The following is a 526,704-nucleotide window of genomic DNA, read 5'->3' as shown; positions in this document are numbered from 1 at the left end:
AGTGCAATGTTGGTGTCCCTACCTCTGGATCATGAGGCCAAGGTTCAATTTCCACCTGCTCCAGAGATGTAAGTGATATCGCTGAGGAGGATGATTAGAAAAAGTAATGAAAATGACTGCAGGCATAAATCCAGTAGCTATCTGACGAGGATGTGTAGGTGTCAAAGCAGTTTCAAAGGGAGAAAATGCACGACAAACTTGACTTGTAATCTCCTGGGACGGTCTCAGACTGTGAACATGATGGTGAAAAACAAGATAGCAGTCTGGGCAAGAGGCACATTTGTTTTCCCCTTTCAAGAACATACAAGGATTTATTGTTAATTGTGGATAGTCTTTGGAAAGAGAGGAGATGAATTACCTATCACAGAATTCCTACCTTCTAATCTACTCTTGTAGCTACAATATTTATTAGGTTGGTTCAGTTCAGTTTCTGGTCAATTATCAACCTCTGATATGGGATTCAGCAATGGCAATACCATTGAAAGTCAAGGGGAGGTGGCTAAATTCGCTCTTATTGGAGCAAATTGATAATTGGCTGGCACTTGAGTGATGCAAGTATGACTTGGACAGATCAACCTAAGCCAGAATGTTGTAATAAATCAGCAAACATTCCTCCTTTGGACCTTATGATGAAACAGCTGAAGATGGTTGGAGGTCTGAGGATGGAAGGAATTGTGCAGGAAGTGGAGTGGGAAAGAGTGAGGAGAGGACTTGGGGCAGAAGGGGAGTGGGACAGAGGGAGAAGAGTTACAGCAGAGAAACAGGACTGACGCAGGAAAGCAGGGAAACTGGGGCTTAATGGAGGGAATGGGCCACTGAGCCGGGGAAATGGGCAGATGGTTACCTTGTTTTAAGCATCCTTGTGGCACAGATGTATTGTTCCTATCGCTGAGCCAGGACACCTGGGTTCAAGTCCAACCTGCCCAAGAGGTGTATGCTCATATCTCTGGATATATTGATTAGAAAATATCTTGATATTTTCCCTACAATGTGGAGCCTAGAATCAACCACAATTCTACAGATGGCAACTAAGCAGTAAGGGATTAGTAAAATATTCTGGCTTTTACATCCTGCTCCTCTGTTTATTTTTATTGCTCCAGAGGGTAATATTAGTGGGCTTGGCTATTACACTGTGAGGTATTCAGGAATATCAGCATGGGGTATTATTGTGGCATTGTGGATCAGAGTGCTAGTACCTACCTGTTGTAATTAGTCGTCAATTGACAGCAAGCATTTGATTTCCATCAGCCAAACCAGTAACTCCCACTCAAATTTGGAAGTGAACAAGGCCAGTATGTGGGACACAATATGTAGGAGTAGTGACATATTCAAACTGGAGACACATGTGAAGTGTCACTGAGACCAGCAAAACAACCATTGCACATATTATTGCAATTGATTTTCTAATAAGATGTAATAGCAATCATTCCGTGCTATGGAAACCAACATAGCAACATGGTGATTCATATTGTGTTCCATTCAGCTATTCCAGAATCACATCCATTTCCTGAGTTGCAAATTGGAGAACTGGGTTCTCACTTACTCATTCCACCATTGGACTTAGACCAGAAAGTGTACGTAAGCGAGAGATAGAAAAAGACAGATTGGGCAGAGAAAGGGGTGGGGGTAGAGTTTAAGGCAGTGGAGGTATGAGGATGGAAGGAATGGTGCAGGAGGTTGAGTGGGAACAGTGAGGAGAGGACATGGGGCAGAAGGGGAGTGGGACAGAGGGAGAAGAGTTACAGCAGAGAAACAGGACTGACGCAGGAAGGCAGGGAAACTGGGGCTTAATGAAGGGAATGGGCCACTGAGCCGGGGAAACGGGCAGATTAATTGGGAAGAGAAGAGTAGGGCAGAAAGGGAATAAAACTACAGGAAGACCAAATTTATGCAGAGTACCAGTGGGGACAATAACAGAAAGAGATAGCAGAGATAAACAGCAATAGAAAAAAAGAGTTACACAGAGAACTGTTCACTCAAAATTTAGGAAAAACAAAATCAGAAATCTCCCATATAAAAAGATGTGATGCAGCCAAGTTCAATTCTGCCCTTACCGGCACAGATTGCCACTGACTCTTTGGAAGACTGATGTGCAATACTTGATTAAAAATGACAGCTACTCTGTCTCTCAGGTCTCCTTCCTTATGCAGGGATTCTGTAACTAGTTTCAGAATTCAGGAGAATTAAGAGCAGCGGAAAACAAATTATTTCTAAGATTGTGCATTTGCTGATGATTGTGTAGATTCATTTTTGCTCTCAGCTGGTTTCCCGGTGTAGGGACTTATGTGGGAGTGAGCATAGCTGACATTCAAAGCCTAGTTAATGAAGGGATTGTGGAGGAAGATGTTAGTGCTTGTTTCGATAGGCACCAACATTCACTTACACATCAATGAATTACTTTATTGTAGTGAATACTGAAAGCTCCTGTGTGAATCACTCAGATCTCATCTCCCACGGATGAGATACCATGTGCCTGAAATAAATCACTAGGGGCTGGATCAGAATCTGTACAACTTCTTTCTTTCATTTTTACTTTACAAACTTGTTTCTTACACACGCATAGCTTCTGGGGAAAAGTGGGGCAATGGGATTAATTTGAAATGAACACAGATCTATGGGGAGCCATATGACTGTGGGATTAGTTTGAGATTGATGCAGAGCTGCAAATAAAGAGCACACAATGGGATTAGTTTGGAATTGATCCACCAAAAAAACATGAAAAACACAGAGGAACTCAGCAGGTTTGGCAGCTTCTGTGGAAAGTAAACAGAGTTAACATTTTGAGTCCAATGACACTTCGTTAGAAGTCACTTGTCCAGTAATTTCTGGTTTTATGTACTTCACATCTCCAGCATTTGCAGTTCTTTGTTTTATAATTTAAAAAAAAACACAATGGCCTGACTGGCCTCCTGTATTGTTACAGTTCTGTCCCAGTTCTCTCTAGGATTGGAACACGGGTCACAAATAGTTAGTGTTCACAAGGCTCTGCATGATGTAGGAGATCACTGAATCTTTACTTGTCTAATGTATAAACAATCTCCTGACCTTTCAGAAGACATGACAGTAATTACCAGCCTGGCACACAAAATTACACACTTTCTACGAAAATTCAAAACTGTAGATGCATCCTGTCCAATGTTGGACTTGGCTTTTTGTCATCAGCATAGTCTCAGTCAGTGCCACCTGACAGCCACTGATTCAAACTGCAGTTACACACTAAACCCCAGTATAATTGGGGAGGTTGAAGAGTTATTTACTTAACATTCAGAGTGAAAAATATTCAGGGAATTAAACAGTGAGTTCAAAACTAGCCTTTTACATCTACACCCTTTCCTAGGTCTGTTTGTCGAACGGTTTAAACAAACTCTGCATCTATTGCATGTTGTATATGCCCTAGGAATGTTTGACAGGAGCATCACCAGTGTCAGTTAATCTCTGTATGGTCAGAAGGAATGTTGGGAGAACCTGAGAGTATTGAAGAATGAATACTTGATGTTAACAACATTCAAGATAAGTTAGGTAATTATACGAGGGAATAAGGAATGGCAAGGGGATGATAAAAGGGTGGCATAATGCAAGATTAAAGGCATCTCAGATGAAGCATAAACACTGGTAATGTTCATTTGGGCCAAATAGACTGTCTAGTGCCTTCTGCAAAAGCAAAATACTGTGGAGGTTGGAAGTCAGCAATAAGAACAACCCTAACCAAGATCAGCTAAGTTAGGAGCCAGTAAACTGGGGCAGCACGGTGGCTCAGTGGTTAGCACTGCTGCCTCACAGCACCAAAGACCTACGTTCCATTCCAACCTTGGGCGACTGTCTGTGTGGAGTTTGCACATTTTTCCCATGTCTGCATGGGTTTCCTTCAGGTGCTCCGGTTTCCTCCCACAATCCAAAGGTGTGCGGGTTGAGTAAATTGGCCTTGCTAGAATCCCCATTGTATTTAGGGATGTATGTGTAGGTTAGGTGCATTAGTCAGGGGTAAATATAGAGTAATAGGGTAGGGAAATGAATTTGGGTGGGATATTCTTCGGAGGGTCGGTGAGAACTTGTTGGATCGAAGGGCCTGTTTCCACACTGTAGGGATTCTATGAAACTCAGAACTGCTCTGTGTGGTTTGTTGTTATGTCCGGCTGTGTGATTTGTAGCTTAGCGATTTGCTGCAACTGGGTGTGACTATGGGAGAAAGGGTCGCATTCCTTGGCCACAACACCTCGATATGCACAAAAATCCTCCCCAGAAATAAATATCTTCAGAGTTAATGGTCGTCTGGCATCAATCACCCTGACCTGTGAAGCATCTGACCCCTTTAAAGCACACACATTAGCTGTAATTGCAGAAAGCCAATGGGAAATCAACACTCCATAATGACAGGTCTGATAGGGTGAGTATTTCAGAGTCTGATAATGCAACTTAATTATCCTGAAGTGCACACAGAGGTATAGAGTAGGAAGATGTGTCTGTTAGTCACAGCAGGCATGATTCATCACAATTTACTGCAAGGTGATGTCCTTTAGGCTGAATCGTGACTAGCTAAAGTGGTTACCAAGGGCTCAGTATTCCTGAATGTGAATATTTATAGACTGCCTGAAAAATGCATTCAACAACATAAATTCCAAAGGTCTATTTAATCAGCCACTTATCACATATCATCACACCCCTTTACCAGCAATAGACAATGTCTTGTATAACCCAGCTTACAATAATGATCATATGCAAGTAAAAATGAATTATGAAGGGTTTGGTCCATTGGGAACTGCATGATGCAGTGAATGAGAAGAGATCTGGTCATTTGAAATAATTTAACTTGAGAATGAATGTAGCCTGTGGAATTACAGAGACGGAAATTATAGTAAGACCTAAACAACACGCAGTCATGGGCCTAGAAGTGGCAAGTAACATTCACGTAACACACGTGACAGGCAATGATCATCTCCAACAAAAGACAATGTAACAATTTCCCCTTAATGTTCAACAGCATTACCATTACTGAATCCCCACTACTGACATCCTGGGAGTCACCATTAATCTGAAACTGAACTGACCCAGACATATAAATACTGCAGCTACAATAGTAGCTCAGAGGTTAGGAATTCCATGGTGAGTAATTTACCTCCTATCTCCCCAGTTCCTGTTTACCATCTATAAGGCATAAATGTGACTGACCACTCTCCACCTGCCTGGGTGGATGCAGCTCCAACAACACTCAAGGAACTTGATACCATCCAGGACAAGACAACCTGCTCAATTGGCATCACATTCAGCATTCATTTCTTTAACCAATGATGCACAGTGACAGCAGTGTGTACTTTCTACACTTGGCCCAGGATCCTTTCTTAGCGCCAAAGAACATGGGCAGCAGATACATGGGAATACCACTACCTACAAGTTCCCCTCCAAGTAACACATTATCCTGGCTTGGAACGATATCACTATTAGTGATTAAAATCCTAGGACTCGTACCCTAACAATACCATGGGCGCACCTGACACCAACTGCAACAGTTCTAGAAGGAAATCAGCAACCATCTTTTCAAAGCCAAATACAGATAGTTACTAAATGCTGTTTCCCAGGAAGCACACCGTGACAAATATTTACGGTGCCTGGAGGACCATCAGCTCAGTGAAAGATGCTTTTTGTCCCAAAGCTTGTTGGTCTTCCAATGCAAAGAACTGACCTTGATCGAGTGTTGCAGATTGGAACATTCCAAGGTCCAGAACTAAGGCCAAGGGATGAACTAACGTTTGGGGCAGCAACTGTCAAGGCACAGTGGGGAAAGACCACGATCAAACGTGTCTCCACAAAATTATAATGAAGGTCTGTTCAGATCCAAGACCCCCTCGTTGGCCTTAAAGGAATGTAAATAGTTTCCTTCCATGATTAGAAAATGCCATTTTATTGCAGCTGGATTGAAGCTGTAATGAGGAATGTCAAAATTCCATTACATTTTCTGCAAAGTCTGGGTGGACCTGTGTTGTACTTGCATTGTCATTTATAGATAATTTATGAATAATTTTTGAAGTAAAAACAAAAAAAAAGCTGCCTACCCAGCAATGTTCACATCCCATACAGCTCAGTATTTCATTGAGATGGCCACCATCTCTCAGCAGGAGCTGCAGCCAGGCTTGGATCACTATTAGCAACAACTCTCCCAATTTTGGATAATGATTGTGGAACAAAGAAAATGCCAATTTTAATTTTCTCCCATCTCCCACAAAACAACTAACTCATTGTCAGCTGGGCTGTGCCAGCCCAGAGATCCAGAACACCATCCCTACCCACTAAGTTGCCCACTCCTAATGAATATGCCATTTTCTCAACAAGATTATTCACTTGAGAACCTCATAGTACAAAACCTGTCTAGATATTGAATAAGTTTTACCCTTGATCTCCTTCATATAATTTTCAGTATTTTTCTAGGGATGGTTCATGTTGCTGAAGAAAGTATAGATAACATGTATTTGAATCCAAGAAGCCAGCTTTAAGAAATAATATCCATACAATATGCACTTGCAAATCTTTGATCAGGATCAAGCGAAATGACTCATTTAAAAAATCTGGAAGGTTACTCATTGACTCACAAAGGTCCACTGGATGTCACCTCCTGATAATTCTCCATTATTTTGCCATCCTCAGCAAATGGGAGTAACTCAGAATTTTCACATTCACAATGCAGACACTTGAAGGTTGTTCAGACAAGGGATACGAGTGGGTAGTTGAGAGGCAGTAAGGGGGAATGGCAGAGAAAGAGGGATAGTAGATTTAATGGAGATATTCAAAACAGTTGCCTCATTTGTTCCAGACACCCACAATATAGAGACCACCACACAATCAACAGCAAATACAGCATGCTGAAAAAAGTAGAAAAATATGCGCAAGGGTACAACAGCAGAGTGGTTAGATTACAGCATTAGTAACCCAGAGGCTTGCAGAACCAGTCTAGGAATGTTAATTCAAAATGAGTTCAAAATAATAAAACAAAGTCTGAAATGGTGTAATGGTAACATGTTGCAACCATGTATTTCACAAATATTCTTTAGAGAAGAATATTTGCCCCCTCATCTGGTCTAGTCAATATATGAGCCACGGCACTGCAGTTGTCTTGTAACCACTCTCAGAAATGGCTTGGCAAATCCATTAAGTTGTTGTGTGAAGTATTAGAATACAAGCTAGATAGAGGGCATGAATAAAGGATACCCAGCCCAGTTAAGCAACAGAACCCTGTCTTGCCTTCAGTCTTAGACTTAACCCTCACTGTTGAGTGGGGCCCATTACCTTTGCCATAATTATCCAGCAAGGTTTGGATTAAGCTTCAGCAGATTTCAGTCAGTCTTAGTAGTTCTTTACTCGAATCTTAGTCCCACAAAATATCTGGTTATAGACTGCACCCACTTCAGATAGCAATCATAATAACCAAAGAAATCACCAGACCCCTTTATTAACCATTTAAATTGATTGGCTTACTCATCTGATTATGGCATGTTGAAAGATGATCTGATTCAGAAAAGGATAGTGGTCAATCATCAATGACAACTCTCTGATGTTTTACAGTCTAAAGATGACTTTGAGTGTATTGTCCAGGATTCTAAGCAGGTTGCTTGACGAATGCATCAGTGAGATAAGATTCCAGACAATTCTAAGGCTCATTCTGAACTTGTAAGTTAGCTTGCCCCAAAATTATCCACCTGCCCAACTGTTATAGACTAAGCCAGACCACTCAAAACATTCTTAAGCAGGCAGCTCAGACCATAACTTTGCAACTTGTTTCGGTAAGTGTACAATGAAAATTAGCCGGATTACGTTAGCTTGGTTGACTACTAGATTTTAAAAGATAAAAATTTATTCACAAAATTATGCAATGAAACACAAAAAACAGAATAAAGAACACCTACAGAACTCAGCCTATCCAACTAGATTTAATTATGCTGTTCTGAATATACGCAACAGTCCCAATAAACAAACTCCCTTTAAAAAAAACAGTATAAATGAAACACATGCTTACAGGTTGGAGTTGAAGGGCAGAAAGAGAGAGAGAGAGAGAGAGAGAGAGTTTCCACACAGCTCCCTGTTGAACTAAAACTGCTCAGCTCAGCTAGAGCTGACCGCTCCCCTTTCTTTATACAGGTCACTTCTAAAACATGACCACTTTGGCCTAAAGTCTCATCTATTTACATATAAACAAAAGGCCTCTCAAAATCCTTTTCATCTCTGTACCAAACCAGACTGATCTGATTGGAGCATGGCCCGGTTTATTACCCCTCTGAAAAAAATCAAGGACAGAGTCTCCTTGAGCCAAGGAACAGCTTTTGGGGGAAAAAAGGACTAGCTTTGTGACACCAACAAGCCACCTACCAAAATCACCAAAAGGACATGAGCTGGCAATTTGAAGTGCAGAAGATATGGGGCCAGAAGACAACACTAGTGACAAAATTGCCGAGGGTGTCCTATGCTTCCAGTGTGGCCGTTTTCAGATTTGTTTTTATAATTTATAATCAACTTTTAAAAATAAATTAAATAAATCATCTCCAACACATAGGAAAATTAAGCAACTTGAACAAGGGGCAAAAGAAGACATTGAAATTTCACAATTTCTGGGTCCAGTAAACCTGGTTGATCCCATTGCAGAGGTGATTAACTAGAATAGTATTTTTGGTCAGTAAATTTTGATACTCAATATCCAGTCATTGGGAAACATCACTTTTCAGCTATAGATCATTTTGATGCAACACTTATCCATAAAGGCAAAGTTATGATAAAGCCTGTTTCAATTTTACAAAATCAGAACAGGTTCTTGTTCGCTTGGTAAGTACATGTCCAACTAAGGTATCTATTGTGACTACCAGATGTTGCATACCAGTTAGAAAACTACATTCCATTCTGTAAAGAAATACAATGGGTAGATGATGTTTATAAAGCATTTTAAGAGGATTTACATCAGCCTCTCCAGGAGTATGAACTTTCATCTAAAGTTTGAACAGCATTTTATCAACACTTCCCACAGATTTAGTGGGCGGCACGGTGGCGCAGTGGTTAGCACTGCTGCCTCACAGTGCCAGAGACCCGGGTTCAATTCCCGCCTCAGGCAACTGACTGTGTGGAGTTTGCACATTCTCCCCATGTCTGCGTGGGTTTCCTCCGGGTGCTCCGGTTTCCTCTCACAGTCCAAAGATGAATTGGCCATGCTAAATTGTCTGTAGTGCTAGGTTAAGGGTATGGGTGGGTTGCGCTTTGGCGGGGAGGTGTGGACTAGTTGGGCCGAAGGGCCTGTTACCACACTAATGTAATCTAATCTAATGTGTAATCTAATCTAAGATTTCTCCTACTGACTTCCATGCAGAGATGACTGTTTCCCCTTGACTGGATATTGTTACTGGATTGTTAAAGGTGTACTACATAATGCCATTCCAAAGTTTCAGGCAGGATAGTAACAGTTAATTGTGAACTGTGAAAAAAATGAGTATCAAAATTTACTGACCAAATATACTGATCTAGATAATTACCTTCTGCAATTGGGCCAACCAAGTTTACTTGATCCAGAAAATGTGAAATTTCCATATCTTTTTGTGCCTCTTGTTCAATTTACTTAATTCTCCTACATACAATTTATTTTTAAGAAGTGATTATAAATTGTAAAAAAAGCTGGAAATGGTCAAATCTGCCACACTGGAAGCATAGGATACCCTCGACTGTGCAATTTTGTCACTGTGAAGAACTTCCCCTGCTCTTCCGAGAGCTTGATCCGCATTCCTCCAACTGAGTTGGAGGAGGGTGAGCCTTTTTCTTTTTCGAAGACTCCTAATCTGTCCCCACCCAGTCGGTGAACCTGAAAATATGCTATCTAGCTCAGTTTCACCATTTAGGAAGGGAGTCCTGGGGTACCACACTCTTTAGTCATCAACAAAGTCTATCTCAATACAGTCTTCCAGAACAAAGGAGAATTCTTCATACATACTATGTTGAAGTCAGTTTGTGTGACCAGCAGTGATCATGAAGAAGCACTACATTTAACAATTGAAAAAAATCATTGAATTTTCCAGTGCTCTCAGATTTTCGGTGATCACGTGCAATTCCCTTCAGTGTGTGCATGATGAAATTGCCAAAGTGTTGAAAGAATGGGAAACTGCACATGCAGGAAAATTCTTCAGCAATACTAAAACCTGACAATGAAGTGGAATTTGGGAGTCTTTTGAAGAAATAAATATGCATTCTTAGGCCATCCTGATGCTTCATTCCTCCCTTCGTCCTAAAATTAAAAATATAGTACAAGAACATTAAAGTGTCCTTGTACTGTTATTGGCGATACTCCTCAGATCCTCTTCATAGAAACATAGAAAATAGGAGCACAAGTAGGCCAAATAGCATTCCCCATTAAATGTGACCATGGTTAATCATCTAACTCAGTACCCTGCTCTCACTTTTTCCCAAGACTATTTGTTTGCTCTACCACTAAGAACTATATCTATCACCTTCTTGAAAACATTCAACATTTTGGCCTCAACCACTTTGTGTGTCAGTGAATTCCACAGGTTCATCACTCTCTGAGTAAAGAAATATATAGTCTCAGTCCTAAATGGCTGTCAAATATCCTTAGCCTGCGACCCATGGTTTTGGACTCCCTGATCATCAGGAGCATCCTTCCTGTGTTTACCTCATGTAGACCTGGTAATATTTTATAGGTTTCTTCGAGAACTCCCCTTATTCTTCTGATCTCCTGTGAATGTAATCCCTATTGATCCAGCCTCGCTTTATAATTCAGTCCTGCTATCCCAGAAATTGGCTTTGTAAATCTTCACTGCACTCCCTCCAGAGCCAGAACATTCTTTCTGAGATAAGGAGACCACAACAGCACACAATACTCCAGATGTGATCTCACCAATGCCCTGTACAATTGCAGCAAGACATCCTGGCTCCTGTGCTCAAATCCTCTCATAATGAAGGCCAACATACCATTTGCTTTCTTCACTGCCTGTTGCACACTTACATTCAGCAACTGGTGTGCAAGAATGTCCAGATTCACCATTCAGCAGACTTTAATTATTAAACCTTCTCTTCAGCGGTAAATATCATGAAAGAGATAAGACAAATCCAAGTCCAGTCAATGAAAAATGGTACCCTCTCGATGAGGAACAATTCTGATGTAGCAGCCACTGGAAACCAGTCCTTTCAGCTGCTGAAAGCATGGGTCCAGACTATGCCATTTGTAGTGATCAACTCAGGGAGAATTGTGAGATCTTCTTTGTGCTTGAATTTGCGAATAATAGATTTTATATTTTGGGGAGGGGGTTGGTGAAGTTGGAAATACATTTATTCTTAAGAGGAATACTTCCAGTTATATATATTTCAGCTAACCATATTAAGAAAGTGTTTTTATTTAATAATGTTAGGAACTGAGAAAGGACTTGGGGTAGGACGATGTAGAGCTTAATAAAAATGTAGGTAAGCCTCTGAATTAAGCTGTGATGTCGTTATGACCTCAGTCACCATGTGTTCATGTTCTGCAAGGGTGTTGGATTGTGCACAGCCAGAGCAAGCTGCTCCGAAGCCTTATTATGATATCCAGTGTATTCATGAACATCTTTTAATGTTAACCTAGAAGTCTTGCCTAAGCTTGTATGAACACTCAAATAACTAATATTAAAACATGATGCAAAACAGGTAGCAAGGGAAAGAATGAGCTTTTATGGTGAACTGCAATGTGCGTCACCAATAGTGAATCAGTTAACACCACAACTGATCAAGTCATGAAGGGAATATTTGCCAGATTGGGCCAATGGCAAAAGATGAGAACACAAAGTGGAGGTAAAAAAATTGATTTTTTAAAAAATTTACCTGCTATAGAAACATATGTTCATGACAGTTAAAATGACCACAGCACAGTCCTTGTAGAGTTGAAGACCTTCATCCTAAGGAAACCCTCCACATTGCATAGCACTACCATGACACAAAAGGGATAAATACAGAACAGGTATCACAACTCAGAATTTGGCAGCCATGAAGCATTCTGGGTAATTAACACCAACAGACCTCACCTCAGTAAAAAGTCTCAAGCTTTGTTGTTCAAGACATTCTTCATTCTAGTATTAGCACCAAGCCAGGGGATCTATCCTAGTTCAATAAGAAGTGCAGGAGGGCATACCAGGAGAAGTATAAGATTTGAAAAGTTGGTGCCAAACTGATTAAGCTGCCACACAGAACTCTGTATTTTTCTTTTTGCTTTTGCTTGCCCCATTAGTTGGGGTCTCAGTTCACAATGGCCCTTCTGTAAATGCTCTGGTTTCTAACATCCTCTCCCTGAGGCACTTCTCTAACTCAGATTAAACTATTCAAACCTTTTGATCTTTCTCTTTCCTGGAAGGGCCCACAAAAGGATTTTCTGTGATATTCCAGTCTTCATTTGATTGGCTTGTACCATCCTATCATCCCAGTCTCCTCTCTGAAGCCTTTTGTACCTAGTCACTCTAACTTTATAAGTGTGATCTCTGATCAAGCTTTCGCAGATCCATCTTAACATCCTCATCTCTGCCACATCAAAACTTCTTTCTTTCACCTTCTTCAAGGGGCATAGCTCAACAGTGCCAGGAACACTTAAATCTTAAAGGCCAACACGTTTTGCAAGGATGACAATTTTCAATCACAGAAGATGATGGCATCCTGTCACAACTTGTCATTTTGAATGATGGTGGGCAATTAAACAACTCACGGGAAGATGTCTGCAATCACTAAATATCCATATTCTCAATAATTACAGATTCGGCATATGTAGGAGAGTCAAGGCTGAGGTGGCTGGAATCATTTTCAATTAGAAAAACTGGGTAGATAATCCATCACAGAAGGCAATCTTCAACCAATCTGATTTATTCCACATGTTATGAGCAGACGGTGGCACGTTGGCACAGTGGTTAGCACTGCTGCCTCACAGTGCCAGAGACCCGAATTCAATTCCCGCCTCAGGCGACTGACTGTGTGGAGTTTGCACATTCTCCCCGTGTCTGCGTGGGTTTCCTCCGGGTGCTCCAGTTTCCTCCCACAGTCCAAAAAAAAATGTGCAGGTTAGGTGAATTGGCCATGCTAAATTACCTGTAGTGTTAGATGTAGGGGAATGGGTATGGGTGGGTGCGCTTCGGCGGGTTGGTGTGGACTTGTTGGGCCGAAGGGCCTGTTTCCACACTGTAAGGAATCTAATCTAATCAGATGTGAAGAGGGATGGCATAGTGGTAATGCCACTGGTACAGTAAGCAAGCCCCAGGAAAATGTTCTCAGTTTGAATCCAAAATGGTGTAATCTGGATTCAGTAGAAATCTGGAACTTAAACGAGCTAATATCATGGTGACCATGTAACCATTACTGATTGTTGTAAAAACGAGTTGACTAATATCCTTTCAAGAAGAATATCTGCCATCCTCACCTGGTCTGGCCGACATGAGATTCTAGACTCCCATGCAATTCTAGAACCTGATTACTCTAGATCAAGTTGGCATAAGGAGGGAGGAAGTGTTGTGTATTCTAAAAGGCATTAAGGTTGACAAGTTCCCAGGTCCAGATGGGCTCTATCCCAGCTTACTGAGAGAAGTGAGAGGAAATAGCTGGGGCTTTAACAGATATCTTTGCAGAGGCTGAATAGATTAGGATTATTTTCATTGGAAAGATGGAGGTTGACAGGGCACCTGATTGAGGTCTACAAAATCATGAGAGGTATAGACAGGGTGGATAGCAAGAAGCGGCACAGTGGCACAGTGGTTAGCACTGCTGCCTCACAGCGCCAGAGACCCGGGTTCTGACTGTGTGGAGTTTGCACGTTCTCCCTGTGTCTGCGTGGGTTTCCTCCGGGTGCTCCGGTTTCCTCCCACAGTCCAAAGATGTGCAGGGTCAGGTGAATTGGCCATGCTACATTGCCCATAGTGTTAGGTAAGGGGTAAATGTTGGGGTATGGGTGGGTTGCGCTTCGGCGGGTTGGTGTGGACTTGTTGGGCCGAAGGGCCTGTTTCCACACTGTAATGTAATGTAATCTTTTTCCCCAGATTGGGGGACTCAATTTCTAGGGGTCACGAGTTCATGATGACAGAGGAAAAGTTTAAGGGAGATATGCATGTAAAGTACTTTATGTAGAGGATGGTGGGTGCCTGGAACACATTGCCAGCAGAGGTAATAGGGATGGGCACAATACCGTCATTTAAGATGTATCTAGATAGATACATGAATGGGCAGGGAGCAGAGGGATATAGATCCTTAGAAAATAGACAACAAGTTTAGATAGAGGATCTGGATTGGCGCAGGCTTGGAGGACCGAAGGACCTGGTCCTGTGCTGTAATTTTCTTTGTTCTTTGTTAAATGTAGTTTACTCTTAACCACCCTCTTTAAATGGCCAAGTAAGCCACTAAGTTCGAAGGCAACTAGGGATGGGCAGTAAATGCTGTCTCAGACAGCAACTCCCCATTCCATGAACAAATAAAAAAGGTGTATCAGCACCCCTCTTTTAACCCCCACAGGTCACATATACAAAAATGCTACATGTGTATATATTAAATCTGTTGATAAATATACTAGATATTCAATGTATATGAAACATATACATGATAATAGAGACACACACTCTCTCTCATGTGCTGCAGGGATGATGGACATGTTGTAAAACTCAAACCCATTGCTGAGCATGGAGATAAATGTTGTGCTTACATTCTTTTTCATAGCTCCAGATTCCAAATTCCAATTGAGCATTGCGTTGATACCACTGAACATATTGTTTCCATGGTTACTGAGAATTGAAACTTATAAATACTGACGCAATAACAGTTTAAAAAAGGATTCTCAAACACATCTTAACTCTTTGAGGACATTACAATACCAGGCTTATGAAAGCAAATGAAGCAAATAGTTTAATTTATTTCCAGCACTGAATGCCAATAAACCAAAAGAAGATACTGACCACAAGGAATGGCCTGTGATCACTGATTGAGGAACTGAAGTAGAACTTGGAGTCTATTCCACCATTTAGTTAGATTACAGTCAATATGAACTTTAACTTCATCCAGTCATCCTTAATAACCTAGTCTAACAAATTATCAATTGGCTTCCAGCATCTGCAGCATTTTCACAGTAAGTTCCAGATCTTCACGTGCTTTGTGTGAAGAAATTCTTTTACTTTAACATGAATCAGAACCAACACAAATTAAACATAAATTGGTAGATTAATGTTATTTCAAATATAAAGGTACACGTCATTCTAAATAAGGAATATACCACAAAAACCCTCAGCATTTCCCACAGATATGTGGTATCACACATAGTTCTCTCACTCAGCCTCACATGCGTAGCATTTCTAACTCAACTGACTTGGCCGTTGAGTTGATTCACCAGCAGTTATATTCTATCACTTGATTGGCAGAACCTCCTCAGCTCAGCTCATGACAATCTCAATGGCACAGATTGCACAGCAACCCCTTTAATCGATCACATTAATATACTCCAGACTGTCAGCTCTGGAAAGACTGAAGCAGCAACAAAATTGTTCAATTCACAATCATTAATTGAACCATGTCTTCAGCTTTCTGTCCTATTAAACTATGTTACAAATATACAACCATTTACAAATGAGCTCTTTCTCCTCTCCTTTGCTGTAGTTTTTCTTCTGGCCATGGTGTCAGGACCTCAACTTCCTTCTTGCTGATACTGCTTCCAGGTTATGAGGTGCCAAGTCATATGGATACATCATTCAAGGAAATTACAATTGATAAAAATTCTTAAAACTCCTTCACAAATATTAAAACTAACTGGATTCCACAGACATTGTAAAGGAATTATAAACTTTCCTGACAGTATTGCTTCCAGGTCAAAGATTGTCAATGTCCCTTTCTATGTTCCTGCATGAATCTACATTATTTATGATCCTTCATGAACATGATGAAAAGCTGTGATCCCAATATAGTACCCTAGATCACACATCACATTCTACCAATTGGTGTACATGTCCTTTGTCACCACTCTGTCTCCTAACTCTTAGCTACTTTCTAACTGTTTAAATGACCTGTAATTCCACGCACTTTCATTTTTGTCAATGATTTTGTGAGAAACCTTCTCAAATGTCCTCTGAAAGTACATGTGGACAAAACTAAATAAATTCCCTCCTCTAGAATATTAGTACTATTAAAAAATGCAACCAAGTTCGGAAGGACATGACCTACCATTCACAAATCTAAGCAGGCCTTCTGATCAGCTCTTTTTTGTTCAAATCTGTCCTTGATTGCAGATCCTAAAAGATATTAAAGCAACTGGCTTTAATACTGATCATCTTATAGTTTTCTTGTTTCTCTCCCCCACCCTTTCTAAACAATAAAATGGCAATTTGAAACATTATGGAGAATCTAACTGCAATTTCCTGCAGTTGACTTCACCTGACAAAGGAGCAATGAATGCTTCGAATGCTGGTGATTTATAGAACATCAAGCATAGAACAGTACTGAACCTTTTGGACTATAACCTGGTGTTGTGTGACTTCAGACTTACTCCATTGCTTGCTTCTTGTTGTCAGTTCAGCCTTTTTAAAGAGTCAGGCAACATGCCCTCTACTTCTTTCTTTGAAGTGAACTGATGATCTATTTAAGAACATGGCCACGTGGCCAGTAACTTTATGGGCTCATTTGTATGGGGACTATGCAGGAACTTTCAATTTGCTAAGCAACCATGTGGTTTACAGGATTCACTGATCTCAAGCCAATGAACAAGTTATTTCCTTCTCCATCACCCAGTCGCTGTGTAGCACCATGCACCAAACTATCAACTTGGTTACTGTTACTGCACAGTTAAGAGAGATGTACATGTCGGTGAAGTTAGTGACACAGATACTTTTTCTGTACTTTATCTCTCAGCATAGAGTCATAGACTCAGAGAGATGTACAGCTTGGAAACAGACCCTTCGGTCCAACTCGTCCATGCCGACCAAATATCCCCCAACCCAATCTAATCCCACCTGCCAGCACCTGGCCCATATCCATCCAAACCCTTCCTACACATATATTCATCCTGATGCCTCTTAAATGTTGCAATTCTACTAGCCTCCACTACTTCCTCTGGTAGCCCATTCCACACATGCACCACCCTCTGAGTGAAAAATTGCCTCTTAGGTCTCTTTTATAGCTTTCCCCTCTCACCCTAAACCTATGCCCTCTAGTTCTGGACTCCCCCACCTCAGGGAAAAGACCTTGTCCATTTTGTCCTATCCATGCCCCTCTTGATTTTATAAACCTCTATAAGGTCGCCCCTTAGCCTCCAACGGTCCAGGGAAAACAACCCCAACTTATTCAACCTCCCCCTATAGCTCAAATCCTCCAACCCCGGCAACATCCTTGTAAATCTATTCTGAATCTTTTCAAGTTTCACAACATCCTTCTGATAGGAAGAAGAACAGTCTTATACATAATATTCCAAAAGTGGCCTCACCAATGTCCTGTACAGCTGCAACATGACCTCCCAACTCCTGTATTCAATGCTCTGAGCAATAAAGGAAAGCATACCAAACACCTTCTTCACTATCATATCTACCTGCGACTCTACTTTCATGGAGCTATGAACCTGCACTCCATGGTCTCTTTGTTCAGCAACACCCCCTAGGATCTTACCATTAAGTGTATAAGATCTGCTAAGATTTGCTTTCCCAAAATGCAATACCTCACCTTTATCTACATTAAAATCCATCTGCCACTCCTCCACTGGCCCATCTGATAAGATCCCATTGTAATCCGAGGTAACCTTCTTCGCTGACCACTACACCTCCAATTTTGGTGTCATCTGCAAACTTATTAACTATACAACTTAAGCTCACATCTAAATCATTTATATAAATGATAAATATCAGTGGACCTAGCATCGATCTTTGTGGCACTCCACTGGTCACAGGGCTCCAGTCTTAAAAACAACCCTCTACCACCACCACTGTCTTCTACCTTTGAGCCAGTTCTGTATCCAAATGGCTAGTTCTCCTTGTCTTCTATGAGATCGAACGTTGCTCGTCGCATGCCTTACTGGAGTCAATATAGATCATGTCTACCGCTCTGCCCTCATCAATCCTCTTTGTTACTTCTTCAAAAAACTCAATCAAGTTTGTAAGATATGATTTCCCATAGACAAAGCCATGTTGATTATCCTCAATCGGTCCTTGCCTTTTCAAATACATCCTGTCCCTCAGGATTCCCTTCAACAACTTGCCTACCACCGATGTCAGGCTCATTTGTCTAGCTTCCCTGGCTTACCCAGAAGCATTCTGGGTAATCCAAGATGGAGGACAGGAAAAATTTATGGCTGTAACAGGCTGCTCTTTTTTGAGGTATTTTAGGTTGGAGATGATTTCCTCGAAATCCAGGACCAGCAATCACTGTTTTATATGCTGTTTTTGAACATCATATTGATTAATCTGATGCAATCCTCATGACCCAATGTTTGGGACACTGATATAACGTCTCAATTATCACTAAGTTATTGTTCGATGCTAGTAACGTAGGAGATCTGTGAGTGTGTCCTGCTCCAGCTGTCAAGTCTTCAATATCATGGCTAGTGCAATTCACCAGCTGTTCCATTAACCTCTTCCAGAGCAGCCCGAGGGGATGTGTTGGGTCTAAATGACTGCAGAAGTCCTTCAAGGTCCTGTGCAGTAACTATTGCACACTGGCCTTCCACTGCAGAACCTTGGGAAGCATTGTATCATAACCCTACCATCACTTCATCGTGAAGGTTCTCCTCAATGGCCAACAGCTTGGAGCAAAGTGCAAGCCTACTCTGTTCTCCTTGCAAAATCTGATCTCGTGTATAGACTATCAGGCCAGAATTGAAACTGTTCATTTTGCTACATAAATGCCAAAAGGGGACTAGATTCAGCCCCATTTGCTGTCAGCATTGACTTTTTGAAGCAGCTTCTTCTAGTTCGAGATTCCTTTGAGCAGCTCAAAACATGTTGACTGAGGGTCCAAAGCTGGTTTATTCAGATTTGGAGGTCTCTACCCTTGAACAGTGACAGAAAGAAATCTTGAACACTTGCACTCAGGCCAATGCTCTGTGAATGCATTTAATCCCACCTTTTCAAATGCGCTAGCTGTCAGTTGCCCCAATATCACTCGGTCCAGGTCTCATTTAGAAAATGCCTCATTAAGTGTATTTGAAGTCTAAAGAAGAAAGCCTGAGAAAAAAAGCCAAGCTGACTATGCCACCTACATACCATTCCTTGGTACAAGTTAAAGTTGTTGTTCCTCCCCCTTGCATCACTGGGCTTCTCTTGTCTGAGTCAGTGAACTGATCTGAGTCAGTGTTAAAAATCAATTGCAGCTTCACAAGAAGATCCACAATCAGCTACAAGCATTTGTCCAGCTCCAGTTGCAGCTCAGCCTTCAGTTATTCCCTGCTTCATTTGTCCTTTAGTGATGGACATGGATGAGAAAATGTAACTGTCAATTTTCCCAAAGATGTTCTGACAATCCAGAACAACCAGCCCTTTATTCCACAAGGAGGATCTGAGCCCAATTTATAAGATATTCAACAATGTGAGTAGAGGATAGAAATTAACTTGCACTTTAACCAGTTGTAGCAGCTCTTCATGCACTCCCCTCTAACCCTAAACCTCTTGCAATATCCTGACCAGTTCCTCCAGCCCATTGCACTGACCAGTCCCATACCCCAGACACCTACTCATCCTCCCATTATAATACCTTACCCCATTAAATTGATTCCCTCCACGTTACATTGGTCCTACATGACCATTCCTGTTATTATACTGTGCACCTCCCTCGACATGTCAACCCAGATACCCTGCCCCCAGCCTTCATTAACTGACCCAATCCCAGAATCTACTGATAAACTGCCCTGATCCTAGATTGCTTTGGCTAGTCAACACTGATCGCAGACCCTGCCTGAAGTCTGACCGTATCCCTGACCTAGTTGATAGGCTGCCCTTGTCCAGATCCCTTCTGGTAGACTGACCTGACACTAGACCCTCCCGTCTAGACTGACCTTATGCAATGGGTCTAGCGTTCTATGTTGGCCAGACTAGGTGAGGATGGCAGTTTCTTTACCTAAAGGCCGTTACTGAACCAGATGGGTTTTACCAACAATCAACAGTGGATCCATAGTCATCATTAGATTCTTAATTCAAGATTTTTCCTGAATTCAAATTCCATCACTTACTATGGTGAGACTCAAACCCAGGTCCCCAGAACATTCTTTGGGTCTCTGGGTTAACAGTCCAGTGATAACACTATTAGGCCATCACTTCCTGTGCCTAATGCCACAGGAGGTAGATTGGGAATGTATTACATCAATTAACTCTGCCCCAAACAGACTTCAATTACCACCCAGTGTACCCCCTAATGTCCTAAGGTTTGTATTATTTTTGTACAGATTTAAATGTTCTCATTATTTTACTGTTAGTTACTGGTGCTCAGATCTGCAATCTCATTCTTCCAGCTCAGCTAAATCTTTTTTTAATATAGTTTAAAAAGAAGAAAAAATGTTTTTTAAAATATTACAACAAATACAAAAACAAACAATTTGAACCAATATTAAAAAAACAAAACCACTAATTACAAAAATAAATACTAACTAATAGCTAAAAAAGGAAAATTTTAATAATAATAATGATAACAACCATTACACAGCTCAGCAAAACAAAGCACTAGCCTTTGATCAGCGTGTGCATATATTTATACATATTCATATGTTTGTAGTTCCTCCCCTCTGGATACCAAACTCATTACTTAGAATTGCCATGGCTATATAAAAGCTATTATTAGTATGACAGACAAATCTGTACCCAGATAGTCCAAAAAGGCCACCACGTCTGATAGAAATTCTCAGCTTTATGATGCACCATACTCGTCAGAAAGTCCAAGGGGATGTGCTCCATGACTAGCTATGCCAGCCCACCAGCCCTCGGGGATTGCCTGACACCACCCTAATAGAATGTTCTTTCTGGCACAAAAAGTGAGGGTACGGAAAAGCCTTCTTTTGTGTGCATCTAATGAAAGAGAATTAACAAAGCCAAGAAGAAGAGATACAGGGTCCATCTCCAGCTCCGCCCCCAAGGCCTTCTCCTCCTGCCACAGGGCTCCAGTATGCCCGCAGTCTGTGGCAAGACCAAAGACAAGGAGTAAGCGTGTCCATGTTCACTTTACATTTAGGACACATTAGAGATGCTCCCACTTTAAATTTAGTGAGGCAGTCTGGGGCCAGATGGACCCAGTGGAGAGTCTTCAATTACAAGGCATGGGTCCTGTTGCAAATCGAGACCCTTCTTGCATTTTCCCAGATATCCTCCCATATTTCAGAAGAGATCTCAACATCCATCTCCCTCTCCTATATCCTACAAAGCCATTTGGTCTCCCAATAGATGATAAGTGTTGCTGACAGATAATGTATCCTCAGCACTTAACACCCTCTTCTCCATATCGGACCTATAAGGTTCAGTTAGAAGTGTGGTCTCTTTTTGTAAGAGGTCCCTACTGGGCAATTCATATTTCTGAGCCAACTGGTCAAAGGACATCAATATAGAGTCATAGAGTCATATAAATGTACAGCATGGAAACAGACCCTTTGGTCCAACCCGTCCATGCCGACCAGATATCCCAACCCAATCTAGTCCCACCTGCCAGCACCCGGCCCATATCCCTCCAAACCCTTCCTATTCATATACCCATCCAAGTGCCTCTTAAATGTTGCAATTGTACCAGCCTCCACCACATCCTCTGGCAGCTCATTCCATACATGTACCACCCTCTGCGTGAAAATGTTGCCCCTTAGGTCTCTTTTATATCTTTCCCCTCTCACCCTAAACCTATGCCCTCTAGTTCTGGGCTCCCCAACCCCAGGGAAAAGACTTTATCTATTTATCCTATCCATTCGCCTCATGATTTTGTAAACCTCTGTAGGGTAACCACTCAGCCTCCAACCCTCTAGGGAAAACAGCCCCAGCCTGTTCAGCCTCTCCCTGTAGCTCAGATCCTCCAACCCTGCCCACATCCTTGTAAATCTTTTCTGAACCCTTTCAAGTTTCACAACATCATTCTGATAGGAAGGAGACCAGAATTGCACGCAATATTCCAACAGTGTCCTAACCAATGTCCTGTACAGCCGCAACATGACCTCCCAACTCCTGTACTCAATACTCTGACTAATAAAGGAAAGCACACCAAATGCCTTCTTCACTATCCTATCTACCTGCGACTCCACTTTCAAGGAGCTATGAACCTGCACTCCAAGGTCTCTTTGTTCAGCAACACTCCCTAGGACCTTACCATTAAGTGTATAAGTCCTGTTAAGATTTGCTTTCCCAAAATGCACCTCGCATTTATCTGAATTAAACTCCATCTGCCACTTCTCAGCCCATTGGCCCATCTGGTCAAGATCCTGTTGTAATCTGAGGTAACCCTCTTCGCTATCCACTACACCTCTAATTTTGGTATCATCTGCAAACTTACTAACTGTACCTCTTATGCTCGCATCCAAATTATTTATGTAAATGACATAAAGTAGAGGGCCCAGCACTGATCCTTGTGGCACTCCGCTGGTCACAGGCCTCCAGTCTGAAAAACAACCTTCCACCACCACCCTCTGTCTTCTACCTTTGAGCCAGTTCTGTATCCAAATGGCTAGTTCTCCCTGTGTTCCATGAGATCTAACCTTGCTAATCAGTCTCCCATGGGGAACCTTGTCGAACGCCTTACTGAAGTCCATATAGATCACATCTACTGCTCTGCCCTCATCAATCTTCTTTGTTACTTCATCAAAAAACTCAATCAAGTTTGTGAGACATGATTTCCCACGCACAAAGCCATGTTGACTATCCCTAATCAGTCCTTGCCTTTCCAAATACATGTACATCCTGTCCCTCAGGATTCCCTCCAACAACTTGCCCACCACTGAGGTCAAGCTCACTGGTCTAGAGTTCCCTGGCTTGTCCTTACCACCCTTCTTAAACAGTGGTACCACGTTTGCCAACCTCCAGTCTTCCGGCACCTCACCCGTGACTATCGATGATACAAATACCTCAGCAAGAGGCCCAGCAATCACTTCTCTAGCTTCCCACAGAGTTCTCACGTACACCTGATCAGGTCCTGGGGATTTATCCACCTTTAACCATTTCAAGATATCCAGCACTTCCTCCTCTGTAATCTGGACATTTTGCATGATGTCACCATCTATTTCCCTACAGTCTATATCTTCCATATCCTTTTCCACAGTAAATACTGAAGCAAAATATTCATTTAGTATCTCCCCCAGTTTCTGTGGCTCCACACCAAGGCCCACCTTGCTGATCTTTGAGGGGCCCTATTCTCTCCCTAGTTACCCTTTTGTCCTTAATGTATTTGTAAAAATCTTCGAGGAGAAAGTGAGGACTGCAGATGCTGGAGATCAGATTTTCACATTTTCAGCTATATTTGTAAAAACCCTTTGGATTCTCCTTAATTCTATTTGCCAAAGCTATCTCATGTCCCCGTTTTGTCCTCCTGATTTCCCTCTTAAGTATATTCCTACTTTCTTTATACTCTTCTAAATATGTCCTTTTTGAATAAATCACCCAAACAAGACATGCTCCTAGCTGCCCATAGTTTAAACCCAGAGTCCATCATCCCTGAATAAAAACCTGGAATACCAACACTATGGGCTGGTATAGATGTTTTGGCAACATTGTTCTCACCATGCGCATTGCCCTCATGCCTTTACAATATTGATGACTATTGAGCTATGGCAAAATTCCTTAACTGCTCTCATTTTTTTTCTAAGAACAGCAGGCTAATGAGGGGCCATCTTGCCTGAGATGCTTCGATGTCCAACCAAAGTGAGTAAGGGTCCCCCCCAGGCCCAATCATTCACGGAAGATAGCAATGAGCTTAACTGATAGTTTTTGATATCTAAGAGGCCCACTCCTCCCAGTCTGTGGGGTAACTGCAATTTAGTCAATTTAATTAGGGGCCGCATGCGATACCAGATAAAAGAACTAAACCAGCTGCTCAGTCATCTAAATATTTGCTTAGTAAAAAGCGGAGGAAGCATTCACATTCAAATAGGATACAACAGGTGGACAGAATGTTAATTTTAATGAGGGCTATCTGACCTAAACAAGACACCGGAAGTGCCTCCTATCTACGAAGGTCATGCTTGATTCTGTCGAATAAATGGTCAAAATTGGCTTTAAATAGCTGATCAAAAATGGGAATAATATATATGCCTAAGTAGAGAAAGCCCTCCTGCGACCATCTAAAGGGGAACTGAAATCCACCCTCAGGATCAGGCATGCTCGGGATACCACCCATGGGCACGGCCTCTGACTTTGCAAAATTGATCTTATACCCGAGAAGCCACCAAATAAGTTGATGTACTGGATCAGGTGTGGCACTGAGACTGTTGGGTTTGATAAGAAGACAAGGATGTCATCCGCATACAGTGCGATTTTATGTGATTTTGTCCCACTTCTGAAATGGTTATATTGGGATCCCTGCGTGTTGCCTCCGCCAGTGGTTTGATCACCAATGTGAAAAGCAATGGTGACAAGGGACAGCCCTGTCAACTGCCCCTACAAATATTAAGATTGCTTGACCGTACACCATTGGTGAGGATCGTGCCAAGAGGATACTATACAAAACCTCCACCACCTGATGAAGGTCTCTCCCAGGCTAAACTGCTTCAAAGTATGAAAAAGATATGGCTGCTTGACACTGTCAAATGTCTTTTCCACATCTAAGGAGATCACCAATCCCTGTACCAGTTGCTGTTGACATACTTGGATCATGGTAAAAAAATCTCCTGACATTATTCGTCAATCTTTTAGGAACCTCGTCTGGTCCCCCTTAATGATGGAGGACAGTACAGTTTCTAGCCTTAATGCCAGAGTCTTGGATAGAATTTTGAAGTCAACATTCAGAAGTGAAATGGGCCTATAGGAAGTACAATCCTCCAAGGCCTTCCCTTTTTTAAGAATGAGAGAGATGTTCGCTTCTCTTAGAGATGGTGTGAGGAGGCCACAACTATATGAGACATTAAATATACAAGGCATTGGCCCTGACAATATACTTATAAATTCTTTATAGAACTCACTGGGGAGTCCATCAGGACCTGGTGCCTTCCCATTCTGGAGCTGCCTCACAGCCTCCTGCACCTCTTGCTCTGACAATGGGGCATTGAGGAGAGACTCTCATTCAGGCGTCACTTCCAGAAGGTCCAAATTTTTAAAAGAAGGACTCCATCCAAACCCACCTACTCTCACAGCTTTCAGAATGATATAATTCAGAGTAAAATTTCCAGAATGCTGCAATAATCCTTTTAGAATTGTAGGTCAGATTTCCAGTGTCCTCTTTGATCGAGGTAATGGCCTGGGGAGGCACTCTTTTCCCTAGCATGGTACGCTAGGTACTTGCCCGGGTTATCCCCTTCCTCAAACAGCCTTTGACTTGCAAATGTAAGCTCCCTCTTGACTGTCCATGAGAGCATGGAGTTCAACATAAACTGGAGCGCAGTGATTCTCAATATTTTAACCAGTGAGGGTCTGTCAAAGTATATGCTTTTTCAGCTACTTTCATACACATATCAAGCAAGCATTGCTGCTCACCCGTCTGTCGCTTCTTATTGGCTGAATAAGAGATTATCAACCCCTGAGCATAGGCTTTAGCTGTTTCCCAAAGAATGGATGGGCTACTGGCCAAGCCTGAATTAATATCTAAGAAAGCCCTGAACTCAGTAGAAACAAATTCAATAAACTTGCTATCCTTAAGGATGAAGGGGTCAAGTTATCAGTACCTCGAGCCTACCACCATATCCTTACTCTTTACTATTAAGTACACTGGGGTGTGATTGGAAATAGTGATATTGCCAATTGTACATGATGCCACCGAGCCCAGATGTGCTGCAGGGGTCAGAAAAAAGATCAATCCTGGTATGGCATTTATGTGGGTTTGAGAAGAACATGAAGTCCCTACCAGTAGGGTGAAGTTGCCGCCAAACATCCACCAATCCCAATTCAGCACACATATCCCTTAATTGTTTAGATCGCAAAGAAGATATCGGTGGGCCTTTGGGCAATCTGTCTAATGTAGGGTCTATGAGACAATTGAAATCCCCTCCTACGATAATGTGTTGAGATGCAATTTTAACCAGTCTAAAAAGTGCATCTGTCAAGAATTTAATGGGATGGGCCAGGGGACAGTAAACATTTAAGATCTCATATTCTTCCCCATATATCAAAACTTTAAGGATTACAAAATCTCCCATGTATCTCTTTAATGCACTCTAATGACTTAAATGGGAGATTCTTCCTAACTAAAATGGCCACCCCTCTACACCTCTTATTGAAAGATGAGAAATAAACCCAGTCATGCCCATTCTGTTACAACTTCAAATGCTCTGCATCATCCAAGTGTGTTTTTTGTAATAAGGCAACATCCACTCTCTCCTTTTTAAGGTTCGGAAGTATCTTCTTCCTCTTGACAGGTGAATGACTCCCCTTAATATTCCAGGTGCACCACTTAAACACATCCTTAGCTATAACCTTCCACAGCACCATCTAGACTTGAGTGAGGAGGAACCTAAACTACAGATTGCTGAGCTTCAATACAAAAGAATCCACAAAACCCAAAAATTACACAGACTAAAATAACTACATCCAACAAATCTACAAAATTTATAAAAACTATTTACAGCAAAAACAGAAAAACAAAAAATCACCAAAGGCACTGATTGGAGGAATTTGCCCCCCCATTCAAAGGGGGTACCTACACATCCTACAACCCTACTAATCATCCCAACCGCCCTCTGAACTCCTACCAGCTAGGGTCGCACCACATACACTGACCACCTAGTAGAGAAAAAAAAACACCCAAGAGCAAGGTTCGTACTATAGACAAGTAAAATAAAAGTAAATATGTCACGCATCCCTTAACATAACTTAGAAATTAAAAATAAATACTCAATCCACCCCAGATATCATTTCATGCAACCTATTGCCAGAAAGGAGACTCCATCAAGTCCTTTTTAAAGAAGAGCAAACTTGAACAGCTCTGTCCTCTACACCTATTCAGATGTTTGACTTAAGTCAAAGTGTCTACAAAATTCTTCGCTTTCTGATGAGTCAACCAAATGTACGGATCCATTATGATTGATCCAAAGCACCGCTGGATATCTTAAAGAATAGTGGATCCTAGGCTCTCTCAATGTCCTCTTGACACCATCGTAGGAGCTTCCTTTTCTGGACCACTGCCACCGGGAAAAATCCATGACCCTGGAGCCACCACATACCAATGCCATCAGGTCTCTCCCCGGGTTCTAGAGGCTTCCATGACCCTCTGCATGTCTTTATAAGGATGGAACCTCACCAAGACAAGGCACTTATCTACACCTGGCTTTCGGGCCACAATCCAGTGGGCTCCTTCAATTGTTATCCTTCCCTTCTCATCCTCCAAATCAAGGAACTCCAGAAACCACTTCTTGAAGAATTCCGTCAGCCACTCACCTTCCATCCCCTCTGGTATGCCAACAACACACAGGTTCTTTCTTCTGCCCCGTTTTCGCGGTAGTCTACCAGATCCAACAGACCACTGACCTGTGTTTCCAGGATTTCAATCCAGCTCTTGGAGGAGTCATTCTCTGCCTCTATTCCTGCAGCCTGGTGCTTGAGTTCATTGGTCCTTTTTCCGAGGTCTTGCAGCATAGCAGATACAGGAGGCAGCTTCTCCTCAAGTGTTTCCTGGATCTACCTCCCCAGGACTTCGCAAGATTTGGCCAGCTCCTCAACCAGGGTGTGGGGAGTAAGCAAACCCGCTGCTTCAGTGGGTTGGGCTATGGTCCCGGCCTGTGGCAAGCTTCCTCCTTTCTTCGGCATTCTCCAGCTTTAAGGACAAAGGTAAGTAAGATTTTTCAGGTTTCCAGCTCTTTTACTTTTTTTTTAACACGCAGTAAAGTGTTTTGGATGGATTCTGGCTGTCGGGCTGGTGTTGCAGCGCAGAGCCCAGCAAACGTGATCCTACCAGGATGCCGCCATCTTGGATCCCCCCAGCTTTTCTTTTAAGGAAATACAGTAAATATTTGATGGGAAATGTTTCTGCTGGAGTTCACTTACTAGTGGTGTACCGCAAGGATCTGTTTTGGGGACACTGCTGTTTGTCATTTTTATAAATGACTTTGAATGAGGGTGTAGTAGAATGGATTAGGAAATTTGTGGATGAAACTAAGGTCGGTGGAGTTGTGGACAGTGCCGAAGGATGTTGCAGGTTACAGAGAGACATAGATAAGCTGCAGAGCTGGGCTGAGAGGTGGCAAATGGAGTTTTATGCGGAAAAATGTGAGGGCATTCACTTTGGAAGGAGCAACAGGAATAAAGAGTACTGGGCTCATGGTAAGATTTTTGGTAGTGTAGATGAGCAGAGAAATCTCGGTGTCCATATATAGATCCCTGAAAATTGCCACCCAAGGTGATAGGGTTGCTAAGAAGGCATATAATGTATTAGCTTTTATTGGTAGAGGGATTGAGTTTCAGAACCACGAGGTCATGCTGCAGCTGTACAAAGCTCTAGTGTGGCCACACTTGGAATTTTACATACAGTTCTGGTCACTGCATTATAGGAAGGATGTGGAAGCTTTGGAAAGGGTGCAGAGGATATTTACTAGGATGTTGCCTGGTATGGATGGAAGGTCTTATGAGGAAAGGCTGAGGGACTGGAGGCTGTTTTCATTAGAGAGAAGAAGATTGAGAGCTGACTTAATTGGGACACATAAGATAATCAGAGAATTAGATAGGGTGGACAGTGAGAGCATTGTTTCCTCAGATGGTGATGGCTAGCACAAGGGGACATAGCTTTAAATTGAGGGGTGATAGATATAAGACAGATGTCAGAGGTAGTAGTAGGAGTGTGGAAAGCACTGCCTGCAACAGTAGTAGACTTGCCAACTTTAAGGGCATTTAAATGGTCATTGGATAAACATATGGATGGTAATGGAATATGGTAGGATAGATAGGCTTCAGACTGGTTCCACAGGGCAGCACAACATTGAGGGCTGAAGGGCCTGTACTGCACTGTAATGTTCTATGTTCTAACTGAGATAACCAAATGAAAAAGGATAAAGAAAATAAAAAAATATTTTTGGATTGTACTAAAGTGCGTAAACATTTTACCAACATGTATAAACAAGTGTTTGTTCTGCCTGAAGCACCAGCTTTGAATTACATTGCTAAAAATCCTGGTTTAGGTACAAAAAGTGAGAAATTTTGCACCTACAATTAAGTCTTCTGTTTCAAACTTACCTTCCTTTACAGTATGTGAAATGTACGGGCATATCAAAGAAGATCATCATAGATCATAGAATCCCTACAGTGTGGAAACAGGCCCTTCAGCCCAACAAGTCCACACCGACCCAACAAAGAGTATCCCACCCAAACTCATTTCCCATTTCTCTACATTTGCCCCTGACTAATGCGCTTAACCAACACATCCCTGGACACTATGGGCAATTTAGCATGGCCAATTCACCTAACCTGCACATCTCTGGATTGTAAGAGGAAACCAGAGCACCCAGAGGAAACCCACACAGACACAGGGAGAATATGCAAGCTCCACACAGACAATCACCTGAGGCTGGAATTGAACCTGAGTCCCTGCCATTGTGAGGCAGCAGTGCTAACCACTGAGCCACCATGCTGCCTTATCAATTAATTAGAAAATAGAAAATTAATTAGACTGGAGAGATCGTCTTCAATGGCAGAGTTAGGATATAAAGTGATGGGCTTATATTAGAGAATTAAAGAACAAATGGATGGGCTTAGACAGAAGAGACAGAGGACTGGAGAGATGGGCTTTGATGCAAGGTTAGGGTTCATGGTATCAGCTTCAATGGGACAGTTAGGGGATTTCAGTGAGATTTGGACCAGTTGAGTGAGTGAGCAAATGCATGAGAAATTAAGTATTATGTGGATAAACGTGAGGCATTTTGATAGCAAAAACAAGAGAGCCAATTATTATTCAAATGGTGATTATTGGAATTGTGGGAGGTATAATGAAATCAGGATGTCCTTGTGCACCAACTACTGAAAGTAATCATGTGGGTGCAGGAGATGGTGAAGAAGGCAAATAGTACATTGGACATCATAGCAAGGTTCGAGTAGAGGAACAGGGATGTCTTGCTGCAATTGTACAGACTATATCTGGAATATTGTGTGCAGTTTTAGTCTGCTTGTCTGAGGATGGATGATCTGAATATGGAGGGAGTGCCACAAAGGTTTACCAGACTGATTCGTGGGATGACATATGAAGAAAGACTATATTGATTAGGTCTATATTCACAAGAGTTTAGAACAATAAAGGGGGGGGCGCATCTCATAGAAACCGATAAAATTCTAACAAAACTAGACAGAGTAAACACAGGAAAGATGTTCCCAATGACCAGGCAGTCCAGAACCAGGGATCACAGTCGAAGGATACAGGGTAAGCCATTTAGATCCGAGTTAAGGAGAAATGTCTTCACCCCACAGAGTGGTGAGTCTTTGGAATTCTCTGCTACAGAAAGCTGTTGAGGCCAAAACACTGAATACTTCAAGAAAGAGTTAGAAATAGTTCAGATTTCTAAAGAGATCAAAATGATATGTGGAAAAAAGCAGGAACAAGGTACTGAGTTGGATGAAGAACCATGATGACATTGAATGGCAGAAGGGCCAAATGGCCAATTCCTGTTCCTAGTTTCTATGCTTCTAAGTAGAGAGAAATCAGGAACAGTTCCCACTGTGGTTTTTAAAAAAAGTGTTCTAAACTATTCATAAGATGAAAGAAAATATTCTTTCCTCTGTCTGGGGAATCAAGTGATGAGAGATCATCAAAACAATCACTAAAGCATGAAGAGAGAGCTTCGCTAATATTTGGTGCGCATATACTGTGGTTCAACGAAAGACCATCTTTCTTGGGAAAAATTTTGTTCAATATTCAAAAGGAAAGATACAGGGTTCAGCAAATCATGGGGCAATGAGATTAATGTTAATGCAGGAATTGATGTCGGGAGGCGATTGGGATTCATTTTTGAGTTATTCTAGCAAAATAACCAGCACAAATACAAAGGATTGGAAGGCTGCTACTTTAGTTTCTTAAAAAAAGGGCTTTGGCAGCTGTGAAATTCTAAAACAGATGAAGAACTCTCCAAAGCCAGGCAGCTGCTGTACTCCACACTTGTCCAAAGGTCTGAGACTAGCTGTGCTCCTGATCAATGCCAATCTGTTCTAGGCTGAATACACTGCAGTAAATAGCATTCAGATGAACTGTGGGCAGAAATAATGAATGAGTGAAATGATATTTCATTTGGCTAGCAAAATTCCAGATCAGCAACTTCCTGTCTGAAAATAGAAATAATCCTAAATCAGCACCTTCCCACCTGGAAATAGGAGTAATCTCAGACCAGCACCTTCCCACCTGAGGTACCAAATTACCTCCCTCCCACTAAACAGGGACAATCCAAATCACCATCCTAGACCAGGACCTTTCACTAGTCTGACCAGTGTACATATCCTACTGGAAGTTCAGCTCATCATGTCTCTACCTTACTGTACAAGATTTTTTTCAAAAGTATGATGTGGGCACCTGTCTTAGTCACCTTGTCAGGCACCAACCTCCAGGGTCTCGCCACTCATTGGATGAAAGAACGTATCCTGAATTCCCCATTATAATTCTACTTGTGATTCATGCCGCCTACTCAGTAACCTCTCTACCAAAAGAAATGGATACTTTATGTCCACCGAACCTCGATTCTCTAAATTTTATAGATGTTACCCAAATCTCTCCTCAGCCTCACTTGTTTCAAAGAAAAAATTCAGCCTGCCTGATCTGTCCTTTAAAAATTGTCAATTCCTGGCAATGTCTTTATAAATTTCCTCTGTGTCCTCTCTGTTATGATCACAACTTTGCAATGATTGGAACTGGAAGCAGTATCTCTGGTCTTAGTGTTTTATACAGTTCTGTTGCAATCACCCTATTTATATTCTATCTCATAGCTAATGAAGGAAACTTACTCACTCATCCAATTACATTCAGGGGCCTGTGGACATGCACTCCAAGGCCATTGTTCCTTTATGCGCTCATTATTCTGGTATTCACTATGTACTGTCTGCTTTACTTGCCCTTTATAAATACCTCACCAGATTATAGCCCATTTGCCTGATTATAATCTTTCCAAATATAAAACAGAATAACTATCAGAAACTGTAATTATTTTAGATTTGTCAGCAAATGAAGAGATTATGACATTTTATAATAAGTGGGGAGGGGCAGCAGGAGTGAAGCTGGTGGTGATGGGAAGACCAGAAATATGGGCCACAAATACAAGATACTCATTAATAAGGAATTAGGAAATTTAGGATTAATTTCTTTACATAGATGATGGCTAGAATGTTGAATTCACTACCACAAGGAGTGACTGAGACAAATAGCACAGATATATTTAAAGGGAAGCTAGATAAGCACATAAGAAAGAAAAGAATAGAAGAATATGAAGCAAGGATTAAATGAGATAGGGATGGGAAGAATTCAGTTTGAAAATAAACACTGATAAAACCACAGTTGGCTGAAATAATCTGTCTCTGTGATGTAGGCTTTATGCCATAAAGATTCTCAGGCAAAGTCCAAGAAACTTGACAGCATCATACTCACTCAGCTGAGCAGTACCAGCACCACTCCAATCCCAAAGGAATTATTGAGCTAAACCAAAGACTTTTGTCTCACATCAACCCTCTATTGTGTGTGTGTGTTTATGCGTGTATGGGTGAGTGGGGGTTGGGGGTGGGGGTGTGGGGGGTGCTGGGGAAGGAATCCTAACCCTTCTAGGACCATCTTTGAAAAGCTTATATTTTGAAGCCTGACAGATTTGCTAGTATCAGGACTAGTGAAGTCTAGATTTTTCCAGCAACTTCCAGTGCTCAGGAGCGAATAGTGAGTAGAACCTATATGCATGTATTTTAAAACATACCCTCAGAATACATGGCAACTCTTGGGATCGCACAGCACAAATATATCCACTATTAGATATAAAGGCTGGCTAGTTCAGTCAGTAGAGCATGAAACTCTCAATCTCAGGGTCCTGGGATCAAGCTCCACATTAGTTGACTGGCTCTCTAGGGCAGCATGGTGGCTTAGTGGCTAACACTGCTGACTCACAGCTCTAGGACCTGAGTTTGATTCCAGCCATAGGCAACTGGCCGTGTGGAGTTTGCATGTTCTCCCGTGTCTGCGTAGGGTGCTCCGGTTTCCTCCCGTAGTCCAAAGATGTGGGGGTTAGGTGGATTAGCCAAAGTAAATGTGGGGCTATGGGGATAGGACTGGGTCTAGGTGGGATGCTTTTTTAAGGTTCAATGGGCCAAATGGCCTCTTTCCACACTGTAGGGATTCTGTGATTCTAGATTCAAACATGCCAGTCTTTGATTTTCTTCTGAATGCATACCCTGCGGCCCTGACACCTTCCCTGGACATAGATCATGCACTATAATGACACACAGTTTGTGATGAGGGAGTTGTTACAACCAGTAGTGTAGCACTTTACCACCTTCACTCCAAATATTAGGATTGACTGCTCGTTCTGGAAGTCACTGCACGCACAGACCTAAAAGATTCTGGGGAATACTGGTGAGAGACCATGCAGCTATGTACACGTATGGTAAATATTACTTTTCTTTGGAGGACAAACAGGGAAAAATGGAAATATACACACTGCTGTGTTGTAGAAAATGTATCAGGTGTCTTCATTTTCGCAATTCCAAGGTCAAAAATAGGACTGTGTGGTGTCCCTTTATTAGTTACATAAGATCAGGTAACTTCTGGAGAAGCTGGATTTGATACTTTGATGAGACAAGCTGGCACCAGGGAGCCTTTGGGTTGTATCTCAATCTAGTGTTACTGGACTAGTATGCTGGAGATCAAGACCACTTACTTATTCCCAGAGGCATCACAACAGTTAAAGATTTTATACAACTATGAAAACGTCTCCTCTTTACCTGTCTTTTAAACCCAGTTAGACAAAAAGCACGGATCAGTTTATGTATTTAACAAGAATTACTATTTATTGCAAATGAATAGATTCTAGCTATAGATTAATAACAGTGAAACATCAACATAAACTCAAGCCACCTTATAAAACTCCCTCTATGACCACATACAGGTAGTTCTTCTATAGTTGTGTTCTTGTACAATCGTGCTTTAGAAACAGCACTGAAAGTGTTGGTGATGTAATCACATCGTAGCCAGCACATGTTTTAAAAGTTAAAAATCACACAACACCAGGTTATAGTCAAACAGGTTTATTTGGAAGGACTGGCTTTCGGAGCACTGCTCCTTCATCAGCTGGTTGCGGATAACCACATGATGAAGAACCAGCGCTCCAAAAGCTAGTGTTTCCTATAACCTGGTGTTGGGTGATTTTTAACTTTGTACATCCCAGTCGAACACCAGCATCTCGAAATCATGTTTTAAAAGTTTGTGTTTTATAAAAAGTGTCCCCAATTTATCGATCACGTTGCAGCGAAATTGCATTAACAAAATGTGTGTTATCGCAGAACAACCTGTACAGACAGGCACAAAACAAAAATGGGTATTATGGGTGGAGGGAAATATTGGGATAGCAATTCAATTGTTTCCTGTTATCTGAGGTGATCCTTTTGACTGGTCAGGATACGCTTTTCCTCATCTTCCTTCTCCAAGTACTTCCACTTGCTTACAAGTGGAACAGGCTCATAAATGTTAAGTTTGGTCATAAGCCACAACTTACAGCAACTGATGAGGCAAAATAAATTGGCTTTCTTTGGGTTTGAGGTGTTTTTGTTACAGAAAGAAGCATAGATCCATCGTTTCTGGAAGTTTCTATACAAACTTTCATACCGATAAGATAGTCAGGTAATCTGGGAGTCAATCATACATTTGTTGTCAGGCAGAAGTCCTACATCATTAATAATTGATCACCCCTCCCCAGACCAATCAGCTACTTTGTCCATTTGAACACACCCCTTGGCTCTGCAACTAAATATTCCTCCATTGCTTGAATAAATAGCAATGTAAACAAGACTTACAATGAGTGCTAGGTAAGTTGCTTTCAAAAAGTGCAGAACTTTTAAAATAGCCCCTCCCCATTTCAATCATAAATATAAATACAGAAACATTTTTAAAAATGGTCTTCACTAGCAACAGCCTTTTTGGATTATTAAGCTGCAGTTTGTCACAGATCCAAGAAGGCAGTTGCACCCAGCTTGCCAGAAATCCTGCGAGTTAGAAAAAACACCATTAAAAGAATCGAATTGAATTTATTGTGACGTGTACCGAGGCACAGTGAAAAGTTTTGTCTTGTGAGCAATACAGGCAGATCACATTGTTAAATAGCAGAGATAAATACACAATAAGTAAACAGTGTCAAAAACTAAAACACAGGTACAGGCGAATGTTAAGTGATTGTGAGTCCATTCAGTATTCTAACAACAGTAGGGTAGAAACTGTTATGAAGCTGGCTGGTGGATGTGTTCAGGCTTCTGTACCTTCTCCCCGATGTTAGAGGTTGTAAAAAAACATTACCAGGATGGGATGGATCTTTGAGAATGCTAGCGGCATTTCCTTGACAGCAGGCCTGGTAGATGGGTTCTGTAGATGGAAGATTGGCCTTTGTGATTGTCCAGGCCAAGTTCACCACACTCTGTAACTGTCTCCAATCTTGAATGGTGCAGTTGCCATACCAGGTAGTGATACATCCAGGCAGAATGCTCTCGATGGCACACCTATAAAAGTTGGCAAGGATATTCGCCATCATGCCAAATTTCCTCAGCTTTCTGAGGAAGAAGAGATGTTGTTGGGCGTTTGTAACCAGTGCGTCCACATGAACAGTCCAAGAAAGCTTGTTGTGGATGACCAATCCCAGGAGCTTGACACTCTCCACTTGTTCCACCTTTGTGCTGTTAATGTGTAGGGGGGCCTGAGTAACATCCCGCCAAATGTCAATAATGAGTTCCTTAGTTTTGCTGGCATTGAGAGCTAGGTTGTTCTCAGTGCACCATTTTTCCAGGTCTTCCACCTCCCGTCTGTAGTCTGTTTCTTTGCCATCTGAGATTCGACAGACTGTGGTGGTGTCATCAGCGAACTTGTAAATGGCATTAGTCTCGTATTTGACAATGCAGTCATGGGTATACAGTAAGTACGGTAGGGGGTTGAGGATGCACCCCTGGGGGGGTTCCAGTGTTAAGAACTTCTAACTTAAGTAAAGACCTAGGTTCAAGTGACTGGCTGCAGAATTAAGGATCTTCTATCAATTTGCAGTCGACAATAATGTAATATCATCTCACTAAGCCAAAGGAATTGTGAGAAAATCTCCTCATTCCATTCTTGTAGTTTAGACACTTGATCCACAGAATTTGTTTCTTGTTACTCATTGATTTTTCCATCCATGATACTTCTTCCGAACTGTTTATCTTGTCCATCTTGTTTGTGATTGAATGTATATGTGTCTGGGTTTAAAGAGGATATTGTTTAAATATATGTTATAATAGTTAATAATTTGTATTGTCACTTGTTACAAGATAAAGTTGCTTATAATACAAGGTTTTTTGCTGATTGATGAAATCTGGAATTAATTTCCTTTTGTTTTAAATAGCAATCAAAGTCTTAGAGATTCAACATGTCATTTGTACATTCTTAACAGCTTGTAGAATAGTGGAGCCTGATACCAGTGTGCTCCTCCTTTTAGGATCATGAGACTAGGTTCATATGTATAAATTAGGGGGCATATGTGCATAAGAGCAAGCATGTGGAAAATGAAATGGACACAAGGTCAAATAGATGTTCTGTTCCCAAGTGACACAGCGGATAGTAAGAATTTTTCCAAGCTGGAATGACAGAATAGACAAGTCCTCCTCGATTTAATTTGGAATAATACAGAGCATTCCAGTTTAGCCAGGAAGACATGTTTGGCATTTTTATCCAACCAGAAGGTTGCCAAGATTTTACAGCTAATTGCCCCTTCTGGGGGAGTTATCACTGATATACCTGTAACAAATGAAATTTTAAGGAGGTCAAGTAAATCGAAGTGATAGTCCCGATGTGATAATGCATTTCACTCCTCTTGGATCCAGCTAATTGGAAAAACCCTTTGGTGGACACAGTAGGTTAACTGTCCAAGGAAATTGCAGACTGCTCCACCACCCTCTGCCTGAATTGTTAATGGATTCTGGACCAGTGGTGCTGGAAGAGCACAGCAGTTCAGGCAGCATCCGAGGAGCAGTAAAATCGACATTTCGGGCAAAAGCCCTTCTATCAGGAATACGTATAAGAACAGTTCCAAGAGGAGGTCTTCTGTTCACTGGGTGGCCAAAGCTTAGGAGTGTGGAAGTGAACTGTAGCCACAAATTGAACAGCAGCCCCTTCAAACAATAGAAGGGCTGCAAACTCTATATGGCTGTGTAACATGAGCTCTAAAGGTTTTAACAATCCTGGGGTATAGGATCTTTGGTTCTTTAGATTTTGAGGGCTGAGGCATCAGTGCTTAGGGATTTAGAAATTAGGTTTTTTGAGGTTTATGCAGTCAAAGAGTTGAAATTTTAAGATTCAGATTCCTGGGGTTTCAAGGTTTTCAGTCTCTAGGGGTTTGGGTGTTGGAAAAACTCAAGATGGGCACTGGATTGGAATGGTTAACTATATTTTCTCTCCACAGATAGAGCTGCTGGGTTCCTGCAGTACTTTCTGTGTTTGATTTGGATTTCAGCAGTTTCTCTGTATTTATGTTTTGAATTTCTGTGTTTACTGTAACATTACATTGTTGTACCCCTCTCTCTCTCTCTCTCTGTCTGTGGGGTTTCCTGTTCTCACCTCTCCCCTGCATCCGGGTCCTCGCCTCTGGCGCCGCGCATGCGCGGGTTGTAAGGCCCGATGGGATCTGTAGTTCCTTGGAGCCACGGAAGGAGAGGTACCCGGGAAAATGGCGGCGGGGGTCGGGGAGCGGGGAGGGATGAGGGAATATGGAGATAGGGTAATGGGGGTGCAGGGATCAGGAGATGTGCTGATATGGGGAATGGGGTAAAACGGGCTGGGAGAATATGGGGATGGGGGTAATAAGGGGTGGGGAGTTACAGGGTAATGGGGGTAGAGGGATTTGGAGATGGGGTCATAGGGGGTGGGGGATATGGAGATGGGGTCATAGGGGTGGGGGGATATGGGCATGGGGTCATAGGGGGTGGGGGATATGGAGATGGGGTCATGGGGTGGGGGGATATGGGGATGGGGTCATAGGGGGTGGGGGATATGGAGATGGGGTAATAGGGGTGGGGGGATATGGGGATGGGGTAATAGGGGTGGGGGGATATGGGGATGGGGTAATAGGGGTGGGGGGATATGGAGATGGGGTAATAGGGGTGGGGGATATGGAGATGGGGTAATAGGGGTGGGGGGATATGGGGATGGGGTAATAGGGGGTGGGGGATATGGAGATGGGGTCATAGGGGGTGGGGATATGGGGATGAGGTAATAAGTGGTGGGGGACATGGGGGTGGGGGATATGGAGATGGGGTCGTAGGGGTGGGGGATATGGAGATGGGGTAATAGGGGGTGGGGGATATGGAGATGTGGTCGTAGGGGTGGGGGATATGGAGATGGGGTCATAGGGGTGGGGATATGGGGATGGGGTAATAGGGGTGGGGGGATATGGGGATGGGGTAATAGGGGGTGGGGGATATGGAGATGGGGTCATAGGGGGTGGGGATATGGGGATGAGGTAATAAGTGGTGGGGGACATGGGGGTGGGGGATATGGAGATGGGGTCGTAGGGGTGGGGGATATGGAGATGGGGTAATAGGGGGTGGGGGATATGGAGATGTGGTCGTAGGGGTGGGGGATATGGAGATGGGGTCATAGGGGTGGGGATATGGGGATGGGGTAATAAGTGGTGGGGGATATGGGGATGGGGTGATAGGGGGTGGGAGATATGGAGATGGGGGTCACTGGGGATGGGGATATGGAGTTGGGGTAATAGGTGGTGCGGGATAGGAGGATAGGGTCATAGGGGGTGGGAGATATGGGGTTGGGGTCATGGGGGTGGGGGAAATGGGGATGGGGTCATAGAGGGTGGGGGGTATAGGTATGGGGTAATAGGTGATGGGGGTATGAAGATGGGGTCATAGGGGTGGAGGGTATGGGGATGGGGTAATAAGTGATGGAGGGTATGAAGATGGGCTAATAGGTAATGGGGGTATGAAGATGGGGTCATGGGGGTGGGGGGTATGGGGATGGGATCATAGGGAGTGGGGGATATGGGGATGGGCTCATAGGGGGTGGGGGATATGGGGATGAGGTCATAGGGGTGGGGGGTATGGGGATGGGATCATAGGGAGTGGGGGATATGGGGATGGGGTCATGGGGATGGGGTCATAGGGGGTGGGGTTATAGGGGGTGGGGGATATGGGGATGGAGTCATAGGGGTGGGGGATATGGGGATGGGGTCATAGGGGCGGGGGATATGGAGATGGGGGTGGGGGGGATGGGGTCATAGAGGGTGGGGGACATGGGGATGGGTAATAGGTGATGGGGGTATGAAGATGGGGTAATAGGGGTGGGGGGTATGGGGATGGGGTAATAGGGGATGGGGATGGGGTCATAGGGGGTGGGGGATATGGGGATGGGGTCATAGGGGGTGGGGGGGTATGAAGATGGGGTCATAGGGGGTGGGGGGTATGAAGATGGGGTCATAGGGGGTGGGGGGTATGGAGATGGGGTCATAGGGGGTGGGGTATAAAGGGATGGAGTGATATGGGGTTGGGGTCATGGGGGTGGGGTATATGGAGATGGGGTCATAGAGGGTGGGGGATATGGGGATGGGGTCATTGGGGATGGGGGATATGGAGATGGGGGTGGGGGATAGGGAGATGGCGTCATAGGAGGTGGGGGATAGGGAGATGGGGTCATAGGAGGTGGGGGATAGGGAGATGGGGTCATAGGAGGTGGGGGATAGGGAGATGGGGTCATAGGGGGTGGGGGATATGGAGATGGGGTCATAGGGGGTGGAGGATATGGAAATGGCATAATAGGGGGTGGGGGATATGGAGATGGGGTAATAGGGGGTGGGGGATTTGAGATGGGGTAATAGGGGTGAGGGATATGGAGATGGGGTCATAGGGGGTGGGGTATAAAGGGATGGAGTGATATGGGGGTGGGGTAAATGGAGATGGGGTCATAGAGGGTGGGGGATATGGGGATGGGGTCATTGGGGATGGGGGATATGGAGATGGAGTCATAGGGGGTGGGGGATATGGAGATGAGGTCATAGGGGGTGGAGGATATGGAAATGGCATAATAGGGGGTGGGGGATATGGAGATGGGGTAATAGGGGGTGGGGGATTTGAGATGGAGTAATAGGGGGTGGGGGATTTGAGATGGGGTAATAGGGGGTGGGGGATTTGAGATGGGGTAATAGGGCTGGGGGATTTGAGATGGGTTAATAGGGGGTGGGGGATTTGAGATGGGGTAATAGGGGGGTGAGGGATATGGAGATGGGGCTAATGAGGCAGTGGATATGGAGATGGGGATAATGGGGTGGGGTTATGGAGATGGGGGTCATAGAGGGTGGGGGTATGGGGATGGGGTCATAGAGGGTGTGGAGGTATGGGGATGGGGTCATAGAGGGTGGGTGGTTGTATGGGGATGGGGTAATAGGGGGTGGGAATATGGAGATGGGGTAATAGGGGTGGGGGATATGGAGATGGGGTAATAGGGGTGGGGGATATGGAGATGGGGTAATAGGGGTGGGGGATGTGGAGATGGGGTAATAGGGGTGGGGGATATGGAGATGGGGTTAATGAGGCGGTGGATATGGAGATGGGGATAATGGGGTGGGGGATATGGAGATGGGGTCATAGAGGGTGGGGGTATGGGGATGGGGTCATAGAGGGTGGGGGGTGTATGGGGATGGGGTAATAGGGGGTGGGAATATGGAGATGGGGTAATAGGGGTGGGGGATATGGAGATGGGGTAATAGGGGTGGGGGATATGGAGATGGAGTAATAGGGGGCAGGGAGATATGGGGGTGGGGGTTATGGAGAGGGGGGTAATGGGGAAGGTGAGATTGTAGTGATGGGGGTAATGGGGAGGGGGTATATGGAGATGAAGGGAAAGAAGAAGGGCAAGTTGGAGTGAGGGTTAGGGAAGAGGAGGAGACGAGAGGATGGAAGACAGGAGGAGGCAGTGGATGTTAGAGGAGGAAGAGGTTGCAGAGTGGATGGGGGTGTGGGTGAAGGGTACAGAATAGGGAATGGGGAGGGATGAGATGCGAAGGGGTGCAGAAAATGGAGGGGAGCGGGGAATTGAGATGGGAAAGAGTCTTGATATCATGGAGCCCCTCAATCAGCTACCTGGGCAGGGCAGGGGCTACCAGGAGCTGAACCAGCCTGGAATGTGGGTGTTTTTCTCTCAAGGTTGGATCAGTAGGGGGGAATGGTGTGTTTTGATTGGTCTCTGAGCTCTTTCCTTTCACTACAGGTTTGCTGCAATGATCGTGAAGGGCCACAATTCATGCTGGCAACGCCTGCGGGGCAGTGTCAGCTTCTTGAGGTCTGGGAGTTCACATGTGGGCAGAAGTGGTGGATTGGCCCTGAGACATGCTAGGTGCCTGAGTAATGGACACTCAGGGATGAAAACTCTCAGGATCGCAGGAAGTAAGGGATGGCATTTACAGTCTACATCTATAATCACTGATTGCAACCAAAAGATAAACCATTGGGGCTCTAACCAGTCATATTGTTTCTACACCAATGAAATGGGATTGATTATTGAAACATTAGCTATTCCATCATCTCAGATCAATGGAACTGATCCAAATTATCCATTGGCAAGTTTGCAAGTCAATCCACAATTAACAATCTGTAAAGCATCAAGTCAGCCCATGAGAGAGAAGCCACATTTCCAAATTCAGGGAAGGCTATTGATGGCTCACAATTTGCCTGGCCTTTCCTCTCTACCACTTGTGCACATTAGCCTTGGCTGCCCGACCTTCCTGCCCCACAGATTATTTTCACAGTCTGCCTCAGACAGAAGCTCAAGGAGCCCTCAGATCAGTCTGTGGTCCAAGTTCATGGTGACATGCTTCTTTGGGTCTGCAGTAATGGGCTTGTGGTACTATGTCTACTTGGAAAAGAAGCAGCAGGAAAAGGTGAAACGACAGGAGCAGCTAAAGAAATTAGCACTGGGTCAAGGTGACTTCAATTTGCTGGATCACACTGGAAAATCTAGAACCAAGAAGGACTTCTTTGGCAAGTGGGTTCTCCTTTACTTTGGGTTCACCCACTGCCCTGACATCTGCCCTGATGAGCTGGACAAGATGTCCAGTGTTGTGCAGATTTTAGACAAGGACAGAGCACCAACTCCAGTCCAACCCATCTTTATCACAGTGGATCCAGAGAGAGACGGAGTGGAGGAAATGGCGAAGTATATCAAGGATTTCCATTCTCGCATGATCGGGTTGACTGGGACCCCAGAGCAGATCAAGGATTTGGGAAAGGCATTCCGAGTATACTACAGTGCTGGCCCCAAGGATGAAGACAATGACTACATTGTCGATCATACCATCATAATTTACCTTCTAAATCCAGATGGGCTTTTAACAGATTACTACAATCGCAGCAAAAATGACCAGGAAATTGCTGAGAGTATCCGCAGCCACATGAAGAACTATGTTGATCTCTTCAGTTGATGAATGGAGATTCTTAGAGAAAGTTTGTGCTGGCATCAGTTGCAGGCATGGAATTTGTTAAAGTATGTTCACCAGCCTCACCGTGACAGACATATATTTAGCCCTTTGACGCTATCCATGCTCACAACTGTTCAAATCATGCTCACAAATCAATAGAATGGGACCTTTAAGTTTAATTAGGACGTGGAGGTGCCAGTGTTGGATAAGGTCAGAAGTCACACGATACCAGATTATAGTCAAATAGGTTTATTTGAAATCACAGCTTTTAGAGCACTGCTCCTTAATCAGGTGAAGTAAGGAAAAGAACACAGGCACAGAATTTATAAGCAGAGATTAAATGGTGTGCATGGAGTGTTGACAGGCTGAATAAGTCTCTACAGCTGATTGAAAGTGTCAGACAGTGTGAGTAAAGTGTCAACAACTGAATAGCAAGTGAAGGGATGACCTATAATCTGATTAATTGAGGCAGAGATAATTACAAAAATTAAAAATAAGCTGGTACTGGAGACAAACCAAACGACTGGAATAGCATAATAGGTATAAGTTGCATGCCTGAGATCTAAGCAAAGTAACAAGTATTCCAAAACTATTCAGTCGGTCAACTTGTGATTTCAAATACACCTGTTGGACTATAACCTGATGTCGTGTGACTTCTAAAGTTTAATTAGCTGGTGGGATTTTAAATCTTGTGCATGATGATGAATTATCCTTTATTTAATGCTTGTTGAAAATCTGGATGTCCACCTACATTTCAGTGCAGGATCCATTCAGTAATCAGAGGGTGAATTGCTGTTGCACACTTGTATAAGTGAGTGTCTGTATATGCATGTCTGGGAACGGTGATTGTATACCCCTTTAATAAATTCCACTGTAACTGTTTGGAATGGTGCTGTGCTGAATCCTAATTTTAATATGCCAACATACTCATTAACTTCCAAAACAATTCAAGAAGAAAGATATTCATTTATATTGTACCTTTGATTGCCTCGGGTCAGCCCGAAGCAGGGGGTACATTTAAATGTTCCATGTCGAAAAGGCAGCAGCCAATTTATTTATATTAAGCTCCTACAAAGTGATTTGATTATGTCCAGATAATGCTTTTTAATAATATTGATTGAGTGATGAATATTGATTGCTTTTCAATGAAATTGTTCACATGAGGTGGCTTCTGCAAAAGATAGCACTTCTAACAGTGCACATTTCCTCAGTACTACATCAATAATAGATGGATCACAGCTCCTCTCATGAATGGACTTTTAAAACAGAGTCTGTATTTTGTTAATATTTTCAACTGAATCAAACCTTCATTATAGATATTATTGCCTGTGTTGCAGCTATTTACAACAGGATCAGCATGGACAGCAGCAAGGTGGGAGATCTCAATTAAGTCAGAACAGTCTAAACAACAGTTAAAGCAATTCTTCTGTCATTCTGACAAATTATTTCAATGTAATTCTGAATGTATTAAAACCACCATTGACAATGTCGACTTGATCAGCTAGTATATGACGCATTTATGTAATGACCATTTTCATCCTTAGAAAATTGAGAACAGATATGAAGTAAAATGATGAATTATGTAGAAGTTCGAGGAGTAAGGCAAAATATGGCACTAGCAGTGCCAGACTACAGCAGAGATTTATCCTCACCAAGAAGGTAAAGAACAAAGGACAAGGCGTAATCGAAAGGTGCTGTGATCTAAAGTATTCCAATATATTCCTGTAATTTTACTCAATTAAAGGGCACCTTTCCATAGCTGAAAATTCTAAATGAAAATAAGTTATCAAAATAAATTTTATTAAATTGGAAGTGGCTTCTCTGTCTATTCCTTCTAAAATTTTCAAATAGTTGTTTGATTGAAGTATTATATTTAATTCTAGGCAGTCCATTTTAGATAATTTTTTAGATTTTAAAGGCAAGGGGTATGGGGAGAAAATGGCACTATGCATTGAGATAGAGGATGAGTTGTAATCATTTTGAGAGTGGAATAGGCTCAAAAGACTGAATGGCCTACTGCTCCTAGTTTATGTTTAGGAAAGATCTGAAGACCTTTGGGAGGGTTTGAAATGTTTTACGAGAGTTGTACATAAGGAGGAGCTAGAGAAAATGGAATTGTTCTTGTTAGTATGGAGACACTAAGGAACCAAGAGAAAATAAAAAGTACAGAGGAGTTCTTTAAAGTAATTCAGGCTGGAGGAATGAGAAGATTAACAAGTGATAAAAATTGGGAACACTAAATGTATGAATAGTAGTCAAAGGAAGGGCAAGCAGTTCAGCCTCAAAAAAGATGATCTGTGAAGGCAAAGGCTACTGCTGAGATATATAGGCAGAATGACAAGTAGCAATATGACCAAAATGGGGGTTATAGAACAGAGACCTTGAAGGCAGCAGGACAACTTGAGAGCATATGGAATTCTTAGCTTTATGTTTAGGACTGGAGTACAATGGCATGGAAGATATGATATATCCTCTTTGAAACATCAGTTAGTCCTCAGCCGGAGTTTGTGGTTAATGCAATTTGTAAAGGATATTTAAGGCTTTGAAGAAGGTTCAATAAGAATAGTATGAAGATGAAGAACCTCGGTTGTATGTTGAAAGAGCGGAGAAGCTAGTTTAAAGAGATTTATGAATATTATTCATTGTTGTAAATGGCTTTGTTAGTGAATAAAATGAAACCATCTGATAGCAGAACTGTCAATAACTAGAAGCATGGTCTGAAGGTAGTTGACTAAACAATAAGAGGCCATGACTTTATTTTCAGAGATTCAGTTAAAATCGGGAAAGCACTACCTGAAAGAATTACATAAGCAGATTCAAGATTAAATATTGCCTAGATACAAGATCAGTCACTCACTGCTCGAATTCAGTTCTTTTATCCGTAGTTGCACCACGGCTATAATGAGATCATCAGTCAAAGAATCCTGGCAGCATCTAAACTGAACAACAAAAAAATGTAATTGGTGACCTCTAGCAATGTTTTCACTGGGGTAGTAAAAATCAAGTCTTGCTGTTCCTGAAGTCATCTCCAACATTAAAGGTTTTATGGAAGTCTGCACAATTTTCCAATTTTCTTGATTTTCAGACCTAAGTTTCTGTACTTAATTATGATTTATTACAGGTAAATAGACAACTTCCCTCTGAAATGGTCTAGTTTGCCACTCATTAGTATCAAACTGAGAATAAATCTCAAAGGATTGACTCTGGAAAGATCAGCTGGCACCTATCTGCATACTGGAAACAACAGTAACAAACTCAACTCTGTTAAACCTGTGAAGTCCTCCTCCGAGTGCCAAAATTGGGAGAGCTATCTCATAGACCTTTCAAGCAATAGTCTGACACAGATATATACACAAAATTGTACCCCTTATGTTTCACACTATGCTACCATCACCTCAGTCCAATTGGCAGGAGAGATCCAGCTGAGATGGCAGCACAGTGATGAGGTGAGGGGAAGAGTTGCCCTGGAAGCTTTCAACATTAACTCTAGACTCCCATGGTGTTTCATGGCATCAGGTCAAACATGGAGAAGGAACATTTCAGCTGATTACCATCTACCATGCACCTTAGCTGATGAATTCATACTCGATATTGAATGCCACTTGGAGACAGCACTCTGGTAATGGGAACTTGAATGTCCATCACTAAGCTTGGAACCAGTAGTGCCACTACTGACCAGTCTGGTCAATTCCTAAATGACATAGCTGCTGGAGTGGGCATGGAGTAGATGGTGAGGGATCCAACCAAAGGAAAAAACTTGGCATCATCTCATTAACCTGCCCAATGCTGATGCTTCCAGGCTTAAGTGTTAACAGGAGCCTCAGTAAAACGAGTCAATAGGAATCAGGAGAAAAGTTCTGCTGGTGAGTGTCATACTTGGTACAAAGGAAAATAATTGTGGTTGCTTGAGTTCACTCATCTCAGCTGCAGGACATGTCTGCAGGAGTACTTCAGGCAAGTGTCCTAGGCCCAAACATCTGCAACTGCTTCATCAATGACCCACCCTTTTTTTTATAAAGGTCAGAAGAGAGAGGATGATTGCACAAAGCTGAATTGAATTGAATTTATTGACATTCGTACTGAGGCACAGTGAAAGGCTTTGTCTTGCAAGCAGTACAGGCAGATCACATAGTTAAGTAGCATAGATAGTAAATAATAGATAAACAGCAGCAAAAATAAAAGGTACAGGCGAATGTTAAGAGTTTGAGAGTCCATTCAGTATTCTAACAACAGTAGGGTAGAAACTGTTGTGAAACCGGCTGGTAGATGTTTTCAGGCTTCTGTACCCTCTCCCCATTGGTAGAGGTTGTAGAAAAACATTGCCAGGGTGAGTTGGATCTTTAAGAATGCTGGTGGCTTTTCCTTGACTGCAGGCCTGGTAGATAGATTCTGTAGATGGAAGGTTGGCTTTTGTGATCATCTGGACCAAGTTCACCACTTTCTGTAACCATCTCAGATCTTGAATGGTACAGTTGCCATACCAGATAGTGATACATCCAGACAGAATGCTCTCAATGGTGCACCTATAAAAGTTGGCAAGGGTATTCACAGTCATGCCAAATTTCCTCAGCTGCCTGAGGAAGAAGAGATGTTATTTGGCGTTTGTAACCAGTGTGTCCAAATGAACAGTCCAAGAAAGCTTGTTGTGGATGACCGCTCCCAGGAGCTTGACAATCTCCACTTGTTCCACCTTTGTGCTGTTAGTGTGTGTGGTGGGGGGGCATGAGTAACATTCTGCCGAATGTCAATAATGAGTTCCTTGGTTTTGCCAGCATTCAGAGCTAGGTTGTTCTCAGTGCCCCATTTTTCCAGGTCTTCCACCTCCTGTCTGTAGTCTGTTTCATTGCCATCTGAGACTTGACAGACTGTGGTGGTGTCATCAACGAACTTGTAAATGGTATTTGGTGATGCAGTCATGGGTATACAGTGAGTACAGTAGGGGGCTGAGTACGCATCCCTGGGGGCTGCAGTGTGGAGGGTTAGGATGAAATATTGTCCCCAATCTTCACTGATTGTGGCCTGTGGGTCAGGAACCTGACGATCGAATTGCAGAGTGGGGCTTAGTTCGAGATCACTAAGTTTAGTAATCAGTCTCGAGGGGATAATAGTGTTGAAGGCTGAACTGTAGTCAATGAATAAGATTCTTATGTAGCTGTTCTTGGTGTCATGATGTTCTAGGGAAGAGTGAAGGGCAAGTGATATTGCATCTGATGTGAATCTGTTGGTCCAATAGGCAAATTGGAGTGTGTCAAGAGTAGTGGGGAGCCTGGAGTTGATTAATGCCATGACCAGCCTTTCAAAGCACTTCATGACCACCAAAGGTAGGGCCACTAAGCAGGAGCCATTGAGACATGCTGCATGAGCCTTCTTTGGCACAGAGATGATGTTGGCCCTCTTGAAAAAGGGAGGGACAGTGGCCTGCTGCAGGGACAGGTTGAAGTTGTCTAAGAAGACCTCTGCCCTTTGATCTGTGCATACTCTCAGTGCCAGTGCACAGCTTGGTACACTGTCTGGTTCCATTGCTTTCCTTGGATTCACATGAAAGAAAACTGATCTGACCTCTGGTACAATGACTGTTGGGATAGATTCGTAAGGACATGTCAGAATAGGTGTTACCTCTCCACCAAATTTCTGCTCAAAGCGAACATAGAGGCATTGAGATGATCTGGGAGGGATGTGTCATCATCTGCTATCTTGCACTGTCTCTTTTTAGAACCTGTGATGTCATTACCATAGTCACCAGGTGTGTCTGGGTCTCTAGTTTGGATCAGTATTGGTCCTTGGCTGTCTTAATGACTCTGCAAAAGTCATAGTTGGATTCCTTATATTTGAGAGGGTCTTCTGATCTGAAGGCCTCACGCTTGGATTTTAGCAGGTTGTGTATGTCCTAATTCATTCAGGGTTTCCTGTTGGGGAACACCCAGATTGACTTCCCCAGTATGCAGTTCAGCAGTATTTGTGACTCCACAAACACTGAAACAGTCCATGTCCAAATGCAACCAGACCAGGATAAAATCCATGTTTGAGCTGCCAACTGCCAAATTACATTCTTGCCAGACAAGCGCCTGGCAATGACCATCTTCAATAGATACTACCAGACCTGCTGCATTTCTTCACCATTTTCTGTTAGCACTTAAAACTTTCAACCTTCTTTTCAAATTACTTCATAGCCCTGCCCATGGAAGTCTTGTAGCTCAGTCGGTAGCATGCCTGCTTCTGAGCCAGAAGCTCCAGAATCAAGTTACACTTCAGAACGTATGAACTGTGGAATGATTGCTTCTGACATGATCCAACACTTATCCAAGGGGAAAATGTACATGAAGATACATATCAAACAACTAATAGCATTCCATATCTCTAATCTCCTTCAACCCAATTACTCTCAATCTTTTGCTCTCGCTCTGCAGTAAAGATTTCATTAGTAACATTAAGCAGTGAAATTGTATTTCATTTGTGTAGTGCAAGTTAGTGACACAATGTGAAAGGAAAGCATTAATTCTGTTTCCCTGGAAGTAAAGGCAGAGGGCCAAAGGTTCACTTGCACTGCACTGGGTCAGAAGGGAAATTACATGCCTTTGAGATTTTCTGCTGTGCATCCCAATTTATTATATAACATTTCCAGTTTTACCCTCACCACATTCCAAAAGGTAAAACTTCCAGCTGTTGTATGCTTGATTGCTAGGAATCGCAGGGCTCCCCCCTCAGAGGCCCAATACAAAACTAACAACTAATAGGATAATATTCTAGCTCCTTTATTTATAAAGGGTGGGAAACAAAAAAAACAGGTAACTACATGGCTGTTAGCTCATTGTTTTTTTTTTGGGAAAATATTAGAGTGTTATAAAAGATGCAGCAGCAGATCATTTAGAAGTGTACAATATGGTCAAGCACAGTAAACATGGTTTTGTGAAGGGAAATCATACCTGACAAATTTACTAGAATTCTTGAGGTGGCAACAAGCAAGATAAAAAAGCAGTGGATGTAATACATTTGGAATTTTAGGTGTTAAGGTACCACACATTAGTCTACTTAATAAGGTGCTGAAAATAGTATATTAACCTGGATAGAGGCTTAGCTAAATAAAAGAAGTGTGTGTTAGGATATGGGTGACATTTTCAGTTTGGTAACATGTAATTAGTGGTGTGCCACAGGAATCAGTGATGGGGCCATGATTATTTACAAAATACATTAATGACTTGGATGAGGAAACTGAATGTGTAATAACCAAGCTTGCAGATTGACACAAAAGGGGGAAGACAAGTGGTGAGGATGACAGTGTGCAGAAGGATATGAACGGATTAAGTGAATGGGCAAAAGCTTGGCAGATGGAATACAATGTGGAGCTATGTAAGTTTGTGCATTTTGACAGGAAGAATAGGTAAACTGAATTTTATTTAAATGGAAAAAGACTGCAGAAGACCAAAGAACATAAGAATTTAGGAGTCCTTGACCATGAATCACAAATAGCCAGCATCCATAATCAGCAGGTAATACAAAAGTCAAATAGAATGTTGTCCTTAATATCAAAGGGAATGGAATATAAAAATAGGGAAGTTTTGCTAAAACTGTACAAAGCAGTATAGTATTCCAGCTATGGAATGATTAAAGTTTTGGGCCCCTTATCTCAGGAAGGATACACTGGCATTGGAGACAGTCCAATGAAGATTCACTAGGCTGATATCAAGTATGGTCGGATTGTTTTATGAGAAGAGGTTGAGTAGGTTGGGCATGTGCACATTGGGGTTTAGAAGAATGATAGCCTACCTTATTAATACATACAAGATTCCTGGGGAGCTTAACAGGGTAGATGCAAAAAAGGATATTTCCACTGTGGGATAGTCTAGGACCAGAGAGCGTAATTGTAGAATAAGGGGTCGTACATTTAAGACAATGATGAGAAATTTCTTCACTCAAAAGGCTCTGATTCTGTGTGAGTCTTTATCACAGAGGTCTGTTTTGAGGCTGAGTCATTAAGAATATTCAAGGCTGAGATTGATTCCCTTATGGTTAAAGAATCAAAGTTATGGGGAAAAGGCAGGAGAATGGAGTTGAAGGTTATCAGATTGGCCATGAAAGAAAGACAGAGCAAACTCAAAGGGGCAAAAAGTCCACTTCTATGTTTAATGGTATGCAATATCAAATGGGCAAATCATTCCCATTTTCACAGATCTTCCAATCCCAAATCGATGAAAAAGTTTTAAACAGTGTGACTGAGTTCCAAGTTTGCTGTAGTACTTCTACAAAATTTAAATTTGTACATTTTTTAAAATTCCACTTTGTACAGATTTGTGATAACCTGCTCCTGATGGCACACTATTATTCCTCAGAACACAGCATAATTTATTACCATCCAATTGAATTCCAATTCATACACATTTCTGGATTCTCACTTTCCCATTCAGGAAGGTGGGGCCAGGGAGGAGGAATGTTTTTTAAAAATTGGATTTTTAAAAAATACAAAATCAAAGTTTTCTTAAAGCCATGTGAGCTGGTGTGAGGGAAATATTGCACAAGAACCTCACCCAAACACAAATGGACAAGCCCTAACTTTACAAATGTCACACCTGCCACCAGGTTAGATAGAGCACTTAATTGAAGAGATTTTCTACTTTGCAAATCTGGATAAGCCTTTCAACAAGCATTGAAAATGAAAGCTAGCTCATTGTGAATATATTTCCTTCTATCAGAAAGTCATGAGTTTGTATAAAAATACTGCACAGGATGCAGCCAGTAAATTGCACCTCATGCTGTGACACAAGGCACATTATATAATCAAAACAGCCTAGGATAGTAGCTGTACAGAACACAGCAAATACAGAAGTATAAATAGAGAATGATCACAATCCAGGAATTGTTTTGGGCAGGGTTTGGGCAAGTGGTGCATTCCACTGAAACATGAACATACGTCCTGTTAGTCAGTGTTCCAGATGCTTGCTGTCATAAAGCAAGGAATATGGATACAGTTCCTCCAAATGTGCCATAAACAATGGATGTAATGTCAAACTTGCAGCATGAGGACTATACAAGTTGAGTGAAGGTCTGTGAATCTTCTCATTTATTTGAAATGGATGGAGCCATGTATGTCCGGAAACGTTCGTGAGCTCTTAGTTTGGTCAAAAGGGTGAGTTCCATCGTGTCGACTGATTCAAACAGCCCTTCTTTCTGCCATATGTCCACCGTGTAGTCATTGGCCTGCAAAGGAGAAGTAACAGAGCTCACTATGAGAAGCTGAAGGACAGTAAATATTCACAGTACTGGAGCTAAGCTTGGTATTATTCTAACAGGCATTCAGAATCCACACTGAAGTAAATCAGGCCTAATGAAAGGACAGTGAAGAAACTGTGCTCAAAACAATAGGACAGAATAGTCCACTCTAGGTACAGTGGCAGAAGTTACCACAGGGGTGGGGTAAGAACTTAGCAAGTCAAATTAGAGGAAACAAATAAATCCAAAGGAACCGAAGAAAACAAAATCTTAGCAGTGGCATACCCAGGGGCCTTATGTATCCATCCCACAGTAGTAATGAGATAATTGTCTATTGTCTAAGAGTCAAGTAAAACCCATTTGAGATCTCAAGTTTAAAGTTCTCATCCTCCAACAATACAGTACTTCTTTCGCGGGATTCCTCCATGAGTGCAACACTCCAGTAATACCCCTCTAATAGTACAGCACCTGTTTGGTGTTGCTTCTCTGACAGCGTAGCACTCCCATAGTACCACCCCTCCAAAAGGTGCTGCAGCGTTTCAGTGTCAACGTAGCTGGTGTTTGACAGCTCTCAACTAGGGGCTTAAACCTTCAGTCTTCGAACTCAGAGGCAGGAATGTTATCATTGGGCAAAGCTGGCATTGAAACTAAGCCTTAATGAAATCACTAAAAAAAAAAGTTTCTGTGGAGTAACAACATCGGATCATTCATTCGTACTGCTCACCTGAAATATCACTCATGGAAAATTCTCCATTTCTAACCATTGTTAAGTCTCCACATATTTCTCAGTCTTTGTTCACCGAATTACCTTCAATCACATCTCTGAATAGTATTTGCCTAGTTTATAGCAAAGTTCTGTCCTCACTTTTCTTGCACTCAGCTTTCTTTCAATTACTACATGTTGCTTTGTTGGTTGGTGCTTGAAGCTCCTGACTTTTATCTGCTCCCACTACCCCATGAAGAACACACTCACCAGTTGCAGTGTGGCCAGCATATAACGACACACCTCAAATGCCTCCTTCCCAGCCACAATGCTTGCAAATGAACGCCTCTGTCTGATACAGTCAAATGCATCCATAATTCTAACTCCATAATCGTGGATGTCAAAAGCAGCTCGCTCATCCTGCAGGAGATAGAAACATTGCAAATAGTCAGAATGTGACAAGGAAGGAGTTGCAGAATAGAACCATTTGAACTATCCCATACGTCCCAATCTTTTGAAAAGATCTATTCAGTTAGACCCATTCCTATGCAAATTATTCAATTTGCTTTTGAAAATTACTATTGAATTTGCTTGCACCACCATTTAGGCTCTGCATGCCTGGTTGCAATAATTTGCTGCATGAAACCAATTTTCCTCACCTGCCATCCAGTGTTTTGACAATTATCTTGTCTGTGTCTTCTACTTATATAGAATATACAGCATAGAAACAAGGTATTCAAGCTAAAAAGTTGATACTGGCATTTATGCTTTTATTGTAAGCCGCTCCCATCCTTCCTTACCTAGCACATTTTGCACAATCCTTTATCTCCCTCCCTCTCTAACACTTATTTAGCTCCCGATGTGTATCTATACTCTTCACCTTAATCACAACTTGCAGCAGGAAGTTCTGTATTTGTTTTAACCACTCTCTGGTGAAAGAATGGTTTCTGAATTCGCTATTACATTTTTCTCAGTAACTATCTTATAGTGATCTGGTTTTGCTCTTGTGCAAAATAAAGCATTCTCCTGTGTTTATCTGGTAAAACCTTTTACAATTTTAAAGGTTTCTGTTAAGTTATCCCTCAGCCACCTAATTTCAAGAGTTAAGAGACTCCAGTTGTTCAAACCATGGGAATGTTATTGTTGGTGAACCAGCTTTGTTGCAATGGTAACGATGTAGGAAATCCAGCAACAACTAGCATCCCACCAGGGAACTACGGTTGCTCCAAAATGGTGTGAATAACTGTGAATGGAGGATTCAATGCGGTATTCCAGCAAAATTGGCCACTCATTATAGAATCACAGAATCCCTACAGTGTGAATGCAGGCCATTCAGCCTGTCAATTCCACATCAACCCTCCCACACAAACCCATTTGCCCACTAACCTTATTCTTTGCAATCCTGCATTTACCACGACTAATCCACCGAACCTCCATATTTCTGAACACCATGGCAATTTAGCCTGGCCAGTTCACTTAATCTGCACGTCTTTGATGGAGAGAGGAAACCCACACAGACACGGGGAGAACATGCAAACTCCACACAGACAGTCGCCCAAGGGTGGAATCGAACCAGGGTCGCCCCTGGCACTGAGGTAGCAGTGCTAACCACTGATTCACCATGCCATTACTTTTAAAAAAATTATTTCAAGGAATTTGTGCAACCTCAGCAAATTCACTCTTTGTTGATCAGCTTAAATGCCTTTGTGAAGGTGGTAATAAGCCACATTCTTGAATTGTTGCAGTCTGTGTGTTGCTGGTTCACCTACAGTGCAATTAGGGAGGTATAACTAAAAATGATAAATGCTGACATTTTAATTTACTTTTTTGTTAATAGCCAAACAAAGTCTACATAAATTTGCTTGGGCCTAACAAAGTGGTGATAACACTGCAGGGGTAACAGAATGGGTCAAAACTTTAATCAACAAAGATTTTTGAATGGAAGAGCAAGCTCCAGGCACCAAATGGCCTTTTCTTGCACCTAATTCTATGATCCTGTGATTTTGGAGCGAGCATGCACTTTCCCTAACCTTGGGCTTAGGAAAGTGTCAATGAAATGATGATTACCTGCGCACAGAAAAATAATTTTCCTTTTTCCGCCAGGTGCGTAACCTCAACTACGACACGCAGCTCCTGTTCATCGACCGTGACGGTTTGGAGGTTGCCCTCAAGATGCTGCCTGTCTTTTACCAGGACCTAATCACTGTCTGGAACATGGTCGAATCGCGTCGCGCCTACCCTCCGGCTGGAGTAGCGGCTGTCGTCAGGGAGCCGTTGCTCAGGAATCTGCACCTCTGTACTCCCGGGTTCGAGTGGCTGTCGGAGGGGAGGGCCGTGGCGGCGAGGGTGACCAGGGTCGGGGACGTGCTGGGTGCCGGGGGCCTGGGCTGGATGCTGCCGCAGGACATAGCGAGCAGGGCAGCGGTAGACATCCGGTACGTGGCCACCGCCATCCGATGTCTTAAAACGGCGGTGCTCGGACCCGACGTAGTGCACCAGTTGGAGGACGCTCAGGTGTGCGGTGGGATCCCGTCTGCGCTCACCCCAGCCCAGACGGAATTTCACATTGGCCCCAAGGTCCCGTACTTCCCGCGGGAACCTGTGCCCACAACCTCAGCCACCTCCGGAATTTTAATTTTGTCCCTTTCAAGGATGTAAAAAGGAAGGCCCTGTATCGACTGCTGCTGCACACCGTCCACCTCGTCTCCCTCATCCACCGTCCGGACACGCCTTGGCGTGCCCATTTGCCACCGGGCGGTGGGGATCCCCAGTGGAGGGCTCTCTACGCGGGAGTCCTCCCCCTTTCTCTCGGGGATCTGGGGTGGAGGGTGCTGCACGCAGCAGTCCCCTGCAACCGCAGATTGCGGTGGTTCACGGACTTCCAGCCCAACTGCTTGTTCTGTGGCGCTGTGGAGTCCGTGGACCACGTATATATTGGGTGTGGGCGTTTGCACTCCCTTTTTGATTTTCTCAAAAACCTCCTCCTCTGCTTTTGGTTGCACTTCAGTCCCACGCTCCTGATCTTCGGGCACCCGGTACAGAGGAGGGAGGGCAGGTCTGAAGACCTCCTCGTGGGTCTGCTCCTGGGCCTGGCCAAACTGGCCATCAACAGGTCGAGGCAGCGGGCCATGGAGGGGGTCGTTAGGGCTGACTGCCTGCCCCTCTTCTGAGGTTACGTTAGGGCCCAGGTGTCCTTGGAGAAGGAGCACGCTGTGTCCACCAACACCCTGGAGTTGTTCAGGGAGAGGTGGGCGCAGCAGGGAGTGGAGTGCATTATTTCCCCCTCCAACTGTATTTTGATTTCGTCCCTACCCCCTCCCCTTCACTGTTTTGATCACACAGCATTGCCCTTTTATATGAAGGACAGCGCTTGTCACTGGCCACCGGGGTGTTTTCCTATCTTCCTGGTGGTGGAAATTGAACAAAGATTCGTGCACTTTGTGTCTTTCACTGTGTCTCACACCTGCACACACACACCATGGATGCTGGGGAAAAAATAAGCACTACCACAATTAGGCGGTAGTTTGGGGGTTTTTTAAAAAAAAATTCCTACTCCCAGCTATGGAATATTTTACAGCTCCACCTGGAACACTCCAATGGTTGGGTTAGGAAACTGACTCCGAAGAAATTGTTTAACTGCACAGTATGTGAAGATTGTTGCAACAACTCGGAAGCTACCAGATGAAAGGAATGGAAGTGAACTAGAGGTTTGCAAGTTGAAAAACAAGTTGGAATTAACAGCAATACAGAAATTGAAATTGGAACAATTGAGGGCTAGGGTGGAATAAAATGCAACAAGAATTATCCATCCTGTGGATATGATAAAAGACGTAACTAAAGAATCTTTTAAATCCATACTGATAATATGGTACATTGTAGCTTACAGCATAATGGGCACAGACAAAATAAACAGAGATATAATTACTAAATTAAATTTAGACTAGCTATGTCTGTTTTTGTAAATTCTGTATTAATTGGATATAAACTCCAATCAAAAAAATGTTGATTCAGTGTTGGCTCATGGTAATACCTTTCTCAACTATTATGGTCACTTCTGCCTAGATATTCCTGAACGTTTACTTGCCTGCTCTGCTTTATACCATTTTAGTAGATGTAGTAGTGAATTCTGCCTTGTTGCCTGCTTGCATACTGGATTAGAAAAGGAGTCTGGAACTCATTGTAGGAACTCCATTCCACTTTACCCATCTCTTCTTGCCATATCAATTCACGGTAATAGAACTTTTCCAATTTTTAAATTCATTTCCTAAATTTGTTTGCATACTTCTTCCTTTGGTTTAACTTCACTTTTGGATGGCTTGTAGATTACTCAAGTGTGTTTGATGCTTTTATGTTTATTTCTGTGAATTCTATTCCTGTCTTACGAATAACTGCATGACCCTTTGTACTGCTGCAATTATTTCTAACAAAGACAGCTATTCCACTCTCCTTTTCCTCTTTTTTTACAAAATGTCACCTCTGCAAGTTTAATTCCCAGTAATTCCTATTAAATCTGGTTCCTCGTTGTCACCAGATTTTCTCATTTTATTAAGGACACTGTGTATTGTACAGATAGTTAAATTCATTTTTAATAGCAGTTATTTTCCACCTTATATTTTATTTGTTCTATAACTCCTTATTCCCTTGTCATTTATGCCCTTTTGATTCATATGCCTTATTACCTCCTTTACTGACTCTGTTATATTAAAGATTGTTTCATTTCCTGGGCATACATACCCTCCTCTGGTAATGTTAGTTACTGACCATTCAGCCAGCCCTTCAAAGAATAGCTACTATGCAAGAGGACCAAGATTTCAACCAAAGAAAATCTAAAATAAAAGCTATAAATGCTGGAAAGACACATTAGTAGGAGACCAGAGGTAGGATCATGATTTGTCAAATGCTAAGTAAGCTGCTATAATCACCACAGCCCCAAGATTACACTGAGACTAATGTGGCGAGCACAATCACTTTTACCTGTTCTTCCAGTCTTGGGCCAATTTTCTCCTCCCAGTCCCTTACACGAAGAGAGAGAGCTGTTTCCTGGGCATACTTCTGGGAATTAGCGATAAACAGGTCCTAGAACACAGGAATGTGTAAATCTAGAACAGCCCACTCCAACAATGCACTAGGAATTGCCATAAATTCAGGATCAGAGATGAATGCAAGTCTCACATACAATTATCTTTCATGTGTAGAGCATGTATTTAAATTGGAACATTAAAAAAATCAGCCTGTACTCCAGATTACATAGTACTCCCCATAGCCAGGGTATAGTATGGAGTATATTACCCCTTGATTTCCAATAACACTGTTCTTTCCTTACACATTAAAAATGAGCAGTATATACCTCAACAACACTATTCCTGTAAGGTTAAATAAGGGGGCTATTACCAATTACTTCACCACTTTGCAGTAAAACTTGTTATATTTAAATGACAGACTTGTCACTAATGCTCTCATCCCAAGAATGGATCATGGAAAGTTTGGGTACTGGCTCTATTATGAACCTACTGAATCACAGAATTGTTACGACACTGGAGGCCATTGGGCCCATCATGCCCGCACCTGTTCTATTAAAGTGTCCTGCCTTTCCCCATGTCCCTGCACACTATTTATGTTGAAATAAATCAATGTCTTTTTGAATGCCTCAATTGAACCTGCCTCTACCAAACTTCTAGACTAGTAATTCCATACCCTAACCAATTGCCGAGTTAAAAAAATACATTTTCTCACATTGCTCTTGCTTCATTTACACATCACTTTAAATCTCGGTTCTCATATTCTTATTTTCTTTTATGAGTGGGAACAGCTTCTCCCTATCTAATCTCTCCAGCCAGCTTGATTTTGAAAAGCTCTATTAAGTCTCCTCTCAGCTTTCTTCTCTCAAAGAGCAATAGCCCAAACTTCTACAATCTATCTTCATTAAAGTTTCTCATTCCTGGAACAGTTTGCTAACCATTGCTTGCTGAAAATTTTAGTACTTTGAGAAAATCAAGTCCCTTAGAAAAACTAATCAAGGCTCCCTAGTTTAGAACTGTTGGTTACATCAATACATAATCAAATGACACTGTTCTCTAAACTGATTTCAACTGCAGCAGAGATTTTAATTATAGCTGAATATTAAACTTTTTCTGTACAGTGACTGAATAATGAATACTAAAATATATTTAGTTTGCAGAAATTTTACATACCACATTCCTTCTGACAAGCTCCTCATAACTCACAGATCCCGTTTCTCCAAAAGGTTCTGCAATTACAGATGGTAACTTTAATTACTGACAGCAAAACAACCAGAAATGATTGCTGTGTCACAAGAGTATTTACCCAGAGTTACAGAGGAGCGCGGAGCGTTAAACCGATGTTACACGGGACAGGTTTTATCCATAATGACAGGAAAGGGGTATTACCCAGATTTGGGGGGTTGTGGTTGTCCTGAGCTGCATCAGCTTCTTGATCCAAATTAATGTCATAATCATCTAAGATAAAAGAAACACAGATTGAAAGTTGCAGCTTTCCAACTGCTCACAGTAGTTTGCTTAGCAATGCTAAACTAATATGTCAAACAGCAGGCAAATTCAACTTTCATGCACAATTGGCTCATGACCCAAGCTGGATCTCACTGAGTCATTGCCGATCCCCGATTATCCTTGAGAAAGATAGAGTGAGCTATCTTTTTGAACCACTGCAGTCCATCTGGTGCAGGTACATTCACAATGCTATAAAGGAAGAGTTATGTGAGAAGGAGAAATGGATCAAATCACTTTTACCTATCCATCATTGCTCCTACGTTGCCAGGGCAAATAGTCTGTGACCAGAAACAGATGCATTGTTCACTTTCTCCACTCTCCTTTGCCTAATCTGCCGCATTTCAAATAAGATGATAAGTCATCATAATCCAGGAAGAGTTTCTGGTATATCAGTATCTGGATATTTCAGTGATAGAAATCACTTCTGAATTATTTAGATCTGGGCACTTCTACGATAGACTAGACTTGACCAGTGAGAGTAGCTTCGCCAGTCCATATCTAAAAGGAATACTGTGAACAGTTTGGTCCCCTTATCAAAGGAAAAGATATACTGACAACAGAGAAATTGAAGGTTCATTTGATTGTTCCCATGTATGAACAGATTTTATAAGGAGGTTAAAGTAGGTTGTGCATGTACTCAGAGGAGTTTAGATGTATGAGAGCTGATCATTTTGAAAGGCGCAGGATTCTTTGGGAGTATGACAGGGTAGATGTGTAGAGGTTATCTCCAACATTCCCACTAAGCTGCACTGTTCATGCACACAGCCACTCCAGTGTTCCAGACATAGGTGATCAGTGTGCCAATGTAGCTTGCAGCACTAGCTTCCGATTCTGGTTGTCTCCCCTTGTGGGAATGTCCAGGACCAGTGGACATGATCTCCGAATAAGGGTTACCTATTTAAGACAGAGATGAGAAGGAATTTCTCTCAAAAGGTAGTGAATTTGTGAAATTCTTTACCACAGAGAGCTCTTAAGGTGAGATCATTAAGTATATTCAAGGCTGAAAGAGAGTTTTACTCAGTAAGGAAATTAAGCATTATAGGGAAAAGTCAGGAAAGCAGAATTGAGGATTATCAGATCAGCCATGATCTGTCAATGGCAGCGCTGACTCAATGGGCTGAATGGGCTACTTCTGCTCTCGCATTTTATGGTCTTCTAGAAAATGTCTTGTCTGTTTCAAGTCTGGCGTGCTGATCACTTAGTTCTCAGAGTTGCTGCAATAGAAGTTGTGGCCAATTATAGCATTAATTCATTAATGTTTAACATTTTTGACCTTTTTTGTACCATCCATAATTAAAAAAGAATACCATTAATTCTAAACCAGGGCACTACCTCCCACTAACCAACAGTAACTGGAGAGTGTTTGTGATCTTTACTTTCTTCCCACACTGCAATTAAATTGTATTTGAAATTCTAGAAAGTTACAGATTTCCATCCAACTGCTGGCAGATTTGTTGAAGTTGTGGTTCTGTTGCCTTTTTGAGGCAGATTGTGGGAGGAAATTAATCCCACCTCCTACACAAATAAATTATGCAAATAAGACAAATGGTGAATATCTAAATATGAAACAATTGCTCCAAAACTACATGAGTGGGCTTCGTGTCACTCTGCAGAATATTAAAATGTAATTGTGCAGTCAGAGGATTATCTGCACAGTAATGAGGCTGAATAGGTCCAGCAGGTATTGTTCTGGGCACCACCCCACTGATCCCAGTCACGCTTTCATTTCACTCACACACACACACACACACACACACACACACACACACTACTGATTTTGATTTTGTTTTCTCTTTCTCATACACACCCATCACAGCAACATGCAAGTAATAAAGGAACAATGCTGGAGGGCTAGATGGCCAACTGTGGTCCTATTTCTTTTGGACTAAGTACAGAAATCAATTCATTGCCGAAATATCCTCAGTAACAGCATTCTCTGATTATTTATGTTCGTGGCAGTCCTGCTGTAAAGGTAGCAGCTGTAGCACATTCAATATCTTCACATCACACTTAAAACATGCACATAGACAATTGTTTGTATAACCCCTTCAACCACAATAAACACTGAGAGCAGAGTATATTGCCTCTTTATTCCAGATAACAGTCACCTCATGATCTGTACGGGAGTATATTAATCCTTTTTGGGATGAGTACTTGTGTAAACTAGATTGAGAGGTAACATGTTTGCTGCCAGGATTCTTAAGTATCACTAACTGGTTTGACCACAGTGGTAGAGGATCTGGCCTGAGCTAGATTCCAAACTAATCTGTGTAAATAATATTTCAGGAATCAACTTGTTAATACATAGCACAAGCTGTCTTGAAAGATGATGGGAATCAGGTGATACTGATCATTCAAATTCAAAATTAGATTTTAGAAATAACATTGCATAGTAGAGTATGAATGATTTCAGGTATACAAGTGATTGCTCAAACTTGGGAGTAACAGGAGACTTTTGATTCCCATAACTGCTCATTGCTAGGTTTCTCATTCATGCCTGGGTCTGTCGTGGATGTGTGTTGATTAGTGCAATTAGTCAACAACTCCATTATTGTCAAATCTTGCAAATACTAGGTCATTAAACCAACCAGACAGACATTTTCATCTAGAAATTCTGATATTCACATTTACACATTGATCTTGTTACCCTGGAAATAAGGAGGTGACAACGGACACTGGGGAAAGCAATACAGAAATTTGGTCATTTCAGCAAATTGGGATAATGTTAAAAAAAAACAAATGGCACAGCTAGACTCATGGGCCAGGCAAACGCAGTTTTATAAAATGTCCGAAATGCATTTTGGAAGCACCAAAAGAAATGCCTTAAATAATGAGATTTCAAAACTAGTAAAGTTATGGGCCTCAAAAAAGCAAGAAAATACTGTTAAATCTGTACAACTTGGTGAGGGCATAATTCAAATTCTGGCACTTCATTACCAAGAGAATGTAAAAGCAATGAGAATTGTGCAAACTAAATTATTTGCGGAATACAGCAATGAGACCAAGAAAATGACTACCACAGGTCAAAATATTAAAAGTGAAGCTGGGTAAGCACAGGGTAATAGAGGATATGCTGATGGTGTTAGAAGGAGAAGGATGGGAGGAGGCATATTTAAGTCAAACACTTGTGTTGATATATTGTGCTAAAGTGCACATTTCTGTGCTGTACATACTAAGAAAAAGACTCAATGCTACTGAATTGAGAGTCAAGTTAGGGTTCTCCTCACTCATGTTGAGAAAGTTAACAGAGGTCATTAAGACTGCAATGCAGGCCTGTGGAAGACAATCATGCGAGGGAACAAATGAAAAACAGTTATAAAACAACAAAATAACACTATAGAACACAAATCCAAGAAAACAGAAATAAAAGAAAAAGAATATACAAATGGTGTAAATAAAGGAAGGGAAGGTTGCCCATCCTACAGCAGTCCCTGCAGTTGTTTCAGTACAGGAATTATTTCTATCTTTGCAACATAATTAAGGTCCCAGAGTGGGAGAAATCCCTTCTCTTTCATTACCTTCCACTCCGTCGTTATCCAGATGGTCTTCAGCTTGTTCTTGTAAGTCATTTAATTCTTCTTCCATGTTTCCTGCTTCTACATCTAACTCCTCTATTACCCTCCCACGCAGAGCAATCTGCAGAGGAAAGACTTGATTAGCATAATCATATACACAAACAGTAGGAGTTCTAACACAAACCAGAATACATCAACGAGCACAGCACCTGAATCACACTCCATTTTCATCAGCTTCCCGTCAGATCAGTGACTCAAGGGTGAGATTAATCTCTGCCACATATTACAGCATCTTCATACTGTTTGCGCACCCTATGACAGTGACATGCACCTTCAACACACGCTGCACAACGTACACCAACACATATGCATGCTCACCTACACATCAACAGCCCTAATCAATGCCCGAACACAAGCACACAAAATTGGAACCTGTCACCTCTTCCACAATACGGCAAGAATTAATTATTCTGCATGACCCACTTAAAACAGAATTAAAATATAGCTGCTCCAAGCTCTCCAATTGCAGTTTTCCACTTTTATCCCAAATCCTTCCCTTCTAATTCCATCCCAATTCCCCAATAAATGGATGTAATTATACGTACATATTCTAACATTGTCCTCAAAAGGCCCTTTTGGCAAATCATTCAGCATGACAATCTTGGTGAAAACCTAACTTCCTCCTTCCTTCTCTTTGTAGCATCTTTAATTTGCGCCCCTAGTTACGGATTCACTGATCTGAGGACAATGATCTTTCACAAGTGTACTATTACCAGAAGTGTTCATCAGGTATTGATCAGGAACAGGAAACCTTGGTTGATTTTTCACTTTCTTAAAGCAGTGTCAGACGGCAGCGCCCTGACTGCCACACAAGAACAAATAGTTCAGCACAGACCTGGCTGTGTTGCTCACTTCCTTACTGATCCAGTCAAAACTCTTGCTGTTAATATTCCTCAACTAGTTCAAATGAATTTTTTGCATAAAATGTACCGAAGGACTTTATGAGAGTTTCCCACCATCCACAGGTATTTGTCTCCCTACTCATGTTTCTCGCCAAACACTCACCATCATTTGCTGATGTTTCCTTTGAGCTTGGAGTCTGTCTTTCATGTATTGCCAGTACAGAACCTCCAAATCTGCAAAGGAAGGAGATCAATTTACAAATTAAATAAAAAGCTCAAAGCTCCACCCTCACAAGAAACAGTTTTTACTTGATGAGGTCTCTCCCCACTATCAGCCACCCTTTACAGAGGCTTACTCTGCAGAGAGCCCACCGGTATTGAGCCTATGCACAAGAAGTGTGTATTCTGCCAGTGCCATTCAACTTCTGACCTCATTAAAGCCTTGGTCCAAAGATGGAAAAGAAAAGCTGAACTGTGGTGAGGTGAGGGTGACTGCCCTTTTCATTGAGGCTGCATCTGACAGCATGTGGCATCATTGAGCCCTAGTAAAACTAGAGTCAATGGGAATCAGTGGTTAAAAAAAAGAACACATATACAACTATTCACTCTCTCCACCACCAATGATCAGTAGCCGCAGAGTGTGCTGTTTACAAGATGCACTGCAGCAATTCATCGAGGGTCCTTTGCAACACCTCCTAAACATACGATCATCTAGAAGGACAATGGGCAATAAAGGCTGGCCCAGCCAGCGATGCTTACAATCTATGAAGAAAAATATATTTCAAAACCATGCACATGCTTTCTTCCATTCTCAGCTATCCAGTCAAAGGCAAAGAGTCACATGCAATGGCTCATCAGCCCATTCTCAGAATTACATTCAAAATCTCCGAGGATCTATATTTGTTCCCCTTGTATTTATTATCTTATCCAATCCCCAGTGACACAATTTAAAGGCTCCTCATTCTAAGGCTCCTCACATAGCTGACAATAATCAATTGTACCTCACAACCATCTCTCTCAAACCCTCCATTGTCACTGATTTGGCACGCTGCTCATCTAATACCCAAGTCACAATCAGCAGAAATTTTCTCCATTATTATCTCTAGTTCTTCTTTGGTCAGTGTCTGATACATAACCAAATAGTTATCCCATGGAAGTACACATTACTGGTGGTTGCTGAAGGAATGGGTAACTGAAAAGACAATAGTTGCCTCAGTGAAAGAGTAGGGCTCCATCAAGATATGGGCGGTAAGCTCCATAAAACCAACTCACTCCAGGTCTTATATTCAGTAAGTTCAGAGGAAACGTTCTAAATTTACCAACTGATGTACGAATCGAAGCTGATCCCAGACGCTCAGCTCTGCCTCTCACCTGCAAATGTTGGGCCTCTTTTCCGATTTTTTGTCTCACTCCATCCACCGTAATCTGGACAGAAGAGAAAAGCAAATGAGAGGTTAAAATAGAAAGATGTGTAGAGAAGATTGTAATGTACAATTACAGTAGCAATGAATCTCATAGTATATATCATATCAATAGTGAACTACACAGTACATTAATTCACCTGGGACTGGTGACAACGTTAGTGTTACCCACAGCACAAACTTCATAGATTCGGCCAACACAGGGAGGAAAAAGGGCAATGGTTACTCACATGTCTCAGAGAACCATTTCCCAAAATCTTTCTGTTTTACAAAGGTTTTCCGTTTTCGTTTGCCTCCAGTGATATCAACACGCGCTGGGATAATAAAATGTATTCCTGAAAAATACAAAATCACAGCATCAGGTCTAGGGTGTGAATAGGTAACAACACAAACATGTTGCAACCAGACTTTCACTTACTCCATGGTTCAACAGCTTGTCAGCTGATCAGTGCGCCACTGTGCTATGCAGGCAAGGACAGCAGGTCAGAAACTATGAGTCTGGTACGATCATTGGCTTTTACTCAAAATGGGTCAGCAGCAGGGGACAGGTATGAAATTTCAGTTAGGAACCAGAGGACATTCAGCTCTTCAGATTTGCTGCACCATTCAAATTGGACCACAGCTGATCTGCATGCCAAAACCATTCACCTACCTCTGCTCTTGACCCCAGTTTGACTAACATCTGTTAATCTAGGTTAGGAGGAACCAATCAGCTCCCAATACCAACAAAAGTTCCAGATTTCTACTATTTTAAAATCCCAATATCACTCTTGAAAGGTCGAGCTCTAAATTTCAGACTGTGGTCAGCTTCCAATCACTGTCCTGCTGCAAGGTGCCTATTCTATGGCAGACTCAGCTGTACTATCCTTCGTGGTTCAATAGAGATCATCATTCTCAACCCAAGCTCAATGATGAAAACTGGCCAGGTGAGATAGCAGCACGTAACAGGGGGATGAAGTCTAAATGTTCTTCATTCTCTCCCCCAATCTAATTATGCCCATGTTCCTCAAACTGTTCAACCTCTGGCACCAGCCGCTGCATTTGCACAACAGAGTTATATTTCAAAACTTAATTCCCAAAACGTGCTGCCTGAAGATCATTCTGCTCACATGAGCGGCAGTTGATGTTTACCACAAAAGGAATTGAGGAGGGCTATCAAACACACTGCTAAAATTGTCATCAACATCACAATCGTTATGTTCCTTAAAGTCGATGTCAGCAGGTGGTGTTTTGGAAACAGTGAAAGGTAGAAAATAAATAATGACACAACTATCATTCAACTATCATTCAACAATACCATGCCCAATTTGTCCCTTGATAATCCCATTAATATTCCTTGTTGAACCTAAGAAATGTTGCTGGAGTTTAAATCTCTATGCCAGGTTCATTCCTCCTGGCAGAACTCGAGATAGAAGCTGATATATTCACCAGGGTACCTTTCTTGAATGGCTTGTCTTGAGCAGCTTCAAAAGGATCCAGACTCCTCCAAGGGTTGAGCACTTCCTACAGTGCAAACAGCCAACATTCATTAAAAGAATTAACTTGCATTTATATAGTGACTTTCACAACTTAATGTATAGTTCATATGCAGCATTTAGTAGGGTTGACAGCTATTTGCAGACAGCAAGATTTAGAAATAGCAATGAGATGTGTGACCAGATTAATTGGTTTTGATGTTGGTTGAAGAATATAGACATCATACCTGACAGCACAACATACCCTCAGCAAGTGCAGCACTCCATGAGCACTGGCTCTTTATCAATGTAGCAGCCTTTCAGCAATACCCTGGAATGTCAGTCTGAATTATAAGTTAAGTTTATGTCCACCAAATTCTCCTTCCTCTATTCTCCAAAAATCTAATGCCCAGGCTAACCCGTTCTAAACTGTCTTAATCTGTCAATCTACGAAATGTCCAGGGCCCTACCATTAGATTTATCTCCACCATTTGTATCATACTTTCTTCCAGAATGTCTCATCACTCTGAATATAGACAGGGTCAATATGATGGGGCAGCAGCTGCTAGAGAAAGTAGTGATGAATTCTTAAAAACTTTACACCTTTGCTGCAAATAAGCTAACTATGAAATCAAGTTCTGACAGAGAATCTTGTCATTTCAGGACAGGTGAGTAACAAGATACGACTTCCTGCTTCCCCACTGTCTCCAAAACAGACACAGGAACATAAAGAGAAATCATGAATAGAGACATTTGGTGTGTTGTGCTCAAACTTTTAAAGATGGTAGGACAGATTAACAAAGCACTTATTAAAAGGTAACAGTAAAATTGCCATATTGACAGGACCATAGGGCTATTGTCTCATCACAGAGAGACCACAGGTGGTGGTTTAACATGAGTCACTAAAGTCAGGTGAGGGGTGAGGTTAAGGTGGCAAGATTTTCATGGTGACCTCAATCATTGCAGAATTGAACTTGCACTGTTTGTGTCACTCTGCACCACAAACCAATAGTCCAGCCAACTGAGTTAATACACAAAAGTGAGGGAAGAGCGATCTAATTTCAAGTCAGGATGGCGTATTACTTAGAGAGGAACATGAAGTTGGCAGTTTTCACATTTCTGCTGCTTTTGTCCTTCGAGGTGGTAAAGGTCATAGATTTTTCAGGTGCTTTAAGTCGGTCTTGGCGAGTTGTTGCAGTACATCTTTTAGCTGATGCAAACTAGGGGACTGTCTGTTGGCATAAGGATTGAACGTTGAAAGTGTTGGATGGGGTGCTAGTCAAGCATCTGCCTTGTCCTGGACGGTGCCAAGTTTCTTCAATACTTTTGGACATTGATGTCGCGTCTACACACTGTGCTATCCTCAGTGCTTCTTGCAAGTGCTATTCAACATGAAGGAGTACTGATTTGCCAATTATGACTCGTAGGGTCATGGATCTTTCTCCCAACTTTGTTACCAGTCATGGGCAAGCAAAAAAAAAATCAAGAATATAGAATAGAATTCCATTATCTGAATGTCGGTAATTCTGCTGAACGACACAGGTTCTCTTTAGCCATTTCTTTAGCCATGTTTGACCCAAAGCCATGAGATTCCAAGAAGGTGGAAGTCAATGGCCTTTGAGCCACTCCCTGCCAGTGGGAAAGGTATCTAGGACATGTTGCTTAACTCTCAATTTTGGCAAAAGTTCCCAAATGTTATTGAGGAGGGTTTGCAGGTTTGACGGGACTGAACATGGAGTCATGATGCCCTAATCCAACACCCAGGCTGATGTCAGATGATCTGCATGTTTTTATCCTTTCAGGTTTTTAAGTAGTGGTTTGACACAATGACATGGCTTGCTAGGCCATTCCAGAATACCTGAAGTTTTCATTTAAACAACAACAGATGAAATTAATGGAATTCAAATTCCGTTCTCATTTCCAGATAAGACGTAGCCAGATGATTGGCATATTAATCCAATGATATAGACACTGTGTTACTGTACTCAATGAGAAGATATAAATTTTCTGCTGTGACTTCAGACTTTCTTGTTTGAAATTTTGTTTGAAATGAAACAAAGGAAAACTGATTTTAGGATTTGTTGTCACTACCTTTGTGTGCATTTTGCCAGGCACTGCTGGATCCCTCTTACGCAGCACGTAACCCTGATTTCCAGCATCAGCCTGCAGGAACATGAAGTGGCCGAATTACATTTACACAAAGAGCTGATAGAGTTTAGTATCACTACACACACTTACCAATGTTCAGATTCCCATTGTAAACAGCACTCACCGTCTGTTTTGTAATGTGCTCCTGAACCAAATCACCCTCTGCGTAAAGTGGAACAAAACTGCCATCAGCATCACCAACGTCATCATCGATTCCTGTGGGACCTAAGACAAGATCACACATTGAAGGCATTTAGCTCAGATTATTCTCTCCAACCTCTCTGTATGTTAACAACTAAAACATAAAAAGATTGAGGACTGGGGGGCAGTCAGGGATTACCAATATATTGTGTTCCACTTATTTATTAAAAATAACAGCAGTCTTTCCAAACTTAAGCACAGTCCTACCCACTGCCTCACCCATGTCTTGATACAACCCTTTGCCCCAGATACATCCCAATTGTCTTTACCCAACCACTAAACTATTCCAATCCTTGGTTCACTTGCCAACAGTTTTCAACACTGATCAACCTGATAGCTCTGAGCAAATACAGTGAATCCACGGAACAATAAAGATCAGTAATTGGGAGGGTTTTATATTGCAAGTATCCTTGCTGAGGTTCTGCATTATGTGCCTGAGCACTGTTGCAAAATCCCAAATGTGATTCCTGGCCTGGCCAGGCCAGACTGAGCTGTCTGAGGTCAGGCTGCTACAACCAGTCTTAGTGATCTTAAGCTCAATAAGAAGAGCAATGATTGGCAATATGTTCAGCACTGTCCACGTCTGCACTATCTGTGTATCAATACCTGTTGTACACAGTACAAAGTTCATTCCTGATATCAAGGCAAACAGTTTCTGATACTCAGTAAACAATTACTTGAAAATTTTGCCAGCTTTCAAAATCTGAATTAGAGATAGGCGTTCCAAAGGGGAAGGAAGACAATTGGATGTAACGGAAAAAAGCAGGTTATGCTTACGCACCCTAGGGATTTGCATGGATTCAGATAAGAATGCTTACATTCTGCTTATTTAATCAGCAACTTGGCTAGCAACTTTAAATGTAGCCGCACATTGGAAGAGTTAGTTTGCTTGTTTCTCTATATCAGGAGATAAAATCTATTTCCAGTTGTTGACTACAATGGGGAAGCAATGGCTTGGCGTAGTTGCAGCATCACTGCTAGCAATCCAATGACAGCTGGTGTAATTTGAATTCAATTAGATCTGGAATACAAAGTTGGACTCAGCAGTATTGCTATGAAACTACCAACGACTGTCATAAAAACCCATCCAGTTCAGGGATCTTTTAGAAGGAGATCTGCCATCTTTACCTGCAACACAAGTTTCCAGATCCACAGCAATATGATTGACTATTAATTGCCCTCTGTAATAGCCTAGCAATTCACTAGATTCAAAGGCAATTAGAACTGTGCAACAAGTACTGGTCTTTCTAGTGACACACAATGAATAAAACAGAAACAAAGAAAAAAAATTGGAAGTGGTGCTTTCAAGAACAATGTGCAAGTTGATTGAAGCAAATTAGACTATCAGTTGGTGAATCATGGCGAGATATCTCATCTACAAGACCCTGTTAGATTGAACAGCCTTCTGCAGCAGGTATTTCATTTTGGGTTAGCTGTGATTAAAAGTGAATAGTATTGATTTTACCCAAAAGTGTACTGCTGAGAAAACAGGCAATGTGTTACTGTGCCCATTCTGATACCAGAAGAACTCTCAGTATCCCTTAGCTTGGACAGTGTAGAATTATTCAAGTATCCTGCTTTTAATCACTGAGCTCTAGAATGTTAAGCAGGGATAAAACAAATCTCAGCTGTCAGTCTTCCTTCCTCATGCAAGGGACCAGCAGGTGGCTGGCACCTACAGAACAGCAGGAGACACCACTTTTCAGGTCACACAACTGACAATCTGAATTAGTGTGAAAGAAACCACTGAGATTTCTGTAACACATACCTGATGAAATGCACCACTTGTTTATTTTGCATGAAGTAGTGTGAAATATCAGATTGGTCCGTCAATCCCATGTGGCGCTAAAATATACCGAGCAAAAGAGGCAAAGCAGCAACCCTCATAAAGGAATGGTTTCCTCTCTAGAGTAGGAGACTTACCCCCTTCATCCAAGAAGTTCAATACTGGAACTGGAGTTTGACTGTCACTGTTATCCATGCCTATGTCCTTTTGAACATTCTGCAAATCTGTAAATGATGTGACACACAGTGTAATATCATATTTCTGCTGTGTAACCTGCCTGCGCCTACATCACATGCTTCACACAGCAAGCACGAGCAGCAATCTTTGAAGTAAATAATTATAAGGAGGGCAGATTTCTTTGAAGAACAATACAGCACCAGTAACTATTCAGCCTATCATGTCTGTGCTGGCTCTTTGAAAGATTTTTATACATTAGTCCCACACCACTGTTTTTAACCTTGACCCTGCAATTGTTTTTCCTCTTCAAATTATTAACTCGATCCCCATATGAAAACTATTGAATTTACTTCCATTACACTTGTAGGTGGTGAATTCTCAATCATAACATAATGTAATGAAAATCTTCTGATGTCTTCTTATTTTTACCAACTTGTGCTCTCTAGTTACTCACTCTGTTGCTAATCAAAACAATTACTACTGCCACCATCTAAAGCTTTCATAATTTTGAATAACTCCGTTAAATCTCTTAACCTCTCTGCGCTGAGAACAACTAAAGTTGTCCAGTCTCACCACATCAATGATGCCCCTCAACCCTGGAACCATTCTAACAAATCTCTGCACTGTGTAATCCCACTCAATCCATATTCTGCTAAATAAAACTTCTATTTTTGTAACCCCTTTAAAATGGAAACCATCCATTATATTTCACAAGAAAATTACCAAAATTTGACACAGATTTTTAAGGGGTTAGGACAGATGAACTAAAGCTTGGTCAAATATGGAAACTTTGGTACAGGAAAGAGAAATAGAGGTTTAAGGAGAAAATTCCAATATTTAGGACCTCGACAGTTAAAAGTACTGCTGCAATGATGAAGTGATTTAAATTTGAGACATGCAAGATACCAGAATTAAAGATGCTGATATCTCAAGAGTTGGGTTGGAGGGAACTATAGAGATAGAGGGGCAAGATCACACAGGGTCTGAAAGCATGGAGAAGAATATGAAGAGTTAGGCTTTACCAGCCAGCAAGCGAGTGTAGGTCAGTGAGCAAATGGCTGATTGGTGAAAAGGACCAGATGCAAGTCAAGATACAAAAATCAGAGTTGTGGATGACAAGATTGAAAAAAAAGTCAAAAATAACAGCTCATCCAGAAGTACACTGGAATACTAAACTTAGAAATAACAAAGACCTGATGAGGGTTTCAGCAGTTAATCCTAGACAGAACCAGAATTATGTGATGTAACAAAAGTATGCATACAGTTCATCTGAAACAAAATTACAAGCATATGATCTGGTTCAACATCAGACAGCTGTCCAACAGCAGAATGAAAGTGGTGGTCAAGAAAGAAGAGACAATGACTATTTCCCCCCCCCAATATTTCGCTGGAGAAAATATCTGCTCATCATGCAAAAAGGACTGTTTTAAAACAAATGATTTGAGCAAAGAATTGCTGCACTTTCAAAAAGCAAGTTAATCAAAGTTATTGCAGGTCATATTTACATTGCTGTTTTGTTCAAGCAGTGGAAGAGGCTGAGTATAGACAGGATGGTGCCAGGGCTGTGCATAAATGGAGGTTCAGGTGGCAACAGGTTGCTGAGCAGTTTCCAAAGTTCTGGTTGACAAAAGCCACCAGCCTCTCAATAATTATCTGATTCACTCCTGGGCAGCTGAACTGTTTGCGAGTGTGCATGATACTGGCAGAAGCCTTTAGATTGCTCCAAGGGCAGATTGTTAGTCTGTCTCTCTAGTAAATTACCTAAAGCCTTTACCTCTCCAGCTGATATAAGCTGTGGCCTTTAATAAATAGGCAAGAGTTTTGCACTTAATATAGCCACTGCCAGTGCCTCCTGCAATAAGTGAAAAGCTGGAGAAGAGAAATTGAATAACAGAAAATCAAAGTTAAAAATAATGCAACACCAGGTCATAGTCCGACAGGTTTACTTGGAAGCAGCAGCTTTTGGAGCACCGCTCCTTCATCAAGTGGTTGTGAGGGTTAAGATCATGCTCAGAGAATTTATAGCCAAAGGAGTCCAGTGTCATGGAGATGTGATACAGTAAACACTTTTAGTTAAATCAAAGTAAGCAAAATGATCATCTCAGTGAAGGTATATTGGGGCCATCAAACTGCTTCCCAGCTTTATTCCCCTCCATCCATAGCCACAATGTTATTTTGTCTGTATGCATGTGTGCGCAGGGGATGTTTATAATAGGGTTAGAGTTTTATCTTGTAGTGATGCATGTTGATAGTTGTTTACCTGTGGTTAGAATCTATGATCTATAATAAATAGTACTTCTTGTTAACAACAGAAAACTGGTACATGTTTTTGTGTTAGTCTGGATTCATGGGACAGGTAAATAGGGGATTTTGCATACTTTGAATTTTTTTTAAATTTTACAATGACTCTGGAAATGGCAGCACTTGATTTCCAGTGTGCGACCCAGTGAGATATGACATGCCCGAATGTATGTTGGAGAAGCAATCTGAAAAACCAGGACAGTGGAAGGAAAAGAGGTGATGGTGAGATGGAGCCAAGTATAATTGGCATACACATGAAACTTGACTGTGCTTTTGAATGATTCCACTGATGGCAGTTTGTTTCTCCTACTCTCTTGTGGCAGGTGGACATCGCTGGCTAACCCACCCCTCATTGCCTTTGAGACGTTGGTGATGAGCTGCTGTCTTGAACCACTGCAGTCCAATTGCTGTAGGGTGACTCAATGCTTTTGAAATAGATTTCCATGATTTTGACCAAGCAACAGTGAAAAAATGTGATATATGTCCAAGTTAGGATGGTGTGTCATATGGAAGGGAACTTGCAGGTGGTGATGTTCCTATATATGTGCCATCCTCCTCCTTCTAGGTTTAAGTGGTCGTGGGTTTGGAGGGTGTTGTCTCGATCTTAGGATATGGACTAAATAAAGAAAGGGGTCAAGTACAGCAGTAAGAAGAAGGTGAAGTGCTGTGCCAAATTCTAAGCATATGATCTCCCCCCAACACTCCCAACTTGTTGAAGTTGATCCCATGCTTGATTATACCATCACTCTCTTACAGAGGGAGAAAGTCATGAAGAGTTGTATTAATAATGCTAGTCAAGTTCCATCTTAAATGGTGTTTGACTGAGGTTACCAACACACAGGTTGGATCTCCAGAGGGTTAGAACGGTCAAACGGTGATCACAGGTCTCCAGAATTTTAAGTTTAAGAAAATTAAGGTGGATTTAGTTACAACAGTGGAGCTACTAAATGATCTAGTTGAAGTTTTTTTTATTATCACAGAACCATTAATGCTTACCAGGACAGAAGGCCAAATGGCTCATTTTGCTTGTTGTGGATCTCTACCAGATAAACCCTAAGCTAATGGCAGGGTCCTATTCACTTCCCTAAAGCCCCCGTTGTCTCTTAATATAATACTAATGCTACTTCTTGCAGTCACTCCATAATTCTGTATAACCCTTAAATAAACCCACAGCCTCACTCTTTCCTTGTGTTAATCCCAAACCAATCCCATTGCTCCACTCTTTCCAGAGCTGTGAAATTTCCTGTTTTAAGTATTATTCCACTTTTTTTGAAAAGACAAAATAGCTTCCATTAAACAAATACCCATGACAAATCTTTTTGTGCTCCAGTGTTCAGCATGGTGCAAAGTTCAAATTACAGGTGTCATGGTATATAATGGAGAGAATCACTGGGTCTAAGGACAATACATAACATTTAACATGTGAGTCAGCAACAAGCCTGACATAAAAGGAACTTAGATCAGAGTGGTGACATAAAAGGAACAACAGTTATCCAATCAGACAATCAAGCTGCAAGGTGTAGAACACATTCAAACTCATTCTCAGCAAGAGTTGCAATGAAATAATGAGCAAACTATTCATTAGCACACACTTAATTACCATTCCTATTGCATTTCGTGTTGCCTTGCTGTTGCCTGTGCAGATAGCTCATCGGTGACACACTGGCCAACTCTAACATGAATGCACCTGTGGCATGAGGGGTGCAAGTATTCATTCGGAAATCCTTGCGGCTGCCAAGGATCTCTCCTCTCCGGCTACAGTAAAATGAAAAACCAAATTAGGTTAGTAACGGAGGACAGAACACTTGCATTTTCTTCAAATCTTCTAACTGGTGTCTCCTCCCTTGCCCAAGCCCCTGCCATGATCCAGTTTGCATGAAATAGAAGAAATGGACCATTCATCCTCTCGCGGGGAAAGTGAGGACTGCAGATGCTGGAGATCAGAGCTGAAAATGTGTTGCTGGAAAAGCACAGCAGGTCAGGCAGTCCTGAAGAAGGGCTCATGCCCGAAACGTCGATTCTCCTGCTCCTTGGATGCTGCCTGACCTGCTGCGCTTTTCCAGCAACACATTTTCAGCAGTCATCCTCTCGAACCTACTCTGCCATTCAATAAGATAATGGTTGATCTGTGTGCGTATTTTGAAATCCACATTCACATCCACCACCAATGTCTCTCTACTTCTGGAATGGAGAGAAAGGCAAGACAATATCAACAACAAAACCAAATGTAGAGGGAAGATACCTAATCCAAAACCTCATCCTAGTCCAAGAATCACCCAACATCATTTATATTTGTACAGTTCACCAGGTCGGTTTATTAGGCTTACTGCTTTTCATTAACTTGAATACACAACAAAGTTTATCATTGAAGGTAATCTGCAATCTTCCTACTCCACATTACTCAGTGTTGCACTAGTTAACTTATAACTAGTTAACATCTGCCTTCAAATTCTGGGATATAGCCTCAGACCTCCGAGATAATTATAGCTCACCTGGCTATGAAACATTCAACATGAACACATCCCAAATCTGGGAAAGCTGCTGTTCTCAAAGAAGTGAAACATTTCAGTGTTGGAAAATGAAGCAAGATTCAAGCTTGAGATAGAATACAAAGAAAATCTCTCTATGCAATCCTGCCAAACATTTCCTGGGCATTTTTAGCATGTGTCAGATATAAAACAAGTCTCAAGTAACTAACTCCAGACTCAGAAGCATATCTGTACTTTGAACTGTGACACCTCCATTTCTCTCACCAAGTTAGTATTGAATGACAGAGCATTACTCAATTTGAGTCCTTCACAGCAACTTGAATAAATTTGACTGAAGTTTTCAAAACCCATGTGGCTGGCAGTTAACAGCCTTTCAAATTAGTTTGTTGGCGCACACTGAATGGGTCTTCCACTCTCTGTATTGGACCCACTGATGAGGTGCCTGCCTTTCTTTTCTGTGTGCGTGATACAGCAAATTCCATACCTCAAGAGAGGGTTGTTCTTTTTCTCAATTTCTTCTAGCGGTACCAGTGCCATCGGTGTTAATGGGATGATGTTCACAACCTGTAGCATCAAGGTAAATCCGCATGGGCAGTCAGTCAGATTAGTTATGGAGTCATAGTTAGCTTCTAAAACTCATTCTTCCAATTTAGCTTCCTGCCACGTCAGTCCAATGCGACCTCAATGTATTCCCCCATTTTCAATACAGCTCCGCTCCTCTGAAATACCCAAATACCATCTCTGCCATCACCATCTCCCAGCCTCCATTACTCATTGCAGCTCTTTACTTGATCACTTTTTGAAGACTCTCTGCTACACTTTGCCGATTCCTAGCTATCCCATATTGCCTTGGCCTGGCCTCAAGTCTTTGGCCTATTGTCATCACCACTTTCTATCTCATGCAAATTATCCAGCAATCTATGGATCCAGATATCAACTTCCTTTTGATTTTTAATTCCAAATCTCTCTGGTCCAAACACAACACTTTCAAAATCTTTAATTTCTGTGATGATGCCCGATGTTGAATTCCAGCCTTTACCCAGCGTTAAGATTGCAGTGAGCAGCACTGCGGACAGAATGATAACCGATTATGTTAACCGGAGTACCACATTGCATTGTTGAAAATCTGAGGAATCACAAATAAAGATACAAGTATGAAACAGGAGCAGAAGTAGACCATTTTGCCATTGAGCCTGCTCCACCATTCAATAAGATCATGAATTATCTATATGTATTTTCAATTCCACATGCCTATCAATCCTCTATAACCCTTAAGTCCACTTCCTCACAAGAATCTATCCAACTTGATGTTAAAAATGTTCAATGACCCCATTTTCTGAGGTGGGGCGGGGGGGTTGCTTCATCTGTAAGAACACTTCTTTTAAAACAGTGTCATCCAGCTCACAAGATAAAAACATTCTTTCCACATCCAACTTGTCAAGTCCAATCAGAATCTTATACACTTCAATCAGGTTACCCCAGTGGAACCATGCCCAGCCTGTCCAACCTATTCTCATAAAACAACATATATCAATCACATAAACTTCCTCTAAATTGTCTCCAACATATTTACATCCTTCCTCAAATAAGGAGATCAGAACTGCACACAATACGTACATTTGAACTGTGATCCTCCTGCAAATCAATGTTGGTTTTTGATGGACACTCAATATCATCAAGAGACAAAAACTGAAAAGCAAGAATTACAGCAGTTAGTGATATCTAACATTGAAATTAAGAAAATTCAAACATTGTTTATACAGCAAATAACATACACCAGAGCAATGACTGTTATCATGTTGGAATGGGAAAGTACATCAGGCATGAACATATATGTCACAGAGCTATATGATCCCTGAAGCAGAGCTCAACATAACTCCCAGGGATATGTATATAGTATCGGACTTAAACAACTTCAGGAATTTACTATTTGCTTATTTTGACCATACAAGGTAATTAATTCCTTTCAGTTTCAGGTTCGATTTAATTTATTTATCAATTTATTTATCCCTGGTCCCCCTGCACCAATGTTTTGATCTTATGGAACAGCTTGCCAACATAACAGTCACAGCATATGGATCTACTCAACAGTTGGCAATATGCAAATACAAAACTTATTATTTTGTTCAATCATTCATATCTAAGTAATTTCAGTGTTAATGAATAATAAGTCCTGAGTCAATATTCCTTACTTCCCAATCCTTGTCATTGGCCAAAGACACATCATTATCTGTACCATCCGCAGCAATGGATGTAGCTTTTTGATTCCGTCTATAACAACAAACATAAAAAGGACTTTTACAACCATTTTGACAAAAGTACTATAAAAGCAGTTTTACTTGGAGAAAGTTGAGAAATCTACTCCTCTGTCTAATGATAGCACAAATTGTTACTTGTTGTTACAGTCTTTTAGTAACACAGACTATTACTTAGTGCCATAGTCATAGATTCCTAGTAGTGTTGGAAGCAGGCCATTTGGCCCATCCAGTCCACACTGAACCATCAAGGGGCATCCCACTCAAATCCATTCCCTACCCTATCCCTGCAATTCATTTGGCTAATCCACTAAGCCTGCACATCCCTGGACACGAAGAGCAATTTACCACAGCCAATTCACCTCACTTGCACATCTGTAGGAGGAAACCAGAGCACCCGGAGGAAACCTATGCCAACATGGGGAGACCACACAGGCAGTAAACCAAGCCTACAATCAAACCTGGCTCTCTGGTGCTGTGAGGCAGCAGTACTAACCAGTGAGCCACCCCAAAGCACAGACCGTTACTGGTTGCTACAGTTCCACAGAGGTGCTGATGTACTACACCTTATAGCATACAATCTATTTAACATGTGCAGTACTTCAGTTAGTGTGAAATTATTTTATTATGAATTTTAACATTTCTGTAATAATTTAGTACATCACTGGTAGTGATGCTCTTGCAGTAACTTACTGCTTAGCTGGATAATCCTGCAACAAAACAGAGTATGACATCTGTATAATTAGCTTGTTTATTATCAAGCAATATTCCACTAGGTGTAATACTTTAGAATGATAGAATCCCTACAGTGTGGAAACTGACCATTTGGTCCATCAAGTCCACATAGATCCTCTGAAGAGTATCCCACCCAAACCCATTCCCCTACCCTAGTAATCTACATTTCCCCTAACTACTGCCCCTAACCTACACATCCCTGAACACTATGGGGAATTTAGCATGGCAAATTCACCTAACCTGCACATCTCTGGGCTGTGGGAGGAAACCGGAGCAGCTGGCGGAAACTCACGCAGACATGGGGAGAATGTGCAAATTCTGCATAGACAGTCGCCTGAGGCTGGAATTGAATCCAGGTCCCTGATGCCGTGAGGCAGCAATGCTAACCACCAAGCTACCATGCTGCTCCACACGGGCACGTAGCATAATCTTGTTGTATATATTATATAATAGACCATGCAATACTGAATGTAGTAATCTTATATATACAGGGTACTTGGCATAAATTTTCTAAAGGCATTCAGCACAGTCAGTGTTTGCTTAGTTATTACAAGGATTCTTTATAAAAACAGAAATTGCAGGCAACATTCTACAGGTCTGGCAGCACCTATGAAGAAAAGCAGTTAACATTTCAGGTCTAGTGACCCTTCTTCAGAACCCAAAATGTTAACTCTGCTTTATTTCCACAGATGCTACCAAATCTACTGAGTTTTCCAGCCATTTCTGTTTTTGCTTCCGATTCACAGTTTGTTGTTTTGTTTTATTCTTTACTTCTTGTTGGAGATCAGGTCCAGCGCCTGGAACACCAGAGAATGCAGATATTCCACCTGTGTAGAAAGAAAAACATCCTCAGACTATTCAATCTCATCAATTTCACAAGTCAGTTGGCAGCAGTCTGGAAAATTCCTGAGCTGTTATCAGACAAACACCCACATACAACCAGGTCTGATATCTTTCCAAACTCTGCGGTAACTACATACATTTTGAAAGTTTTTATTTTCCTCTTGAGCACATTTTGTCGTCTTAGTGGAATAATTAAGGATCAAAAACGAGAAGTGATCAGCTTCCAGACTTTTCACCTCAAACCAAATTTCTACCAATCACCCTGCCCCAATTATCCCCCAGACCTATTTGCTCTTTTTCTCTACCAGGCCCACCCACGTGTACACTCAGCCCACCCCAGACCTTCATCCCATTCAGCAGAGGATGGCAAAAAACAGACCTTCCTGCTGTAAATACATGCCGAGCCCTGGATCAAAAGTGCAGCTTCTGCAAAGTTCATTGTTGTCTTCCCATCATCGAAGGAAATGCAGATCTGGTCCAACTGGAAAAGACAGACAGAGATGTTTTCTAATCAACTTGGTCAAATATGCTGCATGTGGCCGAAGCTTGGGTCTTCTGGACCAGGGGTACGGACCTGCCGATGTATTACAAGAGCCCCGCCGAGAGAAAGAGATTGTCGCAAAGGTTTCACAATGTAACTGCAGCCAAAAGGATAGAAAGTTGATTGACAAAAAGGGAACAGGAATCAGTTAACTGAACAAAACTCAAAAGTTGGAACTTTGTTTATCCCTACAGCCTGCTCTATCAAACAAAAGTTGGAAGTGGGATACTCCAGGGGTCTATTCCACATAAAGATGTTTAAATTATTAGAACGTAGATAAATGCAGCAAAAATTAACAGCTAAGAAGTTGGCCAAAATTAAGTTGGTTGATCACTAACTGAAATTGCCAGGAGTTCAAAACAAGATTTGCAACAAAATAAATAAAATAAAATCATTGTTTACATATTTCAAACATCTTTTAATTAAATAAATTGACTGTACACCTTTTGAGTAACATTTCTACAGACACCAATGACACTTTCCCTCCAGAGTTATTTGTTGAGAATATGTCAAATAGTTTGATAGACATAAACTCTGGGAGGTAAAGTGCATTTTGAATCCACAAGTCTATTATAAAAATGCCTCATCACTTAAGAGGTAAAATAATTAAGAATGGGAATATTTTGAAATGTTGGATTTGCGATTTTATATCTTTGATGAATAATGTTCACAGATCGCTATCATTCCTTAACATTCCACAGAATACAGGCTCAGTTTATTTAATTTCTTCTCAGTGGACAATCCCTCCAATTTAAGAATTAGTGGTGAAGCTTTGCTGCATTTCCTTTATGGCAAGTATGTCCTTGTTTGGGTCCGGAGACCAAAACCGTACACAATACTCCAAGTGTGGTCTCACCAAGGTGCTACATAATTTCAATAAGACATGTACTTCTATACTTAGATTATTTTGAAGTAAAGGTCAACATACCATTTACCTTAATTGCTTATTGTACATGCATTGCTAATTTGAACAAGGGTACATAACTTGAGGTCCAACACTTCCTAACCTCCCACTGTTCAAGACTTACTCTATTTTTATTCTTCCTAGAGACAATCTCAGATTTGCCCACATTGCATACCATCTGCCATACTTTTGCCCAGTCATTTCACTTTTTTCCAAATCCCTAATTAAACATCTTTGCTTCCCCCTTACAACTCTTACAATCACCGTTTTTTTGGGTCAAACCAGAAAGAATTAGTGAGAGGGAGATAAGGAAAGAGAAATTAATCATGTCACAAGAGACCAAATAATTTAGCAATACAAAGTTGTCACCTCTTCTAGATATTCCCCCAGCTGAGATGCCACATCAATCTCCCAGTTCTTTGTCAACTCTCTAATGGGCTGAAGGAGATGTGTGAATCGTGACTCAACATCCTCCATCTTTGACCAAGCACAGAACCCTTGAGACAAGGAGTTAAAACAGAAGTACTCAGCAGATCAGGCAGTCATCTGTGGGAGAGAAACAGTTAATATTTCAGGTCAATTATATTTCATCATTAGAACACTAGAAATATGGGAGAATCTGCAATAGTGTCACAGGGTTGGGGGATACAGCTATTTGAACGCAACAATTCATTTTACAGAAGAATCTTAATCTATATAAAATAGCAATTTCCTTTTCATTTGTCACTTTCCTGACAAAATGAAAAAGATAAAACTTTCAGTGTATGAGAAAAGCAACTAACAGGACTGGTAATATCAAACATTAAAATGCAATGAAAAAGATTTGCTACAGGAATATAGGAAGGTACCTGACTGGAAGTGCTTAGAAAAGCACAAACCATAAACCATACAGAATTACAACACAACAGGTCCATCTAATCCAGTTAATTCTATTGGTGTTTATCCTCTACACAAATAGTACTTTAATCCAAATCATGATTTCGTAAGAAAACTCTGAAATCCAGGGATACTTCTTTCCTCGGTGAATCATGAAGGTGGAACTTCCAGATAGTTGGTGGTAGTTGGTCAGTATCCAAGTACAGGTTGCCAGTACGTGTAGAGTCAAACTCTGTCATGGTTTAGAGTCAGGGCACTTGGTCCCAATTTCCATTATTGACTCCTGGAGGTTTGCTATAAGCTGAATGTGACATCCTTTCCCAAACATCACTGGCTAAGTGTGTCTCAGCAAGTGTCAAGGACAGATGTTACTGGACTCACCTTCAGGATCTTCAGGGCACAGATTCAGAGATAAGATCACAAACTACAAGCAAAATGACAAGTCACAATCTCTCATTTTCTAGACTTCAGCATCTTTGATTTCAAACAAAAAAAAAGTCTCCCCCAGGATTGACAGGCTGACTATAAAAAATGAGCAGGAATATGTAATGTTCTTATGGATGAACTGATATCATTCATTATCAGATTTTTGAATGGACCTTTCATATATTAAAGGTGATCTTTCTCTACAGCTTTTCTGTTAGCCACCAGGATACACGAACACCAGCTAGCCACAAAAAGACACGATCCTCTCTCTCTCGTAGCCCTACACATGGATGAAAAAAGCTACCATTTCAACTGGGACAACACATCTGTCCAACGCCATAAACAAACACATAGATCTAGATGCCATCTATCAACCCCTCAGAAAACGAACAGGAAATGGCATCATCACAAACCCCAGGAACCCCATCCAGGAGAAAGATATAAATAGAAAGCAGGAGACAACAGCTTCACTTCACTTGGAGGTCGCCACTGATGATGTTACCTAGCGAGGTAATGAAACGTGTGGATATCAAACCTACAGCTCAGCGAGCAAACCTACACCCTAAAGCTTTTCTGTAACTGTAACACTATATTATGCATTCTGTTCTATTACCTTGAGGTACTTATATAAGGTACGATTTGCCTGTGTAGGACATAAAACAATATTTTTCACTGTATCCAAGTACATGACTATAATAAATCAAATCAAACCCCAGGACATCAGCAATAGACAGTAAACAATCTGCTTGCAAAAACCTTCAAAAGAACTTTTCAAACATCTCCTATTTGGGGTAAGATGTTTGTTTAAAAACAATACATAATCAAAGCATAAGGGAACAAGCCAAGAAACTACTAATCATCAAACCTAGAAATCGTTACTGCAGCAAGAGAAGCGAACAAATGTGCCAGGAGAGAAGAGACATCATTGGGAAAGAAGGGTTAAAAATAAAGTTATTTCAAACATTTAAAACAGATCTCACACTGTTTCATCTAGCCAATACTACCCCAGGTAGAGATCCTAACAGAAGAAATGCAAAGAATACATAGGGAATATGCAATTCAGTTCCTTCCCCTTTCCTGGAGTACATTAATCAGTAATTTGTTGCCACTGCCAATGCATTTACGGTTTATATAGCATACAAAAAGACTATTGGGAAGCTTTTAAACACTTAAATAAATTCTCATTATTAAAGTTAAAGTCTATCATCTAAGTACATTATTCAGTCAACAATGAAGGTTATACGATAGAATTAAATAACCTGGTTTCTGGTGAGATATCAGCCCTTCTGACTGTTCTGAATTCTGACCTTGAAGAGCTGTTCCACAGACATTCAAATTAAGAGCAGTGGGCCATTCAACACCTTGCAGCTGCTCCTATCTACACTTCCACCGTTTGACTAATGGAGTCATACTGTTCTGAAACAGACTCTTCGGTCCAACTTGTCCATGCCATCTTGACATCCTAATCTGACCAAGTCCCATTTGACAACACTTGGCCCATATCCCTCTAAACTGTTCCTAGTCATGTACCCACCCAGATACCTTTTAAATGTTGTAATTGAACCCATTTCCACCACTTTCTCTGGCAGCTCATCCCATACACGCTCATCCCTCAGGTCCTTTTTGAAATATTTCACCTCTCACCTTAACCGATGTCCTCTAGTTTTGGACTGCCCCATCCTAGGAAAAAGACTTTAGCTATTTACCCCTCATGATTTATAAACCTGAAAGAGACCACACCTCAGCATCCAACACTCCAGCCTATTCAGAATCTCACTACAAGGCCCCAAAGCCCAACAACGTCTCTTCTTCTTCAGACGGCTGAGGAAATTTGGCATGACAGCAAATACTGTAGCCAACTTTTATAAGTCCGCCATCGAGAGCATTCTGTCTGGATGTACACTACCTGGTATGGCAACTGTATCATTCAAGATCGGAGACGGTTACAGAGAGTGGTGAACTCAGCCCAGACAATCACAAAGACCAACACCCCATCTATAGAATCCATCTACCAGGCCCGCCGTCAAGGAAATGCTACCAGCATTCTCAAAGATCGATTCCTGGCAATGCTTTTCTACAACCTCTCCCATGGGGAGAAGGTACAGAAGCCTGAACATACGCACCAGAGCCGGTTTCTTAACAGTTTCTACCCTACTGTTGTTAGAATACTGAATGGACTCACAAACTCTTAACATTCACCTGTACCTGTGTTTTTGGTTTGCCACTGTTACCTATTTACTTATCTATGCTACTTAACTATGTGATCTGCCTGTATTGCTAGCAAGATAAAGCTTTTCACTGTGCCTCGGTATACGTGACAATAAATTTAATTCAATGTCATAACTCAAATTCTCGAGTTCAAGCAAGTTACTTGTAAAACTTTCCTTTTATGGGCAGTCAAGAATATATTTAACACAGCCTTAAAAATATCCAATAACCATACCTCCACTGCTTTCACAAATTAATGACCTGCTCAGGAAAAATATTTCCTCAATTTTCATTATAAATGAGAAATCTTTTACTTTTAAGTTGTGTTCCCTAGTCAGAGTCTCTCTCATCCTTTCATCATTCAGAATTTTACAAGTTTTAACAAAGATCCCCTCTCATTCTTCTAAACTCCAAAGTACATAAGCCCCACCCCATACTTTCCTCATTTCAGGAATCAATTGAGTGAACCTTCTCTACTCTTTCATTATTTCTTCAGGTGACTAAACTGTACACAACACTAGGTCTCACCAAGGGCTATACAACTGTAATGAAATTTCCCGATATGTACATACCACGCACTTTTCAATAAATGACAGTAGGAGAAAGTGAGGACTGCAGATGCTGGAGATCAGAGCTGAAAAATGTGTTGCTGGAAAAGCGCAGCAGGTCAGGCAGCATCCAAGGAGAAGGAGAATCGACGATTCGGGCATAATCCCTTCTTCAGGAATTCCTGAAACGTTGATTCTCCTGCTCCTTGGATGCTGCCTGACCTGCTGCGCTTTCCCAGCAACACATTTTTCAATAAATGACAGTATTCTATTCTGACATATCGCACACTTTTTATCTTTCCTCTTATATTGCATTATTAAAGACAAATTGGCTCTGACTGTTGCCACCATAAAGTAAACCAGCAACTGCAGTAAACACGAATAGTTCAATCAGACACTGTAGGGAATAAAGTAGTAAGTGACTGAACCAGAACAAAAGAGACTAAAAGGAACATCAATACAATCACAGAAATCTGAAGAAATTAAATTATAATTAACAACAGAAAAAAATGTGGGGGGAGATTCGAACTGACACTGACAAGCTCAGACTCACCCCCCACCCCACCGAAGAACCGCGTCTAGATACGCTCCACTCTCCTAAAATACCAGTATTGTAAATCCTGTTGTCTGAACATTCCTCTCTTTGATAATCTTATTTTTCTTTTTTTGCGGCTCGCGCCATTTTTTTGTTTTACCCGCGCAGGTTCAAACCCAGGGTGGCGCATGCGCAGCACCAACCCAACCACCCGTCTATGGGGAAGAGGAAAGAAAAACAAAGTATGAAAGAACTTCCTTCGAAATAAAACCTGACAGATAAACCTTTAATATGGGATTAAATATTTGTTTAAACTGCCGCTTTGTTTTGGTAGATTATTTTTTTAAAATGGTAACGGATGATCTCCCCTCCCGATTTGATGGTACAAGCTGCAAATACAGAAGGACGGCGGCGATTTAGAGCAATCCATTGCGAGAACAGGGAAGATAAACTTTTCAAAAGTTCTTGAAGTCAAAAAAGCTGAAGACCGTGGCTAGTCTGGTTATTTGTTTAAAACAGTTTTCAGTATATTAACTCGTGGCCCAACCTGGGCTATATTGCGCGTTATTATAATGGAAGGGATATGAATTGGACCTACTGATTCCCCCCGCAGTGTTGACTGTGGTTGTGTCCAGGCCTGCAGCTTCAGGATGGGGGAGATCGGGTTGGCGCGGGGAGCCTTCCTCTGGGGCATGCTGGCTATTTACTTGTGTGCATTCACCTCACTTTATGTACAAATCCCAGGTAACAGCGGTGACCCCGTCATTCTGCGGGTTTTGAAAAGGTCGGTCTCGGTGAAGGGTGTAGTTAGTTGGCGGGTGAAGGAGCCTCGTGGTAGAAGGGAGAGGTGTGGTTAGTGGAAGGAAACCGAGTGAAGTGCAATAAATGGTTTAGCTCCGAAACAACATCAAGAATGTGGCGATGTTGGCTGTGAGATTGGAAAGCGTTGGTGCCGTCGTGTTGACCGGGTAGTTCCCTGTGTGTATGAACTGATACGGTTTAGACTTTGGTCTGGTGGTTCACAGCAAACACTGCAGATACTGAACATCTAAAACAACACAGAATGCTGGAGAAACTCAGGTCTGGTAGCAAATGTGAGGAGAAGAACAGAGATAACGTTTCGAGTCCGGTGTGACTCTTCTTCAGGCTCTTATGGCTACGTTGGTGCGAGCCTCCAACTGTGCAATATGTACATATTCCAAAATATGTAATGTTTTGGAAATGACAGTTGCAGTGAACTCAACTGAAGCCATTCCATTGTGTGCACTATTCGCTACAGAGGTCCAAAAAGGACCATCTTCTCCAGGGCAACCAGGAATGGGTAATAAAGGCTAGTAAAACCAGCATCCCACGAATGTTTTTTCTTAAGTAAGAAACCCACTGCCCATTTTCTTCCCATGTCCATGAACCTCATGAGTGCACTCTCCACCACCTTCCCCCTTTTATTCTTCCATTCCGTCTCTTTTCAGAGAAGCCCAAGCTTTCAAAATAAAAACAAACTGCTCAAGAAGTGTTGAAAGGGTTCAGAAAAGATTTACAAGGATGTTGCCAGGGTTTGAGCAAGAGGGAGGGGCTGGGTCTACTTTCCCTGGAGTGTCAGAGGCTGAGGGTTGACCTTATCGAGGTTTATAAAATCATGAGGGGTGTGGATAGAATGCATACCCAAAGTATTTTCCCCAGACTGGATGAGTTCAAAATTATTTAGCACAGGTTTAAGGTGAGGGGGGGAAAGATTTAAAAGGGACCAAGAGGACAACTTTTTCTTGCAGAGGGTGGTGAGTATATGAAATGAGCTGCCAGAGGAAGTGCTGGAGGCTGGTACAATTACAACATTTAAAAGGTATCTAGTACATAAACAAGAAGGTTTTAGAGGGATACGGGCCAAATGCTGGCAAATGGCACTCAATTAATTTAGGATATCTGGTCGGCATAGATGAATTGGACTGAAGTGTCTGTTTCCATGCTGTACATCTCCATGACTCTAAGAAAACCAGATCTGGCAGTGTCTATAGAGAGAGAAGAGCGTCCTGTCTACAAATGATGTCAGACATGCTGATTTTCTTCAGCATTTTCAACATCGATTTCCAATCTCTGACAGCTGTAAGATTTTTGTGTGTGAAACCTTACCCCAACATCATTTCCATCTCTAATTTTTAACTGGTGTGCTTAAGAATTTGAAGTTTTCATTTGGTTGCGTAGTTTTCCTGAATCAGCTGCCAGTGGGAACAATGGATCAGCAGTCAGAATGTTGTACTTCTCATCAGTTGCAAGGTTAAGATGCTGAATCATAGGATCCTTTGGACTCCATTCTGATCAGACAGTAGCTGTAATTGGGAGAGATCAGTATGGGTCTGTGATTAGGCTGTCAGCTGGGGCTTTGTCCCTCTCCTATCGACAAGATATCCCAAAGCACTTTCAAAATATAACCATTGTGGTAAAGGAAACACGTCAGCCAATTAACAAGCAGCCAGATCCGAAAAGCAGCAATTTTCTGTACTCATGTTGTCCTTTGCCTTTTCTTGGAATTTTTGTTTGTCACTGGCCAATTGTAGGGATGATAAAGGCTATTAATAGGGACATAGAGCGCAAAGATTATATTGAAACAAATCAGAATGTGAAATTCATATCTGTGGAGAGAGAAACATTTGGAGTCCAATATGATTCATGGATTAGAAAGTATTAACTCTGTTTCTTCAGTCCTTTTGTTTTTGTTTCAGATTTCCAGCATCAATATTTTGCTTTTAATTGAGATTATATTGAACCTGCATAAGGCACTAGTTTGGCCTCAGTTGGATTACTGTGACAATTTTCTGGTGTCGCGATTTAGGAAGAATGGGTTGGTTTGCTTAGTTGGCTGGACAGCTGGCTTTCAATGCAGTGTGACCCCACCAGTGTGGATTCATTTGCGTACAAGCAAGGTTACTGTGAAGGTACCAGCTTCTCAACCTCTCCCTTTGCCCGAGACATGTTGATCTTCAGGTTAAATTCACGACCAGTCATGTCTCTTTCATGAGAGAGCAGTCCTGTGGTCCTGTAAGACAATGGTGATTTTACTTTTGAGGGTAGATGTGAAGGCATTAGAGACACTGAGCCTTAGGAGATTGATTCCACTGCAATTAATTTTAGTTATGAAGACAGATTGAAGAAGTTAGGACTGCTTCCTTTGGAGAAGGGAAGGATAAGAGGAGATCTGATAAAGGTATTCAAAATCGTGAGGTATCTGAACAGAATTGATAGGAAGAAACTGTTTCTCCTTTTGAAATGATCAAGAAAAAGAGGGCGCAGATTGAAGTAATTGTTAAACAAGAAAAATATGGGGAACAGCATTTGCAAACAGCAAGTTGTTAGGGTCTGCAAAGGACTGCCAGGAGAGTGGGGGAGACAGTTTCAATCAAGATATTCGAGAATGAAGTTTTATTATTTTGGAAGGGAATGATGTACAGGGTCACACAGAATATACTGGAAAATGTCACTAGGTGAAACGCTTGTTGGAAATACATGCACATACACTGACATTCTTCTGTGATCTTATCCTAAGGCCGATTTTATTAAAGTTATTAGCTTCACTGAATTTTTTGAGGAAGTATTACAGTTGATTAATTTTGGGGAAGCTTATGACAAGTTTCTAATGCAAAGTGGCCATAAAAGTAAAAGCCATAAGATGTGATTTGGCAAAAGGCTGGAAACAGCTATTCAAGGATAAATCAGTCTTAGAACAGTGAGAAGTATACATGGAGGAGATGGAGGATTTGGCACAAATACACTCCGGTAGAGAATAGATTAGATTACTTGCAGTGTGGAAACTGGCCTTTCGGCCCAACAAGTCCACACCGACCCTCCGAAGAGCAACCCAACCAGACCCATTCCCCTACATTTACCCCTTCACCTAACACTACAAGCAATTTAGCACGGCCAATTCACCTAACCTGCACATCTTTGGACTGTGGGAGGGAAACCGGAGCACCTGGAGGAAACCCACGCAGACACTGGGAGAATGCAAACTCCACACAGACAGTTGCCCGGGGCTGGAATTGAATCCTGGTCCCTGGCGCTGAGAGGCAGCAGTGCTAGCCACCATGCCAATCAGAGGTAGAATTCACAAATACAGGCTGCCCTAAATGTCAAACAATATGCAAGGCAGAAATCATGCAGAAAAAAAAGCTTCTGATAAGCCGTGAGCCCAATAACACAGTAACTGGGAGAATTGTTGCAAGGTCAGAGGCAGATCTAGACCGGACATTTGAAAAGCAAAGAGAAGTAACTTTAACAGCTATTTTGTTAATATATAAAGTATTGCTGAAAAAAAAACAATTTTTGGTCAGAATGATAGCCAGAAGAGTCTGGCCTTTTAGAGACTAAAAAGGTGTAAAATGTGTAGAGGCTGAAGTCAAGGGCATGGTTCTTAATTAATAATTTGCATTCGCCTCCACAAAAAGGGAAGTGATTGAGTAGTTACAGAATATAAAATATTGAATGGAATAAACATAGAGAGGAAATATTAAGAGGTGTGGAATCTTTGAAAGTCAGTAAATCACTGAGCCTAAATTAGGTACGATTAGGCTGTTCAGAGAAGCAATTGAAAAAGTTATGGTGAATCTGGCCATAATAATTCTAATCTTCTCTGGTTATAAACGTAGGAGTGCCAAGGTTCTACCATTGTTTAAAAAGGGAGAAAAGAATTGATCAAGTCCTTATAGGCAGGTCGTCTTAAACTCAGTGCTGGGTAATTTATTAGGGAAAACTCTGAGGCACAATATAAATTGCCATTTAAAAGACACATTTATTTAAGACAGTCAGCTGAGATGTGTTGAGGAAATAATAAGTCTATCTAACTTTACTGAATTTTTTTTGAGGAAGTGGCACAACTGATTAATTTTTGGAAGGTCTCTGACAATGTAAAGTGGCCACAAAAGTGAAAACCATGAGATTCAAATAACAAGTTGGATCCAAACTTAACTTAGGGCAGAAAACAAAGGATGATTATCCATGTTTTTGTAACTGGAAAACCTTTTCTCACTGTTGCCCACAGGGTTTATTGTTAAGTTACTTGTCTTTTGTGTTAAAAATCACTGACTTAGAGTAAAAGATTTACAGTGATACAAAGACTGATCATGTTGTTAGTAGTCAAGTCGAAAGCTGTGGATTGCAGAAACATATTGATGAACTGATCAGGTGGTTAGAAAAGTGGAAAATGGAATTTGTGTGGACAGGTGAGAGGTAAGCATTTGGAGAAGCCTAACAAGGCAAGGAAATACAAGTAAATGGCCAGAAATGAAAGAGATGTTGAGGAATGGAAGAGAAGAGGCAGAAATGGACAAGCTGAAATTGGAAACAAAATTGATAAATGTTTCCAATTCTAGACAAAAGAGGGAAGCAGCACCACCAATACATTTGTGACTCCTTTGTTCCCTCCTTGACATCGCAGTTTCCATCTTCAGGATAAGTTGGCCATCAATATCCATTACAAACCCACTGACCCCCACATTTTTCTAGACTTTATATCCTCACCCCTGTTTCCTGTAAGGACTTCATTCCATTCTCCAAGTTTTCTATCACATTTGTTCTGTGATGCCACCTTTCACAGGGTGGACCTCAAATGTTCACCTTTTTCCTTAACTGAAGATTCACTCCTACTATTCCTTAGTCACGTCCAACCCATTTCCAACACTTCTGCCGTCACCCCATCTCTTCCCTCCCACAACTACAATAGTGTCCCTCTGGTCCTTAGATTCCACTCCACCAGCTCCACATCGGAAGGATCATAAGCCACCATTTCCTCCTCCACCAGGCACATCGTCCCCATCACTCTCATCAGCATTCCACAGGAACCATTCCCTCAAGGGCAACCTGGTTCAATTCCCCCACTCCCCAGACCCCCTCCCCATACAATCACAGAAGGTGCAACAATTTTCTGTTTACCTCACTATCCAAGACCCCAGACACCGGCCAATATGAGCAATGATTTATCTGCACTGCACTCAATCTAATCTACTGTATTTGCTGCTTGCATAGCAGTCTCCTCTATATTAGGGAGAGGAGAAACAGACCAGATGACCACTTTGCAAAACACCTGTATCTGTCTGTAAAAATCATCCTGAACTTTTCAGTTTCTTGCCACTACAACATGCCACAATGTTCCCTGGCCAATGTTTCTGTCTCAGGCCTGCTGTAGTGCTCCAGTATTGCTCAATGCAATTTGTAGGAGCAACATCTTCCATTTGTGGACGTAACAGCCATCAGGACTCGATATCAAGTTTAATAATTTCAGAGCATGAACAACATGGGCAGCACGTTGGCACAGTGGTTAGCACTGCTGCCTCACAGCACCAGAGACCTGGGTTCAATTCCCGCCTCAGGTGACACACCGTGTGGAGCTTGCACATTCTCCCCGTGTCTGCGTGACTTTCCTCCGGATGCTCCGGTTTCCAAAGATGTGCAGGTCAGGTGAATTGGCCATGCTAAATTTCCCGTAGTGTTAGTGAAGGGGTAAATGTAGGGGAATGGGTCTGGGTGGGTTGTGCTTCGGCGGGTCGGTGTGGACTTGTTGGGCCGAAGGGCCTGTTTCCACACTATAAGTAATCTAATCTAATCTAATCTAACATCTTCCATGTCTATTACCTACACCCAACCCAGATTCTGTCTTGAAATTAGTTGCTTCCAGCACAGCCAACCCATTTTTTACTACTTACAGCCCCCGTTGCCATTTTTCTAGCTTGCCTTCCTCAGCTTACTTTATCTGCCTACCTTTTTTTTGTTTCATCTCTCTGGACTCTGTCTCCACTTATCTACTCACCACCTCCACCATTAGCCATGTTTTCATCAGCGTAAATACCAACTTTTTCAGAGTTGCTAGCAGTTGTGAAGAAGAGTCACTGGACTCAAAATGTTAACTCTTGTTTTCTGTCCACAGATTAGATTAGATTACTTACAGTGTGGAAACAGGCCCTTCGGCCCAACAAGTCCACACTGCCCCGCCGAAGCGCAACCCACCCATACCCCTGCATCTACCCCTTACCTACACTACAGGCAATTTAGGATGGCCAATTCACCTGACCTGCACATCTTTGGACTGTGGGAGGAAACCGGAGCACCCGGAGGAAACCCACGCAGACACGGGGAGAACGTGCAAACTCCTACTACCAGATGCTACCAGACCTGCTGAGTTTCTCAGAGAATGTCTGTTTTAGTTTCTTTTTCAGGTCTCCAGCATTCACAGCTCTTTATTTTACTTTCATAAGTTAAAGTAGCTTGAAACAAAAAAATGCTGAGGGGCGATTTAATTGAGAGTTGAGATTAGACCAGATAACACTCTGTTGGCTCACACAATTGTGATGGACTGAATGGGCTCCTATGGTGCAAGCCATGCTTGTTTCTATTATTAATAATATTGTGACCTTTTGATTTTCTGACAGGACTCTATGGAAAGGAAGGAATTCTACCTGTCCGCAGGATGCTGCCCTTCACTGGAAAGCCACTGGTCGAGCAGCTGACAGATTCTCCAACATTACTGTGGTTGTGCCCCTGGCTTGGTCTTGACACTGAACAAGGCATGGAGTTCATTTGCTTACTGGGCATCAGCCTGTCCATCATCGCTCTGGTGGCAAAACCTTTCCGAGACTGCTTCGTCTTTGCATGCCTCTGGATCCTCTACTTATCTGTTTACCAGGTGGGTGTCCATATCGAAACATAGAAGATAGGCATAACGTGGAGGTGCCTGTGTTGGACTGGGATGGACGAGGTCCGAAATCAGATGACAGCAGGTTATAGTCCAACAGCTTTATTTGAGATCACCAGCTTTCAGAGCATTGCCACTTCGTCAGGTGAAGTCACTTCTGGCATAGAAAATTAGAACAGGAGTAGGTCATTTGGCCATTTTGAACTAGCCTCACCACTCAATATGATCATGGCTAATCATCCTACTCAGTGGTCTTTTTATGTTTTTGCCCCATATAATTTGATCCCATTAGCCCTAAGAACAATATCTATCTCCTTGAAAACATTCAGTGTTTGGCCTTAACAGCTTTCTGTGGCAGAGTTCCAAATAGTCACCACTCTAAATGAAGAACTCTCTCCTCATCTCAGTCCTAATGGCCTAATCCATATCCTTAGACTGTAACCCCTGGTTCTGGAATCACTAATCATTGGGAATATCCTTCCTGTGTTTACCTTGTGTAGTCCTGATAGAAATTTATTGGTTTCTGAGTTCTTCCTCATTCTTTTTAATGTCAGTGACTATAGTCCTAACTGATCAGGGCTATCTTCAAACGTTAGTCCTACCATCCCAGGAATCAATCTGGTAAACCTTTGTTGCACTCCCTCCTTAGATAGAACATCCAGAAGGATAAGGAGACCAAAACAGCACACAATATCTCAGGTGTAGTCCCACCAAGGCACTGTATAATTGTAGCACAACATTCGTGCTCCGGTTCTCTAATCCCTTGGCTATGAAAGCCAACAAACCATTTTACACGACTTACTGCACCTCCATGCTTACTTTCAGTGACTGGTACACAAGGGCTCCCAGGTTTTACTACAACTTAACTTTTCCCAGTCTATCAGCTAATTGCCTTCTAATTTTTGCTACTAAGGTGGATAACTGCATTGTATACTTCATCTACCATACATACCCCACTCACTCAAACTGTCCAAAGCACACCAAAGCATTTCTACATTCTCCTGACATTTGACCCACCAAATTTTGTCATCTCCAAACTTGGAGATATTACATTTATATAATGAATAGACGGGGCCCAAACATTGATCCCTGCAGTACCCAACGAGTCACTCATTGGCTGTCACTCTTAGAAAATGACCCTTTTATTCCTCCTGTTTCCTGTCTGCCAGCCAGTCTTCTATTGAGTCAGCACTCTATCCCCATTCCTAAGTGTTTTGATTTTACATGCTTAAATAGGACCTTATCAAATACCTTCTGAAAGTCCAATCGACTGCATCCACTGGTTTCCCTTATCAGCTCTCAAAGAATTCCAGTAGATTTGTCAAATTGAATTTTCCTTGCTTATATCCATTATAACTCTGTCCAATCCTGTCATTTTGTTTCCAAATGTTCTGCAAATAAATCTTTTTAAATGGTCTGTAGCATTTTCCCTACTACTGATGCCAGACTGACTGTTCTATAATTCCCTGTCTTCTCTCTACCTGCTTTTTTTAAATCGTGGGATTACATTAGATACTCTCCAATCTATAGGAACTGTTCCAATGTCTAGCATCTTGAAAGGTGACCATCAATGCATCCACTATTTGTAGGACCAAATCCTTCAATACGCTAGAGTGAAGATTGTCAGGCTCTGGGGCTTTATTGACCTTTAATCCCATCAATGACCCCCATACATTCCTTCAGTTCCTTTCTCTCATTAGACCATGTGTTCCCAATATTTTTGAAACATTATTTGTATCCTCCTTTGTGAAGATGGAACTAAAATATGTGCTTAATTGGTCTGTTATCTCTTTGTTTTCCATTATAATTTCCCCTGTTTCTGATTGTAAAGGACTTAACATTTGCCTTTGTTAATCTTTTTCTCTTTACTAACCTATAGAAGCTTTTACAATTAGTTTGTAAATTCCCTGCAAATTTATTCCCATACTCCCCTTTTCCTCCTTTGCTGAAATCTAAATTGCTCCTGATCTTCAGGTGTGTTGCTCTTTTTGGCCAATTTCTAAACCCCTTCTTTGGATCGAATGCTCTTCTTGGTTTCCCTTCTTAGCCATGACAGCGCCATTTTTCTTGTTTTGTTTTTGTGCCAGATAAGAAAGTGGAATTGTTGCAGTTCCTCCATGTATTTTTTAAATGTTTGCCCTTGCCTATGCATTGCCATCCCTTTTAAGTAATGCTCCTCAATTTATCATAGCTGGCTTGTGCCTTGTACCAAGGTAGTTGTCTCTATTTAGATTCAGGGCCCGAGGCTCAGAATCAAATATGTCACTCTCCATCTTAATGAAGAATTCCATCATATTATGAGCACTCTTTTTTTTCCAAAGGAGTGCCAATTATTCCTTTTTTTCATGACACAATACCCAGTCTAGCATGGCCTGGCTTCCAGTTAGTTCCTCAATGTATATATCCAGAAAACCATCTTGTGCAGACTCCAGGAAGTCCTCTTCTCTGATGTAGTTACTTATTTGACTTGCCCAATCTACATGCAGATTAAAGTTGCTCATAGTTACAGCAGTATCTTTATTGCTTGTGTCTCTAATTTCATGTTTAATGCTTTCCCCCAACATTACTGCAAAAGAATTGGGATCTATATACAAACCACTATTGTTTCTGTCTCATGATACTTCTAAGCTCCACCCATACAGATCCCACTGCACCAGAGGTAATATCCTTCCTATTGCATTAATATACTCTGTAACTAGTCATGCTACCCCACCACCTTTTCCTCTTTGCCCTTCCTGAAAATGGAATGCCCTTGGATATTCAGTTCCCATCCCTGGTCACCCTGCAGCCAAGTCTCCCTAATTCCACAATAACGTATCCATTTATATCTGTTTGCTTAACTAATCCATCCACTTGAGCTTGAATGCTCTGCGCATTAAGACACAAGTCCTTAAATCTTGTTTTCTTAACATATTTATTCCTGTTTACATTATTTAGCATAGTGGCTTGAATCCTCAACCTATCACTTTTCCTGTTTCTGATTCTGTCTTTTGCTTTTACACTCATTTCCCTCTCTTTAGTTTGCCTGTATAGGTTCCCATTTGAGTTTAAACCCTCCCCAACCAAATTAACAAATATACCCCGAGGTCATCAGTTCCAGTCCTGCCAGGTGCAACTCGTCCAGCTTGTTCTGGTCCTATGTTTGACAGAACCAGTTCCAATACCATAGGAATCTGAACCCCTCCCACTTACACCATCATTCCAGTCATATATTCATCTCATATATCCTGCTATTTCTACTCCGAGTTCTACTTTGCTGTGGTAGCTTTCCTAAGATCCCTAATTTTGAGGTTCGACTTTTTAACTTCCCATTCCTTGTATTCTACTTTTAGGACCTCATCCCCTTTCTTAGATAAGTTGTTTGTACTGATGTATACCATTACCCCTGGTTACTCATCTTCTCACTCCAGAATGGCCTGTAGCCACTCCAAGAAAACCTTGTTCTTAGCACTCAGTGGGGCAACATGCTGTTCTGGAATCTTGTTTGCGACCACAAAGACATTTATCTATTCCCCTTGCAACTGAATTCCCTATTACAATAACCTTCTCGCACTTATTCCTTCTCTCCCCGCAGTAGAGTCAACTGTGGCACAACAGATTTGGTGGGAGCATGTATGTGTCATGTATATTGGCATTATGTATTTTTCCCATCCACATCTGTGTGCTTGTCCCATGCTAGTTAACATGTGTTTTTTCAACTCCAGGGATGGACATGGAAGGTTAGGTTTGCATCATATTAGAAGTTAGGGTATATCAAGTAGCTTGGATCAGGAACCAATGGTTTTTGAGACTTTAAGACAAAATTCCAAAGTGAGGTGACAGCAAAACCTAGAGCAACAAATTCTGGTAAGAGAGATTTCAGAAACTGTGTGCAGCAAAAGCTGATCCCAAGGGATAAGGTTTGGGAGGAGTTGAATTGTGGGGATGGGTTCCAGGCCTGAGCTTTTTACAGGGGAGGGGGAAGAGGTTCAGTGAGGGTGCAATCGCTGGGTAAATGTTAATGATTCATCTCTTATTTCCCCAGGTTGGACAAGTCTTCCTCTACTTTCAGTGGTGAGTCCATCTCATCCTCTAATACCTTCTCCCAAAATGTGTGCAAGTGTATTGGTGAGAGGCAATATGTCAGGAGGGAGCAGTGTGTTAAGGTGTGAACAGTATGCAAGGGCTAAGCAGTGGACAGTGTGTAAAGAGGTAAATGGTACATAGTAACTAGTACCTCTTTGATTTTTGTAGGGATAGTTTGCTACTGGAGTCTGGATTCCTGGCAATCATGGTGGCACCACTACACTTAAAGAAATGGCGTGCACCCCCTGTGCGGCACCATGATGGTGTCATGTTCTGGCTGGTGCGGTGGCTTTTTTTCAGGCTCATGTTTGCATCAGGCGTGGTGAAACTGACCAGTCGATGCCCCACATGGTGGGGTCTAACAGGTGAGTAAATTTTACTGCAGTTAGATGTCCACCAGTACCACCCCAACTAAGTTGCCACTCCCAACCTTAATTCAATATTATTTGTTACAAAAAAAAAGTTATCCTGTTCAAGTTTACACACATATTCGGAATAGTGTTTCCTTTGCATCAGCTGGAGACAATCAAGGTTCAGGAGAACATTGACATGTTTTACACGTGATTATATTTGAATGACATAATTGTGGAATCAATCTTAAGGGGCAGATACACACAGCACATAACCAAGAGGGCAGCATTCGGGTTTTGTTGGTTCTCATGCCTTCTTGAATTATAACTGGGACAGGGTTCAGAGGTGAACTGTTGGTATTGCAATTCAGTTATAAAACAACACAGTGTCTGAAGTGAAGCGGCAAAATAATGACCTATTCTGTGGACTTTTCTGTGAGGTTAGGTTGCCCAGCTAATGGACAAGGTAAAAACAATGACTGCAAGATGCTGGAAACCAGATTCTGGATTAGTGATGCTGGAAGAGCACAGCAGTTCAGGCAGCATCCAAGGAGCAGCGAAATTGACGTTTCGGGCAAAAGCCCTTCATCAGGAATAAAAGCAGAGAGCCTGAAGCGTGGAGAGATAAGCTAGAGGAGGGTGGGGGTGGGGAGAAAGTAGCATAGAGTACAGTAGGTGAGTGGGGGAGGGGATGAAGGGGATAGGTCAAGGAGGAGAGGGTGGAGTGGATAGGTGGAAAAGGAGATAGGCAGGTAGGACAAGTCCGGACAAGTCATGGGGACAGTGCTGAGCTGGAAGTTTGGAACTAGGGTGAGGTGGGGGAAGGGGAAATGAAGAAACTGTTGAAGTCCACATTGATGCCCTGGGGTTGAAGTGTTCTGAAGCGGAAGATGAGGTGTTCTTCCTCCAGGCGTCTGGTGGTGAGGGAGCGGCGGTGATGGAGGCCCAGGACCTCCATGTCCTCGGCAGAGTGGGAGGGGGAGTTGAAATGTTGGGCCACGGGGCAGTGTGGTTGATTGCTGCGGGTGTCCTAGAGATGTTCCCTAAAGCACTCTGCTAGGAGGCGCGCAGTCTCCCCAATGTAGGGGAGACCGCATTGGGAGCAACGGATACAATAAATGATATTAGTGGATGTGCAGGTAAAACTTTGGATGTGGAAGACTTCTTTAGGGCCTGGGATGAGGTGTGGGCACAGGTTTTACAGTTCCTGCGGTGGGAGGGGAAGTGCCAGGATGGGAGGGTGGGTTGTAGGGGGGCGTGGACCTGACCAGGTAGTCATGGAGGGAACAGTCTTTGCGGAAGGCGGAAAGGGGTGGGGAGGGAAATATATCCCTGATGGTGGGGTCTTTTGGGAGGTGGCAGAAATGTCGGGGGATGATTTGGTTTATGCGAAGGTTGGTTGGTTGGTGAGCAAGGACAGGCGTTCTGTCCTTGTTACGGTTGGAGGGGTGGGGTCTGAGGGCAGAGATGCAGGATGTGGACGAGATGTGTTGGAGGGCATCTTTAACCACACGGGAAGGGAAATTGTGGCCTCTAAAGAAGGAGGCCATCTGGTGTGTTCTGTGGTGGAACTGGTCCTCCTGGGAGCAGATATGCCGGAGGCAGAGGAGTTGGGAATATGGGATTGCATTTTTGCAAGAGGTAGGGTGGGAAGAGATGTAATCCAGGTAGCTGTGGGAGTCGGTGGGTTTGTAAAAAATGTCAGTGTCAAGTTGGTCGTCATTAATGGAGATGGAGAGGTCCAGGAAGGGGAGGGAGGTGTCAGAGATGGTCCAGGTAAATTTAAGGTCAGGTTGGAATGTGTTGGTGAAGTTGATGAATTGCTCAACCCCCTCGTGGGAGCACGAGGTGGCGCCAATGCAGTCATCAATGTAGCGGAGGAAGAGGTGGGGAGTGGTGCCAGTGTAATTACGGAAGATCAACTGTTCTGTGTAGCCAGCAAAGAGACAGGCATAGCTGGGGCCCATACGTGTGCCCATGGCTACCCCTTTGGTCTGGAGGAAGTGGGAGGATTCGAAGGAGAAATTGTTAAGTTAGCTTATAAAAGCACAGATATTCTTGGGCAATGTTTTTGCCATTTGTAATATTTAGCATTGTGAGAAGCTGTAGAGATTGGCTAAGTATTTTTTCGAAACCTGGATGTTCTTCAGTCCTGTATTTTGTGCAAAATAAAATGTTTCTTGGTTTTCATATAACCTTTCTCATAGCAATCTGCAGTTGATCCTCAAGGAGATTGGAGATATGCCTGTACAATCCATTCATGGGGATTTCATTCTTTTATCATGGCACTAATACTAGGCACAAACTATGAGCTCCTGATTTTGGGATTGGTACCCACACCTGGATGCTGATAGTGAACCAGGACAATGTCAATTGCAAACACTACAAAGTATACAACTGTGCGCTGAAATTAATAAACCATGCTGGAAATCTTTAGCAGGTTTTGAAGCATCTGTGAAGAGAGCAAGTGTTTAGGTGCGATGTTTCATCAGAATTCATTTAACTTATGTTCCTGATTTCCTTGCAGCTCTGACATACCACTATGAGACTCAGTGCATCCCCACCTCTCTTGCCTGGTTTGCACATCAACTACCATCTTGGTTTCACAAGCTCAGTGTGGTCATTGTGTTTGTGCTGGAGATTGTGGTTCCTGTGTTGTTCTTTGCTCCAGTCCGTCACCTCAGGATATTTGCATTCTACACCCAGGTAAGCCCAGATTCTGCAGATATCAAAAGGACTAATCAGTCAGACCAAAAATGGAAGCCCCTGCACTGAAATACTGCTTGCCCTTTACAGAAAGACTGGAATGTTTATCTTTTCGATTTTACTTCTTATTTTTCTAATTGATACTATGAATAATGGTAAGGTAATGCAACTTTTTTCTTTATTTCTCTATCTTGTATCGAAGGTTTGTACTGAGGTACTTTGTACTGAAGATGGCGCCATGTGGGGCGATAGTGTAAATCCTTTGTTGTGCTCCAGTACTTGAGTATGTGTGATAATAAACCAAATTCTGATACATGACTGAAGTATCAGACAGTCAAAAGATGGTGTGGCCAAAATTGGGAAATGTCACAAAGAGTTGTTCAAATCCGAGAGTCCTGGTTATGCTTGCACTTGGGAGAGGACAAGAGTGTACAGTTCATGGCTTTAGATTTTTCCAGTGGCTGTTTGAGGTCCAAGTTCTGTCCAAACCTGAATGGCGGAAGGATGTTCTTGGAGTTAAACAGAACACCCAATGCTTTTGTTATCTGGGCTGTGGGAAGCATGCTATTCACTGACTTCTCAACTGAAAAAGTGGTGAAGATTGCAAAAGAAGTTTAGAGGGCAGGGATGGGTTTGGAATAAGCTGGAAGGTGACATTTTCTGGTCTGAATCATATTTGCGGTCTCCCATGTCATTGTGCAAAAGATGTTGGTGTCCTGCTTGTGCTCTCAGCCTCCATTTGCGTTTCTCACTGATGGATTTTTTTTTGTATCTGCAGATTTTGCTCCAGGTATTAATTATCGTCACCGGTAACTATAATTTCTTCAATCTACTCTCCATTGTTTTGGCGCTTTCACTACTGGACGATCAGCATATACACTATTGGATCAGGAGAGGCAAAAAACAAAACCCTCAGAGTGAGTATCAGGCAGGAGAGGGGAAGGCCAATGGGAGGTACACTGTGGCAGATGACGTGTCCACACTGGGTATTCATGACTGATGCCATACCCATGGTGAGTCCCTGCGGCATGCCCAGGCTCAGCAACCTGTGATATGTGTCCAGGGAGAAAGTAATTGGATTCTGACATTTGAACTGTGATTGTTGCTTCTTTTCCCTATAGGATTGGGTTGGTTACGGACACTACAGTCTTTTGTCATTGGCCTCACTGAGCTGGCGGTTTACGTAACATTGATTTATGGAACGATTCACTACTTTGGACTAAGTCTCCACTGGGAGAAAAGGATAATAGAATCCAAAACAGGTATAAGCAACACAAACTTCAGGTTCTTTGCCCATTTCAGTGTCAACCTGCATCATAACCAACCAGCAGATGCTGTTGTACTTCAGACATCATTCTCCATGATTCTCGTTACTTAAGATTCCTTACATTTACAAATTTTAATTGTGTTCGTCTCTTCTACAGATATATTTGTGCACCCTTAATATGAGTACTGGAAAATGGTACAGTGATATAAAGTAATAAATACAAATAGTTAAAAGATAGCGATAGGAAGGGTGAGCGTTGAACCAGTCAAGAGAGAAAATTCTCTTGTAAGGTTGGAGGGCATAACTGAGATACAAAATGTTTTCATCCATCTTCATGAAAGAGGACCTCACTGCCAATGTCACAGTAAAGAGGAGGCAGTAGCCTAACTGTAGTTGGGAAACTTTCAAAAATGACAATCCAGGTCAAAGTTACTTGGCATCTCAATGTATGGGGCTAATAAATGTAGGATCTCACCAAGGTTCCATTGACAGCACCTTACAATCCTGCAACTTGTACCACGTAGAATGACAAGGGCAGCAGATGTGTGGGAATACCACCACCTGTATGTTTCCCTCCAAGACGCACCATCTTAACTTGGAAATATTAATAGTTCTTTTCGTGTTGCTGGGTCAAAATCCTGAACATCCCTTCCAAACAGTAGGTTGAGCATTCTCACACCCAAAGGATTGTAGTGGTTCAAGAAACCATTACAACATCATCTTCTGAAGGACAATTAGGCATGGGCAGTAAGTGCTGCCATGGCCAATGGCATTCACATCCCCTGAAATAATGTTTTTCAAAAAATGAAAGCTAGTATAGATTTGTCGCACAAAAATAGTATTTGTTGAACTTGATTGAGTTCTTTAAGGCAACAAAGAGGGCTAATAAGTACAGCTGATGTGAATATAGGGTGTCAGAGTGCCATGTAAATGACTCATTAACAAAATCAAAGCCTTTGAAATTGAAGGGACATAAAGGATGCAACTCAACAGTGAATATTAATGAGTGTTGTTTCTGAGACTGGAGGAAAGTATACATTGTCCCCAGAAGTTAGTATTATCTTTTTTATTATATAATGTAATCCCTCAAGTGTGGAAATCTATTCTTTGGAAACACCAGTAGTCTGAAAACCTTTTGAGCAAACCCAAGCATCCTCGTTGTTGCTTTCATATGTTACTTTGGGGGAGTGGAAATCTGGAAATATTTTGATAAATAAAACAATTTTTATTACTATATAAATTTTCATCACTGATTTATGCTTCAGATAAATATTTGTATCCACCACATTTTCCAGTTCATATGTTTGTTAGACATTCTAACTTCTTCCTATAATTCAGAAAATTTTAAAATCCTGAAGTGTCTTTGTCCCAAGCATTCCAGACTAAAGAGGTGATAGTGTATGTTAACAATGGTTTTCAAAATTGCAGTTAAGAAACTGGTAATGTAATAAGCACTGAAGAGGAAAGTAATATGCTTCAGAAGGGCATGGATTGATAAAACAAACAGACTCATGACAAAATAATTTTAATGTAGAAAAGAGTTGTCATATATTTTGGTAGGAACAATGAAGAGAGGCAATACAAAATAAGATTTGCATCATCAGTCTGGGGATGTATGTGCACAAATCTTTGGAGGGAAAGTCATGAAGGCTATTTCAAAAGCACATGATCTTCAACTTTATTAACACATCAGTAAAGCGTCTGGAATATATTGTGTCAGAGTGTGATAGAAGAAGATACAGTAATACTACTCAGCAGAGAATAGGATGCTTGCTTGAAGGGGGAGTTGCTTGACAAAAGAATGGTGAATTGGCTAGCTTTTCTAAAATATTAGTACAGGCTAATTCTAGAATGACTAATCTTTTGTTTGAAAAAAATGATTTTATGAATGAAACTAATTATAATTTGAAGAATCTAGTTGTTGGTATTAAATACGTCCAAGGACAGGTACAGCACAGGATCAAGGTAAACCTCACTCTGCTGTATCAACAAGCATTCCAGTCCATACACAGCATAGGTTCGGTAAAGGTTAGAGATTCCTCTACATTATGCAGGCAAACGCTCCCAGAGCAGATACAGCATGGCTATTCTCAAATCTCTATCCCTTATCTTGGTTCCCAGGCTTCACTTTCCATGAGTTTACACGATGGCTGAAGACTGTGACTCCCCTTACCATCTGGATTGGTATTATGTCCCTCACCTGGGAGATACTCTCATCACTGCTCAGGTGTGTCTCTGAGGAATTAGAATCATTTTTCCTTCCTTCCTTCATGAGTGCTTTGCTTGAAGGCATGTCCTTGACCTATTGCGTGCTGATGCTGTTTTTGTTGGTTGAATGCCACTACCATCCACAAAGCAAGGAGACTGACACCAAGACTGACTTAGCTGAACCCTTGCTATTCACGTTAACCTGAACCACTCTAGCTAACTAAGCAATTTAACCAACCATACATCATACAGGATGTCCTTGAAGTTTATGGAAATACTTTGATCAATTTGCTAACAGTGAGCTCCCACATACAGGACTGAAGAAAACAATCAAATAATCTGTTTTTTGGTGAAGTGGATTAAGGGATAAATATGAGCCAGAATATCCTGCTCTTCTTAATCAATGTCCCCATTAAGTTGAGTGGGTCCACACAAGTAGAAAATTGCAGAAAACATTCATCATATTCTTTTCCCACTCCTCACTGGGCTTACTTTTCATATTCATGGTTTATTATGTTGCTGAGCCTGTAGATATGGGGTTTCTTGCTGCATCCCCTTCTTCCAGTTTGCACAGTTTGCTTTGCACCCTTTCACTCCTGTTTTACTTGTTATGTGCTCAGTTTATGGGCTCCCGTTGCCCAAATCCCCCATCCCACAGTTTCTTCATTCTCCACAACCACAACCCCTAGGTTTATGAACCCCTCAAGCTGCACTGACTATCTACCCCTGGTTTTAACATTAAATTGATTTCTCTTTCCTAGTTCCCTCATGGTGAGAGGATTTATCGCCAAGCTCTGGGCTACCTCTCAATGGGCTGTGTTTGCTGTTGCTGCTGCTGCAATGTTTGCTGTGAGCCTGGTGAGTGAGGAGCACAAGGTGGAGCTGGGACTCTCCTTCCAGAATTTGAGTCCTAGTTCAAGTAACAGACTGTATTCATGTGGTGTTTTAACAACCGTAAGGTATTCATAAGTGTTCTACAACCAATTAAGAACGTTTTAATACAATAACTTGTAATTTTGAACAGTAGCCAATATTCTACAAACAATAGTAAGATTTTTTTAAAAATTTAGATAACTTGTTTTTGTCATGATGAATGAAGGCTAAATATTGGACAGGTCAAAATCCCAGACTTCTCTTTAAAATAGCACCATGAGATCTTTAAATTGCCACTGAGAGAACAGAGAGGACCATGGTTTAAAATCTCACCTATAAGATAGCATCTCCTCCAGTACAGTACACTCTCACACAAGAGTTTTGAACTTGTGTCTCTGGAGTGAAGCTTGAGCACCCATTCTTTTGATAGAGGTCTGTGCTACAAAAAGAGCCACAGTTAATATTTTAATAACAGTTCAAATTAATGAAGTCAACTCAGATTCATTCCCCCGAATATGACCTTATTTCAGTCTGGGCCATGTTTGTTCCCAGATTATTCAGATACTGAAGAACTAAGGTTGTTACTTGGAGAGTGCGAAATTAGGTTGAAATTGTCATTTGGTTATTAGGGACTCCGGTGAGTAGTCAGGAAAGTTGGTTAATCCAGTTGATCTAAGAGAATGAATAAACTTTGATTACATATTCTTGGTTAGAATAAATTCCTGAAGTACATGGTTAGACTCTCCTTCAAGGAGGATAGTGACTATGGAATAGCTGACTCAAGGAGATAGAGTGGAAATATTTAAAGAGAAATAGGTGAATACTCAAGATTGATTTGTGCGCCAAGGCCACCTCTGAATCACAGTTTAGTGGTGATTATAGATATGTGAGAGATTAAAGTCAATGTAACACAGAGCTTTGTTATTCCACAGCTAGGCTACAATGTACAGTTCTGATCCATGATAATAACGACAATATTCATTTTAAATAAGAGGGAAGATTAGATAGACACTAGAATTGTCTTCTTTGAATCATTAGAAGCTGATGGGTAATTTAATTCAGTGTATAAAATTGAGAGATCTATGTGGAATGGGTAGTATCTAATTCCAGTAGCAGGGAGGTCAGTAATTAAGGGACCTAGATATTAGCTACCACACAGACTTTCTTTTTAGATATGACTCCAAGGTTTTCCACTAGCCACTGCATTGAATGATTGGTACAAGCTTTAGAGGAAAGTCGAGAATTTCTGTTTACCTGGAATGTGATTCAGGGCCTAACCAGATTAAAACAAATTATGTGTGCACTTTTGTAACCAGTAGAGCAACAAATCAAGTGCTAGAAAGTGACATGAGGTGAATTGCTCTTTTAGTTGGCTGTCTCAGATAAATTGGGATAAATAGCCACCTCCTGTGCTATTAATTTTCTCTCTTAGGGTCACATGATTTGCATGGGTGATATGGTCAGTACGTTTGCAGATGACACCAAAATTGGAGGCGTAGTGGACAGCGAAGTAGGTAGCCTCCTAGTACAATGGGATCTTGATTAGATAGGCCAATGGGATGAGGAGTGGAGGATGGAATTTTAGATAAATGTGAGGTGCTGCATTTTGGAAAGGCAAATCAAAGCAGGACTTAGACCCTTAATGGTGTGGTCCTGGGGAGTGTTACCGAGCAAAGAGACCTTGGAGTGCAGGTTCATAGTTCCCATGAAAGTGGAGTTGTAGATAGGTAGGATAGTGAAGAAGGTTTTTACAATGCGTGGTATGGTGGTGTGTGTATGGAATGAGCTGCCAGAGGAAGTGGCGGAGGCTGGGTACAATTACAACATTTAAAAGGGATCTGAATGGGTGTATGAATAGGAAGGGTTTAGAGGATATTGGCCAAATGCTGGCATAGAATCTAGATTTAGAATATCTGGTCAGCATGGGCGAATTGGACCGAAGGATCTGTTTCCGTGCTGTATATCCCTATGACTCTGTTTTGCCAATCGAGCTGCAATTCTGCTAGACCAGCAGCTGAAGCCAACCATTCAACCCATATCAGTTCATGTTCTTCATTTCAAATTGTTTATCTCATTCCTTCTTAAATGCTGATCTATGGAGGAATTTTGATTACCAAAGACATGGAGTCGAATTAGCTGGATAGATAAATTACTAATGTCCACATGCAATCTCTTCCAGCATCCCCTTTCTTTACATCTTTTCCCATACTCTTACTATTTAAGCTACCAACAATTCTTACCCAACCTGACCCAGCCTCACCTGTCATAAATATTATGTAGTGCATTAGAAATTGATGGGAGAGTGTTCAGGGCACTGATAGTTTGATGTCCTACCTTCACCCCAGGTACCATATACCTTCATTGAGTATGAAACTAACTCCAACCTGAGGCCTGAGGTTCGCCAGCTGTATGATGTGGTTGACCGTTACCAGCTAGTCAACTCCTATGGGCTATTCCGTCGAATGACAGGGGTTGGTGGTCGTCCAGAGGTTGTGGTGGAAGGAAGCTACGATGGCCAGAAATGGAAGGTAGGATTCATGAACCGTGCAGATGGTGAGAATGCAAGCTATGAGAGGGGGCAGCTTGCAGTTTTCCTGGAGAGTCATATTCTGACTCAGCACCCCAGCATTCTTTCCTGAGAGTGGGATATAGCCCTCCTCATTCCTTGTGAGAAGTGACAGTTTTATTTTGGTCATGGCCCCATCAGTAGAGTACAGTCACCCTCAGTCTTCATTCTTGTGTGTGGAATACAGGGCTCCCTTGATCATTGCCTTTTTTTGAGCAAGATAGCCACCATTGATTCTTGTCCTAAGAATGAGGACATTAACTCTCCCATCTTGGTCCTTTATTCTGCTGCTTCTATTGTTTCTGATCCCGTATTCCGAGTGTTTTTTCTTTCTTAGGAAATTGAATTCATGTATAAGCCAGGGAACTTGAGCGTAGCCCCTCCTGTGGTGGCCCCACACCAGCCCAGGCTCGATTGGCAGATGTGGTTTGCTGCCCTGGGTGACCACAGGCACAGTCCCTGGTTCACCAGCTTCATCCATCGTCTTCTACAGGGAAAGAGAAATGGTGAGTGCAGAGGATCTTGTGCCCATTGCACGGAGCTGGCTGTAGTTTCTCTCGCTATCACTCTGCACTGGTTGTGGTATATCTCATTGTTGCACTGAATTGCTTATAGTAACTCACTGTTACATTATGCTGGTTGTGCTATCTTACGCTATCATCTTGCACTAATTACAGTATTTCTCACTGTTACATGGTGCTTCTGCAGTAATACAGTGTTAAAATTAAACTTATCCAGCTTGTCATCACTTCTTTATTTTCTCATTTGTTTTTGCTTTTAGTCATTCGCTTGGTGCAAGTGGATGAGACAAAATATGCCTTCAGCACCAAGCCCCCCACTTACATACGAGCCCAGCTGTACAAATATTGGTATACAGTGTACGGGACTCACAGGTAAGTAGGAGTTTTAGAGTAAAATACGTTCCCCGAGAGGGAGAATGTGGCTCAGGAGTAGGGAATGGTGTGTGTGTGTGTGTGTTTGCTGCTGAGCAAGAGGACAAAAGTCATAAGAAGGAGAAGGTGAAAACACAGCCTAAGTGGTTCTCTGGGTGAAAGGGGATCATGTTGAGAGAGAACCCAAACACAGTTGCAAGCATAGGAAGGAAAGAAAACGTTCACGTTGTACTGGTAGGAGCAAATTACTACAGACGCTGGAACCTGTACTGAAAACATCAAATGCTGAAGCTCTGATGACGAGTCATCTAGACTCGAAACGTTGGCTTGCTGTCTCTTGTAGATGCCGTCAGACCTGTTGTGATCTCCAGCATTTGTTATTTTCAGTTTCACGTGGTACTGGATAGGACCGGGTGAAGCCTGCACACTCACTGAAGTGAAGTGGGAGCAGAAAGAGAAAATCACACACAGTCTTAAAGTTGTGGTAGGTGTGTGTGGGGTTGGGGCAAAGGAGGAATGACGCGGTGGGTGAGAAAAGGGGTTCAAGCAACTGAGCAGTGTTGGACTTGTGGGGAAAGTATATGTGCAGCTAAGCTGAGAGATATTGCAGTGCTGCACTTGGGGAGGGTGAGACCAGATGCATTATTGAGGGATGAGTTAGAAAGAGAAATTGTGCCACATAGAAAGCATTATGTTAGGGGAATTGAGAGAGAAAATGTGCTCTCATTTGAGATTGAATTGAACAAGGGGATGAAGAGGTCTAGGACTAGTGCCCAATGTGTTTGGGACTGATTGATCAGATGGTGGGTGAAAACCAGTAAGGATGATTGAAACAAATGGCTTGATACCATGCCATATATCCTTTTTCTAATACGTGTCTTCTCCCTCCCGCTATCCCCTTGTTCTGCCCTCACTCTTCCTTCCCCTCCATGGTCTCCCGTTTATGTCCACTCCTCCCGCCCACAGGTCATTCAATAATTGGTGGGCTCGGGAACACGTAGGAGAATTCTTCCCTTCGGTATCATTAGGAGACCCCAATTTGGAATCACTGTTACGTGAACATGGTTTCAAGGTGAGGACTGCACATCTGTGTAGCTGACTTGTTTATGGTATTCAGCCAAACACTGCTATGGAGGCACAAATTAGATTTAAAAGATACCAGGAAATAGATAGGGGATATCAGAAATGCAAGGTCAGAATGATCATGGGGGACTTCAGTCTGCAAATGGACTGGTTGCCGGTGGATCCAAAGAAAGGGAATTCATGGAATGCTTACGGATGGCTTTTGGAACAGCTTATGATGGCACCCACAAGGGAGCAAGCTATTCTGGACTTAGTGCTATGTAATTAGTCAGGCTTTATAAAGTATCTTAAAAATAAGGGGACACTTAGGAGGCAGTGATCATAATATGCTAGAGTTCAGTCTGTAATTTGAAAGAGAGAAGGCAAAATAAGATGTAATGGTGTTACAGCTAAATAAAGGTAATTACAAGGGCACTAGAGAAAATCGATTTGAAGCAGAGGCTAATGGTGAAGACAGTAGAGCAACAATGGCAGGAGTTTCTGGGCGTAATTGAGGATATAGTACAGAGGTTCATCCTAAAGAAAAGAAAGATTGGGGGGGGAGGGGTTGGTGGGTGGTTGTGATTAGACAGCCAAGAAACAAACAAAAGGCAAAAGTAGAGATTGGGCTACTCTAAATTGATGCAGGAAATCTAGTGATGGGAGATAAGGAAAAAGCTGAAGAACTTACTTTGTGTCCATCTTCACAGTGGAAGACATGAGTAATACCCTAATAATTAACGAGAGTTCAAGGAGCAGAGTTGAGTATGGTAGCCATTACAAAAGAAAGTGCCAAAAAGTCTAAAAATTGATAAATCTCCTGGCCCCGATGGGCTACATCCTAGCGTTCTGAGGGAGGTGGCTGAGGAAATAGCGGAGGTGTTGGTTGTAATCTTTCAAAAATCACTGGAGTCAGGGAAAGTCCCAGATGATTGGAAAATCGCTGTTGTAACCCCCTTGTTCAAGAAAGGATCAAGATAAAAGATGAAAAATTATAGGCCAATTAGCCTAACCTTGGTTGTAAGTAAAATTCTAGAATCCATCGTTAAGGATGAGAGTTCTAAATTTTGGAAGTGCAGGGTCAGATTAGAACAAGTCAACATGCATTTAGTAAGGGGAGGTCGTGCCTGACAAACCTGTTATAATTCTTTTGAAGAGGTAACAAGTAGGTTAGACCAGGGAAACCCAGTGGATGTTGTCTACCTAGACTTCCAAAAGGCCTTTGATAAGGTGCCTCACTGGAGGCTGCTGAGTAAGATGAGGGCCCATGCTGTTCAAGGTGAGCTACTGGCATGGATTGAGGATTGGCTTTCTGACATAAGGCAGAGAGTTAGGATAAAATAATCTTTTTCGGAATGGCAGCCGGTGACAAGCGGTGTCCCACAGGGTTCAGTGTTGGGGCCACAGCTGTTCACTTTATATATTAATGATTTGAATGAAGGGACTGGGGCATTCTGGCGAAGTTTGCCAATGATATGAAGTTAGGTGGACAGGCAGGTAGTTCTGAGGAGGTGGGGAGGCTGTGGAATGTTTTCGACAGTTTAGGAGAGGGGTCCAGGAAATGGTTGATGAAATTCAATGTGAGCAAATGCGAGGTTTTGCACTTTGGAAAAAAGAATACAGGCATGGAGTATTTTCTGAACGAGGAGAAAATTCATAAAGCCAAAGTACAAAGGGATCTGGGAGTGCTGGTCCAGAGTTCTCTAAAGGTTACCTTGCAGGTTGAATCCATGATTAAGAAAGCATTTATCTCAAGAGGGTTGAATGTAAAAGCAGTGATGTGCTACTGAGACTTTATAAAGCTCTGGTTAGGCCCAATTTAGAATAGTGTCCAATTTTGGGTCCCACACCTCAGGAAGGACATGCTGACACTGGAGCGTGTCCAACAGAGATTCACATGGATGATCCCTGGAATGGTAGGCCTAACGTATGATGAACAGCTGAGGATCCCAGGATGGTATTCATTAGAAGGTTGAGGGGAGATCTAATAGAGACTTAGAAGATAATGCATGGCTTAGAAAGGATGGACACTGGGAATTTGTTTCTGTCAGGTGGGGATACCAGGACCCGTGGGCACAGTCTTAGAATTAGAGGGGGTCAATTTAGAATGGAAATGAGGAGACATTTCTTCAGCCAGAGAGTGGTGAGCCGGTGGAATTCATTGCCACAGAGCGCAGTGGAGGACGAGACGCTAAATGTCTTCAAGGTAGAGATTGATAAATTCTTGATCTAGCAAGAAATTAAGGGCAACGGGGAGAGTGCAGGTAAGTGGCGTTGAAATGCCCATCAGCCATGATTAACTGGCGGAGTAGATTCAATGGGCTGAATGGTCTGTCTTCCGTTCGTATGTCTTATGGTCTTAAGATTTAAGTTCCCTTTCCACTTTGCTATAAAACCTGTTCAGAGCATGTATAATATTGGTTGGATGTAGAGTAAAGCTCACACCATGATGTTCATGGAAGGCACCAGGTTCCTGTTGTGGCTCTGGAAGAATAGGAAGAGATGAGAACAGAAGTTCAGGGAGCAGGGCAGGTAAGGTCAAGAGGCTGCCAACCACAGTAAAGCAGAGTCCATTTTAAAGAAAAGGGTCATTATCATCAGAATAGATGCAATTAGGTTGGAGAAGCTGATGGAATTGAATTGAGTCATCACCTGAAAACCTGGTGAAAAGAAATCTGATCAAGATAACTTCAGGAATCTGTGGCTTGTGGTGAATATTGATTTGTGATCATTCACCAGCAATGTAGATTGAGAAAGCGAAGAGGAAAGAGTTAAAGATGGGCCATGTGAAGGCAGGGAAGGGTGGAATTTTGAAACAAAATCAGACATTTTTCATTTTGGATAGACAGCCAAGAGTGACACCAGTGCAGTCCTCAGAGTATGAGAATGCAGGAGGAGAACGGAGCAGGACAGGAATGAATGTTCACACTCCTCCCCATGAAAAACACAGATCTGGTTAGGTTCCCATAACAACAACTCCTATTTACTAGAAAGGAGTGGGGTCAAATGTAAATCTGGTCAGCATAAGAACACAAGGTGGTGTGGTGCAAGGTGCAGACTGTTTGTACCTCACTTCATGGAAGAAGTGTGAGCATCTCAGCCAGTCCTCCGGTTGCTAGGAGTGACGGTATTTGAGGGCAGGGCATGCTGATGGAGGAGATAGAAGAACTGGATACCCATGTTGGAATGGAGGCAAGTTAGCACATCTGGAATATATTCAATTGATGAATGTCAACAGAAGTAACCAGACAATAGGGGAAATAAGATGGAGTTGAGACTGAAAAGAATAAGTTTTTATGGTCAAAGAACAGACTGAAATGATGAGTCTGACCCAGCACTCCTGTTTGTGGATCTTGGGCATGATGTAAAGCTCCCTCCATCCGTGCCAACTCATGCAATAGTCATGTGCTGCACCTATCTGTCTGCTTCAGCCACCTCCATTTTTGTAACTATTGTTCTTCTCACAGGACAAAGTGCAGCCCAAACGGGCTGTGAAGGATGTTTTGCCAACCATCCTGAAACTAACCCGTGAACAGGTGGAGCCCTACTCTGGGGAGCAGGTGATTTGGGGACTGTACCTTGCTGTGTTGTTCATCTCTTTGCTCAAGGCACTGACAAATCGCAAAGACGAAGGGAGCCCATTGAAGCCAGGTTCAAGGAGACGCGAGGGAAAGAATGTGAGTGGTGGTGAGGAGGTGGATGCTGATGGGAGGTGGAAGGAATTTCGACGATCAGAGGGTAAAATGCGGCCACCTGCTGAGGAACAGCCACTAGAGAATGTTCGCAGAAGAAAGTAATCACAAGAGTCTTTTTTTTTTAAATTGATTTATATTTTTCTATTATATCTAACTCTCTTCCTCACATTTCTGCTGTGGCTCATTTGGGAATGAGAGAGGCTCTTTGCCAGACTGCATGTTACACCTGCCAAATGATGGACATGATCCCATCTGATCCTAGGGTGCCACTTGCTTAGGATCTAAATGTCTGAGGTAGAAGCAGACTGGTTATTTAAAAGGAAAACTTTACTAAATCTCCTCTGAGCCTTCTGTGCTCCATTAGGAACAGTGCCAGTTTCGAGTATCTCCTCAAAGCTTTAGTTCACATTCTTGAAATCATGAAGAATATACACTGTTTGTTCTGTGGCTTTAATGTATTTTCTGTAATGGACAACCAGACTGCACATAGTTTTCAACTGTGGGCTAACAAGTGCTGTGTCTAACTTTATTATCTATTTACACTAAGTTGTGTATTTAATTGAAGTATTTAACTTGGTGACCAGTAGAATTCACTAGCACAATCTGATTATTGTACAGATATGCCTTGAGTTATTGGATCCAAAGTGCCCAAGTTTCACTGATCAGGTAGTGTGTGTAATGGGGTTCAGTATTTCATGCTTGAGAGCTCCTTCTGTACTTTGGTTGGTAAACTGGCTGCTTTTTGTATATTGAGGGGATTTTAAGAGTCTCTTCCCATCTTGACAATGTCTTCTCTTGTCCATGGTTGCAAGTCTTCCACTGACAAGGATTGTGTTAATATATTCCAAAGTTATGCTTTAGTCCTTCTGTCAGGCCACTATTAAACCTTTGTGAATTGATAATTCACCAATGTCTGCTTCAAAGTGACATCACATTCTGTATCCAAATGTCCAGCAGTCTGGCTCAGGAAAGGTTGGTGTGATGCAGTTCTGCCTCTAGTTGTCAGTAACTCACCACAAAACCCATCTGATTCCATGGTGTTCGAATCATGGATTCTCACTCACATCTGACTGGACTTGCAAGTTTCTCACTCCTCATTCCAACCATGTGTCACCCTGCACCCACTATGAGTCAGCATGTTACAGTTTTTAACTGCTGATTCCTGGTGAAATGGTAGCTTACCTTTTGTGGTATTTAATGGGCTCTTGCTGTTGCCTTGGTCCCAATTTAATTTGTAATTTGTTCATGATGCTGTGTTAAGAGGAATTGTCAAAATTCTCACTTCTGCAATAAAATTTCCCTGCTCAAAATATCCTGATGATGTTGGAACTCCATGGATTCTTGTTTTGTACAATATTATATGTAAATTTTCTTTAAACACAGAGTTTGAGTGCAAGTTCCTAGAATAGATATTGGGTGTTTGGAATCCTAACATGCTTCAAATTGAGGAGCTCAAGCTGAATGAAATATTGTGTAAGACAGAATCTTCAATGTCATGTACAGTATCTCTGCATCAGCACTTCAATGATGAATTTCTCATTCCCTTATACTCTGCGACACAACATCTATGATATAAAGGAATGATACAACCTTCTATTTGTCAAGAAGCTTTGTGTAACAATCAAAACTTCGGTGAAGATACTAAAATTAATAACTGCAAGTGGCCCTAATTTCAGTACTATTGTGTTTATTGATTAACGATAGTTGTTACAATACCCATAGACACAACAGGATAGTTGAAGTTTGTTTGTTCTGTCAAACTGGAACTGCTGTTGAGCAAACTGCCTCGAACCCTCTGCTCTGGATTGGCCTATTGTCCACTTGCTGTTAATTATTCTAAAGCTTGTTCCCTGGCTGTTTGCATTTTACCCTTGCTAATTCCTCTACACTGAAGGAGACCAGGAAACATGCTTGTAATCTTCACTCAAGTGTTTATTTCTGTCTTGAGTCTGTGTTTCCCTGGGCTGTAGCAGTCACAGACGAAGGCTGTTGACCCATTGCCTGAACAATTGTTGTAGCGTTAACAGGTGTAACTTGCTCACCTAAACTATTTAAAACAGGGGTATTTGTCTGAGACAAAGTGGTGTACCCCCAGTTTATCCAACTCCTCCACTGTAACCCACTAAATTCAGATTTTTTTTAAAAAATCTCTATTACTAATATGAAATATATTTAACTTCAAGGCCTCAAACACATCCAAAAGCTTGTGTAAGATTTGATAGTGGAGCAGTGATGTTGTGAAAAATAGAATAACTGGATGTGATTCATTCTCTATTACAACAGCATTGGAACACTCCACAGGATGGATTACAGGTGCGCAGAACAGTTATTTAAAATTAGAACGTATAGATCAATGGAATGTGTGTCTGATCCATAGAATTCATACTCTGATTAAATCGACAGATCCTGTCCTGAAGTTGGAATCCAGCTTTACATAGTAAAGTGTTTGATTCAGGTTCAACAGCCATTTTGAGTGTAAGTCATCATTTTAGCCAATTTGCAAAAATTATTCTGGTTCTGAAGCCGTTGATTCAAGACTACGGCACTGATTTGATGTTGAATACATTCTGCTGGTTACCAGCGCAGTTTCCCTGGACAATACTTATCAATCAGTTTCTGATAGTAGGGCTGCAATGTCTTCACATTAGGCAAGTCATCACACTTGGTGTACAGATCAAATTTGCTGCAAACACAGAAGGGTGTGGTTAGGCTAGCAGCAAGCGTAACAACATGGAAAATCCATCCCTTCCAATAACAGTCTCTCCCATTATTACCCTCCCATTTGAATTGTTCCAGTTAGTTTTTGTTCTGGGAGACGACTCCATATCTCATTTTCTTTGATTTTCCACTTTAAACATCAGTTGAAAATCACCAAACCATCTTCATAAGTTATTCCCAATGCTGTCACTTCCATAGTGACACAGTCATGAGCACTAAAACCAGTTACATATTCCAGTAGCTACAACATTGACGAAAGTGTTATTCCCTAATGGTTTCCACAGTTTTCCCTTTGACTCTTTGTTGTATTGACAACAGTAGTTGTAGTTTACTGATTTTTAACCTGCTTCAGACATTTATGTTCCCCATGCTTTTGATTGTGTGACACAGAATTAAACTTCCTTTGAAGTTTCAGTAAAGCTTTTAACAGAGTTTTGATTAGAATACCTTGAGAATTTTTAATGAACTTACTTAAATTCTTTAACCCATTGAAGCATTTGCAGGTCTTTGCTGTTACAGAGATGCATGTAATCTCCCTCTGTGTGCCAGGGGTAGAATGAATGGAAGCGGACCATATACAGTCCCTGCACCAAACATACAAACATGGACAGATAGACACAAGCACAGACAGCTTCAAATGTTTATTGATACCAATATAATCTTTAGATTTTACCCTTTTCTTGACTTCTTCCCTATAATTTCACCTTCCCATCAACTGGTGCTTTCTCTAGCATTGCCCCTCTGAAAGTTGCTCAGGCAGTGCTGCCCTTTGTAACATATGCTCCTACAACACTACTGTTCCAGCAGAGAGGCACTCCCATTGTACAGTCACCCAGGAGTTCATCCTGGATTTTGTGTTCAAGTCACTGCAATAAGACTTAAACCCATGACATAACTGTTGTACCCCTGAGCTATGACTGCCTGGAAGATTGTGCAGTTGTGGTGAGCAGTGATCCCAGATCTAAGCTCAGAGAAGAAATACAAAGGCTTTTAGACTTACCTCTTCAGGAAGTTTGCACCCATTAGTTTTCAGCACATTGTACAGATATTCTACAAGAGAAAGGTCCAAGTTAAATCTCAGGAAATAGCCCTGGAACTCAGATCATCACATTTAACAAGGTTTTAAAAGTTTTTTTTTGTTTCATTTGTGTTTTTTTTCCACTTTCTTGCCCTCCTACAAACACATAATATATTAAGGTGTGATGGTGAGTGCAACACAGTCCACCTGTTTTGAGTCTTTGCCAAACCCCCTTTCAGGAAACTCATTTTCTTTCAGTTATTACAGCCTTAAAACAAAATTTTGTCCCAGGTTTTCCTCTTTGGATTCTTAGACCAGTAACTGAAGGTAAGGTCCACTCAAGTGAACTCCTAGCAGCCTCAAAGATTGTGGCTATTTTCTCATCAATCTGTTCAAAAATGTTATGAAAAATTTCCAGGTTGAACACAGGACCTCCTAGCTCAGAGGAAGTAGAGACACTACCAATGTGGCACAAGAGCCCCTCCTTAAAGGTTGTAAATTCTCTGACTCATTGCGCTTATGGTGATGATCCTAGCCCCCTCTGCTGGAACTGCAGCATACCTGTTCGTATCCTTCTTTCTGAAATCCTTATCCAATTAAATCATGTGAGCTGTTTTAAATGTTGTTAGTCTCTCAGTAAGTCATTCCAGCTGATACTCCTCTGTTTTGAAAACCTAACTGATCCATTTCCCCCCAATGATAATCTTCAAACTGTGACCCTGTTAGAGTTCTGTTTTTCTCTAACTATTAAGGGTTTCAGTGACTGGTGTTAATTGTCAATGAATCTCACTTGTTAACTAATTCACTGACCATTTCATTGTTTCCCACTGCAAAATATTTTATAGTTATTGCACAATGAAAAACACTTCTTTCATTTAGCTTCTATGTTAGCTACCCCATAGGGGTAAATCAATTTTTTTTTCGATTAGCAAGCTGCAACTAGTAAACTGCAAGAGGAATTAGTACTGCATCCTGAACTATTTTGCAAAGATTTGCTTCATTGAACTGAATGTATGGATTTGAAATTTACTGATAACACCTGAGAATTGGGAAAGTAAGTTGTCAAGAGGAAGTGGAGAATGTACAAAGGGATATAGACCTGGCAAAAATTTGGAGAGAGATAATGTAGATAAATGTGAACTTTGCAATTTTAGCAGAAATATTTGAAAAACAATGTCCAATGTAAATGGAGAAAAATTGCAGACCTGTGCTTATGAGGGATCTGCATGTCTTGGTACGTGAAGTAAGTATACAGTTACAGCAAGTGATAAAGAAAACAAGGGGAATGTCTGTATTTACTACACGAGAAATGGAACACAAAAGGGAATTTTAACTGCAGCTGTACATGGTCTTGATGGGACCATATCTGGAATTCAGTGTACAGTTTTTAATCTAATTTAGAAAAAGATAATTATTTAAAAATAGTTTGGGTAGGTTTCACTCAACACATTTCGTGGATGAAGGCCTTATCTTGTGAAGACAGTTTGAATAGTTTAAGCCAGTACCCATTAGAGTTTAGAAGAATGAAAAGTGATATTATTGATGCATTTAAGGTCTAGAGGGAGCTGGATAGATTGGATATCCAGAGGATGGTTCCTCTTATGCAGGAGACTAATACTATGGAAAAGAGATTACAAGCAAAAGATCTTTCTTTGTGTCCTTAGAGTATAGTATTCTCTTCCCCACAAGGTAGTAAGACACTGGATATTTCTGTTTATTTAAGGTTAAGTCAGATGGATTTTGACAAATCCAGGTTATGGCATGCAGACAGGAAAGTGGAGCTGAGACCATAACCAGGTCACCTATGGTTTTAGAGCCTGTTCCACAATTCACTTTCAGCCAAATGGCCTGCTCCTAAGACCTACGTTCCCACGTACAACAGTCTGCTTAGTCCCCTAGATCAATGTGCATCACCTCTATAAATTCTGATGCTTTGACACTTATCCATCTGTATTCTTACAGAGTTAGCATGAACATAGCCCCTTCTACATTCAGTTTTCAAGTGGTAAAACAGGCACGCAGTTTCCTTAAAAATCTCCCATCTTCAGTCACAACATTGGACTCCCAATCGCTGCTTACCATCATGTCCCCATGACATCAGTACTTTGTCCAACCCACAGTTAGGTTCGTACATCCCATAAAGCGAGCTGAAAAATACACAACTAAATCATTTGGGGAACTTGTAACAAAGCAGATAGCATCATCTAAGACATATCAATCCTTGTCCATTTCCACCTGGACAGGGTGACAGATGCTTAATATGTTGCCAAAATACAGGAATATCATGAAGATGTCATATGGTATGTTTCCTGTCATTGTTCCATAGCAACTGTTGGATCTTGGAGTTAAGTGTGTTTCTTATAACAGTCTTATTATTGTGTACAGAGAACAATAGGTGATGTTAATACCATAACTCTCCAAACATGTGTCTTCGATCAGTACCCCTCTTTGGCTTCAATTTTATTAATTTAATCTTTAGCTGCTTGAGAGCTACGTTAGAAGGGATTAGGACACAAACGAAACGTGGTCGTAGAGTTACATGTTAAGGAATAAGAGAGGGTGAAAGTTTTGGTTTTAGTATTTCATGGGATGTGGGCGTTGCTGACAAGGTTAGCATCTGTCACCAATACCTAATTACGTTTGGGAAGATGGTAATGAGCTGCTTCCTTTTAACAACCACAGTTGATCTGGTTTTGACTTCTCTGTAGTGGTTTTGGTACAGCTGAGTGGCTGGTCAGTTCAGAGGCCAGTCAAAAGACAATCACTTTGCTGTGCATTGATTTTCTTGCAGGCTATAATGGATCAGAGCGTGAAATGGTTCTGAGTCAGATCAGATGCTTGTCTGGTTTCCTCAGTGGTGTTTCACGGTGGCGAGATTTAACTCATAAGATCATACAGCATGGAAACGAACACTTCAGTCCAACTTGTCCACGCCGACCAGACACCCTAATCTGATTTAGTCCCATTTGGCCCATATCCCTCTAAACTCTTCCTATTCATATACCTGTCCAGATCCTTTTAAATGTTGGAATTGTACCTGCTTCCACCACTTACTGTGCAGCATACATGCACCACCCTCTGCATAAAAAAGTTACCTGTTAGGGAAAATAAAACCTTGGCGGCTCAGTGGTTAGCACTGCTGCTTCACAGCGCCAATGACTCAGGTTTGATTCCAGCCATGGGCAACTGCCTGTGTGGAGTTTGCATATTCTCCCGATATCAGTGTGGGTTTCCTCCCACAATCCAACGATGTGCAGGTTAGGTGAATTGGCCATGCTAAATTGCCCATAGTGTCAGGTGCATTGGTCAGGGGTAAATATGAGGAATGGGTCTGGGTAGGTTACTCTTCGGAGGGTCGGTGTGGATTTGTTGGCCGAAGGTCCTGTTTCCATACTGTAGGAAATCTAATCTTGTGCCAAATTGTTTCAAACAAAAGTCAGGAGAACTGCCAAGCCACCAACAAGTACAGACTGCCTGCAGAACAGCCCTCTGAAAGGTACCTGGCTATAAGGAGTCTGTGCAGCAGAACATCGAAAAGACAACAGAGGAAAATCTGCAGAGGAAGATACAAAGAGAAGATTCGACAGTTGACTGGTTTTGAAAGTTGAATTTGTTTTTGTAAATCTCAATCGGGATTTTTTTATCGGACTAGTATTATAGAGAGGGAGGTAAAAGATAAGTTTAAGGGAAAGAAGTTGTAAATAGTTGTTGGTTTTAATATTCTTTGTTGGACTTAAAGAATAAAGTTGTTAATTTTTACTTTAAATATGGACCTCTGGGATAAGTCTTTGCCTCTCAAATTTTAACAGATTACAGTATTGGGTGAATCTTTTCTGTATGGCTGGTTTAAATTAGCAGAGGGGTTTAACCCCATGTCGTAACAGTTTGGGGCCTTTCATCCGCAATTTGAATCGTTTGGACAGATCCAGTCTGTAAGATTTGGCCAGGTTTGAGGAGATTTGGGGTATGAAAAAGCCCAGTAGATGTAAACATGGTCAGGCTTTAAAGCTAGGTAGGACCTATAAAGCTCTTAAGATTATTCTGCTGGAGGTGTTTAAAACTCACTTCCAGAGATGATAAGAATTCATGTGGAGGAACAGAAAGTGAGAAGGGCAGCAGAATTAGCAGATGAATACATGTTGGTGCATAAGACTAGTTTCCAGCCAGAATTCCTTCTTGTGAGGGTTAGAAGTTGCGAGAAGGGACGATCCAACACTAGGAAACAAAGAGTGTGAGGTGCTGCATTTTGGGAAAGCAAATCTTAGCAGGACTTAATGATAAGGTCCTAGGGAGAGTTGCTGAACAAAGAGACCTTGGAGTGCAGGTTCATAGCTCCTTGAAAGTGGAGTCGCAGGTAGATAGGATAGTGAAGAAGGCAATTGGTATGCTTTCTTTTATTGGTCAGAGTATTGAGTACAGGAATTGGGAGGTCGTGTTGTGGCTGTAAAGGACATTGGTTAGGCCACTGTTGGATTATTGCGTACAATTCTGGTCTCCTTCCTATCGGAAAGATGTTGTGAAACTTGAAAGGGTTCAGAAAAGATTTACAAGGATGTTGCCAGGGTTGAAGGATTTGAGCTATAGGGAGAAGTTGAACAGACTGGGGCTGTTTTCCCAGAAGCGTTGGAGGCTGAGGGGTGACCTTATAGAGGTTTACAAAATCAGGAGGGGCATGGATAGGGTAATTAGGCAAAGTCTTTTCCCTGGGGTTGGGGAGTCCTGAACTAGAGGGCATAGGTTTAGGGTGAGAGGGGAAAGATATAAAAGAGACCTAAGGGGCAATGTTTTCACTCAGAGGGTGGTACGTGTACGGAATGAGCTGCCAGAGGGGAAGTGGTGGAGCTAGTACAATTGCAACATTTAAAGGGCATCTGGATGGGTATATGAATAGGAAGGGTTTGGAGGGATATGGGCCAGGTGCTGGCAGGTGGGACTAGATTGGGTTGGGATATCTGGTCGGCATGGACAAGTTGGACCGAAGGGTCTGTTTCTGTGCTGTACATCTCTGACTCTAAGAGACCTTGAGCAATTAACTCGCTTTTATTACATGGCCATGGAGAATTATAAGTTCGTTCAGAACAAAGTCCGATGCAATTTCAACGAAATACAGAATGTTACAAGTTATAGAGTAAAATACAAGCCACTGCCCATTAATTACGCAACCTAGCGGCAGTCGTCAGGTTCCCGTGCATTGTCCGGACCTACATTTCTTAATGTCTACAAAACTGAACGTTACCGTGTACTGCAGGTTTCAGCTAGACTAGAATAACCGATAAAGGACAGAGAGCACAACCCTCTGCGTGAGAAAGGTACCCCTCAGATCCTTTGTAAATCTTCCCCCTCTAGTTTTGGACTCCTCCACCCTGGGACAAAAGACCTTGTCTATTCACCCCTATCCATGCCCCTCATCATTGTATAAGCCCCTTATAAGGTCACCGTCCAGCCTCCAACATTCCAGGGGGAAAAGCCCCAGCCTATTCAGCCTCTCCCGAAAACTCAACCCCTCCAGGGACTTCAATGAGTAAAAAATATAATGGACAGTGTCTCTTACTTGTATCTAGGGTCCTTAAGATCTGGATTGTCTGAAAACGTTGAGTCCCTGTAAACAATAGAATCCTGAAACTTGCATCCAACTGGGTAGGTGTCTCCAACCACACACCACTGAGAACAGAAAACAATCCCATTTTGTTAAAGCATGAAAACAACATCTATAGTCCAAAAAGCAGGCTTGACTCAGCACAGAGTTCTCACTCACTGTTGCATTGCCATCGCATAATAGCTGGACATCTGGGACTCAGGTTTCAAGTGTGTGCAGGGGACTGGAGGAGTAGGGTGTAATCGGTTTTGAAATGTGTGCATTACAGTTGGTATCTGTGGGGGAGCAGAACTTGAGTCAGGGGAAGAAGGGTGATTTGGGAAGAGGACTTGGTATGAGGATGCAGGCAATGGTGTTTCAGAGAGGCTTGTGTAAAGAAAGTTTCGAGGTAATCTTATTTGAAATGGTTAAAATAATTGATAAAGTAGACAAATACTATTCCTGCTGGCAGGGGAACTTACAACAAGGGGATATAACCTTAAAATTAGAACTCGATGATTCAGCGTGATATAAAAATTTCTTCAAAGTGTAGTGGAAATCTGGAACTTGATCACCAAGAGGCCCGTGGCTGCTGGAGATCAATTGAAATTTTCAGAACGTCAATTGATAACTTTTTATTAGTTTAGATGTTGAAGTAACCAATAGGGTAAGGTAAAGATCTGCCTTGATCTAGTTGAAAGGTGGAACATCCCCATAACAATGGCTGGAATGGCCTCATGTTTCTATGGTTGTGCCCCTTTGTGTAACAGATACAATCTGTTGGAGATAAATGCAACAATCATCATTGAGATCTCCTAAAGAATCTTGCCACACTCAGGATTGCTCTCCTTACCTGCGGCTCCCCCCAGACAGTGAGGATTTTCCCAATATCGTGCAGCAACCCAACCAGCTGGAGCCAGTCTACAAAATAGAAATAAACATACACACATTAATTGCAGCATCTCATAATTCCCTAAACTTCATCAATCCACACCACCATTGTGCTGCATTGTCAGGTAGTATTGAGGGACCATTGCACTTTGTGAGACAATACCAGAGAAGGTACTTTGATTTGATGTGGGCAGTGCTGAGGGAGTACTGCAGGAGGAGTTTAATGGAAGGAGTGATACATTTTTCAAGAGACTACTGAGGGCATAGTAAGCCAACAGCAGCTACTGTGAACTGCACCATCATAGGACAGCACTGTAAAAGCGCTGAAGGAGTGCCAATTCAAACATTATATCATGTGATGCTCCAAACTTTACAGAACCACACTTTCACACCTACATGTGTTTACCTCTTTCTGTGTCCTTGTTTCTAACTGTCTGTATGTGTCTTCCTGAGTTTGTCTACTTATGTTTCAATATGTGTTTGACTATGAGTCCTTTTTTTGTGCTTACCTCTCTCTACATGTTTGTGTATGCGATGTGTCTGTGTATGTTATGTGTCTGTACTCTCCATTCATTCCCAGTAGCCTCTCCTTCAGAAGAGTTATATAGTTTACCCAGGTCAGGATAGACCTTCCGAATTTCTTCTGCTGTTTGGTAGGCATGGAAAGAATTTGGAAAATCAACATCAGGATCAGATTCATCTACTATCTGATCAAGTGCTTGAAGAGCTTCCATCACTGTCATCTGAGCCTGTGAACACGAGCCCCATCGTGCGATCTAAAATATGAGACGCAACAAAAAACAACTCAACACACCAGCTCAATTGATTATTCAAACATCATTATTCAGTCACTCAAACCCCCATATAGATCCGATACACCAACCACAATCCCATCTGGCTGGTTTTTCAATAGCTCAAACGCCATTGAGTTAAGCACCCCTTCCAACCATTGTTAACCTGTCTATCAGGGTTATCAAGAATCAAAATAAGAATGAAGACAAAAAGTTTCAAATAATAAAGAATTTGGCTGAGGTGTGTTAGAATCAAAGCTGGTAAAAATTGCAAAGGGGAAGACTTCAAAAAGGTGGAAGTTTGAACACATGCGCATGAAGCAGAAAAGAAAGGCATCCAAAGCTAGACCTCACTGGATAACTATGGGTGGAGAGATCGAAATTAAATAATAAATTATAATAATTGTTGATTATATGTATAATAATTCAGTAGAGAAACAAGCGAAATACAGTGAGCAATTGAAAACTGAAATGAGAGACAAAGTGAGGAAAACATTAGTGAGTTACATTGAAGGGAATTCCAAAGTCTTATAAACGTAGTGAAAGGGTATTCTAAGGAAGGACAAACATGGGGATTGACTCAGGATTGAAAAGGAAATCTTTTTTGTGGAGGAAAATGCAGTAAATAATTATTTTAGATCAATCTTCACCTAAGAGAATATTGACAGTGCAGCAGCAAAGAGGAAGGCAATAGCAATATTGGATTCATGGTATGAGAAAGTTTAAAAGGTTGGCTGTACTCAAAGTGCCAAAGTCATCTAATCTGAATTGATTACTGAAGAGACCAAGGTTACAAATTCCAGAGGCTCTGAATACACTTTCTTGATTAAGGCCTTGGTGCCAAAGGGCTGGAGAATTGCAAACACTATGCCTTTGTTCAAAAAAGGGCTGTGAGATAAGACCCAGTAAGACCCAGCACACCATCTACATAACATTAATATTTTGGGGAAACACTTAGAGACAATAATCTGGGACAAAATTAATTGGCACTTGGGAGAGTATGGGCTAATAAGTGAAAGCCAGCATTGATTTGAAAAAGGTAAAGTGTATTTATTAACTTGGTCAAAATGTTATTGGAGGGTTGACATATACAGTTAAAATCATCACAAAATAGACTTGTTAGCAAAATTAAAGTCCATGTAATTAAAGGGTCAGTGGATGCAAAATTGTCTAAAGGACAGAAAGCAGAGAGATTGGAGTGAAGTGTACAGTGGTAAATATTAGGACTAATGGTCTTTTTGATCTATGTTAATGACCTGTCCTTGAACATGCAAAGCACAACTTAAGTTTGCAAATGGCATGGAATTCAAATGTGGCAAATACCAAAGAAGAGAGTACCAGAGGTACCAGTCATAAACTGATTAAATGAACTGATGAAATCACACATAGTCATTAATCATAATTCAGAGAATTATTAGGTGATACATTTTGGTTGAAAACTATTTATGAATTTTTTCAGGTTCATCACTCAGCATTACTGCAAGGAAGATGGAAATTGTCTTACTGGTTGTCTTATTGGTTCTCCTACCAGAAAGAAGATTGCCAAGAGAACTTAAAGAGGCATTCAAGGACATGAAGAATTTTGGCAGTTTGTGAGGATAAATTATTTCCAATAACAAATGGGTCAAAGTTTGTGAGAAGATTTGTAGCTCGAGTGCTCGTTGTTGTGGTTCTGTTCGCCGAGCTGGGAATTTGTGTTGCAGACAGGGGACGAAACGTCTGCAACACAAATTCCCAGCTCGGCAAACAGAACCACAACAACAAATGGGTCAGTAGCCAGAGGACACAGATTTTGAAATAATTGGTGAAAGTACCAGAGGCTACATAACCAATGTTCGCTATAAGCTGTAGGTCTGCGCAGCTGCGTGGAGGGTCAATGTATGTCAGTAAGAATGTGGGCCCATTAACTTCCAGTTCAGAAAGTCACAGCCATGCATAGAGCTGGAGATCTGCACAGCAAAAATTAAAGGAAGGGCAATTTAGTAGGAAGTATATTTTAGGCATAAAGTTGAATGCGCAACTTGAAAAAGTGGTGAAAGCAATTTAATTGTAATTTTCAAAAGTGAATTTAATAAAAACAATTACAGGAATGGGGAAAAAGCATGGAGCGGGACTAATTGAATAGCTTTATTAAAGAGTTGGCACATACATGTGTTAAATGATTTCTTTCAGAGCTGTCTATTTCTAAGGTGGATTATTGGTGCTGGAAGAGCACAGCAGTTCAGGCAGCATCCAAGTAGCTTCGAAATCGATGTTTCGGGCAAAAGCCCTGATGGGCTTTTGCCCGAAACGTCGATTTCAAAGCTACTTGGATGCTGCCTGAACTGCTGTGCTCTTCTAGCACCACTAATCCAGAATCTGGTTTCCAGCATCTGCAGTCATTGTTTTTATGGTGTATTTGAAATGACATTAACTGAGATCCCAGGATCTCGATGGTCTTGATGAACCACTCACCTTCTTGGTAACAAATTCCACTGTCTGGTTAGTGTGCATCAGCCGATACGTGTTCAGTACCCGTTCCTGGAGCAATCCAGACTGAACAAAGGCAAAGAGGAAACACTTGCCATTTAATCCTCTCCACATGAAGATACGTCCTGCAGAAGGGAAGCTGGGATCTGACCCCATCTCGCCACCACTGCAACTTCTAATCACTCCTCCACACTCCAGCTAGTGCTGCTCCCCCTCCCCATTACTGCCTCCCTCCCCCACATTACTGACCCTCCCCCACATTACTGACCCTCCCCCTCCCATTCTGACCCTCCCCCTCCCATTACTGACCCCTCCCCCTCCCATTCTGACCCTCCCCTCCCATTATTGACCCCTCCCCCTCCCATTCCTGACCCTCCCCTTCCATTCCTGACCCTCCCCCTCCCATTACTGACCCCTCTGACCCCCATTACTGACCCTCCCCTCCCATTACTGACCCCTCCCCCTCTTATTCTGACCCTATTCTCCCATTCCTGACCCCTCCCCCTCCCATTCTGACCCTCCCCTCCCATTACTGACCCCTCCCCCTCCCATTCTGACCCTCCCCTCCCATTATTGACCCCTCCCCCTCCCATTCCTGACCCTCCCCTTCCATTCCTGACCCTCCCCCTCCCATTTCTGACCCCCATTACTGACCCTCCCCTCCCATTACTGACCCCTCCCCCTCTTATTCTGACCCTACTCTCCCATTCCTGACCCCTCCCCCTCCCATTCTGACCCTCCCCTCCCATTCCTGACCCTCCCCTCCCATTACTGACCCCTCCCCCTCCTATTATTGCCCCCTCCCCCTCCCATTCCTGACCCTCCCCTCCCATTCATGACCCTCCCCCTCCCATTACTGACCCCTCCCCTTCCCATTCCTAACCCTCCTCCTCCCATTCCAGAGCCTCCCCTCCCATTCCTGACCCTTCCCCTCCCATTACTGACCCCTCCCCTTCCCATTCCTGACCCCTCCCCTCCCATTCCTGACCCTCCCCTCCCATTACTGACCCTTCCCTCCTGTTACTGACCCTCCCCTCCTGTTACTGCCCCTCCCCCTCCCCCTCACATTATTGCCACCTCCCCCTTCCCATTAATGCTCTTTTCCCATAGGTATTGTTCCAATTCCTCCAGCCTCTTTACCAAACCCAGGTATTTGTCTCTCCTCCTTCCCCTCCTCTCTCCTATACCTCTACCCAGTATTCCTACACTCTCAATCCCCCCCATCTAGTATTCATACAGCCCCCTAACCAGTATTCCTACACTCTCCCCCTGGTAACAATCTCTTGGCCAGATACTGATCTGGATTAGAGAGGTGCTGGAAAAGCACAGCAGGTCAGGCAGCATCCAAGGAGCAGTAAAATTGCCTCATCTTCCGCCTCGGAACACCTCAACCCCTGGGCATCAATGTGGATTTCAACAGTTTCCTCATTTCCCATTCCCCCACCTCACCCTAGTTCCAAACTTTTAGCTCAGCACTGTCCTCATGAATTATCCTACCTGCCTATCTTCTTTTTCACCTATCCACTCCACCCTCCCCCCGCCCCTGATCTATCACCTTCATCCCCTCCCCCACTCACCTATTGTACTCTATGCTACTTTCTCTCCACCTTTCAGGCTCTCTGCCTGTATTCCTGATGAAGGGCTTTTGCCCGAAATGTCGATTTTACTGCTCCTTGATGCTGCTGGAACTGCTGTGCTTTTCCAGCACCACTAATCCAGAATCTGGTTTCTAGCATCTGCAGCCATTGTTTTTAACCCAGATACTGATCTGCAAAACCTGATTTCTGGTACTATGTCCACCGCCCCATTTCTCCAAACCCTGATACCATTGAGTCCCTGGTCTCTCAGTACCATTCCCACACCGAAGCAAAAAGCCCCCAACCCTCACCCCCTCCTCCCCTTCCCTGTCATTCACTAGTTCTGTTCTCTGTTCTGGTGCCATCTGCCATGATGTTGGGAACTCACCTTGAAGTTCCTGTAAGTGGCCAGATTCTTAGTGTCGGTCCAAGCTGTGGTGAGGCTACGGACTGGCCCTGAGGGCTCAGTCAGTTTTAAATTCTGCAATGAACAACTGGTTAGTGAATACAAATGGAAGATGCATTTATCTCACACCAGATCATACCTCTCAGAAAACAGCTAACATTCAAAGAATTTCACTTGTTAATGTGGCAACAGGATCTGGCAAACAGTAGCCAGACAAGTGACCCAGATAATAGTTTAAGTGTTTTGTTTTTGGTGGAAAATTAATGGCTTGGACCATAGGGAGAACTCATTTCATTAGTGGCTGCAGATTCTTACATCTATTTGAGATACAGGTTGGAGCCCCTCTTTAAAAACCCTGGTCTTTCTGACAGTCTGAGCCCCTGGTTGACCCTGTAACATGGGGGAGTTCATTCTCTCCCACAGTCTGGAACAACATGGAGCAAGCCATTATTTGAAGGGTAAACCCATATCTGAGGATCAAGTAGCACAGAGGTTGAAAATAATTACAATAAAAGAAACACCAAGAAATACCCAAAAGGGGAATCGATTATTCAATTGTTTTAGGAACAGTTTTTGTCAAAACTTGTGCCATGTTCCCTAGTCATATAATAATGACTGAGAGATGTCAGAGAGTTAATCCTCTGCCTGATTCTTGTCTAGTTCCCAGCTCCACTGAATTTCTGCACAATTATTGCTTATTCCTTAGTTGATCTAACCTGATTCCAGGCTAAACTAATTCATACCCAATCTTCACTTGTTCCAGGTCTTACTTGATTCCGACCTCACACAATTCTTGGCACGAGGCTGAAGTTGCTTAAATGGGCAGAAAAGTTAGAAATGGCAAAGAAAAGAGCTTTGAAATTAACAAAAGGGAAAGGATGTGAGAAATGGAGTGGCAGTGATTGAGAGATACGGGAAGCATACGAACAACAGTGAGAGAGTGACAGAACAAGAGACAGAACAAGAGGTGGAGAATGAGATACAGAACGAAAGCAACAGAAAGCGAGAGGCATAGTGAGAGAGAGAGAAATATAGAGAGAGCTATCGAGATGAAAGAGAGAACAAGAGATGATAGACAAGGAGAACAGCAATGGAGCAAAAGAACTGAGAGACAAATAAATTTAGAATGATAGCAGAGCAAGAGAGAGAGGAGACTGATAGACCCAAGGATCTGCCTATATTGCATACAGATCAAGGGCTTTCTCAATTACAATTTCTTCTTGTCTGATTATTTCTCTCTTCCTATCTCTCTCCTTTGTCTTACTCCCTCTATCTGTCACATTTTCTTTTTATCTTGCCTCTAACTTGTCCTCTCTGTTTTTCTGTCTTTCCCATCCACAGCATTTGTACTATAAGTTTCAAAACCCAGTTTTCTCCAGAGACTCACCATCTGGGGTTCTCTAATCGTCATAGTGCTGCAGATTATGCGTGTGTCCAAGCTTCAGCTCATGCAGTTAAATAGCTCTCTATCGAATGAGTAAGGGTCAATGTTCAGGGTCAACAATGTGACCTTTTTACTCTTCATTAGATTGTAGTGATATTGTGTGTTAATGATTGTGAGGGCAGTTTATTAATTATCTCCATATCACTTTCATCTCACAGTTGATTTACCTTATTAATCACCTCACTTCCAACTGTGTACTAAAAAAGTACAGACAGCCGTTCACCATCTTGAGCTCTGTGTGTGTGTCAGCCTATTTTGTATCTATCAGCGTGTTTTTGTGCGGTCAGGCTGAGTATGTCTGTCTTTTCTTATGCACGGTTTCATAACGATTTCAAGTATGAATATTCCATTAAATTGGGAGGCAAAAGTTGATATAAGTATAATGTTTATTGCAAGGTTTGTGAAGGTTTGTAGCTCAGGTTGAGGTTTAGGGTGTAGGTTTGCTCGCTGAGCTGTAAGTTTGATATCCAGATATTTCATTATCTGGGCTGGGTAACATCATCAGTGGCGACCTCCAAGTGAAGCGAAGCTGTTGTCTCCTGCTTTCTATTTATAGCTTTCTCCTGGATGAGGTTCCTGGGGTTTATGGTGATGTCATTTCCTGTTCATTTTCTGAGGGGTTGATAGATGGCATCTAGATCTATGTGTTTGTTTATGGATTTGTGATTGGAGTGCCAGGAATTCTCTGGCATGTTTTTTGCTTAGCCTGTCCCAGGATAGATGTGTTGTCCCAGTTGAAATGGTGGGGGGTTTTTTGTGTTTATTGTTGTGTAATTCATCACTTTAAGCCAATGACCAAATGATTTACTTCAAACAGAGTAGACAGTTTGCAGTTTGAAAATGTAACTGTACACATCACAATGAAAAGAACACACAAAGAAAGGGTCAACTAGAGGCAACAATCTACAGTAAGGATGTAGAAGTGCAGGGAAAACTGAACCATGGTTTAATAAAAAATAGGACTGGTGGTTAAATATTGCAGGCGTTCACACATTTAGAAAGAGAGACAAGGAAGAAAATGCTGTAGCCAGCTGAACTAATTAGAGATAATGTGGTATGAGAAAAAAAAACATAATTAATATTAACATAGAAACAGAATTCATATGGAATGGGACAAAGCACATGAATGTCTCTCAGTCACTCTGCAAGTGCATAGTGCGAAGGAACGATTGCAGAAGGGGAGAAGGGGTCAGAGAAAACTATGTAAATGAATTTGAGAAGTGAGCCAAAGGTTAGTCTGGATGGATTTCATTGGCAGAGATTAAAATAAGTTGTGGAAGACAGAAGACACATTATTACCTGAACATAAATTTTCACTAGGAAAGGGAATTAGTGCAAAAAGCAGCTATTGTTTATCTGACAGATTAGAAAAAAGATAAAATTGATTAGATTCTTGGCAGTGATTGAAAGATAATGGAATCCTTTATCAAAGATATAACAGAGGAATATTACGAAATTAAAAACATAATAAAATTAGTACACTGTTCAAAAGGAAGGGTATTGCTCGATAAGCATAACGGAATTATTCAAATAAGTAACACATAAAATAGGATGAGGGTAATATAATAGAGGTGACTTATTTGTATTTTCCAAAGGCCTTCAGTAAGATACCATAAAGGGGATTCATGTTAGAACATGGGAGCCAGGAAGTGTAATGGATCACAAGCAGGTTATAAAACAGAAAACAAAGCAGAGGTTAAAAGTACTTATTCAGATGAAAACGTAGGAACTGGTGCTGAGAAGAAATGGTGCTGCAAACACTGTTGTTCATGATGTACATTAATAATTTGGATGTGAATTCAAAATACAATTACATCAAGTTGGGGGATTCGGTCAATACTGAGCTGAATATAATACAACAAAAATTAATATGTGTGCAGAGTGGGGCACAATTAGTAAATGCATTTCAATATAACTATCTGCTTTTTTTTATTCATTAATTGGGTTTGGGATTCTAGGCTGAACTAGGCCAGCATTTCAGGGGAGGAAGTAACAGAATGGCAATGACATTGCACTGATCATGCAGAATCCCAGGCTAATACTCTGGGTTCTAATCTCACCATGGTAGCTGATGAAATTTGAATTCAATATAACAATGGGTTAAGAAACAAGCCTAATGACAAACATGTAGCTACTTTTAAATTTGCTAAAAAATCAAACTGATTTTTTAAACAGCCTTGAAGGAGGGAAATCTATCCTATCTGCCATCCTATCTGCTCTGACCTACATGTCGCTCCCAACCCACAGCAATGTGGTTTATGCTTAACTATCCTCTGGGGAATTAAGAATGGGGAATAAATACTAACCCAACCAATGATGCCCAGATCGTAGAGTCATACTGTCTACAGTACAGAAAAAGTCTCTCAGCCCAACAAGTCTGCACAGTCAAATCATGATGTTCTAATCCTATTTCCCATTGTTTAGCCTATTGCTTGTATGTCTTGATATCGCGAGTGCACATCTAAATATTCCTTAAATGTTACAAGAGTTTATGCCAGTTTAACAGGCGGTTAGTTCCAGATTCCCACCACCGTCTGGGTGAAAAAAATCTTTCCCCCACGTCCTTTCTAAATCTTCTACCCTTTTCCTTAAATCCATGCCCTTTGGTCATTGATTCCTCCAGCAACAGGAAAGTCTCTTCCTGTCAACCCTGTCTATGACCCTCATAACTTTATACATCTCAACTCATGTTCCACCTCAGTCTCCTCTCTTCCCAGGAAAACAACCTCAACCTATCCAATCTCTCTTCATAACCAACTCTCCAGCCAAGGTGACATCCCAGTAAGTCTCCTTTATGCACTCCAGTGCAGTCACATCTCTCCTATAATGGGGATTCCAAAACTGATTCCCATACCCTATCTGTGATCTAACCAAAGTTTTGTACAATTGCATTATAAGCTCCTTGTTCGTAAACTCTGTGCCTCGGCTAACAAAGGCAAATATGCCATATGTCTTCTTAAGAATTTTATCCATTTTACCCTGTCCTATTACGTTTAGGGACTGGTGGAAATGCACACCAAGTCCCTCTGATCTTCCAGTATCTTACCATTCATCACATATTCTCTTGTCTTTGTTTGTCCTGGCCCAGGACATCACCTCATAATTATCAGGATTCAATTCATTTGTCAGTAATCAGCCCATCTGACCAGCCCATCTGTATCCTCCTGTAATCTCAGGGTATCTTCCTCAGAATTTATCTACCCACCAATTTTTATATCATCTGCAAACTTAATGATCAACCTTCCGACATTCAAGTCTAACTCATTCATGCATTCCAAAAACATCGAGGGCCCCAACACTGATCCCCACAGGACCCCACTCAACATGGGCTTCCAATCATGAAAACGCTCCCCCCCATTCCTGACCATCACCCCCTGCTTCCTGCTACTCACCCAATTTTGGATCCAATTTGTCAACATTCCTTTGATCCCATCGGCTTTTACTTTTGCTATCAGTCTGCCATGCGGCCTTGCTGAAGTCCAAGAAGACATCCATGAATTGAATTGTCTTCTCTACACACCTAGTTTCCTCTTCAAAAAATTCAATCAAGTTGGTCAGACATAACCTTCCCCTTTTCACGCTATGCTGACTGGTTTTGAGTAGTCTTACCTTCTCCAAGTACAAATTAATTCTGTTCCTCAGAATTGCTTCCAATAGTTTCCCCACCACTGAGGTTAAACTGACAGGCCTGTAGTTTCATTTGTTCCCTTCTTGAATAACAGTACAGCATTGGCTGTCTTCCAGTCCTCTGGCACGTCTCCTATTGGCTAGAGAGAATTTGAAAACTATCGCCCCTACTCGTACTATTCTCTCCTTTGCTTCCTTAAAAGCCCCTGTGATACATTTAATTTGGCCCTAGATATTTATCTACTTTTAAGCCTGCCAGACCACTCAGAACCCCTGCTTTGTCTATGCTAATTTCTTTAATTATATCACAAACTTTTTGTTGATTTCTATACTCATATCATCCCTCTCACTAGTAAACACTGACACAAAGTATTCATTTAGAACCCTATCTATGTCTTCCAGCACCTCACACAAATTAACCCTGTGATACTGAATGGACCCAACTCTTTCCTTAGTTATCCTTTTAGCCTCAATGTATTTTTAAAATAACTTTCGTGCCCCCTTTTTGCTCTCCTAAATTCCTTTTTAAGTTCCCTCATGAACATTCTATGCTCCTCTGGGCTTCTGGGGTTTTGAGTCCTTGGTATTTGCCAGTAGCCTTCTTCTTTGTCTTTATCCAATCCTGTACATCCCTTGATATTCAGGGTTTGCTGGTTTTGTTGATCCTATCCTTTTTCTTATTGGAACATTTCCTTCTTGAATTCTTCCCATTGCTCTAAAACAGATTTACTTAACTCACTTTTATTAAAATCAGCCTTTCCCCAGAGTAGAACTTTGATTTCAAGCCATCCCTGCCCTTTTCCAGAACAATCTTGTGTCTAACAGGGTCATGGTTACTGTCCACAAATTGCTCCCCTACTGATATTTCAACCACTTACCCAGCTTTATTACCTAAAATTAAGTCCAGGACCACCTCTCTCATTTATAATCTCAAACATACCTTTCACACTATGACTACCCCAGTTAATCTGGGGAAGTTGAAATCCCCCACTGTCACTCACTACCCATTTTACACTTCTCTGAAATTTGCCGACACACCTCCTCTTCCATTCCTCTCTGGCTGTTTGGAGGCCTGTAGCATATTCCCAACAACATGATTATTCCTTTAAGAAACTAAGACCTATAAATCGAGAGGCGGGACATACCACCAGCACTTCACTGGAGACTCTCACTGATGATGTTACCTAGTCACGGTGACGAAACATCTGAAAACAAATCTGCCAGCTCAGTGAGCTAACTTACACACGTGATGACTCCTTTTTGGTTTTTCTTATGAATAAATATTAAACAAATAGTTGTTACCCATCCATCGTTGCCTTTGTGAATGTGATAGTCATCTGCCTCTTACTGCTGAAGTCTGCCTGATATCGCTCAGCGATTCCCAATCTTTTCAGTATCAAAGCACATTCCAGTGAGACAAATAATTCCATAGTGCATCCATTGTTTCCAACTGAATTGATGTGAATCTCCATGTGTGCACGGTATTGGCAGTCCACAAATGGAGGGCTCCAGAGGCTTGTAGGAGAAAGTGAGGAGATCAGAGCTGAAAGATGTGTTGCTGGAAAAGCACAGCAGGTCAGGCAGCATCCAAGGAGCAGGAGAATCGACGTTTTGGGCATAAGCCCTTCTTCAGGAATGAGGAATGTGTGCCAAGCCCTCAATCTCTTCATAGCCAACTGCCGCCGCAACGTTGACCGCCTCAACCTCTCCACCCCTCTCACCCACTCCAACGTCTCACCCTCGCAACATGCAGCCCTCCAATCCCTTCGCTCCAACCCCAACCTCACTATCAAACCGGCAGACAAGGGAGGCGCGGTGGTAGTTTGGTGCACCAACCTTTACACCGCTGAGGCTAAATGTCAGCTCGCCGACACCTCCTCCTACTGCCCCCTTGACCATGACCCTACCTCCCACCACCAAACCATTATCTCCCAGACCATCCATAACCTCATCACCTCAGGGGATCTCCTATCCACCACCTCCAACCTCATAGTCCCACAGCCCCACACCACCCGTTTCTACCTCCTGCCCAAAATCACAAACCTGACTGCCCCGGCCGACCCATTGTCTCAACCTGCTCCTGCCCCACCGAACTCATCTCTGCATACCTCGACACGGTCCTGTCCTCCTTAGTCCAAGAACTCCCCATCTACGTTCGGGACACCACCCACGCCCTCCACCTCCTCCATGATTTTCGCTTCCCCGGCCCCCAACGCCTTATCTTCACCATGGACATCCAGTCCCTATACACCTCCATCCCCCATCATGAAGGACTCAAAGCCCTTTGCTTCTTCCTTTCCTGCTGTACCAACCAGTACCCTTCCACTGACACCCTCCTTTGACTGACTGAACTGGTCCTCACTCTGAACAACTTCTCCTTCCAATCCTCCCACTTCCTCCAAACCAAAGGAGTAGCCATGGGCACCCACATGGGCCCCAGCTATGCCTGCCTCTTCGTAGGATATGTGGAACAGTCCATCTTCCGCAGCTACACTGGCACCACCCCCCACCTTTTCCTCCGCTACATCGATGACTGTATCGGCGCTGCCTCGTGCTCCCACGAGGAGGTTGAACAGTTCATCCACTTTACTAACACCTTCCGCCCCAACCTCAAATTTACCTGGACCGTCTCAGACTCCTCCCTCCCCTTCCTAGACCTTTCCATTTCTATCTCGGGCGACCGACTCAACACGGACATTTACTATAAACCGACCGACTCCCACAGCTACCCAGATTACACCTCCTCCCACCCTCCCCCTGTAAAAACGCCATCCCATATTCCCAATTCCTTCGCCTCTGCCGCATTTGGTCCCAGAAGGACCAATTCCAATACCGAACAACCCAGATGGCCTCCTTCTTCAAAGACCACAATTTCCCCCCAGACGTGATCGACGATGCTCTCCACCGCATCTCCTCCACTTCCTGCTCCTCCGCCCTTGAATCCTGCCCCTCCAATCGCCACCAGCACAGAACCCCACTGGTCCTCACCTACCACCCCACCAACCTCCAGATACATCGTATCATCCTTCGTTATTTCCGCCACCTCCAGATAGACCCCACCACAAAGGATATATTTCCCTCCCCTCCCCTATCAGCGTTCCGAAAAGACCACTCCCTCCATGACTCCCTTGTCAGGTCCACACCCCCCACCAACCCAACCTCCACTCCCGGCACCTTCCCCTGCAACCGCAAGAAATGCAAAACTTGCGCCCACACCTCCCCCCTTACTTCCCTCCAAGGCCCCAAGGGATCCTTCCATATCCACCACAAATTCACCTGCACCTCCACACACATCATTTACTGCATCCGCTGCACCCAATGTGGCCTCCTCTACATTGGGGAGACAGGCCGCCTACTTGCGAAACATTTCAGAGAACACCTCTGGGACACCCGCACCAACCAACCCAACCACCCCGTGGCTGAACACTTTAACTCCCCCTCCCACTCCGCCAAGGACATGCAGGTCCTTGGCCTCCTCCATCGCCAGACCATGGCAACACTATGCCTGGAGGAAAAGCACCTCATCCTCCGCCTAGGAACCCTCCAACCACAAGGGATAAATGCAGATTTCTCCAGCTTCCTCATTTCCCTTCCCCCCACCTTATCTCAGTCCCAACCCTCGGACTCAGCACCGCCTTCTTGACCTGCAGTCTTCTTCCTGACCTCTCCGCCCCCACCCCCTCTCCAGCCTATCACCCTCACCTTAACTTCCTTCCACCTATCGTATTCCCAATGCCCCTACCCCCAAGTCCCTCCTCCCTACCTTTTATCTTAGCCTGCTTGGCACACCCTCCTCATTCCTGAAAAACGGCTTATGCCTGAAACGTCGATTCTCCTGCTCCTTGGATGCTGCCTGACTTGCTGCGCTTTTCCAGCAACACATTTTTCAGCTCCAGAGGCTGGTGCAGAGACAGTCAATAGGAGCGCCTAGTGTCAGCAGATACTGTCTTCAATAATAAATACCAAAGTTCTGGAGGCAATCAAAAGGACAGCCTTGATATTCCAGTAAAGCAGTGCCTTTCCTGAAAATGTCACAGCACTCTTCTCAGCTTGTCATGGCACGCTGGGTGTGATCCACTTGTTAGGTACACCCACTAGCGGGGAGTGAGTTCTAGGATTTGACTCAGCTACAGTACAAAAGCAGCAACTTAATTCTGAGTCAGGATGATGAGTGGCTTGGTTGGCAGGTAGATGTGGATATGTTGGCCTTGTTCTTCTAGGTTTGGAGAAACTGCTATCTAAGGAGGCCCTGCTGCACATGTAGATGGTACACAATGCTGCCACTGTGTGTTGGCATGGAAGGGATGCCAATCAAGTGGATTTTGTTGAGCTTCTTGAGTGCTATTGGAGCTATACATATCCAGGCATTTGGAGAATATTGCATCTCGCTTCTGCCCTGTGCCTTCTGGTGGATCACCTTTAAGGAGCAGGAGGTGAGTAACCTGTTGCAGAATTCCCAGCCTTTACCCTGCTTTTGTAACCACATATAATTATATGGCTGGTCCAGTTCAGTTTCTAGTCAATAGTAACCCCAGAATGTTGACAGTGGGAGGTTCAGTGATGAAAACTGCCTGCTTGCCTGACTCTGCATGAATCTACTATGTGATATTTCATTTGGAGGTCTTCGGAAAATCCAAATATATTATCTTCACCACATTGCCTTTGATGTGCGAGATGGTGCATTTTGATAGGAAAATAAGGATGTCACCAATGGCTTGGTATAAGAGTCTTAACTGGAGTACTAGAGGAAAGGAATCTGGTAAGCAGATATAATAGACTAAATGTTCAGGGACTGAGATAATTTATCTTCAACAACCAACCTGCCTTCCTTTGTGCTAGGTATGCCTCTAACCAGTGGAGAAATTTGCTCCAGATTCCCATTGATTCCTTGATGCCACATTCTATTTTGTCTATGCTTAATCGAAGACCATAATGAGATCATGATCCAAATCCCTGGTACAACCCAAATTGAGCACAAATGAACAGGTTATTGCTGTGTAACCACTGTTTGATTGTATTGCCGATGGTCTCTACCAAATCTTTGCAAATGATTGAGAGTAGACTAATAATGAGAAATTAGCCAGACGAGATTGTTCTTTCTTTTTGTCAACAGGACCTACCTGAGCAATTTTCCACATTCCATTCAGGGGCCAATGTTGTAGCTGGACTGAAACAGTTTGACGAGGTGCATGGCTAATTCTGGAGCATACATCTTCACTACTACTGCCAGAATGGTGGTATGACACAGAGGCTTCCCAGTATCCCATGCCTTCACCAACTGTTTTATCAAATTGTTTGAATCTGTGATGTTCTGACCTCAGGAAACAGCTAGTGTGGATTATCCACTCAGCACTTCTGGCGAAAGATGGCTGCAAAAGCTTCAGTCACATCTGAGTTCTAGAGTCATTGAGTTCTGGTGTCCATGCTGATAAAGAGGAAAGAAAGGCACTGGAGAAGTTGCAGAACAGAAACACAAGGACGATCCCAAAAATGGGAGGTTATAGCAAACAAGAAAGGCTGTACAAAGTGGGTTGTATTCTCTAGAAAGATGAAGACTGATGGGTGACCTAAAAAGAGCTTTGTAAAACTTGATAGTGCATGTAATGAAGATATTTCCTCATGTGGGCAACTCTAAACTTAGTGACCATTAATATTGGATGATTGTTAATAAATCTAAATGTACAATCATGAGAAATGATACTAACCAGAGTGTCATTAGATTGTGAAAATCACTACTGCAGTGAATAATTTGAGTCAGCCAGCAAAGATGAGTTTGAAGGAATGCTAAGTAAAAGCACGAGAATGAAACGAATTGAAGGAGATGTTAATGGAGTTAGATTAAGTAGGTTGAGAGGAGGTTTATGTGAAGCCCTAATTAGGATTAGGCAATAACTAGTTGAACCAAATAGCTTGTTTTTGTGCTGTAAATTTGATGTAACTATGGAACTCTACACTATCTCATCAAATGCTCCCAGGGAATTTGCAACACAGATTAGATTCGGAATAAAGTTCCTTCTCCATGATTTTATCAAACACTCTCAGACTGCTGCAGCATATGTTAGACACAAAAATCTCCCTCTGTACTGTCAGAAACGTAAAGGAAATGAGCAAGACAGACTGATAAATCGAGAGATGGAAAGTCCCTAAAGTTTCTCTTTAGAACATGGAGTTTTTGTGTTTAAAGTTTGTGGGGTCAAATTCCTGTTTTAACTTACGATTTTGTGGAAGTTGGTTAAAAGCTGCTGCATGACTGTAACGCACTCAAGGTTCAGTAAATTTTAGAAATGTCAATAGTTGAATGTTTCCCAAATCCCTTACTCTATTAACTGGGATTAAACCTAGTAACAGCTATATGGAGATGGAGATTTTACCAGCTGGAGCCTGTTACAGCAGCTCTGAAAGGGAGGGACTTGGATCAGTCTAACATCAAGTTACCTGTCTCAGCAACTTGTTACCCAATAGAAATTGGAAAATATTTTGCTTCTGATAGGTCTGTCTTCTTCACAAACAACAATTAACTAATAGCCTGAGACAGTCAATGACCCACGCAATAAGTCCAACAACGATCTCACATGCCCTAACTCTCTATCACATGCCCCAGGAACAAAATAACTCATGAATGCTCTAACCTTCCAAACATTGCATTAATATTGAAGTGAATTAACTCAAGGAAATTTGGCTGCTATCTTCAGTTTAAAAGAATCTGGTTACATTTGCACCAAATCTTAACTATTAAAAGCAGAGCTGCAAGAGCACATAGAAACCAGCTTGTACCAACAATCACAAAAACCTGCTCTGATGTTGTATTATTAACACAGGACCCTATCTCCAGGTTCCTCACAGCTGAATTGGGAAATCATTGAGTCACATGAAATAGTGGGAAAGGTGACCAAATGTTTGGTCAAAAAGGCGAATTTTAAAGACTGTCTTACGGGAGGAGAGAGAGGCGCAGAGATTTAGAAAGAGATCTCCAAAGCTTAAGGTCTAGGGAGTTGAAAGCACAACTGCCAATTCTGGAGGAATTAAAACAGGACGAGCAAGTGGCCAGAACTGAAGGAGTGCAGAGCTCTTGTTAAGTTGTTGTGATATACGAGGTTACCAACACAGGAAGCAATATAGCCATGGAGTGATTTGAAAACAAGAATAAGAATATTAAAGTCAGGTATTGCAAAACTATGACCCAATGTAGGTCAGCAAAATCGGAGTGAATAGTGTTTGATATGTTCTAGATTATGGGAAACGAAGATTTAAATAAGCTCAAGCTTGTGGAAGGTGAAAAATGAGAATGGAATGCCCAGGGGTGAGTGGAGATAAGCACTCCTAGAAGGTATCAGTAGTGGGTGAACTGAGTTGGACAGAGAAAAAATAAGTTTTGGACAAGAAAATACCAAAAGCTTAGGGTCAAATACAACAGCAGTGGAGCAAATGGTTTAGTTCAGCTAGACATTTTCTTGCAGAGCAGTGGAATCAGTGACTATGAAATGGAGCTTGTGATAGGGACCAAAGGCCTTTGGGTTATTTCAATAATTTGTTGACATAAATTTCTGCACATCAATGCTGGATGTCAGGCAAACACACAGTCTTATCATTTCAAGACATTGGGGAGGCAGCATGTAAATGATTAAGAGGAGAGGTGCAAGGCTAAATCGCTACAGAATTCCAGAATGGAACCATTGGGGAGACAGGCCACCTACTTGCGGAACGTTTCAGAGAACACCTCTGGGACACCCGCACCAACCAACCCAACCGTCCCGTGGCTGAACACTAACTCCCCCGCCCACTCCGCCAATGACATGCAGGTCCTTGGCCTCCTCCATCGCCAGACCATAGCAACACGATGCCTGGAGGAAGAGCGACTCATCTTCCGCCTAGGAACCCTCCAACCACAAGGGATGAATGCAGATTTCTCCAGCTTCCTCATTTCCCCTCCCCCCACCTTTTCTCAGTCCCAACCCTCAGACTCAGCACTGCCTTCTTGACCTGCAATCTTCTTCCCGACCTCTCCGCCCCCACCCCCTCTCCGGCCTATCACCCTCACCTAGCCTCCTTCCACCTATCGCACTCCCAACGCCCCTCCCCCAAGTCCCTCCTCCCTATCTTTTACCTTAGCCTGTTTGGCACACCCTCCTCATTCCTGAAGAAGGGCTTATGCCCGAAATGTCGATTCTCCTGCTCCTTTGATGCTGCCTGACCTGCTGCGCTTTTCCAGCAACACGTTTTTAAGCTCTGATCTCCAGCATCTGCAGTCCTCACTTTCTCCTGGAACCATGTGAATACAGGGCTGCGCAGCTGGATGACAGAGGATCAGGAGGATGTGGCCAACCAGATAAAATGATGCAACAGGTCAGGAGCAATGTGAGAGGTTAGTTAACCACTAGATATACTTTGTGACGTTTTACATGTACAAAAGCATGCGTACATATGCTCCCATACAGTTATACATACTAGCTTAGACATGCATAGGAATGCTCATACAAATGTTTAAAAATACTTATGTACAAGATGTACTGTTCTAGACTTCACCTGGTATTCATAGAACTTCCCAGTTTCAGATTCCACTCTCTGGGCCTGACCATGACATGTTCTAGAATACAAATGCCCAAAGTATCCCAGCAGAAACCTTCCGGGTAAAGTTTTTCTATTAAACCTAAAAATATAGACCTTACTATCACGAAACCCTTCACAGAATTCCCTGTCATAGACACAGCTTGTCACAACAGATTGCTCTAGACCAACACTGTCCCAATAAACTATGAGAGTTTCAGCTCATTTACGATAGACTCCATCACAGAACCGAAACCAGACATTGCTATGTCCAGAAGAAGGGTCACTGGACCTGAAACATTCATCCTGCTTTCTCTCCACAGATGCTACCACACCTGTTGAATTTTTCCAGCCGTTTCTGTTTTTGTTTCTGATTTCCAGCATCCTTGGCTCTTTGTTTCTTTTTGTTCCATCACAGAACCACCCTGTCACAGAGCCCTGTCATAGACACCCCTGTCATAACAGATTCCAGCATAGATCCCTCAGCCCAGAATCCAGTTTGTAGCCCCACTATCACCCCACTCTCAGTTCCGTGCATGAACCCCTTTGTCTTAGAGCGCAGACATGAGTCATTCACTATGGGTCTGGGGGTGGGCATATTTTTGACATGTCTGAATCAATCACTACCATGGCAGACATGGAAGGTGGTTCTACCTAAGTAATCGCTACAAATCTCCAGATACTACTCAATATCATTCCACTTGGTCATTAGAAAAAATGTAAGCGTGTGGACACCAGTGCTCCCTCTAATTGTCTTACTGGCTGTGTGGGCCTCTGAGACTTGTGTGACAATGACTTCTGATGATCGCTATGTTGTCTTATGAGGAAAGATTGGATATGCTGATCCTGTATCCATTGGAGTTAGAAGAATGGAAAGTATTCTTTCTAATTCTCTGTCCCAGAATGATGTTTTTGAGTATATTTAACTCTAAGATCAATAGATTTATACATATTAACAACATCAAGTGATATGGGATAGTGCAAGAATATGAGGTTGGGGTAGCAGATCACTAATGATCGCATTGAATGGGGGAGCAGGCCGAAGATACTAAGTTATCTATTCCTGCTTCTAATTTGTATTCCTCTATGTTTTTATGTTCTTGGCTTCTTGAAATATGTAAACTTAGGGGACTTGATAGGGTGGACACTAAAAAAACTTTTTGCCCTTGTGGGACTATCTAGAACTAGGGGGTGCCGTTTAGTAAATAAAAGGGGTCTTCCATTTAAGGTGAAATTAAGTGAAGTTTCTTTTCTGAGGGTAGTGAGTCTTTGGAATTCCTTTCGCCAGAGAATGGTGGAGGTAGGGTGGAATATTGTGGGTAGGTGGGATTGTAGGGTTGAGACCACAATCAGATCAGCCATGATCTTACTGAATGGCAGATTACTTACAGACTCATAGAGTCATAGAGGTGTACAGCATAGAAATAGACCCTATTTCTATGGTCCAACTGTCCATGCCGACCAGATATCGCAACCTAATCTCGTCCCACCTGCCAGCACCCGGCCCATATCCCTCTAAACCCTTCCTATTCATATACCCATCCAGATGCCTTTTAAATATTGCAATTGTATTAGCCTCCACCACTTCCTCTGGCAGCTCATTCCATACATGTACTACCCTCTGCGTGAAAAAGTTGCCTCTTAGGTCTCTTTTATGTCTTTCCCCTCTCACCCTAAACCTATGCCCTCTAGTTCTGGACTCCCGCACCCCAGGAAAGAGACCTTGTCTATTTATCCAATCCATGCCTCTCATGATTTTATAAACCTCTATAAGGTCACCCCTCAGCCCCAGCCTATTCAAGCTTTCCCAATATCTCAAATCCTCCAACCTCGGCAACATCCTTGTAAATCTTTTCTGAACCCTTTTGACCTCATCTTTACCAATCTGCTGGCTGCAGATGCATCTGGCCATGACTCTATCAGTAAGAGTGACCACTGCACAGTCCTTGTGGAGACAAAGTCCTGCCTTCACACTGAGATCACCATCTGCCATGTTGTATGGCACTATCACTAAAACGAGACAGACTTCAAACAGATCTAGCAACTCAAGATTGGGCATCTGCAGCAACAGAATTGTACTCCAACACAATCCACAAACTCCAGCTTATCTCCCACTTGAACATTACCATCAAGCCAGGTTATAAGCTCTGGTTCAATGGAGAATGCAGGAGGGCATACCTAAAACTGAGGTGTCACCTTGGTTTAAGCTATAAAGCAGGATAGATAGACATAATGAAGTGATCCCACAACCAATGGATCAAACCTCAAATCTGCACGACTGCCACATCCAGGCATGAACATTGGTGGACAACTAAACAAATAAGGCTCCACAAATATCCCATCCTCGATGATGGAAGATCTCAGAACATCAATGCAATAGATAAGACTGAAGCACTCACAAATCTTTAGTCAAAAATGCCAAGTAGATAATCCATTTCAGTCTCCTCCAGTAGTTTCCAGCATCACAGAGACTAGTCTTCAGCCAATTCAATTCAATATACATGAAATCAAGAAACAGTTGGAGGCACTGAATACTGCAATGTGGAAAATTGCCTTGGATGTCCTGTTCACAAAAAGCAAGACAAATCTAACCCAGCCAATTACCTCCCAATCAGTTGTCAGTAATGTGATGGAAGATGTCATTAATTATACTATCAAGCAGCACCCGCTCAGCAATAACCTGCTCAGTGACGCCCAGTTTGGGTTCTGCCAGGGCCATTCAGCTCCTGACCTCATTCCAGCCTTGGTTCAAACATGGACAAAAGAGCTGAATCCTAGATGCGGTGTGAGAGTGACTGCCCTTGACATCAAAGCCACATTTGACTGAGTAGGTTTCAAGGGGCCCGAGGAACACTGGATTCAATGGAAATCGAGGCAAACTCTCCCATTGTTGGAGTCATACCGAGCAGATAGGAAGATGGTTGTGATTGTTTGAGGTCGGTAAGCTCAGCTTCAGGACACATCCGCAGTAGTTGCTTAGGCTAGTGTCCAAGGCACGACAACCTTCAGCTGCTTCACCAATGACCTTCCGTCCATCATTAGTGGGGGGTGTTTGCCAGTGATTGCACAATGTTGAGCACTATCTGCATGCCTCATTAAACTGGAGCAGTCCATGGTCAAAAGGCTGCAAGCAAATATCCAGACTTGGGCTGAGAAGTGGAAAGTAACATCCACGACACACAAATGTCAGCCAACTACAGTACCACTTCCAATAAGAGACTATCTAATCTTTGATCTTTGAAATTTAATGATGTCACTATCACTGAAGCCCCCACTATCAACATCCTGGAGGTTATCATTGACCAGCAGCTCAACTTGGCTCTTCTCATAGAGTGGCCGCGGGAGCAGGTCAGAGACTAGGAATACTGGAGTGAGTAACTGTCCTCCTGACTCCCTAAAGCCAGTCCATCATCTACAAGGTACAAGCCAGGAGTTTGATGGGATACTCCCCATTTGGCTGAATGGGTGCAGCTCTAATAACAGTCGAAGAGTATGGTGCTGGAAAAGCACAGCTGGTCAGGCAGCATCCTCGGGTGTTGCCTGACCGGCTGTGCTTTTCCAGCCCCACGCTTTTTGACTCTGCTCTCCAACATCTGCAGTCCTCACTTTCTCCTAGCAGATCCAATAACGTTCAAGAAACTTGACACCAACAATAACAAAGCAGGCTGCTTTATTGGCACCACATCCATAACATCCACCCCCTCCAACACTGACATTCATTGGCAGTCGTGTGCACCATTTTCAAGATCCACTGCAGAAATTCAACATGATCTATTTGAATAGTGGAAAAGGCACAAGGGACAGATTGGCCACTTTATATTCTGCTGTTCCTCGACATGAACCACAGAATTGTTATAGTGCAGGAGGAGGCTATTTGACCCATCAAATCTGCACTACCTCTCTGAGCATTTTAAACTCACGCCAATTTCCTGCCTTTTCCCTGAAACCCTGCACAATGTAATTTTTAAATAATCATCAAATACCCTCTTGAATGCTTTCATTGCATTCCAAATCCTAAATTGAATATTTGCCTAAATTACCCCTGTATCTTCAGGGTATCGGTGTGAACCATGTGGAGATTACATCACAATCTGTCTGAATCAGAGAGAGAACAGCAAATTCATTTGCTAATGCAGTAGTGGAGATTTTAAATTTGAGTGGCAGGTGGGTAGGAACCCTAGTATGGAGAAAAGGGTGAAGGAAACAAAACTGGAGATCAAAGATCGAAAAATACAAAGCCAAAGTGGAAGGCAGAGGAAACTGGGTTTGGCAGCAAAGAAAGGGCTGAAGTACAAAAAAAATGTAAAATGTAAAGTTATCATCATCTTACTAGATTATAGGGCTGCTCCCTCATTAGAGATGACCAGTGATGATTTAACCTGAGGGTCACCTATTCTCAGGCAAGGACAAAGGTTGAGAAGGAGAATCCCTCATAGTAGCTGCAGCTGAAGGTCGTTTGGAGCATGCAGAGATCTGGGTCTAGGAGACAGTGAGGACTGCAGATGCTGGAGGTCAGAGTCGAGAGTGTGGTGCTGGAAAAGCACAGCAGGTCAGGTCGCATCCGAGGAGCAGGAGAATCAATATTTCGGGCAAACATCCTTCATCAGGAAGGAATCAGAGATCTGTGTCTGCCAAGCAGCCACTCTGGTTTCCCTGTAGATTATTCCTGATGTCTAGCTTGATTAGTGATTTTGGTAGGTTGAGAAACTGAATATTGGTGTTACAGGTTGTGTTGTTAAAAAGGTGTTTAACAAGCATTGTCTGTTGGTGAAAATCTCATGAAAAGCATAAAAGATGGCATGAGTAGTTCCTGATGTTGAGATGGACCTTGCCATATTCCTCACATGATTCTGCCACAGGTCTCACGTTAGCACACATCACTCAGGCCTCTATTAGATTCTGCCCATTGTTTCAAACAGGGAAGTTAAAGACATGAGAGTACCAGTACCTGAGGCTTTCAGACAGTAGGGGGCAGTGTTGCAACAGGAGACTGCAGTAGTTTCTCTCAAACAGCTGGGACAAAGCTTTTTTGGCTTTGGAATGACAAGAACTCGTGGCAATCACTGACCTCAACCTCAAACCCACATCTGGACAATGACAAGTAGAGAGACAGAGCTTGGAGCTGGAATCCAGTGGCTAGGAATACATATCCACCACTGTTACAACTTCCTCTATCACACTGCCTCCCTCTCCATCTCTCTCATCCCTGTCCCGCCCTGATCTAATTGGATGTTGTGCAAACTGTACTTAGCCAAATTCCATTCTCGAGCATTCCCCAAACAGTTACCGCTGCAGCATTAATTTCAGCTACATCTGGGAGCTGCTTGTGTCAAACAGTGGGGTCAGCCTCTGAATTAACAGGACAATCCTGTCAAGCATTTTTTTAATTTTTAAATTTTTTTTTAACATACAAAAACAAACAACAAAAAATAAAACCAGAAGTCAAAATGTCTCTTCACTCAGAGAACTCTCCTCTTCTTCTTTTCCCTCCTCACAGTACACCAGCTATAGCCAGCCAGTTCAGACTCAGTCCCCTGCCTGACACAAATGGACAGTCCTTTACAACTGATTCACCTCCCTCAGAGTGAGCTCTCAGAGTGAACAAGATGTCTGACACTTATGCTTTTTGTGAATGTCTAACATTCCTGTTTCTCTTCCGCCAAATTACCATAGTGCTGATGACAAATTTGCAACACACTACAGTCCTCGGCTCTGCCAGCTGAGCTATCCAAGGAGAGCCCATAGGACTGCTCCCTCATTAGAGATGACCAATGATGATATAACCCGAGGGTCACCATATCTCAGGCAAGGACAAAGGTTGAGAAGAAGAGTCCCTCATGGGAACTGCAGCTGGTACGGGAATTGAACCCGACTCTGTTGGTATCATACCCCAGCTGTCCAGCCAACTGAACTTTTCTGGCTATCCTACCCATCCCCAAAAGCAGTGGTGAAGGTGTCAAAAAGACATGTCTGAAATGGAGGTTGTGCTAATGTTCTTTCTACTGCATGCACTTCCAAGGTTCTACTGCATGCACTTCCAAGGTCTGTGTGTGGAAGCAACTCTGGAACTGGATGTCAGGTCTGCTATCGCTGGCTAAGGGGGTCAAAGTACAAAACAAAAGGCAATGCAAGGAAGAGATGCTGAGAGCATACATGGAGACTCAGAATGGGTGAGTGCTATGACAATGAGCAAAATGCCCAGAGCTGCAGCCTAGTGCAGTTAATGAGCCTGGGCCGTGTGTCCCTGAAAATTGTTGGAGCATGCAGCGATCTGGGTCTAGGAGACAGTGAGGACTGCAGATGCTGGAGGTCAGAGTCGAGAGTGTGGTGCTGGAAAAGCACTGGCAGCATCTGAGGAGCAGGAGAATCAGCATTTCAGGCATAAGCCCTTCATCAGGAAGGAATCAGAGATCTGAGTCTGCCAAGAAGCCACTCTAGTTTCCCTGTAAAGCATTCCTGATGTCCAGCTTGTTTAGTGATTTTGGTAGGTTGAGAGACTGAATATTGGTGTTACAGGTTGTGTTCAAAAGGTGTTAAACAAGCATTATTCACTGTCAATTGGCGAAAATCTCATGAAAATCGTAAAAGTTGGCATGAGTAGTTCCTGATGTTGAGATGGACCTTGCCATATTCCTCACATGATTCTGCCACAGGTCTCACGTTAGCACACATCACTCAGGCCTCTATTAGATTCTGCCCATTGTTTCAAACAGGGAAGTTAAAGACATGAGAGCACCAGCACCTGAGGCTTTCAGACAGTAGGGGGCAGTGTTGCAACAGGAGACTGCAGTAGTTTCTCTCAAACAGCTGGGACAAAGCTTTTTTGGCTTTGGAATGACAAGAACTCCTGGCAATCACTGACCTCAACCTCAAACCCACATCTGGACAATGACAAGTAGAGAGACAGAGCTTGGAGCTGGAATCCAGTGGCTAGGAATACATACTCACCACTGTTACAACTTCCTCTATCACACTGCCTCCCTCTCCATCTCTCTCATCCCTGTCCCGCCCTGATCTAATTGGATGTTGTGCAAACTGTACTTAGCCAAATTCCATTCTCGAGCATTCCCCAAACAGTTACCGCTGCAGCATTATTTTCAGCTACATCTGGGAGCTGCTTGTGTCAAACAGTGGGGTCAGCCTCTGAATTACCAGGACAATCCTGTGAAGCATTATTAATCACAATGATTAGACTGGATTAGTGGTGCTGGAAGAGCACAGCAGTTCAGGCTGCTCGTTGGATGCTGCCTGAACTGCTGTGCTCTTCCAGCACTACTAATCCAGTATTTGGTTTTCAGCATCTGCAGTCATTGTTTTTACCACAATGATTAGACTGTCAATCGATGAACTGCAAGTTGCCAACAGCTGGAATCGATCACCAGGTGCTTAAAAAGCTCCAAGACATTGCTTGGCTGGTGGTGAGAAAGTCACTACTTTTGAGATCTTTCTTGTACACCCTTGTGTGTCTGTGCCACTGCACACTGCCCTTAAAGTTACTGCAGGGGATGAGACTGTCACACATCTCCTTCTGGAATGTGCTTTTGTAAATTAAGTCTGGAGAAAGATGCAGTGGGTTTTGCTGAGGTTCACTTCTCGAAACTCTGTGACATGGGACTCTGTGCTCAATGACCCATTCCCTGGGATGCACACCGAGATAAACATCACCTGGAGGACCTTCAATTCAGTGAAAAATACTCTTTGGTCATCCGACGTAAGGAATTGACTCCAACCGGGTGTTGCAGACTGGCACATTCCAAGGTCCAAGACCACGTGCTGAGGGATATACCAAAGATTGGGGCAGCTGCCGCCAAAGTGGAGTGGGGAAAGACCATTGTCAGAGCTCTTTCTGCCAAAATTAAATGAGGGTTCATTCAGTTATTGGACCCTCATCAGTGCCTCAAATATAAGTAAATATAATCTTGCATAAGTAAGACATGCCTTGGGTTTGCTTGTTGGATAAAGTCGACCTCCAATGTTTGTTTTGTTCCTTCGTATGCTACTGTACAGAACTGAACAGCTTTAGTGCCAACGTATGTATATAATGATATTTTTATGAATAAAGTATATTTTTGAAATAAAAATGACATAAACTAGAACCCATCCTTTTCCAGCTCTTCCCTAACCTGCTGCCTTGTGTCTCCTTCTCTCTGTGATCCCTGTTTACATGTTGCTGCCTGCCAAAATTCTGGCATCGCAACCTATCTACCGTTTCCACACCCAGACCCATCTGCCAAACAATGACCCCATCCTCCACGCCCTGACACCTTCTCCCACATTCTGACTCCAACTCCCACAACCTGACACCATCTCCTGCACCCCGACCCTATCCTCACCTCACAAACACTGACCCTATCTCCCACACCCTCACCCTATCTCCCACACACTCACCCTATCTCCACACCCTGACCCTATCCCCACACCCTCACCCTATCTCCCACACCCTCATCCCAACTTCCTCATCCTGACCCCTTCTCTCAAACCTATATCTCATGTGCCGTGCCCTAATACCATCTGCCATCATCCGGACCCTGACCAACACCTCTGACATATTGTTCTCAATGCTGAGTCCTAGACTTTAGGAAAATATCAATACCTTGGAGAGTGTGTAGTGATTTACTGGAGTGGTGTCAATTGTGAGGGATCTAAGTGTTGTGAAGTTACTAGCATTATTCTCCTTAGAACAGAGAAATGTTAGAAATCAATTGATTTTTGTCTCAGAGAAATCTGTTAACTAATGTAAAGGCCTTTAATTGATTGATATATCCATCTTCCTTCTCTGAAATGGGGGCATTTGCAATCTTCTACTCCTCTAGTACCACCCATATATCCAAAGAGATTATAATATTGTGGTCAGAGTCTCTATGATTTATATTTTTACTTACTTTAAAAAACTAAGTGTGTCCCATCTGGACAGGATGACTTTTCACTTGAAGGATTTACAATTGTTTAATTATATCATCTCTATCACTTATAATGCCCAGAGGGCAGGAACAGGGAGATTCTAAAATGATTTTCTTCAATGAAGACTATATTATCTCATTTATATTTTATTTTGAATAAATTAAAATATTATTTTAAATTTTTAAAATTTAAATTTTTAAAAAACTAACTCTTTTCAATTTTTAAAATGGTTGCTGAACACCGAATGGGCAATTTGCCTACTCCGAGAAATCTCCAGCAATTACCAGAACAAAAGCAAACACTTCACCTGTTGTAATGTGACGCTCCTTGCATTTTATGAGCACTCCAGCCAAGTCAATACAAAGGAATAAGAGACAAACAGCACCACACTCAAGGATTTTCAAGCAACCTCAATTAAAAGTCAAAGGAAATGAGGGGTCACATCATCGAGCAATGTCCAAGATGACCAGCAATCATTGAAATCCAACATCACATAAATGTGCCATTAGGGGATTCAAAATGGCGGCGATCTGATCGGTCTGCCTTGCTGCGCTATGCACCATAATCCAAGCAAAGTGGTGCTTTCACCCTCCCCTGACCAGCCATTCATTTAAAAAAAAATTAATCGGTAGAATAAGGCCCCCAGAACCTTTAAGTACTAATTTTAACATTTAGGGAAGAAAAAGAAGATGACAAAAGGAAAGGGATCGTGAAGACTGCAACATGCAGGGCACTCCCCTACAGCAATGCACGCGCCCCTTGGCTGCAGCGCCAACTCGCACGGTGCCGTCTTTGAACTTACCGGAGCAGCAGAACTGAGTCTCGGAGTTGGTTAAACTCTGAGAGAAGATTGAGTTGGTGCTGGATGAGTCCCGTACTAGACTAGAACCAATCTCTGCCATGCTACAAAAGCATGAGCAGGAGGTCGAATGTCTTGATCAACGTGTGGAGGAGTTCAAACAGACAGCCATGTCGTCAGAGAGCGTGGCGTAGATCTTGGCTGGGCAGATCCAGGGGCTGGAAAATCAGATGCGGGCCTTACTTGATCAGATCGACAATCTCGAGAATCGAGGTCGAAGAAAGAACATACATATAATCAGGCTTCCAGAACGAGAAGATGGTGAGCAACTGGTCAGCTTCCTGGAGCAATTGCTCCTACAGCTCCTGGGACTGGGAGTTGAGTCAGGTCAGATGCAAGTGGAGTGGGCCCACCGAATCGCAATGCATAGGCCCAGGTTGGATCAGCACCCATGCCTGGGTTGGATCAGCGCCCCTGCCTGGTCCGAGCATGACTCCAATGCTATAAAGAGAAACAGATGGTTATGGAAGCCTCCCGAGCACTGGGGAAAGACTCACAGGCCCTAATTTACAAGAATTCGAAATCATGTTTTTTCAAGACTTTTCTGAGGCTGTGATCAGAAAGAGGAAATTCTATGATGAAGTAAGGAAGAGGCTGAGAGACTTGAATATCCAATATCCAGTATTGCGCTTCAGCTGTGGAGGGTACGTTTATAACTTTGACTCAGCAAAGAAGGCAAAAGATTTCCCTAGATACTTTAAAATAGACTGGCTGGGTCAAATATTATGGACAATAGTGTGTCCTTTACTCTCTTGGCTGTTTATTTTACATGCTTGGCTTTGTTCTGATAATGGAGGAGAAAGTGAGGACTGCAGATGCTGGAGATCAGAGCTGAAAATGTGTTGCTGGAAAAGCGCAGCAGGTCAGGCAGCATCCAAGGAGCAGGAGAATCAACGTTTCGGGCATGAGCCCTTCTTCAGGAAAGGCTGATAATATGATAATTTGTTCCGATAATATGTGGGTTGGGACTATTTTTCTTTCTTTCCCTTTCTTGTGATTTTTGGTAATTCCTGTCATTCCCTTTGTTCTTTCTTGGCTTGGGGTGGTCATTTCTTTTATGGATAACAAGCAGGGTTAACATATGAGGGGATGGGTTGGATGCTCACTTTTAATTTCCATGTGTATAAGGTATATGTTTTCTTTGTTTTTTCATTGCTTGGGTTTGGGGCGCAGCTCTAGCCGGGAGGAGTCATGGTGGTATTAGTGAGTAGGGTGAGTGCCCCCTATGGGCAAGGGGGGGGGGGGATGTCTCCAGCTATTTGTCTGTTGTTTAGTTTAAGAGTTGTGATTAGAATTTTAATTTTGGTGGTGTTTGTAGTGGTAGTTTCTAGATTTTAGGAATCCTGTTTTGTCTCCACTTGATGCATTATGAATAGACTTCTTCCTCACGGGGGGGACACGGGCCACCTTAGACAGTTATGGCCAGTTGCTCATTTAGATAGTGCACCTGGAGCATAAAGGGAGTCACTCACTGGTCAAAAGAAAGAAAGTGCTCTCAAATCTCAGAAAGGAGAGGGTTGACATTGCTTTGCTACAAGAAACACACTTGAATGATAAGGAGCATTTAAAATTACAGCAGGGACAGTTTGGCAGGGTGCTCTTTTCATCTTTTATTTCTAAAAGTAGAGGAGTGGCTATATTAATACAGGGGAATCTTCCATTCCAAATTAAGGACAAACATGGGCAGTTTGTTATCCTCAAAGCCTTAATACATGGGGAGGAGCATGGCATCTTGAACATCTACTGCTCCCCGGCACACTCTCTTAAACTTTTAATTGATGCACTCTCCAGATTGATGGCTCTTGGGGTGTGCCACATGATTATAGGGAGGAGACTTTATGGATCCCAAGGTGGAAAGGATGCCAAGAGGTCTCTCGGGTATCTCCCCACAATCCAAACAGTTGGTAGACTTGTGTGGGGAATTGGATTTGGTGGATGTGTGGAGGTGTCTCCACCCTGAGGGAAGGGATTTTACGTTTTACTCCAACTCGCACAAGTGCCACACAAGGATCGATATGTTCTTTATCCCATCAATCTGTCTGGATTCAATACTATCCTGTAGGATTGGGAACATAGCCATTTTGGACCATGCGGCAGTGTACTTGGAGGTCAAGATCAGGGATAATAGATCAGATATGTGGCACGGGCACATGGATCCATTTGTTTTGAAAGGCAGCTAGTTTATAGTGTGGTTTACTCAGGAATTTAACACTTTTTGGGACATTAACTTGGGTATGGCCTGTAATCCCTCAGTGGTCTGGGAGACTACCAAGGCTTATCTAAGTGGTTTAATTATTTCATACTCAGGGACTAGGAAGAGTCAGAGGGGAGAGCAGTAGCGTATACTGGAGGCCTGGCTGAAGGCAGCTGAGTCCGCACACTATGATAGACTGTGACTAAGTTACAGCAGGTTACGGCTCTCCAGCCTGATCTGAACTCAGTGCTCACCCAGGCAGCGAAGAGAGGTCTCCTTTGCAAAGCAAAGACTATTTGAGTATGGTGTTAAACCAGGTAGATACTTGGCATATCTGGCCAGGAAGAACAGCACCCCGCAATCTATTATGTCCATTAGGGTATTCTCTGGTATTCTCACCTGTGAGTCTAAAATGATCAATGCCATCTTTAGGAAATTCTATACCAGTTGAAGAGGTGTGGCTGGGTTGGCACGAATGGAATTCTTTTTTGAGAACTTGGATCTCCCAGATACAACTGCAGAGCAAGCTTCCCTTCTGAATGCCCCTCTAACAATGCAAGAGAGACAAGAGGCAGTAAGGCAACTCCAAATTGACAAACGCACCTAGCCCGGACGGATTCCCAAGCGAGTTCTATAAAGTGTTTATAAATATGTTGGCTGAGCCAACATTGGGTATGGATAAACATTTGCACAGTCAGGACTGCCTTCCACCCTCTCTCAGGGATGCTAATATCTCTCTTATTCTTAAGAGAGGGAAAGATCCTGAGAACTGTGCCTCATACAGACTTATTTCGCTGCTGAATGTAGACTTTAAAATCTTTTCTAAAATGTTAGCGGCTAAATGTTAGATTGGAGAAAGTACTGCTCTTTATCATAAAGGAGGACCAGACAAGCTTCATTAAGAGTTGCAGTTCTTCTAACAATATCAGGAGAGTGTTAGATTCAGTGCAGGTGTGCCAGCAGAGGTCAATCCCAGGTTTGGTGGTCTCCTTAGCTGCAGAAAAGGTATTTGCCAAGGTGGAGTGGCCATATCTCTTTAACGTCTTGGAACGTTTTGGTCTTGGTGGTGCCTTCGCCAGGTGGGTGGCAGTGCTGTATTGCAATCCCATGGTGGTGGACCTTACCAACGGAATAAAATCAGACAACTTTAGTATTGGGAGAGGCAGCCGAAAAGGGTGCCTTCTTTAGCTGCTGCTATTCACTTTAATGATTGAACCGTTGGCAGAGGCTATTGAGAAGGACTCTAAAATAGGTGCCCCAGAAGTGGGAATAGGAGAGCATAATATCACCCTCTTTGCTGATGAGGTTCTTCTCTTTTTGGCTAACCCGACAAAGTCTGAGTCACGGCTAATACAAAAGATTCATTTATTCAGTGCTTTTTTGGGGTATAAAATTAATTTTACGAAATCGGAAGCCATGCCCATTGGGGGCCTTGTGACAGTACCTAACCTGGAAGATGGAACACGATTTCTTTTTAAGTGGTCACAAAAAGGTTTCCTGTATTTGAGTATTTTCATTACTCCTGGTTTTCACCAATTGTACAGAGCTAATATTGTATAAATGTTTGAGCAGGTAAGATCTTCAGCGTTGGGAGGGGTTACCAATATCATGGTTCGGTTGAATAGCTCTGATTAAAATGAATGTTCTTCCTCGCTGACTATACCCCATGAGAATGCTCCCATTGTTGCTGCCTAGACATGTGCTGAGGAGGCTTAACGGCTGGCTCAGATCCTTTATTTGGCATGGCAGATGTCCTCTTATTAAAGTTGCTAAGGGAGGGGTTGATCTCCCTGACTTTAAACAATACCAAATAAGCTCCATATTGTCTTACATGAGTGATTGAGCATTCAAGGATTCAAGGTCAATATGGCTTGACATTGAGGCCTCCCAGGCAAAATGTCCCCTCCTTAATTTGTTATTTATGGATAGGGTGAAAACTGTTGCTGACCATTGTAAAAGTCTGATCGTTATAAACACAGTCAAAGCATGGAGGATGATGCGGCAGAATTAGGGTAATCTACATAAGACCTCCCCAAACATCCCCTTAGTAGGAACACCAGGATTCAGGCCAGGATCAATGGATTCCAGCTTTAAGGTATGGGAGGCCAAGGGAGTCTCCTGTTTGGGAGATCTATTTGAGGGAGAGGTCTTGATGTCTTTTGACCAGTTGAGTCATAAATATGGGTTATCCGGTAGGGACCTCTACCATTATTTTCAGATCAGGGACTATATACGGAAAAGGACCACGCTCTTGGCTCAGCCCTATCAGTCCAATGTGGAAAGAAGAGTGCTTCAGTGTGCGAGCACTCTTTTGGTCAGTACCCTATATCACCAACAGAGATGGGGTGCCTTGGAGGATATGGAAAGGCTTTACAGAGTCTGGAATCATTAATTGGGAGCAGAAATCTTGTTGGAAGCATGGGAGGATATCTAGGAGAATGTGAAAAAGATTTTGATTTTCAATAAAGCGCAGGCCATGCAACTAAAGATTCTCCACAGGGCCCATTTGGCCCAGAGCAGCCAGCACAATTTCTCCAAAATGCTCGAAATGCAAAACAGACATCAGTGCTCTCACACATTGCTTGTGATATGCTATAAGATCCGTAGGTACTGGGGTGCTATGGCAAATGCATTGGAGGGAATCTTGGGAACTGACGTTAAGGCTGATCCAATATCCCTTCTTCTGGGATTGCCGAATCTACCTTCGAGAGATGAACACAGGAGAAGACTATTCAACGTTCTCACGTATTGTGCAAGAAAGAGCATTCTAATGAGCTAGATATCGGAAAACCCCCCAGTTCTTACGGGATGGCGTAGGTTAGTGAAGGAGCATGTCTCCCTAGACTTTCTTACGAACATGGTGCACCAGAAAATGGAGTTGTTTTATAAGACATGGCGGCCCTTTTTGAATCACATAGACATGGACTTCTCAACCATATTGATTAAGGCTTTGGTATAGCCATGAAGACTGAATTTGGCGGTTCGGGGGCTCTGAGGGGAGGAAGCTTGAATAAATCCGGGTATATTAACTGATGTCCCCGTTGATGGGAGCTTCAGTGGGAGAATGTTGAGTGGTTAATGTAATTTAAGTTAATTTAATTTGTTATATTTAGTTATTTATTGAATTGTAATGTGAGAAGATTGTTCTGTGTCTTGCAATATTTCTGCTTTGTTCTGTAAAGTAGAGTAGTAGGTAGTTAATTGTTATTGTTGTTGTACCATAAGATTGCTACATTATCTTTTGTACGGTTATAATTTTGTAAATAATTTTCCAATAAAAAAAAGTGCCACCACTAACAAACACCAAGACTAGTTTGAATGAGAGTGACATAAGCAAACTTGTTAATTTTAAGTGGCCATCATTACAGAGATGGTGGTGACTGGAGCAAAATCTACACAAATAAAGCTTGGCAATTGGAGAGCCAATGCTGTCGTTCACAATTTAAAGAACAAACAGTGGACAAAAAGGCTGAGGAAAATCAACTCCATACTGATGTGCATTACACCTTCACTTTTCTCTTAAGGCAAAGAGATCAAAATAGGAATGCAGATTATTATCTGAATGGTGATGGATTGCAGAGGGCGGGGAATGGGGTTTAAAGATCTGGGTATCCTTGTTCAGCAGATGCTAACAGTAAGTGTGCAGGTGCAGCAAGGAGGGAAAGTGATATGTTAGTCTTCACCTCGCGAGAGTTCCAGTTGTTGGAGTATGGGGGTCTTGCTGCAATTGTACACGGCCTTGTTGAGACCACACCTGGAGTACTGTGTGCAGTCTTGATCTCCAAATTCTTAAGGATGTTCCAGCTGTGAAGGGAGTGCAACAAAGATTTACCAAACTGATTCCTAGAATGGCAGACTGATGTATGAAAGACATGAGATTAGTTAACACAAAATAGAATACAATCATAGAATCCCTACAATGCAGAAGCAGGCCATTCAACCCATCAAGTCCACATTGACCATCTGAAGCACAAGCCACTCAAACCCACACCATCTCTGTAACCCTGGATTTCCCACCTAGCTAACCCATCTAACCTGCCCACTATGGACAATTTAGCCTGGCCAATCCACCTGACCTGCACATCTTTGGACTGTGGGAGGAAACCAAAGCACCTGAAGGAAACCCACGCAGTCACAGGGGAGAATGTGAAAACTCCACACAGACAGTTAACTGAGGGTGGAATTGAACGTGGGTCCCTGGCACTACAAGGCAGCACTACTAACTACAGTGCCACCATGCTGCTCCACTGGAGCTCAGAATGATGAGGGGGAAGTATCATAGAAACCTATAAAACTTTAATGTGACTAGACAGGGCAAAAACAAGAAGAATGTTCTCAATGACCAGGGAGCCTAGAACCAGGAATCAGTTTAAGGACACAGTGTAGACCATCAAGGATGAGATGAAGGGAAATTTCTTCACCCACAGAGTAGCAAGCCTGTGGAATTCTCTGCACAGAAAACGGTTGAAGCTAAAACATTGAATTTTTTCAAGAAAGAGTTAGATAGTTTCAGAGCTAAAGAGATCAAAGGGTTTATGCAGAAAGCAGGAACATGATCCTGAGTTAGAGGATAGCCATGATCATGTTCAATAACTGAGCAAACTTTATGGGACACCAGTTTCAGTGCAACATCTTCCAAAGCGAGGTCCAATTTTAAAAGTTGACATGTTTAGTGAGATTGAAGAAAGCCATGTACAAAGCGATGTTTAGTTCAGTTCCACTTTTCCTGAGTTGGTGTGCTTTGATACTGGGACTCTGGAAGAATGTCCTCTGCAATTCAACTAATATTTTCCTAACATCAATGCTGTTCACTTATGCTTGCTGTTTTATTCTATTTCAAACCTTATACAGTCATTCCTCTGTATGCATGAGTATTCATTTTCTGAGAATTGCCTTGAATAATGAAATTTGCGACTGTGGCGTCTGCTAAAAATAGGTTAAAAAATCACAGAATCATGAGTTTGCTCGCAGATGTGTTGAATTTTTTTGCTACTTTTTGTCATGGGTAGGTGCTTTCACAAGTTGGAAACTCCCTACGCAGAGGATTTACTGCATTCGAAGTTCATTGGTTTAGGAGTAACTGCAAATTTGAATACGTACACTAGGTTGTTTTCAGATTAAAGTTAAATAGGAGAAATATTTAATGACTAAAAATCTAAAGACTGGTAGGAAGTGTAAAAACAAATTAAAACTAATTAAACAAAATAGAGAAGCAGGGCCAGGCAATGTGTTGTGCCTGTATAATGTGGGAGCTGATGGATCCCATTGTGGTTCATCGTGACCAAATCTGTAACAAGTGTTGATTGCTTCAGGAACTGCAGCTTAGAGCTGATGACCAGGAGTCTAAGTTTCAAACACTACAACATATTAAGAAGGGGGTTAGGTTTACCTGGACATCTCTTAGACTAACCACTTTGTATTTGGCCAGTAGTCTGGGACAGGGGGATCCAGGAGGTAGTGTTGAAGGAGCCTCAGCCCTTGAGCTTGTCAAATAGGTTTGAGATTCTTGCTCCCTGTGTGGATAAGAATGGGCCTGTAGGAAGGATGAGCAAACTGACTATAGCACTATGTTACAGGGAACCATTCAAGAGGGGGGAGAAAAGAGAAATGTGTGTGTGTGAGTCTGAGACAATAACTTGGGAACTATGCCTGGTCATAACTGTAGGCATCACTCAAGACCCTTCCATTCAACCTGCACTTCTGAGGAGGATGTCAGAGAATGATTCAGTGAGGCTTTCTACTTGCATGCTCCAACAGCTCAGAGACTATCACCTGGGTGTGTACTCTTTCTGGGTTATACCTGTGCACAATCAGGTGAGCATAGTTCGGGATAATATAGTTAGGGGAATAGACACTGTTGTCTATGGCGAGCACTGAGAGTCCCAAAGACTGTGTCGCTTGCTGGTGCCTGGGTTCAAGACATCTCATCAGGGCTACAAAGGAACTTGGAGTGGGTGGAGAAAGATCCAATTGTTGTGGTTCACATAGGTACCAATGGTACAGCTAGAAAAAGGATAGAGGTTCTGCTGAGGGAATAGGAGCAGCTAGGATCTAAATTAACTAAAAGGGTAATTATCGCCAGTTTACTACTAGATCCATGTGAAACTTGGCACAGGTTCAATAGCGTTAAACAGCTAAATGTGTGATGTGGAAGAAATGGGTTCAAATTCTTGGGACATTGGCACCAGTAATGAGAAAGTAGGGAACTGTTCCAATTGGAAGGGCTCCACCTGAATCATGCTGGGACTAGAATCCTGGTGAATCATAGAACTAGGGCCGTAGATAGGGCTTAAACTAAATAGTGGAAAGGGACAGTTCAATTGCATGGAAAATTGCAAAATCAAAGTTAAAGAGAGGGTAGAAGTACAGTTAGTGATGGGGCTGATTGTTACCAGAAAATAAAGGGAAAGGACAGAATGTGTGAAAGTCGTATTGTATCAAGGTATCAGACAAAAACAGGGAAACTTACGAATAGAACAAACTTAAAGGCTTTTAAGTGAATGCATGAAACATTCAGGATAAAATTAACAGCACAAATAGAAACTAATGGGTATGTTTTGATGGCGATTACTGAGACGTGGTTGCAGGGAGACCAGGCTTGGGAATTGAATATCAAGGGGTACTTTTTAAAGGGGTGGATAAAGAAAGGAAGGAGAAAGAGGTGGTGTTGCTTTGTTAATATATAAAGGATCATTGCTATTGTGAGAAATAATATAGGCATTCGAGTTCAAAATGTAGAATCGGTTTGGGTAGAACTAAGAAAGAGAAAGGGAAAGAAGTCTTTAGTGGAAGTAACCTATATGTCCCCAAAAGGTAGTTCCATAGGGGGGCACAGTGTAAACCAAGAAATATTGCAGGCTTGTAAGAAAGATACAGCAGTAATCATGAGTGATTTTAATGTACAAATAGACTGGATAAATCACATTTATTAGGGTAGTCTTGTCAGGGTGTTCATTGAAAGTATTAGGAATTGTTTCCTGGAGCAATATGTTGGAGAATCAACCAGGGATCAGGCTAATCTGAATTTGATATTGTGTATTGAGGTGGGATTAATTAATGATCTCATAACATGACAGAATTTCAAATTCAGTTTATTGATTGATTGATTTATTGACATGTGTATTTTGTTCCAAAAACAGTAAAAGGTGTTATACAGTGTGGCCATTCTCCAACGCCATCCTACAAAAGCCAAAAAATAAAGAAATCAAGAAGTGTTCAACTTTACAGTCTTTCTTGTTAAATGCTCCATCATGACCACAGGTCATGGGCCTGATGGTCAGCAGGAGCCCCCTTCGCCACACTGTCACCACTGGAATGAAGATTGGCACTCTTCTGCAAGATCTTGCCTCCACAGATGTCCTCGCCACTACACTGCACGTAGCCAATGCAGATACCGCCAGGTACCACACCAGCCCAAATCTGACTCCGCCACTGCCATAAGTTCGCTTTGGGCCCACCTCACCAATGCAGCCAGGTCTCATACTGGGCCCAAAATAACTTCTGCTGCTGCCTCCATGAATCTACACTGGCTGCAGATGCTGCCGGGAACCCAAACTCATTTAGAGTCATAGAGTCATAGAGAAGTACAGCACAGAAGCAGACCCTTCAGTCCAACTTGTCCATGCCAACCAGATATCCTAACTTAATCTAATCCTATTTGCCAGCACACAGCCCATATCCCTTCAAACCCTTCCTATTCATATACCCATCCAGATGCCTTTTAGATGTTGCAATTGTACCAGCCTCCACCACTTCCTCTGGCAGCTCATTCCACACACGCACCACCCTCTGTGTGAAAAGGTTGCCCTTTAGGTCCCTTTTATATCTTTCACCTCTCACCCTAAACCTATGTCCTCTGTCCCATACCAGCGAAAAAACTGTGTCTATTTCTCCTATCCATGCCCCTCATGATTTTTTGAACCTCTATAAAGTCACCCCTCAGCCTCTAATGCTCCAGGGAAAACAGCCCCAGCCTATTCAACCTCTCCCTATAGCTCAAATCCTCCAACCCTGGCAACATCCTTGTAAATCTTTCCAGAACCCTTTCAAATTTCACAACATCCTTCCAATAGGAAGGAGACCAAAACTACATGCAATATTCCAAAAGTGGCCTAACCAACATCCTGTACAGCCGCAACATGACTTCCCAACTCCTGTGCTCCATGCTCTGACCAATAAAGGAAAACATACCAAACACCTTCTTCACTATCCTATCTACCTGCGACTCCACTTTCAAGGAGCTATGAACTTGCACTCCAAGGTCTCTTTGTTCAGCAAATCTCCCTAGGACCTTACCATTAAGTGTATAAGTCCTGCTAAGATTTGCTTTCCCAAAATGCAGCACCTCGCATTTATCTAAATTAAACTCCATCTGCCACTTCTGAGCCCATTGGCCCATCTGATCAAGATCCCATTGTACTCTGAGGTTACCTTTTTAGCTGTCCACTACACCTTCAATTTTGGTGTCAGCTGCAAACTTACTAACTATACCTCCTATGTTCACATCCCAATCATTTATATATGTTTATATTTTAAGTCATGGGTATTGTGTTACGTTCCATGGGTTAGTGTGTAATATACATTTAAGGCAGTGGTGGTTATTCATAAGAATCCAGATTTGCAGTGGTAGACACTTGGAAATCTCATTGAACATTCACTAGTCAATAGCCTTGGGCTTTAAAGAATTCAAAAAAACTAACAATTTATTTTAAAAGTATTAAAAATCAAACAGCCAGAAGACAGAGTTACTTCCTTTGTGTTTAACATAATGAAAACATTAACCTTCAACAGAAATCAAAGCCAAATATTTATTAATGGACTGATCAGCCAATGATACCTTTCGTGAATTACAACTTCAAACAACATATGCAGGTTTACTTTACAGATCAAGTGATAAATTATTCCAAGAAGAGATCTGTGTAAATTGTGCTTGTAATCAGCAAAGATGGTCTTTCCTTGGATGACTGTTTTGTTCCACAGGAGATCTGGAAGATACTCAAAGACCAACTAAACCTTCAGGCTTAACAGACTCCACCACGTCATACACATGGAAACCCCAAGAGTCTATTGTCACAGGATGCTGCAGCAAAGGGCATATAATTTCTCCCAGAACTCCCAGACAGACTCATTGAATTAGTAATCACCTCTGCACCAATTAAAACCTTTAGAAAAATGTTCTTGGACAAGAAGAAAGTTGATGCTTTGATGCCTTAAAAGAAAACAGTCTTAGCATGCAGCCATAGTGGCAGGTCAACATTAATTACATGTGGTGCATCCAACATTATTATTATGGTCAGCAATATGCACCACACCGATAAAATCTGTAACAGCAGCATTTTGTTGCATCTACCAAAAGCTGTTCAATTTTTCTTCATTTCACCAAGTTTGTGACACGAAAAACATTGCCCATGCAGGAAATCTGGTTTCAAAGGCTAAGACAAATCCCAGTAAACAGGTGACCAACACACAAATGCCAGGCATAAGAGCTATAAGAGACAACATAACCACCGTCCCTTGACATTTAATGATGCTACCAACGCTGAGTCCTCCACTATCAGCATCCTGGGGATTATCATTGATCAGAAACTCAACTATACTCACCACATAAACACAATGGCTACAGGAACAGGTCAGAGGCTAGGAACATTGCAGAGAGTAACTCACCTCCTGACTTCCCATTCCTGTGTCTCCATCTACAAGACACAAGTCAGGAGTATGATGAAATATTCCCCACTTGCCTGGATGGGTGCAGTTCCAACAACACTCATGAAGCTTGATACCATCCAAGACAAAGCAGCCCACTTAGTGGGCACCACATCCACGAACATCCACTCCCTCCACCACCGATGCTCCATAGCAGCAGTGTGTACTATCTACAAGACGCACTGCAGAAAATCACGAAATCCTTTGACAGCATCTTCCAAATACACAACCATTTCCATCTTGAAGGCCAAGGATAGCAGATACATGAGAACACCACCACCTGCAAGTTTCCCTCCAAGCCACTCACCATCCTTATTTGGAAATATATTGCTATTCCTTCACTGTCATTGGGTCAAATTCCTGGAACTCCTTCCCTATTGTGGGCCAAACTACAGCATGTGAACTGCAGTGGTTCCAGAAGGCAGCTCACTAACACTTTCTCAAGGGCAAGTAGGGATGTGACAGCTACAACCCACAAGTGAATAAAAAAACACAAGGTAATAGAACACCACAACATGTCAGCAAGAAAAGTGTTAAGAAAGTGCACAAATGCAAATAAAATGATGAAGTACACAGTCAGCCATGAAAAAGAAAAATGTTGGAAGGTGACTAATCTTTTCATGTTGTCAACCTTATAGGTTGGTGTACAATATTAGCTAACATAGAAAGATAGAAACATACAAAAGAGACACAGGAATGGGCTATTTGGCCCTTCCAGTCTGTACCACCATTTACTATAATCATGGCTGATCATGCAAACTCAGTATCCCATTCTTGCTTTCTCTCCATACTACTTGATCCCTTTAGCTGCAAGGTCCACAACCAGCTCCCTCTTGAATATACCTAATGAACCAACTGCTTCCTGTGAGAGGGAATTCCACAGGTTTACAACTCTCTGAGTAAAGAAAGTCTTCCTCACTCCGTCCTGAATGACTTACCCCTTATTCTTAGACTGTGATCCCTAGTTCTGGGCTTCCCCAACATCGGAAACATTCTTCCCGCATCTAGCCTGTCCAGTCCCATCAGGGTTTTATATGTTTCTATGAAATCCCCCTCATTCTTCTAAATTCCAGTGAGCAAAGTTGATCCAGTCTTCACTCATATGTCAGTCCTACCCTCCTGGGAATCAGTCTTTGCTGGACTCCATCAATAGAAAGAATGTTCTTCCCCAGACTAGGTGACTAACATTGCACACAATACTCAGGGTGTGACCGCACCAAGGTCCTGTATGATTGCCAAAACCTTTTGCAACCATTAACATCATTTGACCTAAAATGCAGCTTGACACACTCTGGAAACTAAAATCAACACCCAATCTAACACCTTAGCAAGTGACACTCCACGGTACACATAAGAGACTACCATACAGTGTGCAATGAATCATCAATTCTATGTGCCAATGCAGAAGCTCAATGTGGCTTCCCAAAATCTTCTAATTTGTAGATATCAAAGTTCTGACAGTTGCAGGACCAGTATGCACAGATCTCAATACAGTCACAATTCATGAGATTTAAACCACACCCACTGTGGTAGAACATACCATACATGATGCAATCACATTTGCCAAAATTGAAAAAAGTTGATCTGTTATACATTCATTAAAGCTACTGAGAACAGTTGCAATTCTCAACTGCTGAAGATGAGCAACCACAGAGTTGCAGAAGGGATTCAGGGATGGTCTGGCAGTATTAAGGGATTATTCAGGGATGATCTGGCAGTATTAAATGTGAGAATATTTGTCCATTTTGGCTGTATGGAGATGAACTGGTATTGCCTGGCAAGGCATTTTCAAGGGCAAACATGTCATAAAGTCATAGTCATACAGTATGGAAACAGACCCTTCAGTCTAATCAGGTAGGTAAAAACAATGATTGCAGATGCTGGAAACCAGATTCTGGATTAGTGGTGCTGGAAGAGCACAGCAGTTCAGGCAGCATCCAAGGAGCAGTAAAATCGACATTTCGGGCAAAAGCCCTTCATCAGGAATAAAATCTAATCAGCCCATGCCGACTATTATCCGAAACTAAACTAATCCGACCTCTCTGCACTTGGCCCTTATCCTTTCAGACATTTCTTATTCAAGTACATATCCAAATGTCCTTTAAATTTTCAACTACACCTGCATCCACCACACATAAACTACTCTCTGTGTAGAAGAACTTGCTCCTCAAGTCTTTTTCTAAATCTTTCCCCTCTCACCTTAAAAATGTGCCCCAGTCTTGAAGTCCTCCTATACCCTTCACGATTTTACAAATCTGCATGAGGTCACTACTCAATCTCCTCCGCTTCACTGAGAAAAGTCTGAGCCTATCCAGTTTCTCCTTATAAATCAAACCCACCATTCCCGGCAACATCCTGGTAAATCTTTTCTGACCCTCTCCAGCTTAATGATATATTTCCTATAACAGAGAAACCAGAACCAGACACAGTAGTCAAGAAGAGGCCTGACCAATATCTTGTCATGATCAAGTGATACCAAGGATCATGGGTATTGAACACACAAGATGGTTAGCAAGTGAATCTGTGTGCCGGCCATGAATGAATCAGGATATTCAAAGATTCATGAATGCGTGTGAAGTCTGTCAAATGTACCAGTCCCAATACAACATTCTATCCACTCCTTGGATGAAAATAGTAACAGACTTATTCACAGTACATGGAGATGATTATATTCTTGTGACAGATTATTTCTCATAATTTCCCATTGTTCAGCAACATGTTTACGATAGAATCATTTAATCCTTAGAATGTGATCCCAGCATATGAAAGTCCATCTTAATTGGAGCTACTTGAAACACAACCTTTATGGCAGTGTACTATTGTTGATAGCCAAATAGTTTAGTATTAGCACAGAAGGTGCAGTGAATGTGACTATGAGTACATAGAAGGAGCACTATTTAAAAGCTTTTGAATTTTTTGGTAGAGTATTACCCGCATTCAGGTCTTGTGTGACTGAATCCATAAATATCGCTACATCAGGCATAAATGTATTGCGAGAGTGTTGCGAAGTTGGGCAGAGTAATTGTAAATTGGGGGAAGGCATGGAAAGCATTGAGTGGTCCCTTTGAATTATAGTGATTTTTCTTTGCTTAGAGATTGAAAATGGATGTCTGTGGGTAGCAGCTTGACATTTTGCAAGTACACAGAGAGCCCGAACTGAAACATTTGCATTGAAAGACTGTACAGTTAGCAGGCTAAGCAGCAGATTTTACCAAGACAACATGCTTTGAATTTTGCCAATCAAATTGAACCAGGCACCTAGATACCAAAAACCCACTAAAGTTGAATCTGATGGCTTTGACAACATATGACCAATCCTATTCTAAGAAATATTAATATGTCATCAAGGGTATAAAAGAAGGGGGCAGTTGGACAAAAACCCCAGAGCTAGCTGCCATCTGCCAGAGCTAAATGTCCCTCAGCTCTCAAGAGAGAATTTCTGGCTCTCACAGCCTCATCTATGTCTTAGAGAAAGTACCATCTAAATAACAATGGTACCAATGATGGAGAAGGCATTCCTGATCGGAGAATTGACAGAAAAAGTGTTCCTGACAGACAAAATGATGGAGAAGGCACAGAACATTCTGGAAGACATGTAACCTGGCTGTTATTTTGAGAGGTAAATTTTTTTAATGAGTGGGACTTCTATTTGTAGGAACAGCATACCAATCTTGCTTTATTCAGGAATAGTTTGCCATTAGAAGGGATTTATTCCGTTTGTCAATACCTCAGTTAAGTTGTTCACTATTAGAGTTAAGAACATAAATTATTACTTGTTGATTTTGAAGTGTAAGGGATTTATTTTATTTAATCACAAGAAGTTGCTGAAAAGCAGGTTACATCACTTTGCACTCTCTTTTTAAAGATATATAGGCCGAGGTACTCCTCTTTGGGTATTTTGGTTTTAGATTTCAGAGGAGGGTCGAACAAGAAGACCACACCATGGCGGGAGATCAATTGATACCAACTGACACACTATTATGGTGTAAAGTCAGTTACTTCCAGAAAGTGCAACGGTGCAATAATATGGAGTAGACTGTTTGTTATGATAGATGGCTATGATGGAATTTGAGATAAACATTGAAAGAACTGTGGATGCTGTAAATCATAAACAAAAACAGAAATTGCTGGAAAAGGTTCAGCAGGTCTGGCAGCGTCTGTGCGGAGAAACCACAGTCTGGTGACCTTTCCTCAGATGGAACACGGGATGCTTTTCTTTATACGATAAAGCACAAGTAAGTATAAAAGCATGGGGATCGTGTGAGAACTCCATACATCTCAGTCAGGGCTGGATTGCTAAACATATCTTTGATCACTGCATAACAAAGGGTCATCTTATATAACATACAGACAAGGCTTTCAAGGAAGAAACCATAAGGAGGAAGTGAAAATGAGCTATGAGGAAATATTGGCGAGCCTGATGTCAATATTAGAGACGGGGATAGCTCAGGGGAAGACTTAATTCAGGTGTATAAAGTTATGGAGAAAGTGAGGACTGCAGGTGCTGGGGATCAGAGTCGAAAAGTGTGTCGCTGGAAAAGCACAACAGGTCAGGCAGCATCCAAGGAAGCAGGAGAGTCGGGGTTTTGGGTACAAGGCCTGATTCGATGCTGTCTACTGGTTTTCCTGCTCCTCAGATGCTGCCTGACTTGCTGGGGTTTTCTAGCACCACTCTAATCCTGACTATACAGGTATGGGGCCTAGGTACAGGATGGGGACCTGTGGTCGTGAGTAATAATCGATGGATATTGGTTTAGAGTCAGATGGCGAGTGGGTTTAGATTAGAGAGCAATGTCGGGTTAGTACGGGCACGATGGGCCGAGTGTTGAACTGTGCCAGTTTCTCTGGGCTGGTTGTGAAGGCGGTTTCCATGGCGGCGGAGGCCGTTACTATTATGGGATGTGCGGCCCCCTCCCCGGCCCGTTGCGCAGGCGCGGTGCGGGCGGGATGGCGGCGGGACGATGCTGACGGTTGGGAGCACAGGCGGCGCCGAGCAGCAGCAGCGACGCGGTCATGGCCAGGCTGGCCGACTACTTCGTGCTGGTGGGCTACGACCACGACATGCGCGGTGAGTGGGCCCGGGACGGGCTGACCACGATCCGAGGCCCCGGGCCAGAGCTCCGGGAGATGGCCGGCTCCACATTGCGGCCCCGGGAGGGATCTGAGGCCCACGGAGAGATTTGGGGGTGGGGCAAAGGAGAGACAGGGACACACACAGGGACAGAGACACACACACACACACAGGGACACACACACACACACAGGGACACACACACACACAGGGACACACACACACACACACACACACAGGGACACACACACACACACACACACACACAGGGACACACACACACACAGGGACACACACACACACACACACACACACACACAGGGACACACACACACACAGGGACACACACACACACAGGGACACACACACACACACACAGGGACAGAGACAGAGACACACACACACACACACACAGGGACAGAGACACACACACACAGGGACAGAGACACACACACAGGGACAGAGCGACGCACACACACATACAGGGACAGAGAGACACACACACACATACAGGGACAGAGACACACAGGGACAGAGAGATACAGGGACAGAGAGACACACACACACATACAGGGACAGAGACACACAGGGACAGAGAGATACAGGGACAGAGAGACACACACACACATACAGGGACAGAGACACACAGGGACAGAGAGAGACACACACACACACACACACACACACACATACAGGGACAGAGAGACAGAGACACACACACAGGGACAGAGAGACACAGGGACAGAGAGACACACACACACATACAGGGACAGAGACATGCACACACACACGGACAGGGACAGAGACACACACACACACACACACACACACAGGGACAGAGACACACACACACAGAGGGACAGAGACACACACACACACAGGGACAGAGTGACACACACACAGGGACAGAGACACACACAGGGACAGAGAGACACACACACACACACACACACACACAGGGACAGAGAGAGAGACACACATACAGGGACAGACACACACACACAGGGACAGAGACACACACACACACAGGGACAGAGACACACACACACAGGGACAGAGAGAGACACAAACGCGCACACACACAGGGACAGAGAGAGTCACACATACAGGGACAGAGACACACACACGGACAGAGAGAGACACACACACATACAGGGACAGAGACACACACACACACACACACAGGGACAGAGACACGCATACAGAGACAGAGACACACAAACGCACGCATACAGAGACAGAGACATACAAACGCGCGCACACAGGGACAGAGAGACACACAAACACGCGCACACAGGGACAGAGAGACACACAAACGCGCACACACACAGGGACAGAGAGACACACACAGGGACAGAGACACACACACACGCACACACACATATACAGGGACAGAGTCAGAGAGACACACGGGGACAGACAGAAACACACACAGGGACAGAGACACACAGAGGGACAGACACACACACACACACACATAGGGACAGAGACAGACACACACACACACACACACACACACACACACAGGGACAGAGACCACACACACACAGGGACAGAGACCACACACACACACAGGGACAGAGACACACACACACAGGGACAGACAGAGACACACACACACATACAGGGACAGAGAGAGACACACACACACATACAGGGACAGAGAGAGAGAGACACACACACATACCGGGACAGAGACACACACACACACACACACACAGGGACAGGCACACACACACACACACACACAGGGACAGGGACAGACACACACACACAGGGACAGGCACATACACACACACACAGGGACAGGCGCACACACGCGCGCACACACACACACACACACACACACACGGACAGGCGCACACACACACACACACACACACACACACACACCGGACAGAGAGACACACACGCGCACACACACAGGGACAGACAGACAGACACACACACACACACAGGGACAGAGGGACAGAGACACACACAGGGACAGAGAGAGAGACACACACACAGGGCCAGAGAGAGACACACACATACAGGGACAGAGTCAGAGAGACACACAGGGACAGACAGACAGACAGACACACACACACACACAGGGACAGAGACACACACACACACACACACACACACACACACACACAGGGACGGAGAGACACACACACGGACAGAGAGACACACACACACACACACACACGGACAGAGACACACACACACACACACGGACAGAGACACACACACACACACGGACAGAGACACACACACACAGGGCCAGAGAGAGAGAGAGAGGCACACACACATACATACAGGGACAGAGTCAGAGACACACACACACACACACATACATACAGGGACAGAGTCAGAGACACACACACAGGAACAGAAACGCACACAGGGACAGAGACACACACACACGCACACACACAGGGACAGACACACACACACACACACACACACACACACGCGCGCAGGGGCAGAGGCACGCACACGCGCAGGGGCAGAGGCACGCACACGCGCAGGGGCAGAGGCACGCACACGCGCAGGGGCAGAGGCACGCACACGGGCAGAGGCACGCACACGCGCAGGGGCAGAGGCACGCACACGCGCAGGGGCAGAGGCACAGAGAGACAGACACACACAGGAGCACACACGCACACAGGGACAGAGACACATACACACGCACACAGGGACAGAGAGACGCACACAGGGACAGAGAGACGCACACACGCACACAGGGACAGAGAGACGCACACAGGGACAGAGAGACGCACACACGCACACAGGGACAGAGAGACGCACACACGCACACAGGGACAGAGAGACGCACACACGCACACAGGGACAGAGAGACGCACACACGCACACAGGGACAGAGAGACGCACACACGCACACAGGGACAGAGAGACGCACACACGCACACAGGGACAGAGAGACGCACACACGCACACAGGGACAGAGAGACGCACACACGCACACAGGGACAGAGAGACGCACACACGCACACAGGGACAGAGAGACGCACACACGCACACAGGGACAGAGAGACGCACACACGCACACAGGGACAGAGAGACGCACACACGCACACAGGGACAGAGAGACGCACACACGCACACAGGGACAGAGAGACGCACACACGCACACAGGGACAGAGAGACGCACACACGCACACAGGGACAGAGAGACACACACACGCACACAGGGACAGAGAGACACACACACGCACACAGGGACAGAGAGACACACACACGCACACAGGGACAGAGTGACACAAACACACAGACACACACAGAGCGAGAGAGAGAGACACACACACACTGACAGAGAGAGACACACACAGAGGGACGCAGAGCGAGACACACACAGGGGGACAGAGCGGGAGAGAGACACACAGGGGGACAGAGCGGGAGAGACACACACAGGGGGACAGAGCGAGAGAGACACACACAGGGGGACAGAGCGAGAGAGACACACACAGGGGGACAGAGCGAGAGAGACACACACAGGGGGACAGAGCGGGAGAGACACACACAGGGGGACAGAGCGAGAGAGACACACACAGGGGGACAGAGCGAGAGAGACACACACAGGGGGACAGAGCGAGAGAGACACACACAGGGGGACAGAGCGGGAGAGACACACACAGGGGGACAGAGCGAGAGAGACACACACAGGGGGACAGAGCGAGAGAGACACACACAGGGGGACAGAGCGAGAGAGACACACACCGGGGGACAGAGCGGGAGAGACACACACCGGGGGACAGAGCGAGAGAGACACACACAGGGGGACAGAGCGAGAGAGACACACACGGGGGGACAGAGCGAGAGAGACACACAAGGGGACAGAGCGAGAGAGGGACACACAGGGGGACAGAGCGAGAGAGGGACACACGGGAACAGAGCGAGAGAGGGACACACAGGGGAACAGAGGGAGAGAGGGACACACAGGGGGACAGAGGGAGAGAGGGACACACAGGGGGACAGAGGGAGAGAGGGACACACAGGGGGACAGAGGGAGAGAGGGACACACAGGGGGACAGAGGGAGAGAGGGACACACGGGGGACAGAGGGAGAGAGGGACACACGGGGGACAGAGGGAGAGAGGGACACACAGGGGGACAGAGGGAGAGAGGGACACACAGGGGGACAGAGGGAGAGAGGGACACACAGGGGGACAGAGGGAGAGAGGGACACACAGGGGGACAGAGGGAGAGAGGGACACACAGGGGGACAGAGGGAGAGAGGGACACACAGGGGGACAGAGGGAGAGAGGGACACACAGGGGGACAGAGGGAGAGAGGGACACACAGGGGGACAGAGGGAGAGAGGGACACACAGGGGGACAGAGGGAGAGAGGGACACACAGGGGGACAGAGGGAGAGAGGGACACACAGGGGGACAGAGGGAGAGAGGGACACACAGGGGGACAGAGGGAGAGAGGGACACACAGGGGGACAGAGGGAGAGAGGGACACACAGGGGGACAGAGGGAGAGAGGGACACACAGGGGGACAGAGGGAGAGAGGGACACACAGGGGGACAGAGGGAGAGAGGGACACACAGGGGGACAGAGGGAGAGAGGGACACACAGGGGGACAGAGGGAGAGAGGGACACACAGGGGGACAGAGGGAGAGAGGGACACACAGGGGGACAGAGGGAGAGAGGGACACACAGGGGGACAGAGGGAGAGAGGGACACACAGGGGGACAGAGGGAGAGAGGGACACACAGGGGGACAGAGGGAGAGAGGGACACACAGGGGGACAGAGGGAGAGAGGGACACACAGGGGGACAGAGGGAGAGAGGGACACACAGGGGGACAGAGGGAGAGAGGGACACACAGGGGGACAGAGGGAGAGAGGGACACACAGGGGGACAGAGGGACAGGGACAGGGAGAGCGAGCGAGCGGGGCAGGGAGAGCGAGCGAGCGGGACAGGGAGAGCGAGCGAGCGGGGCAGGGAGAGAGAGCGAGCGAGCGGGGCAGGGAGAGAGAGCGAGCGAGCGGGGCAGGGAGAGAGAGCGAGCGAGCGGGGCAGGGAGAGAGAGCGAGCGGGAGCGACAGGGAGAGAGAGCGAGCGGGAGCGACAGGGAGAGAGAGCGAGCGGGAGCGACAGGGACGGAGGGACAGAGAGCGAGCGGGAGCGACAGGGACGGAGGGACAGAGAGCGAGCGGGAGCGACAGGGAGAGAGAGAGAGGGACAGGGACAGGGACAAAGAGAGAGAGAGACGCAGGGACAGAGGGACAGAGAGAGGGAGGGAGGGACAGAGACAGGGAGAGGGAGAGAGGGAGGGACAGGGACAAAGAGAGAGAGAGACGCAGGGACAGAGGGACAGAGAGCGAGAGGGAGTGACAGGGACAGAGAGAGGGAGAGAGGGGGACAGGGAGAGAGGGGGACAGGGAGAGAGGGGGACAGGGAGAGAGGGGGACAGGGGGAGAGGGGGACAGGGGGAGAGGGGGACAGGGGGAGAGGGGGAGGGAGAGGGAGAGAGAGGGACAAGGGGAGAGGGAGGGACAGGGACAGGGGGAGAGGGAGAGGGAGGGACAGGGGGAGAGGGAGAGGGAGGGACAGGGGGAGAGGGAGAGGGAGGGACAGGGGGGGAGGGAGAGGGAGGGACAGGGACAGGGGGAGAGGGAGAGGGAGGGACAGGGACAGGGACAGGGGGAGAGGGAGAGAGACGCAGGGACAGAGGGACAGAGAGCGAGAGGGAGTGACAGGGACAGAGAGAGGGAGAGGGACAGGGAGAGAGGGAGAGAGAGGGAGAGGGACAGGGAGAGAGAGAGAGAGAGAGAGGGACAGGGAGAGGGAGAGAGAGAGAGAGAGGGACAGGGAGAGAGAGAGAGAGAGAGAGAGAGAGGGACAGGAACAGGGACAGGGACAGGGAGAGAGAGAGAGAGGGACAGGGACAGGGACAGGGGGAGAGAGAGAGAGAGAGAGGGACAGGGACAGGGAGAGGGAGAGAGAGAGAGGGACAGGGAGAGAGAGAGAGAGAGAGGGACAGGGAGAGAGAGAGAGAGGGACAGGGAGAGAGAGAGAGAGAGGGACAGGGGAGAGAGAGAGAGAGAGAGGGACAGGGGGAGAGAGAGAGAGAGAGGGACAGGGAGAGAGAGAGAGAGAGAGAGACAGGGAGAGAGAGAGAGAGAGACAGGGAGAGAGAGAGAGAGAGAGAGACAGGGACAGGGAGAGAGAGAGAGAGAGGGACAGGGAGAGAGAGAGAGAGAGAGACAGGGACAGGGAGAGAGTGAGGGACGGAGAGAGAGAGAGGGACAGGGACAGGGAGAGAGAGAGAGAGGAGACGCAGGGACAGAGAGAGAGAGAGAGAGGGACACACACAGGGAAAGAGAGAGAGAGAGAGACACAAGGACAGAGAGAGACAGACAGGCACAGGGACAGAGAGAGAGGTGCACACACAGGAACAGAGAGAGAGAGAGAGAGAGGGGGAGACACAGGGACAGAGAGAGAGAGAGAGAGGGAGACACAGGGACAGAGAGAGAGGGAGACGCAGGGACAGAGAGAGAGAGGGAGAGTCACAGGGACAGGGACAGAGAGAGAGAGGGAGACACAGGGACAGAGACAGACAGAGAGAGAGAGAGAGAGAAAGACACAGGGACAGAGACAGAGAAAGAGAGAGAGAGAGAGAGAGACAGACAGACACAGGGACAGGGAGAGAGAGACAGGGATAGAGAGAGGGAGACACAGGGGCCGAGAGAGAGAGACACAGGGACAGTGATAGAGACAGAGAGACACACACAGTGATAGAGACAGAGAGACACACACAGTGATAGAGAGAGAGAGACACACACAGGGACGGACAGAGGGAGGGAGACACAGGGACAGAGGGAGGGAGACACAGGGACAGAGGGAGGGAGACACAGGGACAGAGGGAGGGAGTCACAGGGACAGAGGGAGGGAGTCACAGGGACAGAGGGAGGGAGTCACAGGGACAGAGGGAGGGAGTCACAGGGACAGAGGGAGGGAGTCACAGGGACAGAGGGAGGGAGTCACAGGGACAGAGGGAGGGAGTCACAGGGACAGAGGGAGACACAAGGACATAGAGAGAGAGAGACAGGGAGACACAAGGACATAGAGAGAGAGAGAGGGAGACACAGGGACATAGAGAGAGAGAGAGAGGGAGACGCAGGGACAGAGAGAGGGAGACGCAGGGACAGAGAGAGAGAGAGAGGGACACACACACAGGGACAGAGAGAGACAAGGACAGAGAGAGACAGACAGGCACAGGGACAGAGAGAGAGGCGCACACACAGGGACAGAGAGAGAGAGGGAGACACAGGGACAGAGAGAGGGAGACACAGGGACAGAGAGAGAGAGAGGGAGACGCAGAGACAGACAGAGAGAGAGAGAGGGAGACGCAGAGACAGAGAGAGAGAGAGGGAGACGCAGGGACAGAGAGAGAGAGAGGGAGACGCAGGGACAGAGAGAGAGAGAGGGAGACGCAGGGACAGAGAGAGGGGGAGGGAGACGCTGGGACAGAGAGGGGGGGAGGGAGACGCTGGGACAGAGAGGGGGGGAGGGAGACGCAGGGACAGAGAGGGAGGGAGGGAGACGCAGGGACAGAGAGGGAGGGAGGGAGACGCAGGGACAGAGAGGGAGGGAGGGAGACGCAGGGACAGAGAGGGAGGGAGGGAGACGCAGGGACAGAGAGGGAGGGAGGGAGACACAGGGACAGAGAGGGAGGGAGGGAGACACAGGGACAGAGAGGGAGGGAGGGAGACACAGGGACAGAGAGGGAGGGAGGGAGACACAGGGACAGAGAGAGGGGGAGGGAGACACAGGGACAGAGAGAGAGGGAGAGGGAGACACAGGGACAGAGAGAGAGGGAGAGGGAGACACAGGGACAGAGGGAGAGGGAGAGGGAGACACAGGGACAGAGACACAGGGAGAGGGAGACACACAGACACAAGGACATAGAGAGAGAGAGAGAGAGAGAGGGAGGGAGACACAGGGACAGAGAGAGAGGGAGGGAGACACAGGGACAGAGAGAGAGGGAGGGAGACACAGGGACAGAGAGACAGGGAGAGGGAGACACAGGGACAGAGAGACAGGGAGAGGGAGACACAGGGACAGAGAGACAGGGAGAGGGAGACACACAGACACAAGGACATAGAGAGAGAGAGAGAGAGAGGGAGACACAGGGACAGAGAGAGAGAGGGAGACACAGGGACAGAGAGAGAGAGAGGGAGACACAGGGACAGAGAGAGAGAGAGGGAGACACAGGGACAGAGAGAGAGAGAGGGAGACACACAGGGGCAGGGACACACAGGGACAGGGAGAGGGAGACACACGGGCAGGGACACACAGGGACAGGGAGAGGGAGACACAGACACAAGGACATAGAGAGAGACAGAGAGAGACACACACACACAGGGACATAGAGAGAGAGAGAGGGAGACACAGGGACAGAGAGAGAGAGAGAGAGAGAGAGACACAGGGACAGAGACAGAGACAGAGACAGAGAGAGAGAGAGAGAGGGGGGGAGACACAGGGACCGAGAGAGAGAGAGAGAGAGAGAGGGAGACACCGGGACCGAGAGAGAGAGCGGGAGACACAGGGACAGAGAGAGAGGGAGACACAGGGACAGAGAGAGAGAGAGAGAGAGAGAGAGGGGGAGACACAGGGACCGAGAGAGAGAGAGAGAGAGAGAGAGGGAGACACAGGGACCGAGAGAGAGAGAGAGAGGGAGACACAGGGACCGAGAGAGAGAGAGAGAGGGAGACACAGGGACCGAGAGAGAGAGAGAGAGGGAGACACAGGGACCGAGAGAGAGAGAGAGGGAGACACAGGGACAGAGAGAGAGAGAGAGAGAGAGAGAGAGAGGGAGACACAGGGGCAGAGAGAGAGAGAGGGAGACACAGGGACAGAGAGAGAGAGAGGGAGACACAGGGGCAGAGAGAGAGAGAGAGAGACACACACACACAGGGGCAGGGACACACAGGGACAGGGAGAGGGAGACACACAGATACAAGGGCATAGAGAGAGAGAGGGAGACACAGGGACAGAGAGAGAGAGAGGGAGACACGGGGACAGAGAAAGAGAGAGAGAGGGACAGAGAGGTAGGGAGACACAGGGACAGAGAGGGAGGGAGACACAGGGACAGAGAGAGAGAGAGAGAAACACACACAGGGACAGGGAGAGGGAGACACACAGACAGAGGGACAGGGAGAGGGAGACACACAGACACAAGGACATAGAGAGAGAGAGACACAGGGACATAGAGAGAGAGAGAGAGAGGGAGACACAGGGACAGAGAGAGGGAGGGAGACACAGGGACAGAGACAGAGACAGAGAGAGAGAGACACACACAGGGACGGGGAGAGGGAGACACAGACCGAGGGACGGGGAGAGGGAGACACACAGACCGAGGGACGGGGAGAGGGAGACACACAGACCGAGGGGCGGGGAGAGGGAGACACACAGACCGAGGGACGGGGAGAGGGAGAGACACAGACACACAAACACGCAGGGACGGGGAGAGGGAGAGACACACACACACAAACACGCAGGGACGGGGAGAGAGAGAGACACACACACACACACAAACACTCAGGGACGGGGAGAGAGAGAGAGAGACACGGGATGGCGCAGGGGAGAGAGAGAGAGAGAGACACGGGATGGCGCTGGGGAGAGAGAGAGAGAGAGAGAGACACGGGATGGTGCAGGGGAGAGAGAGAGAGAGAGACACGGGATGGGGCAGGGGAGAGAGAGAGAGAGACACCGGATGGCGCAGGGGAGAGAGAGAGAGAGACACGGGATGGCGCAGGGGAGAGAGAGAGAGAGAGAGAGAGACACGGGATGGCGCAGGGGAGAGAGAGAGAGACACGGGATGGCGCAGGGGAGAGAGAGAGAGAGACACGGGATGGCGCAGGGGAGAGAGAGAGAGAGAGACACGGGATGGCGCAGGGGAGAGAGAGAGAGAGACACGGGATGGCGCAGGGGAGAGAGAGAGAGAGACACGGGATGGCGCAGGGGAGAGAGAGAGAGAGACACGGGATGGCGCAGGGGAGAGAGAGAGAGACACGGGATGGCGCAGGGGAGAGAGAGAGAGAGACACGGGATGGCGCAGGGGAGAGAGAGAGAGAGAGACGCGGGATGGCGCAGGGGAGAGAGAGAGAGAGACGCGGGATGGCGCAGGGGAGAGAGAGAGAGAGACGCGGGATGGCGCAGGGGAGAGAGAGAGAGAGACGCGGGATGGCGCAGGGGAGAGAGAGAGAGAGACACGGGATGGCGCAGGAGAGAGAGAGAGAGAGAGAGAGACACGGGATGGCGCAGGAGAGAGAGAGAGAGAGAGACACGGGATGGCGCAGGAGAGAGAGAGAGAGAGAGACACGGGATGGCGCAGGAGAGAGAGAGAGAGACACGGGATGGCGCAGGAGAGAGAGAGAGAGAGAGACACGGGATGGCGCGAGAGAGAGAGAGAGAGAGACACGGGATGGCGCAGGAGAGAGAGAGACACGGGATGGCGCAGGAGAGAGAGAGAGAGAGACACGGGATGGCGCAGGAGAGAGAGAGAGAGAGACGCGGGATGGCGCAGGGGAGAGAGAGAGAGAGACACGGGATGGCGCAGGAGAGAGAGAGAGAGAGACGCGGGATGGCGCAGGGGAGAGAGAGAGAGAGACACGGGATGGCGCAGGAGAGAGAGAGAGAGAGACGCGGGATGGCGCAGGAGAGAGAGAGAGAGAGAGACACGGGATGGCGCAGGAGAGAGAGAGAGAGAGACACGGGATGGCGCAGGAGAGAGAGAGAGAGAGACACGGGATGGCGCAGGAGAGAGAGAGAGAGAGACACGGGATGGCGCAGGAGAGAGAGAGAGAGAGACACGGGATGGCGCAGGAGAGAGAGAGACACGGGATGGCGCAGGAGAGAGAGAGAGAGAGACACGGGATGGCGCAGGAGAGAGAGAGAGAGACACGGGATGGCGCAGGAGAGAGAGAGAGAGAGAGAGAGACACGGGATGGCGCAGGAGAGAGAGAGACACGGGATGGCGCAAGAGAGAGAGAGAGACACGGGATGGCGCAAGAGAGAGAGAGAGACACGGGATGGCGCAGGAGAGAGAGAGAGAGAGAGACACGGTATGGCGCAGGAGAGAGAGAGAGAGAGAAACGGGATGGCGCAGGGGAGAGAGAGAGAGAGAGAGACAAGGGATGGCACAGGGGAGATAGAGATATAGATAGAGAGAGACACAGACACGGGATGGCGCAGGGGAGAGAGATAGAGAGAGACAAGGGATGGCGCTGGGGAGAGAGAGAGAGAGAGACACGGGATGGCGCAGGAGAGAGAGAGAGAGAGAGAGAGAGACACAGGATGGCGCAGGAGAGAGAGAGAGAGAGAGAGAGAGACACAAGGGATGGCACAGGGGAGATAGAGATAGAGAGACACAGACACGGGATGGCGCAGGGGAGAGATAGAGAGAGAGAGACAAGGGATGGCACAGGGGAGAGAGAGAGAGAGCGCGACGGACAGACACACGTGATGGGGCAGGAGAGAAAGAGAGAGACAGACGCACAGGATGGCGCAAGAGAAAGACAGACACGAGGGTGGGGCAGGTGCGACACCGACACACAGGGGTTGGGGCTGGTGCGAGAGAGAGAGAGAGAGACAAAAGGGATGGGGCGGGTGCGCGATAGCACTGGGAAACAGGGAGCGAGTGTGATGTTGGGAGACCGACACTGGGACAAGGGGCAGGTGCAAGAGAGAGACACTTAGAGGTAGAGAACGAATGTGAGAAGGGGGCAGACAAGAGGGCTCTTTCCTGCCCTCTACCTGGTCTCTCCCTCGCCCGCCCGCCTCTCTCCCTTTCTCCCCCCCTTTGTCTGTACCCATCTTCAGTCTCAACATCATGCCCTCACTTGTCTCTCTCCACCTCTCCTGCTCCTTCCTTGGTTTCTGAATTGGGCAGGTGAGTGAGAGACAGAGGGACTGAGAGAGACATGAGTAGGGCAGGAGAGGCTTAGACAGGGAGAGACAACAGGGAGGGGCATGAGTCAGTCAGAGAGAGAGATAGTGTGTGGAATGATGGAGGTAGATTGTCAGAGACGGGGGAAGATAACAGACTGGGATTGAGTGCGAGTGTGACCAGGGAGTTTCTGGGAAGGGGAGAGAGAGCAAGCAAGATTGGGTAGAGCATGCAGCTTTATATTTCCTGAAGGAAATTCATTGGTTTGTACTTGTTTGATTGCGTGTATTAAAGTTTGTTTCTGACGTGTGGGTTTAAACTTTTGATATGCTCGGTATCTGAGAGACTTTTCTCAGATTTTACTTCCAAATCAAGGTCTACTCCAGTTCTCAGTGGGTTCTACGGTGACTTTTAAGTCTGTGTTTTTCAGTCTCTGCTATATGTAGTGCAAGTGGTGCTTGATGTAGATGGTTGGGTAGATGGCTTGTTTGGAGATTGTACCCTTTGTCAGATGCTTCAGTTTTGCCTCTACAAGTTCATGATGGTATCTTTAATGTGTTATGACCCCACAATTCTGGTCAGTTGTAATTTGGAATCTTCCATGAGTCAGCAGTTATGTTCGCCTTTTCAGAGACGTTATGAGGATTTGAGACAATGTATGTTGATGTGGATTCAAAAAGGCTCTGCATGAGGTCCTTTTGTAGAAATAAAAACACATTTTGGGTGTCAGCTTGTTATTCAGGTTAATGATTGGTAAGGAAGTAGAGAAATATTTTAATCACCTTGTTCAGATTACACACTTCTGAAGTTGGTAGGACTTGAACCTGGGCCTCCTAGCTCAGAGGTATGGACACTGTCACTGTACCTCAAGAGTCCTGACCGGAAGTTGGAGATAGAATTGGGATAATCAGAACATTCCCTTGATTAGTGGAATCTGAAAAGGCGAACATAACTGCTGACTCATGGAAGATTCCAAATTACAACTGACCAGAATTTGAGGGGTCATAACGCATTAAGATGCCATCATGAACTTGCAGAGACAAAGTTGAAGCATCTGACAAAGGGTACAATCTCCAAACAAGCCATCTACCCAAACATTTACATGCACCCCATGGCAGAAGTTCTCAACCTGGGGAGGGAGTTAGGTGTGGGGCTTGTGAAGATATTTCAAGGGCTCACTGTCAGCATTCCCTCTAACTTCCAAGGTGTGGCGGTGACCTTTGGAACTGGATTTCAATGCTGCAATCAGCCTCCTGATGCTGATTGTTGTGCGCAGAATATCAGAGCAGGCGAGAGAGAATACTGGTCACCATAAATAATCTTCAAGATTTAAAAGAGAATTGCTCTGTGTTTAAAAATTGAATCAAGCTGAGCAAATTGGTAGTTTGATATTCAATGTACTGTCCAACCATCTGTGCAGTGATACCAGTGGCTCAGCTCAGAGCTACAGTATAGAGAGAGGTGCAATCTCTGCGGTACACCCATTGTTGACTTCCAGCTAGGATGTTTGCTTGTTCAGTTGTCTGGAGTCGCCATTGAACCATTTATTTAATCACTGCATTAAGCAATTTTGGAAAAAAATTTCCAGGTCTTAAAATTGCTCTCTTATAATTTTCATCCTGCACTTGTGTCATTTTATCAGTTATAAAAATACTGAAATGATGGAAAAGGGTGACTTGACAAATAATCAAACAGCGAACCAATGCTGGTTTATATGCTAAGCAGTCTGAGGAGTTGAGCATTGAGAGGCAAAAGGTTGTATTAGAGGTTAGGCATTAGGGGTTCAAGTGGAGGGAAAGTGGGAGTGGGAAGAATACAGGATCATAATTGGGTTAGCAGCAACAGCTAACTGATGAGCGAGTGCAGCGTCCAGGAACCTTATTTATAGAAAAGAAACTGGGCTACAGGGATCCATAGATTATTTTAATAGCAAGAGGAGGGCTTCCAAATTGCAGGCGATCCATGTTGCAGGAGCTGTGCTGGTGACCTGTGAAAATTGGATTTTTTTTACCATGGAGTTGGATATAGTGTATTTGCATATATTATACAAGATTGGCGCCAAGTGAGGGGTCAGAGTTACACATCATGGAAATAGATTATTTTGACCAACTAGTCCACGCCAAACATTTTCCCAAACCAAACTAGTCCCACTTGCCTGCGTTTGGCCCATATCCCTCCAAACCCTTCCTATTCACAGACTTATTGAAATGTCTGTTGAAATCTGGCTGACTGTTCAGTTCTAGGCATTACAGCTTAAGGATAAATTGGCATTGGAGAGCATGTAGCACAAACTCATTAGAGTAATATTAGGGTTTAAAATATTAAACAATGCAACATTGTAACTGTACTTGCATCTACCAATTCCTCTGGCAATTCATTCCACATACAAACAATTCTGTGGGGGAAAAACATTTACCCCATGACTTTCCCCATCATAGGGAAAAAGATAACCCCCTCCATGAACTTAAACCTCTCAAAATTCACCCCTCAACCTCTTAAACTTCAGTGAAAAATGTTCTATCCTATTCAGCTTCTCTTTATAACTCAAACCTTCCATTCCTGGCAACGTCCTGGTAAATCTTTTCTGAACTCTCTCCAATTTAATAATATCCTTCCTATAGGGATAGTAGGATGTGTAGATAATAGGAAGTTACAAAGAGACACTGACATATGTCTGAGTTGGAAAAGCTGTGGCAAATGGTTTTAATGTGAGGAAATGAGATTCTTTACTTTAGATTTGAGAAATACAAAAAAAAATATATTCATATTAGAAACTGATGGAGCCAAGATATTTACGTTCTTGCAAACAAATCACTTGATATCAAACAGCTAGAAGAATATTTTAATCTTTTTTCTCAAGAGTACAGTATTCTGCAGGCAAGGGATATGTTTCAGTTACACAGAAGCTGGGCCAGACCCCATCTGGCTGACTGTTCAGTTCTAGGCCTTACAGCTTAAGGAAAAATTGGCATTGGAGAGCATGTAGCACAAACTCATTGAGTAATATTAGGGTTTAAAATACTAAACAATGCAACATTAGATCAACAAAGCTTATACTCCGTCATGTAAAAAAGATTGAGGGGTTATCTAATGGAGAAGTTTTGCATGTTGTAATGGTTTGATCGGGTACATAGAAGTTGTTTCTTCTGGCAGGAAAACTGACAACAGGATGCAGTCTTATTTAGGGAGAAATTAGGATGCACATCTTTAATTTGATTTATTGGCACAGGTACCTAAGTAGAAGTGAAAAATTTTGTTTTGCATACAGGCAGATCATGCCATGTGAAATGCAGAAGGGGAATAGAATAGTGAAGGATACAGTGTTACAGCTGCAGAGAAGGTACACAAGGAGCGAGGTCAACATTAAATTTGTAAGGTCTGTTCAGAAGTCTGGTAACAGAGAAAAGGCTGTTCTTGAATCTGTTGGGCCATGTGTTTACGCTTTTGTATCTTCTACCCACTGGAAGAGATTGTAACTGGGGGGGAGGGGTCTTTCATTATGTTGGCTGCCTTTCCAAGGTGGCGAGAAATATAGATGGAGTCAATAGGTGGAAGGTTGGCTTGTTTGATGGACTGGGCTGTGTTCACAACACTCTGTAGGTTCTTATGGTTCTTGGCAGAATGGTTCCCAAACAAAGCCTTGGTTATCCGGATAGAATACTTTCTGTGGTGCATCTATAAAACTGCAGAATTTCCTTAGCCTATAATGTGCTTGCTTAACTGTCACATCCGTATGGGTGGACCAGGACAGATTGTTGGTGAACATCACTCCTAGGAACTTGATGCTGTTGACCGTCTCCGTCTCAGCTCCATTGATATAGATAACGGCGCGCTTTCCACCTTGCTTCCTGAAGTCAATGATCAACCCTTTCATTTTGCTGATGTTGCTGACATTCCATCTTTATGGAAAGATAGTGAAAATGTTGCTCAGTTGCTGATTTTGTCCTCCTTCTGTATTGGCTTTTTTTTCACAATCCTCACACTTTCAAAGTGCTACATTGCTCAGTGGTGACGTTCTTGTCTTTGACTCAGAAGGCTGTGGGTTCAAGATACACTGTAAGGACTTCAGCACTCGTCTGCTGCTTCAGTGCATAAATTCAGGACTGTGAAAGGATTTTGCCAGAGCAGTTATCTTTCAAATGTGATGTTAAATTGTGATACCCTGGCTGATCAGGTGGATACAAAAGCTGTTATGATAGTATCTATAGAAGAACAATAAAATACTGTGTGTGTGTGCTGGCCAACATATATTCCACAAAAATCAACAAACTAACTTGTTATCTGGTTACTGTTTATGAAATTTAGAGGGCAGTCAGCTACTCACGTCTATTTTGGCATTCAACTGGATTACAGCTGATCAGTATCTCAATTTCAATTGCCCATCTTTGCTTCACATTTCCCAATATCCATATGCAACTTAAAAGTTATTGATTTTAGTTTCTGAAGATTAAAATGGAGTTCAGCATCCACAAGCTTTTGGGGCGGAATGGAATTGTACAGTCCAGAGGGAGTCATGATGTTCAAACCTTTAATGCAAAGTGCGATTAATCTAGATGGTTTGGCGCAGACTTCAAAGGCTGAAGGACCACCTCTTTGCTGTATGACACTCTGACTAAGACGCTGAGTCCATTGATCCATTGGGTCATGCCAAATATCCAACACTTACCATACTGTTTTGCTCTTTAAATTATTCTTTTTCAAGTATATATTTAATTCCTTTTTCCGTATTACAATTGTACTTTCTATTTTATTTTGTATTTACCTTCATGCCATTTTGAGTAGTTTGAGATTTTTTTCCTCTATGCTCTCTTCATGTTGCAGGTGTTTTTTTACACTTTCCATGATGCTCCTCAACTCCTACATTTCTGCTCATCTTTGAACTCCTTGTACAATGTGTACAGACCATTTCCTCCATTTTAGTTCAGTTAGCGTTTGTTTATCACTTGAGGACACATTTTTCATTACGTGTATTTTAAGGAAGTATTGATTTTATGTTCAGCATTTTACCTTTAATAAATGTAAAATGTAAATTTACATTTAACTGGGTTCTAATGGTTCCAGTAGAAATCAGAGATCCGTGCATTACTTGAAAATGAGACTGTGATATCCTGGTCAAAGTTCCTCCTGCAACTAGCACTGTCATCTATCCTTTTTATTCTTTGTGGGACTTTGTGCATTTTCACTGTTCTGTTTTCTTAGGAACACCAATGACTCTACTTCAACATAGTTCTTTGGGTGTGAAACACTTTGGAATGTTTGAGATATGTATTCATATAAGTTCCTTCCAAGCATTTAACTTATGATTTAAATTAATGCCTGAAGTGGAGAAGTCAGAAGTAAGCTGTTTTTCCAGTAGTGTCAGATAATTTGCTGGGTGGTTAACATTTTAGCAGTCTGTGTTGGTGTGACGTGGTGAAGTGATTTTTAAAATCTGAACTGTTCGACATTTCTTGTCACTAATGAAGTGCTTGATGTTGAAATGAACAGTGTGAAAACAAATAGCTACTAAACACCACAATAATACACTGCAATCTATACTGGCTAAAGGAACTAAGAGCTCAATGAGAAGGTGTCACATTTAGAGCAAAAATAGTTTTAACAGTAGAATTGCGTGTAAACAGACTTGAAATTTACAGGAAGTCCAAATTTAATGCTTTAATTGATTATCTGACTCTAAGAATATCTGCTAGCTAAAAGCATTGATCACTTATGTCAATGCTTACCTTCATATTCAAATCAAGTAGCGCAAAAGGAAAGATAGTTAAATGTAATAGAGCTGATACTGTTCAGTGATGACATGAGATAGTAGAATTTTACAATGCAGGAGGCCATTTGACTCAGTGTTTGTATCGACTCCTGAAATAGCTGCCCAGCTCATCGCATTCTCTAGCCATGTCTCCATAGCCCTCTAATTCATCACTTTGAATATATATTCAGTGCTCTTTTCGAATCCTCCTGTGGAATATGCCTCTACCACTCTCCTAAATCTAATGGCTGTGTAAAGAAGTTTCTCCTCATCTCATTATCTCTCTTGCTGACAATCTTGAAATTTGACCCCTAATTACTGGTATACTAGTGGAAACATGATATCCTTCTTTAATCTGTCAAAATTGTTCATAATTTTCAATGCCACAATAAGGTCACCTCTTAATCTTCTATGAGCCAAGGAAAATAAGCCTGATTTCTCTAATCTTGTATCTAACATCTCTCATTCCTGGTAGTAACTCTCCTTTGCACTATCTCAAGAACTTTAATATCCTTCCTTAAATAAGGTGCCCAGAACTGAACACAGTACCCCAAATGTGGTTTGACCAATGATTTGTAGAGTTGTGGTATCACTTCCTTGCTTTTATACTCTGTGTCTCTATTTAGAAACCCAAGGATCCAACAAGCCGTCTTAACTGTTTCATCATGTCTGACCACCTTTTCAGAATTATGCATTTGAGCTCCGTCTGCTCCTGTACTCCAGTCAAAGTTGTGCCATTGAGCCTGTATTGTGTCTCCATGTTTCTTCTACCAAAATGCATTACCTCATGTTTCTCTGCATTATAATTCAGCTGCCTGGTATTTGCCCATTTGGCTAACTTGTCAATTTCACTCTGAAGCCACTCAGCATCAAACTCACAAGTCACCGTTCTCCTGAACTTTGTGTCATCTGCAAATTTAGAAGTTTTGCCCTCCACACCCATCTCTAAATCATTTATATAAATCATGAAAAGCGGAAGTCCTAACAATGTACCCTGGGGAAATACTACTTTCAACTGGTCTCCAGTCTGAGGTGCCCATCTGTACCTACCCTTTGTTTCCTATCTTGCAACCATACGATCAAGGACCCATCAATTCTAAACATTTCTAATTTTTGGACCAACATGCTATGTAGTACTGTATCAAATGCTTTCTGAAAGTCCAAATATGCGCTACCTGTGTCCACTGCCTGTGTCAACTCGACAAAGAACTCCTTCAAATTTGTCAGACGTCACAAAGCCATGTTGACTGTCCAGTATTAACTTATTTTCTCTGTGTATGTTTATCTTATCCTGTGTTATGCCCTCCCTCAGTTTCCCACAATTCTAGTCAAGCAGACAGATCTGTAGTTTGCCCCTTTCTTAAACAACGATGTCACATTTTCACTCCTCAAATCTCCTGGTACTAATCAAAGAGGGGTTTTGCTCTGTTCAGAGGTACCTGGAATATTTCTGTCAATTGCTCTGCAATTTGCTCCCTTACCTTTCTTAGTAATCTAGAATACATTCCATCCTGGCCTGGCGACTTCTCTACCTGGAGTGCTGCCAGCCTTTTTAGCACCTTTTCTTTATCATGCTACCAGTTCACTTGCTCAACACACATTTTCAACTGGGTCATTGCCACCGTTTTCACTTGAATAAAACCAGTATGTTGCCTGTGATGTTGCTAAGTCATTTGACTTTTTTTGGTGTATGACTAATTTGTAAAGGGACTTTGGAAACCTATTCCAAAGAGATTTAGGTGTTTGTATACATGCTAAAATCAAGTGGACAGGCATGAAAATGTATACAAAAGCTGATGAATTGTTAGCCTTTGTCACAAAGAGGTAGAAATTATGTTAATTAGTTCTGGTTAGACCTTGTCTGGTGTGCTGCCATCAATTTTGGCCGCTGCATGGAATGAAACTAAAAGGGAGAGATTGAGTATGGGTTATATAAACTGAGTTTGTACTCTAGTGTAGAAGATTTTAAGGGGTGATTTAATTAAGGCATTTAAACTGATTAAAGTAGTTAACAAATTAGATGGAGACGCTATTTCCTCAGGTGGCAGGCCTATCCAACACATGTTGTCAAGAAACGCTTCTTCATGTAAAAGGTATGTGATATTAAGAACATACTTCCATCAAACGCTCTGAGAATGAGTCAGCAAGAGAGACTTGTATGTTGAAGGCCAGTGTACCATTGGGTATGGACACAACATGTGTGGAATTGTGACAAGATGGTATTGAATGATCAAAAGTTTTTGGAGCTGAATGATGTGTTTCTATGAATGTGTCTGTCTCTTGTGACTGGAGCTACTATATGTCTGTGTTGTCCCTAAAGAATGCCCAAAGTTACAAGAACAGTCCAGCTGTGTGCTTGAACTGTGGATTTTGAGATGTTACATTATATTTTGTTTTAAAAGATACTGACTAAAAATAGGTATATCAGTTATTGGTTTTGAACATCTGGCAGACTTGGACATGCTAATGTAATAACACCTCTGCTCCCTAGTACAGCTAATTTTTTTATTAGCCAGCATCTTTAACGCCAGGAGAGTACCATTTGATCAAATATTCCGTATAATCAGGAGCTCCACCTGAACAATATAAAAGCAAAAGTAATAGAAATGTAATATAGGAGGTATCCACATCATTGTTACACTTTATTTACAGCATAAATCACTGAAATAATAATACAACTTTGCCTTAAATAAAACTTACTGGCAGAAAGTCTTCTCACTTGCACCCTCAACTGACTACTTGGATATCGTCAAAAATCACATGACACCAACAGATTTATTTGAAAACACAAGCTTTTGGAGCCTCACTTTTCCTCCAGCTGCTAGTGAGAGGAGAGATCCGACACAGAATTTACAAGTCAGAGATCAAAAGGTCATACAGTTGATGTGAATGTATTGAACAAACCTAAGATATCTAGAGAGACTGATACGTTGAAGGCCAGTGTACCATTGGGTATGGACACAACATGTGTAGAATGGAGACAAGATGATCTTATTGAATGATCAAAGTTTTTGGAGCTGAATGACCTTGCGGTGTTTCTATGAATAGCCTGTCTGTTGTGACTGGAGCTACTATATGTCTGCGTTGTCCCTAAAGAATGCAGTTAGAATGGAGATGCAGGTTCTGATTGATTAATGTGCACATCCCAGAACTACTTTCAAGTCACTGATAACTTAAACTTTTATTATGATATGGAGATGCTGGTGTTGGACTGGGGTGTACAAAGTTAAAAATCTCACAACACCAGGTTGTAGTCCAACAGATTTAATTGAAACACCAGCTTTTGGAGCTCTGCTCCTTCAGGTGGTTGTGGAGTATAAGATTGTAAGACACTGAATTCATAGTAAAAGTTTACAGTATGATGTGACTGAAATTATAGATTGAAAAATACCTTGATTGTTGAATTGTCTCATCTGTTACAATGACCATGTTAGTTTCACTTCTTTCACATATAAATTGCAAAACTTTTTTTAACTTTAAAGTTCACTTGAGAATGTAACTTTTAAAAAAAGGTTTTGCGATTTACATGTGAAAGAAGTGAAACTAACATTGTTATTTTAACAGATGAGAGACTAAACAAACAATCCAGGTCTTTTTCAATGTATAATTTCAGTTGCATCATACTGTAAACTTTTGCTGTAAATTCTGTCGTAAAATCTTATCTACCACAACCACCTGAAGAAGGAACAGCGCTCTTAAAGCTAGTGCTTCCAGTTAAACCTTTTGGGCTATAACTTGGTGTTGTGTGATTTTAACAAAGATTTTTTATCAATATAGAAGATAACCTGGTGTCATGTTATTTTTGATCTTGTCCAACCCAGTCCAACACTGGCATCTCCACATCATACTTGGACATCGTGGTAGATTCCAGAATTTGAAGAGGAATTGACTTGAAAATAAATCAACTGATGATATTTTGAGTGGCCATTTAATTGAACAATGTGCTTACATTGAGGTAACTACAAAACTGTAATAATTGGTCAAAGTAATACTGTAAACTTTGTGCTATTAGAGGTATATAATTTTTGTCAGTTTTTCAGGAATGCCGGTTAAAACAAACTTTGTATTAAAATCTGAAATATTTCCAACATCCACAGTATTTTGCTTCTGTATTTAAAGTCAGTAAATTGGTGCTTGATCACCAGGAATTTTGTTTCCTTTAACAGTCTTTACTTTTAGTTTCAACGTGCCAATGTAAAATGAAATCAAAGATTGTGAATATACCTAATAGCATAAATAGACCATTCAGCTGCTTGAGCCTGCCTCACCATTCATTAAAATTATGGCTGTTTTGTATTTAAAATTTCACATTCCCATCTACTTCCAATAATCTCTGAATAGCCTGCCTAACAAGAATCTGTCTACTTCTGCTTTGAAAATATGAAAGGGCAGCAAGCCTTAACTTTAAAGATTGACCAATACACAGAATTGGTGAGATCACATTTTGAATACTTTGTACAGTTCTGATCTTGTTTTAAGAGGGTAAAGACATTGGAGGTGAATCAGAGGAGTTTTACTTGATTGATACCTGTAATCAGTGAGTTTTCTTTTGAGAATATATTGGACAAGTTGGGCTTGTTTCTCTGACGTCTGAAAAACATGGGGCAACTTGACTGAAGTGTATAAGATTCTGAATAGCGTTGACTAGGTGAGCGTATAAAGGATGACTCCTATTGTGGATTAGTCTATACGTAGTGGTAATTCTTTAAAGTTCAGGGTTGCCCTTTCAGGGCAGAGATGAAGAGAATTATTTCTGAGGTTGTGCAACTTGGAACCTAGCTGCCTCAACACATTCCACATTCCCATGGGGAGCAGGATCATTTCATATTTTCATAGCGAGTTTAGCTCACATGTCTTTACTGTCCTCATTTGACTAGTTTGTGTAAATTATAAAATGTTAGGGCCCTAGCACAGGCTCTTGTTGGATGCCACTTGTCACATCTTGCCAATCAGATAATGACATTTTTCTGCATTGTTTCCTGCCAGCTAGCCAGACAATCTTCAATCTTGGCCAATGTGTTATCCCTGATACCATGAGACTTTTTCTGTAGTAACCTTTGTGGCATCTTGGTCAGATATCTTAGTTATTACTGACATGAAGGTGGATGCATAACCTGGACCAGATGAAATACACCCCAGAGTTCTAAGGGAGATAGCTGAAGAGATAGTGAAGACTTTAGTGGTAATCTTTCAGGAATCGCTAGAATCAGGGAGGGTCCCAGAGGACTGGAAAATAGCTAACATGACACCTCTGTTTGAAAAGGGAGTAAGGCAAAAGACAGAAAATTACAGTCCGATTAGACGAATGTCGGTCATGGGTAAGATCCTGGAATCTGTTGTGAAGGATGAGATTTCTGAATACTTGGAAGTGTATCATAAAACAGGACAAAGTCAGCATGGTTTTGTCAAGAGGAGGACATGCCTGACAAATCTGCTAGCATTCTTTGAGGTAGTAACAAGCAGGTTACTAAGGAAAGGAAAGCTGATGGATGTTATTGACCTGGACTCCAAGAAGGCCAGGTGATGCACCAGAAGCTACTGAGTAAGATAAAGGCCCAGGGTTTCAGAGGAAAGGTGCTAGCGTGGATAGAAGGTTGGCTGTGTGGCAGAAAGCAGAGAGTGGGGATAAAGGGACAACGCTTTTCCCAATGTCAGCTATAACAAGTGGTGTTCCGCAGGGCTGTATTGGGTCCATAACTTTTCATTTTATACATTAATGATCTAGATGAAGGAATGGAGGGCATTCTGGCGATTAGGGACAGATAGCATTGAGGAGGTGGGGAGGCTGCAGAAGGACTTGGACAGGTTAGGAGAGTGGGCAAAGAAGTGGCAGATGGAGAACAATGTGGGGAAGTGTAAGATCATGCACTTTGGTAGGAAGAATAGAGGCATGGACTATTTTCTAAATGGAGAGAAAATTCAGAAGTCTGAAGTGTAAAGAGACTTGGGAATTCTAGTCTAGGATTCTCTCAAGGTAAACTTGCAGGTTTAGTCAGTAGTTAGGAAGGCAAATGCACTGATGGCATTTATTTTGAGGCAACTTGAATATAAAACAGGGGTGCACTTCTGAGGCTCTATAAGGCCCTAGTCAGATCACATTTGGCATATTGTATGCAGTTTTGATCCCCATATTGTAGGAAGGATGTACTTGCCCTGGAGCATGTTCAGAGGAGGTTCACAACGATGTTCCCAGGAATGAAAAGCTTAATATATGAGGAATGTTTGAGGACTCTGTGTTTATATTCGATGGAGTTTAGAAGGATGAGGGGATATCTAATTGAAACATACAGAATACTGAATGGACAGAGTAGATGTCAGGATGTCAGTGGATACCATTGGCAGGAGAAACTAGAACCTGAAAGTATTAGAGTAAAGGGGGAAGACCTTTTAGAATGGAGATAAGGAGAAACTTGTTCAGTCAGAGTGGTGAATCTATGGAATTCATTGCCACAGAAGGCTGTGGAGGCCAGGTGATTGAGTATATGTGAGACTGAGATAGATGGACAGATTCTTAAGCATCAAGGGTTATGGGGAGGAAGCAGGAGAGTGGGCTTGAGAAACTTATCAACCGTGATTGAATGGCGGAGCAGACTCATTGGACTGACTGGCCTAATTTCTGCTCCTATATTTTATGGTTTATATTCTAACCGATAGTCTGACCTGCCATCTACCTTTGCGTAAGTCTGATACTTTCCCTAATTGCTTCAGCTTACTATGATGTTAGGTCCATCCTTTAGAGTTTTCCTTTATAGTAGGATACTTTATTCTGAATATTCTAAAATATTCCCTTAAATTCTACCATTATATCTCTACTGATCTGTCTCCTAGCCCAGAATGCCAGTTCACTTCAGCTTGTTCAGCTTTCATGACCACATCGCTGCCCTTCTTTAGTTTTTAGACATGGATCTGATCAGTTCCAGAACTTGCTGCTGTAAGAAACTGTCTTGAAAGCATTCCATGAACTCCCCTTCCAGGCTACTGCTGCTAATCTGATTTTCTCCCAGTTTGTTGTGTAGATTAAAGTCACTCATGATTGTTCCCATCGCTTTATCAGGGACACATTATTTTTGTATACTTTGTCCTACACCGTAGTTAGTGTTAGATGGCATGCACACTACTTAAACTAGTGACATATTTCCCCTACTATTTTTTATCTCCACCCAAACTGGTTCTACATTTGATTCTCTGAACTAAAGTAATCTCTTGTTATCCCTCAAATGTCATCCTTGCTTTTTAGTTCTAGCCCTCTAACTTGAATTAGTTTCCTTTTCGTCTTGAATATTATCTACCCTACAATATTCAAAGCCCAATCCAAAGCGTCACGTCTCTGTATGGCTGAGAGGTCATATTTATTTCAATATGCACCATCAATTGTTGACTTTGATATCAGTGCTGTGTGCATGTAGATTAGAATAGATTCCCTACAGTGTGGAAACAGGCCCTTCGGCCCAACCAGTCCACACTGACCCTCTGAATACATTCTTTAGTTTTGTCTCTGTAATCTTTTTAGCGCCTGGTTATTGATGTATTGCTAGTTTTAATTCTCTTTTTCTCACACCATACTTTTTTTCTTTTCTTCCCCCTCTATTCTTGGATATGCCACCACCATTACCTCTAATTTTCTTACTGGCAGTGCGGACCTGCGAGGCTTGTGCGCATTAGCGACTTGTGGAACTAGAATTAAATGCGGCAGTCAGCATGCTGATGCTGATCACTGTGCACTGAACGTCAAACTGCGTATGCAAACGCACAGTTTAGAGGGAACATTGTGCACCACAGCTTTCTACATTTTATTCCTTACTCCCATTGTTTATTTTAAAATCCTCTCTCTTTCCAGAGTTATGCGGTTGCAGGAACATTGGCCCCTGCACTGTTCAGGTATAACATTGTCCCAGTAGTGCAGTCCCACAATTTGTCCAATATTGGTGCCAGTGTCCATGAACTTGAGTTTGTTCCTCTCTCATCAATCTTTGAGCTACATATTCCTATTGAATTTCATTTATCATTGCTAATTTACATGCATCTGAAATCTGGCTTTTAATTTAGCGCCTAACTTCTCATACTCTCTTTGCAACATCTCTTTCCCTAGTTCTACTTACGTTGCTGGTACCTACATTGATCATGAATGTTGAATCTATTCCTCTGCTAGTCCCTGTTCAGCCCTGAGTAGATGTCATGCACTAGGCAAGCAACAAAGTTGTCTGGACTTTCACTTTTTTTGCTTCACCGAATAGTGTCATTATTCTTTAGTATTGCATTCCTTGTTACTCCCCTGACTGGAATGGATTTTTATAACATGGTGCCATAGTCAGTTTGCTGAGTGACCATGTAGCCCTGATTCACCCAAACCGGCTGAGAGAACCTTAAAGCTGTTGTACAATTGCAGAGGCTGGTACTTCTGCCTGTCTAGGTCCCCTTCCCTGCCTAACACTTAGTCACATATTCCTGTCCCTGACAACTGACCAAACCAGAGAACACATTAGAGAACTATTCCATAACACCTTTTAGGCGGATTTGAATTTATGCCTTCCTGTAGTATTTGGGTAATCAGTGTATGCAATCTGTTTAACATCACATTGTGTTTTGAACTTGACATTTTCCCAAGCTATGTTTTATTAAGGTGCTACTTTACCTGTTGCAATATTTGACTCTCAGAGAAGGAATTCTGTTTCTAGTAGGTTGAGCCTGAAATTACATGAGGCTAATGGATAGAAGTGAAGTCATTAGTTGTACTGATCAAGCAAACAAGTACTGTTTGCATACTCGTCTTATCAAGGCCTTATTTATGTCCTAACTGATTAAAGGATAAACAAGGGAAACTAGTTTTAAAGTTTTTGCTTATCAATACTGTGTCTTATACCTCCCTATGATACCATGCCTGAGGAAGGAGTGGAGTTCCGAAAGCTTGCAATTTCAAATAAACCTGTTGGACTATAGCCTGGTGTCGTTTGATTTTTGACCTTGTCTACCCCAGTCCAACTTTGGCATCTCCATGTCACTATTTAACTAAGGCTGTGATCCAGAATGGATTGCCTGTGAAAGAATGGTGGAAACAGATTCAGTTATTAACTTTTGAATAGAGTTGGATATATCCTAGAAACAAGGCTATGGGATAAAAGAAGGGTTCAGAATTATTTAAATTGTCCTTCTGAATTGGCATAGTAGAAAGAAAGGCTTCCTTTTGTGCTCTAAAGTTTGGTGATCTTATTCTGACATTTCTGAGCTGCCTTCATTTTCACTGTTCCTCCTAGTTTGGACTTTGACTCACAAACAAAAAAAATGTCATAGAAGTAAATCAGAAAAAGTACTGTTTCCAAGTATTGATTGTCCTTGTAATTACATAGTACTTAAGCTGACCTGAAATTCCTCTCTCAAGTACTAGTATCCATCTTTAAGATATTTTCTAGGCCATTATCAGGGTTGTAAAGCTTTTGAAATTTTGAAACTTATAAGTAATATTTTCTGACACGAACTTCTGTTCTGGTAGCTTGGACTTCTTTGGTTGCTATTCCACAAACCCTATTGTCTGACATCTGTTCTGTCCCAGTTCTCCACTATCCCATTCCTCATCCAAATTACTTGCATGTAGGAGTCATGATTTGCAGGCTGTTTGACCAAAGGAGACAATACAACTAAATTCAATTCTCTTTTTCTCAAATGAAGTAATTTTTAAAGTTGATCATGAGTTAATTGTACAAACCAGTCCAGAACTTGAGCCATCAGAAATGCAAGCTTAGAGACAAAGGTGAGGTGAGCTACAGCAACATGCAAGGCCAGGAATGCTCCAAGACACCCAAAAACCCATTGCTTGCTCTCCTGATTCCCAGCTCAATGACTTCCAGCAAGAAACTGCTACCTTCAGAGTCAAGAGTAGAGAGAAACTAGTGGATTGCGTTTTGTGTCCCATCCCCATAGTCAAATAGCTCCCTTTACAAACTGACAACATGACCCCTCTGCTGCCTCGGGAATTGCAAGGCCCTCGTTTCCCAGATTTGGGGCATCACTTGGAGGGATGGAAAGCATTCAGAATTTGAAACAAGATTGGTCCACAGCTCATGACATGACTATACACTGCTCTATGCCTGCTGTCAAAGTTCAGGCCATGCGACACCTCTGCCAGTTCCTTGATTCCCCAAAATCTTGGAACTGCTGCGAAGTCCAAGATGGTCTCAAAGTGAGCTCACTGCAGCTGTTCCCAATCGCTGTCTCTGTCAGTTCTTTCTTACATTGTAGTGATTGTAATGAGGTCAGCCAGCTGGACCTCATAGAATGAGTTCCCTAATTAGTGCTGTTAAGCTGGTCCAATCTGGGTGATCTGGCTGATCTGGCTGACAGAGAAGGATGAATGTCAGGGATATTGGCCTGCTGAATGCCTGACTCAAATGAGAGGCAGTGTTAATGTCACAGGCTATGTGCTTGTAAATAAATGATGATTGATGGGGTGCCAGCCTCTGAAAGAGTTAGTTCAGCGACAGCAAGAGTAAAGCCCTATCCTGAACCAACTCTCAGCAGTTGGTTTGAACTTGGGTAGGCATTTCCTTACATCATGTCTCTGGAAACAGATTTGTCATTTGGCCCTGTTGTCTTGACTGGCCCCAGTATGTGGAAAGAATGCATTATTTTTTCTGGGCAAACAATGTTGTGGCAGTTGAAAAACAAGTAATTCTCATGACCGCCTGTGCAGCTGAAGCTGCAGTATTATTAGGAGTCTAAACTTTTTCTGAGAGATCAGATACTAAAACCTTTCAAGAATTGATTGACAGAGTTAAGAAATATTATATCTCAAGGCTTCTTTAATTCTGAGATGCTATCCCTTTTACTCAGCAATTTTAGAACTAGGAGAATCCATTTTGGGGTTTTTGACTAAGTTAAGATGACTGGCAGAAGCCAGTGAATTTAGTTTAACCCTTAATGAGATGGTTAGAGATAGTCATATCATTAATTCTGCTTATTAGACTATGCAAAAACGCCTGCTGACTGAAACTCAACTGGACTTCACACAGGCACGACAACTGGCTTAAACAAGGTTCCTGCCAAAAATGTTGACTCTTGCTCCTCAAATGCTGCCTGACCTGCTGTGCCTTTTCCAGGCCATGCTTTATCATCTCTGGTTTCTCCAGCGATTGCAGTCCCCATTGTCTCCTAGTTGCTACAACTGGCTTTATCTTCGGAAAATGTGGCAAGTGGAGCACGTGAGTTGCAAGATATTCCAATGGAAGTGGACAGCCTCACCAGAACTTGGGGAACACCAATTGGATGCAGGCAACTGCATTGCCTCACTCAAGAAATATCCTGATATGAGTAACTGTGGGTTGGCACACAACAAAATCCCAAATAAAGCCAAGTCTTGGCCAAACAGTTAGATTTCTTCAGGATCCTGCCTGTAAGACATTATAATTGATATGTGGATTCGAGCCAGTAACAGGGCCCTGTTAGACCTAAGTGGAGTAAGTTGATTTGTAGGTGGTGTCTAGGAGAGTTTATAACTGGGGAAACTCCACCTGCATCTGATTTAGAAGAGTTAAATTGCTTTGGAACGTGCAAATCAGAACCAGTTAAAATAAGTGTCTTGTAAGTGGACGTCTGGTTCAAATGGATGTTGATATCTGTTGTGTCAATGATCACAGAACCAGTCTTTAATAAAATTTGTTCTGGCTTCAGACATTAAATTTGCACAGTACTTCAGCTAGGCCAAAAACCTATACTTTGCAGATTAAATGTACAACCTATGTTCTGGTATGTTATGAAAGGCAGCTGATTTGGTTACAATTGTGGTTCAAATGTGTGGGCCCAAGCTTGGTGGGATGAAATTGGTTGTGAGAGCTTCACCTAGATTGGCTCGATATTTTTCGGTTAGCAGCCGAGTGACGTCCTGGTTAAACACCTGAACGCTTTCCAGGAAGGCCTTGGGACTATCAGAAGAGCCAAAGCGACTTGGCATGTTGGCCAGGAAGTGATACTGGATTTTGCAAGGCCCATCCAGTGCCATTTGCCTTCTGGACAAACATAGATGCAGAAATCAGAAGGTTGGAAAGTGAGGGAATCATGAAACCAATCCAATTCATGGAAAGGGTAGCATCATTGTACTAATTTTGAAGCCTGACAAATCAGTTTTCCTTTGTAGGGATTTTAAACAAATAGTAAACTGGTATTTTTTTTTGCATTTTGATAAAGACCTAATCCCCCAGGATCTGTACACAAAAGTGGCATGTGGTTTGACCTCCTTGAAGAGAGTATGGTGCTTGAAAAGCATTGCAGGTCAGGTAGCATCCAAGAAGCAGGAGAATTAACATTTCTGGCATAAACCCTTCATCAGGAATGAGGTTTGTGCATTGGGGGGAGCTGAGAGGTAAATGGGAGTTGGGTGGGCCTGTCGTCCCGATTCCCCACTCAGTTGAAGCAAAACGCTCAGAGATACAGTGTGGTCTTACCTCCATCTTTATTCCAGGCATGATCAAAGGTGCCCCAGTCCCCAAATCTGTCCAGGAGCTTGGGTCTTTTCTGAGTCTGGTAAATTATTATGGAAAGCTCAAACAAAACCTAGTGTTCATGAGAAGGGCTGATGCCCGAAACATTGATTCTCCTGCTCCTTGGATGCTGCCTGACCTGCTGCGCTTTTCCAGCAACACATTTTCAGCTCTGATCTCCAGCATCTGCAGTCCTCACTTTCTCCACAATTGCATCAACTCCTAAGGAAGAGTCAGCATGGGTCTTTTAGCTAACCCCAGCTTTTTTTAATGATGTAAAGAAACAACTACCATCCTCTAACTTGTTGGCACACCATGATACCGAGAAAGATGTGGTATTGACGTCGGCTGCCTCCTTTATTGCATCAGGATAGTATTAGCTCATAGGTGGCCCACTGCAGAGGAATGCCTAATAGCTTATGCATCCAGGACTTTGGCTAATGTAGAGTTTAAATATGCCCAAATAGAAGAAGCAGAATTAACGCTCATATTTGGAGTCAAATTTCCACCAATATCTTTATAAGTGAAAATCTGTGATAAACACAGACTACAAAGCCTTACCTGGTCGTCTTAAGAATGCCAGGACAGTACCGCCTATATCTTTGGGCCATATTCAGCAGTGGGCTCTTATATTAAGTTCTTAGAATTACAAATTAGAACACATTCTGGGAGGCTGACTAGTGAATGTAAATGCATTGAGCTGCCTTCCACGAGCAGATGTTAAAATGTCCCAGGAAGCGCCCAAAGGAATTGGTCCACCCTATGTCCATGGACTCCGAATGGAGGGATATCATGACTGACAAGGTCAGCCAACTAGGTCTTGTAGAATGAGTTCCCTGATTAATCTTGTCCAATCAGGGAGACCCACCTTTCAAAAAAGAGTGAATGTCAGTGAGATTGGCCTGCTGAATGCCTGACTTTGTGACTGAGGTATGCCAGCCTCTGAAGAGTTATTTCATCCATGTCATCTCCAATTTTTAAAATGATTTTGATAGTTAAGGCATGGGAACACAGCTGATGTTTTTTTGTCTCTGGCCTAAGGGCATCAGGGCAATTGTGTTCTTATTGTAGCCCTGAGTCCAGGCAGTGAACTCTGCAGGATGGTGATTAAAATTGGGACCTTCACATTATGATTCACTCTTTACAATTTGGTGGATAAAGCTGTTGAATTATTAGGAAAACCAGAGTGTTGAACCCGATGTACAATTCAATTCCGTTCCTGATTTTCCTGAATAATTATTTTGTTATGCACCAGTTGTAGATGCTGCAGTTGATTCATAGGAGCAGTAAATAAGATGATGGCCGATGATTGCTGGACTGTTGATCCAGATGAGTTTCTGGGGACCTGGGTTTGAATCCCACGATTGCGGATGGTAGAATTTGAATACAATAATCTGGAATTAACCATGAGTCTATTGTCAATTGGTGTGAAAACTTATCTGGTTCACTCCTGTCCTTTGGGGAAGGAAGCTACTGTCTTTACCTGGTCTGGCCTACATGTGGCTCTAGTCCTACAGAAGTGCGGTTTCCTCTTAACTGCCCTGTGGGTGATTAAGGATGGAATGCTGGCCTAGCCAGCATTGCCCTCATCCAATGAGCGAAAACAAAAAGTAGAAAAATGTAGATAATGTAAAACATTTAATTTTACTTTGCATACTTGTTGCTGTTAGCTTTCAATTTATGGTGTGCAAATGACTGCAGACCCACATTCTTGGTCAAACTTTCTATACAGGCACTCATTTGTAAAATTAGTTGTTACAAAGCTGTAAAAGTAAAATTGTGACAGCTTTTGCTTGATTGCTTGATGTCAAAATAATTCTAATTTGGTCCAGTTGACCTGACAACGTGCTCATTCCCAGTATCAAAAGCAATTTTTCCATTGTTCACAATGATAATTATGACCACTGCACAGTCCTGTTGTGAATTAGTTAGTGCTGCATTGTCACTTAGCAGCCTAAATCTGGGCATATTTGTGCTACAGTCATTAAGATCAGAATTGCATATTGCCACAATCTGTAATCTCATTGTTTAGTCCAGAGACTCCCAGTTTTTTTTTCCCAGTTGGTGCCCCAGCCCATTTCAAAGCTGGATGTTCTGGCTTAATCAGTCAACACCAACTGAGACACCAACCCTGCTTAACCGGAATGATATGACTCCACGTTAGTTTGAGGTATCACCTGAAATCAGATCTCAGTATAGCTCAATGAAATATTTTAAAATTATACTTTAATATTGCTGATTCATACCCAAGAGAAATGAGACTCCTCACAGTTATAGAAACATTTGATTATTGAAAAACATTTAGAGTCATAGAGATGTATAGCATTGAAATAGACATTTCTGTCCAACCCGTCCGTGCCGACCAGATATTCCAACCCAATCTAGTCCCACCTGCCAGCACCCGGCTCGTATCCCTCCAAACCCTTCCTGTTCATATACCCATCCAAATGCTTTTAAATGTTGCAATTGTACCAGCCTCCACCACTTCCTCTGGCAGCTCATTCCATACATGTACCACCTAAGTTGCCCCTTAGGTCTCTCTTATGTCTTTCCCCTCTCACCCTAAACCTATGCCCTCTAGTTCTGGACTCCCCGACCCCAGGGAAAAGACTTTGTCTATTTGTCCTATCCATGCCCCTCATAATTTTGAAAATTTCTATAAGGTCACCCCTCCGCCTCCGATGCTCCAGAGAAAAAAGCCCTTATAGCTCAAATCCTCCAACCCTGGCAACATCTTTGTAAATCTTTTCTGAGCCCTTTCAAGTTTCACAACATCCTTCCGAAAGGAAGGAGACCAGGATTGCATGCAGTATTCCAACAGTGGCCTAACCCCTCCCAACCCCCGTACGCAATACTCTGACCATTAAAGAAGGCATACCAAACGCCGCCTTCACTATCTTATCTACCTGCGACTCCACTTTCAAGGAGCTATGAACCTGCACTCCAAGGTCTCTGTTCAGCAACACTCCCTAGAACCTTACCATTATGTGTATAAGTCCTGCTAAGATTTGCTTTCCCAAAATGCAGCACCTCGCATTTATCTGAATTAAACTCCATCTGCCACTTCTCAGCCCATTGGTCCATCTGGTCAAGATCCTCTTGTAATCTGAGATAACCCTCTTCGCTGTCCACTACACATCCAATTTTGGTGTCATTTGCAAACTTACTGTGTACCTCTTATGCTTACATCCAAATCATTTATGTAAATGACAGAGTAGAGGACTTGGCATTGATCCTTGTGGCACTCCATTGGTCACAGGCCTCAAGTCTGAAAAACAACCCTCCACTACCACCCTCTGTCTTCTACCTTTGAGCCAGTTCTGTATCCAAATGGCTAGTTTTCCCTGTATTCTGAGCGATCTAACCTTGCTAACCAGTCTCCCATGGGGAAACCTTATCGAACGACTTACTGAAGTCCATATAGATCACATCTACTGCTCTGCCCTCATCAATCCTCTTTGTTACTTCCTCAAAAAGCTCCATCAAGTTTGTGAGACATGATTTCCCACGCACAAAGCCATGTTGGCTATCCCTAATCAGTCTTTACCTTACCAAATACATGGTACATCCTGTCCCTCAGGATTCCCTCCAACAACTTACCCATCACCGACATCAGGCTCACTGATCTATAGTTCCCTGGCTTGTCCTTACCACCCTTCTTAAACAGTGGCACCACATTATCCAACCTCCAGTCTTCTGGCACCTCACCTGTGATTATCGATGATACAAATATCTCAGCAAGAGGCCCAGCAATCACTTCTCTGGTTTCCCACAGAGTTCTCGGGTCCCCCTGATCAGGTCCTGGGTATTTATCCACTTTTATGCGTTTCAAGACATTCAGCACTTCCTCTTCTGTAATATGGACATTTTGCAAGGTGTCATGATCTATTTCCCCACATTCTATATCTTCCATATCCTTCTCCACAGTAAATACTGATGCAAAATACTCGTTTAGTATCTCCTCCATTTTCTGCGGCTTCACACAAAGGCCGCCTTGCTCATCTTTGAGGGGTCCTATTCTCTCCCTAGTTACCCTTTTGTCCTTAATGTATTTGTAAATGCCTTTGGATTCTCCTTAATTCTATTTGCCAAAGCTATCTCATGTCTCCTTTTTGCCCTCCTGATTTCTCTCAAGTATATTCCTACTGCCTTTATACTCTTCTAAGGATTCACTCGATCTATCCTGTCTACACCTTACATATGCTTCCTCCTTATTCTGAATCAAACCCTCAATTTCTTTAGTCAATCAGCATTCCCTATACCTACCAGCGTTTCCTTTCACCCTAACAGGAATATACTTTCTCTAGATTCTCATTATCTCATTTCTGAAGGCTTCCCATTTTTCAGCCATCCCTTTACCTGTGAACATCTGCCCTGAATCAGCTTTTGAAACTTCTTGCCTGATACCATCAAAATTGGTCTTTCTCCAATTTAGAGCTTCAACTTTTTGATCTGGTCTATCCTTTTCCATCACTATTTCAAATCTAATAGAGTTATGGTCGCTGGCCCCAAAGTGCTCCCCCACTATCACCTCAGTCACCTGCCCTGCCTGACTTCCCAAGAGTAGGTCAAGTTTTGCACCTTCTCTAGTAGGTATATCCACATATTGAATCAGAAAAATTTCTTGTACACACTTAACACATTCCTCTCCATCTAAACCCTTAACACGATGGCAGTCCCAGTCTATGTTTGGAAAGTTAAAATCCCCTACCATAATCACCCTATTATTCTTACAGAGAGCTGAGATCCCCTTACAAGTTTGTTTCTCAATTTCCCTCTGACTATTGGGGCGGGGTCTATAATACAATCTCAATAAGGTGCTCATCACTTTCTTATTTCTCAGTTCCACCCAAATAACTTGTCTGGCCATATTCCCAGTTATATCCTCCCTAAGTACAGCTGTAATGCTATCCCTGATCAAAAACGCCACACCCCCTCGTCTCTTGCCTCCCTTTCTATCCTTCCTGTTGCATTCGTATCCTGGAACGTTAAGCTGCCAGTCCTGCCCATCCCTGAGCCATGTTTCTGTAATTGCTATGATATCCCAGTCCCATGTTCCTAACTATGCCCTGACTTCATCTGCCTTCCCTGTTAGGCCTCTTGCATTGAAATACATGCAGTTTAATTTATTGGTCCTACCTTGTCCCTGCCTGCCCTGACTGTTTGACTCATTTCTGTTCTCAACTGTACCAGACTCAGGTTGATCTCTTTCCTCACTATCTCCCTGGGTCCTACCTCTCTTTCCCCCCACCCCCAACTCACCTTACTAGTTTAAATCCTCCCGAGCAGCTCTAGCAAATCTCCCTGCTAGTACATTAGTCCCCTTTCAATTTAGGTGCAATCTGTCCTTGTGCAAGTCACTTCTACCCCAAAAGAGATTCCAATGATCCAAAAATGTGAATCCTTCTCCCATGCATCAGCTCCTCAGCCATGCATTCATCTGCACTAACCTCCTATTCCTGCCCTCACTAGCTGGGAGCATTCCAGATATTACTACTCTCAAGGACCTCCTTTTTAAATTCATGCCTAACTCTCTGTAATCTCCCTTCAGAATCTCAACCTTTTCCCTCCCTATGTCATTGGTTCCATTGTGTACACTGGTCTCTTGCTGGCCCCTCTTCCCCTTGAGAACATTCTGCACCATCTCTGAGACATCCTTAATCCTGTTCTGCCCTATATTTACCAATTTTGTGTTTTGTGTAATTGGTAACTCTTATAACGTGGAGATTTCTTTTTCTTAAGCATTCCATCTGTTATTGGTTGAGTAGTGCCACTTGATAATTGTTTAATTCTCAGTTATGGATCAGAAATGCAACAAACTTCCCAAACAGATTTGGAATCATGGAAGAAATGGCAGAGCAGAGGTGTTGCTGATGGCCTGCTGGCAGGCTTGGTGTGTGCATCAAATGCAGATTGGTGGAGAAGCTCAGCAGGTTTGGCAGTGGAGATACTAACAATGCTTTGTCTTTTTACATTGAGCGTCTACACTAGCTGCCCTTTAGCTCCATCCTGCCTCTGTCAAAAGTGTAAGAAAATAATCTATTTTCCAATACCTTTCATTTCTGAAGTCATACCAAACCCAAAACATTAGCTCTTTCTCTCCACAGATGTTGCCAGACTTGCTGAGTTTCTCAAACATTGTTTGTTTCAGAGCCTGTAAATGGCTAAGGCAGAAACCAACATTTAAGTATTTAGATGGGTAAAGTGCTGGAAATGGGATTAGAATAGTTTGGTACTTTTATTTGAACACTGCTGGCTCAATGGGCCAGTGGATCTTTTTGCCGTGCTGTAGATCTCTGATTCTATTTCTAGCATCTACAGTATTTTGCTTTTCGTTTGATGGTAAATGCATATTTAAACACATAATTTGATGTGCACATTAACACCTGCTCTCGTCTTTGTCTGAGGCTGTTTTCCTTCATATTTATCAGTATAGTAACAAGGTGACCTTATGAAATAGAACTGAAGTGGGAAGAGAGTTATGAAATGAAAATGTAAAATGTGATTGTTTTGTGCTTTATAGGCAGTTTTCTTTCTCCCCCATTTATAACTTGACACACCTTTGCTTAATTAAGGCTAATTTTTCAGTCAATGACCAGTGACGTTATTGAGCTTGTCATAAACTGAGTTCTTTGCATGCAGGTTGTGATCTGGTTTACCCTTGATTTTAATAAATTATTTATTTGCTTATATTTGGGTGCCCCGTCTGTTTTAAAAATGCTATCCTAGCTGCAAAAGAAAATTGTACAACTTCTGTGCATGTTTTGCTGTCTCTATCATCTCATGGATAAATCAAAAGGGACAAACATCCAAATGTTTAAGGTGTATTTTCATTGTATGGAATGTGTTTTACTCTAGTGAGCTGTATAAATACATTTCTGGAACCCAATGTTCTCAATGGTTAACACCTTATTTTTACACAGGATTTTCAGTGCATGTGTTTATTACAGAATTTGATCTGTTGCCATGATGTTAACGACACTTAGATTAGATTAGATTACTTACAGTATGGAAACAGGCCCTTCGGCCCAACAAGTCCACACCGACCCATCGAAGCGCAACTCACCCAGACCCAATCCCCCACATTCACCCCTTCACCTAACTCTACAGGCAATTTAGCATGGCCAGTTCACCTAATCTGCACATTTTTGGATTGTGGGAGGAAACCGGAGCACCCGGAGGAAACCCACGCAGACACTGGGAGAATGTGCAAACTCGACACAGAGTTGCCTGAGGCAGGAATTGAACCCGGGTCTCTGGCGCTGTGAGGCAGCAGTGCTTGCCACCGTGCTGCCGGTGGCACAATCAAAACCTTTCAATTTTTCAACATCAAATTGAATGAAGCACAGGTATGGATCAATATTGGCAGCATGTGAGTTAATCCTGCAGAACCTCGAAGTGGTAATTTCAGGGTATGCATCTTGGAAGAGGAAAACTATATACTTTATAGGGAGTACCTGGGAAAGGATCCATCTCAACAGAACTAAGGAAAGATAACTTAATTGCAGATTGAGGGAATGCTAGATTGCATGTGTGGAGGGACAATGTCTCAATGATTTGAAATGTAGCATATGAGCCCTTTTGGGGCTCAGCCTAATATTATCTGCAACTTTATATACAGTCACTATCATGGCAAGTATTTAGAAATAAGGATTTTCAGGGTTTGAGTCTGAAAATGTGATGATAGGACATCACGTTAAAGGTTCCAAGATAGGTAATAGATGCCATTCTTACTGGATTATTTTTAGGTGAAATTCTGTTGATTGATTAACCGGGATTTTGAAACAAATAGGTATTGTTGTTGAGTAGAATGTAAATAAGAACATTACTTTGGTACTTTGGAACACCCTGGAAGGGATGCAGCAGAGTAGAATCGAAGTGCTGCAACTGAATTGTTTATAACAGCACAATGAATAAAATTTGTGCTGGACAATGGTGCAGTTTTGAATGTAATTAGCTTCCAACTCCCATCAGGTACCATAGTCAAACGCAGAGTTCCCTATGCTCTGCTTGCCTTAAGTAATGGACTGCCATTCCAGATTAGAAACTATGGCATGAGTGAGACTCCGTGCGGAATTAAGGGAAAGATTGTGCTTGGGTACAGGCTAGAGATCACTGGTAATTGGATTGAAACTCCCCAAACTAGTGTCTAATAGGGGATTCTTTCAGCCAGCTTTATACATTTCATCTGAGTTATATTGAAGTCCAGGCCTTGAGTGAAACTGTCACTCTTTAACCAGTGCTGCCCAGTTTTTGAGTTGATGTGTGCGTGAAACCTAAACAAAATCATGTAAGTAAATTGAACTCTTCTGCATGGTGCTAGACGTTAGAATCGGACCAGTACAGAAGTTTTGCCATATGCTGGTCAAAGATGTTGCTTTTTTTTGTTCAAGGACAGTGACATAACACTGAAATCGAGAATAGCCTGGGATGGAGACGTTGTGTTACAAAGAAAAAAATTGAGCTGAGGTTGGGTGTGGGTTTATTTTCTTGAAAAGAAATGGAGCCAGGCGAGAACAAAACCACTAAATTGGATGACTATAGTTGATTTTGGAGGAGCTTATGTGGTCATTTTGTTAGGTTCTTTTCCCAAGGTTTTGTACACGAGATGCAATTTGCACACACCAACTTCTGTAAACAGTTCAAGTTTATTAAAGCTTGTACAAGATAGGTGACCCTCTTGAGCCCTCTTCGCAGGTAAGCGAAGTTGGGTCAAAGTGAAACCCTGAACAAAGAAAACACATTCCCTTTAAACAGGTCAGTAGGCCATGCCTACAGCTGCTCTGGCCGCTCCCCCACAGTCACATGCCACTCAAGACAACCCCCAGTTACTCACAATCACGTTACCCCAGGTACAATGGCAGGATGAGATCACTCTCCGAGATAATGCTAATGCCCTAATCCTGGAGAATCGTTATGCAGACAATTTCCTGACTCAGTGATTCCTCAGGACGATGCAGGTAGGACATACCTCTGGCCAGGAAGCATTTCTGGATGGAAGAGATTGAATTGTAGTTTAACTTGACAATAACGGGGGGGTAATAGCAAATGACTGTCTAGATGAAGTGTAAATTACAATGGATAATCATCCGCATTCTTTCATAATTGTCGTCCCCACCCAAAGGTAGTGCAGTTTAACCATTTAATATTACATTAATGTTAAGAGAGAGAGTGCCATTTAACCTTTTAGTATTACAATTTATGTCTTAGCCTGCAGTCAGATTGGGAAGGATGAGGAGGGATAGTTTAACTTTTCATAGCTATGTCATTTGTAACATTGTTAGGGGCTAGTTTGGAATTCTGGAATCATTCAGATATGGAGTTCAGAGATCATTGGGCAAGGCTTTGGCAGACAACAGTATATTCAAGGACTTTGGAAGGGAATAGGAGATCGGAGGTTGGTTAATGGCAATTTGGAAGATAAGATGTAAGCTAGATTCCACCTCTGAATGTAAAAAGCGCATATCCTTTTATTCTACATTTTTGATTGTGAACTGAAATGGTGAGCAAACAGTATGACCAAAGGTTGTAGTTTGAATCTGATCAATTAGTAGAAGTGGTGCAGTCACTACAAATGGTTACTGAGCCAGAGAGGGATTGTTTTAAGATCTGTCATGGTGCACACAAATCATGTTGCCTATATTGTGCCTTACACTTAAATATCTGGAATCTGGAAATACAGCCAGCACTGAGTATACAGTGATGATTGCATTAGCTTCTGTGGATGGAAGTGATGGTGTAGTTTTGTTTAAGACTGGCTTTAGGGAATCTGTACATTCTCATCGTAACTTGTAAAATTGCACAGGAGAGTCTTTTTTAAACAAACGCTTATTGTGAATTTTTCCGGTGCAAAAGCTAAACTTGAAAATACAAAAATGTTTGTGTGGATTGAGGCTTCCCAGGTTATGAAAATTAAGCTGTCTTCTCACTGCTGTATCACTGGGGGAAGAAGACAGGAAGCTTGAGGTTGTGCAGAGGAGTGTGCGTGTATGCAAGTTTTTCCATATATAGTTAACATAGCTTCAGCCTACCTGATGTAACTAAGATAGGGGTATTGAAACATTTCAAATGAAGTAATCAGCATTAAATTAAACCATGTCATCAGAGTCAAATGAGTAGTTTATGGACAGGTTTGCAGGACGTTGCTATGGCAGTGTTATTTATAATGTTGCTGTGTATTGCTAAATACATTATAATGAATAAAATTTCATGATTTGATGAAGGTGTTAAAATTCATGAGTCTAGGTTGGGAACAGAGAAATTGGTCCCATTGCCAGAAAGGTCAAGGACAAGAGGACACTGATATAAGATGAACGACAGTATAACCAATGGCAACACGAAATGCATTTATATGCAGCAGGTGGCTAAAATCTGGAATGCACTGTCTGAAAGTATATTTGAAGCAGACTCAGTCATAACTTTGAGAAGGAAATTGGTTAAGTTCTTGAGAAAGAAAGTTGTAGGCTACAAGGAAAGGGTAAAGGAGTGGCACTGGTGGAATTGCTTTTGTAGTGAACCGACTTAGATGTGATTAGCTGAATGGCCTGTTTGTCTGCTGTAGTTTTTCCAGGATTTTAGTTTTGAAGGAAGAATGGGGACTCTACAAACTGTTTGGAAAAAACTAAGAAAGAGATAGAGAACTGAGGAATAGAAATGTAACAACTTGTTTGAAGTGATGATGGTTTGAAAAATGGAATTTTAGGAAGAAAGTTTCAGTTAAGAGGATGTAGCAACTAAGAGCTCACTATTAGTGGTTCCAACTGTAGTTTGTTTCTGTTGGAGAGTCATTTATGTCAAATTTACTGCTTTGGGTATTATAGAGCTTGAGGTACGAATTACGTTGTTGCAAAAGACATTGCAAAGAATGAATAATGTCAGAGAGTCATACAGCATGGCAACAGGCTCTTTAGTCCAATGCATCCTTGCCAACGAGGTTTCCCAAACTAACCTAGTCCCATTTGTCTGCGTTTGGCCCATGCCTTTCTCAACCTTTCCAAATCATAGCTGTCCAAATGTCTTTTAAAGTTGTGACTGTACCTGTACCTGCACCTACAACTTACTCTGGCAGTTCATTTTACACACAAACCACTCTGATAAAGTTGTTCCCCAGGTCCCTTCTAAGTCTTTCCCCCCTCGCTTTATAATTATGCCCACTAGTTTTGAACTCCCCTACCGTAGGGAAAATAACTTTGTTCTTCACCTTATCTGTGTCCCTCATGATTTAAAAAACCTCTATCGGGTCTTCCCTCAACTTCTGTGCTCCAGTGGAAAAAGTCACAGTCTATACAGCCTCTCCTTACAACTCAAGCTCCTCCAATCCCCGTGACATCCTTGTAAATCTCTTCTGCACCCATTTCCATTTAATATCCTTCCTAAAGCAGGGTGACCAGAACTGTACACAGTATCCAAAGTGGTGTCTCCAATATCCTGTACAACCGCAACATGATGTCCCAAATCCTGCAGTCATTGTTCTGACTAGTGAAAGCAATTGTGTGAACTACTTTCTTTACCACCCTATCTTTCTGTGATGCCACATTCAAGAAATAATGCATCTGAACTCTGTTCTCTGTTTAACAACATTCCTCTGTGCCCTACCATTAACTGTGTCAGTCCTGCCTTAGTTCGTCTTCAGAAAATGCAACATCTACTATTTGTTCCTCGTGAGGTAACACCCTCACCTCAGATACGGGTGAAGTGAATCTTCCCTGGACTGCTTCTGACATCCTTCGAGCCCTTCATTATATGCCACGTAACTTTTGCAAATTTACTGGTAAGATGTTCAGGTGTTACATTGCATCAGGAAGCTTTTTAAAAATTCTCAGGATATGGATGTTTGCAAAGCCAGAATTTGCTGCCCTTAAGATGGTCATGAATGCCCTTGAACTGTTATCTGAACACAGCACTGTTTGACTTCTTCCAATATTTTGAACCAGTAGCAATGAAGGAACATTGATCAAGTTAGGATGGCCTGTTGCTTGAAGGTGGTGGTATTCTCATATGCCTGCCCTTTCCCTCTAGAGGTTGCAAATTTAGAAGGTGCTCTTGAAGATTAACTGAAGTATTTGTACTTAAATGTATGGAAGAAAGGAATGGGAGTAGGCCATTCAACTACTCGAGCCTGTTCAACCAGTCAGTGAGATCATGGTTGATTTGCATCTGCCTTTGGCACAGATCCCTTTATACCTTTGCTTAACAAAGGTTTATCTATGTCGGTTTTATAGTTAACAGCTGATCTAGGATTAGCTGCCATTTTTGAAAGAGAATTCCAAACATCTTAGCACCCTTACATCCTCAATTTACAAAGTGTGAGAAGTAAATGATTTTGAACAAATTTGAATAACAGATTAACATTTACTATCAACTTGTAATGTGCTTTAAACAAATTGCTATTTTTCTAACGTCTCTGATGTTAGATTAACCATAAAGAGAAACTTCCTTTGTCCATAAAGGTATCACTTGATGAACTGCACTTAATAGGTAGGTCAGACCTCAACTGTGCCGAGTCAAATCAGAAATTGAGGGATTGTCTCTGGTTAAGGAAGAGGAGAAATCAACAGGATTTCTGTTCCCAGTTAATATCCACTGATCACTAATGGAAAGGACTTTTTAATAAGTCCTTTTTAATGCAAGTAGATAATAGTTGGGTATTGCATCAGTAAACCTGATGAGGACATGAAGGTACTGATTGAAATCTGTTTGCCTTTTTTCTGCTCATTTGATCAGTTCACTCATATTTCCTTCATGCCCATCCAATTTCTGTTTGAAATTATTGATCATTTTTACTTCCACCATCTTCATAGGTAGTGTATTCCAGGTCATTCCTACTTAGTGCATTAAAAAGATTCTTCTATACATGCCCCTCTGCATCACTTAACAAAACCTTAAACTGCCAATCCTTGCACAATGGTAACAGTTTTCATTGTCTGTCTCAAACTCTTGTAACTTATAGATTTCTATCAAATTTCTCTTCAATGTTCTTTTGGTTCAAGGAGCATAACCACTGACCTAAACTTTTTGCTGCAATTCAATGTTCTTGCAACCAATAAGCAACAACTGAAACTTAGAAAGAACCTTAACTTAGTAAAATGTTGTATGACTAAACTGGTTAAAGAGGTAGTGCGAAGCAGCATTTTAAAGGTGAAGAGATTTCAGCATCAGATTTCAGAGCTTAGATGCTGGATTGTTGAAGGCATGGTAGTATATAGGAATTTGCTGTTGAATCATTCCTCCTTTCAGCTTTATTTACAGCAAAGCATGCAGGAATCTGACATTTTTCTTTACAAGCTTCTTATGCTTCTGATGATCTTTGGTGTTCTAAGGAAGGGTAACTGAATTCAAAACTTTAACTCTGATCTCCACAGATGCTGCCAGAGCTGCTGAACCTTTCCAGCAATTCTTGTTTTTGTTCTGTTTTCCAGCGTCCACAGTTCTTTTGTTTTTTATAATCCTGCAGTGATGGTTTATCTTCATTTGAAAGAGGGCTCCTCCTTTGCAGCAGATTAATTTCCAGTGCTGGTGAATGGCTAGTGAAAACAGTGTTAGCTTAGTGATAAAGCTTATGGTTATTATGTTGTGATGATGAGCATTGTATGATCCAAGTTCAAATCTATGAAACCAGAATGTGAATAAGTAGGGTAGATGTGCAGTGGGAACTAAGGGCACACATATACAAATGACAAATGATAATAATCCTGGCCATAGGGTTCCCCTGTCATTCAAGAGAGGTGTGTGGTGGTGGTTTAACCTGAGAGTCAGTATGCCTCCAGCGAGGGGAGAGGTTGAGAAGAAGAGCCCTTCATTGAAAGCTCGGCCAGTGCAGGAATTGAACCCATGCTGTTGGCATCAATCTGCATCACAAACCAACTGAGTTAATCCATCATCTGTAAAGAATATTGCTTGAAAACTGGTTGAAACTTGTATGTTAAGATCTGTCTAAACTGTCATATAGATTTTGTGCTTTCTTGGGTTAAAGAACAGCCTCATGTGATTATGTTCAGTGACTAACCACCATGGTAACCAACTGCACAAATTAAACATGTATCCACTTTCCCAGCTACTTTCCCTCCAGCCTCACCCGCACCCCACTATTTATCTCTCAGCCCCCTTCCCATCACATTCCTGATGAAGGGCTTACGCCAGAAACGTCGACTGTCCTGCTCCTTGGATGCTGTCTGACCCTGCTGTGTTTTTCCAGCGCCACACTTTTTGACTCTGACTCTCCAGCATCTGCAGTCCTCACATTCTCCAATGTGCTATATCAAGCCAGGTTTTACTTTGGGGTCTGACTTGCGTAGTATTACTGTTAGCTGGGATCATTACAGCTGACACACCTTCACTAAAACAATGAATTTTAGAGCACAGAAACAAATCTATGTTGCTGTTTGTCCTTTTCATAACTTTTCCCTCCCACCTTAGTATATCTAACCATATTCTTTTGTTCCATTTTCCCTCTGGTGTTTCTCGAATGCACCAAAACTATGCCTCAGAGACCCCATGTAATAGACAGAATTCCACATTTTCACCACTGACAAACCACGTTCTTGCCACGTGAGAAAATAAGTTCCTCCTCAGATTCTGGCTAGATTTATGTGGTAAAAATTCTATATCAATGGTCAACAGAATTATACTTTCAGGTCCATGTTCAGAAGTTTAGGAGAAAACTTGTTTTCTTGAGGCAAGAGTATATTTTTCAGTGGTGAGAATGTGGAACTTTCCCATTAACATGGAGTCTTTGAGGTAAACAGCGTCAGTGTGCTTAAAACATAGATGAGTGAGAAAGAAATAGCAATATAAGAGCACATGTTAAAGTGGGAGGAGGTTTGTGTAAAGAATAATATTGGCACATATCATTTAGGCCAAATGACTTGTTTCTGTTCTCTAAAATTCACCAATATTCTAGTGAAAATTTGTCAGCGTTCTTTGTTGTGAAATGCATTTTGGTGATATAACTTGTAGAAACTTAGAAAATATTTTAGCCAGTTATTGCTGGGGACAAGAGTTATATCAGTTAGTGGTCAAATTATTCATCTGTCTGAGCTCTTCATGGACTATTATGTATGAAAGTTACTTTATGAAGTGATGAATGAATGATCGGTTAAATTGTTTTTAGTGCTTTTAGTTGAGGGCAGAATAGCTCTCAAGATTGCTACTATTTTTTTGAGTACATTTTTAACAATTCACTTGACCATTGGCATGCAGGACTTAAACATGTCAGGTGAGGGTAGCACACTGACTATACAGCACTTCCATCAGTATTGAGAAAGTGTATCAGTTTAAATCACGTGGCCAAGTCCTGGCGAGGGTATGTAAGCCTGCATCTTCCTGTATCTGATGCAACATTTGCTACTGACTGAGCTATCTATATTCACCACAGTAGATCACAGCAAACTGCTTTTAAAGGCTACTTTTTATATTAATTTGTTGAAATTACAAGTTTGAAGGTTCTTAAAGGATACAGCAGAGGAAGTTGTTTGGTCTGATGATCCTTCTAGTCTCCACAGGCTTGTATATTGTGCAGAGTTTTGTGGCTTGAGTTCTCCTTTGCTTGTATAATTCAAGTTGCAATTTACCACTTCCTGTAAAATATTCTTTTTCACTTCCTAAGATTTCATGCACTGACCAAATGAGAACTAACTTGTTTGTTCAGGAACTGTAAGCAAATGTTCTTTGTTTTAAAAGAAAGACTCTCGCCTCACCAATGCAAATGTTACAGTTTGTGTAAATGTTTTACATTATAGACAAATGACAGTGAATTATACATAATGCGTCCACAAGCTGCAAATGTGAAAAAAAGAATCAAGTTCTTAATGGTTAGACTGCTGAGAAGGTTAACCTGACTAATAATAATGATGAAAGATCAAATACACTAAAATGGGGTGTCGTGACATATGTAAGAATGCAGTAAGTAGTCAAGCCAAAACCCAAATTGGCAGAAATGGTTTTGGAGTAGGACAATAGAGTCATAGAGATGTACAGCATGGAAACAGACCCTTTGGCCCAACCCCTCCATGCCGACCAGATATCCCAACCCAATCTAGTCCCACCTGCCAGCACCCGGCCCATATCCCTCCAAATCCTTCCTATTCATATACCCATCCAAATGCCTCTTAAATGTTGCAATTGTACGAGCCTCCATCACATCCTCTGGCAGCTCATTCCATACACATACCACCCTCTGCGTGAAAACATTGCCCCTTAGGTCTCTTTTATATCTTTCCCCTCTCATCCTAAACTTATGCCCTCTAGTACTGGACTCCCTGACCCCAGGGAAAAGACTTTGCCTACTTACCCTATCCATGTCCCTCATAATTTTGTAAACCTCTATAAGGTCACCCCTCAGCCTCTGACACTCCAGGGAAAACAGCCCCAGTCTGTTCAGCCTCTCCCCATAGCTCAAATCCTGCAACCCTGACAACATCTTTGTAAATCTATTCTGAACCCTGTCAAGTTTCATAACATTTTTCAGGTAGGAAGGAGATCAGAATTGCATGCAATATTCCAACAATGTGTATAAGATTCACAGGGGGAGAGGTCGATTCACCATGCTCCTTAAGATGACATTGCAGATTTTTAATACTCTTCAAGTGGACAACTGATTTACATTAGATTATATCTGGCTGGTGGTTTAAAGGATTGGTACAACAATGCATTGATGGCCTGATGATGGCACTGAGGCAGGTTTGGATGCTCCCTGAATATACGTAATTATAGCAGGAGTAAGGCACTTAGTCCCTTGAGCCTGTTCTGCCATTCAATAATTTCATGGCTGGTGATCATGACTTGTCATGGCTTCAAGTTCATTTCCTGCCCGTTTCCCGTTACCTTTGATTCTCCACTAGTTTGAGATTTTATCTCTGCTTTGAATGTATTCAATTACTCAGGCTGCAGATCTCCATGGTCAAAAGATTTACTACTCCCTTAGCATCAATTGTCTTAAAAGGGAGGCCCCTTTTTTAAAAAAACTGTATATCCTAGTTCAAGACTGCCTCCACTCAGCAATTGCCCTTTGAAGCCTCCTTAGAATCTTGTATGTTTCAATAAAATTACTTTCCATTCTTCTGTACTCCATTAAGTACAGACCCAATTAGCTGAACCATTTCTCAGAATATGAACCTTGCACCCCAGTTATAGGGAGTAGGAGTGATCACCATTCCCAACCCTGAAAATAATGTACAGTTACGAGGAAGGTAGAATTGAGATAATCTACAAATGCTTTCTTAGCCATCTGGTGACCTCTGCCTGTTTTGACCTCCATAATGGTTGTCATAGAAAGTCACATTAGAAATTTGAATATATGTTTCTTCATAATGGGAAAAGTTAACACAAATGTGAGAATAGGAAGGAACGTGCATCAACAGGAAATGTTTGTATTTGGGAGGTTTTGATAAATTTGCAGTCCATATTCAAAGGCAACAAAATCTAGATAATATCAGCCTTGGGCTGACAAGGAGCAAGAATTATTCATGCCGCACAACTACCAGGGAATGACCGTGTCTAATAAGGGACAATCTAATGATCACCCCTTGACATTAATGGTGTTACCATCACTGAATCTCCACTATCAGCTCCTCCAAGTTGCCATTGACCGGAAACTCAACTGGATTCACCACATAAACACTGGCTACCAGAGCAAGTCATAGTCTAGGAATATTGTGGATGTGTAACTCACCTGACTACTTAAAGCCTGGTGATCATCTAGAAGGCACAAGTGAAGAGTGTGATGGAATACTCACTATTCGGCTGAATGAGTGCAGCTGGCACAAAATTCGAGAAGCTTGATACCATCTAAGACAAAGCAGCCTGTTTGATTGGTACCACATCCAAAGGCATCCACCATCTACAAGAACACTGTAGAAATTCACAAAAGACGCCCTCAAAATTACAACCTCTTCTACCTGGAAGGACAAGGAGAGAAGATATTTTGGAACAACACAGCATGTAAGTTGTCTTCAAAACCGTTGAGCATCATGAGTTGGAAATATATCGCTGTTTCTTCGCGGTCACTGGGTCAAAATCCTGGAATTCCTTCCCTAAGAGGATTGTGGGTCAACACGTAGCACATGGAGTGCAGCAGTTCAAAAACGCAGCTCACCACCTTTTCAAGGGAAACTACAGGTGGACAATAAATGCTGGCCAATCAGCCAGCCACATTTACATCTCACAAATGAATTTTTAAAAAATTATCATAAGGTGATGTGCAATATAAATGTAGATGGTGAAATGGTGTCTTGCATATATTCCATTTTTGCTCCACATCACCACCTCAAGGGCTTAGTCACTGAACCCCACATCTCTCAAACAAATTACAAATATTGCTTCATTGACAAAGACTTGAATATGAATGGGAAGTGTGCATTATTTTCATGAATTGTTGGTGTCTACAGAACATCGAGCTCCTTCAGCTATACGTTGCTTTTTGCTGTTAATTTTGATGATGAGTTTACGACCGTTCCATTTAACCATTTGTTTTAATAGCTTGTAAGTCAACGTGGCATAGCCTATTTTATTGAATCCAATTTTAGATGAAATTTTGGAACCAATATGTGAGATGTAATTGTCTCAAGTAATTACATTTCTGCCATTTGTGAAGCTGTGACTGAAAAGGTGGACTGCATATAGCATTGTGAAGAAACATTTAACTGAATGGTAGGTGTAAATGTAAAGTAAGGGGATAGTGATATTCAGACATTGCTGCCCCAAGCTGGAATTGTTGCATGGCTTAACCGTAAAAACATTGCAAGTAGTAAATAATTAAAACCCTTTCTTGTGTCCCTGAGGTTGGCTGAAGGGGGCAGTGGATGATGCTGAAAAGTAGAAGGTGAATAAATGCAACAAATTCCAATAATTGCTTGTGAATGAGATATGTACAGAGGAACCTGGATTATCCAGCATTCCATTATCCGGACATCGGGTTATCCAGCAAGATCGAAAGGTCCCGATGCTTGGCTAAACTGTTATCCGGCATTTGATTATCTGGAATTTGATTAACCGAACAAAATACTCCCTGCCCGCGTCCTTCAGATAATCAAGCTTTCTCTATTTGGGTTGCATTCAAAGATGATTGTGGCCAAGACTTATTAGTGTTTTAGAGAGGGAGTTGGGTGAGCATTTCATCACAGCATCAGTTTGCTAATTCAAGTTAGTCAATTATGTATTCTATTTTAGAACAAAATGGGTGGTCAGATGGTTTGTAATATTTTTTCTTGATCCTAGATCTGGGAGCAGTTTGACCTTGGGGTCATTATAGGCATAACTATGCTAGAGACGAGAGAACTTACTCCTTTCTTTCTTTCATTACCTGGCTTGTGCTTATACAGATCAGAATATTAGCAGAGAGTATGATCAGTCTGAAAGCAGTTTGCTGGCGTCAGAAGATCATTTTGAGAATTTTTAAAAATGTTTTTAAAAATTGTTCAGAAAGCTTAACCAGTAATTACTGACTAGTGAGTTTAACTTTGGCAGTGGGGAAACATCTAGAAGCAATAATGCAGGATATAATCAATAGTCACATAGACAAATCCTTGTTAATTAGAAAAAGCCAGCATACAATTCTTAAGGAAAATCCTGTTCTTGAAATTTTTGAAGAGGTAACAGAAGGTTGACGAGGGTAATGCTGTTGGTGTAATGTATGTGAACTTTCATTAGATTTTTGAGACAGACTCGAAAAATTGTAGCACATGGAGTAAAGGAGATAGTGAATGTGTAATACAAAATGGGCTAAGTGATATGAAACAGGGTAATGGTTAATGAATATTTTTCAGGCTGGCAGAAGGTCTGAAGTGAGGTTTCACAGAAATTGACGATAGAATTCTTGCTTTTGTTGATTTATGCTAATGATCTACTTGGAATGCAGATGACAATATCCAAGTCTACGAATAGTCTAAGCTAGGAAGCATTGTAAAATATATGGAGGGCAGTATAAGAACGTAAGAAAGACAGTAATTAGTCAATGGAGTGAGCGAATAAGTGGCAGAGAAGTGAGGTGTTGTATTATACAATGAAGAACACTATTCTAAAGGGGGTTTGGGAAATGAGAGAATTGGGTTAAAAAAAATGAATGACAGATGCTGAAAATCGGAAACAAAAACAGAAATTAATGGAAAGTCTAAGCAAGTCTGGCAAAATATATGGAGAGAAATCACTGTTTACGTTTTGGGCCTAGTACCCTTCTTCAGAACTGAATTCTTCAGAGAGAATTGGATGTCTGTGTAGAAAGCATTAAATATGACAGGGTAGGCAGAGAACATGGTTAATAAAGCACATGTTATTTTGGGTGTATTAACAGTGACATAGAGTACAAGAGTGTAGAGGTTATGCTGAACCAATATAAGGCACTAGTTACTCTTCAGCTGAAGTATTGTGTGCAGTTCTGGGTGCTACAATTTGAACATGTTGGAGAGACTGCGAGAGAGATTTGCAGGCATGGTTCTAGGGATGAGAAATTTCAGTTATGAAGATAGATTTGTGAAGTTGGGATTGTTTCCTTGAGGAAAATTTTAAAGGGAGATTTGATGGAATTTTTGGAAATCTTGAAGGGGTTGGATAGAGTATATAACAATAAACTGCTCCTGCTCATAAACAGAACATGAACAAGAGGGCACCCATTTAAACTTATTTGTAAAATAAGTAAATATGGTATGAGAAGAAATTGTACTGCTATTGAGCTTGGTCAAATTGCTAGACTGTAACTTGGCCTTCATTGTGTATATGGTTTAATAATACAGCTAGAGAATGTAAAGATTTGTGTTTTGTATTTTTCAGTAGTTGTGGTAAGTTTTCAAAAATATCCCTACCCCATTGTGTTGATGAGGAAGTGTCAGCCTGTGCCCAGTTATCTTGCTGTCAGAATCAAGCTGAATCCAAGTTGTCATCTGAGGTGGCAAAGATCACACAGTCATATAATGAGTCAGTTAAAGTTATTCGTTCCTTTGACACACAACTATATTGAAGTGTAGCTCCAGCATTTTAAGATATTATTAAATTATTACCGACTATTAGCCATCTGAACAGATTGTCTGATGCTTATGGCAACTATGGAAGAATAGCATGAATAGTTATTTGTGTGATCTTCTGGGCTTGTGCTAAACCTATATTAAAGTTACGATGGGATATGGGTGAATGCTTGGATATTCTACCTTGTTATTTCAAGGTTTGCAAATTTTGTCTAAAAAGTTATGTGCACTTTGAAGGATAACTTCATGAAATAGTCAATTGTTTTTAAACACCAACATGTGTTATTAAAATATGAGCCTCCTCCATCTCATTGAGCTTAGGATGAGTCTTTGAGCTATACAGACCAGCCAAATCACAGGTTTAATTACTGATTTGCATCGATTCTCATGTTGGTGCCAGAGACTTTGGAGATTTCTGTAGCACTTTGAGTAAGGAGAGAAAGATTGGCCATAGTTGCAAACCCTCTTCCTATAGGACTCACTAGACAGCAATGAATTTTGGGGCGAGATCAGCATCAGTAATGCTCTTAGTAATTGAGTAGTTTGTCATTGTTTTCTGTTTGGACTGGTACTAAATGAGTAGAAAGGACCTACATTTAGGTAAACTTCCATGACATGGGGCAATTGAATATTGAGGCACAACACCCTTCATTCCATTTTTCACATTTTGAAAATATTTTCAAAATATTAGGACTGTCTCTTTAGTTCTAAAAACTGAACTGAAATGAGGATAACCTTTTGCTTGGAGAAAAAGTTTGAACAGGTGTCTGCAGTTGTGAAAGTAAGTAACCTGGCATTTTCTAATCAACTTGTTCAGAGATGTTTTGACACTCCTCTGGAGCAGGTAGGACTTGAACCTAGACTTCCTAAACTCAGATCTAAAGACATACCGCTCTGCTACAAGAACCTCAGTGAGTAACCTAATACCCAAAGGAGTCATCATGAACAACTGTTTGAAAAAGAAATAATTGAAGCTCAGATTGCAGATGATCTGGAGCCAAGGGTACATTCTGATGCAGCTCTTCTTGGCAACAAGAAATTCATTCATCTGTGGAGCACTGACAGTTATCTATCATGCACCTTTTTCTTGCCAGCAACTGAGATGTTTGGTTTCTTAGGTGGCTGAGCAGCTTGGAGCTGGAAGCAAATTGGAGAGAGAGGGGGCAAAGAAATGTGTGCAGTTCTTCTCCCATCCTGGTTAAAACACCTGTTAAAATTTCAGTTTAAGCCTGAAGAAAATGGTTCCTGTAGCTGTTGCTGTAAGCTGTGACTTTTGAATCAATGAATCAGAAAACTTTTCCAAGTTAATTAGTTACTCTGTACAACTTATAAACTCTATGGGGATGATACTGGGGGCTGCAGGGAGGATGAGCAAACAGGCCACAACACTGTAGCACTGGGAGTCATTGAAGAGGGAAGAGAAAAGAGAAATTTAGTTATAACGGGGGAATAGTCACTGTTCTCTCTGGTCAGAATTGATAATCTTGAATGTTGTGTTGCTGCCTAGTAGCCAGGCTCAGGATATCTTGTCTGGGCTGCAAAGGATCCTGGAGTGGCATGTGAAAGATCCAGTTGTCATGGTCCATGTAGGTACCAATGATGTAGGTTAAAAGAGATTCTGCTGGGGAATATGAGCAGCTAGGAGCCAATTTAAAAAAGCAGAACTGATAAGGCAATAATCTCTGGACTATTACTTGACCCATGAGCAAACCAAAACACGCAAACACATAAAAGCTGAATTCAATAACAAACCTAATGCACTAGCTGGTAAAGAACAGTATAAGAATGAAAATATGGATGGAATGCTAGTATTAAAAAGACTTGACTGTAAAATTCCAGGTGGTAGAATGATAGTTAATGCCAACCCAAGCATAGCATTAGCAAGACATCATAATGGAGAGGGGGGGGGGGGGCGGGGGGGGGGGTGGGGGGGAGGGGGGGAAGCTGAAAACTTTGTAAGGAAAATGGGTGTTGGCAACTTTGGACCTAGCAGTTATAGACTCATAGAGATGTACAGCATGGAAACAGACCCTTTGGTCCAACCCGTCCATGCTGACCAAATATCCCAACCCAATCTAGTCCCAACTGCCAGCACCCAGCCCATATCACTCCAAACCCTGCCCATCCAAATGCATCTTAAGTGTTGCAATTGTACCAGCCTCCACCACATCCTCTGGCAGCTCATTCCATACACGTACCTCCCTCTGCGTGAAAAAGTTGCCCCTTAGGTCTCTTTTATATCTTTCCCCTCTCACCCTAAACCTATGCCCTCTAGTTCAGGACTCCCTGACCCCAGGGAAAAGACTTTGTCTATTTATCATATTTATCAACATATCCATGCCCCTCATAATTTTGTAAACCTCTATAAGGTCACCCCTCAGCCTCCGACGCTCCAGGGAAAACAGCCCCAGCCTGTTCAGCCTCTCCCTGTAGCTCAGATCCTCCAACCCTTGCAACATCCTTGTAAATCTTTTCTGAACCCTTTCAAGTTTCACAACATCTTTCCGATAGGAAGGAGACCAGAATTGCACGCAATATTCCAACAGTGGCCTAACCAATGTCCTGTACAGCCGCAACTCCTGTACTCAATACTCTGACCAATAAAGGAAAGCATACCAAACGCCGCCTTCACCATCTTATCTACCTGTGACTCCACTTTCAAGATGCTGTGAACCTGCACTCCAAGGTCTCTTTGTTCAGCAACACTCCCTAAGACCTTACCATTAAGTGTATAAGTCCTGCTAAGATTTGCTTTCCCAAAATGCAGCACCTCGCACTTATTTGAATTAAACTCCATCTGCCACTTCTCAGCCCATTGGCCCATCTGGTCAAGATCCTGTTGTAATCTGGGGTAACCCTCTTCGCTGTCTACTGCACCTCCAATTTTGGTGTCATCTGCAAACTTACTAACTGTACCTCTTATGCTCGCATCCAAATCCTTTATGTAGATGACAAAAAGTAGAGGGCCCAGCACCGATCCTTGTGGCACTCCACTGGTCACAGGCCTCCAGTCTGAAAAACAACCCTCCACCACCACCCTCTGTCTTCTACCTTTTGAGCCAGTTCTGTATCCAAATGGCTAGTTCTCCCTGTATTCCATGAGATCTAACCTTGCTAATCAGTCTCCCATGGGGAAACCTTGTCGAATACCTTACTGAAGTCCATCTACTGCTCTGCCCTCATCAATGTTCTTTGTTACTTCAAAAACCCAATCAAGTTCGTGTGACATGATTTCCCACGCACAAAGTCATCTTGACTATCCCGAATCAATCCTTGCCTTTCCAAATACATGTACATCCTGTCCTTCAGGATTCCCTCCAACAACTTGCCCATCTCCGACATCAGGCTCCCTGATCTATAGTTCCTTGGCTTGTCCTTACCACCCTTCTTAAACAGTGGCACCACGTTAGCCAACTTCCAGTCTTCTGGAACCTCACCTGTGACTATCGATGATACAAATATCTCAGCAAGAGGCCCAGCAATCACTTCTCTGGTTTCCCACAGAGTTCTTGGGTACACCTGATCAGGTCCTGGGGATTTATCCACTTTTATGCGTTTCAAGACATTGTTCACTTTTGCCTGCCTTTGTGGAGAAGGCTCATCTGCAAATCTGGTTGACTGGCATAAACTCATTCAAGAACATACTGCCATGGATACCTTTAATACAAACGTAACTGCAGTTTTAACAAATGCACACCAGATAAAGTTTACTGTGCCAGTGGCTACGGTGCAGGTGGTGAGAAACAATCAAAAGATTGGGTGTCACACCTTTTGTTGCTGCATACATCTGGCAGTGAAAAACATAACTTGTTTTACATTGGCAGATTCAAAACGTCAAGGTATTTAAACCATACCAATTACTTGTCACTCAACTATTAAGCAAACCAAAAGGCCGGGATGATGTCAACAATTTTCACTTCCTTAATTCAGCATGTGCAGTTCCAGAAACACAGACCATACACTTATAGATAATTGCTCAGCTCAAAGGGTCTGTTTTTATGCTGTACATCTCTGTGACTATGACTGTATTCACCATAATGTTCAAGGGCTAAAACACATGTTTTTTTTCTGTTACCCAACCCAACTTCATTGACTTAGCAAATGCATCAAAGTATTATTAGAAATTGAAAATTATTTTTTGTGCAAAATTCTTGCCTGGAATCTGGTGAAAACTTCAATATTGACTTGCTTCATATTGAAGAAAGTCTGAGGTATGGCAAAGCAGGGAGCAATCCAGAATTGTTTTATGCTGCAATTTTGTATAAAGCTAATGATAACAGGTTAAATGAATTTTCAACCTATGATAGTACAGATGATGATACCATGCTACAATCTTATCCAAATTTGGTTTAGAAGAGACAGAATTTTGCTGCAACTACTGCTGATGATGCTGAACCTTGTGTTACCCCAGTGAATGGCAGCAGCTTCTGAGGAGGTAGATTAGGTACAGATGGAAGCTAAATGTCTATACTTTAGCAAAGCATCCCAATACGTTAGCCTTATTGCATGAGTATTTTCAATAGGCTGCCCATACAAATGAAAAAGCATTTGAGTACCTGGCCAGCTTTCCAGACTTGTAAAGAAGGAAGACTTGTCAAGCATGAAGCAAACGTCATTGAAAACTATTTTCAAAGCTAACTGATTGATTACCTATGGTTATTAATGTTTTGGACTACAAATTCTGTTAATTTTATTTTATTTATGGGCAGTTCCACAAGTTTTAGGATTTTCTGATCATTTATTTTTGTTGTTGACCAGGTTTACAACAGTCCAGAGATGTCAACATAACACAGTAATACTCTACCCAAAATAACATGTCGACTTTTTTAAAGTCTTCTTACGTCAGAGGGATTAGAAGGGTTGCAGTAACATTCAGTGGATTGATTCCTGGGACCGAACATTGTCTTTTGGCACAGTCTGTCTAATCCTTACTTGATAACAAGACTTTAGAAGGACAAGAAATGATCTGATTGACCGTACAAAATTATTAAGAGATTTTTACAAGGTCAATATTGCAAGGTGATTTAGAACTCTGTTTGAAAGAAACTTCTTGCTCACAAGGTTGTGAATCATTGCCATCTGTATCCAAGAGGGTGTAGATGTTCAGTCATTGAATATATTCAAGGCAGAGATCAATTAGATGTTTGAATAGTAAAAAAATGTAGGCATAGGATGAGAAGTTGAAGCCCAGAAACTGGTAGATAAAAGATCAGATTGGAGCCAAATTTTGCATGTTTTTATTTATAAAGATTGCCAATAAAGCATGGACCCCCTATCCTTACCACCATAGTTTCTGGTCTTATTTATACTTTTTCTAATCCAAAATTGAATATGTTACGACATACCTCCATGGCCATCAAATCTTGTTTTGGAACTTGAACCTGAACCTTCTGCACCAGAGGTAGAGTGACTACACTGCCACAATATATTTGGATTGCTCCTATTTAAGTATTTTAAATCAACCTGTTCAGTCTGTTGTGACACACCTGTGGCAGGTGGAAATGAACCCAGATTTTCTGGTCCTCAGGTAGGGAGGAACCCTGTTCACGTTTGTTGAGAAACTGAACTTATACAACTAAATGTTTTAATAATATTGGTTATGTGTGATAGTAATTGTAGGAAACACCTGTTTCTTCATAAATGGAAACAAGTCTGAACATAATTCGAAGATGAGGCATATATGACTCAGAGCATTAATTCTGTTTCTTTTTCATCAAAAGGTGCCAGTCGTGTACTTTCGAGCACTTTCTGGTTTTATTTCAGGTCTCCAGTTTCCACAGTAGTTTACCACTTTTCACATTTTCTTTTTGTCTTATTTTTGTCATCTGTATGTTTCTTGTGGTCTGGCACTCATTTGTTAATTTCGTGGTCTTCCATTGTAGGTCTTGTATGTTTTTCCTGCTCTGTACTGTATATTGTCCTTATGGTCTTTTGCTATACTCCCACACATTCTTGCTCTTTGCATTCTGCCTTTCTTAAGTGTTCTCTGTCTGTCTTTCAGTCTTTCATTCTGTCTTGCTCTGCCTGCGTTTTCTCTTTCCTCCCACCTCTGCATCTAAACTGAATAATTGTTTCATTAGATTTTTGCTAGTATTATATTTGTAGCAAGTTAGTCTTGGTGTCTGGTGGCCGAAAATGCAAAATATAACTTCATTGGAATCTGGAAGCCATTATAAACTATTGCCTGAATCAACTTCATGAAGTTGATGCTAGAGTTGGATTTGCTGAAGCGCTTGCAGGATTCTTAAATCTTAAGACATTGCAGCAATGTTTTGCTAATTACTGCTATTACATGCTGTTTTATTTATTCAGTTGAGGGAACTAGTTGCTATGAACTGTATAATTCACACCTTCCTATATTATCATATTGCTTATGTTAATGTGTTTGTTAATGGGAAGACTGCCAGAATACTTGGGCTCTGAACTGGACATAGCACTGGAATATCCACCTCAACAGAGATGTACAACATGGAAACGGACCCTTTGGTCCAACTCGTCCATGTAGACCAGATATCCTAATCTAATCTAGTCCCATTTGCCAGCACATAGTCCATATTCCTCTACACCCTATTCATATCCCCATCTGGATGCCTTTTAAATGTTGTAATTGTACCAGCCTCCTCCACTTCCTCTGGCAGTTCATTCCATATATGCACCACCCTCTGCGTGAAAATGTTGCCCCTTAGGCCCCATTTAAATTATTCCCCTCTCACTTTAAACCTATGCCCTCTAGTTCTGGCCTCCCCAGCCCAGGGAAAATACCTTGTCTATTTACCCTATCTATTCCCCCTCATGATTTTATAAACCTCTATAAGGTCACCTCTCAGGGAAAACAGCCTCAACCTATTCGTTCTCTCCCTGTAGCTCAAATCCTACAACCCTGGCAACAATCTTGTAAATCTTTTCTAAACCCTTTCAAGTTACACAAAATCCTTTTGATAAGAGGCCAGAATTGCACGCAAGATTCCAAAAGTGGCCTAATCAATGTCCTGTAAACCCGCGACATGACGTCCCAACTCCTATACTCAATACTCCGTCCAATAAAGGAAAGCATACCAAACGCTGCCTTCACTATCCTATTTACTTGCAACTCCACTTTGAAGGAACTATGTTATGTCATTTCAAAAGGAAGCAATGATCATTGACACATTGCTTCCTTCAGCAAGTTATCAGTTTAGCTGCGATCTTACCAAATGGCAGAGGGAAATGGCCTACCTCTGTTTGGTATGGCTGGACAGAATTATTTGTGACACCATCTTTAGAGCATTGCATACAGTTGTATTCACAAAAGGAGAATCTTTTTGTAATGAAAGCCTTTCAGACAGTTCACTAGTTTGATTCCTGGGAGGCAGGGTTTGGAAGATGAGGAAGGGTTGAGTCTGTATTCTTGGGAGTTTGGAATATTGAGAGATGATCTTTGAATTTTGCGCTACACTCCTCTGGAGCAGGTGGGACTTGAATCTGGGCTTCCTAGCAGAGAGATAATAGGCATCCTTATTGAAACAAATGATCAAACTGCCTTGGTAGGGTGGTTCTGAGGGAATGTATTCCCTCAGAAAATCTCTAATTATGAGACACCATTCCAAATTAAAGGGTTTCCTATTTAAGATGGAGATGAGGAATTTCTTCTGTCAGAGCGTCATTCTTGTTCCACGAACATTGGAGGATGCAACATTGAATATTTTCAAGTTACAGATTTTTGATGGGCTAATTACTGGCCTAAGTTACTCATCATTGTCTGAAGAAATAAGATATCTCTCCATTAGAAAGAGAAAATTGGCTGTATATCTGAGGGACACCAAGCTAAGGGGTGTCACAGTGGCTCAGTGGTTAGCATTGCTACCTCACAATGCCAGAGAGACAGATTCAATTCCACCCTTGAATGACTGTGTGGAGTTTGCACTCATGTTCCTAATAAAAATATTCAACTGAACAAGCTTGAGCTTTAAATTTGATATTAAAAGATACTCAGGGCCAAGCCAGGATTACTAAAGTTGATTGGGCAGGATATGTTTCTCTAAAGTCAGTTGAGGATTGGGTCAGATGGGTCTCTTCCTCTTGGGCCCAAATATAGTGCTGAAACCTGAGGGATTATACTAGGATGGGAGGAGTCCTCCCGTCTCCTCTGTTACTTAGGTATTTGATGTCAAGCATACTTTTAATTAGAGCTGCAATGTGTGTGAGCAGCATGATCTGAACTGAGTGACAGCTTGTGAAGAATAAACTGATACAACTGTTTAGGCTGAACAGTGTGGGATGATTTGGAAATAAATTCATGCATCTTGAAGTGTTGTGGTCAGGCCGGATATTCTGTAGTGTGTGCTAATAGTGTGTGCCTCCAATCTTCATGAGCACTATTCTAAACAGTTCTGTAAAAGTACTGTAAAGAACAGTGCATTTTTTTACAATAAAATATTATTTTTATTAATTAAGAATTAATAAGCTTAACTGGCATAATTTCGCTGGGGTAGCTGCATTATTTAACGATAGGGTATGTTTTCATTTTTAGAACCAGAATGTCTAATTCCTAAATATGGAAGTATTTTCTAAAGCAAATTTGCTTTTTTGAATAAGTTCATGTGTTGTCAAGATAGTATTGAAATGGATTTCTTTATTCTCAGGTTGTGATGTTGCCTACAGGGCCATACATGTTTCTCAACCTAGTTGATCAGAGAAGATGGTGCTGAGCCTACATCTTGAACTGATTTAAATCTAGGATGACTGTCTTTCACGTGCTTTCAGAATGAAAGAATATCTTCCATCTGCCTGGGACTCTGTAACAGAATTCACTTACCAAGGAATGGCAAATTTCTGAGTAGTTGTATGCCACATATTCTTTGGTAATCTTGAATATTACTTTGTGGTTCTTTTTAAAGAATGAGTAGCAATTCTATCACTGGGATGAGGGGATTGATTAGGAAATATCACTCTTTTATAAATTGAAACAGGCTGGCTGTGATACAGCAGCTTCTAAGTCTTGTGCTTTAAATTCTAGGATAGCAAGGAGTAGTGCCAGTTTCTCCTCCACAATGTACTTTTCCTTCCACCTGTGCGTTTGCTTGGCACGATTATATATCTGTGTCAATCCCACCTGTTCTGCATTCTTGAAGTAAATGAGGAATTTGTTCTTGGTATCAGATGAATACTGAGATTTTAAAAAAATATACAGATACTGATATAAATAAATAAAAGCATACTTTGACATCCAGAGTCTAGACCTGCTGATAGCCTTCGAGTCAACAGTAGAGCAGTGCGTTGTAGCTGTTCCTGAAAGTAGCAGAGTTTACTGCATTGCAGCTGAGACTGCCTGGATCTGTTAGTGGAGTGTACATAGTGCTGAGGCTACTTGTGCTGAAAGTTCCTAATGACAAACTGTAAATTTCTAATGCAGCTTCATTGCACACATTACTGTCTTTCAACCTGTGTTGTATTGTCTTACATCTTTAGAGTAGCTTGATGGAATAAACCTGCATTATTTCAATTAATTCTGCTCTGAAAATTGATAGTTCACTCTACAGTTGTGCATTGACACCACTTCCAGGTCTTTGCTTTTTGTCTTTATTGGGATTTATGTTCTCTTTCAAATTAACCATAGTTACAGTTCACTCGGGTAATGTGCTGAAAATAAAACCCCTCTATTCTCTAGGTTGTCACAAAAGTTAGATATTTAAAAAAATTCATTGTTTCCCAAATTGTCTGACTTGCAGACAGATTGATCGAAAGCACAGGTTTCTGTACTCAATTAGCTTAGCATTTATAAACTGTCAGCATATAATTCTCCTAATTAATTCCCTTACAAACTACCCCTTAGGGTAAAATCAGAAAGAAGACTGAAAAGGCGGTTGAGTTGAAAAGGGTGACACTGGAAAAGCGCAGTAGGTTAGGCAGAGTATAAGGAGAGTCTGCATTTAGGGCGGCACGGTGGCTTAGTGGTTAGCACTGTTGTCTCAGCACCAGGGACCCGGGTTCGATTCCTGCCTTGGGCGACTGTCTGTGTCAAGTTTGCACATTCTCCCCGTGTCTGCTTGGGTTTCCTCCGGGTGTACCAGTTTCCTCCCACAGTCACAAAGATGTGCAGGTCAGGTAACTTGGCCATGCTAAATTGCCTATAGTGTTAGGTGCATTAATCAGAGGGAAATGGGACTGGGTGGGTTACTCTTCGGAAGGTTGGTGTGGACTTGTTGGGCCAAAGGGCCTGTTTCCACACTGTAGGAAATCTAATCTAATCATTTCGGCCGTAAGCCCTTCATCAGTCATCAGGAGGTGACTCAAAGTTGAGTCATCTTTGCTCCCAGAGTATAGTTGTTGAGATGGTCTTTGATTCTTTTGCTGGCTGGCACTTTGATTCAGTTGTCTTTCTTCATTTGCTGCTTCTGGTCAGTAAGGAATACAAGGTAGCAGTTTCCCTTATTAAAAAGTATCTGAGTTATCAGTTACAAGTCACAACTTACAGCAGCTGTTGCAGGAAAAATGAACTGGTTTTCTTCAGGGTTTACAGTGAATTCTGACTGCAGAGAGACCGCTCCTGAGCTGGGGAAGAACTGAACAGTTCTGTCTCTAACAAGTTCCCAACTTCGAGTTGTTTGTTGCTTGAGAATCAGTCTCTCAGTTGTTGGCAGGTTAAAATAGTTCTCATATTGTTCCATGGACTAATGACTAGTTAACAAATCAACTTCTTGTTGCTTTTGAAAACTGTGTCACTGCAGCTCCTCTATAGGGACTTCAGCAAAGTGATTGACAAGGCTCAGCATGGTAGACTGGTTAGTTAGGTTAGGTCACGTGGTATCCATGGAGACCTAGCAAATTGGATACAAAAGTTTTAAAAAAAAAAGGATGCTGTAAACCATCTATTTTGGTTTCATATGCAAACTTACTAACCATTCCTCCTATATTCACATCCAAATCTTTATATAAATGAGGAAAAGCCGTGCTCCCTGCACCAATCCTTGTGGCACACTGCTGGTCACAAGCCTCCAACCTGATAAATAGCAGTGTACCACCACTCTGCCCTGTCTTCAAACCAATTTTGTATCCATTTGCAACAACAAAAACATAAATTGTTGGAAACGCTCAATCGGCAGGTCTGACAGCATCTGTGGAAAGAAATCAGAGATAATGTTTCGGATTGAGTGACCCTTCCTTAGAGCTGAGGAAGGTTCATTCAACCTGAGATGTTAACTCTGATTTGTCTCCACAGATGCTTCCAGAATGCCTGAGCTTTTCCAGCAATTTCTGTTTTTATTGTTGCAATTGGATATTAAATTGGTTTGAAGATAGGAGACAGAGTGGTGGTACAGTATTATTTATTGAGCTGGAGGCTTGTGACCAGCGGTGTACCACAAGGATTAGTGCAGGGAGCACTGTTTTTCATCATTTATAAAAATGATATGGATGTGATTATAGGAGGAATGGTTAACACGTTTGCAGATGAAACCAAAATAGATGGTGTAGTGGACAGTGAAGTACATTATCTCCAGTACAACGGGACCTTGCTCAGATGGGCCAATGGGCCAAGGAGTAGCAGGTGGAGTTTAATTTCAATAAGTGTGAGCTACTGCATTTTGGGAAGGCAAATTAGGGCAAGGCTTATACAGTTAATGGTAGGACCCTGAGAATTGTTGCCAAACACAGACCTAGAGGTGCAGGTATTTGGAAAGTGGAGTCGCAGGTAGACAGGATGGTGAGGGAGGTCTTTGGCAAGCTTGCCTTCATTGAATATAGCTGTTGGGATGTCATGTTGCAGCTAAACCGGCCCTTCTATAGCAAAGATGTTAAATTTGAAAGGGTGCAAGAAAAAAAACTACAAGGATGTTGCCATGGTTGGAGAGTTTGATCGACAGAGAGACGCTGGATAGCGAGTTTTGAGAAGATTTGTAGCTCAGGTTGAGGTTTTGATGTAAGTTTGCATGCTGAGGTGGAAGGCTTGTTTTTCAGATATTTTGTCACCATACTAGGTAACGTCATCAGTGAGCATCCGGATGAAGCACTAGTAGGTATGGCCCGCTTTCTACATGCATTTAGATTTCCTTGGGTTGGTGACAGCTTTTATTGTGGTGATGTCATTTCCTGTTCTTTTTCTCAGGGGACAGTAAATGGGATCCAGGTCAATGTGTGTGTTGTTAGAGTTTCGTTGAAATGCCTTGCTTCTAGGAATTCTTGTGCATGTCTCTGTTTGGCTTGTCCTAGGATGGATGTGTTGTCCCAGTTGAAGTGGCGTCCTTCCTCATCCACATGTAAGGATACTTATGAGAGTGGATCATGTCTTTTTGTGGTGAGTTGATGTTCATGTATCCTGGTGGCTGGTTTTCTGCCTGTGTGTCCAGTATAGTGTTTGTTACAGTTCTTGCAAGGTATTTTATAAATAACATTAGTTTTGCTTGTTGTCTGTATAGGGTCTTTCAAGTTCATTAGCTGCTGTTTTAGTGTGTTGGTGGGTTGTGGACTACCATGATGCCAAGGGGGTCTGAGTAGTCTGGCAGTCATTTCCGAGATGTCTTTAATGTAGGGGAGAGTGGTTTCTGGATGTGTTTTGTCTGCTTGTTTAGGTTTGTTGCTGAGAAATCAGTGGACTGTGTTCATTGGGTACCCTTTCTTTTTGAATACACTGCATTGGTGATTTTCCTCTGCTCTTCGTAGCTCCTCTGTGCTGCAGTGGGTGGTGGCTCGTTGAAATAATGTTCTAATGCTTCATTTTGAGGCTGAATAGGCTGGGCCTATTTTTCCTGAGGGGTGACCTTAGTGGTTTATGAAATCATGAGCATAGATATGGTGAATAGCCAAGGTCTTTTTCCTAGGGTGTGGGAGTCCAAAACTAAGGGGCATAGGTTTAAAGTAAGAGGGAAATTTTTAAAAAGGACATGAGGGTCCTTAAATTCCATATAGAGGGTGGTATGTGTATGGAATGAGCTGCCAGAGGAAGTGGTGGAGGCTGGGACAATTTAAGTATTTAAAAGGCATCTGCATGAGTGTATGAATAGGAAGATTTTAGAGGGATGTAGGATAAATGCTCGCAAATGGGACTCAGTCAGATTGGGATGTCTGGTTGGCATTGGCAAGTCAGACTGAAGGGTCTGTTTCTCAATGGCTCCAAATAATCTGCAACTCAAAATGCAGTTACTGCATGCAATGGATATCGTTACTTGCTTTTTAAAACTGTAGCCATGCTTTCAAACACTGGTTTTTAAAACAGCTCTTTCCCATTTTAGTTCCCAACTTGTAAAAAAACACAATAAAAAGATGTGTTCCTTGGACCATATTATCTCAATCAATGTGTCTATTTGTTAACATCTATCTCAAACTGTTGTTGCTAATTGATTTTGATGGTCTGATTTAAGATTTGCCAGCTGATGTGACCTCTGATCTTTCAGAATCTCCAGGGCTTTGAAATCATGAGTAAGTAAAATAAACCCTTGTGTTGGTACTGCAGGGTTCTTGATTTAATGTTGGAGGGTGGCATCTTTGGAGTCTGGTGCTTTCCTGGTGATGCAGGTACTTAATTCTGCTTCTCTCGGTGCAAAAGATTAACGTGGAACTAAGTTAAAAATCACACAACACCAGGTTATAGTCCAACACGTTTAATTGGAAGCACACTAGCTAGTGTGCTTCCAATTAAACCTGTTGGACTGTAACCTGGTGTTGTGTAATTTTTAACTTTGTACACCCCAGTCCAACACCGGCATCTCCAAAAGTGGAACTAGTTTCTCTTTTATTCCTCCGATGTGTTCTGAAGTGGATTAATATTGCAAATCTTCCTGTTCCTGGGTAATAAGAAATGTGTGTTAATCCCACATTTTGGACCTGTGGATAGGCAGATGAGTATTTGCTCACAACCAAGTAACTGACTACAAATCATTTAAATTCTGTTCTTTCTACAAAATCTGAGAGGACCATTGTATTGTGAAATGTATTGAGAACTGTTGACATTAATTCTGAATGGAGCTCTTCAAACCGGTCAGACCTTAAATATTCAGGAGAGTGGTTCAAATGTTCCCCAGGCTTGTGTAGCTGCCTCAGTCTGGACCTGCAGTAGATGTTCAACACTTTAAGTGTCCTAATGTCCTGTTTTTCCTTATTTTGCGTCCTCTAGTTTGAATAAAGACAGCAGGCCTCTCCCACAGGCTCAACTGGTAGACCAAATCATCTTGTGTAAGCATGTTAACTTTCATGTCCATTTTCAGGGCATAGGTTAGTAATGTGGACTGATGCAAACTGACTGTCTTGGCTAATGGTTGAGGGTATTGGGGTGTATAGTTGGTGGATGTTGGGGGCAACCCAGGGCCACAATAGGCCTGAGCATTCCTGGGTTGAGAGAAATATCAGCCAGGATTACTGTTGTCTGAGCCGTGTTGAATACATGTAACAGGTCAGTTGGTGGGTTATGATACAGTATGCAATTTGCATTGACTTCATATGTGCTTTGTTGGCCAGCTCCTTTGACAGAATTGTGTTTTAGCAACAAAACATAGCCTTATGACTCAAGAAAAGTTGGTATTGACATAAAATTGTTGAAATATTGAATTAAGTACTGGATTTGATACTGGTCAAATTATTTGAGTTTTGCTTTACCAAATATTAAGTGTTGTAAATAGCCTGATTGTAGTGGCGCAAAGAAATTTGAAGAAGGTGACTCCGCAGGACGACTAATTGACGTGTAGAGCATTTACTGTGATGCTTGCTGCTTATGTTTCACTGTTAACAAAGACAGGAAGCATGAAACCACTACGCTGTTGAAATAATATAAAATGTGGTAACCTGCACCCCACCATCAGGCACTTTTTTTAATCTGGTGGCTGGTCTTCAGTTTGCTGATGTGATGAGCTCAAGGTTGTCTATGCTTGATTAAACTTTGAATGTTTTGCTCTGGTGTTAAAAGTACACTTAACCTTTTTTCATGTATTGCAGCATAAATTGAAAATACACACAGCTCTCCTCTTTGTACAAGCACTGTGCTGGCAATGAAGAATAGTTCATTGCTCAAAAATAACTTCAAAGAAAATTGATAAATACTTAGAGAAAAAAAATGTCTGAAATGTGGGGTAAACTCATAGTTGTGGGATCAGTTGGATTGCTCTAATGTATTGCTATCTACTATGAAAACAAGATGGTAGAGACTAGATGTATTTATTTAGATTGATAAAAGGTGAGAAGTGATGTTCCGAAAGGAATAATGCTGCAATCATTTGGTTTATGAAAACGATTTGGACTTGAGTATCAGGAATATGATTTCAAACTTTGGAGAGTTTAGCTAGTAGAATGTCCACATAGTTCTTGGAAATGAAGTTCCTAATTGTGTTAGGGGGCTCGTGGGCCTGTGGACTATAGATGCAAGTTATAAACAGCTGTGATGCAGGTTAATATGTCTATTCAAAAAAACGCTAACAAAACACCAATTTTTTTTAGGGATAGAATTGAAAAGAAAACAAGTTATTGCTAAACTTAAAATCTTGGTTAAACTACACTCAAGTAGATTGTCATCAGGTCTCTATATTAGGATAAAAGGACAAAATAAATTGGTGAAAATACTGCAAGACCTAGAAAGATGGTGACACAACAGAAGATGTTCCCAACATGGAACAATACAGCATAGGAACAGGTGCTTTGGCCCGCCCTGTCTGTGCTGACCACGACGCCATTCTAAATACATCGTATCTGCACTCATGTGGTCTGTATTCTTCTCTCTCCCCACCTGTTTGTGTCCATCTGAATGTTGCCATCATATCTGCTCCTACTACTTCCCTTGGCAGTGCGTTCCAGGCACCTATCACTCTGTGAAAGAAAAACTTGCCTTGCATATCTCCTTTAACCTGCCCCCCTCCCCCTAGTATTTGAATTCCACCTTTTCTGCCAGTAAGAGACCTACATTAGTTTTTAACAGGTCTTTTTCTCTTTATATACCTACAGAAACGTTTACAATCACTTACGTTCCCTGCAAGATTAGACTTGACTTCTATTTTCCTCTGCTTCATACAATCCTTTGATCCACTTTGAAACTGCTCCTAATCCTCAGGTCTATTGTTTTCTTCTTGCCCATTTGTATCCTTTTTTTGCATCTCTAGCTTCCCTTGTAAGCCATTGTTTTACCACCATTCTCTTTGCACTCATGTGCGAGACAGGAATAAACATGGTAGAGTGTTAACTGATCACTTTACATCTCTCTTGGGAGGAGGAGGTTGCAAGTACAGAATTCAAGATGCTGATCTATGAAGTTCATGAGCAGATTGATGTAAGAAGCAAGAAGACATTAGAGGTTTTGGCGCATATAAAAGTGGACACTTCCCTATGTCCAGATAAGTTGTATCCCAGGCTGGGACGAGGGATGAAATTATTTGGGCCCTGCCCCAAGGGTTTAAATTATCTCTGGCTACAAAGGAGAAGCGCTAATGTGGGTCCACTTTACAAGAAGGATGATAGTGTTAGAGCAGTGAGTCTAACATCAATGGTAGGGAAATCATTGGAGGAAAAGAGTGAAGGAGAACATTAATCTCCATTGGAGAGGCAAGGTTTGATCAGGGATAGTCAGCAAGGCATTGTCAGATGGTGGTCATGCCTAACCAATCAGGAAAGGTTGACCAAATAATGTGGTGTCTTTTCAGTGGACCTAACAGATTTAGATTTAGATTCCCTACAGTGTGGAAACAGGCCCATCGGCCCAACAAGTCCACACCGACCCTTCGAAGAGGAACCCACCCAGACCCACTTCCCTCTGACTAATGCACCTAACATAATGAGCAATTTAGCATGGCCAATCTACCTAACCTGCACATCTTTGGACTTATTTAAGATTCTCAAAGAATTTAATAAGTTAGATTTAGAGGAAGATGTTTCTATTTTTGGTGCAGTCTAAATCTTGGCACTATAAATATACCACTCCTCCTTTGGCAGACCCTTGACACCAAGAATAATTTTTGTCCACTCTGAAGATTTAGATCCTAAGGTGACTAAACAGTTTAATCATGGATCTGCACACATGGGCATGTGGCTCATTCAACTCAGCTCATTGACAGTGACTAATGCCTTGATGCTGGGAGAGAGAATTCAGATTTTGGAATGCCTGTGCTGCCAGTGGATTGGCTGGATTTAATGGCGCACTGCTGGTGATGCTACTTGAGTGATTTAAAATGTCTGCATTGTCTATGTCTCCAACACAGTCAGAAGGGTAGTTGTCACCACTGTCCTGTAAACTAAAGTTTGTTAGGCTTGAATATAAACATAACTGTCATTAAATAATTGTAATAGAGAATCTAGGACAATCTCTCCCTCCCACCAACACCTGCATTTTAATAAACTGTGTTAATTACAGGCCGTGATGCCAAAGTCCCTATTTCAGTAGTCAGGACAGACGGTCACATTTATTGCACTTGTAATCTGTTTAGCAGAGTGCTAACAATCAGATTAAAAATCATTCTGTTTTCACTGCTAAATTCAGGAATCTATTTTTGTTATACTGTGAGTGTGCGGTTTTGAGTCATTCAGACTGGTTTGTGCAATGGTCAGTGCTGTTCTTAAAAGGTTCTTTACTGGGAGGTTTCACAATGTGCTCCAGCCAAATGAGGGATGTATAGATTGAGAATGGTGAAACAAAGTGTCCAGTATTCAGGCATGACCTCAGTCGCTGTTCTGGCAGAATTCACACATTGACCTGTTGTCCATTTAACTTTCATTAGCATGAGACTAGTGATTGAATTCTTGGAGTCCTCCATTTTGTTAAAGAAAAGTCAGATGTCTGACATTGAACAAGTGTTAAGCAGTCTGTGTTATCTCTGCATTACTGTGAAGATTGAAAGCTCGGACACTGTGTCTGGAAGGAAGTGGAAAACATTTAGCGATTCTGTCCTACTTCTCTCTCATTAGGTTTCTTTATGCATGAGTGTATATTGTTTGAATTGATTGAATTTATTGTCACGTGTACCGAGGCACAGTGAAAAGCTTTGTCTTGCGAGCAATACAGGCAGACCATAGAGTTAATAGCATAGGAAAGTAAATAATAGGTAAACAGCAGCAAAAACAAAAACACCGGTACAGGTGAATGTTAAGAGTTTGTGATTTCATTCAGTGTTCTAACAACAGTAGGGTAGAAACTGTTTCAAAACAGGCTGGTGTGTGTGTGTTCAGGCTTCTGTACCTTCTCCCCAATGGTAGAGGTTGCAGAAAAACATTGCCAGGGTGTGATGGATCTTTGAGAATGCTGGCAGCATTTCCTTGACAGTGGGCCTGGTAAGATGGCTTCTGATCTTTGTGATTTTCCGGGCCGAGTTCACCACTGTCTGTAACCGTCTCCGATCTTGAATGGTACTGTTGCCATACCAGGTAGTGATACATCCAGACAGAATGCTCTTGATGGCGCACCTATAAAAGTTGGCAAGTCATGCCAAAGTTCCTCAGCTGCCTGAGGAAAAAGAACCATTGGGTATTTGTAACCAGTGCGTCCACATGAACAGTCCAAGAAAGCTTGTTGTGGATGACCACTCCCAGGAGCTTGACACTCTCCAGTCATTCCACCTCTGCTGTTAATGTGTAGGGGGGCATGAGTAACATTCACCGAAAGTCAATAATGAGTTCCTTGGTTTTCCCGACATTGAGAGCTTGGTTGTTCTCAGTGTTCCATTTTTCCAGGTCTTCCACCTCCCGTCTGTAGGCTGTTTCATCACCATCTGAGACTCGACCGATTGTGGTGGTGATATCAGTGAACTTGTAAATGGCATTAGTCTGGTGTTTGGTGACGCAGTCATGGGTATACAGTGGGTACAGTAGGGAGCTGAGTACGCACCCCTGGAGGTCTCCAGTGTTGAGTGTTAGTGAGGATGAAATTTTGTCCTTAATCTTCACTGATGGTGGCCTGTGGGTCAGGAAACTGAGGATCCAGTTGTAAAGAGTAAGGCTTAGTTCGAGATCACTAACTTTAGTAATCAGTCTCGAGGGGATACTAGTGTTGAAAGCTGAACTGTAGTCAATGAGTAGGATTCTTACACAGCTGTTCTTGGTGTCAAGATGTTCTAGGGAGAAGTGAAGGGCAAGTGATACGGCATCTGACATGGATGTGTTGGTCCGATAGGCAAATTAGAATGGTGAAAACAATGACTGCAGATGCTGGAAACCAGATTCTGGATTAGTGGTACTGGAAGAGCACAGCAGTTCAGGCAGCATCCAAGGAGCTTCGAAATTGACGTTTCGGGCAAAAGCCCTTCATCAGGAATAAAGCTTTATTCCTGATGAAGGGCTTTTGCCCGAAACGTCGATTTCGAAGCTCCTTGGATGCTGCCTGAACTGCTGTGCTCTTCCAGCACCACTAATCCAGAAATTGGAATGGGTCAAGAGTACTGGGGAGGCTGGAGTTGATTAATTTCTTGATCACTTCATGACCACCGAAGTTAGGGCCACTGGCGGTACTCATTGAGAAATGCTGCTTGAGCTTTCTTAGGCACAGGGATGACGTTGGCCCTCTTGAAACAGGCAGGGACAGGTTGAAGATGTCCGAGAAGACCTCTGCCAGTTGATCTGCGCGTGCCCGGAGTGCACGGCCTGATATTCCATCTGGTCCCATTGCTTTCCTTGGGATCACACGAAGGAAAACTGATCTGACCTCTGGTGCAGTGACTGTTGGGATAGATTCGTAGGGAATTGTCAGAATAGATGTTGCCTCCCTACCAAAATTCTGCTCAAAGCGAGCATAGAAGGCATTGAGATGATCTGAGAGGGATGTGTCATCATCTGCTATCTTGTATTGAATCTTTTTAGAACCTGTGATGTCATTCAGTCGTTGACATTGTTGCCAGATGTCTGTCTGGGTCTCTAGTTTGGATCAGTATTGGTCCTTGACTCTCTTAATGGCTCTGCGAAGGTCATACTTGGATTCCTTATATTTGAATGGGTGTCCTGATCTGATGGCCTCACCCCTGGTTTTTAGCAGGTTCTGTATGCCCTAATTCATCCAAGGTGATGTTGGAATAAATTGAATGAAGTACTCTTTCTTAGGGGAACATGAAGCCATTGTGGGACAAACAAAAAGATGCATAGGATTGTTAAGTCAGTGTGACATTCCTGAAAGAAAAAACAGTACAATTGGTAAATGTCACTTATTGTTCTGACTCGACTTGTTGTGCAGGACCCCATTTTGAAATGCATCAATTTCCAAGTAATTCAGTTTCAAATATGTCGAGGGAATCCTGAAGGACAGGATGTACATGTATTTGAAAAGGCAAGGACTGATTAGGGATAGTCAACATGGCTTTGTGCATGGGAAATCATGTCTAACAAACTTGATTGAGTTCTTTTTGAAGAAGTAACAAAGAGGGTTGATGAGGGCAGAGCGGCAGATGTGATCCATATGGACTTCAGTAAGGTGTTCGACAAGGTTCCCCATGGGAGACTGATTAGCAAGGTTAGATCTCATGGAAAATAGGGAGAACTATTTGGATACAGAACTGGCTCAAAGTTAGAAGACAGATGGTGGTGGTGATGGGTTGATTTTCAGACTGGAAGCCTGTGACCAATGGAGTGCCACAAGGATCGGTGCTGGGTCCACTGCTGCTCGTCATTCACATAAATGATTTAGATGTGAGCGTAAGACGTATAATAAGTTTGCAGATGACACCAAAATTGGAGGTGTAGTGGACAGCGAAGAGAGTTACTTCAGGTTACAACGGGACCATGATCAGATGGGCCAATGGGCTGAGGAGTGGCAGATGGAGTTTAATTTAGATAAATGTGAGGTGCTGCATTTTGGGAAAGCAAATCTTAGTAGGACTTAATGGTAAGGTCCTAGGGAGTGTTGCTGAACAAAGAGACCTTAGAGTGCAGGTTCACAGCTCCTTGAAAGTGGAGTCGCAGGTAGATAGGATATTGAAGAAGGCATTTGGTATGCTTTCCTTTATTGGTCAGAGTATTGAGTACAGGAGTTGTGAGATTATGTAACCGAGAAATCAATTATCTGAACAAAATAGTGCTCACCCATCTCTCGTTCGGATAATCGAGGTTCCTCTGTATTTCAGACAGCTATGCAACTGAAAGTTGGATGAGTTTGGTTTGAAGCACTTTGCTGGGGACAGAGGAGGTGCTGAGTTAATGAGATGGCTGGGTTTGAGTGTTTGTGACATGATTGAAGTTGGGGGTCTGGGACAGGTCCTAGAGAACCAGAAGAATACAGAACCTAGAATTGCACAGAAAACTGGAGATACAAGTACAGTGAGAAATGACTAATATTTCACAAAAGAATAAAGCTATACATTCATACAGTACTTTTCATGACCTTCGCTTCCCGAATGGCTTTACAACAATGAAGTAATTTTGTAAATTTACTACTGTGATATTACAAACTCAGCAATGTTCCAAAAATAGCAGTGAGATAAATGAGCAGGTATTCTGTTTATTTTATGATGTTGGATGAGTGATAAATGCTGACCAGGTCTGAAGAGTGAACTATCTAGCTCTTGAATAGTGTCATGAAATTGCAGCTGAAAATGTGTTGCTGGAAAAGCGCAGCAGGTCAGGCAACATCCAAGGAACAGGAGAATCGATGTTTCGGCAGGGCTTATGCCCGAAACGTCGATTCTCCTGTTCCTTGGATGCTGCCTGACCTCCTGCGCTTTTCCAGCAACACATTTTCAGCTTTGATCTCCAGCATCTGCGGTCCTCACTTTCTCCAGTGTCATGAGATTGTTTACATTTTCCTGAGTAGGAAAATGGAGCGTAAGTTTATTGTCTAATATGAAAGAGAATGCCTCTAACACTGAAATGCTGCCTCAGTCCTGCAATGGAATGGCATTCTCGATTATCAAAGGTCTCAGATTTAAAGTGATTGGAAACAGATCAAGAGGAAATATGGAAAGCATTTCCAAGTAGGAGGTACTTGAGATCTGGGCTGGAGAGTGCTGTGCAAGCAAATTCACCTGGGGCTTTCAAGGAGAAAGGCAAGAAACTCAACCTTGTTGGGTGGTTCTTTCAGAGAGCAAGCATGGGCACGATGGATTGAATGGTCACCTCCTATGTTGTATCCATTAATTATATGCTGAAGTTCTGGAGTTGATCCATGATCTTTTGATACTAGACAATAGAAATTCAGTGAACCACAGCTGACACTGACATTGCATCAACAAAATTTATTTTTTGAGTAGTAGCTTGGTATTTGTAACTACATAACTATCCTGGCCTTTGAGAATATAATGATCCAGTGCTAGCTGTTGTATCTGGTGTCGGTTCTCAGAGTAATCTGCTTTATCTCAAGAGAGCAAGCAGCCCTTAAGGCAGAGCTGTTAGTCTTCTGGATATTGATGATGTGGGGGAATAGTAATGATTGGGTTAGAGTGAGCTGAGCATTGTGTGACAGGCTTATTTCTATATGAGTTATCACTTTTCAGTTTTCCTCTGATGTGGTAACAATGGCGTAAACATTTGCTGAGGAATTTTGTTACCCAGAAGTACCAAGTGGATGATATATTTTTCTTCTGCCCAGTATTGCAGATGCCACACTCCAAATTTGCTAAAGCCATGACATTTTGCACAGGGTATGGTCCTTGACAACTTTCTAAGAAATATGCTGAAGAGCTGGTACTGTACAGCTAACCACATCTCTAATCAGGCTGTCCCATACAGATACAACACTGACATCTACATGATGGCACATTGGGTAGGTCCTGTCCACAAGAAAGAAGATGAATTCAGCCAAGGCAATTACTGTTCCATCAGTCTAATCATGAACAGAAGGTTCATGGAAGACTCTTTGACAGTGCTTTCAAACAGCACATGCTCAGCGATAACCTGCTCACTGATACTGAGTTTGACTTTGCGCAGAATTACTTTATTCTTGACCTCAAACATGGCCAAAAGTGAAGTGTGAGTGAGAGGCATTAATATCGCACCAGTATTTGAAAGTATGGCATCAAGAAGGTTGACCTTCTCTAAAGGTCAACATGCAGGTTGAGTCTGTGATTAAGAAAGCAAATGCGATGTTGTCACTTATCTCAAGAGGGTTGGAATATAAAAACACCATTGTGCTACTGAGACTTTATAAAGCTCTGGTTAGGCCCCATTTGGAGTACTGTGTCCAGTTTTGGTCCCCACAACTCAGGAAGGACATACTGGCACTGGAACGTGTCCAGCGGAGATTCACCTGGATGATCCCTGGAATGGTAGGTCTAACATATGAGGAACGGCTGAGGATCCTGGGATTGTATTCATTGGAGTTTAGAAGATTAAGGGGATACTTAATAGAGACGACAAGATAATACATGGCTTGGAAAGGGTGGATGCTAGGAAATTGTTTCGTTAGGTGAGGAGACTAGGACCCATGGACACGGCCTTAGAATTAGAGGGGGTAAATTCAGAACAGAAATGCGGAGACATTTCTTCAGCCAGAGAGTGGTGGGCCTGTGGAATTCATTGCCGCAGAGTGCAGTGGAGGCCGGGACGCTAAATGTCTTCAAGGCAGAGATTGATAGATTCTTGTTGTCTCGGGGAATTAAGGGCTACGGGGAGAATGCGGGTAAGTGGAGTTGAAGTGCCCAGCAGCCATGATTGAATGGTGGAGTGGACTCGATGGGTTGAATGGCCTTACTTCCACTCCTATGTCTTATGGTCTAAGAAACCCTGTCAAAACTGAAGGCAGTGAGAATTGTGAGAAGGTTCTTCACTGTTTGGAGTCTTCCTACCACGGAGGATGATGGTTGTGGATATTGGAGGCCAGCCACCTCAGCCCCAGGTCATCTCTGTAGGAATTCCTTGGGCTAGATATTTTCTGAATAACCTATTCAGAAATGTTATAACACACGTCTGGACTAGGCCGGACTTGAACATGGGCCTCCTGGACCAGGATAGGGACACTACCACTGCATCACACACCTCAGGACTCTTTATTTCTGTGCAACACCATTCATGCTTGTTACAACAAAATCTGGGCAACATGCAGGCTTTGACAACAAATGTACTAAATGCTGGAGTAACTCAGCAGATCTGGCAATGTCTGTGTAGAGGAAAACAGTTAATGATTTGAATCTGGTTAGGACTATTCAGTTCTAAAGAAGTACACTAACTCCTTCCAAAGTGGTGACTCATTCCAAAGAGGTGACTCTTTTTAAGCAGGTTGGGATCATGTAAATACTTTCATTGCAATAATGTGAATCATAATGATTTGATCTTTATCTTTTCTCTATTATTGAATCTTTCCTTGATACAGAACTTCTATCTGTAATAGCATTTTTTTTGAGCAGGGGATGGTGAGAAAGAATGTCTCTATTCAGTTACAGCATAAGTTGATTACTGTTGTAGTCCAAGATGAGCATTACCAATGTCTTGCATGGAACTTGCTGCTCAATACAATTCATAATTCTTCTGAGACATCTCTCGCTCACACTCAATAACAGGGTAGAGCAGGTGGGACTTGAAACTGGACCTCCTGCTCCAGAGGTATGGTCATAGCCAGTGCACCACAAGTGGACCCCCTGCCCAGCAGCTTTATTATTGCACAATATTAATAAGTGTCCAGAAATCCTGCACTGATTCAGCTCATTGAATACCTGGTTGTCAGTGACTACTGTCATTAGTGCTAGCACTGAAGTTGTTGATCCCCTGTAAATGAACTTTGCTTTGAAACACAGCTTTTTACTTGATTGGCTGCAAGGTGGACTCAAGTGCATTCCTTAAGGGATTTCCCATACCCCTTATCTTGTAATATAACAAGAGCTGGATTCAGAAATTGACAGAATTGTTAGTCGTTAAGTTTGAGTTGGGTGAGATAGCAGAGGCAGCAATTCTTCTTCAATGTATTTTCTATTAAGATAATCTATTAGAAGTGCCTGTTCATTACAGCAATGTTCATGTGTCAGCAGGAATTCGGAGACTCTTCCCATATCAGAGACTGTTGTGAACTGTAGCAATATGATTTCAGATCCAAAACACTAGATTTCAGGGAACTGTGGGGAAAGATTTCTTTGGCAATTTAGAGAGTGGTGTCCCTGGATTGGTGACCAGGTTTACTGGATAGCTGGCAGGCTCGGCATAACCTTTTGAAATCCTACCCAAAATTGACATCATTACAGAAGTTAAGCAAATGAGGGCAGAAACCAGCACTCCACGGATCATGGAGCAGGGCTAAAACTGATTTTGAAAACTAGCCATGAAATTACTTAAGGATGAAAGAAAACAGCCTGTAGATTGTCCTTTCTTGATATCTGATGAAGGGTTACTGAGTGAAAGTTTATGGGAGTGGGTTTAGCATTACAGATACATGCAGCAAACTAGAATGTTAGAAAATACTCGACTGGGTGAGATTGCTTTTCCAGCACCCCACACTTTGACTCTGATTTCCAGCATCTGCAGTCCTCAGTTTCTCCTTTTTTCTATCATTCAAGATACAGCTAGTAGTATAGGTGTGGCAATGATGAGGAGTTAAGTCAATTCTTTGAGAGTTGCATACAGTATCTTCCCAACAAAAAATGTCTTTGACCTATATTCCTTGGTATGGAATTAGAATTAGAATTAGAATCCCTAGTGTGGAAACAGGCCCTTTGTCCCAATAAGTCCACAACAAACCCGTCCAAAGAGTAACCCACCTAGACCCATTCCCCTACCATATATTTATTTTTGACTAATGCACCTAACCTATACATCACTGCACACTATGGGCAATTTAGCATGGCCAGTTCACTAACCTGCACATCTTTGGACTGTGGGAGGAAACTCACGCAGACATGGGGATAATGTGCAAGCTCCACACAGACAGTTGCCCAAGGCTGGAATCGAACCTGGGTCCCTGGTGCTGTGAGGCAGCAGTGCCACCGTGCCATTGTATATTGCTGTGAGTGGTGAATTAGTTCACAGCTGAAGGGCCTGTGGTTATGTGTGAATGTATACTGGGAGAGCAGTGTGATATAGTTTCCTCAGCCTCAAGGACAAATGCCAGTCTGCTGAGCAGAAATATCTTTTTGCAGTGGACTCTGGGTTAAGTGCCTCCTGTTGCATCCAGTTTATACAGTCATTCCCTGACCCTTGGTGTTTCTCCTCTTGGTGCTGGCTATTGCAGACTGGTACTTGTTGTTTCTGAAAAGAAAGCACATTTAATCCACACTCAATGAGTTGCTTTATTTGTGTCTGTCTCAGGCTGTTGATTTTTTTTTGTCTCTCCTAACTTAGTGCCTTTGTGTTGTCTCGAGTTTAAATTCTGTGAGCTGCAATAGCAATAAGAAATGCAGATACTGAGGGCTAGACAGAGGTTAGGACGCTGTAATTCAGATCAGAGATTTGTAGGAATGCAAGCAGAATGTTCAGAATTTGAACAGATTGTTTGAACCAGTTGTTTTTAACTGAGACCAGAATTAGTTTGTGCTTATTAATGCCTACTTCTACAATTTTCCTCCACTCCAGTTTGAGCTACATGGGAATAGAATTGCTGTCAAGACTTCTGTGATATCAAGTGCAGACTTTTTATTGAAAAGAAAAAAATGCTGTAACTCACAGCAGGCCACGCAGCATCCATGGAGAGAGAGAGAGAGAGAGCAAGCTATTGTTTTGAGTTGAGTCTTTGTTAGCGTGGATGTGAAGTGTGGAGTGGACAGCATTTATGCAATAGTGGAGCGGTGGAGAAAGGGTGCTGATAGTGCAGATTAAGTATACAGGAATGTGAGAATGGCAGAATAGTGATGTGTCTGGGCAGACAGTTCCACTCGAGTGCGGGGAGGGGAGGGAGGAAATGGTGACAGAATGTAACAAGTAGAGTTAAAAGAAAGGGAAAGAGTGGGAGTGGGTTCACAATCTAAAGATGTTGAATTCTGTATTAAGTCCAGAAGGTTGTAAAGTGCCTAGTCTGAAAATGAGATTTTAGAGTTGTGGAGATGTACAGCATGGAAGCAGACCCTTTGGTCCAATTCATCGATGCCGCCCAGATATCCCAACCGAATCTGGTCCAGTTAGCCAGCACTTGGCCCATAGCCCTCTTAACCCTGCCTATTCATATACCTATCCAGATACCTTTTAAATGTTGTAATTGTATCAGCCTCCAGCACTTCTGGCAGCTTATTCCATACACTCAGTACCCTCTGTGTGGAAAAGGTTGCGCCTTAGAACACGTTTAAATCTTTTTCCTTGCATGTTAAACCTATGTCCACTAGTTTTGGGTTCCCCCACCCCGGGGAAAACATCTTGTCTATTTACCCTATGCATGCCCTTCATTATGATTTTATAAATCTCTATAAGGTCACTCCTCAGTCTTAGAAGGTGCCCCAGTCTATTCAGCCTCTCCCAAAAGCTTAAACTCTCCAACCCTGGCAACATCCTTGTAAATCTTTTCTGAACCCTTTGAAGTTTCACAACATCCTTCCTACAACAAGGAGACCAGAATTGCATGCAGTACGCCAACAGCGGCCTGACAAATGTCCTGTACAGCTGCAACATGACCTCCTAACTCCTATACCAAGCACTGACCAATAAGCAAGCATACCAAATGCCTCCTTCACTATCCTATCTACCTATGACTGCACTTATGCCAAGATTTTTCCTCCTGTTTGCACTGTGATTCGCTGGAACAGTGCAGTGTGCTGAGGACAGACAAGTGGGCATGCTACCAGGATGCTGTTAAAGTGGCTGGCTATGTGAAAGTTGATTCCTGCTTGTGTACAGACTGGAGCTCTTCTGCAAAGTGGTCTCCCGGTCTCTGGTTTCAGCATGTGTAGTATGCCTCATTAGGTGCAGCGAATGCAATACACCAGTTTGGAGGTGGTGAAATGCTGCTTCACTTGAAAAGACTGTGTCCTTGGATGATGAGCAGGGAGGAGGTGAAAGGGCAGGTGTAGCACCTTCTGCACTTACATGGGAAAGTGCTGCGGGAAGGAGGGCTTTTGGTGTTGGTGGGCGGGGAATGGACTAGTGTCCTGGGGGAAAAGGTCTCTGCAAAGTGCAGACTGGGGAGTGAGGCAAGGTGGTGGCTGGAGTTGTCTGAAATGGCAGAGGATGATCCTTTGAATGCGGACGCTAGTGGGACGAAAGGTGAGGACAAAGAGGACCCAATCTCACTGTTGAAAGTGATGGGAAGGACCAAGGTCAGAAGCATGGGTGATGGGTCGGATGCAATTGAAGGCGCTGTCAAGCACAGTGGGTGGGAGATGATAATGACAGTGCATAGAGAGATTATAGGGCGATTAGGAGCTATGAATGACCAAGGCTGAAGCCAGTGCTGTATGGCAAAATATGTGGAGGAAGTTGAGGGAGGGGAGGGAGGGTGAAGCAGAGGCAAAATGGAAAACTGGAAAAGGGTGGCAAAGGGGGAAGAGGAGAGAAAAAGGTGATGAGAGAGTGGGGAGCGAGAGAAAGAGAGAGACAATCGAGAAATAAGAGGTACACAACAGTGAAAAAAATATTAAAAATGAAATAAAATTATCTGAAGTTGTTGAATTCAGTGTTGAGACTGGCAAGCTGTAAAGTGCCTAATCGGAAGATGAGATGCTGTTCCTCCAGTTTGCGTTGAGATTCACTGGAACATTGTAGCAGGCCGAGGACAGACATGAGGGCATGGGAGCAGGATTGTGTGTTGAAGTGGCAAACCACAGGAAGGTCCTGGACCTGATTGCATACAGACCGAAGGTGCTCAGCAAAGCGATCACCCAGTCGGCCCAGAGGAAAAGCACCCCACCTGCCCCTTTACCTCTTCCATGCTCACCATCCAAGGCCCCAGACACTCATTTCAGATTAAGCAGTATTTCACTTGTACCTCTTTCAATTTGGTCTATTGCATTCGTTGCTCCCAATGTGGTCTCCTCTATATCGGAGAGACAAAACGCCGACTGGGTGATCACTTTTGGTTTCAGATTCCAGCATTCGCAGTAATTTACTTTTATAGAGAAATTGTGGATATTGGTGGGCAGGGTCTGGACAAGGAGAAAGAGCATGGAGTCAAGGTAGGTGGAAATGAGCTCAGTGAGGCAGGAACAGGCTGATATGATGGGCGTAGCGACAAACATTTCATTTGTTTTCATGTGGATTGCATTGTCTTGTGCTTAGCTTGTCCACTGGCACGAAGTTTAAATGGGGTAATTGTGTGCCACACTCCTTTACTGAAGGACAGTCATGAACTGGTTGGCTTTTCAGGGCAGTCAGAAGGCTTCCTGGTTATTTCTCCACAAATCCATTTGGGACCTCTGATATGCCAGTCTAGTGGCATACCCATTGCCAACTCAGGCATTAAATGTTTCTGACTTTAAAGATATCTCTGCTTTTGAACCTAGTTCTGTGGAGTGTTTACTTCCTTATTTAAATGTTTGGTTCCTCGTTTGGGAATTACTCACTTAATCAAGGTTAAAAATCTCGCAACACCAGGTTATAGTCCAATAGCTTTATTTGGACGTACTAGCTTTCAGAGCGCTGCTCTTACATCAGTTTAGTAGTGGGGCAGGATTATAAGATGCAGAATTTACAGCAAAAGATCAGGGTCATGCAATTAAAATGATACATTGAACAAACCTAGATTGCTGTTAAATCTTTCATCTTTTAGAAAGGGTTACAGGTTTCAGTTCATAAGTATGTAAATCCCAGAACTACTTTTAAGTCACATTCTTGAGATAACTTAAGGTTTAAAAAAAAAGTGACATCTCAGCTCAGACAAGGTGTGAGGTTAGTCTAGGTTTGTTCAATATGTCATTTTAATTGCATGACGCTGTGATGTTTTGCTGTAAATTGTGTCTTATGATTTTGCTATTAACCTTATGAAGGAACAGCACTCTGAAAGCTAGTACTTCCAAATAAACCTGTTGAACTATAAGCTGGTGTTGTGTGATTTTTAACTTTGTTGAGAGTGTGATGCTGGAAAAGCAAAGCAGGTCAGGCAGCATCCGAGGAGCAGGTGAATTGACATTTTGGGCATAAGCCCTTCCTGATGCCTGAAACGTCGATTCTCCTCCTCGGATGCTGCCTGACCTGCTGTGCTTTTCCAGAACCACACCCTCGACCCTGATCTCCAGCATCTGCAGTCCTCACTTTTTCCTGATTTTTAACTTTGTCCACCCCAGTCCAACACCAGTACCTCCATATCATCGCTTAACCAACACTCAGGATTATAAAATCAAACTAATTCTCCCATGCCATCCAATACAATAAGCCATCTTGTGCTGGGTTCTGAAATAGTTTATTGACAACAGCTTGAAACTTCCCAATCTGTGCTCATGAGCTTTCTGAAGAGTGACCTTTTCTGTCATAACCACCAAACTGATTATTTTGGAGAGTGGATTGTTTTGGTAGTTTTTCTGAAGTTTTTTTAAGCTACTTTAATCTTTAGTGATCAACTCCTGAATCTGTGTCCCCATGATGGTAAAATAGAAACTGATAAAGCCTGGTTCCCATTTTGTGTTTTGTTTCTGTGCATATTTCTTCTTATGTTTGCTTTTGGGCAGCAGCTCATCTGCTATGTTGGCACATGTTTTGATTCTTTACTTTCCTCCACCAATACTCCTTTGGCCTTAAACAACTAACTCTTCTGTAATTCAATCACTTCTGTTTCCCAAACTTCTACAGACCTTTCTATGTCCTTTTCTTCACCATCCATTGCTCAACATTTACTAAATCTCTAACTTTTCCCAGGTCTGCTGCAAGAACATTGACCTGAAAGGTTAATTCTCTTTCTGCAAAGTTACTTCCTAACCTACTGAGTATTTCCAGCATTTCCTGTTCTTATTGTAGCTCAAAGTATAACATTTCTAATGGCTGTGTGGAGCAAACCCAAGGAAAATGTGATGGCCAGGAACAGCACCTGCCTCGAAGAAATTCTGCCAAATTTACCTGAGTAGCAGATGGAATTCATCTCTATTCTGGCTGCTTCCTGTTGGAACTTTACAGGAAATGACTGAAATGCCATTGTCTTATTCTTTTAACTTAAATTTGTGTTAGAGCATGGAGGACAGAAATATACTTCAAATACACTGTTGTGAATGGTGTCCTGCCTTCTAAATGTATCCTTAATTTCTGATGTGGATTAGGAACTCTTACTTGTGAACCTCTGGATGTTCTGACTAGATTGATTTTGCAGCCTCTGATTGTGAATTTTGAGTAGGCTTCTGGAAGACATTCTGATTTGCTCATAATTTGAGTATCATGTCTTGTCAGATGTTATAGGTAAGTAGTTTACTGGTAGGTTATTCTGTGCTCTGATGTGTAGGAAGGAGCTCCTTATGATGTTGCTACAAGTCAATCTCTGAAGTAGGTGTTCTATTATGACAAGCTAGTCTAAAATGACCTAGCTGATGAGTGTTTCCAGGAACAAACTACAACTGATCAAAAGCAGGCCATAGTGATTCAAAGATGCAAGGCAAAAACTTAGAGTTGCAAAGTGCCCTAGGATCTGACAGAAGACAACATATTTATAAAAATGGATCCCACTGAATCTCACTGTCTCTGATTCTCTGAATCTCACATGACTCTGGTTTGATGCATTGTACTGTATGCTGTTTAATTTTAATCTGGTTTAGTCTAACGCATCATGGTTTCATTTTAACTTGAAATTTTGGTTCTTTCACAGGAAGTGGTGATGGTCAGGGCCGGATTATCCAGCGCTTTCCAGAAAAAGAATGGGAGGACAATCCCTTTCCACAGGGGATTCAATTGGTTAGTTGTAGCAAGTACTTTCTGTTTTGACTTTATTGTTTAAAATGCCACGCATCGTCAATTCTTCCTTGCTTTTTGTCTACCAATTGCCCCCTCTTATAAAAGCAAAATACTATAAATACTGGAAATTTGAAATAAAATAAGGTACTGGAAACACTGTCCCATTTCTCCTTGTGTTGCCCAGCCAATGTTAGCCGACAATGAGGTGAGAACAAATGCAGTGATCGCCTGCAAGTTTCCCTCCCAGCCTGTAACACTGTGCACTTGGATATCTCCCCACAGGCAATAATTCAGATCAGAGGACTGCATGCATTGTTTTTACTGCTTTCAATGAAGAAAGTTTTAATAAATGGAGAAGCTTTTTTAATAGACAGTGAATATGTTTTTCCCGATTTAGATCCATTTCATACACTGAATGTCCAATTTTGAAACCTAAGTGCTCTTTGGACAGGTATCATTGAACGCTTACTAACCAAAGCAGGCTAGATACGTTATACCTGAGGTGGAATGAACTCTGTACAGCAATATTCAAGGAGGTGCTGTAGTTTTCATGTGTTTAAAAAAATGATGCCCTGTTTTATGCATGCAGGTGATTTTACAGGACTTTGAGAAACCTATGATGTTATTTGAAAAGCCACAGGGAGTTACTTTTGTAGAGAGTCAGCATAGGCACTGTGTGCTGAATTGCCTCATTCTGTCACGTTTCTGAATTTCTTTCCACTGTCTTTAGAACATTATTTCTCAATCAAACCCTCAAATACATTGTCTTTTTCAACTCATTCCTGTTTGTGGATCCTTGCAAAATAATCTATTCCAAATGGAGAGGTCTAAAGTACATGTTGGGGAAAAATCCAGACAAAAGATGACAATCCAAACATACTGAAGTGATGGAGATTGAATAATGCAATAAATTTAATTAAACACTATTGTGCAGGTAGTGAAGGTCACAGAATGAAAACCATTGTGTTATTACAAAGGATTGGTTAGGCTGAAATAGATGTGCTTGTTCCATAATAGGAAGAATATTAAGCAACAGGAACTGTACAGACAAGAATCTTTGGGAACTGATTCTAGTGATGATAAAGCTCAAAAAGCAGGTACTTTCTTGACTGGATACTCATTTTTAGTTTGGCAAGCTGTTACTAACAGGGTGTTGCCAAGATTAATGCTAGGACCTCCTATTTATTGTTCAATGATGCTAACCATAACCAACATGTGGTTGAATAGATTGCTGCGATCATCTTCCTTTTTCTGACTCTCTACAGGGCTTACTTGGTGTAATATAATCGAACAAGAAGCTTTTATCTTAAATAATGTGCAGTTCAATGTGTGATAGTAGTCAGGTACAAGTTAGATTAGTAAGATTTGTATTGTTACAAAGATTATTGCGTGATGTAGAGTAACATCCGTGCTCTTTGAAATCCTAGGCTGTTATGACTTTAACCACTTAAATCCTTATTATCAGATTTGTTGGAGCTGAATGTAGTCTCCAGCATCAATCCTTTAAAAACTATCACCTATGAAACATACAGACTCAATTGTTTATGGCTTAGACACAAACATACAAGTTAGAAGCAAGAGTGGGCTGATTGGCCCTTTGAGCTGGTTCTGCCTTTCCTGAAGACCATTGCTGATCTAATTTGCCTTTCATGCAAAAGGTGAAGAAAGCAGCAAGTGAGGTGAACCGAGAGCATCCCAGAGAAATGCATTTTTTAAACTTGTGGACGAGAGCAAGAATACAAAACTGTTGTGAAACGGTCCCTGTCATCAATCATGCCACTAACCTGGTACCAGTGACTGCCTTAAGGCCACATCGTTTTCTGCTGCTTCCAACCAGTCAGGAAAGATGATTTATGAGAGGCCCAGAAGTTGAAATAATTGTATTATCGTTATATTATTAAGGTAGGGCAGCAAGTTGCTAGTACAAATGATTTATTTGCCTTTAGAAATAATTGTTGGAATGTATCCCCTCCAGTTGAGACTAATTGATCTTCCTTTACTACTTAACTGTATATCTGTACAGACCAGACATTGCATACCGGGACATATTTCTCGATGTTCAAAGCTCCTTGTGATTCAAATGGAGCATGTAGTTGTCAAGCTATTGATGCTGTTGTTAAAGAAAACTATGATAGAATAATGGGTCAATAGTTATCACATAATTATCTCTTTTAATTACTTCAGATTTCTTTCAGTATGGAACAGTGGCTATTTTTAAGGTAGTGGGACAAGTATTAATACCTACAGTCAAAAATAAGACTTGGAATAAAAGTTTAGTTGAATATATACAGATCATAAAATTAATACCTTGCTTCATTTGCAAGTATGAATTAACAACTTTGGCTGTTGACTATTCTTGTTGGCTAACTTTTTATTGTAGCCTGCTGTAAATACAGTGAAAGGTGGCTTGGTGGCTCAGTGGTTAGCACTGTAGCCTCACAGCGCCAGGGACCTGAGTTTGATTTCAACCTTGGGTGACTGTGTGGATTTTGCATGTTCTTCCTGTGTCTGCATATATTTTCCAGAGTGCTCTGGTTCCCACAATCCAGGTTAGGTGGATTGGCCATGCTAAGTTGCCAGCTGTGTCCAGCGATATGCAGCTTAGGTGTATTAGCCGTAGTAATATGCTGGGTTACGACGATAGGGTGGGGAACTGGGGCTGGGTCTTGGTCTTGGTCTGAGTGGGATGCTCTTCTGACAGTCAGTGCAGGCCCAATGGGCTCAATGGCCTATTTCCATATTGTTGGAATTCATCATTCCATGATTCTACATGCCCCTGATTGTAGAAAGGAAAAGCTTATGGTGTAGGTGGTAACATGTTAGCATGGATGGAAGTTGGCTGGCTAACATGAAGCTGATAGTAGGAAAAAGTGAGTCTTTTCAGGCTGGCAGGATGCCATCCGTGCTGTACTGCAGGGGTTGGTGCTAGGGCCTCAACTCTTTACAGTTTATATAAATAATTTGGATGAAGGGATCAAAGATATAGTAGCTGTATATACTGATAGTGCAAAGATAGATAGGAAGGTCAGTTGTGAAGAGGACATAAGGAGCCTATTTTGGGACATAGGTTAACTGACTGGTCAAAAATTTGGCAAATGGAATACAAAAACTATGAAATTGTCCAGTTTGACAGAATAAAAAAAGCATGTTATCCAAATGGTGAGGGGTTGCAGTGCTCCAGGATGCAGAGAATTCTGATGTACCAGTGCATGAATCTCTCCAGTTTAGTATGCACATACACAAAGTAATCAGAAGCCTAATAGAATGTTGTGGTTTGTTGTGAGGTGAATTGAATAAAGAAATATGGAGGTTATGCTTCGGTTTGATTAGATTAGATTCACTACAGTATGGAAACAGGCCCTTTGGCCCAACAAGTCCACACTGACCCTCTGAAGAGCAACCCACCCACATGCATTCCCCTACCCCGTATTTACCCCTAACTAATGCATCTAACACAATGGGCAATTTAGCATGGGCAATTCATCTAACCTGCATTTCTTTGGACTGTGGGAGGAAAGCAGAGCACCCGGAGAAAACCCACGCAGACACGGGGTGAATGTGCAAGCTCCACACAGACAGTTACCCGAGGAAGGAATTGAACCCAGGTCCCTGGCATTGTGAGACAACAGTGCTAACCACTGAGCCATCGTGCTGCCCAGTTGTACAGTGGTGCATTTGTAAGTATTGGTTACTAGTGAGAGTGGGTCATGTATCTTGGTGGCTAGTTTTCTGCCTGTTCGTCCAATGTAGTGTTTGTTACAGTTCTTGCAAGGTATTTTGTAAATATCATTAGTTTTGCTTGTTATTCATTAGCTGCTGTTTTAGTGCATTGGTGGGTTGTAGGCTACCATGAGAGGTCTGAGAAGTCTGGCAGTCATTTCCGTGATGCCTTTGATATAGGGAGAGTGGCTGGGTTTCTGGACGTGTTTTGTCTGCTTTTTGGGTTTGTTGCTGAGAAATCAGTGGACTGTGTTCATTGGATGCCCATTCTTTTTGAATACACTGTATAAGTAATTTTCCTCTGCTCTTCATAGTTCCTCTGTGCTGCAGTGTGTGGTGGCTTGTTGAAATAATGTTCCGATGCAGCTTCCTTACCTAGTATGGTGATGAAACGTCTGAAAATGAACCTTCCAGCTCAGCGAGCAAACCTACATCCAGAACCTCAACCTGAGCTACAAATCTTATCAAAACTCGCAAACACCTTATGGGTGCAATATGCAAAAACTGGCCCGAAAATGGGAAACCAATGCCGTCTGACAGAGCGCCACCTGCGAACAGCTGTACTTCCTGCACAAATGCCTCAGGAAACAAGTACTACCTAAATGTCTTAAACACAAACCTCCTCTTAACACCCCACTAGCCAAAAGAATAGCAGAGCAAAATGGCCATAGACTGCTTGGAGAAATAATTAATGATGGCCTCAACAGACTTCGTAAATACAACTGGGAAATTGTGCGCGAAAAATCTTTACTCACTAATAAAATAGACTATGAATGGACAGACACAGTACAACAAGCCATATCTAGTAGATAGCGACCAACACAGAAAATGAAAAACAAGACAAACTTACACAAAATAATAACACAGAAGTGTGGATTTAAAAAAAAAGCTTATCTAACTGACCCTTAATGAACACTGAAAAAGCCGTCTTAGTTAGAGGATTACATTACAACTTCCAGGATGCGGACAAGAAAGATTTCTTAGCAGCATTAGAAACAACACTGAGAAACAACCAACTCTCAGAAGAAACCCAGCAAACCATCAGAAAGGCAGTCGCACCAACATTAAGTAGAAAAAAGGAAGGAAACCCATGCAATATACAAGAAAGGAAAGCAGTAGAAAGACTAAAAAAGATAAAAACATTGTTATTCTACCTGCAGACAACGGACACTTGACAGTCATTTTAAATCAAAGAGACTACATTGAGAAAGCGAACGCAACTACTTGCAGATAGCAACACTTACCAACAAGTGGCGATAGACCCGACTCCACAACTGGAGAACTGAATCACAGCCCTACGCAAAAAAACTTCAGAAATCTGGAGAAATAAATAAGACCAACTTCCAGAAAATGAAACTAGACAGATCCAACACACCACACTTCTACTGATTACCCAAAATTCACAAACCAGGAGCCCCCCTCAGACCCATAGTCTTGCTACCTGGTACACCAACTTACAGATTGACCAAGGAGCTACACCAAAGACTAAAACACTTAGAAGACTCGTGCCACTCCACCCACTTCACTGAAGAATTCCTTAAGACTGTCAAAGATACCAACATAGAAGAGGATGAAATAATGGTCTCCTTTTACTTAACAGCCCTGTTCACATCCATCAACATCCACCTGGCCAAGGAAACATTGACTTAACTATTAGAAGAACCAAAGACACATACACCAACTTCACCAGCAAGGATAATATCATCAAGCTAGTGGACCTATGCCTTACCACCTTCACCTTCAATAACAAAACCTACAGACAAACCAACGGAACACCCCGGGATCTCTGAGATCAAGATTCTTAGCAGAGGCAGTAATGCAGAGACTCAAACATCTCTGCCAACCATCCAATCCAAACTTTGGGTCTGCTACATGGATAACACCTTTGTTATTACTAAATGAAACAAATTAGAAAAAACCTTCAAGACCATCAATAATACCCTTACTGGTATAAAATTCATTAAAGAGGAGGCAAACAACAACAAACTGCCATCCCTAGATGTCACAGTAGAACAAACAGCCAATGGGGTACTTCAAACCAGCATCTACAGGAAAACAACACATACAGACCAAATACTGAGTTACAGAAGCAATCCCCCCAACATCCACAAAGCTGCATCAGAACATTTTCAACGAGCCACCAAGTTTGGTACCCGATGAACACAGTCTGCCGACTTCTCAGCAACAAACCAAAGCAAGCAGACAAAACATGTCCAGAAACCCTAGCCACTCTCCCTACATCAAATACAGCTCAGAAATGATAGCCAGACTACTCGGATCTCTTGGTGTCATGATAGCCCACAAACCCACTAACACAGCAGCTAATGAACTTAAAAGACCCTATACAGACAACAAGCAAAACTAATGTCCTTTACAAAATACCTTGCAAGAACTGTAACAAACATTACATTGGACAAACAGGCAGAAAACCAGCCACCAAGATACATGAACATCACCTAGCCACAAAAGGACATGATCCACACTCTCTCGTATCTTTACATACGGATAAGGAAGGATACCACTTCAGCTGGGACAACACACTCATCTACGACACACCAAACAGAGACACGTGAGTATTCCTAGAAGTATGGCATTCTAAATAGAACTCTATCAACAAACACATTGACTTGGTTCCCATTTACCACCCCTGAGAAAAAGATGTCACCACCGGAAATGACATCACAACCCAAGGAAACTCAAAAACAAATGAAAGCAGGCTATACCTCCAGAAGCTCACTGATGATGTTACCTAGTATGGTAATGAAACGTCTGAAAACGAACCTTCCAGCTCAGCAAGCAAACTTGCATCCACAGTTTGACTAATACTTGAAATGCATGAGTTTCCTTATGAGGAAAGCCTAGACTGGTGGGCCTGTATTCTCTGAAGTTTAGAAATATATAAAACCCTGAGGGGGCTTGAGTGGGCGGATGTTGAAAGGATGCTTCCACCTATGGGAGAATCTAGTATTAGGGGCAATAGTTTAAAGATAAGGGGCACCAGTTTAAAACAAATGAGGGAGCACTTTTTTCTGAAGAATTCTTTAGAAGTCCATCGTTCAAAAGTCTATTGGATGCAAGATCTTTAAATATTTGTAAGGCAGAGCCAGATAAATTCTTGATTGTCAAGGGGATGAAAGATTACTGGGGATATGCAGGAATGTAGAGTTCAGGTTAAAATCACATCAGACATGATCTTATTAAATGGTGGAGCAGGCCTGAAGGGGCAAGTGGCCTATACGTTTTCTTTGTTTGGATATTTGCTTGCATAACCATTCAACCCCTTTATTAAAAATCTATTTTCCTCTTCCTTAAATATTTGTATTCCAAGCCAAATTGTTGCAGTACAGCTACAACACTGGCATCTACCCAATAATATTAACTTTGCTGTTAACAGTGCCGCTGTTAACAGAGCCACTGCTAAGATCCTAGGGGTTGTCATTGGCCAGTAGCTGAACTAGATCAGCCACGTAAAGGTTCAGAATTCTCCGGCAAGTAACATACCTTCTGTCTTCACAGAGTCTGTCCAGCATTTAAAAGACACCAGTCAGGAGTGTGATACAATACTTTCCACTTGCCTCAATGAGCATAGCTCAAGTCCAAAGTATCTTGCTTGATTGGTACCCCATCCCACCACTTATAGCATTCATTTCCTTCACCATTGATACACAGTAGCAACAGTATGTACAATTTGCATGATGCAATGTGGTGACTCAGTAAGTCTCCTTCAGCAGCACCTTCCAAATCTGTGAACTTCATTATCTGGAAGGACAAAATCAGCTGTTATATGAGAATATCACCATCTGTAAGTTTCCCTTCATGTCTCACCCATTCTGACTTAGAGTCATAGAGATGTACAGCATGGAAACAGACCCTTCAGTCCAGTTTGTCCATGCTAATCAGATATCCTAACCTAATCTAATCCCATTTGCCAACACTTGGCCCATGTTCCTCTTAAACCCTTCCTATTCATATACCCATCCAGATGTCTTTTAAATGTTGTATTTGTACCAATCTCCACCACTTCCTCTGGCAGCTTATTCCATGCATGCACCACCCTCTGTGTGAAAACGTTTGGTCCCTTTTAAATCTTTCCCATCTCACCTGAAACTTATGCCCTCTAGTTTTGGACTCCCCCACCCCGCTATTCACCTTGTATGTGCCTTGGAAATATTTTGCTGTTTTTCAACTATTGCTAGTCAAAATTCTGAAAGTCCAAACACCTTGGTTGTCCCTACACCCGGAGGACTTGCAACCGTTTAAGATGATAGAAATATGTACATTTGTTCATTTTGGAAGGCAGAACAAAAGAACAATTGGTACTTTATAAATTTGGTATGATCTTTAACTTTTTTTAGTTAATCAAGAACCAAGCCTGAGGTCAGGAGAGGAGTGGCTCTGATGGATTCTAAACTGAGTGTTCATGAGCAGCGTATTGCTAACTAAGTGCTACTTGATAACATTTGATAGTATTGGCTAGCTCTGCTTTCCTTAATACCCAATACTGATTTTAAGCATACTATTCTCTCTACAAACTGGATGTCAATTTAAACATATCTTTATCAGACAATGGAGGGACCAAGGCCGGAAGGCATACACCAATCAAGGTTTCTGTGCAAATCTACGTGCAAGCTGCCTCTTTGTTTCAGATGACCTTATGGTCTTCAGCTGCCCCCTCCATCCCTTTCTTTTCACTCTCTGTTCCTTTCTTTGTATGGCCCTCGCTCTCCTTGCGCACACATTCTGCTGGCTTTCTGCATTCCATTATTTTTGTATTTCCTATTCTTGTCATACCCTTCTGACTTGCAGTCTCTCTCTCTTAGACATCTGTTCTGTGCACTTCCCTCTCGTGTCCAATACCTTCCTTGCTTTCTCACTGTTGCTTTCTCCCCTTTGAGAATGCCATTATCTATGTACTGTTCAAGTTTTGTTTTCTTCTTCTGTAACTTTAGCTTGTTACCCAAATTGTGCAATAGCTACTTCTCTTGGCCCAGTCTTAGTTTCCAGATGGGTGAATATCTTGTCATTCTGCAACATCTGATATCTAGGCTTTCAGATCAGTGTTTGAGTATTTGGTAATTTTTGGTATAGAGAACCTAATTTAACATTTTCTCTTGCTCAAGTATTCTATATTCTTTCTCCCTCCTTACAGTTCTGTCAACCGAGTGGATGGCATTTGGTTCTTGAAAGGAAGTCTCCAAACTTCTTTGTGGCAGTTTTAACTGATATCAACTCAGAGAGGCATTATTGTGCATGCTTCACCTTTTGGGAAGCAGTTGAGAGTTCTCAGGTAAAGATACCACTTAAAAGTGCAGAATCCTTGCATGTTGTCTGTTTCTTTTGTTCCCTGTTTTCATTCTACAACTGCTGTAGTTTCTTCTGTAAGTGCTGAATGCTGCTAAGATTTGACTGAGCGTAGGAATCTGGAAGTAGACTTTCAAAGTGATCATTCTTGCTCTATGCACAGAAACAGTGCAAGTTGTTTATTCAACTTGGAAAGCTGTGTTATTGTAGAGCACTTTGAAAGGTTCATAGCCAAGAATCCTACAGTTTTCTTTTTATTACTGCTTTCCTGTATCCAAATAGCTTAAGAAATGTAATACTTCTCTTGCCAACCTGTATGGCAAGACGTGGACCTAGCGACTTTGTTGGTACACATGGATAAATTTCCCATCCAGTTTTACAGTCAGGCTTCTGGGTTACTTCATCTGTAATAGTTTCATCAAATATGTTAGATTAGATTCCAGCCAGTAACTCACTTCTAGTTTTGTGTTATGTTGTAAATAAAACTCCAAACTCCTTCATTAAGTTCCGGTAGATCTGTTTACAGCTACAGGGTTAGATTCCATATTGCAACTCACTGTCTGTTACCAATATAATCTATACAAACTCCTCAAATTGCCAGATACCTGTTCTATATAAGATATGCAAACCCTTTTGCAAGCTTTGTATTTTGTGCTAATCTATGCTTGAATCGTTTCTGTAGCCCCAGAAGAACCATACTAATGGCATTGATGATGATGACTCTAAATTTGCTCAGGCCCCGCAGTTATTTGCTCCGAAGAGTCTGGTTCTGGTGTCTCAGTTGGATCACACCGAGGTGTTCAGGGTAAGAGCCTCGTGGAAGAGGTGGGAAGTTGCATTTTTATGAAAATTCTGATACATTTTATTGTTTCAAGGGCAATACAAATTTCTTAAATGCAATAAACATAATGTGGAGCAAATGTGGCAATTGTTTTGATGAATGAAAAAATACCAGGAACAGATGAACACTGAATGACTGATCGATTTGTTATTCTTGTTGTAATAAGCACAACTTTGCTGACAATGCACATTAAATTTAGCAAACATTCAAGTGCACTTCATAGAAGTATCATCATAAATACCTGACCTCCAATTATATTTTTTTGGCATGATGTTGTGACAAAAAATTAAGTTGAACTTAAGGCGAGAGGTGAAAAATGTGACTACGGATAGAGAATTCCAGAGCATTGGACTTGAATAGCTGTAGCATGGCTGCTCCAAGTGTGGCGATGTAAAGGGAATGCACGGTTAGGTCAGAATTGGAAGAATGCAAAGGTTATGGACCTTTGCAAGAGAAAGCTAGAGAAATGGAAGGGAATTCCTAAAACATGAAAAAGCAAAGAGGTATTTGGATTCAGGTCAGCAAATGTGACAGGTGGACCAACCAAACAGGATACAGAATTTCAGTTGTCCTTGTAGTTTATGAAAGATGGAAAATGAGATCAACCAGGAGAGCATCAGAATAGACGAACCTAGAGATGAAACAGTCATTAATGAAGGTTTCAACACACATGAATTGTACCTGGGATGGAAACGAGCTCTATTCTCCATACCCAGACATAGCATTGCATTTTGAGTGCTGTTTATATTAAATCTGTTTGTGATTTGGGTTATTTGAAAGACTTTTACCTGTGACTGTGCCTGTTACAGCTTCCAGTGTCTATATGTCTGTGTCCTGGCCTGGGATCAGGGAGGTGGTGAGAGAAGGCCAAGTGGTTTAGTACTTAATATTATGTAGCTGTCATAGTGATTGCCTTTATTTACCACTGCATGATATGGTGTGTGAAAGTATTGTGATCCCTGACCTTTAATCTCTTGGGATGTCTTATTTTTTCTCTTGTGCAGAATTGTCTGGGATTAATCTACACGATTTATATTGATAGCCTCAATTTTCCATTGGAGACAGTGATTGGAAATCTGCTAACTTGCATCGTCCCAATCACAGGAGGATCTCAGGTCAGTCTGAGAGCAGTGTATTACTCTCACTTTCCATTCATAACTCCCTTTGGTGAGAGACCTGAGTGAAGGGGAGAAGAAACAATTGATTTGGATTAAAACTCAGAGTACATCTATGTGCAGTTGTCGATTCCCTTGAATATTTGAATTCTCTTCCTTTATAAGAGGCACAGGTTAGTGTATGGAACACGTGCAAGTGCAGCTGCCAGTAGCTCAGAGCATCACTATTGTAATGTGAAGGCTGTGCACTATTCCAAGAGTGGATTAGGAGGTGAAAGTTTTCTAGGTAGTTATTTTGTGATATCTGCCAGGCAGCAAAAATGCTCTGCAGCCTTAGAATACTCTTCATTATTTGTTTGTGAGCTGAAGATGTGTTTCAGCTAAAAACTGTTCCCCTCCCCCAACCTCCAGTTATTTGCTATTCTCCCTATCATATTCTATATCCTTCAATATCTGTCCAGATGATCAGGGACGAGAGTACCTTTTGAAATAATTGTGCAAGTGCGTGAGAGATTGCGTGGATAGGGAAGGGGGAGAGAAAATCAAAGCCTTTTAAATTAGAAGGGAGAACAGGGATTGGAAAGTAAAAGAAGCTGAGAGAAATGAGAAAAAAAACTGAGCAGAAAGAAGCAGGAGAAAACAGATTAGCAAAATGCGATCAAAGGATAAAGGATGAACTGTGATCACATTGTGAACTGGGCAGGAACGCGCCCTGTGTGACCTTAGTTAATGCTGCGTTGGAAGTATGAAATATTCTTATCTACTGTGTATCTATCTTTGTTGCTACCCTAGACATTAAGGAAGGAAGGGTATGGAACCTGTTTCTGTTTCAATTATCATTGTTAAAAATCTACATTGCTGTGTGGAGGGAGGTTGCCTGAGCTCTGGATAATGTGTCAGAAATAGAAGCAAAGGAAGTAGGAGCAATATGAGCCTGCTCTGCCATTAATAATATTACAGCTGACCATGCAACTCGATTCCTGCTTTTTCTCCATACCTTTAAATCCCTTTAGCCCTTATAACTATATCTGACTCCTGGAAAACATTTAACATTTTGGCCATAACTCCTTTCTGTGGTAGAGAATTCTACAAGCTCATCATTGTCTGGGTGAAGAAATTTCTCCTCATTTCAGTCTTAAATGGCCTACTCTTTATCTTTAGACTATGGCTCCTGGGTACTGGACTCCCTGGTTATCTGGAACATTCTTCCTGCATTATGCTGTGTGGTTCAGTTAGAACTTCATAGGTTTCTATGAGATACACCCTTACTTTCAAAACTTCAGTGAATATAGTCCTAACCTAGAGTGTCTCTTCATACATTGGTCCTGCCATCTCAGGAATCAGTCTGGTAGAACCTTCATAGAACCTATAGCTGATTGTAAATGCAAATTTTCATTATTTCTGACTCCATAAACCACCTCAAGCATGATTGCTGTCAGGGATCACAAGGGTTACTGCAGTGCTGGCACATTTCATGGTCATCTCCAAATTTAGAATATTGTGTCAAATTGGATGCCCAGGAATATTTGCATGATATCGGGAAGTATTTTCATAGAATTCTGAAGAAAATAGCACACAAACAATTGATCTAGTCCAACCGGCCCAAGCTAGTGTTAATGCTGCAGCTGAGCCTCCTATGTTTATCGACTTCAGCTCAGTCTTCAATAGATTTTTCTGCTCCCTTTTCTCTCATGTATTCATTCAGTGTCTTTCTGAACAGATCAAAGTTAATTGCATTTGCACATTCCATATGAAAACAAACCTTTCTGTTTCTCTAATGTATTTATTAGTAAGTGTCTTGTATTTACGGCCTTTTGTTTTGGATATCCTTATGTAGAAAGGTCCTCTCTGCACCTACCCATTGCAAATGATTCAAAGTTTTAAGTAGACTGATTGGGTTGTGTCTTAAGTAACTTCTAAGTAAAAAAAGATGCCGTTGTAATCTCTCAGTTCTGGTGGCATCCTTGTAAATCTTTTTTGTAATTTGTCCAGTAAAGATAGGACCAATCTTAAACGAGGAATCAAGCGAGCTAAAAGGGGTCATGAAATAGCTTTGGCGAGCAGAATTAAGGAGAATCCCAAAGCATTTTATTCTTATATAAGAAGCAAGCAGGTAACTAGAGAAAGGATTTGTCCACTAAAGGATAATAAAGGAAAGCTGTGTGTTGAACGTGAGAGAATGGGTGACATTCTGAATGATTACTTTGCATCAGTGTTCACTGAGGAGAGGAACATAATGAATGTTGAGATAGAAGTTTGATTAGTCTGGATCATAAGTAGAGATGATGTGTTGGGTATGCTCAAGGTTATTAAGGTGGACAAATCCCCAGGACCAGATGGGATCTATTCCAGGTTGCTGAGGGAGGCGAGAGAGGAAATAGCTGGGGTCCTGACGGATATCTTTATGGCATCCTTAAACACAGGTGAGGTGCCGGAGGACTGGAAGGTTGCTAATGTTGTACCCCTGTACAAGAAGGGTAATAGGGATATTCCGGGTAACTACAGACCAGTGAGCCTGATGTCAGTGGTGGGAAAGTTGCTGGAGAAGGTACTGAGGGATAGGATCTATTTATAGTTAGAAAAGAATGGGCTTATCAGTGATAGGCAACATGGTTTTGTGTGGGGGAGATTGTACCATACCAACTTAATAGAGTTCTTTGAGGAAGTGACCATGTTGATAGATGAAGGAAGGGCTGTTGATGTCATATACATGGACTTTAGTAAGGCATTTGATAAGGTTCCCCACGGTAAACTAATAAAGAAAGTGAAGTCACATGCTGTGCAGGGTGTTCAACCATAAAGAACTGGTTGAGCAACAGGAAACAGAGTGGTAGTTGAAGGGAGTTTCTCGAAATGGAGAAAGGTAACCAGTGGTGTTCCACAGGGATTAGAGCTTGGGCCACTGTTGTTTGTGATATGCATAAATGATCTGAAATAGGGCACTGTTGGTATGATCAGCAAGTTTGCAGATGACACGATTGCTTTGTAAAAATGTGATAACGTAGTGATAAAAAACCTGCGTCAAAGAAGAGCAAGGTGTTGTGAGCTGAGTGGCCTGGGCAGAATCCAAACTGGGCTTCATTGAGTATGTTATTACAGAGCAGGTGCTGCTTGTTAACACTATTGAGGATTCATTCCATCACTCTACTGATGATCGAGAGTAGACTAATGGAGTGATAATTGAGTTGGATTTATCCTGCTTTTTATGTGCGGGACATAGTTGGGCAATTTTCCACACAGTTGGGTGGATGCCAATGTTATAACAGCTTGGCTAGGGGAGTAGCAGATTCTTGTGCACAAGTCTTCCATATTATTGTTGGAATGTTGTCAAGGCCCGTGGCTTTTGCAGTATCCAATATCTCTAACCATTTCTTGATATCATGTGGAGTCAATTGAATTGGCCTTATCTCTTGTACTGGCATGCTGGGCTCATCCATCACTGAGGATTGAGATATTTGTGGAGTCTCCTCCTCTAATGAGTTGTTTAATTGTCCACACCATTCACAACTGGATGTGGCAGGACTGCAGAACTGTGATCTGATCCTTTGGTTGTGGGAGTGCTTAGATCTGTCTATCATCTCATTGGCATGCAGGTAGTCCTGTTCGGTAACTTCAGGCTGACACCTCATTTTGAGGTATGCCTGGTGCTGGTCCTGGTATGCCCTCCTGCACTTATCATCCCCTGACTTGATGATAGTTGATTACAGATGGTGGCTCAGTGGTTAGCATTGCTGTCTCACAGCGCAAGGGACCCAGGTTCAGTTCCAGCCTTGGGCGACTGTCTGTGTGGAGTTTGCACGTTTCCTCTGGATGCTGTCGTTTCTTCCCACAGTCCAAAGATGTGCAGGTTAGGTGAATTGGCCATCCGAAATTGCCTATAGTGTTCAGGGATGTGTAGGTTAGATGCATTAGTCAGGGGAGACAGTTAGAGGAATGGGTCTGGTTGGGTTACTCTTCGGAGGGTTGTTGTGGACTTGTTGGGCCAAATGGCCTGTTTCCACACTGTAGGGATTCTATTATTCTATGGCTTTGGAATTTCAGAAGAGCATTGACAAGTTGGTGGAGTGCACAGATAGGTGGCAGTACTGATTTACAAGAATGATTCCAGGAAGGAGAAACTTTATCTATGGGGATAAATTGAAGAAGTTGGGACTGTTTTCCTGGAGAGGAGGCTGAGAGAAGATAGTTTTTTAAAAATCATGAGTGGGTTGGCGTAGAGCGATGATGTTCCTACTTGGAAAAGAAAAATAGTGCGAGAGAATATAGATGTAAAGTGATGTACAAATGAAGTAAAGGTGATATGAGGGAAAACTTTTTCACACATCAAGTACTTAGGGTGTGGAAAGCACGGCCTGGAAATGTGATTTGTGGCATTTAGGAAGAAATGAGATATTATTAGGTGACATCAGATGTGCTGTAGCAATTCTATGATCAGGTCAATTACATTTGCAAGCAAAGTTTCACTGTTTCAAATTTCCAAATAAGGCAAAGTACTTATGTGCGAAGCAAATTATTTTCAGGCAAATAATATCTGCTGAGTCATTCAGATTGCACTTGATTGCAAAAGCAAAGTTCTGCAGATGATGGAAACAGAATTAAAACAAAAACTACTGTAAGTACTCATGCAGACATAATATGAGTAGGCATTGGGCTTTTCAAATTTTCAGCCATTCTGAATGATTGTGGCTGCTGATCTGACAGTGCCTTCAGCTCTCCATTCCTGTGTAGTCCAAAACAGTTTCTTAATCTCTGACCCCAACACTCAGCAAAACAGCCATGAGTGAGCTGGACAGAGTATTTAGGGAGAGGCTTTTTTGGTTGTAAAAGGATCAAGAGCAAGAGGGCATTGATATAAAATGATCTGCAAAAGAACTAAATATGATATGAGAGGAATATCACCATCTTAGATTCTTTTCCAGCATGCTGTCCAGGTTTTCCTTTGCATTAATCCTGTTAATCTCTTGGAAAAAGAGCTGCTTCCCCATCCATCTTCCCAAAAAAAAACCTCTGGAATTGTACTCTTTGTAACTAATTTTTTTCTCCAAGTTTTCTGACTCATTGCTGCCTTCCAATCGATCATATGTAACTTTTGGGAGAAGGAGTTCTTTACCAAATAGAGTGGTCAAGGTTAGAAAGAAAGTCATCAGATGAAACCTAAAATTAAATGTAGAAAAGATTGTATAGTTTAAGATAACTGTCAGGCAGGAAAATGTGAACAAGGTGACAAAAAAGTGATATGTTTTGCAAAAAAAAGTCGTGAAAATGTGTTGCATGTATAGTGATTATAATTGACAATAAAGTGGTGTCAAGGTTAATGTGGATCCTTTAAAAACTGACGTATAAAATTGCAAATGAAAATAAGGAATTGACCAATTCCCCCTGAGATTTGATGGTTACTATCTCAGGACTTTAAAGAAAGGTGACAAAATTGCAGACTTTTGACTCCTAAGCTTCCAAAGTTCTTTCTCTTCAGAAATTATCCCTCCAGGTTGGAAATCTGAAAAGATAGCTCTGACATTTAAAAAAAATTATGAGGGGAGAAATCAGGAAGTTGTAAACTTCTTTGTTAGAACTATTGTGGAATATTAATGGAATCTGTAAGAGCAGAGTGACTGGGCACCTAACGAATTTTGTTGATTAAGGAACCTCAAAATGGATTTGCAAAAATTCAGTTATGTCTCACAAACAATTAAAATTTTGAGAAAGTGCCAGAAGTTTACAAATCACTGGTTGAGCCTCGTGTAGTTCACCAATGCCTTTTAAGCATGGAAATGTGCTATTCTTGCCTGGCTAATATGTGACTTCAGATCCATGGTAATATGGTTGAGCTCAACTACCTTCAGGGCAATCAGTGATGGACAATAACTGCTGGCCTAGTCAGCAATGCTCACACCCCATGAACAATTGAAAGAAAAATAGTGTTGTGGACAATTCTGGGCACAGTACTTCAGGAAAATGTAGAGGCCTTAGGATACAGAGGACGTTTGCCAGAATGTCTCTGGACTAGAAGAGTGAATCAGTTATGAGAAGTTGGAAGCTGCTATAACAGAACACGTTGAGTTAACTTAGAGGTTTTTAAGATGATGAGACATTTTGACAAAAGGTACAGAGAAAATTTGTTCCCTTTCATGAATGGATCAATATACAGAGATCATAGTTTGAAATTAACATTATTAACAAAAGGTCAATAGGGGTGATATGGCAAAAGAATTATCACTGAATATTGTTGAGATCTGAAATTTTGTACCTGAAAGGATGGATGAAGTTGATATCATAAGGCATTTTAAAAAGAGCTGAACATAAAATCGAGCACGAGGAGCTTTCTGGATGATGGGCAAAGTGGAGAGATGGGATAAAGTTATTGCAATAAGCCATCATCCATGTCTTCCTCTGATTCTGCATTACCCTTTGAAATTGTACAATTTAGTTTATATTCTTCCTATTAAGTATATGACACCCCACACTTCTGTATTAAATTTAATTTGCCATATGTCCAATTCACCAATCTTAAATACTCTAGAGATTTGTTACTTTCTCCTGCGTTGTATTTTGCTTTAGAGCCTCTCTGATTTGCAAGTTTTGAAAACATTGCCCTGTGTGGTCCTGGTCATAAATGTATATCACAAACAGCAATGGTTATAATACCCACTGTGGGGAATACCACTGTATACTTCCCTTCAGTCAGAGAAACAATCCTCCATCACTATGATCTACTTTTCATCCCTTAGCCAATTTAATAACCACGCTAACCGCTATTCTTTTAATTTGGTAAATTCTGGATGTACGTTTGCTCGCTGAGCTGAAAGGTTCATTTTCAGACGTTTTGTCACCATACAAGGTATCATCATCAGTGAGCCTCCACTGAAGCATTGATGTTAGTGACCCGCTGTCTATTTGTGTTTAGGTTTCCTTGGGTTAGTGATGTCAGTTCCTGTTCTTTTTCTCAGAGGGTGGGAAATGGGGTCCAAGTCAACGTGTTTGTTGTTAGAGTTCTGGTTGGCATGCCATGCTTCTAGGAATTCTTGTGCGAGTCTTTGTTCGGCTTGTCCTAGCACAGATCTGTTGTCCCAGTTTGAAGTGGTGTCCTTCCTCATCTGTATGTAAGGATGTTTGTGAGAGTGGGTCATTTTTTTTGTGGCTAGTTTTCTGCCTGTTTGTCCAATGTAGTGTTTGTTACAGTTCTTACAAGGTATTTTGTAAATGACATTAGTTTTGCTTGTTGTCTGTATGGGGTTTTTCAAGTTCATTAGCTGCTGTTTTAGTGTGTTGGTGGATTTGTGGGCTATCATGATGCCAAGGGCTCTGAGTAGTCTGGCAGTCATTTCCATGATGGCTTTGATGTAGGGGAGTGTGACTCGGGTTTCTGGATGCATTTTCCTGCTTGTTTGACAGACAATTGTACAGTGTATTCAAAAAGAACAGTTACCCAATGAACACAGTCTGCCAGTTTCTCAGCAACAAACCTAAACAAGCAGACAAAACATGTCCAGAAACCCCAGCCACTCACCCCTGCATCAAAGACATCTCGGAAATGACTGCCAGACTACTCAGACCTCTTGGCATCATGGTAGCCCATAAACCCACCAACACACTAAAACAGCAGCCAATGAACTTGAAAAACCCCATACAGACAACCAGCAAAACTAATGTCATTTACAAAATACCATGCAAGAACTGTAACAAACACTACATTGGACAAACAGGCAGAAAACTAGCCATCAGAATACATGAACATCAACTCACCACAAGTATCCTTACATACAGATGAGGAAGGGCACCACTTCGACTGGGACTACACATCCATCCTAGGACAAGCCAAACAAAGACTCTCATGAGAATACCTAAATACTTGTCATTCCAATCAGAACTCTAACAACAAACACATCGACTTGGACTCTGTTTACCACCCTCTGAGAAAAAGAACAGGAACTGACATCACAAACCCAAGGAAACCTAAACACATAAATAGAAAGTGGATCATTAACATCAATGCTTCACAAGGGATGGTTGTTAGATTGTCTCTTATTGTAGATGGCCATTAACTGGGGTTGGACAAATATTTCTTGCCAAAGCCTGTATATTGATATGAACTGTTATGTTAGACACAAACCTTTTCTGGTGGTGCAAGACACCAGGAGAAAAGTACATATCCTTAAAATCAAACCATATAGGAGAAGTTTAGAGAAATGTAGTAAAAATATACAAAAGCAAGGGGATGTTAGCTAAGTTAATTTTGAGAGTTTGAAAGATTCTTGCTTGCCAAAATTGTCAAGGAATGTGGAGGCAAAGCAGGTGAATGGAATTTGGATGTAGATAAGCAATCAGCTTATTTACTGCTGAAACTGGTTCAAGAACAGAATGTCCCCATCTCTCTCTCTCTCTCCCTCTCTCTCTCTCTCTCCCTCTCTCTCTCTCTCTCTCTCTCTCTCTCTCTCCCTCTCTCTCTCCCTCTCTCTCTCCCTCTCTCTCTCTCTCTCTCTCTCTCTCTCTCTCTCTCTCTCTCTCTCTCTCTCGAGCCCCCTCCACATTCCTCTCCTCTGCTTGTGCACTCTCTCACTTACACCCCCTCCCCAGTTTTAAAGGATGAGATAAATAAGTTGATCAGTAGAAGAATCAAGGATTATGGGGTAAGGACAGGAAGGTGAATGTGAGGAATGTCAGATCAGCCATGTTCCTCTTGAATGATAGAGCAGGCTTGAAGGGCTGAATGAAATACTCCTCTTCCTATTTCTTATGGTCTCTCTAACTCTTAAATTTGATGTTCCATTCAATGAGGAAAGTTCTGTCTATTGCTACATCTAGTTGAATCAAACCAGCTTAGTGTTTGTCAAATATTCTCTCACAATTCCTGCTTATTTACCTTCTCAGAGAACCGTCTCACTGGGAGCGGGAGATCGTCAGGTGATACAGACCCCTATTAGTGATGCTTTGCCTGTCAGTGGCTGCAGTGTTGCACTGTTACTCAAGCAGCTTGGTATGTATCTGAATTTTATGTGTATTATTAGGCTGTATCAGTCTGGCTGCTGAATAGGGTCATGATGCTGTCTGGGTTTTTAATATTCTCAAATTCCATTGATGCTGGCTGCAACCGCCTGCAACATGCTGTTAACTAATTTCTATAGTGTGAAAAGAAACTGTTGGAAATATTCGGGTTAGGCATCGGCTGTAGTGAAAGAAACTTAAGTCAATGTTTTAGGTTGGTAATGCTCTGTCAAGTCTTCAGTTTGATGCATGACTTCAGTTTCTCCCACCACAGATGTTGCCAGGTCTGTTGAATATTTCCAATATTTTCTGTTTTTATTTTAGATTTTCAGCATTCACAATACTCTTTCATTAATTTCCACAACTTGCTTCAACTAAATGAGTTAAAGAAGGTCCAATCAGTTATTTCTACAGCTTTGATTGTACTACTCATGCTTTAGTCGTATCATACTGTCATATCAACATGATCCGAAGGGGTATCAGGTCACTGGTGTTGACTGCTCAGATGACAAGTTGCACAGGATTGAAACTGTTCAGTTACTGTCAGCCACTTCACTGGGGGTCCTCTCTTTTGCCCTTCAACCAAGGGGGTCTCTGCCTGGGAATGGAACTCAGAACCTCTGAAGGCATTCACATCTCCCCTTCCAACCTCTTTCTCTGCCACCACCCCTATATTTCTCTCCTCTTCCTTGGTTTCTCTGCCCTGCCAGTTATGGAGGGAATGGATAATTAAGTTGGAAGGTGAGATGTTTTGTCTTGGGTTTTTTAGAACTAAAATGTTGGAGCTGTGTCCATTCATACAAGTGAGGAGTGATCTGTCATAATCCTGGAATGTATCTTTTAGATGATGGAAAAGCCTGGGCAAGTGAATCACTCACTGATTACCCATCACTTTAAAACTGTAGTTTATATTGTCTTTCCTCATTCTTCATTCATAATGCATCCCTTTGCTCCCATGCACTTAATTTCATCTGGCCTGCGTCTCCCTCTTTCTCTATTGCAGCATTGTAGGGATCATTCAGATCTTTGTGCCTATGCTTGTTCTTTAAATGATCCACCCTATTAGTCCCTTTTGCCTGTTCCTTCAAAAGGTGCAGAGCTTGCTTTATCCAGTATCCTTTCGAAAGTTATTATAGAATCCATTCCTCCATTCTTTAAGGCAGTACATTCTAAATTACTGCATTTTATTTTCATGACTTTTGTTCTTTTGCTGTGTCCATACAATTCTTCCGTTGGAAGCATTTTCTCTTCTTTATCTTCTTGAAACCTCTGAATACTTGAATATCTCCTCCAAATCTTTTCAGATTTCTCTGGTCTAAGGAGACCAAGCCTAACTTTTCCAGTAATGCCAGGTATTATCATATTTATCACATTTGCACCTTTCATGTTAGCTTTATTGTTTGTGTTACATTCAAGTTCAGGTCACTAGTGTACCCCCCCAAAAAAGTGGCTTTCATATCAACCCATGGGGAACAACCTTGCACACTTACTACCTGTCCAAAAGTAGCCATTCAGAATAACCACTTACAAACAAATCAGGGTGTTAGAAACTCTTAAGGAAGGCAGCCCCTTGGGTGAGGAAGTAAGTTGACTTTTTATGAACTTAGAGATTTTACAAATAAGTATTGAGCTCAGGTAAATGGGGAAGATGGACAAACAGGAAGGTCTATGATGTGGTGAAAGCAGGTGTTCACTACAATATTTGTTTATTGTTTTTGCCACATTTGGATCCAAACTGCCACTGTCCCTTTAATGTTTGCTCTGCTTACCCCTAGCTTGCCCACATAGTAATGACAGTGTGATGAGAAATGTTTCTTCAGAAGTATTGGAGCTAAGATATCTCATTTATTTTAGCTTTATTGTATAGATGGAGCTTAGAATGCTGTTTCCTGTTTGAGCAAATTTAACTTGTTCCCTTCGTTTTGGCTGAATTGGAAGTTTGATGGTTAGGAAAAATGTTGATTTTTCAGGCCACCATATCTTGTTTTGTGTTTGTTTGATTTGTTTCGCAGACAGTATAAATGAGTATTTCTGGTTAGCCTTGAACATCATAGAGACTGCTAAATTTGCATTTGATGTTGCTTTGTAGTAAATTTGTAAAATGGTGCTGTTCTACCTTTACAGTTCCTCCAATAGGTGCAGTAACTTTGGCAGTGGGAGACTGCTCTTCGTTATTGATATATAGCAGATACAATCAGATACTCAAAGTTCAAAATAGGAACTCTTCTTACAAAATCAGACAAGTACTCTATATTCGCAGCAATGTATATTATAACAGCTCTAAGCTGTTGAGAGTAAGGTATATTCTCATATGTAGTAATTGTCTTTTCATAGTTTCCAACCTTGTAATTTGTTTTCTTTATTCTTTGTTACCTTTTACTAGGCATTAACAATGTACTGGAGCTTTTCTGTGCTGCCCTAACCGAACACAAGATTCTGTTCCTGTCATCCAGTTACCAGAGACTGACAGAGGCCTGTCGAGCTCTTCTTGCTCTTATGTTCCCTCTAAAATATAGGTAACTAGGGGAAGACCAACGTATTTAGAGGATGCAGTTGTAATCGGGGTGCAGATACACTGTCATGCAGAGAAACTAGTATATTGAAGGTTTTGTGGGTGTTTGTGTGATATAGCTGAACTGTTTGAGCAGATAAAATTGAGTTTCCAGTCATGTGAATATTGTATCGTGGCAAATGCTTTGCAAGCATCTCTCTGATACTGTGTTAAAGGCCATAAAGTTCAAAAGAACATATCACTTTTTTTGTTTTTGCTGAGGGAGGTGGGGAAAGGAAATGTTTCGTGGAGTTTGGGAAGGAGGAAATGGGAGGATGGAGTGGTGAGAACACTGGAAGTGCGAGACTGAGTAGGATTATGGGCTCAGTCGTGGAGGTGGTTTGTGGGAATGTTTGTTTCTTCTGGGATTGTCATGAACGAACCTTTGCCTTGTGTTCTGATAGTTTTACATATATTCCAATTTTACCGGCTCAACTTCTTGAAGTGCTGAGCAGTCCCACACCTTTCATCATTGGAATCCACTCCTCCTTCCGAGCAGATATGCAGGACCTGGTGAGTGCACTTTATAATGCCATCTATTTAGTCATATCTTGTCCACTGAGAGTTCCACCACTCTGAAATATTTGTTTGCAATCTAAAGTTAGTGAATATTATTTTCAATTGTACTACTCATGTATTTTTAATACTGACATGCAGTTGAGAGAAATTTTGGGGTTGGGAGAGAATAGTGAAGTGGGTAAGGATGTATAGGTAAAGGAGGATAGGAAAAGTTGGAGGAGCATTTGGGCGCCTGGGTATGTGCAAAATGTGCACCTCTAGGTGAATCTTAATGTGGGTAGGATGGTAGATGAGACTTGTGGTGAGAGAGTTGGGGATGAGGCATATGTTTGTGTGTATAGAGAGGAGGAGACAGATGTTGTTGAGGTATTTTTTTTAAATGCTTTTCTTCCCCCCTGTAGTTGGATGTGATTGTGGCTGATCTGGATGGCAGCACAGTTGTGATACCAGAGTGCATCCACATTTCGGTCCTGCCAGAACCTTACCTCCTCCAAACTCAAACAACACTTTCCATGGTAAGAAATGTTTAACTGGATCAGACTGCTGATGGATGCTGTAATGTGGAATATTGTTGCACAGAACCTGTGGACATGATTGGGCATATTCTTCAGTTGTGTTGAGATATTGTGCAATTTTAGATTAAGAAATGGAGAAAATCAAAGGTGAACGTCTGCGTTGCTGAGAAGTAATTACTGAATTGCTGGCTGCCTATTTTGGTTGAGTCAATAATAGTGTCTGCATGGAAATTACAGCAAAATACCAGCACCGTAGAGTAGTAGAATGAAGCATTTCAGTTACCCAAAAACTGGAACACTGGGAGTATAAGGGGCAAGTATTCTTAGATTGCCTTAAGAAGAGTTTCCTTACAGCAGTATGTGTCCTGTCCAACAAAGAAGGATGCATTGTTGGGTCTGGTCCTTGGAAATGAAGTGGGCCAAGTAGATCAAAGTGTCATGGGGTAAACATTTAGAAGGCAATGATCATTGTATCAGAATGGTTTCGGAGAGTAACATGCAAGTAGGTCCAGGAAGGCAGAAGGTGTTCAGAAGTAGTGAATGAGGGATGCCCATTTACCTAGAATTGTAGAGCATTACTGAGGGGGCTCTTAGGTATGTAGACTGCTATATATCGAAAGCCTGAGGCTGTTTCTTTCAGTAGTGTGACCGTGAGATTGTTCTAGAAATCGTAAAGTGCTTCCTGGTCATAACTGACAGGCCCAAATGTACCCACTGAGTCTTCAAGGGCCAATTGTGAGAACTTGTTCCATCACCTGAAGGGTCAATATTTCAGAGGACGCCTCTGATTTCAGATTTAAAGCTAATTGTCGAAAGGAGCAGCATGATGGCTCAGTGGTTAGCACTGCTGTCTCACATGGTTAGGGACCCAGGTTCGATTCCACCCTGGGGTGGCTGTCTGTGTGGCATTTGCGCATTCTCCCTGTGTCTGCGTGGGTTTCCTCCCATAGTCCAAAGATGTGCTGGTTAGGTGGATTGACTATGGGAAGTGCAGGATTACAGGGATACGGTAGGGGCGTGTGTTGGATAAGATGCTCTTTGGAGGGTTGATATGCATTTGAAGGGCCAAATGGCCTGCTTCCACATTGTAGGAATTCTATCTATTCTATGAACCAAAGTTCTTATGCCATAGCAGGTTATGCAAAAAGTGCCCATAAAATGGGGAACGGGCAGAAGGCAGCCATCTGATCCATTGTATTGGTGCTTTGCTAATTGTCCTAAGGAGCAGTCACATAATTTAAACTCAGGGCTTAGTGAAGTATTCAAAAAGGAAAATGATCAACTACAGGATAATCGAGAAAGAGCCAGGAGAGTGACACCCTGGAGAAGGGCCTTTGGCGGTTGGCGGCATCATGGCTTGTTACTGTTCGATATGTGGCAGGGGCATGGATCAGGATTTTGGCAGTTGGAGATCAAGCTCAGTGCAGGAAGAGCAAGTCCAACATGGTGGTCAGGGATGGTTCCCAGCGTCTGCCTTAGCGGTGATAGCAGACAGCCCAAAATTGTCTGGAGTGCAGGCCAAAGCAGAGGAGATTGAGCCCTTGTAAGGATTGTGAGCCTAGCATGGCTAAGCACTTGTTAACAATACAATTGTCTTTAATTTTATTTCTTTACTTTTCTACTTAATACTAAGAAGGGCTGTAGTGTTTAATTTTTAACTTTGTTTCTTTAGTTTTCTATTTTGTACCTAAGATTTTGCACCTAGATACCTTTGTACCCAAGATGGTCCCGGGAATGGTGACACTGTACACTTTTCACTCTACTCATATACTTAAGCACAGAAGTACATGTGACAATAAAATTTAATTTTAATCAAGAGAAAACTATTAGCACAGAGTGGCCTTTAATGATCCAAGAACAGAGTTGGCAGAATTTATTGGAATAAGATTGGTGAGAAAAACATTAACTTAACAATGGGCTGCCTTCAAAGGCCAAATGTTTTAGGTACTATTAAGCTTTCTTGCCTCAAGTGGGGAAGTTAGGATAAACTGAACGAAATGGGGCAGATTAGAGCTTTCTGGATGAAGAGGAGGTAGAAATGAACGTTTGAAGGAAAATTAGTGCTTCAACCAAGTGTAAAGCATAAAATACAACAGGAATTCTGAAGGTTTTGGGGAGGTGAAAAGACAATTAAAAGAAGCAAAGAGGGATTGAGAGGGACAAAAGTGGCAGCTACAGTAAAGGAAATTTCAGTAGTCTTCAATAGGCACATAAATAGCAAAAGAATGGTTAAAGAGGGAATCGGGTCAGTCAAAGGCCAAAAAAGGGACTTATCCATGCAGCTAGAGAGGCTGCCTGAGGGGTTAAATAAATACTTTACATCCATCTTTACAAAACAGTAGTTGCTACCTGTGCCATGCTGACAGAGAAGGAAGCTCTTGTCACTAGAAGGTTCAAAATTATTAAGGAAATGAATCTTGGGTGATTTGTTGGCCCTTAAGGTTAACAAGGCAATGGGACGAGGGAGAACTAGCCATTTGCATGCAGAACTGGCTCGAAGGTTGAAGACAGAGGGTAGTGCTTGAGGGTTGTTTTTCAGACTGGAGGCCTGTGACCAGTAGCGTGCCACGGGGATCGGTGGCACAATGAAGACCACTAAATATCCAAAGCCTGAGGCTGTTTCTTTCAGTAGTGTGACCGTGAGATTGTTCTAGAAATCGTAAATTGCTTCCTGGTCATAACTGACAGACCCAAATGTACCCACTGAGTCTTGAAGGACCAATTGTGAGAACTTCTTGTCATTTATATAAGTCCGCTACTTTTTGTCATTTATATAAATGATTTGGATATGAACATAGGAGGTATAGTTAGTAGTTTGCAGGTGACACCTAAATTGGAGGTGTAGTGGACAGTGAACAAGGCTACCTCAGATTACAACGGGATCTTGATCAGCTGGGCCAATGGGCTGAGGAGTGGCAGATGGAGTTTAATTTAGATAAATATGAGGTGCTGCATTTTAGGAGAGTAAATCTTAGCAGGACTTAAACACTTAATGGTAAGGGCCTAGGGAGTGTTGTTGAACAAAGAGACCTTAGAGGGCAGGTTCGTAGCTCCTTGAAAGTAGAGTCATAGGTAGATAGGATAGTGAAGAAGGCGTTTGGTATGCTTTCCTTTTTGCCAGGAGTTGGGAGGTCATGTTGTGGCTGTACAGGATGTTGGTTAGGCCAATTTTGGAATATTGCATGCAATTCTGGTCTCTATCCTATCAGAAGGCCATTGTGAAACTTGAAAGGTTCAGAAAAGATTCAAGGATGTTGCCAGGGTTGGAGGATTTGAGCTATAAGAAGAGGCTGAATGGGCTGAGGCTGTTTTCCCTGGAGCATTGGAGGCTGAGGGGTGACCTTATAGAGGTTTATAAAATCATGAGTGGCAAAGATAGGATAAATAGACAAAGTCTTTTCCCTGCGGTGGGGGAGTTTAGAACTAGAGGGCATAGGTTTAGGGTGAGAGGGGAAAGATATAAAAGATACCTAAGGGGCAACCTTTTCACACAGAGGGTGGTGAATGTATGGAATGAGCTGCCAGAGGAAGTGGTGGAGGCTGGTACAATTGCAACATTTAAGAGGCATCTGGATGGGTTTATGAGTAGGAAGAGTTTGGAGGGAAATGGGCCGGGTGCTGTCAAATGGGACTAGATTAGATTGGGATATTTGGTTGGCATGTTCGGGTTGGACTGAAGGGTCTGCTTCTGTGCTGTACATCTCTATGACTCCAAGTGAGTGTAGGAATTGTGGGGGCAATGGAACCTTTGTCTTCTCTGAACTTTGGAACATAGGAACAGGCGTAAGCTATTCAGCCCCTCAAGTCAGTTTCATCGTTCAGTGAGATCATGGCTGATCTGTGGCCTAAATCCAAATGTTTGCCGTTGGCCCATATCCTGTAATACTTAACTTTAAATTTGAGATAGACATATTTTAGTTAACAACTGATTCAGCATCTATTGTTGTTTGTGGAAATCTATTCCAAAAATCTACTATCCTTTTTGTTATAGAAGTGCTTCCTAACATCTCTCCTGAACAGTCTGGTCCTAATGTTCAGACTATGTCCCCTCGTTTGAGTATCCTCAAACAGTGGAAAAAGTTTATCATTATCTATCCTGTTGTTTCCTGTTAATATCTTGTAGACTTCAATCAGATCACTCCATAACGACTAACATTCTAGAGAAGATAGGCCTAATTTATGTACTTCCTTCATAAAAGAGTTCATGAAGCCCAGGTACCATTCTTGTAAACTTATATTGTACCTCCTTCCAGGGCCAATGTATCCTTAGTAAGGTGTGGTGCCCAGATCTGCTTACAGTACTCCGTGTAGGGTCTAATCAGGATTTTGTATAACTGCACCATAACTGTTACATCTTTGAACTCTAGTTCTCTTGCTAGGACAATCAGGATTCCATTAGATTTTCCCACTATTTTCTGCATCTGTTCATGGCATTTTTAAGATCAATGCACCTGAACCCTCAAGTGTCTTTGACAATCCACTAGGTATTTAACTATCAAGAAAGTACCCTCATCTATTCTTTCCCAGTCCAAAATAGATAACCTCACACTTGCTTACATTGAGCTCCATCTGCCACAATTTTGCTCATTCGCGCAGTCTATCAGTATCCCTTTGTAATTTTATGCTATCATCTGCATTTCTACAATGCCCCGCTTAACCTTGTGTCATCGTCAGATTTGGAAAAATGATGTTCCATGCCATTATCCAAAACATTAATAAACAATGTAAATAATTGAGGCCCCAATACAGATTCTGATGTTATACCACTGGTCACATCCTGCCAGTTTCACAATAAAGCTAATTCATGTCCATTTGTTCATTCATGTGAGTGCCTATTTATACATGAGTGCCTATTCATTATTCCTACTTTCTGTAGTTTGCCACTCAAATAATTCCCCATCCATGTCAGCATCTTGTCCTCATTTCTGTGGGCTTCCATCTTAGTTAACAGTATCTTATACAGGACTGTAGAGGGACTCTCGGAAGATATTCCATATCCATTATCTTAGTCATCTCGTCAAAGAATTCAATGAGGTTTGTCAGGCATGACCTAGCTATCATGAATCCATGCTGGCTTTCCCTGATTAATTGAAAAATTAAGTTACCCTATTCTTGATTATAAGAGTCAAACAATTTCCCCTCTACAGATGTTAGGCTCATGGGTCTGTAATTCCCTGATTTTCCTCTTTTGCTGCTCTTAAAAAACAGTGTGGTATGCAATTTACCAGTCCAAAGGGACAACTCTTGTGACTGGGGAGCTCTGAATGTTTATAGTTAGGCTGTCTGTAATGTGTTCCCTTATTTCCTTTAACACCCTCTGTTGGAAATTGTCAGGTACTGGGAATTTATCTCTCTTTAATTTCATTAATTTCCTTATTACTGATGTTTTAATTAGGTTAGTTTTATTTTGTGCATGTTCCCAATCTATTCTTCATATTGTTGGGGCATCCAGCAAGCTATCCTCTTTTGCTGCTGTAAATACTGAAGCAAAGTAATTACTCAACATCAACAGATGCTGAAACTCATCAGGTCTGGCAGCATCTGTGGGAAGAAAGCAGAGTTAACATAGAGTCTGGTGTCTCTTTATTAGTCATCGGACCTGAAATATTAACTCTGCTTTGTTCCCCACAGATGCTGCCAGACCTGAATTTCTCCAGCAATTTCTGTTTTTGTTTCAGATCTGCAGCGTCCATTATTTTTTGTTTTATTTTAATTATTCAAAATGTCTGCTATTTCCCATAACCACTGACAGTGTTGCCACTTTCAGTCTTTAGTGGGCCATTGTTGTTCCTCACCACTCTCACTCTGTTTTTGTAACGATAAAATTTCTTATTGATTTTCATGTCCCTGGCATAATCCCTTTTATTAGCTCTTATAAGCTATTTTATGTCTTTGTATCTTTCCCATTCAGCAGTATCTGTGTTGTTTTTTGCATTTTTGTAAGCCTTTTTGTTTAGTTGTATGTTGTCTGTTATCTCTTTAGTTGTCCGTGGCTGTTTTTCTATGAAGTGGAGCTTTTCCTTCACGAGTATAAACTGGTTTTGTATTGTGTTAATTTTTTTTAACATCTCCACTGTTCTTCAGTTGTTTTACCTGTTCACAGATTTTCCCTTTAACTCTCATCTCGCTAAAGGCAGCCTTGCATAAATCTGAAACTCAAGTAGCTGATTCATGCTTTTCATTTTGAAATACTAGATTGATCTCTATCATATTATGATCACTATTCGATAAATGTTCATGCATATTTAGGTGACTAACTAAATCCAACTCATTACTTGTTGCTAAATCCATTGTTGCTTATCCCCTTGTTGCATCTAGGATATACTGTTGGAGGAAACTATCCTGGACACACTCTAGAAATCCACTGTCCTTCTGATAGATGCTTATATGCTTTCCTAATCTATGTTAAAGTTAAAATTAAAATCCCCTGTTGATAATACTCTGCCTTTGCTGCACACTTTGCTCATTTCTTCATTCATGCATTCTAGCACTTCACAGCTGCTACCACGGGATCTGTGCACAACATCTATTACAGTTTTTTGATGCTTTACTGTTCCTCAGTTCCCCCCATACTGTTTCCACTGAATGATTTCCCCTCATTATATCCCCCCTCACCTTTTGTTTCAAATCAATACAGCTAATCCATGTCTTTGCATTTTTCCCTGCCCATCCTATAAACCTTATAACATGGCATATTGAGTTACTAATCCTGACCACCCTCCAGCCATATCTTGGTAATGGCTAGAATATCATAATCTTCTGTCTGAATTTCTGTCTGCAGCTCATTTAATTTATTCCTTACGCTCCATTGCATTTGTATATAGAACTGTTATTTGGATCATATGCTGTACCTGTTCTTCAACACTGATGTTTTATTCACATGTTCATTATTTTTCTCTTCCAGTTTAATCATGTGCATCTTCTAGTTTTGCTATTACCTGCTGTATCTAAAGTAGGATTCCTGACAGTTTCTTTACTCTTTCCTGTTAGTTGGTTTTAAAACTGGATTGATTTCTCCAAGCATTCCCTCATTCCCAGTTTTGTAGTTTAGTCCTTGTGACCAACCTGTCTTCCGTGAGGACATTGGTCTCAGGTCAGTTTAGGTAGAGCTGTGTCCCAACAGTATAGTTCTTTCCTGTTCTAATACTGGTGCCAGTGCCCTGTGAAAGGCAACATCTCTTTCCTGCACCACGTCTTTAATCACACTTTTACATCTCTCTATGCCAATTTGCACATGGCTCGTGTAATAATCCAGAGATGATAACTCTTGAATTTCTGTTCTTTAAATTCGTTCCTAATTTCTGAAGCTCCCCAAACATGACCTCTTGCCTACTCTTGCTTATGTTGTTGGTCCCAATATAGCTGTCAACAAATGGATCCTTCTCCTCCCTCTCCACTATCTTTTTAGGCTGGTTCAGCATGTCCCTTACCTTGGCACCAGGCGAACAATATGCAATGGGGGACTTTCAATACTGCTTACAAATTATGTTATGTGTAATCCTAATTATTATTCATTGCAACTTTTTTTTTTGCTTCTCCGACTTGAGTGGTCTCCATGGTTGGTTCGCCTATCCTCCCAACAGTCCTTTTTCTCATCACCACAGGTGGCAGGTACCTCATGCTTGTTGAACATTGTCAGCTGCTGAGGCTCCTGCAGTGGGCATGAGGCAGAAGACTAGAGAATTGCAGACATTGTGGCGTTGTTCAAGAAAGGTTGAATGGGTTGGTTTTTCCAGTACATACCAGTCAATTATAGTTTGGTGGGGAAACTTCTGGAAACAATCATCCAGAATAGAATTAATAGTCATATGGAAAAGGCATGTTAATTATGATCAATAAGTACTGATTTCTAAAGCAGAAATTGTGTTTAGCTATCTTGAGGTTTTTTTTTGAAGAGGTCGCAGAAAGGGTTAATGAGAGCAGCACTTCTAATGTGATATACTTGGATTTGAATGAAGTTATGGATCATGGTATAATGGACAATAGTGAATGCAAATGGTGAATGCAAACTTGGACCCTCTGAGAAAAAGAACCGGAGCTGACATTGCCACAGGGATGACATCAAGGCAAAAACAATGACTGCAGATGCTGAAAATCAAACACTGGATTAGTGGTGCTGGAAGAGCACAGCAGTTCAGGCAGCATCCAACGAGCAGCGAAATCAACGTTTCGGGCAAAAGAAGGGCTTTTGCCCGAAACGTTGATTTCGCTGCTCGTTGGATGCTGCCTGAACTGCTGTGCTCTTCCAGCACCACTAATACAGGGATGACATCGCCAACCCAAGGAAACCTCAACACACCATTGAAAGCAGGTCATAACACCAGTGCTTCACCAGAAGCTCATTGATGATGTTACCTAGTATGGTGATGAACCATCTGAAAATGAAACTTTTAGATTAGCGAGCAAACTTACATCCAAACTTTGTTTGAGTTTTACTCTCTCTAGTTTGTATTCAGTTAAAGAATTGTTGAATGTTATGAGAAAAGAATCCCAATTATTAAGGAGTAAGTGAACATTTCTTGGAGCCTGCTGAAAGCTATTTGCGTTTTCCAGTGACTTCAGAATTAAGTGTCTCCAATAGAATGCCTCATTCCATAATTCTGTAAAGACCTATACTCATTGTTGAAATTTATTAATTAGAATTAGAATTCCTGCAGTGTGGAAACAGGCCCTTTGGCCCAACAAATCCACACTGAACCTCCGAAGAGTAACCCACACAGACCTATTCCCTTATTACTCAGCATTTACCCCTGAATAATGCACCTAACTTACGCATCCCTGCACATTATGGGCAATTTAGCATTGCCAATTCACCTAACCTGCCCATCTTTGAATTGTGGGAGGAAACCGGACCACCTGGAGGAAACCCATGCAGACACTGGGAGAATGCCCTGAGGCTGGAATCGAACCTGGGTCTCGGGTGCTGTGAGGCAGCAGTGCTAACCACTGAGCCATCATGCTCAAACTGGCAAATGACAACTTTTATTTTCTTTCTAATTTATGTTTTAACTCTGTGTGTGTGTGTGTGTGTGTGTGTTTGTGTGTGAGAGAGAGAGAGAGAGAGAGAGAAAATGAGAGACTGGGGGTTATGACCAAAAGGTTGGGTTAAAATCATAGGCCTTAATTAGATTACCTTGTTTAGTTTTGCACTGCTAAAGTTGCAGAATTAATAAATTGTTCATTTCTGTTTAAGTTGTATACTTGGTGTCTGATATCTGTTATTCTTAAAATCTGGTTAGGAACAGTTGGGCAATTTTGAGGATCATTGAATATTTTAACTTCACTGTGTTGTAAATCCAGTGATAAAGAGTTAATTTAGTTTGGCTTACTGTCCCTGTCGTAACAATAGAAATCTGTTCTAACTGTGTCAGCAACCACTCCCACAATGGACAGTGGATCTTTATAATGAAAAGCGTTGGGAGGATTTGCGGCACATGAGATTTCTAATAAAGTTTTACACATTTCAAAATTCCTATTTTCCATAATTTTTTCACAGGTTTTAGACCCAGAGTTGGAATATGCAGATTATGCTTTTCCACCTCCCTCTACATCAGCCTCTTCAATGAAGTACCAGGTACAGTAATGGCTGAGACTTTGGAATTAACAAATGACATGACATCCTTTTTAGTCGTTTCTAGATTTTGGTAACACAGCATTGATAAACAAAGACTCTATAAGTCTGTTTGCACAGTCATTAACCCATAATTTGCTGCAAAAGCATCCTTGATTCCTTTTTAATGAAAACTACTTATCCTGAATAAACAGCATTTCTGTCCAGTTAAACAACAAGTAATCATTATTCTCCTGTTAGGACGGTGACTCTATCAACAATTAGACTGAGTGATTAAATTAATTCACCAAATAAATAGGCAACAACTCTGTCCAGTTACATGGGTAACCCTTAACTTGAATTAATTAGAACCATATACAATTATGAATGAGGTCTTAGTCTGCTGACTAAATATTGACCTGCAATGACTGCTCCTGCTGCCTGAATAAATTATATTAATAAATCATGTTGAATTGCTAGGTTTAAGAAGACTTAGGTTGAGTCATTAGTTTAAGATGGTAAATTTTCTGTACCTTACAACTCTTTTTTTTATTTCAGTAAAACCCGAGAGGTTACCCTTTCTTATACAAACAAATGAAATAGGAACAGAAGTAGACCATTTGGCCCCTCAGGTCTGCTTTACCATTCAATAAGATTATTGCAGATCTTTTTGTTTCAAATTCTCTGTTCCCACCTACCCCTGAAAATCCTTGATTCCTGTGCCTGGAACGAATCTGTCCAAATTTGTCTTAAAAACATGCGATGGCTCTGCCTCCACCATTTTCTGAGGCAGTGTTCAAAAGTCTCAGCACCCTGAGAGATAAAAATTCTTTTCATCTCTAACCTGAAAGGGTGACCGCTAGTCCTTGACCCACAGGAGGAAACATCCTTTACGGTCCACCTTGTCAAGATCATTCAAGATCTTAAACTTAAATTATGTTACCTTCACTCTCCTGCACTCCAGTGGTTTAAAAAAATGTCCAGTCTGTCCCCAACCTATCCTCATAAGACAACCAGCTCATTCCAAGTGTCAATCTAGTAAACGTTCTCTGTGTCCCATATATTTACAAGGCAAAAGTGAAGACTGCAGATGCTGGAAACCAGAGTTTAGATCAGAGTGGTGCTGGTAAAGCACAGCAAGTCAGGCAGCATCCGAGGAACAGGAAGATCGACGTTTCGGGCAAAAGCCCTTCATCAGGAATGGTCACGACCACCTGATGAAGGATCGGTACTTCCGATTAAACCTGTTGGACTATATCCTGGTGTTGTGTGATTTTTAACTCTGTATGAGGGAGGATGTTTCCAGAGGACTGGCGGCTTTTACAATAGCAAAGGCACATCATACATGTGCTGGATTGCAGTTGTCCATCCAATCCCATTTAACTATCGTTTTGCATACCTTGCTGATTTAGCTCATTTTTAACTACTCATCCAATTCATTTTGAACCAGGGGATTCTACTGCAACTAGTTTTCAGTTGAGTGTATTATATTTCAACAATGGTCTGCCTAAAAGTCTACCCAAGACTGTTTGTTTGCCAATTTGAAATTTGTGCTAGTTTAGTTACTGATTAGCCAGGAGAAAATATGATTTTTGGTTTACTGTTCTCAAAGCCCTGATAAATTCCCCTGCATTGCAATAAGTAAGGTTTAGACCCAGCAAAGCATCCCAATATCTTTCTTTCCACATAACCAAAGCCTCTCATGCCTGTTATCATCCTTGTGTGTATCTTAAAAGTACCAGAAGTGTACATACTATTCTAACTGGGGTCCACCAATGATAAGTATTATCTCTTTTGTCCTCTGCTTCTATTTGTAAAAGATAGGAACCCAATGCTTTTATTTTATGGCTTTATCAACTACTTTTACAAATTTTAAAGATTTACTTAACTGATGTCTTAAATTTGTTTTTCTCCTTTTAAAGCTTTGCCATTTACAAACGGCAACTCGTGTAAATTGCATTTAATATAGTCCTATGACCCAACTTGCTTCACAGGAGCAATGGCAACAAAAAGTCAAGTGAGATATTTGAATAGCGAAAATCTGTTCGGAGGTAGGCCTGAAGGAGTGTGTTAAAGAAGTGGGAGAGGGTGCGATGGACATACTTGAGACGGAATTTCAGAGATTATAGTCCAGATTACTCCTGACAAGACTGTGATTACTGGAACAATGAAAATTGTACATTTGCCGGAAGTCCTATTAATGGGGTAGGAAAGCTCAGAAACTTGAGGGGCTGAAAAAGATTGCATCAATAAGGGATCAGTGTCCAAAGTATCTTGATCACAGGATGAGAGTTTTTAAATCAGTGTCACCAGATTGAGAGCCATTATAGGTCAAAATGGATGGTGAGGAAAGAGTGAAAGTTTTTTTGTCATTCATTCATGAGATGTGGACATTCTGGGCAATACTATTGCCATCCTAGTTGTCCAAACTGATTTAGAGAGAGCCACTAGCTATGGGTCTGGAAGGTTGGAAAAGAATGGCAAATTTCTTTGAGTTACCCAGATGGGCTTTTATGACAATCAACACTGGATACCACGTTACTTGTACGCTCATTTTTTTTTTAATGTCTCCCCTTCTCCCACTTTCTCCTCTTTCCTCTTATCGCCCTCACTCTTCACTTTCCTCCTTTTGCCCTTGCCCCTCCCTCTTTAACCCTGCTTCCATCGCCCTCCCTCTTCAACCTCGTTTCCATCGCCCTCCCTCTTCAACCTCGTTTCCATCGCCCTCCCTCTTCAACCTCACTTCCATTGCCCACCCTCTCTCTCCCCCCACTTACATCGCCCTCCCTCTTCCCCCACCCCCGCTTCCGTCGCCCTCCCGCTTTCCACGCTGCTTCCAGCGCCCTCTCTCTCTCTCTCTCGTCCCCCCCTGCACCCGTCGCCCACCCTCCTTCCCCCGTCGCCCGCCCTCCTTCCCCCGTCGCCCGCCCTCCTTCCCCCGTCGCCCGCCCTCCTTCCCCCGCGCCCGCCCTCCTTCCCCCGCGCCCGCCCTCCTTCCCCCGCGCCCGCCCTCCTTCCCCCGCGCCCGCCCTCCTTCCCCCGCGCCCGCCCTCCTTCCCCCGCGCCCGCCCTCCTTCCCCCGCGCCCGCCCTCCTTCCCCCGCGCCCGCCCTCCTTCCCCCGCGCCCGCCCTCCTTCCCCCGCGCCCGCCCTCCTTCCCCCGCGCCCGCCCTCCTTCCCCCGCGCCCGCCCTCCTTCCCCCGCGCCCGCCCTCCTTCCCCCGCGCCCGCCCTCCTTCCCCCGCGCCCGCCCTCCTTCCCCCGCGCCCGCCCTCCTTCCCCCGCGCCCGCCCTCCTTCCCCCGCGCCCGCCCTCCTTCCCCCGCGCCCGCCCTCCTTCCCCCGCGCCCGCCCTCCTTCCCCCGCGCCCGCCCTCCTTCCCCCGCGCCCGCCCTCCTTCCCCCGCGCCCGCCCTCCTTCCCCCGCGCCCGCCCTCCTTCCCCCGCGCCCGCCCTCCTTCCCCCGCGCCCGCCCTCCTTCCCCCGCGCCCGCCCTCCTTCCCCCGCGCCCGCCCTCCTTCCCCCGCGCCCGCCCTCCTTCCCCCGCGCCCGCCCTCCTTCCCCCGCGCCCGCCCTCCTTCCCCCGCGCCCGCCCTCCTTCCCCCGCGCCCGCCCTCCTTCCCCCGCGCCCGCCCTCCTTCCCCCGCGCCCGCCCTCCTTCCCCCGCGCCCGCCCTCCTTCCCCCGCGCCCGCCCTCCTTCCCCCGCGCCCGCCCTCCTTCCCCCGCGCCCGCCCTCCTTCCCCCGCGCCCGCCCTCCTTCCCCCGCGCCCGCCCTCCTTCCCCCCGCGCCCGCCCTCCTCCCCCCGCGCCCGCCCTCCTCCCCCCGCGCCCGCCCTCCTCCCCCCGCGCCCGCCCTCCTCCCCCCGCGCCCGCCCTCCTCCCCCCGCGCCCGCCCTCCTCCCCCCGCGCCCGCCCTCCTCCCCCCGCGCCCGCCCTCCTCCCCCCGCGCCCGCCCTCCTCCCCCCGCGCCCGCCCTCCTCCCCCCGCGCCCGCCCTCCTCCCCCCGCGCCCGCCCTCCTCCCCCCGCGCCCGCCCTCCTCCCCCCGCGCCCGCCCTCCTTCCCCCCGCGCCCGTTGCCTGCCCTCCTTCCCCCGTTGCCTGCCCTCCTTCCCCCGCGCCCGTTGCCTGCCCTCCTTCCCCCGCGCCCGCCCTCCTTCCCCCGCGCCCGCCCTCCTTCCCCCGCGCCCGCCCTCCTTCTCCCGCGCCCGTCGCCCGCCCTCCTTCCCCCGTGCCTGTCGCCCGCCCTCTTCCTCCACCCTTCATTGCCCTTCCTCTTTACAATACCTCCTCTCTCACACCCTCCATCGCCCTCCCTCTTCCCCACCCATCCTCAGCCCCTCCTTCCATTACTCTCCCTCTTCTCCCCACTTCATTGCCATTTCTCTCCTCCCCCTTCCATTGCATCACTCCTCCCCCCAATCACCCTCTTCCCTCCCATCCATCATCCTCCCTCTTTCCCCCTCCATATCTTTGTCCTTTGTCTTTGCCCCCCACTTCCATCATCCTCCCTTTCTCCCCTTCCATTGTACTCCCTCTTTTCCGCCCCCTTCCATCGCTCTCACTCTTTCTCTCCCCCCCCCCCCCCCCTTTAATTAATTGCCCCCTTTACTTCACCCTCCTCTTCCCATCTCCATCACCTCTGTTTCTGAAAGCTTTTCATTGCCTGAAGATTTCCTTGTTTCTCACCTAGGTCTGTTGTAGGTTAATTGACAGATTAATTGATTGTGATGATTAGTCAGTTGTATCATTGCTGTTCATGCCTACCTAAAGAATAAAAGCAAACTTGGTCTGTCTTTGTCTAGAAATTGCTATTATAGTCCTTAGAATAGAATATAACAGTTTCACAACTTGAAACAAATCTCAGCTCATTGGCTGTGAAGCATTTTGAGATTCCTTGTCATCCTGAAAATTACTATATAAATGCAAGCTATTTTTCTTTCTCTCTTGAGTTTATTTGATCTTCTATGGCAGAGGGATCTCCATTCTCCACGCATGGTCCTTTCTCGATGTGCAGCGTTTTTTCGAATGGTTGGTTAGCTCTTGCCTGACATTAGCATTGTTATAATCTTTTAAGGTCTGTCGCTATAATTTTAACTGTAGTAAAGCTGTAAAGATCTCTTGCATGTAATTAGTTCTTGGTAGTTAAAATTCCAGCTAACTTTGTGTGCTTTGCCAGGATAAGGAGATCCGTGCTGTCTTTCTGCGCTTGTTTGCACAGCTGTTTCAGGGTTATCGGTGGTGTCTGCAAATTATCCGCATCCATCCGGAGCCAGTCATTCGTTTTCACAAGGTATGATGGGTTCATACAGAGGCTAGAGAACAGTGTATGGTGGAAAAGTATGGAATGTGCAGATAAGACTGTACATTCCATACCTTTCAGTGTCTTGCTTGTGCAAGCAAGAATAGTAATAACGCAAGTGTACAGCCTGCACACCCAATAGACAAGGATGATCACGCAGTAAGGAAGTGTACTGGTTGGAATGCTTAACACAGTACAAGGTGCACAATGGCCACATGGACCATGAAGTGAGCTTAACAATAGATATGATTGCGTAGTATAGGGAGTTGGGCGCACTCATAGTGCAGAGTGTATGCCAGCTTGAAGCAAATCATGTGGACCAGCAAGGCTGACCACACACTTAAGGAAGCATACTGCTGTGGTGTTTGCACAGTTCAGGAAGCATGCTGGTTGCAGCAACTGCGCAGTGTCAGCTGTATACTGCTGAGTCTGATTGAATGGCAAGTCATTGGTCGTGAAGTTTGTAATGATGGTGATTATTTTGGAATTACTGTATTTTCAAGAATTGTCAATGGCAGTACATTTGGAAGTGACATATTAGGCACTGTTAATGTTTAGTGAGATTGTGACTCATGAATTGTTCTTTACTGGTACAGGTGGCCTTCTTGGCCCAGCGAGGGTTACTAGATGATGACTTTCTGACCAAAGTTCTTGAAGGAATGGCCTTTGCACGTTTTGTATCAGAAAGAGGCTCACCATATCGACCATGTGACTTGTTTGATGAGGTAGGATCATATGCAATAGTAGCAGCGATATTTTGCTCCCTCCCATCCTAGTCTGTTGTTCATGGCTTTCCTGATTGTTGTCTGACTTCTTTTCCTGCCTGTCCCTTCTAATTCTTGACTTTTTTATGAGGGTTTAAAATCTGTCTGTCAGTCTTACTGCTCTCTGGGCTAGCAAATTACAATGATTTACAGTGCTGAGAAAAGTAATTCCTTCTCATCTCCATCTTGCATGGAGCACCCATTATCTTCAAACTGTCCCCAGTTCTAGAATCCTCTACAGGTCTAAATTTGGTGAGTAATCATTGGGCTTCTCTAATTTAGGATCTGTGATTCTCAGAATTATAAAGATTGTGAATGTGGATTGTAAAACATGGGCATTGGCACCTTCATTGTTGAGCACCTGGAGGGCCACAGGTTGCTGGAATGCCCTGATTTCATTAACACTTTCCATTCTGTACATTTCTGTACTTGAAGCTAAGAGCAGATTATTGTGTGAACTGCACCTTGGTCTCAACCGCTGACTTTAAGAACAGATGACTAAGGTATGGGACGATGACCCAACTGGCCCTTCCTTTTGGTAGGTAACTGTGCTTGACTGAGTCAGGTGTGTGGAAGAATGATGCAGCTTGGCCCTTTCCTTGGGAGTATGTGATCATGTACCTGCCTGAGACCCCATTAGAGTGAGAGAGTCCAGTCTCACTTGAGATAAAATGAGATGAAAACGCTGCCTTAAGGTTACCCACATCAACATATGGAAATTCTTTTTTCTTTATTCTTTCATGGGGTGTTAACCTCGATGACAAGACCAGCATTTGTGCTCATTTCTGACTGACCTTGAACTGTGTGCTTGTTAAGCCATTTCAGAGGACAATTATGAGACCCATGAGTCATGTATATGCCAGACTGGGTAAGAACAGTGGATTGTTTTTACAACAATTGACAATGGTTTCATGTTCGCTACTAGACTAGTTTTTGATTCCAGATTTATTAATTACATTAAATTGCACCAGTTCCCATGATGGAATTTGAACGTGTATGCCATAGGATTAGTCTGGACCTCTGGATTGCTAGTAAAGTAACATTACTGCTATGCTGCTATATCTCTGTAGCTTAGCATTGCCTCATTTTTTGTCGGTGTATGAGAGGAGATTAGGAACTCCCTGATCGGCAACTTGGGTCAGTTGCAACCTCTTGAATCAGTCGTACATCTTTCTGATTACAGTGCTGTACTTGCATAATATATGATTAGGACCTGATTGATGAACGGTGATGATACTTTCTATTTCTGTTTACAGTTAGTAGCAAATGAAATTGAGAGAATACGATTGGAGGAGGGAAGCCCACAGAAAGTTCTGAAACATGTGAAAGAAATTTCAGAACAGCTTCACCGGAACGTATGTCCCTAATTTAAATGAATAGCTTTGATAAGAGCTTGTCAATATTGATGTCTTGCAGTGCACTCTCAGGCGATGCTCCCAAGGGTATGCTGATGGGAGTTTGATGATTTCAGCAATTGATAGATGTAGATTTTTTTACATTAAAATTGGAACTTAATTTTTTTGTGGTGGGGGAGTTGACTTCATATTTTTAGCCATGTTGCACCACATTTAGATAGCATGCTGGAATTAAAGCTGTGCTATTCCAAAATTGTTGCAAAAGTTGAAGATTTTTTAAAGAAGGATGGAAATTCTTACAATGTACCTGACTTTTGGACTCGGGTTGATAGAAAGCAAGGACCAGGTTTCAGTTCTTAACAATGACTACATATTGCAAATAAATAGATTCTAGCTACAGATGAACAATTATTGACCATCGATGTTGAACTACTAGCTGAAATTAACCCCATTTGTAAACTGTCCCTTTCTCTCTCACTCAGCAAAAAAAGTGGATGGTGGGAAAGGCTAGAAAGGCAGTTTATTTATCTCTGTCTCACAGGTTATTCTTTTTGCTTGTTTGGATATGCTGCTCCTTCATTTACTGGTTTGCAGAAGGTGAGGGTGGCTGCTTCACACTTAAGATGAAGTCTCTGTCTTATTGGTTACGAGCCACAGATTACAGCAACTGCCAAGGAAAAAAATAAGCTGGCGTTCTTCAGTCTTAAGGTAGTTTTTACTGTAGTGAAAAACAACAGCTTGTGGAGATCCAATGGTGACTCCCTATCTTGCTCACATGTTGGTTCCCGTGTAGCTGAACAGCCTATCGCAAAACTGTTGGCTGGCAGGCAGAAGGCCTTTGTCATTGGTCCATGGATTAGTAACCAGATAATCAGCTGCATGTCAGCCAAAGCTCTATTTGTACACACTTGGCTCTAGCTCATATGCAAACTTTTCCCAAGTTGCTTGAACACAGCAGTGTAAACAGCACATTTCTTGCTTTTCAAAAGTGTAGTCTTTCAACAATTCTTGATTTTTAAAATCATTCTTTTTCGATTTCAGTCCACAGTCAAAAATACAGGAAAATAAAATGTGTTTTCAGCCATGAAACTATTTATCTATTGATGCAGGAAAAGCTTGACAAAATTTCACTTGAAGAATTTTGAATTTCTAAATCAGGGTTACCAAGGTTTTCATGAGAGGAACACATTTTAATTTTTTTTTAAATCCAACACAACACTGGTGTTTTGTGTAGGGCTCTGTAACTGAGCATTGGCTGCTGATGGGATGGGGGGGACAATCCAAAGCAGGAGATTGAATAGCAGCTGAAGACACAAGTGAACGGTGGTGCTGACTTGCTCTTTGAAACCTTTTTTAGGTTCACTCCTTACACAACCTCTCCATCCTGGCCCTTCCTCCCCTTTCCAGTTCAGTAAGTGATGGCAAGAGTAGTAACTGTAAATGATGTCAATTAAAATATTCTTAGTTAATCATTTCAATTCTGCCCTTCTAACAGGAGAACCCTTATCCTGCAGTTGCTATGCACAAAATACATAAACCAAAGGAGGGCTCCCATTTACGGGTGCAACAGAGTGCCTTCCCTCACCTGGATGAGGGAACTGTGCAGTGGATCATTGACCAGGCCACTGCCAAACTGAAGAACGCCCCACCTGCAGTTAAAGCTGAGATGAAATGCATGGTGCCAATGGGACCTCCAAGTGGTGAGTTTATGATGAAGGTCAACTCTGCTGGAAAGATGGAGTTGGTTATGTGTATTTATTTAAACACAAGGAGCACAGTATTGGTATGTGCTAAAGATGGAGTGAATATTGATAGTAGCTCATTTGACTGAACAATTCCTTAAATAATCTTTCTTTTTTAAAGCTACGACGATTGATCAAAATGGTATCATTCTTGCCAACAGTGCTCGAAGGTTAGAGGTTGTCAGGAATTGCATAACCTACATATTTGAAAACAAAATGTTAGAAGCCAAAAAGGTAAGCTTATTATTTAATTGTGTGTTAGCTTGTTGAATACCTGTGTTGTGAACTTTAATGATTCTTAATTGCTAATGAAATTGGCACTGACGAACAAGCACTGCCATTCAATCGCACAGACTGCAAAAGAGCTGATGAGATCGTTGGGAAGATTACATACTGAAGTACAAGGTGTTCTGTAAGATTTGTGTTGAAGTATGTTAAAAAGACTATTGAGGAAATTTTATTCTGTATCTAACACATGCAGAGTATGTTTGATGTGAGAGTGCAGACAGATCTGTGCAGTGATAACACTGCTGTTTTGATGGTGAAAAATGAGGTTATTTGAGGAGAGTTCATACTGCAAAACCTTGGTGAGGCAACTGTGCCTTTATAACTGAGAAAAGTTGCTTAATGTTCAGGTTTAGTCAAAAATATTTTTTGGAATATTTACAAATCTGTTGTCCCTGCACAGTTGCTTCCTGCTGTGTTAAGAGCCCTGAAAGGACGTGCTGCTCGCCAATGCCTCACTGAGGAGCTGAATTCACATGTTCTGCAAAATCGAGCTGTCCTTGATCATCAACAGTTCGATTATGTTGTCCGGATGATGAACTGTGCTCTGCAGGTATGCTATTCAGGTATCCAAAAGGATATCAGGCTGGTTTCAGCTCTTCCAGCTGACCATGGATTCTCTTCACTTCTCTAGATTTTGCTTGCCTTTCCATTCCTTGTTTCTGTGTTTGACAGCACCAGCCCCTCCCTCTACTGGACCCTCCTCATTCCTCTAAAAACCTCTCCACATGAAGTCTGCTTTGAGTCTCAAAGGTCACCAAATCAAGACTAAGATGAGGAAGAATTTCTTTTCCCGAGGTTGAGTGTCTTGGAATATCTTGCCTCAGCGAGCTATGGGACAGAGTCCTTGTATATATTTAAGGCTGAGATAGATTTTTGATTACCAGGGCTATCGAGGGTTCTGGGGAAAGAACAGAAAAATGGATTTGAGAAAGGTTGATGATCAGCCATGATCCTATGAAATGACAGAGCATGCTTAAGGGGCTGAATGACCCACTACTGTTCCTATTTTTTTGTCTTATAGTCATGTTAGCGCTTATATGTAGCATTTATTCAAGTTGTATATGAAAATCATGATCAGATCCAATTCTGCAGCTCACCAGTTAATGTTATCTCTCTCTCATTTTCTGTTGCCTTCTGTGTCTCCCATCCCCCTATAGCACTGCTCCATTGCAAACGCTACCTGACCTGATTCCCTCTGTAGCAGGGAGGAGAAAGGTCAGACACACAGAGAGATGTTGGGGAGGTTGATGAGGTGGGGTTCATGTGTCAAAAATACAGTCACTGAAATAATTTCATTCTTACAGGATTGTACACCAATGGATGAGCACATAGTTGCTGCAGCTCTACTTCCACTAGTTACCGCCTTCTGCAGAGTAAGTGCATTCAAAAGAATACACAGCAGCACGGGATCATCTGTAACATGAACACAGGATAGCTGAAGGTGACCTGTACAAGTGTTCAGAACAGATAGTTCAGGGAGGCCCACTCACAACTGTATCTCAAACATAAAAATTTTAGAAATATTTAGCAGGTTTGACAGTGTAGGTGAGAGAACAGTTAATGGAAAGTCATTGAATTGAAACAATTAAGACAGGGTGATCAACAGACACTACACAGCTGGCCAGAGGTATTCATCTATACACATGGCAATGCAGACAGACCCTGCAAACAAAAGCAGCACTTGCAAACAACGTGTATACAAGACAATATTGGGAGGTTGATGCACACTTTCGTGGTAGCAGATTGTATGCAAATTCCAGATGGGGCAAAAATCTGTTTTGATTTGCTGACAGTAATCTGCAGTTTCATTTATATTTCTAGAAACAAAGTATGGTGCCGTTTGGTTATTCTGTTAAACCTGTAAATTCATGTTGTTTTTTTGGTATTGATTGTAGATTTGAGGGCATGTGTTGATATTAACACATACCTGGGAGTTAGCCATTATCTTTAAACAGATAACCTCAATGTTTGCAGAAGTTGGGATCTGGTGTCACACAGTTCGCTTACAGCTGTGTACAAGAACACTTGGTATGGACCAATCTCCAGTTCTGGGAGGCCATGTTTTACAGCGATGTACAGAACCATATCCGAGCATTATACTTGGAAGTTGATGGTGACCATCCTTTGGAATCAGTAAGTAATGCCCTGGCCTGATCTTAGTGCCCGGCAGAGAATCACAAGTTAACATTCCCTCTTTACTTATCACCAGCCCCTCTTTTCTAAGTATGGCCTAAATAGGTTTTTGACAGAGGTTCTATTATCTCCTTAGTTTTGTACTCTATTCCTCTTCAAAAGCTCATCTTTATTTAGTTTTAATCATTGGCTGTCAACATACTCTGGTTTATCGTTGACTAGAAACTGAACTGGACTAACCACATAAATACTATGGCTGTAAGAGCAAGTCTGAAGCTAGAAATTCTGTAGTGTGTAACTCATCACCCGATTCCCCAAGGCCTGTCCACCATATACAAAGGAACAAGTCAGGAGTTGCACGGTGAAATGCATTTCTAACAATGGCCAAGAAGCTTGACTCTGTCCAGGGCAAAGCAGCCGGCTTGATTGGTATCACATCCATAAACATTCATTCCCTCCACACCAACACTTAGTACGTGCTCTATTGCAATCTACAGAATCCTTTGTAGAAATTCACAGCGGCTTTTCAGACAGACCTTCAAAATCTTTGGTCACAATAACCTAGAAGGACAGGGCTGGCCATTACGTGATAATACGCCACTTGCAAATTCCCCTTGAAACCAATTACAATCCTGACTTGGAAGCATTCTTGTCCTCTTGGATCAGAATCCTGGAATTCTTTCTATAACAGGACTATGGATGCACCTACACTAAATAGTCTGCATTGATTCAAGAAGGTATCTTGCCTTCACCTTCCCGAGGGGAATTAGGGAAGAATAGCAAATGCTGGCCATACCAGCGCACCCCACATCCCATGAATGACTAACATAAATGTAAAACAACTGACTTCAAGTAATGTGTTCAACACACTGAATAGAGCAGTCAATCTAAGTGAACTATCAACACAATAGGAAAGATGTTAACAGCAGGGAAGTAGGTATGTAGTTACTTAACTGTGTAGTATGTCATTTCTTGTAAAGTTTCACAAATTGGTGCTGCAAGCATTCTGCCCATTGTTTTGTTTTAAAGGGTTATGACCATGTCAAAAAGCAGCAGAGCTCAGCATTGGAAGTAGCAGCAGAACAATTACGCATGTGGCCAACTCGTAGCAAAGAGAAGCAGCAAGAACTGATTGATAAAGAGGAGAGCATAGTGTACAGTCAGGCCATTCATTATGGAAATCGCCTCACTTACCTGCTCTTGCCACTTGATACAAGCAAGAATCGTTTGCTCCGCAGTACAGCTGTTGGAGACTTGGAGAGTGTGAGCAACAGCTTTGTAACAAACAGGTCAGGACCTAAATCACTCAGTGTTTCATTGTTTATTAATGGTTGCTGTTAGACAGTGAAACTCCAGCCTGTGTCAACAATCACTCAGATGGTGTGAAACCCCAGTCTGTGATCATGGGAACTGTCAGACATGGTGAAATTCTACTGTTAGAGGTCACTTCCAGACAGTGAAGCACTAGTCTATATTAATGGTCACGCTCGGACAATAATTCTAAGCCTGTGTTAATGGTCACTGAAGGCGAAAAACCTTCAGTCTGTACTAGCTGTCACTCGGACAGCGCATCTTGAGCCTGTTCTAGTAGTCAGTCAGTGAAATTCCAGCTTTAGTTTGCAGTTACTCGCAGATTGAGTTTACCAGCTAATGAAGTTAGTGGAAAATCAAAACCCAATATGAAATTGTATTGAAGTACTTGTTAAAAAGGAGAATTAATCTGCAATACTGCAGATTTTCCAAGTGGTCTGTTACCTTTGTGAATTACATTAGCTTGTATTTAGTGATTTGTTCCTCTAATGTAATTTCTGATCCTACTATACTGGAACTTCATGCTGTGTCCTGATTGACCTTTTCCATTTTACAGTATTGCAGGCAGTGTGGCTGAAAGCTATGATACTGAAAGTGGATTTGAGGATGCAGACACATCTGATGTGGCCAATTCAGTGGTTCGATTCATCAACAGATTTGTGGATAAAGTTTGTACGGAGAGCGGTGTCAGTAATGATCACTTGAAAGCACTTCATGCCAATTTACCAGGTGAACTGAGATCTCCTAGCTTCAGTTATTCTTCCATCTCAGTGTGAAAGGCGTTCAGGGTCATAAATGCTGTGCAGTTGTGCCCCTAAAGTTTTCATTGGCCCTGTCTGACAGTGAAGTGCATCTATCCAGTGGTGATGGAACAGGGTAAAGGGGAATTTATTCTGAACCGAACCAATACTTTACTCCCCTTGGCAGGGTTTAATATAATTGCGTTGATAGATTTCAGTAGTACAGACACCACAGTCCAAGAGTGCTGTAGAGAGAGATGACTGGTGGTAATTTAACTTGAGGGTCACCATACCTCAAGTGAGAACAGAGGTTGCGAAGGAGGTAACCTCTTCATGATAACCTCCGCCAATGTAGGAATTGATCCTGCGCTGTTGGCATCAATCTGTAAAACAAACCAGCTGTCCAACTAAATTGTTTCTAGAATAGAAGTAAATGGGTTTTTATCTTGCTTATTTTGTGGAATCTGTCCTTTTAAAACTACATGAGCAGCCTCATGTAAATATGTTCAATGATTGACCACCACAGCAACCAAATTGCTAAAATTAAACTTATAGCCTATCAAGCTAGGTTTCACTCTGGAATCTGACACGTCCAGCATTATCAGCCAGGATCATAATATACAAGTTGTGTCCTGCTGTCCATCCTAAATCTGATATCCATGCACCCTTGTTTTAGACTTGTCAATCAGTGGATTCTGAAGACTGGTCACTGGAATCAATGTTAAGTTAATTTTATCTCCACAAATGCTGCCAATGTGTTTGTCCAGCAATTTCTGTTTTTACTGTCAGAGTGAAATTGGTCTCCATATCTGCCATATTGTATATGCTGCCTGAGTTTCGTTGTTTATTTTGAACTTTGTTTCACTGTGTTTTTATGTTTCTCCTTTTACAGACATTGTGCAGATGCACATTGAGACATTGGATGCTGTTCATCGAGAAAGCAAGCGCCTACCCCCTATTCAGAAGGTGAGTATGTTCACAATTCTCAGTGAGCTGTCTGACTGTCAACAATTATACCAATTATTCAAGGTTCTATATTTAGGAGAGTTCATAACCAATTGTTCCACCTCCATTTCAGAATTTAACAGAAGGTGATGTGCCTGAAAATGATATGGGATTGATTATCTAGGCTCAATCTGACAGCTGTAGAAGTAACTTGTTTGTATTGTCTCCAATTAAGTTTCTTTGGTCATTAATGAATCCTTGTGCACTATAATTTGGTTCTGACTTTAGCCTAAACTTCTGCGCCCCACACTGCTGATTGGAGAGGAACTGGTAATGGAAGGACTGCGAGTGTGCTTGATGCCAGATGGACGAGAGGAATCAATAAGTGGTTCTCTGGGAGGTCCTCCCATCCTTCCAGCAGAAGGTGCCATTTTCCTGACCACCTACCGCATCATCTTCAAAGGTGTCCCCCAGGAAACGCTAGGTAAGAAATATGAAACAGGCCTGTCACACCTAGTCAATTGTGAGACATGATAGACCAGGCTCTAATTTAGAGGTTAGGGTGATTCATATGCAAGATAATGGATATTGAGAAGTGAGCTACTGATTGAAATCTAGTAGTGCAGTTCTAGGAAAGATGGGGCAGATTTATTTGTCAAATAACAGAGACTTAGGAGTGGGTTACAGGCTACAATTTAATTCAGATTTGGGTGGTGGGGGTAGGGGGTTAGATTTTTAAAATTTGTGCATGAGGTGTGGACATCATTGGCTATGCCAGCATTTATTGGTCATCCCTAATTGCCCAGAGGGCAGGTGAGGGTCAGTCACATTGCTGTGGACCTGGAGACATACGTGAGCCAAACCTGGTAAGGTTGACAGATTTCCTTCCCTAAAGGGCTTTGGTGAAAATGGGGACTTACAACAATTGAAAGTGGTCATCATTTTAATTCCAGATTTTATTGAATCCTAACTTCACCATCTGCCTTGGTAGGGTTTATCCCATATTGCTAGAAAAGTAGCTTGGATTTTACTTGTCAAGTGACATTCCCACTGTAATACCACCTCTCCTTTATATATAGAATAAAGAGTACTCTCTCTGGGAGAGAGTTACAAACTGGAATCTAAACAAAGACATTGGGTTAATGTAAAGGTGCCTGTGTTTTTCTCCTTACTGTGAGGAGGCCCTGGATTTTTGAGGTTTTTTTTTCTTTTCATGTTGTTAGCTGGGGAACAAACTGTGATTCGTTCGTTCCCTGTTGCGTCTTTCACCAAAGAGAAGAAGATTAACCTGCCATCACGCACTGGCCAAGATTTCCAGGATAAACTCCAGTTGCGTTCTTCCACTTTTCAGGTAAGACTCGAGGAACATTGAACAATGCTCACTCTGATCTCTTATTGACCTGATGAATCTGCTTGACGGTCTGTATCCATGGGTAGAAAGTGAGGACTGCAGATGTTGGAGATCAGAATCAAGAATGTCGTGCTGGAAAAGCACAGCAGATCAGGCAGCATCTAAAAAGGAGGAGAATTGATGTTTCGGGCATAAATCCTTCATCGGGAATCTTCGGAACCTTGATTCTACTGCTCCACAGGCGCTGCCTGATCTGCTGTGCCTTTCCAGCATAACACTTTAGAGTCTGTATCCATAGATTAGGAGGTCTGAGGTTTTATGGGAGGCATGCATGGGCTTTTTCTAACCTGACTACTACACAGATCACAAACATAAATTTAACTTAGTATTGCTGAAAATACACACTTTGTTAAAGCCTTTAGTTTTTCTGGCTTTAAGTCAAGACAATTAGCAAGGATACCAGTTTAAGAGGAAATCAGTATTTTGTAAAGATAATTGTTTCGCTGGAGGTGCAATCAGGACAAAAGACAATTTATCTACTTAGCAAAATAAATGGATTCCATCCTACCACTTCACTGTGTGTGCATGTTTTCAAACCATAACGGTAATTTGTATGATAGGTATCTTTACTGGGGCGTCCTTTGCCTTCGATGTGTTTCTCATTTCAAGACCTGTTCCTTTTCGTGCCTCAACAGTTGATAAAGATTTCTTTTGATGAAGAGGTGGCATCTGAAATGGTGGAATTATTTCGGAAACACATCCATAAGTTGAGGTACCCACAGTATGTACATAGCACCTTTGCGTTCACTGTGGGCCAGTCACTCAAGCAAATTGTAGAGCCGAAACAGAAGGAGAAGAACCCATCGCTGAGGTGAGCTTGAGAAGGCATTTATAAATAATTGAGCCCAACTCTACAAGGGTAGCTTTCAGTAACAGTGCTATGTGCTTTGATATGATCTGCCGCCAAATCATAACCAGCTCTTATTTCACATTATTGACATCTAAACATTGAAGAGCTCATCATTTGCTCAGCATTCCGTGACACAGGCAAGCACCTGCTAACAGGGTTCCTGACTGTGGTGGCATGTGAGGATGAGTGGTTTTTAGCATGGATAGAGAAAAACCTGCACCTTCTATCCTGCAGCTGAGCATGGGTGTGTAATTCAACTAAAATTTGGAGTCCAGTAATTTAATGTATTATTCTTTATCCCCAAAACCTTTGTGTTGGCAACACCCACCCAAAAAAAAAAAGCCTGTACTGGTAACACATCTGTAACAGCCGCATCTACCCAAAAATGTCTATATCGGCTCCTAAATAAACTCCTTCAGACCTCCCATGTCATGCCTTTGATCTACCTTCTCCTGCCGCCAGTCTCTGTCATTGCCTCTTCCACATCACCAAGCACCCGTTGGCCCCTTCCACCATGCCCACCACAAAAAATGCTTCCTACTCCTTCTTCTCCAACTGTCAAGTTCCCACCCACTTTTTGTCCTCTTGCATTTGGCTCATTCGTGTTCTCTGTAGTTCATCTGCTAATACCTTATTATCTTCAAACAGCTATTCTTATGCTCTGATTTCCATTCTTCCTCAACCTTTGTTCATCCAAAAACTGTCTTCGGCCCAATATCTCTGTGCTCACTGACCTATTTGATACTTGATTCTAAAAGATCTCTAGTCTACAATTCCCATTCTTAGTTTATCCATGGGACAATACATGTACGTTTAGTTGGCTAAAAGCATTTAAATAAGCCTCTCGGTGCCATTACAGGAGGGGCTCCTGAATTCCATGATGTTTGAGCCCAAAGGAAAGGGCTTAGCCTCCATGGTGCTGGGCCTGTGTACTGTTCAAGACCTGACTGTGCGCTTTCCCATGCTTGATATGTTTTGAAACTTAGGTGGTTTTTTTCCTGGTTTCTGAAGCAGTAATATGTGTTAATTAATCTTTTTCTATAATTCTTGGCACGTACATTGTCTTGGGTCTAGCAATGTTGACTAGGTACAGCATGCAAAGTCAGAGACTGTCGGACATGCTCAAAGTTTGAATCAGACTGTTGCTATTTGTACAATATTTTCAGTTAATTGAATACTAAAAATCAGGAGAAATCCAACCTTGTAAGTTAAAAGTTTTCTGATTGTTCAGAACCATGTCAAAAAATATAATGAAGAATGCAAAGAAAACAATTGGACGACAGTATGTGACCAGAAAGAAATATACACCTCCGACCTGGGACCAGCGAACCACTCCCCCACATGGTGACAGCCTGGACCAAATCTCTGGTATGTAGTCAGTTTGTACTGGGTCCAGATTTTAGGAAATGTGTATAGTGTTTTGGTGGAGAGTGAAGATGCTTCTCATCGCATGAGTTCTACATTCTGTACTGTGCAATACTGAGAAGATGGTAAGGTGTTCGAGGGACTGTTTGAGGATGAATAAATTGCTGAAGACATAGGCTGATAACGCACTGCTCTGTGCAACATTCTGTTCCTAAAAAATCAGTGATGGGGGTAGAGAGGTGGGAAAGGCCAAATAAGTGTTTCACTGCTAAAGGAGCTTCACTGAAATTGTTAGGGGAGGTACATTAAGGGAGCACTGCATTGTCAAGGGGAGCTGTACTGCAAGAGTGTTGCTTTGTTTGGAGGTGCAGTGCTAAGAGAGCATTGCAGTTTTGGATTTGCAGTACACTAGGAGTACTAAACTATTGGGAAGTCTCTGCTGCTGGAAGCATAGACTGTTGGAAAGGTCTCTTGCTCGAGTGTTGTACTGTTCGGAAGTCTCAATCACCAGGTTGCTCCCCCTCGTCAGAGAAGGGGCAATATGGAGGGAGTACTGCACTGACCTCCTGACGATGCTGCATTCTTTGAGTCAACCCAGACCATGTAGCACGCACCATGTACCCTACATGTTGGTGCTACAGTGCTCCATGTATCTGTATTGAAGCTACTCATCTGCTCCCTCACTGATTTCAGATACTCCTGACACTGTTTCTGCTTGTAGTTTCAGAGGAGCTGGAGCAGAGTGCACTGACACTTTCTACCACCATTAGATCAGATAAATCTACCATGAGCCACATGGTAGAGCGAGCTTGTTGCCGTGACTACCAACGCCTGGGCTTGGGCACATTGAGTAATAGTCTGACCAGGTCGAAGAATGAGCCATTCCGAATAACTACGGTAAATCGCATGTACAGTGTTTGCAGGAGGTAAGTTTTCATAAAATCCCAAATAGGTCTGGACATTTTCAGGAATTATAATTTTGACGAACCAATTTCTAAGTTGCCTGGAATGAATAATAGAGTCATAGAGATGTACAACACAGAAATAGACTCTTGGGTCCAACCAGTCCATGCTGACCAGATATCTTAAACTAATCTCGTCCCATTTGCCAGCACTTGGCCCATATCCCTTTAAACGCTGCCTATTCATATACCCAGCGAGATGCCTTTTGAATATTGAAATTATATCAGCCTCCACCACTTTCTCTGGCAGCTCATACACACCACCCTTAGCATGAAAAAAGTTGTCCCTTAGGTGCCTTTTAAATCTTTCCCCTGTCACCCTTTACCTAGGCCCTGTAGTTCTAGTTTCAGTGCAATGCAGAAATGTTTAATGGTTGCTTTTCAATGTTTCCTCATCTAATGTCAAAATACTCCAAAACCTATCCTAGCAAAAGAAATAAGATTGACATCCATTTGGTATGAAACTGCATTTGCTTTTGCCAGTCCTTTATTGGCTCAAATCCAGTGACTGAGAAACATCCATACAAGACTCAGTTATTGTGCTAATTTCTTCCAAATTCTGTGATAGAAGGTGGAAGGTGTAGGGAGGATGTCAGGGGTAGGTTCTTTACCCAGAGAGTCGTGGGGGCATGGAATACGCTGCCTGTGTGAGCGGCAGAGTCAGAATCATTGGTGACCTTTAAGCGACAATTGGATAGGTACATGGATAGGTGCTTAAGCTAGGACAAATGTTCGGCACAACATTGTGGGCCGAAGGGCCTGTTCTGTGCTGTATTGTTCTATGTGTCACAACCAGGAACCTATTCTACCTGAAGCTTCAGCAACACCCCTTGGTGATTTTAAAATATTTGAAACTGTATTCATTTCTAAATAGTACTTAAGTTTCTGACATTTCTCCTTGTTTGTTTTTCAGCATGGTTGAATATTGATAGATTGAGAAATTGATGAAATATCTAACTATTTGCACCACTACTGCATTGTCTTTTTCAGTGTGACAACTGTTTTTGTTTTTATCTTTTTGTTAACTCTTCTGTACTTTGTTTTCAACATATTTTTCTGATTCTATTTTGCAGCTGTCTTCAGGTTTTTGACATACTTCAACCTGTATTTCTGGATTTCTCAGTCCAGTTATTTCCAGAACACTTTGAATTATTTTTGTACTCCCTGAATTCCTGGAAAGTATGCCAACATAGTTGAGGCAAAGTGCTGAAATTTATTTAGAGTTCTGAGACTAGTGTGTGTAGGGGTTCTGGGAGAATTGGGACACTGGAGGGATGGCTCTTGGATTATTTCCTTGCTTGTGTATTTTTGTACAATGTTTAATGCCACAGTGGAGCAAGACACAAGGTAATGGGACTGTTGGTGGCTTGTGGTAATGTTGCTGCAAGAGTAATCCAGAGGTCTAAGATATCTGTGAACAGTGGTGTGCCACAAGAATGTGTTCTATATCCACTGCTTTTCAATTTGCATGTGAATATAGAAGGCACGGTTATTAAGTCTGAGGACGACTTAAAAATAGGTCATGTGTTGGGCAGTAAATAAGATTATTTTGGAGTATAGCAGGGTCTTGATCAGATTGACTGATGGGCTGAAGAAAGATAGATGGAGTTTAAGTTAGACAAATGTGAGGTGTTGCATTTTGGTAGCAACGGTAATGGTGTGGTCTGATCAAGCAAAGACACCGAGGGGTGCAAGTGAATAGTTTCTTCAAAGTGAAGTTGACAGGGTAGTGAATAAAGCATTTACTAAAAAGAATCCAAAGATTCTACAAGTATATTAAAGGCAAAAGAGTAACTAGGGAGAGAATAGGCTACCTTAAAGATCAGCAAGGCAGTCTATATATGGAACCACTGGAAATGGGTGAGATTCTAAACGAATTTTTCGCAATTATATTTATTGTGGAGAAAGACATAGAAGCTAGGAACTTGGGGAAATAAATAATGACGTCTTGAACAAAAATACATGTTGCAGAAGAGAAGGAGCTGGAGGTCTTAAAATGCATAAAGTTAGAAAAATCACTGTGACCTAATCAAATGTATCCCAGAATATTATTGGAAGTTAGGGAATATATTTGTATCATTGATAGCCGCAGGTAAGATGCTGGAAAACTGGAAGGTGGCAAATATTGTGCCGTTATTTAAGAAAAGCAGCAAAGAAAAGCCAGGGGACTATAGACTGGTGAGCCTAACGTCAGTGGTGGGCAAGTTGTTGGAGGGTATTCGGAGAGACAGGATCGACACACATTTGGAAAGACAAAGATTGATTAGGGATAGTCAATATGGCTTTATGCGTGGGAAATTGTGTCTCACAAATTTGATTGAGTATTTTGAAGAAGTGACTATCAAGGAAAATGAAGGCAGAGTGTCAGACGTTGTCTACATGAGCCTTAGCAAAGCCTTTGACCAGGTTCCGCATGGTAGACTGGTTAGTAAGCTTAAATCGCATGGGATCCAGGCAGAGCCAGCCAAATGGGTATAAAATTGGCTTGATGGTAGGCGATAGAGGGTGTTCATAGAGGGTTGTTTTTCACTCTAGAGGCCTGTGACCAGCACAAAGATTGGTGCTGGGTTCACAGTTGTTTGTCATTTTATATCAACAATTTGGATGAGACTATCAGGGATATGGTTAATATGTGTGCAGATAACACCAGAACTGGTGGACATAGGACTCTTGAGTGTTGTCAAACACAGAGAGCTAGGGGTGCAGGAACATAGTTCCTTGAAAGTAGCATCAGAAGTAGACAGGTGAGTGAAGAAAGCATTTGATATGCTTGCCTTCATTGGTCAAAGCATTGAGCACAGGATTGTGACATCATTGGAATGAGTAGCTAACTTCAAATTCTTGGTTTCTGCTTTACAATCACCATGCTATCTATTCTGTGACTTAAACCCTAACCTGCTTGCTGTTACAGCAATCTGCTTCGCAGTACCTTTTATTGAAAGCCTTCTGAAATTGTAAACTTATATCAGCTATATTATCTCCGTTTTCTCTTTGTTCTAAAAATTCTTTTATAATTTGTACTTAGTACGTTTGCGTTTTTGTTTTCTGCGCTTTTGTCTATTAAAGTCCTCCTATCTTTCCTACCAGTGAAGTTAACTGGATTATAGTTTCCTGGATACACTCTGGTCCCTTTTGAGGACTAACATTTTAAATATAGAAATTTTAATGGCTGTCTACTTGCCCCTAAAGCTGTTAAATTTTCCAGGAATTTTTATAAACATGTCATTGTTTATCTGGGGTCTTTTTCCTAACCCTCAACATGCAGTGATGCAATCCATTTAGATCAGGGTCCCTATTTTTGATCAGCTTATCAGTTATCTCTGTCTGCAATCCTAAATGTTGTTATACCTTTTGTAATTTCTTCTAATCTTATTACCACCTTACCTTCCACATAAGTATAGTGGTGCAGTAATTATTTGATCCTTGTGTTAATATTCTCAGTTTCTCTTGCACAATCCTTTGTGTTCTTATATTTGTCTTGCATTTTCTTCTGTTTGTATCTGTAGAATATATTTACTGTTCTAGTTTGTGCGCACAATTTTGCCTTGAATCTCTTCATACATCTATCTTTAGGACTCCAATGCCTTTTTAAATATTTCCTATGGCTTTTCCATCTGTGTTTAAAATATTTTCCTAGTTTACCTTTCCTAGTCGGCATGGATGGCATAGTGGCTCAGTGGTTAGCACTGCTGCCTCACAGCACCAAGGACCTGGGTTCGATTCCGCCCTCTGGCGACTATGTGGAGTTTGCACGTTCTCCACGTGGGTTTCCCCTGGGTGCTCCAGTTTCCTTCCACAGTCCTCAAATGCTTAGGTTAGGTGGATTCCCATGGTGTCCAGGGATGTGCAGGCTAGGTGAGCTAACCAGGGGAATTGCAGGGTTACAAGGACAGGTTGAAAGGGTTGAGGGTGTTGGTCTGGATGAGATACTCTTTGGAGGGTCAGAGTGGACTTGATGGGCCAAATGGCCTGCTTTCGCACTGTTCTATTCTGGTCCTCTCATCCTGTTTTCTTTCCCTATTAATTCTTATTGCTAATTTACCTCGTACTTGAAATGTCCCTTGTTTGTTCTGTCATTTATCATTTTATGGTATTGCCTACGTATTCTTTTTCCATTATTAGGCTTTCAGTTGAGTATCCCATTTGTGTGACTGATCCTCCTCTATTCTTTGTCTCAATACATGTGGATTCTGTTACTATCATAATATTAGTCATTATGTTATCTGTAATTAACACAGCATTCACTCATAAAAAGAGTTGTATGCACAAATAAATCTGTGGCCCAGTATGAAGAAGTGGGAAGTTGCTGAACCTGAAAGCAATGTCTCAATAATAGCATTAATGTGTGTGACAAGGCACAGGCTGTTGAGGTGCCAGCAGAATGCTTTTATCATTGGCTTCGTATTTTCTCATTACAGTTATCCCAGCCTCCTAATTATCCCCCAGACCATACAGGACAGTTTAATGCAGCGCATCTCACGGTGTTACAGACAGAACCGCTTCCCTGTTGTCTGTTGGCGGAACTCACGCACAAAGGCTGTGCTCCTGCGATCAGCTGGGCTGCATGGGAAGAGTGTCGTTGGCATTTTCAAGTCCCAGAATGCGCCAGCTGCAGGTACTAACCAGTATATCAGTGAGAGAGGGGAAATTCAGCATTACAAACCCTGGTGTTAGATGTATTGAGCTAGGATTATTTGTGGGAGCAATACATGCTGAAGGGGTAACCAAGAAAGTAGATGAGGGCAGTGTGATAGACATTGTCTACACAGACTTTAGTGAGTCCTTTTACAAGCATGGGATCTAGGGAGAGCCAGCCAATTGGATGCAAAATTGGCTTGAAGGTAGAAGACCGTGGGTGGTGGTTGAGGGTGGTTTTTCAAACTGGAGACCTGTGACCAGTGATGTGGCGTGGGTATGTGTGCTGAGTTCACTGCTATTTTTCATTTATAGAAATGATTTTAATGAGAATTTAGGAAGTATGGTTCGTAAATTTGCTGATGATACCAAGATTAGCAGATTTTGAATAAACCTATTGGACTATAACCTGGCGTTGTCTGACTTCTGACCTTATCCACCTTAGTTCAACATCGGCACTGCTACATCATGGATGCACAGATTGCTGGTATAATGGACAGTGAAGAAGGTTATTTGGGAATATAGTGAGATCTTGATCAGCTGGGCCAGGTTGCTGAGTAATGGCAGATGGAATTTAATTCTGATAAATGTGAGGTGTTTCATTTTGGTAGGTCAAATCAGAGCAGGACTTGCACAGTCAATGGTAGGCCCCTAGTGAGTGTTATAGAACAAAAGATCTGGGGTACAGGTTCATAGCTCATTGAAGATGGAGTCACAGGTGGTGACAAGGGCTTTCGGCATCCTTGCTTTAATTGGTCAGATTTGAGTTTAGGAATTGGGACAGTTTGTTGCAGCTGTACAAGACGTTTGGAGTACTGCATAGAGTTCTGGTCATCCTACTGTAGAAAGTATGTTATTAAATAGAAAGAGTGCAGAAAACAATTACTAGGAGCCTACCTAGACTGAAAGGTTTGAGTTATAAAAAGAGACTAGACAGGGTGGAAATTGTTTCTCTATACTACGGGACGTCTATAAAATCATGAGAGGCATAGATAAGCCAACAACTTTTCCCCATAGTAGGGGAGTCTGAAACTAGAGATTGTAGGTTTAAGGTGAGAGAGGAGAGATACAAAAGGATCCGGAGGATTTGTTGTTTCATGCAGAAGATGGATGGTATGCCTCTGGAACAGGCTTCCAGAGATAATGGTGGAAACGAGTACAATTTTGTCCTTGAGTAAACATTTAGACAGGTGTATATTTGGGATGGGTATGGAGGAATGTAAACCAAATGCATGAAAGTGGGACTAGTTTAATTGTGATAACTGGGCAGCAGAGACAAGTTGGGCCAAAGGGCCTGTTTCCATGCTGTAAACTTGCATGACTCTATGACACGCACTAAATGGCTGTAAACAGTGGGAGTGAAGTGTAATAATGTGTGGACAAAGGGGAGTGTGAATATTATAAACTGCAGGTATTATCTGAAGTGGCTCAGTGAAACTGGATATTGTAAACTAGAATCTGAGTATTACAAATTACAGGCAGATATAGGCATTGAAGATGTGTATGTTAAGTGTGAGGTGGTTAGCATTACAGACTGTGGGAAGTGTGATTGTGGTAGTGAAAGGAATAGGTATTTGGAAATTGGATAAGATGCCAGTCTTTAGTCTGTTTAGTCCTGGATGATATAAAGCCACATCATGGATGCTAAGATTGGTGATATAGTGGACCAATCCATCCATCACCTGTTACATCACACCAATCTTTGGTTGCCGTTGCTTATCAGACGAGTCTACAGAATATAACAGATATGCATCAAGCAAAGGTTCCCTGAATATAACTGATCATGGAATGTTACTACATTAGGTGGTTTAGGGTTGAGGTGGTGTGGTTTTGTCATTTTGTCATTTGTTTTGGTTGGTATTTGAGTAATGCAGCTATGATTCAAATCTGTTAACTGCTGCTATTCATCTGTAATTAAGGAACGTTTGCCAAGAAATACATTTTTCTGTTTCAGATTCTTCTCATTCGGACTCCTCCAGTTTAGCACAAGAAAAGTATTTCCAGGCAGTCATAAACTCCATGCCACATTATGCAGACACAGGTGGTCGCAACACTCTGGGCGGATTCACGTCTCACATGAACAGCTCAGGTTTGTTGTGTGTTTGAGAGATTTTTCTTGCCAAGTCATCAAAGATCTGAAGTCTGTGTATTTGTACCTGGTAGGCCTTGAGTCAAAGGATACCCAGTTCTGTGGTGAGTAGCAAGTCACTTTTAGAGTACCGATGCAGCACTGGTAATTTTACCTTATTAAACAGTTTCTAATTTTGGTGAGGCTTTTGAATTGCGTGCTTTGTGCCCTTTGATTCTGACCATGGCCAAGAATTCTCTTACTCACCTTGTGGCCATACCTCTTGTTCTTTAAATATTTCAAAGTAAACACTTTGCTCTTGAAAAAGTAAACTGAGGCTTTAGTTTTATCATCGAAAGGCAGAGTACAACAGCAATTGTATAAATCCCTTGGTTAAGCTACCATTGGGAGTATTGAGTACCATCAGAGGAAGGGAGTGGAATTTTAATATATGTTTATTCCATGCTCCTCAGCTTGAAGGGTGACACTTAGGAAGTAGGTTAATCTTTTCTGGTCTGTTGTCAGCCAGCTCCCCCTCTGCTGATCTGCATTTTATCTGTTCGCTGCTCTGAGCTCTGTTGCATCTTGAAATTTCTTTCTATTCTTCTCCCACTGTCATGACGTTCCATGGTCTGTTATATTCGGGGAACCTTTGCATGACCTGTATCCTGTTATATTCTGTAGACTCGTCTGATAAGCAAAGGCAACCAAAGATTGGTGTGCTGATGAAACAGGTGATGGGTGGAAAGGAAGAAATACCGAACACTTTCAGTCGTGGAGGTGAGGATCAGTCTGAACTGCTATGGCATGTATACAATCAATACGAGCAACTTTTGTGATTTATCTTTAAGATCTTTTCCCTTCAAAACTCATTATTTCTGAACCATATCTTTTATTTAAATTTCTTTCCAGTGGGAGAATGGGTGAGTGGAACTGCTGGACTGAACTATCAGTGCTTATACTTGTGCTGCTTTGTGCCTAATCAAACAGATGCCCTGTGTTCATTTGCCAGACAGACCACTGCACATCAGAGCGTGGGACTCTAATGGAGACCTGAGTGATGGGACAACAGGATTTTTAACTGGGGAACATAATGGAATGTAATCGTGTGATTTAACACACAGAAGGAAACCCTTAAGCTCATTGTAACTGCACCTACTGTGCTATGCCAGAAGAAAGGGAATGGAAAGATTGCTTTATCCCATCCCCAATTCTTCTGTTGGCTGTGCCTGGTTCAGCAAGTCGACGTCAGCCTCTGTAGAAACCACCATGTCCAGAAATTCTTTGTAGGCAAAAGTGAGGACTGCAGATGCTGGAAATCACAGTCTAGATTAGAGTGGTGCTGGAAAAGCACAGCAGGTCAGGCAGCATCCGAGGAGTAGGAAAATCGACGTTTTGGGCAAAAGCCCTTCATCACGACTGATGAAGGGCTTTTGCCAGAAATTCTTTGTCCCTGTTTCAAGCATACCTTGAGTGCAGAAAGATTGGACGTTTTATAACAATGTTGTACTGGTGCCTGCCTTGAGTCAAGCCTTAACTATCACTGTAGCAATTATAGAAAGTGCTTACTTTGATACTGGCTTATGTGACAAGACTATCCTTTGACAATTGGAGTTTGTCTAAGTTTGCGACCTGCAATACCACTGACATCTGTACCTTCTTTGCGTTTCAGAGCTCTGGTTCAGAAGTAAAAACCAAATATATCAATGATGGTACTATGATAGGTGGTTTAGGCGTTTTAATTGCAATGCAAACATTGAGCATTACTACTCCTGTCCAAAGGCCTGAGAGGAGAATGAAATTTGCATTTGTTTGGTGAATTGGAATGCTTAATTTCATTGACCAGTGATGAAAGATAAAACTCTTCTGGCCATAATCCCAGTTTTATTTTTCTCTTTTGATTAGTTTTACATGTCTCTAAGTATGAGCTGAACTCTGAATTCCTGTCATTTCTGCTCTGAATGTGCTGGACACTTTGTCCTTCCATTTGTGACTCTGGTGTTCATTCCCTTATGAAGTTGCTGCATACAATTTACAGTTATATCAGGATATCCACATACTCTGTGTAAAACTTCACACTAGGTCGCTCTGTTTATTGTGATGAAAGCCAAAAACAAAAAATCCAATCCATGGTACAGAACATTTCTCTTGTGACATGAATTTCACCCTTTGGCAAATGCATGTTCCTCTGGTTTTCCTTAACGCTCTCTGACCACTGGCATTCTGCTACGAGGCTTACAAGTTAACTGATTAAGACTTTTGCTAAAATCTTACCAATCAGCACAATTCTTTTGAGGCTATCCTGTATAGATAGTGAATAATTGTGGTACCTTTAAATCCCTGGGAAATGGTTTATTGAACCCATGCACTGTGATACAATACTGAACTGTGATGGGTAACTATGTACCTATTCAAACACATTAATAGATTTGAAAAATATTGATGGGCATATGAATGGTATGTATTGGATGGTAATGAGTGTTCCTGTACTTTGTACATCTGAGTGTCCGTGTTCTGCTAACACGCTGTAGTCAGTTTTCAATGTACGTGGTACCAGGCTAATAGGATTCACTGTGCTTTGGACCAAACTGCAGTGATTCTTCAGTCTGCTCGGTCTCAGACTGTAGTGGGTTTCACTGTGCTCAGTTTCTGATTGTAGTGGGTTTCAGCATGCCCTGTATCCATTTGTGTATCCTGTACTTGGTTGCAGTTTTGTTAAATGTGCCCTGGACTAGTAATTTGAAAGTTTTGGTGTGCCTTCTGCTAGAATGTAATGGCTTTCAAGGTGCCAGGCCAGCAGCCTATCATGGGTTTCAAGGTGCCAGGCAGCTGATTGTATGACTTTAAAAACAGGAAATTCTATTAGAGATATTGCCTTCCCTTTTCTACTTGTCCCTTTCCTACAAAGTGTCCTGAGTCAGTTACTCTTGTTTATCCAAATTTACTTTTGGCTAAATTTAATACTACTGCAGCCAACTATAACTTCTTAAATAGGTACCCATGTGCTACTACATATCATTCAGATACATTGTGCAGTTAGAAAATCAGAAATGACTTGGTTCATAAACCTCTGTGGCTACGGCATTCTTTAAGCTGAATGGCATCACTGAATGATGTAACAAACTTGAATCTTTCTTTATCACTTGATGTTATTGGCTCTTGCCAATGCACCTTTAATAACGCTCTTAGGATTGGCACTGCCTCAGTCGTTTCTATTAATGTAGGCTTCCAGCATGGAATCTATCTGTGTGACATCTTATGTTTCAATAACCTGTCCATCTGATCACTCCGGTTTAGAAACTAACATTATCAGTGAATTCCAGCTGCTTCAACTTGGTTCAATCAAGTTCACCATGTTCTGAATCTGTTTCAACCTGAGCCTGTTTTCCACGGCTCAGCCAGTAATGATGCTGTTCTATATATCCTGACTCTTTCAAGTCCATATCATGGCTCGTTGTGCATCCAAGTACATCTCTACAATTACTGTATACTTCCACAATGTCTTACAAGATTCTCTCATTCTCCTTTCTCTAAATTCAAGAACACTGTCTACCAGTCTCAAAATTGCTGTTAGCCAATCAAACTGTAGGAGGGTTGGTTTGAGAAATGTGTACCTCTTTCTAGCTCACTCTTGTTGTTTGTCATTTTCCAGGTTTCTTACCAAACACATCAGTTCATCTTCATTCTCTTCCCTATGATAACACATTTTCAGAATGTTTGTGATATAACTGATTCATTTTCCTAAGAATATTTATCAGATAAGTTGCTTTCTAAACAAAATGAAAAAAATGACTAAATCCAGAAGATTCATTTGCGGAATCTCTGGTAGCAACTAGTAAAATACCCTATTCTTTGCCCTAACTCAGTCAGCATTCATGATAGTACACCTTAATCTGATCAGATCTTACCAAAGCTCCCTCTGTTTGTACATGGTATACATTTGTTTTCTACCCAATATGTTAATCTCTTAGAAAACTTTAGCTAACAAGTTAGAATCCTGATTAGATTGTATCTCAATTAGTAGTCTGTTTTGAGCTTTAAAAAACTACAGTAATGTTTCCACTAGCAGCCTAGTTGTCATTATCCTCAAAAGAATAGCTTCTGGAAAACTGATTTTCATATCCATATTGTAAGGATATATTGATATTCTGCTTTCATTTTTGGTAATGGTCCTACTCTACTAATATTCAATTAAATGATTCTTCTGAAACTGGCATGGATATCAAAGGTGTCATTTTATAACCTTTTGACCTTTTCCTCCAACCTAGGCTGGTTTACAGAACTGCACTATGTTTTCATGAAGTCTTGGCCATGCAAAATACCTGTTTACTGATGCCTACATTTTCTGTGTTCCTTCTTGTCCATGGGGATTTCATGTGCTACACAAATTGTCTCCTTAAGGTATTTGATGAACAGCCATCAATTTTTCATTCTCAGATCTGCGAGGATGTCTCCACTTCCTTCCTCTTTCTCTTCTCTTTCCTTATCTTACTTTATCTCTAGTTTTTTCATTCTCTCCCCTGAATCAAGCTGCTTTGACCATCCTAAGGATTCAGTCTGCAGGGTACCTGATTTCTCTTGTATTTCTGCTAAGGCTAAACCCAAGTGCTGAGCTACCACAATTATTTTTGCCAGGCAATTCCACCTCCAGTTAACCCACCAAGACAATCAACCTGAGCTTTGAAAGTTCCCTTAATATTGCTAGGGACAACTCTGCTGTCTATGTCCCATTTCTTCAATGACCCTTGTATTTTTCAGCTATCTGTGTGTTGCTAATGCAATACCATATCAAATCCTTATTTCTTTTTTTTTAAAGCAATCCCAAGTGTTATGACACGAGGTAAACCCCTCTGCTAATTTAAGCCCAACACACAGAGAAGCTCACCTCACGCCGTAATCTGTTAAATTTCGAGAGGCAAAGAACTCTATCTCCGATCTCACTATTTAAAGTAGAAATTAAAAGTTTTATTCTTTAAGTCCAAAAGAGAATACTGGATAACTATTTTCAACTCCTTTCTCTTACACCTATCTTTTACCTCTCACTCTGCAATTCTGGTCTGATTTTTTAAAAATAATCCCGATTAAGCTTTTCAAAAAAGGGTAATCTTTTCTTTGGTCTTCTGGTGCACAACTTTTCTTATGGACAGGTACCTTTCAGAGAGCTGTTCAGATAGAGGTCTGTACTTGTTGGTGCTTGGTTGCTGTTAACCCTCTAACCATTCAAAATATTCAGTCTTATACCCCAAAACATCAGATTGTTTCATTGGTTTGATGTCATCAAAAGACTAAATTCAGTTTTGATTGGATTTCGTTTCTGGGCCATAATTTAAACTGGCCAAATTTGAATTTGTTTTTGTACCATGGCAACACAGAATCAGTGATTTGTGTCAACCAAATGTTCCATTTTTCAGCACACTCTGCTTTCAGTCAGTCCTCACCTGCTTCCCCTCTCTCTTAAAGGTACAATGCACACTTCTACCTTCATAACACAAGTGAGCCCTAAATTTTTGTTACTGGTGCAGTGAACTGGAATTTGAGTCCTGCTGTTCCTGGAGTAATCACAACATTTAATGATTTTATAGAAGTGTGCAAAATTCTCCACTTTGAATCTTTTTAACTCCGATTGATGGCACACACCAAGTTTCTGTATTAATGATTATTTATTGCAAATGAATAGTTTCTAGCTATGAGTATACAATTATGAATTGTCAACATATAGCCCTACTAGTTAAAACTCTCATTCCCACCCTTTTCAAACTCCCTTAACATACAGATACAGGTAGGAACAGAGCATCAAAAAGCAGCATGGGTGTTATGGACAGAGAAGACTGGAAAATCAATTCAGTGACCAATGTTCATAGAGTTCACTGAGATGATCGTTTTGGCTTGTCAGGGTGGGCTTCTCGATCTTCCTATGCCAGGTACTTGTTTGCAGGAGACACAGGTTACAGGTTCACACTTGTACAGTCTCTGACCTCCTAGCTAAGAGCAATAGCTTACAGTAAGTAGTGATGGGATGTAAACTGACTTTGTTTGGGCTTGAGGTGGCTTTTACTGCAGAGGAAAGGGGGGTTGCTTCCCTCTTGCAAGTCTGATGATATCTTACTAAGTATTCACATCCACAAGTTGTTTAGCTACATGGGAGCTGATCACTAATTGTTGGTAGGCAGGTGGTTTTTGCCATCAATAACCAATCTGTAATCCACGGACTAATTAACTAGGTGTTGTCAGCTGAATCTACCTTCATGCACAGACAAGTACAAATGGCTCCATTTCATCAGTAGTAATCTCCAACATTGCTTTAATAAACAACATTACAAATGTTGTTTACAATGAATGTCAGGTAACTTGTTTTAAAAAGTGTAATAATCCTCTCCGTAATCTTTTAGTTTTTAACAGTCTTTTCCCATTTCAGACCATGAGTAGTAATATAGAAAATGACAATACATAGTCTTTACGCTGTAGTGCATTTCAATGTACCCTACACCATACTAAAGTGGATTTCAGTGTGCCTAGTACTTGACTGTACTGTATTTGTGTGAACAGTACCAGATTGTACTGGTTTTCATCGTGCCCATTGTCAGACTGTAGTGCATTTCACTGTACCACTACTGATAGTGTTGGATTTATTCTGTGCCCACTATCTGCTTGTAATGAGTTTTGTTGATGTCACTAAGTTATTGTAACAAATGTTTAAATGGAGAGAGATATGGCTGTCCAGTAACTGTAATACAAGGGCAAAGCTTGGGAGGTGCTGTACATGCTTTGCAAATCTAAGCACTGATGAAGAGTGTGTTAACATTTCAGGTTGATAAATTTTCTTTCAGAGCGCCACACTGTGTGATATGTTTTTAACTAAACTGGTTGATGCCTAATGACTATTTTGCATTTTCACATGTGTTATTGTCATCTTGTGCTCTCATATTCCTGAAGGAAGTTATCAAATTTTTTTTTTTCTTGTGCTCTGCCTTCTCAGTGTTAGGTCACAGTGGCAGGGTTATCACTCTGGCAAATCCCAGGGCCATAGCGAAGGGGAGAGAAAGCCCTCAAGGTATTGTGTGTTTAAGCACAAGGAAAGTAACCATTTCGAAGCTTGTGTTTTAGAAAGCTAACACCAAGAATAACACAGAAATTAACCTGTTACCGCATGTATTAACTGAGACCACTTGCTGTACCATCCTTATCTTCTATTCCACTCACCTAACTAACTTATGATGTGAAGGTGCTGGTGATGGACTGGTCTGGACAAAGTCAAAAATCACACGACACCGATTTATAGTCCAATAGGTTTATTTGAAACCACAAGTTTTCGGAACCCCTGCTCCTTCCTCAGGTAGGTGCCTGCGAAAACGTAGTTTCGAATAAACTGTTGGTTGGTCTGTAACCTGGTGTTGTGTGATTTTTGACTAACTAACTTAGTTATACCTTTCAGCTTTTACTGAGTGAGTGAACTGATGTGAACATTAATCTCTCAATGACCACCATTAGGATAGGTTTTCCATATTTGTGTTCAACTGTCCTTGTAATATGAATAATATATTAAAGCTTGTATCGGTAAACACCAACTCATGACCAGCCTTTTCTTCCCCATGTTAACATTCCGTCTTATCAATTGATTTATATTGAAAATTGCCTGCATAAATTTATTACTGTAATTCCACCTTCTTGCCAGTGGAGGTGATAGAGATGCATGATTTACACCCCAATTCCTCAGTCTGTACTTCAGAATGCTGTAAGTTCCTTGCTGCTAATGCTAATGTTGTAATTTATTGTATTTCATTATGAAAAATATTGGAAAATAATGTATTAAGTAAATTGAGTTTTCATCTTAATGTCATCAATGAGATTTGTGTATATTTGTGCAATTATTGCCCTGCCCTCGAAATCTCCTTCACTGGCAGACTGCTCAGTTAAACAGTATTTATGACACAAACTGATTGTTTGGTCCAAATGTTTCAAGCCTTTATTCGTCCTTCCTCCTTTTACTGTTCCTTATCTGCATTTATCAGGTTTCCCATAAATGCATCAGTGCTGTTATCTCAATTACTCCTTGTGATAATTAGCTTTGTATTCTAACTACTCTCTGTTAAAGATATTTCACCTGAATTTTCTGTTGGATTCCTGGACCATTTTGATTTTATTTTATGATTCCTTGTTGTGTCTTCATGTGAAAGTGTCATTTCTACATCTATCCCCACCCAACCTTTCCATAATCTTAAAAACTGTAGTCAGGACACTCTTTAGTCATCTTCAGAAAATGACTCTCCGGCCTTTTCTATCTTTCCCAATTGAGGTATAATATGGCGCCTCAATTCTCTTATCAACATTTTTTTTCTGAGCACTCACCACATATGGTTATGGAGACCAGAACTGCTCTCCAGATCCAAGTATGGTTCATCCAAGGTTCTGTACAACTTTACTGTGCCTCCACTATTCTTAATTCATGAATAGATCTACCTGAGTATTTGTTTTTATGGATTTGGTAACCTAAGTTAATTTAGAATTTATATTGAAAATCAGTTAGTAGCGATGGGACTTAATAGCAACTAGTCAGATTCCCAATTAAGAATGCATCAGCAATGTGATGATTCCCAGAAACTATTCAACCCATGTAATTAAGCTGTCTTTAGAGATTCAGAAAATCTAGAACAGATTGAAGATCAATAACTTGAAGTGCAGATTACACTGCTAATTGTAGAGTCAGAAGAGGTATCACTGAACTTATAAATAAAAATGAAAGTACGGAGTGTAGAACATAGATTAAGAAAGTGAATGAACACTGATACAACTTTGAAAAACAGAGGCCCGTTATTCATTCATGAAATGTGGGCACCACTGGTTAGATCGGTATTTGTTGCTCACTCCTACAATGAGCAGTCTTGTTCAACTGCTGCAATTCATGGCGCGATGTGGAGGATTTGTACACCTACAGTGCTGCTAAGCATTAAGAATTTTGAACTATGCCAATGAATGTTTATATAATCCAAGCTTTCTGATGTGTAGCTTGGAGAGAAACTTGCAATTGACTTTGCTCTTGAGATTTGGTGGAGCTGCAACACACACCTGTCTTGTGCCTTGGAGATGGTGGACAGGCAGTGGGGAGTAAGGAGATGAGTCACTGAACTGCTGTTGTAACTGCAGTATTTATACAGATAGTCCAATTTTAATTAGTGCTCACTGCCAGGATGTTGATAGTGGGACATGGTGTTGAAGACGTTAAATGTCAAAGAGAGAGATGTTGTATCTTCATTTCAGTCTTCAATGACCTACTACTTCCTCTGAAATTGTGTACCCTGGTTCTAGCATCATGAGTAAGAGAACATCATTTTTGCATCCATCCTGTATGTTCTGTATAGGTTTGAAGTTTAAATGCGATCTCCTCTCAATCTTTGAAATTTTAGTGAAGAGATTCAATTTCCTCAATCTCTCCACATAAAACTATCTTGGGGATTAATATAATGAGCCCTTGTTGAAATCCTGCTGTTGCAATTATAATCTTCCCCAGAAAAGAAGACCAAAACCTTTCACAATACAGTAGCGCCTCGACATACGAACGACCCCGTTCACGAACAAATCTGTTTACGAACAGCATTGTACATAAAATTTTGCTTCAACATACATACAAAATTCAAGATATGAACGAAGGTACGAGCAGTTCGTCTTTGGCGCGTGCGCAGTTCGTCTTTGGCGCGTGCGCTGTGAGCGCTATCCGAACAATGGGAAAAATTGATTCAGTTCGCGAACTGGGTCCTGGAACGAATTAAGTTCGTAAGTCGAGGCGCTACTGTATTCTAGATTCTAGCTTCATCAAGACTCTATACAACTGTGACATCTTTACTTATGTACTCAAATCCCTTTGAAATGAATATAAATGTGCCATTTGCTGCCTTAATCGCTTACTACAGCGATATGTTTGTCGTGACACACTGACAAGGACGTCCAGATTGATTTGGACACCTGCACTTCCCAGCCCCTCACTGTTCAAGAAGTATTTTCCCTTTGTTTTTTTTTCTACTGAAGTGAATAACTTGATACTTACTCACACAATATTCCATCTGTCATGTACATGCTGAGTCACTTAGTTGTCCAAGTTCTTTTGAAGCTAACTTGCATTCCCAGTCAGTTTTGTGACATCAGTAAATTTGGAAATCTTATAATTGATGCCCACATACAAATCGTTTGCGTAGGTTCTGAGCAGTTGTGAATCTTGTACTCACCCTTCTGGCACCCCACTTATAACAATCTGCTATCTTAAGAATGATCTCTTAACTATTTGCAACTTTCTGTCCATTAAGCAATTCTAAAACCACAGTACATTTCCCAATCCCACAATTTAATTTTATTTATTATGTTCCATTTGGGGCTTGAGCAGATGACTTCGGAAGATCCAAATAAACAGCATCCACTAGTTCTCTTTTGATATGCTACAAGCAGCATCCTTAAAAAAAAATTTCCAAGTTTGTCAAACATGATTTCTTTTGACTCTACCAAAATTTGCTATTGTTTTCTAAATATTAAGTTATCACATCCTTTATATTACACTCTAATGTTATATGGAAAGTAGGGAATATAGCATCCCCATTGAATAAGGGAGGGAGACAGATAACCGGAAACAATGGACTATTAGTCTGAGGGAAGTGGGTTAAGGATGTTATAACTGGACAATTGGAAAATCCCAAAGTAATTGGGAAGAGTCAGCATGGATTTGTGAAAGGGAAATTCTATTCAACCAAATTATTGAAATTCTAGGAATAATGTGCTGTGGATAAAGGGGAACCCTGTGAGGTGTTGTCCTTTCATTTCCAGAAGAAATTTGACAATGTTCCAGAAAGATTATTATGCAATGTAGGAGATCATGGTCTAGGGGGAACGTACTCGTGTGGATAGAATATTTATTTCTGGCAGTCAGAGTCTAGATGAATGGCTTTTTTCAGATTGACAGAATATGATGAGGGTGGGATCTGTGTTGGCTCATCAAATTTTAAGAATGTATATCACTTGACTTAGGTGAAGGGATTAAAGGCTGGTCATACCCAGTTAGGTAGGAAAGTATGTTGTGAGAATGGCATAGCACGAATGCAGATTGATCTAGGTTGAGTGGGCAGGCAAAAATCTGACAAATGGAGTACAATTTAGGAAAATGTGATGTTAACTTTGCTGGGAAGAATAAACTAAAGTATTATATATGAGGTGAATAACTTCAGAATTTCGAGGTGCAGTGTCACCTGGTACACGAGACATAAAAAGTACGTAATCAAACAAACAAATTGAATATTATCCTATGTTATGAGAATAATTGGGCATAAAAATAAGGAGGTTATCTCAATACTGTATAGTTTTGGACCCCTTATTTGAAGAAAGATGTAAATGATTGGAGGTGGTTGAAAGGTTTACTAGGTTGATAACTGGAACGAGTAGGGTTTCTTATGAGGAAACAATGGACAGGCTGAACTTGTTTTCGTTGGAGTTTGGTAGAGCTAGAGGTGATTTGATTATTTAACAAAATAGTCATAGGGATATATGGCACAGAAAAGGCCCTTTGGCCCATTGTGACTGTGCCAGTCAAAAAAAAACACACCTAATATTCTAATCCCATTTTTCAGAATTTGTCTCATAGCCTTGTATGCCTAAGGATAGCAAGTGCACATCAAAATACTACTTAATACATAAGATCCTAAGCAGTCATGACCCAAATTCGCCATCTCATTGCCCACTGTCTGGAAGGAAGAGAGCATGCCAGGAGATCTGAGACCATAAGATATTGGAGCAGAATTAGGCCATTTAGCCCTATCAGCTTTGCCATTTGTTTTTCAACTCAGTTTTCCTGCCTTCTCCATATAAACTCTTGATTCCCTGACTAATCAAGAAATCATCTGTCTTTGTCTTCTGTATACTCAGTGGCTTGACCTTCACAGCCATTGTTCCTGCTTAACCTACTTCAGAATTAGCAGCTGAGTCAGGTTTTGTTGCCTCTGCTTGCCTCACATCTTTTCTGGGTTTAATGGGGAAGAAATTGTTGAAAGTATGAAGGTGATATTTCCTTAAGGCTTATCCCATTAACTTTAATGTTAACTTTCAAACTTTATCTGAAATAAAATGTTAAGAATTGTTTTCCTATTTTTAAAGCATTTCTTAATTTTGTCCTCCAAGAGAATATAAATAATTCTAATTCAGAAAAGTGGAGATATTAACAAAGCATTCATAGTTGTATGAATTCTCATGATTGGAACAGCGTTTTGGAACCTTGGTGATTCATTGTTGAGGTTTAAGTGCTCCACAAAAGTCCCACTCCAACACTGTGTAATCTGCAGTTACATCTCTCGTTCTCACCACCTGTATGCTCCATAGTGTCTGGGTCCAGATCCATAACGCCTGGGTCCAGATCCATAGCCCTGCACCGCACTGAGACAGGGAACTGGAGTGAATGATCCTGATGATTTCACTGCATTCTTCGTTTATGGTAATTTGAGAAGTGATAACTGAAAGGTAATAGTTTTGTTTCTTTCTCTTCTAGGAAAATGGGGCAGTATTCGAGGCAGTGGACGACTCAGTGCTTATTCCCTAAATTTAGATGTAGGAGTCCGGCTTGCAGGCAAAGAAACGTTGTCTCCACAGGCTAATGGGGGCCCATCAGAGTCTCATTACTTGCGCCAGTCACGCGCAGGCTTGTACATTATTGGAGAAAAGTCCCAGCTAAAGGTGTGTAAAATGAAAAACGAAATACTGTGGATGCTGAACAAACACAGAAAATGTGAACCCTCGGCAGGTCTGGCACTGTGGAGGGAGAAATATAATGTTAATGTCCCTAACTTTAGGCCAGGAGGCCTGGGTTCAAGACCTACTTGCCACAGAGTTGTGTAATAGCCCCTCTGAAGAAGTAGATTTTTTAAAACAAAGACAAACATGATTTCTTCAGAATTGAAAGGAGCTCAAAGGAGTGGTGAGGAACGGACAGTGTGGAAGTCCAGTGCAAAAGACAAAAAGGGTTGCTAATTGCAATGAAAGAGAAATAGAGCTGTCAAATGGCTATTAATGAGCCTGTGAAAGGGGGAGAAAACTGGGTCCTCTCTGCTGAGTACAAGTTCTTTAAGGCCCAAATCCCTGAATTTCTGGTTTGTCCCAGAATTTACTTGATCTTCAGTAAAGCCTTCAACAAAGTTTTGCATGGTAGACGAATTAATGAAGTTGGGTCACATGGGATTCAGGATGAGCTTGCCAATTGGATACATAATTGGCTTAACGGCTGGAGATAGTGTGATGGAGGAGGTTTGTTTCTTGGACTGGAGGCCTGTCACCAGTGGTGTTCAAAAGGGATCAGATCTGGATCCTCTTTTATTTGTCATTTTTGTAAATGATTTGGATGAGAATATAGAAGGCATGGTTAGGAAGTTCGTGGGCAACACTAAGACTGATGGCATAGTAGACAGTGAAGAAGTTTTCTAAGATTACGAAGAGATCTTGATGAAATAAATGGTCAATGGACTTAAAAATGGTGGATGGGATTCGATTTGGATAGATGCGAGGTATTGTCTTTATTGCTCAGTCCTTTGAGTGTAGGAGTTTAGAAATTATGTTGAGGCCGTATAGGGCATTGGTGTCCAGTTCTGGTTGTCCAGTTATTAGAAAGCATATTATTAAACTGGCGAGGGCTCAGAAGAGATTTACCAGGATGCTGCCTGGGTGTGGAAGGTTTGAGTTATAAAGAAAAGCTGGATGGACTGGGACATTTTCACTGGAGCATAGGAGGTCGAGAGGCGACCTGACAGAAGTTTATAAAATTATGTGTGGTAGAGATCGGGTTAATGGTAGGTGTCTTTTCCAAAAGGTGCGAAATTTCAAGACTCGGCATACTTTTAAGGTGAGAGGAGAAAAGATCTGAGGGGCAAAGTTTGTATACCTGTTGGTTTGCATGTAGAATGAACTTCCTGAGGAATTGGTGGATGTGGGCACAATTGCATCATAACATGCCTGAACAAGTTGATCAAAGGATTTTTAAAATATTTTTAAACAGGGAGCAAAACAAGATCCATTACAACAGTGGGAACTTGTCCCCATTGAGATACCTGATATCCGACATGTAAAGACCAGCTTTAAGAAGTTAATGAAGGCTTGCGTGCCAAGTTCTGCACCCGTTGATCCTAATCAGTCCTACTACCGTTTGTTGGAGGAATCTGAATGGCTCTCTCAGGTATTTCAGGGCACTCCCTCCTAACCTAACTGCATCCTCTCACCTGCCCTTTCCTAACTTATGCCTGATCTCTTGTCCCCTTCCACTTTCATCCTCTCATTCTCCTTTTATCCTGCTCTCATCACTCTATTTTTTTGTTGCTAGCTGCACCGGTTGCTTCAGGTCTCTGTATTGATTGTCGAATTATTGGACAATGGATCCTCGGTGCTGATCAGTCTGGAGGATGGCTGGGATGTAACCACTCAGGTACCTGCTGTCAGTTATCAAACTTTGTCCTGCAGGCTTAATAAAAAAAAGTCTTCACTGAGTGATTACCTCTGCATGTTGTAATTTTTTTGTATTTGTAAGTAAAAGGAATGTCGAGTTTTGAGAAAATTGAGGTTCTGGGTGTAGATTTGCTCGCTGCGCTGGAAGGTTCATTTTCAGAAGTTTCATCACCATACGAGGTAACATCTTCAGTGAGCCTCTGGATGAAGCACTGGTGGTGTAGCCTTCTTTCTATTTATATGTTTGGCTTTCCTAGGGTTGACATCACTTTCCTGTGGTGACATCATTTCCTATGGTGATGTCATTTTCTGTTCTTCTCAGGAGGTGGTAAATGGGATCTGGGTCAATGTGCTTATTGATGGAATTCCAGTTGGAATGCCATGCATCTAGGAATTCTCGTATGTGTCTCTGTTTGGCTTGTCCTAGGATGGGTGTGTTGTCCCAGTCAAAGTAGTGTCCTTCCTCATCCATCTGTAAGGATACTAGTGAGAGTGAATCATGTCTTTTTGTGGCAAGTTGATGTTCATGTATCCTGATGGTTAGTTTTCTGCCTGTTTGTCCAATGTAGTGTTTTTTTGCAGTTCTTGCAAGGTATTTTGTAAATGACATTAGTTTTGCTTGTTGTCTGTCAAGTTCTTTAACTGCTGTTTTAGTGTGTTGGTGGGTTTGTGTACTACCATGATGCCAAGGGGTCTGAGAAGTCTAGCAGTCATTTCCGAGATGCCTTTGATGTAGGGGAGAGTGGCTAGGGTTTCTGGGCATGTTTTCTCTGCTTGTTTGGATTTGTTGCTGAGAAATTTGTGTTCATTGGGTACCCATTCTTTTTGTGAATGCACTGTAAGTGATTTTCTGCGTAGCTCCTTTATGCTGCAGTGTGTGGTGGCTCATTGAAATAATGTTTTAATGCAGCTTCTTTTGTGGATGTTGGGTTGGTTGCTTCTGCAGTTCAGTATCTGGTCCTGGTTTGAGAATTTTGGCTAATCAGTAGGTGCATGGTGTGTTGGATCCATCCGGTTTCATTTTTTGGAAGTCAGTCTTATTTATTTCTCCACATTTCTAAAGTTGTTTGAGTAGGTCTGTGATTCGGTTCTCCAGTTGTGGAGTCGGGTCTATCGCCACTTGTTGGTAAGTGTTGGTATCTACAAGTAATTCATTTGCTTTCTCAATGTAGTCTCTTTGATTTAAAATGACTCTGGATTAGTGGTGCTGGAAGAGCACAGCAGTTCAGGCAGCATCCAAGGAGCAGCGAAATCGACATTTTGGGCAAAAGCCCTTCATCAGGACCATTCCTGATGAAGGGCTTTTGCCGGAAACGTCGATTTTGCTGCTCCTTGGATGCTGCCTGAACTGCTGTGCTCTTCCAGCACCACTAATCCAGAATCTGGTTTCCAGCATCAGCAGTCATTGTTTTTACCTCGTTGATTTAAAATGACTGTCAAGCGTCCTTTGTCTGGAGGTAGAATAACAATGTTTTTATTTTTTTTTTTAAAAGTCTTTCTAGTGCTTTCCTTTCTTGTGTATTAAGTGTGTTTCCTTCCGTTTTCCTGCTTAATATTGGTGTGACTGCCTGTCTGATGGTTTGCTGGGTTCCTTCTGTGAGTTGGTTGTCTTTCAGTGTTGTTTCCAATGCTACTCAGAAATATTTGCAAGGTTGCAAAATACCTTGCAAGAACTGTAACAAGCACTGCATTGGACAAACAGGCAGGAAAGTAGCCACCAGGATACATGAGCATCAACTAGCCACAAAAAGACATGACTCACTCTCACCACTATCCTTAGATATGGGTGAGGAAGAACACCACTTCGACTGGGACAATACATCCATCCTAGGACAAGCCAAACAGAGACACACACGAGAATTCCGAGAAGTATAGCATTCCAACCAGGATTCTATCAACAAACACATTGACTTGATCTTATTTACCAACCCATGAGAAAAAGAACTGGAAATAATATCACTGTAGGAAATGAAGTCACCACAGGAATTGACATCACCAACCCTAGGAAACCCAAACACACAAATAGAATGCGGGCTACACCACCAGTGCTTCATCCAGAGACTCACTGAAGGTGTTACCTAGTATGGTGAAGAAACATCTGAAAACGAACTTTCCAGCTCCAACAAGCAAACCTACATCCAGCAAAAGGAATATGTGTTTCTTTTGAATTCTCCTTATCTGTTGGAGTTGTTGATTGTTGGGATTTAGAGTGCATGGTCATGAGCTTTCTCACTACTTTTGCCTAAGGTGTCAATCTTGATGGTATGCTCTAGAATACCCACACATATGATTGGTGGTGTATGATTGCCCCAATGCAGGTATTTCCAGCACAAAAGACAGAAACTTTGACTATTACTGTTCACAGTACCCTATATTTGTCCATCTGCTGCCCTGACACAGAGCAGCAATGAGGATTCAGGCCTCCTTGATTAATCTAACTCACTATCTATGAGATTTATATTTATCCATCAGGCCACTGTTACCACAAGGAAGGCATTTCACAAATCGCTTACAACAAAACATTTATATTGGGCATTCTCCATGAGCTGTTCCTTGGTTCCAGCATGAATTATCCTTTCATTATTTGTTGATGGGGCACCTTACATAGAATAAGGAAAGACAGTAAATTATGAGAAGAGACAAACTGGGAGCTTGAAGATTGATGCTGCATCTGTAGCAAATATAATAAATGTTTGACTACTGGCAGTAACTATCAGACAAGTTGTATTTTATGGAATGGTTTTTTGGGTGGATCTACAAAATCTCAGCGGTATTGTAAGAAGATTTTGTATTTCCTAATCGATATTTATCCCTCAATCATGCTCTCATAGCTGTTTTGAAAGAGCTTAATGAGTGCAAATTGACTGCCATGTCCCCCATATAACGACAGTGACCATATTTTAAGAACTTTTAATTGGCTGTTAAATGCTTTGGGTTGCTTATATGGATGTGAAAGATGCTGTCCAATTACAAGTTGCTGAAAAGAGGTTTTATTTTCATTTAATTAAAATCTGCAAAAATTGAAAACATATACAAAATCTTAACTTGTGTGGACCATATCAGAATGCTGCAAACAGTTCTGATCTGTTTGTTTTAGAAAGGACATGGAGGCATTGGAAAAGGTACAAAATAAGGTTTGCAAGGATGATTTCAGAACTGAGAAGTTAATCTTCCTCAGAAGAATTAAACAAGTTGGAGCTTATTCTTTCCAGGTAACCTAACAGAAGCCTTCAAAATGATGAACTGGTCTGTTGGGTAGATATGGAGAAGATGCTTCCACTTGAGAAAAATCAAAGTTAAGCATTCTAAGATTATCATTAAGTTTTGCAATGTGGAATTCAAGTGAAACTTCTTTTCTAAGACTGGCTAGAATGTGGGACTTCTAGCACAAGGAACAGTTGAGACTAATAGAGTAAGATACAGTTAAGGGGAGTTTAGCTAAGCAAATGAGATAGAAGGGAAAAGGTTATGTTTAAAAGGGAGGGTTGACTTATGAGTTAAGAATTCCCACTAGCAGTCCCCCCAGTACAAATTTGCCATCTTATTTTGGAAACAGATTGCTGAATTACCTTTGAATTCTCTCCAGGTGGTGTCCTTGGTCCAGTTGTTGTCTGACCAGCATTACAGGACATTGGAAGGCTTCCGCCTTCTAGTGGAGAAGGAGTGGCTATCATTTGGGCATCGTTTCAGCCATCGTGGTGCGCAGACAATGGCCAGTCAGAGCAGTGGTTTCATCCCTGTTTTCTTGCAATTTCTGGACTGTGTGCATCAGGTACGTGCATTGTAAGGTAGCAGCTAATTCTTCGGCATCTCCACCGTGAAGTTAGATTGTACTGCAATGTAGCTAATCCATCAAGTAGATACACTCAATAATTTAGCATGAGTTTGTGGTTACTAATATAAAGTGAGGATCAGTGACTAAAATTGGAATTGAATTTCATTGATTTTTGTAACTAGCCCATTGAAGGAAGTTTGCTACATCCTTGTAGTCACAAACTTTACCAATTTTTGTTTTTTGTTACCTCATACGTAACAAGAACAAAAATAGATCCTTCAGTCTCATGAACTTGCTCCACCATTCAACTGATCTGAACAGGGCCTCAATTCCATTTTTACTGCCTTGCCTCTCCCCTCCCCAGATGCTGGACTTAGTTGTAGGTCAAATATCTGTCTACTTCCATTTGAAATATATTCTATAACCCAGTCTCTGTTACCCTCTTGAGTAGAGAATTCCAAAGATCAACAACCTTCTGCGAAGAAAAGATGTAATCTCGTCTCCTCCTTTAAGACCCTGTATTTTGAGTACTGTGCAAATACTATCTTGCCATTTTTCTGTGTTTTTGACTTGTGACTGAAATAGGAAAAGGACTGGCTTAAAAGCCAAGAATTGAAGGATTACTGTACTTTTCAAGAAAAACAAATTACCTGGCACTCATTTTAAATGACGTTTGTACAAGCAGGTAGGTGAAGGTCTAGTTACAGATAAGCTGGAGCCATGGTTCTCTGGATAATAGGGGAGGCCCTGTGGTATATATAGACTATTAATCCAGAAGCTCAGTTAATGTTCTATAGACTAGGGTTTGAATCCCACCACAGCAGATGGTGGAGTTTGATTTTGATTTAAAATAAAAATCTGGAATTAAGAATCTATTGATGACCAGAAAACCATTGTCAATTGTTGGAAGACCCCATATGGTTCACTAATGTCCTTAACGGAAGGAAATCTACCATCCTCACCTGGTCTGGCCTACATGTGACTCCAGAACCCACAGCAATGTGGTTGACTCTCCCTTGTCCTCTGAAATGGCCTAGCAAGCCATTCAATTCTACCAAGACGTACAAAGCCTTGAAGAAATGAAACCAGACAGTTCACCTGCCAGGGACCTAGGCCTCGGGAAAACACAATGACAGAAACAGCCCAGTCAACCCTGCAAGGTCAGTTAGAGACACTGGGTGCTGCAAAGTCTATGGGTCCTGCAGGAACTCCAGCAATAGTACTGAAGACTTGTGCTCCAAACCTACAGCTCCCCTAGCTGAGCTGTTCCAGTACAGTTACAAGGAGAAAGTGAGGTCTACCGGACAATGTGGAACATTTCCCAAGGTATGCCCCGTATGTAAAAAGCAGGACAAATCCAACCCGGCCAGTTACTGCCCCATCAGTCTACTCTCGGTCATCAGTCAAGTGATGGAAAATGTCATCAACAGTACTGTCAAGTAGCACCTGCTCACTGATGCCCAGTTTGGGTTCTGCCAGGACATCATTACAGCCTTGGTTCAAACATGGACAAAAGAACTGATCCCAGAGATGAGATGAGAGTGATTGATCTTGATATCAGGGCCGTATTTGAGAAAATGCCTCAAGGAGCCCTAGCAAAATTAGAATCAATGGGTATCGGGCAAACTCTCCACTGATTGGAGTCATACCTGGCACATTTGGAAAATGGTTGTAGTTGTTGGACGTCAGTCATCTCAACACCAAGACATCTCTGCAGGTGTTCCTCAGGGTGGTGTCCTAGGCCCAGTCATAATCAGCTGCTTCATCAATGACCTACCCTCCATCATAAGGTCAGAAGTAGGGATGTTTGCTGATGATTGCATAACGTTCAGCACCATTCACTATGACTCAGATACTGAAGCAATCCATGTCCAAATGCAACAAGATCTGGACAATATCCAGGCTTTGGGTTGACAGGTGGCAAGTGCCTGCTCCTTGACATTCAGTGGTGTTACCATCACTGAATCCCTCGCTATCAACATCCTTGGGGTTACCATTGACAAGAAACTTAACTGGACTTGTCACATGCACACAGTGGTCACAAGAACAGGCCAGACACTAATAGTACTGTGGCAACTAACTTCCCAAAGCCTCTCCACTGTCAACAAGGCACAAGTCAGGAGTGTGATGGAACACTCTTCACTTGCCTAGATGGGTGCAGCTCCAACAACATTCAGGAAGCTTGACACCATCCAGGACAAAGCTTAATTTGCACTACATCCATAAGGATCCACTCCCTCCACTACTGACACTCAGGAGCAGCAGTGTCTACTAACTGCAAGATGTACTGCAGGAATTCACCAAAGGTTGTCAGACAGCACCTTCCAAATGCATGACCACTTCCATCTAGAAGGACTAGGGTAGCAGGTACATGGGAATACCATTACCTGCAAGTTCCCCTACAAGTGGGTGGCACGGTGGCACAGTAGTTAGCGCTGCTGCCTCACAGCGCCAGAGGCCCGGGTTCAATTCCTGCCTCAGGTGACTGACTGTGTGGAGTTTGCACATTCTGCCTGTGTCTGCGTGGGTTTCCTCTGGGTGCTCCGGTTTCCTCCCACAGTGCAGGTTAGGGAATTGGCCATGCTAAATTGCTCATAGTGTTAGGTGAAGGGGTAAATGTAGGGGAATGGGTCTGGGTGAGTTGCGCTTCGGCGAGTCGGTGTGGACTTGTTGGGCTGAAGGGCCTGATTCCACACTAAGTAATCTAATCTAATCTACTCACCATCCTGACTTTGAACTTATATCATCATTCCTTCACTGTTGCTGGGTCAGTGTCCTGGAATTCCTTCCCTAATAGCATTGTGGGTCAAGAAGGCAGCTTGCCCCGATCCCCTCGAGCAATCTAGGGACAGGTAATAAATACTGGTCAGCCAGCAACACCAACATCTCTCAAATGAATTTTTAAAAAATGTTTGCTGGTAACAAGTAGCTGATAACTGATCACTAGTCCATCAAGTAATCAATGACAAAGGCTTCTTGTCTGCCAATAACTACATGGATAAATTGAGGGCTGCTGATGTTGGAGATCAGAGTCGTGAGTGTAGTGCTGGAAAAGCACAGCAGGTCAGGCAGCATCTGAGGAGCAGGAGAATCAACGTTACGTCAGAAACGTCGATCTTCTTGCTCCTCGGATGCTGCCTGACTCTCTGTGCTTTTCCAGCACTACACTCTCAACTGCTAGTTAACTGAACAGTTTGGAATTCTGAATGTTAGGGTCAGACATCACCTTACCTCTGGAAGGGAAGGAGCCATTTCGGCTCCATAGTAAGAAGCATCTCAAATTTGAAAGCCAATTTAATTCCCTTCATCAGTTGCTGTAAGCTATGACTTTGAACTTATAAGTGTGACCCTGTCACCCTGTACCTTCTGCAAGCAAGTGAAAATACTTCGAGAAGGAAAATAGAAAAGCGTTGTTCGAATTGGTAAAATGTAATCTGTGGACTGGCCCCACAAAATTGATTCACCAGTCCTTCCCAAAACAGGTTTTTCTTCTGTGGGTGTGTAGAGGGGTCTTTTGCAAGTGAGTTAGAGTTTTAACTAGTAGAGTTATCCATCAATGGTTCATAATTGTTTATCTGTCACTAGAATATTTTTATTTGTAATGTACAGTCATTGTTGAGCACAAATACCTGGTCGGTGTTTTCTTTCAACCTAGGTAATAAAGGCAGAAAATACTGTGTACTTTTGTAATAACTCTGGAAATGGCGGGGTTGGATTTCCAGAGCACTATTTCAGTGAGGCATAACAATTAATGTGGTTGAGGTGCTTGTCTCACTTTTCTAAAGTCTCAGCTGGTTTTTATCAAGATGTGGAGGTGCCAGTGTTGGGCTGGGGTGGGCAAAGTTAAAAATCACACAATTCCAGGATATAGTCCAACAGGTTTATTTGGAAGTACTAGATTTCAGAGCGCTGCTCCTTCATCAGCATTTGCAGAATTACAATTGCAGATACATTCTATTTTGCTCAAAAAGCACAATATCTGCAGGCAGTCAATCCATCTAACATTTTAAAAATTTATACTTTGCAAATAGAACCAGTATGACTCAAAATTGGGATGCAGACAGACTCTAACCTCCCACCTTTAATGCATTGTCTGAGCTAAGATGTCATTTTTTTAAAAAAATCCTAAGTTTTCTTGAGAACATGATTTGAAAAAAGTTCTGGTATTTACATATGAGTGAACCAAGATCTGCAACTCATTCTAAAAGGTAGAAGACTTTACAGCAATCTAGGTCTGTTTAACATATCGTTTCAGTTGCATGACACGGTAATCTTTTGCTATAAATTCTGTGTCTTCTGCTCCTGCTTCACAGCTACCTGATGAAGGAACAGCACTCTAAAAGCTAGTACTTCCAAATAAACCTGTTGGTCTATAACCTGGTGTTGTGTGGATTTTAGATTTTTACCAAATTATTTAATCAATGTCTCCAATTAGGCTTGATCCCTTGCACATCCTTTATTTCTCTTCACCTCCCTGACTCCACAGGCAAAGTCGAGCAAGTCTCTTTGTGGGGTTACTCTGTGGGGTCTCCCTAATGGCCATGTTGTTAGTCACTGAATTATAGAGCCCTGATTCAGTCGGAAATAGTTGTCACCAGGTGAACAAATGGTAGTTTTCTCAGTCTTTGCCAATTGTTTTCTCCTTTAATTGTTCCTTCCTCTCCTTTTCAGATTCATTTGCAGTTTCCAATGGAGTTTGAGTTTAGTCTGTACTATCTGAAATTCCTGGCATATCATCATGTCTCTAACCGCTTCCGAACCTTCTTACTGGACTCTGACCATGAAAGGATCGAACTTGGTAAAAACCACAACCAGCTGCTTGTCTTATTTGTTTTGTTGGTAACTAAAATGGATGTGTGTGGGTTTATTGAAGATATATGGCATATGTCAGGCTTGTGTTTATGAAAGGGTGTCCTGGTGACAGCAATGAGGGAATTGCTTTGATTTATTTTCTTAGTTTTCCAGAGACCTGTGTTGGTCCACAGTGGTGAGTCGGCTAAGATCCTATTCCTGCCACCAGGCAAAAAAAACCTTTCCTTTGTGTCCTGCCCTAATTCAGTGCAGGATGATATACTGAAGGAGTTCAGTATATCAAATGTTCTACTGGGAAAACAGAAGGTTTTCTTTGCTGGTAGGATGCAATTCAAATATTTATCAATCTTAGTTATCAAATTCAACACACCCTTTCTCAAACTTAGTCTGAGGTGCAAAAAATCCCAAGTAAAACAGGCGCATGGAGTCTTTCACCACCCTCCCCTCCCTTTTCAGGGAACTGATTTGAATCCAGATCCCAGAGGCAAGCAGTAGAATTGTGAGATTTAGCTAAATGTGTCTCATCATTCCATGGTGAAGGAACAGAATTTGATCCACCAAGTCTCACTTTATTCTGTAGGCAACCATATGGCTAGTCCACATGCAGCTTTACAGGGTACTTTTGAGTTTTGATTTGTATTCAACAGGACTGATGTATGAAGAGAAAGGCGAAAGGAAGAACCAACACAACCACAGGTCTGTGTGGGACTATATTGACCGACTGAGTAAGAAAACTCCAATCTTCTTCAACTATCTGTATGCACCTGAGGATGTCGAGGTGAGGGGAAGCTTTGTAGAAATGGTGGATTTCAATGTACCACATGATTCCAAATGGTTTTTGTTTATACTACCCCAGTCATCATTGATCTTATTACTGTTTCCATGAATGTAGATAATTGAAATGTTACAGATAGGTACAAAAAATAATTTATCTCGAGAGGGCGAAGGGAAAAGTTAGAAACCATGCTATAGCTATGTGAATATTTTGTTAGATCACATCCTCAGTACTATGTTTTTCTCTTATAGATGTGTTAACATTTCATTTAATTAAACTTATGAGATTAAAAGGGGCAATTTGATTAAAGTTTAAGTTTTGATGAAGTTTAAGGGAAACAGAATGATTAGAGAAACTCTGTTGGTTGAGGTTCTCAGACTAGAGAAATAATCTAAAAATCAGAGCCAGGCTTTGAGAGTGAAGTTAGACATGATTTTTCAACATGAAAGGTGGTAATAGTTTGGAACTTGCATCTTCAAAAAGCAATTGATCGTCAGTTAATTTTAAATCTAAGATTGATAGATTTTTGTTAACAGATGGCATTAAAAGATCTGTGAAAAAATTGGGCATGTGACATTGGGTCATGGTTCCACCATAATTAAATGGTAAAAGAGACTCAAAAAGCAGAATGACTTGCTCTTGTCCCTCTGACCTGTAACTCCATGAACTTTAGTTTAATTGCTCCAATGGTTTCTAAGCCCCACCTCCTTTTCAACTCTAGGTTCTGAGGCCATATGCTAACATTTCCAACTTGAAGGTCTGGGATTATTACACTGATGAGACCATTTCTGAAGGGCCACCGTATGATTGGGAGCTGGTATACAATCGGCGAGAACAAGTGGATGATGGGGAAAGAGCAGATACCATGTCTGCTCAAGCACAGCGCAAGATTGTCTGGCCATGCTATGACAACCAAAACAAGACGATGCCAGATGCTATCAGCAAATTGTTGGAGGTAGAGTTCATGCCCAAGTCTCAACTTAAACTCAAATGTAAACAATGTTTGAGGAATGACCTGCAGTGGGCTATGTATCTGATCAACTGTCATTGTGTTTGACATTAATCTGGGCTTAAGGGCCATGAACCTGATCACTTTTCCTTGTGCTTGATTGTTGGTAAACTGCATCTCTAGATAGCTTCTTGTGTCCAACATTTGGGAGGATTAGGACAGAACTAGATTGGGTAATACTTTGGAATCAGAGCATAAATCTCACCATGGAAAGGATAGCCCGGAATCTCCTCACCTCTCCTTTCATCCAACAGGAGATGCAGTTGCTGGAGGCTGAGCTGGGCCAAGTGCCAGACAAATGGAGGGAAACTTGGGATAAGATCAAAACAACCCAGCAAGCAGAGACCAAGCAGGAGGGTAAAGTAAGTCAGCACATAAGCTTCACTATGTTCACAGGATGTGAACTGTGTTTTATTGTCTGTCCATAGTTGACTGCAAGTTGACGGTGAATTGCTAAGATCTTGCTTGCCAGTGGCTGTGATTTCGTAATGATTGAATTGTACCAGAATATTGTTGAGGCTGTGACTCTTAAAAGACAAAAAATCCAGAGGTCAGTTGTAATGCGTTAGAATGGGTGAATCCGGCCCTGAACATCTCCAAATCACAGGGGAAAATCCATACAGGGCAACCAATCAGAGAAAACCCATTTCCATGGGGGATAAAATATTTCAACCTTGCACAGACTCTGGTAAACTGGAGTGTCTGAAGAGCAGATACATGACCAGAACAGTAAATTATGGAACTAATTGAGAGCAGGCTATTTTAGATATATTATTCTGCCATGAGCCAAGGTTAATTAGTAACCTTATAGTATAGGATCCTCTGGGGAAGACTGATCGTATTATAATATAATTTCATGTTGGATTTGAGAGCTTAGACGTAGGATCTTAACTTTAAACAGATCTGATTATGAGAAACTGAGACGATATGGGAAATTTGAGAGTAACTGCCCACATGTAGGCAGCATCGAAGAGAGTACAATACTTACTAGTCCAAAATATTTATTGATCTCAGGACATCCCAAGGTGCTCTCAAACCAGTGAATTACTGCTGAAATGTAGTTAATGTTGTATTAGTTTCGAATTTGAGGTCGGTAAGTTCTCACAAACAGCAATGAGCCAAGTAACCTTAAAACTGATGTCGTGGGACCTGAGTTTAACATTTAATTCAAAAGCAATACCTCCAGCATTGTAGCACTTGCTCCAAGGAGGCCACTTGCCAGCAAAGTGCAAACCTATGCACTGAACCACTGCCTGTCTATTCATTGTGATGCTGCAGCCCTCTGAAGGTTCTTGTACCAGCCCCTCCTCGCAAAACAACAAACTGCTTGCCCTCTGAAAGTGCAATGCCAGTGAGAGCTACTGCAATCTCTGATTCAGCTATGAAATTATTGCCACTCAGTCACGCTTTACATCTTAAAATGGCAAAAGTCTGCAGCTGGGTTGAAGAGTTAAACCTTTTAACTGGTGCAAGAACTGTTTTTTAATTCAGTTGAGGAGTTGTGGTCTTCGCATGGGTCAGCATTTATTGTCCATCTCTTATTTCCACTGAACACTGGCAGTGAGCTGCTACTTTAAACCATCACAGTCCATTATGTGTCAGTGCACCTGCACTGCTGGTTAGGTGGTAGACAACAAAAGTCATATACTTTCAAGTCAAGGCAGTGAGTGGCTTGGAGGGGAACTTGCAAGTGATGGTGTTTCCATGTATTTTGTGTGCCCTTGTTCTTCTAGATGGAAGTGGTCATGGGTTTGGGGTATGCTGTCTGAGGTTTTGGTGAAGTTTTGCAGTGGATCTCCTAGATCACGGCATGGGTTCCAGAGAATTGATTATTTCAAAATTCAGAGTCACAGCACGGGCTTGAGGTGATCCCTATGCTGTGCAAGGCGAAGGAACTCTATGGTTGCGTTACTTCTGATTTCTTTATTTCTTATTTGTGCAGCATTTGTCTTCAAGTTCTTTGCTGATGTCCTCAACCCTTTCGCACCATCAGAGGTCTCAGTGTGTTTATCTACATGAGGCAGTAGTTGGATCCACTCTGAATCTGAGTCTGGACACAGATAGTAGCACAACCTCCACTCCCTCCAGTGGTGTTATGGGACGAAAGAGCACAAGCACTTTGTACAGCCAGTTTCAGACATCAGAGAGTGAACACAGGTAGGTACTAATGCTACATTAGAGCTGTGAGGAATGTACACTAACTGGGAGGTAAGATAACAAACAGGTCTTTTCTGGGTCTCTTTCAGCATCTCTAACTCCTAAATTGTTTGGATTTTTCACTGCACTTAAACAATATTTAACTTGCTTGAGCAATGCCATGTCGTGGCTCCACTGGAGCGAATTATAAATCAGTATAAAAGGGTGCCTCAAAATCTTCAATAGCCATTTAATTAGGAATAGAATGCAATAAGGATGAGATTGGGGAGCAAAAAGGAAATTTGCACTGAAGTGTTAAATTAATGCTTTGCATCGGTCTTTACCAAACGAAAAATGCTACCCAAGTCATTGTGACACGAGGAAATTGGCATTAGAAGGGTTTTAGTTGGTGAGGAAGAAATGTTGGATAAACTATTAGCGCTTAAAATTGACAATAAACTGGGACTGATGGGACGCATCCAAGGATTTTGAAGTTAAAAATCACACAACACCAGGTTTAATTGGAAGTACACTAGCTTTCGGAGCGATGCTCCTTTATCACTTGATGAAGGAGCAGCACTACGAAAGCTAGTGTGCTTCCAATTAAACCTGTTGGACTATAACCTGGTGTTGTGAGATTTTTAACTTTGTACATCCCAGTCCAACACCGGCATCTCCAAATAAGGATTTTGAAGAAAGTGAGAGTTGAAATTGCAGGGACATGGGCATCAATCTTTCATTCTTCCGAAGGGTGATGCCAGAGCACTGGAGAATTGTAAACTTTATGGACTTGTTCAAGAAAGGTGTAAGGAGACCCAAGCAATTATAGATTAATCAGTAGTGAAAACACTTCTAGAAACAATTGTTCAGGATAGAATTAGTACTCGCTTGGGGGATAAAACGTGCTATGAATCAGAGACATTATGTTTAACTAACATGCTGGTTATTTTTTGAAGACATAACAGATTCGATGAGGTAATGCTGTGATGTGGTATACATGGATTTCCACAAGATGTTTGATGTAGTGCCACACAACAGAGGAAAGTCACAGATGATGGAGAGTCAGGAGCAAAATTGGCTGAATGATAGAAAGTTTGCACGTAACATGAAACTTGGGTGTAAATTGTAAACTGTGAAGAGAACAGTGTAAAACTCCAAACGGCTTGGCCAGTTTGGTACAGTGGGTAGATAGGTCTCAGGGGTCATGTAGAGTTGGAGGTAATTTATTATTTTGGATAGAGGATTGACGGGCCAACAGAAAGTAGTATGTCAGGATAAAAGAGTCTTTTTCTGCTTGGCAAGCTGTAATAGTGGGGTGCCGCAGGGTTCGGTCCACGACTCCAAATATTGACAATCTATATTAATGACTCGGATGCAGGGATAGAAGGTATTGTAACCAAATTTGCAAATGATTCTAAAATAGGCAGGAAAGTGAGTTGCAACAAATAACTTTACAGATGGATGTGGATCAGTTAGGTGCATGAGCCAACATTTGGCAGATGAAGTTTAATATGAATAAGTGAGAGGTTATCCATTTTGTTGTAAGAATAGAAAAGTAACTTATTATCTAAATGGAGAGAAACTTCAGAGTGCTTTGGTGTGGGGGCAATTTGTGTGTCCCCTTGCATGAATCACAGAAAGCTAGTATGCAGGTACATCAGGTTATAGGGAAGACAAATGGAATTTTGGCATTTATTGCTAAAGTTATAGAGTATAAATGTAGGGAAGTGTTGTTGCAAATAAACAAGGCATTAGTGAGACTGTACCTGGAGTATTGCGTACTGTTTTGGTCCCCTTACTTGAGGAGGGATGTTGTTGCATTGGAGGCAGTTCAAAGAAGATTCATTAGATTGATTCGACAGGTGAAGGGTTTGTCTTCTGAAGAGAGATCAGGTGGCATAGGCCTGCTCAGGTGACTGTTGGTGGATACGCTCCATATTCTTCAGTAAATAAATTACAGCATTAAGGGGTTAAGTATTGTTAATGAGAAGGTAATAACATAAGGTTGGAATCCCATCATGGGAGGTGGTGAACTTCAGATTCAATAAAATCCTGGAATTAAAAGCTAGCCTAATGGTGAACATATGGATTATAATTTAGGCAATTAAAAATAGGCAATAAATGCTGACCCAGTCTGCTATGGCCACATTCCATGGATAAAAAGAAAATCATAGGCTAGTGTAATCCAGATGGGGCAAAATCAGGCATTTGTTTCGGTTCATATGCATTGTCTGATCTCAATAACTTGAGCCTGACCTTAAGTATGTAACGATATGGTCTCTGTACAGTTTTTTTTCAAAAGATGTATAATTAGTTTGTAGAGCAAGGCAGCAATAACAAAACAGAGTAGACAGACGAAAGCTTCCAACTGCTCTCATGAAAGAGGGACAGTTAGCTGTATCAAATCAAAAAGTATTCCATTTCTGCACTGTCCTTTTCTGGACTCATGCATGTATTCTGTCTCCAGGTCATATGAAGGAACCCTTTATAAAAGAGGTGCTTTTCTGAAAGCTTGGAAACCACGTTGGTTTGTACTCGATAAAACCAAACATCAGGTAACACTGCCACAGTCTGCTCTGTCCATTATCATAACTAATACTTAAGTGAGAATTAATTTGTTAACAAGGGACAGTTGACTTGGTTTTGTTTAATGCAAATCACGTTTGACTAACCTAATTGATTTCTTGGAAATAACAAGGAGGGTTGAAGAAGGTAATGCAAGAGATAAGATGAAAAACTTGCTCTGTTTGGTAGGATTCCATTTTCTTAATCACAGAATTGCACCCTTTTAATTTTTATTCTGCACTCCACCTTATCCAGGAGAGTTGTATGATGATCCTAATTGATGTTATTACTGGACAAGTCAGATCCAATATTGACATCTGGCTGGATAAACATTTTTACATGTGTAACAAGGTTGTCTTTCACTGAAATACAAACATGCTGCAGATTTGATTTTACCAATAAAGCAGAAGTGCATTATGCAAACGAAGTCCAAATAAATAGGATCGACTATTTATATCTAAACACAAGTTTAAAGATTTTCAAACACCACGTATACAATCCCATTAATCCCAAAAGTGCTTTTTCACTCTCCAGCATCACAGATGCCAGACTTCAGTCAATTCAATTCACTCCCTTGTGATATCAAGAAATGGTTGAAGGCGCTGGATGCTGCAAAGGCTATGGGCCCTGACAGCATTCAGGCAATAGTACTGAAGAGCTGTACTCCAGAACTTGCCACTTCCCTAGCCAAGCTGTTCCAGTATAGTTGGAACCTTGACAATGTGGAAATTGTCCAGGTATGTCCGATTCACAAAATGTAGGACCAATATACCCAGCCAATTGCCATCTCATTAATCTTGATCATCAGTAAAATTATGATAGGTAGCATCAACAGTACTATCGGGCAGCATCTGCCCAGTGACGCCCAGCTTGGCTATCGTCAAGGCCATTCAGCTCCTGATCTTTTAACAATCTTGGTTCAAACATGGGCAAAAGAGCTGAATTCCAGAGGTGAGGTGAGCTGAGATCACCAGTCCCTGAGATCAAAACAACATTTGACAGTGTGTGGCATCAAGGAGCTCCAGCACACTTGCAATCGGTGGGAATCGGGGTAAATGCTCTGCTGGCTGGAGTCATATCTGGCACGCAGGAAGTTGGTGGCTGTTGTAGGTCAGTCACCTCAACTCCAGGATATCTCTTCAGCAGTTCCTCAGGATAGTGTCCTAGGTCCAGCTATCTTCAGCTGCTTCATCAAATGACCTTCCCTTCTTCATAAGGTCAGAACTGGGTGGGTCTTTGCTGATGATTGCACAATGTTCAGCACCATTCATGACTCCTCAGATACTGAAGCAGTCTATGTTCAAATGCAACAAGGTCTGGACAGTATCTAGGCTTGGGCTGACAAGTGGCAAGTAACAGTCACACCACACAAATGTCAGACTATCCCCAGTAAGAGACAATCTAACCACTGCTCCTCAACATTCAGTGGGATTGCCATCACTGAATCACCTGCTGTCAACATCCTGGGGATTACAATTGACAAGAAACTCAACTGGACTCACCATATAAATGGCTACAAGAGCAGGTCACAGGATAGGAATACTGTGGCGAATAACTCACCACCTGACTCCTTCAAAACTTGTCTACCATCCACAAGGCATAAATCTGGAGTGTAATGAAATGCTCCCCACATGCCTGGATGGGGCAACTCTAATAACAGGATTAGTGGTGCTGGAAGAGCACAGCAGTTCAGGCAGCATCCAAGGAGCAGCGAAATAGACGTTTTGGGCAAAAGCCCTTCATCAGGAATACAGGCAGTGAGCCTGAAGCGTGGAGAGATCTAGCTTATCTCTCCACGCTTCAGGCTCACTGCCTTTATTCCTGATGAAGGGCTTTTGCCCAAAACGTCTATTTCGCTGCTCCTTGGATGCTGCCTGAACTGCTGTGCTCTTCCAGCACCACTAATCCAGTATTTGGTTTTCAGCATCTGCAGTCATTGTTTTTACAACTCTAATAACAGTCAGGAAGCTTGACACCATCCAGGAAAAAGCATCCCACTTCATTGGCGTTGCATCCAATCCCCCCCTTGACCAATGCTTAGTCACAGCAGTGTGTACTAGCTACAAGATGCACTGCAAAAATTCACCAAAAATCCTTAGACAGCACCTTCCAAACCCACACCACTTCCATTTCGAAGGATAGGAACAGCAGATAGATGGGAATACCGCACCACCTTCCAACTTTCCCTCTAAGCCACTCACCATCCTGACTTGGCAACGTATCGCTGTTCCTTCAGTATTACTGGGTCAAAATTCCTGGAGTTCCATCCCTCAGTGCATTGAGAGCCTACCTGTAGAGATTGCAGTGGCTCAAGAAGACTGCTCACTATTACCTTCTGGAGGATAACTAAGGATGGGCAATAAATACTGGCTAGCTAGCAAAGCCCACATCCCATGAGTGAATAAAAGAAAATTACAGTACTCACACCAGCGAGAACTCCCTTCTCTATCAAACTGTGCCTTCAATCCTGAACTGGAGAATCTCATAGCTTCTTCCTTAAGTCTTCATACAATTGATCTTCGATGTCCTCAGTTTCAAATCTACCCTTCAGGATTGTAATCAAAGACATCTCTAGCCTGTAACTTCTGAACTGAACTCCTTACTCTGAGGTAACTTTTTTAAACAGTTCTAATCTTATCGGGAAAAACTATTTTACACTCGGAGACTTTAGCAATTGCTCTACTTGGCATTCAGAAACTTTTCCCAAATCAAAAATAAACAAAAATCAATCTTATAAGCGGAAAGTCTAATGTATCATGATTTACTTGGCTTACTTGTAAACAATTTCCCAGTAATCTCCAAGAACTATTCTTTCAGACTGCCTTAAAGAAATCTCTGTGGGCTGTAGAAATACTTAGTTGATCACTAAACCTCTTCACATGCAAACTAAAATCCACATGCCAGTGGCTCAAATCCAACCGTTAAAATAAATTATGCTAAAAATATAGGTAAATCACACACCTTACGTCTCACTCAACCCCTTTCTCTTTAACCTGCTGCCAATGTGACTTTTCCTGAGAATGGGACTTGTGGCGATTATGCCCTCAGCTGTTGCTGTCAGTTGCAGCCTACAGAGTACTTTCCTGTGCTGCACCTGTCTCTGTTTTTGGAATCCCTGTCCTCGAATGGGGTTATGCAAGGCCAAGACCTCAGGGCTGGGCTGTGGAGCCAGGGATGACAGAGTGGGTCCTAGATTGGAGGGAAAATGGGAATGGTGTGAAATAAGCATAGGAGCAGAAAGGTTGGAGAGGATCAGCTGCACTAACTGCAACTCGTTTGGCGTGTCTCCTGAGATTCAGTAGAGGAGAGATGATGATGTGAAAAGAAGAAAAAGATTTAGTGCTGTACTGCTTGACTGAAACATTCCAGATTTCCTCTGCTTTCTTTTGCAGTTGAGATATTACGAAAGTAAATCGGACACAGACGTGAAGGGGATCGTTGACCTCACCGAAGTGGAATCTGTTACTCTGGGAGCAGCAGTAATGGGAGCCCCCAAAAACATCGAGGAAAAAGCCTTCTTTGACGTGAGTTTCTGTCAGCAACACAGAGTTTCAAATTTTTCAATAATGAGCTGTTTGCAGACTAAAACTGACTTGCAAAATATTTTATTTCATAGCTGAAGACAACAAAAAGAGTTTACAATTTCTGTGCCCAAGACAGCCAGAGTGCCCAGCAGTGGATTGATAAAATACAGAGCTGTCTGTCCGATGCGTGAGCACCATGTATTGCAGCCATTGCCTGTGCTCAGCTGGGTATGGAGTTCATCGTCTGGATTTCTGTCACTATGGACAACAACAATTGTTGTATCAAAAATACAAGAACCAGATTATTATGGAAACTTGTAATTTCTCAGCCATCCATTTACAGAGTCCAGAGGCAATGAGGGAGGATTGTGTTTAGATCTCTTGCTACCCCATACCCAGCATTGATGGATGTGTGTATTTGTTGGGGATATTCCATTTGAATCAGCATGTTTGGAGAGAGGGAGAGAGCATATTGCACACACCAATACAAGAGATTACAAACTAGAATAAGTATGAAGAAAAATTAAACCTTTAAACCTTTTCTTGCTCAGGGCCTTTCCCCCCACACCAGATTTTCTCTGCTCTTATCTCTGAACTAATTTGTGTGTTGGACTCTGTTGCCATTTTGAATAGAATCTTCTGTGGCCATACTCCTGAGATAAGAGCTGATATTCTCGATCAACAACCCATTGCTGAAATACTCAAGCCTAAAAGTCCCTTTGGTTCAAACAGTTTAAAAGTTCCAGCACAGCTTGAGTCACATCCGTCAGATTAATTGCCTATTCCTGGAAAAAGGATGTGGATCAACCACCATTTAATTTCACTGCCTTTGTTATAGATCTTGTGAGATGTCTTGTAACCACTGGCCTGTCATGTGATGCTACAACTTTGTTAGTAAAGAATCTGTGGAGAGCAACAAGAGAATCAAGCTAAATTAGTAAGAAAGTTGTAGATACAGTGAAACTGCAGTCCCGCAGTGGGAATCAAGACATTGCTGTACAGGAGAATGTGTAAAGGATCTCTCCTTGAAAGGACTTCTTTACAGGATAAAATAGGCTAACAAGTAAGGCCAACCTGCTGTTTACAAGTCGATATGGGAATAATTTTTTGCTGGGGAATAATTTTTGCTCAGGTCTAATTTCAGTGGGTCAGTGCTGCTGTAACAGTCTGTGGCCAATTTTGTCAAGGAAAATGGCAGCCTTTTGCACTTGTGAACAAGAGATGGTTAAAGGTACACAGTTGTGTGTGTTTGTTCACTGAGCAGCTCTCAATGAGAGTGTTAATGTTCTTTTAAAATGACTAGAACCCTTCAAACTGTAAGGGCAGTAGTAGGACAATGAGGGATGTGTTTGTGTGTTTAGTTCTATGTTAACTTATGCAGTAAGGGGTAGGGCTTGGCAGGTGGTGTATGCTCACTGTGTTTACAAAAACAGCTGTGCTGGATATGTATAGTGGGGTTGGTCTGACCCATATCTTTCGCCAGACTGCTGACTCCCAGCTTACCTTCCGTTGGGTCACATTGAGAAGGAAGGCAAGGAGGAGTATCTGAGCAGGAGTAGGGGTGGTGTCCTCCAGCCCTCATGGGCAGCTGCACAGAAACAACACAGCTGAGAGGTTATTTTAACAGTGTTGTTTCTTTGATTCTGCTGTTAGTGCTGTACAGCTGTACATAGTTTAATCCTTGTTCTATTTATGCAACAGCTTCCTAGATATTGGTGTACAAGTCAGATGATATTTACAAATTGTTGTGTATCCACATGTATTTGTTATCTATTTGAACAAAAGCAATGTACTTGAGCCAGTGGTGCACTGAGGGGTGTCTCTATATTATATCCATCACCAACACACTGAAGTTAGGACTTCATAAGCATGTCTGCTCAGTCTTGGACAGCTGAAGGGTGCTAGAGCAATACTGCGAAGAGACTTGCACTAATTCCAGAGGTCCAAGTTTAGAGGGAGAGGAGGATGTTCGAGAGACAATCATCTCCATCCCACACTACAATACGTAGAACTTAGTCACATCTTTGGCATACGAAATCATATGTCTCTCAGAACAAATCTGTCCCAAGTGCAAAAGTCCATGTTTCTGGATGAATTCAAATTGTTGGGCATTTGCTCATGTGACTCGGACAGAGGGGTCAAGATTGGATTTAGATATGTTTGGTTAACTCAGTGTATGGTTTCTGGTTGCAAACAATGACGACATCTTATCCTGTTGTTTAGTGTTAATATTGTGGTTGCCAATTTAAAAATATTGCTAGAATCTATTTCACCAGCTCATGCTTTTATCTTGTTGTCATTTGTTCACTGTCTGTCAAAATCGCCCTTGGCCTTCAATTGTCTTGAACACTTGCTGTAAATTTTGCAGCTCGTACTTTTCCTGTTTCACTGTCCTGTTTTACAGTATCCTGAATTTTGCATTGTTGCCTTTAGTCCCTGTGTTGTCAGATCCCTAATCAAATTCTGTTGCATATACTCATTTTCCGGCTGTTTGCTGCTAAGGTTTATCCTTAAACGTGTCTAAGTATCCAAACTAGCCATGAGGAGAAAGTCAGGCCCCCCCCCCCCCCCCCATATTGAGGGGCTTCATTATTTCAGATCCTGTCATGTTTGGGATGTATTTTTGCTGATCTCATTGCAGAAATGTATTGCCTTTAAACCTCAGCTGAATGTTTAATCTTTCTGATGTGGAGCATGTAGACAAGGACATTTTCTGATCAAAGAAGAAATGTTTTTTTTAATTTTGTTTTTGAATGAATTCAATAGCTTAAAAGAGCTGAGCAAAGTGAGAATGAAATCTCTCTTCTGGCTGGATCGCATGAAAGTGCCACTTTGCTCGATGTAAATAGGCCTCAGCAGATTGTGCTCAAGAGGATGCTTTTCTTAGGCCTTCTTTCACTCACTGCTACTGCACTGGATGTTTCATATAGACTGTACCAGCTTTTAGTAACTGTGGGTCTACCAATCTTTTTGTGCTATTTTCTGTGCTCTCGTGCTTGCTGCTCCTTTGTGAAATGACCTAATGAATCTGCTGTACGTGAGGCAACTATGCACCATTCTTGGCTCCCAGATCTCTCAAAATCAAGTTCTAGCCACAACTCAGCATTTACTCCTCTGATCCACATTCTTGCTGGGGATGTAAGTTATCCTGCAGGATAGTTGTCAACCAAAGAAAGTGACTGCCCCACTGTATTGAAGAGACTGGGATGTGGAATGAAGGCAGGTGGATTTGCTCAATCTTATTGCAGAGCAATTTGCTATTTGAACTATTTATGATTTGTGTTGCTTAAATAAACTAAGCATTTGTCCAGCGATAGAACAGAATCACCACATATAAAGCTGCTATGGGGAGTACATTCAGAGCTGAAGTGTATTTCCAATCATTTACTTTTTGCTGGAATTCACCAGACTTTCAAATCTACCCCAATACCCAACACCTTCATTAAATGATAGGGTCAGAGCAACTCGAGGTTTTCAAACCAGTTCTTGCTTAACAGCCTGTGTGGGTGCCTATATTCAGTACAGTGGATACCTAAAATGGAGAAAGACCCAGAGTTCGACTATTTTGTGGTAAATACTTTTCCTACTAAATACCACTGGTAAAGCATTTTTTTTGCATTAAATGTTTGTCAGTGGGTGGTACGGTGACTGTGGTTAGCACTGCTGTCTCACAGCACCAGGGACCTGGCTTTGATTCCATCCTTGGGCAACTGTCTGTGTGGAGTTTGCACGCTCTCCCCATGTCTGTGGTTTCCTTCCATAGTCCAAAGATGTGCAGGTTAGATGGATTGGTCATGCTTAATTGTCCGTAGTGTCAAGGGATGCGCAAGTAAGGTTGGGAAATGTAGGGTTACAGGGATTGGATCTCGTTGGCTTGCTCTTCTGAGGGTCAAATGGCCTGCTTCCATGCTGGAGGGATTCTGTGATTCAGTGGGAGGGAATGCATTTTATTCCAGCGACACCATCCAGCCTACCCAGGACCATTGTTAGGTTAGGTATGAAATAAAACTCTTGCTACACTGTCCCAACAAACATTCCCAGGCCAGGTTCAATGCAGGCCACGTGCAAAATAGTACTTATTCCACAGTCTTTGAATGACATGCTTCAACTTCAGCTGAGATTTCCAATGACACTCGATCTGCCCTAGTGTCACATTATTGTTTCAGATGTCAGTTTTTTGAGTCTACCTTGGTTATTGTTAAAAAAAAATTGTGAACAATGCCCAGCTGGTACTGGACTTAAGATTCCCATTTTGTTTAAGATCTGTTATAGGAGGCTGAGGGGAGAGACCAGGCATGAGCGAGACTGCAATCCTGGTGTGAAAGGGCAATATACCCAGCATTTACATGAACCTATCTAGTTTCCATGATTACTGTACAGTATATGGTAGAATAATGTCAGACTGATGAAGATGCTAAAATGGTTGAGGGCAATTATGAATCTAATAACTATGATATGCTACAAGGTTCACTGTTACACAGTAGTGATCAGCCCACTTTATGGAAGAGCTATCAATATCGTAACATATTTTCCTCTTACAACCTCCATCCTTGGTTTCCCTTAAGTACAATCAACATTTCCTCAAAATGCATGCCTTCAATCATGCCCAGATTATCTGAATTGGGAGCATTCCCAATGGCAGAAAAACTGATGAGGATTATTTGAACAAATGTGGTTCTAAGTAACTTCCTTCCCTTTTCAGGAGTCAAAAATTCTGCCTGTAGCTCCCTTTCCATGGAGTTTACTGATAACAGTCAGAGAACTGCAGCTACTTGACCAATTGAACAGCAGAAAACTGAGTACACAACTGGTGATCCTAGTGATCATTGCTGGGTCCTTGTCCAGTGCGAGTATGATTTCAGGGATCTGACAGACAAAGTAGGGCAAGCAAAGTAATTTCTTGTTTGCAGAAATTGTGGTAAATTGAGCCTTGCATTTGAAAAATGACAATGTTTGTTTCTTCCCACATTAAAGTCAATTTTACTTTTGCCAAGCTTTTAACTTTGAAAATGCTTTTATTTTAAATATGAAGATAATTCTTTGTACATAGTCTCAATTCCTGTATAAAGATGGATATGTTCAGATTGTAAAATAAAATAACCATGTAGAGTTTGGGATTTCTTAGTCTGAACATTGTGGTCTCCATACAGAATCCTGTATTGTGCTTAGACAAAGAACTGAAATTTAATAAAATATTAAATAACTACTTTTGGAACCTCAGTTAGTTAGCGTTCGTGTCTGAGAAAAAAGTTGTTCAAGTTTCACTGTACCAGTTTAAATGAAGACTTTTATGAAGCACTTTGATTACATGATAATTTTCCTGTTAGGTTGATCAAGTGTTAAGATACAAAGATAATTCATTTTTAAGCAATGCCCTTGATAGTGAGGGGGGCAGAGAGAGCACACCTGGCAGTAACTTCATAAGTTTAGTTTGACACTCCACTGCAATGAAAAAAGTATGCACTAACAGAGGGCATTTCAGTTGAATGACAACTGCTTTCTCCAGGTGCATAAGTACTACAGCACTATTTTGAAATAAAGTCTTGCTGTTACATCCAGTATTTTCCTCAACCACTATCAACAAATTTTGAAATGTAACACTGTTTGCAGAAGTGTTTAGAAATTGGTTTAACCAACCCTGTGGACTGTAAAGATTTTGTACAAGTGCATGAGGCTGTGTCCACACCTAGGTAGGACAGGCCTGAGAATGTACATGTGTTTATGTGCATTCAGGGAAGGACTTGTCCTTTCTGAAGCAAAGGTTTACTTTGCTAACTTATTGACCAGACCACAGCACCACCTAAACTGATATCTGTGGAAATGTAACAAATGCAGCCTTAAGAATAAACTAATCCCAACATCCATTTTAGACTAGTTTCAAAATTTAGGGAAGCTACCTACTTATTGGAAATAATGTTAAAAAGGACCACGTTAGGATCTTTAATTGTAATCGCTACAGGAATTGTAATAGTTACAATGCTACCATGTTGAGAACTGCTGCATTGCCCATTTACCCAAGACACTAACATACATCAACAATCCGATTTAAATCATGAAAGGAACAAAGCACAGACCAGGAATATTTCTGAAAAGGCCTTTATTAAGATTGAGTCAATATTTTCCAGAAAGAAGCCTTTGGTTACGTTCAATATGGTTTGCTTCAGCTCACTGATTTACTGTTTATCCAGTTATCAGGATCACCATCTCCACTTAGAACGCAATATTCATTTGCCGGTGTTTACATACCCCAAAAGACCATTAAAGTAACAGGAAATCAAAGATTCCCCATCATAACATTAGCACAAATACAATACAAGGTAAATACTCCATGCATACACTAAGATTTGGTTGTAGTTTTAAACAGTCAAGACAACTAAATTTTGTACAGTTGTGGAAATTGATTTACCCTTGAGTTATTAAAACAGCAAACCAGTGCCCTTCGTAACCTAATAGTTTATTCCTAAACTGAGAAAAAAAACTGCTACAAAGTAAAATATATAAATTGTCATCAAAGTAACATAATTCTTTCAAAAGGCATTTCCTATGTGGATCTGCACACCAGTGACTTCAAATCAGACCTCACTGGAGTGGGCCTTTGGCAATGATGGGAGAAACACCAATGCAGGAATCCTGTCCCTCATATGCTGAGGATGAAACCTAAACCAATCACCGAAAGGCTGAGGGAAGAGTAAGTGGTTGCTTAAAAAAGGTATAAAGCTCCTTTGTGCAAGATGAGTAAAGGTAAATAGAAAAAGTTGGCTTGTAAGTAGGCCATAGTTTACTCAAAGAGCCTCACTCTGAAAAATGAAGATTTGCTCGAGTCTCATAATTGGCACTCACATTCTCTAGTAGTTTAAAAACTAGATTTATGAAAATAATCATGGTCATTAATTACAATTCCTATATCCAATTTAGCATCACATCTGCAAAAACCTCTTCCTTCCTTTGAATCCTCACGATGGCTGTGGAACACTAAAGAAACTGTCACAGCATGTTGAACATGCATTTCAAATGGCCCACAATCAGCAGATCAAACAAACAACAAGATGTTTCATCCAGTTGTTAGTAACTTCTGAAATTCAAATTGTCTTAAGTTGGGAGCTGCATGCAGAGTTCTCAGAACTTTTGATGCTTGTGAATAAGCATCTAGTGAGTGACTACGAGTGCTATAAAGTCCTTGAACTGACCTTGGCAAGGGGCATCCAACCATTGAATGAAGAGATCACACCCAACCAAATTGATTTTAATTTTAAAATGCACCATGTTGACAAGCATGAGATAAAGCAAAATAAAAAGGAGAACACAAAAGAGTTGGGAAGCCATTGTTAAAAGTCCTCGAGTTCAAGTCCTAGCAGTTGACACACTGATGTAGAAAGGATAGATGATGTCGTCCTCTAGTTATTACACAGCTTCTGGCACAACCAATCCAGTCCTTCATAGAGACCGTGGCCACTGGTTGCACATGTGGGCTGAATGTGCAACTGTGAAGAGAGAGAAATTATCAAAACTTAGCTGAAGAGAATTTTGTTATTGCCAAACACACACTTCTAGCTTGATTTAATGCAGTGTAATTCAGTGAAGGGGATAGTATGTGTGTTTGTAAGACATTTCTCATTTCATCTGAACCTTTCAGGAGGACAGAAAAGCTTTGACTTACCTGAAGTGAACATGTGACAGGTAATGAAATGACACTGCCCATTATGTACTATTTTAAATTTGGTGACAATCCCTGTACACACAAGGAAAGTGGTATTATCATGGCTAGTAATCCAGAGAACCAGGCTCAGAATTGGAGATCAAATCCCACCATGGCAGCTGGTGGAATTTATATTCAATTGATTCTGGAATTGTAAACTAGTCTCCAGTAATGGTGACCATGAAACAGTCATCAATTGTCACAAAATCCACCTGGGTAAATCTACCCACAGCACACCTGTGGGAGCCATTCAAAATAAAACTGGGAAGAATACAGACCCAACATGTTCACTTTTTAGAATGAAATGTGGAAGCAACAACCCAAATAACCCTGGATATCTAGGAATATTCAGGTCTGAACAAAAAAAAAAGGAATAGATAAAAAGGAAATAAATCAACTGAGGTCTAGTGGAGTAGTGAACTTAAAGCAACTAGGAGAGCAGGGAGAGTTCCTGGGGAAAAAAACAATTTGACCAGTTCCTGCCTTATGTTAACAAAATCTACCTCCCCCAATCCAAAATCTTCCATTGTAGATTCCATCCTTTTCCATAGCAACCACAATACTGAAAGTTAAGCTTATCAGTGAAATACATCCCCACTGCCAACTCAAACATCTGTCCAGCTTCATTCCCCAGAATTAGTTTCATACTGCATCCTCCTTTTGTAGGACATTCTACATGTTGATATAAAAAGCTCTCCTTGAAGACATTAAGAAACCTGGCCCCTCTAATGCTCTTACACTATGACTATCCCAATTAATGTTTGGGGCAAGAAAGGACAAAGGAACAAACAAGGGTTTCAGCAGCAGTTGAACTGGGGCAGGGCAGTATGGTACACTGTAATAGTGCATGATGTGTATTTGGAAAGATTCAAATATTTCACAATATTCAAATAAACTGCAAACCAACTGGTTCAGTGAAACTGTCAGAAGGGATAAGGAAAGAATTGGCAACTAAGAATAGAGTTTGGAACAGAGACCAGAAGCAATGACTTCAGTCTTCCCAATAGTCAGCTGCAGGAATTGTGTGTTCAACTGAATGTCAGCTAAGCAGTCTGACAATTTAGTAACAATGGAGAGGTGTCAAAGGGCTGGCAGTGAGGTTCTGTACTTGTAAGCTGTGTTTTTGAATGATGTCAGGGGCAGCTGTAGGTAAAGAATAGGAGGGTGCCTAAGGGCAATTTTTGGAAACAGATAAAACCCTTCAGCAGTGACAGAGAAAGCACTGTGCTGACCTTAATAAAAGAAAGAGTGGTCTTACAGAAAAAGGTGGAATTAGGAACGAGGTTTGCAAATTCAAGCCCAGAAAGTGAACTGAGCACACAAGTTAGTTTGAGAGTTTTCAGGTATTTTCCTTTCTATATATGGGGTCAATAGTTAAATTGGGGAGACAAATATTGTTTTAAATTCATTGCTTAGTTAAACTGCTCAATACAACTACAGATAACTGTTGAATAGTATTTCAAAAGCTTGAGGTTCCTGGGTTTTGAAAAACACAGGAAGGCTGAGCAGGTTGACTATGGCACTATGATGCTGGCAGCCATTCAACTTGGGGGAGGGAAGTTGACAGGAGTGTGGTTATATTAAGGGATAGCATAGTTGAAGGATTGGCATGATTCATTACAGCAAAGAATGAGTGTCTCAACTGCTCAATTGACTATCCTTTTCCAGGATTAAAGGACATCTCAGGGCTGAAGAGGAACTTGCAATAGAGAAGGATTCCATTGTTGTGGTGGTCCACACAAGTATTTTGGGCAGCTCGGTGGCACAGTGGTTAACACTGCTGCCTCACAGCAGCAGGGACCGGGGTTCAATTTCTGCCTCAGACGACTGACTGTGTGGAGTTTGCACATTCTCCCCAGTGTCTGTGGGGGTTTCCTCTGTGCTCCAGTTTCCTCCCACAGTCCAAAAAATGTGCAAGTTAGGTGAATTGGCCATGCTAAATTGCCCATACTGTTAGGTGCAGGGTACACGCAGGGGAATAGTTCTGGGTGGGTGCGCTTTGGCGGGTCGGTGTGGACTTGTTGGGCTGAAGGGACTGTTTCCACACTAAGTAATCTAATCTTAAAAAAAGTACCAAGACAGAGTCAGGACGAAGGAAGAAAGGTTATGCTAGGGGATTAAGCTCAAAGACTAAAGTGTCTGAATTTCAACCTGAGCCACAAAAAAATCAGAGTACTGAATGTATGTCAAAGATTGATGCTGGAAGAATGTTTTTTGATTCATGGGGCTTACAAGGGAATTGCACAACTAGGGCTATACAGAGGACATTGGGGCTGGTTGGGGAATAGATACAGAAAATTCAAGAGGAAGGATAAGGCAATAGTGATGGGGAACAATCCAACTAAAGATAACCAGAAAGTGACAGGAACGAGGCATGCACCAACAAATTAGATCAGATCAGATCAGGGAAAAACCAGACAAGGACACATTTAAAATGTTCTTATATTAGCATTGCAAGCATTCATTTAATGAATGACTGCATAGTTGAAACAATTGTATATGGTTACACTAACAATTACAGAAGTGAGATTGTAAGGTGACTAAAACAAGGAGCTGGCTATTCAAGGGACAGTCATGGCATTTTACAAGGAGAGGTTACAAAAGATAGGAGGAAATGTAAAAGTGGAATAGAGGTTTTATTTAAACAAAAGTATGAGATTAGTACAAAGAAATGATCTTGACCCAGAAGATCATGGTGGACATAAGAAATTGTGGAATAGATTAACAGGCACCACTGAAAGCAGGTATAGCAGTATAAGAAAAAATAATAAGGGCTTGCAAGAAATAAGAAATTGATTGCAAACATCAGGGGTGATTTTAATTACCATATTGATTGGACAAATCAATTTGGTAAATGTAGCCTGGCAGCACTCATGGGGTGTACATTCTGGAAAAACAAATATCTTACAGTTCTGCTGGTAGCCAGTGGTTCCAGTTTCGCACGGAGATCTTCAGTTGACATAGCATTTGGCAAATCCTGCTTGTTTGCAAATATTAATAGCACTGCATTGCTCAGCTCATCCTCAGCAATCTGGGGAAAAAATACAAATAGAATGAGCTCAGGAATCAAATCAAACTTATCTTGCAGTATTAGAACTGATAAATGCAAGAGTTTAAGAACTCATTACACAAATGAAATTGTAATCTCACATAAATTGTTTCCCAAATGCTTAACAGGCCTGCTGAAAAGATGGCCTCGGAACTATAACGTTATCTACAAGGCTTTTATTCAAAACACTGGTAAAAATGATTGTTTTGAAGTGAGTTGCTGGGTGGCTTTGCAAATGCTTCCAACCGGTTCTCTAGTGAGCAACAAAACTCACCCAGTGACTTGGAGCGCTTTAGGAAAGAGGGAATGGGTAGTCATGCCCTGGGTAATTAAAGTCTGCTGGGCTGTCAACAGGGTGAAAGTGGATCAGGCTGGTAATGAATGAAAAGGAGTGGTATGGAGGCACAAGGGAATGTGATTGGGGGGTGTGAGTGTGTCAGTAAGTGAGTGTGATTGGGGGAGCTGGGGAAGAGATTGGGCTAAGTGATTTGACTGGGAGTATTAGCTGTGAATGAGTCATTTTTCACCAAACAGGCTGACTCCCACTTTCAGGTCAATTCTTCCAAGATCAGCTGAGGGTGTGCTCCATTAGGGACGGTCTAACTCCTTAGCTGGGCACCCCTGACAGTCAAGACATGGGGACTGCTATTCTATAGTTCTGCTTCCTAACAAAAAAGGGGATGACAAGTCAGTTGTACTGATTGACCATTAAAAATGCCATTATTTATACAATCAATTTATTGCTTTGGAATGACTTGCTTATTAGTGTTATGGCAAACCTCATCTTGTTGAAATTTGCTGAATGAGTGAGAGAAAAATCAAAACGTGATCTTCTGGGTGAAAACGTTGGTCAGAACCTCAATGTGGAAAAATATGGTATATCAAAATACAGACAAGAGAAGAGGAAAAGTTGTAATATGGAAACAGATGTCAAACAGGATGGAGAAAAAAAGCTAAGGAATACACAAATTAAAACTAGATGTTACAATGATAAGAAATACAGAACCAAATGGTAGAAGGATTATAGACTCAATCTTTTTATTTTGATTATTCTTAACTTTTCAAAATGGCACCAATCAGGGCAACAGTGAAAACTTTTCACTATTTCACTAAAATACACGACAATCATTTATTTAATTTCATTTTCAATGGCCCTGTATGCAATTGCACAGGCTATTCGAAGTACATATATACTATCTGATCGTATGGCTCAGGGATGGCCAGGACAGGCAGCTTAATGTCGCATGTGTATCCTGGAACAGGAAGGATAGAAAGGGAGGCAAGAGAGGTGGGGGAAGTGGCATTTTTAATAAGGAATAGTATTACAGCTGTGCTGAGGGAGGGTATTCCCAGAAATACATTCAGGGAAGTTATTTGGGTGGAACTGAGAAATAAGAAAGGGATGAGCACTTTATGAGGATTGTATTTATAGACCCCGAATAGTCAGAGGGAAATTGAGAAACAAACTTGTAAGGAGATTTCAGCTATCTGTAAATCAGGTTTACCCGAGAACTCTGTGGGAAGCTAGAGAAGTGATTGTTGGGCCTCTTGCTGAGATATTTGTATCATCGATACTCACAGGTGAGGTGCCGGAAGACTGGAGGTTGGCAAACTTGGTGCCACTGTTTAAAAAGGGCGGTAAAGACAAGCCAGGGAACTATAGACCAGTGAGCCTGACCTCAGTGGTGGGCAAGTTGTTCGAGGGAATCCTGAGGGACAGGATGTAGTTGGAAAGGTAAGGACTGATTAGGGATAGTCAACACGGCTTTGTGCATGGGAAATCATGTCTCACAAACTTGATTGAAGTAGTGACAGAGGATTGATGATGTGATCTATATGGACTTCAGTAAGGCGTTCGACAAGGTTCCCCATGGGAGACCAAATAGCAAGATTAGATCGCACGGAATACAGGGAGAACTAGCCATTTGGATACAGAACTGGCTCAAATGTAGAAGACAGAGGGTGGTGGTGGAGGGTTGTTTTTCAGACTGGAGGCCTGTGACCAGTGGAGTGCCACGAGGATCGGTGCTGGGTCCTCTACTTTTTGTCATTTACATAAGTGATTTGGATGCGAGCGTAAGAGGTAGTTAGTAAGTTTGCAGATGACACCAAAATTGGAGGTGTAGTGGACAACGAAGAGGGTTACCTCTGATTACAACAGGATCTGGACCAGATGGACCAATGGGCTGAGAAGTGGCATATGGAGTTTAATTCAGATAAATGCAAGGTGCTGCATTTTGGGAAAGAAAATCTCAGCAGGACTTATACACTTAATGGTAAGGTCCTAGGTAGTGTTGCTGAACAAAGAGACCTTGGAATGCAGGTTCATAGCTCCTTGAAAGTGGAGTCGCAGGTAGATAGGATAGTGAAGGTGGTGTTTGGTCTGCTTTCCTTTATTGGTCAGAGTATTGAGTACAGGAGTTGGAGATCATGTTGCGGCTGTACAGGATATTGGTTAGGCCACTGTTGGAATATTGCGTGCAATTCTGGTCTCCTTCCTATTGGAAAGATGTTGTGAAACTTGAAAGGGTTCAGAAAAGATTTACAAGGATGTTGCAAGGGTTGGAGGATCGGAGCTACAGGGAGAGGCTGAACAGGCTGGGGCTGTTTTCCCTGGAGTGTCGAAGGCTGAGGGGTGACCTTATAGAGTAAACCTAAAATTATGAGAGGCATGGTTAGGATAAATAGACCAAGTCTTTTCCCTGGGGTCAGGGAGTCCAGAACTAGTGGGCATAGGTTTAGGGTGAGAGGGGAAAGATATAAAAGAGACCAAAGGGGCAACTTTTTCACGCAGAGGGTGATACATGTATAGAATGAGCTGCCAGAGGATGTGGTGGAGGCTGGTACAATTGCAACATTCAAGAGGCATTTGGATGGGTATATAAATAGGAAGGGTTTGGAGGGATATGGGCCAGGTGCTGGAAGGTGGGACTACACTGGGTTGGGATATCTGATCGGCATGGACAGGTTGGACCGAAGGGTCTGTTTCTGTGCTTATACATCTCTGACTATGACTCTATTACAGAGATGGGACTGCAGGGTGACAAGGATTGGGCTCTCGATATTGAAGGATAGCTGACCTTCAAGATGAATGGGAAGCTTGGGAAAGGATAAAAGCCAATATTGCAAATCTCCCAAGCTGGAATGAAAATATAGCATGCTGGAGAAACTCAGGTTTGGCAGCATCTGTGGAGAGAGAGAGAGACCGCCAACATTGTGTGCCCTATGATTCCTCTCTAGAACACTTCAAAAATATGCATCCAACTATTGAAAGCCTGTTTTCCTTTAGTTGGTCCACAGCATTGCAAGTGCACATCTAACTACTTAAATGTAATAAGGGCTCTGCCTGTAATACCCCTACAGGCAGAGTGTTCCAAGCTCTCACTGCTTTGGTGGCAATATTTTCCTTACGCCCCTTACAAAAAAATCCATGCTCTCTGATCATCAATTCTTCCACCAAGGGGAAATGTCTCTTACTGTTTACCCTGTCTGTGCATTAGGTTCAATGCATTTTGTAATGTATACAATTATGTTCTCCCTTAGTCGCCTCTGCTCCAAGGAAAACAACCCTAGTTTATCCAAAACAAACCAAATTGCTAGAAAAGCTCAGTTGATCTGGCAATATCTGTGGGGCGAAATCAGAGTTACTATTTCAGGCCAAGTGACCCTTCCTCATAACCCAGTTTATCTAATCGGTTTTCATAACCAAAACTCCTCAGACCAGACCACATCCTGATAAAACTCCTTTGTACCCATTAGTGCTATCACATCCCTCCGATAACGTGGATGCTAGAATGGGACAATACTCTAGCTGTGGCCCAATCAACATAGAGAGATGCAGCATAACCTCCCCACTCTAAAACCCTATGCCTCAGTTAATAAAGACAATTATCCTACAGCCTTCTGAACCCACCATCTCTTACATTAAGAGACCGGGGATAGGTACACCTTATTCCTGATACTACCATTCATATATTGAAGTGCATTATCTTACACTATCTGGACTGAACTCCATTTATCACTGACCAGCCCATCTATATGCTCCTGTAATCTCAGGATATCTTGCCAACTATTCACCAACCACTGATATTTGAATTTTCTGCAGGAAGATATATAAGGATAGATCATTTATAGACACTTTCAGCAGCAAGGGCATCAACAACAATTCCTGAGGAACAGTATTAGACAGACTTCCAGTCACAAAAACATCCGATCATCACCCTCTGCTTCCTACCACTCGGCTCATTCTGGATCTTATTTGCTAACTTTCCTTGGGTCCCATGGATTCTTCCCTTCACTAAGAGTCTCCCATGTGGGACTTTAGCAAAAGCTGAAACCAAAATAAAATAAGGTCAAGCGCAATGCCTTCATATACAAACATGGGTACCTATAGTCCCAGGAATGTGCAGCATGCAAATAGTCCAACTTATCATGCCAATCAGATATCCTCCATAAATCTAGTCCAATATCTCTCTAAATCCTTCCTATTCATACAACCATCCAGATGGCTTTTAAATGTTGTAATTGTACCAGCCACCATTACTTCCTCTGGCAATTCATTCCATACATGCATCATCCTTTGCATGCAAAAAGTTGCTCAGCTCATTTTTAAATCCTTCCCCGTTCACCTTAAACCTATGCCCTCTAGTTTTGGACTCTCCCACATTGAGGAAAATACCTTGTCTATTTACCATATCCATTCCCCTCATCATTTTATAAACTTGTATAAGGTCACCCCTCAGCCTCCGACGCTCCAGAGAAAACAGCCCCAGCCTATTCAGCCTCTCCCTGTAGCTCAAATCCTCCAACCCTGGCAACATCCTTGTAAATCTTTTCTGAACCCTTTCAAGTTTCATAACATCCATTCTATAGCATGGGGACCAGAATTGCATAGTACTCCAAAAACAAAAAAATAGCATTAGCAATGCCCTAAATAACTGCAACCTCACCTCCTAACTCCTATACTCAATGCACTGACCAATAAAGCCTTTGACTAACTGATCTACCTGGTACACCATTTACAAGAAACTGCAAACCTGTACTCCAAGGTCTTTGTTCAGCAACACTCCCAGGTCCTTACCATTAAGTAGATTTCATATACTCCACACTGTAAGGATTCTATGTTCCGTGTGGTGTATAAGTTCTGCTTTGATTTGCCTTTCCAAAATGCAGCACCTCACCTTTATCTAAATTAAACTTACCTGCGACTCCTCACGTACCAAAATTAAACATCCATCTGGCACTTCGACCCATCTACTCAAGATATAGTTGTATTCTGAAGTAAACCTCACTGTCCACTACACCAATTTTAGTGTCATCTGCAAGCTTACTAATTATGCCTCCTACATTCACAATTATCTTTATAAAATGACAAAAAGCAGTGAACCTAGCTCCAATCCTTGCAGCATGCTGATCACAGGCCTCCAGTCTGAAGAACAGTCCTCTACCAGCAGCCTTGGTCTCCTACCTTCGAGCCAATTTTATATTTAAATGGATAGCTCTTCCTGGATATATCTGATCTAACCTTGCTAACCAGTCTATCGTGCAGACCAATGTTGAATGCCTTACTGAAGTCCACACAGATAACATCTACTGCTCTGCCTTCAATCATCTTTACCATTTCTTCAAAAAAGTCAAGTTAGTGAGACACAATTTCCCATGCTCAAAGCCATATTGACTATCCCTAATCAGTCCTTGTCTTAAGTACATAAATCCTGTCACTCAATCCACTTCAACAACTTACTTACCACAAACATCAGGCTCATTGGTCTACAGTTCCTGGCATTTCCTTACTGCCTTTCTTAAATAACGGCACATTAATCAACCTTCGGTCTTCCGGCACCTCACCTGTGACTATCAATGATCGAGATGTCTCAGCAAGGGGCCCAATCACTTCCCTAGCTTCCCCACAAAAGTTTAGGATATGCCTGATCAGGTCCCAGGGATTTATCCATCTTTATGCATCCAGCACCTTCTCTCTAAATGTGGGCACTTTAAGATATCACTATTTCTCCCAGTTTTCTAGCTTTCATATCCTTCGACAGTGAAAACCCATGCAAAATACTCTTAATATCTCACCCATCTCCTCCAGTTCCACACATGAGGGCGTTGATGACCTTTAAGTGGCCCTACTCTTGAGTTACTTTTACCCTTATTGTATTTTTAGACTCTTTGGAATTTCTTTAACTCTATTTGCCAAACCTGCCTCATGTCTGATTTTTGCCCTCCTGAATTGCCCGGAGTATATTCCTACTGCCTTATTGAGAGGGATTCACTTGATCCCAGCTGTCTATATCTGCACATGCCGCCTCCTTTTTCTTCCCCAGAGCCTCAATTTCTCTAGTTATCCAGCATCCCCAACAATTTGCAACCTTGCCCTTCATACTAACAGGAACAAAATCCAAGGACCGCAGATGCTGGAAACCAGAGTCTAGATTAGAGTGGTGCTGGAAAAGCACACCAGGTCAAGAAGCATCTAAAGGAGCAGGGAAAAAAAAAATGTTTCAGGCAAAAGCCCTTCATCAGGGCTTTTGCCCAAAACGTTGATTTTTCTGCTCCTCGGATGCTGCCCGACCTGCTGTGCTTTTCCAGCACCACTCTAATCTAGACTACTAACAGGAACACACTGTCTCTGGACTAGCTATCTTGTTTTTAAAAGCCAGTCACTATGCAACTGTTCATTTACCTGCGAATGGTCTCTCCCAAGCATTTCTGAAAGTTCTTGCCTAACACCTGTACTTTAATCTGCTTCCTGGATCCAAAACAACATGTCAGGAATAGAAACTATCAATTTTCTCACTCATTTTCCTTTCTCCATATTAGAGGTAAGCCTCTATTCCCTCCATCTTTAAACAGATGAGATTAAATGAGTTCATAAAAGCTGGAAGTCTTTCACTTCAACCTGGAACCTTTTCGGTACATGCTGTGCATCCACAGATGACTGCACAAGGTGGTGCTGCTTCCCCCTCAACCACACCACCAGCCCCCAGATACATTGCTCCTCAACTTTACAGGATAAGAAAATTGTAGGAGGTTCTAAAAATAATTCAGACTCCTCATTGCAAAATGACCAGTTTAATAGTGATAGCATTTCCAATTGTAACAAAGGCCTGGGACCATCACTAGCAACCTGTAATAGACTTAAGTTGTCATTCTGATTTAGAGGTTGACCTAATTTCACACCCCTTTGTCCATTATCAACATTTTTGAAATTATCTCCTCTGCAAGTGGCTCACTCTCGACAGTAATTTTATGAGCTGTAAATGGTAACAGAGAACTCAAAGGTGGCACAAAGGGTTTTCTTCTGAAATTAAAGTAAATGGTTAAGAGGCAAAACAGGCATTTTGCTTTTCCAAACATTGCTGATACATGAAGAGCAAAATATGAAAACCCATTGGACAAGTTTACTCAAGCTACTTCAGGGCAGAGACCACTATTATCAGATATGACAAATTTGATTTGGGAAAAAAAAACTGGAAAAGGTGGCACTCAAATACTTTCAACAAAACCAGAGTTTCCCTCAAACCTCTAGCATTGCCATTTCTCACCATTTTGTTCAGCTGTTCTAGAGATTCCTGCACCCTCTCTTGGTCATTGCTGTCCACAACGAAAATCAGACCCTGAAAAAAATTAAATGACACATAACATTATAGTGATTTAAAGAGAGGTGTGTTCTGTATAATGGTTAACAATTTAGATCAGGATGGATAACATTTGTGTTAGAAAGTATGGAACAAATACAAAATTCCAACTGATTTTACTTTATATTTACTGTAAAATGTTGAAGATGTTTTATTACTTTAAAGTCTCTTTACAAGCATCTTCTGGAAGTCCAGATAAAGAACATACATAGTTAACCACTTTAGTCACCTCTTCAAAAAGGTTTAAACAGGTTCACCAGGTGTGGTCTACTAGTTACATAGACACAGTGGCTCCTGTAGTCCAGCTGACACCAAGTTCACAAATCACTTTATTCTTAATTTGACATTAAATTACCCAAAAACAGATGGGCGGGTGAAGGCGTATTTGATAGAGACGTACAAGATGATCAGAGGATTAGATCAGAGAATCTTTTTCCTAGGACGGTGTCAGCTTGTACGAGGGGGCATAACTACAAATTGAGCGGTGATAGCTTCAAGACAGATGTCAGAGGCAGCTTCTTTATTCAGGAGAGTGGTAAGGGTGCGAAATGTCCTGCCTGCCAATGTAGTTAACTCAGCCACATTAAAGGAGATTTAAACAATCCTTGGATAAGCACATGATGAAGGATAGTGTTGGGGCTTAGATTAATTCACAGGTCGGCACAACATTGAGGGCCAAAGGGCCTGTATCAGCGCTGTATGTTCTATGTAACACCACCTCTTTCCCCCCCCCCCCCCCCCTCCCCCCCATCCATCACTGCCCCCGCCCCCTCTCTGGGGCAGCTGGGCTGGACACCAGCAATAAGGCTGCTGTTTACTGCAACTTTTTGACAGGTTCCACTTCTGCCCTGTACACAGGACAATATTGGTTAGATTATCTGAGGGAGAGGGATGGGGCTAGGGTACACCCCTCTGTACAACTCCAGGGAAAAAGTGTGGGGGAGACAGCAAGCGCGGGCAGACAGTCATTTGGAGTCGGTGCCTGTTTAATCACTGTAAATGAAAGATGCGATCATTGTTGGAAATAAGTTGCTGATGTAATGTTTCTATAGAGACCTCAAGAGCTCCTTTGGATAATCTGATTTTTGAATAATTGAGGTTCCTCTGTATTAAAGCCAATATAACAGAGCACCTCAAAATATTTCATGTCGAAAACCAGCACATCAGTACAATTTCCTTTCCATTGAAATATTAGGCCAGTAAACTCACTTTGTTTTCAGCAATGGTGAATAATAGCTGTTGTGTTGAGGATTGTGCATTGTTCCACAATGGACAATGTAACAAAGTACGCCAGGAGTTCCAGGATTCACATACCTGTGTGTTTTGGTAGTAGTGTCTCCACAAAGGACGAATTTTATCCTGACCGCCAACATCCCATACAGTGAAGGTAATATTTTTGTAGTCTAGAGTCTCTACATTGAAACCTGAAAAGAAAGACAACCTGAAATGTCTGTCATGAGGCTACAATCTGCATGGATGCTGCAAAACTCCAATTTATTTTTATTGCAAAAAAACCCATGCTTCTCACATTTGTTTTCCATTAGAAATACTCTCCCACATATCTTCATCAAACTAACCTCTAACCCATCAATATTCCTCAATATTTCTAATGTCCTACCAAAGCCCTGGGCATGATATTGTGCCAAGTCCACAATTGCTTTGAGTGTCACTCTGCATTTTCTACAGCTCAATAAAGCACCCATTATCAAGTTCTAACAAACAAGCAACCCCACTAACTCAACCTTCCATTCCACTATTCTTATTGTCCAGTGCACCCATGGGGACAAATATCAACCACTAATCCATCCAATGTTATTTACTTCGACTCTTCCAGCAGATCAGGCAATTCTCTGCAATTGTGTCCCCCACCCTAACCAAAGAACCCAACACCAACTAGCCTTTGATACTCTTGTCCCCAAGTTTCTCATAATATAACTCTTGCTTCACTTTCTCCTCTTCAAGCTTGGAAGCCTTGATAATCAGGTGAGCTGCTTTTCCTTTCCATCACAACATCAGGCCTCGTTTTCCTATACTTGCTTGCCTGGTATCAGACAGCAAACTAAATAGTAACTTTCTCCACCACCAATTGCCCCCATAAAGGCCTTCACTTCTAAAAGAAAGTGTAATAAACTCAGACAACTTTGCAACCAGAAACTGACTTTCATTCAGCTGTTCACCTTACCCATTATCCAAGTCCAAACACCTTTCAAACTTTTCCGTTCTCACTCAATCTACGCATTTGCTGGTTTCTCCCACGTTCCTTGTACCCTCTCCAAGCTCTTCCATCTCCATTGTTCCTATATTATTGCATCAGGTTCCATATTCAATTGCAAAACAGCCATCACTCCCCTGCCAAAAAACCCTGAACACTTTCTGGAAATTAATCACTATTTTCTCTAAAGCATTGCAACTGCTGTCCTCAAACCATAACCACAACTCCAGACGAAAGCTCTTTCATTAGCTGCCCATGCTTTTAGCTGCAGCCCTATCCAGGGCCAATGGAACACTATCCTAAAAGCAACAAGTAACCTCTTCTATGGCCAGGGTCCACTACTACTTCTGAAGCTGTTCCAAATACGTTCCTGGCAATATCATTGACAGACATCGGATTTTGAACTATGGCTATACCTTCTACCATTTAGGACCCACACCACTAAACATCTTCATTCCCACTTACTCTGCCTTCAAACTTAACTCAGTATTTGATCACTACTAATATCTCTTCCTTAGTTCAGCATCTGATGACACTGAAGGATATATTTCTGTACTAATGCAATTTATAGGCGTTCAGCAATTAAAGTTTATTTCTTCAAGGGATTAATCTTCTTCCTCATCTCCTAGAAGTGCAAATGGTGAAGATAGACTAGCTCATCTTGCCTTAGAAGCACAGTTAAAGTAACTGGTTAATGGCAATGAATGTTTGGATCTTACACCAAAAATGAAAACTATTGAGAAACTTACCAATTGTTGGAATGGTGGTGACAACTTCACCCAACTTCAGCTTATAGAGAATTGTGGTTTTACCAGCAGCATCAAGTCCAACTGAAGTACAGAAGAAAATAATTAAGACAACTTACATTATGCCAAAACTTCCATAACAGTACATCTTAAACGTTCCATATAGCATTCTTTATTTTCATGTATATAGACAACCAACAAAAGAATTACTGATTGAATGTATTGTCATGTGTTGGTTTTCATTAGAACAAACAGTTAAGGATGAATTTCATCAAGGTTTTTTTCACAAAAGGAATGTGAATAGAAAGAATCAGACAGGGTGGCACAGTGGCTCAATGGTTAGCACTGCTACCTCACAGCCACAGAGACCTGGGTTCAAGCCCATCTGTAGGTGACTGCCTGTGTGGAGCTTGCCCATTCTCTGGTTTCCTCCCACAATCCAAAGATTTGCAGATGAGGTGAATTAGCCATGTTAAATTGCCATTAATGCCTAGGAATTTACAGGTTAGGTCAATTTGACATGGAAGATGTAGGGTTACAGGAATAGAGTAGGAGTGCGGGTCCACTGGGATGCTCTTTAGAGTTGGTATAGACTCAACAGCCTGAATGGCCTGCTTCCATGCTGTAGGGATTTATGTTTAAAGTTTCCCATGTTTAAGGAGTCTTAAAGACAAGGACATCAATACAAGCTTGATGCCAGAAACTTGAGAGAATGATGGTGATAACAGTTTCCAAGAGCATGTGAAAAATCACAAATATGCAACTGAAGCTGTCACAATGTAAACAATTAATTAAAAATGGAATTTTCATCCTTACAAAATTAAAAGATCATTCAGCTAAAGACAGCAATGCCAGCCTTCATACTGCTCTTAACTGTCACTTAACCCTAACATATCCTTTAAACAGTGATACGGAGATGCTAAAGGGTTAATTTGTTCTGCTGACTTTAAGAAATTGGATGTCCGGGGAGGGAAGCTGTTTTGCAAGCAGGATGTGCCAATCTAATCATATTCTGTAAATAGTAAATCAAGGGATAATCCAATCACTTTACACTGTTTGTTTCAAGGGATAACCCAAATCACTTCATTGCGTCTTGCGTGGCATGTGACTATGGGGGAGTGGCAGGGGTTACCTTGTGGGCATTATTCATGGTTATGTAAAGTCTTCTATAAAGGAGAGTTGTTCTCTTGTTCAGAGACCCTTGCTTGACATGCTCCACCAGCATTGCAGAGAATGTTATGTGGTCCTCCAGAGAGCTTGTGCTTGCTGTTTTGGCTGTTCACAGAAGCTGACGTATTGCAGTTGCATGAAGTGTGTAAGAACCTCAACAGAAAGAACCTAACAATACCACTCAAGTGACTAAACAAAGGAGCTTGTAACCATGGCAAAGCAATATTGATACACACAATGAAATTGGCAAAATAATTCAGAAATAATTGAATTAAAAAGGTGCATAAAGTTGAAAAGAATGGCAACAAGCTTTATGATTAGTAGGGTAGAGAAACCAGTAAAGCATGACCAAAAGTTAAAAAATGGAAAAGTATACTTATCAGGAATGCAATAACTATACTAAGGGTTTTCATAGTTATTACTAGCGTCAAATCAAGGCATCTACAGACACAGTAATTGTACTAACTAATTACACTAACTTAGATATATAGAGCAGTACTGTCCAACCCAGATGTCTACAACCACAGCTACGTTTCAGGTCAATGATCCCAAGGTGGTTGTCAGAGGATTTCATAATTCCTCTGAGCAAAGGGAGGTGATTAGACTCTTATTAGAGAGGATCATTACTTAGCACTGGTACAGCAGGAATATAACTTGGTCACTTATCAGCCCAAGCCAGAATGTTGTTCAGGTCTTCATCAACATAGCCAAGGAGTTAAACTAACTGAGGAATTGTGAATGGAGCCAAACACTGCAATCATGATGCAATATTTCAATTTCTAATTTTATAATAGAAGTAACCACTGTCCGGAGGAACTCTACAGCAATGAGATGTCCAGCACCTAATTTAATGAGTGTGACTTCAATTAGCTGTTTATTTGTCCAGCAAGATTCACAACTGGGTGGTGGTGCTGTGGACTTGATGCACTGCTGTGGGATCCCTTCTGTCTATAGAATGCTGCTTACTGTTTACTATGCATATAGTTTAGCTTCATCACTTCTACAGCTCATTTTCCAGCACGCAAATGCTCTTCTTGCTGTAAAAAGGAGAAGAGAATTTAATCTGAATGTGAGTGACGGGAAAGGTCAAGACAGGCTAGGCCTGTAGCCCCTGGAATTTAGAAAAGTCAGAGGTGACTTAAGTAAAACATACGACAGCCTGAGGGGGTTTGAATGGATGGATAACAAAATTACATTTTCTCCTGTGGCAGAATCTAGAACTATGGTCACAGTTTAAAAATAAAGAGGTACACACAGGACAGAGGAAAAAAAACATTTTTCTCAGGAGGGTTTAGTGCGTCTTTCGAATTCTTTTCCTAAAAAGGCAGTGGAAGCAGAAACTTTTTTTTTTAAAAATGGCGGAGGCAGATTCATTCCCTTGGTAATGAAGAGTGTAAGATTATCATGGGAATGCAGGAATATACAGGTGAATCAGATCAACTATGGCTTTACAGAAAGACAGAGCAGGCTTGAAGGGTAAGTAGCCTTACAAAAGGTATTTTATAAAATATTATTTCAGGCTGGTTAATAAAATTGACGTCCATGGGACAAAAGGAACAAGAGCAACTTAGAATATAGAGTTGACTAAAAGACAAAAAATTCATCACAACAAATAACAGTTTTTCAAATATGATTGCGTAATAAACAGTGGGTATCACTACGTACAATAACAGGACCTCAATGTTGTTAAACTATATTAATGAGATGGACCTGGTGTCCAAGGCATAATTTCAACTTGCAAATAACAAAACTTGAAAGTGTAAAGAGAGAGACAGGTACCAGAATATTGATAGGCTAATGGGACAGATGTGCAGGTGCCAAATTTAACACAAATGAGAGATAACAAGACTCTGTTAAGAACAATGGTGATAGAGAATACAAGCTAAATGCCATCATTTTAGTGGAGCTTCAAAAACAAATATTTGGAAATGGTTTGTGCAGAATGTGATGAGGCTGTAGTTTTAAAAATGTATATTTTGTCCTCATTTTTTAAAAAGAGAAATATTAAGGCAAAGGGTTAGTGGTTAGCGAAGGCCCAGAAATTAAACCGCTTAGGAGGTCATGGTTCTTTAAAAAAATAGTTGGAACAATAGAACCATGGATGGGTGTGGTCAACCAGGATTTCTAGTTTTTTTTAAGCTTTAAGATCCAGCAGCAGTTCATGTTTGACTCTCAGCAGGGTTGGAAGCTGCAGTGTCTCCTGGCTGTTACTCTTGATTGTTTTCCTTCTGGGTTGCTGGAGTTACCCGAGAGATAAATCTGTTTTCTGAATTTCACTGAGGGGTGTGATTATGTAATATTGCTATATTGCAACATTTAATTCGTAAAAGTACTCTTTATACTATTACGTTAAGTTTTCCAATAGAGTTAAGTGCTTCCTTTTATTGTATTTTTAACTATAGAGTATTGAGTAAATTGCACTTAGCTTAACATCAAGAGTAGTTTGGCCCACCAAATTACATCTGGAACACAGCACTTTACATTTGCTGTTAAAATAAAAAAAGGGTCTAGGCTGCCTTCTTAAAATATTGAGGAGTTTTGATCATATCCATAACAAGGAATCTTAAAGTGTCAGGGCAGGCTAAACAGCAATTAATAAACTATATTGCACGAGAGCCACACAACACATGTATTCAGCCCAAATGCAGCATTGTGCAAATATTTGGGCTCTATCCTTTAGGACAGACCTTTACACGGGGTGTAGGAGAGATTTACTGGAACAATTTCAGAGCTGAGAAATTACAACTGAGTGGCTAGACTAGAGCAATTGAGTTAGTTATCCTTGGTCAAAGGCTAAAGCAATGTTTTTTTAAAATTATTATTCACTGAATTGGGGGTGGGGGGGGAAGAAAAGAAGAGTGACTGAGCTAGGTCAGCACTTATTGCCCATAGGGCAGTTAAGAGTCAACCATATTGTTGTGGGTCTGGAGTCACATGTACGCCAGACCAGGAAAGGATGGCAGTTTCCTTTCCTAATGGTCATTAGTGAACCAGATGGATGTTAAAATCATGGACAGTTCAGAGCACAAATCAGAGATTTTATCCAATTGAAGACTAAATCAGAAAATACTGATTTAGTGTGATTGGTGAAATCATGAATTAATACAAGGATAACTTTTCTTACACAATGAGTGGTTAGGTTTTAGAATGCACTACTTGATAGGATGACCAACTTACAGTAAATTTAAAAAGGTTTCAGGAACAGAAATTGGTAAAATTAGCCTTTGCATTGCAGATAAAATTTAACAGAAGTTTGAAGCTAAAAACTTGATAAGGAAAAAAGTTTAAAAATGCAGCTTTCAAGCTGATTCAGGAATGTAGATGAAGGTACAAGTCTTTGATACGGTATGGCAAGCTTAGTACTGACAGAAAGGCCTAGGGGATCCTTGAATTCAGAAGTGGGGCAGAAGCAGGGGAGCTATGAAAATGCTTCATTAAAAAAATAAACTGGTTGTGCTCGATTGAAATGCTGTATCCAATTATAGATACAATGAAAAGGTGCAGGGAGAATGCAGTCGATTCATAGTTGGAATGAGGGGTTTTGATTACAGATAGACTTGAGAGATTAACTTGTTCTCTCCAGACTAGATAGTGGGAGATTTAGCAAAGGCATTAATTATTTTCATAGTTAACAGGGAGAAACTGTTCCAGTGGCCAAAAGAATTAAAAACAATTCATTTGTGAGATGACGGCATTGCTAGACAGGCCAGCATTTATTGCCCAGAGGGCAGTTAAGAATCTTCCACATTACTGAGAGTCTGGAGCCACATGTAGACCAGACCAGGTAAGGATGGCAGTTTCCTTAATGGAAAGGAGTGAACCAGATGGATTTTTCTGACAATCAGCAATGGCCCCATGGTCATTAATATTCTTAATTCTAGATTTTTATTGAATTCGAATTCCACCATCTGTCAGGTTCCCCAGAACATTATCTGGGTCTCTGGATGAACAGCCCAGCATTAATATCACTAGGCCATTACCTCCCCAAGGTAAGGCAATTGTGAAAAGAATCCAATACAAAAAAGTTGTTGCCTCTTCCTTTGTGAACTGAAATATTTTCAACACTATTTTGAAAATTGGAACTTTAAATTCTTTTCATCAGCCATCACAAACACAGTGGCAGAGTGGTTAGCATTGCTGCCTTACTGTGCCAAGGACCTGGGTTTGATTGCAACCTTGGGCGACTGTGTGGAATTAGCACTTGTGTCTGCATGGGTTTCTCCCAGGTGACCCAGTTTCCTCAGTCCAAAAATGCACAGGTTTAGCGCATTGGCTAAGTTAAATTACCCCACAGTTTTCAGGGATGTGCAAGGTCAGTGTAGACCTGTTGGACTGAATGACCTCTATGTACAATGTTTCTATGACAGTGGCTTAAATGAATGAGAAACAGCAGATCTGTAAAGTGATGGCAAGTTATGGCTCAGGACGTAAACTCCAAAGACATTTAAAAGAAACTACTTCTAGGGTTGAAAATCAAAAAAAAACAGTAACAAACAACATTTGAGTTTAAATCCAATATTAGGATTACATCTACTAAAAAGGAAGATTAAAACCAAAGCCATATTTATAGAGATAAAAGATAAATTAGAAACTAAACATTCAAGAGCACACTCCTAGTGAGAAATTTCTTCCAAATCTCAGTATTATCATTCATTCATTTCCTTCAAACTCATTACAGATGTAGTATGATTATACAATTCAGTCCTAGTTGCAAAACTTGAAAGGGTTCAGAAAAGATTTACAAGGATATTGCCAGAATTGGAGGACTTAAGCTGTCAGGAGAGGTTGAATAGGCTGGGGCTATTTTCCCTGTAGAGGGACAACATCACAAAAGTAGCATTGTGCAAAACAAGAGGGCATAGAGTTAGGGTGAGGTGGGAAAGGTTTAAAACAGAACAAAGGAGCACCAGAGGATGGTGCGTGTATGGAATGAGCTGCCAGAAGTAGAAGAGTCTGGTACAATTAGAACATTTAAAAGTCATCTGGATGGGATACATGATTAGGCACGGTTTAGAGAAACATGGGCCAAACATTGGCAAATGGGACTAGATAAATGTAGGATACCTGGTCAGCATGGACGAGTTGGACCAAAGGGTCTGTTTCTAAGCTGTACATCTCTATGACTCTAACTGAACTGCAGCCTGTCGTCCGACAGTGTGGGTGGGGTGCTGGAAAAGCACAAGTCAAACAACATCCCTTCATCTGGATTCATGCCGAAACGTCGATTCTCCTGCTCCTCAGATACTGTATGACCTGCTGTGCTTTTCCAGCACTACACTCTCGACTCTGGTTTCCAGCGTCTGCAGTCCTCACTTTCTTCCTGTTGTCCTCCAAGTCGTTGGCTTGGACGACGGTTACAGGGCACTTACCCATCAGGATCCTCATCTGCTTCTTCATAAACAGTCGGTCAAATAGCCTCGAGATGAGCAAGCCCATGGTTCCAGAAGAGGAGCGGGTAGGCCTGGAACGGAGCTTCAGCGTCGGGGTCGAGGCACGACGATTCGAGGCCTAGGGGCTGAGCGCCCAGCGCTTCCGGGTGAGAGCCCGGAGGTAGACGGCTCGGAGTGCGGCTCTAGCGCTCAGAATCCGGCGGCCCCCGACTCGGGTTCAGAGCCTGACTCTGACGGTACCGGGATGTAGGCTGAACCGCTCACCTCTAACGGTGCCTTGTCCGGGGAGCTCACACACTGGCTCCTCGTTCTTAACAGAAGCGGCAACAGGAAGTGTCCGTGTGGTGACGTTGCCAAACAATTTCCGGCCAACGAGGAAGAAATGACGTCAAGCGCACGGAGCGACGTCACCCCGGCTTCCCCTGCTGGCCGTTCGACCAATCCGCGGCTCTCATTGTATGTGACGTCACCCGGCTGCCCCTTCACCCCGAGCTCGGTGACCTTCCCAAGATGGCGTCTATCCTGTTCCATTGGAGACGTCAGCAAAGGTTTTCTGGCCTCAGCGGCTTGGTCTCGGATTGAAGGCGGCAGTCAGCCCGGAGAGGAGGCGGGTCTGGGTGAGAAATCGCTTTATGGCTGACATGAAGACGTTATAGTTGGGTGAGGGTGGGTTTTGGAGTGTGGTGTGAGGCCCGAGGGTGTTGGTTGACACTGAGTCCGCTGCTCTCCGCGCGTGAGGCCTTTAGTTTCACTGAGGCCCCCGTCAGACGCTGAGAGAGATCTCGGGGGCATTTTAGACAAACGCCGCTGTTTTCCCCGACCTAGTGCTAAACAATGTCCTTCAAACAACATCACTCCTTAGGGTCGTATTAAACAAGTAATCTGAACTTTACGAATTATTGTTTTGGGGATTTTGTTAAACGGAAATTGTTCCCTACAACAATAAATACACCTCGGAAAGTGCTCAACGTTTTGACAAATTCTCAGTTGATACAAGGCGCTGCAAATAAGTGACTAATTTTTTGAACTTATTGTATTTTGTTATACTGTGCATTTCATAACAACATTCCAAATCGTTTTACAAAAATTAAAGTGCATTATGACAATGTAGGAAGCACCAGTAAGTCGCAAACAGTAAGTTCCCAGGAATTTTTGTCTGTTAACTAAACGTCCATCTGAATGAGTATATTACTCGTAACCTTGTATAATAATCACTTTGTCAAATGCTTTTTGAAAAACCCAGATGTAAGTGCATCTGCTGGTTTCCACTTATGAATTCTGCAGAGATTGAACTAAACTTCACAGAATTGTACAGGTGACTGACTGACTTACTCTGACTCTACCAAAGGCCAAATTCACATTGGGCTCTTTCTGCAACCTGTTTGTAAATAGTCATAGAGGTGTACAGCATGGAAAGAAATCCTTTGGTCCAACTGCTGACCAAATATTCTAAATTAATCTAGTCCCATTTGCCAGCATTTGGCCCATATCCCTCTTAATTCCTTCCTACTCATGTACCCGTTCAGATTTCTTTTAAATGTTGTATTTATATCAACCTCCTCTGCCTCTGGCAGCTTATTCTATATGCACCACCTTCTGCATGAAAATGTTACCCTTTAGATCAGTTTTAGATCTTTTCCCCTCTCACCTTAAATCTATATCCTCATGTTTTTGAATCCCCTATCCTGGGGAACAAGAACTTTGACTATTCACCCTATCCTTCATGATTTTATAAACGTCTGTAAAGTCATCCCTCACCCTCTGTACTCCAGGGAAAATGGTCCTAGGCTATTCAGCCTCTCCCTATAGCTCAAAGCTTCCAACCCCAGCAACATCCTTGTAAATCTTTTCTGCACCTTTTCAAGTTTAACAACATTTTTCCTGTAACAGGGAGACCAAAACTGAATGCAGTATTCCAGACTAGCACATCCTAACTCCTTTACTCAATACACTGACTAACAAAGGCATATGTACCAATGGCTTTCTTCATTACCCTGTGTACCTGTGATTCCACCATCAAGGAACTATTGCACCCCAAGGTTTCTTTGGCCACACTCCCCAGGAGCCTACCATTAATTATACAAGTCCTGCCTTGATTTGCCCTACTAAAGCAAAGCATCTTACATTTATCTCAATTAAACACCATCTGCCACTCCTCGGCCCATCTGACCAAGGTCCCATTTGTACTCTCAGACAATCTTTCTCACTGTCCACTACACCAGCAGTGCAGATGTACCTTTCTCTGACTTAAATGAGGAAAATTTGCGGAAAGCAAGTGGAGATGATGACGAAAAGTGTCTTTGGAGGGATTTAGACAGGTTAGGTGAGTGGGCAAAAACTTGACAGGTGGCATATAATGTAAGGAAACAATGACATTATACCCATTGACAGGGACAATAGATGACCAGAATATTATTGAAATAGAAAAACCACTGCAGAAGGACTACACAACAGAGGCATTTGGGAGTCCTTATCCATGAATCATAAAAGCTAGTATCCAAATTCAGTGTAAGTGTGAACACAAATAGAAGGTTGACCTTTACTTGAGAGAGAATGCAGTAAAGCCTCTCCACTGGTCAGACCAGAGGAGGAACATTATGAAGTTTTGGACCCCTTACCGAGGGAAAGATATACTGGCGTTGCAGATAGTCCAGAGAAGATTCACTAGGTTGATACCGTATATGTTTTATAAGGCGAGGTTGGGCCTATACTCATTGAAATTTCGATGAATGTTAGAGTCAAAGAGATGTAAAGCATGGAAACAGACCCTTCGGTCCAATTCGTCGATGCTGACCAGATATCCTAACCTAATCTAGTCCCATTTGCCAGCACTTTGCCCATTTCCCTCTATTCATATACCCATCCAGATGCCTTTTAAATGTTGTAATTGTACCAGCCTCCACCACTTCTTGTAGCAGCTCATTTCCATACATGCACCACTCTCTGTATGAAAAAGTTGTGCCTTAAGTATTTAAATTTTTCTCCTGTCACCTTAAACCTATGCCCTCTAATTCTGTACTCTGTCACCCCAGGGGAAAGACCCTGTCTATTTTCCCTATCTGTGCCTCTCATAGATTTATAAATCTCTATAAAGTCACCTCTTAGCCTCCGATGCTCCAGGGACCTTATTACAACATATAAGATTCTTAGAGGACTTGATAGGGTAAATGTGAAAATGATGTTCCCCTTGTAGGAGATTTTAGGACCAGAAGCATTACTTCAGTCCTAGTGGGGGGGGGGAGGAGTGGGGAATGAGGAATTTCTTGATTAATGGCATAGAAAGTCATATGCAAATCTGTTGATGATACAAAGTTAGGCAGCATTGTTGACAGTATGGAATGATAGAAGAAACTTATGGTGTCTTGTTCTACAAACTAATGAAACATATCTTAAGAAAGTATACACTGCAGACCTTCCCACATCAAGGCCAGGCTCCAGTTTTTGAAATCAGACAATTCATAGGAACTGAAACAGATGTCTAATTTCGTACCATCTGAATTACATTAGCCTATGATTTTTCTTATTTATTTGTTCATGGGATATGGCCATAGAGGTCTAAGCCAGCTTGACTTAAATTGTCAGATCTAAACTAGGGCAACAACTATTATATGTTCACCATTGGACCAACCTTTATTTCCAGAATGCTGTTGAATGTAAAGGTTACCATCTGCTTTGGTGGGATTCCAACCTAAGACCCTGGGATTAACTAGTCCAGTGACATTGCCATTAGGTCATTGCCTTCCCATTAACTTAACTCCTCAGTGCTATAATCTATTTATTGAAGAATATGTGGCATACCCACCACCTGTCACCTGATCGCATGGATCAACAAGTAACAGCTATGTTGGAAAGTCAGAATTGCAACACGGAAACAAATAGCAGCTTATTAATGTGTATAGTGAACTATGAAAAAACTGAAAAATATTGACGCTATTCAAAAATAAATGACTAGTTCAGAAACCTTGCTGTTGCTTCAATTAAATTCTCTGGGATCCTCTGCACTGGCATGAGTGCCTCACATTTTGGTCCCCATTTACAGTCCTCTTAAAAATCATAGAATCCCTAACAGCGTGGAAACAGGCTTGTCAGCCCTATAAGTCCACACCAAGTCTCCGAAGAGTATCCCACCCAAACCCATTCCCCATTACTCTACATTTACCCCCAACCTACACATCACTGAACACTATGGGCAATTTAGCATGGCCACTTCAACTAACGTATACATCTTTGGATTGTGAGAGAAAACCCATGCAGAAAATATGCAAATTCCACACCGACAGTCGTCCAAGGCTGAAATCAAACCCAGGTTGCTGGTGCTGAGAGACTGCAGTCCTAACCACTGAGCCACCGTGCCGTTTTGGGAGTATGTAGATTATTAGGAAATCTGTGCTGTCCCATTGGGATCTGTATTAGGATTGAAACTTGACCAAAGTAAAGATAACATTTTACTTTTCCATGTAGTTGATTGTGGAGTGAAATAGGAAAAGGTGATTTTTAAAATGGAAGGTTGTGTAGTCGTTTACTACACTTTTTTCCAAATCTGCTTACCAACACTCATTGAGAGTGCTGGTTACACTGCTGTTTGTTTAAGCAGTGAGGGAAGGTTTAGTTGCTGGTCAGCTAGAACCAGTGAGTGTGTACAAAATGAAGTTTGGCCAGCAACAATCTGGGTTGTTGAATGATAACCAGCTATTAATATCAAAGATCTTCTCCATGTCAACAACTATGTGATTGACTGATTGTCAGTTAGCTGAGCACTTTGTGGGTGTGAATGCCTTGGAAGAAGTCGTCTGAAAAGAAAGCTGTACTTTTCTTTGCAGTTATAAGAAGTCTCTTCAAGCGTCAAGAAAGCCATTTTATTTCCCCTCATCAGTTTCTGTAAACTGTGGCTTTTAATCACTAAATGAGATGCTTTATAAGAGCAAGCCAGTTACACTATGCCTTCCACAAACATCTGTAAGTATGTGGAGAAGGAAGATTGTGGAACAGTAGCACTTGACAAACCAAAAGGATCATCTCCTTCAATACTGGACAGGAGGCGACCATTCAATTGCCTTTTCTTCCAGCCATGATACTCATGTTTTTCTTTCTCGGTTTGTCTAGAGGGTGTTTTATAAGGGGCTTTTAACTAGAAACTGTATGTTGACTGTTTGTAATTATTAATCTGTAGTCTGAATTTATTTATTAAAATAAATAACAATTCTTATGTACAGAAACCTCTCCATGCTCTGTCAACCTGGAATTAAAAGACAGGTAATCTGGGGAAATTTGAATATTAAAAAATCTGTAATTATCATGACAATGCTGGGAATAGGGGATGCGATTTTCAGCGCACTACCCTATTGAGGTGTAACATCAACTGTATTAATGACTTTGGTAAAAGACTACAGGCCAGCATATCCAGTTTGGCAATAGCACAAAGGTAGACTGCATTGTAAACAATTGCAAACAAGCATTAAACAGGCTAAGAAACTGTGCCAAATGGAATAATTTAGACAACGAGTTTGTCTACTTTGGACCTTAAAAGGCATTGGCCCAGTATTTTCAAAATGGTGAGTAGGTAAAAATAGTGGAAATCCAAAGAGCTTTAGGGAATATGATGATCAACATCAGATGCAAGTACAGAAAATAATCTAAAATGCTTGCCTTCAATTTAAGATGAAGGGATAATTTACTTTGGTTTTCAAGATATTCAACAATATACTTGGAGAAAAACTATGCTGTTATCTTGGGAACATAGCCCAAAATTTAGAGTCAGCCATTTTGCAACTGGCTAAGAAAAGAACTCCTATATGTAGAGTGGTTCAAAGTTTGGAACCACTTTCTACAAGCATCAGTTGATGTCAGGTTGATTGTTGATATTGAATTTGTTTAAAACTTTTTTGTTAACTGAAATACATCAAAGGATATAAAGCAAAGGTAGGATAATGGAGCTAGATCACAGATCAATAAACTTGACTAATAGAACAGGCTTGAGGGGCTAATTACCATATTCCTTTTCCTATGTTAGAAGGAATCTCTTTCTTACATCAGTAATTGAGAAATCAAAATTGGATGAGATGTGAAAAGGCATTTGAGCAGCCAAAAGTTCAATTTTTATCGCCCATCAATGGATAAGCAGAACTCTGTTTAGCTGGGACATAGCAGCTGAAATATCATGGAATCTGAGAGTCATGGTAGTGTTACAATGCAGGAGGAGCCATTTGACCACTAGCTGCACTGGCTCATTAAGTTAGCATCATTGGCTTGAAGTAATCATCTAATTTTCCCAATATTGTTGCACATTATTGTTATTCAAATAGTTGTCCAATGGCCTATTGAATACTTCAGTTGAATCTATCTCCACCACGCACCACCAGGCAGCATATTTCATATTCTAACTACTTAGAGTGGAAAAATGTTCTCATGTTACCTTTGCTTCTTTTACAAATCACTTTAAATCTGTACCCTCTTGTTTTTGTTCCTTTTTCCAAGCAGGAACAATGTCTTCCTATCTGCTGTATCTAGCCTGCTTATGGTTGTGAAAACCTATATTAAATCTTATTTTAACCTTCTTCTCTCCATGGAGTACAGTCTCAACTTCTTCAGTCTATCGTCATTACTGAAATTTCTGATCCCTGGAACCATTCTTGAACCCTCTGCAACTTTTGGACCCCCTGCAGTGCATTGACACACTCCTGTCACATGGCATGCTACATGATATGCCAGCCAAGATCTAACAAGTGGCTTACACAAATTCAACATCACCGCCTTTCTCTTGTAGTTTATATCCCTATTAATAAAGTTAAGGATATTGTATGTAGAAACTAAATGCAACATCTCTAAGTTTGCAGACAAGACAAAGTTGGGTGAGAAGATGATGAACTGTAGCAGGGAATGAAGACATGCTTCAGTGTGATTTGGACAAGTTGAGTCTGTGGGCAATCCATGTCAATAGACAATAGGTGCAGGAGTAGGCCATTCGACCCTTTGAGCCAGCACCACCATTCATTATGATCATGGTTGATCATCCACAAGCAGTATCCTGTTCCTGCCTTATTCCCATAACCCTTGATTCCACTATCCTTAAGAGCGCTATCCAACTCTTTCTTGAAAGTATCCAGAGACTTAGCCTCCACTGCCTTCTGGGGCAGAGCAATCCATACACCCATCACTCTCTGGGTGAAGAAGTTTCTCCTCAACTCTGTTCTAAATGGCCTACCCCATTTTTTAAACTGTGTCCTTTGGTTCTGAACTCACCCATCAGCGGAAACATGCTTCCTGCCTCCAGAGTGTCCAATCCTTTAAAAATCTTATACATCTCAATCAGATCTCCTCTCATTCTTCTAAACTCAAGTGTATACAAGCCCAGTCGCTCCAATCTTTCAACATATGATAATCCCACCATTCCAGGCATTGACCTCGTGAACCTACGCTGCACTCCTTCAATTGCCAGAATGTCCTTCTGCAAATTTGGAGACCAAAACTGCACACTATACTCCAGGTACGGTCTCACCAGGGCCCTGTACAGCTGCAGAAGGACCTCTTTGCTGTTATACTCAATTCCTCTTGTTATGAAGGCCAGCATGCCATTAGCTTTCTTCACTGCCTGCTTGTACCTGCATGCTTGCTTTCATTGACTGATGTACAAGAATACCTAGATCTCGTTGTACTTCCCCTTTACCTAACTTGACTCCATTTACATAGTAATCTGCCTTCCTATTCTTGCCACCAAAGTGGATAGCCACACATTTATCCACATTAAACTGCATCTGCCATGCATCCGTCCACTCACCTACCCTGTCAAAATCACTCTGTATTCTCATAACATCCTCCTCAAATTTCACCCTGCCACCCAGCTTTGTCATCAGCAAATTTGCTAATATTACTTTTAATACTTTTATCTATATTATTAATGTATATTGTAAACAGCTGCGGTCCCAGCACCAAACCTTGTGGTACCCCATTGGTCAGCGCCTGCCATTCCGAAAGGGAGCCATTTATCACTACTCTTTGCTTCCTGTCAGCCAGCCAATTTTCAATCCAAGTCAGAGTTTTGCCCCCAATACCATGTGCTCTAATTTTGCTCATTAATCTCCTACGTGGGATTTTATCAAAGGCTTTCTGAAAGTCCAGGTACACTTCATCCACTAGCTCTCCCTTGTCCATCTTCATAGTTACATCCTCAAAAAATTTCAGAAGGTTAGTCAAGCACGATTTCTTCTTCGTAAATCCATGCTGACTCTGACCTATCCTGTTGCTGCTATCCAAATGAGTCGTAATTTCATCTTTTATAATTGACTCCAGCATCTTTCCCACCACTGACGTCAGGCTAACCGGTTTATAATTTCCTGTTCACTCTCTCCCTCCTTTCCTGAAAACTGGGACAACGTTAGCCACCCTCCAATCCACAGGATCTGATCCTGAATCTATAGAACATTGGAAAATGATTACAATGCATCCACGATTTCGAGAACCACCTCCTTAAGTACCCTGGTATGCAGACCATCAGGGACTTATCAGCCTTCAGACCTAACAGTCTATCCACCACCATTTCCTGCCTAATATAAATTTCCTTCAGTTCATCCATTACCCTAAGTCCTTCAGCCACTATTACATCTGGGAGATTGCTTGTCTTCCCCAGTGAAGACAGATCCAAAATACTTATTCATCTCTTCTGCCATTTCCTTGTTCCCCAAAATAAATTAACCCGTTTATGTCTTCAAGGGCTCAATTTTAGTTAAACCTTTGTTTTCTTTTCACATACCTAAAAAAGCTTTTATTATCCTCCTTTATTTTTGGCCAGTTTGCCTTTGTATGTAATTTCTTTTCTCCACATATTGCCTTCTTAGTTATACTGTGATGCTCTTTAAATGTTTCCCAGTCCTCTGGCTTCCAGCCCATCTTTACTATGTTATACTTCTTCTCTTTTATCTTTATACAGTTCTTGACTTCTATCATCAGCCACGGCTACACCTGCCTCCCCTTAGGATCTTTTTTCCTCTTTGGAATGAACTGATCCTGCACCTTCTGCATTATATCACGTCAGGCTCACTGAAGTCAACTTCTGTGGGCAGCACGGTGGCACAGTGGTTAGCACTGCTGCCTCACAGCGCCAGAGACCTGGGTTCATTTCCCGACTCAGGCGACTGACTGTGTGGAGTTTGCACATTCTCCCCGTGTCTGCGTGGGTTTCCTCCAGGTGCTACGGTTTCCTCCCACAGTCCAAAAATGTGCAGGTTAGGTGAATTGGCCATGCTAAATTGCCCGTAGTGTTAGGTGCGGGGTAAATGTAGGGGAATGGGTCTGGGTGGGTGCGCTTCGGCGGGTCGGTGTGGACTTGTTGGGCCGAAGGGCCTGTTTCCACACTGTAAGTAATCTAATCTAATATCCCGAAGTACCTGCCATTGTTGTTCCACTGCCATCCCTGCTAGGGTATTGAACCATTGAACTTTGGCTAGCTCCTCCCTCATAGCTCCATAGTTTTCTTTGTTCAACTGCAATACTGATTCTCCCCTCTCCCTCTCAAATTGCAGATTAAAACTTATCATACTTCCTAATGGCTCCTTTACTTCAAGGCCCTTGATCAAATCCAGTTTGTTACACCACACCAGATCCAGAATTGCCTTCTCCCTGGTAGGCTCCAGTACAAGCTGTTCAAAGAATCCATCTCGGAGGCATTCCACAAACTCCCTTTCTTGGGGTCCAGTACCATCCTGATTCTCCCAGTTTACCTCCATGTTGAAATCCCCTATAACAAATGTAGTCATACCTTTGCGACAGGCCAATTTCAACTCCTTATTCAACTTACACCCTATAGCCAGACTACTGTTTGGGGGCCTGTAGAAAACTGCCATTTGGGTCTTTCTACCCTTAACATTTCTCAGATCTACCCATACTGACAGATAAAGTATAATGTGGATAAATGTGAGGTTAATTACTTTGATAGCAAAACCAGAAAGGCAGATTATCATCTGAATAGTGATGTATTAGCCAGCAAGGAGAACAGGCTCAACTTCTTCAATCTATCATTATAATTGAAGTTTCTCATCCCTGGAACTGTTCTTGCAAATTGCTTCCATGATCTCTCCAGTGAGTTCACATTTATCCTGTAATCTTCAGAACATACACAATACTGAAGTAGGTAGCATTGCAGACAGTGTAGAAGGTAGCATAAAATTACAAAGAGACATTGATAGACTACGAGAATGGGTAAAACTATGGCAGATGGAGTTCAATGTAAGATATCCATTTTTGACTGATAGGATAGTTTCACAATGGTATAAGGTTAAATATAGTGGATGTCCAAAGAAAATCGGGAGTTTAGGGCATAAATCTTTAAAATGCTATGAACAGGTGCAGAAAATGACCAAGAAAGCTAATGGAGCGCTGGCCTTATATTGAGAGGACTGGAGTGTAAGGATGCAAAAGGTATGCTGCAATTTTTAAAAAGAAAAGCCATGGAGTACTGTGATCTGCTCTGGGCACCCAGCCTTGGAAAAGACATATTGACCTTGGAGTGAGTACAATGTGGAGGTGCCGGTGCTGGACTGTGGTGGACAAGATCCAGGTTATAGTCCAACAGGTTTATTTAAAATAACAAGCTTTCGAAGTGCTGCTCCTTAGGTGAAGTTAGTACAGCATAGGTTTACAAGAATGATACCTAGACTTCAGGGATTAAGTTATGAGGTGAGATGATACAGATTATACCTGGTTTCTCTCCGAGATGATCTGATTGAATTCTTCAAGATATTAAAAGACGGTAGGGTAGCACGGTGGCTCAGTGGTTAGCACTGCTGCCTCACAGCACCAGGGTCCCAGGTTCAATTCCAGCCTTGGAATTGTGACTGTGTGGAGTTTGCACATTGTCCCCTTGTCTGTGTGGGTTTCCTCCAGGTGCTCCGGTTTCCTCCCACCGGTTCAAAAATGTGCAGATCGGGTGAATTGGCTATGCTAAATTGTCCTTGATGTTAGGTGCATTAGCCAGAGGGAAATGGGTCTGGGTGGGTTACTCTTCGGAGGGTTGATGTGGACTTGTTGGGCGGAAGGGCCTGTTTCCACACTGTAGGGAATCTAATCTAATCTAATCATAAAGATAAACTATTTCTACTGTTTGGGGATTCTAGAGCTAGGGGACATAATCTGAGAATTAGGGCCAGACTGTTGAGGAGAGATATTAGGAAGCACTTCTAAACACAATAGTAAATGTTTGGAACTCTCTTCCAAAAATGACTATGGATGCCAGGTCAGCATTTAGTTTTAAATCTGAGGTAGAGAAATTTCTGTCTGGCAAAACTATTTAGGGATATGTGCCAAAGGCCATGGAATTTGGTCACACATCAGCCATGATCTCATTTAATGGCAAGACAGGCTCAAGGGACTGAATGGACTACTCCTGTTTGTGTTCTCAGAGGGTAATGAATATGTGGAATTCTTTTCCACTGAGGACTGTTGAGGCTGCATAACTAAGTATATTCAAGCCTGATGTAGATTTTTCAAATATAAGAGATGAAAGATTATGGGAAAAAAGCAGAAAAATGGAGTTGAGGCTAGTCAGATTAGCCCCAATTAAATTCAGATTAGATTAGATTCCCTACAGTGTGGAAACAGGCCCTTCGGCCCAACAAGTCCTCACCGACCCTCCGAAGAGTAACCTACCCAGACTTATTTTCCCTACATTTACCCCTGACTCATGCATCTATCACTATGGGCAATTTAGCATAGCCAATTCACCTGACCTGCACATCTTTTGGAACGTGGGAGGAAACTGGAGCACCCAGAGGAAACCCACGCAGACACGGAAAATGTGCAAAGTCCGCACAGACAGTCGCCTGAGGCTGGAATCGAACCCAGGTCCCTAGTGCTGTGAGGCAGCAGTGCTGACCACTGAGCCACTCTGCCGCCCCAATGCTGGAGCAAACCCAATGGTCTGAATGGCTGCTTCTACTCGTATGCCTTATGTCTTATCATAGACTGTAAAAGTAAGTCAAGAAAGCAGACTAAGTTAATTCTCAAAAATAACCTCTTATTATCCACAGAGATGGAAAGTGTTTGTCAAGTTTCGTCTGCTCACTTTGCCACATTGAAACATCACATGGTACAGGAATTGATTTTATTGAATTTATTTTCCTCCTTGTTGCAGATGAACTCCTTGCTATGAGATCTTCTTTGAATAGAAATGGAGAAGTTTGGTGTAAACTTTGGTGGCCCCAGTAAGAAAGAACTTTTGGATACAATTGAGGCACAGAAGAAGCAACTGTTCCAATACCAGACACGTCTCAGAGATGTAGTTCGTGCTTATAAAAGCCTCCTCAAAGAAAAGGAGGCATTAGAGGCCAGTTTGAAAGTCCTCTCTGTGTCACAAGAGGTCGATAAAAGTTTGCAGAACTTAGGTCCTGGTACAGCCTGTGAACCAGGAGATGACCAAAGCTCAGTTCATAGTGAGGACAGTGTGGGGACAATGAATAGTATGGATGCAGCAGCTAGCACCAAAGGAGAATTGAATGAGGAAGACAAAGGGTCAGTGGAACATGTGGCTGGAGGAAATTTCTCCCCAAAATCTGAAGAAGCTAATGGTTCAGAAAGCGGCATCAGTGTTGGGAGTGGTGAGCAGCAAAGCCACAGTGACATGGATAAAATTATGCAGTTGAAGAGCCAATTGGCAACACTGACCAATTCTTTGGCAACTGTCACACAGGAAAAATCACGCATGGAGGCCTCCTATTTAACAGACAAAAAGAAAATGAGGCAGGAGCTAGAAACGTTGACCCAAAGGTTTGAAGAAGAAAATGCCAACTATGAAGTAGAGATTAATAAAGTCCAGGAGCAGCTCGCAGAGGCCAAAGCTCGCATCATTACCCAGCAGCATGAACGAAGTCGGGAACAGAGCGATCATGCCTCAATGCTCCAAGAACTTCAAATGTTGTTGCAGGAAGAGAGAGCTTTACGCCAAGATGTAGAACTGAAACTAGAAGACACAAGGGATATGTTGACAACAAAAAGCCACGCAGCAGACAGGGTGGATGACTGTGAGTCTCAAATGAAGCATCTGAGTCGGGAAGTAGATGAGGTGAAGTGTGCATTACGGCTTGCTGAAGAAGAGAAAACAAGACCAGACCCACGTGTAAAGGAATTGGAGGAAGAAATAAGTGAGACCAAAGCTCGTTATCAGGCACAGCTTCAACTGGAAATAAAAAAGGTAGAGTATGGACTCATAGCAGCAAATGGATATGGACCTTTTTTGTCCTGATTCTAATACTGCATCTTCCCATGTCATATATTTTTAAAGTATTTGGAATGTTTTCAGAACAATTTGAGAATGTTTTTTCTTAGTACAGGCATAGCTGAAAGAATTTTACTGAAATTTATGGCAACATTCTCTCTCAGGATTTTGAATGGCATTGTACCTGTGACTGTTGTGTTTATCTCATTTATTTTTCTGTGGGCTGTAGTGTAATTGACAAGACCAGCATTTATTGTTCATCCTTAATTCCTTTGGGAAATTTTGAATACAAAGTGTTCTGTTGGGGTGGTGTAAGATTTGGAGGAGAATTTAGAGTCATACAGCACAGAAACATACCCTTTTGTCCAACTCATCCACACCGACTGGGTATCCCAAACTAAATTTGTCCCATTTTCCTCTCTGGCATCAACAACCCATCTTTTTCTAAGTGAGGTTGCAGATTCAGAGGATAAAATTGCAGGCACTTTAGCTGATTGCTGCAGTTTTTCTTGTAGGTAGTACACACTGCTGCTACTGTGCATCTGTGGTGAGGGAGTGAATGGAATCCCAGTTAAGTGGAATATATTGGCCTGAGATGAGTTAGATTTCTTGAGTGTTGACACTGCACTCATCGATATAAGTATTCTCAGCCTCATCTCTGACCTTCTAGTCGCAGTATTTATAGGGTTAATCCAGTTGAATTACCGGTCAATGATGAGTCTCTAGGATGTTGAATGTCATGAAAAGATGGTTAGATTCTCTTGTATTGAAGATAGTCATTGCGTGGCATGTGTGGTACAAGTGTTCCTTGTCACTGAACATCCCATGTCAAAATGTTTCCAGGTCCTGTCGAATGCTGGCATGAACTGCTTAATTTCTGAGGAAATATGAAGCACCTAACTTTGAGTAGCACATCTATCACATATGACAAATTCCAATTAGTTTAAGTTAAGTTGTTGGTAAGTTCACTCATGAGCAGTAATTCCAGGAGTTTATACAACCCAGTCCTTCTGAGTCAGAGATAAAACTTGTCATCTTCTATGTCCCTCGAATGATTGAGCTTGTTGCTTTGATATCAACCATCAAAACCGACATTATAGTCATCCTCTTGGCCGTTTTCTCAGTGTAATTAACTTTGCTTGTGTACTGAGACTTGATTCTTTTCAAATGTAACAGCTTTCCTGCAGGCCTCCCACCTTGCACTCTCTGTAAGGCTCATCCAAACCTCTGTGGCCATTTCTGTACTTGCATCAATTGCTTCCATCTGATAATGCTTTGATTTTACAGTTCTCATCCTTGTTTTCAAATCCCTCTATCCCTGGCCCTTCCCTGTCCCAGGCCTACAGTCTCTGCACAAATTCAGTTGACTTCTGGGACCCTCTTCTTTCTAATCCACTGTTGATTGCCTTCGTCCTAAATTATGGAATTCACTCCCCAACCTGATCTCCCTCCTTCAAGATGTGCCTTACAACCTACATTCTTGACTAAGCTTTTGATTATGTGATTTAATTTGATATTAAACCTCATTTGATAACAGTCCTTTGGGATGTTTTACTTAACCTTATACAGCACTGTTAATGAAGTTGTCATTGTTATCTAATATTGATGAGTTTGTTTTCCTTTATATTTTTAGATTTATCTCAATCCATTGTGCTGCTCATTACAATAATCTTTGTGCTTTTTGTCCCCATTTTGCATATGTTTCTTAACCACAGCTCATCCTCCCAGGGATGAGCACTTGTGCTCTGCTATTTAAAGATTATTTATTTCTCATCTAATTTTGACTTTTGCCTTCTCTCTCCAGGCTGCCAAGCTTATTGTTCAAAATCCACCTTAATTTGGTTTTCTTGGCAACCAATAACACACTGCTTCGGCTGTGAGAATTACACACACTGACAATGTAAAATTGTGCACAAATATCAGTCTGACATCATACTTCTGCAGAAAAAATTGTTTACAGTAATTTCTTGTATCTCTTTTAACGTTACAAAGTTTAGAATCCATTTGTGGTTGACACATTTTTCCTTCAATCTGCTTCAGGCTGCTCAGGCACAGGAACAGCTGCATCATTTGTCTCAAGTGGAGGAAGAACGTGTCGCAAATTTGGAAAGCAGAGTCTCTGAGCTTTCTGATCTCCTTGGCACTTACGACAAGAATAAACAGAAAGACAAAATGACAATTTACAAATTGAAGGAACGTATAATTCAGTTGGATATGGAAAACAAGACATTGGCTATTGCTGCTTCCAACAGAGCCCCTTCAGATCTAACAATAGATGAGTCAAATCTTGATATTAATATTTTAAGGGACAAAATGGAAAAGCTGAAGCGACTCCTAGTATTGGCAATCCAGAAGTCACAGGAGCCTTTGGATGTAGAGAAGCTTTGTGAAGTTAATATGGCAGAAATACCTGAAACATCAGATGGTGAAAAGGCCTCCGCTTTCTATTATCAACAAGAGTTGAAACAGCTGAAGGAAGAGTTTGAACGCTACAAGATGAGGGCTCAAGTTGTCCTCAAAAACAAGAATGCCAAAGATGGCAGTACAACCAAAGAGCTGGAGAGTTTGCGCGAACAGCTGGCAGAGCTGAAGGAGAAGTATATTACCCAGCGACTGGCTTTTGATGAAATGGAAACCAAACACAAAGCTGAGATTGAAGCAAAAAATCTAGACATTAGCCAACTCCAAGCAACTCACAAGAAAGAAATAGAAAAGCTAGAGAGCCAATGTCACGAGAGAGTTATTAAACTGGAAGAAGAAATGCACAAACACAGAGACAGAGCTCTTGCAGTCTTGGCTGAGAAAGACAGAGACACTGAAACTCTACGTTCAGGTTTTAGTGGGCTCCCTAATCATAGAACCTACATTGAGAGTAGGTTTTGGTCTGATGGGGAAGGTCCTGAGAATACAGATCACCTTCAAGAAGATTTCTGTCAAGATATTCTAAAGCAGACAGCCAATATTTCAGGATCCAATGAAACCACTTTTCTTCATTATGCAGAACAGCTAGCTCGAAAGGAGCTTGAGGTGACAACACTGAGAAAACAGAAACACCAAATGGAAGCTATGGTTCATGAACTGAAGGACAGCCTTCTGTTGGAGAAGGAACGACACAAAGAAGTAGAAGAAGTTCTTCAAGATGAGATACAAAAACATCTCAGGGACAAGAAACGTGAAGGAGCAAACCTAGAGTATGTAAAAAATGTAACATATAGGTTCCTAACCATGCCAGATACCCTAGGGCGCCAGCAGACATTAACAGCTATTCTCACAGTGTTGCACTTTAGTCCTCAGGAGAAGCAAAATGTGATGAAACAGCAGGCAAGCAGCTGGTGGGGTTCTGGCAAAAGATGATTTACACACAGCTTATTCTGGACCATGGTAATTATTATTTGGTTATTTAATAGAAAATGCACTTTTTCAGGTATTTCTTACTAATAGTTTTATAGTGGGGCATCTGTTTCTGTAAACACTAGCTGTACTGTAGCTTAGTGTCACTGCCATTGCCAAAAAATTAAATCCTCCTAATGCACATCTATCTGCCTAATCTGGCAACAGTGCTCTATTTCATAATGTAACATTGGAATAGTGTGTAAACTAGTTATCTCTATATACCAATTTGGAGAAGATTAATGACATAAACAACTCTTCAAAGAAACTAAACTTTTTAAAATAAAGTTTCTCTAAGACCTTCAAATTGTACTGCCAAGAAGTTTTGCTTTGTAAAATAGCATTCTTGTTTACAAAATAATCTATTGTATTTATTATGGGGACAATACAAGAAGCTAAAGAAAGGGCTAGTTTAATCCCTTTCTTTTCCTATTTCATTTACTCCTGATTCTTTTGTTGTGAAGAGTTTTGGCTATGTGCTGTTCAATGCAGGCATTAATTTGCTTTTCACAAATGCTTTTTTCAGTGCAATGAAATATAGCTGTTTTTCTGTGCAAAGAACATTGCTAGGCTAATATATTACCGATGTTTCTCTCGCTCAACTTAGATTTAGCAAAATAAAGAAATGCAGATGCTGGAGATCTGATTGCACCCATAAACAAAAATTGTTGGAGAAACTCAACAGGTCTGGCAGTATCTGCAAAGAGAAAAACCGGTAATATTTCAAGTGTAATGACCCTTCAGAGATTCTGCTGAATTTCTCCAACAATTTCTATTGTTTGTGTGTTTTAGATTTCAATCCTTTGTATTGGAATTTCGATCATCAATTTTAAAATCTCATTTGCACGTGGTTCCTTATCATTCTCCTTTAATTTCTATTGCCTTTGAAGTTGTGCAAAGGGGAACGTGACAGATTTGAGATTTCCAATGAAGTCTCCGCTATCTTCCAAGATCAGTTTGATTAATGTAGTGCCTTGGAATGTTTCATCAAACTAAATGGTTTTGCAGATGATTTTTGATTACCCAACCAAAGGAAAAATGTAACTTATAGACTTGCTGGGGTGTCTGATACTGTTGGGCCATCGTGCTTTGGTGACTCCTTTGAACAGCGAATCAATGAATCCCACTTCCTGTTTATTTTCCCATACACATCCAACTGTTCCTTTTTGAAAACTATCATTGAAACTCTTCCCACTATTCTTCCAGATTATTAGCGGCAGTGAAACCACTATACGCATGGCCTTTCTAACGTGGTACCCAACTTAATTCTGGGGAGCGTTGCTGAACAAAGAGACCTTAGAGTGCAGGTTCATAGTTCCTTGAAAGTGGAGTTGCAGATAGACAGGGTAGTGAAGAATGTGTTTGGTATGCTTGCTTTTATTGGTCAGTGTGTTGAACATAGGAGGGTGGGAGGTCATATTAGGGCTGCACAGGACATTCCACCTTTGGAATACGGTGTCCAATTCTGGTCTCCCTGCTGTAGGAAATATGTTGAAATCTGAGGAAGGGTCACTCAACCCGAAACATTAATTCTGTTTTGCTCCACAGATGCTGCCAGAACTGCTGAGCTTCTCCAGCAATTTACATTTCATCTCTGATTTATAGCATCCATAGTCCTTTTGATTTTTTTTTAAATCAGAAGGATGTTGTGAAACTTGGAAGTGTTTAGAAAATATTCAGAAGGATGTTGCCAGAATTGGAAGATTTGAGCTATAGGGAGACGCTGAAGAGGCTGGGGCTATTTTCCCTGCAGCGTCAGAAGATTGGGGGATGACCTTATAGCAGTTTTTAAAATCATGAGGGACATGGATAAAATGAATAGTCAAGATTTTTTTCCCAGAGTAGGGGGGGTCCAAAACTAGAGTGTTTGTTTAGGTTTAAGATGAAAGGGGAAAGATTTAAAAGGAACCTAAGGGGCAACATTTTCACACAGAGGGTGGTGCAAATATGGAATGAACTACCAGAGGAGGTGGTGGTGGAGGCTGGTCCAATTACAACATTAAAGGTGCATCTAGATGAGCAAACACCTAGGAAGAGTTTCTTGGGATATGACCAATTGCTGGCAATGGGACTAGATTAATTTAGGATGTCTGGTCACCATGGATCAGTTGAACGGAAGGGTCTGTTTTGGGCTGTACATCTTTGTGAATTAGTGTTCAGTGATTGATCACCATGTTCTGTCAGTCACAGGTAATTTGCATTTGGCATTGTAAAACACAATGGGCACATTTAAATCCATTCAGTAGTCACATTGCTTTTGCCTTGTAGATTTGAATTTACCCCTTTCTCATTGCTATTCTATACAGTCGTACATATTGTGATGTCTCCTGGTCCTGGACAATTACAAGAATTCCTTTGAAATGTAACCAATGTGTAGGGTAGCTAATCAAAATTGGTTTGGAGATTTTTTGATATGAATTGGCAGAGGATAAATTTGGATTGTGTTGTCCTTTGTGATTTTTGTGTATTGATAGTGCTTTGTATGATTGTTTTGTCATATTGCATATGGGATTGTAGACCTTTAACTCTGTTAGTAATGAATGCATTTGAATTCCATTGTACGTAATTATTCAATTGCAGCATCTATTTAAAATTAAGTTCAAAATGTACTCCCAAAGTATTAATTTTTTTTGTGTGAGACTCCCACTTGTTGATTTCTGCTAGCTTTTTTAATGTGCTTATTAAGTATTAATTAACTATTGTTAATTGTCCTTCAGAAATAGCTGTCAAATCACCTTTTATTTATCTAAAGAATGTCAAGCTCCTCACAGCTGAGAAACAGAGAACAGGCAGAATGGAATCAAAATGGAGACCTCGAAGCTGTAAAGTGTCTAAATGGAAAATTCATTGGTGTTCCTCAAGCTTTTGTGTTGTTGGAACATTGCAACAAGCCCAGGACAGAGATGCTAACATAAGAGAAAGGTGTTTTATCAAAATGGCAAGAGAGTGGGTGGGCAGGATTACGAGAGTTGGGTTTTTAGATCAACAGACCCTTAACTCGTCCACCTTCAGCTGCCTCATAAGGTCAGAAGTAGGTCAATTCACTAATTATTGCACAGTAATTAGCACCATTCTGGTCCAACAAAAGAGAACCAAACCATTACCACTTGACATTTAAGGGTATTGCCATCACTGAATTCCCCACTATCAACATCTTTGGGGTTACTGTTGACCCAAAATTGAATTGAACTAGTCACATACAAGCACTATGGCTAAAAGAGCATGTCAGAGGCTTGGAACCTTATTGATGTGACTCGCTGGAGCCTGTCCACCATCTATAAGATGCAAGTCAGGAATATGATGGATTACTTGCCACTTGCATAGATGCAGCTCCAACAGTGTTCAAGAAATCCACTTGCATGGCACCACATCCGCAAACATTCACAATGACACTGCATTGCAGCAGTGCGTGCCATGTACAAGATGTACTAGAAATTCACTAAGACCCCTTACACAGTACTTTCCACATCCTTGGTCACTTCCATCTAGAAGATCAAGGGGAGCAGATGCATGGGAATATCACCATTTACAAGTACCCCTCCAAGCTGTTCATCATTCTTTCTTGGAAATATATCACTGTTCCTTTTTCAATTTTTAATTTCACAGTCCAAAATAAAAATAGTCTTGACACAATTTTGTGCTCAGCACATAGACAGGAGAAAACCTCAAGAAAGAGTTGTAAATGTAATAACATTAACATAGTGTGGCAGAGGTATGCATTTTGAGTGTCCTTTTGCTGAATTTGTGTCCATTTGAAACTGCATTCAAACATTTGACATCCCTACACTACTTCTGTTCCAGTTCTTTTACCAAACACCTTAAATCTATCCCTTCTGGTTACTAAATATTCTTCCAATAGAAACAACTCAAACAACTCCAACCACTCCCTCACCTTCCCCCCCCCCCCCCACTTCTTTTTCACTCTCTAAAAAACCTTTACAACTTTCAAGACCTCAATTTCTGCTTAATCCTTTCTGTTCCAAGAACAAACTCAGCTTCTCTGGTGTCTCCATATAATTGCCCTTCTAGGTTGCTACCAATCTTGTAAATCTCCCAGAACATTTTCCAAAACCTTGCTATCCATCTTAAATTATGGTGCCCAAAATTGGTCATAGTACTCAAATGATTAAAATTTAGTATCATTTTTGTGCTTTTGAACTTCACACCTTGAAAAACCAAAGATCCTTTATGATGCTATTAAACAACCTTCTCAAAATATTCAATAGTCCTCTGTGATATTTGTCAAAGCTTTCTACATTTCCAACATCTCCTCAAAAGTCATCTTTATCCAGCACAACTTTCATCTGTTCTGAAACTTATAATCTGCTTATTTCTTTCTTTGCTGCCCTCCATTGGCTCAACTTTTTACGTTTCTTGTGCCAAATTAGATCATTTCACACATTCTTTATATGAAATTGCATCAGTCATCTATGTTCTGAAGACTTAGTACCTTCATTTTCTTTACTCCATTTTCTTCTCATAGAATCATAGAGATGTACAGCATGGAAACAGACCCTTCAGTCCAACTCGTCCATACCAACCAGATATCCCAACATAATCTAGTCCCATTTGCTAGCACTTGGCCTCTATCCCTTTAAACCCCTCCTATTCATAAACCCAGATGCCTTTTTAAATGTAGTTATTGTACCAGTTTCCACCACATCCTCTGGCAGCTCGTTCCATACACTCACCACCCTCCGTGTAAAAATGTTGTCCCTTAGATCCCTTTTATATCTTTCCCCTCTCACCCTAAACCCTCTAGTTCTGGATTCCCCCACCTCAGGGAAAAGACTTTGTCGACTTACCCTACCCATGCCCCTTACGATTTTAAACCTCTGTGAGGTAACCACTCAGCCTCTGATGCAACAGGGAAAACGGCCCTAACCTATTCAGCCCCTCCCTACAGCTCAAGTCCTCTAACCCTGGCCTCTATAAACTAAAATAACATGTGTTTCAACTGACCACCTCATTAAGCTTAAAAGCCTAACAGCTGGCTTTGCACATGCAAGATAAATTGCTACGAAATATTATCATGTTTCTAACAAGCTGAATGTTACAGAACCTTTTCAGTAGAACTCGTAACAAGAAAATATGACTGAATGCCAACCTGCACTATGTCTTATAAACAAAACTGTGTAAATCTATTGATTTCATTGATGCTTGAATGCAAATTGACAAAACAAGTTAACATTTCCCTCCACCAGGATGGATCATCCATAACAAGGATGGATATGATAGTAATGTCACCAGATCAAAATTGTGGTAAACCTAACTTTTTCTCACAATTGCAAGGACTGGTATAGACTTACAGAACACGATTGTAACCCTTTTGTGTCAGTGGAGAATGCTTGTGAAGCGCAAGAATTAGATCAAAACATGAAAGATTTAAAACTTGGTGCAAATGCTCAGCAAATGCCAGTTTCTTATCCTCCCGGGAGTCCTTCTTGGGTTTATATGCTCCACTTGCAGACGTGTGGGAATGAGCCTTACATACGTGCAGGTAAGAAATGAAGGAAGAAGCCCGGCTGTCAGTTTTTAATGATGTGCGTAACTCTGCAGCATCCCCGAAAGAATCCGCCTTTCCTTACCGTGTCCCCTGTTTCAAAATCACTCTCCTCATATCTGAAAGATGGAATGGCCATCTGCAAACCCAAATAATGCCCTTAATATATAAAATCAACAACTGACCATGCAGGGACTCCACTGTATCTATTTCTTCACCTGCAAAGCAATGTTTCATGACATCTCTTGGCTTTGAATTATTTTGATCAGTGGCTCAGTGGTTACTACTGCTGTCTCACAGCACCAAGGTCCCAGGTTTGATCTCAGCTTCAGTTGACTGTGTGGAGTTTGTACATTCTCCTGATATCTGTGGGGGTTTCCTCGGTGCTTCAGTTTCCTCCCACAGTCCAAAGGTGTGCAAGTTAGGTGAATTGATCATACTAAATTGCCCATGGTGTTAGGTGCATTGGTCAGAGGGAAATGGGTCTGGGTGCGTTAATCTTCGGAGGGTCGGTGTGGACTTGTTGGGCCGAAGGGCCTATTTCCACACTGTAGGGAATCTAATATAATCTAATTGTGTATTTATCAAATGCGTTATTGAAAGCCATGTCCACATCCATTGCAACGTGCTCATTAAGCCCCTATTACTTCAAAGAGCTCAAAGTTAGTGATGCTCAGTTTGCTTTTAATAAATTTGCGCTTTATTTTCCTACTGCCAGTTCAGTTTGTCCTGGGTTAATGTCTTAAACTTTCCCAGTTAGACACATTGCCTTTTTTAAAAAAATTAGATTTATCCTCTTCAATTGAACATGTAAAGAACTACTCTAACAGAAAATAGGTGCAGGAGTAGGCCATTCATCCTTTCAAGCCTGCACCACCATTCAATATGATTGTGGCTGATCATGCAATCTCAGTATCCCATTCCCTCTTTCTCTCCATACTTGATCCCTTTAGCTGCAAGGGCCACGTCCAGCTCCCTCTTGAATCTATCTAATGAACTGGCACCAACAATTTCTTGAGAGAGAGAATTCCACAGGTTGCAAGACTCAGAGTGAAGAAAATCTTCCTCATCTCAGTCCTGAATAGCTTACCCCTTAATTCTTAGGCTGTGACCCTTGGTTCTGGACTTGTTCCCAATGTTGGGAATGTACTTCCAGCATCTAACCTGTCCAATCCCATCATAACTTTATATGTTTCTGTGAGATCCCCCTCATTCTTTTAAATTTCAGCAAATACAAGCTCAGTTGATCTGTTTTGAGGGAATAAGTAGGAAAGAAATTCATTATAAGCCCAAATGCCCTATTTTCATTTCCCTTTACTTGAGTTACTTCTATTCTTAATTTATTCTTTAATTTCTGAATGTTAACTATGTTTCATTCAAGTGAATTTTGCATACTCATAATTCTGTAAAACATCTCCCACTCTCTGCCCTACCCTTTTGTACACACAAAATTCACCATTTCATTCATAAACCTATTTCCTCAGACAATTTTTAACTTTGTCTTTTCTTACAAAATCACTTGTCATTCATGTCTTGAAATATTATTTCAAGAAGTTTTTAGAATCAGCAGTGACATCTTAAATTCAGACACAATCCAGTCTTTCACTCTAAACTGTTTTGCCAACCTTTAGAATGGAGTTTATAACATTTAGTTTCATCACAAATGTATTGCAGTATCTGTCTTTCATCAGTCAACTGTGTAATCCTGCAGGGCCAACAGAGCAAGTCATTGCACTGAGCTCTTACTACAGGTTTTGTGTGCTGTTTGCCATAGACTGCATTCTCACATTATTGACTGACCATAAATTAAGATTTTACTGTTGCACAACTCCTCAGATACAGAAGCAGTTCTTGAATGCATGCAGCAACATTTAAGTATGAACTCATAAGTGACAAGTAACACTTATGCCACAGAAATGCCTGAAGCAATGGCCATCTCCAACGAGAAAATCTAACCATCTCCACTTGACATTTAACAATATATCCTTAGTGAATTCTCCACCATCAGCACCCTGGGAGTTACAACTAAAACCTTTAATTAGGTCAATCATAAATACTGCATTTACAGGAGCGGGCTAAAGACCTGGATTTTACAGTAACCAGACTCTTCAAAGTCTGTCCACCATCTCTGATCAGGAGTCTGATGGAATACTCTCCACAGTGAGATGAGTGCAATTCAAACAATCAAGAGGTTTGGCACCACCCAGGACAAAGCAGCTGCTTAACTGGTAGTCCATCTACTGCCTTAAAAATGTACTCCCTCCATCATCAGTGCAGAATGACAGCACTATGTACCATACACACTGTACTACAGCAACTCAAGAAACTTGCTTCTAAAACTGAAATCTCTACCACCTAGAAAAACAAGGGCAGGAACCATACAGGAATAACATCACCAGCACTTCATCCTGACTTGGAATGATATTGGTCCACCTTTGCTGTCACTGGGTAAAATTCCTGGAATGTCCTACCAGTACTGTGGGTGTATCTACAACAGATGCACTGCAGCAGTTGAAGAAAGCAGTTCACCATCTTCTCAAGTCAATTAGGGATGGGAAAGAATAGTGACGCTCACATCCCAAACACAAAATTGAAACAACATATCGTTTTAAACTGTTTAATTGAATCCAGTGATACATTTTTAAAACTACAGAGTAGTACTATATATGTGTACAAGTTAGGCTACATTATTAACATTTTAGCTCATCATTTGCAAATAACTCTGGTTATTGAATGGAAGCTTTCACTCCATTTCAACCTAACCATCGCATCCAATGGTCTTTGTACATGGTTATTTCAAAATTTGACTACAGAAAACGCGATGTCCAATGCAACTTCTTTCTGTTGATTTCTTCTGACGGGCTGAACTGCCTGCACAGCGCTTGCTGTTCCAATCAATGTTGGTGCAGCATAACTTGTAGATCATCAGGCAGGGAGCTAATTACTGTTTCCAAGTACAATTCCAGTTTCTCCAGCAAGTCTGCCCTGACTGAAAGCTGATGAACCCTTGCTTTTATCTGGACAGGAAAACACACCAATTAAATTTTAAAAAGATAAAACATGAAAGAGTTCTGAAAATACTAAACAGTTTGACTTTCAACAGGTGTGGTGACAGAGAGAATACAGGAATTATAATCATTTGAAGAAGTTTATAGATGGATATTGTAAATTTTCGTTAATACTCTTATGTTCGCCCAGGTACTGAGGTGGATCCAGGACAAGATCAAACTCATTGACTCAACAACTGAAAAAGATTACGGAAGTTTGCAGTACAGGAGAACATTCTATGTTTATTTCAAGAGGTCCAGAATACACAAGGGTGGAAGCTTCTTCCATCTTCATAGATCTCTGTATTGAACCCATTTGGAATACTGGATTCAGTTCTAGGCATTGTACCTCCACAAGGAAAAGTTGGTTTATGAGGTGATACAGTTTAAGTTCAAAGGATGGTACTATGGCTTGAAGAGTTAAATTGAGAGGACAGGTTGCATCTACCAAACTTTTATATATACTCAAAAGAGATACAAATTAAAGAGTAATCTAATTGAGGTGTTAAGATGATGAAAAAGATTCAATGCAATATACAGAAACCATATCCTTTGGCGAATCATTCCAGAAAGTAAAAAGGCATAAACCTGACAGAGCATGCCACTCAGGTTGATATCGGACATCACTTTTTCACATATAGGATAGTGCAATCTGGAAATCTCTCCCAGAAATTCCAAAACAAAGATTTTGTGTTTCAATTAAGTCACCTCTTCCTCCTCTAAACTTCAGTGATTACAAGCCTAGCCTGTATAACTTTTCCTCAGAAGACAATCCACCATTCATGGTGTTAGTCAAGTAAAACTTCTCTGAACTACCTTCAACATCATTCCTTAAACTAGGTGACCAACACTGTGCTCAGTATGCCGGATGTGGTCTCATCAGTGCCCTGTATAACTGAGGCATATCCTCCTTACTTTTGCAATGATCTAATGACAGTAGAACCTCAATTATCCGAACGAGACAGACAGGGAGTATGTTTGTTCGGATAATTGATCATTTGGATAACAGGAAACAAGGGGTAATTTGAGTGCTGGTTATCGAACATTTCTCAGTTATCTGGCAATGCACACCACAATGCTGTTTAACTGATAACTGAATGTTGAGTTGCCTAATGCTGTTTTGACAGGACCTTGAGATCTTGTTCAGATAATCAAGGTTCCACTGTATAGCAATTTGAACTCTCTTTTGCAATAGCAGCTGGTATGAAGTCATTAGGTAAACTTAAATCTGAAATTGATTTTGTTTGGCTGAAGGTATACGTAGTACAATGAGATCATGGCTTAAAACTTGAGGGACTCAACAGACTACTCATATTCCTAGTCAAAAGGTGTGGTGCTGGAAGAGCACAGCTAGTCAGGCAACATCCGAGGAGCAGGACAGTCAACGTTTTGAGCATAAGCCCTTCATCAGGAATTTAATGTCGAGTCTCCTGCTCCTCAGATACTACCTGACCTGCTGTGCTTTCCCAGCACTACACTTTTTGACTCTGATCTCCAGCATCTGCAGTCCTCACTTTCTCCTACTCATATTCTTATAAAACAGCCATCTCTTTTCCCAATCATATACATTCCTAAGTGTTCTGTTACCCCATTTCGAATATCAGATTTGAGCATTTCTCTTGTTTCAGTTGTAACTTGCTTAGAGTTCCCTGCTTTCTCTATCATTTCTTTTTGAACAGCAGAGTTACATTTGCTACTGTACAATCCACAAGGTCAATTCAGGAGTCCAGAAAATTCTGGAAGATCAAACTTAATCCACTAATTTCTGTTCCATATTTGTTAAAATATGGAAGTTATCAAGTCCAGTGAAATTGTTGGCTTTGAGTTGCATTAATTTTGTCAGTGCTTTTTTTATTAATATCAATTATTTTTCTCATACTGTATCTCTAAGGAACACTTAAAGGTAAGACGTGCAGCATTATTTAAAAATAATGGTACTAGACTTGAAAGGTTTAAATTAAGCAGGTTCTACATACCAACTTGTATTCTCTTAGAATATTGAAGTTTAAGGGTGATCTCACAAAGGTGTTAAGAATGATTCAATTTAATACATAGAAACTATTGCCTATGGTGGAACCTGATTAAGGATTATTAACCTTAAAATTAAAGCTTGCCTCCTGTATAAATGAGAGTTCCTCACTCTTTGGTTTCCCTGCTGCTGCTGCTCCCTCCAAACTGGACCACTCAACACCTTACAAATCCTTGTCCCTGCAGCAGCAGTCCAATATCCCACTCGCACAGCTTGGTCCCATGTACGCCTTACACCTTCCTGCTCCCACTATTCTTGCAATACTTGCTTTTCAGACTCTACACTGGCTTTAAATGGTCAGTGTACCGGGGCTCTTGAATTTCTTTGCTCTTCTACAGTTCATACTTGCTTAACTTGTTCGGGTCCACAGTGGATCATCTCGTTTTCCAACATTGAACTTCATCTGCTCTGCCATAATTCCGCCCACTCATTTCAGCTATCGGTGTCCCTTCAGTACCTCCTGTTTCCAAATACATTACACAACATACTGTAGGACTCTGGAGTTCTTTGGGAGAGTAGCAGGGAAGTAGGGGTGTGTATAGGTTTGAGAAAATTTATTTTGTGCTTGAGGGAGAAAGGATTGAGGGGTACACTGTCAAATTGGATTGATGGTATTGAACTATAAGAAAGGAATCTGTTTGTTTAAACCTTATTACTCAAAAATCCTGTGATAGGATATATAAAGAATGAAAAATTCTTTTAGCTCTGGTTCAAGTGCTCAGTAGTGTTTCAATTTCAATTGTGCTTTGGCACAATAATTGGGAAAAATGTCATCTGCCTACTATATCGAAAACCAGTATTTATCAAATTTCAGTAAAGCCAGCGACAAAGTCTAGTAAACTGCTTATAAATTATACAACATAATAAAGTTTCTATTAGTAGGTAAAAGACTACCACTACCGTTTGGATTAAAATAGGAGTTTGGTTTCGGAACACTGTATAGGAAGGGAATAGAAATGTGTTAGAAGCAGTTCAAAAAAAGATTCATTCGACTGAGCCTTAGAATAGGAAAGGTTTGACAAGGTGGGCCTGTATCCATTTGAGTACTGAAAAATGAGAGGCAATCCTGTTAGAATATACAAGATTGAGGGTCCTTCCACTTGTGGGAATAACTAGTATTAGGAGACACATTTAAAAACAAGAATTAGAAAAAATATTTTCGATCAGAGTTACCATGTCTGGGGAGCTCTCTTTCTGACCAGTAGTGGAAGCAGATTCCTTGAATATTTTTAAGGCAGTGGTACATAGATTCTTGTGAAGCACGGAGTTGAAAGGTTATCAAGGGTAGTTGGGAAATGTGGATTTGAGGTTACAATCGGATCAGCCATGACCGTATTAAATGGCATAACAAACTTGAGGGGCCAAATTGCATACATCTGTTCTAAGTTCTTAAATTCATAACAGGCTTGGCATTACCCTTCTGATTTCATTCCATATTTTAGCAATGGATCTACCTAAAGTTTGTCGAAAACAAAGTGACTTTTTGAATAAATTTCCTTACACCATGGTAACAATCTACAGATATTGACACACTCCAATTCATATATAGAAATACAAGACCAAAGGCAAATATTACCAATTTCTCACGCAATTTCAAAACCAGGTCCACAACTTCCACTTCAGATTTTTCTCGTACCCACATCAGTAGATCCTAGAAAATAAGCAAGGTTAGTGGATACAGCAAATGGACTTTCATGACTTAGTGACTAACTATGAAATGTGCCTAAACTCAAGGGAAACATCAGTTGCAGGGCAGTAGTTTTTGCAAGGTGTGAGAGATGCAGGAGTTTGTTTTGAAATCTGTAATTGTTTTTGATACAATATATAGATTCTGATCGTCAGGTTATTTGATTGATTTCAGTGCTCAATATGAACAGTAACCTTGATACATTGCAATAGAATAGTGTTCTAATGGCTCATTCACTAGATCATTGCACTTTTTTATATATGTTGTGGACACAGGTATAAATGACACAATTTCAAAGTTTGAACAGTTATTAAACTTGGAAATATAACAAATGAAGATGGGATGCTTCAAAAAAGACAGACTGATAAAATGGGAACAGAAATTATGTATTTTATGAGAAAGAATGAGGAGAGTCAATAGAAACTAAATATAGATTATTGAAGGGAGTTTAGAAACAGAAGCACATGAGGCGTCCATTCACAAATCTTTGATTGTGGCACAATAAATTATGAAGGAGGTTTAAAATAACCATTGATTGGATTCTTGATTTTATGACACATCTACCTTCAGCAAAAAGACTAACTACCTATTCTATCCATGCATCTCAATTTTGTAAAGGTCTATCAAGTTCGGCATTCAAGTGAAAACCAAACAAGTTTTTCCAATCTCTCCTCATAGCCAATACCCTTCAAAACTGTACCCTCACCAAAGGCTTCTAGTTGTGTGGTGACCAGAACTGTATACAATATTCCAAATGTGGCCTGCATAAAGTTCTATACAGTTGCAACATGACTTGCCAATTTTTATACTTTATGCCCCAAACAACGAAAGAATGCCTTAACCTTCTTGACCACCTTATCCACTTGTGTTGCCACCTTCAGGGAAAGGTAGACGTGTTGATAGGAAGAGTTCTGTCATTTACTGTATACTTCTGAAATAACTGTACAGAGATGGTATCCTGTCACCAAGTCACCCTTTATTTACTTATGCACACCACACTGGCTGTGGCCAGTCAATTCAGAGCCAGTCCCTGAACTGAGGAGATTCTAAATCTCCTAGTTATACTGGTCAGCCAGGACTTTCCTGTTTCTATTCTGTACTCTTTTTTATTGTTCACACAGAATGTTCAGTTAAAAATGAGTGCAAGACAACAACAGAGCCATCTTCATTTTGCTGAATTAATTTCATTTCGATCTGAAGAAGGGTCATTGGATTCAAATCATTAACTCTGATTTCAGACCAAAATGCTGCTTACCTACTGAGTTTCTCCAGAAAGTTGTTTTTTGTTGTTGGAGTTGTTAACCTGGGCCAATGATTTCATAGTCAACAAGATCCAACTGGTTCCAATCACTACATCCCAAGTCTGGGGATGCAGACCTGGTCTTTCCCTTGCAGCTTTTCTTGCGACGTTTTCACCCAAGTCCAGTTCCTCCAACTCTGACAAGGGTGACCTGTACTGGACCATAGCCTGTCTCATGAGTCCGGAGTGTCTTGGGAGAGTTTCCTCCTCTTCTTCCAGCAGTAACAGTATTAAGGCTACATCCATTTCAGGAGATAGTAGACAGAGGGGGAACACCTGCAGTTTCTGACAAGCCTTCTGGCTGTTCTGAGGGGCCAAGTATGTTTTATTTCTATTCTGTTTGCAGGGTAACAATTTTCAGGTGATCCACATGTTTGTTCAGGACCCTATCATCCACCCGAACTTTACAAGTCACGGGATCTGACCTCATGCTAACCTCACCACTACTCATACAGGACCATTTCCAAGGTTCCAGCACCAAATCTTGTCCCCTGAATTAAATTCTCTCTCTCGCTCTCTCTTGCGTGTGCGCTTATAGGAGGCCTGTGGCCAGCATTGGTACTCCTGCTTCCATTTCACCCTCTCTCCCGAGGTCTGGGAATATCAGGGTTTGCCTGGAGTAGAGTCTTCTCCCCATCAGCAACTCTGCTGGAGCCATCCCCTGCTGTTGTGTGCAGGATTGTCCTAAACTTGAATATGAATTGGGATAGTTTGGTATCAAGTGATGCTCCAGTACAGACATGGGAGCAGGGCTTCTTTGATTGCCCTCACTTTATCTTCCAACGGGTGTAACATGATTCTGTAACCCAAGTAGGTCATTTGGGGAGTCTGGAACACCCATTTTACCCTTCGAAGGCATACGCTCCTAGTGCATGTTCTCAGATGGGACAAGGTCTTGCACAAACTTAAGGGTTAGAGTCCCAACAACCCTTGTTAAAGACAGCTTCTGTAACCATAGATACAGCTGCACCAGTATTGACCTCCACGGGAACTGGGTGACCATTTAATGAAACATTAATTTTAATTGGTTCGGATTTGAATGACACTAAGCAATTTAATCAAAGGGAAACTTTCCATAGGTTGAAATTATACTTCACACAAAGGAAGGTGATTGCAGTTGTTAGAAATCAGTCACCTTCACCCAGGAACACACTGCAGAAGTTCCTCAGAGTAGTATTCTCGCCCCAGCCATCTTCAGCTGCTACGTCAATGAGTTTCCTTCCCTTCAAAGGCCAGAAATGGGCATGTTCACTGGTAACTGCACAATGTTCCACATCATTCACAGCTCCTTGGATATGAAGCAGTCCATGTACATATATAGCAAGACCTGACAACATTTTGACTTGGGCTAAGTAGCCAGTAACATTCACGCCATGCGAGTGCCAGACAGATCTCCAACAAGAGGTACTTGCCTCTTGATTTACTATGGCATTTGTCACCCAATCCCACTCATTCAACATCTTTAGGGCTACCATTGACCAAAAACTCAACTTTACAGTCACACAAATACCATGACTATAAGAACAGGTCAGATGCTAGGAATTCTGTATACTTTATAGGGAGTACCTGGGAAAGGATCCATCTCAATAGAACTAAGGAAAAATAACTAAACTGCAGATTGAGGGAATGCTAGATTGCATCTGTAGAGGGACAATGTCTCAGTGATTTGAAATGTAGCATGAAGCCTTTTGGGGCTCAGCCTAATATTATCTGCAACTTTATATACAGTCACTATCATGGCAAGTACTTAGAAATAAGGATTTTCAGGGCTTGAGTCTGAAAATGTAATGATAAGACATCACTTGTTAAAGGTTCCAAGATAGGTAAATAGATACCATTCTTACTGGATTCTTTTTACGTGAAATTCTGTTAATCTTTCTCCCAACACACTTTCAAATCCACAACCTCTACTACCTAAAAGGACACATTGTGGCGATAATGTGACTTAAGTATTTTATTCTGGGACTTTTTGATGAAGAAAGATCGAGACAGAGGTATGGTGAGCAGTCTGCTCAAAGCCAATAAAGTAAACAGCTTGTGAGGCCTTGGGATTTTTAAAAAGCTGGCACAATAGAACTAGCTTAAATGGGTGGGGTCAAGCTCCACACAACCAGGATTTCTAGTTTTAGCTTCCTGCAGTTGCTGAGGATTTGAAGCTGATGTGGAAGCTCTTATTCTTCTCTCTGTTACAGCTAAAAGCTGGAATTCTCTTCCTGCTGCTAGAATTGCATGTGAGACTATCTACTTCCTGAATTTGCCAAGGGTGTATTTATGAGATTTTACTATACTGGAATAGTTAATTAGTAGTAGTTTATATAATTTTTTAAATGCATTTCAATGAGTTACAGTTAAGCCAATTTTTTAAAAAATTGTATTTTAACTGCAGTTTAAAAACACCAGCGTGTTTTGCTTAATGTTGAGTAGTTTGACCAATTGAATTGCATCTGGAACACCATGCCTTACACTTCCATTTAAAATTATAAACAAAGTTAGGGTTTAGACTATCTTCTTAATATAGTTTGAGGGGGTTTAATCTAGTACATGACAAAGGCACAGACATTTAGGAACACATCCTGAAAGTCTCCAAGCTGCACTGTCCTAATTTGGAACATATCCCATTCCTTCATTGTTAATGGATCAAAATCCTGAACCTGCCTTCCCAACATCACTGTATGCCGATGTAGATAAATTCCAGCACCACAGTTCATTGCTCATTTATCCTGAATCTGTTGTGCAAAACTTAGCTTGATCTCAAGACTTAGTACAAAATACTTTCAAAAGTAATAGAAAACTGATACTTTCCTACAAGAGAGTAGTCTTCTATACAAAAGAGGTTAAATCTCCCCAACCCACCACTCCAGTAGACTTCAGTCACTCATCACTCCTTTCCTGTCCCCCGCATCAACCAGGAATGACACCCAGTCCACCCAATATATCACATTTAAAACTTTAATCTAGGATTTGAAATCTACCCACCACCCTAGCTCAATTCTACTTCAAGTTCTTCCAGCATGACGTCCCTTAGTTTCTCCTGTCATTTATATGCCCCATCATCAGTCTAACACTTTCAATACCCTTGGCCTTATTATCTGGAAATGCCATCAGCAGCACTGTCTCCTTTTCAAAAAGCCTTATCAAAATTAATCTTTTCAACTTGTCGTTCGGTCATTCCCCTCTATCTCCTTCCGCATAGAGTTTTGTTTTCTCCCCTCCCCCTCTGTAAGTGGCTGTCCGACATCTAGTTTCAAGGTACTATATTGATGCATGTTGTTAATGCAGTAGACACATGGTAGAGTTGGGCAATTCTCACCCAAACCTGTTTTGAAATATCTAAAGCTTCAACAATGGGCTGTACTTACTGCCTCACACAACACCTCAAGGTGAAGAATCTCCAGCTTCTTACACATCTCCTGGTATCTCATACGAAACCAGCCATCAAAGTTAGGAGATTTAAAAAAGCGTCTGTCAATTCAAAAAAAACAAATTCTGATCAGGCCAGTAGCCTATTACAATCATACCTCAAAGTTAAAAAACACTTCAGCAGACTCATAATACAGTGGAGAACCAAGTCAAATACAGAAATTACACAGAACTGAAAAAGGAAATAAAAAGCAAATGATTGTATTTGATAATAAGTTAGGAAGTTACATAAAAACGAACTGAAAGGTCTTTGAAAAACATATACAGAGTGGTCCAAAAAAGTGTGGGACCAAATAAGGAGCAAGAGGAAAAAGGATTAGTGATATGGGGAAAGAATAGGACAGTCAGACTAACAAAAGGATTGCTGCAGATTCAGTGAACTAATAAAAAGAGATCTTCCTGTGAAGAGCATGGCTGTTGAGGTACTAGTGAGCACTTTGCATCAGACATTGTGAAAGAGGATGGTTTCCAAATCTAGTCGAGAAATTGGACAGAAAAGGTTCAAATTAAAAGGAGGAACTTGAACATTTTGGCAGCACTTAAAATACAAATGTTCCATCCAGTCCTGATGTCATGAATCCCAGGCTACTAGAATTATAAAGTCATAGAGCTGTACAGCATGGAAACAGACCCTTTGGTCCAACTCATCCATGCTGATCAGATATCCTAAATTAACCTAATCCCATTTGACAGCATGTAACCCATACTCCTCTCCATCTTTCCTATTCATATATCCATCCAAATGACTTATCAGTGTTGTAACTGTAGCAGCCTCCACCATCTCCTCTATCAGCTTATTCCATTAATACACCATCCTCTGCGTGAAAAAGTTGCCCCTTAGGTCCCTTTTAAATCTTTCCCCCTCACTTTAAACCAATGCCCTCTAGTTTTGGATTTCCCACCCCAGGGAAAAGACCTTGGTTATTCACTGTATCTATGCCCCTCATGATTTTATAAACCTCTATAAAAGTCATCCTTTAGCCGCCAACATTTCAGGGAATTTGAGGGAATTGCAGGTGAAAATTGTGAAGAATCTAGTACATAATTTTCTAACCCTTCATATATTTGGGAGTAGTGCCTGAGAATTAGAGAGTGCAAATCCCACATAAAAGGGGAGGAGAATAAATCTACCATCTAAAGGGCAATCAGTCTAACATTTCTGTTGGTAAACCTTTGGAGGCAGTGGATAAGACTTTGGTAGCACTCCGGTAACAAGTGATAAGTGGGATGGAGGGGACTGGTTAAAAGCATTGAAGTCATGTCAGGCAGGCTTCTCAACATGGGTTTGCCATCGGGTCATTTTCCAGCAGTGGGAATCACAACAGCTTGACCACCATCAAACTGATTGGTTGCCAAGTAAATACTTAAAAAAGGACAACTTCCAGTCCTCTTCTCAGGCTCCTTGCATTTTGCTAGTGGTTAAACAACACCTTCCCCATGGAGACATTGCCAGTTATACCGCTCAAGGATGAGGGTGAGTGGTGGATTTATTGCAACTAGAGCCACCAGAGCTTCAGGAAGGGCTACAATGGTCACTCACATGACAACAGCACATGAGCATCAGTCTGTAGCACTGCCAGGTCTACAGAACCAAGTTAGATTGTGGAAAACCAACCCCCTTCATCGTTGGATGAGAGGTTCGGTGGTGATTACTTAACTGGCTGCTGTCAGGAATGCTAGGAAGATTCCAGCTGCAGACCCTCTGGATGCCATAGAGATTTAGGACCTGCAAATGGATTCTGATTCTTCAAGTCACACCAGGAAGCTCACAGATTAGAGAAAGCAACATTAATTGTCATTTGGTAAAATATTAATTTGTAAATTACTGTCAGCAGAGATTTAATGAAGACAACGAATGTTTAACTAAATTAAGTGAGATTTTTGGCAAGAGAGTTATAGGATGTATGGTTGATGTTGTGTTTGTGAGCTTTCAAAAGGCATTGCTTAGGGTTCCACATTATTAACTTCATTACCAGCATTCAAACACATGAAATTAAGGGACACTGACAGAATGAATGTGAAACTGGCTAAGGGACAGAAAACAGAGGGTACAGGTGAACACTTTTTTCAGATTGATATTGAACATATTAGTGAACTGGATTTGGGTAGGAAGATAAACAAAAAAAAAATGAAATTTTAGAACTATGGAAACAGTGGACAATGTAGAGTAAGCTGATGTTTGGAATATCCAGCCATTTGAGGAACGAAATACAAGGTTCAAATTTTGAATTTTTGCTGAAGTATGAGCTGGCAATTATAGGGGATGAAGGTAATACTTTAAGAGATAAATTACTTGTTGTTTAGTTCCAACTGATTTAAAGTTGGTGCAAGATGGGGCTCAGGATGCCATTTACAACCTAAGACCAGAGATAAAAATGTGGATTATGGGTTCAGCAGCAGTAGGAATAATTGGGAGCAAAGTTGCAGAGGTAGAGGTAGTTTGATGTAGTTGAGAATTAAGTGGGATTTCTAATCTATGCGAAGCAGAGCAGAGCAGAGCAGAACACCAATGTTATGCAGAGCTTGTTGAACTTCAAATAGCACTTAGGAAATGGGTTGGGATCAGGAACTATAAAGGCGGCTGGATTTTCAGACTGGGGACACGAAACAAGAACAGGGACTGCTTCGGAGTCCTGAACTCACCAGGTCACTGGAGGGAAAGGTCACTGACCTGGGATTCTCATGGAGGGAACCCCGTGAATTGGCATGGAGACAGCAGGGGGAATGCGTGTTTGCACGTGCTCGCACGTATGTGTGTATAGATAAATTACATCACAGGGAGGCCTTCTGTTGCATCAGGATCCAGACAGGGAGCGCCTCAATGCCTGCCAGGAATGCTGGCCTCTGTGTGTTCACGTCCAAGCATTAAGCTGTAAACTCCCCACACTTTTCATTAGGAAACTGAAGATTGTCTGGAAAATCATAGTTAGCCACCTTTCAGGGTGCTCAGCAAGAACCTTAATAAGTCTAATTGATTGCCTGTCTCATGGGGCATTGGTAGCCCTTTTCGCCCTGAATCTGCTTTCACCAAAAGAGTCAACAGTAGGAACGCTCTAAGGAAATTGGCATCCCTAGCTGACGCTGGCAGTTATGAATGGTTTTCATCGGTGTCACTGGCTTTCAAATCAAAAGGTGATTCCTCCAGACCAAAATAAAAAGGCCTCAATATTTGATAGCTCCATCACACTCACTTATGGTCAGACTTTCAAATAAATATAATGACATACTATACCTGTATAATCCTTCCCAATCTCCTTTTTGCACAGAGGTCAGTTGCGGTCCAGCATATTCCAGTGTCTTCATGAAGTCTTCTTTGATAAATGGGTGGATCTGTGGTGGGTTCTGTCAGAAGGTGGTAATGAGAATGAGGAATTCTCTTTCTACAATGCATGCAAAGGTTTTCTGAACTCTTGGCAGAATCTTATTAACTATTCCCAAATCACAAGTACAATCTCCCAATGGGAACAGTCTATGACTTTTCCATATGTTTCTCCACTAGAGGACACTAACCTTTCAACTTTCATCGCAATCCACTAAGTGAAGAACAACAGATGCAGTAGCAAATTCTCAAAATACAACTGAATGAATCAATGCCCATCTCTCACATGCTGGCTGCAACAACAGTGGCATTTTTTAACATTGCATTAGGAAGAGAGTGGCTGAACATCTGGAGAAATGTGAGCTGACCAGTAACAGCCAGAATACATTGTAAAAAGGGTCAATCATGCCTAATAAACCTGACTAAATACTTTGGAGGGATAGCTAACATAGGTATGGGATTATCTACAGAAGTTATTTGTATGGATTTCCCAAAGGATTTTGATTAAGTTTAACACAGAAGATTGTCAACAGTAGGGACTTGCATTAAGTATTGATCTTTACAATGGCACTGCCATCCAAAGAACAAAACAAAGCGATCAGGATACATTGGAGAGACAGTGTGCAAAAGAGGGGGCATAGTGGGAGAGACAACATATGGAGGTTTGGATGGGGATTGGTTGAGGTGGAGAAGAAGTACACAAACAAGAGTGATACAGTCTGCATGAGGGGAAGAGAGAAAGAGTGAACACATGCGAGAGTGGGGGGAGTGGGGTGGTTGATCATCATTGATCTGTTTGCATTTCTAATTCCACATTCCTATCTACCTCCAATAACCTTGGATTCCACCACCTAACAAGAATTGATGTACCTCTTAAAGATATTCAATGACCCCACCTCCATCTCTTTCTAAGGCAGTGGCCCAAAGTCTCACAACCCTTGAAGAGAAAAAAAAACGTATTTGTTCTGGAAAGGACAACCCCTGATTTTAAAACAGTGGCCCCTAGTTCTGCACTAATCCACACAAAGAAACATCCTTTCCAGTTCAGCTAATCAAATCAAGTGACCCTTCACATTTGTAAACTCCAGTGGAAACCAGGCCAAAGTACTCGCTCTGCCTTCATAACATATCTTGTTCATTCCAGGTAGTTGCAACCTCCCCTGAACTACCTCCAATGCATCCTTCTTTAAAGAAGACGAGCAAAACTGCACACATACAGTCGTGGTTATACTATAGCCCTGTATAACTCAAGCATAAGATCCTTACTTTCATGTTCAGTTTCTCCAATAATAAAGAATAGAATCTCACTACCCTGCTTGATTACATGCTGTACCTGCCTATTTACTTTTTGTGACTTTTGCACCCAAACACCCCCAAATTCCTTTGCAACTCAGAATTCTATAGTCTTTCACCATCTAAGTAATACACTGGTTTTCCCACATTATATTCCATTTATCAAAGTCTAGATCACTTACTCAAAATATTGAACTTGCAGGCAGATACAAATTATGCCTTCATCACACCATACTTTTGGAGATATCTTGTGTCATTTGTAAATGTAGCTGAACGCTTTTGCTCCAGGTTCAGAAGCTCCATCAGTTTACTTCTTATCACTTCCCTAATGATTGTAATTTCACCAAGTTTCTCTCTGCCTTCAACCTCCTGATTTATTCCTACTTCTGGAATTTTTTTTTGTATTCTCTGTAACATCAGAATCAAAATATATGCTCACTACATCTGCCATTTCCTCAGTATCAACAACTAACTCCCTATTCTCACTCTCTAGAGAATGAACACTCACTTCACTTACTTTTTAAAATGTTTAAGTCCTGGTAGAAATTCTAGCTGTCCATTTTTATACTATGTTTTTCAGTCAAAATCCTGGAACTCTCTACCTGACAGTAAATGGTCTACAGCAGGTCAAGAAGGTGGCTCACCAGCACAGTCTCCAAGCCAATTTGGCATTGGGAAATAAAAGCAGGCTGATAAATTACCAGTCAATAAATGGGACTTGAAACAGAATGCATCAGTAGTACTCAGTTTTACCTTCCATGCAGTGATGGTTCTCTGAAGTGGCATCAGACTAGCAACATATCTCTCCTGAGGCAAAAGAAAAGCAATATTGTATAGTTTAAGCCATTTCCTACACTGCTAACATAAAATCTCCTTCAAAAGTTTTCATTTTTCAGATAGTTTAAAACAGTGGTAAACTAATGATCACATCGTAAAAGGTTCCAATGTAATGTGCCAGGGGCTGTGCTGACACCCAGGGTACTCTTGGAACTATGGAAACATTGTTACAAACTAAGTTGACAATGGGGAACCTGTAGATTTAATATATCTGGACTTCCAGAAGGCATTTGATAAGGTACCACATAAAAGGTTAGTATACAAGACAGGACCACATGGGGTCGAGGTAATCTATTAGCTTGGATAGAGAATTTGCTAACAGACAGAAAACAACGAGTCTATTTCTAGTTGGCAAAATGCACCTGGTGGTATGCAGAGTTCAGTCCTTGGACCCCATCTGTTTACAATCTAAATAACAACTTTAATGCAGGGACAGAAGGCACTACAGCCAATTTGTAGATAACAAAATTGATTGGTAGGTACAATGCAATGAAGAAATAACAAAAGTTACAAATGGATAAGGATAAGTTAGATGAATGGGCCAAAATTTGGCATAGGACTTTAATGTTGGTAAAAGTGTGAGGGTATCCATTTTGATCTGAAGAATAGAAAGGCAATTTATTATCTGAATGGAGAGAAACTTCAGAGTGCCTTAGTGCAAAGGGATCTGGGTGACCCCGTGCATGAACTGTAGAAAACTAGTATGCAGGTATAGTAATAAGCAAGGCAAATGGTACTTTGGCCTTTATTACTAAAGGAATAGAGTGTAAAAGTAGGGAAGTGTTGTTGCAAATGTACAAAACATTAGTGATACTACACCTGGAGTGGTGCTTACAATTTCGATCCCCTCTCGTGAAGGGATGCAGCTGCATTGGCGGCAATTCAAATGAGGTTCACCAGATTACCTCTAGAGGTAATGGATTTGTAACAAGCAGCAACAATGAGCAGTTTGAGCCGATACTGTCTGGAGTTTAGAACAACAAGAGGAGATCAAATTCAGGTATGTAAGATGTTAAAGGAGATTGACAAAATAGGGGACAATTGTTTCACAAAGGAAAACATCTCAAAAGAGAGGTCAATTTTACAATTAAGGGGTAGCAAATTTAAATCAAACATGAGGAATTAACTTTCCAGAGGGTCATGAATCAGTGGAATTCACTAATCCAGAGTGTGGTGAATGTTGGAACATTGAGCAAATTTGAGGAGTGAGATAGATTTTTAATTGGTAATGAATCAAAGGGTTATGGGGAGTGGAGTAGCATTGTGATCAAGGTCAGATCAGCCATGATCATACTGAATGGTGGAGCATGCTTGAGGGGCTGAATTGTCTCCTCCTGATCCTAGTTCTTATGGAAGGAAAAACACTGTGGAGTTGGGAGAAAAGATTAACGATGTCATTATACATGCCTGCACGCATGTTATTAATATAAAACAGAAAATGATAGAAATGTATCAGCATTTGTGAAAAGGGAACAGATAACATTCCAGTTCAATTATGCTGTGTCTGAAAAATTTTGTGTCTCTAACAAAACTTAAGCAAGTCAACAAAAGGACATGGGGTTATGTAGAGGTTGGGGGATAGTTTGGGAAGAAAGAACAAAATGGAAAGTATGTGACAGGTCGAAAGATAGGAGTGATCAAATGACTGAAGGGATTGATAGCACAATGCAAAATGATAGGATGAGCAAAAGAAACAAATACATGCACTATGCTGGGGTATAAATATCTTCCCTCATATCATAGACTTTGTGAGTTTCGAGAAGATTTGTAGCTCAGGTTGAGGTTCTGGATGTAGTTTTGCTCACTGAGCTGCAAGGTTCGTTTTCAGACATTTCTTCACTATACTACGTAACATCATCAGTGAGCCTCCGATGAAGCACTGGTGGTGTAGCCTGCTTTCTATTTGTGTTTGGGTTTCCTTGGGTTGGTGATGTATTTTCCTGTGGTGACGTCATTTCCTATAGTGATGTCAGTTCCTCACTTTTTTTCAGAGGTGGTAAATGGGGTCCAAGTCAATGTGTTTGTTGAGCGAGTTCCAGTTGGAATGCCATGCTTCTAGGAATTCTCGTGCATGTCTCGGTTTGGCTTGTCCTAAAATGGATTTGTTGTCCCAGTCGAAGTGGTGTCCTTCTCATCTGGATGTGAGGATACTAGTGAGAGTGGGTCATGTCTTTTTGTGGCTAGTTGATGTTCGCGTACCCTGGTGGCTAGTTTTCTGCTGTTGGTCCAGTAGGGTCTTTGAAGTTCCTTAGCTGCTGTTTTAGTGTGTTGGTGGATTTGTAGGCTACCATGATGCCAAGGGGTCTGAGTAGTCTGGAAGTCATTTCTGCGATATCTCTGATGTAGGGGTGAGTGGCTAGGGCTTCTGGACATTTTTGTCTCTTGTTTGGGTACAGACCCTATACAGACAACAAGCAAAACTAATGTAATTGACAAAATACCTTGCAGGAACTGTAATAAACACTACATTGGATAAACAGGCAGAAAACTAGCCACCAGGATACATGAACATCAACTAGCCACAAAAAGACATGACTCACTGTCACTGGTATCCATACATACAGATGAGGAAGGATACCACTTTGACTGGGACAACAAATCCATCCTAGGACAAGCCAAACAGAGACACTCACGAGAATTACTAGAAGCATGGCATTCCAACTGGAACTCGATCAACAAACACATTGAATTGGATCCCATTTACCACCCCTGAGAAAAAGAACAGGAAATGACATCACCACAGGAAAAGACATCACCAACCCAAGGAAATCCAAACACAAATAGAAATTGGGCTACACCACCAGTGCTTCATCTGGAGGCTCACTGATGAGGTTACCTAGTATGGTGACAAAATGTCTGAAAATGAACCTTCCAGCTCAGCGAACAAACCTACATCCATCATAGACTTCCTTTTTAATCTTTGTCCCAACATCTGCCTCTTTTTCTGCTTTGCTTAAAAGTTATTATATCTCCAAGTACTTCCAGTTTCTAATGAGGGGTAAGTGGCATGAAACATTAACTCTGCTTTGCTCTTTGGAATGCTGCTAAACTGGCTGACTATTTTCAGCATTTTCTCTTTTTATTCCAGATTACTAGGATTGGCATATCTTGGTTCTGTAATTTTAAACCCATTCTTTGTTAGGCTATGAACAGTACATTTGGAACCCCAAATTTAGAAAACACAGTTAAAAGACTTGAATAAATCCCAATAACTTTTCCCTGTCCACCTCAAAGAGGAACAAATTGCTCACCAGGGGAATAATGAAACTTTGAGTTAGTTCCAGTAAGTGGCGACGGACAATGACACTCTGCACTTCTGGTGGACGTTTCCTTTGAATACCCTATAATTAATTGAGTATAACAAAAGTTAGTTGATAGATAGAACATTCTTCTGATTAAAAATGTTAGGCAATAGTTTTTGAATGCTTTGTAACTGTGAAGACTACAATTTGGGAAAAAATACTACCTGCAAAAGGCAATGGTTTCTCCTTATTTAATCCATAATAACTTTTCATTATTTTCAATATATATTATGAAATTACCCATAAGAAATTTGCTGCAAGAACAATCTTAGCTTCTCTCATCTCTCCACATAATCAAAATCTCTCAATCCTGGTTAAATCATCACTGCATTCTTTCCACAGCCTTTTATTGTTCATTGGATATGGGCATCTCTGGTGAGGTCAACATTTAATGCCCAATTCTTCAATTCTCTTAACAAAATGGTGAACCATTTTCTGAACCACTGCAGGCTGTATCCATAAATTGAATGCACCTGCTTTCTTGATGCCCTATTTCTAGGCCCTAGTGTACTACTGCATTCTCTTCCTCTGAAAACTACAATTTTAATTAGCTTGTCATTTACTAAAATCTTGTTTGCATTGTCTTTTTAAAAACACCTCATATTCCTATTCTCATTTTTCACCTTAATACAAAACAAGGTTACTCTACTTGGAAGTAGGCTTTCATAAGCTGTGGTACATAGCAAAAACAAGGATGTATATAAATATGTAGAGACAAATTAGGAAAAAAAACGAATGACACTCAAAATAAAGGACGATGCTGGCCTTCTAAAAATAGTCTACAGTAACAGTAATTTTAGTACTGGAGAAGATAGGGCCATAAGAAATATGTACAGGGGAACATCATTTCAGCCCTAAGCTGGCTCACCATTCAATAGGATCATGGCTGATGCAACATGCCTCACAGCCTGCTCTTTCCCCATAACTCTTAATTCCTCCACTGATCAAGAATCTACCTACATCTTAAATACACACAATATTCTGCCCCAGGCTCTCTGTGGCAAGGAGTTCAGAGGACCCTTAACAATCAGAAGAAATTACTCATCTCAGTATTACATTGGTGCCCCCTTATTCTGAGACTCTTGTTCTGGACTCTCCAAAGAGGGGAATATCCTCTCAGTATTTACCCTGTCAAGCCCTTTAAGAATCCTACATGTTTCAATGAGGTAAAATCAGAGTCACATAATACGGAAATAGGCCCTTCGACACAACTCGTCCATACCAACCAGGATTCTGAAATCGAACTAGTCCCATTTTGCTTGCGTTTGGCCCATATCCCACCAAAACCTTCCCTATCATGTACCTGTCTAAATGTATTTTAAAATGTTGTAATTATACCCACTTCTACCACTTCATCTGGCAACTAGTTCCACATACATCCCACCCACTCTACTTGAAAATGTTGGCCCTCAGGTACCTTTTAAATCTTTCCCCTCTCATCTTAACCTATGCCCTCTAGTTTTGGACTCCCCTACCCTTGGAAAAGACCTTGGCTATTTACCTAATCTATGCCCTCATGATTTTACAACCTCTATAAGGGTCACTCCCTTAGTCTCCTACACTCCAAGGAAAAAAAGTCCCAGCCTATTTAGTCTCTCTTTGTGACTCAACCCTTCCAGTCTCGGCAATATTCTTGTAATTCTTTTCTGCACCGTTTCCAATTTAATAACAACATTCTTCCTATAGCAGGGTGACCAGAATTATACGCAGTATTCCAAATGTGGCCTTACCAATGTCTTACAGTCATAACATTACATTCCTGTACTAAATCCTCTGACCAATGAAGGCTAAACACCTCATTAACCACCTAGTCTACCTGTGACATGACTTTCAAGGAATTATGTACCTGCATCCTGAAAGCTGTTCGACAACAATTCCCCAGGGCCCTACCATTCACTCTGCAAGTAGTGACCTGGTTTGTCTTACCAAAATGCAAATCTTCACATTTCATCTGCATTAAACTCCATCTGCCATTCCTCAGCCCACTAGCCCAGTTGATCAAAGTCCCATTACACTTTCAGAAAGCCTTCTTCACTATACCACCAATTTTGGTGTCATCCACAAATTTACTTAACCATGCCTCCTATATTCTCATCAAAATCATTTATGTAATGACAAACAGCAGTGGACCCTGCACCAATCGATCAAAAATCTCCAATATCTAAAAAACCCTTGGACAAAACCCTTGACCTTTCAAAACTTTCAAAAAGGTAAATGGAAGCTGGAATGAGTTTTGTGGAGAATATAGAGTGGTGGACATGATCTGTGTGGACTTCAATAAGGTGTTTGACATGGTTCCACATGGTAGACTGGTTAGCAAGGTGAGATCATATGGAATAAAGAGAGAACTAGCTATTAGGATGCAGAATTGGCTTGAAGGTAGGAGACAGAGGTTAGTGGAGGGTTGCTTTTCAGACTGAAGGCCTGTGACCAGCGGTGTGTCACAAGGTTCGGTGCTGGGTCCGCTGTTTTTTGTCATTGAAATAAATGTTTTGGATGTGAACATAGGAAGTATAGTTAGCAAGTTTGCTGTAAGTTGTAGTAAGTTTGCAAAAATTGGGAGGTTTAGATGACAGCAAAGGAGGTTACCTCAGAATACAATGGGACCTTGATCAGATGGGCCAATGGGCCGAGGAGTGGCAAATGGAGTTTAATTTAGACAAATGGGACATGCTGCATTTGGAAAAAGCAAATCAGGACAGGGTTTTTACACTTAATGGCAAGGCCCTGGGGAGTGTTGCTGAACAAAGAGACCTTGGGGTGCAGGTTCGTAGTTCCTTGAAAGTAGAGTCCCAGGTAGATGGTATGCTTTCCTTTATTGGTCAGAGCATTGAGTATAGGGGTTGGGAGGTCATGTTGAGGCTGTACAGGACACTGATTAGACCACTTTTGGAATACTGCATTCAGTTCTGGTCTTCCTGCTATAGGAAGGATATTGTGAAACTTGAAAGGGGTCAGAAAAGATTTACAAGGAATTTGCTAGGGTTGGAGGGTTTGAGCCAGAGGAGTATCAGAGGCTGTGTGGTCACCTCGTTGAGGTTTATAAAATCATGAACGGCATAGAGTGAGTGAATAGCCAAGCACTACTCTCCAAGGTAGCAGTGTCCAAAACTAGAGAGCATAGGTTTAAGGTGAGAGGGGAAAGATTTAAAAAGGGACCTAACGGGCAACATTTTCATGCAGAGGGTGGTGTGTGCATAGAATGAGTTTCCAGAGAAAGTGGTGGAGACTGCTACAATTAGAATATTTAAAAGGCATCTGGATGGATACATGAATAGGGAGGGTTTAGAGGATATGGGCAAAATGCTGTCAAATTAGACTAGATTAATTTAGGATGCCTGGTTAGCATGGACAAATTGGACCAAAGGGTCTGTTTACATGCTGTACATCTCTATTGCTCTGTGACAATTCACAGAACTGAGATAGCTGTCTGGAACCATTGTTCAACCTAGAATTCCAATTTGCACCTCCTCTCTAAAAAGGGCAAATCAACTGAAACTAACTGTTACACTTCGGGCTACCCAATGCAGTGTGGGGCCAAACTGACAATTTCCCATGCATAAAGCCATGCTGACTATCCCTATCAGTCCTTGCCTTTCCAAATGCATGTAGATCCCATCTCTCAGAATCCCCTCCAACAACTTACCAACCACTAATGTTAGGCCCACAAATCTGTAGTTCCCTGGTGTTTCCTTGCAGTCTCTCTAAAATAATGGCACAATATTTTCCACCCTCCAGTCTTCCAACACCAAACTTATGGCTGTCAATGCCTCTGCTCGGGGCCCCACAAGTTCTTCTTTAGATTCCCGTAATGTTCTGGGATACACTTGATCGGGTCCCAGTGATTAATCCATTTTTAGGCGTTTTAAGACTTCCAACACCACCTCTCTGTAATGCAGAAAATCTTTTCAAAATATCACTATTTATTTCCGAGTTACTTAGCTTCCATGTTTTTCTCCACGGTAAATACTGACACAAAATATTTGTTTAGAATCTCGCCCATCTTGTGTGGTTCCATACCTAAACAGCCTTGTTGATCTTTTAGTGGCTCTATTCTTTCCCTCGTTACTCCTTTGCCCTTAATATATTTGTGGAATCTCTTTGGCTTGTCCACTACCCTGTCTGCCAACGTTACCTAATGTTCTCTTTTTGTCCTCCAGATTTCTCCTTAAAGTGTACTCTTACACCTCTTACTCATAGTCATAGAGATGTACAGCATGGAAGCAGACCCTTCGGTCCAATCCATCCATGCCGACCAGACATCCCAACCCAATCTAGTCCCATCTGCCAGCACCCGGCCCATATCCCTCCAAACCTTTCCTATTCATTTACCCATCCAGATGCCTTTTAAATGTTGCAATTTAAATGTTACTAGTCTCCACCAAGTCCTCTGGCAGTTCATTCCATACACGTACCACCCTCTGTGAAAACTTTGCCCTGTAGGTCTCTTTTATACATTTCCCCTCTCACCCAAAACCTATGCCCTCTAGTTCTGGACTCCCCAACCCCAGGGAAAAGACTTTGTTTATTTACCCTATTCATGCCCTTCATATCCTCCAACCTTGGCAATATCCTTGTAAATCTTTTCTGAACTCTTTCAAGTTTCACAGCATCTTTCCGATAGGAAGGAGACCAGAATTGCACGCAATATTCCAACAGTGGCCTAACCAATGTCCTGTGCAGCCACAACATGACCTCCCAAAAATACTCTAACCAATAAAGGAAAACATACCAAACACCTTCTTCACTATCCTATCTACCTGCAACTCCACTTTCAAGGAGCTATGAACCTGCACACTAAGGTCTTTTTGTTCAACGACACTCCCTAGGACCTTACCATTAAGTGTATAAATCCTGCTAAGATTTGCTTTCCCAAAATGCAGCACCTCGCATTTATCCGAATTAAATTCCATCTGTCACTTCTCAGCCCATTGGCCCATCTACTCCTGTTGTAATCTGAGGTAACCCTCTTCGCTGTCCACTACACCTCTCAGCCCATTGGCCCATCTACTCCTGTTGTAATCTGAGGTAACCCTCTTCGCTGTCCACTACATCTGCAAACTTACTAACGGTACCTCTTATGCTCGCATCCAAATCATTTATGTAAATGACAAAAAGTAGAGGACCCAGCACTGATCCTTCTGGCACTCCACTGGTCACAGGCCTCCGGTCTGAAAAACAACCCTCCACCACCACCTTTGAGCCAGTTCTGTATCCAAATGACTAGTTCTCCCTGTATTCAGTGAGATCTAACCTTGATAACCAGTCTCCCATGGGGAACCTCATTGAACGCCTTACTGAAGTCCACATAGATTACATTTACCGCTCTGCCCTCATCAATCCTCTTTGTTACTTCCTCAAAAAACTCAATCAAGTTTGTGAGACATGATTTCTCATGCACAAAGACTATCCCTAATCAGTCCTTGCCTTTCCAAATACATGTACATTCTGGGATTGCACTCCAAGGGATTCACTTGGTCCTAGCTTATCTATACCTGACATGTGTCTCCTTTTTTTTGACCAGAACCTCAATATTTCTGGTCATCCAGTGTTCCCTACTCCTGCCAGCCTTGCCCTTCACACTAACAGGAACATGCAGGCACTGAATTCCCGTTAACTCACTTTTGAAAGTGTCCTACTTACCAGACATCCCTTGACCTGTGAACAGCCTCCCTCAATCATCTTTTGAAAGTTCCTATATAATACCATCAATAATTGGCCTTGCCCCAATTTAGAAATTTAACTTGAGCACCAGGCCTATTCTTCTTAACTATTTAAAAACCAATAGAATTATCGTCACTGGTCCCAAAGTACTCTCCCACTAACACCTCAGTCACTTGCCCTGCCTTATTCCCCAAAAGGCGGTTGGGTTTTGCCACTCCTCTAGTCAGAGCATCTACATATTGATTGAGAAAGTTTTCTTGAACACATTTAAACTCCTTTGCACCCAAACCCTTAACACTATTGTAGTCCCAGTCTATGTCTGCAAAGTTAAAACTCCCTATTACAACCCAGTATTCTTACAGGTGTGATCTCCTTACGGATTTGCTCCTCAATTTTCCGCTGATGACTGGGGGAAACCTACATTACAATTTCAAAGTGAAAACCTCTTTCTTATATCTGAATTCTGCCCATATTGCTTCAATGGACAATCTCCCAGGAATATCCTCTAAGTACTGCTGTGATTTTTTCGGAGTGCCTCCCGTTCTATCCTGCCTCTAGCATCTGTACCCCAGATCATGGAGCTGCTCATCCTGATTCCCCCTCAGCCACGTTTCTGAAATAGCTATGATATCCCAGTCTCATCTTCCCATCCACGCCCTGCGTTCATCTTCCTTTCCTGTTAGGCCTCTTGCATTGAACTAAATGCATTTTAATTCATCACTCTTCTCTCCTTCCCTGCCATGCTCTTGTCTATCTTGCCTATTTAACTTGCTCTCTCTAACATCTGTACCAGTCTCAACATTTCTCTTGTCTCACGACTGCTGAGGGCCCACCCAGCTGCCAGACTAATTTAAACCTTCCCGAGTAAGCTCTAGCCAATATCTCTGCCAGGATATTGGACCCCAGTAGTTCAGGTACAACATTTCCATCTTGTACTGGTCCCCAGAGGAAATCCTAATGATCCAAAAATCCGAATCCCTGCCCCTGCAGCGGCTCCTTAGCCATGCATTAATGTGCCCAATCCTCCTTTTCATTCTCTCACTTGACCTGGGAGTAATCCAGAGATTACTACCCTGGAGGTCCTACTTTTTAACCTCCTGTCTAACTCCCTATATTTACTCATCAAGACCTCATCCCTTTTCCTACCTATATATTTGGTACCATTCTGTACAATGACCTCCAGCTGCTCACTCTCCTCTGAGAATTTGCTTAACTCATCCGAGACATAATTGACCTTGGCACTTGGGAGGCAAAACACCATATTGGAATCTTGCTTGCAGCTGCAGCTTAGACTAGAGAGTTTTCAGTCACAATTGCTCACTTGGACTTCACTATACCCTGCTTTAAAGCAGAGCTTGTTGTGCTGCTAATGACCTGCCTTCTGCTACTACTTTACCCTGACAGGCTATACCCACAATAGTATCTCCCATTCTTCTAAATTCCTGTGAGTAGCATCCCAGCCTGTTTAATGTTTGCTCGTAAGACAATCACCCCATAACAGGGATTATCGAAGTGAACCTTCTGTCAATTGCTTCCAATCAAATAATATCTTTCCTTACCAAAATTGCTCATAGTACTCCAGAGAAAATAACAAAAGAATTGTGGATGCTCGGAATCTGAAACAAACAAATTGCTAGAAAATCTCAGGAGGTTCAGTGACTTCTCTTTAGAGGTGGACCCAAAACAAACCATTACTTTACAATTACGCAAAAAACAATCCTTTCCCATCCAATCTAGAGATTAATTTAACTTTTCTTTCCTCAGTTCCTGTCCTATGAGCTATGAAGCCTTTTCCTTGAATCCTCACACAGTAGAGATCTCAGACTTTCTCAGCTTTGCATAGCCAACACTCCTGATCTGTAAAGTTTTCATAAACTATACAGAGTTAATTTATTTCTTTATTGTCTGAACAATCTCCTTTTTATAAGAAAGCCCATACCTACATCTAACTTAAGTCAGATCTCCTGTGAACTGCCCAAAAGCTTTTCCATTGTTTAGGTTTATTCTAAGCTAAAATCAAAACTTTATTTTAAAGCCAAAAGTAAGCAACGTCCAACAATGCTTTTTCTCTATCATAACCCTACAATATAAACAAATATCCATTAAAGGTCCTGAAGACTTTCAGTGATTACTCTCTGATACATATTGGTTTAATATCCTGGATCCTGAAAAACTGTTCTGGTCAACTTCAAACTAAAATAGAGTAGAGTAATGCCCATATGTCATTAAACCTCAATTCTAACAAAAAATGATTAATATATATATAAATCACACACCTTTCATCACACTGTTTGAAAGTTGCCTTCATGGAAGAACAGCTATTCTCTCTTCTCTTATGGCATTTAATTCCTCTGTCTAATGATAGAAAATTAGACAGTGCACTTATAAAAGGAAAACTTTCAAACAGGAAATGATCAGGGTAGAAATGAAGCATACTTGCATAAATAGTAAATTAATTGCATAAAAGCTAAATTATCTTTGATGAACAGAAAATTAAACTGAAGCTTAAAATACTATGAGTCAATTCTAAAGTGAATACTACAAAACAATACAAAAAGAAAGAGGAGCCACGCGAATTAGCAGACTAGAAAGGTTCTGCCACAAATATTCTATACACAATAGAAATTACAGTCAGAACGAGGAGATGGAAAAGGAAATTTTCATGTGGGTGTGAAAAATAGCAGAGAAATATATGTAAACTTTGCCCTCACTGTCAGAATGTGCCAAACAATAATGAAGCACCTGAAAAATAAATCACAATTTATAACAGGTTGTTTAAGCAACTCTTTCAAAGAAATTGAAAGCTATTGGTTCAGATTTCAGAGTGATATCTGATTTTAGAGACCTTAAGTTTGATTTTTCCGATTTGGTTCCCACATCGTCAGTCACTAAGCATATTAACATGAGGCTGTCACTTTACTTTTAACAAATCAGCATAAGTTTATTATACAAAAAAAACAAAACTACATACAAGACATTTTGAAAAGATTTTATAAAAACTAAAATCAACTTGTTTTTCTAGCAATATTCTTTACAGACATACAATTCCAGTGAAGTATTACTCTATTCTAACATTCATTATTTTTATAAATGCTGTCTTTAGCTCACAGTTCCAAATATTTTGTGATTCTATGTTTGAGCAACACAGAAAACTAAAACCCTACTTACTTCTACTTTACAATCCAAGTTCCCAAAAATAATAAACTTTCACCGCAGTGTCTGTGTATCTTCCTTTTATCTTATGTCTTATGATTCTATATCATAGTTAGATGAACACCATCGACCTCAGCACTTTCTAGATTAGAGAGATGATAGTGAAGCAAACCAGGATATATGCCAAGATCCTTAACTTGGTCTCAAATTAAAACAATTATGATTTACCTTTAAAAGCCGTTTAATAAATGTCTTGTCTTTGTGCAGAAATGTTTTGTAAGACGTGTAGATACCTATTGAGAAAAAAAAAGAGAAAATTTGTTTTAAATTATTTTTATTCATTTTCTTTGAGGGAGAAGCCATCAGCAAAGTCTAATTACAGATGAGATAGAGCAAGCTGCTGAGTGTGAATGGAGACTTGGCCAGCAAGAAGTAGCACAGTCTTCTGTGAAATATGGACCAGTTGGTGATGATAAAGGCCTTCTGCTTCTCAACAACTGTGCAACTAGCTTTTTGGTAGCTGAACAGCTTGGGCACATGAATGTTTGATTAAAAACTCCTTCAAAAGGGAAAGAGTTGGCCTCCTTCTTTGCAGCAAAAAAGCACCTCATGTCCTGTTAGCAATTATTGTAAGAGGTTTTCTTACAAAACCAGTAAATCAAAGTGTGAACCATTTTTGTTACGCCTCTTGCATGCTAAAGAAAGTACTTGGAGATTAATATCAGGAGCAGTATGTTTCAAAAAGCCAGAAGAGTTACCTCAATGGACAGGAACCATTGATCTGCCTTCCAAGTCTTTCCCTCTGTCCATAACACTTTTTTCTTTTAAACTGTGTGTATGTTGGGGACATTTGTAAAGGACTAGATTTTGAACTAGGAGAGTTCACGTCAACAGATCATAACTGTTTACCCGCAGCAAGAATTTATTTTTCTGTAATAAATCATAATTTTTGTCAAGTACAGAAACATGGCTTATACTTACTGTAAACCATGGTCTAATAGAAAGGCAAATCAGGGAATCCTGCATACTTTTCAAAGTCTTTAATTTTTGTGTCAGCCACAGTAGTAGGGCTTGATTTCCAGCACACTACCCCAGTGAGATTCAACATGGAAGAAAGCAATTGTTTTTGGGAAGTCAGCAGATTTACAGCCTGAGCATTATTATATTCCTCTAAAAAGAACCTAAAATCAAAATATTAAGCAAGTGTTACTGAGACCAACCGATAAACTTTTAAATGAAAATAGATGACTCTCTCAACTACAGCAGTAGTTTGCCTTCAACTTCTCACAGGTTAAAATATCCTATCAAAACAATATTGAAGCAATGGACGATAACTAAAGTTATGAAAGAGGTTAGTGATAAATGTGATGGAATGGATACAGACCAAACTGGGCATAGAGGATACATTTCTCATGGACAATGGGGAAGAATATGTCAATGATAAAATCAGTGATAAGAAAATACCAACATTGTGGTAATTGAAATATCAACGGAATGTCCTTTTAGTAATGGGCTATATAAAAGCAGTCACTTGATAATAGAGGAGATAGCTTGCGAAATCCCAATGGGCAAACCAAGTTTTAAAAATTCATTCACAGGATTGCGGATGCTACTGGCTAGATTAATCGCCCTATGAACAGTTAAGAGTATTAAGTCATTGCTATGGGTCTGAAGTCACATGTAGGCCAGACCAGGTAAAGGTGACAGTTTCCTTCCCTAAAAGGATATTAATGAACCAGATAGTTTTTTCCTGACAATTTTCAGTGGTGTCATGTTCATCGTTAGATATTACTTCCAGATTTTTATTGATTTTGAATTCTACCATCTCCCATAGCGGGAATCAAACCGTGATCCCCAGATAATTACCTGGATCATTTGATTAATAATTTTGCAATCTTACTACTAGACTACACCATTAACATCTGCCTTGACATCAACAGTCCATTTGAAGAATTCACTGCAATGATTGTTTGGGAACGGAGCTACAGGCCATATCAATTGGCTTGGATCTGAATTGGCAATTAACGTATGACTTATCTTCAGAGAAAGTTGCCTATGAATAGATGTTGTTTCTGGCAAGTGTAAATGAGCCACTCTTAATAAAATCTAGAATTAAGAGTCTAATGACAATTATGAAACATCATTGTTGATTGCCGGAAAAGCCCATCCTTACCTGGTCTAATCGACATGTGACTTCAGATCCACGACAATTTGGTAGAGTTTTAACTGTCCTCTGAAATTGCCTAGCAACCCATTAAGGAACAATCATAAACAAGTGATTAAATATAAAAGAAACTGGATAGGCCAACTGGCATCTATCTGTTCAGGCATCAGAAAAAAACTGCCTTGTTGACCATGCAAAGGCGTCCTTGTGTACATTTGGGAGCCTGTGCAATAATTGGGAGAGCAATCTCACAATTGAGAATGTTCATGAAATCATACCTTATAGACAATGTTCTAGATACCATCACCATCCTGTTCCACCAGCAGGACAGGCAAGCAGAGGTGATGGCACAGTTGGGAGGGAGCTGCCCTGGGAGCCCTCAACATCAACTCTGGACACCATGAAGTCTCATGACATCGGGTGAAACATGGACAACGAAATCTCCTGCTGATCACTACATAGCTTCCCGTAGCACTGAAGGTATCAAGAGCACAGAATATAGTCTCAGTGGGGAATTTCAATTTCCACCATATGGATTAGTGGCAGTGCTACTGAGAGTGGTTGACTCCTAAAAGACATGCTATAGACTGGATCTGCATCAGGTGGTGAGTGAACCAAGAGGGAAAACCATACTTGACCTCATTCTCATCAATCTGCCTCTGGTAGATGCATATGTCCATGTCAGCATCGGTAAGTTTAACCACTGCATAATGTTTATGGAGACAAAGTCCAGCCCTTACATTATTATGATAGGGTTGCACAACATACTAAATGAGACAGACTTTGAACAGGTCTAGCAAATCAAGACTGAACATCTATGGAGAGATACAGGCCATTGCAGTAGTAGAATCATACTCCAATACAATCTGCAATCTGGCCCAGCATATAGCTTGACGGTAGAGAACAGAGTGTGGTAGTAGAGACTGGAGGCGTGTGACCAGTAATGTATCGCAAAAATCAATGCTGGGTCTACTGTTGTTCATCATTGAGATAAGTGATTAGGATGAGAGTATAAAGCAGCATGTTTAGTAAATCTGCAAATGACACTAATGTGGATAATTAAGCAGGCTGTCAAAGAGTACAACACCATCTTGATCAATTGGGTCAGTGGCCTGAGAAATGGCAAATGGAGTTTAATTCCGATAAATGTGAAGTGCTGTACGTTGGTAAGATGAACCAAGACAGGATTTGCACAGTTAATAGCAGGGGTCTGGGAAGTGTTTTTGAACAGAGAGACCGAGAGATGCAGGTACTTAATTCTTTGAAAACAACATCACTGGTAGACAGGGTGAAGAAGCCGCCATTTGGCACCCCTACCTTCATTGGTCAGAGCATTGAGTACAGGAGCTGAGAGATTAGCGAGTCTACATTTGGAGGACTGCGTACAATTCTGGTCGCCCTCTTACAAGAGGAATGTTATTAAATTGGAAGGGGTGCAGAAAAGAATGTTATCAAGACTGGAAGGTTTGAGTTACAAGGAGAGGCTGGATAGGGAGAAAGGAAGGGTCACTTGACCCAAAACGCTAACTTGATTTCTCTCCACAGATGCTGCCAGACCTGCTGAACTTCTCCAGCAATTTCTATTTTTGTTTCTAACTTACAGCATCCAGTTCTTATTTTTGTAAGCCAGGTGATAAACCCTGGTTCAATGATTAGTGCAGAATAACATGCCAGGAACAGCATACCTAAGAATTAACCCGAGGCTACAAAACATGACTACTTGCATGCTGAACAGCATGAGCAGCAAGTGATAAACTGAGATAAGCGATTCAAACAGATCTATGCTCTACAGTCCTGCCAGATTCAGTCATGAACGGTGGTGGACAACTAAAGTTACTGGAGAATGAGATTCTAAAATATCCCATCAAATTTGCGTAAAATTGCATTTGCAACAATCTTCTAAATTTGATTCATTTCCCACGTTATCAAGAAATGTTAGAAGGTACTGGATATTGCAAAGGCCATGGACCCTGACAACATTCCAACAATAGCATTAAAGACTTGTGCTCCAGAACTTGTTGCATCCCGAGTTAAGCTTTTCCAGTATGGCTAAAACACTGGTTTCTACCCATCAATGTGGAAAATTACCCAGATACGTCCTACACAAAAAAAGCAAGACAAATCAAACATGGCCAACAGTTCAACAAAAAGCTGCTCAACAATAACCTGCTCACTAATAACCAGTTGACATTCTGCCACTCAGCTCCTGACTTCAGCTTTGGTTCAAATATGGACAAAGGAGCTAAATTCCATAGGTGAGGGGAATATGAGGCCACTAGCAAGCTAAAAGCAATGAGAATTGACTGGATGCAATCTGCTAGGGGTCGTCATTTCTGGCACAAAGAAAGATGGTTGTGGTTGCTACAGGTCAGTCATCTCAGTCTCAGGACATCTCTGCAGCAGTTCCTCAGAGTAATATTCTCAGTACAACCACCTTCAGCTGCTTCATCAATGACCTTCCTTTCATCACTAGGTCATAATTGAGGATATTTGCCAATTACTGCACAATGTTCTGCATCATTCATGATTTCTCAGATACTGAAGCAGTCCATGTTCAAATGCAACAAGATCTGGACAATATCCAGATTTTGGCTGACTAGTAGCAAGTAGCATTCACAATGCAAGACAATGACCATCTCCAATTACAGACAATCTAACCACCGCTCCTTGATATACAAGGGTGTTACCATCACTGAATCCTTCGCTATCAACGTCCTGGGAATTACCAGTGACCAGAAAACGACCTGGACAAACCATATAAATCTACTGTCTACAAGAACAGGTCAGAGCCTCAAATATTGCTACTCATAACTCTCCTCCTGACTTCCCAAGTCTGTCCACCAACTACAAAGCACAAGTTAGGAGTGTGATGGAATACTCCCCACCTGGTTGGATGACTGCAGTTTGAACAATGCTCAAGAAGCCTGCTTGATTGGTGCCACACTCACAAATATCCATTCCCTCCACCACCAACACTCAGTACTAACAATGTATACTTCCATCAACAATGCATACAAGATGCACTGCAGAAATTTGCCAAAGATCCTTAGGCAATATTTTCCAAATGCATGATTACTAACACCTTGAAAGACAACATAGCAGATACATAGGAACACTACGATCAGTAAACTCCCCTTCAAGTGACTATCTTTACTTAGAAATATATCACCATTCTTTCAATGCCATTGTGTCATGAAATTCTTTCCCTAACTACATCATGGATTTATCGAAATACATAGACTGCAGCTGTTCAAGAAGGCAACTCCTTCCAAATTCGAGACTATATACAGAAGACGACTACGTTATTAGATAGCCTTTATAAATCAGATAGAGAATGTAGTGTCCTATGACCAGTGGGGGTATCTTCCATCAGTACTATTTATCATTTACGACATGAAGAAGTATCGGGAGATATGGATAATTTGCTTAAAACATGGGATCAGGATTTGGGACTAGAAATCTCGATAGAAACATGGAATGATATTTGGCAAAACGTTAGAAGAATTACTATCTGTAACAGAACCCAGGCTATCCTGCTGAAGATACTTTATAGGGCCCATATAGCACCGGTTCGATTGGCAAAATTTAAGGCAGAAGCATCTCCAATGTGTCCCAAATGTAAAATAGAGGTGGGCACTCTTGTACATTGCCTATGGACCTGTCATAAAATCCAGAGATATTGGATTAAAGTAGCAAGTACCCTGACAGAAATTTTAGGAACGGAAATTAAAGTGGACCCTGTATCTCTCCTTTTGGGCTTTTCGAACTTTCCCGCCCTGGACATGTACAGGAAGAGACTATTTTCTATTCTCGCTTTCTGTGCAAGGAAAAATATTTTGGTGAACTGGGTGGCTGAGGACCCCCCTGGACTTTTAAATTGGCACAGATTAATTATGGAATGTATTCCCCTTGACTTCCTTACAAATATGGTGCACCAAAAGACCAAATTATTTTATAAAATATGGCAGCCCTTCTTGAATTACATAAATACAGATATTTCGGCTATCCTAACAAGGGCTTTTATTTAATTGAGATTAAAAACCTGGCTGGTCTGGGGCCCCTTAGGAGAGGAATCCCGCATGAATATGGGTTTTATTACATTTGATGTTAACACATTCTGAGCATGTAAGAGACTTAAATATACACTCTGGTTAGTTGTAGGTTAGATTAGTAGACAGTTGAGTTTTGTTTTTTTTTTCTTTCTCAGTATTTTTTCTTTTGTTAAATTTTGGCTATTGTATATTTGATTTAATTGTATATCAATGTTTATATTTGAGAGTTTTGTTTATTTTTGTAAACTTGTAAAAATGTTAAATTTCTAGTAAAAATATCTATATAAAAAAAAAGAAGGCAGCTCACCTCACAACTCAGAACATTGATTTGACACTATATATTCTTCCACACGAGCAAACCGATTGGAATAGATGAAAGTGATCTCTTAATGAAACATGCTTACGCATATTTTCAAATATGTCTGGAGTGACAATGACATAACCAACTGGTTCAGGACTGGACTGGTAATATTCGATGTAGACTGAGGTGATAATGAAGAGTTTACAGATTTAGATGCTTATCTCAAAGTTGTTTACAATGTAAATTACTTATTCAATCAGTTTCAATCTGAGATATTGGTTACAGAGGGTGGATTTGTTAATTATTGAATGAGTTTTGTGGTGGGGTCACACCCAACATCAGCTGCAAGAAATTATGGTACTCTTTTTATCTTTCCACTATAACAATCAACTGCCTTTACCACTTTACCCAGAAAACCATACTAAATATTGCTCAGTCTACATGAAGTACTCTTAAACATGTGCAATACTAGTTTTTACCCATAATCTTCTGTCCTGCTAGTGATAGTTTGACTAGAAATATAGCACTTCAGATCAACTTCATCATAGAAGGTCCAGTTATATTTGTCATTTCAAGAATGAACAGTCTAATTTTGTATTACCTTCTTATCCTTACTGTTATAGAAATGAGGTCAAAACTAAGAGTTTTGCATTACGCCCAGAGCTTGGGACTTTACTTTTCTGTCTCAGTGATCAGAGATGAATGCAAGATTCAAAACTATGGCCAAGTCAAACAACAACAGTTTCTGATTGTCATGATACAAACTGTAATGTTGGTCAACATTCAGATGTCTTTCATAACCTCTTAACCTGCATCAATCAGTACTCCTGGAATCAGCTTCTTCTCTTCAAACTGAATAGCATTATGTAAAACCACCATTCTTTAACCAATGTGCAACACTCTGTACCTATTTTTATTGCATTTATAAAACAGAGACATTAAATACAATAGCAAGGAAGCAATGTTAAACCTTTAGAATTTACTAGTTAGACCTCAGTTGCAGCATTATATCCAATTCTGGACATCACACCTTGTTTCAAGGCCTGAGAGGGGTTGCAAAGAAATATTAGTGGAACTTTTCTGGAGATGCAAGGCTTCAGTCACAGGGAGGCCGGAGACACTATTGTTTTCTATTTGAATTAATATGGGTTAAAAGGACATTTGATAAGTGGTGCCCAACATCAGGAAGGGCTTTGATAGAGAAACTGTTTTCACTAGAAGGATTGTGAATCAAGGATACAGATCTAAGGTGATTGGGGGAAAAGAAAACTAGAGGTGATTTATGAAAGGGGAAAAAAGCAGATAAACATAATGATAGAAGTGCACAAAATTAAATGATAATGGAAGCAACTTCAATCACAGCTGAAAATGGGATTAAATAATTGAGGGAAAGATTTACAGGACTAAGGGGGAAAAGCAAGGCAGTGGCATTAACTGGGTTACTTTATTAAAGAACATGCAGACATGATCAGCCAAATGGCCTTCTGCGCTGTATCGTTCTTTGACTTAATGTTAAATGCAATTGCTTTCTTATTATTATCATTCAAAGTTTCAGTTGTTGAGATTTTTATCTGACTTATTTATCTCAAGATGAGAATTCCTCTTACTGCATCTTGAAAGTGCTGGAAGAGTTACTAATCTCTTGCCGAATCTATCTTTCACAACTTTTATGAATCATGTCTTTCAACCCTCTTATTTCCTGTTGGTTCAATTACAAAATCCTCAAAAGAGAAATCAAACCAATCAGAGAAGTGTGAGATATTGTTAGATCATGTCTGCCTCACTGCGCCACCCAATCATCATCAGGAGGTAATCTTTATTGTCTGGACTGAATTTGAACTCATTTTTTAAAAAGTGAAAGGTCAGTGAATGTCTGTCATGATCCTTCATCTTAACTTTCAGAAACTTCTGAGAATAGAAAGTTATCTTTCTACAGTCTAATAAGCTGAAAATGACTTAAGGATTCCATTCGGAAACATAGAATTCTTAAGGGTCTTGACAGGGTAAATATTGGAGGGGATATTTTCACTCAAGGGAGAACTTTGGACCAAAGGTCACAGCTTCAGAATTAAGAGACACCAATTTTACAATGAGATAAGGAGGAATTTCCTCTATCAGAGAGTTCAGCGACTTTGGAATTCCTTGCCACAGACAGCTGTGTAGGCAGAGTCCTTGTATATTAATTAAAGGCTGAGACATATTCTTGATCAGTAGGGGAGTCAGGGGTTATGGGGAAACGGCAGGAAAGTGAATGTGAGGGGTGTCGGATCAGCCATGGTCCAATTAAGTGGCAGAAAAGTTGAGGGGCCAAATGATCTCTTCATGTTCCTATTTCTTATGGTTTAAAAGGAGACCTCCAGTACCTGGTTTTGTGTCTAGTGTTTTAAGCTTCATCAGTTTCTTCGCTTTAATTTGCTTGGGTAAATCACCTGAAAAAAAATCAGAATGAGATTGCCAAGTTACAGGTTATGTTTCAAAGGGAATTCAAAAACCTATTAAGTATGAACTCAGTTGAAGTTATAGTGTATCAATGAGAATGTATGTGACAGACTGTAAAACTATACAAGCTTGAAGCATGTACAGAACAGCAGCAGAAGCGCAGCTCAGACAGAAAAAGACATGGGACAGAAAGTAGCCCATGTTCTATACTTGCAAACTGGAACAAGCTGACAGCTCAAGTGAATTCCTTTGGCAACAAATGATATAAGGATGACTGGCTGAATTTGTAGATGTAAAGTCCCCTTATTTAAATAGGCTTCCTGCTTGTAGAATACTTGATCAAACCACAATAACTAAATGCTAGTCATCTCATAACAGGATAATGAGCCAGTCGAGAGTTACAAAAGTGCTACATTTGGTTCTTAAATGTATTAAAGATTTGGGTTCCTTGATTACTACAGGTCAGCTCCAATTTAGCTGAAAAATGGGAAATTAGCTTCATCGCATTTGATAAGTTTATGGAATTTGTTTCTATGGAAGTACAGGTGTTTTCTTGTGTTAATTATTAGGGCAGTCCAAAAACTGATTTTGTATTTTGCCTTTACCCAAAGATGTGCACTCTTCTTCACTTAAATGTTAATCTAATATCGTTTCACCTACTCAATACAAAATAAATTTTGTAGTCTCAACATGGAAAACTTTTGCAAGCCTAACATTCCCCTGAGATAATCTTAAATTGGTAATTCCACGTCACTCATCATAAACAAAACAAATAGCCTTTCCTTAATCACCTCAGTCAAAATGTTCATAATTTCTTTTTAAAATCTCTATCAAATGTTCTTAGCCATGAAAATTGTGCCAGGATCTCTCTTCAAAAATAAATCCTGGTGTCATTTGACTTGCATACTATCCTCATTACACAGCTCTCAGCAGTATCCTAAAGCTTTCTAGAACAATAGGGTTGTCCTCACTTTCCACCTGAACTAGTCCCCACATTCAAAGAATCACCCTCCATCATTTCTGCCATCTCCAGCAGGATGCCGCCTCCACCAAACATTTATCCGTCCCTTATACTGTTAGTATTCTGTAGAGACTGTTCTCTGTGTGACATTATCCACTCTTCCATCACTCTCAACAGTTCCCAATTCCTTAATAGCACCTTCCTATATAATCACAGAAAGTGCACCACTTGCCCATTCATCTCCTCCCTCCACACTGTCCAAGACCCTAAACAGACTTTCAAGATGAATTGCTCTTATACTTGTACTTCTTTCAATTTAGTCTATTGTATTCGCTGCTCACAAGTGAGACTAAACACACTGAGTGGCTACTTTGTCGAAGATCTCTACTGTCTGTAGGAATGACCCTGACCTTCCAGTTCCTTCTCATTGCAATAAACCACCATACTCTCATGCTAACATTTCTGTTCGAGACGTACTCCAATGGGGTGCCAAAGTACAACACAAATTCAAAGAACAACAGTTCATTTTCCACTGAGGCACTTTCCAGCTTCTAGTACTTAGTAATGAATTTCACAACTTTATATCTAATCTCCTCACATCTGTCCTGCATTCTTTTCATCGCCCTTCAAAAGTTTTTTTGTACTTTGCTTTCAGCCAGGAGGACCCATTTTCAGCCTTCCAGGCCTTAATTTATATACCCATTTTATAAGTCTACTTTCTTTCAAGCCAATTAACAACCCTTGTCTCTTGTACTGGGCCTCCACAAAATTTATTCCCTTTGCTCTTCTCTCACTTCTGTCAAAAGTATAACAACCACCATTTTCTAACCCTTATCAACTAGAGACTAAGCTATCCTAGACTGGATATTGTGTAATGAGAGAGGATTAATTAGCAACATTATAGTGCAAGATGTTTTGGGGGTAAAAAGTGGACATAATATGGTAGAATTCTTCATTAAGATGGAGAGTGACACAATTAAATCTGAACCTAAGGTCCTGAATTGAAAGAAAGCTAACTTTGATGGTTTGAGGCATGCATTGGTAAGAGTAAGCTCGCAAAGAATACTTAAGGGGTTTATGGTGGATAGGAAATGGCAGACACTTAAAGAACACATGGATGAACTTCATCAATTGTATATCCGTATCTGGCATAAAAGTCAAACAGGGAAGGTGGCTTGACCATAGCTAACAAGGGAAATCAGGGTTAAAGAGGAGAGCATATAAATTGGCCAGAAAAAGCAGCAAATCTGAGGACTGGGAGAAACTTAAAATACAGCAAAGGACAACAAAGGGCTTAATTCAGAAAGGGAAAATAGAATACGAAAGTAAACTATTGGAAAAAATAAAAACAGACTGCAAAAGCTTCTATAGATAGGTGATGAGAAAAAGATTGGTGAAGACAAATGCAAGTCCCTTGCAATCAGAATCAGATGAATTCATAATGGACAAAGAGATGACAGACCAGTGGGTCAAGTACTTTGGATTGGTCTTCACTAAGGAGGACACAAATACCCTTAAAGAAATGTTAGGGGAAAGTGAGGATCAAACATAAAGGAGGAACTGAAAGGAAATTCTTACTAGTCAGGAAATGATATTGGGAAATTGAAGGGATTAAAAGCCAATAAGTCCCCACAGCCTGATGCTCTGCATCCCAGAGTACTTAAGGGAATGGCTTTAGAAATAGTGGACGCATTAGTGATTATTTTCTAGCATTCTGCAGACTCTGGAAGAGCTCCAATGGAATGGAGGGTAGCTAATGTAACCACAAATCTTTAAAAAAGGAGGGAGAGAGAAAATGAGTAATTATAGGCCTGTTAGCTTGACATCAGTGGTGGGGAAAATGCTGGAGTCAATTATTAAGGATGTAATAACTGGAATAATTTGGAAAGCGATGAGAGAATTAGTTCTACTCAGCATGGGTTCACTAAAAGGAAGTCATGTTTGACAGTCTTCTGGATTTCTTTTTTGAGGGTATGACCAGTAGAGTGGACAAGGGTGAATCAGTATATGTTGTGTATCTGGACTTTCAAAAGGCTTTTTGACAAGGTTCCATACAAGAGATTAGTAAGGAAAATTAATGCTCATGGTATCGGAGGTAATGTATTGACATGAAGAGAGAACTGGTTGGCAGACAGTTTTAATAAACCAGGCCCTTTCAGACTGGCAAGCAGTGATGAGTGGGGTGCCACAGGCTTCAGTGCTGGCACCCCAGCTGTTCACAACATACATTAATGATTTAACTCCAAATTTGCAGATGACATTAAGCTAGGTGGCAGTGTGTGCTGCGAGGAGGATGCTAAGAGGCTGTAGGGTGACTTGGACAGAATGTATTGTATTTGCCTACTCAGCCAATGTGGATAAATGTAAGGTTATCTATTTTGGTTGCAAAAACAAGACAACAGATTATTATCTGTATGGTAGGATTTTTGGAAAAAGGTGAGTGCAATAAGATCTGGGTGTCGTGGTGGAACATTCACCTGCTGCATGTAGATGCAGCAGGTGCTGAGGAAAGTTAATGGCATACTGGCCTTCATAGTGAGATTCATTTGAGTATCAAAGTAAGGATGTGTTGCTGCAGTTATACAGGCCCTTGGTGAGGCCACACCCTGAGTATTGTGTACAGTTTTAGTCTCTTAGTCTGAGAAGGGACATTCTTGCTATGGAGGGAGTCGAGTGAAGGTTCAACAGACCGATTCCTGGGATGACAGGGCTGAGATGTGAGGAAACACTGGATCTACTAGGCTTGTAATCAATGAAATTCAGAAGAATGAGGGGAATCTCATAGAAACATATGAAATCCTGATTCGACTGAACAGGCTAGACGTGGGAAGAATATTCCCGACATTGGGGACATCCAGAACTGAGGTTCAAAGTCTAAACATAAGGGGTAAGTCATTCAGGAAGAAATTCTTCACCAATAGTTTTGCAACCTGTGGAATTCTCTCTGATAAGCAGCTGTTGGGGCGTTGGGGCCAGTCATTAGGTATATTCAAGAGGGAGCTAGACATGGCCCTTGCAGCTAAAGAAATCAAGAGTTATGGAGACAAAGCAGGGACGGGATAGTGAGATCGCATGATCAATCATGATCATATTGAATGTTGGTGCAGACTCAAAGGACAACAGCCTACTCCTGCATCTATTTTCTACCTTTCAATTCTGAAAAAAGTCATACCAGACTCAACATGCTAACTGTTCTCTCTCCACAGATGCTGCCAGACCTACTAAGGTTCTCCAGTATATTTTGTGTTTGTTTCCAATTTCCAGCATCCACAGTATTTTGCTTTTATCCCGATTACTTCTCTCGTTAAAGGAGCAATGATTTGATATCGACCCTATGTCATCTTTAAATTGGACTGAGTTATTACTGCATTTAGTTTTGGGCATCATACCTTGTGAAGGAAAATGTAAGCCTTAGTGTATGCAGAAATGTTGTTTGTCTTTCCTGGATTTCAGAAGGCTAACAAATGGACTAATTGCAAAGCCTGACATTACCACAGTGTTTAATAGGTTAGATAGAAATAAATATTTTTTCTAGTCGGAATATTTAGAACAAGGTGGTATAAATTTAAAATTAGAGCTATGCTCTTCAGGAGTAAAACTTAGCAGCAAACTTTCACTCACAGGTAAATAAAATCTAGAAGTGTCTTCCCTTAAGATCTCTGTGGATGTTGGGAGACAATCAGAATTTTTAAGATGAAGAATGATTTGTTCATAAAGAATATCAAAGAATCTGGAGAGAAATTCAGTAAATGGAGTTAACATATAGATCAGCCATTATCTGACTGTCAGAACGAGCTTGAGAGACAATTCAAGTGTTCCTAAATATTATGTTTGGAAAATTACAATTTCTTGTCTTTATCTGGCTATTTGTTTTTACATAGTTATGTGGCACACAAAACTAAGAATTCGAATACACAAAGGTTTCTGCCGAGGTGAACATTGTAAAATCTCGAGGGGCTAAATAGCCTACTTAGTTTTCAAGTTCTTACAAAATCAGGCAAAAAGAATGGACACTTAATCAGCATACAATCATGTCACCATATGTAAATGATTCATCATGCATTTACTTCAAAGTTTAAAAAAAAATTGCTGAACCTATTATCATGAACACAATGCGAAGCGCACCTATTTATGCTCTGCATTTGCTCCTTACCTGACATTCTCACATCTCCAATACGAATAACGTGTGGCCAGTGTTGGAATGTTTTGATGAAGAAAGGATTTGTCACACCCAAGATAACATTTGGCCTGGTAAAAGTAAATTACAACACTAAACTTGGAATAAAATTGCAAGCATTAGTTAAAATAACCCACTCGAGATATGGTGCTTCAAGACTGAAACATTAAATGAAAGATTGTTACAAAGGTTTCTAAAAATCTAGTTTAACCTTTAAAAGGATTTGCTTACTATTAATGAGTCAGGAAATCCCCTAATTAGTATATTTGAATATAAAGAACCTTTCTCCAGCTTATTATTCCTCTCTCATGCATGGAATGGAGAGAGTATTAAAAACTAGCATTTGTACAACATACTTCAAGACTTCTATTTTTTGCTATCTGGACACTACTTAGTGTGAGGTTATGGTTTACTGATTGTTCTTCCTCCACTTTTTTTCCCTGTCTTCCTTCCAGCAAAGATTTGACTCTCAACTTTCTCTCATTGCACACAGCACTAACTATCCTTGAGAGATCTAAATTTCTAACTCTATTTACTAGTATTTTCTGTTTTCATTTAAGAACTTGCAAGTTTATCTTGCATTTGGATGACCAGAATTAAAAGCAGTGTACAGGACTTGGCCTTTTACTTAGCAATATTTAACTTCAGTAATGACAGCTGAAAGCTTTAGGGAGCTGTTTTGGCCAGAGTGACAAAAGACACAAGTGGGTTCGTACTAGTCTGACACACCTGTTGAAAAATCTGCTTTAGCCACAGTCTATGGGATAATTGATCAATAATATGAAGTGTGCCTGGAAGGGGCACCTGAACATTTGATGAGGAGCAATGTTTGTGAAGCAAAACATACAGCCTCCATGCACATACTTCCACTAAAGGTATGCAGAACAAACAATGGCTGATATCAAGATGGTTCAGGCACAGAGAAAGAGGGATCTCAGTTAAAGCACCAGATGTTCTGGGTGGACGATGCACAGAGAAAGTGTAATGTCCTACACCTGCAAGGGGTAGGGTAGTAAAGGAGGCCACTGAGATAACTCTGTAGAGGCCAGTATCCTGTTACCAAGTTACCCTTTATTTACATGTGCATTGTATTTGACAATGGTCCAGCTTCCAAAGAGTCAGCTCTCAGAATGAACAGAACCTCTGACACTGTCAGCCAAGGTTAACATCCCCAATCAGGGAACTCATATTCTATGAAGTCCATCTGGATGACCTTGCTATAATCACGAAAGTCACTGGATAAATAATGCAATTGTGTGGGGATGAAAATGCCATCAGGATGTGGCTCCAGTTCCACAAAAAAACAAAATCTCCAACCTCACATTACTTCACTTACTATCCCTTTTTGTTTAAAATCCCTCAACCAACATCACTATAAACAAATAATCTGATCATTTATCTCACATTGAGGAATCTTGCTGCAAAAGCGTGCTCCTTTATTTTCTATTTAATAACGATGTCTATGCTTCAAAAGTACATAGTCCATAATCCACTTTGCAACGCTGAAGACATCAAATGTACAACAGAAATGCAGACCTTTTTCCTTCTGTCTTGCCATTTTAAGTTTGCACTTTATTTTCCTCTTGGTTATATCTTTGTAAGATTTTTAAAAGTTTGAGGTGTTACCATCCTCTTCCTTCGATGTTGTGGCCATTTCAGAGACATGGATAGAGCAGGGACAGGAATGGTTGTTGCAGGTTCTGGGGTTTAGATGTTTCAGTCAGGACAGGGAAGGTAGTAAAAGAGGGGGAGGTGCTAGCCAAGAGCAGTATGACAGTGGCAGAAAGGACATTTGATGAGTACTCATCTGAGATATTATGGGCAGAGATTAGAAACAGGAAAGGAAAGGTTACCCTGTTGGGAGTCCTCTACAGGCCTCGCAAAAGTTCCAGAGACCATCACTTATCTCTGCTGAGTCCCCTTTAATGCTAGGTCAGCTGATTGGAAACAGGATGGGTTTTTGCATGCTCCCATCTACTCAAATCTGCACCAAAAACCTTGTACTTTTACCCAATATGTACCAAGCCTTTTTTAGCCAATAAAGTACTGTGACACAGTCATTATTGTAATGTAGGAAACACAACAGCCAATTCTCACATAGCAAAATCCCTGTAAGGTTGAATGTAATGATTATATATTCTGTTTTTCTGACATTGATAGAGTGAAAAGTATTGATGAGGACATTGGTAACCCTTTGACCATTCTTGGAAATACTGCCATGATATTATTTACAATCTGAGAGAGCAGACAGGATCTTGATCCAGCATGTCACCCAAATTATAACATCTCAAAGTATAGCACTTCCTCAGTGGAGTGTCAACCCACAATGTTGTGTAGATAGCCTGTGACTTGAACCCATAATTTCAGTCAGAAGCAAGAATTCCACCAACTGAGCCAAAGGACTGCAGTGGTTCAAGACAACTCCCCACCAACATCTTCAACTAGGTACGTGTAATATGTGCTAGCACAACCTGCCAGGCACACATCTCACAAATGAGTTTGAAAAGCTCTCACACAGGAAAGAAGTCTTGCTCCAAAGCATGGTTACTGACTTCTTACTTGCTCAGGAGGATGGCAGCAAAGTTTCATCATTGTACAAGTTACATTTCAACGTGCAAAATCCTGAACTCTAAACTACCACTTCAATAAGAATCACTTTTTGGTGTTTTAACTTACGGTGCCTGTGTTCGTGTTGTGTACTCTTTAAATTCAGTGTCATGGATGGTGAAGTAAGGTCGATAGTCACAGCAGTATCTCAGGGGCTCAATACAGCTACAATAGAGAACACAAATACTTGCAGGAAATTGGTATACTATATTCGGATTTATAAATTCTCTGGAGAAGTGTGTCGACAAATTTGCCCAACAGAAACCTCAATGTTTTAAACAAAAAGTAGTCAACACAAAAACATAAAACCTCAATAAGCAAAATGAAAATCTAAGCATATATAAAATATAAATTTATCCCAGACCCTCAGCAAACTCTATCAGCTAGTTTCTGACAATAATTTCATTTAATACGCATAAAAGATATATTGACCAGTTTTTAACAAAGCAAATAAGTTGTGCAGCATCTCTTATAGTTAAGATACACAATATCAAATAAACTGGTATAATTAGATATAGTCAAATACTCAAGGCAAATGCTGTTGTTAGTGGCAGAAACTGTAGTGATTGTCTTTAGAGCAGAAATAATGAATAATAAATCAGGAAAAAAATGTTTCAGTGGTGCAGGTAAGTAACCAGGGGACAGAAATTTAAGGAAATTGGCAATGACTAAGAGACAACATATGCATTTTTTTTCTTACACAAGTGAGCTATGATGTTCTGGCATACACAAGCCAAAAAGGTAGTGAAGGCAGACCTAACAATAACTTGAAAAGATGAATTAATGTTTGAAGTGAAAAATCTGTAGGGCTCTAGGGAAAGGGCAGAGAATTGAGACTAATTAGACTCACAGGCCTCCTGCCAAGCTGCATCAGTCTGCAGTTCTAGATTATTGTGAAAATTGATCATGCAAAAGCTTCTTGAAAAAAAATGCATATGCTAAACAAGTTAATTAAGGTACAAGCAATCCTCAACTTTATTTCTGATCATCAATTTTGCTGTCTGCATTGAATTTCACAATGTGCCTTGAAGTTAGACTCGTCATTCCACAGTTTCCTGAGCCTGTTCTGCCTCCCTTATTAGGCAGATTCCCAAGATATACACTACATCACAGTTCCCTAATACCACAAGCCTGTCATTGTTGGAAATTTGTCCAGTCTTCATGTATATACATCTTATCAAGGACTTAGCTCTGTAATTTGCTGATGTATCTTTGCAGCTGTTGATTTTATTTCCCTCATTAACAGAGAGGCAAAAGTGCACAATATTGTAAATGAGGTCCAATTAAGGTTCTATATAACTTCAGTGTTTCTTTCCTGCATCTGCATTCCATGCCTTTAGATATAAAACAAATATTCCAACTGACTTGTACAATTGTAGTAAGACTTCCCTACTCTTACATATCAACTCCCTTGAAATAAGGGCCAATGTTCCATTAGCCCTCCTGGTAATCTGCTCTACCTGTGTGCTACATTTCTGTATTTCGTGCACAAGTACCCCCAGTCCCTTTGTGTGGCAGCGTTCTGCAATTTTTCTCCATATAAATACTATTCTTCTGTTATCCCTTCCAAAAAACAAATTTGTATTTTCCCACATTATACTTCTTTTGTCAAAATTTTGCCCACTCAATCAATTAATATTTCTCTGTAACTTTTTGTACTCCTGTTGCAACCTGCCTTTCCACCTAATTTTTTGTCATCTGCAAATTATGCTCCAGTGCATATGTTTTGTTAATCCAAATCATTAATATATATTGTGAACAGTTGCAGTCTCAGCACTTTTCCCAGTGGAACTCCACTGGTTACAGGTCACCAACCTGAAAAATAACCCCTTATTCCCATTCGCTGTTAGCTGCCCATCCTGTCAATCTGCCATCCATGCCAATGCATTTAAACTATTTAAATTGGCAGATTGTGGCGACTGTTGAAGCTTTTCACTTTTTTTTACTGCATTATTCACTGTAAAATGCAAGTGACAATAAATCATTCAATTCAATTCAACACCTTTTTTATGTTCTGGCCTACTTGTTCTGTCAATTCTAATAAATGGTTGACAGACATGCCAAAATTCTTCAAACCTCTATTCTACTTAATCTATTTTTTTTTACTCTGTTTTTAACTTCCAAAATTTATTACAGTGGGCTGCACTGGACATGGAACATTGCAATTCAGCAAATCACCTTTCAGTTTATCATGTCTGCGCTAGCTTTTCAACAATAATCGAAAACAAATTTTGTTGCCCTGCTGTCTCCATATATCTATATTTTCATCCCTTAAAGTATTTAGTTTTCCTTGAATGCACGCAATGGTATCTGCCTAAAGAAATTTCTTTTCAGCTCTCTTATATTCTCAGTAATGATTTCAAATTGATGACAACCTTAATTTACAATCTCTCTTCCACCTCACCCACACGTCTCACTTTAAATATCAGAGCCATGAATTTTATAAAGGGCAGCTCCAGGATTATGAACTAAAATGGACTGCTCAAATTTTCTTATGGAAGTACTGAAAATGATGGTGATAGTTTCATTTCTAAATTTGCAAATGACACTCAATTTTTAAGGAAAATCAAGATTGCCTTGGATTATTTTGGAAAGTACTTTGCTGATACAGTTTAATGCAGACATTTAGGGATACAAAAGTAGGATGATGATATTAGAGGAACAGGAAAATAATGACACAAATAAATCAAGTAAAAGTTCTGCCATTCATGACACATCCCTGAAAACTTGAGCTAGTATAAGTCTCTGTTAAATTGATCTACACTATTTTTGACTTTATGTAAATAACATTAACTTGTCATTGTACAAGTTGTACCTGGAGTACCTACATTTGGAAAAAGTGCAGTTAAGCTGGACAAGGTACAAATAGTACTAAGAGAACGTATGATTTAATGATCTAGAGATAAAACAGGTTAGGATAAGCTCACAGACTGACAGCTTTGTCATGGAAAAGTAGAAGGGAGAGAAAGATATTTAAATTAATAAGGCTCAAGAGAGTTGAGGATCAGTCAGGAGCATCTGATCAAAAGCAGAACAAGGGAATGGAATAGGATTAGTGATGAAGGAGGGCAGGTGCAGATGACATGACATGTAAAAAAGCATTGCCCCAGTGAGATGGCAGTTTATTGGCTGCAGAATCAAGTAGCTTATATCTGATGGTTGAAATAATGAATACCTAATCTTGAATAAGCTTTGCCTTAAGTGGTTAATTAAGAAATTTTATATTCTGTCAATTAAGTTTTGTCACAAAAGCTGTATTTTTTAAACAATCAATGTATCCTGCAGATATTTCCTGTTTAGGGCTCCTTACTCACCTGGTCAGTGCCAGCACAAGATCCGAAGAAATTTTGGGTGATGCTGCCATGACAATCACTGGTTCTCCAAGCAACATCAGTTCCCAAAGTATTTGGATATGTATCAAAATTGATTGGAAACACCTGACAACAATAATTTATCAATGAATAAAAAGGAGTTTTATTTGGAAGAAGCCAAATCAAGGCTATTGTATCCAAGAAATGTATGATACCCTCAATCCCAACCCATCCACCTCATCAAATCTCAGATCTCAGATCTCTTTTCAAAACATTTCAATTGTCTCTTTCACTATACATAATGCATACCTCAATGTCTTAAATTTTAAAACAAACTGATACATTACAGTTTAACAAAGTGAAAATAAAGAATTTTAGGTTAAATATTTTATGCTATAGCTCATGATGGCTGATCCAAATATGCTTTCCAAAAGGTCAGCCACATATTTTCACCATACAAATTTCAAAGATATCTGAAGGTTTATACTCCAGCATGATGAAGTGGTTACTGAGCTTATGTTACCCCTTCGGATGCAAGCATAAGAGGTACAGTTATAAAGTTTGCAGATGACACCAAAATTGGAGGTGTAGTGGACAGCGAAGAGGGTTATCTCAGATTACAACAGGATCTGGACCAGATGCGCCAATGGGCTGAGAAGTGGCAAATGGAGTTTAATTCAGATAAATGCGAGGTGCTGCATTTTGGGAAAGCAAATCTTAGCAGGACTTATACACTTAATGGTAAGGTCTTAGGGAGTGTTGCTGAACAAAGAGACCTTGGAGTGCAAGTTCATAGCACCTTGAAAGTGGAGTCGCAGGTAGATAGGATAGTGAAGGCGGAGTTTGATCTGCTTTCCTTTATCGGTCAGAGTATCGAGTATAGGAGTTGGGAGGTCATGTTGCGGCCGTACAGGACATTGGTTAGGCCACTGTTGGAATATTGCATGCAATTCTGGTCTCCTTCCTATCAGAAAGATGTTGTGAAACTTGAAAGGGTTCAGAAAAGATTTACAAGGATGTTGCCAGGGTTGGAGGGTTTGACCTGTAGGGAGAGGTTGAACAACCTGGGGCTCTTTTCCCTGGAGCGTCGGAGGCTGAGGGGTGACCTTATAGAGGTTTACAAAATTATGAGGGGCACGGATCGGGTAAATAGACAAAGTCTTTTCCCTGGGGTCAGGGAGTCCAGAATTAGAGGGCATAGGTTTAGGGTGAGAGGGGAAAGATATAAAAGAGACCTACGGGCAACTTTTTCTCACAGAGGGTGGCACCTGTATGGAATGAGCTGCTAGAGGAAGTTGTGGAGGCTGGTACAAGTACAACATTTCAGAGACATTTGGATGGGTACATTTAAGTGCATTTAAGTAGTCATTGGACAAACATATGGATGTACATGGAATAGTGTAGGTTAGATGGGCTTCAGATTGGTATGACTGGTCGGCGCAACATTGAGGGCCGAAAGCCTGTACTGCGCTGTAATGTTCTATGCTCTATGAATAGGAAGGGTTTGGAGGGATATGGGCCGGGTGCTGGTAGGTGGGACCAGATTGGGTTGGGATGTCTGGTTGGCATGGACGGGTTGGACCAAAGGGTCTGTTTCCATGCTGTACATCTCTATGACTCATTGAAATTGCTCTCACCCAAACAGATCCAACTCATGTACTGTGGGAATGACCAATGGCGCTGGCAATAGATTCTGCAGAAAAGGAAACAAACCTTTTTAATTTTAAAGTTTTTAATTTTTTATAGAAGAGGATCAAACAAAATTAGAGATTTGCATAATACTTGCAATTTAATCTGAGCAAAATATCCTTCACTCAGGTCTTTAACAATGTAGTGTTCCACATACTTTAAAACCAAAATTCAACATCAAGAATTCAAAACACTACTCTCAAACTGCTCTTCATAGTAACACATTAATATTGTGAGATCTGCCAGCTCTTCCAAAATTATCCTCAGCTTTGTTTAACTGTGATTTTAAGCCCTGAACCCTCCATACCCTTTGCACACAGAAATCATTCAATCTTTTGAAAAATCTGCCACACTTTTCTTTTTCAAGAACCACACTAAATTGGCTCCACCATTCAAGGCTCTGATTCAAAAACAGGTACCTACATTTCCCCATTTATATTTGGTATCCTTAACTATTAATTGTGCTATTCAATGTTATCCCCGACTGAAGGAAATGCTGAGATCTAAATTCTCAATACTCACTGAAATTGATAAAATATCAAATCTTTTTTATCCTTCATTTATACAGAGAATGCAATTTTCTGGAATCTTTCTTGATAACTATAGGCAATTTTGAAACTTTTGACTATGTCTCCTACAGCTGGACTCTTTCCAACAATTTCAGACTTTTTTCCTGAAATGTGATGACAGAAACCATACTTCACATGTGGCCTGAACACATTGTTCCCTTTGATTTTTAGGTACTGTTAGTTACACATTCCAATTGAGTTTGCCATTTGTCTTCTCATGTTATCCACCCTGCCCCATCTCAACCAATGTGATAGCTTATCAGATAATAATGACCTTTCTCATGTTTCTCCAGCACTTAGTGCTTTCAACAATCTTCCCAAAGCCCCTCTGATTTCACAGCACAAACAGGCAATTTGGTTCCTGCCAGTATTTAAGCTCCACATAAGCCTCCCCAACCCTATTAGCAGATCCTCATATTTCTTGTCCCATTATGTTCCTTGTATACCATGTTTTATTCCACCTAACTATTCCTTGTAGGAACAAATTCATATAAACAGTGAAGATATAATCGCACATTTCTGCACCAAATTCTCTACATTACGTTCATAATGTTACAGACCTATCTAACAACTATGTATAACAATCAATGGAACAAATGAAAATAGAAATTGGAGAAACCTAGCAAATCTGACAGCATCTGTCAAGAGAAAAAAAGTATTAATGTTTCAAAGTCCAGTAACCTTTGTTTCATTCTTATGATCTCCAGCATCTGCAATTCTTTGTTATATTTTAGGTTCAATGGATAGTGAATAAACTTAATCGAAGAGGATCAAACATCATTTCAATAATCTTAAATAAATATAAATAATCATTAACTTAGGTGAGCTTTGAGAGAAACATTATATCTAACAGTGCCAATTTATGCAAGTTTATATCAAGTGTAGATATAATTTCTTTTTAAAAAAAAGAGAGAATGCTTATAGATCAGGGACAGCATAAAAGCAAAAGAGAAAGCATATAATGTGGCGAAGGACAGTGGAAAGCCAGAGGATTAGGAAGCCCTAAAAAGACCAACAGAGGAAAATAAAACAAACAGGGAGAAGATTAAGTATGAGGGTAAGCTAGCCAGTAATATAAAAAAATTGCAAAAGCTTCTTTCGATATATAAAGGGCAAATAAAGAGACAAAAGTGGGCATTGGGCTGCTGGAAAATAACACTGGAGAAGTAGGAATAAAAAAATGGCTTAGGAACTGATTAAGTCTTTGCATCAGTCTTCATAGTGCAAGACACATAATATCCCAAACCTTAAAAGATTCAGGGGACAGAGATGGTAGTTATCACCAAGAAGGAGGTGCTAGAAAAACTGAAAAAGGTCTGAAAGTGGATAAATTACCAAGACCAGATGGGCTACACCCCAAAGTTCTGAAGGAGATAGCTGAAGAGATAGTGGAGGCATTAGTGACAACTTTTCGGGAATCACCGGAATCAGGGAGGGTCCCAAAGGACTGGAAAATCACTAATGTTACCACACCCCCCCCCACCCCATTTAAGAAGGGAGTAAAACAAAAGATGGGCAATTATAGACCAACTTGCCTGACCTCAATCGTTGGTAAGATTGTGGAGTCCAATGTGAAGGATGAGATTTCTGAATACTTGGAAGTGCATGGTAAAATAGGGCAAAGTCAGCAAGGTTTCATCAAGGGGAGGTCATGCCTAACAAACCTACGAGAATTCCTAGAGGAGGTAACAAGGTGGTTAGATTAAGGAGAGCTAATGGAAGTTACATATCTAGACTTCCAGGAGGCCTTTGATATGGTGCTACACAGAAAGTTGCTGAGTAAAATAATGGCTCTTGGTGTTAAAGGCAAAGTATTAGCATGGATAGAAGATTGGCTATCTGGCATGTTACAACATGGAGGTGAACCTTTTCTGTTAATTAAACCAAACACCCAGAAAAGCTCACCTCATCTCTTAATCTGTTAAAATATGAATGATACAGAACTCCTAAATTCCACTATTTAAAGAAATTAACAAAATTATTTTCTTACTCTAAAAGTGAACATTAAACAAAAAAACTATTCACAAAACTAAGCCCCTCTGATTTTAAATTGCTTACGCTCTGGCTCCAACTCGATAACAATATGCTGTTCCAATTAGATACTTATTAAAAGAACATTAGTTCAATCTCAAAATCACAGAGTCTTTGTCTTCTATGTTGTCTTCAATTTTTCTGCTGCTGATTTCCCAAAGTCATCTTTTTTCTTTTTACTGAGAAAACATTTCATATGAAAAGGTACCTTTGGTACAGTATTTTCTAATTTCTTTGAGAACAAGATGTTAGATGGGCAATTAGCTCTCTAGCAGCTTCTCACTCTACGGCAGTTGCTCTCTGACCAGCTTTCAAAATGTCTGCATTTTTATACCACTATCATCAGAACTTCTCATTGGTTCAATGTTGGCAAAACAATACATTTAAACTCGATTGGGTTTTAGTATCCTGGGGCATAATTTAAACAAGGAGAAAGTGAGGACTGCAGATGCTGGAGATCAGAGTGTAATGTTGGAAAAGTGCAGCCAGTCAGTCAGCATATGAGCAGGAAAGTCGACATTTCGGGCTTAAGCTCTTCATCAGGAATGAAGTTTGTGGGCCAAGGGGGCTGAGAGATAAATGGGATGGAGGTAGTGCTGCAGGGTGGAGGGTAGCTGGGAAAGCGATAGGTCAATGAAGGCGGGGGTGAAAGTGATAGGTGAGAGAGGAGGGTGAAGCAGATAGGTGGGAAGGACGATGGACAGGTAGGACTGTTCAAGAGTGCAATGCAAAGTTGGAAGGTTGGGACTGGGATAAGGTGGGAGGGGAAATGGGAAAACTGGTGAGGTCCACGGTGATCCGATGTGGTTCCCCTCTCCCCACCTCATCCCAGTCCCATCTTCCAATTCGGCACTGCCCTCTTGAACAGTCCTACCTGTCCGTCTTCCTTCCCACCTATCTGCTCCATCCTCCTCTCTGACCTATCACTTTCACCCCCACCTTCATCTACCTATCACCTTTTCACTATCTTCACCATTGACCCTCCACCACCCCAGCCCCACCCCCCCCTCCCATTTATCTCTCAGCTCCCTTGGCTCACAAGCCTCATTCCTCATGAAGGGCTTATGCCTGAAACATCGACTCTCCTGGTGCCTGACTGGCTGTACTGTTCCAGCACTACACTCTTCAACACAATTTAAAGGATTGGTTAAATTCAAATTGTTGCCAAAACAGCAACCAAAACTCAGGTATCCATTTCATAGCCAAATGTTACAAATTTCAATTTTCCAGTACACTCTGGGACTGCCATCTAGTCAAACACACAAGTGTTTGTAATCTCCCAGTTCAGAACAGCATTCTCTCTCTCAAAGGTACAGTACATGCCTTCACCTTCATAACAGGCAGAAGGCAGGGTTAAAAGGGTCCTTCTCTGGATGGCAGCCAGTGGCGACTGGTATTCTGCAAGGTTCAGTGTTGGTTCCATAACTTTTCATTTTACACATTAATGATCTGGATGAAGGAACTGAGGGCATTCTGGCTAAACTTGCAGATGATACAAAACATAGGTGGAGAGAGTAGTAGTATTGAGAAGGTGCAAAGGCTGAAGAAGGATTTAGACAGGTTAGGTGATTGGGAAAAGAAGTGGCAGATGGAATATAAAGTGGGGAAGTATGAGGTCACGCACTTTGGTGGGAAGAATAGAGGTATGGACTATTTTCTAAATGGGGAGAAAATTCAGAAGTCTGAACAGCAAAGAGGCTTAGGAGCCATAGTCCAGGTTTCTCTTCAGGTAAATTTGCAGGTTGAGTTGATAGTTAGAAAGGCATTCATTCATCTGGAGAGGACGAGAATACGAAAGCAGGGATACACTTCTGAGGCTTTATATAAGCGCTGGTCAGACCACATTTGGTCAGAGCAACTTTGGGCCCATACCTCAGCAAGAACATACTGGCCCTGGAGCGGGTCCAGAGAATGTTCACAAGAATGATACCAGGAATGAAAGGCTTAATGTATGAGGAACTTTTGAGGACTCTGGGATTATACTCACTGGAGTTTAGAAGAATGAGAGGGGACCTAATTGAAACTTATAGAATACTGAACGGCCTGGACTGAGTAGATATCAGGAAGATGTTTCCATTGACAGGAGACACTTGGACCCAAGGGCACAGCCTTAGAGTAAAGGGAAGATCCTTTATAATGGAGATAAGAGCAAACTTCTTCAACCAGGGAGTGGTGAATCTGTGAAATTCGTTGCCTTAGAAGGCTGTGGAGGCAAGTTCATTGAGCATATTTAAGACAGAGATAGATAGAGTTGGTTCTGACATAATGCAATAGTTCGGTTCTCATGCGAGCTCGTGTTATAAGAAAATTGCATTATAGCAGTGCCATTTAAACTAATGGGGCCAGCATCACGTTATAGCCAATAACAGGTAAGGCAAGTTCACATTCTAAATAAGAGTCTAAATTCTTCAATCACATTAAAGCCAATTCATGTTGAAGAAACACACCTAATAGTAGAAACAACTGTAGGTTCTTGATTGTCAAGGGGATCCAAGGTTCCAGGAAGAAAGGGGTTGAAAAACTTCTCAGCCATAATTGAATGGCAGAGCAGACTCAATGTGTTGAGACGCCTAATTTTTACTCCTGTGTTTTACGGTCTTATCATGGCAGAGGGCATAAAGAGAAATCCAGCTGAAGACCATCTTCTCTTCTGCATTTTCAAGTTGAAATTCTATTTCTTTTAAAAATACCAACTACGCTGTACTCAAAATTGCCCAAGCTAATCCTCTCCAAAAGTTTCTGAACTGCTTGCATTTTATAGACATCCCAGCTAAATCTGACACAAAGGACTTGGAGACAAGCCATTTCCTTCTAGCCAACTGCAAACAAAAGAAACATCAAGACTCATTATGCTAAAATGAACACCAATGCTTTTAGTTATCTTGTCATTCCACAATGGAAATGCTAATGGAGAAATAAAGCTACACTGCTGCTGAAAAACCTTCCAATTAACACATCAAGGCGAGGCCTCAGCACCTAAAATGTCTGTATGTCACACAACTGAAATCTGAATTTGATGAACTATTTAAATATATAATTCTGGGATTCTAAGTCAGTTGCTTGAATTCCAGAGTGAGAGCAGGAATCTAGGCTGAATTGGCAGCCTGCCTCAGACCCTCCAATTCTGTCTCTAGAAAGAAGCCTCAAATTTGGTTCCAGTCCACCAAAGAAATCATTATTCGACACTGAATTCCAGGAAGTTTTAACTCATGTGAACTAATTTTTAATATCCCTGGGTTTACCAAACTTGCAATTTATCTCCTCTCCTGTTCCGACTTCCTTAATTTACTGAGTGAGTATATGCGGATGGAGTATATGACATTTACCTGCATTTTGAACATTTCATTGATAAAACCATCTTTGATATTATCTTAAAAAGTTTTTGCAGGGGTTTACTTCAAAATTGGAATCCAAAATCCAGGGATAGGGAACAACCTTCAGGCTACCTCAGTAAGGGTTGGGGATAAAAAGGGAAAGATGGTAATCTAACGATACCTCAGTCATGGGCATAGAAAGACACAAACAATCATAACTAAATTCACTCAATTCCCCTTTTGTCTGTGACTATGGGAGTTACATTAGTACCCCCCAGAACCTATGGGGGATATGTTCCAAGATCTACCATGGAAGTCCAAAACCACAGATAGTACTGAACCCATTCATTTAAATGGGAAATTTACCTTCCCAGCAGCCCCTGGTCCATGGTTCTGGAAGGCTCTCTGTAACATGTTCGGGCTGCAGTAAACAGTGGGTAACTGAAACCGCAGAAACCAGACCCGCAGATACAAAGGTTGTCCTGTATACAAATGGACTGGACTAACTACAGACAGGAGATATCTGATGCCCTATCATAGCATCATGAAAATCTTAAGAATTTAAAGGGTTAGTTATTGCGCTTATTGTTAGTCTTCCTTCAAATTCCATTCCAACACATATCATCTTTTAGTCACTGCATTAAGGAACTTTTCATTCTTAGCAATTGCAATCTTCATCTCAATTCCAGACTTGGTTTTTCCAACATCCTTTTTGTGCATCCATTTGTGCATCATCCTTTCCGCCATGCTCTGAAAACTTAGTCTTTCAATATTTATTGCCCAGTGCCTTGCACACTCACATCTCTTGCCCTCAATGACCAATTAATTCTCAGATCTCAAGCACCTTACCATTTAAAAACAAGTCATTCACATATTTATAGTTATGTTGCACTTGTTCTGAATCTTTGTCCCTGTCAATATTCGTCTGGCAATTTTCTAAATTTCCCTGTGTTTCTTTTGGCAAACCTCTTCTTTCTTCCTGAAGCTTCATAGTCTTGGATGTCTATTACACTCTGATAAAGGGCTTATGCCTGAAATGTCGACACTCCTGCTCCTTGGATGCTGCCTGACCGGCTGTGCTTTTTCAGCACCATATTCTTCGAATCTGTCTATTACACACATTGATTACTGTTTGGGTCAAAGCTTTATTGACGTCTAACTCCATATTGCATTTTATCAATTTTAATTTCTGTCCATTAAATTTATATCAGTAGTTTAATTTGAAGTGTTCTAGACAAATTTTCCAAAACATTCATTATACTTCCACAAAGTGCACTCTTAACCACCTCTTCCTTAACTAAGGATGAATATAAGTTTCTTGAGTCATTGATCAGAACTTCTTCTGAAGTTATGTTATTTTGCTCTGCAATGATTCTGGAGTTTAAATTATGAATTAATATTTATGAATAAGGTGAGCGGAGAGATGATTTATTATTTATGATCACAGTCTATACGTAACAATGCACTATATCACATCTTCTGCAGAACTAAGGGCAAGACAACCAAAACTTTTCATTCTAAAATACATATTGTTTGCAAGACTACTACGCAAATACCCCTTGATATCTACTCTTAAATCATTAATTCCATTATTTAACTTGAGTGAGTTGAGACTCATGGAAATAAATTGATTAGTTTGGTTTAATGAGCTTTTTTGATCATAAGTATAATGTTAATTTGCCTCAACAGAGTGAAATGTCTTCAGTGTTCATCAGATCTCTTGGTATTGGCAATATCCACAATTCATCCTTTAGTGCTGCAAGACAATAATCAAGATTATTTTGGTTTGAGCCCTTGTATGCCAAAGTTAAAAATACAGTTTGGATTGTTAAGGTTTGTTCTATATTTCAAGGAACTAAAAATACAAAATAGAAACAAAAGTAAATTATTTGGCCCCTCTAGCTTGCTCTGCCATTTTAATAATGTCATAGCCGATCTGTTTTCCTCTTTAACCATTTAATAGACACTTTCATTGGCACTGTTAGCATCTTTTTAAGTTCTTGAATCTTCTCAAATTACCTTTTTGCCCCTACAGTAATGAAATAATCTGAAAGTAAAATATTGCAGAAGCTGAAAATCTGAAATGAGTCCGAAAACCTAGAAAATACTCAGGTCAGGCAACATCTGTGAGAGAGGGAAACAGAATTAATGTTTTCAAACCGGTTATCTTTCATGACTGTTTCTTTCTCCATAAGTGTTGGCAGACCAGAGTACTTATCACATTTTCTCTTTTAAATTGTATTACATGAAATAGTTTGATTTTTAATGATTTGTTAATTACTGCATCCTAGGAACATCATCAGAAAACAGATCAGGTCTGTTAATTCTACCACACTACCATCTCTCTCAAAATTTCCATTGCCCTTATTTTTCATGGTAATGGTATCTAGAATTAGATCAACAGATATTTTCACAAATATTGTCTTTGACGCCTGCCACAAACTCAATTTCCTAACAACTATCTGAGGATGACCTGGGCTGTTCACAATCTTAAAAGCTATGTAGTGTTGTATTATTTTAAAATAGCAGTATTCACATAAAGCTGTTCACTTAAATCACTAGACATAACTGTAGGAAGCAAAACTAAAGCATAGTTAGTTGTTTTAATGAAAGCAACCATAGTTGTATCCTGGTCTGTCTGTCGCTGTTTTTAGGTCTCGAGAACTTCACACTTCTCAAAAGAACCTCATTGTCTCTGAATCAAATAGGACTATCTAAAATTCCCACCATCATTAAAATTTTCTTTTTCCAGTTCTACAACATTGTGCACCTACCTTAGCTTACCTGCTGCTGTCTTTGTATTTGATATATCCAGACCTAACTAATTTATTATATTGGGCAACCCACAACTTCCATATCAGAAACTTGAACTGATCCAAAATGCTATTGCCCATATTCTAAATTGCACCAAATTCCACTCACTCATCAACCTGAGATCATTGGGCTGGTTTATAATCTGACAATGCCTGAATTTTAAAATTTGTTTTATTCCAAACAACTTCCCAGCCTAACCCCATTGCAACATCAACTTCCTGCAGTCATGTGACTCCAGACCCATGGCAATGTGATTAGATTAGATTACATTACATTACAGTGTGGAAACAGGCCCTTCGGCCCAACAAGTCCACACCAACCTGCCAAAGCACAACCCACCCATAGCCCGACATTTACCCCTTACCTAACACTACGGGCAATTTAGCAAGGCCAATCACCTGACCTGCACATCTTTGGACTGTGGGAAGAAACCGGAGCACCCGGAGGAAACCCATGCAGACACGGGGAGAATGTGCAAACTCCACACAGACAGTCGCCTGAGGCAGGAATTGAACCCGGGTCTCCGGCGCTGTGAGGCAGCAGTGCTAATCACTGTGCCACCGTGCTGCCCACTGGCTTACTCTTAACTTCCCTTTGCACATTAAGGAATGGGCAATAAATGCTGGCCTAGCCAGTGGTGCACACATACAGTGAATGAATTTTTAATATGTCCTATAATCGTCCAAGTGTGACCCGTTGCATCATCCCAATTATCTTCATTCCATTAATGGTAGCCACCACTTAGGTTGTTTAGATCCTAAATTCTGGATTTCTTGCTCTAAACCGGTCTCGCCACCTCTTTCCTCCTTTAAGATGTCCCTCAAAAGCGAGCTCTTTAACCAAACTTTGGTCAGCTGTTCCAACATCACTATGTGGTTCAACATCAAATTTTCTTGAATAAAGTTTCAGTGATGCAGGCTTGTTGCTGCTCTATTTATTAATCCATTTAGGATCATACTTATTTTGCACACACTTGCTAAACTTGAGTTTCTACTTACTCTGCATGCTAAACAATTCTAATAGGATTTACCTGAGAAAAACAGCTCCCACCACCATTGAGAATAATTAGCAGTGGGCTTCATGACAATGTGCACTTTTGTCATACCTCCTGGTTGGATTGTTTGAGAGGGCTCGTTCCGAGTTTGTCCTTTTTGGATGGAATCCGCACCTAGGGGTGAATAGAAAAAATGCAAGACTTAATGCAGCAAAGGGAACCAATTGTAAATACACCAGAAAATTCCATAATTTAGAATGCAGATACAGCCAAAGATCAACAAACTTTTGTTACATTTATAAATGGAAACTTTCAAACAAGTTCATTGGTTTGCAACCATAAGGAAAATGTCATTGTCCAATATTACTTTGATCCAAGTTCACTGTCCTCCCAAGTTTCCCGGAACCGCTCAAATTAATTAATTGCAGTATTTCATCTTAATGCCTTTTACTCCTATATGGTGTTTAGATGATGGAGAATTAAGCACACAGAAAAAAAAAATCAATGTCAAACAATCACATAACAGATTCTAACCATTCATTTAACTTCCAGTGTATTTCCTGCCTGAATCAAAAGTCTACATTACACACTGAACCAAGATCAAGGTGCTAGTATTGGACTGGGTGGACAAAGTTAAAAATCACACAACACCAGGTTATAGTCCAACAGGTTTATTTGAAAGTACTAGCTTTCAGAGCTCCTTCGTAAGGTAGCTAAACTTAACCAAGGAATACATGTGGATTATGCTAGTTTATCATCTAGTGCTGTCAGCCAAATGGAACTAGGGCAAAGGTGATGATTATGTTAATTAAGAGATAATTAGGTGAGCACTTAACTGTGTGTACACACAGGGGAACAAGTAATCACTGTTACTGGAGTTGTATCATCAGTGAGCAGGAATAAAATTCTGACCGAAAAAGTATCACTTTTTCAAACCACATTTAACGTCTTGTATCCAATATGCCACATATGCACAGAGCAACAGCTGACATGAGGGAAGCAACTCCGGGCAGCGGCTGGCACATTGAGCGAATCCAGGACAGAGATCGACAGGGGTGGAGAAAGTAGTCCTGGGCAGTGGCCAGCACGTGGAGTGAGCCCTAAAATGGAGGCTGACGCAGGCAAAGCAGTCCTAGAACTTACCTTGGAGTAGGGGAGGGCTAGTACTGAACAGACTGGAGGCTTGAAGCGGGGCCAGTTGTTGGACTGGGGTCTGGTGCAAGCGATCAAACCATGTAGGGAAGCCCCTGCACTGAGCTGCTGTAATATAATGTTTATTAGAATTGTTTTTATTTGACTGGAATGTCAATCCTTTAACTATGCATTATTTTTAACTTATTCTTTCAACACGATAATGTAAAAATAATGCAACTACTTTTCTCTTTATTCCTCTTTTGTGTCTAAGATTTGTACCTCGGTACTTGTCTCTAAAATGGCGCCATAAGGGGAGACATTGTAAATTTTTTCACTGTACTCCTGTACTTGAGTACATATGACCATAAAAGGATATTCTATTCTATATTTGATTATATTGTTTGAGTATCTTAGAATAAAACTGAAGAGAAGAGAAATCCTCAACGCCTTGCTAGAAAATGACAAGAAATTTGAAGCTCTGATGAGAAGCCAAGTATTATGGAATCACCAAATCACAGGTTTAATTTCATCAAGTTAGTTAGTGGCTAGTGTGTAATATCTAAAAGACTGCAGAGGGCAAGAGTTCAACCCCACGTTTTAAAACTGTCAAAGAAGAGAAACAAAGGCAGTTAGAGATGCTGCTTTTTAGACAGAAGTAAATTCCTAAAGGCATTTCTATTTGGGTTATTACGCAAGCGTTCCCATGTTCCACAGTTCTGTCCATTCATACCTGAATAACCACTCCCATGACAGGCAGGCTGAGTGTTTTTCCAGGGACTGGAGCTGGCCATTGGTCTACCTCATTACAAACTGCAAAAACAAAGTTTACTGTATTCAGAATTCAACATTTTCTCCAACTATATCCTTTTCTCAATTAAAACATTTCAAGAATTGTACCCCCTCTCAAGTCTTTAACGAGAAATGCCCCTTTGGGATGATCAAATTCTTCATCAAGATAGAGTGTGACATAGTTGATTCTGAGACTAAGGTCCTGAATTCAAATAGAGGAAACTACAACGGCATAAACGTGAGAGAACATTATTTCAAGGGATGACGATAGAAAGGCAATGTCAAACATTTAAAGAATGAATGGGTGAACTGCAACAATTATTCATTCCTGCACAGTGCAAAAGTAAATCAAGGAAGTTGGCCAAACGGTGGAATACAAGAGAAATTAGAGATAGTATGAGATCCAAGCAGCATGCATTCAAATTGGCCAGAGGGGAAAAAAAACACATTTGCGGATTGACAGCAGTTTAGAATTCAAAAAATAAAGAGGACAAAGCATTTGATTAAGACAGAGCAAATAGAGTAAGCTTATGGGAAATATTCCAACCGATTGTAAAAGCTTGTATCAGGATGTGAAGAGAAAAAGATTAGTGAAAACAGATGTAGGTTCCTTACTGTCAGAAACAGGGGAACTTATAATGAGGAATAAAGAAATGTTTGAACAACTAAACATACTCATTGCTTCTGTCTTCACAAAGGAGGACACAAATAACACATGCAAAATAAAAAAATCATAAGTGGCATAGATGAGACAAATAGCAAAGGTCTTTTCCCTAGGGTAGGGAAATTCAAAACAAGAGGGTTTAGGTTTAAGTGAGAGGGGAAAGCTTGTAAAAGGGACCTGTGGGGCAATTTTTTCACATAGATGGTGGTAAATATATGGAATGAACTGCCCAAGGAAGTGGGAGCAGGTAGTTTACATTTAAAAGACATTAGTACATGAATAAGAAAGATCTAGACAGATATGAACCGAATGCAGGCAAATGGGATTAATGTAATTTGGCAAACCTAGTTGGCATGAATGAGTTGGACTGAGAGGTCTATCTCTGTGCTATATGATTCTACGACTCAAATGTTGGGGAACATGTTTAGTAAGAGGAAGGAATTGAAGGAATAAGTATTAGTAGGGAAACGTGTTGGGGAAATTGATGGGATCGAAAGCTGATAATTCTCCAGGGCTTGATAATCTACAATCCATTGAAGTTAAGGAAGTGATCCTAGAAATAGTAGATGCTATGCTGGTGATCTTGCAAGATTGTATAGACTCTGAAATGGTTCCAACAGATTGGAGGGCAGTTAGTATATAATCTGTCTATTCAAAAAGGGAAAGAGAGAAAAAACAGGGAATTACAGACCAGATATTGGTAATGAGAAAAATGTCAGTCCGTCATAAAAGCTATAATAGCAGAGAACTTGGAAAGCAGTGGATACATTCAGCATGGATTTACAAAAACGAGAAATCATGCTTGACAAATCTACTGCAATTCTTTGCAGATGTAACTAGTAGGGTTTATGTGGGGAGCCAATGGATGCAGATTGCTTAAACTTACAGAATGTTTTTGACAAAGTGGCACATAAGAGTTTGGCATGTAAAACTAATGTTCTTGGGCTGGGTTAGTATATTGAGATGGATCAAGGACTGGGTGACAGACAGGAAGCGAACAGTAGGAATAAACGAGTCTTTTCCAAATGGAAGCCAGAGCTGAGTGGAACACCACAGGGATACTGCTAGCACCCAGCTACTCACAATACATATTCATGATTTAGATATGTGAGCTAAAGGTAATTTCTCAAAATCTGTAGATGACACAAAGCTGGGTGGGAGGATGAACTGTGAGGAGGATACAGCAATGCTTCAGTGTGATTTTGGCAAGCTGACCAAGTGGGCAAATGCATGGTCGATGTAATACAATTTGGATAAACGCATGGTTATCTACTTTGGTAGCAAAAATAGGAATGCAGACTATCTGAATAGCTATAGATGGAGAGTGGTCACGGTGGGTGGGGGGAAGAGGGAAGGAATGTGTAGCAAGATGGGAGTGTCGTCATATACCCGATGAAGGTATACTTGCAGGTGCAGTAGGCCTACATAGCAAGAGGATTAGAGTACAGGAGTAGGGATGTCTTGGTGCAATTATAAAGGGCCTTACTGACATCACACCTGGAATAGTGCATGTAGGTTTGGTTCCTTATCGAAAGAAAGATGATCTTGCTATTAGTAGGAGTGCAGTTGAATGTTACTAAAGCTATTCATGGGAGTGCAAACTGACATACAAGGAGAGGTTGAATTGTTTAGGATTATATTTGCAGAGTTCAGACAAATGAAGGGATCTCATAGAAGGACTAGGTAGGTAGATGCAGGGAGGATTTTCCCAATGGCAGGGGAATCCAGAGCAAGGGCTCACCATTTAGGGATAAGGGATAAACCTTTTTGGACTGCGACGAGAAGTTTCTTCACACAGAGAGGTGAGCCTGTGGAATTTACTACCACAGAAAGCAATCATTGCATGACTTTAAGTAATAGTTAGATAAAGAACTTGGGACTGAAGGGATCAAAGAATGTGGGCGAAAAGCTGGTACAGACTAATAAATTGAATGATCAGCCATGATCACAACGACTGGTGAAGTGGCTCAAAGGGGCCAAATGGCCTTCTCCTGCTCCTATTTTCCATGACCTATGTTAACTTTCAAAAGGAAATTCTATAAATATGTGAAAGGGTAACATTTACATGGTTATGAAGAAAGGACAGGTGAATCGGATAAACTGAATACCTCTTTCAAAGATGAGGCATGGACATAATGGGGAAAATGAAGTCCTTTTGTGCTGCAGAGTTTCAAGATTTTAGACTCTTCCCTTACTACACTCCCATCTCGTCTACAAACACAGATCCCTATGGTGTGGAAGCAGATCATTTGACTGATCGAGTTCACTTTGACCCTCCAAAAGGCATCACACCCAGACTCAACCCTTAATCTATCCCTGTAATCCAACATTTCCTATGGCTAATCCACCTAACCTGCCCATCTTTGAACTGTGGGGGGAAACCAGAGCATCCGAAAGAAACCCACACAGACCACAGACACAGAGAACGTGCAAACTCCACACAGACAGTCACCCAAGGCTCAGTCGAACTTGGGTCGCTGGCACTGTGAGGTAACAATGTTAACCACTGAGTCATCATATCGCCCACTAGGTAGAAACCTATTAAAGCCTATCGAGAAAGCTTTAGATATGTTTGCATAAACTTTTCAAAATTATTGCATTCTTCAAGTTAAAAGTGGAAAACTCAAATTACACTGCAGAAAAATTTGTTTCCCCTCTGCGCTGAAAAAGCTGCTGGTGAGGCAATCTAAAATGAATTGCAATCAAGGGATTAGCAAAATAAATCCTGCTGCATTGCACTATTCTGGGGTACAGAATATGACCCAGGTAAGGAAGCAGCAGGAAGACCGAGCTGTGTTAAAGCAGAATCTTGGTACTAGCATTGGTAAGAGCTTTCGAGTATCCGTTAACAAAGGGGACTCTTTGAAGCACAGAGTAGGAAAGGTGCAAAATCTCATTTCTGCTTACAAGAACAGGGACAGCCAAATCAAAATGATACAAACTGCATTTTGCGCAAAAATGCTTTCAACTCAAAAATAGACCTACAGATATTAACATGTTGTCTGTATTATGGTTAAGGGATTGCCTATAATTGAAGGGCTTTTGCCGAAAACATCTATTTTCCTGCTCCTTGGATGCTGCCTGACCTGCTGTGCTTTTCCAGCACCACACTCTTGACTACAATTGAGTAATGATGAAACCAACTTTCAGAGTGTCCTGGAGTTTCATTTCTACTGTCAGGTTAAATACTTTACAAATTGAACTATCGTTCTTACAAGTAGTTTGCCACTACTTGTGGCAAGACAGGATTTAAAGTAATTTAGTCAGTGAAAATCTCATGCATCTACGCTTGCCTCCTGCCAAGGTCAACATATTCAAAGATTTGGTGCCCAGAAATGCCTAGCACTCCAAAGGCAGAATGTGTTTGATTAGAATTAAGGAACAATAGAGAAACTACTACCTTAATGGGTGTACTTTATGGCACCAAATAGCATTAAGCAGAGAAAGGAACAAATCCACAAGCCAATTGCAAAATCTGAGAGACAGTGATAAATGCAGGACAAAAAAAAAGAAAAAGTGAAGATATTTAACTGCAGTGAAGATTTATGAAAGAAACTTTATAACAAACACATATTGCACTCTAAACTTTATGCCAACATTTCTGCTAAATGAAACAAAAAGGAAATATCAAATTAATAAAATACTAGTCAATCTAACATTGATCTTCTACAAAACATCACCTTATATTGCTATGTGTCCATATTAAGTCACAATATTCTTAGAGGACCATAGGGCTATTCTCAAGAGAGAGATGACTGGTGGAGAGTTTAACCTAAGGGTTACAACATTTTCACGGTGACCTCAGCTGGTGCAGGAATTGAACACACACCCATTTAAGACAGAAATAAGGAGGAATTTCTTTCCTCAGAGGCTAGTGAATCTATGGAATTCTTTCCTGCAAAGGCTATGGGGGCTGGGTCTTCAAGTAAGTTCAAGACTTGAATGGACAATTTTTTAATCAGTAAGGGAATCAAGGGTTGTGGATAAAAGGCAGGAAAGTAGATTTGAGGATCATCACATCAGCCATGGTTGCATAGAATATGAAAGCAGATTGATGGGCTGAATATCCTACTTCCATTCTTACACATTCTAACTACTGTGGCTACAAGAGCTAATTAGAGACTGAAATCTCCTAGGGAAGTAATTGATCTTTGAACTACCCAATACCAGTCCATCATTTACAAGATACAAGTCAAAAGTACGATGGAATATTCACCACCTTGATGGAGGATAAAGTAGCCTCATTTGTCCACACCTCTCCACCATCTTCAGCATTAACGCCCTCTACCATCAAGGCAGAGTGGCAATGCATTCCAACTATTAGATGCATAAGACCATAAGACATAGGAGTGGAAGTAAGGCCATTCGGCCCATCGAGACCACTCCACCATTCAATCATGGCTGATGGGCATTTCAACTCCACTTACCCGCATTTTCCCCGTAGCCCTTAATTCCTTGTGACATCAGATTGCAACTTACCAAGCTCCCTTTGACAATAGGTTCCAAACCCACAATTTCCACCAATAAGAGCATGAGCAACAGATGAATGGGGCACCACCATCTGCAAGTTTCCTTGTGAGCCACACACAATTCAGCTTTAGAATTATATTCCTATTATTTCATTTTAGCTTGATCAAGAAACAAGGAACTCCCATTCTATCAGCACTGTAGATGAACATAGACCACAACGACATCATTCAGAATCTTAACACTACCTTCTCCAAGGCAATTCACAATAAGCAAGAAAAGCTGGCATAACTGGTGACACTTATATCCCATTAACAAATGCAAAAGTGTTATACACAATACTACAACTAACTTGTAAAAGTTTCACATGACTTCCTCACTTTTGCACTGTATGGCCCTATTTACAATGGAAAGAATCCCATTTGCCTTCTTATTTGTCTTGCTTTGCACGATCACTTTCTTAGATTTGCGAACATTTACCCCCATGTCCTATTGCTCCTCCATTAAAACAGTATCATTTAGATTATTCAGCCTCTCTAAATTATCCCACCCAAACTGCATTGATGAGCAGTTCATTGTTCAATAAGTGCCATTTGATAGCACTGGCAATGACACCTTACATTATTTTGCTGACATTTGAGTGTGGACAGATTGGGCAGTAATTGACAGTGTTGCATTGGTCCATTTTTTGGGTAGGATATGTCCAGCCTATTTTCCACACAGAGGAACAAAGTCAGTGTTTTAGTTGTACCAGATGAACTTGGTTAGGGGAGTAGCTAATTCTGGAAACACAACCAGAATCAGTGTTGCCTTTTCTTTATCTAGTGGCTTCAGCCATTATTTTACGTCACTTGGAGTGAATCAAAAATACTGGGAAACTCAGGAAGTGTCTAGGTAGAAGATCAATGATGGAAAATAGTTACAAGTGCTTCAGCATTGTCTTTGGCACAGAAATACTGGGTACCCTTGTCATTGAGGATAGAGAAGTAGAGCTTCCTCCTCAAAAGTTGATTAATTTCCCACCATCATATGTAATTTTAGGAGGAAGAAATGGAGATTGATCGTGTTCATTTAGTTGCGAAATTCCTTTGCTCTGGCAATTGCAAATTGTTTCTGAACACCACACTAAAAGATTTCAAGACCTTGGAAAGGTTGCAGAAGAAGTTTAACTTGATGATGCTAGGGATCATGAATTTTGGATATGTGGAGAAATTGCAGAAGCTGAGATTGTTAATCTTACAGTGAAAATGAAGGACATACTTAAAAGATATATTAAGAACGCCACAGAATTTTGATCGAGCCCCCTGGCAAGTGGATCAGTAATTAAAGGCAACATATTTAACATGTTAGCAAAAGAATGAGAAGGCAAAGACTTTCTTTTCCCTCCCAATAAATTAAGATCTGGAATACATTTCCTCAAAATGTAGCAAGATCAAATTCCTTAGTGACATTCAAAAGGCAAATACATGGACATGTGGTTAACAAGCTGTAATCTGCGATAGACAACTTTAATCAACCTATTCAGTCATGTCATGGCACACCTCTGGAGCATCAGGTTCTTGAACCCAAGCAGGAAAAAAGCTGGCATGCAAGACTAAATTGGTCAGCTCTTATAAAGAGCCAACACAGGCATCGTTGGCCAGTTGTTTAAGAACTGCAAGACTGAATCTATGCTGCAATGTCCAAAGATGTGTAGGCTGGGGGAATGGCAATGAGAAATGCAGATAGGGTAGGAAGGTTGATCTGGGTGGGATGCTCTTCGAAAGGTCAGTGGGTACTTTATGGGCTGAGTGGACTGTAGGGATTCTATGATTCAGTGTTAGAATTTTAAACTGAAATACTTACTTGAACAAGAACATGTTTATGCCTGAAAATTTTCAGAATAGCAGTGTTTGTAAACGTTCAAGAACAGTGCATGCCTCTCACCCAGAGACTAAATTGCACAATTACACAGTATGACAAAGCAAACAACTGTGACTTGGGTTAGAGATACAAATGCAAGAATCTATAACATAGATGATATACATTTCAAGAATATAAAGCTGATCACAGGGAATTTGGATGAAATTCTGAAAGATAGTTCATAGAGTCACAGTCATAGAGATGTACAGCATGAAAACAGACCCTTCAGTCCAACTTGTCCATGCCGATCAGATATCCCAACCCAACCTAGTCCCATCTGCCAGCACCCTACCCATATCCCTCCAAACCCTTCCTATTCATATACCCAGCCAGATGCCTTTTAAATGTTACAATTGTACTAGCCTCCACGACTTCCTCTGGCAGCTCATTCCACACATGCACCACCTGCGTGAAAAAGTTGCCCCTTAGGTGTCTTTTATATCTTTCCCCTCTCGTCCTAAACCTAGTTCATCCTTGACTAATATAGTTGAACTTTTGATGAAGTCACGAACATTGTGAATTATAGAGCGCCTACAATATTATCAAATATCTTATATAGACAGGGTGCTACAAAAGAAAAATGAAAACAACTGAAAGTAACACTGGGACATGGACTGGTTACTAATTGGAAGGTAGAAGCCAGGAAATGAAATAAAAGTAACATACTCTGACTCTGGAATGTGATGAGTGTTGATCCCAGGTATATATACTGGGATGTCAACGTTTTGTTATAAAAAGACTTTGATGAAGGAATAAAATTAATTTGCAAGGCACAATAAGTCATGTAGATGAAAACAGGTAGATAAAATAACAGATTTTGTGAATGGACAAAACTACAGCGATATGGAGATACAAGGCAGACAAATACTTTGCTTTCCTTTTTGGCAATAGACAACAAAAAACACCTGTCTCCTACCAAGGAGCAAAGGATTTCACAGAATCACAGAATCCCTACAAGTGTGGAAATAGGCCATTTGGCTCAACAAATCCAAACCAACCCTCCGAAGAGTATCCCACACAGACCCATTCCCCTACTCCTTTTCCTCTACATTCCCCCTGACTAATACACCTAGCCTACACATCCCTGAACGCTATGGGCAATTTAGCTAATTCACCTAAACAGCACATTTTTGGACTGTGGGAGGAAACTGGCACACCCGGAGGAAACCCACACAGACATGGGGAAACTCCCTCAGATTGAGGCTGAAAACAAACCCAGGTCGCTGTGAGGCAGCAATGCTAACAACTGAGCCACCCATTTGTGCATATAGTTAATGAAAACATACAAAAAGATATTAATAAGGAAAGTTAATGGGTATTCCAGTTCAAGGGGACTGAAATACGGGGCGACCCCATATCTGTGGAATCGTTTTCTGCAGTTTCCCACAGTTACCCGCGGTTTACCACGGGCCAAACATAGTAAAGGGAACCTTCTGGAAGCAGGGACATGAAGGCTGCTGGGAAGGTAAATTTCCCATTTAAATCAATGGGTTTGCTTCTATTTGCAGTTTTGAGTTTCCACAGTAGGTAGTGGAATAAACCCCCGTGGGTATGGTGGGGGTAGCTACTGTGATGGTTATGTTTCAGCCTTGTCCAGCCCTCAACTGAAGCACATGGCTTCAGATATAAAATCTGTGGAATAGTGAAGGATTGTATAGTGCACACTCACCAGAATAATACTAGCGCTTAAAGGATTACATTGAGAAAACTAAGTTTTGAAGAAGCATGGATAGGGTTAATAGAAAATATCTTGTCTCTGGGGGTGGCGGAGTGCAGAACCAGAGGGCATAGGTTTAAGGTGAGAAGGGAAAAATTTAAAAGGGACCTAAGGGGCAATTTTTTTCAAAAAGAGGGCAGTGTGCGTAAGGAATGAGCTGACAGAGGAAGTGGTGTAGGCTGGTACAGCATTTAAAAGGCATCTGGCTGGGTACATGAATAGGAAGGGTTGAGAGGAATATGGGCCAAATGCTGGCAGATGGGGCTAGATTAGTTTAGGATATCTGGCCAGCATGAACAATTTGGACCAAAGAGCCTGTTTCTGTGCTGTACACCTCCATGACTAAGTGCTTCTCTGCAGAGAAAAGGGATTGACGCTTTTGTTGAAAAGGTTGGTTTTGTAATTTTATTGATTTTTTTTAAGGTGCTAAAAGTTACCATGCCTATATATACTTAAAATGGAGGCATGCAAATTGTTTATGCCAAATTCTGATAGCAAGACCATATAGCCCTGGAAGGACAAATTTTATATCGGGTATTCGGCATTTGTTGTCATAATTATAACATTCCTGGAAATGTTCTAACCTGCCTCTAGACAAGGCTCCAGCTTCTCAAAATACTCAGGTGCAACTAGTTGCAGTAGAGAATGGAAGAGGTTCACAAAAGGAAGTCGAGAAATCAGCACCAGTGACTAGAGAAAGAAAAACAGAAATAAGCACATGATGATACCAATTGAAATATAATCTAGTTTTGGTTTATTTTATGAAATCTAATGTACCATATTATGTACTGTATTTTACACATCAAAAGACAGGTTCCTGTAAAACAGTCAGCTATTTTTGCTCTAATTAATACCTCTTAGAAATTGGATCTAAAACAATGTTGATTTTCAAATAATGGATCTCTGATGTGAGCAGTATTGTATCGTGGTTAAGGTTAGCTGCAGATAGACTGAGTGTACTCGGCAACCAGAAAAACTAAACTACAATTGAACAACCGCAATCATGAGAGCATCTCTCAACTCCATGACTTTTACCAACAGGTAAACAAGAGCAGCAAAGTCATGAAAACTCTCACCACCTCCAAATTCAAGTTACAAACCATCCTGACTAGTGCATTTGCTATTGTTGTTGGGTCAGAACTCTGGGATTCATGACTTTATGTTATCGGAAAGACTTCAGTGGTTGAAGAGTAACCATGAGTAATGGTGGAAAGGCGATAAAGGCAATACAATAACTTTAATGGTACCAGCTGACTCAAGAACAAGGACAGGAAACTATGAACATTCATTTGGAATTTCGTTTTTAAAAAATAAACTTGAATTTGCATAAATCTTGCATTATTTCATTCTCTATCATACAAGCTGTAATTTATTATGTTTTATTGCTAAGAAAGTGAATGTCAAGGCAACACTTTGGGGTAATTTCTGAAAACAACAGAACTGTGGTAGAACTTCCCAAGATGCGTAAATCAAAATATTTCTTTGGGCTTGTTATACTTATTCATGTAAAATATGGTAATTACTTTTAGCCTTTAAACAGGCTAACAAGACATGGCAAACTTTGTTTTAACTGGCACCTTACAAACCAGCACTATTTAGAAATTGACAAAAATTATTTACCTGAAATAGTAGAAGTTTACTGTATTATCACCATCGCCGCAATGTCATTGAGTAGTCAGTTGAGGGTGCAAGTGAGAAGGCTCTCAACTGCTAAATTTTATTTAAGGCTAAAGGTGCTTTATTGTTTAAGTGATTTATGCTGTAAATAAAAGTATAAGAGAGTGGTGTGTATAACCCCTGCATTACATTTCTATTACTTAGTGTGCTTTTAAAGTGATTATGTGGAGCTCTTGATCAAACAGAATTCATCTACCAGCACACCTCTGGTACTATAGGTGCTGGTTAATAAAAGGTTTGTTGTATTCCCATTCATTCCATTCAATTGGAAATTACATATGCCTGGATAAGTTACCAAAGAAAATATGAACAAAACAAATGCCAGTGTTATGAATGGAATATTTAATAGGTTGCCATTTGATCTATAGTGTATAACTGCTTGCAACACTTCCTTTACAATTTGTATTTCCTCCTAGTGGTACAAAGAGGAGGAGATCAGAGGTTGTGAAAACTCCACATGTATTAAACTGACAAACAGGCACCTGCAGAGAAAACCTGTGATGTTAGTGACACCTCAGAAAACTACAACTATAAAAATCACTGACACTGTGCAATTAGTGCCTACAGAGGAAGGGGGAAGTATACAACATGGCAAAAATAAGGGATTGATAAATCGGGCACTGAAATGTTCTTAAGAGAATCCCTATTACCAGTAAAAGATACAATAGAATGGGTACATATGATTTAAGATGAAGGAGGAAAGTTGAAGTAAGTTGCAGTTTACCATAGAACCAATGAATACCAAAGAACATAATTTACGCCCTATAAATGTACTTTCAGGAGTTAGGTGATTAACTGAGAGGACTGACCTCAGGTTTCATAGTTATAAGTTAGTTTAAAAATGGTGAGAAAATGTATTACTATACAAGCGATGTAGGATGTAAACTTCTGGGGCACAGATATGACTTTTTGGACACAACTGAACCATAAGGATGGGCAAACTTCACCTGAACAGAACTGAAAATCTTGCAAAGGACATGAACCCTCAAAGAGCCACTGCATACAAAGCTAATGGCCAAAGCTGGAAAATGGGATTAGAAAAGATAGATGCTTGATGACCGGCACCACAAAGGGAGCCAGAGGGCCTTTCTCTATGCTATACTGACTGAGATCAATGAACTTGCTGTTGCAGGACATTTTAAACCATATGACAAGAAAAGATCATTTAAAAACAAAACAAGGAAACATAAAAGAACATAAAGGTTTCAAAAGCTGTGGTCAAGACAAAGGACTGAAATAAAAGCATAATAAAGAACAGATCAAGATGCGGAGGAACAAATTCTTAATCCCCGTTGTACTCCTCCAAAACTTCTTTGCCTCTCCCCATGTCCCACCCTCTCATGGATTCCCTCTGTTGGCCATCACCTTAATGTGGTGGAAGAGCCTTGTTCTCTCCAATGATCTTTCAGCAATGCATTAAGACCTCCTTCCTTCTGGTAAGCTCACCCACAGTAGTAAGAGGGGTGCCAGACAAAGAGATCCACAGGGAGAAACAGGATGAGAAAAGCCAAATACAAATTATGTCCTCCTGCTAAGGATATATGCTCTACTTGGCATCATTATATCAAACATGCCCTTCTGCAAAACTACTTGGAGGCCTTCCGGATCAAAGCATTGGCACTTCCTGGATTACACCATTGTTCAGGTCAAAGAACTCAGTGACGTGTATATTACTAGGTCTACGTAGGGAACTAATGCCTACTGAAAGAACATCTAGCACCAAAATATCATTGTGCTCACAAGAAGAGAAAAATTATGTTACAATCCTGAAACAACTAGCTGACACAAGGAATTGCAAATGCAATTTATGATCAATTTGGAAAAATCCTGCTCTAATCCACTGGGTTAATTAAATTCAGCTATACAGCACTCCTGTACCCAGACTATAGAGGATGAGCATTGCTATCACCAGAACAGTTTTGACAGAAGCAATTCAAAAACACATGACTTCGGATGACACAAACAAGCAGCCTTCACTGCCCTGCAGAAAAAACTAAATTCACACATTTAAAAGGTGCAGCATTACATCTGTTCAAAGCTGACACCCAATGACAAGTTTGAAAGAGAAAGAACATGCAATTAGAAGAGAAAGCCCAAGAGATTCAAAAATATTCTTTGAAGTTACCATATCCATCTACAGAAATAGTTAAAAAAAATTCCCCTTCACTCTCAGGATAGTGTTTGTGAAGGATGACAGTGACATTCGTCAATGTTGGAAAGAACATTTTCAACAACTCTTCAATCATGAATCTAATGTGGCAACTGACACTTTCTTCGCTATCCTCCAGTACTTTGCAGCATAATCAGTGGATGACCGCCACCACATAGAAAGGCTGCAATAAGCAAGGATGAAAAACAATGCCTAGATTCCCTCATCTTCCAACTGAAGTATTCAAAGCTTTTGCTCACATTAAGACTTTTACACAGATGTGAGAGAAAAAAAGAACTTCCAACTACTATATTGGGACAGGCCTCAAGAAGGGAGTTAAGTCAGTCAGTCAGTCTGTGAAAATTCTTCTAAAGATGACTTCCAAAGGATCTTCAGCACAAAAAATCCAAGAAAATTGTTGAAAATACTGGTAATTCTTCATTGTATTAATCGACTTTACCAAAGGATTTGACTCATTAAATCGTGTGGCTCTATGGATTAAAAACTGAAAGAGCTGTGGATGCTGTAAATCAAACAAAAACACAAGCTGCTGGAAAAGCTCAGCAGGTCTAGTAACATCTGTGGAGAGAAATCACAGTTAACGTTTCAGGTTGAAAGACCCTTCCTCAGAACTATTTTTTTGCTGTTGGTTCTATGGATTGTTCCTTTAAACATCTCAATGTCACTTACAAAATACTGTGCAAGGACTGTAACAAACACTACATTGGACAAACAGGTTGAAAACTAGCCACCAGGATACATGAACACCAACTAGCCACAAAAAGACATGACCCGCTCTCATTAGTATCCTTACATACAGATGAGGAAGGACACCACTTCGACTAGGACAATACATCCATCCTAGGACAAGCCAAACAAAGACATGCATGAGAATTCCTTGAAGCATGGCATTCCAACCGGAACTCTAACAACAAACACATCGAGTTAGACCCCATCTACCACCCACTGAGAAAAGGGGCAGGAAGTGACTTCACCACAGGAAATATCACCACCACAGGAAATGACATCACCAAAGAATACCAAACATATGAACAGAAAGCAGGAATTTTCAGCAGTGCTTCACCTGAGGCCCACTGAAGATGTTACCTAGTAGGGTGACGAAATGTCTGGAAATGAACCTTCCAGCTCAGTGAGTAAACCAACATCCAAAACCTCAACCTGAGCTACAAATCTTCTCAAAACTCACTAACATCTCAATGTCCAAAAAATGTCAGACATCACAATCCTGTAACTGATTCATATGACTGCAACGGTTCAGTGAGAGACATGAACTGACATCAAAATCTGAACCAGTATCCAGCAAGATTGCTTAATTGCCCCAATACTAGTTTGAATCTAATTGATAGTCACTAATCAGCACAAATATCAATTGGTTTCAAGTGTCAACATTAATCACTGCCAAGATGGAAAACTCTTCAATTGCTTGAAACTAAACCGATTACTACAGACATGCACAATTTACAGTTTGCAGATGATGACATTGTTGTTGCCACGCCGCATGTAAATTACCAATAACTTTCAGTTTTCAAAGCTGCACACACAAAGTTGACCTGGCCTTAAAAGCTGCCAAAATCAAACTTATCAGTTCACTGTGTCAGTCAAATATACCAGCTCACATGTTGAAGGAGAGACTCTAGTATATGTTAACCCTTCCCATACCTTGACCGTCATGTTATCAAAAAGCCACTATTGAGGAAGAGATCCAACAGTAGCAGCTGTGCCAGCTCAGCCTTCCACAAAGTGTGACATTGACAGCAAATATTTTACAAAAAGGCCTCCAAATAAACAGAATTCTGAATTTACAGAGCAGTTTACATCAGCACAATGCAGTACTGCAGTAAGACTGCAGTAAGAACTGGATTGTGTATTGTGGCTGCCTTTGTCATGCTCCCCAGATTCAATGAGAGGATCATTGTCTTTCTTGAAGCTACTTTCACAAGCCTTCATGCAAATTACAAAGTTCAACTTTGAAAGACAGGACAATGTGTCCAGAGGGCTCACAATTATCTCACCCACCAGATGCTCTTATTTTCGATTCTCAAATGGCTGATGTCCCAGTGAAGACCAAGAAAATTCTTTGAAGACAGTCTGCAGCTCTCCTTGAAGTGCAGCAGCATTGACACTAGAGTCAAGAGTTGTCCTGCATGGAAACAGACCCTTCGGTCCATAGCAAATCTTGCCACTGATAACTTTTACAATTGGTAATGCTCCCTTTTTGCAAAGAATTATACATTACCAAGGAGAAAAAAATTAGGCTAAGTTGTACAGAATCCATTAGAAGACAATCCTCTGTTAGAAACACGTAAAAAGGTTGAATGTACGCTCTCAGTTTGTTATGGCATCATAATTAAATTAAAAAGAAATAACTTACTGCGAGTCAGTAAGGCATCTAATCTGTCGACAAAGATTCTCTCCAACTGAATAACGCAGTGTAATAAATTGCATTGCATTCAAGTTCTTCCCTTAATCACCTGTATATAAGGCAGGCTAATCTTTCAAACAATGATTTTGATAAAATTGGTGACTCTAATCCATGTGCAAATAATACAGTTTAATATTGTAAGCAAGAGAAATTACCTTTTGAAAATATCCTCGTTTAACTGTACAATCTTTGACTTGTCGGAAGTACACAAATCCATAATAATGTGCTCGATCGCGCTAAAACAAAAATGTCATTGTGTTTACATATATAACAGACCACAGAGTTATAATAGAAGGATGTGGTTCAACCACCCATGTTCACTCCTTTCAGCAAACTAGGACTCATTAAACTTCAAATCAGATGATTTACTAATTTATAATAATGCTAACCTCTTAGGAGATCTTATCTATCAATTATTATACTGTTTATAACATTCCTGTCTTTTAGTGCTATCTCCACATTGTTTGCTCCCTAATGGAGACAGAGCATTAATAAATATTGAACCTCCTACCACAAAAATGTCCATTTATATACCACCTTTAATGTAGATTAACATTTTGAAGCACTTCAAACAGCATTCATCACAAATGAACACAAAGTTGAAAAAAGTAATAAGTGGTGTTTAGAAGTTCAGTCAGAAGGTAGTATTAAAGGAGGCGAGAGTGTAACAGGGAAGGAATTCTAAAAATTCTAAAGAGTGTGGGGCCAAGGAGAATAGCCACCTACAGTGGAACAAAGGGAGAGATTCAGATGAATATACAGTTCCAGGTGTGAAACATAATTGCAGTGTTTGAATAGGTTACAAAACACAAATGGGAATGAGAAAAGTTAAAAGAAATTAATAAGACAATTGGATAATTATACATGAGAAAATGAAAATGTGCACAGAGCACAAGCAGATTAGAATTATGCAAGTGGAAAGAACAAGGTGCCTTTATGTTGATATCACTGGACTTGAAACACTAACTCTGCTTTCCCTCCACAGATGCTGACAGACCTGTTGAGTTTCTCCAGCAATTTGTTTTCATTTCAGATTTCCAACATTCAAAGTTCATACTCTTATATTTCACTCACGTTTGTGGAGGCAGGTGGAAAGAACACAGGAGAAATGGGTACAATTTATAATAATGATGATATTTAACAACAGCTTGATGTAACAAGTAGCTTCAAAGTTATATTTGCATTAAGAGGAATAATATATGATTCTGGTTTCACGTACTGCAAAATGTATAGCATTTCTGCGCAGTACTGCACAATAGTGCAAGATAATTCTGAACTGTTTCAGTACATGTTTTAACATGTATTTTAATAGCTGATAGATTTGAAGTGCTTAGTAGTTGATAAATAAATGAGTAAAATATTAGATTTGTGTTAGCTTGGCTTAAACACACCTGAAGAACAACTGGTGCATCGCGATTATATTTCTCTTCATCTCCATTCATAGATAATTTATTCCCCACTGTTTGTCGAATTCGAAAACTGAATTGTGTATCACCAAGGCAACCTACAGCAATAACAAAAAAAAGCATTCATACAATACCTCGAAGATAAAACACCTCAAAGTGCGTAATGAGTAAACGGACACTGAACCATAGAAGCAGAGTTTACAAGAGCAACCCAGGAGTTCCAAAAAGAAGAGTGAAGGTTTTGCTATCAATTACAAGGTCAAGCAATGGAATTGGGAGACGAAAAAAAACCTCAAATGCTAGAGGGCTGAAGGGTGCAGGAGAGAATAGCTTGACAAATTTGCAGAGATAGGGTGAGAAAACAAAAAAAAAGGATTCAAACTTCTTGATTTTGTTTTCAAATGTAAAATATTAGGAAATGTGGAAACACCTTTGGACAAGCAGCGCTTTCAGAGACAGGATACATCTCAACTGGATTTTGACCAAATTGGTACTTAGTGTCATTTTAGTTCAGTAGAAGCAAATATATGTTTGAGTTGGTAGCAGGTTGTGAATTCAAGCCTGTAAAAATATACTTCATTCATTCAAAAATCTTTATGTATATACACGTAACATAAAGCAGTCCTATTATATTGTCTTCACATATCAAGAAAAACAAACCTTGCCAAAGGCCTTTATTACTTATGCAGGACACTATTTACATATATTTACAGTGAGGAACAAGAAGGTCTGAGAACTGGGAACTAAACAGACCCACATTGCACTTTGGCAGAAAGGCCTTAGATGGTGAACTTTTCCCATTGTGCCTTGGCAGTAGTTGCCCCAGGTTTTAGTATGTCCCTCAGCATATAGCTCTGGACCTCGGAATGTGCCAGTCTGCTACACTTGGCTGAGGTCAACTCTTTCTACTGGAAGCCATGATGTGGAGGTGCTGGTGTTGGACTGAGGTGAAGAAAGTTAAAAAAATCACACGACACCAGGTTATAGTCCAACAGGTTTATTTGGAAGTACTAGCTTTCAAAGCACTGCTCCTTCCTCAGGTAACTAGTGGGGCAGGATCATAAGACATAGACTTTATTGCAAAAGTTCATAGTGTCATGCAATTAAAATGATATATTGAACAAACCTAGATTGCTGTTAAGTCTTTCACCAAAAGGGTGACAGTTTCAGTTCATTAATATGTAAATCCCTGAACTTCTTTCAAGTCATGTTTTTGAGATGACTTAAGGTTTTATATTAAAAAGTGACTTCTCAGCTCAGACAATGTATTAAAGGTATGAGGTTAGAGTCGGTCTGTCGCCAAATGTGGAGTCAGACAGGTTTTATTTCCAAAGTAGGAATTGATAAAATGTTACATAAACTTACTGCTTGCAGGTTGTGTGCTTTTTGAACAAACATAGAATACATCTGCAAATACAATTTCACCCCATATGTATGGGGGAATAGGGAGATGGGAGATGGGGGAGAGACAGAGAGAGAGACACACACACACAGACACACAGAGAGAGAGAGAGAGAGAGAGAGAGAGAGAGAGAGAGAGAGAGAGAGAGAGAGAGAGAGAGAGAGAGAGAGAGAGAGAGAGAGACAGACACAGACAGAGACAGAGAGAGACACACACACACAGAGAGACACAGAGAGAGAGAGACAGAGAGAGAGACAGAGAGAGACAGAGAGAGACAGAGGGACAGAGACAGAGGGGGACAGAGACAGAGGGGGACAGAGACAGAGGGGGACAGAGACAGAGGGGGACAGAGACAGAGGGGGACAGAGACAGAGGGGGACAGAGACAGAGGGGGACAGAGAGAGATAGATATGAGGGTGTTCTTAAGCACCCTCACGTTCCCATCACGTTCCTCCTCATCTGAACAGATCCTGTGTAAGACTTGGGTTTGTCCATAGCGGATGACTGTTTTAATATGTTCAGGGTGGAAGCTAGAGAAGTGCAGCATCGTGAGGTTATCTGTGGGTTTGCGGTAGAGTGAGGTACTGAGGTGCCCATCTTTGATGGAGATTTGAGTGTCCAAGAAGGAGACAGATACTAAAGAGTAGTTCATGGTAAGTCTGATGGTGGATTGAAACTCATTGATATCACAGTGTTGTTTCAGTGACTCCTCACCATGGGTCCAGAGGAAGAAGATGCTGTCAAGATATCTGGTGGAGAGTGCTAATTGGAGGTCCTGTGCAGTAAAGAAGTCTTGTTCAAACTTGTGCATGAAAATGTTGCAAATCTGCCCCCCGCCCCCAGCTGTTCCATGTATCTGGACAAAGAACTGGTTATGAAAGATGAAAACATTGTGGTCGAGGATGAAACAGAGTTGTAGGATGGTGCTTGGAGATTCGCAGTTGTTGGTATTGAGTACTGAGGCTTTCGCAGTGATGCTGGTGTCGAAATGTCCATTGTGACGAGGAATGTTCCAGGTTCGACTAGTCTGTACCAACCGAGTTTCTGTAAAGAAAAATCTGTAGTGCTGTGGACAGAAGCTGGGGGTCAACATGGATACCATCATTATATATGGGGATAGAATCCATCATGTACACAGCAGGTATTCATGTGACCCAGCCAGCCAATGTTGTCTATCTCATACACTACAGGCAAGGATGCCCCAAGGCATGGTACACTGGCGAGACCAAGCAGATGCTACGACAATGGATGAATGGACAATAATCACCAGACAGGGATGTTCCTTCCTAGTCAGGGAACACTTCAGCGGTCAGGGACATTCGGCCCCAGATCTTCGGTGACCATCCTCCAAAGCGGGCTGTGGGATACGCAACAGCACAGAATGGCCGAGCAGAGGCTGATAGCCAAGTGCAGGGCCCATGAGGATGGCCTCAACTGGGACCTTGTATTCATGTCACACTACAGGTGACCCGACTACACTATACACACACACACACACACACACACACACACACACACACACACACACACACACACACACACACACACACCCTTTCACAGGCTTATACTCCATTAAGTCTATGGGGTGAATTTGCATGTGCAGAGTTGTATATGCAGATATATTCTATTTTTGTTCAAAAAGCACACAACCTGCAAGAGGTCAATCCATATAACATTTTATAAATTTCTACTCTGGAAATAGAACTAGTCTGACTCAACATTGGGATACAGACTCTAACCTCGCACCTTTAACACATTATCTGAGCTAAGATGTCATTTTTTATACAAACTTAAGTTATCGCAAGAATGTGACTTGAAAGTAGTTCAGGGATTTACATATTAATGAACCAAAACCTGCAATCCATTCTAAAAGATGCAAGACTTAACAGCAATAGATTTGTTCAATATATCATTTTAGTTGCATGACACTGTGACCTTTTGCTATAAATTCTGTGTCTTAGGATCCTGCCCCACTAGTTGCCTGATGAAGGACCAGTATTCTGAAAGCTAGTACTTCCAAATAAACCTGTTGGACTATGACCTGTTGTGTGATTTTTTACCTTTGTACTGGGAGAGTAACAGGCTTTGGGCAAACTAAAGAGAGTCTTTCACTAAGTGGAGTGTCATCCAGGCACATCGAAGTTTGCTTTGGTTAGCAACCTCGGGATCAGACCGTAAAGAACAGAGTGCTGCGTCATGGAGCAGCTCAGTACAAACCTTGACAAAAACCAATGCATCTCTGTCCAGACCTTCTTTACATAGGCACATTCCAGAAGGAGATGTGTGACAGTCTCTCTTTCCCCAGAGCTGCTTTGAGGGCAGTGCGCAGTTTAAAAAAAAACGTTTAGCTGTACATAAAGAATCTTACAGGTAGTGCCCTTCTCACTACCAGCCAAACTACATTTTGGTGCTTGTTGGAATGTTCTAGCAGAGACATTCTGACAAATAGCTTTGACATTCTGCTCAAGGAACTATGCAACAGGATATACCTTCTCCTTTCTCTGCAGGGCCTAAAGGATGCTATGTGCTGACCATTGCCTGATAGACTTGTGGTCAAAGAAGTTTTCCTTTACAAAGTTTTCCATGAGAGACAAGTGATACAGAACGGTCCAACTACTTGGAGCATTGGGTGGTAAGGAGGCCAGAGCCATCCTTTGTAACATCAGGAATGGATAGAACTTCAATACATCGTGACACTTGGTATTTGCATGTGGAGGGTCTCTGCACAGCTTGATGCAGCCATATATAAAGGTAGCCATCAGGATGAGGGTAGTGTTAGGTACGTTCTTCCCCCTTTATCTAGAGATTTGTCTACGGTGTCCCACCAGAGATAATCCATCTTTGGCCTTCAGATGAAGTGGAAAATGGCTCAAGTGACTGCTGTGGTGTTGGGTGTGAATAGGCCAGACCTGCACCACATACAACAGAGTGCACCTCACACTGATGAGCAGGTTTTTAATCTTCATTGGAGAGGGATCTGCCCAGATTCTGCCTCATCTTAGTAGTCCCTCTGAACCACATACCTGGCACCTTCAGAGAACCTGACCTGACAGTAAAAGGGATAAAAGATTGGTGGGCCTAATTCCAAAAGAATATGGTCTCAAATTTACCCTGGCTCCTGAGGCCAGTGTGAACGGTTTGCAGATGCTCATGAGTCTGCGTACCAACAGTGGATCTGAGCAGAAAACGGTGACATCTTCCAAGTACAGGGAGACTTTGACATGTAGGCCTTTGCTGTCTGGAACGTCATCTCCCACATGCTCACATTTTGAATGTGATTCAGTGAAAAGCTCTACACAAACCAGGAAAGAGAGCCCTGTGTGATTCCAGATCTGATCAGGAAGTCTCCTGATTCCGACTCATTGATCGAGACTGCATTCCTAATATTGGTGTGGAGCAGTTGCAGCCAATTGCAGATTCCCTCCCAAAAGCCCATTTTGAAGAGCACATCCCTCATGCAGGTGTGTGATATCCCGTCAAAGGCCTTCTCCTGGTCCAAGCTAATGAGGGGTGGGGTGGTCCACCCCACCCCATTCTTCACATAAGCAATCATATCCCTGAGGAGCTCAAAGCTCAGAGAGATTCCTGCCTGTTACAGCACAGGTTTGTTCGAGGTGAATCACTGCTCCCAGAGCAGCCCTGCTCCAGTTGGCATTAGACAAAAGTTTATAATCCTCATTCAACAGTAAGATTGGTGACCAATCTCCCTACCCTATGGAGGATGAAGCTACCTTTTCTCATGGATGTGTACATGCTACCTGCCTCAGACCACATCCTGACTGCAGTAACAATGGAGTGCTGGACTGCTAATGGTGCTGTCTTGTGGATGGCATTGTAATCCAGCATCCTGTTCCAAGTAGCTGACAAGTGACCTCATGGCACCTTTTTAAATAGCAGAGAATTCTTTTGGTGTCCTAGTCAACATTCAATAAATACCACCAGAAATAATTATTTGCTAAATTAACACTTTGGTTGCTTGTGGGACATTACTGTATGTAAATTAGCCAACTAACTGAAACTTTGGAACATCCAGAATAGTGTAGGTAATAAATTAAGTTCAAGTTGTTTCTTCTTTCTTAGGGAGGTCAATGAATGGAAGTTTAAGAGGATGTAATTGTCACATTGCAGTAAAGGATGGCCTAACGAAATTCAAAAACCAGGAAAAGGAATGCACAACCACCTTAGTAAGTTTTAATTGCATAGTATAATACTACCCCAAATTGCAATCTAATTTGCGACCACAACTTATTTTGAAAGCTAGCTAGTTAGACTAGTTCATCATTCTGTGTCTGACTTGAAACCTTACTTACACTTTCTACCTATCTTTCATTTCTCTTAATTTCTATCCTCATTTTCCTACTATCCATTTAAAAAAAAAGAATAAAGGACTGCTGATCCTGAAAATCAGAAACAAAAACAGAAATTGCTGGAAAACCTCCACAGTTCTAGCAGCATCTGTATAGAGAAAGCAGATTTAATGTTTCAGTTTCACGAACCTTTTTCAGAACAATGCTGCCAGACCTGCTAGGTTTTTCCAGCAATTTCTGTTTCTGTTTCTACCATTCAGTTACTGACATGAATTGCTCTCTCAAATTCCCAAACATTGGACATGCCTATTTTGATTAGAAAAATACCAGTGGTACAGGGTTTCCCCAATATCACTGAGCAGGGAATCGGCCCTACATCAACCTTTTTATCTGAACAAGCATTGCTAATATTGCAATTTGAATCTAATATCGGTTCAATTAGACTAAGACATTAAAGCATAAAATTATCTACCTCAACCAGTGTGCCCTACAATACCCATAGTCAGTCTATTGACGAACCCCAGTGCTACCCAGGTGTGACCAAGGCAGTAGAATACAGCCAAAATCAGCTTATATTTGTGAATTGCTTTCTTGCCAGAACTCCAGGTCCTTTCTCTTTTATTTTACAGTATTTTCAGAACTTTAGTCTTTTAAAAAAAAATTCAGACCTTAAAGAGTAGATGCTCTCAATATAAATAGATGAATAATCGATGCTTATGTCAAAACTAGAAATGATAAATGTTTGGTTTGAGAGAGCTATTCTCATCAGTCCTGGTTTAAACCTGCCTCGTGCTGATATACAAATTCCTGCTTTCTTCCCAAATCTATCATTAATTCAAATACTTCTGATATGAAAATCACAATAAATAACAGCATATGGTACAGAAGTAAATATATTTCAGGATGGAATAGAATGATTCGCATGAGAAAAATTTACTACAAAAGGTCAATAAGGAGAAAGTCTGCCTTCCTTCTGTAGATTTCTTACCAGAGTAGGAATCTGGAAAGGACAGGTAGCAGATGCTGGTTTTCTGAAAACAAAATTAAAAGTAGAGAGGAAGAAACAAATCTGAAATTAGTGCAAGTGACTGGGATAAAATTGAATCAAGTGTTAAACTTAGAGATCTTTAAAGTAGCAAATGTCATTGCTTTAACAGATTAGAAAGGAAAGCACAAATTGACCTTTAAGCCAACTATCACAAAACAGGTAATAAGACTGGCTTCCTACCAAGTGAAAATTAAAGGAATGTTCAGCATATACCAAAAAACATTGAACTGAAGTTCATTTTTAAGCATTATTCAGAATTTAACATTTATTCATCAACTGCTTCCACATTTAGTTAAATCGGGCAGAAATTATTCTGACATGTATCATTTATCAAGAAGGCAATACGTTTTACATAAGAACTAGGAGCAGGAGTCAGCCATCTGGCCCGTCGAGCCTGCTCCACCATTCAATACGATTATGGCTGATCTTTTCGTGGCCTCAGTTCCACTTACTGCCCTCACACCCTTACCCTGAATTCCTTTACTGTGCTAACAAATTATCTTGCTTTTAAAAACATTTACTGAGGAAGCCTCAACTACTTTACTGGGGAGGGAATTCCATAGATTCACAACCCTCTGGGTGAAGAAGTTCCTTCTCAATTCAGTCCTAAATTTTGTCCTGCTCCCCCTAATTTTGAGGCTATACCCTCTTGACCTAGTTTCACTCGTGAGTGGAAACATCCTCTCTACTTCTACGTTATCTATTCCCTTCATAAATTTATATGTATTCATAAGATCCCCCCTCATCCTTCTAAATGCCAATGCATATAATCCCAGTCTACTCAGTTTCTCCTCATAAACCAACTCCTTCAAATCTGGAATCAGCCTCGTGAACCTCCTCTGCGCCCCCTCCAGTGCTGGTACATCCTTTCTCAAGTTAGGAGACCAAAGCTGCATATAGTACTCCAGGTGTGTCCTCACTAGCACCCTGAACAGCTGCAACATAACCTCCCTACTTTTAAACTCAATTCCTTTAGCAATGAAGGACAACACTCCATTTGCCTTCTTAATTATCTACTGCACCTGCAGATCAACCTATGTAAATTGTGAATAATTGCAGTTCCAATACTAATCCCTGAGGCACTGATTGCCAACCAGAAAAGCACTCATTTATCCCCGCTCTTTGCTTGTTAACCAATCCTCTATCCATGGTAATATATTGCCCATAATGCCTTGCATCTTTAAGTTATGTAGTAGCGTTGTGTTTTGTTTTCATATAGCTTTATAAGCTGCTGTCCAGCTAAATGGATAAAACATGATTTCTTATCAGGCCTCCTGAGATATTAAAGGGTTAATTTGCTCTGCTGACCTGCAAAAAATTGGATGTCCCGAGGCAAGGGTGGGATGTCTCCATCTTACAGGCAGAATGTAAGGAATTTACATTCCCATTCCTCTCCATTCAGAGCCATTTGCATGGCTATTTCCTAATTATTCAGATTAAAAGAATTATATTATCATCACCTATACAGAAATCAATAAGAACATTGCAGTTGGAGTTCTGACTACTCCCTGCAGTTAAAAAAAAATCACAACAGATTTGGCCATTAAGGGATGCTTTATATTACATTGTTTCTGGAGATGATCAGGTCAATAGACAATAGGTGCAGGAGTAGGCCATTCTGCCCTTCGAGCCTGCACCACCATTCATTATGATCATGGCTGATCATCTTCAGTCAGTATCCTGTTCCTGTCTTATCTCCATAACCCTCGAGTCCACTATCCTTGAGAGCTCTATCGAACTCTTTCTTAAACGAATCCAGAGACTGGGCCTCCACTGCCTTCTGGGGCAGAGCATTCCACACACCCACCACTGTCTGGGTGAAGAAGTTTCTCCTCAGCTCTGTCCTAAATGGCCTACCCCTTATTTTTAAGCTGTGTCCTCTGGTTCAGGACTCACCCATCAGCGGAAACATGTTTCCTGCCTCCAGAGTGTCCAATCCTTTAATAATCTTATAAGTCTCAATCAGATCTCCTCTCAGTCTTCGAAACTCAAGTGTATACAAGCCCAGTCGCTCCAATCTTTCAACATAAGATAGTCCCGCCATTCCAGGAATTGACCTCGTGAACCTATGCTGCACTCCCTCAATAGCCAGAATGTCTTTCCTCAAATTTGGAGACCAGAACTGCACACAATATTCCAGGTGTGGTCTCACCAGGGCCCTGTACAGCTGCAGAAGAACCTCTTTGCTCCTATATTCAATACCTCTTGTTATGAAGGCCAGCATGCTATTAACTTTCTTCACTACCTGCTGTACCTGCATGCTTACCTTCATTTACTGGTGTACAAAAACACCTAGATCTCTTTGTACTGCCCCTTTACCTAACTTGACTCCATTTAGGTAGTAATCTGCCTTCCTGTTCTTGCCACCAAAGTGGATAACCATACATTTATCCACATTAAACAGCATCTGCCATGCATCTGTCCACTCACCTAACCTGTCCAGGTCACCCTGTAATCTCCTAACATCCTCCTCACATTTCACCCTGCCACCCAGCTTTGTATCATCAGCAAATTTGCTAATGTTACTATTAATACCATCTTCTATATCATTAATATATATTGTAAAAAGCTGCAGTCCCAGCACTGATCCCTGCGTTACCCCACTGGTCACCGCCTGCCATTCCAAAAGGGAGCAGTTTATCACTACTCTTTGTTTTCTGTCACCCAACCAACTTTCAATCCAAGTCAGTACTTTGCCCCCAACACCATGCGCCCTAATTTTGCTCACTAACCTCCTATGTGGGACTTTATCAAAGGCTTTCTGAAAGTCCAGGTACACTCCATCCACTCGATCTCCCTTGTCCATCTTCCAAGTTACATCCTCAAAAAATTCCAGAAGATTAGTCAAGCATGATTTCCCCTTCATAAATCCATGTTGATTCTGACCTATCCTGTTACTGCTATCTAGGTGTGTCGTAATTCCATCCTTTATAATTGACTCCAGCATCTTTCCCATCACTGAGGTCAGACTAATTGGTCTATAATTTCCTGCTTTCCTTCTCGCTCCTTTCTTAAAGTGGTACAACACTGGCCACCCTCCAATCCGCAGGAACTGATCCTGAATCTAATCGAACTCTGGAAAATAATCACCAACGCATCCACGATTTCTAGAGCCATCTCCTTCAGTACCCTGGGATATAGACCATCAGGCCCCGGGAACTTATCAGCCTTCAGACCTAACAGTCTCTCCAACACCAATTCCTGGCAAATATAAATTCCATTCAGTTCAGGTCCTTCAGCCACTGTTACCTCTGGGAGACTGCTTGTGTCTTCCCGAGTGAACACAGATTTGAAGTACCAAATCAACTCTTCTGCCATTTCTTTGTTCCCCACAATATATTCCCCTGTTTCTGTCTTCAAGGGCCCAATTTTAGTCTTAACTATTTTTTTCCCTTTCACATACCTAAAAAAGCTTTTACTATCCTCCTTTATACTTTTGGCCAGTTTACCTTCGTACCTCATTTCTTCTCTACGAATTTCCTTCTTAGTAATCCTCTGTTGTTCTTTAAAAGCTTCCCAGTCCTCCATTTTCCCACTCATCTTTGCTATGTTACACTTTTTCTCTTTTGACTTTATATGTTTCTTAACTTCCCTAGTCAGCCACAGCCACCCATGTCTCCTCATAAGTTCTTTCTTCCTTTTTGGAATGAACTGATCCTGCAGCTTCTGCATTATACCCAGAAATATCTGCCATTGTTCCTCCACTGTCATCACTGCTAAGGTATTGCACCATTGAACTTTGGTCAGCTCCTCCCTCATAGCTCCATAGTTCCCTTTATTCAACTGAAATATTGTCACTACCGATTATACCCTCTCCCTTTCAAATTGCAGATTGAAGCTTATTGTATTACGGTCACTACCTTCTAATGGCTCCTTCACTTCGAGGTCCCTGATCAATTCTGGTTCGTTGCACAATACCAGATCCAGAATTGCCTTCTCCCTCGTAGGCTCCAGCACCAGCTGTTCTAGGAATCCATCTCTGAGGCAATCCACAAAGTCTCTTTCTTGAGGTCCAATACTATCCTGATTCTCCCAGTCTACCTGCATGTTGAAATCCCCCATAACAACTGTAGGAACATCTTTGCAACAGGCCAATTTCAGCTCCTTATTCAACCTACACCCTACATCCATACTACTGTTTTGGGGGCTTGTAAATAACTCCCAAGAGGGTCTTTCTACCCTTAGAAATTCTCAGTTGTATCCATACTGACTCTACATCCCCTGACTCTAGGTCCCCCCGTGCAAGGGACTGAATATCATCCCTTACCAACAGGGCCACCCCACCCCCTCTGCCCGTCAAGTCCTTGCGAGAGCACGTATAACCTTGAATATTCATTTCCCAGGCCCTGTCCACTTGAAGCCACGTCTCAGTTATCCCCACAATATCGTAGCTGCCAATTTCCAAAAGAGCCTCAAGCTCATCCATCTTATTTCTAATACTTTATGCATTCATATATAGTATTTTTAATTCGTTACTGCCCTCACCCTTCTTATCAACCCCTATTTCACTCAACCTTACGGCACGATCCCTTTCTAAGTTTTCTGCTTCACTGATACCGTTGTCTTTCTATACTTCCATTGTTCTAACTTTCCCTTCAATTTCCTTCTTAAACTTCCAGTTTGTCCCTTCCCCTCCCCCATTTAGTTTAAACGCAGCTGTGTTTCAGTAGCAAACCTGCCTGCAAGAATGCTGGTCCCCAATCTATTATGGTGCAAACCATCTCTTTTGTATAATTTATGCTTACCACAAAACGTACCCCAGTGATCCAAGAATTTAAATCCTTGCTTCCTGCACCAGTTCCCCAGCCACACGTTCAAGTCCATTATCTCCCTGTTCCTGGCCTCTCCAGCCCGAGGAACTAGAAGCAAACCTGAGATAACCACTCTGGACGTCCTGCTTTTCAGCCTTCTTTCTAATTCTCCAAAGTCCTGCTGTAGTATGTTCCTCCTCTTCTTCCCAACATTATTTGTGCTGACATGTACCACCACCTCTGGCTCTTCACCTTCGCCCTTGAGGATTTCCTTCACTCTGTCTGCGATGTCCTTAATCCTGGCACCAGGAAGGATCCTTAAATACCGCCTGTTGCCACAGAAACCCTGTTCAGTTCCTCTATCACCACAGCTCTGTGCGACGTCTGGCTCTTTGGCTCTGCCCCCACGCCAACTTTTGATTGACAGACCTGGCCGCCTCGCGGACTGGCAGTGTCATCTGTCTCTACTGTTTCCAAAAGATTCAACGTGTTCCTGACAGGTACTTCCCCCGTGGTCTCTTGCACCTGTCTCCTCTCTGCGTTCCTCATCGTCTTCTCTCTCCTGCTCTCTTCTGGTATGGTCGATGTAATAACCTCGCTGAAGGTCCTGTCCAGACAGATCTCGTTCTCTCAGATGAGCCTAAGGTCCTCAAGTTTTTTCTTCAGTGCTGCAATATGCTCTGTCAGTCACTGCACTTTGTCTTGAGTGGCATGTGACTGTGGGGGATTGGCTGGGAGTTGTCTTGTGGGCATTACTGACTGCAATGTAAAGATTTGTATAAAGGAAGAACTGGTTCCTTTGTTCAGGGAGAGATCTTTGATATGGCTCCGCAACCCCTGCAAAATGTGTTAAAGGGTTCCTCCAGAAAGTTTGTACTGTACTGTGCTGTGCTTAATAAAACTTTGGTTTTTCACAGAAGTTGGCATGTTGCAGTTGCATCAAGTATGTAAGAATCTCAAAGAAAAAGAACCTAACACTCCTCCCAATCTGTTTCTACTTGAAGAGCTTGCAGTGGATGACTCTGTTTTTCCCAATGGGAAATGCCAGTCTCTACTTGACTGGGTCTATGAGCATGTACTCATTTGCAGGGATCACCTTGCATTATAGTATTTGTTACACAGCACTCTCTCCTCACAATAACAATCACTTTAAAAGAAAAAAATGATGCAAATAATAGATTAAGTAGAGAAAATACCAAATCAGGCAAGATTTAATGCTTTTTTTAAAATATCATTCAGAATTAACCATTCAGAACTACCAAATTGCAGAATCACAATACAAAAGAAGGGGATAGCAGGGAAGATCATGTAATCCATTGTGTCTGCTCTTTAAAAAGAGGTAATCATTTTGTTCCACTTCTCTGCTCTTCTCCCATAAGATGACAAATTTCTACACTCAAGCATTTTCCAAACCTCTTTTGCAAGTTATTATTGAATCTGGTTCCATTCATCATTCTTCTAGGGATCATTCCAGATCATGACAATTTCTCATCTCACCTCTGATTCTTTGACTGATCAGTTGATATCTGTGTTCTTGTGAATGACCCTTCTGCCATTGGAAAAATTCTGATTATTCTGTCGGAATCTTGATTTTAGAAATTTCAAACATATCACCCCTTAATCTTTTCCGGTCAATCTGCATATTTCTTGTTTCTCTAAAGCCTCTCATTGCAAATACAATTCTAGTAAATCTCCTCTCTCCCCTCTCTAAGGCCTTAACAACTTTCTTGAAGTATGGATGGCCAGAATTGGACCAAAACTCTCACTAGGTCATAATCAGGCTTTATAAATAATTGCTTTTGCACTCCAGTCAAAGAAATGATTAAAATGATGTAGTACAGAAGGGGGCCATTCAGCCCATCTTGTCCATGCTGACCCAAGGATCATAGAACCCCTTGGATGTGGAAAAAGGCCATTCAGCCCATTGAGCAGACATCAATTGTCCAAATAGCATCCCACTCCCCCGCCCACCCTATCCACGTAACCGAGCATTTTCCATGGTTAATCCACCTAGCCTACACATCCCTGGACACTATGGGCAATTTAGCATGGCCAATCCACCTAAGGTGCACATCTTTGGACTGTAGGAGGAAACCGGAGTATCTGAAGGAAACCTATTCAGACACAGGGAGAATGTGCAAACTTCACACAAACACACACACACACACACACACACACACACACACAGACAGTCATCAGAGGCTGGAATTGAACCCAGGTCCCTGGTGCTGAGGGGCAGCGGTGCTAACTGAGCCACCATGCTGCTCACAAAGATACCCAGATGTCCTTTCTAATCCCATCTTATCCACAGACCATTGACCTACAGTTTTCAGTACTTAAGCGCAGATCCATGGACGTTGTGGAACAGTTTAGGGTCTCTACCTCCACTACTAAGTCAGGCAGTAAATTCCAGACACCCACTATACTCCATGTAAAAAACGTTTTTCCTCACATCTCCCCTAATCCTTCTGCCACTTAGTTCAAAAACCTGGGTCATAGATTCAAGCTGTCTTCCAAGGGAAACAGGTTCCTCCCATCTACTCTCTTTACCTCTCAATTTTGGATACCTCAATCAGGTCACCACTCAGTCTTTGCTAATACATGGAAAACAACTCCAACCTCTTCAATCTCTCCTTGTAGCTCCAATTCTCCAGCCAGGCAACATTTCAGTAAATCTAATCTGCACTCTCTCCAGAGCAATCCTGCAATGTAGTGACCACAAATCCAGTTGTGACCTCACCACTGTCTTCCACAGTTTCATCACTGTATCCCTACGTTTGTATTCTGTATCATTGCCAATGAAGAACAGCACTCCATAAGCCACCTTTACAACAGTGTCAGCCTATTCTGCTACATTTAGGGATCTATGCACTCACCAAGATCTCCCATGTCATCTACCCCTCTCAGTATGTTCCGTTTACTGTATTGTGTATTCCCTTTTACAGTTTGACCTCTCTAAATGCATTACCTAACATTTATCAGAGTTGAACTTCATCACTTTCCTGCCCATTCCATCTACCCATGTCATTTTAGAGCATACAGCTATCCTCTACACAGCCAACTGTTGTGTTGTTGCAAGTTTACCAATTGTGCTCCCCATGTTCAAGTCCAAATCAATAATGTATAAAACAAATAGCAATCCTCCCAAAACTGAGCCTTGCGAAACACCACTTGAAACAACTTTCCATTCATAGGACAGCTAACGACTTTTATCCTTTGTTTCTTGTTACTAAGCCAACTTTGGATTCATTGCAAACATTGCCCTGTATCCCAGTGGCTTTTACCTTTTTAACCTGTTTGCCATATAGGACCTTGTCAAATGCCTTACTAAAATCCATGTAGACAACACCCATTGCACTACCCTTATCGATCCTTGTCACTAGCTCAAAGAATTCAATCAAATTTATAAGGCATGACCTTCCCTTACCAAAGCCATGCTGATAATCCCTGACTAGTCCATGCCTTTCTAAGTTTATCCGATCTCTCAGAATTGATTCCAACAATTTGTTCACAACTGAAGAAAGACTAACTGGCATATATTATTTGGCAAGTCCTTTGTACCCTTTTAAACAACAGAACCACATTTTTATTCCCCTCGTCCTATGTCACTTCATCTGTGTCTAGCAAAGATCAGAAAATAATCCTCAGAGCATCTGCTATTTCCTCTCTGACCACCTTCAATCTCTGAAGGAACAATCCACTTGGCTCCAGCAGCTTATCCACTTGCAAGGATTCCAACTCCTCAAACACTTCCTCTCTTGTTATGATTATTTTGTCCAATGTTTTAGTAGTCTTCTTGGATTGCTACATCCATATCATCCCTTTCCTTTGTGAATACAGAGATGAAATTTCATTTAAAATTCTTCTCATATCCTCTCCATCTTGATGAAGGGAAGCTTCATCTGACAGCTTCCACTTTTTCCTTAACTATCCTTTTGCTCTTTATACACTGGTAAAACATGTTTGGACTTTCCTTTATCTTGGTTGCTAATATTTTTCATGCCCTCTTTTTGATTTCCCCATTTCTTTTTTTTTTAAAAACTTGATCCCTGTACTTGCTGTATTCCTCTGCAGAGTTGAAGTTTTTTGTGACTAACATAAGCTCTCTTTTTCTGTGTAATCTTCCTTGTATTTTTCTAGACAACCATGGAAGTCTAGATTTGGCAGTACCATTCTTATTTTTGGAGGGGATATGTCTGCTTTGCGCCCCAAGGATCTCACTTTCATGCCTTTCGCTGGTTTACCACAGATTTATCCTTTAGCGGTCCTGTCCAGTTCACCTCAGCCAAATCATTTCTCAGTTTGTCAAGTATTCCTGGTGCATGTCCGCCCTCTAACAAAATAATACTAAATACAAGCAGATTATGATCAGTATCACTGACATAGTCGCCCACTGTCACTTCATCCATTTGCTCATCTTTATTTCCTAAAACTAAACATAAATTTGCATCTCCTCTCATTGGACTTGTCACATTGTTTAAAACAATTTCCTGGACATAGTACATGAATGTTTCACCCTCAATACCCCTTACATCAGTTGAATCCCAGTTGATATTGGGATAGTTAAAGTGTCTGACTATTATTGCCCTGTTATTACTCCAGGTAGAAGAACACACATGTAGATCAATTTCTATCTCCCTCTCACTATTTGGGGGTCTGTAGTACAATCCCAGTAGTGACTGCCCCTTTTTTTAAAATTCCTAAGATTAACCCAAAAAGCCTCATTTGTTAACTCATTTCGTATACCACCCCTTCCCACAACTGAAATGCATTCTTTAACTAATCTTGTTATATCCCTTTTTTTTGTTATCCACACTATCCTGCCTGTAGAATCCACATATATCCAGGGATATTGAGCTGATAACAGATTAATGATTTACTTTCCTAAATTAAAAGTCTTCTAAACTTACCTTGCCACCTTTAGAGATTTGTGTACACATAGCTCCAAAACTTCCTACTCCTGCACTCTCTTTCATTCACATGGTCTATCTTCTTTTAATCTGACAAAATGCATCACTTCACACTCCCAGGTTCCAATATGGAGTGCTGAGAACTGCAGAAGAGTTATTAATTCCAATTTTAAGACAGCACCATTATAATCAGTTTTAAAAAAACTTCAATAAATGAAAATGGAATCCCCAGCTTCTTTTAAAATAGTTCAATCAAGTGAAATTCTGCCTATTTTTAACTACATTCTATATCAAGTTCACAACATAGGTCAGGAAAGATCTTTGTCTCATTCAATTCCAATGCTGCCCAGTTGCCCTTTATAATAATTAAAAAGTTTATTAAACTAATTGAAAGATCTGACTACAAGTATCCTTTCTGGAAATGTCAAGTCTGAAGGTAACAGAGACATGGATTACACCTTCAGCATTCGATAAAATACACTAATGGAGGAGACCAGAAATATTATAGGATGTGGAAGAAGGCTGTTTCTGTGCTGAAGAGAATTGTGGAATCAGAATAAAAATTTGAATCAAAATTAGATATTGAAACTTAAAGAAGTCTGTTTCAGGGAAGGAAATTGGACAAGAACTTGTGCTGGAACTCAAGCTAATTATTTACTTCTGACTTGGAGATTGAATTGTGGGAATGCAAGTCTTAGATGAGCAACAGAGAATCAACAGAGAACATGGAGTCCACACTGACTTTCTGAAGAGCATTCCACCCAGGCTCACCCCCCTACCCTATCCTTGTAACCCTGCATTAGCCTGCACATCCCTAGACACTATAGGCAATTTAGCATGGCCAACCAACTAATCTGCACATCTTTGGACTGTGGGAGGAAACCGGAGCACCCTGAGGAAGCCCATGCAGATATGGGAAGAACGTGCAAACTCCACATAGACGACACTGGAATCAAATCCACATCCCTGGCACGGTTCGGCAACAGTGCAAACAACTGAGCCACCATAACGCCATAAAATGTCACACAAGCTGCCTGACAATACAAGTAGTGGCGGAGTCAAGAGAGACAAAACAGGGATAAAGCTTGGCATTGCTAGAGGAAAATCAGAAGCTGACCACATATCTGCAAATGATATTTCATGTAATTGAAGCAGAGAATGGAACTTATGTTTGTATCCTTGGAGACTCCTAAAGTTACTGTGTGGTTGTGCAATGAGAAATAAAGCTAGAGAGACTAGAGAAAGGAACCAAGGTGGACCATGGAGAACAGCCATTTGAAGAGAATGAAATGATCCACCATATTCAGGATGGCACAGTGATCAAGAATGAATAATGGAGCACGATCGCATACATAAAGAATGCAAGTCACACCCTTGGATATTTCAATATGATGGGAGAAAGCAGAATTCTGATTGGAGTAATTTAAACTTGGTATTCCAGGAAGAATGAGAAGCAATTACCAGACTTAGCTGTAATAACAGAAACCTGGATACAGACCAGATGTGAATATAAACTACGCATATCTAACTATCAGGACATCAATATTACTAAGTTGAATGAGAAGTGATCACATTGAAACTTATGAAATGCTTAAAAGGGTTAAATAGTTTAAGATGCTTCCTCTAATTGAGAGTTTAGAATAGGGGGTACAATTTAAAATCACGGGGCTACAACTTAGGACTGACATCATAATTTTCTTTTACTCAGAGAGCTTTAATTCTTCAGAATTCTCTACCCAGAAGACTCTGGAATAAGTTTAAGGTAGAGATTGATAGGGTTCAATTAACCAGTGGCATATAGAGTTATCGTATGCGGTGGATATAAGACATTCAAAAGTTTGACCAGTCATGATCTTAGTGAATAGCAGGGCAGGTTCAACAGACCGAATGGTCTACTCCTGTACGAATTTTCCTGTGTCTCATTTGAGATTCTGCGTAAAAGACTCCTTTTTCAAGCACAAGTTAGTCAGCCTACAATGGTAAATGTGATGCTGGTTTTGGATAAGGATGAGAAGCCAAATGTGCACAAGCACCTTGAGAATTATAATCATAGTGAACCAGTTGGAAAGTGAAAAAGAAATTGTACAAAACAAGATCAGAATTGCCAATTCTTAGAAAGATGGGAAGTAAAAGAGCTGAGAGGAGGTGAAAGGAGAAATTGGCACAAAGAACTGTAGGGTAACAATGAATGCTTTCTGAAGAGAATTCCTAGGGATTTTATTTGGCTAAGTCTGAGTTGGTCGAGTTTGAGAGTTTGTCACCATGATGCCCAGCAAGTTCTTCCAGTGCATCAGATCAAACTAGTTGCATTAATTGTCCACCTAATCCCTAAGATAGCTCTCATGCGTGATTTCCACCTCATCTTACCATGCTCCATTCCCACTGAGCCATAGACCGGCATCCCCCTGCATCTATGCCATCTTTAAATGTCACAGTGCATTTGGACAAGCACTCGTATTAAACGTTGTCCTGCTCATTTCAGAACATTTCCACAATATATAGGAAAAGGAGGAGAAGATGGCATCATGATTCACTGACGAAGACCTGTTGGACAGAGTGGTGCAGCAGAGAGCTGCACCCTTCCAGGAGAACCGAGAGGAGGCCATGCCACCAGATCTTGCCAGCTGGGAAACCACCTGAGTTAGTGCAGTCTCCAGGGTGCAAAGAAACAGCCAGCACAGCTGCAAAGAAGTCAAAGATATTTTTGCTCTGACAGAAGTGTCACACTTTTCTCTTCACTACTGCACAGAACTTTAACCACTCTCACTGTTGTCCATCAGATCTTCCTTAACGCATTCTCTCTCTCAGCCTCCCACACAACTAATCTTGCATAAATTCTCTGCTTTCTCCTCAGTCCTTCACTACATAGAGTCTGTTTCCATGTTGTATGACTCTTTGGTCCAATCAGTCCATGCAGTGCATAAATCCCAAACTAAATTAGTCCCACCTGCCTGCTCCTGGCCTATATCCCACCAAACCTCTCTTATTAATATGCATATCCAAATGTCATTTCAACACTAACTGTACTCACAACCACCACTTCCTCAGGAAGTTCATTCCACACGTGAAACACCCTCTGGATAAAAACTTTGTCTCTCATGTCTTTTTGAAATCTCTCTCCTCTCACCTTAAAAAAGAACGTCCTGATAGTCTTGAAATCCACCATCTTAGGAACGACACAACTATCATTAACACTATCTATACCTCTCATTACTTGACAAACCTCTACAGTATAAGGTCACCTCTCAACCTCCTACCTCCAGTGAAAAATGTCCCAGCCTATCCAGCCTCTCCTAATACCTCAAATCCTCCATTCTCAGCAATGTCCTGGTAAATTTCTTCTGAACCCTCTCCAGCTTAATAATATCCTTCTTAGAACCGGGCAACCAGAACTGGACACAGTATTCCAGAAGACGCCTCTCCAATTTCCTGTACAATCTCAACATGACTTCCCAACTCCCATACTCAAAAGACTGAGCGATGAAGGCAAGCATGCTTTTTTAACCATCTTGTTTACACGTGACATAATACGTCAAAGAATTATGTACCTGCAACCCTAGGTCCCTCCATTCTACATGACCCAAGGCCTCACCATTAATTGTAATAGCTGTACCCCTGTTTGTTGAACCAAAATATAATACCTCGCATTTATTCAGATTGAATTCCATCTGCCATTTTTCAGCCAACTTACCCATTTGATCGAGATCCCTTTGTAAACACAGAAAACCTTCTTCACTGGTCTACTATGCTACCAGTTTTGGTATTATCTGCAAACGTATTAACCATGCCTTCTATATTCTCATCTAAATCATTCCACCACCTTTCCCCAACATGCACCATCACTGATAGTTGTGCTACTCACTGTAGTCCTATTCATACCTCTCTCAATCTCATTGCAAGATGATAGCCCGGAACAGATAAGAGAGAGAATGGACGGGTGGAGCGATGGCAGACATCAAGATGTTTACCCCTTATGAGAAGAAAATTTTGACCCTCACAGAAAATGGGGATTGTTCCTATAGGAATGCTGAAACATCCATGTCCTGCCAAATCACTATGCATCCAACAGCTACACCCATTAACTCCAATGTCACTCTCAATCACTGTAAACCACTTCTACTGACGCAACTTTACACTCAATCCTTTAGGGACATATGACCCATGTTCTTCCTCTTTAAAAGCATTTTGAACAAGGTGTGCTGCAGATCCTGGTTTGACCTGTAAAGGCACTTACTCCTCCACTCAGTGTCATCACATTTTTCTGAATACAAATGAAGGAGTGTAGAATTTGAAATCTTCCGTTTTCTAGCACTATTCCCATATTCACAGGGATTAGAAGTTAGTCACCAGAGTCTCTGATTTCCATCTTTGCTTCCAGCAACAACCTAGGATTACAATGAGTGATGTTTTTACTTTGAGGATGTAAATATTTGAATTATCTCCACTTTTTTCAAAGTTATTCTACCCAAAACAATAATTTTGTGACATAGCTCTATTAATTCTATTTTGTGACATTGCCAGAAAACGCTTCGTTGGTATAGACTATGCAAAGTAATCCTAGAGTCATAGCGACATACATCATGGAAACAGACCCTTCAGTCCAACTCATCTATGCCAAACAGAAACCTAAATTAACATAATCCAATTTGCCAGCACTCGATCCATATCCCTCTAAACCCTTCCTGTTCATATACCCATCCAGATGCCTTTTAAATGTTGTAACTGTACCAGCCTCCACCACTACCCCTGGCAGCTCATTCTACACACACCACCACTCTCTGCATGAAAAAGCTGTCCCTTAGGTCCCTTTTAAATCTTTCCTCTCTCACCTTACACCTATGCCCTCTAGTTTTGGATTCCCCCATCATGAGGAAAAGACCTTGACAATTCACCATATCCATGCCCCTCATGATTTTATAAACTTCTACAATGTCACCCCTGAGCCTCCAATGCTCCAGGGAAAATAGCCCCAGCCTATTCAGCCTCTCCCTATAGCTCAAACCCTCCAATACTGGCAATATTGTCAATCTTTTCTAAACCCTTTCAAGTTTTGGATGTTGGTTTGCTCTCTGAGCTGGAAGGTTCACTTCCAGACGTTTTGTCACTCTACTAGGTAACAGCTTCAGTGGGCCTCCGGACAAAGCACTGTTGATAATTCCTGCTTTCTGTGTTGGGTTTCTTTGGGTTGGTGATGTCATGTCCTGTGGTGACATCATTTCCTGTTCTTTTTCTCAGGGGTCTAAATTGATGTGTTTGTTAATAGAGTTCCAGTTGGAATGCCATGCTTCTAAGAATTCTCACGTGTCTCTCTGTTTGGCTTGTCCTGGGATGGGTGTGTTGTCTCAGTCGAAGTGGTGTCCTTCCTCACCTGTACGCAAGGATACTAGTGAGAGAGGGTCATGTCATTTTGTGGCTAGTTGATGTCCATGTATCTTGGTGGCTCATGCAACTCACTCACTCGTGTAACAGACCATGAATGGACAGACAGTACAACAAGCCATAGATATTAGATAGCGACAAACAAAGAAAGTGAAAAAACTAGACCTGCAGAATAAACTAGACAAACTTACACAAAGTAACAACACTGACAACACAGAAGCATGGATAAAAAAACTCATCTGATTGACCCTTAACAGACACTGAAAAAGCAGTCTTAGTAAGAGGATTAAATTACAACTGCGAGGATGCAGACAAGATTTCTTAGCAGCATTAGAAACAACAATAAAAGACAACCAACTCACAGAAGGAACCCAGCAAACTATCAGAAAGGTAGTCGCACCAACTTTAAGCAGAAAAAAGGAAACACACTCAATACACAAGAAAGGAAAGCACTGGAAAGACTAAGAAAAGATAAAACATTGTTATCCTACCTGCAGACAACGGATGCTTGACAGTCATTTTAAATCAAAGAGACTACATTGAAAAAGCGAATGCACTACTTGCAGATACCAACACTTACCAACAAGTGGCGATAGATCCGACCACACAACTAGACAACCAAATCACAGCCCTACTCAAAAAACTTCAGAAGTCTGGAAAAATAAGACCAATTTCCAAATGAGACCAGATGGATCCAACACACCACGCTTCTACAGATTACCCAAAATTCACAAACCAGGAGCCCCTCCAAGACCCATAGTCTTGCTACCTGGAATACCAACTTACAGATTGACCAAGGAGCTACACCAAAGACTAAAACTCTAAGTAGAAGACTCACGCCACTCCATTCACTCCACCCAAGAATTCCTGAAGACCAAAGACACTGAGATAGAAGAGGATGAAGTAATAGTTTCCTTTGATGTAACAGCCCTGTTTACATCAATCAACATTAACCTGGCCAAGGAAACACTGACTACACTATTAGAAGACCCAAAGACACATACACAAAACACCACTAACATCAGCAAGGACAGTAATGTCAAGCTAGTGGACGTATGCCTTACCACACACATAACCTTCAACAACAAAACTTACAGACAAACCAACAGAACACCCATGGGATCTCTGATATCAGGATTCTTAGCAAAGGCAGTAATGCAGAGACTTGAACAAACAGCTCTGCTAACCATCCAACCCAAACATTGGGTCCGCTACGTGGATGACACCTTTGTCATCACTTAACGAAACCAATTAGAGGAAACCTTCAAGACTATCATTAATACCTTTATTGGCATAAAATTCACCAAAGAGGAAGAAAACAACAACAAATTACCATTCCTAGATGTCACAGTACAGCGAACAGCCAATAGGGAACTTCAAACCAGCGAGTACAGTAAAACAACAAACAGACCAAATATTGAACTATAGAAGCAATCACCCCAACATCCAGAAACGAAGCTGCATCAGAACATTATTCCAACGAGCCACCACACACTGCAGCACAGAAGAACTATGCAGAGCAGAGGAAAATTACCTATAAAGTGCATTTAAAAAAAGGTACCCAATGAACTCAGTCCGCCGATTTCTCAGCAACAATCCAAACAAGCAGATAAATTGCGTCCAGAAACCTTAGCCATTCTCCCCTACATCAAAGACATCTCAGACATGAACTGCCAGACGACTCAGACCCCTTGGCATCATGTAGCCCACAAACCCACCAACACACTAGAACAGCAGCTAATGAACTTGAAAGACCATATACAGACAACAAGCAAAACTAATGTAAATTTACAAAATATCATGCAAGGACTGTAACAAACATTACATTGGACAAACAGGCAGAAAACTAGCCACCAGGATACATTAATATCAACGAGCCACAAAACAACATGACCCTCTCTCACTAGTATCCTTACATAGAGAGGAGGAAAGACACCACCTCGATTGGGACAACACACCCATCCTCGAGACAAACAGAGACACATGAGAATTCCTAGAAGCATGCATTCCAACTGGAACTCAATCAACAAACACAGAGTTAGACCTCATCTACCAGCCCCTGAGAAAAAGAACAGGAAATGGTCAGAGTATTGAGTACAGGAGTTGGGAGGTCATGTTGCAGCTGCACAGGACATTGGTTAGGCCACTTTAGGAATATTGCATGCAATTCTGGTCTCCGTCCTATTGAAAAGATGTTGTGAAACTTGAAAGGGTTCAGAAAAGATTTACAAAGATGTTGCCAGGGTTGGAAGATTTAAACTATGGGGAGAGGCTGAACAGGCTGGGGCTGTTTTCCCTAGAGTGTTGGAGGCACAGGAGTGACATTATAGAGGTTATAAAATCATGAGGGGCATGGATATAATAAATAGACAGTCATTTCCCTGGGGTGGGGAAGTACACAATGAGAGGGCATAGGTTTCAGGTAAGAGGAGAAAGATATAAAAGGGACCAAAGAAGCAACTTTTTCACTCAGAGTGGTGAGTGTATGGATTTGGATGTTGCCTGAACTGCTGTGCTCTTCCAGCATCACTAATCCAGAATCTGGTTTCCAGCATCTGCAGTCATTGTTTTTACCTCATATGGATTGAGCCGCCAGAGGAAGTGGTGGAGGCTAATACAATTGCAACATTTAAAAGGCATCTGAATGAGTATATGAATAGGAAGGGTTTGGAGGGATATGGGCCGGGTGCTGGCAGGTGGGACTAGATTGGGTTGTCTATATGGACAAGTATGTTTCAGTGCTGTACATCTCGATGACTCTATGCACTCCAAGGTCTCTTTGTTCAGTAACACTCCTCAGGACCTTACCATTAAGTGCATAAGTCCTGCCCTGATTTGCTCTATCAAAAGGCTTTCAAGCAATCTTCAGCCAGAAGTGCCAAGTGGATGATCCATCTCAGTTTCTGCCAGTGGTCCCCAGCATTACAGATACCAGTCTTCAGCGAATTCAATTCACTCCACGTGATATCAAGAAACTTTTGGATATCTGCAAAGGCTACAGGCCCTGACAATATTCCAGCAACAGTCATGAAGACTTGTGCTCCAGAACTTACTGATCCAGTACAGTTACAACGCTGGTATCTAACCAACGATGTGGAAAATTGCCTAAGTATGTCCTGTACATAAAGAATAGGACAAACCCAACTGAGCCAATTACCACCCCATCAGTCTAGTCTCGATCATCAGTAAAGTGATTGAAGGTGTCATCAACAGCGCGATCAAGCAGCAATAATCTGCTTAGTGACGCCCTGTTTGGGTTCTGTTAGGGCCACTTAGCTCCTGATCTCATTACAGCCTTGGTTCAAAAATGGACAAAACAGCTGAATTCCAGAGGTGAAAGTGACAGCCCTTGACATCAAATCTTCATTCAACTGAGTGTGGCATCAAGGAGCCCTAGCAAAACTGGAATCAACATGTATCAGGGGGCAAACTCTCTGGTGGGTTTGAGTCATATCTGTCACATAGGAAAGATGGTCAGGGTTGTTGGAGATCAGACATCTCAGCTCCAGAACATTTCTGCAGGAGTTACTCAGGGTATTGTCCTAGGTCCGACCATCTTCAGCTGCTTCATTGATGACCTTCCATCATAAGGTCTGAAGAGGGGACGTTTGCCAATGATTGCACTATGTTCAGCACCATTCGCACTCCTCAGATGCTGAGGCAACAAAATCTGGACAATATACAGGCTTGGGCTGACAAGTGGCAAGTAATATTCACACCACACAAATGCCAGGTTATGACCATCACCAATAAGAGAATCTAACCACTGCCCCTTGACATTCAACGGTGTTACCATCACCGAATCTCCAACTACCAACATCTTGGGAGTTATCGTTGATCAGAACCTCAACTGGACTCAACACATAAAAAGACAAACACAGCAGTTACAAGAACAGGTCATAGGCTAGGAATACAGGTCATAGGCAAGTAACTCACCTCCTGACTCCTGAAAGCCTGTCCATCATGGACAAGACACAAGTCAAGATTATGATGGAATACCCCCCCACTTGCCTGGATGAGTGCAGCTCCAACAACACTCATGACAAAGCAGCCTGCTTAATTGGCACCGCATCCACAAACATCGACTCCCTCCACCATCAATGCTCATTAGCAGCAGTGCGTACTATCTACAAGATGCACTACAGAAATTCAAAGATCCTCTGACAGCATCTTCCAAACCCACGACCACTTCCATCTAGAAGGACAAGGGCAGCAGATATATGGGAACATCACCACCTTCAAGTTCCCCTCCATGCCACTCACCATCCTGATTTGGAAATATCAGTGTTCCTTCACTGTCACTGGGTCAAAATTCTGTAATTCCCTCCCTAATGGCATTGTGGGTCAATCCTCAGCAGGTGGACTGCAGCGGTTCTAAAAGGCAGCTCACCACCACCTTCAAGGACAAGTAGGGTCGGCCAATAAATGCTGGTGGCCAGTGACGCCAACATCCCAGAAAATGAATAAAATTTTTAAAATATTTAGTACCTCAATCTGGATTAAACCCAATCGGCCCATGATCGAGGTCCCATTGTACTTGGACATGACCTTCTTCGCTGTCCACTACACCGCCAATTTTGGTGTCATCTGCAAACTTACTAACTATACTTCAAATGTTTGCATCCAAATCATTTACATAAATGAAAAACAGTGGACCCAGCACCGATCCTTGTGGCACACCTCTGGTCATGGGCCTCCAGTCCAAAAAGTAACCCTCCACCACTTCCTTCGGACTCCTACCTTCGAGCCAATTTTGTAACCAAATTGGTAGTCCTCCCTGTTTTCCATGTGATCTAACCTTGTTAACCTGTCTACTATGCAAAGTTTTGTCGAACGCCTTACTGAAGTTCATTTACTCTTCTGTCCCCTTCCCAGTATTTGGCGAACCATGCTACACACCCTTTAGCATAACTACTTCTTTCTGCTCCTTATATCTAATCAAGTAGATTCTGTCTGTCTTCAAACCTTCATGCACATAGTCTCTTTTTAGGGGGTTGTAGTATATTTGAGCAATGTTGCTCATTCCCTCTCTTTTTGAATGTCCTATTCCCCTAAATACATTACAGCCAGGAAAGCTGCATTTGTGGTACTTCCCATGTTTCAGTTAGGTTTCTATTATTGTCATTATATCATATCATTATGTGGCAACAAGAGCCTGCAGTTCACCAGCTGAATTTAGCACGTTCAATATATTTTTGGTAAAAAAACAATGACTGCAGATGCTGGAAACCAGATTCTGGATTAGTGGTGCTGGAAAAGCACAGTAGTTCAGGCAGCATCCGAGGAGAAGTAAAATCGACGTTTCAGGCAAAAGCCCTTCATCAGGAATGCAGGCAGAGTGCCTGAATGGTGGAGAGATAAATGAGAGGCGGGTGCGGATGGAGAGAAAGTAGCATAGAGTACAATACGTGAGTGGGGGTGGGGATGAACATGATAGGTCAGGGAGGAGGGTGGAATGGAGAGGTGGAAAAGATGACAGGCAGGTAGGACAAGTCATGGGGACAGTGCTGAGCAGGAAGTTTGGAACTGGGGCGAGGTGGGGAAAGGGGAAATGAGGAAACTGTTGAAGTCCACATTGATGGCCTGCACTTCAAACTTGCCTCCATCTGTTTTGCATTTCTTACTTATCTGACACCTTCTTTTGTAGATTACACTTTACTGTAAAGGCTTGAGAAACTAGGTATAAAATTTTTAAAGTATTTAAAATTTCACCAAAGGCTTGGAAGCTACAAGGGGAATATAACATTTAAAATTGAAATTAAAAGTTTTAAAAACATCAAACAAAATAATTAATTCTTGTTAGTGAGAATTTTAAGCAGAGGTTAGGACCACTTTCTGAAGCATAAAAGGCTTCACTTAAGCAAGTGGTTTCTGAGATTACTGCATCTATAAAGGTAAACATTTAAAGAAAAAAATTTAAAGAAAAGAAAAAAATTAATGCTGCCTGCTTGTAATACTCTAGCAAAGTAGCAGCACAGACTTGAGGCCTACTCCTGCTTTGTAGGTTTCTGTAGTGTTATAATTATTAAACAGGGACAACAAAAGGAACATTGACCTCAAGGGAATACAGAGACTTGACTATCATATGTTTATCACGTTAGGATACCCCAGAGAACTACACAGCCGATGAATTGTTTTTGAGATATAACTGCTGTTGTTTTGCAGGCAGAAATCGTAATCTACTTATCCAAAGCAAATTACCACAAACAGCATCGAAATGAAAGATCGATGATTTGGTACTCCCTGTGTTGGCAAGGAGCAGGCCAAACATCACGAAAATATTTTAAAAATCACCAAGATCTTTTTCATCCAGCTGAACAGGATGATCTCATCAAAAACCAGCACTAATACTTCAATATGTGCTCAGCATTGCAAAATGCATCAGCTGACATTGAGTTCAAGTCCAACAACATCCTCAAACCCATGAGATTCTGATATAAACAAAATCACTACCATTAATCCAAATCAGGAATTTAGTCAGGAAAGCCCACGGTACAAATAAGCTCAGAACACCAACAGACCCTTTACAGAAAAAAAGGGCAATTCATTTTCCACAAAAGGTAAACTGACAATAGTGTATTAAAGCTGGAATAAAGTTATACACCCTGCCTGATTGTCATTTCGACTAACTTCAGGTTTTCACCAAAAAAGTGAAAACTATTTCTGTTATTTGAAGGATATGTCAGAAAATGTCAAGCTAAGATATTGCATGAGAAAGGAATGTTTTACAGCTTTCAGACTTCAAGAATACTTTGCAATCGTCATACATTTCAGACAAATTCTAAAAAGCACATTATGTTCTTTGCAGTCTTATTTAGCTACAAGCGATTTCAATGAGCAACTCCACTGATTTAGTATCTTACCTCCTTTTCTGTAAGTCGAACATCATGGGGATACACCAGCTGAGGACCAAAAACAAAAACAAACAACTCAAACTGAAGAAATCTTACATAAAAGAAGAAAAATTATAAGTGTGCAAAATATTTTTCCCCCCAAATACTTGGTTTCAAATCTTTACATTTATATTTACAGCAAGTGCTAATGGAGGACTGGTTGATGCACCACAACTCTAAATAATAGACAACTTTTTAAATCCATTCTTTCATTGTCCCCTAATCCCATGTGCTCCTTTGTGTGGTACTTACATAGAATGGCCTTTGAAATTCTGTAAATATACAACACTTACACATGAACCTAATTTATTCAGTCTGTTACTTTGAGATTGCAGAATCAAGGAACCCGACCCATTCGTGTCCGCACAGGCCAGCACTGTCTTTTAAGTTGCAGCCATGGCTTTTCTTTCTCCCTACCCAATCATGGCCCTAAAGCCACACCACTGCCTCAAAACCTTTGGAGCGATAGCACTGATGGAAGGTTTATTCCATAAAACACACTATGCGAAAGAAAAATACGATTACAAATCATTGGACACACACTTTATCCTTACATTTAGAACCTGAATTTAACAATTAGTCACCTAATAGCATATGTGCCTACATGACAGGCCAAAATCTAGTGCAGGTAACAGACTTCAGCTAATGGTGCATGAAACTTACTCTAACTTCTTTAAAATTATAAATGGTAATTACAACAACACTTACATAGGTGGAACTGCATTAAAAGGTGCATTGATATTTTTAATTTGCTGTGGTATCTACTTAGAATTGCCAATATATGGTTAGGGTTTAAAAACTGCAGCAGTTTACTGAACAGTGAGGAAAGGGGTAAATTGAACCTGAATGAACTAGGCAAACAACTGTGTGCATTTCCTCAAATCAACCAGATTTTAAGGTTTGAAATTAACATCACAAAGACATGAAAGAAGTGTAAGCTAATGTAGGTGAATGTAATGTCAAATCAGGCACAGAAAGAGAAATAAAGAGAAGGAAAGGGAAATTGGATTGAGAGAGAAAAAAATGACACTTGAAAGTGATACCCTTGGTTGAGTTTAAAAATACTGAATTTTTATGAGCTTGTTAGGACATACTTCAAAAGGATCTGAAAATTCAAACATATCTGTTCTACTTAAGTACAACTTCATAAGTCTGAGCTGATAAGCTTAATTTAGCTTTGTATTTCTAAATGTTTATAATTTTGTTTCTCAATATAAGAGCATGTCTATAACTAATGTTGGACTGGTCGACAGTTTCTTATTGTATGTATTAAGATAATCTTGGACTGGAAACAGGCATAGAAGATTGGCAGAACAAGATCAGATAAGAACAGTAGATGGGAGATAAATGGGATGGGTAGCCAACAATAAAGGAAAACAATAACATTTGAAAGTGGGACATGGAGATGAGGATGAGAATGAGAATAAAGACGTAAAGACCAGTTAAGTGCAGAAATTGCTGAGTAAGAGATGTTTGGCAAAACAGGTGAGTTGCTGCACCATGATCATACCATTGAGAGGGTACATTTAACTCAAACATAAAGCTTTTCCCACTGCATGAAATGTGTGCATATTATTTTTTCTCTTGGTAGCAACAATAACTGGCATTTATTAAGTAACTTTAAGGAAATAGAAATTCTAAAGCCCTTCATAGACATGAAATGAAACAAAATTCAATTCCATCAGTGGAAATGTTGGAATCCCGGAGCATCAGAGGCTGAGAGGTGACTTTAAAGAGGCTTATAAATCATGAGCGGCATTGACAGAGTAAATAGACAACGTCTTTTCCTGGGTTGGGGAGTCCAGAACGACAGGGCATAACTTTAGTGAGAGAGGGGAAAGATTTAAAAAGGGACCCAAGGGGCAAGTTTTTTCACATAAAGGGTGGAGCGTGTATGGAATGACTTTCCAGTGGAAGTGGTGGAGGCTGGTACAATTACAATATTTAAAAGGCACCTGGATGAGTATATGAATAGAAAAGGTTTAGAGGGATCTGGGCCAAGTGCTGGCAAATGGACAAGATTAATTTATGATATCTGGTTGGAATGGATGAGTTGGATTGAGGGGTCTGTTCCCATGCCGAACATCCCTATGACTCTATATAATAGAAGTAGCAGGGTTTTGGTTAAGCTAAAGTTTTGAAATGCTGGGTAATAGTCAAGCCTGGAGATAAGGAGAAAGTGAGGACTGCAGATGCTAGAGATCAGAGTTGAGAATGGGGTGCTGGAAAAGCATAGCAGGTCAGGCAGTATCTGAGGGGCTGGAGAATCAATGTTTTGGGCATAAGCCCTTCCTCAGGAATGTCTGGAAGTCTGGAGATGACAAAGGCAAAGATAAGGATTTCAGCAGATGGACTGATGAGGTATAGTAGAAATGGGTAAAGCTATTGGGCAACCGTTGCCCATTTTTGAATTGGAAAAATGGGGACACTGCTCAAGGTCAAACAAGACACTGAAATTGCAGTTAGTGTGGGTAAATTACAGAGTGCCTGGGGTAGGAAATGACAGTGGTGACTGTACAGATTGGTGGTAGCGCTAAGTGCTCGTTAGAGGTGTCAAACCTGAGAAAATTATGGCTCAGCCAGGACTGAGTACTGAGAAAGCCATCTGACAAGATAGTGTCAAGTCGCCATGGTCCCAGGAGACCACTGGGCTGTTCTTTCATGACTGGTGATGGGTCACCCACTTCTAAGAGAGGGCAAGGTCGAGAAGGTGACCTTAACCGGTCACTCTGCAGCGCAAACCAGCGTCAAACAGAAGTCACAGTGAGGGAGAGCGAGGCTATCAGCACAGTTTATGTTGGAACTTGGTCCGCTATACTGAAATCCCAAAGCGGGTGATATATTGAAGAGATAAGAGCATGAGCAGCATCAGTGCACACACACCATATCCTTGAACTGTATTTACATTACTCTAGCCAACATTTCATCGCCCTCCACTCCCCGGTCGCTTGTTGCCGACCTTCCCAACCCGACCTCCGAGCGTCGGCGAGGCTCCCCCTCACCTCGATAGCTTGTCCTAGCTCCAAGTCGAATGTCACCACACAAATACACTCGAGCCAGGCAGAAAAGCGGTCCCAAGGAAGTGCGGGGCCAGGGTTGGGGCCGGGCACCGTGTAACGCTTCGCGGTCCGAGCCCGACCCCTCGCCTCCAACAGTTCCATGACAACGGCGCCGCGTTCTAATCCGCACGCATGCGCACACGGAACGGGTCCTGCACGCATGCGCACCTCTGGTCGACCAGCCGGCTAACGCATGCGCTGTTGGATGGTGTCCGATGAGGTGCTGCGAGTGTCTTCGATAGAAACAAATCAGGATCTTCAAGCGGCAGCTGCAGTGCAATACATGCCCCCACATGAGGTTATTGTAGGGGAATTGGTACCAGCCCATATCAAACTGAATCCCTGTTGTATGATCGGAAGGCATATTGTATTTGAGTGTTGTAGGATTGCTCTAGTGGGGAGAGTAGGAGTCGCGAGTTTAGATCTTTCAAAAAACGGACAGTAAATGATTTCAAAAGAAATAAACTTGAATTTCCAAGAGACCTGACCGGGGGGAGTGAGACTATTCTCGCTGAATGATCTGTGTGATAAAATTAAGACACATCACAGGGAAGAGAGATTTAAAGTTACATCTGTGACAAGTCAGGTTATCAGCTTTATCAGAATTAGGGATATAGATAGGATCTGGTATTGATTAAGTTTGTGTAAAGCATCAAGGTAAGGTTTTAGATCACGGATTGAGGTAGTTGGGATTTGTCATGGGTTGGATTCAAGTCATTAAGGTTAGGAATCGATTTCGTTTATTGTCACGTGTACCTAAGTATAGCAAAAAGCTTTGTTTGGCTTAAGATAATAGTTGGATTTAGGGTTTAGTTCTATGACAATCAGAAGTTAGGTTCTGGATTAGGCACATTATCTGAATGCATGAAGAATTTTTGATAAGGCAAACAACTTAAAGGCACAAATAAATGAGAATTGCATTTGATCTATTAGCCACGTAGTGATCAAGTTTGGAAAGTAAACATTCCAGTATATAGTATTTAAAATTTCAAAAATGGAAAAGGTGAGGAGGGAAGGGGTGTAGTCGAATCTTGATGAATAAGAAAGTCATAACAGAAGGAGTGAGGAAGGATCCTGGTTTGGAAGAGCAGTAGTAGAATTAGCATGGGTGAAGATTAAAAAAAATTAGAAAATACTAGTGAGAGTAACTGTCACCCAGATCTTCTGATCACAGCCCTTCTTTCTGACCACGATCAAACAGACAAAATACACAATTTCATTCCTCCACTTTTTTTGCCAACTTTTTTTGCCAATGGGGTATTCTACAGAACTCAGCATATTACATCACTGAGACATCAACAAATGGAAACTGAACAGAAGCCTCTCTTCTTTTTTATGGCACTAATAGACATATTCTGGTAAGTGCTCATTCAGTAACACACTGAAATGTTCTTTCATATTTAACATGCATGTCACTGAATGGGTTAATGTGTAGATGTGTAAGTGGATAGGATGAGGTGATTGGATTTGTTGAGATGGTAGGTCAGTATAGTGGTAGATGGATGAAGTGGGCGGTCAGGGGTTAGGAGGCTTGGTTTAGGGGTGGAGCCAAGGTTAGAGGGAGGTTGGAAGATTCATGGGGAGAGTCAGTTGTATGACCTATGGCTTACGCTCAGATTTCTCAGTCATACTTGAGAAGGTCACTATCCACAGGGGCCGCTGAGATAGTCTTTTGGCATGTTGGATGTCATAGAGTCATAGAGATTTACAGCATGGAAACAGAACCTTCGGTCCAACCCATCCATGCCGACCAGATATCCCAACCCAAACTAGTCCCACCTGCCAGCACCCGGCCCGTATCCCTCCAAACCCTTCCTATTCATTTACCCATCCAAATGCCTCTTAAATGTTGCAATTGAACCAGCCTCCACCACATCCTCTGGCAGCTCATTCCATACACATACCACCCTCTGTGTGAAAAAATTGCCTCTTAGGTCTCTTTTATATCTTTCCCCTCTCACCCTAAACCTAGTTCTAGACTCCCCGACCCCAGGGAAAAGACTTTGTCTATTTATCCTATCCATGCCCCTCATAATTTTATAAATCTCTATAAGGTCACCCCTCAGCCTCCGACGCTCCAGGGAAAACAGCCCCAGCCTATTCAGCCTCTCCCTGTAGCTCAGATCCTCCAACCCTGGCAACATCCTTGTGAATCTTTTCTGAACCCTTTCAAGTTTCACAACATCTTTCCGATAGGAAGGAGACCAGAATTGCATGCAATATTCCAACAGTGGCCTAACCAATGTCCTGTACAGCCGCAACATGACCTCCCAACTCCTGTACTCAATACTCTGACCAATAAAGGAAAGCATACCAAACGCCTTCTTCAATATCCTATCTACCAGCGACTCCACTTTCAAGGAGCTATGAACCTGCACGCCAAGGTCTCTTTGTTCAGCAACACTCCTAGGACCTTACCATTAAGTGTATAAGTCCTGCTAAGATTTGCTTTCCCAAAATGCAGCACCTGGCATTTATCTGAATTAAACTCCATCAGCCACTTTTCAGCCCATTGGCCCATCTGGTCAAGACCCTGTTGTAATCTGAGTTAACCCTCTTCGCTGTCCACTACATCTCCAATTTTTGTGTCATCTGCAAACTTACTAACTGTACCTCTTATGCTCGCATCCAAATCATTTATGTAAATGACAAAAAGTAGAGGGTTATGTGTGCTTCTTGATTCTCCTTCTCCAGATAATTGCTTGCAGAAGGTACAGGATGACTTGTTTTTTTTTTAATAAATCTGTTTGACTTATCAATTAGGGAGAAGCAACTAGGAATGAACAATGAATGTTGGCCAGCCAGCAATGCCCATGTCCTGTGTGAGAATTTTTAAAAAATGAACGTTATAGATTACCGCACTTAGAGTGGGGGAAAAAATCTAGCTATCTTAAGGCTTGAGTGGCTTTTTGTAGCAGAGCAAAACAGCTCCATCACCTCCAGAGGTTCGATAGTTTCTGCCAAAATGTTTGAGTTTGATTTATTATTGTCACATGCAGTGAGATACAGTGAAACATTTGTTTTGCTGAGCATGTAGATTGTACCGTACAAGCTGCATGAGGGTAGCAGAACAGAGTGCAGAATATCATGTTAAAACCGCAGAAAAGGTACAAAGAGAGAGATCAAAATTAACATTTGAGAGGTCCAAAAGTCTGAGAACTGAGGGAAACAAGCTGTTCTTGAATCTTTTCATATGTGTATTCAAACTTTTACCTCTTCTGCCAGATGGAAAAGAGTATAACTGCTAGTGAGTTTTGAGATACTTTGTAGCACAGGTTGAGGTTCTTGATGTAAGTTAGCTCACTGAGCTGGAAGGTTCATTTTCAGATGTTTCGTCACCATGCTAGTAACATCATCAGTGAGCCTCTGGCGAAGTGCTGGTGGTTTGGCCCACTTTTTATTTCTGTGGTTAGGTTTTCTTGGTTTGGTGATGTCATTTCCAGTGGTGATGGCATTTTGTGTTCTTTTTCTCAGGGGATGGCAATTGGGATCCAAGTCAATGTGTTTGTTAATAGATTTCTCGTTGGAGAGCCAAGCTTCTAGAAATTCTAGCGCGCATCTCTGCTTGGCTTGTCCTGGGATGAATGTATTGTCCTAGACGAAGTGGAGTCCTTCCTCATCTGTATGTAGGGATACTAGTGAGAGTGGGTCATGCCTTTTTGTGGTGAGTTAATGTTCATTTGTCCTGATGGCTAGTTTTCTGCCTGTTTGTTCAATGTAGAGTTTGTTACAGTTCTTATAAGGGATTTTGTAAATTACATTAGTTTTGCTTGTTGTCTGTATAGGGTTTTTCGAGTTCATTAGCTGTTGTTTTCGTGTGTTGGTATGTTTGTGGGCTACCATGATGCCAAGAGGTCTGAGTAGTCTGGCAGTCATTTCTGAAATGTCTTTGATGTAGGGAGAGTAGCTAGAGTTTCTGGACGTGTTTTGTCTGCTTGCTTGGGTGTGTCGTGGGTTGGGTTCAAGTCATAGATTCATAGAGTCATAGAGATGTACAGCATGGAAACAGACCCTTTGGCCCAACCCATCCATGCCGACCAGATATCTCAACCCAATCTAATCACACCTGCCAGCACCTGGCCCATATCCGTCCAAACCCTTCCTATTCATATTTCCATCCAGATGCCTTTTAAATGTTGCAATTGTACCAGCCTCCACCACTTCCTCTGGCAGCTCATTCCATACACATACCACCCTCTGCGTGAAAAGGCTGCCCTTTAGGTCTCTTTTATATCTTTCCCATCTCACCCTAGACCTATGCTCTCTAGTTCTGGACTCCCCCCACCCCAGGGAAAAGACATGATCTATTTATCCTATCCGTGCCCCTCATGATTTTGAAAACCTTCAACGCTCCAGGGAAATGCTTCAACAGCCCTAGCCTACACACCCTCTCTCTATAGCTCAAGTCCTCCAACCCTGGCAACATCCTTGTAAATCTTCTCTGAACCTTTCCAAGTCTCACAACATCTTTCCAATACCCCAACAGTGGCCTAACCAATTTCCTGTACAGCTGCAACATGACCTCCCAACTCCTATATTCAATACTCTGACCAATAAAGGAAAGCATACCAAACGCCATCTGCACTATCCTATTTACCTGCAACTCCACTTCCAAGGAGCTATGAACCTGCACACCAAGGTCTCTCAGTTCAGCAACACTCCTGAAGACCCTACCATTAAGTGTATAAGTCCTGCTAAGATTTGATTTACAAAATGTAGCACCTCATTTTTATCTAAACCAAACTCCATCTGCCACTTCCCAGCCCGTTGGCCCATCTAATCAAGATCCTGTTGCAATCTGAGATAACCTTCTTCGCTGTCCACTACACTTCCAATGTTGGTGTCACCTGCAAACTTACTAACTATACCTCTTATGCTCACATCCAAATCATTTATATAAATGATGAAAAGCAGTGGATCCAGCACCGATCCCTGTGGCACTCCACCGGTCACAGGCCTCCAGTCTGAAAAACAACACTCCATCACCACTGTCTTCTATCTTTGAGCCGGTTCTGTATCCAAATGGCTAGTTCTACCTATATTCCATGAGATCTAACCTTGCTAACCAGTCTCCCATGGAGAACCTTGTTGAACACACACTGAAGTCCATATAGACCATGTCCACTGTTCCACCTTCATCAATCCTCTTTGATACTTCTTCAAAAAACTCAATCAAGTTTGTGAGACACCTCCCACACGCAAAGCCATGTTGACTGTCTCTAATCAGTCCTTGCCTTTCCAAATAGGTTGATTTAATTTCATTTATTGTCACGTGTACCTAAGCATAAAAGAATGGATACCCAATGAACATAGTCTGCCGATTTCTCAGCAACAACCCCAAGCAAGCAGACAAAACATGTCCAGAAACCCTAGCCACTCTCCCCTACATGAAAGACATTTCAGAAATGACTGCCAGACTACTCAGACCTCTTGGCATCATGATAGCCCACAAACCCACTAAGACACTAAATCAGCAGCTAATGAACTTGAAAGACCCTATACAGACAACAAGCGAAACTATGCAAGAACTGTAGCAAACATTACATTGGACAAACAGGCAGAAAACTAAACACCAGGATACATGAACATCAAATTGCCACAGAAGACATGACCCACTCTCACTAGTATCTTTACATACAGATGAGGAAGGACACCACTTTGACTGGGACAACACATCCATCCTAGGACAAGCCAAACAGAGACGCGCGCGAGAATTCCTAGAAGCATTGCATTCCAACTGGAACTCTACCAACAAACACATTGACTTGGATCCCATTTACCATCCCCTGAGAAAAAGAACAGGAAGTACCATCATCACAGGAAATGACATCTCCAACGCAAGGAAACCTGAACACATAAATAAAAGGTGGGCTATACCACCAGTGCTTCACCGGAGGCTGATTGATGATGTTACCTAGTATGGTGATGAAATGTCTGAAAACGAACCTTCCAGCTCAGCGAGCAAACTTTCATCCAGAGTATAACTGCAGTGGGAGGGCTATTTGATTATGTTGGTTGTTTTCCAGAGGCAGCAGGAAATATAGATTGAGTCAATGAATAGGAGGTTGGTTTGCATGATGGACCGGGCTGTGTTCACAACTCTCTGTACAATTCCAACCTATTCAGCTATCTGGGAGCCCATCATATAGTTGTTGTCAGGCAGAAGGCCTTTGTCATCAATAATTGAACACTAGTTCACAGACTAATCAGCTAATTATTGCCATCCAAAGCTCTATTTATATATGCCCTTGGCTCCAGCTCATCTGCAAACTAGACTTTCATTACTGCTTGAACAAACAGCTGTGTGAGCAGTACTAGAATGGCTTAGGTTACTTGCTTTTAAAAAGTGCAAAAATCCTTTAATAATCCTTGGTTTTTAGAAGTACTTTTTCCATTCAACAGTACAGAAAAATAAAAAAGATACAGTATTGACAGGGTCTGACTGTCACAGGCTTCATTTGTCCTGGGACATTGTGAAGAACTATACTACCTGCTGGAGTGGCAGCTGAGGACTGCAGGATTGGGAGACTACCCTCTCCTATGGCTGTGAAGATGAGAGCTGCTTTGAACCTCCATGTGACTGACTCATTTCAGTGTTCAATGGGTAACCTATGTGAGATTCCTCAGTCATGCTCCCACAAATGCATCATGACAGTGACCACCTGTGCAGGTCATACAAGTTCATTTTTGGCCCCCCATGATGAGATCAATGCTGCAGCATTGGACATGAGGATTCAGGAACATAACTGATTCTTCCTGCAAGGTATAGGTTGCCATAGACTGCACACATGTGTTACTGAGAGGGTCAAATGAAAACACTACAGAATTAACCAGTAGGGAGGGGCTTTGTTTGATTATTGCTCCAGTGATCTGTGCTCCGTGTTACCTCTTCCTGGAGATATTTGCTCACTACCTTAGCAACTCCCATGATTCCTACATCCTGGAAAGTTCTGGTACGTTTGAGAGTCCAGATGCCTTACAAAATTGGTGGCTGGTAGACAAAGGATACCCACTGTGATTATGGCTCATGACAACATTGCACAACCTCCTTCAAATGGTCATGGAGGAGCAGATGATCAGAACGCTGAAGATGTGGTCTGGCTGCTTGGACCAGTTGGGGTGGATAGGATGCTACCAGTATTAGTCTGGACGGACTTTCCTACATTATCCTGCCATGATGTGCTCTGCACATTTGGAGCAGGCAATAAGGTGACATGTGGATGCAGAAGAACTGGGTGAACAAGAACAGTTTTCCAAGGAGGAGGAATTGGATGAGAATACTGGGGAGAAGGAAGCTGTCGTTGTTTATGGCAGAGCTGAGCTGTGTCAGTCTATTGAAGCTTAATGGGACCTCCTTGACACCCATTTCCAATACATGAGAGCTAGCTGTTACAGACGATCATAGAGTCATAGAGATGTACAGCATGGAAACAGACACTTCGGTCCAACTTGTCCATGCGGACCAGATGTCCGAAATTAATCTAGTCCCATATCCCTCTAAACCCTTCATATGTAAGTACCTATCCGGATGCCTTATAAATGTTGTAATTGTATCAGCCTCCACCACTTCGTCTGGCAGCTCATTCCATGTAAAGACACCTTCTGCGTGAAAAAAAATCACCCCTTAGGTCCCTTTTATATCTTTCCCTTCTCACCCTAAAACTATGCCCTCAAATTCTGGACTCGCCCAATCCAGGGAAACGATCTTGTCTATTTCCCCTATCTCTGCCCCTCATGAGTTTATAAACCTCTATCAGGTCACCCCTCATCTTCTGACACTCCAGGGAAAACAACCCCAGCCTATTCAGCCTCTCGCTATATCTCAAACCCTCCAACCCTGGCAACATCCTTGTAAATCTTTTCTGAACCCTTTCAAGTGTCACAATGTCCGTCCTATAGGAGGGAGACCAGAATTTGACACAATATTCCAATAGTGGCTGAACCAATATCCTGTATAGCTGCAACATGATCTCCCAACTCCTATACTCAATGCTGTGACAAATAAAGAAAAGCATAGTAAATGCCTTCTTCACTATCCCATCCATTTGACACTCCATTTTCAAAGAACTATGAACCTGCACTGCAAAGTCTGTTTGTTCAGCAACACTACCCAGGTGTATAATTTCTGCCCTGATTTGCCTTTCCAAAATGCAGCACATTTATAAAAATTAAATTCCATCTGCCATTCCTCAGCCAATTGGCCTAACTGATCAAGATCCTGTTGTATTTTGAAATAACCTTCTTCGCTGTCTACTACATCTCTAACTTTTGATATCATCTCCTTATTAATTATACCTCCTACGTTCACATCTAAATCATTTATATCAATGTAAAGTAGTGGACCCAGCACCAATCCTTGTAGCACGCTACTTGTCATGGGCCTCCAGTCTGAAAAGCAATCATGGTCTATAAGGTTGTAGTTGGTCACCATGCCAGCATTGTGGGTGAACGTCAGACTCTTTTAGTTTTGTTTGTGTTCCTTTTACTCTCTGTGAACAAAAGCACATGTTTGGAATTGACCGATTTGCTTATCTATATGTGACGTTCCCACTGGCGGCATGGTGGTTCATTAGTTAGCACTGCTGCCTCACTGTACCAGGGACCTGCGTTCGCTTCCAGCCTTGGGTAACTGTCTGTGTGAAGTTTACACATTCTCCCCATGTCTGCATGAGTTTCTTCTGGGTGCTTTGGTTTTCTCTCACAGCCAAAGATGTGCAGGTAAAGTGGATTGGCAGTGCTAAATTGTCCATTGTGTCCAGAAATGTGCAAGCTAGTTAGATTAGCCATGGGAAATGCAGGATTGTGGGGAAAGTGTAGGGGTGGGAAGCTCTTTGATGGATGATATAGCCTGCTTCCAAACTGTTACGACTTGGGGTTAACACCCCCCCGCTAATTTAAACCAGCAACATAGAAAAGATTTACCCTGTGCAGTAATCTGTGAAAATTCAAGAGGCCAAGAACTATTTAAAGTAAAAATTAACAGCTTTATTTCTTAAAGTGTAATAGAGAATGATTAACTAACAACTATTTACAACTCCTTCTTCTAGCTTAACATTTACTTTCCCTTCTATAACACAAGTCCAATAAAACCCCGATTAAGATTTACCAAAAATTCAAATTTCAAAACCAAGCTGCTGGTTGTGTCTTTGTGTCTTCCTCTGGAGATTTTCTTAGGATTTCTCTTTAACAGATCATTGATAGATAGATGTACCTTTAAGAGAGCTGTGTTTCAGGCAGTCTGTACATGCTGGTGACTTGGCAGTTCTCCCCCAACTGTTCAATTTTTCTCGCTCTTGTACCCCAAAGTATTGGATTATTTCATTGGTTTTTAATATTGTCAATATACTAAATTCAAACTTGATTGGAGTTTGGTTTTTTTGTGAGTACACTTGAAACTGATTGGCCTAATTCAAATTTGTTTTTGTCTCCAGGCAACCAGCTACACTAGCTGCTGGACCAAAAGGTTACATTGTATCTTGATCAAAACACTTGGTGCTGTCAGGTAGTACTGCAAGCTTTTAACTTTCTTAAAGGTACAGTACACCCCATCTTCATAACAACACTGTAGGGATTCTGTGATACTGGACAGTGGCAAACTGAGGTTCAGCAATGGGCTTGAGCAGCAGTGATTTGGAGAAGGTGTTCAGATAGGATGTTCTTCCAGATAGGTGAAGTGTGTATTGTAATGGTTAAGCAATGACCAGGCTGAGTGAGGTTGGATGTGCGAGGAAGTGTCAACCATGCTGCCAGGCTATGTGCCATGGGCTTTGTGGCTGCTGTGACATGATATTGCCAGTGAGGGGCAATATTGGATTTCCAACCCTTGTCCAGGTGCACAGTAGCCTTTCAACGATGGCATGGGCACAAGGTTTTCCTGTCTTTCAGCAGATAACCATGAGTGGCAAGTTGTTCTGGGAGCAGCACATGACATGATGGGCTGGAATCGGACATAACACAGGGCAAAGGGAGTTGGGTATGACTTAATGGAGGGGAATTTGGTCAGATATGATGAGATAAGATAGAAGACCTCAAAGTGAAGATCTCTATAAATAACCAAAAAAACTAAGATTCAGCCCATCATGTTTTAGATTATAAGAAACTGAAATATTGGTGTTCAAATGGAATTAGGTGAACTTGAATGTGAGCAATGATGTTTCCCAAACAAATACATTTAACCACAACAGAAATTTGTTTTGAAAAAGAGGTGGTTAAATTCTTTCTAACATCTCAGCTTAGATATATGCCCATGTCGGAATGCAGGACCAAGGGACCTACATATATATGTGCACATGTACTTCTTAAATGTTAAACTTTTTAAATCTCTGCCTCCCTGGTCATTGATCCCTCCACGATGAGGAAAAAGTCCTTCCTGTCAACCTTATCTTGCCTCTCATAATTTTGTACATCTCAGTTGTGTCCCTTCTTAATCTGTTCTGCTCCAAGGAAAATAACCCCAGTCTATCTAATCTCCCTTAATAACGAAAACTCTCCAACTGATGCAACGTGCTGATAAATCCCGCCTGCATCTTCTCCAGTGCAATCACATCTCTTTTATAATGTGGATTCCAGAACAGCACACAATACTCTAGCTGTGGCCTAACCACCATTTTACACAGTTCCAATGTTGCTTCCTTGTTCTAAATGTCTATGCCTAGACGAATAATGTTAGATATCCTAATGCGTACTTAACCATTTATCTCCCTGTTCCCAATAGTAAAAGATGGTGGACATGCATACCCGGGTCCCTCTGACCTTTGGTGCTACTCAGGATGTGATCATTCATAATGCCTTTGCCTTGTTTGTCCTGGCCAAGTGCATCATCTCACACTTATTCTGATTGAATTCCATTTGCTACTGATAAGCCGGTCAGATCAGCCCATCTATGTCATCCTGTAATCTAAGGCTATCCTCGTCACTATTTACCAACCACCAATTTTTGTTGACATAAGGTTAGGTGTGTTCACGTTGGGTGCAAGGTTGATGGTGTTTGGGTTAGGCTGAGCATTAATGTTTAAGAAAAAAAACTGCAGACACTGAAAATCTCAAACAAAGACAGAAATTGCTGGAAGAATTCAGCAGGTCTGCCAGTATCTGTGGAGAGAAACCAGAGTTAACATTTTGGGTCCAGGGACTGTTCAGTTAACTGAAGCTACATGGTGGTGTTCCCATGTAGCTGCTACCATTGTTCTTCTAGGTGGTCATGATCATGTGTTTAGAAGATACTGTCTCAGGAGCCTTGGTGAAAATAAGTTTCTTGTTGAGGGTTAGGTTTATCAGTACATTTGGGATGCATGGGCAGCATGGGTCTTAGTTACTTGAGTCATACAGCACGGAATCAGACCTTTCCATCCAATTTGTCCATGCTGAGCAGGTATTCTAAACTGAACTAGTCCACTTTGCCTGTGCTTGGCCCATATCCCTCTAAACCTTTCCTAATCATGTACCTGTTCAAATGCCTTTTAAATATTGTAATTGTTCTTCTGGCAGCTCATTTCAAGCATGTACCACCCACTATGTGAAAAAGATGCCCCTCAGATCCCTTTTAAATCTTAGCCCCCTTATCTTAAACCTGTGCCCTGTAATTTTGGACTTCCTTATCCTTGGAAAAAGACCCTGACTATTCACTTTATCTATGCCCTTCATGATTTTTTAACCACTATAAGGTCACCCCTCAGCCTCCGACTCTCCACAGAAAATTGTTCCAGCCTATCCAGCCACTCCTTGTAACTCAAACCCTCCAATTCCAACAACAGCCTTGTAATTTTTTTCTCTAGCCTTCCTATAGCAAGGCGACCAGAATTGTACCCAATATTCTAAAAGTGGCCTCACCAATGTCTTGTACTGCTGCAACATAATGTCCCAACTCCTGTATGCAATGTTCTGACTAATGAAGGCAAGCATGCCAAACAGCACCTTCACCACCCTGTCTACCTGTGAAGTCACTTTCAAGGAACTATAAACCTCCACCCCACATCCCTCTGTTCAAATACTGTCCCACGTAATTCTTACCACAAATCATAACACCAGGGCTTCCCAAGCCATGGATTATGATACTGGGGTAATGGACATTTACGCAGCAAAGGCTACCCTGGACCTTGGACTGACTATTTAGAATCAGAGTGAGAGGTTAGGTTTAGAGATTAATTGGACTAGAGCCAGGTTGACTGTTAACATTTAGGTTTCTTTCCAGATTAAGGCTAATTCTGGGTTCATTCAGTTGGAGTAGGTAGCAACAAAAACATAAATCTCAGCAGGTCTGGCAGTATCTGTAAAGACAAATCAGGGCTAACATTTCAGGTTGAGTGACCATTCCTCAGAACTGGGTTCTCAAAATTCATTAAGGTGGGGTCGCAGAGGGATAAAACTGAGATCTGAGTACAATACATTCACCATGGGAGATCGGAAGGTCAGGAGTGATGGTGAATACACAACAGGAGATGAAGTTGGGGGAGAGGATGGAATCAAAGGGAAGGGAAGGGGAGGAGAGGTATCCCAAAGTTGTTGGATCGTGTGTGTCTTAATGCCTGAAAGGAAAAGAAAAAGTTTCTTGTTAAAAAATCGAATGAGCCAGAGGATGAAGTGGAAGTGGGGAGTGATGCAGCCCTGAGCCAGCATGATGGGATGCTGTTGGAGAGCGAGCAAATGATGCCGCATGGCACTGAGTGTGGATCTTAGGATGCGGCGAGAGCAGCTGTCTGTGGAATGTTCAATATCACGAAGATACCTACGCTCGTGGGTGGATTCAAAGCATGAAGGATGAAACTCGAATTGGAATCCATGTGGGGTGAGTGTGAATTGGAGGCAGTCACTGAAGAATGTGATGAGGATGTGGAAATGAGTTTTAGCAAATACCTGATCAAAATCCAGGGGTAACGATGAAATTAATGGTGATGGACAAAAAAAAAGATTGGAACAGAAATCCCATTGGAGAGAGGAGTGTTAACTCTGATTTCTCATCACAGTTGCTGCCACGCCCACTGAGCTTTTCAGCAATTTCTATTTTTGTTTCTGATTTACAGCATCCACAGTTTATTCAATTTCTGCGAGAGTAGGCAGTGTTTCCAAAGTGTTTTCCCAGCATAACTACATTTTAATGGCATAGACTAAGGAATAGGAAACAGAAAAATAAATTCCTAAATACACAAATCTGGCAGTCCATCTCCCCAGTTTGTTTCAATCACCAATTGTCCACGACAATCTCTCGAGGACCCCCAATCCAAAGCATGTCCAAATTCAAGTTCCTGGGAAGGCAAACACTTTTACCCATTTTGGGACTGTTTTTACCCTCTCCTATCATCTGGCTTTCATGAATCTCTTTGTCAACTGACTGTTTTCTTTCACCCCAGGTTCACTTTACAATCATCTATGGGCTTGGCAATTGAAAGCTAATGTGCTTCGGAGAGAAGAAGGATGTTAATGTGCTGGAGGATTTTCTGCAACACAGCAGAAGGAATGTAACTTGGGTAAATGTGAACTTGCTCATTTCTACAGGAAGCACTGAAACCAATATGTCATTTAAATAAAGAGAGATTGCAGGACAAAGTGGTCTAGAGGGTCTGGGGTTCCTTGAACATGAATTATAGAAAGTTGGTATGTAGGTAAAACAAGTGATTAAGAAGGCAAGTGGAATTGGATGTAGGTTTGCTCGCTGAGCTGAAAGGTTCATTTCCAGATGTTTTGTTACCTTACTAGGTAACATCTTCAGTGGACCTCACGCGAAGCAATGCTGAAAATTCCTGCTTTCTATTTATATGTTTGGGTTTCTTTGGGTTGGTGATGTCATTTCCTGTGGTGAAGTCACTTCCTGTTCCTTTTCTCGGGGGTGGTAGATGGGGTCTAACTCAATGTGTTTGTTGATAGAGTTCCAGTTGGAATGCCATGCTTCTAGGAATTCTCATGCGTGTCTTTGTTTGGCTTGTCCTTGGATGGATGTATTGTCCCAGTCGAAGTGGTGTCCTTCCTCATCTGTATGTGAGAATACTTGTGAGAGAGGGCCATGTCTTTTTGTGGCTAGTTGATGTTCTTGTATCCTGGTGGCTAGTTTTCTGCCTGTTTGTCCAATGTCATGTTTGTTACAGTCCTTGCACGTTATTTTGTAAATTACACTAGTTTTGCTCATTGTCTGTATAGAGTGTTTCAAGTTCATTAACTGCTGTTTTAGTGTGTTGGTGGGTTTGTGGGCTACCATGATGCCAAGGGGGTCTGAGTAGTCTGGCAGTTATTTCTGAGATGTCTTTGATGTAGGGGAGAGTGGCTAGGGTTTCTGGATGTGTTTTGTCTGCTTGTTTGGGTTTGTTGCTGAGAAATCGGCGGACTGTGTTCATTGGTAGTATTTGGTTTTCAGCATCTGCAGTCATTATTTTTACCCTGTGTTCATTGGTACCCATTCTTTTTGAATACATGGTATAGGTGATTTTCCTCTACTCTGCATAGTTCCTCTATGCTGCAGTATGTGTTGGCTCATTGAAATATGTTTTGATGCAGCTTCCTTTGTGGGTGTTCGGATGATTGCCTCTGTAGTTCAATATTTGGCCTGTATGTGTTGTTTTCTGTAGACGCTGGTTTGAAGTACACCATTGGCTGTTCGCTCTACTGTGACATCTAGGAATGGCAGTTTGTTGTTGTTTTTCTCCTCTTTAGTGAATTTTATGCCAGTAAGGGTATTATTGATGGTCTTGAAGGTTTCCTCTAATTTGTTTCATTTAGTGATGACAAAGGTGTCATCCACGTAGCAGACCCAGAATTTAGATTGGATGGTTGGCAGAGCTGTTTGCTGAAGTCTCTGCATTACTGCCTCTGCTAAGAACCCTGATATCGGAGTTCCAACCGGAACTCTATGAACAAACACATCGAGTTAGACCCCATCCATCACCACCTGAGAAAAGGAACAGGAAGTGACTTCACCACAGGAAAAACATCGCCACAGGAAATGACATCACCAACCTAAAGAAACCCAAACATATAAATAGAAAGCAGGAATTTTCAGCATTGCTTTGCATGAGGTCCACTGAAGATTTTACCTAGTAAGGTAATGAAACGTCTAGAAATGAACGTTTCAGCTCAGTGAGCAAACCTACATTCAAAACCTCAACCTGGGCTACAAATCTTCTCAAAACTCGCTAAAGCAAGTGGAATGTTGATATTTTGCAAGGGAAATGGGATATAAAAGTAGGGAGGTTTTACTGAAGCTGTATGGGGCATTAGTGAAATTGTAACTGGAATACTGAGTCCAGTTTTGTCCTTCTGCATTTTTGAAAAAAATATAATTGGTCTAGAAGATTCAGTCAACTCATTCCTGGGATGAAAGAAGGGCCTGTCTTATAAAAGGTTTATCAGATTAGACATATATTTATTGGAGTTTAGAAGAGTTGACAGGTGATTTGATTAGACATATAAGGAATTGGATAGAATGGAGACCAGAGGGATTTTTCCTTTTCTGGAAAAGCTTAAAACTGAAGGACATAGTTTAAAAATAAGAGTTCTCCCTTTCAAGACAGTGAATTGGAGATTTTTCTGTCAAAGGATCATTTTAAAGTTCCTTTTAAAAGTGGAAACAGTTCCTCCCTATGTATTCTGTCCGGACCCATCATAATTTTGAAAAATTCAATCAAATCACTTCTAAATTTTTCCTCTCCAAGGAAAACAGTCCAAATTTCTCCAAACTGTCTTTTTAACTGAAGTTGCTCATCCCTGGAACTATTCCAAAAGCCTCTTCTTCATCCTCTCTAGAGCACTTACATCCCTCCTGTGCTTTTGTACCCAGACTTGTACACAATAATCTTGCTGAAGTCTAACTAATGGCTTATACAAGTTCAGCCTAACATTCTTGCTTGAGTAAACTATGCACCTATTAATTATGTCCAGGATTTGAATGCTTTATTAACTTTATTGACTAATGCACATATAACCAAGGTCTCTCTGCTCTTGTGCATCCTTTCAAATAATACGCACGTCCTTTATAGTGTCTCTCCATGTTCTCTTGTTCAAAATGTAACCTCCGACTCAATTGAATTGATCTTCATCAAACAAATATCTGCCCAGTCCACCAACTTGTCAAAGTTGTCTGTATGTTCAATGTTATTCTCCTCCCAGTTTTTGTGTTGTCCACAAACTTTGAAATTGTTCCCGTACACCAAGATCTCAATCATTAATATGTTTTAGGTGGAGAAAGGGTCTAATACCAACCCCGGGGAATTCCAATACAAACCATCCTCCAGCCCACAAAATATCCAATAATCTTCACTACTGTCCCTTTTAATGCATGAGCTTTAACTTTGCTCACAAGTCCTGTGCAGCACTGAATCAAATGCCTTTTGCAAATCCATGTATACCACATGAATAATATGACTTTCATCATCCCTATCTGTTACAGCTGACAGAGGCTAGAGGAATGCACCTTTGCTCTAGTCCCATCACTTCACAGGTACTTAGGTGTAGGTTTGCTCGCTGAGCTGGAGGTTTGATATCCAGGCGTTTCATTACCTGGCTAGGTAACATCATCAGTGGTGACCTCCAAGTGAAGCAAAGCTGTTGTCTCCTGCTTTCTATTTATATGTTTGTCCTGGATGGGGTTCCTGGGGTTTGTGGTGATGTCATTTCCTGTTCGTTTTCTGAGGGGTTGATACTTGGTATCTAGATCTATGTGTTTGTTTATGGCGTTGTGGTTGGAGTGCCAGGCCTCTAGGAATTCTCTGGCATGTCTTTGCTTAGCCTGTCCCAGGATAGATGTGTTGTCCCAGTCGAAATGGTGGGGTTTTTTTCATCTGTGTGTAGGGCTATGAGGGAGAGAGGGTCGTGTCTTTTTGTGGCTAGCTGGTGTTCGTGTATCCTGATGGCTAACTTTCTTCCTGTTTGTTCTACGTAGTGTTTGTGGTAGTCCTTGCATGGAATTTTGTAGATGACGTTGGTTTTGTCCATGGGTTGTACTGGGTCTTTTAAGTTTGTTAGTTTTTGTTTGAGAGTGTTGGTGGGTTTGTGTGCTACTAGGATTCTGAGGGACCTTAGTAGTCTGGCTGTCATTTCTGAAACTTCTTTGATGTATGATAAGGTGTTTAGGGTTTCTGGCTGTGAAACCCCATCCAGGACAAACATAAATAGAAAGCAGGAGACAACAGCTTCGCTTCATTTGAAGATCGCCACTGATGATGTTACCTAGCCAGATAATGAAACATCTGGATATCAAACCTACAGCTCAGCGAGCAAACCTACACCCTAAACCTCAACCTGAGCTACAAATCTTCACAAACCTTGCTCAGGTACTTAACATTAAATAAAAATACTTCTTCCAGTTACCAAGTTTCCAATTAAATACCTTATCTATATCAGGTTTTTAAACAAAAAGCTCTAATAACTAGCTTTGAAGCAGCAAAATATAAATGCTAATCCTCTGAAATAGCCCCAAAACAGAAACACACCACACACTGTCCTTCAGAAAAATAGGAAAAAAAAGACTTACCTGCAGCGTTTGACTTCCTGAACACTTTGGCCAAAGGGTTATTCCTTGAAAACAAAAGCATTGTATGTAGCAAGTTCTGTAATCTGTTGCTTTGGTGTTCTGATATGTATGATTAAGTCACAAATCATGCATGGTTTACTGTAAAGTCTTCTTTCAATCATTATTTCAACAGAAGAATAGATTTCATCCTGAACAGATATAGAGAGTTTTTTTTTCAGAAATTCTGAAGAAGGTCACGAGACTGGAAATATTAATTGTTTTTTTTTCTCCACAGATGCTGCCAAACATGCTGAGTTTCAACAGCACTTTCCGTTTTGCTTGTTATATGTAAAGCATATTGTTATCAGTTACCTTTGAAAAAACTTCAGCATGTTAGTTAAATAAAATTTTCTAAGCCATCCATATTGGATTTCCTTAATGGGGAATAGGCTGCGGCTGTTTTCTTTGGAGCGTCGGAGAATGAGGGGTGATCTTATAAGAGGTTTATAAAATCATGAGGTCATGGATAGGGTAAATAGACAAGGTCTTTTCCCTGGGTTTCGGGAGTCCAGAACTGGAGGGCATAAGTTTAGGGTGAGAGGGGAAAGATGTAAAAGGGACCTAAGGGACGACGTTTCACGCAAATGGGTGGTGCGTGTATGGAATGAGCTGCGAGAGGAAGTGGTGGAGGCTAGTACAATTGAAACGTTTAAAAGGCATCTGGATGGATACATGAATAGGAAGGGTTCAGAAGGATATGGGCTAATTGCTGGCATTTGGGACTGGATTAATTGAGGATTTCTGGTTGGCATGGACAAGTTGAACCAAAGAGTCCGTTTCCATGCTGTACAACTCTGACTGTTTGACTCTATGATCCATAATTGTCTGTGTTACTATTAATTCTATTCAGAATTATTATTTCTGGAAGCTTTTCCACCAAAAAAATTAAGTTTGACAGATCTGTAATTGTTGGGCTTATCTTTGTTTTCTTTTAAAAGTTCAGCATGTAATATTTGCAATTCTCCAGTCCTCTCATGCCACTCATGAACCAAAGGAAGACTGAAAAAGTGTGGCGACTGTCTCCAAAATTTAACTTGTGAGTATAGAAGAAACTGGATCAATTAGTGTGATGTTCCAATAGCGGGGAGGGAACAAGAATATGACATTAAATAGTAAATGAATAAACCCTACTTAAATAGTTGAACTTGTAGTTTTTGTGGAATAATAGCTTCTGCTTCTCTTTTTTTACTTTGGTGATACGCCAAGAATATTTTAATTATGCAAGGGACTTTTTAAAGATAATTGTGTCATAAACTGCAGACATGGATACACAATTTATCACTCTGTTGTGAAGCATGTAGGAACATTCCTGAGAATTCAGTGCAAAACTTGAGCTGTGTTCTTTGATAAAGCATTAGTGTAAAACAAACCTGCAGTAAAGTCACAAAAGTATAGCTTATGTTTCTTCTGAAGCATTTATGATTGAGAATCCAGGGAACAAATGCTATATGTTGATAAGGTTCCTTAGCAACAAAATTGTAAAACTTCACAATTGGTAGAAGTATTGACTCACTGAGAAAACCCTGACAACCCTGTTAGACAGATGTATCCTGTACAGATGATTAATCTTTCCAAAGATTTTTTAAAAATTGTTCTTACAGAAGTATCAGTTCTCCCTTCCTTGCTACATGTATTCGCAGCAAATGATCTGACATGACATATAAAACCCACAGCAACTAGGAGCAAAATGGTATTGTGACCTGCTATTGTCACACTTAATGTAAGAATTGTGTCTGATCCAGAGTTGAATGCAGATTATTATGCAGCAGATGGTACAGCTTTTGGCAACTACAATTGTGAATACAGGTCTCTTCTAAAATATCTGTGATTTTATCTAATGTCAGATTGACAATGGCTTGAAGAGTTGAATTGCCTACTTCTACACCTAATTTGTGTGTTCACATGTCCTTATGATGAACAGGTTCCAGGTTAGCAATCGGAGTGGCCAAGCATCTTGGTAACAGCTTCACTTGCATTTGTTGGGCTCTTAAAAAAATAGTTTCCTTAATTACATATTTCACTTGGAACTCACAATGGAATATCCATCCGTACCTTCTTTTAGGTTCACCATTGAAGCCAGCAATAAGCAAAATTAATCCAACATTGAAGTGACAGGATGAAAAAAAAATCAGAAAGGGAAATCTACTTCAGCAGTATTTTTTTTTTCTATTCTTGGGATGAAGCTATTGCTGATTTGTTGTCCATCCCTAAAAGCTCTTCAAACGAAGTAATTTGCTATGCCATTAAGAATATGCCACATCACTGTGTGTCTAGAGTCACACGATGTCTCAGAACAAAAGATTCCCTTCCCAAAACAACACTCTTTAACCAGATTTTTTTAAAGAGCAATGTCACCACCATTACAACTTTATATTTCAGAATTACTTCCTGAATTTAAATTACACTAGTTGCCATTTTAACAATCAATTGCAGCTGTGCATGGGATGGAATTCAATATCATTTTTCCATATTAAAAACAGCAAACAAAATTCAAATTATATAGTGCACAAATACTCAAGACCACTCCTAATCATAAGATAACAGCTCCTTATGTAATGGCTGTTGAGTGCTAAAGGTGGCAGATTGTTTCTTATAATGAAAAGTTCCCATCACATAATTTACTACTTCACCATGATTAGATTAGATTAGATTACTTACAGTGTGGAAACAGGCTCTTCGGCCCAACAAGTCCACACTGCCCCGCCGAAGCGCAACCCACCCATATCCCTACATCTATCCCTTACATAGAACACAGAACAGGCCCTTCGGCCCACGATGTTGTGCCGAACTTCTATCCTAGATTAAGCACCCATCCATGTACCTATTCAAATGCCGCTTAAAGGTCGCCAATGATTCTGACTCTACCACTCCCACGGGCAGCGCATTCCATGCCCCCACCACTCTCTGGGTAAAGAACCCACCCCTGACATCTCCCCTATACCTTCCACCCTTCACCTTAAATTTATGTCCCCTTGTAACATTCTGTTGTACCCGGGGGAAAAGTTTCTGACTGCCTACTATATCCATTCCTCTGATCATCTTATAAACCTCTATCAAGTCACCCCTCATCCTTCGCCGTTCCAACGAGAAAAGGCCGAGAACTCTCAACCTATCCTCGTACGACCTATTCTCCATTCCAGGCAACATCCTGGTAAATCTTCTCTGCACCCTCTCCAAAGCTTCCACATCTTTCCTAAAGTGAGGCGACCAGAACTGCACACAGTACTCCAAATGTGGCCTAACCAAAGTCCTGTATAGCTGCAACATCACTTCACGACTCTTGAATTCAATCCCTCTGCTAATGAACGATAATACAACATAGGCCTTCTTACAAACTCTATCCACCTGAGTGGCAACTTTCAAAGATCTATGTACATAGACCCCAAGATCCCTCTGTTCCTCCACCTGACTAAGAACACTACCATTAACCCTGTATTCTGCATTCTTATTTGCTCTTCCAAAATGGACAACCTCACACTTGGCAGGGTTGAACTCCATCTGCCACTCCTCAGCCCAGCTCTGCATCATATCTAAGTCCCTTTGCAAACGACAAATGCCCTCCTCACTCTCCACAACTCCACCTATCTTCGTATCATCTGCGAATTTACTGACCCACCCTTCGACTCCCTCATCCAACAACCCTTACCTCACACTACGGGCAATTTAGCATGGCCAATTCACCTGACCTGCACATCTTTGGAGTGTGGGAGGAAACCAGAGCACCCGGAGGAAACCCACGCAGACACGGGGAGAATGTGCAAACTCCACACAGAGAGTCGTCACTCAATCATGTCCCCACTCAATTTCCCCTACTCCAGGCAAAACAACCTTGGTCTGTCCATCTCTCTTCATAACTAAAACTCTCTAGCCCGACAACATCCTGGTAAATGCCATACATCTGGCTGCATCTGTGGAGCAGGTGGGGCGTGAATCAAAACCTTCTGGCTTAAGAGCTAAGGAGACCACCACTGTGCCACAAGACCCTATGGATAGAAGTTTATGGTGAGGATGTGGTAATTTTTATAAGTGGAAAGTTAGGCCATGCCCAGCAGGAAAAACTGAAGAATCCCCGAAAGGCTGGACTGCATTTATGTTCCTTAGCCCAAATGATTGCTATAAAAAAAACACATCTTCTGCATCTACCGACTCACATCTTCATAATGCTGCTAGATTTCCTGAGCTCTGGAAAACCCATATAGTAACTGGCAAGCTTAGATTTGGCTCCCAGATGCATTGTCAATGGAATGTCTCAACTCTTCATGATGGATCCCAACATGGCTCAAATGATTCTAGATTTGAGATGCATTCCATGTTTAAAAGCTTCTAACCTCTTCCCCATCATTTAGATTTACTATTGGTGTGAATATATTCACAAGATGTGTGAAGCAAGAAAACTGGAGAGAAAAAGATGTTCTGCTTTCCATTTAAATTTCTATCCATCATTGATAAAGTCTAGAGAATCACATAAACCAACATTCAGTTGTCACCAGCTCACACTTGCGTTATATGCTGAAATTCTTGGCAGAAAATGCCCTCCAGAAAAATAATTTTATAATTGTGTTCTGTAGATTTATTTTTGAGAAAGGCATAATTATTGAGTTGAGTTTTGTATAGCTTTTGGTATAATTGGTATTACTGACTTAAATACAAATACAAACACACCACATGTAACCATTATAGTACATTTCCAACTTTGACTTAAAAATGGTCTGGGATGAAAAGCAGACTGGGTGATTAAATAAAAACAAAACCACAGGTGGCAGAACAGTCATGCGTTCGCTTAAGTGTTACCTTGGAATTTGGCCAAAAAGATATAATTTAGTGAAATGTAAAACTGGAGATTAAAACAATTTTTATATTTCTTAATTACATTTCATATACCATTTCCTCTGGCTCCATGGGAAACCAATATATTCAAATGATAACGTAATACTGACATCGACTACAAATATTATCATAAAGAGGCAACTAAAAAGCAGACATAGAGGAACCATGGAAAAAAAATCCTCTTTTATTCAAGCCAGTAAGAAAGAATGGACAAGCTCAATGCTGTGACATCTGCAAGCAGGAACCAACAAGGAAGATACCACTGATAAAAATGGACAGCCTTGGATAAATCTTGGATAAATAAAACAATCAATATCCTGTGGTGCCAGTTATGAAAAGTTTTCTATAAACATTTCACAGGAGCTATATTGGATAAAAACTGACAGCAAGTCAAAGAAGGAGCTAGTAAGACAGGTAATCAAGAGCTTTTTCAAAGAAAAGAGAAACACACATAGAGATAACTGTAAAGCTTAGGGCATAGACAGTTACTTAAGAGTTTGATTAAAACATTGAGGGCTACAGAGAGGGAAGACAGGAAGGAACTTTTCCCCTTGGTTGAGGGATCAGTGACCAGGGCCATAGATTTAAGATGAGGGGCAGAAGATTTAGAGATAAGTGAGAAA

At 41.6% G+C, this 526,704-nt stretch overlaps 8 protein-coding genes across 16 annotated transcripts; 4 read left to right on the top strand and 4 right to left on the bottom strand.

Moving 5' to 3' along the window:
* The first annotated feature begins 41,257 nt into the window (after positions 1-41,257).
* On the top strand, positions 41,258-44,447 carry sco2 (synthesis of cytochrome C oxidase 2). Its single transcript, XM_072562746.1, has 2 exons — positions 41,258-41,400; positions 41,485-44,447. Exons 1-2 carry the CDS (start codon positions 41,258-41,260, stop codon positions 42,692-42,694), a joined length of 1,353 nt encoding a protein of 450 aa, XP_072418847.1. The 3' UTR covers positions 42,695-44,447.
* Positions 44,448-46,740: 2,293 nt separating this feature from the next.
* ncaph2 (non-SMC condensin II complex, subunit H2) lies at positions 46,741-85,606 on the bottom strand. Of its 5 annotated transcripts, none has more exons than XM_072562742.1 (21): positions 85,462-85,606; positions 81,167-81,294; positions 79,732-79,833; positions 79,281-79,336; positions 77,712-77,790; positions 77,137-77,208; positions 76,004-76,083; positions 74,631-74,785; positions 70,690-70,776; positions 68,690-68,790; positions 68,509-68,580; positions 66,400-66,466; positions 65,194-65,298; positions 64,914-64,967; positions 63,706-63,776; positions 62,644-62,761; positions 59,006-59,074; positions 58,790-58,845; positions 57,573-57,674; positions 52,869-53,018; positions 46,741-51,883 (listed from the first exon to the last, which is right to left on the bottom strand). In XM_072562742.1, the coding sequence occupies exons 2-21, from the start codon at positions 81,272-81,274 to the stop codon at positions 51,743-51,745; spliced, it is 1,845 nt and encodes a 614-aa protein (XP_072418843.1). In that variant the 5' UTR covers positions 81,275-81,294; positions 85,462-85,606; the 3' UTR covers positions 46,741-51,742. The 5 variants fall into 5 exon arrangements, with proteins under 5 accessions (XP_072418843.1, XP_072418841.1, XP_072418844.1 ...); XM_072562740.1 differs by having other exon boundaries at positions 81,167-81,343; positions 85,462-85,582; XM_072562743.1 differs by having other exon boundaries at positions 85,551-85,570.
* Positions 85,607-85,890: 284 nt separating this feature from the next.
* On the top strand, positions 85,891-114,062 carry lmf2a (lipase maturation factor 2a). The gene is made up of 14 exons (XM_072562738.1): positions 85,891-86,134; positions 92,803-93,056; positions 97,090-97,118; positions 97,299-97,495; positions 100,008-100,186; positions 100,965-101,103; positions 101,308-101,448; positions 103,575-103,680; positions 104,423-104,519; positions 106,880-107,062; positions 107,438-107,606; positions 107,882-107,993; positions 108,960-109,065; positions 112,523-114,062. Exons 1-14 carry the CDS (start codon positions 86,041-86,043, stop codon positions 112,850-112,852), a joined length of 2,136 nt encoding a protein of 711 aa, XP_072418839.1. The 5' UTR covers positions 85,891-86,040; the 3' UTR covers positions 112,853-114,062.
* Positions 114,063-114,415: 353 nt separating this feature from the next.
* Positions 114,416-129,618, bottom strand: miox (myo-inositol oxygenase). The gene is made up of 10 exons (XM_072562745.1): positions 129,583-129,618; positions 128,178-128,270; positions 126,198-126,278; positions 123,566-123,728; positions 122,915-122,982; positions 122,038-122,147; positions 118,566-118,633; positions 116,469-116,518; positions 115,940-116,052; positions 114,416-115,433 (listed from the first exon to the last, which is right to left on the bottom strand). Exons 1-10 carry the CDS (start codon positions 129,604-129,606, stop codon positions 115,325-115,327), a joined length of 879 nt encoding a protein of 292 aa, XP_072418846.1. The 5' UTR covers positions 129,607-129,618; the 3' UTR covers positions 114,416-115,324.
* Positions 129,619-168,400: 38,782 nt separating this feature from the next.
* On the top strand, positions 168,401-348,407 carry sbf1 (SET binding factor 1). Of its 2 annotated transcripts, XM_072562736.1 has the most exons (42): positions 168,401-168,534; positions 251,098-251,183; positions 260,053-260,190; positions 260,887-261,009; positions 262,050-262,160; positions 271,029-271,134; positions 273,526-273,658; positions 274,098-274,206; positions 274,614-274,727; positions 284,224-284,301; positions 289,451-289,564; positions 290,170-290,298; positions 291,594-291,692; positions 293,188-293,392; positions 293,556-293,668; positions 294,123-294,272; positions 295,027-295,095; positions 295,697-295,855; positions 296,885-297,144; positions 297,723-297,895; positions 298,799-298,872; positions 299,140-299,335; positions 300,075-300,202; positions 300,898-301,073; positions 302,344-302,480; positions 303,199-303,403; positions 307,858-308,054; positions 310,029-310,163; positions 310,827-310,922; positions 317,119-317,193; positions 322,657-322,841; positions 324,154-324,330; positions 324,475-324,576; positions 328,183-328,368; positions 333,043-333,169; positions 333,831-333,961; positions 334,680-334,913; positions 335,222-335,329; positions 336,910-337,124; positions 339,571-339,658; positions 343,061-343,192; positions 343,285-348,407. In XM_072562736.1, the coding sequence occupies exons 1-42, from the start codon at positions 168,480-168,482 to the stop codon at positions 343,381-343,383; spliced, it is 5,727 nt and encodes a 1,908-aa protein (XP_072418837.1). In that variant the 5' UTR covers positions 168,401-168,479; the 3' UTR covers positions 343,384-348,407. The 2 variants fall into 2 exon arrangements, with proteins under 2 accessions (XP_072418837.1, XP_072418838.1); XM_072562737.1 differs by lacking the exon at positions 317,119-317,193.
* Positions 348,408-349,272: 865 nt separating this feature from the next.
* LOC140466914 (ADP-ribosylation factor 4-like) lies at positions 349,273-371,450 on the bottom strand. The gene is made up of 6 exons (XM_072562735.1): positions 371,075-371,450; positions 364,539-364,619; positions 362,892-363,001; positions 361,485-361,556; positions 353,797-353,919; positions 349,273-350,673 (listed from the first exon to the last, which is right to left on the bottom strand). The coding sequence occupies exons 1-6, from the start codon at positions 371,139-371,141 to the stop codon at positions 350,587-350,589; spliced, it is 540 nt and encodes a 179-aa protein (XP_072418836.1). The 5' UTR covers positions 371,142-371,450; the 3' UTR covers positions 349,273-350,586.
* Positions 371,451-371,593: 143 nt separating this feature from the next.
* On the top strand, positions 371,594-390,260 carry gcc1 (GRIP and coiled-coil domain containing 1). Its single transcript, XM_072562733.1, has 3 exons — positions 371,594-371,712; positions 383,217-384,272; positions 386,337-390,260. The coding sequence occupies exons 2-3, from the start codon at positions 383,253-383,255 to the stop codon at positions 387,648-387,650; spliced, it is 2,334 nt and encodes a 777-aa protein (XP_072418834.1). The 5' UTR covers positions 371,594-371,712; positions 383,217-383,252; the 3' UTR covers positions 387,651-390,260.
* Positions 390,261-395,792: 5,532 nt separating this feature from the next.
* Positions 395,793-503,879, bottom strand: dennd6b (DENN/MADD domain containing 6B). 4 transcript variants are annotated; one of them, XM_072562731.1, is made up of 21 exons: positions 503,704-503,758; positions 500,672-500,710; positions 480,077-480,191; positions 478,709-478,751; positions 471,997-472,109; positions 470,761-470,841; positions 464,921-465,026; positions 455,528-455,607; positions 453,775-453,837; positions 443,890-443,945; positions 442,256-442,378; positions 439,011-439,106; positions 436,311-436,405; positions 431,121-431,186; positions 422,469-422,533; positions 413,373-413,462; positions 410,038-410,091; positions 407,905-408,014; positions 404,612-404,714; positions 399,842-399,916; positions 395,793-396,206 (listed from the first exon to the last, which is right to left on the bottom strand). In XM_072562731.1, exons 3-21 carry the CDS (start codon positions 480,164-480,166, stop codon positions 396,084-396,086), a joined length of 1,632 nt encoding a protein of 543 aa, XP_072418832.1. In that variant the 5' UTR covers positions 480,167-480,191; positions 500,672-500,710; positions 503,704-503,758; the 3' UTR covers positions 395,793-396,083. The 4 variants fall into 4 exon arrangements, 3 of the variants coding, with proteins under 3 accessions (XP_072418832.1, XP_072418831.1, XP_072418833.1); XM_072562730.1 differs by lacking the exon at positions 480,077-480,191 and having other exon boundaries at positions 503,704-503,879; XM_072562732.1 differs by lacking the exons at positions 478,709-478,751; positions 480,077-480,191 and having other exon boundaries at positions 503,704-503,800.
* Positions 503,880-526,704: the final 22,825 nt, after the last annotated feature.

The sequence above is a fragment of the Chiloscyllium punctatum genome, chromosome 44, assembly GCF_047496795.1.
Source record: "Chiloscyllium punctatum isolate Juve2018m chromosome 44, sChiPun1.3, whole genome shotgun sequence".
Taxonomy (NCBI): Eukaryota; Metazoa; Chordata; class Chondrichthyes; order Orectolobiformes; family Hemiscylliidae; genus Chiloscyllium; species Chiloscyllium punctatum.
The sequence above is the reverse complement of the archived record's forward strand: the minus strand, read 5'-3'. Positions and strand labels throughout refer to the sequence as shown.

Coding starts and splice junctions, on each gene's coding strand:
- sco2 (XM_072562746.1), top strand. CDS start 41,258: ATGGGGAGGGATGAGATGCGAAGGGGTGCAGAAAATGGAGGGGAGCGG. Junction 41,401..41,484: donor GAGCTGAACCAGCCTGGAAT/GTGGGTGTTTTT, acceptor CTTTCACTACAG/GTTTGCTGCAATGATCGTGA.
- ncaph2 (XM_072562742.1), bottom strand. CDS start 81,274: ATGGAGGATGTTGAGTCACGATTCACACATCTCCTTCAGCCCATTAGA. Junction 74,786..76,003: donor AAGAACAACCCTCTCTTGAG/GTATGGAATTTG, acceptor ATTTTACTGTAG/CCGGAGAGGAGAGATCCTTG. Junction 51,884..52,868: donor TGCTGGCCACACTGCAACTG/GTGAGTGTGTTC, acceptor TCTCCTTTGCAG/GCCAATGACTACACGGTGGA.
- lmf2a (XM_072562738.1), top strand. CDS start 86,041: ATGGGGGAGATCGGGTTGGCGCGGGGAGCCTTCCTCTGGGGCATGCTG. Junction 93,057..97,089: donor TCTACTTATCTGTTTACCAG/GTGGGTGTCCAT, acceptor TTATTTCCCCAG/GTTGGACAAGTCTTCCTCTA. Junction 101,449..103,574: donor GATAATAGAATCCAAAACAG/GTATAAGCAACA, acceptor CTTGGTTCCCAG/GCTTCACTTTCCATGAGTTT.
- miox (XM_072562745.1), bottom strand. CDS start 129,606: ATGACGATTAGAGAACCCCAGATG. Junction 116,053..116,468: donor GGTGCAAACTTCCTGAAGAG/GTAAGTCTAAAA, acceptor TGTTTGGTGCAG/GGACTGTATATGGTCCGCTT. Junction 115,434..115,939: donor CAATGGGTTAAAGAATTTAA/GTAAGTTCATTA, acceptor CTGTGTTTGCAG/CAAATTTGATCTGTACACCA.
- sbf1 (XM_072562736.1), top strand. CDS start 168,480: ATGGCCAGGCTGGCCGACTACTTCGTGCTGGTGGGCTACGACCACGAC. Junction 261,010..262,049: donor ATCACACCGAGGTGTTCAGG/GTAAGAGCCTCG, acceptor TCTCTTGTGCAG/AATTGTCTGGGATTAATCTA. Junction 339,659..343,060: donor TCGATAAAACCAAACATCAG/GTAACACTGCCA, acceptor TTTCTTTTGCAG/TTGAGATATTACGAAAGTAA.
- LOC140466914 (XM_072562735.1), bottom strand. CDS start 371,141: ATGGGCTTGCTCATCTCGAGGCTATTTGACCGACTGTTTATGAAGAAG. Junction 363,002..364,538: donor CACCACCATTCCAACAATTG/GTAAGTTTCTCA, acceptor CTTTCTTTTCAG/GTTTCAATGTAGAGACTCTA. Junction 350,674..353,796: donor CACTGGCTACCAGCAGAACT/GTAAGATATTTG, acceptor CTCTCTTCACAG/TTGCACATTCAGCCCACATG.
- gcc1 (XM_072562733.1), top strand. CDS start 383,253: ATGGAGAAGTTTGGTGTAAACTTTGGTGGCCCCAGTAAGAAAGAACTT. Junction 384,273..386,336: donor TTCAACTGGAAATAAAAAAG/GTAGAGTATGGA, acceptor AATCTGCTTCAG/GCTGCTCAGGCACAGGAACA.
- dennd6b (XM_072562730.1), bottom strand. CDS start 503,862: ATGGAACTGTTGGAGGCGAGGGGTCGGGCTCGGACCGCGAAGCGTTAC. Junction 422,534..431,120: donor AACACTAGACACAAAACCAG/GTACTGGAGGTC, acceptor TTTTCTCAATAG/GTATCTACACGTCTTACAAA. Junction 413,463..422,468: donor TTATTAAACGGCTTTTAAAG/GTAAATCATAAT, acceptor AATTAATTATAG/GGTATTCAAAGGAAACGTCC.